This window comes from Heptranchias perlo, chromosome 3 (assembly GCF_035084215.1).
Source record: "Heptranchias perlo isolate sHepPer1 chromosome 3, sHepPer1.hap1, whole genome shotgun sequence".
NCBI lineage: Eukaryota > Metazoa > Chordata > Chondrichthyes > Hexanchiformes > Hexanchidae > Heptranchias > Heptranchias perlo.
The window spans coordinates 69533900-70110615 of record NC_090327.1 but is presented as its reverse complement, the minus strand read 5'-3'; the positions used below and the strand labels follow the sequence as shown (position 1 = coordinate 70110615).

Below are 576716 nucleotides of genomic sequence, written 5' to 3'. Positions count from 1 at the left end.
CAAAGTCACCACTGCCCTCAACAACTTCTCCTCCGCATCCTTCCAGGGTGCCACCAGGGACATCGCCGACGTCTCTCAGCCGTCTGCACAAAAGAGCCCTGCAAATACACCTACACCCACTCTGCAGTGACACAATGGGTGGCATCAGTTATGGGTCTTCATAGTGATCCTCAGGAAAGGGCATTATTGCACAAACCAGACAAGATTCGCAAAGACATGGCAGTAGTGGTGACAATATAACATGTAATGTGAGTTGATCAGAAATTCAATATAAGTAAAAACCATGACAAACCCTCAAACACCCTTGTGCATCCCCTTCATGCTCACAACACGTTTGCCTTACGCTTCCTACTGCACATATGTGATGCATGCCCTGTGGCTGCAGCACAGGTAGTGGCAGGTTGAGTGAGGCTGACCGTGAAAGAGATGCATCAGAGGGTGAGTATGAGATCGAGCCATGAGATTGTATGAGGACTGGGTTGAGTGGTAGTGGTGGGATGAGTACTGGTGAGGTGAGTAAGTGCAGGTAAGATGAGGATGAGCTTTGAGTGGGTGTGAGGAGTGATGTGATAGAGTAGTGTTGGCAGTGCTGAAGGAGATGTGGGGTGGGGGCATTGATGTGGCAGACGGAGTGTAGGGGAAAGAGTACGTGTACTCACTTTGGCTGACCTACTGAGGTCATTGGAGCGTCTCCTGCACTGTATGCAGGTGGGTGATATGTTGGTGGTGCTGGTGACCTCCTCTGCCACCTCGAGCCAGGCCTTCCTGGTGGCAGAGGCAGGCCGCTTCCTCCCGCCCGCCGGGAGGAAGATCTCTGTCCTCCCCCTCCTTCTCACCCCATGTATTGATACCTGGAGTGAGGCATCATTAAACTGGAAGCAGCCTTCCCCCTGGGCTGCTCCATGCTGTAATTTTTGCTATTTGTTGCAGCATCTGTCAGTGGAGGACTGCCCCTTTAAATAGAGCTCCTCCAGCTGACAGATCTTACTGCGCATGCGCAGCCCGCCCGACGCGCAGATCAGCAGTGGGGAACCCGGAAGACCAGGTAAGTGGATCCAATTAGTGGATTGGATGCTACAATCGTGCGGGAAGCTGACTAATTTCACCGGGCGCGTTACCCACGCGCCCGATAGCCCTCCCGCCGAGAACCCGCGGCCCTGCTAACATCGGGCCCCATGAGTGCATTTCACAGTCGCCCCGTTCCCACCCCCTAAATCCCACTTAGGGCTAAAATCAACATATGAGTCTTTTAACACCAGGGGCTCGATTTTCGCACCCCCGAGCGGGTGCATTCGTGGCGGGGGGGCTGCAAAAATCGGGGATTCCGTGGGCCGGTCTGGAGCCCGGCTCCAACCCGCCCACTTCCGGGTTCCCCAGTGACGCGCTGACATGCACACGCAGCCCCCGCATGTGGGACTCCCGCCGGCAATTAAAGCAGGCCGGGTGCCACTTAAGGTAATTATTTAGGTACTTCAGGTCGTTCACAGACCTGATTAACATGATATTTTAGGAGGGGTGGGATTTTCCAAACAACTGGGACTGGTTCCCGTACTGGGGGAAACACTCCCAGTTGAAATGGACGTGTTGCAGCCATCAACCTGTGACAGCTGCAAAGGTCCATTTGACAGGTGGGGTGGGGAGATCCTCACTCATTGCAGGAGGCCACTCTGTCACTTTGGACAAAGTTTGGCCTCCACCACCCTCCTCCTAACAATCAAATTCACCAACTTGCACACTTACCCCGGGGTCCAGACACATGTAACTACCTTGCGGACCCCCTCAGATGTACATCTTCCGGATGGGGGCCGCCGTAGCTGAAGTGTAGGGGAATGAGTACGTGTACTAACTTCGGCTGACCTACTTAGGTCATTGCAGCGCCTCCTGCACTGTATGCAGGTGCGCGATATGTTGGTGGTGCAGGTGACCTCCTCTGCAACCTCGAGCCAGGCCTTCTTGGTGGCAGAGGCAGGCCGCTTCCTCCCGCCCGCCGGGGGGGAAGATCTCTGTCCTCCCCCTCCTCCTCACCCCATCCAATGATACCTGGAGTGAGGTATCATTAAACCTGGGAGCAGCCTTCCCCCTGGGCTGCTCCATGCTGTAATTTTTCCTATTTTCTACAGCATCAGTCAGTGGAGGACTGCCCCTTTAAATAGGGCTCCTCCAGCTGCGCACGCGCAGTCTGCCCGCTGCGCAGCTTTCCAGCGCGAAACCCGGAAGCACAGGTAAGTGGCTGCAATTAGCCTGCGATCGCGTGCGGAGCACCCCGATTTCACCGGGCACGTAACCCAGTCGACCCCCTGCTGTGAACCCACCGCTGTCCTAAGATCTTTTCTTACCTAAAAATTATCAAAATAAGAATCAATTTTAATTGCATATTTATGTGATGATGGCTACAGACATTGAAATCTTAATATATAGCTATTAATAAATTTCTGTGCGACTATACTGAGTTATGAAATAGAATCTCATTTAGGCTAGCGTAAGTTTTGGACTAACCATAAACTCTGACTTGGCCTGGGCTCAACTCAACCTTGAAAATATTCAGACAACTGCTAGGAATACTGATCAGTATATTGGTTATGTAGACTCTATTTATGGCGATGTCTGGGTATAATTTCAGGCTTACTTCAAGAGAATGGATTTAAATTTAGGATACAGGATAGAACTTGGTGGGTTACCAGAGATTAAATTACTAAGTCTTTGGGTAGCGTAACCAACCACGCTGAATGTTTAGTGAGTTATGTGGGGTCACTAGTTAGTGATTTATTTTTCAGCAAAACATGGAACCTGAGTTATATATCATATTTATACTGACTGGAATAACACGCCATAGTGGGTTTCAGTACAGTTGAATGCAATTCCTACAGCCGGAGTGGGCCGGTTGTGTATTAATATACGCTGGGAAGTAGCAGAGCCTTAGTCTGTGTGGGAGCAAAAGCTACAGAAATCAGGTCAGTGAGAGCTGGAGATTATGGAGAGAATAGAGGCAGAGGGGGTAGTGTCAGCTTGGCTCAAATGATAACATTCTCATTTCTGAGTTAGCAGGTTGTGGATTAAAGCTCCATTATAGACTTGACTGTGCTATCTACTCTAGAATAAGTTGCTGATATATGTGGTGAGTGTGGATTTGCTGCAAGCATTCAAAATAGAGCTGAACGAGTTCCTGCAAGTGGTAAACATCTCTACATATGGTAGGTAAATGTCATTGGGGATAGTGTCACCCAGTCACTGTGGTTTCATGGAGCTTATTTGATTGCCTTTGGAGGTTGGAGAGGAATTTCCCAGAATTTTGGCCTATGTTTTTTTGCCTATGTGTTTTTGTCTTCACCTCCCAGGAGATTGTATGACTGCTTGGAATGGGGGGAGGGGAGGAATGGAGGCACTAGTGTGTGTATGTTACACCATGCCAAAACAGGATAGACTCTATGGATCAGCTGCTCTTTTCTTGTCCTTTTCTGTGTGTAAGTATATGATTTTGACATAAGGACGTCTTATTTTTTTTTGTTGGTTTGCCATCTGACAGGCCGGCCTCAGTCGGATGGGAGCAGAGCAAGTAAGAGCATGTGAAAAGGTAAATCTTCAGCTAAGTCTTAGATTGTATGGATTGGGGGGGGGGCATGGGTGGGCACAGGGGTGGCACTGGTGGGCACAGGGGGGCAGGAGGGGGAGTCAGTCATCGGAGTGGGGGAGTCAGTCATCGGGGTGGGGGAGGTCAGTCATTGGAGGTCAGTCACCAGGATAGTCAGTCATGGGGCGGGGGGAGGGGTGGATCCGGGGTCAGTCACGGGGGAAGGGGTCAAGATCGGGGGTGATCGGGGGGGTTCCGCGATCGTTGGGGGGGAATCAGAGATCGGGGGGGGGTTCGTGATCATTGGGGGGTCCGTGATCATTGCGGGGGGGGGGAAATCGGAGATTGGGGGAGGGTCCGCAACCATTGTGGGGTGCTGCAGGTAGGCTTGTTGGACCTGGGGGAAGCACTCCTGCTCCTCCGGCCCCACAAGCTGTGCCAGAAAGGCACTTACCTGCTGTTTCGAGCCTTCTCACCCCCTCTCACATGGCGTGAAGGAGAAGGCCCAGTAATCCCAGCCCCCAGGGGCTGCAATCGCAAAACCTGAAAAAATGGAGGCCTACAGCCGCCTTGAAAGTTTTCAGTGATCAACCCACCTCCTGGGAGCGGCTTTGTCCTGCCCCGGTGAAAATCGGAAATAGGAGGGTTGGAGGTGGGTTGTGGGTGGGTCTGAAATTGTTGCAATTTTCAATACCCCCCCACCCGTTTTTCACAGTTAAAATCCTGTCCTCCATTGTTAAAGATGCCATCTTTTGAATGAGATATTAAACCAAGTCCTCATCTGCCTGCTAAGGCTGATTTAAAAGATCTTATAGCAAAATTTGAGGAATAGCAAGAAGATTGCCTGCAAGATGTTATGCTAACATTGCTGCCCATACAAAAGCAACAAAATAGATTATCTGATCATTTATTCACATGCTGTTTGCAAATTGGTTGCTGTGTTTGCCTACATAAGAACAGTAACTATTCTTCAAAGATTATCTATTGGTTCTGAAGCACTTTGGTATGTCCTTATTGTGCAATAAAGTGCTATAGAAATGTAAGTCTTTCTTTTTAGAGTGGAGAGCTAGAACAGGAGATCACAGAAAGACTGAAAGAGGTAGAGATAAGAAATATCTAAATAACAGAAATAGAGAACTTTATAAGAACAGGACTAGGCTATTCTCACCCTTGTGCCTGCTTTGCCATTCTATTAAATATGGCTGATCTGTACCTCAAACCCATTTACCCGCCTTTGTTCCATATCCCTTGATACCCTTACCTAGCAAAAATCCATTGATCTCAGTCTTGAAAATTTCAACTGACCAGCAGTCACAGCCTTCTGGGATGAGAGTTCCAGATTCCAACTACCCTTTGTGTGAATAAATACTTCCTGATTTCACTCCTAAATGGCCCAGCTCTAATTTTAAGATGAAGCTGCCTTGTTCTGGATTCCCCCACCAGAGGGAATAGTTTCCCTGTGTCTACCCATTGAATCCCTTTATCATTTTAAATATCTCAATTAGATCACCCCTCAACCTTCTAAACTTAAGGGAGATAATTATGACTTTGTGCGATAGTGTAAAACGGGTGATAGCGAATCGGCAACTGTTTTACATCTCTTCTGATTTAATCGGAGATATCGCACAAAGTCAAAATTAACCCAAGGAGTTTAAAAAGAACTTGCATTTAGGAGCCAAAAGTCTGTGACTGAAGCTCACACTTGAAGAGATTTCAACAGCCTTAACAAATTCTATGAAGATGCTAGGAAGAGGGATAAAGTAGAAAGAACAAACAAGACAGGTAGGTGAGAAAGAAAATGGCAGGAAAATATGGGTAAATGGAGATTGTAGTGTTATACGTTATTCCTGATATTCCAAGTGCAGTTAGGGTTCTTATTTTCAATTTTTTAATTTAGTGTTGAAAGCAGACATTGGTTTAAAAATATTAGAAGGTGATAGGTGAAGAATGTATTGTGCCTTATACTCTCTTCCTCTTATCTCAATGCTTCAACCATTACCAATCAACTAAGGATTAGGGGGGAAAGATTTCCTCTATTTGCAATTTGTAACAAAATTTAAAATGCAGGTATAAAGAATGAATTTATGATTTCCCTAGAAATAGAGAATGGAGGAAACCTTCACTTGAGGTGGTGTAATGCTTACCCATGAGTTCTGGATTCAAATCCAGCCTCAACTGATGGATGAAAATGTTCATTCCACCAGTTACAAGGATTCTACAGGAAATGAGTTTGGAGAGTCTCAACCTAGTTCTTAGTTAGCCCAGAGTATGAACTGCTCATGCATTGACACAAAATTTGTAATCTCCCTCAAATAGGCCATAAGAACGGTTGCAGTGGGAAATGGAAAAGTTTGCATCAGTGCAGTAGGGGTTCTCCATGTTGAAAAAAAGACTTTGATCTCTATCACATTACAAATGTGATGACACAGAACATGACCCCACTAAATAGGCCCAATAATGCACACTGATCATCAGGACTTACCCACTCCTGTATCCGATGGGCATCTCATTTAAATATTTTTTGAACGCTCCTGGAGTGTGGCAAATTAAGAACTGGGAGCACCATGGGGATCTGGAGCTGGAATGTCAGGTGCCATCAGCAACGGAAGGCTGCCCAATCATTGCCGCCAATTTTTTCCTGCCTGCAGCCACTGGGGACTTAAGTCCCTTTGCACAATTTAGCCTGTGTTGGCAAAACAAAAACACAGCAGCAATAAGTAAAGGTGGCCATATATCATGGGGAAGACAATCTTGGATTAAAAGTGTTCTTCTGTCCCACTAGCCTCCATCAAAGTGCTTATTCCAAAAAGCATTCAGCGATTGGGATGCTGCTTAGTGAATTTAGTTACGTTATTGTGAGTCCCTCTAATTTAAATATTTCCTGGTGCCTTAATGAGCTATGTGCACGGTTTGGGCAATGGGCTAAGTCTATGCCAACAGTCCGAGCAGCTGCAGTTTGGTGCACTGAGCACCGTGAGCACATTACAGGCCTTGGGCCTCTATGCCAAATAATGCAGGGCACTGGCACTGTATCATCATCCTCCTACCATCACTCCAGGTTTGAATGATGAGACTGATTCTGCATTCACAGAAATCACAATAATTTTTCACTCATTAAAAGGAATGAATGGGAAAGCGCAGGCGCACAGCGCTCCTGGTGCTTTCCTCATGAGCGCCGCAGCACACTGTGAGCACGGGAGCACAGAACGGGTCTTTTGGGATGGCTTTTATAAAAAGAATTAAAGAAATAAAATCATCAGAGCTCCCCGGATGGCTCAGTGGATAATTGAACAATGTGTTGTATTGAGCCATCGTCTGTACTGATTTACCTGATTTCAGTGTCCTATGCAAAAGAGAGGGGATGAAGTCAGCCAGGATACCCACTTCTGCAGTCAATCCCTGTTGGGTTTTCTTTTCTTAATAGAGCAATGTTTCTTTGGGCTGAAGTAAGGTATTTTAACTGAAGTAAAATTAATAAACTGATTATTTTTTCTTTCTGCGAATTGTACCACTCAGGTGGTATCACAAGTTAATTATGTGACTTAACAGACTTTGTTTCTTTATAATTTGGGAAAAAAATCAGAGCAATGTAATACTTTCTCATATTGCATTTTACGACATGGATAAAATATACAAGGAAATGATCAAGGCCTCAGCAGAAACATGCAAGCGAAATGCTGTGTCGTCTAAAGGAAAAGCATGTTTATGATCTGGGGACACTGCGATAATCCTGTCTCCCCACTCCCTCCCTCTGCCTTTTGTCTTTAATTTTCCTTTTTGGCCGTTACTTTATTCAAAACCTTGAAACCTAGGCTTTCTATCCATGTCTTTGTCTCACAAATCTACTGTGAAAGAATTCCTTGGAGGCTTAAACTGCGTGAAGTATTTATGGATTGAAACTCTGCCCTCCTGGTAGATGTTGGATGTCATTTTCAGCACTTCAGCATTATTCACTGATAAAATATGACTGAAAACTCCTACGGCTAGCTGCAGGGAACGGTTGACTGAAAGGCTGAAACAACAAGCCTAAAAGTCTGTCAAAGACCATTGCACAGCTAACTTTTATAGGTATACTGACAACCATGTTACGCCTTGTCTTTTCTCAAGTCTAGGTACTTCTTTGCATACTGAAACACTAGTCCTAACAGTTTGAGGCTGTTTTAATCTTTCAAACGCTTACCATAGTATTCTTAAATCAAAAGGGAAATGACAGGGCAGTTTAACGTTTCTGAACCAAAATCAAAGTTAAAAGATTGCAGTATAGTTGTGGAATTTAAAGATCTAGCGCCTGCTCAAATCCAGGTTGTTCACCTGCCACTTGAGCCTGTCTATCACAGTTAGATTTGAAGTGGAAGGATATGTGGAATTTAGTGAATTAGTAGTTAACCTACCAGTTGGAGCGACTCATGACTCTGTATATTTCATTTTAAACAGATGCAATGGCCAACATGTCTGGTCTGCAGGAAATCTACCTGCTTCCAGACAACCGATGGATGTTCATTGCCCATTATACACTTTTGCACTGCAAAAAGATGCACGTGTACTGGCTGATGCCTCCTGTCAGATCAGAATGGGTTTGACAGGGCTTGTGGAGAAGCCTATAGCCCAGGCCTCCCACTGCAAGAATGCTATTGTAAAAAGCACCTCCTGTGGGGACATAAAAGTGTGGGGGGTGTATGATGAAAAACAACATTAAAGATTAGATTTTTTTGGTCTGTCAAACAATGATATTAACTAAATGTCCTTATTATTCTCTGATTCTACTTTGTGCTATTCAGCATTACAAAGTTTTGCAGATATGAAATAAATAGGATGTTCATACTTTCAAAGCTGAAGTTTTTTTGGAAACTCAATAAGTTAAAGTGATAACAGGTTTAATTTGCTTTTGCAGTTAGCACGAAAAAGCCTTTTAAATGTAATTCACAGAACGGCACTCCGTTGATTTATCTTTTTACTTTTTTTTATATTTACCTATATACCAATCTAGAAACCTAGCAAAAGTTACCATCAGTTATAAAAAAGTTGACAACTCAAAATCAGTCCTGAATATCAGCCTATGAAATGTGAAAACAAGTAATTACACTAAAAGTGCAGTATAACACAAGCTTGTACCATAAGCTATAGATATACCCAACATTCCATTCATATTAAAGGGGGAAAAAAGATTAGAAAATAAATTATGCAATTTGCAGAGGCATAATTTGGCCCTAATCCATGCAGGGGGCATGGATGCAATTTGAGGCAGGACCCCGATCCTCAGACCTTCTGCCTCTCATAATATGCTTGCCAACTAAAGATTAGATTTTTTTGCCTGTCAATGTTCTTATGCCTACCCCAATGGCATTGCACAGGCAATTTGGGGGCATGTTGGAGTCCTTACCTGGGAATTCTGCCCAAATTACCCTGATAGGCCCAGCAGGGCTACATCTGCTGAGAGCAGGCATACGTCCCATTCTGGGACTACTAAAGGCCCCAACAATGAGAAGTGCAATGGTAATCAAACTCAGATTATTTTACCTAAGTGGCCCTACCATTCCCTCCAATCCTGAATTTAAAAAAAACAAATTCACCTCGGTCTTTGGCCCTATCTAGGCTTTGGGCTCTCCCTTTCAATGTGCAAGGTGCCATTCCGACTTTGTGCTACCCTTTTCATTTTTGACGGTATTTTAGAATCTACAACAAACTTGGGCACTGAATTTTTTAATCTAAAAATGAAGGGACAATTTTATTTTGATGGTTAAAATACTTTTACTGAAAAATATTATCTATTTGCAATTTGGAAGTTAGTTGTTTGCTTCTCCCAGTGGCAGCAGGTATCTAGAGGAAGCTTGAAGAGGAAGCTTCTGCTCACAAATAGACACAAAACCCACTGAACACACACAGATACCATTTTATTTTTAGACACATTTTGCATATAATAATTGTTTTAAATCATATTTGTAATACATTTATATTTTTAAAGAATTTACAGTTTAATTTTGAAGAATTTAATATTTTAAATTATCTTTATTTTTACCAGTAGCTATTTTTACCAAAATGATATGTCTTCCTCTCATTTAAAAATAAGATATGTTTTTATTTAATAGCCTGAACATTATTTTATAAATACATTCTGTAAAATTATATAAAGCATTCTTTGGGAAAAAGTATAAAAATTCATCCTATCATTCGCTTGGACTGACTTTCATCCTTACGATACAATGTAAACTAGACATGGATATGAAATGCTAGGCCAGACATTTCTTGTGTTACATGATGTATTTTAGATCTCAACCTCCATCTCAATTCACCATGCTCTCTCTCCTCTGAGTTCACTGCCCTCCTATCCTCCCTTAATATCTCCATCCAAATAAACTCCCCTACCCATATTCACGGCCACCCCCTCAACCTTGCCATTCACGTGGCCTCTCTACTCCCATCGTGTCAATTGCGGATAAGGCCATCCCTGCTCACTTCCTTGTATACCTCTCCACCCACATCTCCTTCCCCCTCCCAACCCTACTTCCATCTGTGTCCGCCCCTGGAAAAATCTCTCCCCTAAGTCACTTACAACTGCACTTTCAAATTCCCAATTGTCTCGCCTTTGGCCCTCCATTCACCACAACATTTCTGCAGATACCTATCTGCTCACTCACACCCTCACCTCAATCTTTGATGTCCTTGTCCCCATTAAAACCATTACTCTCTCTCATCCTGGTCATTCTCCTTTTAACAGCCCTCATCTCCGCTCACTTAAGTCCAAGGGATGCAGACTTGAATGTTTATGGTTCAGCCATTCATCGCCAGATCTGTCTGGACCACATAAAGCACTATCGGGTCCTGCTCTCCTCTGTCAAAACTGTTCACTAATCCAGGATCATCCTGGAATGCAAAGATAACCCCCAGCTTCTCTTCTCCATTGCAAAACATGTTCTTAAACCCCTCTCTTCTGCCCTCTGCACCCTTACGTCTAACGAAAAGTGCGAGGAGCTCATGGACTTCATTGTCACTAAGATTGAGACCATCTGTTCAGCTGCCTCTGCCTCTTCCCTCCCTTCCCCTAGCCCACCAAGCCAAATTTCCCCTAAGGTTCCCCCCTGCCCTAGCCCTGAACTCGCATCTATCTCTCTAGTTTCTCGTCCATCTCCCCTCATGCCCTCTCTGAGCTCATCTTGGCCCTGAGACCCACCAAACTGCTGACCATCCAACTTCCCTTCCTGGCCCCCATGTTAGCTGATATTGTTAACAATTCCCTCTCCTCAGGTACTGTCCCCCTCCCCTTCAAATCTGCCATCATCACCCCCTCCTCAAAAAACCCACCCTTGACCCCTCTGTCCTTGCAAACTACCGCCCCATCTCCAACCTCCTTTTCCTCTCCAAAGTTCTCGAACGTATTGTCGCCTCCCAAATCCATGCCTATCTTTCCCGGAACTCCATGTTTTGAATCCTCCAATCAGGTTTCCACCCTGCCACAGTACTGAAATGGCCCTCATCGAAGTCACAATTGACATCCTGTGAGACTGTGACCGTGGTAAACTATCCCTCCTCATCCTTCTCGACCTGTCTGCAGCATTTGACACAGTTCACCATACCATCCTCCAACTCCTCTCCTCTGTTGTCTAGCCGGGTGGGACAGCGCTTGCCTGGCTCCATTCTTATCTATCCAGTCGTAGCCAGAGAATTACCTACAATTTTGCTAAAAAGACTAGTAAGCCTGAGGATTGGGAAGGTTTTAGAAATCAGCAAAGGAAAACCAAGAAATTGATAGAGGGAGAAAATTAAATATGAGAGTTAACTAGCAAGAAATATAAAAACAGATTGTAAGAGCTTCTACAAGTTTGTAAAAAGGAAGAGATTAGCAAAAGTAAACGTGGGTCCCTTAGAGGGAGAGACAGGAGAAATTATAATGGGGAATAAGGAAATGGCATAGACGTTAAAGAAATCTTCACAGTAGAAGACACAAAAAACATAAAATAGTGGGGAATCAAGGGTCTAATGAGAGTGAGGAACTTAAAGTAATTAAGATTAGTAAAGAAAAAGTACTGGCGACATTAAGCCAACAAATCTTCTGGACCTGATGGCCCACACCCTAGGGTTTTAAAAGAGGTGGCTGCAGAGATACTGGATGCATTGGTTTTGATTTCCAGAATGTCCTAGATTCTAGGATGGTCCCTGTGGATCGGAAGGTAGCAAATGTACCCTGCTATTCAAGAAAGGAGGGAGAGAGAAATCAGGAAACTATAGACCAGTTAGCCTGACATCAGTAGTAGGGAGCAGAGATGAGGGCCATACCAGGAGGAATGATCAGCATGAGAGAAACTAATGGTTTTAATGGGGACAAGGGCATCAAAGCGTCAGGTGAGGGTGTGATTTCTGCAGCTACCGATCTGCTCAATGTTGTGTCTAGAATCTATCTATCATTAAGGATTTAATAGCAGGGCACTTAGAAAATCATAATATGATTAGGCAGAGTCAACATGATTTTATGAAAGGGAAATCGTGTTTGACAAATCTATTAGAGTTTTTTGTGGGTATAACTAGCAGGGTAGATAAGAGGGAACCAGTGGATGTACTATATTTGGATTTTTAAACGGCTTTCGATAAGGTGTTGTTACACGTGGGATAGGGAGTAATATATTAGCATGGATTGAGGATTGGTTAACAGACAGTAAAACAGAGAGTTGGAATAAACGAGTCATTTTCGGGTTGGCAGGTTGTAACTAATGGGGTGCCGCAAGGATCAGTGCTTGGGACTCAGCTGATTACAATATATATCAATGACTTAGATGAGGGGACCGAGTGTAATGTAACAAAGTTTGCTGATGATACAAAGCTAAGTGGGAAAGTAAGCTGTGAGGAGGACACAGAGAGAGGCTGCAAAAGGATATGGACAGGTTAAGTAAGTGGGCGAGAAGGTGGCAGATGGAGTATAATGTGGGGAAATGTGAAATTATCCACTTTGGTAGGAAGAATAGAAAAGCAGAATATTTTTTAAAAAGTGAGAGACTAAGAAAGTTTGGTATTCAGAGGGATTTGGGTGTCCTTGTACACGAATCACAGAAAGTTAACATGCAGGTACAGCAAGCAATTAGGAAGGCAAATGGTATGTTAGCCTTTATTGCAAGGGGGTTGGAGTATAAGAGTAAGGAGGTCTTGCTGCAATTATATAGGGCTCAGGTGAGACCACACTTGGAGTACTGTGTACACTTTTGGTCTCCTTACCTAAGGAAGGATATACTTGCCTTAGAGGGGGTGCAACGAAGGTTCACTAGATTGATTCCTGGGATGAGAGGGTTGTCCTATTCAGTAAAATGGACCTATATTCTCTAGAGTTCAGAGGAATGAGAGATGATCTCATTGAAACATATAAAATTCTTAGAGGGCTTGACAGGGAAGATGTTGAGAGACTGTTCCCCTGGCTGGAGAGTCTAGAACTAGGGGTTTTAGTCTCAAGATAAGAGGTCTTCCATTTAGAACCAAGATGAGGGAAGATTTCTTCATTCAGAGAGTTGTGAATCTTTGGAATTCTCTACCCCAGAGGGCTGTGGATGCTTAGTTGTTGAGTAGATTCAAGATTGAGATTGATATTTTTTTGGACACTAAGGGAATCATGCAAAATGGCGATAGAGCAGGAAAGTGGAGTAGAGGTAGATCAGCCATGATTTTATTGAATGGCGAAGCAGGCTCAAGGGGCTGAATGGCCTACTCCTGCTTCTGTTTCTTATGTTCTTACGTTCATCCCGCTCCCGTTCCATTACCTCTGGGGTTCCCCAAGGATCTATCCTTGGCCCCCTGCTGTTTCTCATCTAGATGCTGCCGAACAGTGACATCATCCGAAAACAATGTTAGATTCTACATATATGCTCTACCTCACCACCACCTCTCCCGATCCATCCACTGTCTCTGATTTGTCACACTGCTTGTCAGATATTGGATGAGCAAAAATTTCCTCCAACTAAATATTGGGAAGACCAAAGCCATTGTCTTTGGTCCCTGCAGCAAACTCCATTCCTTAGCCACCAACTCCATCCCTCTCCCTGGCCAGTGCCTGAGCCTGAACCAGACCGTTCATTACCTTGGTGTCCTATTTGACCCTGAGATGAGCTTCTGACCACATATCTGCTCCCTCACCAAAACAGCCGACTTCCGCCTCCATAACATCACGCATCTCTGCCCCTGCCTCAGCTCAAACCCTGCTGCTGAAACCCTCATCCATGCCTTTGTTACCTCTAGACTCAACTATTCCAAGGCCGGCCTTCCATCTTCCACCCTCTATAAATTTGAGCTCATCCAAAACTCTGCTGCCTGTATCCTAAGTCGCACCAAGTCCCATTCTCCCATCACCCTTGTGCTCGCTGATCTACATTGGCTGTCAGTCCAGCAACGCCTCAAATTTAAAATTCTCATCCTTGTTTTCAAATCTCTCCATGACCTCTCCCCTCCCTATCTCTGTAACCTCCTCCAGCCCTCCAATCCTCTAAGATCTCTGTGCTCCTCCAATTATAGCCTCTCGCGCATCCCCGATTTTAATTGCTCCACCATTGTCAGCTGTGCCTTCAACTGCCTAGTTCCTAAACTCTGGAATTCCCTCCTTAAACCTCTCTGCCTCTCTTTCCTCCTTTAAGACACTGCTTAAAACCTACCTCTTTGACCAAGCTTTTGGTCACTTGTCCTAATATCTCCTTATGTGGCTCGGGATCAAATTTTGTTTGATTACGCTTCTGTGAAGCACCTTGGGACGTTTTACTATGTTAAAGGTGCTATATAAATGCAAGTTGTTGTTGTTGGTGTTATAACAATTTTCTGATCCAACCCATGTCTCTGACAATGATTGAAATATGAATGAAATATTTTGAACCCTTAAAAATGTAAATTAGAGCTATGGTACTATTGCATTTCTTAATTATTCCAATATAAAATCACAACTAGAATGTATAATGCAAAGATTGGCTTTAAGTTTAGTAGATTTAAATAAGATAATTTGACTTGCAGTGGATAAATTGAACAAAACAAGGAAACTTAGGTGTTTCCTGGCAAGGGGAATTCATTTATTTTCAATTTTTCTCCTCTCCTGTAGGCACCGAATCTTGCTAAGCGTCCACATGTGCTGGTAGCCCTCCATTACATTACGCAAGTAACCATTCTTCATGGATGAGCCTAGAAAGTGAGAGCCAGGAAATTATTTACCCATGGAAGATATCCCAGTCGAGCCTGTTCCTATCTTCATCCAGTGTCCAAAAATTCACACTTTTATTGGGGTAACGGGAAGCTGATCAGGATCAGATGCAGGAGCCCTGGCTAGATTTCTTCGCCATAGCCCAGGAACGCTGACAACAACTGAAGTGCTCTTCCCCTGTTAGCTCAGTTGGTAGGGCATCTGACTTTTAATCTAAGGGTCCAGGGTTCATGTCCTTGTTAGGGTGCTGCTTGCACCTTGGGACATTTTACTATGTTAAAGGTGATATATAAATGCAAGTTGTTGTTACAGCTTTCTTAGCAGCTAATTCAGCACAGACTGGGAACAAATCTGGGACCTTCTAGGCTTTGTAGCTTTCTCCCTATCACGTGGTACATTTATCCATTAAACTATTAGAGGATCTCTTGATTAATTATTTGTCCAATAACTAATGTAAAATCACTCTGCTCCCAGGAATGAACTGCACTATTATAACAATGTAATTTCATGTATGCCCCTTTGTATGCGTACAATGGAGGCAGCAATTGCAGTAATTGTCACTTTGGTGTGGAAATTCCCTTAGGCCCGTTTTCAGGCCTGAAATAGGCATCACACAGGTAGCATTCACCCTAACCGGGAGGCCGGAGACTGGCCCGAAATTGGGCCTCGAGCCTCATTAACTTTATTTCATCAAGCTGCTGGTGCCTGTCGTGCCTCCACAGGCAGCTCGCCCATGTTATGGATAAATGTCGAGTCACTGCCAGCGAGGCAAGCGGCCCTGAAGGTATATCCCGGGGTGGGAAGAGAATGGGAGGGAGGCCGACTGCAGGCCAGCAGCGGCCCTCGAGAATGAAGTGGAGCTGAAGGAGCAATCCTGCTTCTCCTTGCTCCACATAAAAAGCTTAAAAAAAACGCTTACCTTTTTGGTGGCAGCTGCTTGCTGGATCCCATCCATGCTTGGAAAACCTGAGTGGAGCAGACCAGACACCTGCTCTGCTGAGGGCAGCCCAATTTCCCTGAGGGCTCCTAGAACAGGTGTTATGCCCCTAATTAGCATATGCAAGGGGCCTAATTCCTGTTTTAGGCGGCTGAAAAATGGTCCGACCCAATATTGGGTCAGACATCTTTCAGGTGTCCTTGGGTTGCAGGATGTTGATCCATGAAACTGGCCCTCATTGCACTCGTTTTATGGGTGTAAAACGGGTGCAATGAGGTCCAATTTCTATTCCTTTTTGTTTATTATGTACAAAAGGATATGGAGAGTATAAAATAACCTCCATAGAATATATGCCATTCTGTGCTTCGATGTCCTTTTGTTGTTCTCTTTATTTAATCGAGGCAGATAAGAAATGGAGCTTCTGGGATATTTTGACCTCTAATAATCTGCTGCACTTGAAAGCTAACAAATGTAAAAAAATAATTTGCCAAGAAATTTTATGCTGGGATCAGGATTTCTCTTCATTACTTATTTTAAAAAGTGATGAATTTGTAATTTTTGAACTTAATAATAACCCATTTAATTACTCACACTCAGGCTGCACCTAAGCTTTTCTACTGAAACTGCCTTACTTTAACACTTCCTACCAAACAAATTGTGTAAGATTTCAGAATTGCATTTTGCAAATAGTGGTATTTTATTGTGAACTACCAGAGCGGGAAATGTCAGAAAAAAATATTAGTTGCTAGAATGCTCCAAACTGGTTATCATTTTTTTCAAAGCAACATGGAAAAAGTAGCAAGTTTTACACAAGTGGATGCATCATTAAAAAATGCAGTATTTTCTCCTTGACAGCTATCACATATTTCAATTTACAAATACTTTCATTTCATTCAACATTTTAAAAATATTTCTATTGAGTTTGGTTACATGGCAGCCATTTTGAATTTCATATGAAATTTTGTGATAACTTAGGGAATACTTTGACTAATATCTTATCAGTACAAAACGTGTAAAAAAAACATTTCTGTACTAGGAATATTGAATTCTTAAATTAACTTTTAATTAGTTAACTTAGATTAATAGTCATCTGTCACATGATCTGTTTCAATCAGTAGGATTAGAGAATGTACAATACAATACTTAATGTACAAAAAAAATTGTGAGATTCATGCATTTGAAAAGATTTGATGACAATTTTTTATAGTAAAGCTGAAAACTTCGCACCTTCAGATTGATCTAATCGTTATGCATCCCAAAATCTAAGACCCAGACCAATTTGAAGGAGGAGAAAAAAATCAAGCAGACCCCAAAAGGTATTCACTCCCACTTGACACTGGCTGCTCAAACTCCTGTGCGGCAGCTTTACCCTATTCACCTTGCTTTGCAAGAGCAGACTCCAGCTAACATGACAGAGGTAAACATTGCCAGGGCAGTAAAATGGTGTTGACATCTACTGTTCAATGTTTTTGTGAATTGGAAAATGTTCAGATTTGGTCCAGTTTAACTGAACTAGGTAAACACATTCTTACATTAATGGGAATAAGACAAAAGATTTCACACATTGAACAGGATGTTTGTCCTTTTGTGGTAAGGGATTTCATGCATTTTTAGTTTTAAAAATATGATTAGAATTCTTTTAAACATTTGCTTTGTTTTTACTTGGAAGCAAATTTAAGTTAATATTTACAAAGGACATTGTTTCACTGGGCAGTACATCAAATTGGCATCAATGCTGTTTGTGTAGATCTGAAAAAAAGGAATGCTCATGGAATAGGTACTGATAAAAAGAAGACATCAAAATCTGGAGATACAGATGAGGTAGGCCATGATTAGCTCATCCATTCAGAATAAAACACCTACAATCCTCACCATCACATCATCTAATTCATTCTTGAATGAAACTTTTCCCCTCCACTACTCGACCTGGAAAACCATTCTACTTGTTGATCATTCTTTGCATGAAGAAGCTCTTCCTAACATTTGCTCTAAACTTTTCTTTCACCAGTTTTAACTTATGCCCCTTGTTCTACTACCTTGGCATACTTTGCAGCCGTGCTCCCTATTATCAATGCCTTTTATTCTTTTGAATACTTCTACAGGTGTCCTCTTTGTCATCTCCTTTCAAGACTAAAGAGCTCCAGTTTTTCCAGTCTCTTTTTCATAGCTCAATGTTTTGACACTAGAGATCAGTCTGTGCCCCATCTCCAGGGCTTGAATATTTCCCTTATATCGTGGTGATCAAAATGGAACAGTAATCAAGGCCAAAGAACTGCACAGTTTTCTGACTTATATTCAACAGACCCAGCAATATAATTAAGCATTCTACGTGCTTTGTTTATTGTTGCTCCATCTTAGGGCTCTTAATATTTAACCAGCATTTGGATGCTACAGTGCAGGAGAATGCATGATCAACGGTCCACTTGCCTAAGCATAAAGGGATGTAGGGTCTCTAGTATAACTCAGCACTGTATCTACTCAGGTATCTGTCTCAAACCAGCAACTACAAAATTAAAGCAGCATAAAATTCATTAGTGTCTGTGGTACTGGAGGGTCCCAGGACTGTTTTGTCCACTTCAGAATTCCTGTTCTACGTCAAGAGTGCATATTGGAAACCATTAATGATTGGAAAAGTATGGGTTGGGGGTGCACAATTTCCCAATATATGCTCTCGCGTGTGTCAGTAATGCTGAAATGGAAAACATCAGCCTATATCTCCAAAGGTCAATCTCATCTTTTTCCATATTTCAAAGTATATGAAATATCACACTGTTCCTGAAATTCTCCTGGTCGCCCACCATAACTTCGGCAGGAATCTGTTCAAACACCCAGGTAAACAATGTAAAAATGACAGTCCATGCCATTTGTCTGGAGTATCCATGGGGGTTTCACTGCTGAGGTTACAGTGGAGACCAGGAGGACCTCTGTGGAATTTCAGGGCTACTGACGCCCTGGTCTCTATGGAGAAATGATGTTGTATACCAAGTGCTACCATAAGTTAGCATTTTTCAATGAACTAAAAACACTACTTCAGTGTGAACAGATTCTGGTGACATTTTATAACAGCTTGCCTTGAAGAAAATCCTATTGGTGTTGATGGCTGTGGTTAATTTTAGCTGGGTTATTTTAGGGACCAGAGGAGATTAATATAATCCTGTTAAAAGTTTTGTGACAGACATGGGGGTAGATCTTGACTTTGTGTGAAAGTGTAAAATGTGTGATAGTGAGTCGGCAGCCCGTTGTACACCTCTCTTGATTTTTATTTCCATTGATGTCAATGGACATAAAAATCAGGACAGATGTAAAATAGGCTGCCGACTCATTATCACACATTGTACACTATCGCACAAAGTCAAGATCTACCCCATGGACTCTTATACATTAGTGAAATTAGTGGGTTTTCAGTAATAATAATTAGATAGATCCATTATTAATTGATCTATTATAATATATAAAATGCCCTTTCCACGTCTAGTGCTGCGAAAAGATTGCCCTTTTTTTAAACCCATTCTAGTTCATTCTCTAGAATCTTCATTAGTTTGAGCTGAAGAGCAGCCTGACAGTCACATTTGGAAAGTGCTCCTTTAAGGCTCTTCCTTGCTATTCCAGATGTTATGCTGTGTGGCTGATATTCCCCTTGGCTCCTCCTGCTGTGATGGGCCAGCTGTGTTACATTGCTTCCTGTGCCTCTTCTCTTTGAGACATATGGCTTGTGTCATTGTGTTCGTAATGTTGTCATATTTTCTCATGCAGTTACTGAGTCCTTTTGTATGCTGCATCACTGTCATTTTATCAATGTCCTTCCAGCTTCTCATCATTAGATGGTACCTTGTCAACCATACTTTAGCCATTGTTTTTCTAAGAGTAGTTCCTGGCACGCAAAATACCTTGGTTTATTAATGCATTAAAGTTAGGCAATAAGTTTGTTTACATGAAGTGGACAAAGTTAATTTCTATATTTGGTAGTTGATAAGAAAAAAAGTTAATATTCTCATCTAATAACTCATAGTTTGCATAAGGTCTTATTTGCTTTGTTATTTATTATTCCCTGAATCTCTTTCCTATCTGCTCCAGATGTTTCTGAGTGAATCTGCCTTCTCACCTGATATGTAGAAGACCCTATCCTAGCCACTCATGCATCTTTATGTGAAATATTACTGCTCCCCCCTTCCCTCTCAACCCACTACTTCTCTCACAACCACTCATGTAGTACCACTGGGATGTGGGGGTGTCAATAACCTTCCCTGCAATGTAAAACAGGTCTATTCTCACCATGGAGAAAATGCCTGTTTCATAGCACGGGGACTGAAATACCTTTCTCTCCTAGTAACATCCCATAGTTCTGGCTGAGAGCAAAGAGGAAATAATACTTTATATGAAGCTGTACAGTGGCCTGTATGGAAACTGCAACACACATCAGGCAAGAAGATGGATTCAAAGACACATAGGTGATCTGGAAGTGAATGCAAGTACAAGAGCTTCAGTTGAAGGACTGTACAATGATTTCCCAGCAAAGAGAAGAAAATTTGAAAAAAAACTTTGCTATATATATTGGCATTGAGCAGTAGGCACATGGGAACACCACCACCTGCACGTTCCCCTCCAAGTCACACACCATCCCGACTTGGAAATATATCGCCGTTCCTTCATCATCGCTGGATCAAAATCCTGGAACTCCCTCCCTAACAGTACTGTGGGAGAACCTTCACCACACGGACTGCAGCGGTTCAAGAAGGCGGCTCACCACCACCTTCTCAAGGGCAATTAGGGATGGGCAATAAATGCTGGCCTCGCCAGCGACGCCCACATCCCATGAACGAATAAAAAAAAGTGTCCATACAGGATTCCAGAAGAGAAAATTTACTCACCTCCAAGCCCTGCAAAAATAATATGGGCCGATGATGCCCCAGGACAGTCAAAATCAACCCCAGTGTTAGTACAAAGCAGGAATTCCCAGTTTGAACTTATCCTGCTATTTTTTGGAAAAGTTATTAAGGGGGAGATTTACCATGTCGCCCACCCCTCCCAAGTTCCCAACTGTAGTCATACCACTGTAGGGAGATGCCACGTAAAAGCAAGTGCATTTCCACTGAAGTGGAGAGAAAATTAAAAGAAAAGTCACCCTGGGCTTTTCTTGTCCTAGTTGCCAGCTCAGAGCAGGATTGGCCTGGACTTAGTAAAATAAACCCAGAAATTACCATTGGTGATACTAATAGATGAATGCTTAACACATTCAGATAAACTTCTTTTTTGTGCTAGAGTAAAATAAATGGGTAACTGCCATCTTAAAGTGGCAGAGAGAAGATTTCACAAAAATGTGTTAAGTGTTCACTAAATGCCCACTACCATGATTTCTAGTATATAGTAGTAGGGAAAATGCTAGAATCTATTATTAAGGACTTAGTAACAGCGCACTTAGAAAATCATAATTTGATTAGCCAAAGTCAACAAGGCTTTATGAAAGGAAAATCATGTTTCACAAATCTATTAGAGTTTTTTGAGGGTGTAACTAGTAGGGTAGATAAGGGGGAACCAGTGGATGTAGTATATTTGGATTTTCAAAAGGCATTCGATAAGGTGCCACACAAGAGGTTGTTGTACAAGTTTAGGGCTCACGGGATTGAAGGTAATATATTAGTATGGATTGAGGATTGGTTAACGGACAGAAAACAGAGAGTAGGAATAAACAGGTCATTTTTGGGTTAGCAGATTGTATCTTGTGGGGTGCCGCAAGGATTTGTGGTTGGGCCTCAGTTATTTACGATATATATCAATGATTTAGATGAGGGGATCGAGTGTAATGTATCCAAATTTGCTGACGATACAAAGGTAGGTAAGAAAGTAAGGATGCAAGGAGGCTGCAAAGGGAAATATACTCAGGTTAAGTGAGTGGGTGAGAAGGTGGCAGATGGAGTATAATGTGGGGAAATGTGAAATTATCCACTTTGGTCGGAAGAATAGAGAAGCAGAATATTTTGTAAAAGGTGAGAGACTAAGAAATGTTGGTATTCAGAGGGATTTGTGTGACCTTGTACATGAATCACAGAAAGTTAACATGCAGGTACAGCAAGCAATTAGGAAGGCAAATGGTACATTAGCCTTTATTGCAAGGTGGTTGGAATATAAGAGTCAGGAGGTCTTGCTGCAATTATCTAGGGCTCTGGTGAGACCACACTTGGAGTACTGTGTACAGTTTTGGTCTCCTGACCTAAGGAAGGATATACTTGCCTTAGAGAGGGTGCAACGAAGGTTCACTAGATTGATTCCTGGGATGAGAGGGTTGTCCTATGAGGAGAGATTGAGTAGAATGGGCCTATATTCTCCAGAGTTTAGAAGAATGAGAGGTGATCTCATTGAAACGTATAAAATTCTGAGAGGGCTTGACAGGGTAGATGCTGAGAGGCTGTTTCCCCTGGCTGGAGAGTCTAGAACTAGGGGTCATAGTCTCAGGATAAGGAGTTGGCCATTTAGGAGATGAGGAAAAATTTCTTCACTCAGAGGTTTGGGAATCTTTGGAATTCTTTACCACAGAGGGCTGTAGATACTCAGTCACTGAGTATATTCAAAACTGAGATCAATAGAATTTTGCAATTAAGGGATATGGGGATCGGGCGGGAAAGTGGAGTTGAGGTAGAAGATCAGCCATGATCTTATTGAATGGCGGAGCAGGCTTGAGGGATCCCATAGCCTACTCCTGCTCTTATTTCTTAGAATCTTATGTTCTTATAGATAGGATCCACAACACAGGATTACTAGCTCATGGACAAACATTTTTGATGCAGCTAATATAAGTCACATGCCTCTGAGATACATCAATTAATGCTTTACTTTGCATTATGCAATGCTCTCCATTAATTATTTCATGCACAAGCAACTTTTTTGTGGTTTCATAGCTATTACACATTTGGGTCTCTGCTGTATAAACACCAAACATTCTAGTTCTGCTATGAAGAAACTAAACAAATCAGTCAATGTCAAAGGATGAGGGATCACAGCAAGATGCACTGGGGCTGTGCAGAGAACTGAGATATACAGAATTAATTAAAATCAATTAGGATATGTTTAGCAGACCTGAGTTTAATTAAGTATAAGAGCCAAAGGTTAGATTTATTGTTATATACAAAAAAACTGTTATGCTCAGCTCCTAACCAGATGTCACTGGCAGAAAACTTCAAATGGCCCACATACATCTGTGAAATAAGTTCATTGACTTATCATGTACCGAGGTTTTGGAAAAGAGTTAGGTTTAAATGTGGAGTTCTTAAAGCAAAGTGTATTCACACGTTTAACAAAATTGTACTGAGATGAAAGGTGGTTAAGATGTTACTGAGGTTGACACTGAAGTTGTTTTCTCAAAGACCAAGAACAATAAGCAATTTGTTAGCCTGTCTTGGGAATCGATAAACACCTAAAACCCATTGGGCGTCATTTTAGCACCCGCTATCGGGTGCGTTCCTGGCGGGGGGGCTCCGAAAATCGGAGAATCCCGGCGCGGTACTGGAGCCCGCCCCGAACCCGCGCACTTCCGGGTTCCCCGCTGACGCGCCGGCGTGCGCGCGCAGCCCCCCGCTGGTGGGAATCCCGCAGGCAATTAAAGCCAGCGGGGTTCCACTTGAAGGTATTTATTTAGGTGTTTCAGGTCATTAACTGACCTGATTAAGGGATTATGTGAGGAGGGGGTGGGATTTTAGAGCAAACTGGGACTGTTTCCCACACTGGGGGAAACACTCCCAGTTCAAATGGACGTGTTGCAGCTGTCAGCCTGTGGCAGCTGCAAAGGTGGGGGGAGGGGGAGGGGGGGGGGGGGGGAGACCCTCACTCATTGCAGGAGGCCACTCTGTCACTTGGGACAAAGTTTGGCCTCCACCACCCTCCTCCTGACAGTCAAAGTCACCAAACTGCACACTTACCCCGGGGTTCAGAGACATGTACCTACCTTGCGGACCCCCTCAGATGTACCTCTTGCGGATGGGGGCCGCCGTAGCTGCAGACATGACCTCCTCGGAGGGCGAACAGAATCACCAGCCTCACCAGCCTCGCCATCCACGCCGTCCACCTCTGACACATGGAGCTCCACAACACAGTGCTGTGACACATCCACCTGTACAGCAGGAGGGAGGGCAACCGCAGAGAGAGAGATGTGTCGCAGAGGGCACTACCCTCGCCACAGGGTCCACAGACCGAGGCTCAGCCTCCTGGACCTCTCTGAGCAGCAGTGCACACAGAGGCTCAGAGTCACTCGACATGTAGTCGTGGACATCTGCAGCCTCTTTCATGCCGAGCTGCTCCTGACTGGCCCGAGCACAATCTTCTTACCTGTCACTGTCAAAGTCACCACAGCCCTCAACAACTTCTCCTCCGCATCCTTCCAGGGTGCCACCGGGGACATCGCTGACGTCTCTCAGTCGTCTGCACAAAAGAGCCCTTCAAATACACCTACACCCACTCTGCAGTGACACAATGGGTGGCATCAGTTGTGGGTCCTCATAGTGATCCTCAGGTGAGGACATTATTGCACAAACCAGACTTGGCAGTAGTGTTGCCAATATTATATGTAATGTGAGTTGGCCAGAAATTCAATATAAGTAACATCCATGACAAACCCTCAAACACCCTTGTGCATCCCCTTCATGCTCACGACACGTTTGTTTTACGCTGCCTACTGCACATATGTGATGCATGCCCTGTGGCTGCAGCACAGGTAGTGGCAGGTTGAGTGAGGCTGGCCGTGAGAGAGATGCACGAGAGGGTGAGTATGAGATAGAGCCATGAGATTGTATGAGGATTGGGTTGAGTGGTAGTGGCGGGGTGAGTACTGGCGAGGTGAGTAGGTGCAGGTAAGATGAGGATGAGGTTTGAGTGGGTATGAGGGCTGATGTGACAGAGTTGTGTTGGCAGTGCTGAAGGAGATGTGGGGTGGGGGCAGTGATGTGGCAGACGGGGTGTAGGTTAAAGACTACGTGTACTCACTTTGGCTGACCTACTGAGGTCATTGCAGCGCCTCCTGCACTGTATGCAGGTGGGTGATATGTTGGTTGCGCTGGTGACCTCCTCTGCCACCTCGAGCCAGGCCTTCCTGGTGGCAGAGGCAGGCCGCTTCCTCCCGCACGCCGGGAGGAAGATCTCTGTCCTCCCCCTCCCCCTCATCCCATGTATTGATACCTGGAGTGAGGCATCATTAAACTGGGAGCAGCCTTCCCCCTGGGCTGCTCCATGCTGTAATTTTTGCTATTTGTTGCAGCATCTGTCAGTGGAGGACTGCCCCTTTAAATCGAGCTCCTCCAGCTGACAGATCATACTGCGCATGCGCAGCCCGCCCGACGCGCAGATCAACAGTGGGGAACCCGGAGGAGCAGGTAAGTGGATCCAATTAGTGGATTGGATGCTACAATCGCACAGGAAGCTGACTAATTTCACCGGGCGCGTTACCCATGCGCCCAATAGCCCCCCCGCCGAGAACCCGCAGCCCTGGTAACATCGGGCCCATTGTGTTAGAAAATCCCTGGTTCCAGGTGCTTGGCAGGGGTTGTCTGGCATAGGCCCTCCCCTCTGATTCTAAACACAGCGAGATGAAATAAGGACAGAAACACACACTGACAGTGAGGATTTTAAGCAGAAAATTGTTATGGCAGGCTATCGCTCAGATTCAGAAGGTAAGGACATAGGAGGGTAGCCCTAAGTTACTTGTTTAAGCCAGGCAAGATGTACCATTGATGTAAGGATGTGTAATGTTCCTTATTTTGTGTTATTATGCAAAGATAATTTTACTGATTTGACTTAAGTGAGTCTGATCATAATTATTGCTCTGTGTGTTCACTTACTCTTTGAGGAATAAATTAACTTATCGCGTTCTCCTGCCCTTCCATCGCAACTTTCCTTAGCTCTTCTACCAATGTTATTTGAACAATCAGAAGAACCCCCTCGAAAATTCACTTGCATGATATTCAGTTTGTATGTCAAGGGGTGCACATTGTTACATTCCCGGATTACGCTGTTGTATAAGTAGACATTGAGCTGTATGAGTCAACTGTGGAAGAAAGGGACACGGAATCTGTTTCTGGGAACCACTGAGCTGAGAAAGTATCTACAGCAGACCTGATTTGTAACAACACTGTAAGCTAGCACTGGTGGGTAAATAAGGAAAACTTAAGTTTTAAAACTAATCTCTTGGCTTAGTGGGCAAAGACACTACCTAGTATAATACTAAGCCTTACATAGACTAAAAATAAAAGGGTGAATTCCCAGTCTGTGTTGTGTTGTTTGTCTCGGCTAGCATGACTGGCCCCTTCAGTTTCGGTGCTACAATTAGCCTCAGCGTCCCTGGGCCAGGAAGAGGGGGGAAATTCTGCAAAAGTTCCTGCTCCTATTTACTATCTCACAACCCCAGCTGGAAACTAAACATTGGATGAAGGCAAGATTGGGGTCATCTATGATGCTCTTCATGATGGAACAGCCTACAAATGCTAACATCTGAAGAATGGGCATTTAGGATGAAGGATCAGACAACTTCCAAAGCCTGTGAAACTGTATCCGAACAAGAGCCAATACCTTTGGGAAGATGAAAAGGGGAGAAAATTGAAAAATAATCTAGTTTCAAAATTAATATTGCAGCATGTATGCTTGTAATAATATTGAACATAATGAATGGCCCCCGACTGTAACCATTATAGTTAGAAGGTGAATAGTGCCATTGAATTACACAATATATTACAAAGGGCAGTGCATTCGTAAGAGACAGCTACTGTAAGGAAATGTTACTGCACATTTATCAAGGGTCTCTACTACGTGTAATCCAGTAGTTGAAGAATTAATCTACTTTTTATTGTTTAACTGTGCTATCTAAATCAAATTAGAAGTACATTTAATACTCGTTACATTCTTTTACTGATACTTCCTCATAGATATCTCATTTTATTAACAAAAAATATATAAAATATGAATTTGTATGAGTCAATCAACCACGGTGTCTTACTATCCTTCACATGTCGATTTGAATTATTTTAAGCAATGGAATTTAAAAAAAAATCATTTTATAATAGATTTGATTGAAAAAAGCAATAATAATGTTAATGGGGGGAAAATTGGATAGGGCCTATTATTGGGCATAGATCGCATGATCTGCTATTACCCCGCGCCCAATGGCCCCTGCGCAGGCAGGTCGAGACTTTCGTGAGGCCTGAAGACTTATCTGCAAGCAGCGCTGGAAATCAGCGTTGACACAAGGATTCAATGCAATTTGCACTTTCCACCAGGAGGGGAGCCCCAATCTCTTAAAGGGAAGATGTCTCTTAAAACCTCTTAAAGGTAGCCGGTACCTGTAACTCGCTAAAAATAACAGTCTGCTGTCTGTTACGGAGTCTGAACGGAGATCAGACATCACACACATAAAACACAGATGCAGGTCCAGTCCCTGATGAGTTATGTTAAAACATTGAATAAAGGTTGTGCGCTACTAAATCCCACATCCTCCAATCTGCATGCCAGACCTCACCAATCTGCCAATCTGAGTTTGTACCAGGCCTGCAAGAGAACGTGCACCAAGGTTCTCTGCTGATGTACTAGAGGCCTTGGTTCAAGAGGTGGACAGATGGAGGGACATCCTATATCTGCAGGGGTGCAAGAAGCCCTCCAGACATATGCCCAAAAGGCAGTGGGAGGCAGCGCGGACGAATTCAATGCCAGGCGCACAGCCTCATGAACATGGATGCAGTGCAGGAAGAAGTTCAATGCTTTGACACGAGTGGTCAAGGTGAGTGAGGTCAACTATCAAGTGGTGCCTCCTACTAACTGCACCATTAGCCGCATCCACTGCTTCACACACTACACCCCCCTACCAACAAACTCTTTCAATCACTACTCAACTCTTCCAATCAGATGTTTCCTCTCACCCTCACACATTACCACTGTTGCAAGCTGCCCACCCACAACTCACAGTCTACACACACTGGTAGCTATTCAACCATGACAGGCACATCGCCCAGACACACGTCCCGCTTTCTTGCAGGAGAAAGTGGCGCATAACAGGAGGCAGCAAGTGGCAGTGGCATTTAGCCCCAGGAGCCTATTGCCCCATTCAATGAGATCATGGCAGACTGTGACCTAACACCATATACCTGCCTTAGCCCCATATCCCTTAATACCCTTGGTTCACAGAAACCTATCAATCTCAGTAGAATTCACAATTGAGCTAGCATCAACTGCCATTTGCAGAAGAGCGTTCCAAACTTCTCCCACCCTTTGCGTGTCGAAGCATTTCCCAACTTCACTCCTGCACATCCTGGCTCTAAATGTTTGGCTATGTCGCCGCATCCTAGTATTCGAGTATAGGAGACCTCCAAAAACAGTTACGAATGTCTTGGCAGCCAGAAGCAATGATCCAGCCACTAACCTGTAAATTTTGCATGGTCCCTTTAAATAGCACTGGTGGGGGTCCTCCAGGCACTCTAAGACACGCTCAGATGGTCGTGGTTAAGAATGTGCATTGAGTTGAGCGTTAAGTGCCAAAATGGTGTCTGTCACTTTAAATCAGCATTGCACACTAATTGTATCCATTTTCTCCTTTACATGCTTTTGGCATTCAGTATTTGCGCATACAAAATTGGATTGACGACAGAAGACAGAGGGTGGTTGTAGAGAGTTGTTTCTCAAACTGGAGGCCTGTGACCAGCGGTGTGCCTCAGGGATCGGTGCTGGGTCCGCTGTTATTTGTTATTTATATTAATGATTTGGATGAGAATTTAGGAGGCATGGTTAGTAAGTTTGCAGATGACACCAAGATTGGTGGCATTGTGGACAGTGAAGAAGGTTATCTAGGATTGCAACGGGATCTTGATAAATTGGGCCAGTGGGCCGATGAATGGCAGATGGAGTTTAATTTAGATAAATGTGAGGTGATGCATTTTGGTAGATCGAATCGGGCCAGGACCTACTCCGTTAATGGTAGGGCGTTGGGGAGAGTTATAGAACAAAGAGATCTAGGAGTACAGGTTCATAGCTCCTTGAAAGTGGAGTCGCAGGTGGATAGGGTGGTGAAGAAGGCATTCAGCATGCTTGGTTTCATTGGTCAGAACATTGAGTACAGGAGTTGGGATGTCTTGTTGAAGTTGTACAAGACATTAGTAAGGCCACACTTGGAATACTGTGTACAGTTCTGGTCACCCTATTATAGAAAGGATATTATTAAACTAGAAAGAGTGCAGAAAAGATTTACTAGGATGCTACCGGGACTTGATGGTTTGACTTATAGGGAGAGGTTGGATAGACTGAGACTTTTTTCCCTGGAGAGTAGGAGGTTTCGGGGTGATCTTATAGAAGTCTATAAAATAATGAGGGGCATAGATAAGGTAGATAGTCAAAATCTTTTCCCAAAGGTAGAGGAGTCTATAACGAGGGGGCATAGATTTAAGGTGAGAGGGGAGAGATACAAAAGGGTCCAGAGGGGCAATTTTTTCACTCAAAGGGTGGTGAGTGTCTGGAACGAGCTGCCAAAGGTAGTAGTAGAGGCGGGTACAATTTTGTCTTTTAAAAAGCATTTGGACAGTTACATGGGTAAGATGGGTATAGAGGGATATAGGCCAAGTGCAGGGAATTGGGACTAGCTTAGTGGTATAAACTGGGCGACATGGACATGTTGGGCCGAAGGGCATGTTTCCATGTTGTAAACTTCTATGATTCTATGATTCTATGTGCTACTACCTATACCAAGATGGCATCTGACGCATGTCACGCTGGAAACGTGCGTGCGCAGCCAAGATGCCATCTTGGATGTTCGAGAGGCCATGTAGCGCCAAAACAACGGGAGCCACGCAGCCCAATTTAGCACCCAATGTGTTTTCATTTTTAACACAGCAATATATAAGCATTCTATGGTTAGTTTATTGGCATCATGCAAGCCATAAATTAAGAAAATTAGAGCGAAGGATAAAATAGCACAGTATTGAAAGTGCTGGATTGGAGGTGGGGGGGAGGGGAAGGACTTTGTCCCATGTATGGCACCTTGCAATTCTCACCACACCACCTTTTAATTATGAAATGGCAACTGGTTCCCTGCACTGAGGAGGTGTACACAATACCTAAGAGGTGTAAGTGATAAAAGATAAATCATACTTTATTTAAGTTCTTCAATGATAAGAATTTTAAATAAATCACATCAATTTTGTTTCACATTGTAGCAAAAAAAACCAAGCAGATTAATTGACTTCCCTACCAAATAGCATATTAAAAACATTCTTTCCACAGAGTTAGCCCCAGAGTAACGTGACACAGCAACAGTGGCACTTGAGGTTATACTCTCAATCCCCTGCAGAATACACAAAGGAACTTTAACTGTTTACATTCCTCAACTCTGCAGAGAAGAATGATTGAGCACCACTGTAGTCAATAGCTTGACCATGGAGTCAAGCTTGTGGCTAACTGGGCTCAGATTAGATACATTCTGCGACACAAAGGAAAATCATAGTAAGATGGTGAAAAGCAGATTGTATGCTTCCCTAATAACTTAGCTGTCTCAGGCAGTGAGGAATTGAGCAATACATATAAACCAGGAAAGGTACCAAGTTTGATTCTCAATCTTTGATGAATTAACTGAGCTCAGCCGGGTGGTGGTAGGGGCATTGTAATTGGCATTAGTACCTCAGGTTAGGGAAGGAAAGCAGTTGCATTTATATAGCACCTTTCATGTCCTCAGGACTTTCCAAAGTGCTTCACAGCCAATGAATTACTTATGAAGTGCAGTACCTAGCAATTCTACTGTTATGTCGATAAAATAGGTAGGGAGGAGAAACTTGGCCAATTATTCCCAGTCCTGATTGCTATACAGCATTCTCTGCTGATGTGTGTGAACATCATGTGAGGATAGGATTAGGCTCAGTTGTGTTACCCCCCATGATAGAATAGCCTGTCAACACTCCCAGTCGAACATCATAGAGGAAGAAGAGTGATACTTAGGTGAGGATGACTGGCATCCATGGAACCAAATCCCTGCTTCACATAAAATAGCTACAGGAGAAATAGAATTTTACAGTTATTTTGAGTATACACTAAAAAATGACATAATAGATGTTCAAACAGAGTGGTAATCAAACAACCCCTTACAAGACCGGAAAGAGACATGACCCAGGTCTTTAAATATTGAAAAGCATGCACAATGTGGCCAGAACATCATCATGAGGAAAGGCATTGAAGGTTATAAATGTGTGAATAGCACAGATGGTTAGAAACTGTATGGAAGAGAAAGATGTCTTCAGTGTGCTGTGTTTAGCAGAATCATAAAGAACGCGTTTACCACTTTGCTACACAGACAGCACGGAGGAAATCTTTCCACCAGTAGCGTCAGTCCTACTGGGACTATTGAACTGTCATTTCTGGTCAGATTGAATAACATATGTTATACTGCTAGTCCAATATCCTGGTGTTTTGTTTAATTCCTTTGATGGTTAGGGAGATCTTAACAGTCTCCTCTTCATGAAGATTTTATCTGTGGTTACTCACTTCAACAGAACAGTAAATAAGTTAGAGAGGTCATGGCACTACAAGTTGTATGTGACCCATTGGAAGCATTAAGCTTCGTGGACAGAATGGCTTTTCCTTCTATCTTTTCTATGTTCTTACATAAATTCCAAGCAAGAATCATCATTTGTTCTAATTCCACCACTTCTTGCTTTTAAACCTTCAAGAAAATCACAGTTTTAGATGCTGTGTTTTTGGAGAGGGAAAGAGCTTTGAAAAGCTTTGCATTTTATTCATCACAATCCTTTTGTGCACAAATGACACAAGAATGCTTTTGCAACATGATAAAATTTTGACACAAATTATATTATCATAACACAAATTAGGCCAGTGTGTTGTATGTTTAGGAAAAAAAACTCGCCTGACTTCACATGCCCCTTTAAATAATTTTAGCTGGGCTTTACTCTGTATCACATGATGTGGTCCCAACCATGGACTCCAGAGGAAGTGTCACTGCTATTAGTCTAATTGCTATAGACTGCAGATGTCTGGAAGATAGAGGAAGCCTTTGTCTGTTTTTCTTCACTTTATTTAACATGCAACTGTTTGAGAGCTTTAATGGGTTATTTGTATTCCAATGTATTTTTCCAAGAGAACAGTGGATTTCTGGTGGGCAGGACTCGTGTGCTGCATGGGGGGATGGTTTTGTGGAGGCCACACAGTTGATTTTAATTGCAGTTGTCTGAGATAGCTGTTTTAATAATTACAATAGAGCTGGTGGTGATATTTAACCACTAAGACTGTACCAGCACGTCACTCTATCTGTACTGAATTGAAAGAGACAACCCAATAGCAAAGACATTAAGAGAAAGAACTTGCATTTATATAGTGCCTTTCATGCCCTCAGGACATTGCAAAGCACTACGCAGCCTATTAATTACTTTTGAAGTGTAGTCACTGTTGTAATGTAGGGAAACGTGGCAGACAACCTGCACACAATAAGGTCCTATAAACATCAATGGGATAAATGGCCAAGATAATCAGTTTTTAATGGTGTTGTTCGAGTGTTAATTTTGGCCAACACATTGGGAGGATTGTGACCCAAATTATACCAGCTTGTATTATTAATTATATAGAATTATAGATGTTTACAACACGGAAAGCCATTCAGCCAATCATGTCGGTGCTGGCTCTCTGCTTGGGCAATCGAAAGTTAATCCAACTATTCTTTCCCTACAGCCTTGTATCTTCCCCTATTTTAAATTATTTATCTAATCTTCCATCAGCTACTTCTTGTGTCAAAGCATTCCATGCTCCAACCTCTGTGTAATAAAATTCCCAGCACATGATCCACCCATTTGTATCTGAAAATTACAAACAGGATCCCACAACTGGTGTAGGACCTCGATTTGCATATTTAAGCAGCTTTTCACCTGAAACAGGTGGATGTGCTGCTCGCCTACTTATAGGCCTAACAGAAAATTGCATCAGGCCTTGGTTGTCAATGGCACAAGCGAAGTGTCCTCCCCAATTTTTAGGTCAGCAACGCCTTGATTTTAAAATTCTCATCCTTGTTGTCACATCCCTCCATGGCCTCGCCCTTCCCCCTATCTCTGTAACCTCCTCCAGTCCTACAACTCTCTGAGATATCTCCGCTCCTCCAATTCTGGCCTCTTGCACATCCCCGATGTTAATTGCTTCACCATTGGCAGCCGTGCCTTCAGCTCCCTAGGCCCTTAGATCTGGAATTCCCTCCCTAAACCTCTCCACCTCTCTACCTCTTTCTCCTCCTTTAAGATGCTCCTTAAAACCTACCTCTTTGACCACCTGTCTTAACATCTCCTTTTGTAGCTTGGTGATAAATTTTGTTTGAAAACACTCCTGCAAAGCACCTTGGGATGTTTTACCACGTTAAAGGCACTATATACATGCAAGTTATTGTTGTTGTTAGCTACCAGCTGCCTGTTTTTCAGGTGAGAAACAGGTGGCTGGATTTTGAAAATCGGCCCTAAAAAACATTATTCAGAGATAAACAGGTGGAAATTCATCGGCATCCGGTTTTGGGCGGAAAGTCAGTGATGCATCCAAAACACATGTCCGAACCAGGTGGCCCAAATCTGACTGGAAATTTGGCTTCGGGCCTCATCAAAATAATCTGAGCAAGGTGCTGGTGCCTGTCACGCCTCCATAAGCAACTCGCCCTTCTGCTGGTTCAAATTTCGGACCAACTGTATTGCAGGCAGCAGCCCTCGGGTAAGTGTCGGGGGGAGGGAACGAGAACAGGAAGGGCTGATCGCAGGCCAGCAGTGGTCCTCAGGAGGGCTGGGGAGCCAGAAAGAGCACACCTGGTCCTCCTGGTTCCACAAAGAATGTTTTTAAAAAAAAAATCACCATTTGTTGGCGGCCGCTGAATTATCGAGGGTGAGGCAGACCTGACTCCTGTTCTCCTCATCGCAGACCAATTTTGGCGAGGAGGCCTAAACAGGCGTTAGGCCCTTCATTTACATATGCAAGGGCCTAACCTCAGTTTTAGGCGGCCACAAGGGATGGCTGAAAAATGGTCCAGCCCAATTTCGGGTCGGAAATTTTTCAGGTGTCCTTGGGGCACGGGCCTCATTGTGCCTGTCTTGTGCCCATTTTATGAGTATATCATCACTGAGAGGGTACAGAACATTTTGAGGGGGGAAGGGGAACAGCCAGAAGTAGTGTCCATTTGGGAACCAATGTCACAGGAAGGAAAAGGGTTGAGGTCCTGCAGTCAGAGTTTCAGGAGCTAGGGAGGAAGTTAAAAAGCAGAACCTCAAAGGTAGTAATCTCTGGATGGCTCCCAGTGCCTTGTGCTAGTGACTATAGGAATAGTAGGATAAGACAGGTTAATGCTTGGCTGGAGAAATGGTGTAGGAGGGAGGGCTTCAGACTCCTGGGGCATTGGGAGCAGTTCTGGGGCAGGGGGGATCTGTTCAAGATGGACGGGTTGCACTTCAATGACCTCGTGGGGAGGTTAACTAGTGCTGTGGGGGAGGACTTAAACTAATTTGGCAGGGGGATGGGCACGAGGAGGAAACATTAGAGGGGAGAAACAAGGTCTACAGCAGACTGGGAGAGACAAATAGCACTAGAGTAAAGAACAGTTCAGAAATAGGAGGGATCAAATGGGGGGCAAATACGAAGCAGTCTAAGATGAGTTTAGAGCTCATGTGCATAAATGCACCTAGTGTGGTAAATAAGGTTGGTGAGCTGCAGGCAAAAATTGCCAAATGGGACTAGGTTATAGTGGCAATAACAGAGACCTGGCTCAAAGAAGGGGAGGATTGGGTACTTAATATTCCTGGCTACATGGTATTGAGGAAAGACAGGAGGGGGGTGGCAGTATTGATCAAAGAAACCATTATAGCATTGGAAAGGGATGATTTAGTTGAGGGTTCAAAAGCAGAATCTATTTGGTTAGAATTAAGGAACAATAGAGGAGCTATTACGCTACTGGGTATATACTATAGGCCACCAAATAGTGGGAAGGAGATAAGACGAGACAATTTGGAGGCAAATTACAGAAAGATGCAAGAACTATAGAGCAGTGATGATGGGGGACTTCAATTATTCCAATATAGACTGGAATAGTAACAGTGTTAAGAGCAAAGAGGGGGAAGGGTTGATGAGGGTAGTGGGTTAATGTTCTAAATATGAACTTTCAAAAGGCATTTGATAAAGTACCAGATAATAGACTTGTTAGCAAAATTAAAGCCCATGGGATTAAAGGGACAGTGGCAGTGTGGATACAAAATTGGCTAAGGGACAGAAAGCAGAGAGTAGTGGTGAATGGTTGTTTTTCAGACTGAAGGGAAGTATACAGTTGTGCTCCCCAGGGGTTGGTATTAGGACCATTGCTCTTTTTGATATATATTATCCTGGCTACAAGGTATTCAGGAAAGATAGAGAAGGAAAGAAAGGAGGTGGGGGTTGGCAGTATTGATCAAAGAAACTAATTCAGCACCGGAAATGGGTGATGTAGTTTTGGGGTCAAAGACAGAATCTATTTGGTTAGAATTAAGGAACAAAGAGGAGCTATTACACTACTGGGTATATACTATAGGCCACCAAATAGTAGGGAGGAGATAAAGGAGAACAATTGCAGGCAAATTACAGAAAGATACAAGAACTGTAGAGCAGTGATAATGGAGGACTTCAATTATCCCAATATAGACTGGAATAGTAACAGTGTAAAGGGCAAAGAGGGGGAGGAATTCCTGAAATGTGTTCAAGAGAACTTTCTGGAACAGTGTGTTTCCAGCCCAACGAGAAAGGAACCAATGCTGGATCTAGTTCTGGAGAATGAAGTTGTGCAGGTGGAGCGTGTTTCAGTGGGGGAGCAATTGGGGAACAGTTATCATAATATCATTAGGTTTAGAATAGTTATGGAAAAGGAAAAGAATCAAATGTGAAAATGCTTAACTGGAGGAGGGCAAATTTCAATGAGTTAAAAAGGGATCTTGCCCAGATGGATTGAAATCAAAAATTGGCAGGCAAAACATTAATTGAACAATGGGAGGTCTTCAAGGTGGAGTTGGTTCGGGTACAGAGTAGACTCATCCCTATGAGGGGGAAAGGAAGAGAGCATCCAAAGCTAGAGCTCCCTGGATGACTAAAGATGTAGAAATTAAAATAAAACAGAAAAAGGAGGCTTATGACAAATGTTAGGTTCATAATATAGTAGAGAACCAGGCTGAATGTACAGAAAGTACAGAAGAAATCTAAAAAAGGAAATAAGAGGGGCAAAGAGAGAGTATAAGAAAGATTAGTGGCTAACATAAAAGGGAACCCAAAAGTCTTTTAAAAGCATATAAATAGTAAAAGGGTATTCAAAGGAAGGGTGGGACCAATTAGGGAGAATCGAGATCTTCTTGTGGAGGCAGAGAGCATGGCTGAGGTATTAAATGAATACTTCGCATCCATCTTCACTAAAGAGGAGGCTGCCATTGTAGCAGTAAAGGAGGAGGTGGTAGAGATATTGGTTAGGATCAAAATAGATAAAGAGGAGGAACTTAAAAGTTTGCCAGTACTCAAAGTAGAAAAGTCACCCGGTCCAGATGGGATACATCCTAGGTTATTGAGGGAAGTAAGGGTGGAAACTGCAGAGGCTCTGACCACAATCTTCCAATCCTCCTTAGATATGGGGGTGGTGCCAGAGGACTGGAGGATTGCAAATGTTACATCCCTGTTCAAAAAAGGGGAGAGGGATAAACCAGGCAATTACAGGCCAGTCAGCCTAACATCGGCGGTGGGGAAACTTTTAGAGACAATAATCTGGGACAAAATAAATTGGCACTTGGAAAACTATGGGCTAATAAATGAAAGTCATCAGGGATTTGTTAAAGGAAAATAGTGTTTGACTAACTTGATTGAGTTCTTTGATGAATTAACGGAGAGGGTTGATGAAGGTAGTGCGATTGATATGTATATAGACTTTCAAAAGGCATTTGATAAAGTATAATAGATTTGTTAGCAAAATTAAAGCCCATGGGATTAATGGGACAGTGACAGCGTGGCTACAAAATTGGTTACGGGACAGAAAGCAGAGAGTAGTGATGAACAATTGTTTTTCAGACTGGAGGGGGTCAGTTTAGGACCACTGCTCTTTTTGATATATATTAATGACCTGGACTTGGGTATAGAGGGTATAATTTCAAAGTTTGCAGATGACACGAAACTCGGAAATGTAGTAAACAATTTGGAGGATAGTAAAAGACTTCAAGAGGACAAAGATAGTCTAGTGAAATGGGCAGACACATGGCAGATGAAATTTAGCGCGCAGAAGTGTGAAGTGATGCATTTTGGTAGGAAGAATGAGGTGAGGCAATATAAACTAAATGGTACAATAGGGGGGCTCCTAAAATGGCGGAATCCCGGAGCGGGTTCGGAGCCCGGCTCCAACCCGCTGACACGTTCGGGTGCGCGCGCAGCTCCTGAATGCGGGACTCCTATCGGCAATTAAAGCCGGCGGGATGCTGCTTTAGATAGTTAGGTAGATAGTTGAGATACTTGACAGACCTCATTCAGTGAAAATTTTGGCAGGGTGCAATTTTGAAGGATCCTCAGCGAGTTTCCCGTGCTGTGGGAAACACTCCCTGTTGGAGCAGACGTGTTTCAGTCAGCAGCCAGTGGGAGATGCAAATGATTATTTGACAGGTGGGGGGGAAAACCACATTTATTGAAGCAGGGCACTCTGTTACTTCAGACAAAGTTTTGGCTGCAACACCTCTATCTTTCCATTCAAAATTCTTAATTTATACCCTAAACTCTGCTGTGCAAACACATTTACCTACTTTGCGGACCCCCTCAAACTCACACCGTCAGGATGGGGGGGCACCATAACTGCATTCATCACTTTATCCGAGGACGAGCAACATCACCAGCCTCGCCAGGCACACCGTCCACCTCCGCCACGTGGAGCTCCACAACACAGTGCTGCGCCACAGGTACCTGCACAACAGCACGGAGGGCAACAGCAGAGAGAGCGACGTTGCAGGAGGCACTACCCTCGCCACAGGGTCTACAGACCGAGGCTCAGCTTCCTGGACCTCTCTGAGGAGCAGTGCATATGGAGGCTCAGAGTCAGTCGCCGGGTAGTTGCGGACATCTACAGCCTCCTTCATGCCGAGCTGCTCCCGGCTGGCCCGAGCAGCATCTCCTTTCCTGTCGCTGTCAAAGTCACCACTGCCCTCAACTTCTTTGCCTCTGGATCGTTCCAGGGTGCCACTGGGGACATCACTGGGGTCTCTCAGTTGTCTGCACACAAGTGCTTAAGGCAGGTCACTGACGGCTTGTTTTGCAGAGCCTCACACTACATCAACTTCCCCATGGATGACCTCAGCCAGATGGAGAGGGCAGTGGGATTCCATGTTGTGGCTGGCTTCCCACAGGTGCAGGGTGTAATCGATTGCACCCATATAGCAATATGAGCACCGCCACACGAGCCAGGACTGTCCATCAACACTCAGCTCATCTGTGACCACCGCAAGAGATTCCTTCACGTGTGTGCCAAATATCCTGGCAACTGCCATGATTCCTTCATCCTCCAGGAGTCCAACATCCCGCCCCTCTTCCACGCACCCAACAACCGCAAGGGCTGGCTCCTCAGGGACAAAGGATACCCCCTGCACATGTGGTTCATGACACCTCTAAGGAATCCCACCACCGAGCAACAGCATTGATATAACAATAGCCACATCGCCACCAGGTCTACAACTGAACACGCTATAGGACTGCTCAAGATGAGCTTCAGGTGCCTTGATTGTTCTGGGGGAGCGCTTCAATACGCACCAGACAGAGTGGGATCATTATAGTCGTGTGTTGTGCCCTGCACAACGTGGCACAACAGAGAGGGGTGCCGCTGGAGGAGGCCCCATCCACATCTGCCACCCATATTGAGGAGGAGGAGGAGGCGGAGGAGGAGGAGGAGGACGAGGACGAGGACGAGGACGAGGATGAGGACGAGCAACACATGGGCAGAACAGTGGCTCACCTGGCTGCTCGTGAGGCCAGGGAGTCACTGATGTGTGAACGGTTCTCCTAACATCAGTGTGAAGAGTCCAGTCCTCACCACCTGGACAGAGCAGCGGCCACACCAGCGCCATCCCCTGCTCCCTGCAAAAATAGTCCTGCAACTACACATACACCCACTGTAGAGTGACCCAATGGGTGGCATCAAGTGTGGTGTTCATGGTGAACCTAATGGAAGGGCCTTACCACACAAGCCAGTCAAGAATGGCCAAGACGTGGCAGTGGTGATGACAATAATAATATTTAATGTGCCATTAACAAAAAGCAAATATAAATAAAAAACATGACAAACCGTCAAACACCCTTGTGCATCCCCTTCGTGCTCACAAAACCTTCGCCATTTGCTTATCACTACTCCTACATGGTGCTTCCCCTGTGGCTGTAGCAGAGGTAGTGGCAGGTTGATCTTGTTCATGCCCTGACCAATTAGATGCTTTGGGCCTATGCCCTCTGGGTTTCGGTGCCCGTGAGGGCCCCTCCAAAGACTGCTCCACCTGCACCTGTGCAGGGGCAGACTCGGCCACCTGGAGAGGAGGCAGCATTGCGGGTACTGGTTGAGAGGGGGGCAACAGGTGAGACGTGGGGACGCTTTGAGTGGCGTCCCCACTTCCATGTCCCCTTTCGCCATCTTCCGTCCCCTGGGCCAGACCCACACCACTCCTACCACTCTGATGGACGACAGTTTGGAGGACACATGTGAAGCCTTGTAACGCCAGAGCCAGAGTATCTGCCTGCCTGTTTCAGGTGGCAGAATGTTGTTCACCCTGAGTCCGAAGGGCCGATGTCAGGGCCTCAGTGGACTCATTGGTGAGCCGTACTTGAAGCTCCATGGAGGCTAGCCTTCCTTCCATCGCAGACATTTCCCCACTTACCCGCGGCACTATCTCAGAGATGCCCTCACGTCCCTGTGACAGTATCTCAGAGATTCCCTCCCATACCTGTGCCACCATTCCACTCATGCAGGAGTTGGACTCCTCCATCCTCTGCGCGATTGTGGAGAGTGCGCGTGGCACCTGTTCCAGAACCTCGCAAATGTGCTGCTGCCCCTCAATCATGCTCCTTTTCATGGATGAACCCTGGGGTTCAGCATCTGTGTCCAGCTGAGCAGAGCCTGCAGAAGAGTGCTCCCACCGAGGCAGACTCTCCACAGCTGCCCCTGCCACCAGTGTCTGCTCGTGCTACCATGTGCGACTCCAACTAAGTGAGGACGGGAACTGTCCGAGGTTTGTGTATCTGCGCTGGTGGATGGCTTGCTCAGATGTGACGGTGCCCCTCAGAGGCCGGCAGGTCCTCTGAGGAATCACCCTCCGCCGTCACGGCGGTCGCTGAAGGCCCTGTAAGAGAACAGAAGGCAATATTAAGCATTATGACAGATGTTGAGGTGCTGAAGATGGCAAGGCATGTTAACATCATTTGCTATTGTGAGTGCTGAATGTTAAAGTTCCGTCACCAGCCGTTTGTCGGGTGGCAGTCTCGGCGTCCCCGACGGACAGGCACTCGAGGGTGCGGCTCAGTTCCAGAGCCTGCTCCACGTCTGTGAAGATGACTTGATGTTGCGGCCCCCCTCCGGTCCTCGCCCTCTCCCGTGCATTCTGGGCTTTTCTCCTATAAGGGGAGAAAGTAAAGAGGCGTGAGTGAGTGATGGTGAAGTGGCCAACCGCTGAATGCATTGGTTTGGGTGAGGCTGACCGTGAAAGAGATGCATCAAAGGGTGAGTATGAGACAGAGCCATGACATTGTATGAGGATTGGGTTGAGTATTGGGGAGGTGAGGAAGTGCAGGTAATTTGAGGATGAGGTTTGAGTGGGTGTGAGAAGTGATATGATAGAGTAGGTTGGCAGTGCAGAAGGAGTTGTGGGGTGGGGGCAGTGATGTGGAAGACTGAGTGTAGGAGAATGAGTACGTGTACTCACTCTGGCTGACCTAATTAAGTCATTGAAGCGCCTCCTGCACTGTATCCAGGTGCGGGAGATGTTGCTGCTGCTGGTGACCTCCTCTGCCACCTCGAGCCAGGCCTTCTTGGTGGCAGAGGCAGGCCACTTCCTCCCGTCCGCTGGGTAGAAAATATCCCTCCTCCTCCTCCTCACCCCATCCAATAGGACCTGGAGTTCAGGCATCAGTAAATCTGGGAGCAGCCTTTCCCCTGGGTTGCTCCATTCTTTAATTTTGCTTGTTTGCTCCAGGAGCAGCATTAGAGGACTGCCCCTTTAAATCGGGCTCCTCCAGCTGACAGCCTGTGATGCGGGTGCGCAGTCCACCCGCTGCGCAGGTTAACAACGGGAAACCTGGAAGCCACGTTAAGTGGCTTCAACTTACCCGCGATCACGTGGGGAATGGACGGATTTTACTGGGCAGGTTACCCACATGCCCAGACGCCCCCCCGCTGCCATCCCACCTCCCTGGTAATATCGGGGCCATAGAGTACAAAAGCAAGAAAGTTATGTTAAATTTTTATAAAATACTGGTTAGGCCTCAGCTGGAGTATTGTGTTCAATTCTGTGCACACACTTTAGGAAGATGTCAAGGCCTTAGAGAGGGTGCAGAAGAGAATTACTCTAATAGTACGATCGCGTACTTCAGTTACGTGGACAGACTGGAGAAGCTGGGGCTGTTCTCCTTAGAACAGAGAAGGTTAAGGGGAGATCTGATAGAGGTGTTCAATATCATGAACAGTTTTGATGGAGTAAATAAGGAGAAACTATTTCCAGTGGCAGAAGTGTCAGTAACCAGAGGGCACAGATTTAAGGTGATCGGCAAAAGAGCCAGAGGCGACATGAGGAAACATTTTTTTTTTACACACATCGAGTTGTAATGATCTGGAATACACTGCCTGAAAGGGTGGTGGAAGCAGATTCAATAGTAACTTTCAAAAGGGAATTGGATAAATACTTGAAGGGAAAAAATTTAAAGGGCTGTGGGGAAAGAGCAGGGGAGTGGGACTAATTGGCTAGCTCTACCACAGAGCTGGCACAGGCACGATGGGCCGAATGGCCTCTTCCTGTGCTGCACCTACTATGATACGATGAAGTGTCAAATTTCTAACTCATAGAATTATTATAGCTTTTATCGTTAATTCTTGTTTTACTGTATGAATGGAATAAATGGGAACATTTTTAACATTTAAGGAGATATTTTCTTTTGCTATGCAGCAGTGATTCAGAACTATCAATAATCAACCTAGTAAAATTACCTTTTGCAAGTTCTATACAATTAAGTTAAATAAAATGACAGTTTTAGGAGCTGTCCTTCCATGAACCTAAAAAATTCAGAATTGTTACTTTTAAAATTATAATTGTGAAGATAGCAAACTAGATCTGTTTAGTCTAATATAAATATTTGCTCTGCCTTTAGTGCATTTGTTGCTATTGTACATTTAATTTCCAGACTATATTTGTTTTGTCAGTGCTCCATTTACCAACCTATTAGCAGAAGCAGTTGTTCCAATAGTAAACGTTAGATTCCCAACCAGAAGGCTAAAGTTCAAATCCCAGATTTAACTGATACTCAGAGTCAGTAACCCTGATTTAGTGAACTTCACAACTTTCATCAAGGCCATTGGATGGGTCACTCAGCAGCAGCCTCAGCACAGATGTCAAACAGGAAGAAAAACTGCCCACTCCTGCCACTGCCCTTAAAAGTGCACTTCTTGTTGGTCAATTAAGAAAGCTTTATTGATGGCAGCTGTGGGGAAAGTCACACCTCCAACTATCCTGACTTTCTGGCTGAAGAAGGAAGCGCAGTGAGGCAACTAAAAGGGGACAGACATGAAAAATGGCTGTCAGAGAATATCTGGACATCAGTTGTGGGGAAATTGTAGAGAGGCTGATGAGGCATGCTGTGTCTAGCTCCCATATGGATCTACTGACTCTTTTTCGGTTATTGTAGGTATTGTTAATGATTCATTTGTCACTGTCAGGCTCCCACTGGGCTTTTCAAGTCACTTCAGTCTGTTAGTCTCCATGGTTTCCAGTGTTTGACTATGCAACAAATGTCTTCTTTTTAAAGCTGCAGTGCCCATGATTTTTACATTTTGATTTCAATCTGTTTATCCAATACATTTGCTCTCCTGAAAAATCTAAATAAATATAAACTTATCAGTGACATTCAAAAGCAGACTGCTCAAACCAGTCACATGTTCAGGGATATCACTGTGGCTGAGAACAGGTCTAAATATACAAGTATTTTGTAGTGCTTCCACATAGTTAGGACTTAAAATTTTAGAAAATCATGAACAAGAAAGTTAGTAAGTAACTGAGTTTTGAAATGCAGTCTCTTCAGTGCAATTTGGGGCTTATAATGCGGTCCCAGTGCTGCCTGCACCCTAGAGACTGACCTCACCCAATAATGCAAGGTCAATTCATTGACATATTTTACTAATGCACATCACACATAGCATATGATGCGCTGGGACTGCACTGAGATTGTGGGGTGTGATTTCCTTCACCAGCAGCTCTTAAAGGGCTGCTGACTGTCCTTAATGGTCTACACCTTTTGAGGCTGCAAAAATGGTTGGAGGTCGAGCCAGACTTTGGAGGTCCTGCGGCAAAGAGTGGTTATGTTTGGTGGGGAGGACTGCATGTTCATACATACACGTTGCTGTCCTGAGCACGTTGGTAGAATTCATCTTATCTTCTCTCTTGCTTCTTACATATGTCCCGTTCACTTCTACCTGCAGGAAAGGGGTGCACATAACAGGAATGGAGGTTACCAAAGCTATGAACCATGACTCCAAATGAGTAGAGGGCCATTAAGATAATGGGCATGGAGACAATAGAGGGAGTGGCGAGAATGAATTCAGAGACCCCCATCATCAAGCTCATGGCTAGTAACGTCACGCTTATCTTCTCCCATAGATGTTTTGAATTATGGTATGGAGACCCTGAGCTCCAATCTATAGCAGGCTGTCTTCTCTAGATTCACTAGGGGCGATTTTCATTTATATTGGGCGGACGGACGGCAGAGTGTCCGATCCACCTGCCCATTGCAGTCGATGGGCGGCCCAATCAATATTTGTTGTCAGACCTCATTTACGGTGAAAAGGTAAACTAATCGCACTCCTTATAGGCAGCTCACAGATTGGAAGGGACGGAAATCTGTAGGGGCAGCCCTACCTAAAGGAAAGGTGCATTTTTTCAAAGGTGGTCAGTACAGAATGTGTTAATAAAGCAGCAGGCAGCATGTTGTCATCTGGGCCTCCTGATTCTCTGATACAGCCATGGAGGTGTTTATAGATCAGATCAGATCAAAGCTCTGCAGTCCTGTCACATCCAGTCGTGAATGGTGGTGGAAAGTTAAACAACTAACGGGAGGAGGACGCTCTGTAAACATCCCCATCCCCAATGATGGCGGAGTCCAGCACGTGAGTGCAAAAGACAAGGCTGAAGCGTTTGCAACCATCTTCAGCCAGAAGTGCCGAGTGGATGATCCATCTCGGCCTCCTCCCGATATCCCCACCATCACAGAAGCCAGTCTTCAGCCAATTCGATTCACTCCACGTGATATCAAGAAACAGCTGAGTGCACTGGATACAGCAAAGGCTATCGGCCCCGACAACATCCCGGCTGTAGTGCTGAAGACTTATGCTCCAGAACTAGCTGCGCCTCTAGCCAAGCTGTTCCAGTACAGCTACAACACTGGCATCTACCCGACAATGTGGAAAATTGCCCAGGTATGTCCTATCCACAAAAAGCAGGACAAATTCAATCCAGCTAATTACCGCCCCATCAGTCTACTCTCAATCATCAGCAAAGTAACGGAAGGTGTCGTTGACAGTGCTATCAAGCGGCACTTACTCACCAATAACCTGCTCACCGATGCTCAGTTTGGGTTCTGCCAGGACTACTCGGCTCCAGACCTCATTACAGCCTTGGTCCAAACATGGACAAAAAAGCTGAATTCCAGAGGTGAGAGTGACTGCCCTTGACATCAAGGCAGCATTTGACCGAGCGCGGCACCAAGGAGCCCAAGTAAAATTGAAGTCAATGGGAATCAGGGAGAAAACTCTCCAGTGGCTGGAGTCATACCTAGCACAAAGGAAGAGGGTAGTGGTTGTTGGAGGCCAATCATCTCAGCCCCTGGACATTGCTGCAGGAGTTCCTCAGGGCAGTGTCCTAGGCCCAACCATCTTCAGCTGCTTCATCAATGACCTTCCCTCCATCATAAGGTCTGAAATGGAGATGTTCGCTGATGATTGCACAATGTTCAGTTCCATTCGCAACCCCTCAAATAATGAAGCAGTCCGAGCCCGCATGCAGCAAGACCTGGACAACATCCAGGCTTGGGCTCATAAGTGGCAAGTAACATTCACGCCAGACAAGTGCCAGGCAATGACCATCTCCAACAAAAGAGAGTCTAACCACCTCCCCTTGACATTCAATGGCATTACCATCGCCGATTCCCCCACCATCAATATTCTGGGGGTCACCATTGACCAGAAACTTAACTAGACCAGCCATATAAATACTGTGGCTACAAGAGCAGGTCAGAGGCTGGGTATTCTACGGTGAGTGACTCACCTCCTGACTCCCCAATACCTTTCCACCATCTACAAAGCACAAGTCAAGAGTGTGATGGAATACTCCCCACTTGCCTGGATGAGTGCAGCTCCAACAACACTCAAGAAGCTCAACACCATCCAGGACAAAGCAGCCTGCTTGATTGGCACCTCATCCACCACCCTAAACATTCACTCCCTTCACCACCAGCGCACAGTGGCTGCAGTGTGTACCATCCACAGGATGCACTGCAGCAACTCGCCAAGGCTTCTTCGACAGCACCTCCCAAACCCGCGACCTCTACCACCTAGAAGGACAAGAGCAGCAGGCACATGGGAACACCACCACCTGCACTTTCCCCTCCAAGTCACACACCATTCCGACTTGGAAATATATCGCTGTTCCTTCATTGTCGCTGGTTCAAAAACCTGGAACTCCCTTCCTAACAACACTGTGGGAGAACCTTCACCACACGGACTGCAGCGGTTCAAGAAGGCGGCTCACCACCACCTTCTCAAGGGCAATTAGGGATGGGCAATAAATGCTGGCCTCACCAGTCATGCCCACGAACAAAAAAAATAGAACAAGTGAGCAACAGGGAAGAGGTCATCTTACCCTTTGATGAATGACAAATTCTCCGTCAATTTAGCCAGCAGCAATGGAGAGAGGTGGCTGAGCAGGTCAATGCCAGCAGCATTGTTCCAATGACCTGGCTGCAGTGTAAGAAGAAATTTAACAACCTCACCAGGACTACCAAAGTAAGACTCGCCTTCAAATCTCTTACTCTCTGTACAGCCCTGCATCACCCTACTTTAGCCTCAGTACTATCAACTTCCCCATCCCTACTATCCATGGCTCTCCTCTGATTGCAATGGGATACAACACTACACCTCCTTCTGCTTGCACTCATACTCAACACCTACTACTACCCTCAAAACTACTTCCTCCTTATGGCCATAATTGCTGCTTCTTCCTTTCAGCATGCACACTATGACAAGCTGCTTCACACATTTTCAAAACCCCTCAAGCTCGCACATAACTGAAGGGGGAGGTGGAGAACATGAGGAGGTATTGCTAGATTACAAACTCTGACACCAATGGAAGAACTGGCCATCAATATTATCGGCAGAGAGAGAGCACACAGTATTGGAGATGGCCAGGTTAGAGGTCATGCTCAGCAAAGTGTTTGGTCATCTTCCCTTCCTTTTCTCTTTCCATTTAACTTTCTCACTCAAACACTTTGCATAACAACCTGGGGTTGCATTGCGCTGCCATTTATCTGCTACTGCTTATACTTGCTATTACAAGCTGAACTTGTCCCTTTGGCCTTTTTCTAGATACTTCAGACGATTCAGGTCCTGCAGCAGCTCAGACTGAGGGGAAGAACCTTCCCGAAGATGCACTGTTGCTTGCTCTTACCCCTCCAAACACCAGCACAGAAATTGGGATAAATAGTGAGTGAGAGGAGTCTGCACAGGGTGATTCATAAGAGGAGAGAGATAAGGACTTTAAGGGCCCAGCCTTTAAAAGAAGGATGGTTTCCAATTACCAGCAATTGCTCAATGCATTGAACTGCTTACCAGGGAGCTACTGCAACATGTCGGAGAGTGCGGAGGAGACCACTACCAACTTTTGTGGGGTTCTGGCATATGGCATCAACACTCTGCAGTCAACCCTGGCGCACGTGGTCACCTCAATGGATGCAGCAGCTGAACTCTCCTTGCAGGAATCTGTGGCACCTTTAGCAGCATCTCTAAAGAATGCTCATACTGGGACTAGGCAGTCTCTGTGTTGGGCAGACTGGAAGACCAAATGGATAAAGGCTTCAATCGGATGTCCTACTGTCTGCTCTCCCGCAGATCAGTGGGAGTGCTAAGCAACACTCTGATACCAGGGGTAGCCGTGCAATGAGAATGGAACATGGTACTCTCTCTTAGGATGACGGCACATCTGTACCTTCACCAACCCCTCAACTCGTGCATTCCCTAAAGTGGGCAGGAGGTTGGAAAATATAAACTATTAGAAATATCTTGTCAAAGAATAATGCTACTTTGTGATGGATTTCTACTCATCTCTTTCTGTACTGTGTGCATGTGTGTGTGAGGGAGAGTGTACATGCTTGTGAATGAGAGAGAAAAAGACAGTGGAAGACCCTCTTATGGGGCTTCCTGCCCTCAGTGCCCAAGCATGTCTCCCTTCTGGCCCTGACTTCAGCTAGCAACTGCTCCACAGATGCATCAGAAAATCTTTTTCCTGATGACCCCTTCAGGCAGCTGCTCCTTGACACATCTAGCATTGTTTCCTGCTGGAAAATGGATGACCTCCTTTAACTGGCTGCAGCCGTTTTCCCTCCCTCCCAGTGGCAGTAACCCTATCAGGAGTGGTATTACTGCTCTAAACTGCTCAGCAAGTATAATAAGGTCTCAGGGGGAAATTGCTGCTAGTTAATAAGGGCGGGTGGTATTCCTGCTCTGCTGCTAACCCGCCAAAGGGAGGAGAATCCAACCCTAAGTTTCTTATGATGACTAAGGCATAAATAAAATTATAATTTGAATTGAAGGGACAAGACTAGAGCTAAAATTCAAATAATTTCTAAGACTAAAGCATTGCTACACTGATAAAATCCAGACTTTGCAACGCCAGTGGAAAACCTTACCTGGAAATTCATGCATAATATTCCGACCAGTTATAGGAATATAAGAACAGGAGTAGGCCATTCAGCCCCTCAAGCCTGTTCAGCCATTCAATTATATCATGCCTGATGTGTGCCTCAACTCCATTACCGATCTTTGTTCCACATTCCTTGATACCCTTACCCAACAAAAATCTATCAATTTCTGTCTTGAAAATTTCAATTGACTCAGCATCCACAACCTTTTGGGGGAGGGAGTTCCAGATTTCCACTACCCTCTGTGTGAAAAAGTACTTCCTGATTTCTCTCCTAAATGGCCTGGCTCTAATTTTAAGATTGTGCCCCCTTGTTCTGGATTCCCCCACCAGAAGTTTCTCTGCATCTACATCTAACCTATCAAACCCCTTTATCGTTTTAATCACCGCGATTATATCACCCCTCAACCTTCTAAATTCAAGGAAATACAAGCCAAGTTAATGCAACCTATCCTCAATAATTTAACTCTTTAAGCTCTGGTATAATTTTGGTGATTCTGCACTGTAGCCCCTCGCCAAGGCCAAAATATCTTTCCTACTTTTGGTACCCAGAACTGAATGCAGTACTCAAGATGAGGTCTGACCAAGGCTGTATGCAACTGAAGCATCACTTCCTCACTTTTGAATCCCAGGACTTACCTAAAGAGCACTGAGTATTCTCAGAAATATAAGCACTGTGAGGACTCTAACACTGGCAGCCATTATAGCAGAAGCAGTAAATACAATACCCGAAGGATTCTATTACCAATGTTTTTGGAGAATTCCTGAGATAGATTCAATGGTGGTCATTTTAGGAAGGTGGCGTCAGGTGGATCCAATATCGCCTCTTACGTTCAAAGCAGTACAAGTGGTGATTGTTGTGACAGTCGATGTACACTTGTGTAATGTAAAATGGCCAGTTAATGTTTTACTGATATTAAGTAACTGCACTGTTGGCTCCATTGTCAAGTTATGGCCAGGACTTGAATAGGGTTGCAACGGGTGGGATACAATGTTAACCTCAAGACAATTATTGAAGATAAATTGAATAGGCTTCAATATCAGCAGTACAGGAAAGGATTAAATCAATGCCATTGAGTCAGCACCAATGTCAGTACAAAGTTATTATAAATAAAGATTAATGCAATGTGCACAAGCACCACGGCATGTTCTACATGCAGTAGGTGAGTCCCTAGGGTGCTACTAGGCTGTCATTGTCTGCATACTTAGGTGAATATTAATGAGCTAAAAGAGAGTAATAGCGTGTTAATTAATTAAACAATAATCATATGCATTAGAAGAGGATTAATACCTAAGATTAGTATAGTATTGTGTCAGGATTATGACAACTATCTATGAGAACAAACTACATACATATTTGCATATTCTTGCTCCCCTCAGATGCCAACTACATTCCATGGCAGGTGGAGGCAGCAGGCAGGAGAGAATGGTCTGCTTTGCTTATGAGGAAGAGCTGTTCTAAGCTCCAGGAAATCTACAGCAGAGTTTGGAATAGACAGTCAAGAAAAAGAAAAGTCAAACCAGAAAGAGAAGAAGAGCCCAACACCCTAGTCTAAGGAACTTAAGTACTGTAATCAATTTCTTCTGAGCATGCAAAAAGTGGTTTTGAAACTAATGTCTTCCCCCCTTACCCCCATATAAGCTTAGACTTACAAAGTGTCTACAATATGCAATAAATGTGAAGGAAGGAAATGGAGTTTGTGGGCCAATGGGCTGGAATGATGCAGCACTCAAACTGGTGAGGCGGAAGTGCTGCTGTATAAAAGTGGGTTAGACAATGTTTAATCTCTGCACCCTCTGCAGAAGATAGCAGAGCAGCATAGCTGATAGGAGGCATCAGCCAGACTCAATGGTGTGTGCAAGACCATAAGAGAATAGCACACCTTAATAAATCTGCTAAGGTCAGCCTGCCCAATGGTACCATTTACATGACCCATATATGCATGCCAAAAAGTTTTGTCAGGCAACCTGTTGCACAAGTACTGCTGACCCATCCTATACCTTCACGTAATCTTACGGCTCTTTCATTGTTAATCATGTACACCCACAAGACACACATTGCAACAGTAAATTACAATTGGAAGTCTTGACATACTCACAGCTTCAAAGGGATTCACACATAAAAGCATTGTAGCACAACATACTGTATGATGCATGGTACCTTAATGGCTGTCACTAACAGTGCCAACACTGCAGATTGGCTGCAAGGTGTCCTTTTAGCAGATGCTTTCAATATTTTTTACTTCTGTCCCTTTACATTGGGACTTCAGACTGCTTGCCTTTAATGCATGGTTGTAATGGGTGGAAGTACCAAACATCAGAAAATGAAGCGGACTTGCTCGTAGCCTTTATTAGCATGCTGCATGCATGCTTAAGAGGGCTTCTACTCAAAAGGAGTGACAGTGATTGTCACAGATATACAACCCCAATAGAAGTATTTGCAGGGAGTATTTTCAGTGGGGACCACGAAGGACTGCTATGTGCACTACATCCTGGAATGCATTTCCCCAAATCAGTAGCGATATTGCTCAGTGAAAAATTCACCCTTTTATGTCCCGTCAAGGAACATATGATGGTCCATACCCAAAATAGTTCCATAAGTATAGGCATAACAGACTTATAGACTTATACAGCTGGTATTGAAGCGATGAACTGTGACACCTGAACAGCATGTTCAACATGTCTTGTAATTTACAGAGCGGCAAATGAGGAGTCTGCTTTACTAGTCAGAGTGTTTATGCTAAAAGTTGTTCAAGACAAAGCATGGGAAACAATACAAAAGAAATTAATTTGAATTGAGCAAAAACCACCTACCAGCAATGATGCTTGATGTGTTCTTAGTGTATATCAATTTCTTTAACTGCATTGGTTCTGTGGATATTTGAACATTGTTGTATACATAAACTAGAGATGACAGTTAATATCTCCCACCAGATTGTTCAACCTGGGTATCCGGCAGCGATATACTTTCCTCACTGACACTAGAAGCAAAGTCAGGAAGGACCTGTAAATCCATCTATCAAGGCTATTGTAAAAAAGACAGCCAGATTATTGACTCTTCTACTGGACTGGAAATAAATGATTATTTAATCCATACTACGTGTTGTCTGAGTTTCTACTTGCACTCTTTTCCCAGCTGTGCAAATTCTGTTCCTCATCCCAAGTAAAAGTGTTAGTTTTCTAAAGCCTATGCTGATGGAAAGTTGTGGCAATATGTGGAAACCATTTGCATTTTCTTCTGGTGCAGATGTTATTTGTGTTCATAGAAATAAAATTTGCATCCAAAGATAATCAAAATTGTGGAGAACTGACTCACTCAGCGGTTTATTTTTTGTAGACTAATAAGTCCTGGGCTGTATCTTTTTTATACCACATGTTGTACAATTTGATAAGTTACATTGGCCCAGAATTTGCTGTCGAAGTAACAATGAAGCTAATGGCGCTCTTCATTATTTATGCGCAAATCGTTAAGCAACTTCAGGCGAGGGCAGATGTGCAGTTAAATGTGGAAATCCAAAAGTTGCTGTCCAAGATGTGCCGCTCCGCTGTTAGCTTCACGAAAACGGCGTCTCTATGTCTGACTCACCATTTAAATGCATTGAATGGCGTGAAGTTGCTGCATTTGCAGCATACGAACTAAACTCGCCACAGAAATTTAAGTCATTTCAAATCTAAGTACCCTTTTAACGACATGGTAAGTGTTAATTACTGCCAGTCAACCTCTCTTGTACTGAAAATTAACTATTACAAGTGTGGAGTTTTAATTGTTGTTAGAGGTTGCTTTTTAAAAAAAAAATTTTTTAATACTTTTCCTTTTTGTCTCTTTTTTTCTCTCTCTCTTAATTCAGTCTTTCTTTTACTCTCTATTTCTCTTTCTGTACCTAATTTGATATTGAATTCACCATTCTAACTTACACTTCCTTCTCAGTTCTTGGGCTGTTAATTTCACAATCCTTCAGTCTGATTGGTTAAGGAGATACACAGTTGCTTGTCTTGTTCACTCAGATCCCAGATGCCCTGTAGAGGGCGCTGTGCCGTTTCCATCTCGCATATCTAGCAACTTGCGGCGCAAAATATCATCGAGATTAAATGGGCAAGGGCAAGCCGACTAATTAATTCTAGGCTAATATCTTTTAAAGATCATGACAAAGCCTATTTTTATTCTGTGGGGACTTAGAATCTAGGAAGAGTGTTGCATGTTGCATGGTGTGGAGCTCCTTACTGTGAACAGGTCTAGTGGAACTGAAGAGTTTAGTGTGGAAGTGGGTTAGTTTGTACATACGTTGTGGGTTCATAGGTCCTGATAATTCCGATTCCACAATGAAACACAGCAATTCACCTTTAGATTTCCAGCATCAGCTTTCCTCACCTCTGTAAGTTAGATCAAACAGTTCTTAGAGTGTTAATGATGGAATTTAGGACTTATGGCCTAAGCTCATTATCTGCACGGCTGCACTCTTGCTAGGGCAGGTACATCTCATTTCTGGCAGAATTTAAGGTCTAATTTAAATGGGTAAACCTGTCAGGTGCAGTCTAGGTCCTGAAATCTGACCTCTTGCCCTCCTCTCCTCCCCCGCAGATAGATCCGTCGGGTTTACACCCTGTCAAACCAGTGGAATCTCGGGGCTGTAGAAAATATCATGCAAACTTTTCATCCGTATTCTTTTTTATTATAATAAAGTAATCTTACATAAATGGATGTTGTAGCAAAAATTTTCTCTGGCACAAAGGGGGATAGTTTAAAAAGCTGCCAAGATTCAACATGCGAACGTACGAGAAATGACAGACAGGAAAAGACCTACTGGTCCATCCAGCCTGTCCCATACAGATGTGATGCCTTCTCTGTCATAATACATACACTCCCCACCCCACCCAGAGCCATGTAATCACTTGGGAGAGGTGAAAAAAGATAAAAGTAAAGACCAGTTAGAGGGAAAAAAATCTGGAAAATTCCTCTCCACGCCCCCCCCCCCTCCCTCAGGCAATCAAAACTAGTCCAGGAGACCACCCTGGCCCTGATTAACGTTACAAGGCCAGAACGGTGAAAACATGAATGTGTGTATGTCATTTGTTGTGTTATATTATTTGGATATCAAAAATTGTGCCAGTTTCTGAAATAATCTACTGCAAACAAACCACCAATACTCAGTGCAAAGTTACAAAATCAGCTATAATTCATAACCAATAACAGACAGCCAGTTTTCCACAGAGAGTGAAGATGTCTCATAATAATATATTCATATATAACTAATCAATTCAATTATGAAGATAATTAATAGAAACCATCTGGGATATTTCTTTAGATAGTATTGTTTGAAATGTACTCAGCTGCTTGGCTAGATGCAAAATGGAATGAATTATGATGCATAATCTTAATTCTGACCCACAAGGCCCATAGTTCTTTGTATTTTACTGGATATACAATAGAGGTCTCTATTTTTATTCCTTCTCATACAGCTTAATGTATGTCAATATGATGTATGTGTTCTTTTATGCTTCGTTCTTCTCTATGTATTCTTAGCGTTGCTGGTGGATGCTTTGATGTAGATAGTACAGTGAGAAAAACTGAAAGCCATTAATCAACCATAGCAAGTTCGTAGCAGCAGCTTCCTTGTGTTTTATCCACTGACCTTCATCACCTCATTGACTTGGTGCTATTTACGCCGTCACAAAATTGATAATCCTTGGAGGAAGTGTAATTTTACATCTAAGAAATGTTTAGCAATGCAATTCTAGTGGGGAAACTCAAAATGGAATAAGGAATCTGGAAGACTTCTGTTTTTATGTAAACTAATCACAAACTCAAACTTAAAATAAGAGAAAGCTGATTCAAGGTTACAGTTCATTGTGGATTGGGAGAAAACTAGTCTGAAATGGTTAATGACCTTCCACAGCAGCTCTGAGACACAACTCTACAATGAGTAGAATGACAGAGCTCACATGTGTCCAATCCTATAGGCTGGGAAATGACCTTGAATTATCAAACCACAAATCAGCCAACTACTCTTGAAGAAGGTAGTGACAGAAAATGAGGATAAATGACTATAAGGGATGAACTAAGCCATTTCAACTGAATTAATACAAGCAATAGAATCAAATTTTGATAAGTAGTTTTTTAATTCATTATTATTCTTTTCTCAAAAAAAATCTTTTAAGCACCAGATGTCTTATAGACCAATCTGAAGATCAACCAAGCTCCATCCTTCTGGTTCTCTGCTAATGCTACTATACAATTGGCTCCCTGGAAGCATGTGAGAAAGCTTCTAATCTCGGGAAAATTTTATTAGGGTGAAGACTCAGTCAAGTGCTGGGAATGTTTCAGGCCCCTCAGAAGATTTGAGTTGTTACAAACCCTCCATTTACATTATTTGATACAAAATCTGCCAATAAGTTAAGAAACTGGAAAGATGTTTGTATATTTAAAAATGTAGGTGGCTATTCTGAAAGGAGGATATCATTCTTGACATGAGGGTGAGTTGGAAGGTCTGGAGGGTGGCCCAGGTCAACTCACCCACTGTTTTTTTTTGTCTCTTTCTTTGGCACAATTCCTCACCTGAGTACCTCCTCCATGACGACCCAGCTAAGATCAGGACCTCACCGTGTAAGCAATGGTGGGCACAGACCCATGTCCTACTAATAGTACTTTGTTATCCTGATCGGGCATGACAGCAGGTTAAGGTTTTACTATGAATCAGTTAGAATAGGATTATTTGACCTTACTTGTTTATAGTCTTAGGAGGGATAGTTAACACAATTTCTGCCAAATGGCTGTCAGTGTATCATGGTAATCGGGGGTTGATCTTCAGATGACAAGGACAAGAAAGACAAGAAAGCTCACTCTGTCAATTCATCAGCTGAAAAACAAAATTGGTTTTCTCTCTGTAATTACTGCTCAGTATTATTATCGATGTTATATATCTGGATAATTGTATATTTTAACTGAATTTTAATTATATCTATTTAAAAATACTACTCTTAGTCATGTTTTAGCAGCAATATCTTTGATGCTGCATTGACAATAGTCTATTTAAAGTTAACAAAATGCAGTAAACAGCAAATCTAAAGAGTCCTTTACCTAAACGCTGAACTGTAACATAGGGATAATCTAACAACCTGTCATTACAGACATGCATTACACAGGTTTCTGAGCACATGGCATGCCCATCCCCCAATCTGGGTACATGTTTCCAGAGCTGGCAAGTATCAAAATGCATTTTCATGTGGTTACTGGCCACAGTAAATTAAACCCATCCTCATCTTCTCCCATATTTCTTTTAATGTTAAATACTAAAACGTTGTTTACATGATTTGGTTTACAACATAGCTGGATTTCGGAAATTCTCTTTGTTTTTACTGTGGAAAATGCAAAATGATCTTTGATATTTTCAGTGAGATTGTGGGAAGGGTCAAAAACACAGGGAGACTTGTCATGTTGTGCAGCACAGTAACCTACACAACTCAAAGCAAAACAAACATAATCTTATCTGCACGCAGAAGGAAAGCATAGTGTGTGTAAATAAATAAAAGGCAATATTCAAAAGAATGCAAAACTTTCTTCCTCCAAGAAATTTGAACTAATTTTTCTTAAACCATCTGGGACCCATCCTGTTTTTAGTATACACAAATGACTTGAAAGCGCAGTCTTGAAACAATGATACCAACTTAGGGAGACTGAGAATTCATGACACCAACCTAGGGTGATCTGTGGACTCAGAACAGGCAGCCAAAATTATACAAGAAAGCGCAACAAGGTTTGCACCTGGGCTGGTTAGCATCAACTGAAGTTCAATATACAGGAGGGAAAGGTTCAGAATTCTGGAGCACTAGGACTAATTCTGGGGTAGGACTGGGCTGTACTGATGGGAGTACCCAAAACTGTAACCAATATTCTCACAGGAGGTTAACAACAACAAATTGCATTTATATAGTGCCTTTAACAGTAAAGACATTCCAAGGCACTTCATAGGTAAGCATAATGAAAACAAATGTCAAGCCAGGAAGGAAGAGATTAGGAAGGGTAACTAAACACTAGGCTAGGTTGAAGAGATAGGTTTTGAAGAGGTTTTTAAAAAGTGGAGAGAGAAGCAGCAAGGTTTAGCGAGGGTGTTCCAGAGAATAGGTCCCAGACAGTTAGAGGTTCTGCCACCAAGGTTGGATCAAATAGAAGGGGGTGCATGAAGGCCATACTCTGAGGAATGTAGTGTTTGGAAGGGGAGATATGATTGGAGATGATTGGAGGAGATTGTGGAGATAAGGTGGGGCAAGGCAGCGAGAGATTTTTGGATGAGGACCAGGATATTGGGGTCTAGGAAGCCACTGTAGGACAATGATGCAGAAGATGATGGGCGAGTGGGACTTACATCGAGTTCCATCGAAACTACAGCATAGAAACAGACCATTCAGCCGAACTGGTCAATGCTGGCATTTATGCTCCACACGAGCTTCCTCCCTCCCTACTTCATCTAACCCTATCAGCATATCCTTCTATTCCTTTCTCCCTCACGTGCTTATCTAGCTTCTCCTTAAATGTATCTATGCTATTTGCCTCAACTACTCCTTGTTCCACATTCTTACCATTCTTCGAGTAAAGAAATTTTTCCTGAATTCCCGATTAGGTTTATTAGTGACTATTTTATATTTATAGTTTTGCACACCCCCACAAGTGGCAACATTTTCTCCACATCTACCCTATCAAAGACTTTCATGATCTTAAAGACATCTATCAGGTCATCCGTCAGCCTTCTCTTTTCTTGAGAAAAGAGCCCCAGCCTGTTCAGCCTTTCCTGATAAGTATATCCTCTCAGTTCTGGTATCATCCTTGTGAATCTTTTTTGCACCCTCTCCAATGCCTCTATTTCCTTTCTATAGTATGGAGACCAGAACTGTGCACAATACTCCAAGTGTGGTCCAATCAAGGTTCTACACAAATTTAACATAACTTCTCTGCTTTTCAATTCTATCCCCCTAGAAATGAACCCCAGTGCTTGGTTTGCCTTTTTAAGGCCTTATTAACCTACATCGCTACTTTTAGTAATTTGTGATTCTGTACCTCTAGGTTCCTTTGCTCCTCTATCCCATTCAGACTTTTATTATCCAAGCAGTATGTGGCCTCTTTATTCTTCCTGCCAAAATGCACCACCTCACACTTGCCTATATTGAAATTCATTTGCCAATTACATGCGCATTCTGCAAGTTTATTAACGTCCTCATGCATTTCGACGCATTCCTCCCTAACTGCTTTTAACATTTGAGGATGCAATCCATCTGGACCCTGGGTCTTATCCTCTCTAAGTTTGATTAGTTTATCAATTATCTCCCCCCTTTCTATCTTAAATGTTTTAATATCTTTTTAAATCTCTTCTTCTAATGTCATGCCTCCCTTGTTAGTCTCACTGGTAAATACTGAGGCAAAGTAGCTATTCAATACTTCTTCCATTTCGCTGACATTGCCTGTGAGTTTATCTTAGTGGCCCTATCCGTATTCTGATTTTTCTTCTGTTATTTATGTGTCTGTAGAACACTTTACTATATCTTTTTATATTCCTTCATTATTTAATCTCGTAGTTCCCCTTTACTTTCCTAATTTTTTTTTGACTTCTTTCCTAACCTCTTTGTATTCCCTTTTGTCATCCTCTCCTTTATTGTCCACTATTTAGTATATGCTTTTTTCTTTAGTTTCAGTTTTACCCTTATCTCTTTATTCATCCATGGCGTTTCATTATTGACTAGTTTGTTCTTGCTTTTTAGAGAAATATATTTCTCCCAAACTCCATTGATCACCGTTTTAAATATTTCCCACTGCTGTTCTATCTCTTTGTCTGTCAATTTTTTTTCCAGTTTACATTCCCTAGTTCCACTCTCATCCCCTCAAAATTAGCTTTTTTCCAATCTATTACTTTGGTCTTTGTCTTACTGATGTCTTTCTTAATCATTATTTTAAACCTTATTATGTTATGATCGCTATTGCCTAGATATTCTCCCATGCTTATTTCTCTTATCTGTTCTGGTTCATTTCCCATTACTAGATGTGATTCCTCTCTTGTTGGACTTCTCACATACTGGGTAAGAAAGGAGTCATGTACACACTGTAAAAACTCCATTCCCTTTTCCCCTTTCCCTACCTTTACTTGTCAGTTTATTTGGGATTAGTTGAAATCTCCCATGATTATTATTCAATCTTTTTTATTCATTTTATAGATTTTCCTAGATAATCTGTTGTATTTTAAATGTTAGTTACGGGGAGATTGCTTGCCAGGATACTGCTACAACTCTCTGCTCTTCTTCAAATAGTATATGAGACCTTTTAGATTCACCTGAGGGGATATAGAGCTTTGTTCATTGCACAACAGCTGTCACACCATCTCTATCAACCAACAGGTAGAAAAACATACAATTTTTTTACAAGCAAAATGCATCCTCTTACCATCATAATGAAGACCAGGTCTTCATTAGCTATAACTGCAGGCTAACAGCACAAAAAACTGTTAAAGAAAATACATTAAAATGATAGCTGGGCAGTTTAATCCTGCAGTATCTCTACAATATTTTCTAACTCCTAAGTATTGAAACAAATCTTAGCAAACACCAAATGTATAGGAAAGAAGGAACGGGGGAGGTAAAGAGAGAATAGGCAGGAAGGTGAGAAGAGAGATGGAAGTAATGTTCTAAGAATTATTTCTTTTTATTCCTAAGCCTGATTGCTGAGAATTATCAACTTTTTCCTTGCTGCTATAACCTTCAGAAAATTTACAAACTTGACTTCCAAAATGTGGTTGGGTGACAGCAAAAAAACACCATGGCAAGAAACCTGTAGTTTAATTAGGTGAAAGTGAAAAGCAACATGTCAAATTACATCGTGATTTTTACTGCGGTCATACTCAGAAATAAATTATTTCTTAAGCAACATCTAGGTGCGTTTTTTTATCAAAACAAGATACTTCATCCTGGGGCAGTGATTGATGGATTCCATCAAATCTGTTCTGGTTCTTAATGTGTCCTCCTGGTTATACTATTCATAAATGATATGTAAAGATGATACCAAGTTATGTGACTAAGTAACTAGTGTAATGTGCTAGCATTCAATAGGATCTGTATGAATTTAGTGGATGGGCTAAAGCAGAATAGATGGCATTTAGTGTTGATAAATGTGAAGTCATACATACTGGAGCAGTATGAAACATGGGTACACAATGAATGGCTCTCAATTACAATAGAAATGATTTGGGACAAAATTATTGACTATTTACTGAAAGTGTCTAGTGAATACAAAGCTGTTAGTAGCGGGGCTAATCAAGTATGCAGATGTGTCTCAAGAGTATTTAAATAAAGTTGAAAACAAATGATTTTAATCCTGAAAAACTCATTTGGAATATTACTTGCAACGTTGTGCTTTTTGCCTTGATATATTGGACAAGAGTAGCAAAAATGGTTCTTGGACTTGGGGATCTAATTATGAGGAGAAACTCACAGAACTAAAATAGTTTTCACCAGGAAAAATAAATTATGGTGGGGCTTGACACATGTCTTTAAAAGAATGACGTGGCTGTAAAACAGGTGACTTAAAGCAAACTGTGTGGGAAGAAGTAGAGGACATGAGTATAAAATTAACATGCTTCAACCAATACTAGCTATTTTTTTCTTACTAAGTAGTGGATATCTGGAACAGACTCCCACAGAAACAGTTAATGTTGTGTTAAGTTCTGTAAAAATAGAGCTAGCTAAATATCATTTTAAGAATGGAATTGAATATAGTCCAAATGAGTCTCGGTAGCAGACAACCATCATGTTGCTTAAAGAATTTTAGTCATTAAAAAACTTATCTTAAATGGTCTCTTCTGGTCCCAGATCCTCTTCTCACTGTCTTTACCTGGCAGGAAAGCTGCAACGATTTCCCTGCTCAGACTGCAGTTAAAATTGCAGTTGCGAATCGATAACATTATCAGAATCCAATCTGCATATTTAAAGGAGGACCCCACTGGCTTCAGGCAGGTGTCTATGCTGCTTGCTCAGAAGAGCAGGTTAAAATTGAAATCAGCAGGATCCAGGTGGGACATCGGCAGGTAAGTCACCTGGCTGATTTTAACTGACCACCCGTCTGGTTTCTGCCATGCAGGCAGAGTTAAAATCGCCCCTAGTATCTTTCCCAGCACAATGATGCTGTTCATTCTGACGGGTTTCACTTCTACCTTTGGAACTACAGGTGCAGTTTTTTTAGGGGGGAAGTGTTCTACGTTTTTATTGTGTATTGTCCCCATCTCTTTTGTATAACAAACACTCCATTTCCTTAATTAGGAGAGGGCATGGCAAAGTGTGAGGAAGAATGCAAGAGATCGCAGGAGAACATAGACAGATTATTAGAATGGGTAGATAAGTGACAGGTGCAGTTCAATGCAGAGAAATTTTGGGAAAAACATCAGTGAAAGAAAGTATACCCAAAATCATAATGGCCCAGAAATTGCTCTGAGCAGCGAACTAACAGTGCTCGCCACTCCATAGATTTATACTAACCCACTAACTTACCATTGTCTTTTCTTTGGGCACTTCCTCAAATAAGAAACTGAGAAGAGCCCAGCACTAACTCCAGCAAAGCTAGGACCCATGGGAGAAGCAAGAGGAGCGCTCTCTCCCCTCAGCCAATCAGATTGCAGTGACATTAATGGTCACTGCAAGCTAGAATGTAAAATCCAGGAAGTGAAAGGTACAACATTAAAATCATTTATAAAAACAGTTATAGACAGTGTAAAAAAGAGAGGGTAAGAAATAATCAAATAAAATAAGAGACGGAAGGAAAAAGTAAAAAAAAATTTTTTTTAATGACCAAAAACATTTAAAATAAGGAGTAATGAGATTCCACATTTTTAAAAATTAAATTTTAGTTGTTTGACAGTCATTAAGACTTATTGCGCTGTTAAAACTTAGTTCAGACCTGATATTTTTAAGCATCATCTATTTTGTGGTGATATTAGTTACTTACCAGCTGGGCAGGAGAGTAAGTTGGCACTGGTCCGTTGATTCTGTTGATTGCAGCCAGTGATGTCCCTTTAGCGCGAAGCTGTCATATCGCTGATGAACCAGGAAGAACGAGTTCCAGATTTCCGTGTTTGACTGCGCATGTGCGAACGCTGGAACTTGCTCCTCGATTTCTTCACTAATGACAGTGAGCACTGTTGAGCTGACCTTTCTTTTTTAAGCAGTTTCTGGGCCATAATATTTTTAACAGCGGAGAAACAGAAAGATCTAGGGCTACAGATACATACACCGGTAGCAATGATAAGACTTGTGCCTGACACAAGGGTGCACACTGACCCTTGCCTCAAGAACATTTGCATCTTTATAGGCAAAGTTGGAGTCCGCCTTGGGGGGAGTAAATTTGCTGTGGCAGGGTTCAGAATCCTGTTGTAGTATAGGTAGCCTTTGTGCTAACAGCTGAATTGTTAAAAAAAATGAAATTTTGAAAAGTGCCACCTAAGCTTCCATGATTGATTGCATCAGTTTTTAAAAGGCCACTCCAAAGCCCATAACAATGCTGGATGCTTGGGAAAAACAGGTGTCCCTTGTGTCCAATGTCGCTATGGCACAACTGACAGCAAATATGTTGGATGGCATATTTCAGTCATTTGCATAGCATTTATGTCCGTTCATATATGGGCAGACATATTGTACACCCCCTGTCACTTCCAGCTGGGAACTCGGAGGTGCCGGAGAGCCAATAGTTAGCTTGCAATACATTTTCTGGCATGTTCTGCTGGAATTACACTAGGGTGCCAATGTAACTCTCGTATAAAATCTAGGCCATAAAGCTTTAAAGGATGGAGTGCAGGTAGAAAAGGATATAAAAAAGGCAAAAAGAGATTCTGGGATTTATATATAAGGACATTGAATACAAATGCAGGGAAGTGGTGTTGAATTTGTACAAGCAATTGGGGTGGGGAGGGCTCTGAAATGGAGGGGTCTCTAAAATAGGGGTGCTCAGAAGTGGAGTTTAAAAGAGGGAGACTGAAGATGGGGGATTGGGGGATGGGAGGTCAGAGAAAAATGGGAGGTCGGGGGATAGAATGGGACTAGGGGTTGGGGGGGAAATGGGTTGGGGGTGGGCGTGGGGACCAGCATTTCCCATAGAGCCAGGAACAGCAGCAGCAAGGTGGTGAGTGGGAGTGGTGCCAAAAGAGGAGCAGCCAGTAAAGGGGTAAGTGAAACCTGGGGACCTTACTGTGGATAGGTAGTGAAAGATTATTTCCAGTGGTGGGCAAATGAGGAACTAGGGAACGGAAACCAAGGATTCTCACTGGAAGAAACAAGGGAAAGGGAGGAGGAAAGTTCTTCAGCTGAGGGCTATTAGACCGTGGGATACTTCACCATATGTGACTATTGAGGTAGACACTAAAACCTCATTTCAAAGGGAATGGGATAAATATTTGAAAAGGAGGAATATAAAAAGATCTTTGGGGATGGGGTTACAGGAGAGAGCGCCAGAACCGGGGGGCAAATGGCCTCCTTCTGTGCTGTAATTTCTATAATTCTATGAAAACTCTCCTTTATCGAGTCCAAAAGGACTGCTTTAGAAATGTTGGCGGTGAGCTGAGTTTAGGATGATGTGCCCTGTGAGAAGTGCCCCAAACACTGAGCCCACTGCCCTTTGTGCGATTTCTTGGTTTGATTCAGGTCGCTCTGTGCCACCTGGTTTTGCCATGTGAAGTTCAAATACAGATCAGCTCTGATTGAGGTTCCCAGTTCAGAGTTGTCACTTTCATACAGTACCGGAGTCCAAACTGGAGTCCACGGAGATAGGAAGAGAAATCGAACATGTTAAAAGTAGCATCGACTGGAGAGCCTGACCGCACCTTGTGCAGCGCAAGGGGATTCTGGCTATGGTTTCAGGGTGAATATCAGCGGGTTATAAGATTATTACTAATTACAGGTAAGATATCGAGGCAATACACCTATTACTATCAATTATAAATAGACTATCAGTGAGTTATTGAATTACTGTTGGTTATGAGGGGAATCTGAGTGTTACCACTATTACTATTAGTTATCAGTGCAATTTCAGTGAGTTACCATTAGTTACTGGTGGAATCAAAGTTCCTCCCACCTTCGGTTTCCCTTATGTGAATCGTTCCCCCACATTTGGATTCCCCTCTTCCCAACCCTCGGTTTCCCCTTCCCAACCCTCGGTTTCCCCTCTTCCCAAACCTCGGTTTCCTCTCTTCCCAACCCTCGGTTTCCCCTCTTCGCCTGCTCACAGGTGGCCTCCTGGTTCTTGGAACTTATTGCACAACAGCTGCTGGCACGAAACCACAAACCAAAATACTCAAGTACAGGGGACCCAACCTTTATAAGGTCAATGTAATAACATTTGTAGAAGTCAGGTGATCAAATGTCATGTGGTCAGAATGTCACATGGTCAAACCTCCAGGAATGCCTCCAACCAGAGTAGGCAACCCTAGTCCATATCACAAGTAGTGCAGGCGTAAATCACAGAGCGAGATGTTGAAGTCCGTGCAGTACTAACTCAAGGCCTGGTGCGCTTTCCTCTTTGCTCTCTTCTCTTTCCTCTTTGCTCTCTTCTCTTTCCTCTTTGCTCTCTTCTCTTTGCTCTTTTCTCTTTCCTTTTTGCTCTTTTCTCTTTCCTCTTTGCTCTCTTCTCTTTCCTCTTTGCTCTCTTCTCTTTCCTCTTTGCTCGCTTCTCCTTCTTCTTTGCTCTCTTATCTTTCCTCTTTGCTCTCTTCTCTTTCCTCTCTCTCAGCCACCTCCCTTCAGCTTTTTTGGCTCTTTGATTGAACACAGCCCTCCAATGTGGCCTGTTAGCCACATCTTCCCAACTTGTGGTATCAATGTTAAAGTTTTCAAGTCCTTCTTGCAAAGGGCTTTAAACCTGATCGTAGGCTGACCAAGGAGCCTTGAACAAAAGATCCGATGGAATGCGCCCATCTTCCATCCGATATAGATGACCAAACCATTGAAGGCGTCTGTTTTTAGGAGAAAATTTATTAGACTTGGCAACTTAGCTTCCTCAAGTGCTTCAGTATCAGGAACTATGGGCTCGATTTTAGGGTCGGGTTACCTGCGGGTTTCCAGCGGGGGGGCCCCGAAAATCCCGATCTCCGATCACGTGACCGGATTCGGACGAAATCCCGGCCACTTCCGGGTACCGCGCTGACGTGCGGGGCTGCGCGCGCAAGCCCCGCTGGTGGGAATCCCACAGGCAATTAAAGCCAGCGGGGTTCCACTTGAGATCACTTAACTTGCTCGTTGTGGTCAGTTAATGAGCTGAAGCAGCTGTCAAAAGAGGAAGTGTGGGATTTTACGGTCAAAGCAGTCAGTTTCCCACACTGGGGGAAACAGGACCCTTCAAACCAGGCGTGTTGCAGCCAGCAGCCTGTGCCAGGTGCCAAGGTGCGCTCCGCGGGGGAGCGCCCTCACCCACGCAGGAGGCCACCGCGTCACATAGGGCAACCCCTGCCCTCCACCAACCCCCGCCAAGCCAGAGGACAGACCGACACGAAACCGCAGCCCCAGTCCGAGGACCCACCCACCTACCCTGCACAGCCCCTCACACCAACACCTGCCAGATGGGTGGTGCGTTGACATCGTCGGAGGACGAACAGGATGACCAGCCCCAGCAGCCTCGCAGTCCACGCCGTCCGCCTCGGAGAGGTGGGGCCCCCCAACACGGTGCTGCGGCACACCCACCTGCACAGCAGGAGGGAGGGCAACCGCAGAGAGAGATGCGTCGCAGGAGGCACTACCCTCCGCACAGGGTGTACAGAGCGAGGCTCAGCTTCATGGACCTCTCCGAGGAGCAGTGCATACGGAGGCTCAGAGTCAATCGCCAGGTAGTCGCCGACATCTGCAGCCTCCTTAACGACGAGCTGCTCCCTGATGGACCAAGCAGCATCTTCTTACCTGTCGCCGTCAAAGTCACCACTGCCCTCAACTTCTTCGCATCCGGTTCCTTCCAGGGTGCCACCGGGGACATCACCGGGGTCTGTCAGTCCTCTGCACACAAGTGCATAAGGCAGGTCACCGATGGGTTGTTCCGCAGGGCCTCCCACTACATCAACTTCGCCATGGACGAGCGCAGCCAGATGGAGAGGGCGGTTGGATTCCATGCCATGGCTGGCCCCCCACGGGTGCAGGGTGTAATCGACTGCACCCACATCGCAATACGGGCACCTCCGCATGAGCCAGGGCTGTTCATCAACAGGAAGGGGTATCACTCCATGAACGCCCAGCTCATCTGTGACCACCGCCAGAGATTCCTACACGTGTGCGCCAGATACCCCGGCAGCTGCCACGATGCCTTCGTCCTCAGGGAGTCCGCCGTCCCGCCCATCCTGCAGGCACCCAACGCCGGCAACGGCTGGCTCCTCGGCGACAAGGGGTATCCCCTCCACACGTGGCTCATGACACCTCTGAGGAACCCCATCACCGAGCCGGAGCGTCGGTACAATGACAGCCACACTGCTACCAGGTCTACAATTGAGCAGACCATAGGGCTTCTCAAGATGCGCTTCAGGTGCCTTGATCGTTCTGGGGGAGCGCTCCAATACACACCATTCAGAGTGGGACGAATCATAGTTGTCTGCTGTGCCCTGCACAACATGGCCCAACAGAGAGGGGTGCCGCTGGAGGAGGCCCCATCCACACCCGCCACCCACATTGAGGAAGGCGAGGGCGAGGAGGAGGAGGAGGAGGAGGAGGAGGAGGCGGAGGCGGAGGAGGCGGAGGAGGAGGACGCGCCCGAGGATGTTGGACGACCCATGCGCCGAGCCGCGACTCACCGGGATGGTCGCCGGGCCAGGGACGCACTCATACGTCAACGGTTCTCCTAGAGTCAGACACTGCGAGGCGCTCGCATCTCCTCACCTGCACATGCGAGCGGCCATACCAGCCCCCTCCACTGAAGAGTGCTGCCAGTAATCCTGCACCCACAGCAGTGTGCCCAATGGGTGGCAGCAGGTGTTTGCCGTCATGATGGCCTCCACGGAACGCAACTACTGCACAAGCCGCGGAAGAATGGACGAGAGGTGGCAGGAGTGGTGAGAATAGACTATTTAATATGTGGAATGTGACATCATTTAAGAAACAAAGTACAAAATAATAAACACCCTGGTGTATTCCCTTTGTGATTATAAGGCCTTTGGAATTCTTCTCCGGGAACCCCTACGTGGTGCTACCCCTGTGGCTCCAGCAGAGGTAGTGGCAGGTTGCTCGTCTTCTTGCCTTGACCGGGTAGATGCTTTTGGCGGACGGCCCCTGGGTTTCGGTGCCCGTGAGGGCACCTCCACAGACTGCTCCTCCTGCACCGGGGCAGGGGCAGACTCGGCCACCTGGAGAGGAGGCACCATTGCGGGTGGTGGTTGAGAGGTGGGCGACGGGTGGGACGTGGGGACGCCTTGAGAGGCGTCCCCGCTTCCATGTCCCCGGTCACCATCATCCCTCTCTTGGCCTCGGCCCACATCACCCCTTCCACCCTGCTGGACGGCAGTTTGGATGGCATGTGTGAGGCCTTGCAAGGCCACCCCTAGTGTATCCCTCAGCCTGTTGGTGGCGTCGGAATGTTGCTCACCCTGAATCCGTACAGACGTTGTCAGGGCCTGCAAGGACTCGAAGTGGAGCTGTGCGTGACGCTCGAGGGAGGCCAGCCTGTCCTCCACCGCAGACAGTCCCGCACCTACCCGCGACACTGTGTCGCCGGTACCCTCCTGTGCCTGCGCCACCAATGCCCACATGCAGGAGGTGGACTCCTCCTTCGCCTGCGCTATTGTGGACAATGCGCGCGGCACCTCTGCCAGCACCTCAGCAATTAGCTGGTGGCCCTCGACGACTCTCCTTTTCTCTGGTGGCCCCCTGGGTTCAGCATCTGGGTCCGGCTGAGCAGAGCCTGGAGATGAGTGCTCCCTCCGTCGCGGACCCTCCGCGGCTGCCCCTGCCACCAGGGTCTGCTCATGCTCACTCGTGCGCAGTGACTCACCAAGTGCTACCCCAACTAGTTGGCGAGGGGGACCCACCGAGGTGCGTGTCTCTGCGCTGGTGGATGGTTGGCTCTGATGTGACGATGCACCCTCAGAGACCGCCATGTCCTCTGAGGAATCGCCCTCCATGCTCGCTTGATCCAAAGACGCACCTGCAAGAGAACAGAGGGCACTTTGAGGCATGTGGACCAACTTGACAGTGCGCCTGATGGCAGGTGATGATACGGTCACTCGCGATCATGGGTGTTGAGTGTCAGCTTTCCCTTACCGGCCGTTTCGGCAGCGACACACTCGCCATCGGCCACCGACAGGCAATGTCGCGTGCGGGCGAGGTCGAGCGCCTCCACCTCTGCGTCGGTGAGCTCCACCACTTGCGGCGGCCCACCTCCGGTGCGTGCCCTTTCGCGGTTGTTCTTGCTCCTCTTCTCCTGTGAAGGCAAAACACAGATGTGTGAGTGGGTGCGTCTTGCATCGTGAGACGCATCGAGCATCGGTGTGGTTGGGTTGAGCGTGGCGCGGAACGGATGGGAGGAAGTGTGGGCCACGTGCCCATCCCATTGCATGGGGATTGGGGTGTGTGGTAGTGTTCGGGTGGGGTCAGGGACGGTGGGTACTTGCGTGCACGGCGAGGATGGTGAATGAGTGGCTGTGATGATTGCTGATGGAGCGCAGTGGTGGCTGTGCAGGAGGGGGTTGTGATCTGCTTGGCGTGATGGTGGGGACGGGATGTGGGAGGGTGCGTTGGTGTACTCACCTTGCCAGACCTAGTCAGGTCATTGAAGCGCTTGCGGCACTGCTCCCAAGTCCTTGGGGTGTTGCCCCTGCTGCTCACCTCCGCCGCCACCTCTGCCCATGCCTTCCTGGTTGCGGCGGCAGGGAACTTGCGCCCATCCTCAGGGAAGAGTGTTTCCCTCCTCCTCCTCACGCCCTCCAGCATCAGCTGCAGTGCCAGATCTGAAAAACGGGGCGCAGCCTTTCCCCTTGGTTGAGCCATTCTCCCAGACCTCTTGCTTGCAGCAGGAGGGGCTTTGGGAGACTGCCCCTTTAACTGGAGCTCCTACATCGCGTCGACGGTACTGCGCATGCGCAGCCGGCCGGCTCGCAGCTGGGGAGCGCAGAACCCGGAAGCAGGCCTTAATGGGTCCAATTATCCCGCGATCGCGTGGGGGACGCACACAATTACCCGTCCGCGTTTTCGACGCTCCCGGAGGACCACCCGCTGGGAACCCGCAGGCCTGCTAAATTCGAGCCCTATATCTTCCCACTAAATATGTAAATATCTATGTGCACAGTAAAACCATTTTGTCCTCAAGAGGATGTTTGGAGGTCAGTTTGCCATGGGGACACATAGTTGCTTCACTGCTCCTCAATGAACCGTTGCCCCCTTATGCAGGTTTCTTCTGATACATTCTCAAGGGAGTGTTGTGGTCTGTAGACTCTGGTGGAGAGGTACTTCCTGGTTGGTCTTCTTCTCCTTTGGTGTAGCTATATCCTGCGTACTTCTATCATTTCCTCTTCTTCCTGCTCCTGTTCTGCCTCCGTCATTTATGGGAATGGCTTTGCTGAACCCGATGGTAAGAGCTCCATGACAAAAAGGTTAGAAGAAAAAGATTACCTGTCTGAAGCTGCTGAAAGGCAGTTGGCAGAATCCTTTCTTAGCAGCACAGCTGAGAAAAGATTTTTCAAATTTCCTCAGTCCCAAAGCTGATATTTCAGTCAAAGTTTGGCAACAATTAAAGCCTGTGAACTCAGCCACTGCCTGGTTTGACAAGTAATGCAGGTAACGTACCCCTTTTCTCTACATGCTTAAGTGAAGTCAGGTGCAATTCTGGTGTAAGTGGCAGAACTTCTGGGACAGTGGGTTTTGTCCTCATAATTCTGTCATTTGCAAACATGCACCACTGAAGGAAAAGGGGTTGAAAGGATATGGGAACAGGTTGGGTAAATGCGATTAGATCTATTGACTCGCATGGAGGGTAAATGTCAACATGGACTAATTGGCCCGAATGGCTGGTTTCCGTGTTGTAATTTCTTTGCATTTCTATGTATCACTTTGGAGGTGTCTTCTGCCGGCACCCAGTTCTACAGGAATTTAGCATGTATTTTAGAGTGGGTATAACTCTGGTGTATCTGACTTACACTCCAAATTCTGGCTCCATACACTGGAACTACATCACTTTTGCACTATATAAAAAAATTCAGAATTTCAGGCCCTAAGTAATTTTCCTAGATTTCATGGCGTACCACTGGGATTTCTTTAATTATGTGGTCAATGTTTTCAAATGTCACCATTGGCTTTCCTGAGCCTTTTTGTTAGATCAATATCAAAATCTATTAATTAATCAAATTATAAACTGGTCAAAAAAGTACAATCCCATGGGATCCAAGGGAAAGTGGCAAGTTGGATCCAAAATTGGCTCAGTGGCAGGAAGCAAAGGGTAAAGGTCGACGGGTGTTTTTGTGACTGGAAGGCTGTTTCCAGTTGGGTCCCTTGCTTTTTGTGATATATATTAATGATTTGGACTTAAATGTAGGGGGCATGATTAAGAAGGTTGCAGATGATACAAAAATTGGCCGTGTGGTTGATAGTGAGGAGGAAAGCTGTAAACTGCAGGAAGATATCAATGGACTGGTCAGGTGGGCGGAAAAGTGGCAAATGGAATTCAATCCGGAGATGTGTGAGGTAATGCATTTGGGGAGGGCAAACAAGGCAAGGGAGTACACAATAAATGGGAGGATACTGAAAGATGTAGAGGAAGTGAGGGACCTTGGAGTGCATGTCCACAGATCCCTGAAGGTAGCAGGCCAGGTAGATAAGGTGGTTAAGAAGGCATATGGAATACTTTCCTTTGTTAGCCGAGGCATAGAATATAAGAGCAGGGAGGTTATGCTGGAACTGTATAAAACACTGGTTAGGCCACAGCTTAAGTTCTGTGTATAGTTCTGGTCACCACATTACAGGAAGGATGTAATTGCACTAGAGAGGGTACAGAGGAGATTTACGAGGATGTTGCCAGGACTGGAGAATATTAGCTATGAGGAAAGATTGGATTGGCTGGGGTTGTTCTTTTTTGAACAGATGGGGCTGAGGGGTGATTTAATTGTGGTGTACAAAATTATGAGGGGCCTAGATAGCATGGATAGGAAGGACCTATTTCCCTTAGTAGAGAGGTCGATAACCAGGGGGCATAGATTTAAAGTGATTGATAGAAGGATTAGAGGGGAGTGAGGGTGGTAGGGGTCTGGAACTCACTGCCTGAAAGGGTGATAGAGGCAGAAACCCTCAACTCATTTAATAAATACCTGGATATGCACTTGAAGTGCCATAACCTATAAGGCTACGGACCAAGTGCTGGAAAGTGGAATTAGGCTGGGTGGCTCATTTTTGGCTGGCACAGACACAATGGGCCGAATGGCCTCCTTCTGTGCCGTAAATTTTCTATGATTCTGCTATGATTCTATAAAAATACATTAGCCTATATTTCAATAGCAATCATTCAGTGTTATCATAGTGCTTTCCTGGAGCTTAAGAGAAGTCCTCACAAGTAGTTATTGAATTGACATGTCTGTTTATAGATGGATAAACTGAACACTGAAGCTGTAAATATGATATCACCAATTTATATTATCCAGCATCGGGTTGTACCATCATTTCAATGTTGGTGTTGTGCTGTGACCAAAAAGAGGAATTATAAAGGGGCAATGTCTTCACAAAAAAAATGATAGATCTATTTGTTTGTTTCTAATGAGCAACACAGCTCTAATGATTCTTCTCCCTCCGCTAACTAAAAAAAGTTGCCAAGCATCTTTTCATCAAGATGGAGCCCCTTTAGTTGCTTCAACTTACTTTTTTTCTTGCACTACCCCGGTTTTTCCCCTCTTCCTCTGAAAGCATTGATATTTGCTTGGGTTTTCAATAGTTATATGTGACAAGGACCCAAGTGGAATATAAAAATCTCAGTATTTCCAGACCACAATCAGAGTTTTTGTATTCTTTTTTGTATTTCTGAATTTAAACGGTGCATTTCCTATGTTTTCCCCATATTTTTATGTATCCCTAGAAGTAAAAACATGGTAGCAATGAAAGTATTAATTATGAAATTGTTATGACATTTTGCTAAGTGGTACAAGAATAATAAGTTACCCACTGCTGGAAATCTGAAATAAAAAGAAACAAAAATGTTAGAAACACACAGCAAATCCATCAGCATCTGAAAAGAGAAAAGAAAGGTTAACATTTAGGGGAGGGACCTCTGCCTGACAGATATTCTATGTGAAATACTACACTATGTTTCTCTCTTTTCAGATGCTAATTAGACCATAAGACCATAAGAGATAGGAGCAGGAGTAAGCCATTCGGCCCCTCGAGCCTGCTCCTCCATTTAATGAGATCATGGCTGATCTGATTTTTACCTCAACTCCACTTTCCCGCCTTTTCCCCATATCCTTTGACTCCCTTGCTGATCAAAAATTTGTCTAACTCAGCCTTGAATGTATTCAATGACTCAGCCTCCACAGCCTTTTGGGGTAAAGAATTCCAAAGATTCAGACCCTCTGGGAGAAGAAATTCCTCCTCATTTCCATCTTAAACAGGCAACCCCTTACTCTGAGACTATGCCCCCTAGTTTTAGATTCCCCCATGAGGGGTAACATCCTCTCAGCATCTACCCTATCGAGTCCCCTCAAAATCTTGTATGTTTCAATAAGATAAATTGATCTATGGTGCTTTTATTCATTCTAGGCAAGGTTGCATTGCTGGCAAGGCTGTCATTTATTGCCCATCCTTGGTTGCCCTGAAAAGGTGGTGGTGGGCCTTCTTGTTGAAATGGTCCACTTCAGAGGACATTTAAGAGTCAACCACGTTGGTGTGGGCTGGAGTCACATATAGGCCAGAACAAGCAAGGACATCAGGTTTCCTTCCTCAAAGGACATCAGTGAACCCAGTTGGGTTTTTAAAACAATCCAACAGCTGCATGGTCACTTTTACTGACACCAGCTCTTCAATTCCAGATTTAAAAAAAACGAATTCAAATTCTCAAACTGCTGTGGTGGAATTTGAACTCACATTCTACTGAATTACTAGTCCAGTAACATACCACTACACTACCATACCCACTATGTCTAACATTTCCTGCTGTGTCAACTTGGCAGTTGGGTCAGAAGGTTGTAGGGTCAAACCCCACTCCAAAACTTAAGCACATAATCCAGGCTGACACTCCAGTACTGAAGGAGTTCTACACTGTCGGAGATGCTGGAGCCAATTTTCAGCATTCATCGGGAGGGCGATGGGCAGAGTTATTGCATTGTCCAATCAAACTCATCGGAGTCCAAATCATTTTTGTGGTCAGGCCTCATTACAATAATATCCGTGAGCTGCCAACATTGAACAGCGCTGACAGGCAGTTCACTGATCGGAGTGGGTGCAGGAAATCCAACAGCTCCTCCGCAGACCTAAGCTGGAAGTGGGTCCTTATGAAGCCATAAGTGTCGAGTGAGCACTCTGGAAAATCTACCCAACTCAAACTAGAAATGATGAAGAAAGTGGAACAGTTACAGTATCCATAGAATCATAGACTGCCAGGCATGTGCCAGGCAATGACCATCTCCAACAAGAGAGAGTCTAACCACCTCCACTTGACATTCAACAGCATTACCATCGCCGAATCCCCCACCATCAACATCCTGGGGTCACCATTGACCAGAAGCTTAACTGGGCCAGCCATATAAATACTGTGGCTACAAGAGCAGGTCAGAGGCTGGGTATTCTGCAGCGAGTGATTCACCTCCTGACTCCCCAAAGCCTTTCCACCATCTACAAGGCAAAGTCAGGATGGAATATTCTCCACTTGCCAGGATGAGTGCAGCTCCAACAACATTCAAGAAGCTCGACACCATCCAGGACAAAGCAGCCCGCTTGATTAGCACCCCATCCACCACCCTAAACATTCACTCCCTTCACCACCGGCGCACAATGGCTGCAGTGTGTACCATCCACAGGATGCACTGCAGCAACTCGCCAAGGCTTCTTCGAAGCACCTCCCAATCCCGTGATCTCTACCACCTAGAAGGACAAGAGCAGCAGGTACATGGGAACAACACCACCTGCACGTTCCCCTCCAAGTCACACACCATCCCGACTTGGAAATATATCGCCGTTCCTTCATTGTCGCTGGGTCAAAATTCTGGAACTCCCTACCTAACAGCACTGTGGGAGAACAGTCACCACACGGACTGCAGCGGTTCAAGAAGGCGGCTCACCACCACCTTCTCCAGGGCAATTAGGGATGGGCAATAAATGCCAGCCTCGCCAGTGATGCCCACATCCCATGAACGAATAGAAAAAAATAGAATGGTTACAGCGCAGAAGGAGGCCATTCAGCCCATTGAACTTGTGCCAGCTCTTTGTAAGAGCAATCCAGTTAGTCCCATTCCCCTGCTCTTTCCCCATAACCCTGCAAATTTTTTCTCTTCAAATATTTATCCAATTCCTTTTTGAAAGCCATGATTGAATCTGCCTCCACCACCCTTTCAGGCAGCGCATTCCAGATCCTAACTACTCACTGTGTGAAAAAGTTTTTCCTCACATCGACTTTGGTTCTTTTGACAATCACCTTAAATCTGTGTCCTCTGGTTCTCGGCCCTTCCACCAGTGGGAACAGTGTCTCTTTATTTACTTTATATAAACCCTTCATGATTTTGAACGCTTCTATCAAATCGCCTCTCAACCTTCTCTGCTCTAAGGAGAACAATCCCAGCTTCTCCAGTCTATCCACGTAACTGAAGTCCTTCATTCCTGGAACCACTCTAGTAAATCTTTTCTGCACCCTCTCTACAGTCTTCAAATCCTTCCTAAAGTGCAGTGCCCAGAATTGGACACAATACTCCAGTTGTGGCCGAACCAGTGATTTATAAAGGTTCATGATAACTTCCTTGCTTTTGTACTCTATGCCTCTATTTATAAAGCCCAGGATACCATATGTTTTTTTAACCGCTTTCTCAATCGGTCCTGTCACCTTCAAAGATTTGTGCACATATACTCCCAGGTCTCTCTGTTCCTGCACCCCCTTTAGAATTGTACCAATAGTTTATATTGCCTCTCCTCATTCTTCCTGCCAAAATGTATCACTTCACACTTCTCTGCATTAAATTTCATCTGCCATGTGTCCACCCATTCCACCAGCCTGTCTATGTCCTCTTGAAGTCTATCACTATCCTCCTCACTGTTTACTACACTTCCAAGTTTTGTGTCATTTGCAAATTTTGATATTGTGCCCTGAACGCCCAAATCCAGTTTATTAATATATATCAAAAAAAGCAGTGGTCCTAGTACCGACCCTTGGGGAACACTACTGTACACTTCCCTCCAGTCCGAAAAACAACCGTTCACCACTACTCTCTGTTTCCTGTCTCGTAGCCAATTTTGTATCCATGCTGCATCTCAATCCACAGCAGTTAAAGGTTTCTTCTTGTTAAGGGTCAACTTAACCATCTTAAAAATACAGTGATGTTTGAATGTATTGATATTGAACTGAATATCCAACATCATTCTGAGTTTTTAAAAAATCTCTCAGAAACCCCTTCTGATTACAGATTCCACCTGAAACGTTAACCTGTCTTTCTATTTCAGACACTGAGTTACTTGCTCTGTATTTCTGGCATTTTAATTTTATTTCTTTATATCTGACTGTGAAGAAAATCTAATTAATACTGATTTACTGTAGAAGCACTATTTTAAACTTTGTGAATAAAGGCATTAAGGATCAAATTGTCACATTCCACAGTTTGTATCAACGTGAAATAGTTTTAGTAAGCACAAGTGGTCAGATCTCCATTTTATCCGACCACAGAGTGATGCAGAGCATTTCCCTACATTACAACAATGACTACACTTCAAAAGTACTTCACTGCCTGTGATTCCTGAGGATCGGAAAGGTGCTATATAAATGCAAGTACCGTCTTTCTTTACAAAGGTGACAGTATAACTTGGGCCTGCTGTTCCCATATAGCTCTATACAGATATTGATCGGGAGCCAGAACCCACAGTATGGAAAGGTCCTAAATGACTAATAGAGAAGAAGATATAAAAAAGGAAGGACAAAAGCTAAAATAAATAACTACAGCTTAATACTATCTTAATATGAAGTGCTAAGACAATAGAAATAATTTAAATATAGACAGGTTTTATTTCAATATAATCTTCTGATACACTGGCTAATCTTCTGGAAGTCGTGTTTCTTCCAGCTTCAGAAAACAATAATCACTACAGGGTAGGTGCACTCAGGATATCTATACGCAAAGTATTATCTCAGGCTCAACATTTATCCTTGCTCACATTATTGCCTTGCATATCCATCCCACTGTGACTATTATTGCTTAATGAAACATTTCTGCCATTGATACATTCTTACTTACAATTTGTGTGTCACTCAGAAGCCAGTCGTTGTTAAATTAGTTTATGGTATCGCAAAGTGGGGGAGGATTATTAGCAAGAGCACCCCTTACATTTTAGTAAACAACAGATATTGCCTGATCTTAATTAGGGGTTTCACGGTAGCTACAATTCAGTAGTTGGTTGTCTTTCCACTATAATCACCAGAGATTGTCTGAGCAGAGGAATATATTGAGAAGGAAAATCTCTGTATTTTACAGAATTGTGAAAAATACAAGCGGTCTCTAAAACCAATAATTACAATGTGTGACTTTCAAGGTGGATGATCCAGATCCAGTACATATTTTGCATCCTCCTGAATAGGAAGATGGAGTTTCGGATAAATTTCTTATCTGGAAGATGGCACACCCAACCATGTAGCACTCCCTCAGTACTGCATTTAAATTTCAGCTTAGATTATGTGTTCAGTGGTTGAATAGTCAACTAATATTCACTCTCTAGGCTCACATGTCAACAATGGGTACTTGAGAAAGACACAGGAGGGTTTACCAACCCATGCAACCGTATCTCAGCCACAGCCAGCACCTTGAAAAGTGATGGAAAGAGACATGGAAAAAAGCTAGTTTGTGCTGTAATTTTGCCTTTGTTGTCAGGTGAGGACAGGAGGGGCAGCAACTGTGATGTTCTCCACAATTGGATAGCCTGCTGACACTCATTGATAAGGCTCACACGTGAATAATGGCCATTTCGCTGATGCAGGCTCAGTGTGACCGGCACCTTTGGAACCAAGGGTCTTCAGGAGAGAAGGGAAGAAAATGGCAAGGAGAAAAAGCAGCACACAACAAAAATAGACCACTGATTGGCAAAGAAGAGTCAACACCACAGGGCCAATTTTACAAATGCGCAGCACTGGTAGGGAGCATCACTCAGCCAGCCGTCCATTTCAGGAAATTACAGACGTATTGCCCATCATTTTCCATCCATTAGTTTTAATTTCAATTAATTTACTGCACAGAAATTCATGGGAAATGCGCTCGCAATTTTCCAATACATGTAACTGAGGGGTGAGGCTGCTGCCAGGTAGTATTTATGCAACCTCTCCTCATAATCTAATCCTTTAAGACCAGGCATCATTCTGATTAATCTGCGATGTACCCTCTCCAAGGCCAATATATCTTTCCTGACGATCGGTGTCCAAAATTGAACAGAGTACTCCAAGTGGGGTCTGACCAAGGTTCTGTAGAACTGAAGCATCACTTCCTCCCATTTTTTTCCAATCCCTTGAGATAACGGCCAACATTCCATTAGCTTTTTTGATTGATTTTTGTACCTGTGTACTAGGTTTTGGTGATTTGTGTACCTGGACACCCAAATCCCTTTGCTCCTCCACTGTGCGTAGTCTCTCACCATTAAGAAAATGTTCTGATTTGTCTTTCTCCAATCCAAAGTGTATGACCTCATATTTCCCCACATTGAATTCCATCTACCTCATTTTTGTGCAGTTACTTAGTCTATCTATGTCCCTTTGTAACTTCCTGCTCCCATCTACACAAAATACTGTGCATCCTAACTTAGTGTTTTCTGCAAACTTGAATATACAAATCTATTCCTTCATCCAAGTCATTAATATATATGGTGAAAAGTTGAGGCCCCAGTACAGCTCTCTTAAGAACATCACTTGTCACATCTTGCCAATCAGAGAACATTCCCTTTATTCCTACACTCCGTCTCCTACCTCTCAATCAATTACTAACCCATGTCACAAGATTATCTTCAATTCCATGCACTTTCATTTTTGCTAATAATTTCTGGTGTGAAACCTTACCAAATATCTTCTGGAAGTCCATATAGACTTCATCACCATACCCACAGGGTTACCCTATGAAGGTACCTTCTAGTAATGGATTCTCCCAGAGCTTAACCACCAGTTAATTGTAAATTTTGTGAATAGAAAATATATGCATACTTTTAGAAATAATATGTTACTGTAAAAATTGTATTCTCCAAAAATTATCCCTTTCCTTTATTTCATCAATTTTGTATATTAGACAGAAGATCCAATTGCTTACATAACTTTGCCATTTTAAATCTTTGTGCCAACAGTATAAAATCACAATCAAAGTAGGGTATATCATCACGTAAGTCAATATATTTTATTTATCTTTTCAGGAGAATTTTGATATAAAATGCTCTTTAAATCTTATTGATGCACTATAATTCATCATAAAGCAATGCAAACTTTATTATTAATTGTGTGATGATATATTCAAAATCACAGGTCACAAGCAATCAGCCCAATTCTAAACTGTGCAAAATGGTGCATATTACAAAGCAGGGATTACTGTCACTGGAGGGGGGAGAGGTTTCAACAGCTGTGATGTGGCTCTAGGATTAATTTCAGCAGAACAAAGACCACAGCTGTGACTATGAAGCCTGTATGACAGTCTAGGACCATAACTTTGTATTCCTATTGAAAAAATAAACTCACTCTGCAACTGAATTTTTAACCAGCAATGAAAATGTTAATGTCATAAATTTTGACTTTGACCAACACAAACAAGAGCAATAAAATAAGAGCATTCATTATGAGTGCTGCAACAACACAGTAAGGGCCAGATGTATTATTAATAATTGTGTTTTCAAGTAGTTGGTTTTTGAAGGGTTCTTTGAAAGGTTAAAAGGTGAAAGCATAACCTTAGGGCAAAGGAACAGGGTGACGACAGCTTGTTTTTGTTCCACAGTTTGGAAAGCAGATTAGTGTCACAGTGTGCTGTGAACTGTCAATCTGAAAGAAAGAAAAGGGTTTCCTCTCTGAGAGAGGGTTATATTTTCAAAACTTGTTGCCTCTGATCTTTCTGATGCAGATCTTATTCTTACCTCAAGTTGCAAACAAGAAGATTTTTAAAATTCTGCATGATATTTCCAAGTTTTGAATCACATAACTCCTTTAAGTAGTTGTGGAAATACTTGACTGCAGTATTTATTTTGTAATTTAAATAGTATTTGTCCCATCAACTTCAACCTGCTGGTGAACTTCGCTAAAAATTATCATTTTCAGGAAAATTACTCATTCTAGTTTTAACCTCTGTAAACCATTTATAATTTTATTTATATAACATAAGTTTAAAAATAGATAAAACAACATAATAAAGACCTTTTTGTTAAAACACAGATGTAACTGTTCAACTGGGGTTGCTACAGTACACATTTGGGCATGGGAAGGCAGCGGCTTGCCGCTTGGCACTTGTGCACAATTCTCCAAACTTTTCTTCGGCTCAGAGCAAACATCAGGATCAATTTCCTGAGGTACCTGTCCTTGCTTTTATCAGCAGCCTGGTTTTATGGCAGTGGATACTGGTAGATGCTGAAATAGCACAAGAAACAAAACATTTGAGGAAGCTGTAGTACAGGGGTATTTACCATTCATTCGTAATTGAGAGACACTTATACTTGCTAGATGATGAGAAAAGCTTTCCAATGATGCAGTAAATAAATGCATTGAAGCATGTAGAATAAGAAAGTCCCAAGGTCGACCTCTGTCCTGCTCTAAATTAGCTGATCTCAACAGAGGTAGCAATGGAGGGGTTACAATTGGCCTGAAACTGCAAAAGCAGTAAGATGGAAATTTAGACAGGAGTCGTACTCCTGTTTGATATCTAGCGACTCTTGCTGGAACGGGTATGTGTGCAGACATCAGAGGGCTGCTTTTCCTCTAGTGTAACTCCAGCAAGTGAGGGGAGGAAAATTAGGCAGTGAGCCGTTCCGTTAATGATGTCATGTAATGTACTTAACGGCATTAACGCCATACCAACACCGGACACTAGGAACGTCTGTGCATTCCTGGCATCCAACGATGTTATGACAGGCAAGGGGTATTTAAAATGTAACTCCCTCCCCAAGGGACTGTAATTAATTGTTGATTGATCGATCATGGGGTTAAACTTAAAAAGATATTTTTTTCAGCTGTCATGGAGATACCCGCCCATGTGCCCTCGGGGGGACTGCCACGGGCAAAGGTGGGACATCGTTACTGTATTGCCAAGAGGCCGGCAGCAGCAATTTACCATTCCCCAACGCGGGGGTATCCCACTGAGCAGTCCACCTAAATTCTGTAAATAAAGCTCATCCCAGGAAACTGGCTGAGGTCAGCGGCTCGTCCATAAGGCAGGCAGGAGGAGTCCTGCCCTGCTGCAGTTTTGGCAGCATTGGGGCTGGGAAGGAAAAATCCTGCCCCCAGGAAGGGCGGGATGAAGCTCAGCTGTGCTCCCCCAGTAGGTTAATAATGCTTCAGGCTCACTCATAAAGAGTGGCTGCTTTGGTGAGTTCCTGGAAGACTGCCAGTACCTGTGGAACTGTATTCCTGCATGAGTGGACTGAAATGGCAAGGGAAGCAAATTGGTGTGGGGGGAGGGGATGAAGATGCAGAGGGCTTTGTCTGGTCAGCTATTGACAGCACATAGATTCTGCGTGCCTGAAACATCTTATGAAAGGATTGCTGCTTGCCTCAAGATAGATTGAGTTCCCACAATCTGGGGATAAATAAAGAGTTTATCCTTTATGAATTGGTATTGATTCTCACAAATGTATTGCACTGTATGTCCAGTCTAACATATATATGGAAAGAAAAAAATCCCTTAAGAATTGCAACAGGATATTGTCAATTCAATTCATTAAAAATAAAGATTTTTAACTGAGAACGGTTATCTGTTACAATTATTCATCCAAGAATCCTCCTATGAATCAAACAAGGTGGAATAGAGACTCTGTTTTCTCCCCATTATTTTGTAGGAACGCTGACAGGAATTCAGCCGTCCTCTCCCCTCCCCCACCCCCGCTCCTGGAGACAACTGACAGGATTGTTCAGCCCCTTGACACCCTCATTCCACCTTCTCTTCCATGATTGACCTGTTTGTGTGACTGCAGCCTTATCATATAACTTCATAATGGTCCTTGGAGACAGTTACATCCATTCTGAGTGCAGGCTTATGACTCTCATTCACTGTAGAACTACGAATGAATAGGTGGGCAGTTCTTTAGCACGTGAGAGAATCTGTCCTATCAAAAACAAAGGTAACTCCATGTTTATAAAATGTTTGATTTTAAAACATTTAGAGGATGATATCCTGCCAGATGGTAATTTTAAAGCTGACTTACCACTGTGCAGAAAATGGCAGTTTGTTAGGTGGTATGGGAGATATTTATATCTGTCTGCAATTCTGATGTAGCCTTAATGTTGCTAAACCCCTTATGGTGGTGGATTAATAAAAACAATTGAGTCAATTACTGGTGGTGGTGTGGGGCGGGGGGAATGGGGCAACCAATTAGCCATATACTCATTGTGAATAGTAATGTGGCATATTCGACCAGTTAAAAGTCACACTAAGATCAGATCTTAATCCGTGCCATTATTAAGTTAAAGTGCTGCTTGTTGGAGATTTGCAAGCTTCTCACTTGGAGAGTAAGCAAAAACATTTCACTACCACAAGACCATCTAAAGGACATTAATAGCTGCACTTGAGTGTTTGCATGAACATTTATTACTCAGTCTTAAGTCACTTTTAAAGGACAGCCCACTGTGGCAAGCGCTTGTCTACAGTACCTGGGCCTTTCTGCAAAATCCTTTATTTATAGCTTTAGTGGTCCCAGATCACAAGAACATAAGAATGGAATAAGAAAAGGTTGTTCAGCCCACTGAATCCATTCATCTTTCCTGTATACTGCACATTTTCTCCTGGGAGTTTTTTTACAAATTTTTTACATTCATGCCAATAAAAAAGAATGGAGACATTGAGATGATGGGTACCAATGAGGAGATGACTTAATTTGGTGGCACTTGTATGCTGGGACACCATTGAGATAACTTACTGTTCAATGTTCCTGAGAAAATAGCATCACAAGTTAATACCCGATACTTGACTGGGTGAGAAAACAGTTTTGGAGTAAATTTCTAAGATGTGGGTCTCAACTCAGGAATGGAGGTCAATCCAGTCAGAATACCACGTACAATTTATACTGTCATAGAACTTCCTTGTATTATCTGATCTCCTGAGGTAAATAACCACAAGTGACACTTAAGACATAAAACTGTTAAGTTTCTCTGAAACCCCCAAATATAATTGAGCAAGAACTCCAGAATATTAATCCGGTATTATTCAGTTGTGACTAGCAGGACTAGCACAACTATCAGTCAAATCAAGGCTTTTATAGTATCTCACATAACAATAATCTTAACTTGCAACTTTCCATCTTGCATTGATCAATATACTAGTCAGCATGATAAATTCTTTGAATTAACATACGAGCTATCCCTTGATATTTTAGAATGAGGTGGGATAGATCATTAAGTAGATTGTAGGGATAAAATGGTAATTTTTGTGGAAAGCATGACTGGACTAGATTGCAGGAATTCCAGCAGAAAACCCTGTTTGCCTTTGTAGATTTTTGTATAATAAGTTTAATGGATATCATGGGCCAAAATTCCACAGCTGTGGACTTGTGTCAGAATCTCTTCTTCCCCTTGCAAGGGCATCAGCATCAGTGGGGCAGGGCCAGGAGTAGGGACTTCCTATGCTGGGAGTTTCCACATCCACAGCTTCAGAGGGACCTAGCAAAAGGTTGGAGGTCAGTATGCTAAGTGAGAAGAGGTGCATAGGCCTCTTGAAGGGTGGAACTGGAGAACACCATGGATATCCAGGCCAAGAAAGCACCCTATTAACTGGAACCTGTAAAATGCACCTTATTAATTAAATTGGATATCATCTATTTATTAAATTATTATTTTTGGGCCATTTCAACATCTAATGACAGTCCACAATTAACATATAAACTTTATGGATTCTCATGCTGTTTTTCAATTGTACTTTTAGTGGGACTGTTCTCCTCCCCCTCAAGCACTCTGCTTTGTTGACTACATTTATTTTCCTCCAATCTCAGGCATGTTGCACTTACAATTCTCACTCACGCGAGCTATCAATGCTGCCACAGTGGTGTGAGTGTTTTCAGCACCATCCCGAAAACAGCTGACTTTAGGAACCTGGAATGAGAAGTGTGAACAGCATCTGGAATCGTCTGTGTAAAAGGCAAATAGTTGGCAACTATGAGCAGGCCCCTGACGCCTGCCACAGCAAAGTTCTGCCCCAGTTTGGCATGATCTACCTCTAGCATGTAAGTGATCCCAGAGCCAGAAATACAAAAGGAGCCGGGGGGATCTCTGGGGTGGGTGGAAATCTGGGCCTGCTAAAGATGTCCCCCCTTCCCCAGTCGAAAAGTGTAGGGCCTTCATTTTAAACAGTGTGCCCAATCCTCAAATCCTCTGCCCCACAGTATAAATTTCCTGGATTCAAATTCTTCATTCCCATGGTAATATGATCAGCTGAACGATTGCACAAGTCACTCCTGTGGTTCCAGTCTTGTCTCAGCACTGGATAGTCTTATGAAGATAATAATCTGTTCTTTTTAGAGACTGGCTGAATTGTATCTTACACTTGGATCTGGAAGACACAACTGGCCTTTACCAATATGGTGGGTGCGTATATGCCAACCGCCATATTAAAGCTGTAAACTGGGCGCAGCGTCAACGAATTTCTAGGCCGATCTGTTTTAGTGGTGTTCATTATAGTTAGTCAGGGCACTGGGTGAACTACCCTGCTGTTATTTAAATAATGCTATGAGATCATTTACATCAACCTGAAAGGGCAGACTAGGTTTAAAATTTCATTCAACAGTTGCCACCTGCAACAATGCAGCATTCCCTCAGTACTGCACTCAAGTATCAACCTAGATTATATGCACATGCCCTGGAGTGAGGTTTGAACTCACTACCTTCAGACTCAGAGGCGAGGATGCTACCATGAATATAAGTCTGAACTTGATTATACAGCTCTAGAATCATAGTAGGAAAACTGATGGGAGATCTAACAGGTAAACTAGGTGGAATAATAATCTCTTCAAAACATTACTATGACCGGGGATTTCCTCAGAGCAGCTCCCGCTCCACCAGCATAACTTCAACAGAAACCCTGAGCCAAATCTTGCTAGAAAAATAACAGTGTGTTAACGACACACACCGTTATTAATGCGCAAATCGGCCAGCAAGTTCAGGGGATGAAGAGATACGCGTGAGTTGTGAACCTCCAGAACTTGCTGGTTGATTTACGCCACTTTGTCGCCGTTTGCTTCACACAAATGGCATCTTGCCCTTAGCCTTCCCGTTATTTTTAAGAACTTGCTGGATTTGCACTTTAATTTCCCATTAAACTCGCTGCAGAAAGTTAGGGCTGGTAATTAAAAACAACAACTTGCATTTATATAGCACCTTTAATGTAGTGAAATATCCCAAGGCGCATCACAGGAGCGATATCCAACAAAATTTGACACCAAGCCACATAAAGAGATATTAGGACAGCTGACCAAAAACTTGGTCTAAGAGGTAGGTATAAGGAGCATAGAGTCATAGAAAGTTACGGCACAGAAGGAGGCCATTCGGCCTATCATGTCCGTGCCGGCCGAGAAAGAGCTGTCCAGCTTAATCCCACTTTCCAGCACTTGGTCCGTAGCCCTGTAAGTTACGACACTTCAAGTGCTCATCCAAATACTTTTTAAATGAGTTGAGGGTTTCTGCCTCTGCCACCCTTCCAGGCAGTGAGTTCCAGACCCCCTCCACCCTCTGGCTGAGAAAATTTCTCCTCAGCTCCCCTCAAATCTTCTACCAATTATTTTAAATCTATGCCCCTTGGTCATTGACCCTCTGCTAAGGGAAATAGGTGCTCCCTATCCACTCTAGCTAGTCCCGTAATAATATTATACACCTCAATTAAATCTCCGCTCAGCCTCCTTTGTTCCAAAGAAAACAACCCCAGCCCATCCAAACTTTTCTCATAGCTAAAATTCTCCAGTCCTGGCAACATCCTTGTAAATCTTCTCTGTACCCTCTCTAGTGCAATCACTTCTTTCCTGTTAATGTGGTGACCAGAACTGTACGCAGAACTCAAGCTGTGGCCTGAACAATGTTTTATACAGTTCTATATCTACATATCTAGCATAATTTCCCTGCCTTATATTCTATATCTCGGCTAATAAAGGAAAGTATCCCATATGCCTTCTTGACCACCTTATCTACCTGGCCTGCTACCTTCAGGGATCTGTGGACATGCACTCCAAGGTCCCTCACTTCCTTTACACCTCTCAATATCCTCCCATTTATTGTTTACTCCCTTGCCTTGTTTGCCCTCCCCAAATGCATTGCCTCACATTTCTCCAGATTGAATTCCATTTGCCACTTATCTGACCAGTCCATTGATATCTTCCTGCAGTCTACAGCTTTCCTCCTCACTATCAACCACACAGCCAATATTTGTATCATCTGCAAACTTCTTGATCAAGCTCCCCACATTCACATCCAAATCATTAATATATACCACAAAAAGCAAGGGACCTAGTACTGAGCCTTGCGTGACCCCACTGGAAACAGCCTTCCAGTCGCAAAAACACCCGTCAACCATTACCCCTTTGCTTCCACCACTGAGCTAATTTTGGATCCAACTAGCCACTTTCCCTTGGATCCCCTGGGCTTTTACTTTTTTGACCAGTCTGCCATGTGGAACCTTGTCAAAAGCCTTGCTAAAATCCATGTACACTACATCAAACGAGTTACCCTCATCGACCCTCCTTGTTACCGCCTCAAAAAATTTGATCAAGTTAGTCAGACATGATCTTCCCTTAACAAATCCACACTGATAGTCCTTGATTAACCCATGCCTTTCTAAATGACAATTTATGCTGTCCCTCAGAATTGATTCCAATAATTGTCCACCACCGTGGTTAGACTGATTGGCCTATAATTACTCGGTCTCTCTTAAAGGAGAAGAGAGAGGTAAAGAGGTGGAGAAGTTTAGGGAGGGAATTCCAGAGCTTAGGACCTAGGCAACTGAAGGCACAGCACCAATGGTGGAGTGATTAAAATCGGGGATGCGCAAAAGTCAAGAATTGGAGGAGCGCAGAGATCTCAGAGGGTTGTAGGGCTGGAGGAGGTTACAGAGATAGGGGAGAGGCCATGGAGGGGTTTGAAAACAAGGATGAGAATTTTAAAATCGAGGCATTGCCAGACCGGGAGCCAATGTAGGTCAGTGAGCACAAGAGTGAAGGATGAATGGGACTTGGTGCGAGTTAGGATACAGGCAGCAGAGTTTTGGGTAAGCTCAAGTTTATGGAGGGTTGAAGATGGGAGGATGGCTAGGAGAGCATTGGGATAGTCAAGTCTAGAGGTAACAAAAGCATGGATGAAGGTGTCAGCAGCAGATGAGCTGAGGCAGGGGCGGAGTCACATAGGATGTCATTTGTGACTTTTATAAGGACTGTTTCAGTACTGTGGCAGGAACGGAAACCTGATTGGAAGGATTCACACCTGGAGTTGTGGAAAAGATAGGCACGGATTTTGGAGGCAACAACACGTTCAAGGACTTCGGAGAGGAAAGGAAGGTTGGAGATGGGGCAGTAGTTTACAAGGACAGAGGGGTCAAGGGTGTTTTTTTTGTGGAAGGAGTTAATGACGGCAGATTTGAAGGAAGGAGGACAGTACCTGAGGAGAGGGAACTGTTAACAATATCAACAAACATGGGGGCCAGGAAGGGAAGTTGGGTGGTCAGCAGTTTGGTGGGAATAGGATTGAGGGAGCAGAAAATGGGTCTCATGGTCAAGATGAGCTCGGAGAGAGCATATGAACATAAGATCATCAGAAATAGGGGCAGGAGTAGGCCATACGGCTCTCGAGCCTGCTCCGCCATTCAATCGGATCATGGCTGATCTTCAACCTCAACTCCACTTCCCGCCCAATTCCCATATCCCTTGATTTCCCTAGAGTCCAAAAATCTATCCATCTCAGCCTTGAATATATTCAATATCTCAGCATTAACAGCCCTCTGTGACAGGGAATTCTGAAGATTCACAACCTTCAACATGAAGAAATTCCTCCTCATCTTAGTCTTGAATGGCCGACCCCTTATCCTGCAACTCTGCCCCCTAGATCTAGACTCTCTAGCCAGGGGAAACAATCTCTCCGTGTCTACCCTATCAAGCCCACCTCATAATCTTATATATTTCAATGAGATTACCTCTCATTCTTCTAAACTCCAGAGAGTACAAGCCCATTCTACTCAACCTCTCTTCATAGGACAACTCTCTCATCCAGGAATTAATCTAATGAACCTTCGTTGCACCGCCTCTAAGGCAAGTATATCCTTCCTTAGATAAGGAGACCAAAACTGTACGCAGTACTCCAGGTGAGATCTCACTAAAGCCCTATACAACTGTAGTAAGACTTCCTTACCCTTGTACTCCAACCCCCTTGCAATAAAGGCCAACATGCCATTTGCTTTCCTAATTGCCTGCTGTGCCTGCATACTAACTTTTTGTGTTTCTTGTATGAGGACACCCAAGACTCTCTGAACACCAACATTTAATAGTTCCTCACCATTTAAAAAATATTCTGTTTTTTCATTCTTCCTACCAAAGTGAATAACCTCACATTTCTCCACATTATACACCATCTGCCACTTTCTTGCCCACTCACTTAATCTGTCTATATCCCTTTTCAGACTCTTTGTGTCCTCCTCACAGCTCACTTTCCCACCTAGTTTTGTATCATCAGCAATCTTAGATACATTACATTCGGTCCCTTCATGTAAGTCATTTAGTTAGATTGTAAATAGCTGAGGCCCAAGCACCGATCCTTGCGGTACCCCACTAGTTACAGCTTGCCAACCTGAGAATTAGTGAGACAGAAGAGAAACTAGCGAAAAATGCAAGTTCAGGGCTAGGGCGGGGGGGATCTTTAGAGGAAATTTGGCTTGGTGGGCTAGGGGAAGGGAGGGAAGTGGCAGAGGCAGCTGAATGGGTGGTCTCAATCTTAGTGACAAAGTAGTCCATGAGCTTCTCGCACTTGTTGTTGGAGGTGAGGGTGGAGGGGGCAGGGGAGAGGGGTCTAAGAAGACTATTTGTAATGAAGAGAAGCCGAGGGTTATCTTTGCATTCCAGGATGATCCTGGAATAGTGAGCTGTTTTGGCAGAGGAGAGCAGGACCCGGTAGTGTTTTATGTGGTCCAGCCAGATATGGCGATGAATGGCTAAACCAGTTGTCTGCCATAAACGTTTAAGTCTGCGTCCCTTGGACTTAAGTGAGCGGAGATGAGGGCCATACCTGGGGGAGCAATCAGGGTGAGAGAGAGTAATGGTTTTATTAGGGACAAGGGTATCAAAGGTGGAGGTGAGGATGTGATTAATTAGATTGGTAGCTGCAGAAATGCCGTGGTGAGTTAAAAGCGCACGTACCCTTTTAATGATGTGATAATACAGTGCCAATCAACCTCCCTGGCCCAGAAAGGGAACAATTTAAACTGTTCAGTCTCATTCTTGCATGTGGCGAATTCTTTTTAGAGATTATTTAAATTTTAAATTTAAAGTTTTACATTTTCTTCTTACTTTTCCTTGCTGTCTTTTTTTCCAATCTTTATTTCCCTCTCTTTATTTCTCTTTCTGTACCTGATTTGACTCTAATTCACTCACTATAATTCACCCTCCTTCTCCATCATTCCTCTGTTTCTTTCTCAATCCTTAAATCTCATTGATTAAGGAGATACACTGTTGGTCCCGCCGTTCGCTGAGGTCCCAGCCGCTCCGTTGCCCCCGTTGCCCATTATCAGCTCGCACTTCCAGCAAGTAACGGCGCAAAAAGTTTTTGAACTGTAGGGTGCAGGAAAAAATCTAACTAATAGCGCACACCGTGAGATGCCCCGCTCTAACCGTGGCATAGTTTGTGATCTCCCTTCCCCGAGTTACTGTCCTTGTCTGTATCATTGATATCCAGCACTGTGTACCTATGAGATAGCTTCAGACTCATGGAATTACCTGCAATACCATTATTTGAGTCCTCCTTTCCACTCTTCCCTTCCCAGTGGATGGTATCCCAATTTGCTTCCTTTGCCTCAATACTCCACTTAATCTGTGAGGCGACAGCCTCCTGAGAGATGCACTCCAGGAAGCCTTTCTTCTCCCATATAGTGCATAGTGACTCCTATTGTTTCTCAAGCTCAGTAAGTTTGAGCCCAAATAAGCCATAGGAGATACTTCTTACACAACAACAACTTGCATTTATATGGTGCCTCTAACGTAATAAAATGTTCCAAGGCGCATCACAGGAGCGATAGCAAACAAAATTTGACACCGAGCCACGTAAGGAGATATTAGGACAGCTGACCAAAAGCTTGGGCAAAGAGCTAGGTTCTAAGGAGCATCTTAAAAGAGGAGATAGAGATAGAGATGCGGAGAGGTTTAGGAAAGGAATTCCAGAGCTTAGGGCCCAGGCAGCTGAAGGCACGGCCGCCAATGGTGGAGCAATGATGCGCAAGAGTTCAGAATTGGTGGTGTGCAGAGATCTTGGAGGGTTGTAGGGCTGGAGGAGGTTAGAGCATTAGGGAGGGGCGAGACCATTGAGGGATTTGAAAACAAAGATGAGAATTTTAACACACATGTGGTTGCCTTGAACATTCATACTTTCCACATGCAAGTGTCACAACACTCGTTTCCACTGTCCTGATGTAACAAATGAATTTAAAGGGCTCAGAAACTCAAGTAAATGAAAGTAGTTTCAAATCAAATACACATCTGTGCCAAACTTCAGTTCAGGCCAAAATCATTCAACTACTTTGTCATTCCGCTGACCCCTCGCAACTCGACTGCTCCCTGCTTGTACTGGCTGCTTAAATCCCCTCAAAACTACACAGTCAGCACCAAGAAACATTTAGTTCAAGCACAGGTACCATTTGCAAAACAGCCAATCAATGAAGAATCGCACCAGCCATTAGAACAGTCACACCCAACTCATAAATAGCTTGTCAATCAAATCAACTCAGTCACTATGTGGAAAAAAAACACTTAACAGCTAACTAATCAAAAATTATATTAGTGTTTACTCACTGATTCACTCCAGTTCAGGCCAAACTCCCTGTACTCACTTAGCTGCCTTCTCACTCCACTGGCCTCTCGAAACTCAGATTAATATTCAGCACTGTGCAGGCATGTATAAAATCCACATTCACCAGTAGACTATCCCATTATGTCAGTTGTTTTAATAAAAACAGAAAATGTTGGAAATACACAGTAAGTGCATCAGCATCTGTAACGTGAAAGCACGGGTTAGAGTTTCGGATATGGACTTTTTATCAGAAACGGAAACTGAAAGAAAAGAGCACCCTTTAATAACACTGATTAAACCAAAGAGAGAGAGCAACGGTTAAAAGTCATGCCAGAATTTGACTCTTGTCCCACAGAAGAGTTAATGGGTTAAATAAGCAGCAAATAGATATTTTAAAAAGCTGGAAAGAAATGAAAACTAGCAGATGATATGCAAATATCATCAGAATGAGGCAATGAAAAGCAATTAAAACAGCATAAGGGCATGAAAACAAATAAGGCAGGGAAAAGGCAGATGAAGTAACTACACCCAAAATTCCAAACTGTTGTTTAATAAGGAAGAAATACATCTTCAGGATATCCCAAAGCACTGCATATCCAAGTAATTGCGTTCCAGTGGCAGTCACTGTTGGTGCAAGTAACACTTTGCCCACAGCAAGATCTCACAAATAGCAAATAAAATGAATTACCAATTAATCTGGTTTTGGTGGGGTTAGTTGAAGGAGGAATATTGGCCAAGGCACTTCCACGCTTTTCTTCAAAAAATAATGCCATCATTTCTTTACTTTCACCTAAAAAGGCAGACAGGACCTTGGTTTAATGTCTCATCCAAAGGATCTCCAACATTGCAAAACTCCCTTAGTACTGCCACAGAATTGTTAGGCCTTGGTCATGTATTCAAGTGTATACTCAGTTGTTCACTGTTGGTGTATACTTGCATCAGTTACTTTCTTGATCAGGAAGGGCAGCATCAGCTATCAGAATCAGAAGTGGGAAATGGAGGGAAGATGGACAGCAGCACTGGTATAGTCAACTATACGATGAACTATATAATGAAGCAGTCCGAGCCCGCATGCAGCAAGACCTGGACAACATCCAGGCTTGGGCTGATAAGTGGCAAGTAACATTCACGCCAGACAAGTGCCAGGCAATGACCATCGCCAACAAGAGAGAGACTAACCACCTCCCCTTGACATTCAATGGCATTACCATCGCCGAATCCCCCACCATCAATATCCTGGGGGTCACCATTGACCAGAAACTTAACTGGACCAGCCACATAAATACTGTGGCTACAAGAGCAGGTCAGAGGCTGGGTATTCTGCGACGAGCGACTCACCTCCTGACTCCCCAATACCTTTCCACCATCTACAAGGAACAAGTCAGGAATGTGATGGAATACTCTCCACTTGCCTGGATGAGTGCAGCTCCAACAACACTCAAGAAGCTCGACACCATCCAGGACAAAGCAGCCTGCTTGATTGGCACCCCATCCACCACCTTAAACATTCACTCCCTCCACCACCGACGCACTGTGGCTGCAGTGTGTACCATCCACAGGATGCACTGCAGCAACTCGCCAAGGCTTCCTCGACAACACCTCCCAAACCCTCGACCTCTACCACTTAGAAGGACAAGGGCATCAGGTGCATGAGAACACCACCACCTGCACGTTCCCCTCCAAGTCACACACCATCCCGACTTGGAAATATATCGTCATTCCTTCATCGTCGCTGGGTCGAAATCCTGGAACTCCCTTCCTAACAGCACTGTGGGAGAACCTTCACCACACGGACTGCAGCGGTTCAAGAAGGCGGCTCACCACCACCTTCTCAAGGGCAATTAGGGATGGGCAATAAATGCTGGCCTTGCCAGCGACGCCCACATCCCGTGAACGAATAAAAAAAAACTGACTTGACTTTTAGAGCAAGTTTCTGAGTTAATATGAAAGTCTCCCAGAGACAGGAGAAACAATGCAATCCCTTTGTATTAACTGAGACATTTACTGTGAAAATCAAGTAAATATACCAGTGCTGCTGCCTCTGCCTCTCCCCAACCCCAACACCACCGCCTCCTCCTCCTCCACCATCCCCACCTCCTCCTCCTCCACCTCCCCCTCTTCCTCCATCACCTACTTCTCCATCACCCCCTCCTCCTCCTCCACCTCATCCTCCTCCTCCAACACCTCCTTCTCCTCCTCCATCACCTCCTCCTCCATCACCTCTTCCTCCATCACCTCCTCCTCCTCCTCCACCACCTTCTCTTCCTCCACCACCTTCTCGTCCTACACCATCTCCACCTCATCCTCCTTCACCTCCTCCTTTTCCTCCACCACCACCTCCTCCTCCATCACCTCCTCCTCCTCCACCATCTCCACCTCCTCCTCCTCCACCATCTCCATCTCCACCTCCTTGAACAACTCCTCCTCCACCACCTCCTCCACCACCTACTCAAGTTCTCTCCCACCCCACTCCACCCCTGGCTGGTCCAATTAAGCTTCTGGTCAGTGGTGACCCCTAGGATGTTGATGATGGGGAACTCAGTGATGATGGTGCCATTGAAGGTCAGGGGAGATGGTGGGCCTTTTCTTGTTGGAGACGGTCATTACTGGGCACTGATGTAAGGCAAATTTTACCCACCACTTGTCAGCTCAAGTCTGAATACTATCCAAGTCCCACTGGTGGGCTCGCATGGGCGGCTTCATTACTGGAGGAGTTGTGAGTGTAGCTGAACACTGCAGAATCATCAGCAAATAGCCCCACTTCTGACCATATTAAGGAGGAATGGTCATTAATGAAGCAGCTGAAGATTGCTAAGCCAAAGATATTCCCTGAAGATCTCCAGCAGTTATATCCTGGGGCTGAAGTGATTGCCTTCAACAACCATGACCATCTTCCTTTATGCGAAGTATGACTCTAGCCACTGGAGAGTTTTCTGTTGACCCCCCATTGAGCTCAGTTTTGCTAGGCGTCCTTGGTGCCATACTCAGTCGAATGCTGCCTTGATGTCAAGGGCAGTTGCCACCTTTCCTCTAGAATTCAGCACTTATGTCCATGTCCTGATAAAGGCTATGATTAGGTTTTGAGCCGAGTGGTTTCCTGAGAGTACAAACTGAGTATTAGTGAGCAGGTGTTTGGTGGGTGAGTGTTGCTTGATGCTACTGTTGATGATGATTGGGAGGAGGCTGATAGGGCGACAATTGGCCAATTAACTTTGTTCTGTTTTTTGTGGATAGAACGTAACCTGGACAACCTTCCACATTGTCAGGTAAATGTCAGTGTCATAGCTACACTGGAATAGCTTGACTAAGGTGCCGGTTAGTTTTGCTGCATAGATCTTCAACACTGTAACCTGGATGGTGTCAGGGCCCATAGCCTTTGCTGTGTCCAGCACACTCAGCCACTTCTTAATGTCTCGTGGAGTGAGCTGAATTGACTGCATCTACAATAGTCGAGTCCTTGGCAGTTTTTGCACTCTGTTTGACATTTTTTGGCTAAAGACACTTGCAAACCTGCAGCCTTGTCTCTTGCATTCAAATTCTGGGCTATGCAATTGAGGATCGGGATGTCCATGGAGTCTCCTACTCCCCTTACTTGCCTGATTATTCACTGCTACTCTCAATTAGATTGATAGGACTATAGAGCTTTGCTCTGATCAGTTGGTTGTGGGAATGCTTAACTCTGTCTATAGCTTGCTGCTTTTTGTGTTTAGCATGCAAGAAGCTCTGTATTTTAGTTTCATTAGGTTGATGCCTCATTCTTAGGTATGTCTGGTGCTGCTCCTGGCATACCCTTATACACTTCCCATTAAACAGTAAAGAATAGATAAACCCAGAGCATTATTTCAAAATGAGCCAAGATAATAGGACAAGGGAGCATAGTTCAAACTGGTGAAGGGTAAATTAACACATGGAACAGACTTCCAGGACAAGTAGGGGAGGCAAAAATCTTAGTCATTCGAGATCCTTTTGGATGCATGCTGTAGCTTTTTTTACTTTTTTGGATGGGTGAGCTAAAATAGCCACGTGGTTCTCCTCATTTGTATTCATCTTGTGATCTTGTGCACAGTTCCAATTATAGCGGTTTTGACAGAGAGCTGGGAGAAGGTCACCTGTCTGCCTTCTCCGCCAATATATTTTACATGGCATGGGTGGGGAAACATACACAGCATCAGAAGATTTGATTTGTTTAAAGACTTGAAAAATAAATTAAATCAGACCAAAAAAAATCTGATCTGCTGGAAAAATCAGCACTCATGTTGGAGAATAATGTGAATGGTAGTTTCAATTGTTCAAATAAGAATGAGTTAATGCTATCCACATTTTGTTCAAATTTGAATATATGTTTGTACCAGTAATCTGTCAAAGTCAAATGTGTTGTTGAACCCCAGTGCCGCACTGCTTTCTTTTGAAAAATGTGATCCTATTTGCCAAACATTTCTCGTATAAGTTTTGATTCATCAGTATCCAGCAGGTTCAGGCCATCTGCATTCATGCTGGCGATGAATAATGTAACTGATGTCTTAGAGGCATGCATGGAGTTTCTTCATCTATTAAGCTTAATCACCTGATATTTTTTCATTAAGCAAGAAGATATTATATAGAAATGTGTGTAAAGAAATTATATGTATATATAAAATATGTAAATATATATAAAATGTACTGCCTTGCCCAATTAAGGATAGGCTCAGTTACTATTGACTACTAGCAAATCTGCTATGTCATTGTGCATGCTGAGTCAGAAAGTTTATTATACAGGTGCTATGTCAAGTAATGTAACCAGGTATATTGACATATCAGCACTGGGGTGGGCCCTGGGATCTGGGAGCACTGGGAGAAGAATCCTGGGATCTGAGGGAATTGGGGAAGGGATGTCAGGGTGCGGGGGCATTAGGGACAGTGCTAGGACCTAGGAACACTGAAAATGTGGTGAGCACTGAGAAGTAGCCCCAGGATCTGAGAGTGGGAACGGGATGTCTGAGGAGGGGGTCTTGTGGTTTAGCAGAATGAGAGAGGTGGGTTTTAGAGTATTGGGGAGCAGTCTGCAGTATTGGGGGTTGCTGGAATCTGGCACTACTGGGAGCAGCAGAATGTAGAAACTTTGTGGGGTTGTGGAATCAAGAGAATGGGACACAAACTGCCATTGTACCTCAGGTGCCCCCTCTCGCCTCCCCTCCCCCGTTGCTTTCCTCATTGTGAGTGGTTCTTGTCTATTCATTCCTGCTTTAAAGCATTCAGGGGTAATTTTTTTGCTTCTGTGCTCTTAATCCGCACTGAGAATACATATTTGGAAATTGCATGCCTCTGGCCTATTAGTTTCCATTCATTATGGACAAGAAAAATCACAGCTGGGGTGCACAATTTCCCATTTGGGAAACTTGGTGGCTCTCATCCACACACCTAAAGTGAACCATTTGCCCTTTGTTATTCAGCCTGACATGTGCAGTAAATTCTCCAAAATGGCATGTAGATATAAACTCACCAGGAATTCATACTTAAGGAACAGAAAAGTTTGGTAAAGCATTTCACCAAAACACAAGAAGCCATCATAGGATCTCCTACCAAACTCTCCACAGCATCAGGACATTGGATGAACTGAGCTGACATAGTGGGAAAAAAAGAAATTATGTCCTGGAATTTCCTGGCAAGTTTTGGCGTAAACAGGGTGTTAGAGCAGGATTGTGCCGTTTTCTTTGTGAGGAAATTTGCGCGTAACTGATTTATGCTGGTTTTACACTTAAACATTGGTACATGTGAATTTCCTCGATCAAGATACATCTGCTCAATTAAAGTAAAAATACTCAATTGGAGGAGGGTCAATTTCAGTGGGATGAGAACAGATCTGCCCCGGGTAAACTGGAATCAAAGACTGGCGGGCAACACTGTAATTGAACAATGGGCGGACTTTAAAGAGATGGTTCGGGTACAATCTAGGTACATTCCCTTGAGGGAGAAAGGTAAGGCAACTAAAACCAAAGCTCCCTGGATGACAAAAGAGATAGGGAGTAAGATGAAGCAGAAAAAAGGGACGTATGACAGATGTCCGGTTGATAACACAAGTGAGAACCAGGCTGAATATAGAAAGTTCAGAGAGGAAGTGCAAAAGGAAATAAGAGGGGCAAAGAGAGAGTATGAGAATAGACTGGCGGCTAACATAAAAGAGAATCCAAAAGTCTTCTATAGGCATATAAACAGTAAATGAGAAGTAAGGAGGGTTGGGGCCGATCAGAGACCAAAAAGGAGATCTACTCATGGAGGCAGAGAGGATGGCCGAGGTACTAAATGAATACTTTGCATCTGTCTTTACCAAGGAAGAAGATGCTGCCAGAGTCTCAGTAAAGGAAGATGTAGTTGAGATACCGGGTGGGCTAAAAATTGATAAAGAGGAGGTACTAGAAAGGCTAGCTGTACTTAAAGTAGATAAGTCACCCGGTCCAGATGGGAAGAATCCTAGGTTGCTGAGGGAAGTAAGGGTGGAAATTGCGGAGGTACTGGCCATAATCTTCCAATCATCCTTAGATATGGCGGTGGTGCCAGAGGACTGGAGAATTGCAAATGTTACACTCTTGTTCAAAAAAGGGTGTAAGGATAAACCCAGCAACTACAGGCCAGTCAGTTTAACCTCGGTGGTGGGGAAACTTTTAGGAATGATAATCCGGGACAGAATTAGCAGTCACTTGGACAAGTGTGGATTGATTAGGGAAAGCCAGCACGGATTTGGTAAAGGCAAATCATGTTTAATTAACTTGATAGAGTTTTTTGATGAGGTAACAGAGAGGGTAGATGAGGGCAATGTGGTTGATGTGGTGTATAAGGAGTTTCAAAAAGCGTTTGATAAAGTGCCGCATAATAGGCTGGTCATCAAGATTGGAATAAGGGGGGGCAGTAGCAGCAATGGATACAAAATTGGCTAAGTAACAGGAAGCAGAGAGTAGTGGTGAACGGTTGTTTTTCAGATTGGAGGGAGGTGTACAGTAGTGTTCCCCAGGGGTTGGTGCTGGGACCACTGCTTTTCTTGATATATATTAATGACTTGGACTTGGGTGTACAGGGCACAATTTCAAAATTTGCAGATGACACAAAACTTGGAAGTGTAGTGAACAGTGAGGAGGATAGTGATAGACTTCAAGAGGATATAAACAGGCTGGTGAAATGGGCGGACACGTGGCAGATGAAATTTAACGCAGAAAAATGCAAAGTGATACATTTTGGTCAGAAGGACAAGGAGAGGCAATATAAACTAGAGGGCACAATTCTAAAAGGGGTACAGGAACAGAGATATTTGGAGGTACATGTGCACAATTCGTTGAAGGTGGCAGGGCAGGTTGAGAAAGCAGTTAAAAAAGCATACGGGATCCTGAGCTTTATAAATAGAGGCATAGTAAGGCAGTCATGATGAACCTTTATAAAACACTGGTTTCAACCACAACTGGAGTATTGTGTCCAGTTCTGGGCACCGCACTTTAGGAAAGATGTGAAGGCCTTAGAGAGGTTGCAGAAAAGATTTACTAGAATTATTCCAGAGATGAGGGACTTTAGTTACGTGGATAGGCTGGAGAAACTGGGGTTATTCTCTTTGAAACAGAGAAGGTTGAGAGGAGATTTGATTGAGGTATTTAAAAGCATGAAGGGTCCAGAACAGACTAGATAGAGAGAAACTGTTCCCATTGGCAGAAGGGTCAAGAACCAGAGGACACAGATTTAAGGTGATTGGCAAAAGAACCAAAGGTAACATGAGGAAAAACTTTTTTACGCAGCGAGTGGTTAGGATCTGGAATGCACTGCCGGCGGTGGGGGTGGGGGGGGGGGGTTGGGGGTGGAGGCAGATTCAATCGTGGCTTTTAAAAGAGAACTGGATAAGTACTTGATAGGAAAAAAATTGCAGGGCTACGGGGATAGGACGGGGGAGTGGGACTAGCTGGATTGCTCTTGCATAGAGCCAGCATGGACTCGATGGGCTGAATAGCCTCCTTCCATGCTGTAACCTTTCTATGATTCTATGCTGGAAGCCCCTGTCACTGATTTACATATCTCCACCCCCAGGAAAAAGATCAGCCTACACAAGTGCCTGAATTTATGCAAAGAATGTGTTGGCGTAGATCTGAGCCCATAAATTTAGGCACAGCATGGCCCAAAGTCAACTGATAACGGTGTAACTGAGATTTCTGGAATTTGTTTTGCGATTTTCTTCAAGTTTAAAAAAAATTTCTTTCACTAAGACCTGCACTTTACTTAACCAAAGTGCTGTCAGTCTCACTGCACCCAACACTTTTCAGACCCCTGCCCCCACCCCCCCACCCCACACACGTTCAGAAAGACTAAGCAGTTGGAATGGCCTTCGCAATGGGCGTATCCCTGTTCTGCATAATAATACAAGAGGTGCAGCAAAGACAAGAGGCTCTGAGAGTGAGACGCCATGGCAAAAGGCCCCACTGCCCACTGCCATTTTCATGCAGTAGATGGGTAAGGAGTGGCCAGCGGCAGTCCCAGAGTGAGTGGAGGGAGCAAAATCTCAATGGCGGTAGGCCTCACTGCCCAAATTTTCCAACATTCTCAGTCGTGATCCCACTCGAAATCAGGAGCGAATCACAGATGAGAAATCCCCCTATAAACTGGACTTCAGATAGAGTAGTGGAGGCAAAATTCCTGCAATCATTTAAGGAACAATTAGACACTGAAATGGGGGAATTGAATGGTCTGACTTCTAACCCTCTGCTTATTGGTCCAAGTTAAATAGCTTGTTTATTTTAACCTTGTTTGTAACTTTCATTATGTTAGAGGCTTGCATCATGTCTTCCCTCAGTCTTTTCTCCTGCAAAATTAGCCTTAGGCCCTGAATTTCCTTGGTGCACCACCATAAATTCGCCGGAAGTGCGGAGGAAACCCTGTTCCCTTGTGTAATCGGCAATTCAGCCGCACTTCCAGCAAAGTTACGATGATGCAGCGGCAGAAATTACGAAGAAATTCAGGATCATAGTATCTTGAACTTCTCTTCATTACTTAGGCATCAATTAAGATGGGCCAAATGGCTATCCTCATCCATAATTATTGTAATGTTGTAATTTGCATCATCCAGGCGCCTTGGAATTTTGAAAGACCTGAATTATATCCCCTTCAATCTTATTTTTTCCAAATAAGAAAATAAGTCACATCTCAAAATTTAGATCTCTAAATCCTGGAATCAGCTTCGTTGTTCGATGAATACAGCCCAGTGTCCTCAATCCTAGTGGGAGAAAAAAATGATATTTTGGCTGTTATTTCTCAGACCTTCATAAGTACTTGAGTAGAACCTGGTGGCTGGAGGATTGCAAATTTAATTGCAATATTCAAAAAAGGAGAAAAGCACAAACCTGGCAACTACAAGCCAGATAGTCTAATATCGTGGTGGAAAATGCTTCAGGGCATTCTATGGGATGATATAAATGAATATCTAAAGAACACAAGTATCATAGAGAGCAGTCAACATGATTTTTGAAGTATTAGGTCATGTCTTACAAATCTACTGGAATCCTTTGAGGAGGTGACTAAGTAGTGGATGAGGGTAATCCACTAGATGTAGTTTACTGGAATTTGAAAAGACAGTTGACAAAAATTCTCATATGAGACTAGTGGGCTGTTGAATAGTAACAACTTGCCCAGATGGATTGAAAATCAGCTTAGCAACAGAAGACAAAGGGCACAGATAAGAGAAAAATATCTGGAAGAGAGTAAACAGCAGTATTTCACAGCAGTCTGATCTGCTATTCACAACATTTGTGAATGATATGAAACAGAATTTCAGTAGTAGTATTATTATCCTTGCTGTTGACACATAACTCTGTGATCAGATAATGAATAGATTATCTTCAAAGACTGGATCAATTATGTAAATAGTCTGAGAGATGGAAGATAGATTGTAATGTGGATAAATGCAGCATAATGCATATCGGATGAGGTGTCAGTGAACATGTGTATAACATGAAAGGGTTTCCACTTTCAGAGGCTGAAAAGAAAAAGCATTTGGGAGTGATCATTGCTCACACTCCGAAAGTATCTGACCAGTGTGACACAGTTATCGATAAGGCAAATTGGGTACGCGGTGTGTCTGGAAGACAATGGATTATTGGTCAGAACAAGTTATACTGACATTGTACAAATCAATGATATCAGTTCCAGAGTATGATGTCTAATTTTAGTCTCCACACTTCAAAAACAATATAGATGCATTAGAAAGGGGTCAGAAAAGGATGACCAGGATGATTCCATGCCGTAAATGCCTAAGTTACGAAGAAAAGTTTGAGATTGCGGCTATTTTTGCTGGAGAAAGAGCTGAGGGAAGACATGATAAACGCCTCTGAAATAATGAAAGGTACAAATTAGGTTAAAATAAGCAAGCTATTTAACTTAGACAACTGAATTGATGTATGTTCAGAGGGGAGATTGAAGATTGCACTGCTTGATTTTTGTTTTAGAGGAAATAGGGGAAGAAATTAACCATTCCTTAAAATGGGGATCAACAAGTAAGGGAAGTCATGATTTTCTTATTATGGCCTCATCAGCAATCTGTAGAAAGTTAGAATAACTTCGTTTGATTTATACCTTCCAGGGGCCATTCACATGCCCTGCAGCTATTAATATTCTTAAATGCTTACTCGTCAAGAACCATGGTGTGACAATGTTAATGAACAATAACTTTATTAACAGGCAGTGTGTAAAGTGGCCTGGATTACCTTACTACACACTACAATTAGAGGTTGAGCTCTCAACCTACTACAGTACAGTGTGCTTCATAGAATACCATTAATCCTTACACTTACAAGTTAAACAAAGTTTAGAACCTTAATTAACCCAATTGTACCTGTACATCTCAAGTACATAGACTACCCTTACTGTCAAATAATGCAGCGACCACGGTTGGTTGTTGGTGTCTTTCTCAAACTTGGATGAGACTGATGGGGCTGTTCAGGCTGACCCCTTCAGTTTCACTGTGAGTCTCCTTTTGCTGCTGCATGCTGCTCATAGGCTTTCTCTTTTTCGGACTACTCTTGGAGCTCTCTTCCTCACTAGACGACACTCAGGGATCTCTTCTCTTTCCTTTACTGGGCTACTCCTAATGCAGCATTGGGCTTCTTTGCACCTCTCTGTGAGTCAGGCTCTCTAGTACTCAACAATTTCTATCAGAATCTTCCTTCTGTGTGTCTGAGCAGTTCTGCCTTTCTACTTCTGATGCTTTTGTGCACTCATTTGCTCCTTGCTTATACTTTCTCACTGCCACATTGTGCTCTAGCCCACTGTCAGCCACAGTCTCAATCACAGACTCTTAATGCCCTAATCCCTTCACATGATTTTAAACAGGTCTTTCATATATTTGCATTGCCTTGATTTCCCTATTTAATCTTTGTATCTTTCAACATGATATCTGCTCTCCTGCACTCAGTTTTTGATTCCCTGAACGCATTCCTTTCTTAGACACTTTTCTTCTCCAAACATTCTTCTGCACTTCTTGCAAAAATTCCTCAGACTTTGCTGCTGCCCCTTTTTATATCTTCCTTTTTATATCTTCCTTTGCCACACGCTCCTTCATTGGTTTCCTATTTTTTTCTCCTTTCCCTCAGGTTTTCACATGTTCCACCCTCCTCTGGTTTTCCTACACCCTGGTCTTCCTCAGTCTTTTTGGGTTTACAAAGATGCAAGGCCCGTTGGCCCTGCTCCTCTCTCAGTTGAATCCTGCGAACTTGCTTTTTCTCTTGCTTTTTTTGTGCTAAAAGATACACATTCTCACAACTAGTCATTCAGAACCACCGTTACAAACTTGGGGGCCAAAAGTTTACAGCCCCTCAGGCATGTTCCCACAGTAAGTCTGGTAGGAGTGCGATGGAAGAGCCAGGAATTAGGCCAGGACCTGCATAAACCCTGGTCTCCTTGTCAGCTTCCATAAGGCCTTATTTGGGGCGGGGCCTCTACCTAACTGAAACAAGATCACCACATCAGAGAGGGCATGGCTGGGGGAGATGAAGCCCTAGTTGGGAGTTTCCTCATCCCCAACTTGGCGGAACAGCAGCAGCCAGTACACACAGCAATAGGTGGGGCAGAAGTGGGTCCCACCTGGAGTTGGTAGCTTCCAACTAATTTTGTGGTCTCCCCCAATGTGGCTCTAGTGGCGAGGGCACCTGACTGGATTATTAAAATTAGGGAACATCCCCCTCAACCCAGAAGGTCATGTAGGGTCAGCGGTGGAGGTTTCCAACAGCTGATCCTGGCATTTATGCTAGAATTAAAAGCCCACCAAATTTTTGGCCGCTTATAGTCAAATATTTTTGAGAAGGACCCTAACATCTGATTAGCTTTATTAGTTACTTCACATTGATTAGATACTTTTCGTGGATGGTTAATTGTCACTCTTTCATTTTACACCTTTGATTACCTCTTTATTTTATATTCCATGGTTCCTGTTCCAATATTCATTACCTTACATTTAACCACAATAAAATTCTTCCACCATTTCTTTTCTACATTACAACAGTGACTACATTTCTAAAGTATTTAAGCGCTTTGGGACATCCTGAGGTTATAAAAGGTGGTATATAAATGCAAGTCTTTTCTTTATTTTCTATCTGCTATGTGGAACACGTGAAAACCTGAGGGAAAGGAGAAAATAGATCCAGATATTTTACTGTGTTAATATATGTCAATAGTATCACACAAAGTGTTCTCCAATTTAATTAGAAATAGCGTGAACTGTAGAGGGCCCAGAATGATGATGAAATTTGATGGCATCCTGTTGGGCTAACTGATCTATAATTTCCATGTTCATGTCTCGTTCCATTTTTTGTATATCAGGAAAACATTTGAGGGCCGATTTTCCTGGGCCCCATGGAAATGAGCGCTGTCATGGGCAGTGCACTGGATTAGTGCTATGCCTGATGTCACTGCTCTGCACCCTGATTTCCTGTCATGGATAACTTTAATGTAATGGCATTATGTGGGTGGGTGCTAAGGCCTCCTATTGGGTGCAGTCATAAGAGCACAGGAAACTGAAATACTGCTGCAGGCCTTAAAGTCCTGTGACTGCTTAAAGGGGCTGGAGCATCTTGGAGCTTTGGTAGAGACTGTAGAAATACGGGGAAGCCCGAACCTGGGAGAGCAGTGTCGAAGCCTACAACGTGCACACAAATATCCTGGAGTGCTTATGAGAATTGACTTTTGCCAAAAGATAACTTTTAAAGTGACAGAGCAAAGGAACAAGGTTTTGCGGCAGCAATAATCAGAAAACAATGCACAATCCATCAGCATGCCAGAAAGAGAGCTGAACACATAAGGACACCCTGTTTTGATGGCCACTAACCAGGTATTGCAAGAAGTACAGCAAAGGAGGAATGCTCTATTTCCGCACCATGGAAGGAAGGTTATGAAGGCAGTAGCATGCAGGGCATGGCAAGAATCTATTAACAACAATAGCACTATGCCAAGGACACGGGTGCCATACTGAAAAACGTTTAATGACCTCACCAGGAGAGGGGTGTAAATGTGAACCTTTACACAGCTTCAAAAATGTTCGTAAAACACATGGCAGTTACTTAATATAACTCAAAGTAATGAGCTACTTAAAATAGCATCTTGTAATGACAGTACAGTCTCCTGCATAATCAGGATTGACTCGCTGGTCACAAGCCACACTCAATCCACACAAGGATCTAATGCATGAAAGATCAGTAAAACGGCAACATTTTCACAGTGACTGCAACTATTTCTGAATGTAAAGGGAAAAGGCCCTGCTAATGTTGTAAGGGGTGATGGAAGTCTTGTGTGTTCCTGGAGGAGAAGGTGGCATTTAACAGAAAGCAAGCCATTGCTTCTGGAGGAGGACCTGCTACAGTTCAAGAAGCAACTCCATGTGAGAAAAGGGCACTAGAACTCCAACTTGAGAGAGATAGCAGGAGATTGTGAAGTGAGTGGGCATGTCTGCAATGAGGATTTGGTGTTTTATTTCCTTCCTTCCCTTCCAGTGTGAGCAGATGGACAAGTATGAGCTGATCAAAGAGAGTCAGCATGGATTGTCTGAGTAAGCTAGTTGAATTTTTTGAGGCGATCACTAACATTGTGGATAGGGGAGTGTCTATGGGTGTTGTCTACATGGACTTCCAGAAGGCATTTGATAAGGTTTTGCAGAAGAGATTACCAAAAATGAAAGTGCATGAAATTGGAAGTAACCTTATGACATGGGTGATAATTAGTTGGGAGGTAAGAGACAGAGAGTAGAGATAAAGGTAACATTCTCTGGTTGGCAGAATGTAACAAGTAGTGTTCCCCATGGATCTGTACTGTGACCTTAGCTTTTCACTATAAAATGATGGAATAGAGAGTTGCATATCCAAGTTTGCACATGACTCTATGGTAGGAGTCATAGTAAGTTGTGTAGATGGGTGCAGGAAGTTACAAAGGGATATGGACAGATTACGTGAGTGGGCAAAACTATGACAAATGGAGTTCAATGTGGGCAGTGTGAGGTCATCCACTTTGGATCCGAGAAAGACAAATTAGAATCTTTTCGTAATGGCAAGAGGCTAGAAACTGTGAAGGAGCAAAGGGATTTAGGTGTTCAAAAATACAAATCACTAAAAGCTAGTGCACATGTACAAAAAGTAATCAAAAAGGCTAATGGAATATTGGCCTTTATTTCAAGAGGATTGGAATACAAAAATGAGGAAGTGATGCTTCAGTTGTACAGAGCCTTGGTCAGACCCCATCTGGTGTACTGCATTCAGTTTTGGCCACCGCACCTCAGGATAGATATACTGGCCTTACAAGGGGTACAGCGCAGATTTACCAGAATGATACAGGGGCTTAAAGGGTTAAATTATGACGACAGGTAGCATAAACTTGATTGATAGTCCCTTGAGTTTAGAAGGTTGAGGAGTGATCTAATCATGACGTTTAAAAATGATAATTAGACTCGATAAGGTAAATACAGAGAAATTATTTTCTCTGGTGGGGGAATCCAGAGCAAGGGAGCATAATCTTAAAATTAGAGCTAGGCTAGTGAAATCAAGAAGCACTTTGTCACACAGAATGTAACCCCACTATTCAAGAAAAGAGAGAGAGAGAAAACAGGGAACTACAGGCCAGTTAGTCTGACATCTGTCAACAGGAAAATGCTGGAATCCGTTATTAAGGAGGTAGTAACAGGGCACTTAGAAAATCATAATATGATTAGGCAAAGTCAACATGGTTTTATGAAAGGGAAATCCTGTTAGAGTTTTTTGAGGATGTAGCTAGCAGGGTAGATAAAGGGGAACCAGTGGATGTAGTATATTTGGATTTTCAAAAGGCATTCGATAAGATGCCACACAAAAGGTTGTTACACAAGATAAGGGCTCATGGGGTTGGGGGTAATATATTAGCATAGATAGAGGATTGGTTAACGTACAGAAAAGAGAGTAGGGATAAATGGGTAATTTTTAGGTTGGCAGGTTGTAACTAGTGGGGTTCCGCAAGGATCGGTGCTTGGGCCTCAGCTATTTACAATTTATATTAATGACTTAGATGAAGGGACCGAGTGTAATATATCCAAGTTTGCTGACAATACAAAGCTAGGTGGGAAAGTAAGCTGTGAGGATGACACAAAGAGTCTGCAAAGGGATGTAGACAGATTAAGTGAGTGGACAAAAAGGTGGAAGATGGAGTATAATGTGGGGAAATGTGAGGTTATTCACTTTGGTAGGAAGAATAGAAAACCAGAATTTTTTTAAATGGTGAGAAATTATTAAATGTTGGTGTTCAGGGAGACTTGGGTGTCCTCGTACAAGAAACACAAGAAGTTAGCTTGCAGGTACAACAAGCAATTAGGAAAGCAAATGGAATGTTGACCTTTATTGCAAGGGGGTTGGAGTACAAGAGTAAGGACGTCTTACTACAATTGTACAGGTCTTTGGTGAGACCTCACCTGGAATACTGTGTACAGTTTTGGTCTCCTTATCTAAGGAAGGAATTATTTGCCTTAGAAGCAGTGCAGCCAAGGTTCACTAGATTAATTCCGGGGATGAGTGGGTTGTCCTATGAGGCGAGGTTGAGTAGAATGGGCCTATACTTTCTGGAGTTTAGAAGAATGAGAGGTGATCTCATTGAAACATATAAGATTATGAGGGGGCTTGACAGGGTAGATGCTGACAGATTGTTTCCTATGGCTGGAGAGTCTAGAACTAGGGGGCATAGGATAAGGGGTCGGCCATTTAAGATGAGATGAGGAGGAATTTCTTCACTCAGGCAGTTGTGAATCTTTGAAATTCTCTACCCCAAAAGGCTGTGGATGCCGAGTCGTTGAATATGTACAAGGCTGAGATAGATAGATTTTTGGACTCTAGGGAAATCAAGGGATATCGGGATCGGGCAGGAAAGTGGAGTTGAGGTCGAAGATCAGCCATGATCTGAGTAAATGGTGAAGCAGGCTCGAGGAGCCATGTGGCCTACTCCTGCTCTTATTTCTTATGTTCTTATGTTCAGAGGGTAGTGGAAATCTAGAACTTTCTCCCCTAAAAGGCTGTGGATGTTGGGTTAATTGAAATTTTCAAGACTGAGGCTGATAGATTTTTATTGGGTAAGGATATAAAGGGATGTGGAGAAAAGGCTGGTTAATGGAGCTGAGGTACAGAACAGCTATGGTTTTAATAGAATGGCAGAACAGGCTTGAGGGGCTGAATGGCCTATTCATGTTCCTATAGCACTCGGAACAAGACTGGTGGATCGCAGGAAGGACCCCAAAGAGGGCGAGGAGAGTGGGGGTGGGGCGGGGTTGCATTTTATAGTGTAAAACTGGCAGAAACTGCTTCTGCCCCATCTGCCTGCCACGAAAATGTTACTTGCCCTAATTATGTACTGGAAATACACCAAAAATGTGAGGAAATTCACCTCACCCCATGCCGCTGTTTAGAGAGCAGGAGAGATGTTCCAGCCAGCATTTATTCCTCAACAAACACCACTAAAACAGTTTATCTGGTCATTTATCTCATTGCTGTTTGTGGGACCTTGCTGTGTTAAAAATTGGCTGCTGTGTTTCCTACATTACAAAATGTGACTACACTTCAACATTATATTATAATTGGATGTGAAACGCTTTGGGATATCCTGAGGTCGTGAAAGGTGCTCTATAAGTGTAAGTTCTTTCCTTCATCCTTCTAAATGTTAATGGTGTGTGAATCATACTGGTACCTTTAATAATTTAAAGATGATCAACTGGCTGTCAGTCTGATAGTCTTTGTGGTCACTTCTTAAGTGTAACTTTAAATTCCAAGCTTGATTGGCATTTGAGATCCCCTGCTGCTATTAGATGGGATTAACCAGTTGTTTATCAAGCTACTATATGGAACAGTGAACTTTAACACACTGATTCAATGGCAAGTAGCCAGAAGGGATTAAACAAAAAAGGACAGAATTGTAATTTTTTAATTGGTCTCTTTAAATGGCACAAACTAGTTGCTGGGTTAGTAAGTATGTTTAGAAAGTGAGAAGGTTGGTTTAAAAGGAACATAGCAACCAGTGACCACCAGTGTTTTAACCCGACATGAATACAATATTGAACTGATGGCACCATCACATGAATGATTAATGTTTTCCTTTTCTGTATGGTGAGTCAATATTCACAAATATACAAAACAATTCCGCCTACACAGTAGTTGTCTCTACAACAGAGCTTCAGTGACATTAATGCCCTATGACCTTTACTCAGCACATTGCATGAGATGGAAGCCAAGGGCCAAGGTTAACCCATTCGGTAGATCTCATTTCAAACCCTCATTAGTATTATTCAGTGTTGTCCATCTAAAATACTGTCACTCTTCAGAGATTTTCAGTTTAATATTCTAGTCAGTGACTACAGTACTATATTTGCCTTTTTTTTATAAACTTAAGCTAATTGTGACAAAAATGAAGCACTTTTGTCTATGATGGATTATTTATTGGATTATTTCTTTCTGGTCACAGACCATCTATTATATATTAAATTCAGTACGTGGTCCATGCATTTCATTGAGAATTTTCATGGGAACCTTGCCCATGGGCAAACCCCTGTGGTACCAGTTACATCTGTAGGTGATAGGAGTTTTCAATGATAAAGGTGTCACACATTGGCTGTCACAGATTCATCCAAGCTGGTGTCACAGGCAGTGGGTGCTGTCCCTACAGATATATGGCCCTCTTTATAATGACCTACTTCTTCCTAAAATGCAATTATTTTAACCAGCTACTACTCGAGGTCGCAGATTATCTGCTTTCCTGAGGCCGATCAATGGGTTTACTGAATAGCGAGCTGGGCTTTTTATTCACTTTTAAATACTTACAGATGATGGAGACCGCTGCTCTTCTCATTTAAGAACTTCCTGCTTTGGTGGCCCTCAGGCCGTCCTGCTCTCCTCGGGTTCCTCCTTCTCCCCACTCGCGGGCCTCTTTTGATGTTTTCCAAGCCTTTCCCTGCATTAATGATTCGATTTAAAAATCGTGCGAGCTCCCCACTGGCAGCCTATTTCCCTCGGTTTTGTTGTGCTCTCTCAGACTCAAATATTTATTTTCTAAAGATGTATTACCTTCAATGTCTCCCCCTCTCCCCAATTCCTGGTCCTCTTGGCCCCAATCTGAGGGACATCCCACCCCCCCGTCATATCCCATAGTGTAAAATCAGCCTGAGGATAGAAACTCCCTCCACTAAGCATTAAAATTGCCTTTGGAATAGTAATCACCCAGCCCCCATTAAACAGCAAAATTGGCACTGGGATTGAACCCCCCTGCCCCATCCTAAACATTAAAATAGGCCCTGTGATAATGGACTCTAGGGGAATCAAGGGATATGGGGATTGGGCGGGAACGTGGAGTTGAGGTCGAAGATCAGCCATGATCTTATTGAATGGCGGAGCTTTCAAGGGGCCATATGGCCAACTCCTGTTCCTATTTCTTATGTTATTATGTAATCCCCTCCCCAGAATGAGCAAGAAAAACAGATTTGGGCTATTCCCACCCCCCACCGAGCTGCAAAACCAGTCCTGGGATAATGCTGCCTCCCACCACTGGGCATAAAGTCTGGCTTTGCAGGAGGGAAGACTGGTTCACCACAACGCCCACACCCTAAGATGAAAATCCACCTTGCTGAGGTAGTTTCCCTGCCTTTGCTTTTTCCTATCTCCATCCTGCTCCACTGTTCCCCTCTCCTCCTTCCCTGTTCCTCTCTCTTCTCCATTCCCCTACTTTCCTTTTCCCCCTCCTGCTCTCCTTTGCCTTATCCCTTCCCTCTTCCTCTCCCCTACCTCCCCTTCCTACCTGCTTTTACAGCCTTTCCTCTTCACCCCTCCCCAACCTGGTCCAATTATCTCCTCACCCTCAAACCCTACTTGACCTAAATACTCACCTTGGTCGACTCTCTGTGTGCAATGCCATGGGAGATCAACTAAAACAGGATTAAAATTGGTTACTGCTAATGGTTCCTGTGAAGACTACACATCCCAGACTGGCTGTTTCGCTGGGATGAATTATTGCAATTATCCTTGCATGGGGACTTCTCTCAAAGATCATTCAAAACATTTGAAACTGCTCAATGGGTCAAACCAGTCCATTCTGTTATAAGCATCCTGTGGAGTTGTTTACAGTGCATGTTTACTTGGCAGCCGTATCACAAAAGAGGGTGTGGGACAGTATTAAACATGACTTCTAACACTAAAATATCTAAGACTAGCAGTATTCAGCAACAAGTTCTGAAACAGCAAGACCATTTTTTATTCAAAAAGCTAAAAGTAAAAAACTTTCTTGACAATACCCACTTTACCACCTAAATGGCAGTTCTGAAAGTCGTAGCACCAAGTTTTCATGGGGCATTCCGGTGCTATTATAGGAAATCTATGTGTAAAGCCATCTGACATCATTTACATATTATCTACATTCTTGTGGATGCTTCAGGTGTAGTCACCAGGAAAGCCCTGCAGGAAAATCAGGGGCAGTGTTATTCAGGTGCAGAACAGGGGAAAGGGATTAGCGTTTACTTTTCCTGTGCGTATAGTATATATTTTTCAGGCACTATTTGAGCACTAAATCCAGGAAAATCTACCCTTAAATTTTTCCACCTACCAAAGGTCAGAAGATAACGTGATCTATTCTAATAATTCTGAATACAGTGATGAGAGTTTTCTGTTCAATCCTAGGTCTGATTATATTCACCTAAATACTGGTTAAGTCAAGGCACACTCTGTTCTTAGAAAACACAAGGTCCGCTTATGGAGTGGCCAGCGATGCTGAACCCACAGAAAAATTCTAGCGTTAATACTCTAACATGATTTAAAGTTGTCAGATACTTCAATCAATTTTTATTGACAAACTGGCATCCTGCTAGTCTTGTTCCAGTGCTCTGTCTCTGACAGGCTTGAGCCCATTATGCTGAAGGTGAATTCCTACGTTTGCAAGGTCATTATTTATTTCTAGCCTTTGGAAATGGATGGGCATTTGCTTCGATCATTTAATCACAATTTCAATAGAACCTGATTCCCTATGCTTTCCCTTTTCCAGTTATATGCAGAATATGAAGACTATAATATTCCAACCTGTAAAACAGCTGCAGTTCTGTAACAGACATTAGAAATCTAACTATTAAGCACTTGCTATTTGGGGTTGAACCACCAGATTTTCACATAAATTACTGAGTATATTGAGAAAACATTTTCTAAATGCACTAAATGTGTGTGTGAGCCAGTTACACGCATGAAATCTCTGCAGAATATTGGCCAGTTTTCAATTTCATTCCTCTGCTGCAGTTGGCAAATAAGTCTTTAGGGTGCAGATGGCGGAGACTATTGGTGCATATCTGTGCCAGTAGGTAAATTAAATGGGTGTAGAATAGTTGGAGTAAATGACATTAAGCCAAGAGATGGGATCTATTTACTCTCCATTTGCCAGGATGTTCAATCCTAAGTCAGGACTCCAAAAGGGAGAAGCTGTGTGCCTGTTACTTTAAGAAATATCAGGGTATATCAGAGGTCCCACGCCACTGGCAGGATCTTGCACAGAGCCAACGCAAATCAGAAATTCACAGCCCTGCTTCTCACGATTTTCAATATAATAAAATCAGTAGACACAAAATTGCAGCTGGTGCACCTGCGAATATCTGATACACATTAGCTATGTGGAAGGTCCCGCCGGTGCCAAGGGCCCTTGCAAAATTTACCCTAAAGTGCCTTAAGCACATTCTCAAGAAATAATTCTCTACCTGCCTATATATATATATATAACTCATTCAATGCCTTGTCTATTCAACCTTGTTTCGGCTTTCAATCCAATGGAATTTTATTCACTAATGTGGATAAATGCACAGGCTTATTTGGTATTGGGCAATTCAGACCAGGAAAATCCCAGGTTTTCTTCCCATTCTGTGCTGAGTTAGTTGATCTCATCTGGAGTGGCAGTGGAACATGACAATTGGCCTCAATGTTCTGAGCTGGCTGGGAGAGGAATAATCAGAGGGGTTTCCACTGCTTAATCATCATCCAGTGACCCCTATTGAAAAATGTGGATGTGTGAATGGTGGATTGGCCTCACTGTGCTGGCCTCCACAGTTGACACTCTTAGGCTTACACATAAATGACTACGACCCACCCTTGATCCCTCTGTCCTTGCAAACTACCACCCCCATCTCCAACCTCCCTTTCCTCTCCAAAATCCTTGAATGTGCTGTTGCCTCCCAAATCTGTGCCCAGCTTTCCCACAACTCCATGTTTGAATCTTTCCAATCAGGTTTCTGCCCCTGCCACAGTACTGAAACAGCCCTTATCACAATTGATATCCTGTGTGACTGTGACCGTGGTAATCTATCCCTCCTCCATCCTTCTCGACCTGTCTGCAGCCTTTGACACAGTTGACCACACCATCCTTTTCCAACGCCTCTCCTCTGCCGTCCAACTGGGTGGGACTGCGCTCGCCTGGTTCCATTCTTATCTATCCAGTCGTAGCCAAAGAAACACCTGCAATGGCTTCTCTCCCCACTACCACACCATTACCTCTGGAGCCCCGCAAGGACCTATCCTTGGTCCCCTCCTATTTCTCATCTGCATGCTGGCCCTTGGCGACATCATCCGAAAACACACCAGGTTCCACACGTACGCTGACGACACCCAGCTCAGAAAAAGAGGAAGAAAATTGGCAATCCAAATGGGAAGTTTGAGTCATTTGTTGACAAAAACATTCAAACGTAAAACTGTGATATCAGGGTTTTCCTGTCTCGCTCTTCAATCAGATATCATTTAGTCCTACATCAGAACAGACATTTTCTAACCAACCATCTTAATTTAACACTAGTGGTCATATAAGCCATCCAGTGATAAGTTATTTGAAATCATTTAAATTTTCCATAGTAACTGACTAAATGTATCAACAGAAAAAGGCTCAAATGCAATTAACAGTTCATTAAACAAATCTTGAAAAACTATAATGTAATCAATTAACATATCTCACCTAAAATAAATCTGCAGTTATCCTTACTGTAAAAAAATGACAAAGAAAGTAAAAATAAAATGTTTGACCCAGCTTACCATTTTACTTGTAATCAAATATCTTAGAGAAACCTAGGTGAAGGGGCAAGAGTTAGGGTACCACCAAGGAAATTAAGTCAAGACCTGGAAATGCCGCTTTGCGGCCTGCACTGCCAGTATCCACAAGGCCTTGTAAGGGGATGTTTCTGGGATGGTCTGTATGCGGTAGAGCCTCCTCCCAACCCAAACAAGAGCATCAGTGAATGAGGGGGCAGGACTCGCTACATCAGGCCTCTGAGGGACCGAGTGTAGGGTCAGTGGAGGTATGTCTGGTGAGATAAGGCAAACCATGACACCAACTAGCAGAAGTAGGGCCCCACGTGGATTCTGGCCTGGACTCCCAAACATAGGAACATAAGTAGGCCATTCAGTCCCTCAAGCCTGTTCTGCCATTCAATGAGATCATGGCTGATCTGTATCCTAACTCCATTTACCTGCCTTGGCTCCATATCCCTTAATACCCTTGGCTAGCAAAAATCTATCAATCTCAGATTTAAAATTATTAATTGAGCTAGCATCTACTGCTTTTTGTGGGAAGAGTTCCACACTCCTACAACCCTTTGTGAGAAGAAGTGTTTCCTAACTACTCTCCTGAATGGCATGGCTCTGATTTTAAAGTTATGTCCCTTGTCTTAGACTCCCCCACCAGCATAAAAAGTTTCTCTCTATCTACCTTATCAATTCCTTTCAAAATCCTAAAAACCTCAAGCTATTCACCCTTAACCTTCTATATTCCAGGGAATACAAGTCTAGTTTATGTAATCTCGCCACACAATCTAACCCTTAGAGCCCTGGTAACATTCTGGTGAATCTGCACTGCAGTCCTTCCAAGGTCAATATACCTTTTCTAAGGTGCGGTGCCCAAAACTGTACACAGTACTCCAGGTGTGGTCTAACCAGGGCTTTGAATAGCTGTAACAAAACGTCCTCCCTTATATATTCTAGCCCTTTAGATATAAAGGCTAACATTCCATTAGCCTTTTTGATTTTTTTGTACCTGACTACATTTTAGTGATCTATGTACATGGATCCCTAAATCTCTTTGGATCTCCACTGTTCCTAGCTTTTCATCATTTAAAAAATGCTCGGATCTATCCTTTTTTGGTCCAAAATGGATGACCTCACACTTATCTGCGTTGAAATCCATCTGCCACTGTTTTGCCTGCTCCCTTCTAAGCTACTTACTATGCCACCAATCTTTGTATCATCGGCAAACTTGGATACACGGCTCTCTATTGCGTTATCTAAGCCATTAATAAATACAGTAAATAGTTGAGCCCCCAGCGCAGACCCTTGTGGGAAACCACTAGTCACTTCCTTCCAATTCGAGTACATACCCATTATCCCTACTCTCTGTCTTCTCCTCCCAATCAATCTCCTAACTAAGTCAATAATTTGCCTTCAATTCCGTGAGCTTTAATTTTAGGTAACAATCTCTTACGTGGAACCTTATTGAATGCCTTGTAGAAGTCCATATAAACTACATCCATAGACATTCCCCTGTGTAATACTTTAGTTACTTCCTCAAAAAATGCAATTAGCTTCATTAGACAAAATCTATCTTTTACAAATCAATGTTGGCTCTCTCTAAACAGCTCAAATTTCTCTAAATACTCAGTCACTCTGTCCTTAATTATAGATTCCAATAACTTCCCCACAACAGATGTTAGACGAATGGGTCTATAATTTCTTGGTTTCTCTCTCACACCTTTCTTAAATAATGGAGTTACATTTGCAAATTTCTGATCTAAAGGGAAAAAGACTAATTAAAAAATATATATTTGAATGCAGCCCCTTACAAAGGGGGCCACTCGGGCTGCTGTACAATTCTTTCTAGGGAGAAACCCTACACCTCCCACAAAACCAACAACCTCTGCCATACTTTCCAACCTGTCTCCTAATGGTGTGAGTATCCATCATTCCCATGGACAGGTACATCTCAACACTAATGCTGGGATGCATCCCTTCCCAACTCGGATTTTTGGTCCCCTGATTTCCATACAGTGAGGATGTAGGAAAATTACAGCACGAATGGTGATGTATCTAGATCTAAGAGAAACGAGAGAGCGGATTTCAGAGAGCAACTGACCATAATAGCATCAATAAAAGAGAGCGCCTAGTTTTACATCTAGTCCAGATTGCTGTGTGTAGGAGTTTCACATTTAATGGGTATTGGTAGTCTCAATCCAGATCCCAACATACCTACAGCATAGAAATATCCTTAATTCTGCATTAATTGGCACCAAATTGCCAATCTCATTCATTCAGAGAGACTACAGGATGGCTATTGGAAAAATGGATAAAGGTCACACTGCTTGTAGTAGGGGTGCTATTCTGTGCTTGGCGTGAGGCAGGTTCCTTCACCTGCGGGAAGTGTGTCCAGCTGCAGCTACTGTTTGACCGCTTGACGGCTCTGGAGCTGCGGATGGACTCACTTTGGGGCATCCGCGATGCTGAGGAAGTCGTGGATAGCACGTTCAGTGAGTTGGTCACACCACAGATAAAAATTACTGAGGGAGATAGTGAATGGGTGACCAACAGACAGAGGAAGAGTAGGGAGGCAGTGCAGGGGTCCCCTGCGGTCATCTCCCTCCAGTATACCGTTTTGGATACTGTTGGGGGAGATGGCTCACCAGGGGAAGGTGATAGCGGCCAGGTTCATGGCATCGTGGCTGGCTCTGCTGCACAGGAGGGCAGGAAAAAGAGTGGCAGAGCTATAGTGATAGGGGACTCGATTGTAAGGGGAATAGACAGGCGTTTCTGCGGACGCAACCGAGACTCCTGGTGCAAGGGTCAGGGATGTCTCGGAGCAGCTGCAGGACATTCTGGAGGGGGAGGGTGAACAGCCAGTTGTCGTGGTGCATATAGGTACCAACGATATAGGTAAAAAACGGGATGAGGTCCTACAAGCTGAATTTAGGGAGTTAGGAGTTAAACTAAAAAGTAGGACCTCAAAGGTAGTAATCTCAGGATTGCTACCAGTGCCACGGGCTAGTCAGAGTAGGAATGAGAGGATAGCTAGGATGAATACGTGGCTTGAGAAATGGTGCAAGAGGGAGGGATTCAAATTCCTGGGCCATTGGAACCGGTTCTGGGGGAGTTGGGACCAGTACAAATTGGACGGTCTGCATCTGGGCAGGACTGGAACCAATGTCCTAGGGGGAGTGTTTGCTAGTGCTGTTGGGGAGGGTTTAAACTAATGTGGCAGGGGGATGGGAACCGATGCAGGAAGTCAGTGGGAAGTAAAGTGGTGACAGAAACAAAAGGCAGTAAGGGAGAGTGTACAAAACATGACCGGACAGATGGTCTGAGAAAGCAGGGCAAAGACCAAGGGAAGTCTAGATTAAACTGCATTTATTTCAATGCAAGAAGTCTGATGGGCAAGGCAGATGAACTCAGGGCATGGATGGGTACATGGGACTGGGATGTTATAGCTATTACTGAAACATGGCTAAGGGAGGGGCAGGACTGGCAGCTCAATGTTCCAGGGTACAGATGCTATAGGAAAGATAGAGCAGGAGGTAAGAGAGGAGGGGGAGTTGCGTTCTTGATTAGGGAGAACATCACGGCAGTAGTGAGAGGGGATATATCCGAGGGTTCGCCCACTGAGTCTATATGGGTAGAACTGAAAAATAAGAAGGGAGAGATCACTTTGATAGGATTGTACTACAGACCCCCAAATAGTCAACGGGAAATTGAGGAGCAAATATGTAAGGAGATTACAGACAGCTGCAAGAAAAATAGGGTGGTAATAGTAGGGGACTTTAACTTTCCCAACATTGACTGGGACAGCCATGGCATTAGGGGCTTGGATGGAGAAAAATTTGTTGAGTGTATTCAGGAGGAATTTCTCATTCAGTATGTGGATGGCCCGACTAGAGAGGGGGCAAAACTTGACCTCCTCTTGGGAAATAAGGAAGGGCAGGTGACAGAAGTTAGTGAGGGATCACTTTGGGACCAGTGATCATAATTCCATTAGTTTTAAGAGAGCTATGGAGAATGATAGGTCTGGCCCAAAAGTTAAAATTCTAAATTGGGGAAAGGCCAATTTTGATGGTATTAGACAGGAACTTTCAGAAGTTGATTGGGAGAGTCTGTTGGCAGGCAAAGGGACGTCTGGTAAGTGGGAGGCTTTCAAAAGTGTGTTAACCAGGGTTCAGGGTAAGCACATTCCTTATAAAGTGAAGGGCAAGGCTGGTAGAAATAGGGAACCTTGGATGACTCGGGAGATTGTGGCCCTAGTCAAAAAGGAGGCATATGACATGCACAGACAGCTGGGATCAAGTGGATCCCTTGAAGAGTATAGAGATTGCCGGAGTAGAGTTAAGAGAGAAATCAGGAGGGCAAAAAGGGGACATGAGATTGCTTTGGCAGATAAGGCAAAGGAGAATCCAAAGAGCTTCTACAAGTACATAAAGGGCAAAAGAGTAACTAGGGAGAGAGTAGGGCCTCTTAAGGATCAACAAGGTCATCTATGTGCGGAACCACAAGAGATGGGTGAGATCCTGAATGAATATTTCACATCGGTATTTACGGTTGAGAAAGGCATGGATGTTAGGGAACTTGGGGAAGTAAATAGTGATGTCTTGAGGAGTGTACATATTACAGAGAGGGAGGTGCTGGAAGTCTTAACGCGCATCAAGGTAGATAAATCTCCGGGACCTGATGAAATGTATCCCAGGACGTTATGGGAGGTTAGGGAGGAAATTGCGGGTCCCCTAGCAGAGATATTTGAATCATCGACAGCTACAGGTGAGTTGCCTGAAGATTGGAGGGTAGCAAATGTTGCGCCTTTGTTTAAGAAGGGCGGCAGGGAAAAGCCTGGGAACTACAGACCGGTGAGCCTGACATCTGTAGTGGGTAAGTTGTTAGAGGGTATTCTGAGAGACAGGATCTACAGGCATTTGGAGAGGCAGGGACTGATTAGGAACAGTCAGCATGGTTTTGTGAGAGGAAAATCATGTCTCACGAATTTGAATAAGTTTTTTGAAGGGGTAACCAAGAAGATAGATGAGGGCTGTGCAGTAGACGTGGTCTACATGGACTTTAGCAAAGCCTTTGACAAGGTACCGCATGGTAGGTTGTTACATAAGGTTAAATCTCACGGGATCCAAGGTGAGGTAGCCAATTGGATACAAAATTGGCTTGACGACAGAAGACAGAGGGTGGTTGTAGAGGGTTGTTTTTCAGACTGGAGGCCTGTGACCAGCGGTGTGCCTCAGGGATCGGTGCTGGGTCCGCTGTTATTTGTTATTTATATTAATGATTTGGATGAGAATTTAGGAGGAATGGTTAGTAAGTTTGCAGATGACACCAAGATTGGTGGCATTGTGGACAGTGAAGAAGGTTATCTAGGATTGCAACGGGATCTTGATAAATTGGGCCAGTGGGCCGATGAATGGCAGATGGAGTTTAATTTAGATAAATGTGAGGTGATGCATTTTGGTAGATTGAATCGGACCAGGACCTACTCCGTTAATGGTAGGGCGTTGGGGAGAGTTATAGAACAAAGAGATCGAGGAGTACAGGTTCATAGCTCCTTGAAAGTGGAGTCACAGGTGGATAGGGTGGTGAAGAAGGCATTCGGCATGCTTGGTTTCATTGGTCAGAACATTGAATACAGGAGTTGGGATGTCTTGTTGAAGTTGTACAAGACATTAGTGAGGCCACACTTGGAATACTGTGTACAGTTCTGGTCACCCTATTATAGAAAGGATATTATTAAACTAGAAAGAGTGCAGAAAAGATTTACTAGGATGCTACCGGGACTTGATGGTTTGACTTATAGGGAGAGGTTGGATAGACTGAGACTTTTTTCCCTGGAGAGTAGGAGGTTTAGGGGTGATCTTATAGAAGTCTATAAAATAATGAGGGGCATAGATAAGGTAGATAGTCAAAATCTTTTCCCAAAGGTGGGGGAGTCTATAACGAGGGGACATAGATTTAAGGTGAGAGGGGAGAGATACAAAAGGGTCCAGAGGGGCAATTTTTTCACTCAAAGGGTGGTGAGTGTCTGGAACGAGCTGTCAGAGGCAGTAGTAGAGGCGGGTACAATTTTGTCTTTTAAAAAGCATTTGGACAGTTACATGGGTAAGATGGGTATAGAGGGATATGGGCCAAGTACAGGCAATTGGGACTAGCTTAGTGGTATAAACTGGGCGACATGGACATGTTGGGCCGAAGGGCTTGTTTCCATGTTATAAACTTCGATGATTCTATATTGTTGAAACAGAGTAAAGGGAGCTTTCTGCACATGACCTCCAACTGGTGATACTGACACTGGATGCCCAAAATGCAGTGTTCCATTGCCCAGGAAAAAACATCCCTCACCTTGATGAGCACAAAATTCACAAAAAAAGTCAAAATAAAATATAGAAAGAAGAAAAAAAATAGGAGAGAACACAAACAAAAGTTGGCAACCTTAATTATCAATGCATGTGGAATTTCCCCCACCTTCATTTTCCACTCTTCCCCACCCTAGGTTTCCCTTCTCTGCCTGCTTGCAGATGGCCTCCTGGTTCTCTGAACTTCTCATACAACAGCTGCTGGCAAAGATGCTCAACTGCAGGGGACTCAACCTTTATAAAGTAAATGCAATAACATTTGCAAATGTCACGTGATCAAACCTCCAGGAATGCCTCCAACCAGAGTTGTCAAACCTATTGATAATCCTTCATTGTAACGTCCAAGTGGCTGTTCATTTTGTGTAAACTCAGGCAGTGAGCATCAGTAGGTATTCAATTCACAACTGAGCCCAAGCTGTCCTCACTTGATATCCACACAGTTGTATTTCCAGCAGGAGTCACTGGATAGTAATCAGGAGTGGATATCTGGTCATTTTTTCCTTTCCAAACCAGAAGTGCTGAGGGTAACTGTAGTATCTCTACCAGCCAAGATCAGCTAACTCAGCATAGACTAAATTTGAACTGGGTCTTCGCTGGTATTCCTTGCTCAGCTACTCAAGATTTTCATTATCCCAATGAAGAATATGGAGGAGATCAAGAGGTAGTGAATAAACCACTACACTGCAAAACATTGTGCAAACTAAGAATGTACAGTCTGAACATAGAAACACAGAAAATAGGAGCAGAAGTAGGCCATTCAATATGATCATGGCTGATCCTCTATCTCAATAGCATATACCCGCTCTCTCCCCATACCCCTTGATGCCTTCTCTGTCTAGAAATCTATCCATCTCCTTCTTAAATATATTCAGTGACTTGGCCTCCACAGCCTTCTGTGGTAGAGAATTCTACAGGTTCACCACCCTCTGAGTAAAGAAATTTCTCCTCATCTCAGTCCAAAATGTCCTACCCTGTATCCTGAGACTGTGACCCCCTTGTTCTAGACCCCCAGCCAGGGGAAACATCCTCCCTGCATCCAGTCCGTCTAGCCCTGTCAGAATTTTATACGTTTCAATGAGATCCCCTCTCATTCTTCTAAACTTTAGTGAGTACAGGCCCAGTCGTCCCTATCTCTCCTCATACGACAGTCCTGCCATCCCAGGAATCAGTCTGGTGAACCTTTGCTGCACTCCCTCTACGGCAAGTATATCCTTTCTTAGATAAGGAGACCAAAACTGCACACAATACTCCAGGTGTGGTCTCACCAAGGCCCTGTATAACTGCAGTAAGACATCCTTGCTCCTGTACTCAAATCCTCTTGCAATGAAGGCCAACATACCATTTGCCTTCCTAACTGCTTGCTGCACCTGCATGTTTGCTTTCAGTGACTGGTGTACAAGGACACCCAGGTCCCTTTGTACATCAACATTTCCTAATCTATCACCATTTAAATAATACTCTGCTTTCTGTTTTTCCTTCCGAAGTGGATAACTTCACATTTAGCCACATTATACTGCATCTGCCATATATTTGCCCACTCACTCAACTTGTCTAAATTGTCTTGAAGCCTCTTTGCATCCTCCTCACAACTCACAATCCCACCTAGTTTTGTGTCATCAGCAAACTTGGAAATATTACATTTGGTTCCCTCATCCAAATCATTTATATATATTGTGAATAGCTGGGGCCCAAGCAGTGATCCCTGCAGTACCCCACTAGTCACTGCCTGCCACCCTGAAAAAGACCCATTTATTCCTACTCTTGGTTTCCTGTCTGTTAATCAATTTTCAATCCATGCCAGTATATTACCCCCAATCCCATGTGCTTTAATTTTGCACACTAACCTCTTATGTGGGACTTTATCAAAGGCCTTCTGAAAATCCAAATACAGCACATCCACTGGTTCTCCCTTATCTATTCTACCAGTTACATCCTCAAAAAAACTCCAGTAGGTTTGTCAAACATGATTTCCCTTTCATAAATCCATGTTGCCTTTGTCTAATCCTGTTAATATTTTCTAAGTGTCCTGAGTAAATCTTCAACAAAAGAGCAAATCAGTTCGATGATGGTTGGAGGAGATTATTTCTAAGAAAGAGAGGCAAAGAGACAGAGTAGCTAAAATTTCTCAATCCCACTCCACTGCTGATGTGCCTATGACCTCTGCTCCATGGACACCTCCACTGGGGGGGTGGGGGGAGGAGATGGGGAAGAACATGCTGTACAGGGGATGACTGTCATGGGCCCACACCAAATGTTGCAGGTAATCAGCACTCTTCACAAGAGGGCTGATGTAAAAAATGTTCAAGGCTCAATTCTGAGGTCTTCCAGGTCATGACCCCAGCCTGGAGACCCCTGTGGATCCCACTTCCGCTCCTCCATGGTCCTGGATACCGATATCGTGTTGGGAGTCCAGATCACTGGGCAACAGTCATGGAAAATCCAGTGGGTTACCTCAACCCAGCAGCCCCACCTTTTCTGGGGCAGGCAATATCTTTGACCACCCCAGCCCCCGGGGGAATTCCCTTTGACTAATCTTCTGGGTGGATACCTAGCATTTCTTCAACCCACCCAATTTCCCTCTATGCCAGGCCTCTTCCACTTCGTTTACCCTCGAATTGCACTCCAGGTTCCAATGATGTCCTGGGCCAGAGTTTTGAATTCAGATCTTTCAGTGAATGGTTAATTATCACACCTAAATCATTTTCCTTCTCCAAAATGTCATTGAAAGATGACCATCTGCCATTGCTCACCTCATCTAATTAAATTGTCCAGAGCCCTGTAATTATTATAAATCTGGTCAACCAGCAATAATTCCTGCAATCTGATATTACTAAAATTGCCATTCTCCAGATGTTTATAAACAATGTACACCGCAGAGGACCTAGAATACTCTCCAGAAGAACTTGACTCGACTTTACCACCAGTCTTCCGATTGAATGATTTACTTCACCCTTTCTATTGCCAAGCCAATTGTCAATGCAGTGGGTTAATCTGTCCTTAATTCTATACAGCTTTATCATTGTTTGAAACCTCGAATGCAGAAGATCATTAAATGCCGTCTGTAAATCAAGTATATTATAGCCACTGCATATTCGTCATCCTCTAACTTGGACACCCTCTCAAAGAATTCCTGTGAAGTACAATCTTGTTGTTTCTATGCTCACTATCCATGATAGAGAATGCTTTGAGAAATGTCCTCGCTACCGCTGTTCAACTGACTGATTTGTAATGTTCTGATTTAGTGGCCCAGTTGGGTGTCATGGTGATTGGGGAGACATCAAAGCTTCTGCCGCTCTTCTCACCAGGGTCTGACAATGGGCTTGGGATCAGACTCTGTCCCGACCCATTGCTGCAGCTGCAGAACAAACTCTTGTGCTTGGCCCGCACTGAAAGGGTCACAGTTTGTTCACCACTGGGTCTTTCTCCAGTGACCCAGTCGGTTGGCGCCAAATCTTCTCGGGAAATCCTTTCAGCTTCATACAGTTTGATTCCGTTTTCAACAGGCAAGATCCACAAACCACTCCCATTGCTTCAGTGTTAATACTTAGTGTGGTCGGCTGTCGTAACTATTGCCACCATTCATTTACACTCCCCGCTGCTGATTTAAAGTTATCAGCTCTCCCGCCGATGAGTGTTGGGAAGCTCCTGCTTTTACCCCGCCGGCCTCTTTAAATGTCCTTGTGTGCAGAGCACGTGCTGAATGACCTGGCCGTTCCCAGCCGTCATCTCAATGGAGCTGCTGACTTTAAAGGTAGATGTGAGGAATCTTATAACACCAGGTTATAGTCCAACAGTTTTATTAGATAGATGCTTCCCGGCCTCCCCGTTGCGTGCAATAATTTCAATGCACTTTGGTAATCTTCGACAATGATGTGTCCCCACTTCACACTTGATCTGCCCCGATATCAAACTTTCCCTTAACCTGAATATGCACAAAACTAGGGGAAAGCGACTTTTTGTGAAATTACTACAACTTTAATGTACTACAATTGCAATATAAACTTGGAGCTCCGATGTCTAAATCTGCTTATTATGTTCCTTCCACTGGCAGCATCACTGCAATTTGGAATTATTGCAATTTTTTTTCTTCTGACTCATGTTTTATTATGCAATAAAGCACACTATCAGATCCTTTGAGTTATTTTTACCGCGTGCCTTTTTCTTATTGCATTGTAGCACAAGATTTAAGAACTTAAAAAAATTCTGACTGACATTTTCAGCAACATACTATATTCTCTCTGGGACTGCACATTGGCTTCACCATTATCTGCTAAGGATATCCTGAATCCCAAGTTTAGTGCATTGCAGAAGCTTTTAAAAGGATTACAATGAGCTGTGCATTCATAATTTAAGATCACAACTGCAAATCTATAATTTGTAGCATTTGTTTATTCTATTCAAACTACAGTGAAATCTTAGACAGTATCAGTAATCGTCTTTAGTTTCTTTAATCATCGGTGCACCTTGGCCTCATCACTTTCCTGCATATTTAATCAGGTAGATGATTAAATTGAATAATAGGCAGTAATATGATGACTGTACAAAAAAATTATTGTGACACCTATGCTACCAATAATGACATCAAGCGACTGCATGGATGGCTCCTAAAGTAAGTCACTTCTAAAGAATCATAAAATAGTTTACTAGTTTGTTCCTAAAACCAAGTCGAGAAGAGCACACAACTTATCCTTAGTGTTTTTATACCACATATAATGGACCATGTAGCTTTGCTTTTGTTTTTAGCCATTTCCTCAGATTTTTCCTCCACAGGGTAGTTACAATTCAATCTTTTTCCCAACATCATCTGCCTTCATGCCTGGATGGCAGTTTCCATAAACAGACCGTGTCTGCTATAAATAGAAATTTGAGCTACTTATTCAAGGCGTGTATGGATTCGCATGCCAATTAACCCCAATCAACAAAAACAACAACTTGTATTTATACATCACCTTTAACATTGAAAACGTCCCAAGGTGCTTTACAGAGGGAGGAAAATAGGAACAGAAGGTGAACGGACTCCAAAGTCTAGGGGGAGAGATTATGAGAGTTGATTAAATGCTTCATTGAAAAGAGGAGGTTTAAGAACATTTTTAAATGTGGACAGAGAAGAGGAGAGGTTTAGCGAAGGAGTTCCAGAGAGTAGGGCCAAGATGATTGAAGGCTCTGCCACTATTGTGGGGCAAAGAGAGGGAGGATGCACAAAAGACACAGGGGAAGGAGTCAGGGGAGGGGTTATGAGGCTGGAGGAGGTTATGGATTGGAATGAGACCATGGAGGGATTTGAAAGCGTGAACGAGAATTTAAAATTTACTACACAGCGAAGACAGGGAATGAGGGTGGGTGAGTAGGACTTAGTGCAAGACAGATATTGGCAGCTGAATTTTGGATGATGGGAGGAAGGAGGCCAGCAAGGAGGGCATTGAAGTAATCGCACCTAGAGGTAACAAAAGCATGGATAAGCATGATTTTAGTATGAGGAGCTGAGGAAGGGCAGAGGTGGCCAGTGTTTTGAAGGTGGAAATGAGCAGTCTTGGTGATCGATAAGATATGGGTTTGAAGCTGAGCTTCAACAGCTGAACAGGATGCCAAGTTTTTGTGTGGTTTGGGTCAGCCTAGAAAGTGGCTGAAGAAGGGGATTGAGTTGTGGTAAGGCAGCAGACTTTATGACAGTGGTCAAACAATGTTCATTTGGAGGAAGTTGTGACTCATCCATGACTGGATGTCGGACTGGCAGTCTGACCACATGGAAGTCATTGTTGAGTCAAACAAGTGGGAGAGGTAGAGCTGGCTATCATCAGCATACATATGGAAGCCTGGAGATGATGTCACCAAGGGATGGCATGTAGATGAGGAAAAGGAAGGGGTCAAAAATAGTCCTTAGCGGACTGCAGAGGTGAATGTGCAGGGGTAGGAAGAGAAGCCATTGTTGGGGATGTGCTGTCTGCATTCAGAATGGAACCACACAAGGACAGTCCAATAAAGTTATTACTTTCACACTGTTTACTGGAGAAACACGTGCGACACCCACCAAATTCTCCCATCACCATTGAAAGCAGAAAATATCACACCACCTGATCAATGTATAGATAAGAACATTGGAACATAACAACAGGAGTAGGCCATTCAGCCTCTCAAGCCTGTTCCACCATTCATTGTGATCATGGTTGATCTGTATCCTAACTCCATTTACTTGCCTTGGCTTCATATCCCTTAATATCCGTGGCTAGCTAAAATCTATTGATCTCAGATTTAAAATTATTAATTGAGCTAGCATATACTGCTTTTTGTGGGAGAGATTTCCACACTTCTACTACCCTTTGCGTGAAGAAGAGTTTCCTAACTTCTCTCCTAAATGGCCTGGCTGTTGGTAAATGTTTGGTAGATAGATTTTTGTTAGGTATATATATATAGGTAGGTCAATAATTCATTAGCACTACTGAGCATTGGGTGTCAGTGGCCAGCATTATGGGGCTCTGAGGCCTGCTGTTCCTCCAATCAGGCTCCGCCTCTGCCACAGCACCGAAACGACCCTTATCAAAGTCACAAATGACATCCCATGTGACTGTGACTATGGTAAACTATCCCTCCTCATCCTTCTCGACTTGTCTGCAGCCTTTGACACAGTTGAGCACACCATCCTCCTCCATTGACTAGCTGGGTGCGACTGCCCTCACCTCACCCATTCCTATCTATCCAGTTGTAGCCAGAGAATCACCTGCAATGGCTTCTTTTCCCACTCACACACCATTAATTCTGGAGTCCCCCAAGGATCTATCCTTGGCCCCCTCCTATTTCTCATCTACATGCTGCCTCTTGGCAACATCATCCAAGAACACAACGTCAGGTTCCACATGTACACTGACGGCACCCAGCTCTAGATCAACATCACCTCTCCAGACTCCTCCACTGCCGCTGATTTGTCATGTTGCTTGTTTGACATCCAGTATTGGATGAGCAGAAATTTCCTCCAACTAAATATTGGGAAGACCGAAGCCGTTGTCTTCAGTCCCCGCCACAAACTCTGTTCCCCAGCCACCAACTCCATCCCTCTCCCTGGCCACAGTCTGAGGTTGAACCAGACTGTTTGCAACCATGGCGTCCTTTTTGACCCTGAAATGAGCTTCTGACCACATATCCATTCCATCACCAAGACCGTCTACTTCCACCTCCGTAACATCGCCGTCTCTGCCCCGGCTCAGCTTATCTTTTTTTTAATTTATTCATTCACGGGATGTGGGCGTCGCTGGCAAGGCCGGCATTTATTGCCCATCCCAAATTGCCCTCGAGAAGGTGGTGGTGAGCCGCCTTCTTGAACCGCTGCAGTCCGTGTGGTGACGGTTCTCCCACAGTGCTGTTAGGAAGGGAGTTCCAGGATTTTGACCCAGCGACAATGAAGGAACGGCGATATATTTCCAAGTCGGGATGGTGTGTGACTTGGAGGGGAACGTGCAGGTGGTGTTGTTCCCATGCGCCTGCTGCCCTTGTCCTTCTAGGTGGTAGAGGTCGCGGGTTTGGGAGGTGCTGTCGAAGAAGCCTTGGCGAGTTGCTGCAGTGCATCCTGTGGATGGTGCACACTGCAGCCACAGTGCGCCGGTGGTGAAGGGAGTGAATGTTTAGGGTGGTGGATGGGGTGCCAATCAAGCGGGCTGCTTTATCTTGGATGGTGTCGAGCTTCTTGAGTGTTGTTGGAGCTGCACTCATCCAGGCAAGTGGAGAGTATTCCATCACACTCCTGACTTGTGCCTTGTAGATGGTGGAAAGGCTTTGGGGAGTCAGGAGGTGAGTCACTCACCGCAGAATACCCAGCCTCTGACCTGCTCTCGTAGCCACGTTATTTATATGGCTGGTCCAGTTAAGTTTCTGGTCAATGGTGACCCCCAGGATGTTGATGGTGGGGGATTCGGCGATGGTAATGCCGTTGAATGTCAAGGGGAGGTGGTTAGACTCTCTCTTGTTGGAGATGGTCATTGCCTGGCACTTATCTGGCGCGAATGTTACTTGCCACTTATCAGCCCAAGCCTGGATGTTGTCCAGGTCTTGCTGCATGCAGGCTCGGACTGCTTCATTATCTGAGGGGTTGCGAATGGAACTGAACACTGTGCAGTCATCAGCGAACATCCCCATTTCTTACCTTATGATGGAGGGAAGGTCATTGATGAAGCAGCTGAAGATGGTTGGGCCTAGGACACTGCCCTGAGGAACTCCTGCAGCAATGCCCTGGGGCTGAGATGATTGGCCTCCAACAACCACTACCATCTTCCTTTGTGCTAGGTATGACTCCAGCCACTGGAGAGTTTTCCCCCTGATTCCCATTGACTTCAATTTTACTGGGGCTCCTTGGTGCCACACTCGGTCAAATGCTGCCTTGATGTCAAGGGCAGTCACTCTCACCTCCCCTTTGGAATTCAGCTCTTTTGTCCATGTTTGGACCAAGGCTGTAATGAGGTCTGGAGCCGAGTGGTCCTGGCGGAACCCAAACTGAACATCGGTGAGCAGGTTATTGGTGAGTAAGTGCCGCTTGATAGCACTGTCGACGACACCTTCCATCACTTTGCTGATGATTGAGAGTAGACTGATGGGGCGGTAATTGGCCGGATTGGATTTGTCCTGCTTTTTGTGGACAGGACATACCTGGGCAATTTTCCACATTGTCGGGTGGATGCCAGTGTTGTAGCTGTACTGGAACAGCTTGGCTAGAGGCGCAGCTAGTTCTGGAGCACAAGTCTTCAGCACTATAGCTGGGATGTTGTCGGGGCCCATAGCCTTTGCTGTATCCAGTGCACTCAGCCGTTTCTTGATATCACGTGGAGTGAATCGAATTGGCCGAAGACTGGCTTCCGTGATGGTGGGGATATCGGGAGGAGGCTGAGATGGATTATCCACTCGGCACTTCTGGCTGAAGATGGTTGCAAACGCTTCAGCCTTGTCTTTTGCACTCACGTGCTGGACTCCGCCATCATTGAGAATGGGGATGTTTGCAGAGCCTCCTCCTCCCGTTAGTTGTTTAATTGTCCACCACCATTCACGACTGGATGTGGCAGGACTGCAGAGCTTTGATCTGATCCGTTGGTTGTGGAATCGCTTAGCTCTGTCTATAGCATGTTGCTTCCGCTGTTTAGCATGCATGTAGTCCTGAGTTGTAGCTTCACCAGGTTGGCACCTCATTTTTAGGTACGCCTGGTGCTGCTCCTGGCATGCTCTTCTACACTCCTCATTGAACCAGGGTTGATCCCCTGGCTTGTTGGTAATGGTAGAGTGAGGAATATGCCGGGCCGTGAGGTTACAGATTGTGCTGGAATATAATTCTGCTGCTGCTGATGGCCCACAGCGCCTCATGGATGCCCAGTTTTGAGCTGCTAGATCTGTTCTGAATCTATCCCATTTAGCACGGTGGTAGTGCCACACAACACGTTGGATGGTGTCCTCAGTGCAAAGACGGGATTTCATCTCCACGAGGACTGTGCGGTGGTCACTCCTACCAATACTGTCATGGACAGATGCATTTGCGACAGGTAGATTGGTGAGGACGAGGTCAAGTAAGTTTTTCCCTCGTGTTGGTTCGGTCACCACCTGCCGCAGGCCCAGTCTAGCAGCTATGTCCTTCAGGACTCGGCCAGCTCGGTCAGTAGTGGTGCTACCGAGCCATTCTTGGTGATGGACATTGAAGTCCCCCACCCAGAGTACATTTTGTGCCCTTGCTACCCTCAGTGCTTCCTCCAAGTGGTGCTCAACATGGAGGAGGACTGATTCATCAGCTGAGGGAGGACGGTAGGTGGTAATCAGCAGGAGGTTTCCTTGCCCATGTTTGACCTGATGCCATGAGATTTCATGAGGTCCAGAGTCAATGTTGAGGACTCCCAGGGCCACTCCCTCCTGACTGTATATCACTGTACCGCCACCTCTGGTGGGTCTGTCCTGCCCGTGGGACAGGACATACTGAAGGATGGTGATGGAAGTGTCTGGGATGTTGGCTGAAAGATATGATTCTGTGAGTATGGCTATGTCAGGCTGTTGCTCGACTAGCCTGTGGGACAGCTCTCCCAATTTTTGCACAAGTCCCCAGATGTTAGTAAGGAGGACCTTGCAGGGTCGACTGGGCTTGGTTTGCCGTTGTCGTGTCCGGTGCCTAGTGGTCCGATGCCGGGTGGTCCGTCCGGTTTTATTCTTATTATGACTTTTCGTAGCGAGATTTTACAACTGAGTGGCTTGCTGGGCCATTTCAGAGGGCAATTAAGAATCAACCACATTGCTGTGGGTCTGGAGTCACATATAGGCCAGACCGGGTAAGGGCGGCAGGCTTCCTTCCCTAAAGGACATTAGTGAACCAGATGGGTTTTTACGACAATACGGTAGTTTCATGGCCATCATTACTGATACTAGTATTTTAATTCCAGATTTTTATTTAATTAATTGAGTTTAATTAATTAATTGAATTTAAATTCGCCAGCTGCCGTGGCGGGATTTGAACTCATGACTCTGGATTTTAGTCCAGGCCTCTGGATTACTATCCCAGTAACATAATCACTATGCTACCGTACCCACTATCTGCTGCTGAAACCCTCATCCGTGCCTTTGTTACCTCTAGACTCGACTATTCCAATGGTCTCCTGACTGGCCTCCCACCTTGCACCCTCTATAAACTTGAGCTCATCCAAAACTCTGCTGCCCGTATCCTAACTCGCACCAAGTCCCGTTCACCCATTACCCCTGCGCTCGCTGACCTACATTGGCTCCCGGTCCGGCAACACCTTGATTTTAAAATTCTCATCCATGTTTTCAAATTGCTCCATGGTCTCACCCCTCCTTACCTCTGTAACCTTTTCCAGTCCTACAACCCTCCTAGATCTCTGTGCTCCTCCAATTTTTGCATCTTGCACATCCCCGATTTTAATCACTCAACCATTGGCAGCCATGCCTTCAGCTGCCTAGACCCTAAGCTCTGGAATTCCCTCACCAAACCTCTCCACCGCTCTCTCCTCCTTTAAGACGCTCTTTAAAACCTGCCTCTGACCAACCTTTTGGTCACCTGTCCTAATATCTCCTTATGTGGCTCAGTGTCAAATTTTGCTTGATAACGCTGCTGTGAAGTATCTTGGGATGTTTTGCTGTGTTAAAGGCGCTATATAAATGCAATTTGTTGTTGTTGCTGTTTGTCTGATGCCCAGTGCACATCATAATGCATCTCATGTTGTGTGTGAGGCACATTAAGGCCTCAAAATATATAGGACTACACCCCATAGAGTGGCTGCAGCTTCTGAACAGGGCTCCAGAATGTGTCTGCATCAATTGGCTCTTTGCTGTTAAAGTAACCTCATTCCTTTGGACTTGCTGCATATTCTTCCACCTATTTTAGTGCTACGTTGCTGTTCAGCTGTTTAGCTGTTTTGCTATTTTCTCTTTGGCCACATAGGAACTTGCTATCAACTTCTTAAATCTCACTGTATCTGCTAGATCCACCTGTTTCCCCAGGGGCATTTCATTTTGTGTTTATATAGGTATCCCATTGGACATCTGTCTGTATTGGTAAGAGTCAGAGAAGGATCAGAGGAGGAATGCCAGATAGCACGCATGTGGTCATTTGGGCCCTACCTCAATGCCACCCCCTTCAATTCTACCATTAATTCAAGGGCCAGGAAAGTGGAATGGATAACTGTTAAGGGTTGTTTACCCATTGAGGCACCCATTGACAAGCTGTGAAGAGCAATTTAGTGAGGTGAGTGCTACATGTAATAATGCATCCCAGAAGTACTTCCAGGTCTGAGTGCCGGCCCATGTATTGTGTGCTTGGTGGAGCAGACTATCACTTCCTGAAGCAAAGGTTCAGATGCCTGGATGGATCGGGAGGGATGCTGCAGCAGAGAACTGCCAAGGTTAATGCTGCCTGCTGTGTCACACACAAATTTGCACTGCAAAGGGGCCATGTCATGGAGCAGGCAGGAGACAGCAGGCAGCAGCAACCAGAGATAGAAGATGACCCTTGTCTGCATGATGAACTAGTTACTCAGCAAGAGTTGTATAGCAGACTGTATTAGAGGGCACATTTAGTTAAGGCCTGAAACATCCAATGCACAATAGTCATCTGCACATATGCCCAATTCACTTGCCAAATAAAACATTGTCCACATTGACTCCATCTGTACATCAAGACCCATTAATAGCATTGCAATTTCTCCACAACTTCCCTTATTCTGTCTCACCAGTTCACCCAAATTTTGTTTCCTCTAACAGTGTGTGATGCAATTGTGTTCAGTGTGTTTTGCCCAGTGTTTCCCCTTAGGGTGTGCTAAGTGATTCCACAATTGGATGAGGAAGTGTTATAGATGGCTGCCTCTAGGGATTTAGGTGGTCCAATACCTGCTTATTGCTGTGCAACTGTAGATGCCACGGGTATTGATGTGGTGGCTGCCTGTGAGACACATCTACAGTCATTTGAGTGGAGCAGATGGGTATCACGGATGTGACATTGTCCTGAGAGACATCACTAACATCTGTGCTAGCTTCTGTCATTCCCCTGCTGCTAGGCACTTCTTCAGTACAGCTAAAGATCTGTGTGGGAACAAGCTGCTGAAGCCTTGCATTATGACCGTCTCAGTCTGATTCCCTAACATGGTAAATCCAGATAAGACAGACTGATTTAGATTGGAGCTCGGATTCAAAGCATTCATGACGAAAGCTATGCTTTGGCCAAGGATGGTTCTGCTGCAGTGGGGTCTGGAGTGTATACGCTCTTCATGGTGGTCTGCAGCTCAGTCAGGTGGACATGTAGCAGTATGCAGATGCAAGTTGTGGACTCCTTCACAGAGGCCCCCAAATTGCACAGGTTACTTGGCACACTCTCAAATGAGTCCATGAAATGCTGACGCTGAGTTATGAAACTACATCAGCAAATAGGCCTCATGAGCTCCATATCCCTGCACTTAGCAGCTACTGGTGGTCTTCAGCTGACTCTCCAGCCAGCAGATTGCATCTGTTACAATTCTGCCTGCATTTGCTTTTCTTCCCTCGTGCTCGCTGCCTTGCTAATTGCGTCCTCCTACAACTCAGTAACTGACTCCAGTGAAAATCATATAACCTGACTGTACTTGCCACTGTACAACTGGGTGACACTGTATGCTTTAAGATGTTAAGTTGAGGCTGGTCATTGCACTCTGGAATCATCTCCTCTTGGGCACCTAGCAGAATAGAAGATGAACATAGTTTAAAATGCTAGCAGTAGGAGACACCCCTTCAAACAGAGATTTACATGGCAAGACATTATAATGTATGTTTCTTTATGCCAATGCTACACTAAAACATCACAACAGTGACTACACTTCAAAAGTACTTCATTAGCTGTAAAGTGCTTTGGGACGTCCTGAGGCTGTGAAAGGCACTCGATAAATCCAAGTCTTTCTTTCTTTCAATGCTGCCATATATGACTATGTGAGTGAATAAAGAGATAAAAATGAAAAGCAAAGAATGATACGACCCATGCAATGGGGGAGACCCCCGATCTCCCTCTCCTCACGCTCTCCATTGACAAGAATTCCCAAGGGCATCTCCTCATAAGTGGGCCTAGGGCCGCTGCTTCGGTGACCCCACTCCCGTCTGCATTCATTGGTGCTGGTTATTTGCAACCTATAAGCGGCAAGAGAAAGGACATATGTTATAAAAAGGAATATGAGAGAAGATTCTTATTCACACACTCACATAAGGTGGCTGCTCAGACCACCAGGTGAACATACAGCATTCAGGAACATTGCGTGAGCAGTATGCTCAGTGTTTGTTGCTTGTCACATTTTATGGGCCACAGGGCAAACACATTGTGTTGTCAGCAAAGCAGAGTGCACTGGTAAAATATGGCAAGCCAGTAGATGAACAATTGCTTACACTGAAGTGTCATTACGATGCCCTGTCAGATAATATTGTTACATTACAAAAAGCTTGAGCACATTTATTTTAGCAACTTTGTGTGGTCCAGGTGAGGAAGCACCAATTCTCTCTGCCACCTCCATCCAGCATGATCTGGCAGTACTCTTAAATGAAGGATTCCAAAAACCTTAAATGAAATTTTTCAAAAATGTTGGAATGATGCTGTTTTGCATTTATGCATTGCTACTGTCATTTTTCCAATTTGGAGCAAATTTCCCTTTAAGCATGACCAATAGCACTTTAGGACCTTGATAGCACGAGGTCAACAATATATGCTACAGCCATATGCAGCACCCAAGGAGCAGCAGTCCTGATGCCTTTGCACCTAGACAACATTTTCAGCCCCAGAAAGAAATATATAACTTAATGTGAATATAGAAATTTGGATAAATAAATGACGATAACTCGGATTTATACAGCACCTTAACTTAGAAAAACATTCTGAGGCACAAGAAAAAAATGGATGCGGAGCCAAAGAAAGAGATTAGGAGGGGGCAACCAAAGGCTTAGTCGAAGAGATGAGTTTTAAGGACGCTCTTTAAGGAGGAAAAGGAAGGGGAAAGCCATGCATTTTTAGCGGGTGATTGTACTGACTCCCTTTGTGCAACATCACAAGAGATCGCCTAGTATATTATTGAAAATCCTGCATATGAGGTGCACTTCCTGTCCACAAACATTAGTTCCTGTAACCCTTCTTATGTCAACATTTATCATGGAAACTTCGTATGTAAACATTTATATTGGGATTCAGTATGTAAACATTTTATCATGGGAAAACCATATGTAAACATTTCACCCTGATAGTTTATTGATGAAATAATCAAATCACTGAAAATGATTTTTAAAAATCATCCACTATTCTTTCTCAGTAACCAAAATTTTTAATCTTCAAAATAAGGTTTTAAATGAAATTTTAAAAATACATATTTCAGAATAACTTGATTAGATTTATTTATTGAATTGTCTTTTAATTCCATTGTTACGTTTTGAAGGCCTCATCCTCTCCCAAAAGCCTGAGCTTGGGCTTGATACTTTTGTCCAAAGTGGTGACCTACAGTCTGAGCATGTGCAGTCTGCACAATTTCCCAGGTTATGTTAATGGCATTTACCTAGTCAAATGACAGAAATTATTTGAAAAAAATGCTAGAGGACAAATTTCAAAAGCTTTATACAAGTAAAATTTTAAATGAGTGTTTTTGAAACAGGGAGGCTGTGTGTGTGTATGTGAGAGAGAGAAAGATAGAGAGAGAGAGAGAGAGAGGAAAAACATTAATAGAGTATATCGGTTAATCATGTTTTATAGCTTTATTTGATGTTCAAATTATAAATGTAAACTTCAGAAAGCATATTAAGTTGAATGTCTTTTCTCATCCTAATTTGAGTTCTTAAAAAATCAAATGAGATGAATTTTCAAAGCAAATGGATAATCTTTAATTATTTGATTTATCACCTGTGTTTTGTTGATAGTTAAGAAAAACATTATAATTTCTTACATCTGTGAGATAGAGAGAGGCAGAAGCAAACAGATAGACAGTGACTTTCCTCAACCTTTTTTGAATCAAGAGTTGAATTTTGAAAGCAAACTAAAAGGCTCCAATTATCACCTGATTATAACTCATGGTTTGTTCCTAGTTAGAAAATGTAAATATTCTAATTACTGATGCATGGGAGGCAGAGAAAGAAAGTGGGAGAGAGAGAGAGAGTGAGAGAGAGAGACACCCTTCCAGGAACCAATCACAGAACAGCAAATGTAATGTTTGCAGAGATCTCTTACAAATTTACAAACCAGTGTTTTCAGATTTGAGACACTTCCACACTAACTCAGTGCTGTCAGGCCTATTGCGCTCCCCCACTTCTCTCACCACTGACAGACACCAGTAATCCATTAGGAGTCCACGAGTGACCCAAACTCCACATTCCACTGCCCGTTCTACCAAACCCCAGGTTCCCCGTCCACAGCGATGCCAGACCACAGGAACTTCTCCCATGCTGCCAAACCCCAACTAGCTCTACCACAGTACTACCAAAACCTAAGTCCACCCCCAGTGTTATCAAGGCCCATGGCCATCCCTAGTGCAGGTAAACAGCATCTTCCTAACCCCAGCACTATTAAATACCACAGCCGTGAAATTCCAAGGGCGACCTTGGGGAGCAGATGGGGGTGGAGCAGACATTTCATCCTCCCACTTAGGGAAGATTGTGACCCTGTTGGAGATCCCTGAATCAGGCTATTTTATATATTTTGGGAAGGCACCTGGATGGAAGCCCAGCCAAACACATCTCTGTCCCTTTTTTCCTGACTATTGTGCCTGGGAAATGGGCATCACCTTTGGGCTAAGGTCAGGAAAATCAGTCCCTTTATTTTCTGTTTAAAGAGAGCTCAAATATGCAATGACATTTCAGATTTCCAGCATCCGCAGTATTTTGCTTTTGATGCAATGAGATTAGTCTATTTTGTTATGTTAGCAGTAACAGATGATACTTGGGATTGAATGTCTAGCACAGGTTAACCAATACTTGTCCTACAAGGTTGTTTAAAAGGTTTTAAAAAGCCTGATCATGCATCGTGAGCTGGTCACATGAACTGACCTTTTAAAATGTTACTTTTGCCTAAATGAGTAAACATTGAATTTTATTATCACTTTCATACGATTTCAAAATATTTACTTACAGAATACTATTTAGTTTTACACACCCCTTCTCCTCCCCGGGACACAAATGCTTTTCTTCTGCATAGTTAACACTATGCATTTAATGTGTAGTAACTGTTTTTCTCTTGTAACTGTAAATTGTTTAAATTTCTTTCCAAAAGAAAGAAATCAGATTATGAAAGCAAAGCTGTCATGGCAATGTGTATATATGTGAATGCAATAAATTATTAAAAATCCTGAGCCACATGCAACCTGGAATGTAAAAAGTCTTATCATTACATTCTTTCTTTCAATTGAAGACCAACGCAAAGTCTGTTTCAATGTCTGGGATCACTGACCACAGCACAATAGACCATTACCTTGAACTTGAATTCTGCTGTCTGAAACCGAATATTTCAGTGACAAATACAATGATCATCCAAAGGTAAACCTTTACAGGTGATGAATGAAAAGAACTGGTACAATGAAAGCATTGCCTGTTGACTAAGATTTGCATTTGGTAACCAGCACAGATTTCAACATAGACACTCAATCCAATATACTGGTGTGCTGTTACATTGTATGTTGATGCTGATTTAAACTACTAATATAAATTAATGTGTGTGTGTTCAGGCAGGAGACCTAAGTCTAGAAATAAAAACAGAAAATGCTGGAAATATTTAGCAGGTAGGTTAGCATGATGAGCATAATTTCCTTTTCTTGTTCATTGCCTTCTTATGATATAATTTAAAGGATATTACATCAGATCTCTCAGTATGAGCTTAAACTTATGGGACTGATGGTGCAAAATCAAGCTTGGAAGCCTGAGGTCTACAACGTGCCCAAAGTGCCCGATTGCTGAGAATGCAGAGGGGTTGGGAGCCAGATGTGCACTAGGCTCATTAAACCCCGAGTTCTATTTAAATGTGGCGCTTGTCCCATAATGGAACTGGAGCTAAACCTAATAACCAATATAAACAAGATGGATGTCCTAGACTAGATAAAACGGTTCAAAACGAATAAATCCCCTAGGATAGATGGTATTTGTCCCAGAGTGCTGTGAGACTAGCGAGATCATCTGTGGGGCATTATGAGGGAGTCACTGGACACTGGGGAGCCACCAGTAGATTGGGAAACAAGCTAAGCGTGGTTTCAAGAAATTGCTGAGTTTGCGTTGTAAATATGAATTAAACTCGCTGCAGAAAGTTAGGGCTGGTATTTCACAACGTAAGGACCCTTTTAATGACGAGATTTATGTTCCTGCAATGCCACTCAACCTCGGTGGCCCAGAAAGGGAACAATTGAAACTGCGGAGTTTCACTCCTGCAGGTAGTAAATTGTTCCTAGAGGCTTTTTAAATTTTACATTTTTAAAAAAAGTCTTACTTTTCCTTTCGGCCTCTTATTTCTCTCTTTTAATCCAATCGTTCTTTCCCTCTCTTTATTTCTCATTCTGTATCTAATTTGACTCTAGTACATCCCATTTTGTTCCCCATCATTCGTTCTGTTTTTCTATCGTTAAATTTAATTGGTTAAGGAGATAGACTGTTGGTTCCGTCATTCACCAAGGTCCCAGATTCCCTTTATCAACTCGCATTTCCAGCAATTTGTGGTGCAAAATTAATTGGAGTTGAAAGGTGAGGAAAAAATTCCTACTCATGGTGCTCACCGCGAGATGCCTTCTCCAGCAAATTCTGGGCCATTGATACACTTTTGACTCTTTTCACATGGAACACAAGTGGAAAGTTAACAACAGGTTGTGCAAACAAAGGATTCTTAAGCACCATAGAGTTCCCATGGCAATTATCGTGCCATGTGCTGCCTGACTCATGTTTTCCTATATATCATTCATGCCATGCAGGAAGATGTTGAAATCATGAATGTCCAGTTTACTGATAAATCTGTTGTGTCTATAATTGAGTCCATTAGAATATTTTGGGATCTGGATTCATAGCTGAAACACATTGCATATATTACATTCATTAATGTGAAGAGTCAGGAACATAGGAATGCTGAGCCCAATTTCTTGCATTTATCAGGAGGGTGCATTACTCTCATCTCTTCCTCATCTTCTATTGAAAAGGTGGGGAAAACTATTTGTAGCTCAGGGGAAAAACATTTGAGCTCATATAGGCTTAGCTCTTCTGGGGTAACTACTTTAAATAGCAAAGCACTATCACATTTCATGAATACTCATATCACTGCCCTATAGGTCAGCATAGCAGTGAGACACTATGTGACCATCTTAGGAAAAGCTGCCATATGTCATAAGACAATCTTGGTAATAGAGGGCATGTAAAGAACGTCCACTGTGGGTGGGGAGGGTGTTTGTTCTTTTGTTAATAACTTACTTTTTTTTGTACTAGGGTTTTGAAGGGTTTGATAAGGATGAAATCCACTGATGAACACAAGGCAACTGAAGTGATCAAATCACTGCAGCATCTGTCACCTTGCTCTAGATATTTGCATTGGGAAGTGCAGAACCTTTAAGTGGAATAGGCTTGTAACTAAGGTTAGAAATGATGCACAGCTGATCCAGTCACCTACTTCTTAATCACTAAAATTTGCTTGGCCAAATATTTTCTGAAAATATCCTACTAGCAATGTCAACTCTATGGTTGATTCCCTATCTGACCTGGAGTAGTATGTATGCCTTTTGGCAAAATCCAAAGTCTTCAAATACTGCAATCAACTTTCAAAGGCAGCATGGATTTGTGAAAGGTAGGTCGTACCTGACAAACCTGATTGAATTTTTTGAAGAGGTGACTAAAGTAGTGGATAGGGGAATGTCAATGGATGTTATTTATATGGACTTCCAGAAGGCATTTGATAAGGTCCCACATAAGAGTCTGTTAGCTAAGATAGAAGCCCATGGAATTGAGGGAAAAGTACGGACTTGGTTAGGAAATTGGCTGAGCGAAAGGCGACAGAGAGTAGGGATAATGGGTAGGTACTCACATTGGCAGGATGTGACGAGTGGAGTCCCGCAGGGATCTGTCTTGGGGCCTTAATTATTCACAATATTTATTAACGACTTAGATGAAAGCATAGAATGTCTCATATCTAAGTTTGCCGATGACACAAAGATTGGTGGCATTGTAAGCAGTGTAGATGAAAACATAAAATTACAAAGGGATATTGATAGATTAGGTGAATGGGCAAAACTGTGGCAAATGGAATTCAATGTAGACAAATGTGAGGTCATCCACTTTGGATCAAAAATGGATAGAACAGGGTACTTTCTAAATGGTAGAAAGTTAAAAACAGTGGATGTCCAAAGGGACTTAGGGGTTCAGGTACATAGATCATTGAAGTGTCATGAACAGGTGCAGAAAATAATCAATAAGGCTAATGGAATGCTGGCCTTTATATCTAGAGGACTAGAGTACAAGGGGGCAGAAGTTATGCTGCAGCTATACAAAACCCTGGTTAGACCGCACCTTCGGAAGGACATATTGGCCTTGGAGGGAGTGCAGCGTAGGTTTACTAGAATGATACCCGGAGAGATTACACAAATTGGGGTTGTATTCTCTAGAGTTTAGAAGGTTAAGGGGTGATCAGATTGATGTTTGTAAGATATTAAGGGGAACAGATAGGGTGGATAGAGAGAAACCATTTCCGCTGGTTGGGGATTCTAGGAGTAGGGGGCACAGTCTAAAAATTAGAGCCAAACCTTTCAGGAATGAGATTAGAAAACATTTCTACACACAAAGGGTGGTAGAAGTTTGGAACTCTCTTCCGCAAACGGCAATTGATACTAGCTCAATTGCTAAATTTAAATCTGAGATTGATAGCTTTTTGTCAACCAAAGGTATTAAGGGATATGGGCCAAAGGCGGGTATATGGAGTTAGATCACAGATCAGCCATGATCTTATCAAATGGCGGAGCAGGCACGAGGGGCTGAATGGCCTACTCCTGTTCCTATGACTCATAGATCGTCAATCTATTTTTCTCAAAGTATTCTTTAGCAATTTTCCCCATATATGATAGTAATTCCTATTTAAGTGTGAATGCTGAACAAATGAAGAAGAATGGATAATTCACTTTGCCCATAAAGTATGCAGAGTAACCTCCCAAAAAATCAGAACAATAAAAAGGGCCTCTCTTCTATGACCATGTGTACTCTATAATTTGTGATGTCTGGCCAGATGGAGGGAAACAAATCAAAGTTTTGCATAAACTATTTAGTAACGGTGCACATAAGTAGCAAGAGCACAAGAAATAGTAGCAATGGACTAATAGAGATTCAGCTTTTCTGGGACAAGTCAGAGAACAATTCCAAGGTTTGTTCTGCTGTCATCTTCAAAAAAATGATCACTGCTGCACTGACTGCTGGTGCGTCAGCTGCAATGGCTGAAGCTCCCACAAAAGAGCACTAATCTCGATCTCTGATGCCCACAATACTGTAATTAGAGTTCAGCCACATGGCGCTGAGGTGGTGTTCCAAAAGTAGTTGATTATGCGGTTATAAGGCAAGAATGACAGCTGAAGATTGATGCTTTTATCCCAGCTTTGTAAGTTGGTGCAGCATGTGACTGAACTGGTGATTTAGACCTACCCATGCAAATTATTCCTTTGACCAATGCTCAATTCTCTATTTGACCATGGGTTTTATAAACCAGTTCATATCCTAAATCTATGTATACTATTCAGTGATCCCATTTCATATTCCAAGATCATCTTTCTGTATTTTAAATGTTCACAAACAAAAAATGAATAAAAAATGCCTAATTATCAAATCCATTCCTTCTAAAATCTACTCTAAAATTAGCTCCATTTCAATTATTTAATATTTTGAGGGGATATTCTGCAATATCTGTCCCAGATTCCAAAGCTAATGGAGTAAAACTGCAGAATAGATCAGCCATCAGCCACTACTCCTCTGTAATCCAATCCTGGTCAGATACTTGCACTAATGACACTTCCATAGTCCCAGCATTGGGGCTACCCTCATATTCCTCAATTTATTTTGCTGGGAAACTTCCACTTCGCAAGATCAAGTGTGAAGGATTTGGCCCACTTTAACTCATCCACCCAGAATTAAAAAGCTTGCATTCCACCATAACATCATTCACCTAGCTCTGAATAAATCTAAGGTTTTCACCTCCACTATAATACCCAGAAAGCCATTTTAAGTAATCACTTTTAGCTCCAAGTAATTTTTCCTGACCTAATTGTCCTTTCACCAATTTTAACCTATACCCCTTGTTCTAGTACCTTGAAGTTGTGCTCTTGATTTAATTCATTTATACTGTTTAATATCTTGTGTACTTGTAGGAGGTCTGCTCTGTCACCTTTTTTTGAGGGTAAAAAGCCTTAGTTTCTCCAGAAAACACAATCCTTTAACACGAGGAAACCTTGTGGCTCCTGTCCTATTGTGTGTTCGGGGAGAGGAAGGGGAGAGAAGGATGGGAAATATTTTTAACCTCTTGTCTGAAAGTGGCAGGATCTCTCAATAGTGGCAAGTGAATACCTCCTTAATAACTAGGATCAGGAGTAGACCATTTAGCCCCTCGAGCCTGTTCCACCATTCGATGAGATCATGGCTGATCTGTGACTTAAATCCATAAACCCGCCTTAGCCCCATTTGGTTAACAAAAACCTATCAATCTCAGATTTAAAATTAACACGAGCTAGCATCAACTGCCGTTTGCAGAAGAGAGTTCCAAACTTCTACCATCCTTTGCATGTAGAAGTGTTTCCTAACTTCACTCCTGAAAGTCCTGGCTCTAATTTTTAGGCTATGTTCCCTAGTCCTAGACTCCCCAACCAGCAGAAATAATTTCTATCTACCCTATCAGTTCCCTTTAATATCTTGAAAGTTTCGATCAAATCACCCTCCAATCTTTTAAAATTCCAGGGAATACAACCCTAATTTAACCCTTGGAGCCCAGGTATCATTCTAGTAAATCTACGCTGCACTCCCTCCAAAATCAATATATCCTTCCTAAGCGCGGTGCCCAGAACTGAACACAATACTCCAGGTATGGTCTAACTAGGGCTTTGTATAGCTTACCCCCTTGTATTCTAGTCCTCTAGATAGAAAGGCCAGCATTCCATTAGCTTTCTGATTAGTTTCTAAACCTGCCCATGACATTTTAATGATCTATGTACATGGACCCCTAAGTTTCTTAGGACTTCTACTGTTTTGAGCTTTTCACCATTTAGAAAGTACTCTGATCTATCCTTTTTAGGTCCAAAGTGGATTACCTCACACTTGTTTACATTGAAATCCATTTGCCATTCACTTAATCTGTTAATATCTCTCTGTAATTGTATGCTTCCATCTATACTGCTGCCGATCTTTGTCATCATCTAAGTTGTTAATAGTGAATAGTTGAGGCCCCAACACAAATCCCTGTGGATACCACTAGTTACATCCTGCCAATTTGAGTACCTGCCCATTATCCCTATTTTGCCTCCTGCTGCTCAGCCAATTTCCTAACCAGGTCAATAATTTGCCTTCAATTCCATGAGCATCAACTTTAGCTAACAGTCTCTTATCCCCTGCAAGTTTCTTTTCACACTCCCTTTTTGTAGCTCTTACAATCTGTTTCATCACCCTTTGCTATTCTCTGTATCTCTCCCAGTTGCAGGATCTGTGCTATTTTTTGCATGCTTTTTCTTTTAGTTTTATGTTCTTCCTTACCTCCTTTGTCATCCATAGCTGCTTTTTTTTGGCAAGTGGAACTCTTGCCCCTTAGGGGTATAAACTGGTTCTGTATCACATTAATTTCTTTTTTGAACAACTCCCAGCGATCTGGTCATTTTACCCATTAACAGATTTGCCCAATTTACTGTGGATAGTCTGTCTCACCCCATTGAAGTCAGCCTTACCTAAATTTAGAATCTTAGTAGCTGTTACGGGTTTCTCCCTTTCAATCACAACGTTGAACTCAATCATATTATGATCGCTATTGGATAAATGTTCACACACCATTAGACTGTTAACTAAATCTAGCTCATTACTCATTATTAAATCGAATATGGTCTGCCCCCTTGTTAGTTCTGCTGTCATTTGCACTCTGGTTCAATTGGCTGGTTAATCTTGCTTTTGGAGAAGTTATATTTTGCCAGGAACATATGAATTTTCTCACAGGAGCATGCCATATGATTTTGCCACCCTCTCCTCCCCTCTTGTGAAATTACCATTGCTTAAAGAGCTAAATTCTGAGGCCAGCTTACATAAACTTGGTTTGTATTCCCTCAATTTTAGAAGGTTAAGGGGTGATCTAGTCAAGGTCCTTAAAATAGAGATTCCATAGGGTAGATACAGAGAAACTATTTCCTCTGGTGGAAGAATTCAGGGAACAAGGAGACATAGGGCTATGCCATTTAGTACTGAAATCAGGAAGCACTTTTTCATACAAAGGGTAGTGAAAATCTAGAAAACTCTTCCCTGAAATGCTGTGAATGGTGGGTCAATTGAAATTTTCAAGACTGAGCGCGTTAGATTTTTGTCATCAAGGGATTTGGAGCAAAGTCGGGTAAATGGAGTTGAGGCAAAGATCAGCGGTGATCTAATTGGATGACGGACCAGGCTTGAGCTGCTGAATGACATACTCCTACCTATTCCCTTGTCCAAGTAGCCATTCTTCATCCATGAGCCTCGACAGGGAGTATTGGCAGAACTAAGTTTGATCCCATCCTCAGATGACATCCAAACACACTTTCCAGCAAGGGGTGGGGTGGGGGGTCATAGATAGTAATCAGGAGCAGACATCTTAGCTGACATGTTCCTTCACAGACCACGGACATTTGGCACCTGAACCAGGATCAGCTAATTCAGCAAAGATTAAGAATCTCTTATGGTTTAGTTCTACACCATGCAGTGCATTTACCCACAAATCCAGCACGGGAGTAAATCACATGCATTGATATTGGATTAATATTGCAACTGTTACTGACCAAAGTACTGATAATGACAAGCTATAACCTGGCTGCAATTATTCAATCCAGAAAGTTAAAAGCAACAACAGCTTGTTACTAGAAGCTGGGTCTCAGCATCAGCCAGAGTTAAGGATAATCACAGTAGTGGTTTCACAGGTCTTAAATGAATTGACAAAGTAACAAAAAGAAACCAAATTGATAGCAATAATTTGTAGGATGTTTAAAATTGCAAGCAAGCTCTGAAAAGCGACAAAGTAACTTTTTTTCCCCTGAACATGTCAATGGCAGGAGAAAAACAATACCACAGGGTTGCATGGCTCCTGTATAGCACAACATTCTTAAGGCAACAGTGTCCCAGTAGTTTTTCCATTTGGAATTATTTCTAAGTTGAGAAAATGAAGAACATGTTAGAAACTGCCTGCCACCTTCACCAAGTACTTAATTTAAAAAGAAATTCACCATAGTGAGTGGCCTACCATTCAGGGTTATGTTTATAAGACTTTCACAGTTGAACCATGGAATATTTCTCTACCTACTTGCCCCTATCCCTCACCATGTTTTAACCTTATGCCAGAGTACTGCTTTATGAATGAAATCCTTATTTCTTAGAAGGAAAAAGATCTTAAAAGTCCAAGTGACTGGAAATGGTCATTGTATGTACTGACAGCAGGGTGATTTAGACCCTGATAGTGGCAAGGACAGCGGCTGTGGGGTGGTTCAAACCCCGGCAGGGACAGAAAGGAATTCAGTAATAATCCATCAGTCATCACAATCTTCCATCTCAGATACAGTGACACAGGCTGTGTCCTGTGTTTAAAGGTGTAAATGGGCTTGCTACATTGAAGGCCACCGTAGTTTGTAATTTGGAAGTATCCATGGTTTCAGAGTGCCTCTTGTATCTTTTACAATGTAAGTTATTTGGGACTGTCAATAAGTGTTCATTTTTTAAGTGTCCGTTTATATAGTTTTCACTCTATTTACCAAAGATGCAATAGTTTTTTTTAATATAGACAAGCATTAGATGGCATTAACAATATGCAGCTAGATAAAAATGTAACAAAGGTATGTCTCATACATATAATTCTGCTGACTACTGGTGAACATATAAGACTCGAAGAAATTGTACTGGGTATCAGACAAATTAATTTCCTATAGTTTAATGTATGCTCAAACTCAGATTTAGCAAGAAATGTTTAACATCTGCATACAAGGGACAGATTTCGAGGAGTAAAAATCCCAAACAACTTCACACTTCCAAACAGAACAACTCTTTTTGAAAGCTGCAATACTGGATTTATTATTCACTGATTGTGAAAGACTTGTAACTCACATCATACAAGAAATACTGCATTACAATTTCAAAGGTTCTTCTTCAGGCAGGTTATTGTGTGTTTTGGGTTTTATTTGTTGGAAATTGGACTAATGCTAACCAAATTTAAACTCATTGATTCCATAACAGAATTTTCCATTATCTGAACTGAATGATTCCACCTGCCGCTGCCATGTAACAGTTGTAAAAGAATAGCATTGCAACATAATGGAGTGGGGACTCCCCCAGGCCCCCACACATTTTTTCTTACAGCCCTGGGCTCATCCACACCATACACCACATTTGGTGCTTCGGGCTACACAATGTGCTGCCTGCTGAGTGAGAAAGGCAGTTTAACCTGACGGATCTTGACTTTTGCTTCCATCAACATAATGGTTATGATTATGCTGTGCAATATACCATCAGCATTTTTAACAGGTGAAGAGAGCAGAACAGAACATAATGAAACCAAGATGCCTAATACTGAATTGGTTTAATAATAAAGCTAAATTTCTTTGTATTTTAAGTACATGTATTGTCCATTTGTAAACATTTACTTCACCAATAAAACCAAAAAAACTTTCCAGGAGCCAGAATATGGTATGTGTTTCTATTGCTACTAAGCAATGTAACTAGTGAATACCAATCATAATTTGGTTTCTCTAGATTTTTGCTTGTTCTACAGTACATGTCACTGCATATCATGGGTCACTTTTATTAAAAGCATCGTTACTACAGTTGGCAGCAATTTACATCTTATCTTACATGATAGCAGTTTTCAATTTTTTTTAAAAAACATCACAACAAAGAAAACATACATTTACAAAGTCATGTTTGTAAACTTCAATGCTAGTAGAACTGAGGTAATGCTGTTTAGCTCTGTGGCTAAAGTAACAAAGTCCTTTCTTTAGAGAAATGTACCTGAATTTTGTTTATAACAGTGCATTACAAGAAAAAAAATCATGAGACAATGCAAATCAACTGTAGTATAAGTCAGAAATTGTGGTCACCCTTTAGGCGTTTATTGTCCAGATTTTTTTTAAAAAAACATTCAACAGCTGCCAAGTTATTGCTGTGCCTCTGGGATGAGACCTTCACACTATCGTGGGGATTGTCAGTGTGGACTCTTTATATACAGTCAAATCTATAGGCATGATATGTTCTACAATGACTTTTGTCCATCTGTGCTCTTCACAGCAATGTTAAATATACATCTTCATTATTCCTTTATAAGCAGAAACTGCTTCGGTCACCAATCACATGCCATGATTGAAGTTTGCTGTGTATCACAAATTACCATTGGTGAAAAACGAAAAGCAGAGCATTTGTTTTAACTTCATTCCTTAAATTCAGACGCAATCTTGAACTTGATATCGCTTCTAGGATAATAAATAATGCACTGCATAATACTTATGACCAAGACATCTTTGACATCTGCATAACATGACTTGGAACTTTGCTACACTATGTTACAGAGATAGCTTAAAAAACTATGTGTGGACATTTAATGAATATGTAAACAGTAGGACTACGACTTGTGAAGAGTTTTAAAACACTTAAGTAACTGGAAATGTAATTAATCCTCATCATCTTCACCCTCAACTGAGTCCAACCCTGTCACGTGTGCCAATTCATCTTCTACAAGGGAAGAGTCTGCTGGTTTACTGGGGCTTCCCACAGGATCACTGTCATCTGAATTGGCTTCTCCTTCAATAAAACTGTTGTCCTCAGTCTTGCCATCTGTCTTATCCTCCTTGTCATCGCTTGAGCTCATTGTGCTCTGCAGTCCAGCCAGTGTAGTATGAGGAAAACCAGACAAGGTCATTCCCAGCCCAGGAGGAAGAAACATGGATGGGTAGAATAATCCAGGAGCCATAGTGGAAAGCAAGAATGGGTTGAAAGCAAGAGTATTGTTGGATAGTCCAGTGGTTGCAGCAGTGGCGAAAGAGCTTGAACTTGCATTATTAGAATCAACTGCAGATTCTACACTGTTTATTTCCTTATCTTCATTTTCTTTATCATTTTCTGTCTTAGATGAAATGCCACTTTCTGTTTCACTTGGACCCGATGTTGCTGAAGAAGTACTAGCTGTAGCAGTCAAGGGGTTGCTTAACAAGCCTCCAAGTCCAAACATATTGGGCAGCCCTGCCATGCCTGGAAGCATCAGTGGTAGTAAAGAAGCAGGGTTTTTTGCATCTCCTCCTGTAGCAGCTGTAGCAAGACCTGACGGGAAACCCATCAATCCAGCTAACTGAAGACTTTGCAGGTTCTGTAAATTCTGCAGGCTTGCTAGATCCATTCCAGCAAAAAGACTGTTCATCAGTAGTGGGTTTATTCCTGAGGCTGAAGCAGCAGCAGCAGCCGCAGCAGCTTTGGCAATCTCACTTTTGGGCCTTCTCCCTCTCCTACTTGCTCCTTCCTCTCTAACAACCGGTCCAGTGAGAATACGGTCAAACATGGACTCTGGTAGAAAACCCTGAAAAAAAGCAACAGTGTCATCATAGTTAATCCTAAAGTGCACTAAACATTTTCACAAACAAGTGCTCTTTTTTATATTAATTTATAGCTTCAAAAGCAAATTTAGATTTTACACTAATATAACAGACTTGACTTTAAAGACACAGTTGTACAATTTATTCTAATGCCAAAAATTTCTGCTCCTTAAAAGACAATCATATCGGTACTGCAATAGCTACAAAAGGCTACTGGACTACTTCAAATTCAATTTCCACCAAAATTCAACTCTGCCAAACACTTGCGGGGGAAGTCAATCCCAGTCAAAACATTAGGGACAACTAACGAATATCCACTTCCAACATAATTTAACACCATCAACAGCACAAGTGAAAATAAGAGATTTTGTAATAAATATAAGTTATTGCTAAGTGTGAGTGCTGTAAACAAAAACTAAAATTCAGAAATATCCATCAAGTATTATAATAACTCCTGGAAATAGAAAAATAGGCTGTGCCAAAATTTATGAATCACATTGTGGACTTTGCTATAACTAGTCTTGACATTCTTTTAGATAATGTAATCTAATTAAGATTAGTATTCTGAAGCAAGTTTTAGGCATTTGTAACCAAATCAACTGTGCTGTGTTACAATTTAGTTCACAAATGCAAAGTGTAGACATTTGATATAACTTTAATTGATCCTGCATAAAAATTGGGTTACCCACTAAATAATTCAGCTTTGCTGAATGAACACAAACAAAAACTCCATTCCCAAAGTCAAAAGACAATACATTTTACATAGCCTGAGTGTTCTGCCTTATTTTATACAGATTCTCAAATATATTCATCTTGTTTTGTTAAGACTGATAAGAATAGCCACACTTACAGACTGCTTGACAACATCCGCCCAATCAGGTGCAACAGCAAACTCAGGATTTTCATCAAGCCATCTAGGCAGGTCTTTCATTGGTGGGGCCATGGCACCACCCATCTAACAAATTAAAAAAAAATGCCTTGGGTAGTGCGTAACTTTGGTTTCTGATTTATTGCCTAAAAATTGAATACACATATTCCTTATAAATCTTTCTTCGTTGAAAAATGCTTCCTTTTGGGGAGTTAACTAAAGAAAATGCTGTACTTCTAAACTATTGTAAAAAAAAATGTGGGAGTGCCATGTGGGAACTCCAGGACACCTGGACCACATGGGCAGGAAGTGCCTCTGGTTGCTCGAGCTCAAAGTTTGAGCTTGAGGAGCGGCTGGAATCACTGCAGGGCATACGGAAGGCTGAGAATTTCCTGAATCGTACGTCACCCCACGGCCACAGAAAGCTTAGGACAGTAAGTGGGTGGCCATCCGACAGGGAGTATATCGCTCACTAATCAGTTTTCAGTATTGAATACCGGTGAGGGTGACGACACCTCGAAGTAGTGCAGCCTGGAGCATGGCATCGTGGGGCAAAGGACTGCTCAGGGGGGCACAGCGAAGTGCAGGAATGCAGTGGTTATATAGGGGATCAATTGTCAGGGGGACAGACAGGCGTTTCTGCAATCACCGATATGAGTCCCACATGGTGTGTTGCCTCCCTGGTGCCAGGGTAAAGGGCACCACTGAGAGGGTGCAGAACCTTTTGAGGGGGGGGGGGGGGGGGGGAAGGGAAACAGCCAGAAGTCGTGGTCCATTTTGGTACGAATGACATAGGAAGTAAAAGGGTTGAGGTCCTGTAGTCAGAGCTCCAGAGGTGCGGTTAAAAAGCCGGACCTCAAAGATAGTCATCTCTGGATTACTCCCAGTGTCGTGCACTAGTGAGTATAGGAATAGTAGGATAAGATAGGTTAATGCGTGGCTGGAGAAATGGTGTGGGAGGGAGGGGTTCAGATTCCTGGGGCATTGGGACCAGTTCTGTTCAAGATGGATGGGTTGCACCTCAATGATCTCACAGGGAGGTTAACTAGAGCTGTGCGGAGGGTTTAAACTAATTTGGCAGGGGGATGGGCATCAGGGTGAAACATTTAGAGAGGAGAAACAAATAGCACTAGAGTAAAGAACAGTTCAGAAATAGGAGGGATCAGACATGGGGCAAATATGAGGCAGTCTAAGATGAGTTTAGAGCGCATGTGCGTAAATGCACCGAGTGTGGTAAATAAGGTTGGTGAGCTGCAGGCAAAAGTTGCCAAATGGGACTAGGTTATAGTGGCGATAACAGAGACCTGGCTCAAAGAAGGGGAGGATTGGGTACTTAATATTCCTGGCTACATGGTATTGAGGAAAGACAGGAGGGGGGGGGGGGGGTGGCAGTATTGATCAAAGAAACCATTATAGCATTGGAAAGGGATGATTTAGTTGAGGGTTCAAAAGCAGAATCTATTTGGTTAGAATTAAGGAACAATAGAGGAGCTATTACGCTACTGGGTATATACTATAGGCCACCAAATAGTGGGAAGGAGATAAGACGAGACAATTTGGAGGCAAATTACAGAAAGATGCAAGAACTGTAGAGCAGTGATAATGGGGGACTTCAATTATTCCAATATAAACTGGAATAGTAACAGTGTTAAGAGCAAAGAAGGGAAGGGTTGATGAGGGCAGTGGGTTAATGTTGCGTATATGAACTTTCAAAAGGCATTTGATAAAGTACCAGATAATAGACTTGTTAGCAAAATTAAAGCCCATGGGATTAAAGGGACAGCGGCAGTGTGGATACAAAATTGGCTAAGGGACAGAAAGCAGAGAGTAGTGGCGAATGGTTGTTTTTCAGACTGAAGGGAAGTATACAGTGGTGTTCCCCAGGGGTTGGTATTAAAGCACTGCTCTTTTTGATATATATTAATGACCTGGACTTGAGTATAGAGGGTATAATTTCAAAGTTTGCAGATGACATGAAACGCAGAAATGTAGTAAACAACGTGGAGGATAGTATAGACTTCAGGAGGACAGGCTGGTGAAATGGGCAGACATATGACATGAAATTTAACGCAGAGAAGTGTGAGGTGATACATTTTGGTGGGAAGAACGAGGAGAGGCAATATAAACTAAATGGCACAATTTTAAAGGGGGTGCAGGAACAGACACACCTGAGGGTGTATGTACACAAATCTTTGAAGGTGGCAGGACAAGTGGAGAAGGCTATTAAAAAAGCATATGGGATCCTTGGCTTTATTAAAAAAGGCACAGAGTACAAAAACATGGAAGGTATGATAAACCTTTATAAAACACCGGTTAGGTTTCAGCTGGAGTATTGTGTTCAATTCTGGGCACCACACTTTAAGAAGAATATCAAGGCCTTAGAGAGGGTGCAGAAGAGACTTACTAGAATGGTATCAGGGATGAGGGGCTTCAGTTATGCGGAGAGATGAGAGAAGCTAGTGTTGTTCTCCTTAGAGCAGAGAAGGTTAAGAGAAGATTTGATATAGATATTCAAAATCATGAAGGGTTTTAATAGAGTAAATAAGAAACTGTTTCCAGTGGCAGAAGAGTTAGTAACCAGAGGACACAGATTTAAGGTGATTGGCAAAAGAACCAGAGGCGACACAAGGAAACATTTTTTTTAATGCAGAAAGTTATGATCTGGAATGCACTGCCTGAAAGGGTGGTGAAAGCAGGTTGAATATCATCTTTCAAAAAGGGAATTAGATAAATACTTGAAGGGAAAAAAATTACAGGGCTAAGGGAAAGGGGAGATTGGGACTAATTGGATAACTTTACCAAAGAGCCGGCTCGGGAATGATAGGCCTCCTTCTGGTGCTGGTGATACTGTGTATAATTGATCAATATGGCATTTTTATACAATCAAAGTTAATCAGCTAGCCAACTGTACCAATTAATCACAATGAAATATCCACAGAAATGCAAATTGGGAACAAACGTTTTCATTATTATTACAAAATGTCCATAAAAAGATTCTACAACATAAGAAAATCCATATCTCATGGTAAATTTGGCTTATAAATGCTACATTATGTTTACTATTTATTCCTAGGTTGTTTAAACCTCCTGGTTTCATTTTAAATTTACACTTGCCAAAACAATTGACAAATAAAATAGCCAAAAATTAGGAATACCCAGTCTGCTTGGCTCAATTAGTAGGACTCTCCCTTCTGAGTCAAAAGGTCATCTGTTCAAGTTCTACTCCAGGACTTGAGCATTAGGCTGACCCATCAGGGCAGCACTGAGAGTGTGCTGCATTGTCGGAAGTGCTGCCTTTTGGATGCAATGCTAACCTAAGGTCCTGTTTGGCTGTTCAGATTATTGTAAAAGATCTGATGGCAGACGAGCAGGGAGCTCGCCTGATATCATGCCAACATTTCTCCCTCAACCAACGCTACCAAAAATGGAGTAACTGGTCATTCATCATTTGGTGTTTGTGGGATCTTGTTATGTACAAAGTGGCTGCAATGTTTGCCTACATAATAGTGACTGCGCTTCAAAAGTAATTCACTGGATACGATGCACTTTCAGATGTTGAATTAATAAAAACGTATCTGCCACTGTACATATACATCGAAACTACAGCCATAAACAAGCCATTCAGCCCAATTGGTCTATGCTGCATTTATGCTCCACACGAGCCTCTTCCCTCCCTACTTCACTAACCCTATCAGGATACCTTTCTATTCCTTTCTCCCCCATGTGCTTATCTAGTTTCCCCTTAAATGCATCTATCCTAATTGCCTGAACTACTCCTTGTGGTAGTGAGTTCCACATTCTTACCACTATGGGTAAATAAGTTTCTCCTGAATTCCCTATTGGATTTATTAGTGACTATTGTGTGTATATATATAACCTCTAGTTTTGGACTCCCCACAAGTGGAAACATTTTCTCTAAGTCTACCCTATCAAACCCATTCATTATCTTAAAGACCTATCAGGTCACTCCTCAGGCTTTTCTAGAGAAGCCTGTTCAGCCTTCCTGATAAGGATATCCTCTCTGGCTATTATGCTAGCTTAACAGAGATATTAGCACATTAGCTTTTGCTGTTCTGATAGTTGTGCTAATTATCTTGAAACTTCAATGTAGTGTAAAAGGGAAGCTGATTTCAGTGTTGACACAAAGGATAAATTGGCTAAAGTGACAAGTTCTTGCCAATCAGATTACCAGTTGTTCTCTCTCTTTACATAACCATACCTTTTTCCCATTTCTTTTATTAACAACAGGCACTCTTTCATCTCCTGTCAAAGTGTTAACATCCAGTTTGTTAGGATTTCTACAGCGATGCCTTTTCTGTTTAGGTTTTTGAAATGGGGTCAATAGCACCTCTCCACTCTTCTATGAAAAGAAAAAAACAAGTTCACTCATGTGTTATTTGGGATCATTCAAATTTAAACAAAGCAATCACAGTCCTGTGAAAATAAATGTATATGGTTGTCATTTCTATAAATGTCATCTTAGAAATATACAAAGAGCATATACAAGAGTTCTATTCCATATATTTATTTGATGAGAAAGCCATAAGCAATGCATTTCAGTGGAAGTTCTGTTCTGTTGCATCGCTATTTAATTACTCAAATGCAGAAGGAGCCACTTCATAAAAATATAACCGTTAATGGTTGCAAATGAACTATTTCCACAAACCTACACATTAAGACAGGATACTAATTATATGGCCCATGTCCCAACTACAACACTCATGATTCTCTGCTGTCCAGCCCTGTTTTTGGCAGTATTCCTGTTCTCCCCACCAGTCCTGATGCTGGTCTAGTGAGATTGGTGACTGCAGTCAAATTAATTTTTTAAAAGCACAATGGATTCAGTGGAAGAGTGTGAGCAGGTACAGTATATTGTCCTCTACATAATACAGAAAGGCACAGTGATCTCCAATGCACAGAGGTGGAGGAGATCGATGGGGTAGTGAAAGATTACAAACTCCCAAGACTTAACAGCAGGACTGAAGAAACTGGATAGTATGAAGTGAATTTCTTGTCCCACTAAACCATCTCCAGATACATAATTGGAGAGCTAGATGAATCACAGAGGTCTGAATAGTAAACAGCTCCAACCTATTAAATGGAAGCTATCAACATTAATTGGCTATGGTAGCTAATTATTACTTGTCATATATACAATTGGTTTCTATGTTACAGATGAATGCAAAATCTCAGGATCAAATTAAATTGCCCAGGAAATTACAGCTCCAATGAATGAAAAATGTGGCAAACTTGAAAATGCAGCATAATTTCCCGTGATACATCAGTGGAATGCTTCAGTGTTTGCATCTGTGCCATTGTTAGCAGACTGTACATAAACAGTAGCTTAGTGAACTGTCACAGCATGTCTATTATGAGAACAGTGGAATACAACCTGTTGTAAGGCTGATAACAGAAAATGCTATATCTTATAATATGGAACTAAACAGCAGACATATTTCTCTGCTACTATGTGTGTGTTTTTTTTTGGGGGGGGGGGGGGCCGGGGAGGAGAGAGGGGAAGAAAAGAAAAAAAGATGAAGCAATTAGTCTTGTTGTGGAGGGGTTGCTTTCTATTTTTAAATGCTCACACAGTGTAGTGTTAAATAAAAAGACTTGCATTTATACATCACCGTTCACAACTTCAAAACGCCCCAAAACACTTTACAAACTGCATTCATGATTTGAAGCTTTTGGATGTCTTCATTATTTACATATATAAGCCACATTTGCTATTAAAAAATAAGCCTTATGGTGAGTTTGTGAGAGCAGCTCTCAAGTAATCTACTGTTTGGAACTGTGGCTCTCAGCCAAAAAGGAGGGAGTTTCCCACCTTCATGTTAGTTAGGATTAGACTTTCTGGTTAAACCATAGGTTGAACAAACGAGATCCTAGGTGTCTGCAAGGTTGTCAGATTCCTGATTACAGTTGGTCATACCGTGTACTGTGAGCAGATTGTCCCATACTATTCTATACTCTTTTTCCTATAATTGTTGACCTACTAGCATGTTGTTTGTTTTACAGTAATGAATATTTTCTGAAAGAAAAGCATTGCTTTCCTGTGGGTAGTTTACACCATCTTTTGAAAGTTGGGATGGGAGCTCCCAGGGGTATGTTAGTATTTGCATGGGGTGTTCTGTAATGAAAAGCTTGAAAACAAGTGACTGTCTGAAGCCTACAAACCAAATAAAACATGGACAAAAATGAAAGAAAATTGATTTCTGAGCTTTCTTCAAATTAATGGAAAGAGAAAATTATTTATGAAAGTTAATAATTTCCTTTGAATTTTATTCCTTTTTCTTTTTAAAAAAGACAAAATATATTCCATCTCCTCATTAAAAATAACAGTCACAAAAAAAAAATCAGCACCAAATATAGGTAAAAACAATGAAAACTGGAAAGCCTAGTTATAATCCTTGGAGTGTTTTGTCACATAGCATAAAACAGTTGCTAGTGTAATCTGTACACCAATTTTTATAGTGAGCAGAGGTTGTTCTGAGAACATTGTATCACGTAAATATCTGTATTGCTGTACTTACTGGTACATAACTAGGCATGTCCACAGTATAAGCTGGATGAACTTTCAGCCATTCCACCAAATCTTTATTTTTGGGGGCTTCTTCTCCTGCCAGTCTGGTCCCATCTTCCAAGTTAATAACAGGGATATGTGCCTCTGGGTCCAATTGACCTGGGGATGGAATGTTTCTTGGTTGTGATGCTGTCTGTGTACTCTCCTCAAAAGCTTTGGTCACTTCTGCGTCATCCTGCATGTAGAAATGCATTATTACGATTACTGCAAACAGATAATTGCTTTTCTACACCATCAGGGAACTTTGTACATGAAAACTCAGGCAGGCATTTAAGCAAACAAAATTTTTTCATTCTTAAGTTTCCACATACAAATTTTCCATCTTCACAGGGGAAGTCAAAGGTATTGGTCTTTTACGAATTCCGCACTGTACACTGCAGGTGAGCTTCCTCCACTCAGCAGCATATGGGACTTTATTCTGGACGAAGCCTCAATTTTCTCTTATTGACAGCAGTCTTTTATGTTGCTCAGTCATTTGACAGCTCAAGTTTTATTATATCAGTTCTCTGCATACAGTTACATAGTCACTTCTGCATCCATGCAAAGTGGTTTGGGAAGGAGGTGGTTGTATCAAAACACAAATGGCAACATAACTTAGGAAACTATTAAGCACACCAAGGGTGTGAAGTGCAAGCCCCCCCTCTAGAAGGCCATCTTACACCAGTCTGAGTTGGCAAAAACGGGTACAGTAGTGTAGTGGTTAGTTACTGGACTCGTAATCCAGAGGTCTAGACTTATAATCCAGAGAATGTCAGTTGAAATCCCACCATGGCAGTTTGAGAATTTGAATTCAGTTTTAAAAAAAATCTGGAAATAAAAAGTTGATATCAATAAAAGTGACCATGAAGCTGTTGAACTGTTGTAAAATCCAACTGGTTCACTAATGTCCTTTAGGGAAGGAAACCTGCCATCCTTACCTGATCTGACCTATATGTGATTCCAGTCCCACACCAACGTGGTTGACACTTAACTGCCCTCTGAAGTAGCCTTGCAAGCCACTCAGTTGTGAAGGCCCACCATCACCTTCTCAAGGCAACTAAAGATGGGCCTTTCCAGTGACACCCACATCCCAAATATTGATTTAAAAAAATGTTGTACAAGTCAAGCCTTTATCCCACAGTATTTGGCTACTACTTACTGTTCAAGCGGGAAAGTTGTCGACATTTTGCTGGGTTCAACAAAATATTTGTTGAGTGTTTCAACATCAGCTGATGCCCTCTATGGCCCCTCAGCTTACTGGGGTCTGCTTCAATTTTGGTTGGTTTGTTCTGGCCTGCTCATGGTTTAAGATCTGCATCAAATATCATAGATCCTTTCTAGTGACACATTCTCATGACACCCACCTAATGCCATCTGATTGGGGGCAGTCTTCCAAAGATTTGCTGTCAGAGCGAGCTCATGCTCCAACTTTGTAGTCTTAAGGAGGAGGCATTTAGAGTCCAAAACAAGGTCTCCAACATTAATCACAGTCTCCTCAATCAGAGGGTTCTCAAGAGATTGGATGCTAATCTCAAGAGAGCTAAATGGTCTGGGCTCTTCGATTGATAACAAGGTAGCATTGGTGTTACTCTTAATGGTGCAGTCTTTGGCTTTGGTCAAAGCACCTCAATCAATTGTGACCACAATACCAATGTGGTCACAATTGGGTACACTGCAGTCATCAGTCTAGCACATTATAAAAGTAGATCGCAGCTTTCATTAGTTTTTACTAACATCTCCAAATAGCTGACTTTGTCCAACTAGAAACATAGAAACGGTTACAGCACAGAAGGAGGCCATTTGGCCCATCAAGCCCGTGCCAGCTATTTGTAAGAGCAATCCAGTTAGTCTCTTTCCCCCGCTCTTTCCTCAAAGCCCTGCAATTTTTTTCCCTTCAAGTATTTATCCAATTCCTTTTTGAAAGCCATGATTGAATCTGCTTCCACCACCCTTTAAGGCAGTGCATTCCAGATCATAATGCCTCACTGTGTGAAAAAGTTTTCCCTCATATCGTCTTGGGTTCTTTTGCCAATCACCTTAAATCTGGTCCTATGGCTCTCGACCCTTCCGCCAACAGGATGAGAAAGTGGTTAAAAAAGCATACAGGATCCTGGGCTCTTTAAATAGAGGCATAGGGTACAAAAGCAAGGAAGTTATGATGAACCTTTATAAAACACTGGTTCGGCCGCAGATGGAGTATTGTGTCCAATTCTGGGCACCGCATTTCAGGAAACTTTATCTAAACCCTTCATGATTTTGAACACTTCGATCATATCTCCTTTTAACCTTCTCTGCTCTAAGTAGAACAATCCCAGCTTCTCCAGTCTATCCACGTAACTGAAGTCCCTCATCCCTGGAACAATTCTAGTAAATCTTTTCTGCACCCTCTCTAAGGCCTTCACATCTTTCCTGAAATGTGGTGCCCAGAATTGGACACAATACTCCATCTGCGGCCGAACCAGTGTTTTATAAAGCTTCATCATAACTTCCTTGCTTTTGTACGCTATGCCTCTATTTAAAGAGCCCAGGATCCTGTATGCTTTTTTAACCATTTTCTCATCCTGTTCTGCCACCTTCAAAGATTTGTGCAAATATACCCCCAGGTCTCTCTGTTCCTGCATCCCCTTTAGAATTGTACCATTTAGTTTATATTGCCTCTCCTCATTCTTCCTGCCAAAATGTATCACTTTGCACTTTTCTGCATTAAATTTCATCTGCCACGTGTCCAGCCATTCCACCAGCCTGTCTATGTCCTCTTGAAGTCTACCACTATCCTCCTCACTGTTTATTACACTTCCAAGTTTTGTGTCATCTGCAAATTTTAAAATTCTGCCCTGTACATCCAGGTCCAAGTCATTTATATATATATAAAAAAAGCAGGGGTCCTAGTACTGACCCCTGGGGAGCACCACTGTATACCTTTCTCCAGTCCAAGAAACAACAGTTCACCACTACTCTCTGTTTCCTGTCACTTAGCCAATTTTGTATCCATGCTGCCACGGTCCTTTTTATACCTTGGGCTTCAATTTTACTCACAAGCCTATTATCATTATGCTTGCATTACCTAGACTGGCAATAATGCTGATGTTGGAAGCTTATGATTTGTCTCACATCCATGGTGTGGTACTGGCCTATTGACTGGGATCCAGTGAACCTTAGTGTGAGCTGCCAGGTGCTTAATCCATTTTCTGAGGATAAGCATGCAATGGAATGCATCTCCAAGAAAGTCAGCAGATCCAGGCAACTGGCATGCAACATGCTTTTCTTTGAGTCAGTCCCATTCATAAAACTATTACATACTCTCCAGCAGACTTCCAGGTGCAAACAAGATGAGAAATTTCCTACAAAAGGGAAGATCTGTGCCCGCCAAACAAGTGCCAAAACACTCTGCTTAACTTATTATTGGAATTATTTGGACTTTTATGCTTGCGTTCTTTATCTCATGTAGCACGTACTCAGCCTTTCCGGTGCTCCCTCTAATCAAAATAGGTGAGAATATATTCAGAAAGAGCCCCATCTACATCCAAGAGTAATGAGGGTCACTGTATACACGGCACAAAATTCTTCATGGGACAATACACTCTCGCCTGAGTTCAAGCCCCACTACAAACGTGAGCACATAATCTAGGATCACTTCAATGCAGTACTGAGGGAGAAGTGCCTTGTCAGAGGTGTTGTCTTTCAGATGAGACTTTAAACCAAGACGCTATTGAAAAGCAAGTTTGTTCATTTTTTTTTTCTTCTTATCCCTGTGAAAATAACAAATTATCCAGTTTGTTGGTGGAGACTGAATTACAATATATTTGTAAAAATTATCCTGGCCAATCTAGCATTTTCAAGGACTAGGGATCACATACAGTAATTATCTAATAATCTAGACTCAGAGCACAAATCAATAGTGATATCCTCCTCAATATGGCCAGGCAAAGCTACTCAAAACATAATTCTAAACCAGAACATAGTTACACTTGCACAGAAAATGTAAAATGTTCTTCTCATATTTAGCATCTGTTTTATTAAAGCAGTCCAATTTTACTGAATATAACAGCATTAGGATTTGGAAAGATCTTACTGTGCATTTAGTATTCTAGTGGGTAGGCTGTAATTAATGCTAAAGTTCCTGGTTTGTACAACGTACCATTAAGTATAGTATAAAGTGGTGTTATTTACTTGGCAAGAATTGAGAATACCAATTCTAAAAATAAATAAGTGACAAAGGAGAATGGTACAGTATGAAAGTGCATATTTTCTCTGTTGCTTCCCTTTCAGCCGCAAGGCTGGGAGACTGATATGAATATCACAAACCCTGTTGACGCTGCTCTGATCTGCCAACAGGAGCTACAAAATTGGCTAAGGGACAGAATGCAGAGAGTAGTGGTGAATGGTTGTTTTACAGACTGGAGGGAAGTATACAGTTGTGTTCCCCAGAGATCAGTATTAGGACCACAGCTCTGTGATATATATTAATGACCTGGACTTGGGTATAGAGGGTATAATTTCAAAGTCTGCAGATGACATGAAACGCAGAAATGTAGTAAACAATGTGGAGGACAGTAACAGACTTCAGGAGGATATAGACAGACTGGTGAAATGGGCAGGTAAAATTTAATGCAGAGAAATGTGAATAATGTATTTTGGTAGGGAGAGAGAGGAGAGGCAATATAAACTAAATGGTACAATTTTAAAGGGGGTGCAGGAACAGAGATCTGGGGGTGCACATACACAAATTTTGAAGGTGGCAGGACAAGTTGAGAAGGTTTTTAAAAAAACATATGGGATCCTAGCTTTATTAATAGAGGCATGGAGTATGAAAGCAAGGAAGTTATGCTAAACCTTTATAAAAACTCAGCTATAGGCCTCAGCTGGAATAGTGTGTTCAATTCTGGGCACCACACTTTAGGAAGGATGTCAAGGCCTTAGAGAGGGTGCAGAAGAGATTTACTAGAATGGTATCAGGGATGAGGGACTTCAGTTATGGGGAGACACTGGAGAAGCTGGGGCTGTTCTCCTTGGAAAAGAGAAGGATAAGGGGAGATTAGATAGAGGTGTTCAAGATCATGAATGGTTTTGATTGAGTAAATTAGAAGAAACTGTTTCTAGTGGCAGAGGGGCTGGTAACCAGAGGACATAGATTTAAGGTGATCAGCAAAAGAACACCGGAGGTGATTTGAGGAAACATTTTTTTTTGAAGCAGCATGTTGTAATGATCTGGAATGTGCAGACCTGAAAGGGTGGTGGAAGCAGATTCAATGGTAACTTACAAAAGGGAATTGGATAAATACTTGAAGGGAAAACATTTACTGGGCTATGGGAAAAGAGCAGGGGAATGGGATTAATTGGATAACTTGTTCAAAAAGCCGGCACAGGCACAATGGGCCAAATGGCCTCCTCCTATGCTGTACCTACTATGATTCATTATGTGGGGTGAGAATGATTCTACTAGTTAGCCTTCTCCTCTTCAAGCTGCCAAACAAGTGTTCTTTTAAAGAGCAACATTCCAAAGGCATATTTTGCGCATTTACCTTTAATTCTTGCCACTACAAAATTTAAATACAGGATGAAAATGATGTTTAGGTTCTAACAATGTACTAAATCAAAAATGGAAAACCATATTCACTGCTGAGAAGCAGTTTCACTCTCAAAGTGGGGGAGGGGTAGAGAAATTATTAACAAAAGAAATTTAAGAAGCAATCGAAGAACCATCTCCTTTCAAAATATGTTACTTACAGCACTTAATGATGTCCGTTTGTTATTCATAAATAGGAGATCAAGACCCTCAACATTTTTCCTTCTTCCTCTTCTCCTTTTTATTGGCATTTCCCCATCAACTAGTGAACCATTTATCATAAGTCCAGTTGGTGTTCGTGAAAGGCCTGCTTGCAGCATTTCTATGTGGGCTTTATAGGCATCAGATACTGGCACAGAGGCATTCGGCAAAACATACTTGGGATTAACAGAGGGGTTACTGACTGAGGTAGAACTTTTTGCCTCTCTGGAGGCTTTTGATAAGTCTACAGCTCTCTCCTGTCCACTATCTGAGGCTGCCTGGGACTCACGAAGCTGAGCTACCATCTCCATCAGGTTTCTTCTCCTTGCAGCTCTCTCGGCTTCTATTTCAATCTTCTTTCGTCGTCTCCTACGTTGCCTTGGAACAGACAGGTTTAACGTATCATCCTGCAGTGGAGTATCCAAAATAGGTTACAAGATACAAGATACCAGATACCATTTGCATTCAGTATAAATTTGTATTTACCACTTTGAAACTGCGTTAGAAAAGTAAATTTTAATGGTTACTAAAGAAAATATTTAAGCTTGAAACAAAACTTACAGTGCTGAAACTCTTTTCACACATACAGAAAAGTTACAGCACTGAAGGAGGCCATTTGGCCTGTTGAGTCCATGCCGGCTCTATGCAAGAGCAATCCAGCTAGTCCCACTCCCCCGCCCTACAAATTTTTTCCTTTCAAGTACTTATCCAGTTCCCTTTTGAAAGCTATGATTGAATCTGCCTCCACCACCCCCCCAGCAGTGCATTCCAGATCATAACCACTCGCTGTGTAAAAGTTTTTCCGCATGTCACCTTTGGTTCTTTTGCCAGTCACCGTAAATCTATGTCCTCTGGTTCTTGACCCTTCCGCCAATGGGAACAGTTTCTCTCTATCTATTCTGTCTCGACCCTTCATGATTTTGAATACCTCTATCAAATCTTCTCTCAATCTTCTATGTTCCAAGGAGAACAACCCCAGCTTCTCCAGTCTATCCACGTAACTAAAGTCCCTCATACCTGAATGCAAGCAAAAATTCCTGGTGCCAGAGTGCTGTGTGCAAGTAAAGGAATCTAGTTAGCATTCTAAATAGAAGAGAACAATGGAATCTTTCTAACAGGTCCAAGTGAAGCCATTAAGTTGGGATCCTCAATGAAATTATCACTGTCCTCTATTAAAGAAAATCACAATGTTAATTTAAATATAGGAGTCCAATGAAATGGGTGACATTAGTCCCAAAAAAGCAATGCTCACACAAATTGCCAACCATCTATAGTATAGTAAAAATTTTATACCCTTTTGCGCTTCCTTATACAAAGCCGTACTTCTTCTTGCCATGTTTGTGTCACATGCTTGTTAACCTTAATTATAAATTCCTATGTCTACATTTACAATGGAAACAGTCTATGCAAACTTGTTATGTTAATTACACCTTCCCTTCAGTGATGGCGCTGTAACATCTTAGTTTTGTGCCTCCCAGCTCCTCAGCCTTCAGGAGAGAAACTCCTATGTTCCAATCAGCTCTACTTCTTAGCTTCACAAATTACCGTAACTATTAATGAATAATATAAAATCAAAGTATTATATATAAAAATAAATTACATCAAAATGGGGACTGAATTACATCTACAAGCCCTAATCCACTTATCCCTGCCTTCTAATCCCTTTTCACCTAAAGACTGCACTTGGTTTTGACTTGTGTGCAACGCCACAGGAGATTGTCTAATATTTATGGAAATTCAAGGAATCCACTTTGCATTTATTTACGCTCTTAAGTAAACATGCAAACATTCAAAAATGCTGCAATGTAATGTTTGGTATAGAAGTGTTAGAATTTTAAGAAAATTCTGAAAATTAAAATATACAACTTTAAGAAATTACTGAAAAAGCCAAGGCTTTACACTGTTAACTACATGGAAATGCACCAAATGTACATTCTGTACTTTGTGCATATATGAATATACACAACTACTGGGAATGGACACGGTGCCTGTGTTGTTCAATAGCAAAACATAATGAAAGATTTCCGTAGTTTACAAAGTTCCCAATAACCTGAAGCAATTTTTTTCCACTTCTGAGAATCATGAATTTTGTGCTCACCAAGGTGAGGGATAGCGGTACTGCAGAACGGACATTCCCCCTTCCTTCTGGCATCAAATGTTTGCATCAAACCTTCCCAGGTCATAAATTAAATGCAGGCTACAGCTCTATTTGTGCTACCAACAATGTTTACTATATTAATAAATCACAATAATAACACATCTATCTGATTAAGTGACTGAAAACTCTCAACCAAAAGGTTCATGCTCCAGGGTTTGACATTCAATTTTGCCATTCTTCCCCCTCCACCTCGAAACAAAACCTGTTTCTTGTATAGATTGGGACAGAGTGGAGAGAGGTAAAAGTAAACCACTCAAGTGAAGGAATTTATCACTTAAAATGGGATAGCAACTTAATTTCTTTGCCCTACACCACCCGAGACGTGCTCCTCTTCACTTATTGCAAACGTATTCTACACTGTGCAGCAGGAATATTAAACACCTACCCTTGACACCTGAGGAGAACCAGCTGTATCTTCACAGGCACTGAAGCTCCCTTGACCTACCATGGAGAGTTCAGTGAAACTCCTCCTTGGCAGAGGGCTTTCCACCGACGTGGGTGTATAGTTGATTATACCATGAAAATCGAATGGCTGACGCCTATTTAGAGGCCACTTTCCCTTGATCAGTGCTTCACATATGTTGTCCAAACGATTAATCATTACACGATCCTGGAATGCAAAGATACAATTGTTCAAATGCACACATTTGGAACAATGTTGTCACCAGGGTTTCAGTAAACATTTACATAAGTGCACATGAAATTTTTGTGCAGCTGCACTGAAATCAGGGTTTTCCACATTATTTCAGTAAAGTGTAATATATGCACCTGGACTACAAAAAATACCATATACAATTATAGATTTTTCCCATTCAAACTTGGGTGTGTCTGGAGAGAGCATTTTGAGCTATATAAACTCCAGAATGAGGCATTGGTGGCTCATCTAAGGGTAGGCTGTATAGCAATAATTTAACAGCCAGGAAAGATTTAGGGGACAATCCTGCGTGACTAACCCATGACTTCTTTGAGGAGGTTATGGATAGTGGAACTCCAGAGGATTCCACATGAAAAAATTAATAAAGTAAAACTCGTAAGAATCCAGTGGATAAAAAGCTGGTAAAAAAGCAAAGACTACTCATCAGAGTACCCATCGGGTGTTGGGCATAGTCCCATAGGAGTCAGTACTTTGACCCGAGTTACTAATCTACATACATTACCTTTACCAAAATCCATTTGTAAACCTAAATTTGTTGACAGTTAAATAGGGAGAGCAGTAGAGACTAGTTATGTAATTGGGTAAACAAATGAAATTTTAAACAGATAAGTGTAAATTATTGCAAGCATGTTAAAAAATGTATTAGGCATTTAATGCATGGAACTGAATCAGTATAGGGAGACTTAGAAAGTAACCAGGGAGTGATATTAAATGGGTCACTGTCAATGTCCAAATATTGTGGCAAAACAATTAAAACAGCAAATAGAATGTTGGCATTATACAGCCAAAATAGTAGAAAATATTTCTGCAGATGCTATATGCTAGGGGTTTATGATGTACTGCTCAGTTAACACTTAGAGCATCAGGCTCAGTTCTGGTACACAGCACAAAAAAAAGATATAGATGCATTGGAAAGGATGAGATTTGATGAAATATTAGAGCAGCTCAAGCTTTGCAGTCTATTAAGGAAGTGAAAGATAATCTGATCAACTATATAAAATATTAAATCACATTGATAGATAAAACAAATAGATTACTACATATTATTACTACAAAGTAAGCTTGAAAGGTACAAGCCAGTGCATGTAAATGGAAGCTAGTGAAAAGTTTAACAGATCAAATCATGAAAGAGTGCTACATGTTTGGAATAATTTGCCAGTCAGCAGAGACAAAATCATTGGGAATGTTCAAAATACAGGTAGATGCTAAGTTATTGTATTGGTGATATGCCTTGATGGGTTAAATAGCATTTTCTAATGAGTAACTTAATTCATCACCTTAAGAGTACTACACAAGAAGCATAATGCTCATTGAAGCATATTGGTTTAAGCATAATTTTCCCTGTAGTATATTGGAACTATACACTAGAAACAACACTGTGGAAGAACATAAAAAAATTTATATTTGAAAATCAATTTGAATAGTTAATACAATATAGAAAGTGAATGCAATTGCAATACAGAATACAACTCATCGTACATTTGCCAGGTAACACAGATACGGAACTAATACATGTTTAGTTAGAAATTGCAGAAGTCCATACGTTCATATTTTTATATAGCAGGTGAGGATTTGGAGGATCTAAAAATCCAGGCTCTCTGCACCTGAATTTGAACAAAGGCTAAAACGCCTTGCACTGGACTGCGAGGGTAAGTTGGACACATATCCATGTAAACTATCATGAATACACACCAACAACATTTTGGAGGGCCACATTATGGTTCAACAAACTGGAGCACCAGAGTGACCAGATGGAAGTTTGCACCTGCTGTTTCCCACATATTGCGGTCTTGATCTAATTTGTGCTACTGTGGGATGCCAAGTGCTTCCCTACTAAAAGGGAGGGGTGGGGGGAGAGAAAGACAAATTACAGGTACAGTCACTCTTGGGCAACACCAACTGATTAAGACAGACTGGAGGCAGTCACCCAGCCTATTGGCTGCACTGAAGCTAAGAAAGGAAAAGGAAGAAAACATCTTCAAAAAGGTGATGAAGGGAAGAATCTGCTCCAGCTCCTGATACTTGTAATTGGGAGAAATATTCTTGCAGCTGCCCCTACCTGCTTTGTTATGACAAAGTGATTTACGTGTCAAAGGACACAAAAGCAGCAGTGCCTTATTGGAGTATTTTATTGAAAGGAACAGAAATTTGAACTGGCCCAAATTTGGATTTTTCAAATAAATTCAGTTCAAATTTTGTTCTCCTTGGCACAACACAAAAATAGTGAATAATAAATTCAAGGTTTATATCCCAACGAACCTTTGGCCAGAAGGAGAAGGAATATGTTCTTTCATGAAGTAGCTGTGCTACTGTGGGTTCACTATCTTCCATAAAGAAGCCATCACGAGTTTCATCACGGGCAGTGCTCAAAGAGGCATTACTTTCTTCATCAAAATGTTTGCGTTGAGAAGCAGTGCCAGCTGAGAAGAAAATCATGCAGTTTGAATACAATGTATTACCACTATCCTGCTATCAAATGAAACTTAAATCATGAATGGACTAACGTTTTTTTAATTCAGTTTTGTGAGTGCTTCAACAGCCACAAAAGTAAAATACAATCCATCAGTGAAGTATTTAAAGTATTTTGATACCATTACTTGCTTACTTGGAGGTTATATTGGCACATTCTATAAAAGATCCTTAAGTACTAATTGCAGTCACATCGAAACAGGTATAAGATACATTGCATGGACAATTGTGGTATTAGCAGTCAAATACAAATCTCCGAGGGTCTTTTGAGGCAGACATCACCCAAGAATTCCCAGCACATACTGTTTAATTCATGGCTGCAGTAAATCATCTGATTTCGGGAAGCGCAATTGTTGGGTGCATTCACATGACTTTAACCAGAGGGCATCAAGTGAAAACTAGTCCTACTAGCTCTTCAGTCCTACAAACCCATTATCTCTCCTTGCATTTTGATTTTAGAATTTAGACTTGCGGCGAGGAACATATTGCAAAGCGAATGTCCACGTAGCAAATACCTCAGTTTTACTAGGTCATTGTAAAAGCTCTGAAATCTTCAAATGAAGCAAAGCATTAGACACTACTGCATTTGCAGTATATACATAGTTGTTGAAAAATATTTTAAAAATTCTGTTGAAGCCCACTTGTAACAATGTTCCACCCAGGTGTCATTGGACTGTACAAGTACCTCAAAGTTGACTGCTGCCTCGCACTTCTCTTTGCTGTATACTGCTTTAATACTGGAGTTAGCCTGATAGTCAGGTACAATGTGAGTAGAGTTGCCCCATCTTAACTGAGGAAAACTTAAGACACTTACCACTTGTGCACATAAGATGGAAATCAGCATTTATTACTGAACCAACCTGAGTACTTGTAATTTTTATTACTCCAATAAAAGTTTTAAAATTTATTTCAAACTGACTTTGTTTCAACACTGAGAAAATTTTAGGGGATGTATTTTCACGAGTAAGATAGCAGTACACTTGGCGTTCTTAAGTTGAACAATCTTAAATATGCAAAAAAAGTTAGTAAGTACGGTGATTTAATTTGTTATAAGACAGTTTTCATTTGTCTAAAAAGCATAAATATCTTGATCAAAATAAATACTTTGTCCATCAGAGCAGAATACTAATATACAAAGCTTCTAGAAAGCAAATTGTCAGATGGGATTTCAAACTAAACAGAATTCAGCCAGGATTTAGATCATATCTTTTATATATGGTACCTTCAGGTTGGGATGATTCTTCTGACTTATCATCGTCATCCTCCTCCTCGTCATCATCATCATCTTCCTCTGACCCTTTCTCAAATGGTAATTTAGGTCTGAATTCCTTTTCTTTAGAGTCAGCAAGCATTTCAGTATCCATGGCTAAAGTCTCTTCAGCATCATGCTCAACCTTTACAGACAATGGTCCCGAGGTGTCCTGACATTCTGAATCAACATGTATGTTCTCATCACAATTGGTTTTCCCATCTTCCTTAAGAGGAACCATGCTCTGGTCTTCCGAAGATGGCAGTGTAGGACATTTTAGTCCATCTTCAGTTTTACCATTATAGTCAGTTTGTTCTGTACCCTTTTCTTCTTGAACTGGTGTGGATGGGGCAATGGAAGGCATTTGGCTCAGACAGGCACCAGGTTGGTTTTGGAAAGGCGTACTGCTCCGCTGGCTAGCCCCTTTGTTTTGAGCAAAATTTTTATGGGCCTCCAGGAAAGAAAGTTCAGAGTCATTTAGAATATGATAGTCTGTCCTACTGACTCCATGCTTTGCAGCACCAATCAATAAGTCTTTGTCGTGTTTGCCACACTCCCACCATTCAGGCAGGTCCATGCTGGGCTGGCACAACTTGAGCCGTTCATCCAACTCAGCGTGGAGCAAAACTTGCTCTCGAACCTTCCGTAGAAGTTCTATTCGATATAAGGTTCTAGAAGCGCGTTCTTCCGTGATTGGCTCAATGAAAATGGTGGAATCAGATTCTTTAAGAATAAAAACAAAACCTTTTCACAAATATGAAAATCAAATCTGACCTAAGTCCCCATATTTGTTACTTCATAAGTTTTACAATTCATGCCATCTTACATTTTGTAAGAATCACATTTAGGTCAATGGATACACTGAATGGAATGCAATCCCACCCACCCAAACTGACTGACATAGATAGCTGTCCCAGATCAGGCCATGGAGTGGGTATTGAATTATATGCCAGATGTGCTTTATGATTTGCAGATTAATGGGGATTTTGGTCTGCAAGACTGACATGAATCTTCCAGATAAAACATGAAGCAGCGAGGGTTGGCATCCCAAGTTAGTGTGGGCCTGAATACTCGTGATCTTGGTCTGCTTCCAGAATAGTGGGGGGCAGGAATTTGCCAGTGACCTATAATCCTGATGCTGCTAGAGTTTCTGGGATAAGGATATTTAAATAAAACAGGCTGGTGCCTGCATCGGCGCTTCTTTTGCCCGCTAGAGGAGGGTGGGAGCAAAATGCAGCACCTAAAAGCCACTCAAGAGCAAAGCCTGCAGGACTATTTAAAAAAATAACTGATTAGAACCTGTATCGGAGGGTCAACTGAAATTTGGCATGATCCTAGCCTGGAACACTCCTTTGGCTTGCACTCCCACCTCTCCACTATACCAGAAAGATACCACATCCAGTACAATTAGAGAAGAGGAGCCAGGGGCACTGGAAAATCTGGAGAGTGATGCCATTCTGCCTCCTTTTTTCAATACCAGCCCTCCAGTGAGCAGATGGAACTTGAGCCTGCCCTCTCCTCCATAGGAAACTAGCACTACGTGACTTGGTTCTACTTCATTTTCCACCCCCACCAAATTTCTTTCACCAGACTTCCACCGCAGGTATGTCACTGACCCCCAGAAATTCATGACCCATATCTTTTGTATGACCAATTGCTGTGATTATGTTGCAGATTTACTACAAATGCAAATTTGCAGCAAAAGTATGATAGGATATAAACACTGCTGGAATTCTTGTAGAAAACAAAATATTCCAAACGTTACTTTTTGCCACATTAATTGAAATACAACATCTTACCTTCATCTGGATTTGGAGGCATACGACACACTTTTCTGCACATAGCCACAAAGCAGCTGAAGTACTTTTCCAAACTGTCATCAGACTTTTTATCCAGTCTGGCAAAGGCACGGAACTGGCTCCAGTCAAACTGCTTCTTGACAGGATCATACACTACACCAAAGGTCGATACAACACGGTAGAAGTCTGCCTCCTCTCTCCTAGTCCATCTACAATTCAAAAATAAGATATTTCAATTTATGGAAGATATTTCAACACTCCAATTCTATAGTGCTTCATTGATCATATGAAAACTTAAGATTTTGTATGTGTGCAGTGGAAAGCCAATTATATTGTAATTTAGTCATGCTACCTACTACGGGCATTCCTGAGTTGTTTAAATAATTTAAAATACAAGCAAACAAATCTCAAACATGCCCACAAAAACCTACCGACTGTAGATACTGATGAGAAAAATCCCATCAAATGACGAGGTAAGACTGCGACAACCCAACTGTTTAGTTTTTCACTTTCCAAGTGTTATATCTCAACATAGACTGTTACATCGCAACATAGACTTACTGTTATTCAAACCAGACAGGAACTCAGCCCCTTTAATAGTTTCACTCTACACAGAAAACATACAAACAGTGCTGTTCTTTAGCCCTTACTACAGACACTCAGGTGTCTAATTTCAGTCCTACTTAAAGTAGGCAGTACTAGAGAGAAACAAAGCAGGAAATACAAAACAAAGATACTTCAGGTCAGAAAGTGAGAACTAAGGGAACTTTGTACATTGAGGTTGAACTACCTTGAAACAATCAGAAAATTTATACAGCACTGTTGACAGAGAGACATGCCCCAAGGCACTTTACAGAGGCGTAATCAGGCAATAATGGATGCTGGGAAGAGGAGCTATTAGGAGGGATGCTCAAAAGCTTGGTGAAAGTGGTGAGTTTTGAGGACAGTCTTAAAGGAGAAGGAGGTAGAAAGCCAGAGGGGCTTATGAAGGGAATTACAGATTGTGGGCTCTGGATGGCTGAAGGTACGTCTGCCAATGGTGGGCCAAAGGGAGTGGGGGATGCACAAGAGGCCAGAGTAAAAGGAACAGAGTTCTGGTGAGATTGTTGGGCTGTAGAAGGTTAGAGAGAAAGGAATGGGCAAGGTCATGGAGGGATTTAAACACAAGGTTGAGAATTTTAGATTGGAGGTGTTGGGGGAGACCAGGAGCCAATGTAGGTCCAAGAGCAGGGGTGATGGGTGAGCAGGATAGGATATGGGCAGCAAAGCTTTGGATGAGCTGAAGTTTACACAATGTGGAAGATGGGAGGACAGCCAGGAAAGTATTAGAATACTCGAGTCTGGAGATGACAAAGGCATGGATGAGAGTTTCAGCAGATGGGCTGAGGCAGGGACAGAGCCTGGCGATGTTAGAAGTTCAAGAGGAGCCAGGAATTCTCCCATTGTCCTGGCCAACATTCTTTCTTCAACTAACATTACCAAAAACAGACTATTTGGTAATTCATCTAATTGCCCTTGTGGGATCTATTTCATACAAGTGGCTGCTCTATCTGCATATGTAATAGACAATACGCTTCAAAGTAAATAACTACATAAGAAATAGGAGCAGGAGTAGGCCATATGGCCCCTCGAGCCTGCTGCACCATTCAATAAGATCATGGCTGATCTTCTACCTCTACAAGGCACAAGTCAGGAGTGTGATGGAATACTCTCCACTTGCCTGGATGAGTGCAGCTCCAACAACACTCAAGAAGCTCGACACCATCCAAGATAAAGCAGCCCGCTTGATTGGCACCCCATCCACCACCCTAAACATTCACTCCCTTCACCACCGGCGCACTGTGGCTGCAGTGTGCACCATCCACAGGATGCACTGCAGCAACTCGCCAAGGCTTCTTCGACAGCACCTCCCAAACCCGCGACCTCTACCACCTAGAAGGACAAGGGCAGCAGGCGCATGGGAACAACACCACCTGCACGTTCCCCTCCAAGTCACACACCATCCCAACTTGGAAATATATCGCCGTTCCTTCATTGTCGCTGGGTCAAAATCCTGGAACTCCCTTCCTAACAGCACTGTGGGAGAACCGTCACCACACGGACTGCAGCGGTTCAAGAAGGCGGCTCACCACCACCTTCTCAAGGGCAATTAGGGATGGGCAATAAATGCCGGCCTTGCCAGCGACGCCCACATCCCGTGAACGAATTAAAAAAAAACAAAAAAAAACTCCACTTTCCCGCCCAATCCCTTGATTCCCTTAGAGTCCAAAAATCTATCGATCTCAGCCTTGAATATACTCAACGACTGAGCCCTATGGGGTAGAGAATTACAAAGATTTACAACCTTCAGTGAAGAAATTCCTCCTCATCTCAGTCCTAAATGACCGGCCCCTTATTCTGAGACTATGCCCGCTAGTTCTAGACTCGCCAGCCAGAGGAAAAAGCTTCAGAGCATCTACTCTGTCAAGCCCTCTCAGAATCATATATGCTTCAATGAGATCACCTCGCATTCTTCTAAACTCCAGACAGTATAGGCCCATTCTACTCAATCTCTCCTTACAGGACAACCCTCTCATCCCAGGAATCAATCTAGTGAACTAGTGATCTATTGCACCACCTCTAAGGCAAGTATATCCTTCAATAGGTAAGGAAACCAAAACTGTACACAGTACTCCAGGTGTGGTCTCACCAAAGCCCTATACAATTGCAGCACGACTTCCTTACTCTTGTACTCTAACCCCCTTGCACTAAGAGCCAATATACAATTTGCCTTCCTAATTGCTTGCTGTACCTGCATGTTAACTTTCTGTGTTTCGTGTACAAGGACACCCACATTCCTCTGAACACCAACATTTAATAGTTTATCACCATTTAAAAAATATTCTATTTTTCTATTCTTCCTACCAAAGTGAATCAAACTTGCCCACTCACTCAGCCTGTCTATATATAAATGAAAATGCAAGTTTTTTTTTTAAAAAAAGCTTAATGCTTCGGTGGTTTGAAAAAACAAATTATGTTTTGTTGCTGAATGACAAGTTGTTATCCAGATTGGAAGGATGTCCTGGTTTATTATCGTAGAACTAACACACATATTAGCCCTGACTGTAACTTGGGGCATGGGTCAGTGGAGCGAGCTTCAGACTTGTCCCAGCTCACCGTCATGGGACCAAGGCCGTTTTAACTCGCGGGGGGATTGTTTCTCAGTAATTTAAGCTTAAAGTATACGCTTTATGAACTATCACATATAGCAACAAATAAAAGAACGGATCCCTGCATATCTAAGCTGGCCCTTTCAAATATGGCAACCAAGAACCTCCTCTGAGACAAGAAATCTTACCTATGAGGAATTATAGGTCAGTTGGCGCTTGACTGCAGTAATCTCTACTCAGATTTTGTAAACAAACCCTGCGAATGAGGGGAAACTAAATGGGTAATTCAAGTCAACAGCTTAATAATTGTGCTTCAAAATCTAAACCTTCTGTACTGAAAGGTTTCCATCAGATCTAATTCCAGCTTTTAAAAATTATTTTATGTTATTGCAAGAAGGGAGCAAGGTACCTAATGTAGCATTTTATACTCTTGAAAGATACTGAGCAAAAAGGATATTACAGCTCGAGCAGCACTAAATCAATATGGTACGAACACAATAGCTGTAAGAAATCACCCCTGTTAACTTGGTTTCAGGTGGTGGTGTCAGTCCAAATGGCAGATCACAAATAAAGAAAAGTTGTCACCATTGAGAGGCATATTCTGGGTTAGACCAGAGGGCGAATTTCATACTGCTTATTGATTTCCAGCACATTGATCCTCAAATACGTTTAGTGAGACTCTTATGCTGATGTTAAACTAGCATCTTATGGTTGATGACTGCTAGTTCAGCTTCTGGCTCTAGTTGCCTTTTTGATCAACATCCTTGGTTAATGGAGAGTGCCTTGAAGACCAATGTGCAAGGTTAAGTTAAAATGGTCTCATGAAGTCTTGCAATCAGAACTGTGAAACGGTCTGGTACCAACGAACTCAGACATTTTTTCTTCTGATGGAAAAAAACATGAGATGGTAAGTCAAACTTGAGCACCATCATGTTCTGAGGCATGTGGAATTCAGAAACATTCTTTAACAAAAAGGATGGAGCACCTGACAGCTCTTATTGCACAGTTCACCAATATTTCACACTGATAAGAGGTATAGTAAAGTAGGTTTTGATGGAAAGAACTTGCGTTCACAGGAACCCTTGGGTTCAAAGGGTTCTGAAATAATGCCCACAACCATATTCAATTCCTCCTCTAGCAGCATTTTAAGTTAAAATAAAATTGTTTGCATAGCACACTAATGGGTTAAAGTCTTGACTATAACACCAAGCAATTTCATGTGGCTTTAGATGCCTTTCATGTAGCTTTCTTGGAGGCCAGTATTCTCCTTAAAACTTACTGATGAAACCCTAGCTTGACCTAAGCTAGGGTTTCATCAGTAGAATCATGCCATTGAAAGAAAACAGGGTCATTGTACAAGATCTAAACATTCATCTGCTCAGGTCTCGTTTAAATGGCCTTTTGGAACCAAGAACTGTGAAATTCAAGAACCATATCTTCTTGGGCCAGCACAAGGTTACTAGAATGATCGTTGTTTCATCTTTATCAAAACTTGTGAATAATCCAAACCATAAAGACTAATGGAGAAAAGGCGTTCAGAAATTTTCCCTGTAATTTAAATTAATCGAAGAATCCAATTCATTGTTCTGTTCTGAAATTTTGGCAGAGCACCAGAAGGCTTTTGTTCTGGAATGCGATTGTAAGTTCCATCTTTGAATAGTTCCATTCATTGAAAACTCATGACCGACATTTTATGATCCCCAAAAAGTGGAGAGTCACGATATTTCCCTCCAATACACTTATGGAATGCTCCGAACCCAGGTGCAAAGGAGGCGGAAAGGAGGCTGAGACCAGTGATGCAAGGTCTCTCTCCTCTTTCTAGTGCTCTTGGATTTCTGGGTATTCCCTGTTGGGGGGGGGGGGGGGGGGGGGCTCCCCTCCATTCCCTCACTAATTTTCCCCTGAATGCTATTGGGCATCCATTTGGAGGGACGTCCAGAGAAGTTAGTGGTAGCCTGTGTGGCTGGACTACCTCAGATCAGAGGATCTGAAAGGGTCAGGCAGCAAGGAATCAGCCTTGCCACAGTCGTGGCACTCTCGCCTTGAGTCAGAGGTTGTGGGTTCAAGTCCCACTCCAGAGACTTGAGCACATAATCCAGGCTGACACTCCAGTGCAGTACTGAGGGAGTGCTGCGCTGTCGAAGGTGTCGGCTTTCAATGAAATGTTAAACTGAGACCCTGTCTGTCCTTTCAGGTGGACGTAAAACATTCCATGGCACTATTCGAAGAGCAGGGGAGTTCTACCCAGCATCCTGGCCAATATTTATCCCTCAACCAACATCACTAAAATAGATGATCTGGCCATTTAGCACCTTGCTGTTTGTGGGACCTTGTGTGAACATTGGCTGCCACGTTTCCTACATTACAACAGTGACTTCATTTCAAAAACAATTCATTGGCTGTAAATCATGAAAGGTGCTATATGAATGCAAATCTTACTTTTTTTTTTCTTTTCAAGACAGGGAGGCATAAAAAAGTCGGTGCTACCACTCCTCCCTCTCACACACACAGGGACCTACTGGATTCTCAAAACTGGAAGCAGTCTGTTTTTGAAGAGAAGCCAAAAGCCCTACAGTTGAAAGCCATTATTGCTCAGGCCTGCAACAGCTGCTGCCTTTCTGCCCTCAATTCTGCATGCAGACCCCTGCAAGGGGCATATCAGGGCCATGCTATCAACCTGAACCTGGAAATACATGTGGAGCCAGATGTGCTACACTTGACTAATACCCAGGACCGGGGGGGAGAAAAGAATATCAAGGCTTCAAAGTCTTGATTCCCCCATACAGTTGAATGAACTGCTAACATTCACTATCCAATCTGTTACATGAAGAATGGTGAGATGCAGAAGGGATACCACCACCTGTGGAACATGATCCCCACTACCACCTTATGATAAGTGCCAAATTGATGGCTCACTGGCTGCTGGGGCACCAGCCAGATGGATTGTCATACAGTAATTTGAGTTAATAAGGTATTATTCAGGACTTCAGTAGGAAAAGACAAACCCAAAAATGACACCCTAATCCTGTTTGAAATGTCATACACTGAAATCAAGAGTTTTTGAGTTTACAAGTTCAGTAAGACTCCAATGCTTTCCCATAGCCTTGTGAGTCACTGCAGAATGCTACATGGCCAGGTGCTTTGGATTTGGGATTAATCTTGGGAATTAATTCAACTACGTATCTGACCTGGAGTTCTGGATCTTCTAATAAGCAGCCAAATGCTGAGGCTTCAGTGAGGCTTGGGGGACCAAGTGATGCCATCTATTTTCTAAGATCACTTTCCAGTGTTTTAAATGCTTACAATCAGACTTGTAGGATAGTCTGGAGAAGGCTCTGTACTTCTACTGAAAGTATATGTGTATGGGAACGAGGTAAGGGCAGGACTAGGCTTTGCTGTGATATTACCACACAGTTGAATGAACTGCCCAGTATGTTACATGAAGACTGGCAAGGTGCAGGAGAACGGTCACCAGCTGGGGAACTCTAAATCTGCATAAACTACAAACTTGAGGATAGTGTTACATAGAGTCTAGAGCAAACGGCCCAACTGGTATATGCTGGCATTTATGCTCCACACAAGCCTCCTCCCACCCCTCTTCATCTAATCCAATCAACATATCCTTCTATTCCTTTCGCCCTCATGTGCTTATCTGGCTTCCCCCTAAATGCATCTATGCTATTTGCCTCAACTACTTCTTGTGGTAGCACATTCTACATTCTTACCACTCAATGGGTAAAGAAGTTTCTCCTGAATTCCCTATTGGATTTATTAGTGACCACCTTATATTTATGACCTCTAGTTTTGGATAACCCCACAAGTGGAAACATTTTCTCTATATGTACCCTATCAAATCCTTTCATTATCTTAAAGGCCTCTCAGGTCACCCCTCAGCCTTCAGTTTTCTAGAGAAAAGAGCCCCAGCTTGTTCAGCCTTTCCTGATAAGTATATCCCTTCAGTTCTGGTATCATTCTTGTAAATCTTCTCCAATGCCTCTATATCCTTTTTATAATATGGAGACCAGAACTGTGCACAGTACTTCCAACAGTGGTCTAACCAAGGTTCCATACAAGTTTAGCACAACGTCTCTGGTTTTCAAATCTCTCCCTTTAGAAATGAACCCCAGTGCTTGGTTTGCTTTTTTTAAAAAAATGGCCTTATTAACTTGCATCACTGCTTTGTGATTTGTGTAACTGTACCCCTGGATCCCTTTGCTCCTCTACCCCATTTAGACTATTATCTAAGCAGTGTGTGGCCTCCTCATTCTTCCTACCAAAATGCACAACCTCACACCTATCTATATTAAAATTCATTTGCCAATTACACATCCATTCTGCAAGTTTATTAATGTCTTCCTGTATTTTGTTGCATTATTGCTTTGTATTAACTACAGCTCCCGCAAATTTTGAAACTGTACTTCCGATTACCAAGTCCAAATCATTAATGTAAATTGTGAACAACTGTGGTGCTAGCACCAATCCCTGTGGAACACCACTTCCCACCATTTGCCAGTCTGAGTAGCTACCCTTAACCCCTACTCTCTGTTTTCTGTTTTGTAGCCAGCTTGCTACCCATTCTGCTACTTGTCCCGACTCCATATGCTCTGACTTTAGTCATGAGTCTACTATGTGACACCTTATCGAAGGCCTTTTTTAAAATCCAAATATATTGCACCCACTGCATTACTTGTGTCTATTTTTTCTATTACTTCAAAGAATTCAATAAGGTTGGTTAAGCATGACTTTCCCTTGTGAAATCCGTGATGACTACCCTTTATTATATTTTTGGTTTCTAGATGTTTTTCTATTACATCTTTGAGTAAAGATTCCATTATCTTTTCTACCACTGACATTAAGCCAACTGGTCTATAGTTCCCTGGACTTGTTCTATCTCCCGTTTTAAATATAGGAATAACATTAGCTGTCCGCCAGTCCTCTGGCACTATTCCCTTTTCTAATGAACTTTTATATATATGTAATAGTGCGTCTGCTATCTCTTCCACAACTTCTTTTAACATGCAAGGATGCAATCCATCTGGTCCAGGGGTTTTATCCTCTCTAAGTTTGATTAGTTTATCAATTATCGGCCCCCCTTTCTATCTTAAATGTTGTTATATATTTTTTGATCTTTGTCATACCCACCTTGTTAGTCTCCCTGGTAAATATGGAGGCAAAGTAACTTCAATATTTCTGCCATTTTGCTGTCATTACCTGTCAGTTTATCTTATGCATCCCTTAGTGGCCCTATCCCTATCCTGATTTTTCTTTTGTTATTCATGTGTCTGTAGAATACTTTACTATTTCTTTTTATATTCCTCAATAATTTAATTTTGTAGTTCCTCTTTGCTTTTCTAATTGATTTTTGAGTTCTTTCCTAACTTCTTCATATTCCCTTTTGTCATCCTCTCCTATCTTGTCTATGTACTTAGTGTATGTCTTTTTTTTAACGTTTCAATTTTACCCTTATTGGCTAGTTTGTTCTTGTTTTTTTAAAGCAGAATATATTTTTCCTGAACTCTTTTGATCACCGTTTTAAATATTTCCCACTGCTGTTCTGTCAAATTTTGTTCCAGTTTACCTTCCCTAATTCCATTCTCATCTCCTTATAATTAGCTTTTTTCCAATCTATTACTTTGGTCTTTGTCTTACTTGTGTCTTTCTCAATCATGATTGTAATACGTACGTTCTGATCGCTATTGCCTAGATGTTCCCCTATGCTTACTTCTCTTATCTGCTCTGGTTCATTTCCCATTACGAGATCCAGTAGTGATTCCTCTCTTGTTGGGCTTCTTACGCACTGGGTAAGAAAGGAGTCCTCAACACACTGTTAAAAATTCCATTCCCTTTCCCTACCAGTTTATTTGGGGGTAGTTGAAGTCTCCCATGATTATTCTATGTCTTTTGCTCATTTCATAGATTTGCCTACATATTTCTTCCTCCACTTCCCTTCCATTATTAGGTGGTCAGTAGAATACCCCGATTAATGTGATCGATCCCTTCTTATCCTTTGTCTCAATCCACATAGATTCTGTTTCTACCTTAATGTTAGTTTATGTCCCTTTTTTCTACTGCCATTGTTATCTCTAATTAGCACAGCTACCCCACCCCCCTTTTTCCTTCCCTATCCTTTCTAAATTTGTTATATCCTGCAATATTTAACAGTCAGTCCAGTTCTTTATTAAGCCATGTTTCAGTTATCCCTACATCAGTATTTTCGCTAAATTATTGCCTCCAGGTTCCCCGGTTTTGTTTCGGATGCTGTGCACATTACCTCGCAGGCAATTTAATTTGTTTTAATTAACTGTTCCATTCACTTTATTTTTTTTTAAAAAGATAGGAAAGTGCAAGGAGCAAAAAACTGGGCATTTATTTTAAAAAAGGGACTATGGCAAGATGACTAATTATGAGAACCAATTGAAGGGAGCAATGACCCATTTGGAGGAGGTTTCTGACCAATGCAACACCATACATCACCACAAAACTTGAAAACAAAGCATGCTCGAAAGTCATAAATCAACACTGAATGCGCAGAAATCAGTGAAACTTTTAAAGCCTGCAACAGGATAAAAATGCAAACCAGATTTAACCAAGGAAGAAAGCAATAAAACAGTGCAGAATGTTATGCTGACAGAATAAACTGCTAATTGGACTGAGCTGCAACAGAATTCCAGAACAGGCCGCACATATGCAGAGAGGACTGGGCGAAAACCACATGATTGCACAGATAGTGTAGTGTGGTAGTGATGGCAGCTAAAACATCTTTGCAGAAGTTGAACAAAAGAGGGAGAATGTTGAATTCCAAACATCATTTTATTACTTATTATTTCTGTTGACAACTTCTGCAACTTTGTTCTTTTAGTTCTGGTCTGTAACAATTTGCACGACTAACTTCTATTAAGTTCACACGGGCCATACATGCTTTTTTTCCTCCTTAGTAGGCATCGGCCTGGAATTTCCTCAGACTTTCTGCCGTGGCACTGCTAAACACGATTTGTTAAAGGAACGTTGTGTCTTGCTAACTTAATTGAATTTTTTGAGGTGGTAACAAGGGTCGATAAGGGTAGCGCGTTTGATGTAGTGTACCTGGATTTTAGCAAGGCTTTTGACAAGGTCCCACATGGCAGACTGGCCAGAAAAGTAAAAGCTCAGGGGATCCAAGGGAAAGTGACAAATTGGATCCAAAATTGGCTCAGTGACAGGAAGCAAAGTGTAATTGTCGAGGGGTGTTTTTGTGAGCGGAAGGCTGTTTCCAGTGGGGTTCCGTAGGGCTCAGTACTAGGTCCCTTGCTGTTTATGGTACATACACATAGTGGTGGACAATTAAACAACTAATGGGAGGAGGAGGCTCTGTAAACATCCCCATCCTCAATGATGGCGGAGTCCAGCACGTGAGTGCAAAAGACAAGGCTGAAGTGTTTGCAACCATCTTCAGCCAGAAGTGCCGAGTGGATGATCCATCTCGGCCTCCTCCCGATATCCCCACCATCACAGAAGCCAGTCTTCAGCCAATTTGATTCACTCCACGTGATATCAAGAAACGGCTGAGTGCACTGGATACAGCAAAGGCCATGGGCCCCGACAGCATCCTGGCTGTGGTGTTGAAGACTTGTGCTCCAGAACTAGCCACGCCTCTAGCCAAGCTGTTCCAGTACAGCTACAACACTGGCATCTACCCGACAATGTGGAGAATTGCCCAGGTATGTCCTGGCCACAAAAAGCAGGACAAATCCAATCTGGCCAATTACCGCCCCATCAGTCTACTCTCAATCATCAAAGATGCCGGTGATGGACTGGGGTGGAAATTCCACATCGTTCACCTGAGGAAGGAGGTAGCCTCCGAAAGCTTGTGAATTTAAAATAAAATTGCTGGACTATAACTTGGTGTTGTAAAATTGTTTACAATTGTCAATCATCAAAGTGATGGAAGGTGTCGTCGACAGTGCTATCAAGCGGCACTTACTCACCAATAACCTGCTCACCGATGCTCAGTTTAGGTACTGCCAAGACCACTCGGCTCCAGACCTCATTACAGCCTTGGACCAAACATGGACAAAAAAGCTGAATTCCAGAGGTGAGGTGAGAGTGACTGCCCTTGACATCAAGGCAGCATTTGACAGAGCGTGGCACCAAGGAGCCCAAGTAAAATTGAAGTCAATGGGAATCAGGGGGAAAACTCTCCAGTGGCTGGAGTCATACCTAGCACAAAGGAAGATGGTAGTGGTTGTTGGAGGCCAATCATCTCAGCCCCAGGACATTGCTGCAGGAGTTCCTCAGGGCAGTGTCCTAGGCCCAACCATCTTCAGCTGCTTCATCAATGACCTTCCCTCCATCATAAGGTTAGAAACAGGGATGTTCGCTGATGATTGCACAGTGTTCAGTTGCATTTGCAACCTCTCAGACAATGAAGCAGTCTGTGCCCGCATGCAGCAAGACCTGGACAACATCCAGGCTTGGGCTCATAAGTGGCAAGTAACATTCATGCCAGACAATGACCATCTCCAACATGAGAGAATCTAACCACCTCCCCTTGACATTCAACGGCATTACCATTGCCGAATCCCCCACCATCAACATCTTGGGGGTCGCCACTGACCAGAAACTTAACTGGACCAGCCACATAAGTACTGTGGCTACAAGAGCAGGTCAGAGGCTGGGTATTCTGCGGCGAGTGACTCACCTCCTGACTCCCCAAAGCCTTTCCACCATCTACAAGGCACAAGTCAGGAGTGTGATGGAATACTCTCCACTTGCCTGGATGAGTGCAGCTCCAACAACACTAAAGAAGCTAGACACCATCCAGGACAAAGCAGCCCGCTAGATTGGTACCCCATCCATCACCCTAAACATTCACTCCCTTCACCACCGGCGCACTGTGGCTGCAGTGTGTACCATCCACAGGATGCACTGCAGCAACTCGCCAAGGCTTCTTCGACAGCACCTCCCAAACCCGCAACCGATCCCACCTAGAAGGACCAGGGCAGCAGGCACATGGGAACACCATCACATGCATGTTCCCCTCCAAGTCACACACCATCCCGACTTGGAAATATATCGCCATTCCTTCATCGTCGCTGGGTCAAAATCCTGGAACTCCCTTCCTAACAGCACTGTGGGAGAAACTTCACCACACTGCAGCGGTTCAAGGCGGCTCACCACCACCTTCTCAAGGGCAATTAGGAATGGGCAATAAATGCTGGCCTCACCAGCGACGCCCACATTCCATGAACGAATAATAAAAAAAGAAAAAAATATCAATGATTTTGTCTTAAATGTAGGAGGCATGATTAAGAAGTTTGCAGATGACACAAAAATTGGCCGTGTATTGGATAGTGAGGAAGAAAGTTGTTGACTGCAGGAAAATATCAATGGACTGGTCAGGTGGGTAGAAAAGTGGCAAATGGAATTCAATCCGGACAAGTGTGAGGTAATGCATTTGGGCAGGGCAAACAAGGCAAAAGAATACACAATAAATGGGAGGATACTGAAAGGTGTAGAGGAACAGAGGGACCTTGGCATGTATGTCCACAGAGCCCTGAAGGTAGGACAGGTAGATAAGGTGGTTAAAAAGGCATACAGGCTACTTTCTTTTATTAGCCGAGGCACAGAATATAAGAGCAGGGAGGTTATGCTGGAACTGTATAAAACACTAGTTTGGCCACAGCTAGAGAACTGCGCACAGTTCTGATCTCCACATTACAGGAAGGATGTGATTGCACTCGACAGGGTACAGAGGAGATTTACGAGGATGTTGCCAGGACTGGAGAATTTTAGCAATGAGGAAGATTGGATAGGCTGGGGTTGTTTGCTTTGGAACAAAGGAGGCTGAGGGGAGATTTAATTAAGGTGTATAAAATTATGAGGGGCCTGGATAGAGTGAATAGGAAGGACCCATTTCCCTTAGCAGAGAAGTCAATAACTAGGGGGCATAGATTTAAAGTGATTGTTAGAAGGATTAGAGGGGAGTTGAAGAGAATTTTTTTCACAGAGGGTGGTGGGGGTCTGGAACTCACTGCCTGAAAGGGTAGAAGAGGCAGAAACCCTCATCGCATTCAAAATGTACTTGGATGTGCACTAGAAGTGCCGTAACCTACAAGGCTACGAACCAAGAGCTGGAAAGTAGGATTAGGCTGGGTAGCTCTTTTTCGGCTGGCACAGGCTCGATGTGCCGAATGGCCTCTTCCATGCCATAAATTTCTATGATTCTAACTCAATTGGAAGTGCTGCGGTAAACAAGGTTTCCGTTACTCTTTTGATGAAGTTACGGTGGCGCAGCGGCAGAAAGTCAGAGGATCATTTGGAACTATTTTCAGCCTTGTCTTCGCTTCCAAATTACTTTGCATCATAATTGCAACAAATGCCACAAACGGTCAGTGTTATTTGCTTTTGCGAAAGCCGAAGATATTTGGATTCTTTTGAGGGCAAGATTTCCTCTGAAGCATTTTCTCCATCCAACAATTTGCAGGAGATAAAAGGCAGGTGACCTCCACTAACACTGCTGAAGCTGGCTAGGACATGCATGTAAATAGCCCAAGGGCGATGGTCCCTCTGATTTTTCCATCCTTGTTCTCTAGAAAAACACTGGCTTCCTCTGCTTAGATTAGGAAAATCAGAGTGTGGTGATCATGAAAATGAATCCAAACATCATCATGAGGTGGTGTGTTGGTGCTGCAAATTTGGGATCTTACTGATTTAAGAGTAGTAAGCCTGAGGATTGGGAGAATTTTAGAAATCAGCAAAGGATGACCAAGAAATTGATAAAGAGGGAGAAAATTAAATAGCAAGAAATATTATAACAGATTGTAAGAGCTTCTACAAGTATGTAAAAAGGAAGAGATTAGCGAAAGTAAACAAGAGGCAGAGACAGGAGAAATTCTAATGGGGAATAAGGTAATGGCAGGGACGTTAAACAAATATTTTGTATCTGTCTTCACAGTAGAAGACACAAAAAACATACCGGAAATAGTAATGAGAGCGAAGACCTTAAAGTAATTAAGATTAGTAAAGAAAAAGTACTGAAGAAATTAGTGGGACTAAAAGCCAACAAATCCCCTGGACCACATCCTAGGGTTTTAAAAGAGGTGGCTGCAGAGATAGTGGATGCATTGGTTTTGATCTTCCAGAATTACCTAGATTCTAGAACAGTCCCCGTGGATTGAAGGGTAGCAAATGTAACCCCATTATTCAAGAAAGGAGAGAGAGAGAAAACAAGGGACTATAGGCAGGCTAACTGGCCATCAGTAGTAGGGAAGCTAGAATCTATTATTAAAGACATAGTAACAGGGCACTTAGAAAATCACAATATGATTAGTCAGTCAACATGGTTTTATGAAAGGGAAATCGTGCTTGACCAATTTATTAGCGTTTCTTGTGGGTGTAACTAGCAGGGCAGATGAGGGGGAACCAGTGGATGAAGTATATTTGGATTTTCATAAAGGCATTCGATAAGGTGACACACAAGATGTTGTTACACAAGATTAGGGCTCATAGGATTGGGGGTAATATATTAGCATGGATTGAGGATTGGTTAACGGACAGAAAACAGAGAGTAGGAATAAACGGCGTCATTTTCGGGTTGGCAGATTGAAACTAGTGAGGTGCCGCAAAGATCAGTGCTTGAACCTCACCTGTTTACAATCGATATCAATGACTTAGATGAGGGGACTGAGTGTAATGTATCCAAGATTGCTGACGATACAAAGCTAGGTGGGAAAGTAAGCTGAGAGGGACACAGAGGGGTCAATATTAGCACCCGCGATCGGGTGCGTTCCTGGCGGGGGGCCACGAAAATCGGCGATTCCCAGGGCGGGTCGGGAGCCCGGCTCCAACCCGCCCACTTCCGGGTTTCCCACTGATGTGCGCGCGCAGCCCCCGCATGTGGGACTCCTGCCGGCAATTAAAGCCAGCGGGGTGCCACTTCAGGTATATTTTGGTATTTCAGGTCGTTTACAGACCTGATTAACGAGATATTGTAGGAGGGTTGGGATTTTACAAACAACTGGGACTGTTTCCCGTACTGGGGGAAACACTCCCAGTTCAAATGGACGTGTTGCAGCCATCAGCCTGTGGCAGCTGCAAAGGTCCATTTGATAGGTGGGGGGGGGGGGGCGGAGACCCTCACTCATTGCAGGAGGCCACTCTGTCACTTTGGACAAAGTTTGACCTCCACCACCCGCCTCCTAACAACAAAATTCACCAACTTGCACACTTACCCCGGGGTCCAGACACATGTAGCTACCTTGCGGACCCCCTCAGATGTACATCTTCTGGATGGGGGCCGCTGTAGCTGCCGTCATGACCTCCTCGGAGGGCGAACAGCATCACCAGCCTCGTCGGCCACCTCTGACACATGGAGCTCCATAATAGTGCTGTGACACATCCACCTGCACAGCAGGAGGGAGGGCAACCACAGAGAGAGTTGCATCGCAGAGGGCACTACCCTCGCCACAGGGTCCACAGACCGAGGCTCAGCTTCCTGGACCACTCTGAGCAGCAGTGCATACGGAGGCTAAGAGTCACTCGACGTGTAGTCGTGGACATCTGCAGCCTCCTTCATGCCGAGCTGCTCTCGGCTGGCCCGAGCACCATCTTCTTACCGGTCGCTGTCAAAGTTACCACTGCCCTCAACAACTTCTCTTCCTTATCCTTCCAGGGTGCAACCGGGGACATCACCGACGTCTCTCAGTCGTCTGCACAAAAGAGCCCTGCAAATACACCTACACCCACTCTGCAGTGACACAATGGAACTCCCTTCCTAACAGCACTGTGGGAGAACCGTCACCACACGGACTGCAGCGGTTCAAGAAGGCGGCTCACCACCACCTTCTCGAGGGCAATTAGGGATGGGCAATAAATGCCGGCCTTGCCAGCGACGCCCACATCCCGTGAACGAATAAAAAAAATGGGTGGCATCAGTTGTGGGTCTTCATTGTGATCCTCAGGAAAGAGCATTATTGCACAAACCAGACAAGATTCGCAAAGACGTGGCAGTAGTGGTGCCAATATAGTATGTAATGAGTTGCTCAGAAATTAAATATAAGTAAAAACCATGACAAACCCTCAAACACCCTTGTGCATCCCCTTCATGCTCTCGAAACGTTTGCCTTACACTGCCTACTGCACATATGTGATGCATGCCCTATGGCTGCAGCACAGGTAGTGGCAAGTTGAGTGAGGCTGACTGTGAAAGATATGCATGAGAGGGTGAGTATGAGATAGAGCCATGAGATTGTATGAGGATTGGGTTGAGTGGTAGGGGCAGGATGAGTACTAGCGAGGTGAGTAAGTGCAGGTAAGATGAGGATGAGGTTTGAGTGGGTGTGAGGGGTGATGTGACACAGTAGTGTTGGCAGTGCAGAAGGAGATGTGGGGTGGGGGCGGTGATGTGGCAGACGGAGTGTAGGGGAATGAGTAAGTGTACTCACTTTGGCTGACCTACTTAGGTCATCGCAGCGCCTCCTGCACTGTCTGCAGGTGCGCGATATGTTGGTGGTGCAGGTGACCTCCTCTGCCACCTCGAGCCAGGCCTTCTTGGTGGCAGAGGCAGGCCGCTTCCTCCCGCCCGCCGGGGGGGAAGATCTCTGTCCTCCCCCTCACCCCATCCAATAAGAGCTGGAGTGAGGCATCATTAAACCTGGGAGCAGCCTCCCCCCTGGGCTGCTCCATGCTGTAATTTTTCCTATTTCTTGCAGCATCAGTCAGTGGAGGACTGCCCCTTTAAATAGAGCTCCTACATGTGACAGACCTTACTGCGCATGTGCAGTCCGCCTGCCGCGCAGCTTAGCAGCGGGGAACCCGGAACAAGAGGTAAGTGGATCCAATTAGCCTGCGATTGCGCGCGGGGCAGACTGATTTCACCGGGCACGTTACCCACGTGCCCAATCGCCCCCTCCGCCTTGGTAATATCGGGCCCAGAGAGTCTGCAAAGGGATAGACAGGTTAAGTGAGCAGACAAAAAAGTGGCAGATGGAGTATAATGTGGGGAAATGTGAAATTATCCACTTTGGTAGGAAGAATAGAAAAGTGGAATTTTTTTTATAAAAAAGATGAGAGACTAAGAGACTAAGAAATGTTGGTATTCAGAGGGATTTGGATGTCCTTTTACATGAATCACAGAAAGTTAACATGCAGGTAGAGCAAGCAATTGGGAAGGCAAATGGTATGTCAGCCTTTGTTGTAAGGGAGTTGGAGTATAAGAGCAAGGAGGTTTTGCTGCAATTAAATAGGGCTCTGGTGAGACCACACCTAGAGTACTGTATACAGTTTTGGTCTCCTTATCTAAGGAAGGATATATTTGCCGTAGAGAGGGTGCAACGAAGGTTCACTAGATTGATTCCTGGGATGAGAGGGATTGGTCCTTTGAGGAGAGATTGAGTAGAATGGGCCTATATTCTCTGGAGTTTAGAAGAATAAGAGGTGATTTCATTGAAACGTATAAAATTCTTAGAGGGCTTGACAGGGTAGATGCTGAGAGGCTGTTTCCCTTGGCTGGAGAGTCTAGAACTAGGGTTCATAGACTCAAGATAAGGGGTCGGCCATTTAGAAACGAGACGAGGAAAAATTTCTTCACGCAGAGGGTTGTGAATCTTTGGAATTCTCTCTCCAGAGGACAGTGGTTGATCAATCGTTGAATATATTCAAGACTGAGATCGATAGATTTTTGGACTCTAAGGGAATCAAGGGATATGGGTATAGCGGGGAAAGTGGAGTTGAGGTAGATCAGCAGCCATGATCTTATTGAATGGTGGAACAGGCTCAGGGGGCCTACACCTGCTCCTATTTCTTATGTTCTTATGAACGTTTTTCTGGTCCAGTTATTTTAATAGGAACGGTTTACCACCATCACATTAAATACACAATTGAATAATGAAATGAGGATTATACAAGGCCACAGGAAGGTATTCCAAAACAAAACCTAAACTTTGGGGACATTTAATAAAATTAAGCATACAATTCATGACTATACCTTTGACGTTTCTCTGATATGGCTGCATTTCTCTCTGCCTCCCGAGCTCTCACTTCATCTCTTGGCCGACGTCTGCGACGGTCGCTTTTGTTCAGTGCTTCCAATTTCATCTGCTCCCTCTTATAGCTGCGCTGATAGGCTGTAATAAGCCGGCGCAAGCGTGTTGTGAGAACAGATGTGTTGGGCCAATAGAGTTTGTCTGATTCACCATCTTGATCAGGTTGTTTGCCTGTAAAAATGCTACATTCAGTAATGCTGCTGGTGCCTAATCCTTCACATCTCATGTTCTATAAAATCCCGCAACTTTATAATAAAAATGTATAATCTAATACTGTTTATGTAATTCTTCTGTTTCCTTTGGATCAGTTGGAATACTCATTTGAACATTCCTCAAATCTGTAAATGCTTAAATTTCAAAAATTTAAATGGTACATATTCAGTCACTGCAGGACTTTATATATTGGGTGCTTATGTTTACTACCACTCATTTATGGAAATTAGAAAAAATGGTATTTACATATTTTCATACATTAAGTGCTATTAGTCAAGCTTCCAGGTTCTGTGGATAAGCTTTTTGCATCAATCAGCCCAGAAAATAAAGCCAATGCTCACCAAAACTAGCAATGAACAGTAAAACTTAGTGAATTATGGTACGTTCCCTTATGCTAATTTGATTTGATTACAGCAGGGCACGTTTCTATGTTTAGACACCAGTACTAATTAGGAGGTGATGGAATTAAAAAGAAAACCTTGTATTGTGGCAAGTATGCTTTCCTGCAAGCTCCTCTCCCACTCCCTTTAATCTCTTCCTTGCCTTGTGCTGCTCTTGATCAACTACCAGCCTTGTGGATTCCCTCCCTACAATTTTGCTTCCTTTTGTGAAAAGGTATTTTGTGGCTTCTGCTCGGCACCACTTTACAACAATGCAGCAGACTTGGGAACAAAACATGTGTGCCATCACTTTTTGACACAGCATTTTGGTACTTTAACATACTGGGCCACTGCCTGAAAAATAAAACATTTGAAAGAAATGTTTACAGACCACAAAGCCTGAAAACACTGACTTTCAATTTAGTATACTGTATTTGTTGCTCACAATGCGGTCTCCTCTACATTGGGGAGACCAAACGCAGACTGGGCGATCACTTTACTGAACACCTCCATTCAGTCCCCAAGCTTGACCCTGAGCTTCCGGTCGCTTGGCATTTTTAATTCTCCGTCCCACCCCCTCTCTGATTTCTCTGTCCTTGGCCTCCTACACTGTTCCAGTAAAGTTCAACGGAAGCTCAAGGAACAGCACCTCATCTTTCGTTTAGGCACTTTACAACCTTCTGGACTCAACATTGATTTCAATAACTTCAGATCATAACCACTGCTCCCATTTTTTTCAGACATCAGGTGCTGATAATGGTTCTGCTGTTGCCATTTACAGCTCCTCTAGACCCATCTTTTGTTTCTATACTTGTCCCATTACAACCCTCCTTGCCTTGCGCCATCATCCCTCTTGTCATTTAATCAGTCCTGCCCTCCACCCGATCACAGACCTTTCCCTTTTGTTCTTTCCTCTCCTCCCCACTTCTTTGCCTGGCTCTGTACTTACTTAAAAACTGGTAAATCTTTCTGACAAAAAGTCATCGACATGAAACATTAATTCTGTCTCTCTCCGCAGATGCTGCCTGACCTGCTCAGTATTTCCAGCATTTTCTGTTTTTATTCCATATCTGTATGTTGCATTGCGAACATTTTAGAAATTTGTAGGTATTAAAAAAACCTATATATATTCCATGAAAACTTCTTATTGCGAAGAGAAATGCCAACTTATACCTGTTTAACTTCAGTGTATTTGCTTAAATTCACTCCAGCAAAAAACTGGCAGACAATTCTCTGACTGGCCTCTGTCTATGCTGTAAATTTCTATGAAATCAATGAAATTTAATCAACTATCATTTCAGAAAGTGTTTTTCTAAAAAAGTAATGCCGTATATAATATATAAATGACCCCCACTACAATCATAACTTTTAAGAAACATGTGCATCAGATTTCTATAAACTGTAGACAACTGCATATCTTTCCAAAGCCCACTAAAGCATTCATTCAGCAATATTAACCTTCTGATTCTTGGCAGAAAGAGAGAAATTCCAGTCTTCCTTGGCCTTTCAGTTTGGTTTTTGGCTCATGCATTAGGACACTAAAGTAACATTAACTGTAATACATCTTCTCTAATAGCAGCAATAGCTTCAATACTGTAATATTAACTCAATGAAATTAAAATATGCATTTAATTTTAACTAAAATATTTATTTTAAACACTAATATCACCTGTTCCTATTTTTCATATTTTCTTTTCGTTCCCATTGTCTTTTTTCCCCTCCACAAATTACATTTTTTCTATCTAATCTAACCTATTCCATCTTTCCAAATTTTCTTCTGCTTTCACCATCCATTTGAGGCGGAGGCATATTTTTAAAAGCTAGAAGGTTGAAATTACTGTTGCCGATATTACAGTGTGAACGTTTAATGTGCTTGATTCAAATTCAGCTCTCTTATTTTAAATGGGTTTAATGTTTCCTTTAAAATAGTAAAGTTAATGGTTCCATTAAAATAGCAAGAGGAATTTGCTATAAGTACATTAAGTGTCCATTTCATAAGATCATCAAAAGTAATTTCTATTCTTTATTTTCCAGCCAAGAAAATTTGTTTCCAGGCTAGATTTTTAGCCAATCAAAGCTCCAGGCTTGCAAAACTGCTAACAGGTCAATCTTCGGCATGCAAGAGGAGGACTGGACAAGTCAACTTGTCTGTGGTGCTGAAAGGGTTTTAATAAAAAAAAACACAGGGATCATATTCATAAATTTCTGTCTCTGTTTCTTGCAAAAATGTAAACTAGCAGTAGGTGCATGAAGATCTGATTTAGGTAGTTTAGATCTGTATATAATTAAATAGTTAGAACCAAATATTTAATTAAATCCAAAGGAAGTAACCCCATTGCCAAGTTTAGATACTGTGAGGATACATGAAATTCAGCAGTAGATTCTACATAAGTGAATTAAAAACTTTGTAACTGGGAAACAACATATCCTGAGGTTGTGAATCCTATGCTTAGATCAGATGCACATCTAGAGTTGATCGTATAGCTGAAATTCAAAAGTATCCAAAACCTGGATGCAATGGTATTGGATACCAAAATGCACCACTAATTCCCCCATCCCTTGTCAAAAAGTATCACCTGTGTTTTCAGCATCCATACATTCTTCCTTGTCATCTTGTGGAGAATTCTCAAATTCCTGCAAAGGATGATGTATTTAGATTTTTGGTACACGATTTTCTTCTGGGTTTTACATTATTTTTCAAATGTTTATGGTAATGCATAAATTCTCAAAAACTGAAGAGATCCTTTCAAAATATTAATTACTAGTTATTAGTTTGCGCTGTCTACATCAGAAAAAATATGCAAATGATGATGCAATACCTAATGATGAATTTAAAATCAAAATTTCAAATTTTGTAACTGGAGTGTTATAACTATACCAATTGTACTCACATCCATTTCATCTTTGAATGGAATTCTGCCTGGTTTATATTCCGGATCTTCATCCTCTCTGTCAAAATCAGCACTGAAAGAACAGGAGAATTAAAAGTTATACTCTTAATGATGTTGCCCATTGAATGTGGGGGGGGGGGGCAGTGGAATTCCAAATGATCTCAAAAGCAAACTTACCCATCACTAACATCTGCCAGCACATCTGCCCCCCTCTGCTCAGCAGCCATGGCCTTTGCATCAGGCATTCCCACCCGCTCCAGGAAGCAGAATAAAGGATCTGCCCTTATAGAATTGTACTTTTCATATCCTATACAAAAGAATAAACTATGTTTTAATTCACATACATTTTAATCTGTGAACATAACTGTATTCAGATCAATAAGTTTTACATTCACATGATGAAACACTGCTACAGATTATGGATATAAATAAATGTATTAAGAAAAAGTTCACACATCATGGGAATACTTAATTAAGCATTTAATTCAGTATATTCTGAAAGTGGGAATTAGAGAAATGCACAACACAACTGAAAACAAGCAGATCTATTGAATGATTATTTGGTCATCAGTAAGTTTACTCCAGATTGATTATACTTTATTAACTCAGTACAGGAAATTGTTACATTAAAACTTGACACTTTAAGAATGTACTTATCTTCTACATTATGATTCAATATAGAAACACTCAAAAGAAAATTAGTGCTATTTAATATTGTATAAAAAAGGATAAATCTGAAGTCAATTACTTAATGAGCAAAGAAGAGTGCAAGTACTCCAGTAGTACTTCTACTCTTCAATACATCCCACTTCAAAATAATTCATATGCAACTAAATAATAAAGTATTTGGTTGCAAAACTTCAGGAGAATTCAGTCAAAAATGAGTCTTTGAAATGAGGATATTAACAATACCTTTTGGGTTAGTTACAACAGTTCCATTAATATAGAAAATAAAGAATGGCAAGTCCCAGCAATAACTGAGAAAATTATAGTCAGACTGGACTCACTTCAGTTGGGTCCACAAGCACTACTGCCTCAGTCAACCAGGAACAGCATAATTCAATTAGGTTTTGCACTGTGACACATTGTTCTTAAGTACTCTTGAGCCTCAAGCCAAATTGTAATCATGAAAGGTTTTATAAGCCATCATTCTACCCCCCTAGTCAGGACACACACCAGAGAATTCCACTGTGACCTCTAGTGAATTTGGATTATGATTAGGAACTGCTCTTTGTATAGATCATGGCTGTTCTACATCCCAGTGGTTCAGAGTTAACAAGACAGTATTCCACAACAGGGAATGGGAAAGTCTCAGTGCTGACATTTGTGAAATACTACTTGGAAAAAAGCCCAGGAGGCACTTATACAGATTAATAGCAGAGGTTAAGCTACCATTCACTCCAACGCAGGCTGGTACAGAGAAGCAGAACATGTGGAGCAGTGGCGGGAGCAGAAATAAGTGCAGTTTACTAAAATAAACTGAAACCCAAAATGTTCGAATTTTCAGTTATTGAAATATGCTCACTTTTCAAATAATTTTACAATGAACAGTTTGGAAAGTAATGTTCATAACAGTAGTTTCCAAAAGGGTCATACACAGCACCCAAATAATTCAACTACAAGTGTTTCAATAACAAACAGTAAAATATTCAACTCACAACACAGTAACTTTTGTCAATGCCATTCTAGCTTTCTATGTATGCGAACCAATATCAAAAGCACTTCCAGAATAATTTAATGGAAAGATATAGTTGGAATTCAAGTCTAATTTTCTTAGTATCTATTAATCAGGCTAGTGAACAAAATCTTAAACTTGAATTCAATTTTGTGTATAATGACAAAAAAAATTGCATTAGTACGTCAAGAATTACACCTGCAAAACAAGTCCTAACAATTTTTCACCTGATGATCATCTTATTTTTCTTGAAGGCAGTAGTCCATGCCAGGATATAGTTCTACAGGAGCCTGTAATGCTCAGTGGCCATTTTTTGTGAATAAGCATAGATATTGAGTATTCACAGGCTGCTTCAATATGACGGGCTGTAACAATTAAGTCTGATTCTGTCCTCATCCCAACAATATATATACATCCTTCAGTAGAAGTCACTGGACAGCGATCAGCAATGGGTACCCTAGCTCATAATTCTCCTCTACTGCCCAAGGCCATGTGGTGTATTCCCATGATCACCATGGCTGAGATCAGCTAACTTACCACATACCTAAAATTGTACCTCGGAACTGCAGTTTACGTGGCTCAGTACTACTACACGCAGAGTATTTATCCATTGAGCCACTGGGGTACCTGTAAACAGTAAATTAACAAAAATCATAGCAGCAATTACATACCATGTTTGAATACTCCGATGAGCAGACATTTATCAGCCTTCCTGTCCCACCAATCTGTAGGAAGTTCAGCATGGTCGATTTCTGGGATCCAGATATCTATATCACTAAACAAAAGAAAAAATTAAAAACTATGTCCGAGTAAATGAAAGAAGCTGCTTAAAAACAAAATTAAGTCATATTCTAGGAAAGTAAACACTCTTCTCCCATTAAATTTTGACACAGGAAACTGTGCAAAGATTCACAAAAATGTAAGCGCAAATATGCGAATGCTATTGTAACTACATTAATGCTAATTTGCCAAAATCTTATTAGATACCCTTTAACAAGAGCACAAAATTAAGGATTCTAATTTTAAAAATTGTGCCAATTTATCCGTTTTTAAGCAATTTCGCAGTACGAGGGCAACTGTTGATTTTTACATTCCCACTTCTTTCTTGCAGTTTTTGTTCAATGATTCATTCTTGTGCAATACAAGCCATCTTATGGACTTGAAGAAAATTGTTATTTGACGAAGCCATAAATGTTTCACTGATTTTTAAAACTAGCTATTCATTTCAGCAGATTGCAGTCATGAAGTTTCTAAAGCTACCCTTGTTCAAAAAATAAGTTCCTAACCAATTCTATGAAACTGGAAAAAGATTCCTAAATTATTTTCTAAAAGAGATCCTGTATTTTATTAGATGTAGTACCCATGGCATTTGGTTAAAATAGGTTCTAAAACAAGAGCAGCTATTACCTGTCAGAATTCATAAATTATGTCAATCCCCTTTCATCCGCCCCATAAGAGTTATCTTACCAAAAATTAAAGTGATATAGTTGATTTAGAGAATCAATTTTGCAATCTGTAAAGCTTAATTATAGTAAACGCTGCTTCATCTACAAAATAAACATTTTGCTAAACATGCAAATTTACTATAGGTAACCAGGCATGAAACTTCATAACCTTATATTGTTTCTTTCATGGTTACAATCTAGGACAGTTTCAGTTACATCCTACATAGGAACAGGAGTAGGCCATTTAGCCCCTTGAGCCTGTTCCGCCATTCAATGAGAACATGGCTGATCTGTGACCTAACTCCATATACTGGCCTTACTCCCATCTCCCTTAATACCTGTGATTAGCAAAAATCTATCAGTCTCAGATTTAAAATTAATAATTGAGCTAGCATCAACTGCCATTTGCGGAAGAGAATTCCAAACTTCTACCACACTTTGCGTGTGAAGTGTTTACTACCTTCACTCCTGAAAGTACCGCTCTCATTTTTAGGCTCTGACCCCATGTCATGTTGGCAATTTGGGCTGCTACATAATTTGTGGATCGCCTTGAATGCATCGCTCAATAATATAAACATATCACATGTACCATTATCTAATGATTTCTGGGGTATGCAATCAAAAACCCAATCTGGCTTCCAGCCATATTGCAGGCTGAACCAAATCAATATATTGCTAATTTATTTGTTCCGATTTTATACAGATTGGGAGGATTAGATTCCGCACTAGATGGATTAAACACAGCATAAATTCGAAGATATTTCAATCCCAAATGTATGGCACAATTACGGTTGAGAACGGACTTGAATTCGAGAGGCAAAGGTAATAATCCAGTAGCTGAGACAATAGTCTGCTGGACTTATTCACAGGACTCAGGTCTGAGTTCACCCAGTTCAGAACTGCATAATCACCACTGAGAATTGCTCATCATGAGTTCATCCTTGCTCAAGGATGGCAGTATGATGGGCAAGGAGATAACAGAAATGGATGAAAACTGTAAGAATCTCATTCGATTTCATACTGGGATTTGCAGAACAAAGATTAACAAGTTCATAAATTTAAGAAAGCAATACGAAACACCACTAAAGATGGGTTTTGTTGTATTAAATCTATATAAAACAATGCTATGAAAAATTGTCAACAACCTGACGAGCACAATTAGAGATCAAAATATTTTCAGAGGAATCATTCCACTTAGTTACCATCATTCACATGTTTTTACTGAGACCCAAAAGCTGATTGTTTTAACAGAATTTGGTAATTAACGTGTGCTTAATTTTAGTCCCTGCAAGTTTGTATTAACCAACTATTATACTGAATCTATTTTATAATTCAGTTGTGGTGCTGGAGGATTGGAGGACTGCTAATGGACCATTGTATAAAAAGGGAGTGAGGGATAGACTGAGCAATTACAGGCCAGTCAGTCTAACCTCGGTGGTGGGCAAATTATTGGAATCAATTCTGAGGAGCAGGATAAACAGTCACTTAGAAAGGCACGGAGTAATCAAGGACAGTCAGCATGGATTTGTTAAGGGAAGGTCGTGTCTGACTAACTTGACTGAATTTTTTGAGGAGGTAACAAGGAGGGTCGATAAAGATAGCGCATTTGATGTAATATACATGGATTTTAGCAAGGCTTTTGACAAGGTCCCACATGGCAGACTGGTCAAAAAAGTACAAGCCCATGGGATCCAAGGGAGAGTGGCAAGTTGGATCCAAAATTGGATCAGTGCCAGGAAGCAAAGGGTAATAGTTGACGGGTGTTTTTGTGAGCAGAAGGCTGTTTCCAGTGGGGCTCCACAGGGCTCAGTACTAGATCCCTAGCTTTTTGTGATATATATTAATGATTTGGACTTAAATGTAGGGGGCATGATTAAGAAATTTGCAGATGATACAAAAATTGGCTGTGTGGTTGATAGTGAGGAGGAAAGCTGTAAATTGCAGGAAGATATCAATGGACTGGTCAGGTGGGCAGAAAAATGGCAAATGGAATTTAATCCAGAGAAGTGTGAGTTAATGCATATGGGGAGGGCAAACAAGGCAAGGGAGTACACAATAAATGGGAGGATACTGAATGGTGTAGAGGAAGTGAGGGACCTTGGAGTGCATGTCCACAGATCACTGAAGGTAGCAGTATAGGTAGATAAGGTGGTTAAGAAGGCATATGGAATACTTTCCTTTATTAGCCGAGGCATAGAATATAAGAGCAGGGAGGTTATGCTAGAACTGTATAAAACACTGGTTAGGCCACAGCTTGCTTATTGTGTACAGTTCTGGTCACCACATTACAGGAAGGATGTAATTGCACTAGAGAGGGTACAGAGGAGATTTACAAGGATGTTGCCAGGACTGGAGAATTTTAGATATGAGGAAAGATTGGATAGGCTGGGGTTGTTCTCTTTGGAACAGAGGAGGCTGAGGGGTGATTTGAGGTATACAAAATTATGAGGGGCCTAGATAGAGTGGATCGGAAGGACCTATTTCCTTTAGCAGAGAGGTCAATAACCAGGGGGCACAGATTTAAAGTGATTGGTAGAAGAATTATAGGGGAGCTGAGGAAAATTTTTTTCACCCAGAGGGTGGTAGAGATCTGGAACTCACTGCCTGAAAGGGTGATAGAGGCAGAAACCCTCAACTCATTTAAAAAGTACCTGGATGTGCACCTGAAGTGCCGTGACCTACAAGGCTACAGACCAAGTGCTGGAAAGTGGGGTTAGGCTGGGTGGCTCATTTTCGGCCGGTGCGGACATGATGGGCCGAATGGCCTCCTTCTGTGCCATAAATTTTCTATGATTCTAAGGATTAAGTGAGCTATTAAAAAGCAACATGGAAGGTGGTCCTGTGGCAAAAGATGAATTTGTAACTGTATTTCCAAGTCAGGCCAATAGGAGAGGCACTGAACTGAAGCTAAGTTCTGCATTACAAGAAGGCACATTAAACTGGAGGATAGAGCCATAAACTATCCACAGTCATCAGACAATGGAAGGGAACCGGAAGAGCCCTGCATGCAGGTTACCTGGCTATTTTCTTTCCACCTTTAATCAATTAAAAAATAATGATTTCAGCCAAGAATATTAGCACTTTTTTAATATTAATCTCAATAGAAACTGTTGGCCTTTTTTATTCAATTGTTCTTTCTATCTCAAAGGTACATTCACAAGTCAGTTTATTCTGGATATTCTTCACTAGTTGCTTTTTTAATGATTTAAGTCTCTTAAATTGCGTGGTTCATTACTATAAATAATTCACTAGATTCATCAAATTGATTGCATTGAAATAAACTTTGCACAGTTGTTAATTGTGATATTTAAAAACTACCTTAAAGACTCCTTAGTTGGTGACTATATTGATAAACACAATCTGGGTTCATCTATCAGTTTGTACCCATCGCCTGTTTTTAGTGCAATCTTAATTTGTTGCAGTCTTCAGGTTGGATAGGATATCAGATTCTAATCGAAATGTTTTATTACAGCTATTAGGAAATCTTATTTTAAATAAAACCAACCATGGAAAAATATTTTAACTTTGTAAAGAATGATTTTCTATTCTTCTATATAAACCACAGCAAAGATGGTTACGTATTCCACTGACCTTGCATCTACACCATCAAATATCTTGTCTGCTACGTCTCCTATCACTTCCTGCCTCAAATAATACAGCATCCGTACCCTCAGCAGGACTCTGTAGAGGAAGAAAGTTTTAACATTAGTACTGTTTGCCAACACTAGCTTTTGGCAGCTGCTTCTGTTCATCCATCATTCTGCCAAGGCTGATTAGCTATGCTGTATGGTAGGCTTGAAGTATGACAGATGGTGGCATATAATCACCTCTGTGTGGTGCTTTTTGCTGGCTTTCAACAGCCATGCTTGGCAACCACTTTCAACATACTGAGCACAGTGCAGTGCAGCCCAGACGCATTTCATTCAGTAATGCCTAATTCAGTTTGTGAAGTTTAACGTGCATGTTGCCAGTGCTTCTGAAGTGTTCAAGTAAGTTTGTAAACAACTGAGCAGATGGCTTGCAGTAGGCGTTCTGCTCCATTATCTCATGCAATTTCCTCAGCTGTTGCTTACTATCTTCTGAAGCAGCTTTATGTTTAGAATAATGAACAGCTACATTAGTAGCTGAAAAAGATAGATATGCAAAATCTAATTTCAAGTGCCTTGCTACAAACAATGGCCTATTTTATACCTTTTATTGAAAACAAAAATTTTCAAGCAGAAATTTAATGTACATTTCTGAAGAAGTTTCAGAATACTTCTAAATACGAAGGCACTTTTTAAATGTTAATCATAAATACATATGAATTGTACACAAGTATGGAGCAAAATGACAAACTAATAAGTTTAGTAAAATACAAGAGTGAGATTTCTGATACTCTTACTTCAACTCTATCTGCAAATTCTAAATTATAAGGCTATAACTCAAACTCACTTGTTGCAGTGGTGTTTCAAATGTTTCTTGTAGCCATCGTCATGCAGCAAGATATCTGGGTTGCAGCTCACTAGCCAATCAGCATTTTGCATGATTGGTTGAGTGGACTGGCTTTTAACTTTCTTTCCTTTCCTCCCTCTAGGCACTGGTGCAGATAAACCTATTGGTAAAGCAAAAATATAAACAATGATTATCTCAGCTCAGAAAATAGGCACCATCAACCCCAAACCTCGAATCAAGTATTGCACAAAGTAAACAATTAAACAGTTCTCAACTACCAGAAACAAATCACAATCCTATTTTAATCTTTACTATTTTATAGAATTAATAGATCTCCTGTGGCATTGATCGTGGCGAGGCCTCGCCCTGTGATTTTTGTTATTCTCTCATTCTGCTTGTGTCTTGTGCGTTTCTTGCTCCGATCTCTCCCTCCCTCACCTGATGTGTAAGTGTGTTGCAATGTCTGTATCTCCTGCTGAGTTTTATGTCAGTCTCTCTCCATCCATCATTACCTGCACCTTTGGGTCCACATCTCTGCCTTTTTGATGTCTGACTGCCTGGTCTCTATATGTCTTATGATATCTGACTGCATTGATCTTTGTCTCTGCCCGGTTGATTTCTCACATCCTCTTGCTTTTTCTCACCTGTTCTGTCTCCCTTTCCAACGATTTCTGTCCATTCTGGTGTGCATCTTATACTCATCCCTTGCTCTCTTATTTTCCACTGATATTTATCTCTCTGCCTTGATGTCCCTCTCACCGACCTCAATCTTTTCCCAACATCTGTCTGTATTTATATTAATTTCCCTCTCTCTGTCCCCTGCTCTCCCATTGTTCTACCCCACTCCTCCAATATGTCTCCAGCTGAAGACAAAAGGCACCAGAAACTTGCTGGGAAGGATGCGATGGCCCAAGAAAACATAACAATTTAATTGACAGCCAACAACAGAGACAGTTTTGCAGTGGGAGGGGCCAGGAAGGGCAGCAGCAGAGGAGACAGTCTCATGTCACAGTGAAAAGCAGCCAACAAACTGGGGGAGGAGGGAGGCCTACGCTGGGAAGCTCAGGGGGTTGGGGTGGGGTGGGGTGGGGTGAGGGGGGAGTGGAGCAGTCCTGCACCAGCGACCGGGCCTCTGGTGGGAAGGAATTGATAGAGGGGCTCAGCAGAGTTGGGGGAGCAGGCCTCAAGAGAAATAAACCTGGGGAAACAAATTTTTAATGAAAACACATTTTAAGTTAAATTGAAACAGGGTTTGGATTGAAGAATGGAACTAGAAGAAAAAATTTCCAAAAACAGCACCACCTAGGATAGAAGGACTGAAAGGGTATAACTGTCAGTATGTAATAAGTAGGAGCTACTGCATTACCCGCTAAAAGTAATACAAGCATGATTTCAGGTGTTACAAAGTATCAAATTGTGCGATTTTGGTGACAAAAGCATATCATATTTACTTCCTGTTGTACAATTAAAAATTTTAATATATTGTAGATAGATGGTTGGTGTACAATTAGGCCTGTACACCAGCATTTCACTAACATATGATTACAATAAAAGTAGTCAATTAAGCCAAAAGGGTATTGTGTTATTGTTAAACCATGCCTAATTTTTACTGTTAAATAAAAACAGACTTTTCCCAAGACCTCTATGATTCCCTCTATTTTTCATTGGAGGTGAGGAGGCCGAATGGGCCAGCTCTTAACCTCTTCCACTCAGTTTCCCAGGCTGCTCAAATTTTAGATAATCTCAACATTTCAACAATTTACAATATAACTGTGCTTATAGAGGTGGCTTTTGGTGATTGCAGTTCAAACAAAGAGAAATGGTCAGCAGCCCACTGATTTGATTAGGGAAAACCCCGCTGCAGTGATTAATTTTACCACATTTGGATCACAATAGTTTCAGGTTTTTTAAAAAAAAAAGTCAGCTGCTCTAAAATTTGACTTTGAAGTTAATAATCTAAATTTCTCTAGTATTAAGACTTTTGTGAAAATACTCCTGTCAGTGAACTATGGCAGAAACAGGCCATTCATCCCAACTGGTTTATACTCCACATGAGCCTCCTCCCACCCTACATCATCTAACCTTATAAGCATGCCCTTCTATTGCTTTCTCCTTCATGTACTTATCCAGCTTCCCCTTAAATGCATCAATGCTATTTGCCTCAACTACTCCTTGTGGTAGCAAGTTCCAAATTCTAATGACTGAGTAAAGAAGTTTCACCTGAATTCCTTATTGGATTTATTGACTATCTTATATTTATGACCCGTAGTTTTGGACTCCTACATCTTCTCCACATCGACCCTATCGAACCCCTTCATAATTTTAACGACCTCCATTAGGTCACCCCTCAGCCTTCTCTTTTCTAGAGAAAAGAGACACACAGCCTTCAGTCGTTTAGTTTAACCTCTCAGTTCTGGTATCATCTTTGTCAATCTTTTTTGCACCTTCTCCAGTGTCTCGATATCCTTTTTGCAATGTGAGGTCATCCACTTTGGATCAGAGAAAGACAAATTGGAATATTTTCTTAATGGTGAGAGACTAGTAGCTGTGGAGGAGCAAAGGAATTTGAGTGTCCATGTGCATAAATCACTAAAAGTTGGTGCACAGATACAAAAAAAATCAAATAGCCTAAAGGAATGTTGGCCTTTATCTCAAGAGGGTTGGAATTAAAAACTGAGGAAGTGATGATTCAGGTGAATAAAGCCTTGATCAGACCCCATCTGGAGTACTGCGTTCAGTTTTGGTCACTGAACCTCAGAAAATACATATTGGCCTTGGAGGGGTGTACAGCACGGATTCACCAGAATGACGCTACGGCTTAAAGAGTAAAATTATGAGGACAGGGTGCAAAACTTGGTTTCTATTCTCTTGAGTTTAGAAGGTTGAGGGGTGATATAATCAAGGTGTTTAAAATGATAAAGGGGTTTGATAGGGTAGATGCAGAGAAACTATTTTCTCTGGTGGGGGAATCCAGAACAAGAGAGCAGCATCTTAAAGTTAGAGCCAGGCCATTTAGGAGTGAAATCAGGAAGCACTTTTTCAAACAAAGAGTAGTGGAAATCTGGAAATTCACCCCCCTAAAAGACTGTGGTTGCTGGGTTAATTGAAATTTTCAAGACTGAGATCGATAGCTTTTTGTTAGGTAAGGGTATCAATGGATATGAATCAAAGGCGGGTAAATGGAGTTGAGGTATAGATCAGCCATGATCTAATTGAAAGGTAGAATAGGCTCAAGGGGCTAAATGGTCTACTCCTGTTCCTATGTATTTGTATTGCCCGTAACTCAAATTTACAAAATGATTCCTTGTTTGATTCTTACCCACTCTGTACTTAAAGCTTACAATTATTTTTACTCATCAGTATGTTGTTTTCAGTGTTCCAGGACACCTATGAAAATTGCACTTCATTTTTCCTTTGCACATCAATAAGATAGTGTTATAGTAAAGTGAATTTAGAAATACCTGAGTGGTTTTGCAGAGCTCGCGTTTGTCCATCCTCAGTAGGAGTAATCAGATCCCATATAAATCCTTTGATCTTTTCATCTCCTCTGTAATGGTTCAAGCAGTACACAAGGATAGTGCGGCAGATGGTCTCCACGTCATGTTCTGTCAACTGTCGTTTAAAACGCCCATGTGATAGTATATCACTCCATCGACCCCAACTGAGGGAGAAAAATATAGTGGTAGTAGGATTTAGTCAAGTAAATCTTTGCAAAATCTTTGAAATTCATTTAGTGTGTAGCTTATACAAATCTGGTCCCATTTTGCTGATCAAACGAGAGGGGGGGGGGCAGAGAGGAGTGGGGGGGGCGGAGAGAGAGGGGGTGAGGGAGAGAGGAAGGAAGGAAAGCAAGCAAGCAAGCAAGATGGGGTGGGGCGGGGAGGGAGGGGTCTGGGGGGGGAGGGTCCGAGGAGGGGGGTGGGGGGAGGTTTTAAAACATTTTTCCATTAGTGTCACAGTGACACTGAAGCACTCTTTTCTCCCATCCCCCAGTTCATAGAGATACTTTACTCTATCTCTTGTTCTCCCTATTCACACAGGCACTCTGCTTCCTCTCCTCTTCCTGCCCTGCCCATTCAAGCAAGCACCCTGCTCCAATGCATTCCTTTCATATTTGTATAATCATATACTACTAGATCTGGCGTTTAGTAGGACGCCTAACTTGGCATCAGACCTCCATGTGGGAAATCACCTGGGAAACTGACCATAATATTATAAGGTTTCAATTGGCTAATTGAACCAAAGGTAATGAGAATTGACAGTTAATTCCAGATTTTAATAGGGCTAACTTTAATAAAATGGCAGAGGATTTGGAACAGAATAATTGGTCAACCCTACTGGGTGGGGACACAACTGATGCTGAATATAAATGTGATGTTTTTAAAGAGCAAATTAAAATACAAAGAAGCCATGTACATACATCCCTAAAGTCAAAAGAAGGGAGTGTGGCAAGAATAAGCCAAGGTGGCTAACTGGTCAGGTACAAGGACAAGATGTAAACTAAAATGTTTCTATAGATTAAAAGTAGATAATGCCAAGGAAAACAAAGACAAGTAGCATGAACAGTTGAAGAAATCTAAGGCTATTAGCTAAAAGGAAAAGAGGATAGTGGGCAACTGTGGTAGTACATAAGAACATAAGAAATAGGAGCAGGAGTAGGCCAATCAGCCCCTCGAGCCTGCTCCGCCATTCAATAAGATCATGGCTGATCTGGTCCTAACCTCAAATCTAAAATCATGTCCAATTTCCTGCCCGCTCCCCGTAACCCCTAATTCCCTTTACTTCTAGGAAACTGTCTGTGGTGGTAATGGGAAAAGCTTTTTCAGCAATGTTAACAGTCAGGACCATCATAGACAGCATTGTGCCATTGAAAGATGCTCAAGGACATATTAGAAAGGACACTCAGAGTATAGTAGGGATACTAAACGAGCACTTTGCATCTTTACTCTTGAAGATGATGCTCGATTAACAGCATTAAGTGGTGCTGTAGAGTAAACCAGTAAAATTAGTAATATTTAAATAGATGAAGATATCATCTTAGATGGAATAAGTTAACTTAAAATAGATCGGGCAGACATACCATATATTACCACTTAGATAGTGAAGGTGTTATCAGGGGCACCCAACACTGCTTCCGAAAAAGGTCATAGAATGAATCATAGAATCTACAACACAGAAATTTGACTGATTTTTTTTTTGAAGAAGTCACCAAGTTAGTGGATGATGGTAATCTGCAAGATACAAACTTGTGGCATTAATAATAATGTGCTGCAATGGATTGAGAATTGTTTGACTGCCCGTAGACTGTTGTCAATGGATTTGGAATTGTTTAGTGACCGGTCACCAGTGGTATCCTGCAGGGATCGGTGTTGGGACCATTGCTCTTTACTATCTTCATTAAGTTGTTGTTGGGGGAATGATCCACAAGTTTGCAGACAGTACCAAGCGATCTGCGAATGTTAGGACTGTAGAGGATGTTCAACTATTGCAAACAGATTTCATTGTGTTGGGGGAATGGATAGATCTAATACTAAATGCACATCCACTCCAGGGAACAGAATTAAAGCCAGTGGTGAAAGAAAAAGATCTGGGTGTTGTGGTACATTACCCTCTAGAGGTTCAGGACCAATGCAGTGAAGCTATAGCTAAAGCAAACAGGATTCCAGGTTGTATTCACTGGACAATTCACTACAAAACAAAACTTAGCACTTGGTCTTTGTACTAGTTAGGCCTCAGTTAGAATACTGCATCTACTTTTGGTCCGTTCACATGGTGGGGGATATTGAGGCTTTGGAAAGGGTGCAGAGGAAGGCCACAAGATTGATTTCCAGTTTAAAATACTGCAGCTACCTAAACAGGCTTAAAGAGCTAAGTCTGTATACTTTAGGGAAGCCTAGACTCGGGGGCGATTTGATCGAGGTTTATAAAATAATGAAGGGTCCAGATTGTGTTTACATGGACCAATTATTTCAACTGGAGCTCCAGGAGTCATGCTTACAAGTTATGTAAGGGCAGAATTAGGTTGGATGTTAGGCGGTTCTTCTTTTCTTGGAGAATAGTGGACCTGTGGTACAGGTGGCAGGCTCATGCGGTGAACGTTGATTTGCTGTATATTTTCAAGAGGGAATTGGACCTGTTTCTGGCTGAGGCAGGGAGCACGATGTACAAGAGGTCAATGTGGTCACCTGTACTAGTTTCAATCGCCTAAAGGGGTTAGAGAGAGGAATTTTCCAGATTTTGTTCCTACAATTGACCTGGGTTTTTAAAATCTGTTTTTTCTCCTCTTCTGGGAGATTACACGGCTCTGGGTAGCGAGGGAGCATCTGTATTGTGATGTATAAGGTATCACAACCATATGGGACAGGCTAGATAAACCATTTGGTCTTTTCCTGTCGTCACTTTCGTATGTTTGTACGAGAGAGTGAGACAGAGGGTAAGTGGGGAACAGAGAAGGCAGAGGGAGAGGTGGGAGGCAGAGGTGGGGAACAAAGGGAGAGAGTAAGGTACAGATACTTTTGGATACAAAATTGGATTGACGACAGAAGACAGAGGGTGGTTGTAGAGGGTTGTTTTTCAAACTGGAGGCCTGTGACCAGCGGTGTGCCTCACGGATCGGTGCTGTCCGCTGTTATTTGTTATTTATATTAATGATTTGGATGAGAATTTAGGAGGCATGGTTAGTAAGTTTGCAGATGACACCAAGATTGGTGGCATTGTGGACAGTGAAGAAGGTTATCTAGGATTGCAACGGGATCTTGATAAATTGGGCCAGTGGGCCGATGAATGGCAGATGGAGTTTAATTTAGATAAATGTGAGGTGATGCATTTTGGTAGATCAAATCGGGCCAGGACCTACTTCGTTAATGGTAGGGAGTTGGGGAGAGTTATAGAACAAAGAGATCTAGGAGTACAGGTTCATAGCTCCTTGAAAGTGGAGTCACAGGTGGATAGCGTGGTGAAGAAGGCATTCAGCATGCTTGGTTTCATTGGTCAGAACATTGAATACAGGAGTTGGGATGTCTTGTTGAAGTTGTATAAGACATTAGTAAGGCCACACTTGGAATACTGTGTACAGTTCTGCTCACCCTATTATAGAAAGGATATTATTAAACTAGAAAGAGTGCAGAAAAGATTTACTAGGATGCTACTGGGACTTGATGGTTTGACTTATAGGGAGAGGTTGGATAGACTGAGACTTTTTTCCCTGGAGAGTAGGAGGTTTAGGGGTGATCTTATAGAAGTCTATAAAATAATGAGGGGCATAGATAAGGTAGATAGTCAAAATCTTTTCCCAAAGGTAGGAGTCTATAATGAGGGGGCATAGATTTAAGGTGAGAGGGGAGAGATACAAAAGGGTCCAGAGGGGCAATTTTTTCACTCAAAGGGTGGTGAGTGTCTGGAACGAGCTGCCAGAGGCAGTAGCAGAGGCGGGTACAATTTTGTCTTTTAAAAAGCATTTGGACAGTTACATGGGTAAGATGGGTATGGAGGGATATGGGCCAAGTGCAGGCAATTGGGACTAGCTTAGTGGTATAAACTGGGCGACATGGACATGTTAGGCCGAAGGGCCTGTTTCCATGTTGTAAACTTCTATGATTCTACACTAAATTTGAAGCTCTGCAGTACAAATGTAATGTTGACATTAGGAGCACAGGTCTATCTAGTGCTGCCATGCATGTATAGATCACTGTACTCTGCAGTACTTTTGGATGACCGTGGGTAACGGAATTGAACCCCGTACTAATTTTTGTCAGTATGTATGGGCGGCTGCTGAAATGTAATCAACCTCCTTATTCAGGTCAGTATTAAATGCACCAAGAGTACATGAAGCTGTCAAATTGTGGAAGCAAACATGTGGAGCTTTGCTGCTCCCCACCATTAGTACCATGATGGTGCATGACTGCACTGTCTCACCACTTTCCCAATGCTATCATACTCCACTACACACCACACATAAACCGAGCAGAGTGGCAGTAGTCCTACAAGTGTATAAGGCTTACCTGCTTAATCCGTTGTAAGAGAATGCATATAGAGAACAATTTAATATGAGGAACTTTAAAAATATCTATGGTTTTAGAGAGGGATACAAGATGACATTTTTCTAGCATAGAAAAACTTTAATGAAAATGAACTGGAGCAACATGTTACAGAATGACGGGGTCAAATTCACATATAATTTACAATTTCAACTGGGCCTTCAGAGAAAACACTTCCTTAGAGGAAGAGAAAGTAAAAATTGAGAGAATCAGTTTGTTGAACTCCTAGTTATCTTGTTTTAAGAGAGGTACCAACAAAGTCTTTGAAGCAGGTTGTGTGCATCCTTTTCAATAAGGAAATGATTCGTGGGCTGCAAATAATGTACAAAATGGGGATATCTCAAACTTCACACAAATGTATTCTGCAACTTACTCACCCATATACCAACAGGTTCTTCTCCACTCTAAAACACTCAGTCCTTGGATAACCGTGGGACCTGTCTTGTGGTCTACGGGGCTTTCCAGTCTTTTCTTCAGACTCGCTTTCCAAATCTGAAAATTCCATTAGTTCATCTTCCTTGATAGCATTGTAGTGTCTTGTCTGCTTTCTTACTCTTGGTGTATCAATCACCAAATTGTTCTACAACAGAGGTAGTTCACATGAGCAAAAATGTATTTAGCTGCTTTTAACATAATACACATGACAACATATTGCTTACCCTTCCATTTATTGCATCAAGATCCAATTCAGCTTTCTTTGCCCACTTTTGCCAAAAGTTGGGATCATCGAGGGAAATATCTGTTCTATTCCCAGAAGCTACAAAGCTGGCCTGAAGAGATGTGTACAAAAAAAAATTCATTGGCTAGTAGAATTTTGTATAATTTACTTCATATCAACGTTACTGGATATCTCCATGCTTAGTACTGGCACATTACATTGATGTACATACGACACAAAAAAACTTACATGCTTGTACTTGGTTAAATATATTCACCTTTGCAAAAGTAGAGCCTTTTCCTTCCGACTCTATAGTAATTGTGTGAGTACGTCTCAAGAGAATCTGGTCAATATCTTCCTCACAGAATTTTGATCCTTCATCCTCTTCATCCATCAGTGCACCATATGCTCCTTTCCTAAGAAGATCCTCAATCTCCTTTTTAGACAGCTGCTGAACCTGAATATTTTGCACAATTTAAAATATTGATCCTAATATTAAGTATATATTGTATATAAACTAAATAGCCAGAGAAATTTGCTTAATTTAAGTTGACTACAGTATGGTACAAATATACATACCCCATTGGCACTATTTTCTCTTCCACTCATGGACTGGAGAACAGCTTTGTCCAATCCAAGCTTCAGACTTGCCTTATCAAACATTTCTCTTTCATAAGAGTTCCTGGTTATTAATCTATACACCTTCACTGCTTTACTTTGCCCAATTCTGTGACATCGAGCCTGAGCCTGTTGGGGTAGAACACGCTTAAATAGGCAGCATTATCTTGTGTCAGATCACTGTACCATGCATAAATATAATTGAAAACAAAGTCAAAATAGAAAATGACAGACAATTCTCACCTGGAGGTCATTTTGTGGGTTCCAATCAGAATCGAAGATGATGCAGGTGTCTGCAGCAGTGAGGTTAATCCCCAAACCGCCAGCACGAGTGCACAGCAGGAAAACAAAACGATCTGAGTCAGGTTTAGAGAAACGATCTATTGCTGCCTGGCGAAGATTTCCCCTCACACGGCCATCAATACGCTCATACAGATGTCTGGAAAACAATTTTTGGAATTAAAAAACAAAGCATATCCCTGTTATTTTTAGCCAGTAAATGTCAAAATTCAAAAGATGACTCCACTTGCCAGATTTTGTAAATATTGACCACAATCAGAAAACTCCAGCTCCTTCATTAGTACATAACATTTATCTCATGATTGGATCACCAAATAAATTAGGATGAGAAAGGTGTTTTGGCACATCCAATCTAATCCACCCAGAAATACTTCATAGTCTCCTGACTACAGCATTCAATTGTTTCTTAAAAGATTCCATCTCCACCATTCCACCTGCAAGTTCATTCCAAGTGTTGATTTCTCTGTATGAAGAATTTGATTGCCATCCTAAATTTGCCTTTTACTAGTTTGAAACGGTGTTCCTTTGTCCTACATTCATGGCATGGTTTGAAGTAAATTTCCGAATCTGACCTTTTCCACACTGTTTACTAAGGTCATCTCTGTTTTGAGGCTGAAAATCCCAAGTTTCTTTTCAATCTTTCCTCATACCTCAGCGCTTTGATAGTAGGGAGCCGCCTTGTGGCTCTGTGCTCCCTCCTCCAAGGCTTGAAAAGTCTCCCTTGTGACCAAAACTGGATTTCACACTCAATGTGTGCCTGAGCAGTACTTTGTTTGAACACGATGACTTCCTGACTTGGACTCTATTAATTTGGCTATAGTTAAGCATTCTATTTGCTTTGTTGATTGTGCGCCAGTGGTTGGACATGCTAAGCATCAAGTCTACTACCACCCAAAGATCTTTTTCAACTTCATTAGGTATTTTGACACCCATTCAAGGAGTACTTATGCAGCCCATTTTCTTCCTCTACGTGCAATACTTTACACTCACCCATTATTACATTTTTTGTGCCATTGTTAAATATTTCATTCAACTCATTTTGTACTGTCCAAGAATCCTCCTCAGAATCAACTGGTATCTTCAAATTTGATCAATTTGCATTGAGCTTCCGAATTCAAGTTGACACACGGAGGAGGAATACAAGATTGATTTCCAGTTTAAACCACTTTAGCTACACAAGTAGGCTTAAAAGAGCTGGATCTGTATACTTTAGACTCGGCTGATTTGATTGAGGTTTATAAAATAACGAAGAGTCTAAATTGTGTTAATGTGGACAACTTATTTCAACTGGATAGGTTAGGGAGGACCAGGGGTCACGCTTACAAGTTATGCAAGAGCAGAATTAGGTTGGATGTTAGGCGGTTCTTCTTTTCCAAGAGAATAGGGGACCTGTGGAACAAGTTGCCAGCTCGCGAACACTAATTCATTGTATATCTTCAAGAGTGGGACCTGTTTCTGACTGGGGCAGAGATCATGTCGTACAATAGGTGCCCTATAATATACATCAGGGTTAATGTAGTCACCTGGATTAGTTTCGATCGCATAAAGGGGTCGGAGAAGAATTGTCCAGATATCCCCCCTGGTCTGGGCGTTTAACCTGGTTTTTCACCTCTACCAGGAGATTACATTTCTCCGGGTGCGTAGGGAGTGTCTGTAGCATGATGCATGAGGTATCACAACTGTATAGGACAGGCTAGATGGATCATCTATATTCTCCTGTCCAACATTTTATGTTTGTATGGCGTGCAGAGATTTTCTAATATTACTGCCATAATTTTACACAATCTTTGGAAACCCATCACATCTCAATTTAAGACCAAAAGGCAAGTACAGTATTATCTTGTATTCTTCAAGAAAATACCTCTCCATCTTGTGCAATTCTACAATAGCACACCCCATTCTTAATAGTAACTTACATAAACCTGAACCGGAATATATTTGCTGGTTAGGTATTGGATAGATGTTGTCTTTTTTGGAGGGACAAATATACATCTAAAACCTAATCAGGAGCTATTGCCTTCACCACAACTTTACACCTCATTTTGCAATCAATCACCATTCCCCAGACAAAACAACGGGAAGGCAACCAGCTCCCAGTTCTCTGTCAGCGTTATCTGAACCAGCTGCTGGTATATCCATGAGCAGCCAGGGAGCAGACCCTTCCACAATACACCACCTCAGTGCAGCACTCCCTCGTGGCAAAGCCAAAATTGGGAAATTACAGAGGGGCATCACGGGTGCAATCATGTACTGTACAAACGTTTGTCAAAATATTAGTTTCAGAGTATTTATTTGTTTGATTTGTAGGAGGGTAAATTATTTTGCATATATTGTGGATGATGAAATTGAAGGTCCCAGAGCAATGCCAACACATTGTGCCACCCAATCCCTCAGATGGAGACAGTGTGGAGGATAGAATAGCTGATTGGTTATGTCACTGGACTAGCAACCCAGGGGTCATGAGTTCAAATCCCACCATGACAAGTTGTGAAACTGAATGCAATAAATTTGTGGGCTAGCCACTGAAAATGACATGAAAGCTGTCAGATTGTCATTAAAAACCGAACAGGGTCACTAATGTCCTTCAGGGAAGGGAACCTGTCACCGCAACTTTATATTGCCTACACATGACTCCAGTCCCACATTGTGGTTTACTCTTAAATCTCCTCATTCCAAAAATTTTTTTTAAAAAGATAGTGGTACAGTAGGCTAGAATGTTATTCTTTATCTCTGGAGTCCTGTCCATTTTGATAAAAAAAATCTTTTTCTCAAACTGATTTTAAGAGGTCAAAATGAAATGAGTTTGGATAATCTTAACTCAGTTTGTTGTAGCCAGAATTGCACAGCAAAAATTATCCACAATCCTGTACTAAATTAGCACTTACTCAGAGACCACAAAAATCACTTGCTGGACCAGGGTTGGTTGGAAGAAACATTAGCCCATGGAAAATTGTTTCCTGTTGATAGAGGTATAAAAAAAGTGGTACTGGGCTATGTTTCAAGCAACCACCAGAGTCAATTTAATATCTTTGTTAGTGGTTTCCTGTTATGCCATCTAATAGGAAAAAAATTGGTTTGTCTGCGGTATCAAAAAGTGATATTAAAAGGTATTGAGGTGGCAGGGTTAGGACATATTTTTGGAGCAAAGTAGAAAGTTTTTTGTGTCTCACTAATACTATGCCGGACCTGGGGATGTACATGTAGGTAATGGATATCAAAAGTCGAAAAGGCTCTGTTCCCCATAAGTGACATCACTCACCCCTTGAAAAACATCAAAAATTCGAGCTCTTCATCCCTGATGCCTGGTTTTCTCAGATACAAGATTGACTAAATTATGTGAAGGTGCCTGATATCCTTAACTTATAGAATTGGCAGTGTCAAAAGGAGCCGTGTCTATAGTACATTATTTATTTTGATTTACCCTGACCTCCCTTGGTACCTCAATGGCACAGCTGAGATCTGGTACTCTTAGTTCCTCCACACAGAATATAAACCCACACCATGCTGCTCCAAATCCCAGCTCATCGGAACATTAGTGTACTGTGCCACCCTGCAGGCATCAATTAATAATTTTCATTGAGAGAGTATTGCTGGCCTCACCTTCGCTGAATGAGGTAGTCCTCAAGAATATCCAAACAGCGCACCATCTGGGAAAATATAAGCACCTTGTGGCCACCAGCCTTCAGTTTTGGCAGCAACTTGTCAATCAGTACTAGCTTGCCAGCACCTTGGATCATAGCCTGAAGCTGAAAATCTGGTGTATCAGGATTATTTGTTTCTTTAAACTCTTCCAAAATCTTCTCTTCAGCACCTACATATACCAAAAATGAACAACCAGACCATCACAAAACAGTCTGAATCATACCTGGTCTATCATTTTTTAAGCTATCAAAAAAGCAAAAACAAGACCAATTACTAAAGTACCGTAGCTCACAGTCAGTACTAATAAGTTTGCTCCCATTTTGCCCCCTCTTCTATTCGAATTAAGTGATAAAAGTTCCAAATAGTTTAAGCAAATGGAGGTTTCACAGCTAGAGAAAAATTGATGGATGTTAGTGTTATGTCAATGGACCCACGAGAGATATTCAAGCAAAACATCCAATCTCCCAAAGATCCTTACAACAACCCCCTTTTGATCGCAACTAACTTGTTTAACTCAAGTACTCAGTACCTTTGCAGCAAAATAGCCTAAGATGTTCAAGTAGTTACAGTCTACTCCTCTTAACCCCTTAATTTAAATTATCTGACCATTTGATTTTTTTAGCACTAAATTTCTACTTTGTTGTGTTACAATTAGATCAAATTTTTAAGCACAAAAATGACTCAGTAACAGACTATTTCACAGTTTAAGAAAATTAAGTCAAGATGGCAAATTAAATGAAGACAGCAGTTATTCACTTAAAATCACCACTAAGTTAACAAGAAGTTATAGGATCAAAATACTGTGAAATTGATTTTTGTACAAAACCTAATAAGACCTTTATATGTATTATGGATAAACTACAATCCATTTTGAAAATTTCTGGAACATTTAACTGAGCTAATATACTTATACCACAGCCTTTTCCCTGAAGAAACTAAATCTAAAATTTCATGCTGCTTATGTCAATTTTTCTGGTGGTTTATATGATTCCAGTGTCAATTTTACACCACATAAATCAATGCTGATAATAAAAGACATTACAGAATTTCAAAAGTTAAATTCTTGTCCTTGACGCTTTCAACAACAACTTGCATTTATTTGGTGCCTTGATTAACGTAGAAAAACATCTCAAGGTGGTTCACAGAGCAAGAGGGGTACAGATAGAGCCCTATGGGGGAATTAGAAACGGTGGCTGAAAGCTTTGTTGAAGAAATGAGTTTTGAGAAGGCTTTTAAGGGTGGAGAGAGTGGTAGAGAACAGGAGAGGTTTAGGCAGGGGGTTCTAGAGAGTATGCCAAGGCAGCTGAAGGCTCTGACAATAGTGGAGCAGTACTGAGGTGTAGGGTAGTACAGAAGGTCAGCCAGATGACAAGGCATGAGAACATTGCAAAGGCAGAGTAAGGCAAGGCCAGGGAGGGATCTGTAGATGAGGATGAAGATTTTGCATCTCATGCATTGGGAACAGTGAACCAGTGCAACTCCACAAAAGTGAGGACGTGATGGCTGAGAAGTACTTGTGCAGAATATGATAAAGGCTGGAGAGTTCTGGACAACTTAGAGTTTGTAAAGGGCAGAGATCAGGAGCTTGGCGAGTAGGGTGCTGGAAAGTAAATCAAATCTAGAAGTTACAAAAACAGGGATAAGGGTTCCAGTGACACTGGGGATGAGGCAAGGGCAAAAGTGGGCAATGTTGCGTAAGTGGAAATATTTTTGTGATTGAAAGGATGCAAGGTTTGAAATTCAGATCTGGGTTGAAAAGGATACTGAGGTTTTGTACACCTTGCTTCAGTCTTTCAGCTCAATTAACTGAAATAAAATAGTTTGAGAATGTTGCTTCTTAGCTCAGTTTGCATAACTGAATAAGAAATGATGTTTCTAATTTCTCAAAAATTCTTAAATTTAGGTTTGCAACCTAATCAGATAATGGGATACTCAAAGGACATTTTGTTTTGCTTTGCTTTGTGTTGCAGTGTTACCACTTAAGCTGGTGGGGGGGGGGGGTGGAGTAATTGCAACATGACAAGTTTACTTAGGCAGTTTCCAACATAAATGTGGACGTCGGAATTTATAATGGAAAATGTTGATAGGAAGCATGCGCAGATATAGGATTTTTAGTATATTATACAGGAAGATAGGTAAGTCAATACTATACTTTAATTTCAAAAGACCTTTTACAAAATGTAATATTTTGTGAAAATTAACATTTTATTTAACCTGCAGACAGCACAGGTAGCAGCAAAGGTTGTTACCAAGGGGCCTGCAAAATAATATGCAATACTTCTACCACTGACCTTTCCTACTCTGAAGCTTTTGCAAATCCAACGTGCCTCTACCCAGTAGCATAGATCTCACTGATAACGTTCGAGACACAAGATACTGATATGAGCATGTCAGAGATCTTTCAATGCTCAGTTAACAAGTTGACCTAATTTCTCTAAGCCATGGTTGGTGCAACTTCTGATATTAACACAATACGAGAAGTCAGCCTTCAGAATGAAACATCTAGTTACCCCTGCTGTCCTGGATTTCAATTTCCTCAGAGCAACACAGAAGATGCATTGTTGTATCACTGCAAGGAGCCAACTAAATTAAAAGGGGTTGAAGCCCTTAAAATCACTCACAATAAACATCCAGAACACCTGAAACATTTTCTTAATTTTAGTATACAACACAGCACAATATGTATGTGGCTGTCGAAGTGTTGGGTGAGATGAGCATGCACGTGGCGCAAGGGATTATGAGGAGGATGTTCTTTGAGTTCCTGCCTGAAAACATGCAGCCTTGGGTTGGAAAATCAATGAAAATGGATTGGGAGGCCTTCTACCAAAAACCTACCTCTAAAATTGGCCAGATATTTTCCTCCGCCCCACTGGTTCCAATGACAACCAGCCGCCCCTCTACATGTAAGTGGTGATAAGAGGGCACAGCTTAGGACTCTGGCCAATTTCCTTCCATTCACACCTCTACACCACCAATAGAGAAGAAAGTTAGAAGGAAAGAGGCAGTAGAGGGACCATGGCGGCAAGAAACAGAAGTAATGTTTTTCAGGACTCACAGGCGATCTTAAGCACCTCTCAGCTCATCCTACTGCAGTTTTTCCCAGGTTGGGCTGATTCAGAGCCAATTTAAAATTTCAACCGGAATATTTAAGGGGCTTTTGACACCGTTAAAATTTGCCCTGCTCATTTCAGTGAGTGACATTTTCCTCCCTTGCAGTAGTGGACTCCCAGAGAAAAGAGAGGCTTTTCTGGGAGTCAACCATACATACTTAATTGACCTGCACCCAGTAAAATGGGATAGGGTTATGTTGGACCAATGGTCAAAGTCCTGTCGCGACCCACTACCAGCAGCAATCCCACCTTTAAAGAAAATTTGAATGTTTCCCCAACTCCCGTGCGTGCAAATTAACCAATCACTCTACCAAGAGAAATACATTAAAAGTCGCAGTTGCTTGACTTCCCTCATGGACATGTTTAACTGCAGATCAAGCAAGTATAGAGATTGAAGGCCAGAAGTATAAAAATATAGAACTGGCATAATATTAATTTGTCTTATTTATGTTGTGGAATTTCACACCATGAATTTACGCCATTAGCCTGGGTCATCAGTAGCACTCGAGTCAGAAGGTTGTGGGTTCAAGCCCCACTCTAGGCTCAAACTTCAGTGCAGTACTCTGGGAATGCTGCATTGTTGGAGGAGCAAACATTGTTGGGCGAGACATTATACCAAGGCCCCATCTACCTGTTCAGTTGGATATAAAACATCTCTCGGCACTTTTTCTGAAGAGCAGGGAATTCTCTAGTGTCTTGACAAACATTCATCGCTGCATCAACAGATTACCTGGTTATTCATCTCTGCTGTGTGCAAACTGGCTGCCCCATCTGCCTCCATTACAATGGGTATACTTCAAAATGAATACATTGGTTGTGAAGCGCTTGGAATATCCTGAGGACATGAAAGGTGCTATATAAATGCACGTCTCTTCCTATTTATATTCAAAGCACCAGTGGCAACTGTACGTGTACAAGACTGCGCATGCAATGTTTCTGAAAACCTTTCTAGCTATAGTATCTTGTCAATGGACGGTCTACACAGACCATCAATGCAAAAATCCATTAATCCAAAATCCTGTGAATGCAAGCTTAGAGTTTAGTCCACCTGGAAGTGGAATATATGTTTGCTGCTGTTGCTTTGCTCCCAAAAGGGAAAGAAGAAACCACTTCTTGAATTGGCTCTTGATTTTATTGGATGCACTACTGTATTTATATTATGGCAATTTTTGTAACATAAATGCAAGCTGCTACTCATTCAACAATTACCCTCAAAACAAAACCAGTTTGGCTTCAAATCTGACCATTGCTACTGTGCCTCAGAGGTCATGAATTTTAGAGGGTTCGGCATACAACAAATACCTGAACAATTATGAAATTTAACCATTTGCTGTACTAGAGAACCAAAGCTGTCCAAAGAATGGTCAGTAAAAATGTGCTTACCATTAATTAGGTACGGATGATTACAGCACTTTCTCAGTTCCATCATAGTGTTCAGAAGATTGGGCACATTGGTTTGACCAGCTCCCTTCGAGAGGAAGGCAAAGTTTCTCTCCAAGATAGCCCGGTAATATTTCTTTTGAATGTTGGTCAGTTCTACTTCAATGATGGTTTCTTCTTTTGGAGCCAGATTTTTCTCTACATCTTCCTTCAAGCGCCTTAACATCATTGGTTTCAGAATAGCCTGAAGTTTTAGTACCTGTAATAAGTTATTCCAATCTTTGAGTGTGCCGAATACTACACAACCGCCTCTGAAAACACATCCTGGAAGAAATACTTTTGAAGGTTGTAATTTGAGTTCAATGCCATAATATCAAAAGCAAACTCTGAGAATTTGAAGAGGCCACGAGGACTAAGATTAGATTGCATTCTTCAATTTACTCAGATCTATTTTCTAAAATTCTATGCACCGTATATATAATAAATTAATTATATTTCTAGAAGCTCCAAGAATGCACTGTCAAGTACTGTGCTGTTTTCAGAAGTATACTCCATTGGTGCAGGCTTAACAATAATTTGCTGAAGGTTACGGATAAATTCTATACACAATATATTACCAACATTTAGTATTGTTCACATGGAATTAAAACTCAAAACTTTTTCCATACATCGTCAGATTTAAGACTATAATTTGTTTCATAAGACAGACAAATGGTACGATCAAATGTTCATCAGTTGCCCCTTTTTAATCCCAGTAAAAGGAAATATAGCCCTTTGCAATACAGTGTATATATTGTAAATAATCTCGCCAAAGATCAGAGGTGGAGGGCTCATTCAATAGCTCTGCAAAAATCATATACCTGTTCCTCAGTTTTTAGATCACCAAACTCTTGCAGAAAGTTGGTCTCTGAGGGGAATCGAGAGGGTTCCAGGAAATTTAGCAAACTGAAAAGCTCTTCTACAGTGTTCTGTAATGGTGTTCCAGTCAGCAGCACCTTGTGTTCCTACAGTGACAAAGGAAACCCATTAGAGGCAAATCTCTCATCTGTTAAATATATGGGAGTCTAAATCATAATGTGGTGTTATATATTGTGCATATCTAACAAATGTCAGTGGGTACACAACTCATTTTTGCAGATGCTAAATAAATTTACTCACCAACAATGCACAACATTTCATTCAGTATTACAGAAAATATACTGACCAGATCCATTAGCTTTAATCCTTCCAAAAGTTTGCAGTTTCTGTTCTTCAGTCTGTGGGCTTCATCAATTATCACACAACGCCATGCAATATTGCGCAGTTCTGGGCAATCAGTTAAAATCATTTCAAAAGTAGTGATGATGGCATGGAACTTGTATGCTCCCTGAATTGTATGACCCTTAAAATAGGACAAAAGTTAGATTAATTTCCTTTCCTAGTTGAAAACTTAAGCCAAAAATATTTGTTTTAATACATTTATAAAATCAAGGTTATTAATTTATTACATATTTAAGTGAATGGATTACCCTATCGGTCCATCATTTATGAATTATTCATTACAGCCATTTTAAAAGAAAAAAGTACATTTCTGTAGTGTATTAAAAAAATTCTTAAACATACCAAATTGCTGCACATACAATGAATTACTGTAAAGTGCAACGACCATTATAGAGGCAATTACGGCTGCCAATTTGACACAGCAAGATCCCATAAAGAGGAATGAGATGAACAATCAGTTAACTTGTTTTTTGGTGGTGCTTGTGGAAGGAGGAATTGTGGCCTGGACACCAGAAATCTCTACTTCTCTTGAAATGTTTACTCTCACACACATGCGCATATAAAAAATATTAAAAACCGTATATCTGCACTCACTTCCTGTCAATTGCCAATTTTACTAAGCTGAGTAGTGATTTAGCAAAAATGGACTGGAAACAGCTACTTGAAGGTAAATCAATGTCAGAGCAGTGGGAGGCATTCAAGGGGGAGATTCAAGGGGTTCATGGTAACATGTTCCCACAAAGAAAAAGGGTGGGACTGCCAATTCTAGAGCCCCCTGGATATTAAGGAGCATACAGGGTAAGATAAGGCAGAAAAGGAAAGCTTATGTCAGACACTGAGAACTCAATATTAATGGTAGGGCGTTGGAGAGTTATAGAACAAAGAGATCTGGGAGTACAGGTTCATAGCTCCTTGAAAGTGGAGTCACAGGTGGATAGCGTGGTGAAGAAGGCATTCAGCATGCTTGGTTTCATTGGTCAGATCACTGAATACAGGAGTTGGGATGTCTTGTTGAAGTTGTACAAGACATTAGTAAGGCCACACTTGGAATACTGTGTACAGTTCTGCTCACCCTATTATAGAAAGGATATTATTAAACTAGAAAGAGTGCAGAAAAGATTTACTAGGATGCTACCGTGACTTGATGGTTTGACTTATAGGGAGAGGTTGGATAGACTGAGACTTTTTTCCCTGGAGAGTAGGAGGTTAAGGGGTGATCTTATAGAAGTCTATAAAATAATGAGGGGCATAGATAAGGTAGATAGTCAAAATCTTTTCCCAAAGGTAGGGGAGTCTATAACGAGGGGGCATAGATTTAAGGTGAGAGTGGAGAGATACAAAAGGGTCCAGAGGGGCAATTTTTTCACTCAAAGGGTGGTGAGTGTCTGGAACGAGCTGCCAGAGGCAGTAGTAGAGGCGGGTACAATTTTGTCTTTTAAAAAGCATTTGGACAGTTACATGGGTAAGATGGGTATAGAGGGATATGGGCCAAGTGCAGGCAATTGGGACTAGCTTAGTGGTATAAACTGGGCGACATGGACATGTTGGGCCGAAGGGCCTGTTTCCATGTTGTAAACTTCTATAAATTCCTATGTCCAGCATCACTACTGGTAGAAGGGTGTAATTACAGTGTGACCAGTTTACAAGGCAGTTTCCATTATAAATCTGGACATAGGAATTTATAATGGCAATATAAAAATAAGCAGAGTGTACGACTAGAAAATGGGGATGGAATTGCATCTGTACACCGATCTCCAATTATTCCCTCTAACTCCACTTCACTTGAAGACTATAATTGGTTGTCACTCCCCATATGTAATCTACAGGAAATTGACTAGCGATATATTAAAAATCATACATCTACACACATTTCCTGTCAACTCTTACCATTCTAAATTCCTGTATCAACATTAATAATGGAAAACTGCCTATGTAAATTGGTCGTGCTACAATTACACTCCCTACCAGAGGTGGTGCTATAGCACCTCAGCTTTGCACCTCCCAGCTCCTCAGCCTGCATTGCAGGGAAATTCCTATGCTCCAACCAACCTTACTTCACAAATTGCCAGATGTCTTGCTATTTAAATATAAAATCAAAATATTAAATATAAAACATAGACATAATGTACGAGTTTAAAATGGGGGCTGTATTATATCTGCATACCCTGTTCCAATTATCTCCTGCCCTCTAACATATGAGCATTAGGAACAGGAATAGGCCATTCAGCCTCCCAAATCCACGACCTCTACCACCCAGAAGGACAAGGGCAGCAGGCACATGGGAACAACACCACCTGCACGTTCCCCTCCAAGTCACACACCATCCTGACTTGGAAATATATCACCGTTCCTTCATTGTCGCTGGGTCAAAATCCTGGAACTCCCTTCCTAACAGCACTGTGGGAGAACCTTCACCACACGGACTGCAGCGGTTCAAGAAGGCAGCTCATCACCACCTTCTCAAGGGCAATTAGGGATGGGCAATAATTGCTGGCCTTGCCAGCGACGCCCACATCCCATGAACGAATGTTAAAAAAATCCCTTGCCTAACAAAAATCTATCGCTCTCTGTCTTGACAGCTCCAACTGTTCTAGCAGCCAGTGTTTTGCTGGGGGGGGGGGGGGGGGGAAAGAGAGGGGTGGTGGTGGTGGAAGAGAATTCCAGATTTCTACTAACCTTTATGTGAAAAAGTGCTTTCTGATTTCACTCCCGAATTGTCTAGTTCTAATTTTATTATGTTCCTTCATTCTCGATTCTCCCAAGAGAGGAAATTGTTTCTCTGTATCTATCCTATTGAATCCTTTTAACAATTAAACACCTTGATCCCCTCAATCTTCTACACGCAAGGAATACAAGTCAAGTTTATGCAACCTATCCTCATAATTTAACCCACTAAGTCCCAGTATCATTCTGGTGAATCTGCACTGCACCCCCTCCAAGGCCATATATTCTTTGAGATGTGGTGCCCAGAGCTGAATATAGTACTCCAGATGGGGTCTGAGCACAGCGCTATGCAACTGCAGCAAAACATCCTCCCCTTTGTGTTCCATTTGACCTGAAGACCACAGTTGATCTTGACTCATTGCAATGCCCTGGAAGATCCACTCCTTAAAAGGTGGTAGATACCTGAAAGAACTTAAAGGGTTCTTACCTCATCATCAGGAAATCAAATGTTAAAAATATAGATTTTACTAAATTTGTGTAGTCACATTTACAGTTTTTGTTTCCATAAAAAGAAATGTGGATTATATGCACTGGTGTTGCACAGTTAAAAAGTATATTTTGGTGGGAGAAAGTTAGGTGGTGCTGTGAATTCAACAATAGCCTTTCATCTCTGGGTTCAAATCCACTAGTTCAAGGACTGGGATGAAAATCTCATTATTAAAAGGCTCCCATGTGAAGAGAATCTGGACAGTCTCAATCCAGCTTCTAGTAGCCACAAACCCACAGCACAAACTGTCACTAAACTGCCGACTGCAATCAAGTGGCTATAAGCTACAAACGTAGGAAATAAAGTGCAAAATTAGTGCAATACATTTTGAGGTCTAACTGCGCTAACCCTGACCTGGGAGCACTTAATAGGCACTGGGATCCTAAAACAGCACCAACATCCCTCACATTGATAAATACAAAAAGCTCTACTGCACATATGGGACGCTCATTATAAAATGATACATGTACTAACTAACTTCATTGCTCAAACCACACTCATATGGAATCAACTGTGCAAAATGATTTCTTGTGAAAGACAAAAGAACATAATCCAATATTTTGCAATCCATCTATTAGATAGAAAGATGTTTATAATTTTAAAACTAGAAACCCAATGCATGCACAAATCCACCTGCAAAAAACATGGAAGGTTCTGGGAATCAATTACAATGTAGTCAATGCGAAAAAAAGACAAATGCATTCTGAACTTGAGGATCTGCAAGATTACAGCAGAACTTGCTTTTTCTTTTTGGAAATTCCCGCTTTTGATGTTTCAAAAAAAAATCCATCTTACGAAAAAAAAGTACTGTATCAATAGTGAAAGTGAAAAACAGGATAGAACAAATAAGTTTTGGACAAACTTATGACTTTCGGTTTAAACGCACCGAAATTACTCTTCTGGAAAATTTCTTTTGAATCATGAACAGAGCAATGTTGAGAGCAAAATGCAAGAAAAATGGTAAAACAGTAGGTGAAGGTACTTTTTTTTCTCCAAGTGGTTGCAAACCAACATTGGAAGTTTCAGGCCTACAATAGCGTATGCATACATATTACCTAGGATAATAGAAGCCCAGCAGTGAGATAGGAGGGAATGAGTGAAATCAAAAGGTTGTGCCATTTTCAACTCCCTGACAGAAGCTTGAACAAGAAATAGGAGGAGTAGGCCAATCGGCCCTTCGAGCCTGCTGCGCCATTTAGTAAGATCATGGCTGATCTGATCCTAACCTCAAATCTAAATTCATGTCCAATTTCTTGCCCGCTCCCCGTAACCCCTAATTCCCTTTACTTCGAGGAAACTGTCTATTTCTGTTTTAAATTTATTCAATGATGTATCTTCCACAGCTTCCTGGGGCAGCAAATTCCACAGACCTACCACCCTCTGAGTGAAGAAGTTTCCCCTCATCTCAGTTTTGAAGGAGCAGCCCCTTATTCTAAGATTATGCCCCCGAGTTCTAGTTTCACCCATCCTTGGGAACATCCTCACCGCATCCACCCGGTCAAGCCCCTTCACAATCTTATATGTTTCAATAAGATCGCCTCTCGTTCTTCTGAACTCCAATGAGTAGAGTCCCAATCTACTCAACCTCTCCTCATATGTCCGCCCCCTCATCCCCGGGATTAACCGAGTGAACCTTCTTTGTACTGCCTCGAGAGCAAGTATGTCTTTTCTTAAGTATGGACACCAAAACTGTATGCAGTATTCCAGGTGCGGTCTCACCAATACCTCATAACTGCAGCAATATCTCCCTGTTTTTATATTCTATCCCCCGAGCAATAAACGCCAACATTCCGTTGGCCTTCTTGATCACCTGCTGCACCTGCATACTAACTTTTTGATCTTCTTGCACTAGGACCCCCAGATCCCTTTGTACTGCAGTACTTTCCAGTCTCTTGCCATCAAGATAATAACTTGCTCTCTGATTTTTCCTGCCAAAGTGCATAACCTCACATTTTCCAATATTGTATTGCATCTGCCAAATCTCCGCCCACTCACCCAGCCTGTCTATATCCCCCTGCAGGTTTTTTATGTCCTCCTCACTCTCTACTTTCCCTCCCATCTTTGTATCATCTGCAAACTTTGATATATTACACTCGGTCCCCTCCTCCAAATCGTTAATATAGATTGTAAAGAGTTGAGGACCTAGCACCGACCCCTGCAGAACACCACTGGCTACTGGTTGCCAGTCCGAGAATGAACCATTTATCCCAACTCTCTGCTTCCTGTTAGATAACCAATCCTCCACCCATGCCAGAATATTACCCCCAATCCAGTGATTCTTTATCTTGAGCAATAATCTTTTATGTGGCACCTTGTCGAATGCCTTCTGGAAGTCTAAATACACTACGTCCACTGGTTCCCCTTTATCCACCCTGTACGTTATGTCCTCAAAGAACTCAAGCAAATTTGTCAGACATGACTTCCCCTTCGTAAAGCCATGCTGACTTTGTCCTATTAAATTATGTTTATCCAAATGTTCTGCTACTGTCTCCTTAATAATAGACTCCAAAATTTTACCCACCACAGATGTTAGGCTAACTGGTCTATAATTTCCAGCCTTCTGTCTACTACCCTTTTTAAATAAGGGTGTTACATTAGCAGTTTTCCAATCTGCCGGGACCTTTGCCGAGTCCAGAGAATTTTGGAAAATTATTACCAAAGCATCCACAATCCCCACTGCCACTTCCCTCAAGACCCTAGGATGTAATCCATCAGTCCAGGGGATTTATCCGCCTTGAGTCCCATTAATTTACGAAGTACCAATTCCTTAGTGATTTTAATCGTATTTAGCTCCTCCCCCCCCAGAGCCCCCTGTTTGTCCAGTGTTGGGATATTCTTAGTATCCTCTACCGTAAAGACTAAAACAAAATATTTGTTCAGCATTTTTGCCATCTCCATGTTTCCCACCATTAATTTCCCGGTCTCATCCTCTAAGGGACCTACGTTTGCCTTAGCCACCCTTTTTCTTTTTATATAACTATAGAATCTCTTGCTATCTGTTTTTATATTTTTTGCTAATTTATTTTCATAATCTATCTTCCCTTTCTTAATCAATCCTTTAGTTACTTTTTGCTGTCTTTTGAAGACTTCCCAATCTTCTATCCTCCCACTAAGTTTGGCTACCATATATGTCCTTGTTTTTAGTCGGATTATAACAAAATTTAAAGATTCAATTTCTCCCTTCCATGTACCAGTTTTCCCTTTTAGAAATCATATTTAGTATTTCTAGGCATGATTTGAGTTTACTTTAGCATAAATAGTGTTAAAGGACATCACTGAACAGGTGCAGAACATTTTTGGGAGGGGGGGGGGGAAAAGAGAGAGAAAGGGGATCAGCCAGAAGTCGTGGTCCATATTGGAACCAATGACATAGGTAGGAAAAGGGTTGATGTCCAACAGACAGAGTTTCAGGAGCAGGACCTCAAAGGTAGTAATCTCCGGATTACTCCCAGTGGCACATGCTAGTGAGTATAGGAGCAGTAAGACAAGACAGATGGCTGGAGAAATGGTGCAGGAGGGAGGAATTCAAATTCCTGGGGCATTGGGACCAGTTCTGGAGCAGGAGGGACCTGTATAAGACAGACAGGTTGCACCTCAATAGGGCTGGGACCAATGTCCTCGCGGGGAGGTTAACTAGTGCTGCTGGGGAGGGTTTAAACTAATTTGGCAGGGGGATGGGCACCAGGATGAAACATTAGAGAGGAGAAACAAGGTACATCGAGGACTGGGAGAGACAAACAGCTTTAAAATAAAGAGTTCAGAAATACGAGGGCTCAGATAAGGGGGAAATGCGAAGCAGACTAAGATTGGTTTGAAGTGCATGTGAGTAAATGCACGGAGCATGGTAAATAAGGTTGGTGAGATACAGGCACAAGTAGCCACATGGGATTACGAGAGAATGGCAATAACGGAGGCCTGGCTCAAACTGGGGGAGGAATGGGCACTGAATATTCCTGGCTACAAGGTATTCAGGAAAAATAAGGATGGAAAAAGGGGGGGGCGGGGTGGCGGCAGTATTGATCAAAGATACTGATACAGCACTAGAAAAGGATGATGTACTTGAGGGTTCAAAGATAGAATCTATTTGGTTAGAATTAAGGAACAATCGAGGAGCTATTACACTGCTGGGTGTGTACTATAGGCCACCAAATAGTGGGAATGAGGAGCAAATTTACAGGCAAATTGCAGAAAGATGCAAGAACTTTATTTATTTATTTATTTTTTATTCGTTCACGGGATGTGGGCGTCGCTGGCAAGGCCGGCATTTATTGCCCATCCCTAATTGCCCTCGAGAAGGTGGTGGTGAGCCGCCTTCTTGAACCGCTGCAGTCCGTGTGGTGACGGTTCTCCCACAGTGCTGTTAGGAAGGGAGTTCCAGGATTTTGACCCAGCGACAATGAAGGAACGGCGATATATTTCCAAGTCGGGATGGTGTGTGACTTGGAGGGGAACATGCAGGTGGTGTTGTTCCCATGCGCCTGCTGCCCTTGTCCTTCTAGGTGGTAGAGGTCGCGGGTTTGGGAGGTGCTGTCGAAGAAGCCGTGGCGAGTTGCTGCAGTGCATCCTGTGGATGGTGCACACTGCAGCCACAGTGCGCCGGTGGTGAAGGGAGTGAATGTTTAGGGTGGTGGATGGGGTGCCAATCAAGTGGGCTGCTTTATCTTGGATGGTGTCGAGCTTCTTGAGTGTTGTTGGAGCTGCACTCATCCAGGCAAGTGGAGAGTATTCCATCACACTCCTGACTTGTGCCTTGTAGATGGTGGAAAGGCTTTGGGGAGTCAGGAGATGAGTCACTCGCCGCAGAATACCCAGCCTCTGACCTGCTCTCGTAGCCACCGTATTTATATGGCTGGTCCAGTTAAGTTTCTGGTCAATGGTGACCCCCAGGATGTTGATGGTGGGGGATTCGGCGATGGTAATGCCGTTGAATGTCAAGGGGAGGTGGTTAGACTCTCTCTTGTTGGAGATGGTCATTGCCTGGCACTTATCTGGCGCGAATGTTACTTGCCACTTATTAGCCCAAGCCTGGATGTTGTCCAGGTCTTGCTGCATGCAGGCTCGGACTGCTTCATTATCTGAGGGGTTGCGAATGGAACTGAACACTGTGCAGTCATCAGCGAACATCCCCATTTCTGACCTTATGATGGAGGGAAGGTCATTGATGAAGCAGCTGAAGATGGTTGGGCCTTGGACACTGCCCTGAGGAACTCCTGCAGCAATGCCCTGGGGCTGAGATGATTGGCCTCCAACAACCACTACCCTCTTCCTTTGTGCTAGGTATGACTCCAGCCACTGGAGAGTTTTCCCCCTGATTCCCATTGACTTCAATTTTACTAGGGCTCCTTGGTGCCACACTCGGTCAAATGCTGCCTTGATGTCAAGGGCAGTCACTCTCACCTCACCTCTGGAATTCAGCTCTTTTGTCCATGTTTGGACCAAGGCTGTAATGAGGTCTGGAGCCGAGTGGTCCTGGCGGAACCCAAACTGAGCATCGGTGAGCAGGTTATTGGTGAGTAAGTGCCGCTTGATAGCACTGTCGACGACACCTTCCATCACTTTGCTGATGATTGAGAGTAGACTGATGGGGCGGTAATTGGCCGGATTGGATTTGTCCTGCTTTTTGTGGACAGGACATACCTGGGCAATTTTCCACATTGTCGGGTGGATGCCAGTGTTGTAGCTGTACTGGAACAGCTTGGCTCGAGGCGCAGCTAGTTCTGGAGCACAAGTCTTCAGCACTACAGCCGGGATGTTGTCGGGGCCCATAGCCTTTGCTGTATCCAGTGCACTCAGCCGTTTCTTGATATCACGTGGAGTGAATCGAATTGGCCGAAGACTGGCTTCCGTGATGGTGGGGATATCGGGAGGAGGCTGAGATGGATTATCCACTCGGCACTTCTGGCTGAAGATGGTTGCAAACGCTTCAGCCTTGTCTTTTGCACTCACGTGCTGGACTCCGCCATCATTGAGAATGGGGATGTTTGCAGAGCCTCCTCCTCCCGTTAGTTGTTTAATTGTCCACCACCATTCACGACTGGATGTGGCAGGACTGCAGAGCTTTGATCTGATCCGTTGGTTGTGGAATCGCTTAGCTCTGTCTATAGCATGTTGCTTCCGCTGTTTAGCATGCATGTAGTCCTGAGTTGTAGCTTCACCAGGTTGGCACCTCATTTTTAGGTACGCCTGGTGCTGCTCCTGGCATGCTCTTCTACACTCCTCATTGAACCAGGGTTGATCCCCTGGCTTGTTGGTAATGGTAGAGTGAGGAATATGCCGGGCCATGAGGTTACAGATTGTGCTGGAATACAATTCTGCTGCTGATGGCCCACAGCGCCTCATGGATGCCCAGTTTTGAGCTGCTAGATCTGTTCTGAATCTATCCCATTTAGCACGGTGGTAGTGCCATACAACACGTTGGATGGTGTCCTCAGTGCGAAGACGGGATTTCATCTCCACGAGGACTGTGCGGTGGTCACTCCTACCAATACTGTCATGGACAGATGCATTTGCGACAGGTAGATTGGTGAGGACGAGGTCAAGTAAGTTTTTCCCTCGTGTTGGTTCGGTCACCACCTGCCGCAGGCCCAGTCTTAGCAGCTATGTCCTTCAGGACTCGGTCAGTAGTGGTGCTACCGAGCCATTCTTGGTGATGGACATTGAAGTCCCCCACCCAGAGTACATTTTGTGCCCTTGCTACCCTCAGTGCTTCCTCCAAGTGGTGCTCAACATGGAGGAGGACTGATTCATCAGCTGAGGGAGGACGGTAGGTGGTAATCAGCAGGAGGTTTCCGTGCCCATGTTTGACCTGATGCCATGAGATTTCATGGGGTCCAGAGTCAATGTTAAGGACTCCCAGGGCCACTCCGTCCTGACTGTATATCAATGTACCGCTACCTCTGGTGGGTCTGTCCTGCCCGTGGGACAGGACATACTGAAGGATGGTGATGGAAGTGTCTGGGATGTTGGCTGAAAGATATGATTCTGAGAGTATGGCTATGTCAGGCTGTTGCTTGACTAGTCTGTGGGACAGCTCTCCCAATTTTGGCACAAGTCCCCAGATGTTAGTAAGGAGGACCTTGCAGGGTCGACTGGGCTTGGTGTTTTGCCGTTGTCGTGTCCGGTGCCTAGTGGTCCGATGCCGGGTGGTCCGTCCGGTTTTATTCTTATTATGACTTTTCGTAGCGAGATTTTACAACTGAGTGGCTTGCTAGGCCATTTCAGAGGGCAATTAAGAATCAACCACATTGCTGTGGGTCTGGAGTCACATATAGGCCAGACTGGGTAAGGGCGGCAGGCTTCCTTCCCTAAAGGACATTAGTGAACCAGATGGGTTTTTACGACAATCCGGTAGTTTCATGGCCATCATTACTGATACTCGTATTTTAATTCCAGATTTTTATTTAATTAATTGAATTTAATTAATTAATTGAATTTTTTAATTCGCCAGCTGCCGTGGCGGGATTTGAACTCATGACTCTGGATTTTAGTCCAGGCCTCTGGATTACTAGCCCAGTAACATAACCACTATGCTACCGTACCCTATATAGTGATAATGGAGGACTTCATTTATCCTAAAATAGACCAGGAAAATAGCAGGGTAAAGGGCAAAGAGGGGGAGGAATTCCTGAAGTATGTGCAAGAGAACTTTCTTGATCAGTATGTTTCCAGCCCAATGAGGAAGAGATGCTGGATCTAGTTCTAGTGGGGCAAGTGGTGCATGTTTCACTGGGGCAGCATTGGGGGAACAGTGATCATAATATCATTAGGTTTAGAGTAGTTATGGAAAAGGACAAGAAAAAAATCAAAGGTGAAAACATTCAACTGGAGGAGGGGTCATTTCAATTAATTAAAAAGGGATCTGGCCCAGGTGGACTGGAATCAAAGATTGGCAGGTAAATCAGTAAATGAGCAATGGGAGGGCCTTCAAAGAGAAAATAGTTCAGGTACAGAGTAAGCACATTCCCACGAGGGGGAAAGGAAGGGCGTTCAAAGCTAGAGCTCCCTGGATGACTAAAGATATAGAGATTAAAATGAAACAGAAAAAGGAGTCTTAAGTGTCAGCTTCATAATTCAGTGGACAACCAAGCTGAATACAAAGTACAGAGAACTGAAAAAGGAAATAAGAGGGGCAAAAAGAGTATGAGAACAGATTAGCAGGTAACATAAAAGGGAACCCAAATGTCTTTTAGAAGCATATAAATAGTAAAACGGTCGTCAAAGGAAGGGTGGGGACAATTAGAGACCAAAAAGGAGATCTTATTGTGGAGGCAGAGGGCATGGCTGAGGTACTAAATGAGTACTTTGCATCTGTCTTCACTAAAGAGGATGCAGCCAATGCCAGAGTAAAGGAGGGGGTAGTGGAGAAATTGGATAAGATAAAATAGATAAAGAGAAGGTACTTAAAAGATTGGCAGCACTCAAAGTAGAAAAGTCACCCAGTCTGGATAGGATGCATCCTAGGTTGCTGAGGGAAGTAAGGGTGGAAATTGCAGAGGCTCTGACCACAATCTTCTAATTCTCCTTCGATATGGGAGTGGTGTTAGAGGACTGGAGGATTGCAAATGTTACACCCCTGTTCAAAAAAGGGGAGAGGGATAAACCTGGTAACTACAGGCCAGTCAGTCTAATGTCAGTGGTGGGGAACTACTAGAGACCATTGTCAAGGACAAAATTAATTCTCACTCGGAAAAGCATGAGTTAATAAGGAACAATCCCCATGGTTTTGTTAAAGGCAAATCGTGTCTGACCAACCTGATTGAGTTCTTTGATGAAGTAACAGAGAGGATTGATGAAGGTAGTGCAGTACATGTTGTATATATGGGCTTTAAAAAAGCATTTGATAAAGTACCACATAACAGACTTATTCGTAAAATAGAAGCACATGGTATTAAAGGGGCAGTAACTGCTTGGATACGTAATTGGCTAAGGGACAGAAAGCAGGGTGTAGTGGTGAGCGGTTGTTTTACCAGACTGGAGGGAAGTATTCAGTCGTGTCCCCGAGGGGTCAGTGTTGGGGCTTTTTGCTCTTTATTGATGATCTGGACTTGGTATACAGGGCATAATTTCAAAGTTTGCAGATGACATGAATTTCGGAAATGTAGGAAATAGCGAGGAGGGTAACAAACTCCAAGAGAATATAGACTGGTGAAATGGGCAGACATATGGTAGATGTAATTTAATGCTGAGAAGAATGAGGAGAGGCAATATAAACGAAATGGTACAATTTTAAAGGGGTGCAGGAACAGGGGTGTATGTGCACAAGTCTTTGAAGGTGGCAGGACAAGTTGAGAAGGCTGTTAAAAAGGCATAAGGGGTCCTGGGCTTTATTAATAGAGGCATAGAGTGCAAAAGCAAGGAAGTTATGCTAAACCTTTATAAAACACTGGTTAGACCCAGCTGGAGTATTGAGGCCAACTTTGGGCACACTTTAGGAGGGATGTCAAGGCCTTAGAGAGGGTGCAGAGGAGATTTACTAGAATGGTACCAGGGATGAAAGACTTCAGTTACATGGAGAGACTAGAGAAACTGGGGTTGTTCTCCTTTGAGCAGAGGAGGTTAAGGGGAAATTAGATATATGTTCAAAATCATGAAGGGTTTTGATAGAGCAAATAAGGAGAAACTGTTTCCAGTGGCAGAATGGTCGGTAACCAGAGGACAGAGATTTAAGGTGATTGGCAAAAGAACCAGAGGCGACAAGGAACATTTTTTTTAAATGCAGTGTGTTGTTCTGATCTGGAATGCACTGCCTGAAAGGGTGGTGGAAGCAGATTCAATAATAACTTTCAAAAGGGAATTGGATAAATACTTGAAGGGAAAAATTTGCAGGGCAATGGTGAAAGCGCAGGGGAATGGGATTAATTCAAAGAACAGGCATAGGCAGGATGGGCCAATTGGCCTCCTCCTATGCTGTATCATTTTATGATTCTAATTAAGTTGTTCCCTCAAACCTCAGTAAATGATGTATGTTGTTAAAAAAATTGAAACAACAGAGATTTCAAGGTAGTCATCTGAACTTCTCAATCAGATAAACTTCCTTAAAATCAGTATGGTCACTGAGAACAGGGGAACATTCATGTCCTGGAGGTAGCGCAGAGAAGTAGCCAAGAGGTTGATCATTAGGTCAGAAAGCTGAAGATGAAAGGCTAGAAAGTTACAGAATCTTCAGCCGTGAAAGCAGATGAATCACATAGAAGTTAAGTGTCTTTATAGACTTGGTCCATGTGATCTCCTGGACTGGTTTTGATCGCCTGAGGGGGTTGGAGGGGAATTTTCCAGTATTTTTTCCCCCCTTATTGGCCCTGGGTTTTTTTCTCTGGTATTTTGCGTCTCCTAGGAGATTACATGGCTGCGGGGGTTGGTGAACATAGGAACAGGAGTAGGCCATTCAGTCCCTCGAGTCTGTTCCGCCACTCAATGAGATCATGGCTGATCTGTATCCTAACTCCATCCCCCACCTTGGCTCCATATCCCTTAATACACTTGACTAGCAAAAATCTATCGATCTCAGATTTAAAATTATTAAGTGAGCTAGCATCTACTGCTTTTCGTGGGAAGAGTTCCACACTTCTACAACCCTTTGAAGTGTTTCCTAACTTCTCTCCTGTATGGCCTGGCTCTGTTTTTTAAGGTTATATCCCCTTGTCCTGGACTCCCCCATCAGCGGAAAAAGTTTCTCTCCAGCTACCCCATCAATTCCTTTCAAAATCCTAAAAACCACAAATCAAATCACCACTTAACCTTCTTTATTCCAGGGAATACAAGCCTAGTTTATGTAATCTCTCCTCATAATCTAACCCTTGGAGCCCTGGTAACATTCTGGTGAATCTGGCTGCGCTCCTTCCAAGGCCAATATATCCTTTTTGAGATGCGGTGCCTAGAACTGTAAACTGTACTCCAGATGTGATCTAACCAGGGCTTTGTATAGCTGGAGCAAAGCTTCCTCCCTTTTATATTCTAGCCCTCTAGTTATAAAGGTTAACATTCTATTAGCGTTTTTGATTATTTTTTGTACCTATTACATTTTAGTGATCTGTATACATGGACCCCAAAATCTCTTTGGGTCTCCATTGTTCCTAGCTTTTCACCATTTAAACAATGCTTGGATCTGTCCTTTTTTCGTCCAAAATGTATGACCTCACACTTACCATCTGCCACAGTCTTGCCCACTCAATGTATCAATGTCTCTTTTTAATTTTATGCTCCCTTCTACACTACTTACTATGCCACCAATCTTTGTGTCACCACCAAACTTGGATATGTGGCTCTCTATTGTGTTATCTAAGTCATTAATAAATATAGAGAATAGTTGAGCCCCCAGCACAGATTCTTGTGGGACATCCCTAGTCACTTCCTTCCAATTCGAATACATACCCATTATCCCAATTCTCTGTCTTCTACCGCCTAACCAGGTCAATAGTTTGCCTTCAATTCCATAAGCTTTAATTTTAGCTAAGTCTCTTATGTGGAACCTTATCAAATGCCTTCTGGAAGTCCATATAAACTATATCCATAGACATTCCCTGTCTACTATTTTAGTTTCTTCCTCAAAAAATTTAATTAGGTTCGTTAGACATGACCTATCTTTTACAAATCTATGTTGGCTCTCTCTAATCAGCTCAAAATTCTCTAACTGCTCAGTCACTCTGTCCTTAATTAGGGATTCCAGTAACTTCCCCACAACAGATGTTAGGCTAACAGGTCTAAAACTTCCAGGTTTCTATCTCTCACCTTTCTTAATTAATGGAGTTATTGGGAGGTGGGGGAGGGGAGAGGCATTTAGCCATGACTGTCTGGCAGGCTTGATGGACCAGCTGGTCTTTTTCTGCCCATCAATTTTGTCTGTTCATATGAATCAGAGAGGACCGTATAGAATTACGAGGTACTAAGTAGAGAAAAAATAAACCCAGAGTACTATTTTAAGTTAAACCACAACTCCAGGGAAGTGGGACATAATCATAGAAATTTACAGCACGGAAGGAGGCCATTCGGCCCATTGTGACTGTGCCGGTCGAAAAAGGGCTATTCATCCCATTCCCACCTTCCAGCTCTTGGTCCATAGCCTTGTACGTTACGGCACTTCAAGCGCATGTCCAAGTGTTTTTTAAATGCAATGAAGGTTTCTGCCTCTACCATCCTTTCAGGCAGTGAGTTCCAGGCCCCCACCACCCTCTGGGTGAAATAAATTCTCCTCAACTCACCTCTTATCCTTCTAACAATTACTTTAAATCTATGCCCCCTGGTTATTAACCTCTCTGCTATGGGAAATAGGTCCTTCCTATCCACTCTATCCAGGTCCCTCATAATTTTATACACCTCAGTTAAACCTCCCCTCAGGCTCCTCTGATCCAAAGCAAACAAGCCCAGCATATCCAATCTTTCCTCATAGCTAAAATTCTCTAGTCCTGGAAATATCCTTGTAAATCTCCTCTGTGCCATCTATGGTGCAATTACATCCTTCCTGTCATGTGACCAGAACTGTACTTAAGCTGTGGCCTAACTAGTATTTTACACAGCTCTAGCATAACCTCCCTGCTCTTATAGTCTATGCTTCGACTAACAAAGGCAAGTATCCCTTATGCCTTCTTAACCATCTTATCTACCTGTCCTGCTTCCTTCAGGGATCTGTGGACATGCACTCCAAGGTCCCACTGTTCCTCTCCACTTCAGTATCCTACCATTTATTGTGTATTCCCTTGCCTTGTTTGCCCTCCCCAAATGCATTACCTCACACTTCTCTGGGTTGAAGTCCATTTGCCACTTTTCTGCCCACCTGACTAGTCCACTGATACCTTCCGGCAATCTACAGCTTTCTTCCTCACTATCAACCATACAGCCAACTTTCGTATCATCTGCAAACTTCTTAATCATGCCCCATACATTTAAGTCTAAGTCACTGATATATGCAACAAAAAACAAGGGACCTAGTACTGAGCCCTGCGGAACACCACTGGAAATAGCCTTCCAGTCACAAAAACACCCGTGGACCATTACCCTTTGCTTTCTGCCACTGCGCCAATTCTGGATCCAACTTGCCACTTTCCCTTGGATCCCATGGGCTTTTACTTTCCTGACCAGTCTGCCATGTGGGACCTTGTCAAAAGCCTTGCTAAAATCCATGTAGACTATATCAAACGCGCTCACCTCATCGACGCTCGTTAGCTCCTCAAAAAATTCAATCAAATTAGTCAAACACAACCTTCCCATAACAAATCCACGCTGACTGCCCTTGATTAATCTGTGCCTTTCTAAATGACGATTAATACTGTCCCTCAGAATTTTTTCCAATAATTTGTTCACCACCGAGGTTAGGTTGACTAGCCAGTAATTACTCTGCTAATCCCTTTCTCCCTTTTTAAACAGTGGTACAACGTTAGCAGTCCTCTGGCACCACGTCTGTAGCCAGAGAGGATTGGAAAATGATAGTCAGAGCCTCTGCTATTTCCTCCCTTACTTCTCTTAACAGCCTGGGATACATTTCATCTGGGCCAGTCGATTTATCTACTTTCAAGAATGCTAAACCCCCTAATATTTCCTCTCTTTATGTTTATCCCATCCAATATTTCACACTCCTCTTCCTTAACTACAATGTCTGTCTTCACAAAAGAGGGGGACAATGCAGATGCAAAGTATTCATTAAGAACCATACCCACATCTTCTGCCTCCACACATAGGTTAACTTTTTGGTCTCTAATAGGTCCCACTCTTTCTTCAGTTATCCTCTTGCTCTTTATGTATTTATAAAACATCTTTGTGTTCTCCTTGATTTTATTTGCCAATATTTTTTCATGCCCTCTCTCTGCTTTCCTAATTTCCTTTTTAATTTCACCCCTGTACGTTCTATACTCCTCTAGGCTTTCTGCAGTATTGACTCTTGGTATCTGACATAAGTTCCCTTTTTTGCCTTATCCTACTCTGCATGCTCTTTGACATCCAGGGGGCTCTTGATTTGGGAGTCCCCACCTTTTTTCTTTGTGGGAACATATTTGCTCTGAACCCTCACTATCTCCTCTTGAATGCTTCCCACTGCTATGACACTGATTTACCTTCAAGTAGCTGTTTCCAGTCCACTTTTGCTAAATCACATCTTAGCTTAGTAAAATTGGCCTTTCCCCAATTGAGAATTTTTACTCCTGGTCGACCTTTGTCCTTTTCCATAACTATGCTAAATCCAACTGAATCATGATGACGATCACCAAAATGCTCTCCCACTGATACCCCAGATAACTATAAACTTGTAAAAGACAAATTCTGGACTGATGTCAGGAAGCACTACATGACGCAAAGAGTGACTAACTGGGCAGGGTAGTAAAGACCAAAAAACTGTGCACCAATGATCCCACTCATCTATTTATCTTTGCGAGTATGAGACAGTTTTATGCCAGTCACTTTGTCACTAACATGCACCTTTTCGGTCACCAATATCAATTAGCCTGTCCACACTAAAGGGATCGACAGCTGTGACACAATTACAAGAAATTTATCAAAGTAAAGATCAATAGTTGATTAACTAAAAATTAGGACCAATAAAATGTATTAGAGAAAAGTAAAATTAGAAAAAAGTCAAAGAATTTTTTCCCATTGCAAACACTTCAATATTCACGAATTTTACAAAACAAACCTTCCATGTGAAATGTCAGAGTCTGGAAAATTGCTTTATATTATTTCCTTTTCAGTGCTACTGTGTTCACTAGACATTTAAATTTATACATAAACTGAAATTTTATGTAACCTGCCATCCTTACCTCAGCATCCCTGAAGTACATCTCGTACGCCTGAATCATTTGGCGGCTAGCCTGGCTGCCATGATACACAGTCACATTCATCTCTGTCCAAGTGTGGAACTCCCTCTCCCAATTAGTGATTGTGGAAAGGGGTGCAATAATCAGGAAGGGGCCATGAATTCCCTTCAAGTATATTTCATATAGAAATGTAATAGACTGGATAGTCTTCCCTAACCCCATTTCATCTGCCAAAATGCAGTTTTGGCTGAAAAAAAAACACCAGAAAACATCATTACAAGTCTTTATAATAAAAGTTGCAATTTTACAACATTCCTCCCTCTTCCCCCACCCACTCCCCCACCCCTCCCAAACCAGGGTAGTAGCTTTAATTGTTTTCACAGGTTTAGTTATACCACTACAGTGTAACTGACATTACAGAAATACATATCAATGAAAATAAATGTAATTTTAGCAACACTGATGAGTCAAGGTCTGCCGTTTATTTTGTACACAGAAACCAAATGCTACACCTTCAACAGTGCTGCACTTATTATATCTAACCTAATCTTTCAATTTTGGAACACTCTGCAAATGAGATTTAAGTGGTTCCAAAAAGCTTGGCAATGGAGGGAAGCAGGAAAGGGAAAAAAAACTGATCTCCAGTCTGTGGTTTACTACTGGTACATAGGCAATGGAAAACTGGAATCCCACACATTGCCCTTCTTACAGACCAAGCATCCCTTTGACATATCTCTATTCCTTTCCACTATGTAGTCCACGTTATATTATTTTTACTACTTTAAGAAATTTGGGCATTTGCATCTTGCTGTAGCTGTTTTTTTTGTAAGACAAACATTTTACTATTTAAATTATTTAAAAAAGACTAAAGATGAGAATGGTCCAGGATTGACCTTTGTTGGACTTTAAAAGCTTCTATACGCTACGCAATTCAGGTATCGCCCTATCTTCCAAAATAGTAGTTACATGAATAATTTTGAAGTATTACATTTTTTTGGTGATTAAACCACCTCTTACTCTCAAGACATCCTGGGTAAATCTCTCAAATTATTGCACTCAAGGTGAAGATGGTAAGGGGTAAGGGACAAGGGGCATCTGCACTGTATTACTATCATTACAGCAGGTTTTTTTTAAAAAAAAGCAGCAATATTTATGATTTTATTACAGTCTACGCCCTAAACTCTGGAATTCCTTCCCTAGACCTCTCCGCCTCTCCATCTCTCTCTCCTTAAGACCCTCCGATGACCATGCTTTTTGTCACCCGTCCTAATATCTCCTTCTTTGGCTTGGTGTCAATTTTTGTCCAAATATGCTCCTGTGAAGTGCCATGGGACATTTTTCGACATTAAAAGTGCTATATAAATGCAAGTTGCTAAGCTTTTATACTGGTACTGCTTTTGTTCAAATTCTAGAGCCGACATCTGTGAGCCAGCTTTTAGCATTTAAACGACTAAACCTGGCTCCCTAATCCCGATGGCAGTCTTGCAAAACTAGTTTTTCAAGGGACTATGGGTCTGCTGCTGCATTAGGGAGCCAGCTCACAGATGCCCGTCTCATGAAATCTGAATGAAATGGTACTAGTATAAAAACGGTTTTATACATTTTCATGAAATGATTTTGTCCATTACTCCAAACTATTTTGATAGCACAATAACCCACCTGTTGTACCAATTGAAGAGTAGCCAGTTTACACCCTCCAGTTGATAATCCCTGAGTTGGTTGCGATTTTTATAATCCCTTGAATGTCCCAATTTTGTCCAGAATTCTGCAAGCGGCCGCTCCTTTTTGATACAAATCAATATTAGCAAAGCCATGTTTACGCAAGAACAAGGATTTTTGTAACTGAGCAAGGCATTTAGGTTGAACAAGCTTGTCCCTTTTCAGTCAGTCAATGCTACCTACTGCCCACCTTCTCACCATATTCCTCAACTCATTTTCTCTCCAAAAATGCATTTTACATAGAATTATATAGAACGTACAGCAGAGAAACAAGACCATTCAGTGCAACAGGTCCATGCCAGTGTTCATGCTCCACATGAACCTCCTCCCTCCCTACTTCATCTAACAGCATATCCTTCTGTTCCTTTCTCCCTCATGTGCTTATCTAGCTTCCCCTGAAATGTATCTATGCTAATCACCTCAACTACTCCTTGTGGTAGCGAGTTCCACATTCTAACCACTCTCTAACTAAATTAGTGTCTCCTGAATTCCTTATTGGATTTATTAGTGACTATCCTACATTTATGGCCTCTAGTTCTGGACTCCCCTGCAAGTGGAAACATCTTCTCAATGTCTACCCTATCAAACCCTATGATCTTAAAAACCTCTATCAGGTCACCCTTCAGTCTTCTCTTTTGTAGAAAAAAAGAGCCCCAGCCTGCTAAATCTTTCCTGATAAGTATAACCTCTCAGTTCTGGTATCATCCTAGTAAATTTCTTTGGACCTTCTCGATTGCCTCTATATCCTTTTGATAATATGGAGACCAGAACTGTTTACAGTACACCAAATGTGGTCTAACCAAGGTTCTATATAGGTTTAACATAACCTCTCTGCTTTTCAATTCTATCCCTCTAGAAATGAACCCCAGCGTTTGGTTTGCCTTTTTATGGCCTTATTAACCTGAGTCACTACTTTACAGTTTGTGCATCTATACCCCCAGATCCCCCTGCGCCTCTACCCCATTTAGACTCTTATTATCCAAGCAGCATATGATCCTCCTTATTCTTCCTACTAAAATGTAATACCTCACATTTATCTATATTGAAATTCATTTGCCAATTACATGCCCATTCTGCACGTTTATTAATGTCTTCTTGCATTTTGTCGCAGTCCTCCTCAGCATCAACCATACCCCCCAATTTGGTGACGTCCGCAAATTTTGGAATTGTGCTTCCAATTCCAGAGTCCAAATCGTTTACGTAAATGGTGAACAACAACAGTCCCAGCACCGATTCTTGTGGAACATCGCTTCTCACCTTTTGCCAGTCTGAATAACTACCTTTAACCCCTACTCTCTGTTTTCTGTTTTGTAGCTGGCTTTTTAAAAACTCGTTCATGGGATGTGGGCGTCGCTGGCGAGGCCGGAATTTATTGCCCATCCCTAATTGCCCTCGAGAAGATGGTGATGAGCCGCCTTCTTGAACCGCTGCAGTCCATGTGGTGAAAGTTCTCCCATAGTGCTGTTAGGAAGGGAGTTCCAGGATTTTGACCCAGCGACGATGATGGAACAGCGATATATTTCCAAATCGGGATGGTGTGTGACTTGGAGGGGAACGTGCAGGTGGTGTTGTTCCCATGTACCTGCTGCTCTTATCCTTCTAGGTGGTAGAGGTCGCGGGTTTGGGAGGTGCTGTCGAAGAAGCCTTGGCGAGTTGCTGCAGTGCATCCTGTGGATGGTACACACTGCAGCTGCTGTGCGCCAGTGGTGAAGGGAGTGAATGTTTAGCGTGGTGGATGGCTTGCTAGCCATTCTGCTACTTGTCCCTTGACTCCACATGCTCTGGCCTTAGTCATGAATCTACTATGCGGTACCTTATCGAAGGCCTTTGAAAATCCAAATATATTACATCTACATTACCTTTGTCTAACCTACCTGTTAATTCTTCAAAGAATGCAATGAGGTTGGTCAAGCATGATCATCCCTTTTGAAATCTGCGTTGACTATTCTTTATTGTATTTTTGATATATAGATGTTTTTCCATTACAGCTTGGAGTAAGGATTCCATTATCCTTCCTACCACTGATGTTAAGCTAATTGGTCTATAGAACCAGTCCAGGGAACTATCCCACTTTTTAAATATAGGAATCAGATTAGCTGCCTGCCAGTCCTCTGCACTATTCCCTTTTCTAATGAATTTTTATCTACAGGTAATAGTGCCTCTGCTCTCTCTTCCTTAGCTTCTTTTACTATGTGCGGATGCAAACCATCTGGACCAGGGGTTTTATCCTATCTAAGTTTAATTAGTTAATCAATTATCTCCCCCCTTTCTATCTTAAATGTCTTTATATCTTTTTTGATCTCTTCTTCTAATGTCATGCCCACCGTCTTAGTCGCCCTGTTAAATACTGGAGGCAAAGTAATTATTTAATATTTCTGCCTTTTCGCTGTCATTACCTGTGAGTTTATCATGTGTATCCCTTAGTGGCCCTATCCCTATCCTGATTTTGTTATTTATGTGTCTGTAGAATACTTTACTATTTCTTTTTATATTCCTTGATAATTTAATTTTGCAGTCTCCCTTTGCTGTCCCAATTGTTTTTTTAAACTTCTTTCCTAACCTTTTCATATTTCCTTTTGTCATCCTCTCCGTTATTGTCTATATACTTAGAGTATGTCTTTTTCTTTAGTTTCAATTTTGCCCTTATTTCTTTATTCATCCATGGTGTATCATTACTGGCTATTTTGTTCTTGCTTTTTAAGTGGGATATATTTCTCCCGGAATCTGCTGATCACTGTTTTAATTGTTTCCCACTGCTGTTCTATTTCTTTGTTTATCAGTAAATTTTTCCAGTTTATTTTCCCTAGTTCTATTCTCATCTCCTGAAAAGCAGCTTTTTTTCCATTTATTACTTTGGTCTTTATCTTACTTATGTCCTTCTCAATCTTTATCTTAAACCATATGTTGTGGTCACTATTGCCCAGATGTTCCCCCAACACTTCCTTCTCTTATCTGTTCTGGTTAATTTCCCATTACTAGATCCGGTAGTGCTTCTTGTTAGGCTTTTTACATACTAGGTAAGAAAGGAGTCCAATATACATAGTAAAAATTCCATTCCCTGTACCTTTACCTAGCTTTTCTTGTTCGTTTATTTGGGAATAGTTAAAATCTCCCATGACTATTATTCAATGTCCTTTATGCATTTTACATATTTGTTTACATATTTTTTCATCTACCTCCTTTCCACAATTAGGTGTTATATTAGGGTTCCCCTATTAGTGTGATCGATCCCTTCTTATCTTTTATTTCAATCCATATGGATTCTGTTTCTAGTCTTGTGTTAGTTATGTCCCTTTTTTCTACTGCCATTGTTACCTCTGAGTACAGTTACTCCACCCCCTTCTTCCTTCCCTATCCTTTCTGATTATGTTAAAGCCTGCAATGTTTAGTTGCCAGTCCTGTTCTTTATGTAGCCATGTTTCAGTCATTCCTACTACATCTGGTTCTTCGCTAAGGATTATTGCTTCCAGTTCCCCTGTTTTATTTTGGATGTTGTGTATATTACTGTACAGTCAATTTAATTCATATTTAATAGTTTCCTTTTATACTTCTGTTTGATAACTCTATTTGTTCTTTGACCATTTACATTATCTTTATTCCTTACCCTGGTCTGACCTTGACACTCATCTCCTGTTTCTTTTATTTTTAAGCTTTGGTTATTGCTGCCAGATCCCTCCCACCATCTTGCTAGTTTATTTATCCTTTCTGTTAGGACACTGGTTTCATTCCGGTTCAGGTGGAGCCCATCCCAGTGGTATAGCTGCTTCCTGTCCCAGTACTGGTGCCAGTGCCCCATGAAATAGAACCCTTCCCTCCCACACCACTCTTCCAGCCACGCATTCACCTTTCTCATCTGGCTATTCCTATTCCAATTAGCACGTGGCTCGGGTAGCAATCCTGAGATTACCACCCGTGAGGTCCTGCTTTTTAATTTAGTTCCTAGCTTCTGATATTCCCTCAGCAGGATCTCCTCCTTGTTCTTCCTTATGTCATTGGTGCCGACATGGACCACGGCAACTGGATCCTCCCCCTCCCTTTCCAAATACCTCTCCAGTTGCTCCGGCACGTCCTTTATCTTTGTACCAGGTAGACATCTAATTGCCTCTTGAACCCACTTATACTGCCTATTTCAGTGTGCTTTCCTGGCAACTTATTCTACAACTATATTACCCTTTGGGTGAAATATTTCTGCTCGATTTCCCTTCTTCCTTATTTTTCAAATTTTAAACTTGTGTCCTATAGCATTTGAACCCTTCACAAAAATAAACAACTTGCCTGGATTATGTCAATTCCTTTTGTCACCTTGAAAAACTTCAATTAGGTCACCTCAAAGTGTTCAATTTTCCAGAGAAAAGTCACCTAACTTCTTCAGTCTTTCCTTATGACATAAATTCCATATACCCTGAGCCATCATTATTTGCCTCTGTATCGTTTCAACTGTGCATGTAACATCAGTGTCATAAAATCATAGAAGTACAGCACAGATGGCAACTATATTGCCTATCAAGTCTGTGCTAGGTCTTCAACTGGAACTATCAACGCTAATCCCATCTCTCTATCTTTTTTATAATAATCTTTTTGAAATGCTTATCCAATTCCTCTTTCAAAGAAGTCATATTCTTTGCCTCACTAGCCACCTGTGATAAAACATTACAAACCCTCTTCATTCTTCTAGTGATAATCCTCAGTTTATGCTCCCTTGCTACTGATCTGCCAATATGTCGAAACAATCTTTCATCATTTACCCTCAAAATTTTTAATTTCGAAAACCTCATTAGAATTTCTATCCTTAACCTTTTCTGTTCAAAGAAAAAAGTCCCAATTTTGAATGCCTTTTTTCATAACCTGTTATTCCCTAGTATTATTCCCAGTGAATCTTTACTATACTTTTTCCAATATCCTATTAATAGGGTACCGAGAACTTAACGCAATATTCCAATGGTGGCCTAACCAATGCCTTGTACAGATTCAACATCACTTCTTTGCTTTTATACTCAATTTCTCTATAAAAAAAAACCTCAATCCCCTTTATTTCCTTTTTAACAAGGTATTTAACTTCATTCCTTATGTATCTGCACCCCAATTGCTCCTTGTTCTTCCACTCTTAAAATCTTACCACTTCGGTTTCATTTTCATTCACTGCCCTTTGCTCCCCCCCTAAATGTACGTTGAAAGCTGTCGTTTACGATCACCTGTTCTGCTAAGAAAAAGTGGTCTTTCAGAATGGGTGGTCTCTCATTGAAGGGACATTGCATGAAAACAACTAGAGTAGTGCTCAAAAATACAGAACTTTAGGAATTAATGCTTGACTGAATAAAGACAAATGGTCTCCATAGTATATATTCTACTGTCCACTCTTAATACTAGGACTTCCACTGCTGTTTACTGAATTTACAGAATGCACTTGTTATTTCTGACTCTTGCACAACTTAGGAGTATAGAACAATCTCTTCTAGTGGAGGTGATTTATGTTTGAACTCAGAGTGAATCAGCATGAATGACATGATTCATCTTGTTGCTGTGTTCTGAAGAGCATCACATCCCTATGCCACTCTAGTGGGATGTGTGCAGTTATAAGATAATACCAATAAGACAGAGCACAGCAGCTGGTGGAGATGGAAGCAGTCTGCAACTGAACAAACACTTTGATGCAGCAGCTCCAGAAATCTCTTCCTGAGACAGAAGGTCAGTAGTAAGGTATGTGAACTGTAGGCAGTATGTCTATCAGCTGGAGCATGGTACTACCATGTCTTGTAGCCCTGGTGCATTTTATCAGTGATGCTATGGAAAATTGTGTTTATAATTCCACCCATACATTGTTCTCCCACGCTCTGCTATACTTGTGTAGGGTTATTAATTGCGTGTAATGTCTGGATGCTGGTTGCATTGAGAGGATGGTCTTTCACTGGAGGTTAATTACAATGGAGAACCTTGCCAGCCAAATGTATTTGGTTGTATAACAACAGGTAGTCTCTTACAAGGATCTTAAATTACAAGTTTCACTGCAAATGATAAAAGGTCCCAGCACAGATTCTACCAATCCAAAAAAAGATACATTTACCCCTATTCTTTGCTTTCTGTTCCCTAGTCATACCATTACATTTTCTTTAATACCGTGTGCCTTAATTAGCACAAGTCTCATATCTGGCATCTTATCAAATGCATTCTGAAAATTGATAAGCAACATTCACTGAATTTCCGTTGTGATTTCCTCAAAAAATTCAATGAAAATAGTCGAGCACATTCTGCCCTTTACAAATCCATGCCAACTGTTCATGATTAGCGTACAGCTTTTAAGTGTTCAATAAAGACACAAAAAGCATACCAGAAATAGTGGGGAATCAAGGGGCTAATGAGAGTGAGGAACTTAAAGTAATTAATCCCAGTAGAGAAAAAGTACTGGAGAAACTAATAGGACTAAAAGCCAATAAATCCCCTGGATCTGATGGCCTACATCCTAGGGCTCGAAAAGAGGTGGCGGCAGAGATAGTGGATGCATTGGTTGTGATCTTCCAAAATTCTCCAGAAGTCCCCTAGAACGGTCACAGCGGATTGGAAGGTAGCAAATGTAACCCCGCTATTCAAGAAAGGAGGGAGAGAGAGAAAACAGGGAAGTACAGGCCAGTTGGCCTGACATAATACGTCAGGAAAATGCTGGAATCCATTATTAAGGAAGTGATAACAGGGCACTTAGAAAATCAATACATGGTTAGGTAGAGTCAACATGGTTTTACGAAAGAGAAATAGTGGTTGGATAAATCTATTAGAATTTTTTGAGGATGTAACTAGCAGGGTAGATAAAGGGGAACCAGTATATTTGGATTTTCAAAAGGTATTCGATAAGGTGCCATATAAAAGGCTGTGGGGGAGGAATTCCTGGAGTGTGTACGTGATGGTTTTCTAGACCAATACGTTGAGGAACCAACTGGAGAACAGGCAATCCTAGACTGGGTATTGTGCAATGAGAAAGGATTAATTAACAATCTTGTTGTGCGGGGTCTCTTAGGGAAGAGCGACCATAACATGATAGAATTCCTCATTAAGATGGAGAGTGAAGTAGTTGAATCCGAAACTAGGGTCCTGAATCTAAATAAAAGAAAATTACGAAAGTATGAGGTGCGAGTTGGCTAGGATAGATGATAGGCAATGGCTAATATTTAAAGAACGTGTGCAGGAATTACAACAATTATTCATTCCTGTCTGGCGCAAAAATAAAACAGGAAAGGTGGCTCAACCGTGGCTTACAAAAGAAATTAGGGATAGTATTAGATCCAAAGAGGAGACATATAAAATTGCCAGAAAAAGCGGCAAGCCTGAGGATTGGGAGCAGTTCAGAATTCAGCAGAGGACAAAGAGACTGATTAAGAGAGGAAAAATAGAGTATGAGAGTAAACTAGCAGGGAACATAAAAACTGACTGTAAAAGCTTCTATAAATATGTCAAGAGAAAATGATTAGTGAAGACAAATGTAGGTCCCTTACAGTCAGAAATGGGGGAAATTATAGTGGGGAACAAAGAAATGGCAGAACAATTAAATACATACCTTGGTTCTGTCTTCACAAAGGAGGACACAAATAACCTGCCAGAAATGTTAGGGAACCAAGGGTCCAGTGAGAGGGAGGAACTGAAGGAAATCAGTATTAGTAAAAAATAAAGTGCTAGGGAAATTAATGGGGCAAAAGGCTGACAAATCCCCAGGGCCTGAGAATCTACATCCCAGAGTACTAAAGGAAGTGGCCCTGGAAATAGTGGATGCATTGGTGATCATCTTCCAAAATTCTATAGACTCTGGAACAGTTCCTACAGATTGGAGGGTGGCAAATGTAACCCCACTATTTAAAAAAGGAGGGAGAGAAAAAAAACAGGGAATTACAGACCAGTTAGCCTAACATTAGTAGTGGGGAAAATGCTGGAGTCTATTATAAAAGATGTGATAACAGAACACTTGGAAGGCATTAACAGGATTGGACAAAGTCAGCATGGGTTTATGAAAGGGAAATCATGCTTAACAAATCTACTGGAGTCTTTTGAGGATGTAACTAGTGGAATAGATAGGGGAGAACCAGTGGATGTGGTGCATTAGGATTTTCAGAAGGCTTTTGATAAGGTCCCACACAAGAGGTTAGTGTGCAAAATTGAAGTACATGGGATTGGGAGGAATATACTGGCATGGATTGAGAATTGGTTGACAGTCAGGAAACAGAGTGTAGGAATAAACAGGTCTTTTTCCGGGTGGCAGGCAGTGACCAGTGGGGTACCCCAGGGATCAGTGCTTGGGCCCCAGCTATTCACAATATATATCAATGATTTGGATGAGGGAACTAAATGTAACATTCCCAAGTTTGCTGATGATACAAAGCTGGGGTGGAATGTGAGCTGTGAGGAGGATGCAAAGAGGCTCCAGTGTGATTTAGACAAGTTGGGTGAATGAGCAAGAACATGGCAGTTGCAGTATAACGTGGATAAATGTGAGGTTATCCACTTTGGTTGTAAAAACAGAAAGGCAGATTATTATCTGAATGGTGATAGATCGGGAAAAGGTAAGGTGCAATGAGACCTGGGTGTCCTTGTACACCAGTTGCTGAAAGCGAGCATTCAGGTGCAGCCAGCAGTTAGGAAGGCGAATGGTACGTTGGCCTTCATTGCAAGAGGATTTGAGTACAGGAGCAGGGATGTCTTACTGCAGTGAGACCACATCTGGAGTATTGTGTGCAGTTTTGGTCTCCTTATCTGAGGAAGGATGTCCTTGCCATGGAGGGAAGTGCAACAAAGGTTTACCAGACTGATTCCTGGGATGGCAGGACTAACATATGAGGAGAGATTGGGTCAACTAGGCCTATACTCACTAGTAAACAATTTTACAACACCAAGTTATAGTCCAGCAATTTTATTTTAAATTCACAAGCTTTCGGAGGCTTCCTCCTTCGTCAGGTGAACGATGTGAAAATGTTCACTTGGAAGACATTAACAGGATTGGACAAAGTCAGCATGGGTTTATGAAAGGGAAATCATGCTTAACAAATCTACTGGAGTCTTTTGAGGATGTAACTAGTAGAATAGATAGGGGAGAACCAGTGGATGTGGTGTATTAGGATTTTCAGAAGGCTTTTGATATCAAAAGCCTTCTGAAAATCCTAATACACCACATCCACTGGTTCTCCCCTATCTATTCCACTAGTTACATCCTCAAAAGACTCCAGTAGATTTGTTAAGCATGATTTCCCTTTCATAAACCCATGCTGACTTTGTCCAATCCTGTTAATGCCTTCCAAGTGAACATTTTCACATCGTTCACCTGACGAAGGAGGAAGCCTCCGAAAGCTTGTGAATTTAAAATAAAATTGCTGGACTATAACTTGGTGTTGTAAAATTGTTTACAATTGTCAACCCCAGTCCATCACCGGCATCTCCACATCATATACTCACTAGAGTTTAGAAGAATGAGAGTGAATCTCATTGAAACATAAAAGATTCTGAGGGGGCTTGACAGGGTAGATGCTGAGAGGCTGTTTCTCCTGGCTGGAGAGTCTAGAACTAGGGGGCATAGTCTAAGGATAAGGAGACAGGCATTTAAGACTGAGATGAGGAGGAATTTCTTCACTCAGAAGGTTGTGAATCTTTGGAATTCTCAGTCGTTGAGTATATTCAAGGCTGAGATCAATAGATTTTTGGACCCGAGGAATCAAGGGATATGGGGATCGGGCGGGAAAGTGGAGTTGAGGTCGAAGACCAACCATGATCTTATTGAATGGCGGTGCAGGCTCGAGGGGCCCTGTGGCCTACTCCTGCTTATGTTTTTATGTTCTTATATTCTTATAAATTCAGTCTGTGTTATGGACCCTCAAAGTTACCACAATGAAGGCAAGACTAATCGGCATATAATTTCCTGATTTATCTCTTTCCCCTATTTGAATAAGGGTATAATATTTGCAGTCCTAGAGTCCTTTGGCACAATTCCTGTTTCCAAAGATTTTTGGAACGTTGTGGTGAGTGCCTCTGCTATCTCTTCCCCAACCTCTTTCAGTATGGGATGCATATCATCTGGTGGCTTTTCTACTTTTAATCCCATTAACTTTTTTAGTACAGTGTCCTTTTGAATATTTGTCTCTAGTAGTGGCTCTTCTACACCCATCTTGGGTAATTCTACAGCCTAACTTTCACTGTAAAAACTGATGTAAAATATTTCAGCCTTTCTACCTTTCCCTCACTCAAATGCAAGATGGCCACCTGTGTCTCTGTGGCATCATCGTTTCTTTGACTAACCTTTACTCTTATCTGCTTGTAAAAGTCTATGCCATTTCCCATTATGTTGACTGTAGGCCTTCTTTCATGTTCCCCCTTGGTCTTCCTAGCCTATCCTTTTTACTTTTTCTGTTTCTCAATCTGAAACTCAAGTACAGAATTGTGATCTTACCGTACGCTCTGTTCTTGGTTTCATGGCCTGTAGTTGCTGAAATTCTTCAATCTTGACTTGGTCTGGTTTCAGTTCCCAAGTGCTTTCTTCATATGGAAGAGAACACCACTTCACCAAATAATGGGTTATTGGCTGTTTTGAAAACAAACATAATTAATCCATTTGGGATTATTCAACTAATTTTGCAGACAATTAATTCGCTAATATTTCGAGACTTCGATACCAGAACATGGGTTTTCTAAATAATGTAGTAAAGATCACAGAATAAATTTCTAGCAGACAAATGCAATAAGTATGTTGCCTTAAGAATTCTTGCGCTCTAAAAGTTCAAAGAAACCATATTATTAACACACTTCTTTACAATCCGTTTTACTTTTTAAAAACAAATGTTTTAAAATTTATACTATTCAACTAAGCTCTACACCAAGACCAGTTTGATATTAGAAACCTAAAGAGATAGATATCCTCAATTGTGCATTTCATAGACAAATGGTACTGAATTCCACTTTGCGCTGTTAGTTTACGCCAATCACAGAGCAAGAAAACAGGATAAACCTCTACTTGCAGTGCCACCAACTTAACTGAAGAAGACAACATTATCTATGGGGAAAACATTAAGTATGAAAGGTTTTACAGTAGCAGGCATCAGCACACCTTGGGTACCTAAATTAATACAGGCGATCATGCAGCCTTTGCTGAAAGCTAATTTTATTTCCCTTCATGTACCAGGCTCAAACTTCCTCATCCTGCTTTTCCTTGAATGAACACTACTCCTTCAAAGAACATTGCGTGATGCCCTTCTAAACCACCTAAAATAAAGTATTACTCAACAACATAAGTTTTCTGGGGACCCAGAGGTCAAATTTCTAACTGTTCAGAACCAGATTTCTTTATTTTTCTGTATTTGTTTATGACATTGATCACAGTGAGTCAGAGGATATGCTGTTTTATTCCATGTAACATATGATATTATTAGGCCATTGATTTATGGTAATTGACAAAGTGAAATAGCATTTTTATTACAAACAATTGTGGGAGTGTTAGTGGTATTTTCAGGATCAAAGTCCACGATGATATCAATACTTACTTGGAAACTATATCAGCAGTCTTATTAATATATGTTCATTTAACTATGTAGTCAATATCATCTCTCTCTTTCTTCTCCCCTTCCAACCCCTCCCCCAGTGAAGGATACAGAGAAAGACAGTAGGGAAGGTGTTCCAGGTTGAAGGTAGGTAGCTACTGTAAAATGGACGGGGAGGGCGAAGAGGGGGGAAAGAGAGTGTGGTTTGGTAGTGATCCTGAGGCTTGGAAGCAATGAGAGAGGGTTGGCGGGCACTAGAAGAACTCCGAGGAGAGCTGTTGGACGTGGGAGAATTGGGAAGTGGGTCTTTGTGTGCGGTATTAACAGGGAGATTGAGAGCTGGGAGATCAAGGGATGTGGGAGAACTGGAAGGGGGACACGGGATCTGGAAGTACGGGGTGGGGGGGGGGGGTGCAAAAGAGACGGAGATCCTGGTGTTTGAGAATACTGGGAGGTGGATAGCAGGATGAGGTAGGAATATGGGGAATCTCAGGCTCTGGGGCTAGTTAACCTGAAGTAAAATAAAATGAAGGGGATATTAGGATGCAAGAGCACTGGTGAGAGCTGGGTCCTGTGATACAGGAGTGTTGAACGATTTTGGCATTTGAAAGCACTGGAGAAGGAGGTTCACTGGGTCTTGGAGAATACAGAGGGGTTCCAGACTATGGGAGTATTGGGTGCACTTGGAATCTCTAAGCTATGCAAAGGGGTTCCAGGGTTTCTGTAGTGGGAGGGGTGACACAGATTATGGAAGTTTTTGGGATGCAGGTTATCCTGGACTATGGAAGTATGGGGGAGGGGGAAGTAATCGAGGTCCAGATGTTACGGAGTGTGGAGGCTGCCATGAGGTTAGGGAGTATCGGAGAGCTTTCGGGATGGGTAACATTACAGAGTCTGCCGCATTGAAGGGATTGGGAGGGTAGCGAGGGTAGGGGAATGTAGATGTCCCCCAACCCTTTTAGGGATATCAGATGGCCCACACCCCTTAATAGCACTGTTGTACCCCTCCTTGTCTCTTTGAAACGGTCAGAATTTCCCCACTAAGTTCAGCAGGTTGATGTATTTTAGCTGGTCTAGTGCAAAATGTTGTACCGTTCCCACCCCTTAAACCGCCCACCCTTATCACAGGCAGCCAACTATATTGGGCAAGTAGCACTAAGCCAGTACCATAGGAGTCCATTACAAAGGCACCGCCTATAACACGTTAAACACGTCAGCCAGTTTGAGCAGTTCAGTAAGTTATTCGCACCTCGTTATCGTTTTTGTATTTAAATCCTTCCATGGATCATTCGGTATCTGTTTAAAAGGGGTGTGTCATCAACCCCGAATCACTGGATCATTGTGTCTGTTTAAAAGGGGTGGGCTGACATTCCCGGTTCATTCTGTCTGTGTTTGTTCAAAAAACAGATCAGAGAAGATGCTGCACTACGATTGCTCCAGTTGGTTCATCGATCAAGGAGACTTTTGTTTTGGGCAAAACATTAACAGTCCCAGTCCAATGTTGTTTTCAGATCTGCACCAAGTCTGCACAATTTTTCTGTTAAAATTAATTCCTCCACCTCCTCTTCATAAAGCAAAACTAAATCTGGAGGGAAAAGACAGCCTCTGTTTTGAGCCAAAATCTTTCATTGTTAACAATCGCCCGTTCTGAACTACAACAATAACCACAGGGACGGAATTGGAATCCTGTCAGTCATTTGTTTCCTTCCCTGTACCCGTGCTCGCTCATTGTCCCTAGAAGAGGATACACCGTTTGGATCAGGAATCGAGTTCGGATCAGCCCTGTGATGGACAGACTAGAATCTGTCACTATCACCGAGACACAGGCAATGCTGTTAAATCTACTCCAGGATCAATGAACCAACTGGAGCAATCGCAGTGCAGCATCTTCTCTAATCTGTTTTTTGAACAAACACAGACAGAATGAACCGGGAATGTCAGCCCACCCCTTTTAAACAGACACAATGATCCAGTGATTCGGGGTTGATGACACACCCCTTTTAAACAGATACCGAATGATCCATGGAAGGATTTAAATACAAAAACGATAACGAGGTGCGAATAACTTACTGAACTGCTCAAACTGGCTGACGTGTTTAACGTGTTATAGGCAGGTTCTTAATGAATACTTTGCATCCGTCTTCACGGAAGAGGGGGACAATGCAGGCATTGTACTTAAGGAGGAGTGTGAAATATTGGATGGGATAAAGAGTGAGGAAGTATTAACGGGTTTGGCATCTTTGAAAGTAGATAAATTGCCAGGCCCAGATGAAATGTATCCTAGGCTGTTAAGAGAAGCAAGGGAGGAAATAGCGGAGGCCCTGACCATCATTTTCCAATCCTCTCTGGTTACAGACATGGTGCCGGAGGACTGCTAACTTTGTACCGTTGTTTAAAAAGGGATAGACCAAGTAATTACAGGCCAGTCAGCCTAACTTCGGTGGAGGGCAAATTATTGGAAAAAATTCTGAGACACAGTATTAATTGTCATTAATCAAGGGCAGTCAGCATGGATTTGTGAAGGGGAGGTTGTGTCTGACTGACTTGATTGAATTTTTTGAGCAGGTAACATGGAGGGTCGATGAGGGTAGCGTGTTTGATGTCGTCCACATGGATTTTGGCAAGGTCCCACATGGCAGACTGGTCAGGAATGTAAAAACATATGGGATCCAAGGGAAAGTGACAAGTTGGATCCAAAATTGGCTCAGTGGCCAGAAGCAAAGGGTAATGGTCGATGGGTGTTTTTGTGACTGGGAGGCTATTTTCAATGGGGTTCTGCAGGGCTCAGTACTAGGTCCCTTGCTTTTTGTGGTATATATCAACGATTTAGACATCAATGTTGGGGGTACGATTACGAAGTTTGCAGATGATACAAAAATTGGCCGTGTAGTTGATAGTGAGGAGGAAACTGCAGACTGCAGGAAGATATCATTGGGCTGGTCAGGTGGGCAGAAAAATGGCAAATGGAATTCAATCCAGAGAAGTGTGAGGTAATGCATTTGGGAAGGGTAAACAAGGCAAGGGAATACACAATAAATGGGAGGGTACTGAAAGGTGTGGAGGAAGTGAGGGACCTTGGAGTGCATGTCCACAGATCCCTGAAGGTAGCAGGACAGGTAGATAAGGTGGTTAAGGTGGCATACGGGATACTTTCCTTAATTAGCCGAGGCACAGAATATAAGAGCAGGGAGGTTATGCTAGAACTGTATAAAACATTCGTTAGGCCACAGCTTGAGTACTGCATACAGTTCCGGTCACCACATTACAGGAAAGATGTGATTGCACTATAGAGGGTACAGAGGAGATTTACGAGGATGTTTGCTATGAAGAAAGATTGGATAGGCTGGGGTTGTTTTCTTTGGAACAGAGGTTACTGAGGGGAGATTTAATTGAGGTATATAAAATTATGAGGGGCCTTGATAGAGTGGATAAGAAGGACCTATTTCCCTTAGCAGAGAGGTCAATAACCAGGGGGCATAGATTTAAAGTAATTGGTACAAGGATTGGAGGGGATCTGAGGAGAATCTTTTTCACTGAGGGTGGTAGGGGTCTGGAACTCAATTGCTGAAAGGGTAGTAGAGGCAGAAATCCCCATCACATTTACAAAGTGCTTGGATCTGCACTTGAAGGCTACGGACCAAGAGCTGGAAACGGATTAGGCTGGATAGCTCTTTCTCGGCCGGCACAGACGTGATGGGCTGAATGGCCTCCTTCTGTGCCGTAAATTTCTATGATTCCATGAACACTTCATAAGTAGTGAGGAGGCTTTATAAACGGTGGAGACAATACTTGATAATACGTTTGACCAACCCATTATGCTGCCGACAATGGTGCCACAGTGCCACCTATCTTGGAAGACTTAGTGGTTAAGTAAAATCAGTAACTAAGTTTAATTGACCAGAAAGTATGATAGATGGGCATGACAATAGGTATAACAGGGAAGCGTTACAAAAAGCAAAAAGGGCACCTACAGAAAGTCCATATTGTACACAAGACTTGTACTTTACTTCTAGCAGATCTCCATTGGCATTGCTCAGGTGAATCAGAGGATATGCTGTTTTATAACAGCTGGGGTGTTTATGCCATGTGGATATCATCAGGGTCGCTGATTTACAGTAACTGAATAAATCAAATTCTCTTTATATTAAATGATATGTTGTGAATTTTGTTGGTGCTTTGGGGATCAAATTCTGTTACCGTCCATTGTTCCTCACCTGTTTTAAAGCTGAGAGTACAAAGCAATATCACATCGAAAAGGTCTCAATTGGATATCTGGTATCAATTAGATATCTGGTATTCAGCAGTGGGGGACAGAGGGAATGGGGTTTAGCTGCTCTGAGGGTGCTCCTATGCATTGCTAGCATAAGGAGTAGTCCTGGGATTTGGCAGAACTGATATGGGGGTCCTGGGGTTTGGCAGCATGGGGAGGATTCCTTGGTCTGACATCACTATCGAGGGGTGACCTGGGATTTGATAGAACTGTGGAAAGCATTGAGGTTTGGCAGAATGGGGGTGGGGTGAAATATAGGGTTTGGCTCACTGGTGGATTCCTGGTGTCAGTCATGGGGAGGGTGTCCAAAATCCAACAGTACTAGTTTGTCACCTTCTAAGATATGTCTTCAAACATTAAATTTTGTGATTCATTTCTGGAAGTGTATCTATGTCTGCCACTGTCTCTATCTATATCTTTCTCCTTGTCTGCTTCTCTCACTTTGTCTCCACCTCTTGATTTGGCTCTTACTGATGTCAGTAATTAGAAGGTTTACATTTTCTAACTATCAACAAAATTCAGATGATAATTATTGTTTTAGCTTGCTTTCAAAATTCAACCCATTAGTGCTTTTTGACTCTGCCAGTGTGTCTCATTCTCAGCTTAATATACTTTCTGTTTACAGTATTTATAATTCAAAATTAACAGGTATGCAATCAGTACTGTAGAGCCTGAGGGAGAAGTATTTTATCTTTTGGCTTGCTTAAATGCTATTGATGCATCCTGGGAAATTACACATGCTGAATGTGTTTAGACTGCAGAATCGGCCTTCAATTAACAATGTCACCGTTCTGGGCAAAAAGAGCCCAAGCTTTTGGGAGAGGGTAAGGCCTTCATTTAAAGACTTTAACGTAGGCATTCCAAATAACAATATGCAATTCAATGGTTAAATTTAATCATGTTATTGTGAAATATATAATTTGTTGCATTTTCTTTTACAAAGTACATGATACAACTAACCATGTTCAGAAATGTTGATATTGTGACATGTTGACCAGGGTTTTCCACTGTAAAAATGATACAGGAAGTTATTGTATACAGGAAGTATGTGCCATAAGCATTATGTTTAATACATGATGGATATAAATATTTCTGCAACAGCATGGTTTTACTCACGCTCTCTCTTGTAGGTTAAGATGAGGGGGCAAGGTAATTTTAGGGGTCCGCGACAATTCAACTATAGTTGCAGCGGGTCCCCATACAGGAAAGTTTGTAATCCATTGCTTTTTACCCATTATCAGAGGCAGTGTTATGAAGTGGGTTGAAATGAAGAAAAGCACTACCACTAATTTCCCTAAAGTTGAAATGCAATAGCTCAAATTCACTGCCTAGATTACTAGGTAAAATGTTGTTGCATTTGAACCCAGATTGTCAACTTTGTACAGCTGCAATGTATGGGTCCTAGATAGCACTGTAGCAGGCAAATGAGTTGAAACCTGGGACTGAATCTTAGCAAACATCTTTGCATAAGTGGCTATTTCAATGCACTTTATTGAGCCACCAATCAACAGACAAGCGATAGGTCTCATTAATTAGAGCAGGCGAGGCCAGTTTTAACTAGCACCAATTGTAAATTAATAATTTGATGGTATATTATACGATGTCAGGATATATGGTTATATAAAGGTGATTTCTAGCGAACTAAACTGATTTTTTTTAATATAAAGGCAGTGTTTCAACTTGAATGTTGCAGGACTTGCAAAAAGAAACTGACCAATCTCAGTGGCATTAACAACGTTGACAATACTGCTTTACAACACTCCTTTTTGGATCTGCTTTCAACATTAAATGCACCTTAGATGAAGAACGGGTATGAATTTTGGGCAGGGGGAAAGAGAGGGAGAAGGAAGAATAATTTGTGTTGTACAACATGATGAATTAAAAAATTCCCAACAGCTGACAGAGTGATAGCGCCCCATGGTGTAATATTAAGCCATGGAAACCAGGAAGATCCATGGTCTGATCTCTAGTATATGGGTTAGCTGATGTCAGTAGGATGCCAAAGGACCTCAGTATTTCTTGGGCTTAAGAAGAATAAAACTATTCAAGGTTTCACTGGCTGATTGCTATGCAGTGGAAATCACATCCATGTGAATGTTGGGGTTGTATTGAGCTCGGCTACAAAGTACTCCAATCCTCCAATAGTCGAATAAACTGCCAACACTGACCATTTAGGCTTTCACTTTACAACGTAAAGCACAGAACAAGAAAAGGCCATTCGGCTCAATAAAGTGCATTGAAATAGCCACTTATGCAAAGTACCAGAGGGCTGCCACCAATCACTGAATTCAACCCAAGCAGGTGTCACCGTCTTCACAAGTAGATGCGAATAAAAAAATAAATTAAGCCATCTTCCTGCCCTAAATGAAAGTGGATGAGGAAAAATATTAAAATGACCAGTCTTTCCCCCATAGCGTAGTGAGGAAAGGTCCCAAACCGTGCAGCACTGAACCATCCAGACCAGAGGTCCCTGATTTGATTCCCAGTCTATGTTGAGTTACATGATTTCAATCAGGGCAGCTACAACTGGCATGAGCACATCTGGGTTAGGGAGGTGAGAAATCAGCCGGGAATCACACTCCTGATCACTATCCAATGATCCCTATTTGCAATGTGTACTTGTATAGACATCAGCCAGACAGAATCAGGCTCAACTGTAATGCCCTCCATGAAAGAGTGGTCTGTTGACACTGTCTGGAATCACCCACAAAGAATGGTGCTAGGATGATGCACTGGAAGACTGCCAGCAACCAAAGATCAATATCCTAACAAAAGTCAATACTCTGGGAAGCAGAGAGGGAGAAAAGCAGCAACAAAAAAAAACTCACTGTTGGAATGATGGTCATGTTCTTTGAATTTAGTTACAAAATATCCACGACCTAAATATGCCATTACCTAAACAGGGGAAATTCATGGACACTCTCTTTTCAAGTCCTACATCTTGGGAAAAGAACAGCAAAAGGGAAGTACATCTTAAACGATAAGACTGTAGCAGAGTGGAAGAACAGAGAGATCTAGGGTGCAGACACATGGGTCTTTGAAGGTAGGAGTGTGGGTAGAAAAGTACATGAGAAAGGCAAATAGATCCAGTGATTGACGAAGAAATATTGAACATAAAAGCTGAGGAGCGACGTTAAATTTGCACAATACATTAGGTAGCTATATTTGAAATAATACATGCAGTTCTGGGCACCTCAATATAGGAAGGATATTAGACCCATGGAAAGGAAACAGCGAAGATTGACAAATTAAAGCACGAATGAGGTTACATTTATGAAGAAAGGCTTGATAAATTGGAGCTTTTCATTGAAAGAGAAGATTACAGGGATCTATTAGAGGTTTTCAAATTTTTAAATATTGAGGGGCTAAATAGTGAAATATTGTTCCCATTGCTTACCATATCAGTAACAAGGGGGTACAGACTCAGGATTAGTAGTAGAAGAACAGAGAACAAGTTGGAAGAATTTATTTCCCAACAGTTATTAGAATATGAGATGCTTTGCCACAGTGGCTATTAAGGCAGCGACTGTAGCATAATTTAAATGGGAACTGGACAAGTATTTGAAAAGGAAGAATATGAAAGGATAAGGGAAAAGAATAGGGAAATAGGATTCGAGGAGATAGCTCCAGTTTACTAGCGAGTATTGGCACGATGGGATACGTAGCCTTCTTCTGTGCTTTAATTTCTATTATTCTATAAAGAATAAGACAAACCACAATGAAGGCAGTAATCTAACATTTTTCCCTCGATCTCTTGCTTGAGAATTCTTTTAACCTGTCCTCTACCTCTATGTTCACAGTCTAAGTCAATTGGATTGATTATACGTATGTCTCTCTGAACTTCAAAGTATTGGGTCAAGTTTTCCCTCAAACTTTTCTTCATCCGCCATTTTTAGCCCATCCAATTAATTAGTCTGGATATATTTGATTTGCTTTACCCCTTCAGATTTCTCACTTAGTCATATAGGTGAGCAAGGGCTCCAGAAAAAATGACTGTGGAACTCTACTGATCACTGCTTCCCCCCGACCTGAAAAATGCTTCCCAATTATCATATTTTGCTCCCCATTACCAAGATAGCTTTCAAACCAGCTAATTTACCATCAATTTCATAAATCTTAATTTTCTTTTTAAAAGTACTGAACAAATTTTCTCGGTCTTGTCCTTTTATGGCTGTTTCGTTATGATAGCCTAGTCATCTATACACAGATTGAATTAATGAATGAATTGAAGTTTCAAGATTGATTTCACACAGTTCTGGTATGAGTTTTTATTTGAAGATAAGTTTCTCAAATCAGATTTCTCAGCAGAAGTGCCTTTTTCAGGTGTGGTTAAGAAACCACGTGTGGTTGCAATGTAAACTGCTCTCACTTCATAATGTACCTTTTTGATCTCTGTTTTCAAACCTATTTGCATCTACTTCTGGTTTTAAGTTTCTCTCATGTTTTAGCTTCATGCCGTTTCTAAGGCTGCCCCCCACCCCATATAATCTTATGTTTGCATTTCTTTACATAAGCTTACTTTTTAATTTCTCCTATTTGTGTATCTACACCCAATATCCCTTTTGTTTCATTAATATAAAATTGTAGAATTTCTTTCTCCCTGAATTTATCCCACTACTTATCCTAAAGGGAAGATATTGTGTTCCACAGCAACTTCTAGTACCTTGTCCGAGTGCAGATTCTTCATGTGATCATGGATACCAAAGTTTGATCTTGAGCCAATCACAGCTCAACCAGATCATTACTTCTTTTGGGACCCACATGTATGCACTTCTAACCAAGCTCATTGGATAGCAATCAAGAGCAGCAACCTTTGCCAATTTTTTCCCCCATCCCTAGAAATGAGGACATTGAAGCCAATGTAACAAACCTACTCTTGTCCAGGTGAAATAATCTGAACTCAGCACAAGTGACGAAACATGAGATCTTCCTGTTCTAAACAGAGCCAATATCAAACCATGTGGTGTAGTTATCCACTGAACAATTAAGGGGGGTAAAATTAAACATTAGTTTTCCAATTGTCACAATTGTGATTTTCAATTATACAGCATTTCATAATGCAATGCTCCTTTAATGTAACATTTAGAAGAATTATCTATATACATCAAGTTATCAGAAGCTCTGGATATGCTGTATTTTGAAGACAATAGCTCGAGGCATACAATTGTCTCAATTTATTAGTGTAGCAGTTATTGGAAAACAGGCTGCCATTCACACTCAAATAGTAAACCCAGACAAGGGGTGCTGATGACTGACAATCACATTTACAGGATGAGTTTGAATAATACTTCAATAAACGACTGCTTCAGCAGTATCTTGAGAAAGAATGGTATATGACTAAAATTGATGAAATAAGAACCAATGTACAGGATGCCAAAATAAGTATCAATGTTCAAATTTTGAATAGGATAGTAGATAGGAATTCTCATCTAAGCCATCTAAGAATTTTAAAGATGCTTTGGTGGGAACTATGAAAAGAACAGAAGCAATGAATTTAAATGCAGGTTCAATTTTTGGGATGGGTAGGAGAGGACATTATTCAAAATTGACCATGGCTTGAAAATATTACTTAAAAATTTAAGTCAAGACAATTGCCAATGGTACTTTAGTACCTTATCATTAATGCAGAATTTGGTTCATGCTACTTATTTGGTAAACTGCTTCCCTATTCTACAGCTGCCATTTCAATAAAACTCCATAAATTGTACCCTGTACAAATACTTACCTACTGAGGACAAAGAAACATGCATAAAGTGATATTGTATATGACATTTTAAAGTACCTTTAATTCTAGTTTTCTCACAAAATAAGCAGCTCACAAAGCACAGAGAAAAAAATGATTTTTTACCTCTCCACTATCTTTATCAGTGCTATGTGAAACATCAAGTATCCGATCTACTTCTACATAATCTGGATTAAAAGGTTCATCTTCAACCTGCAAAAAATTGGGGGGACAAAAAGCACAGTTGACCTTAAAAAAAAAAGCATACGTTATGAGAAATCAGCACCACTAATATCAAATCCAAAAAACAACTGATGAGTGATTATATGATGAAGTATAATTAAGAGTTAATGGTTTAAATGTCACTGCACAGAACAGAATTTTCACATCTGAAAATTGATTCCTTACAAACATATCAAGTCTAATGCCTCTGTTAAATTTCATAATGAAGCTTATAAAATTTACTTTCAAAAGGAAAAGGGGGGGTGTCAGAAAAAGTATAATTACTGTAACTGGCGATACAGACAGTAACTATGGAGAGGACACCTGATAAGCATGGAATACAATAGATATTTCACGAGTAGGCTTCCCGAAGTGGTGTACCAAACAAAGTTGCACTCAGTGCTACAAGCAAGGTATAAATTATATATCCTGCAACTCCTCATACACTTGCTTTAACACATCTGTTAATCAAAATGCTAAAAGTTTGATGTGAACGGATGCCATGTGGTTTAGATTAGCCAGTGAAAAGCTCCCCCACCCCCTCACAAAGTTATTGATTTTCAATTGAAATAACATTTTGGAGGTATTACGTGAGATATAAATTTCAGGAAACAAGTCGTTATAATCTGGTCACACAAAAAGTAAGAGATATTTGGACAATGTTAAATGAGACAAGTTGGCTAAATATTAAAAATGGACCCATTACAGACCCCTGGGTGCACCACTTTTATCCCCTTTCCAGTCCAAGCAACACCCATTTCCCTTAACTCTGTCTCCTGTCCATCAACCAACTTTCTATCCATTCTGCTTCATTTCCCCATAAATCATATGCCTGATTTTTTTTTAAAAAAACAAGCCTCTTACAGTTACAACACAGAAATAGGCCATTCTGCCTAACCAGTCTGTCAGCACTGATATTCCAAGTGAACACATAGCTCTAATCACATTTACTTATCCTGTTCCCATAGCCCTTCAACCCCCTTTCCTTCATAAATCTTGTGACACCTAATTGAATACCTTCCGAAAATCCATATACATTACATCGACCATATTTCCTTTGTAACTCCAATCTATCACTTCAAAAAAACCTTACATTTACCAAACATGACTTACCTTTAATAAATGATTAACTTGTGCATTTCTAAATGCTTAATAATTCTCTTGTAAATTATGGATTACAAGAGTTTTCCTACAATTGATGTTAGATTAACTGGTTTATGTTATCTTGTTCATCCTTCCCTTTCTTCTTGCAAAAAGGTGCTACATTGGCTACTCTCCAGTCCCATGGGGCACTACATTTCCCAGAACTAGCACAAGCAATGCTTCTTTCCCTTTTGGACTAGAAATGTACTGATCTGAGTAGTCCTGGATGCAATCAAAAAAGCATTCCTCACCATATGTATTACCTTTATTCCAGTTTACCTTTGGATAGTTAAAATCACTCAATATTGAGTCCTATTCTTGCACATCACTCTGAACTTACTGCAGATCACATCTTCATCTCATCCCCACTGATTCGTGGCCTGTAACGCATACCAAGAATTGCACCATTTTCCTTCCTATTTCTTAACTCTATTTATATGGCTTCTGTCATATCACAGCCTTCCTAGATCATCCTTATGTTCTAGCGCCAGGATAGAATCTTTCAGCAAAACTGCCACACCCAGCCCCTCTTTTTGACCTCCGATCTCTCCAGAACCAGGAATATTAGCTTCCCAGTCATGTCCAAATTTAAGCTATGACTATTATAGCTACTGTATTATATCCCTCCATAATTATAAATGCTTGGAACTCTTTTGTTTTGAATGCTTTCTGCATTCATGTATACCACTCAATCCGGACTCCAATATTTTGGAACACTGACCCTTATTCTTCTTGGTTTGCTCATTTAATTTTGATATCCCTTGCACCTTCTACAACAGTACTTTTGTATCTCTACCTCTTAGCATGTGTCTTTCCCTTTTCCTCAAATAGTATTGTCTCACTTTTTGTTTTAGCTAAATATTGTTCTTCTATTCCAATAGCTTAATTATTCCTGCTCTCCCTCTCTAGTCTCAAACTTAAGACTTTCCCCAAGCCCCACCCCACTGCTCTACTTAGCCTCTCTAAGGATATTAGCGCTTTTCAGCTCAGGTGAAAACCATCCCTTCAGTGCAGCTTTCCCTTATTCCAAAATCTGCTCAGTGCCCTAAGAATGTCGCTCCTGCACCAGCAGAGTAGCCACCCTAATCTTAATGAGTCCAGCACGTGGGGCAGGAAGCAATGCAGGTATCTTGATTTACAAGCTAGCACCTAATTTCTTAAACTCCCTATGAAAGACCTCAAATGTACTCTTTATTTGCCATTCGTCCCAATGTGCGACACTACATTCAACTGTTTTCACTCCCCTTCCAGAAGTTTTTCCACCCATTCTGTGATGTCCTTCGCCCTGGCACCATTTGGAACTCCTGGTCACAACCACAAAAGAAGTAGGTCTTCACCTAACTGTAGAGTACCTTCTACTACTGTGCTCCTATTTTTGTAGTTTCGCTGCTTCTCACCCCCCTGCTAAATCCCTTGTTCCATGGTGTTACAATGTTGCTCGGAATTACCGTCCTGAGTCACTGTCACAGTCCACCTCACACTTGTCCATTACTAAGTATCTATTGGACAGTTCCAGCAACTCAGGGGTTCCTCGCACCCGAGTCCTGACTGCATTTGCTGTCCCTGCAGATGGTCACCCACATCTCTCTTTCTACATTAACCCTATGTACTGAACTGTGTAGCACTGCCTGTCGGGTGACTACTTTATGCAGAATATGATCCCAAACCCCTTATCCGCTGATGCTGCAGTGTGACCAATTGCTTCTCGAGCACAGAGATACTCTCCTCCAGACTCAATTTTCCAACACTTAGTGCAAACATGCTGCCCCTGGATACACCAAAGATCCATGATGGACCATATATCACTCCACAAGTGTTTGCTGTTCTGCCATCCTTTTGTTTCTAACTTAAAGAATGTAGATGAACACCCACTAGCTCCAAACTCTCAAGAATCAAACTCCATTTACTCATTTCATACAAGTATTACTTATAGGAGGAAAAAACTTCTGTCCAATTACATTTCAATGGCGAACTCCCTCCAAGGCTAAACTCTACACTATTCTGGCCTTGCAAATTGCACTTGTTTTTTTGCAGCTTGAGAAGAGTTACCGAAGACAGACATTGTATTTCAATCATGGGGCACAAGAGGTGTCAAAGCCAAGCCCTATCCTGTCTTCACCAGACATTTATACAGGTGCACCTTCTGGTGAGGGGTCACTGGTTAATTATCCAGGAGCACGAGCCTTGGCTAATTTTTTCAACTCCCCAGCCAGGGCACTTTGAGGACGGCTGTTGCATCCCAATCACTACCCTAGCTGAGATCTGCTAGCTCAGAATATGGATTGAACTGTATGTTTCAATATTACAAAGCCATTACAGAAGACCAGTATTGTTTTTAAATAGTAAAGGCAGAGAGTATAGTTCTGCCTTCAACGGAAGTTGCTGCAGCGTTTAACTTTCAAAAAATGTATCCATATAATAGACACTGAACTGACATCTTATATTTTTCTTTACCCAAGATGATGCAACACAATCACACTATATGAATAGAGGGAAGAACCTCAAATGATTTTATGGAAATGAACCCAGTGAGAAAAAAAATGTTGTGTCCTTTCAAAAATATTAGCTAGTCCAGGGTATTTTTAGAAACTTAAGTGGTCTGCTCAGACAGCAAATAGTCAAAATAGTCACTCCTGATTAGTCGAGTGTAATTATACAGCTTTTCACATTGCGCTTCACAAATGTAGGCATTTTCATTGTTTCTTCAAGAGCATGAATGCTTGCAACAAGTCAAAATAGAAGAAACTATGTAACTGGGAATTGATTACATCCCAGAAAATTGTCCATTCTGATCGGTTTATTCACAAAATAACCAATTATGTTCGACAAAAAGATTCAGAGGTATACAATCACGATAACATATCTTTTTTTCTCCACCCCCTCTTTTTTTGCTATAACTCAGCACACTCCAGGCTCTGCTCCCTGCCACCAATAGTCTTTGTTATTGTTACAGAAGCAAACAGGGACAGTGGCAAAGTGAACTCTCATGTGAATACAGAGTGAAACCAGAACACTGGTATCATTGCAAAATATGCAGTAGAAATACTTTTAATAAAAACTATAACAACATGCAATGAAGCCTGTAGCTTTAACAATACAACTTATATTTATATAGTACCTTTAAGGTAAAATAACTCTCCAAGGTACGTCACAGAAGTGCAGGCAAAAATCTGAGTCAAAGAAGGAGATACAAGTGGGGTGACCAAAAGCTTGGCCAAAGAGGTGGGTTTTCAGCGGGGTCTTAAAAGGAAAAGGAAAAGAGAGGGGTGGAGGATTAGGGAGGGAATTCCAGATCATAGAGCCAAGCAGGCTGAAGGCACGACCACCACGTATGGGGGCACAAATAAAGGCTGGAGTTGGACGAAAACAGAGTTCTGGGGAGGGGGGAGGTTGTGGGGCAAGAGGAGGTCACAGAGATAGAGAGGGGTGAGGCCCTGGCTTTAAACACCAGGATGAGAATTTTGAATTGGAGGTGTTGGAGGATTGTGAGCTAAAGTAAGTTAGGAAGCACAGGGACTGGTTATAGGCAGCAGAGTTTTGGATGAGCTGAAGAGGATGGAGGATGGGAGGCTGGTAAGGAGATTATTGGAACAATTGAGTCTGGAAGGGGCAAAGGCATGGAAGAGTGTTTCAGCAGGAGATGGGTTGAGCTAGGGACTGAGGCGGGCAGTATTATAGAAATAGATGGCCTTTGTGATGAAGAGGATATGGGGTTGGAAGCTCAGCTTGGGGTCGAATAGAACACCGAGGTTACGAACAGTCTGATTTAATTGGAGACAGTGGCTGGGGATGGGGATAGAATCGGTGGCACGGGTACGAAATATATGGAGTGGACCTAAGACGACGGCTATGGTCTTCCGAATATTTAACTGTAGAAAAAAGCGGCTCATCTGATTCTGGATGTTGGACAAGCAATCTGACAACACAGAGGCAGTGGAAGGGTTGGGACGGGTGGTGCAGTGATAGAACTGGGTGTTGTCCGCATAAACGTGGAACCAGATTCCATGTCTTTGGATCACATCGCCAAGAAGTAACAAGTAGACGTGGAAAAGGAGGGTCAAGGATAAATCCTTGGGGAACTCCAAAGATAACTGTGTAGGGATGGGAAGAGAAACCATTGCTGGAGAATCTCAGGCTCTGATTATATAGGTGAATGGAATCAAGATAGGGCAGTCCCGCTGAGCTGTACAACAGAGGAAAGACATTGGAGGAGGAAAGTGACTGTGTCAAAGCTTATAGGAAGGTCGAGAAGAAATAGTGCACCATGGACACAGTCACAGAGGACATCATTTGTGACTTCGATTAGGGCAGATTCAATGCTGTGGCAGGGACGGAAACCAGATTGGATATATCAAAATTGTGGGAAACATAGGCATGGATTTGGGAGGCGCCAACACGTTCAAGAGCTTATTGGTTCATTCTATACACAAGGTATATGTGGATTGCACATTATTGCTGCATTGTGTGTTACACACATCCATTTTCTCATTCCTAGTAGAGTCAGGCTCCTGCCACGGACGGGGCGGGACAGGGCGCGACGGGACGGGAGAGGGAGTGGACAAGTGAGCAAAGGCCAAGCGATACAAACAGGGAAGATAATAAGACAACAGGTGGAGAGGAGATTTTATAAAGGAGAGACTTACAGAAAGAGGTAGGAGAGATAAAAAGAAAATTAGGGAAAAAGAAACCAAGGAAAATGTATGCGTGTGGAAAACAAAGAACGCGAGAATGAAAAACAAATTATAGGAAGTGCTTTTTTAATGTTTTATCTGTGGACAACTCCAAGGTAGATCAACTAGTCTTCTATAAAAATGGAGCAATTGCTGACCTCAGTGAGAAATTTATTCATTTGTGCCTGCTTTGCTTTGAAGCGTTTAATCTTCTGATGGATTCTCTTATCCTTTGACAGCTGCTCCACTGTAGTCCACTGACAATGAAGGTAAGAACTGAACAGAGGGGGAAAAAAATTAACTAGGATTGAGTGAGTCCACATCACCAAGCAAAACTACGAGAAATTCCATTATTACATACTATACATTTAGAAACTGATGCTACAAGAAATAACCGTTTAATTATACCTTCCTGGACTGGGGGCAGGGGGAATGTTTTCATTCCACTAAAATGTATTAGAACAAATAAAAAAGTTTGGAAATATGCATTCATACAGTCCCTAATCATATTAATTCTAAGTCTTTACGGAAGGAATTATTTTTCAGAACGTCACGACCATGTCGTGCAAATGCAATAAGACATAAAAAGGGAAGTTTATGTTCTCTAAATAAGGGGCTTTCAATCACAAAAGAGAGGGATAACTTAATATATGGTAGTTGCCAACCTGTCACTCATATACATCAGTTAGCACAAGTTTTTCTTAAAGGGGAAAGGTAAATCTTAAAATTTAGTTAAATTATTGATTTTTTATAATAATGGACCAATATTAGGAAGAATTGACCTCAGGTTTCAAAAGTAATCTAATTTTTTTTTGAGTATTATTGTGAGAAATTTATAACCAACAATTAAAGCTCAGTGGCCAAGAAAAATGCATTAAAAAACCTGATTCAGATAGCTGCCGATTCAGAACATGGGTAGACTGACTAATCTAGAATGGCTAGATAAAAGTAGATTAATATCTCTTACAGGAATAATTCTCTGCCCATTACGTTCAAGTAAATCTACTTATATGTGCATGAAAAAAAATATTGTCTCTTTCATACTTCGTAAAATTAGGATTGTTCCACTCAGCTATTTTACATAGAAGTACCTAAAAGCTGAGCAATTTTATGATTCTGTCATTGCATTTCGGTATCCTTAATGAAAAAGACACTTTGCACACATGTACTGTACATGTACTAATGCATATAGACCAAGAAAGTCCCTGGTTCAATATCTGGTATGTGCTGTTAGCTAATTGATAGACAGAATTTTACCTTCAATACCGTGCCCTTTGATAAGAAGCTCTGCACAGTTGGAGGAAGTACAGGAAGATGACGTGGCCAGTAGTGGGCAGCACTGATACCCAGCTCTATGAACTGGTGGACATAGATGAGCTGGTCTGGAGAGAACCCAGTACAGGTATAGCAGATCACTATCACAGCAGAAAAGGCAAAATGCCTTCAGCTGAAGTTTCTATGATTGTATCAGTGCAGAGCCCAATTACACTAACTTACTGGTTTCCCTAAACGTACTCATTTTAGCAATGTCATCCCTGAGTGAGCAGTCTCAGTGATGGTATTGATCTTGGAAGATTTTGATTCACGAGACAGGAGCCCATCATCATATTTGGAAGGCTTGTGGTGTGACATATCAAGTGGAGCAAAAATAAAAACCACTAGCTCTTTCAATTCTTAAAGCTAGCCATCGATTTTTATAAGCAATCACAAAAGTAATATATTTTCTCAAGCACTTTGAGATATTTGATCAAGATGGCATATAAATGCAAGCATTTTATCTATTTTGCTCAGAAAAATAAGATAAGGAAAACCTCAATTATTCAATTTTAAGTGGAACACATACTATTTTCCAACACACCTTTTACATGGCAAGGAAAGGGATTGTCAAATAGCCGACACCACGATCAAAAAGAATTCGGGAAGGGGTAAGAACTGGGCTAACACCACCTGTTGTACCTAGGTTCAAATCGTCCATGTTAGGAAGCCTCATCCACCTGCCTATTATTGTTTTAGGCTGAAGAAAAAGAAGCAGCCTTACTTTGCATTCTAGTATGGTTGGGAGGGGGCGGGGAGTGGTTGCAGCTCAGAGCAACATGCACATCTGCATTTATAGTCCACTGGTGTGACATGTACCGAGTGACACTGATTCATTGTGAGTCTGCTATATGCCTAAACCCCTTTACTCAGGGACCCAAGGAACTCAGCATGATGTAAAACCCATGCTTCCAAGACAGTGAAAAACATCCGAATGGGAACATTTATGGAAACGTTTCAAATGCACAAAACACATTCTATAGTTAAGTTTAAAAATTACACAATTAACATCATTGAAGGGTCCCTAACCACTTCATATGTTAGAAATCTTACTTTTTAATACTATGGCCTCTGTTTATTGACAGAAGATGGTAGCCAAAAGAACTTCCAATTTTTAAAAAAACTTTTTTATTTTTGAGTAATTTCACTGATCTCCCTTCTGCTCTTTGCTAATTTTACTGGTGTTTGCTGCTACTGCTGTATTTTTGTTAATTTCCTACCTCCTTGGTACTTCCTGACGGGCAGTTTTTGTTTTATTTTTGCTACTTGTTCATCGGTATGCTTTCTACCTGATGTGGAGATGCCGGTGATGGACTGGGGTTTACAATTGCTTTCTACCTGTTCATTTGCAATTAGTTAAATGTTAATGAAAATGATATTGGAAATAGTCAGTGCCATTGTGAGAGATACTGAGGTGCAAAACATGTAGTAAGTTTCTCAATTAATATGAGGTAGCCACCAAGGCTTTCATGAGAACATTGGCACACAAACTGAGCCTGAAGATACTTAATTTTCCACTCAGTATCTCCCAAAATCATGCTCAGGGCAGGAACCCTTATGGGCTTCACAAGGACATAATTTTCACCAATCTACTTTATGGCACAGTGTCACTAATGTGGGGAAAGAATACCAATGCAGCATTCCAGCTTTAAACTTAACCCACAAACATACTTACTAGTTTTTGTATTTGACAAATAATTCTTCTACTTCCACCTCTTCTCCAGACTCGGTCTGAAATCATAAGCACATTTTAGAATCTGATGTCAACACAAACCATTTGTCACTGTCATTTAAATCTCCAGGCACTTCACTACTATGAAGTGGTTAGGGACACAGTTGTAATGTGCTTAAGTAGAATTAGAAAGAAAAGAACACCAGAAGTTTCCTTTGGCGGGGATTACTTTTTTCCCCTGCAATACCCCTACAAAAAGCTATCAATTCCAACTACTCTGCTTACTGTGTCAACCAACTCATGAATCATTTTATCTCCTCCTTAACCACCAGCTACTCCATTCACAATAACCTGACCTCGACCTGGCTTCCTGCCAAACCCACAGCGTTAAGCAGATGCCAAATGTACCATTTCCTGAGGCAGCAGCCAGTTTGCAGCTGCACTACTGAAGCCACATGTATTATTGTTGGCAATCTTAAAAACTAATCTCAAAAAATGTTACAATTTAAAATATAGCCCCTACTCTACCAGTGAAAATTTTAAACTTAAACAGAAGCTAGTGCACACAGAATTATGTATTATTGTTTGTAGTATAGGTACATTTTACATTGATGAATTTTCAGTATATGACCAGCCATTCAGAATACTAAATTGCAGTCAATCCATACAAACAGCCGCTAAAAGGATTTAAATATGCTCAAATTCTGTATTGCTACTGTTACATGGCTGCCAGCTGTTACTGACAGATCAAATATCTGTACTCCAGACTAAAAATTGAGAATATGAAAAGACCAGTTAGTCAATTATTCCCCATACACTACACTTTAAAACAAGAAAATGTTAATACTTACAGTTTTCTTCACTAGTCGCATGCTCATGATCTTCTCGGTAACTGGACCAGCTAAAGCAAGCTCCTAAAAAATAAAAATCAGTATTTAATAGCTGAAACACTGCTGGAAATTTGCAATATGTGTGTGTAAAAAATATATATATGGAACGTGAATGCTTATAATCACATGCTCCTCACAAACAATCTCGCAGGTGCCTTAGCAGGACCACAGACTGAAGATCTGAACAAATTGGTCAAATGTACTCCCTGCAAGGGAATAATGCAGTGGGGACCTATGGCAAGGGCATTAAAAATTTAGGAAATGGGAACAGAACTTAATTTTCTCACTGTGATTTTTTAATTAGGTCAAAATCAACTGAGCAGTCAAAATCTAAACCAGTTTTGTATCCATGTACAATTAGTTATTTGTTTAAAGCCAGTAATCTTAATCACAGTGTCAGTTTGCTTCACTCTTTTGCCCTAGCCTTTTAGATGGTTTACTTGTATAATTTGCATATTGCAGTAGTTCTTATGGAGGAAGTGGTTTGCAATAAAAATACTGAGTATCTTGTAAACTTGCTCAGTACTATACCAAGACAACGTAAATCATCTACGGGATATATTGTAATGAATTGTCAGCAAAGCAACTTACTATAGGTGTAGTCCTTATTGTTTGAGATTTTCAAAGTCCTGCATATAAACATTATACACAATGCCAACAAATCCCTACAATGTTTCTTTGAGCAACTGCCACAAGATTGCACAATGATATCCCACCACAGAATACCTTTTTGCTAATATTTTTGTAGCGCCGCACTCACTACAGAAAATTCTAGTTAAAACCAGTAAAGACCAAAAGATTAACCAGAGTGAGCAAAAATGAACTGGCATTAGTTAGCAATCAATTCCAGTTTTTTCTTTTCTGAAGCAAACACCATGCAGTGAAATGACATGGGTAGAAAATTATGGCTCAAGCCCTTCAGTCAACACGGGCAGGTCAAACATTTATTCCACTTTGTTTACAGGAATCTTATTTGCAAGTTTTTCATACCTATTTTTGTTTGGGGGGGGGGGGGGGGGGGAAATTGAAAAAAAATTGAGCTTTTACTCTCAGAAAGAGATTTAAAATGGTTTTGGAGTGTGCAGGACTAAGAAAAACAGGAAAAAAGAACACACACAAGCAGCTAACAGAACGGGCACACTGAATCTAGTTCTGCACCCAAGCTCCACAGCTAGGATCGGGGTTTTTTCCTTACAGACAATACACACTCAATACTGATGCAAGCAGGAGCAGTAGAGACAAAAAAAAACTCAGTTGGGTTTGAAGTCCAGAGGGTCGGAAAGAACGAACAAATTTGCAATTATATAGCGACTTTCACGACCTCAGGACGCTCCAAAGTGCTTTACAACTAACGAAGGGTAGTCACTGTTGTAATGTAGGAAATGTGGCAGCTAATTTTCTCCTACAGCAAGCTTCCGTTTACAGAAATAAGATAATGACCAGATAATCTGTTTTAGCGATGTTGGTTGAGGGATAAATGTTAAACAGGACACGAAGAACTCCGCTCCTCTTCTAGAATAGAGCCACAGGATTGTTTTCGTCCCCCTGAAAGGAAAGGTAGTGAATGGAAAGCATTTTAATTTTATCTGTTGTTTCCGAAGATCATCCTGACCTCTGCCTTCATTTGGCTGTAAAATCTATTTGTAGTTTTGCAGGACACCACAAGGACAGACGGGTTCTCTCTCCATGTCCTACTAAAGAAACTAATTAGCAAAAGTAACTTTCTTCACTCATTTATTACTTTGGGGAAGATTAATTGAAGGTAGATAAATTTGTTTTTCCAAAGTAGTAACTTCAGAAGGAAAAAGATTTGTCTCACCAGAAGCAACGGCAAGACTACAACTGCACAGTCAAACTTAGAAAATTGTTTGCTAAAGATATGCTCAGTGTTGCCTTACTTTCTAAAGCTACAAGCCCAAAGCTAGCAAATACATTAACCTTTCCTGATAGGTCTGGCAGCCAACCATTCCTTAGAGATTGGCTGACCCAGAATCTGGTGTTCTCAGAAAACCAAATGCTAATATTTTGAACTATCCATAAAGGTTTCAGATCTGCTCCACTTTGAATTTATGACAGTGGGAAAAGTAAATAAGCCGGAATACAGTGCTCCTCTGATAGTTCATCTGGTAATTGCAAAGACCAGGAAGGTTCCAGATACAATCGCTAGTTTCAGCTGAGTTAGATGATCTCAGTTAGGATACCAGTAAAAGTATGATGGGAAAAAGAGGAGGCAGAGAGAAAAATAGAGGAAGAGAACAAAATTGATCTCAGCTGTAATGCAATCTTTGTACAAACAGACTACCAATATTCAGGCTTAGGTTTTCCAAACATTATCCCATTAATTTTAAATTGGTCAACATCAATTACATAATCTAGGCTTCAATATCTGCACTCACTAATAACTATTTGGGTGAGGCACCAGAGGACGTCCAGAAACAGTGGTACAGTACTCCAGCAAGAGTCAGCACCTTAACCAAAGGGATGAAAATCAGGAGATATGAAAGTGAATACATCATTTTTTTTGCATCAAATAAAAATCTGATGACAGTTTATGTAAAACCAACAAATGGTCATCACGAGAAAAATCTTGCGGAACTTGAAACTACCAGTTGTCTGTAGTCATACTCTGTTCACAGGATTTGTTGTTGTAGGATAGCTATAGAGAAATATAGATATATATATTAAAAAATCTTGCATATAGTTTGGACTTCTTGTCCACAAACCTTACATCCTATGTCACAATATTGAGTCACATTAGGTCAATATTTAATGTTGAAAATCAGTATGTAAACATTTCTAATGGAAAAACCCTGTTTAAAGACGTAAAACATTCCTGTGTAAACAATTGCCTGTCACAATGCAGCTACAGGCTCCTGCCATTTGATGGCACACTAGAGCAGTCTCCAATCTCTCCACCAACTCTACTAGCCATGTTATTTTTCATTTGATGTGATCTTGAATTTGAAGCAAATTTGATTTTTAAAAAAATGTAATTTGTAACACCTCATTTTTGTTGTTCAAATTTATTTTTACTTTTTTTTCTCCTCTCGTCTCCAGCTGCCTTTTACCAGCAGTTCACTGGTGCTCCACTGGGCTCCCTGGCATCGGCTCACTGCTTGTTCCCCACCAAGCTCCCTCTAATCTTCAGTTCAACTCAGTGCTCCCAGCCCTCTGATGCTCAAATTTTCTTGGGCCTGATGGCTCCTCCATGGCTTCCATCCAAGCCCAGAGTCTTTCCAGCACCCTCATTGATCCACGGACCCGTACCGCTACCCTGGTTCTTCCTGGGCTCGATGGCCTTTGTGGCCTTCACCAGGAACCTGCTAATGAAGTATAGGTGGGTGGGATTACCTTAAGGGCTTCCTCATGACATTGGGCAACACCTGGCTATTTAATGCATTCAAGGTTTTAAATAACAGGACCTATGTCAATGTCTTGGGGAAGCCCTTTACAGAATCCCAGCCCTGCACTTCAAAAGTGAGTTCCTAGTGAAAGTCAGGAATCAGCTTTGGAATTACAATAAGGGAATTTGCTTACCCACTGCAGAAGCCCTTGATTTAAACTAGAATGGCAGGGCCTTCCCCAAATTTGCCTTCTCCAACATAGATGCCCATTCAGTCCTGCCCCTCATCCTTTCTCCCACCCTTTCATTTTACTAGTTCCTGTCTCCAGCTGCATCCCTCGTCAATGCCTGCATTCACCACCAATAAATATAACATGCGGCCTACATTCCTCCCCTCACCCACAAACAATGGCCTAAAAGGTATTTGCGACCTGCTGGTCTGCAACACTATCCAGATCTCTCCTCCACCCCCTTTCCATCTTCCTCCATCACCTCACACCCTAGTATCCATTCCTTCCCACCACTGTTGCCTTGCCAGCTCATATCACCAGCTCAATGTCTCCTCCAACTGGCGCTGCGCAGCCACCAGCTCTGAAGTGCTACCTTCCTCGGCATACCACTTACCACCTCACATCCAAAAGGAACCGGGTGGGGGGGGGGGGGGGGGGGAATAAAGCTGAAAAGGGCAGGACAGTTATAAAGTGAGAATGAAGGAAAGAAGGAAAAAAAATCAGAAAGGGAAAGAGAACCAGAAGGAAAGAGATATGATCAGAAGGCTAAGGGAAAGAGAAGCTGCAGTGTAGCAGCAGTAAGAGAGGATGTATGCTGACTTATTTTAAGCATCGCCACAGGAGATCCACTAGTCCATGATACTCAAAAGTATGGTGAACTTACTGTGCGCATTACCCTTACTTCCCATGTCATGACTTTTGACATAGGTTTTTGTCACCATCTATTACATATTAAAATTGGTAAGTCGCAACTTTCCGCATTGAAAGCACACATCTCAGGCTCTATCAATGCATAGATAGGTGTCAATTTGGATGCAGAATTTGCAGCACCTGTAGATGGTGAGGTGATAAGAATTTTCAATGTTACAAAACTTTAGATGCTAAAACAACAGTATATAGTATATCGAAACTTATACCAAAAAAGGATCAAGTCTTTTTGCAGTCAGAGGTGCTGGCCACTGAGTGTCAGAGTGGAGCACAGTTAGTTGTTTCAAGCAGCAGCCATGTTATAGATAAATAAACCAATTAAGTTCTTGCAGTTTTTAATTAAAATTAAAAGTTTTTATAATTGTTTTTGGCCCTTGACCGATCCGCTGCACAGCTGCTCACTTCTTCCCTATGCTATCTGTTGCTGCAGGCCGAGTGGCTGCTTAACCACACTCACTCTCACTGGTGCTTGGCGAGTCATGCACCTTCTCAAAACAAAGAATCTTCAAATTCCTGAAATGCCACCATTCCTTTTACACATCAGTATCATACCTTTTTTGTTTTACTTGGTGCTACCAACCACAACCTACACCAAAAGGGTGGTAGAGGCAGAAACCCTCAACTCATTTAAAAGTACTTGGATGTGTACTTGAAGTGTCGTAACCTACAGGGCTATGGACCAAGTGCTGGAAAATGGGATTAATCTGGATAGCTCTTTCCAGCCAGCATGGACACGATCGGCCAAATGGCCTCCTTCTGTGCCGTAACTTTCTATGATCACGTCTTCCCCCAACCCATTACCCCCTATCCTCCATCACTACCTTCTACCCTCACGTCCTTCTTCCTTCTCCCCCAGCTCTTTCTATCTTCTTCACCTCCTTCCCTCCCATTCCCATCCACCCCAATCCCCTTTGCCTTCTCCCCTCCACCCTTTTCATCCATCCCCCATCCATCACCCCATCTGTGTCTGGATCCAATTATCCCCTTACCCTCTAATCCTGCAGTTTTGTTTTGGTACCTCGTGTGCAATGCGACAGGAGCTTGACTGGTTATATATTAAACTCATCGAGTGGGTCACAATATTTAATTACATTTTTAAAAATTCATTTTCGGGTCGTGGGTGTCGCTGGCAAGACCAGCATTTATTGCTCAACCCTAGTAGCCCTGCCTGCGCAACAGCAGAAGACTTCCCACAGTGGTAACAAAAATGGATGATACAATGAACTTAACCAGTGAAGATGAACGGCCTGTGTACAGCATATATCAGCTCCTCCGCACCCCACCTCCCCTGAACATAAAACCAGCACTTTGAATGGCAGAACCAGCTGGGCATCCAATCAGATTATGGCTGATCTGTACCTCAATTCCATTTACTCACCTTTGATCCATATCCCTTGATACACTTACCTAACCCAAATCTATTGATCTCAATCTTGAAAATTTCAATTGACCCAGAATCCAGTCTTTTGGGGGAGTGTGTTCCAGAGTTCCACCAGCTTTTGTGTGAAAAAGTGCTTCCCGATTTCACTCCTAAATATCGTAGGTCTAATTTTAAGATTATGCCCTCTTCTTCTGGATTTCCCTACCAGAGGAAATAGCTTCTCTGTATCTACCTTTCAAATCCCTTTTTTATTTTAAACACCTCAACTGGATCACCCCATAATCATCTAAACTCATGAGAATACAAACATGTCCTCATAATTTAACCCTTTAAGCCCTGGTATCATTTGCATGCATCAACACTGTATGCCCTCCAAGGCCAATATATCTTGCCTGAGGTTTGGTGCCCAAAACTGAATGCAGTACTCCAGATGGGGCCTGATCAAAGCTCTGTACAACTGAAACATCACTTTCTCCCCTTTGTATTGCAACCGCTTGAGATGAAAGCCAACATTCCATTAGCCTCTGATTAATTTTTGTACCTGTGCACTAGCTTTTAATGATGTGAGGTCCGCCACAATTCCTTGTCTCTCACCATTAAGAAAATATTCAGATTCGTCTTTCTCCGATCCAAAGTGGCCGACCTCTCACTTCTGCACATTGAACGCCAACTGTTTTGGTCATTCACTTAATCTGTATGTCCTTTTGTAACTTCTTGCTGCTATCTATACAACTTATTGTACCTCCTAACTTAGTGCCATCTGCAAATTTGGATATACAACTCTCCTTCATCCAAATCATATCCAATATATATGATGAAAAGCTAAGCCGAGGTTGAATATACTGATTTGGCCATGACCTCCCAACATAGAATGGGATAGAGTATCGGAAATTCCTGATGGAGGAAGGCCTCCTAAGAAAAAAAATCAACTTCGCTTCAAAAATGAGGCCTAAAGCCTTCACACACAATCTAAGTCGACTAGCATGATTGAAGTGCTTGGTGAATACAAGAGTCAGCTTAGCAGAATGGTAGTCAAAAGTAAAATAAAAATAGAAAATGCTGGAAAAGCTCAACAAGTCAGGCAGCATCTGTGGCGAAAGAAACAGAGTTAATGTTTCAGGTCGAAGGCCTTTTGTCTTCGACCTGAAACGTTAACTCTGTTTCTTTCTCCACAGATGCTGCCTTACTTACTGATCTTTTCCAGCATTTTCTATTTTTATTTCAGATTTTCAGCATCCGCAATATTTTGCTTTTGAGTCAAAAGTAAAATTGACTTCAGAAGACATTTCAAAATGGTAACGGATTGAGAAGTAATAAAGGTGAGGGCAATAATGCATTAAATGCAGGAATCTGGTAAAATTATTTCACCGTATTTACAAAGTGGTGAAGTTTGTTTCAAGTGTATTTGGTCATTGTAACAATGGTGATAGCAAGATAATAGTTTTCCTCCAATAATGTATAACCAGTTGTAATGATGTAAATTCATCAGGTTTTGACTGTGCATAATATATGTATTGAGCACCATTCAACTGACTTTAGCTCAGCATGCTACAAAATACTCAAAGGGTATAATGATGTACATTTCTGTAATTGGAGTAACCAAAATTTGTATTTAAAGTTCTAAAATGCAACAAAATTTATATCATACGACTAGCTTGATTAATATGAATAAACTTGTTCATACATCAGTTCACTCTAAGCTAAGGGGACAAGATTAAAATACCTAATTGGTCACATTTATGTCTCAGTTATGAAACACAAAGCTTAAAATCTTTCAACTTGGATTAAATGAATCTAAATTGGCGTACGACTGATACCTGTTCTGAATGGGAAGTGTTTAATGGAGAATCTTTTCCTGCATCATCATCATCAGATATTTTAAACTCTAGGTCCTCTGTGTATCGTTTTCTTTTCACTTGTCGACTGGAACGGCGCTTCTGAAAAGTGACAGAATGGAATTTGTCAACTGAAGTTTAGTTATAATACATTCTGGAAAATTACCAACATTTAACTGTCAACTTCAAGTTTTCATTGAATCCAACAGTGCAATCTGGAATTTACAAAACTGAAAACAGGTATAAAAAACAGCAGTCAATGGGAGTAAACTGTGTGCTTAAGATGTTGGTAATGGGAATGGAACAAGATTTTCATCTACTTTCTGTATCAGGCGCAATACTGGTTATGTGCAGTAAAAATGTGTCTTCATACCAACCCCAGAACATCTCTTACTGGACTAGTTTTTTTTGTTTCCCTTGCCTGTTACTGTTATTGTTGCTCTCTCAAATGGTTATCAACAAGCTTTGAATTATCAGCCTTTTATGCTGTGGACTCAGCCAATAGGAACTGGATCAACGGTGTAACTCACTGCATGCAACATCTTTACAGCAGGTAGAGGGGCAAGATTAATAATAGATACGAGATGAAAATGAACAGTAATGCAAGCTCACTCAGGCCCCGAAACAAAAATTAAAAATTAGGATCAGTTATTGCTTACCGTTTATTCTCCCCTATTCTACTTTTCAAAACTTGCCACACACCTTTCCCAGCAGACAGGAAGACCCATCATCTGTCCCCCACCAATACTATTTATGACAATTTCCTAGAAGATGCATAAGAACATGATATGACTGTCCCTCCATCTATGGAAAACTACACTTCCAAAACTTATCCTTGTTCCCGACTTTCTGCTTAACCAATTTGAACATAACTGTTTGGGGGAAGTCAGACACTTAGAATAGGGCAGACATAATAGGTAGCCTCAGAGTGGGGTAGTGGGATACATTAGAACATGCAAGACCTTGTGTTACCGCCTGTTTGATAACCATAAAACAATCATGACAGTTTAATAAAAATGTAGTCCCTTTACGAGGGTGTGCAAAGCGTCCAAGATAAATTGAAAGGTTAATGATGCTGCATGCAAAATTACAGCACCAACCACATGCTGCTCCATAATCCACCCCTACAACATAGGGTGAAACAATAAAAACATTCCTATAAAAAAAAACGCAGTAAATGCTGGAAATCAAACAACTTGGATTTATATAGCAACATAAGTATAGAAATATGCTTTACAGGAGGGAAAAAATAAAAAGGAAGAACTTTTGAACCGTGGCAGTACAGTTTAGGGAGGCGACCAAAAGCTTGGTTGAAAAGATGGACGAGAGAGAACGGAGTTGGGGAAGGGGGAAGAGAGTAGGGCTGAGGCAGCAGATGCTTTGCCAGCAATGATGGTGTGGAGTAATGGAGTTGTATATAGCCCAGACTCTGATGACCAGCGGGTAAGGAGGACATTATAAAAGGTAGGGTGGGAGGCAGCGCCAAAGGGATTTTGTGATAATGGCGAGGATTTAAAATTCAATGTAATGGAGGAAAAGTGAGCCAATGTAGGTGCAAGACATGATATGGACAACAGAGTTTTGGATAAGTTGCAGTTTAAGGAGGGTTGAAGATGAGGGTCAGGCAAGGACATTGAGAGTTGATGAAAGTGGGGGGATGCGAGATGGGTTAGATAGGGACGATCTAGAGAAGGGCTTAAATGGAATCACTCAGATTTGCTAATGATACAAAAATGAGCAAGAGAATTGGTAATCTAGAATAAATTAATAAGTTGCAGGCTGACTTAGATAAGTTAAGTGAATGAGTTCATATGTGGCAGATTTCATTTAAAGTGGACCAGTGCATAGTCATACAAATGGGGTTTTAGCAAACTCCAGGCATGTTTATAGTGCAGGTGCACTCATTAAAGGAACTGGATCAGGGAAATGACCTGCATATCGTAGCTGTTCAAGCATTAACCGTGCACAGTGTGAGGTTAAATAGGGAAGGCAAGTTTTAGGTTGTATTGCTAAGACCGTTGAGTATGAAACAAGTAGCGTTATATTTAGGCTATACAAAGCTCTGGTACAAATGCACTTGGTAGTATTGTGCCCAGTTTTGGTCCCTGCACAAAATGAAGGATAATAAGGCTCTGGAGAGGGCGTAGTGGAAGACGACCAAGATGGTACCAAATCTTAGAGCTCTTAAAAGTAGGGTTATTTATTTTAGAGAAATGCTGTTTTAAATGTTACGATTGACGTTTTTAAGATGAAGGAATAGAATGCAGTTTGGTTAGATAGATGGCAGGGCAAGTGGGCACTTCTATAAAATCAGAAGCCAAAGAGTTGAGTTCAATGCCAGATACTATTTATAAGAGTGCGATCACCCAAATTGTTGCAGAATCTGGTGAGTATGGGATCACTACAGTCCTTTAAAAGGAAACTTGAGATGTTCCTGAGAGAAGAGAACATTTTCAGTTATAGGAGATAATTCCTAGTTCGTTGAAATTATGATGGGTGATGGGCAACTATGATCTGCAGGAGTTTGCTTGATTGCATTGGGAAATTCCTCTCCAACTCCCTAAAGATTTTCCTGAATTGGGCTTTTTTACTGGCCTTCTAGGAGACAGTATTGCTGGAGAGTGAGTAAACGGCGTGCGAGGTTGCACCAATAACCAAGTGGACAGATTTTTTCTCTCAGGTTGTGCAGGTGGAAGTGGTCATGGTGACGACAGGTAGGATAGAATAAACAGAAAATATTGGAAATACAAGTCTGTAAAAAGAAATAATAGGGCAGGATTTTGGGTGTAAAACCTTTGTCAGAACTGGGAACTGGAAGATACGCGAGCCTTTTAATGGAAATAAACAAAGGTGGGTGGGGGTGGGGGGGGGGGGGAAGGGAGGGGAGAGGAAAAGACATAATGGGTGGGATAACCAAACAGGTTTTTGGAAAAGCTACAGGGAGATGAAAACTGGTGGAAATCATCTAGGCAGTTAAAAGACACTAAACAAAAGGCAGCAAAAAAACCCCCACAAAATACTGGAAACAGTCAGCTGACTCGCCACCACCCAACACAAGAAGAAAAACTCTGGGTGCAGCCCCCACCTCATACTCTATCTCTGTTCCGACAAAGGATCCACACATACAATGGCAACCCATCTCCTACCTCCATAAAATCGAAAGCAAAATACTGTGGGTGCTGGAAATCTGAAATAAAAACAGAAAATGCTGGAGAAGCTCAGCAAGTCAGGCAGCATCTGAGGAGAAAGAAACAGAGTTAACGTTTCAGGTTGAAGAACTCTCGTCAGAACTGGAAGAAGTTAAGAGTTAAAATTTTTTACCAAGTAGAGTCAGGGAAAGAGAAGGGAGGGATGGGTGGGGAGGAAAGAACAAAAGGGAAGGTCTGTGATAAGGTAGAGGGCAGGAGTGATTAAATGACAAAAGGGATGATGGTGCAAGGCGAGGAAGGTGGTAATGGGACAGGATAAGAAACAAAAGATTGATCAGGAGTAGCTGTAAATGGCAGCAGCAGAACCATTATCAGCACCTGCTGTCCGAAAAAATGGGAGCAGTGGTTATGATCTGAAGTTATTGAAATCAGTGTTGAGTCCGGAAGGTTGTAAGAGCTTAAACGAAAGATGAGGTGCTGTTCCGAGTTTACACTGAGTTTCATTGGAACGGTGTAAGAGGCAGAGGACAGAGAGGTCCGAGTGGGAGTGGGAAGGGGAATTAAAATGGCAAGCGACCGACAGGTCAGGGTCACGCTTGCGGACAGAGCGGAAGTGTTCAGCAAAGCAATCACCCAGCCTGTGTTTGGTCTCCCTAATGTAGAGGAGACCACATTGTGTGCAGCGGATACAGTATACTAAATTGAAAGTAGTACAAATGAACCGCTGTTTCACCTGGAAGAAGTGTTTGGGTCCCTGGAAGGTGGGAAGGGAGGAAGTGAAGGGCAGGTGTTCATCTCCTGCGCTCGTAAGGGGAGGAGTGCGGCTGTTGGGGGTGATGGAAGAGTGGACTAAGGTGTCGCGGAGGGAGCGGTCCCTTCGAAATGCTGAAAGGGGAGGGGACGGTGTGTTTGGTGGTGGGATCGCGCTGGAGGTGGCGGAGGATGATACGTTGAATGTGGAGGCTGGTGGGGTGGAAGGTGAGGACAAGGGGGACCCTATCATGATTCTGGGAGGGAAGGGAAGGGGTGAGGGCAGAAGTGCGGGAAATAGGACGGACACGTTCGAGGGCCCTGTCAACTACAGTGGAGGGGATCCTCAATTGAGGAAAAAGGAAGACATAGCGGAAGCACTGGTGCAGAAGGTGGTATCGTCAGAACAGATGCAACGGAGAATCTGGGAGAAGGGAATAGAGTCTTTACAGGAAGCGGGGTGGGAGGAAGCGTAATCAAGGTAGCTGTGGGCTTATAATAGTTATTGGTTGACAGCCTATTCCCAGAAATGGAGATACAGAAGTCAAGGAAGGGAAGGGAAGAGTCGGAAATGGACCACGTGAAGGCGAGGGAAGAGTGGAAATTGGAAGCAAAGTTGATGAAATTTTCCAGTTCGGGGGCGAGAGCAGGAAATGGCACTGATAGAGTCATCAATGTACCGGAGAAAGGGGGCGGTGGGGGGGGGGGGGGAACCTGAGTAGGACTGGAACAAGGTAAGTTCCACGTATCCCACAAAAAGGTAGGCATGGGGACCCAACCAGGTGGAGGAGGGTGGTGGTGGATGGGGACCCAACCAGTTCCCATCCACCACCACCCTCCTCCGCCTGAACTTGTTCTTACATTGAATAACTTCTCCTTTGACTCCATTCACTTCCTCCAAATAAAAGGTGTCGCTACAGGAACCCGTACGGGTCCCAGCTATACCTGCCTTTTTGTGGGATACGTGGAACATTCCTTGTTCCAGTCCTAGTCTGGTCCCCTCCCTCCCTCTTTCTCCAGTATATTGATGATTGTATCAGTGTTGTTTCCTGCTCTCGCCCCGAACTGGAAAATGTCATCAACTTTGCTTCCAATGGTCCATCTCCGACTCCTCCCTTTCACATGGTCCATCTCCGACTCCTCCCTTCCTCTTCTTCTCTATCTCCATTTCTGGTGTCGATGGTAGCCATGATGTGGAGATGCCGGTGATGGACTGGGGTTGACAATTGTAAACAATTTTACAACACCAAGTTATAGTCCAGCAATTTTATTTGAAATTCACAAGCTTTCGGAGGCTTCCTCCTTCCTCAGGTGAATGTGGAAATGAAGAAAAAATCCATTTCTGGGGATAGGCTATCAACCAATAACTATTATAAGCCCACCGACTTCAACAGCTATCTCGATTATCCTTCCTCACACCCCGCTTCCTGTAAGAACTCTATTCCCTTCTCCCAGTTTCTCCTTCGCATCTGTTCTGACAATACAGTCTTCCACACAAGTGCTTCCGCTATGTCTTTCTTTTTCCTCAATCGAGGATTCCCCTCCACTGTAGTTGACAGGACCCTCGACCGTGTCCGTCCCATTTCCCGCACTTCTGCCCTCACCCCTTCCCTCCCAAAACCATGATAGGGTCCCCCTTGCCCTCATCTTCCATCCCACCAGCCTCCATAATCAACGTATCATCCTCCGCCATTTCCGTCACCTCCAACGCGATCCCACCACCAAACACATCTTCCCCTCCCCTTTCAGTATTCCGAAGGGACCGCTCCCTCCGCGACACCCTGGTCCACTCTTCCATCACACCCACTCTCATCCAGACGGCACCTTCCCGTGTAAGCGCAGGAGATGCAACACCTGCCCCTTCACCTCTTCCCTTCCCACCGTCCAGGGCCCCAAACACTCCTTCCAGGTGAAACAGCAGTTTACGTTTACTTCTTTCAATTTAGTACATTGTATCTGCTGCACACAATGCGGTGTCCTCTACACTGGGGACACCAAACGCAGACTGGGTGATCGCTTTGCTGAACACCTCCGCTCTGTCCGCAAGCGTGACCCTGACCTGCCGGTCGCTTGCCATTTTAATTCCCCTTCCCACTCCTACTCTGACGTCTGTCTTCAGCCTCTTACACTGTTCCAATGAAGCGCAACGTAAGCCCGAGAAACAGCACCTCATCTTTTGTTTAGGCACTTTACAACCTTCCAGACTCAACGTTGATTTCAATAACTTCAGATCGTAACCACTGCTCCCATTTTTTCGGTCAGCTAGTGCTGGTAATGGTTCTGCTGCTGCCATTTACAGCTACTCCTGATCAATCATTTGTTTCTTAACCTGTTCCATTACCACCTTTCTTGCCTTGCACCATCATTCCTTTTGTCATTTAATCACTCCTGCATATCCACCCCATCACAGGCATTCCCTTTTGTTCTTTACTCCCCCTCTTTCTCTGGCTCTGTACTTGCTCAAAAACTTTAACTCTTAACATCTTCCAGTTGTGACGAGAAGGTCATCGACCTGAAACGTTAACTCTGTTTCTTTCTCCACAGATGCTGCCTGACTTGCTGAGCTTCTCCAGCATTTTCTGTTTTTAACCCACCTCCAGCACTCCCTACCACTGCGAAAATGGGAGAGGAAGCCAAATTCTAAAGTTGCTAAAATTAATGTGCATGGTACAGGGCTGAAGGCTGCCTAGGAGAAAGATGAGGAACTGTTCCTGAAATTCACGTTGGGCTTGTTTAGAACATTATAGGAGGGAAAAGCCAGAGACGTCAGGGTGTCGACTGGGAGGGGAGTTGAAATGGGACACCACATGAAGGCAGAGATCATATCTGCAAATAGATTAGAAGTGTTCAGCAGTCACCCAATCTGCATTTGGTCTCCGCAACATAGTGCAGACTCACCTATAAGCAACAAACACAGTACGATATTAGGGATGGGCAATAAACGCCCACGTCCCATGAACGAATAAAAAACAAAACAGGTTGGAGGAAACCCATGTTCAAGTATATATCCAATTCCCTTTTGAAAGTTACTATTGAATCTGCTTTCACCACCCTTTCAGGCTGTTCCAGATCATAATTTGCTACTTGAAAAAAATTCTCTTCCTCTCCCCCCTGGTTCTTTTGCCAATTATCTTAAATCTCTGTCTCCTGGTTATCAAACTTCCTGCCAGTGGAAACAGTTTCTCCCTATGTACTCTATAAAAGTCCCTCATAATTTTGAATACCTCTATTATATCCTATTCATAAGCTTCTCTGCTCAGAGAACAACCCCAGCATCTCTAGTCCCTTCACATAACTGAAGCCCCTCATCCCTAGTATCATTCTTGTCAGTCTCCTCTATACTCTCTCTAAGGCCTTGACATCCTTCCTAAAACGTGGTGCCCAGAATTGGACACAATACTCAAGTTGAAGCCTAACCAGTAATTTATAAAGGTTTACCATAACATCCTTGCTTTTGTATTCTATGCCTCTATTTATATAGCCACGGATCCCATATACTTTATAATTTTATAATTTTAGCTTTATAATTTGCCCTGCCGCCTTCAAAGATTTGTCTATGTGAACTGCCAGGTCTCTTTGTTCCTGCACCCCCTTTAAAATTTTACCATTTAATTTATATTGCCTCTCTTTATTCTTCCTTCCAAAATGCATCACTTCACACCTCTCGGCATTACATTTTATCTGCCATGCCTCTGCCCATTTCACCAGTATGTCCTCGTGAAGAGGGGCATGAGGAGAACGCCCCAGCTCTTCTTAGAAAAAAGAGCCGTTTCCATCCACCTGAACAGGCAGGCATCAGTTTAACATCTCATCCAAAATATAACTCTTGACAACATGGCACTCCCTCAGAAATGTATCTAAGTGCCAGACTAAATTTCATGCTCAAGTTCTGGAGTGGGGCTTTAGCCCACAACCTTCTGGTACAAAGGCGGATCCTACCACCGAGCCAAACCGATGCTTGCTGACAGGGTTTTATTTATAGTTGGTTGCCTTCCTCAGGAAATTGAGTAGGTTGTACAAAGTCCATGATAGAGCACATTGTACATGGTACAGAGAAGTAGTAGGCTTGATGGGCCAAATTAGCTTTTCCTGTATATAGTGCAAGCTTCTTATAGTGGGGTGATCTGATTTGTCTGGTTTAATTTATGCATGTTTTAACCCAAGGACCCAACCTAATGATGGATATTCTGAATCTTTAAAACATGCTTTTAAAGCACACTCAAGTAAATGCTTAAGTTCTGAGGTTGAATTCTTAGTCAAACTCTAATGTAATATTGTTTCATTGGCACCACAGAAATCAAATTATTTCAGATAATCAAATTGTAGCTAATTTGCCTATATCTCCTTCAAGCACAAATTTAAAAAAAGACAGAAAACGATATTCCTGTCCACTATAATCAATGAAACATGCATTACTTTTATTGCACTTGGTTTGGGGAAATGATTTTTGCCCGGACAAACAACTTATTACAAGCGGAGTATATTCCTTACGTTATGTAAAACAGACAGGTAATCCTGCCCTGCTTGTGGATGAATCTTTATAAAACAGAAAGAAACTGCATGTACACACAAGTGTGTAGTTAATGGAAACCCTCTGATTTCCTTGACCAGCATTTCGTAAAAGAATGAAAGGTAATCAAAGGGAAACGTTAACTCTGTTTCTTTCTCCATAGACGCTGTCTGACCTGCTGACTGTTTCCAGCATTTTCTGTTCTTATTTCAGATTTCCAGCATCTGCAGTATTTTGCTTTTGTTTGCCAAAAGAATATTGGGCTTATAACACCAATTTCACCAAGGTTCTTTACTTATTATCACAGACCACCCACAGTAACCCATTACTGCTAGAAGGAAAATGTTTTTACCTGAACATAATTACAAGTTAAAATCAACAGTAACACAAAGCATTGTGCTAATCATTTCATTAGAAAATATAGCCCCTTGGAAGCTATAACATTCAAGTAATCATGTATTCTGTATGCATGGTTCCAGTAAATCTAAATTTTAAATTTATACTTGTATAAGTTAGATTGCATTCACCTGTACTCCCAATTCATCCTCCTCTTGTGGAGATGGAGGCGGTGTTTTGTCCATATCTGAATTTTCAGGAGAAGATTCATGTTTCCTTTTCCCTTTTTTCTTTCCAATTGTTGATTCTGGCGTATTTTTCTTGTTGCTACAAAATATTAACATCTATTAGCATAAAGCAGAAGGGGAGGTGGAGAGAAGAAACGTGTATTAAAATTTTGAAGGTAACATTCATTGGTGCCTTTCCTGTTAGATTGCAGAACATTACATTTTTACTGGAGATCACACCCTTTTCACGAAGTTAAGACACTCAATGTATACAGACTACATCTATTTGATCATTGAGAATCAATTTAACAGGACTCGCATTCGTGCACATTTGTGAACACAATGATGATAAGGTTTACACAATTCTTCTACTTCTCCGTGGACTGGCATTCCTCCGCGTTATTTCTGTCTACCTGACGGAAATCTTTCTAGGCTCTCATGCTTATTTCAGTTTCTCCTGATCTGACCCAGACCCTTCTTCTCTGTCCCTGGCCATCTCTTCAGGCTAGCTCCAACTTCTAAGCAAGCCTCAGCTTGAATCCCGTGCCTGCCATTACCAGAAAAAAGGGAATTTTTTTAATGAACAAAATTAACATCACCAAATATCAATAACTACAATTTATATTTTATTCTATTCATAGTGCACAGTTTAAATACATCTTTTCTAGCAATGGGAGACATCATATTTAAATGGAGGTAGTCAGGAATGTCAACTTATAAATATTGTAGAGTGCAAAAAGCCTGTTGGATACAGAAATGGGCACAAAGGAGCCAAAGAAGATGAAGGATGGAGAAAAAATGAGATAGGTCATGAGTGAAGATGAAGTGTTGCTGCCATCAAAGCATAGGGTTAAATTAAAACTTCAAGAACTATCATTCCCCCTTCAAAATAAAAACATTTATTCAGCCCTGGAATTGAGAATGCAGCATTTGTATGCCAGCTTTAATGTATTTCATTCTATTTCGGAGGGTTCGAAATAACTTTTACAGATTACCTACTGCAAACTCTCATTGTGTTATACTAAAATGTTAAAAATTCTAGAAATAAATCCAGTAAGATCCTGCTCCTGTTACAAAATAATGACATCAGGACTATTGGCCTGTATTCATAAATATTCCCAAACACATGAACATTGACTGGCGACATGAATCAGCAACCTCTCGGGTTACCAAGAAAACATGATAAAGCAATCTTACATTTTATCATTTCAAGTCATTCAGGCATACCCATTTATATTAACTAAGAGAAGATGCAATGCACTATTAGTACTAGGATTGTGAAACTAGGAGTTCAGTTGTACTCCGACATCTAATTTTCATATGATAAACCGTAGAAAAAGTCAGGGAAATGATTTTATGCAGCTAGAAGTCTATCATGTTCATTCCTAAGTGTATTTAGCAGAAATTATATCCTACTGGCAGATCAATGCTGTACCAATATTCTTTTTGCTACTCTTTTCCGTTTCAGTTTCTAGCTGTCTTCTTTCCTTGCGAAAGAGGTAGAGGGTCCTATAGTGTGGCATTTCAGGGAGAGGAGCCACCAACAGATCCAGGCTGCATTTTCTGGTGAGACTCGTGGGGAAAATGTGGCCCTCAGTGGCTCCCTTCCCAATGACTCATGCTTGCTCCATCTCCTTGCTCTCATGTCCCCCTTTTCCTCTCCTTGCTTCTCCGCTATCCATTTCTCTCAAAGACTACTTGCTTTCAAATTAAACTTTTAAAAAAAAAACAGGAAATCAAATTAAGATGAGGAAAGACAGTTTGCCTCGGTCACTCACGCTCAGTCTTAGAGATCAGCATTTTCTAACTGTCAACGAGATAACTAGAGGCTGTTTGTTTCAAAACACAACTTTTTTTTGAAAGATGAATTAAAATTAGGATAAGTCACTGTCTCAACTCTCACAACTTAACTTGCTTTCTAAAGTACATAAAACACAGAACCTAACTCATTATTTCATACACACAGACTTTTTGTTTTGAGAACTCGATATAAACTTCTTCTGAATAAATCTTTTGAAATACTTTTAAAAAAACAACTGAGCAGAAACTGCTAGAAGTGCCCACCTGCATGTGCATCCAGGTTGCCACTTCAAACATCTTTTTTGGTTCTTTCTTGCATTGGGTTTTTAAGCTTTCCTCCTCTTTCTCACCCAATTATGCCACCTTTCGCAGCACAATGCCTCCCTTAATCCCTCCTCCTACCGATCATGACTCATCAGCCTACCTTCTCTCCTGCCACTGTCCCAGGCTTGAATCCCTCAACAAGCCCAAGTCTTCCGTTGTACTTCCCTTTCTTCGTTGGACCTATTGTGGCACTTGTTACTAGATCTCCCAGAATTGCAACCCAAATTGTCCCATCTTCCAATCTCCTCCCCATCGTGCTCACTTCCTCAATTATAGCCCAACCCAACCCAGTCAGCAGATCTGCAATGATTGCCCTTTCCATATTTCCCTCCAGAACATATTCTCACTTGTAAATAAGGCTCTTTTCCATTCAAAACCTCACAATGGATGATTCCATAGGTATCACTGTACTCACTGAAACATGATTTACGATTGGCAACCTTTTTCCCTTTTAGAAGCCTGTCTGTTGGGCTATACATTCCATTATTGGCTCTGCCCTAATTGCTGAGATGATGTAATGATCATCTTCAATTTACACCTTGGCCTCTCCCTTTACTCCTCCAACATTTTCTTCTCCTTCAAACATATCCATCACTTATACCTTTCCTTGGAACTCATCATTTAATACCCTCCAATGTCCACTGACAACTTCCTTCTTGACATGTTCTTCCTTCCCTCATCACCAAATGAATTTTTATTCCTGGTGATTTCAATCTACAGCTCAATTTTTTTTTATTCGTTCACGGGATGTGGGCGTCGCTGGTGAGGCTAGCATTTATTGCCCATCCCTAATTGCCCTCGAGAAGGTGGTGGTGAGCCGCCTTCTTGAACCGCTGCAGTCCGTGTGGTGAAGGTTCTCCCACAGTGCTGTTAGGAAGGGAGTTCCAGGATTTTGACCCAGCGACGATGAAGGAACGGCGATATATTTCCAAGTCGGGATGGTGTGTGACTTGGAAGGGAACGTGCAGGTGGTGTTGTTCCCATGCGCCTGCTGCCCTTGTCCTTCTAGGTGGTAGAGGTCGCGGGTTTGGGAGGTGCTGTCGAAGAAGCCTTGGCGAGTTGCTGCAGTGCATCCTGTGGATGGTGCACATTGCAGCCACTGTGCGCCGGTGGTGAAGGGAGTGAATGTTTAGGGTGGTGGATGGGGTGCCAATCAAGCGGGCTGCTTTATCTTGGATGGTGTCGAGCTTCGAGTGTTGTTGGAGCTGCACTCATCCAGGCAAGTGGAGAGTATTCCATCACACTCCTGACTTGTGCCTTGTAGATGGTGGAAAGGCTTTGGGGAGTCAGGAGGTGAGTCACTCGCCGCAGAATACCCAGCCTCTGACCTGCTCTCGTAGCCACAGTATTGATATGGCTAGTCCAGTTAAGTTTCTGGTCAATGGTGACCCCCAGGCTGTTGATGGTGGGGGATTCGGCGATGGTAATGCCGTTGAATTTCCTCTAGCCCTTCTCCTGAGGCTCCATTGCTCTCCCTTCCCTCAACCCCACTTTTCATATAAACACTTCATCCATAACCTTGGCCAATCCCCTTACCCCTCAGATAATGAAGCAATCCATGCCCGATGCAGCAAGACCTGGACAATATCCAGGCTTGGGCTGATAAGTGGTGAGTAACATTCACGCCAGACAAGTGCCAGGCAATGACCATCTCCAACAAGATAGAGTCTAACCACCTCCCCTTGACATTCAACGGCATTACCACCACCGAATCCCCCACCATCAACATCCTGGTGGTCACCACTGAGCATAAACTTAATTGGACCAGCCATATAAATACTGTGGCTACAAGAGCAGGTTAGAGGCTGGGTATTCTGCATCCTGTGACACACCTTCTGACGCCTCAAAGCATTTCCACCATCTACAAGGCACAAGTCAGGATTGTGATGGAATACTCTCCTCTTCCCTGGATGAGTGCAGCTCCAACAACAATCAAGAAGCTCCACACCATCCAGGACAAAGCAGCCCGCTTGATTGGCACCCCATCCATCACCCTAAACATTCACTCCCTTCACCACCGGCACACCGTGGCTGCAATGTGTACCATCTACAAGATGCACTGCAGTAACTCGACAAGGCTTCTTCGACAGCACCTCCGTGACCTCTACCACCTAGAAAGATAAGGGCAGCAGGCACATGGGAACAACACCACCTGCACGTTCCCCTCCAAGTCACACACCATCCCGACTTGGAAATATATCACCATTCTTTCACCGTCACTGGGTCAAAATCCTGGAACTCCTTACCTAACAGCACTGTGGGAGAACCTTCACCACATGGACTGCAGCGGTTCAAGGCGGTGGCTCACCACCACCTTCTCATGGGCCATTAGGGATGGGCAATAAATGCTGGCCTTACCAGTGACATCCACATCCCATGAACGAATTTAAAAAAAAAAATTGTTTCACCTTCTCATAGCACACAGGATCTTGATCACTGATCAATCTCTTATTCATGACACCATCTTCCTCCTCGCCACACACAAGCTGAATCATCCAATTTGCATTTTTGACATACTGTTCAACTTTAAACCAATGAGGTACTTTTGAACCGTAGTCACTTATTTTGTGGGCAAAATCATCAGCTAATTTTTTTAAATTCATTCATGGGATGTGGGCGGCGCTGGCGAGGCCAGCATTTATTGCCCATCCCTAATTGCCCTTGAGAAGGTGGTGGTGAGCCGCCTTCTTGAACCGCTGCAGTCCGTGTGGTGAAGGTTCTCCCACAGTGCTGTTAGGAAGGCAGTTCCAGGATTTTGACCCTGCGACGATGAAGGAATGGCGATATATTTCCAAGTCAGGATGGTGTGTGACTCAGAGGGGAACGTGCAGGTGGTGTTGTTCCCGTGTACCTGCTGTTCTTGTCCTTCTAGGTGGTAGAGGTCGTGGGTTTGGGAGGTGTGCAGTGCATCCTGTGGATGGTACACACTGCAGCTGCTGTGCGCCGGTGGTGAAGGGAGTGAATGTTTAGGGTGGTGGATGGGATGCCAATCAAGCGGGCTGCTTTGTCCTGGATGGTGTTGAGCTTCTTGAGTGTTATTGGAGCTGCATTCATCCAGGCAAGTGGAGAGTATTCCATCACACGCCTGACTTGTGCCCTATAGATGATGGAAAGGCTTTGGGGAGTCAGGAGGTGAGTCACTCGCCGCAGAATACCCAGTCTCTGACCTGCTCTGGTAGCCACAGTATTTATGTGGCTGGTCCAGTTAAGCTTCTGGTCAATGGTGACCCCCAGGCTGTTGATGGTGGGGGATTCGGCGATGGTAATGCCATTGAATGTCAAGGGGAGGTGGTTAGACTCTCTCTTGTTGGAGATGATCATTGCCTGGCACTTGTCTGGCGAGTGTTACTTGCCACTTATCAGCCCAAGCCTGAATGTTGTCCAGGTCTTGCTGCTTGCGGGCTCGGACTGCTTCATTATTTGTGGGGTTGCGAATGGAACTGAACACTGTGCGGTCATCAGCGAACATCCACAATTCTGACCTTATGATGGACAGAAGGTCATTGATGAAGCAGCTGAAGATGGTTGGGCTGAGGACACTGCCTTGAGGAACTCCTGCAGCAATGCCCTGGGGCTGAGATGATTGGCCTCCAACAACCACTACCATCTTCCTTTGTGCGAGGTATGACTCCAGCCACTGGAGACTTTTCCACGATTCCCATTGACTTCAATTTTACGAGGGCTCCTTGGTGCCACACTCGGTCAAATGCTGCCTGGATGTCAAGGGCAGTCACTCTCACCTCACCCCTGGAATTCAGCTCTTTTGTCCATGTTTGGACCAAGGCTGTAATGAGGTATGGAGCAGAGTGGTACTGGCAGAACCCAAACTAAACATCGGTGAGCAGGTTATTGGTGAGTAAGTGCCGCTTGATAGCACTGTCGACGACACCTTCCATCGCTTTGCTGATGATTGAGAGTAGACTGATGGAGAGGTAATTGGCGAGATTGGAGTTGTCCTGCTTTTTGCGGACAGGACATAACCTGGGCAATTTTCCACACTTTCGGGTAGATGCCAGTGTTGTAGCTGTACTGGAACAGCTTGGCTAGAGGCGCAGCTAGTTCTGGAGCACAAGTCTTCAGCACTACAGCCGGAATATTGTTGGGGCCCATAGCCTTTGCTGTATCCAGTGCACTCAGCCGTTTCTTGATATCACATGGAGTGAATCGAATTGGCTGAAGACTGGCTTCTGTGAGGTGGGGATATCGGGAGGAGGCCGAGATGAATCATCCACTCGCCACCTCTGGCTAAAGATGGTTGCAAATGCTTCAGCCTTGTCTTTTGCACTCACGTGCTGGACTCCGCCATCATTGAAGATGGGGATGTTTACAGAGCCTCCTCCTCCCGTTAGTTGTTTAACTGTCCACCACCATTCACGACTGGATGTGGCAGGACTGCAGAGCTTTGATCTGATCCGTTGGTTGTGGACTCGTTTAGCTCTGCCTATAGCATGTTGCTTTCGCTGTTTAGCATGCATGTAGTCCTGAGTTGTAGCTTCACCAGGTTGGCACCTCATTTTTAGGTACACCTGGTGCTGCTCCTGGCATGCTCATCTGCACTCCTCATTGAACCAGGGTTGATCCCCTGGCTTGTTGGTAATGGTAGAGTGAGGAATATGCCGGGCCATGAGGTTACAGATTGTGCTGGAATACAATTCTGCTGCTGATGGCCCACAGCGCCTCGTGGATGCCCAGTTTTGAGCTGCTAGATCTGTTCTGAATCTATCCCATTTAACACAGTGATAGTGCCACACAACACATTGGATGATGTCCTCAGTGCGAAGACAGGACTTCGTCTCCACGAGGACTGTGCGGTGGTCACTCCTGCCAATACGGTCATGGACGGATGCATTTGCGAAAGGTAGATTGGTGAGGACGTGATCAAGTAAGTTTTTCCCTCGTGTTGGTTCGCTTACCACCTGCCGCAGGCCGGCAGTTATGTCCTTCAGGACTCGGCCAGCTCGGTCAGTAGTGGTGCTACCGAGCCACTCTTGGTGATGGACATTGAAGTCCCCCACCCAGAGTTTTTTTTAAATTCGTTCACGGGATGTGGGCGTCGCTGGCGAGGCCAGCATTTATTGCCCATCCCTAATTGCCCTCGAGAAGGTGGTGGTGAGCCGCCGCCTTGAACCGCTGCAGTCCGTGTGGTGACGGTTCTCCCACAGTGCTGTTAGGAAGGGAGTTCCAGGATTTTGACCCAGCGACAATGAAGGAACAGCGATATATTTCCAAGTCGGGATGGCGTGTGACTTATAGAATAGAATCATAGAAGTTACAACATGGAAACAGGCCCTTCGGCCCAACATGTCCATGTCGCCCAGTTTATACCACTAAGCTAGTCCCAATTGCCTGCACTTGGCCCATATCCATCTTCCCCATGTAACTGTCCAAATGCTTTTTAAAAGACAAAATTGTACCCGCCTCTACTACTGCCTCTGGCAGCTCGTTCCAGACACTCACCACCCTTTGAGTGAAAAAATTGCCCCTCTGGATCCTTTTGTATCTCTCCCCTCTCACCTTAAATCTGTGCCCCCTCGTTATAGACTCCCCTACCTTTGGGAAAAGATTTTGACTATCGACCTTATCTATGCCCCTCATTATTTTATAGACTTCTATAAGATCACCCCTTAACCTCCTACTCTCCAGGGAAAAAAGTCCCAGTCTGTCTAACCTCTCCCTGTAAGTCAAACCATCAAGTCCCGGTAGCATCCTAGTAAATCTTTTCTGCACTCTTTCTAGTTTAATAATATCCTTTCTATAATAGGGTGACCAGAACTGTACACAGTACTCCAAGTGTGGCCTCACCAATGCCCTGTACAACTTCAACAAGACATCCCAACTCCTGTATTCAATGTTCTGACCAATGAAACCAAGCATGCTGAATGCCTTCTTCACCACCCTATCCACCTGTGACTCCACTTTTAAGGAGCTATGAACCTGTACTCCTAGATCTCTTTGTTCTATAACTCTCCCCAACGCCCTACCATTAACGGAGTAGGTCCTGGCCCGATTCGATCTACCAAAATGCATCACCTCACATTTATCTAAATTAAACTCCATCTGCCATTCATCGGCCCACTGGCCCAATTTATCAAGATCCCGTTGCAATCCTAGATAACCTTCTTCACTGTCCACAATGCCACCAATCTTGGTGTCATCTGCAAACTTACTAACCATGCCTCCTAAATTCTCATCCAAATCATTAATATAAATAACAAATAACAGCGGACCCAGCACCGATCCCTGAGGCACACCGCTGGACACAGGCATCCAGTTTGAAAAACAACCCTCGACAACCACCCTCTGTCTTCTGTCGTCAAGCCAATTTTGTATCCAATTGGCTACCTCACCTTGGATCCCATGAGATTTAACCTTATGTAACAACCTACCATGCGGTACCTTGTCAAATGCTTTGCTAAAGTCCATGTAGACCACGTCTACAGCACAGCCCTCATCTATCTTCTTGGTTACCCCTTCAAAAAACTCAATCAAATTCGTGAGACATGATTTTCCTCTCACAAAACCATGCTGACTGTTCCTAATTAGTCCCTGCCTCTCCAAATGCCTGTAGATCCTGTCCCTCAGAATACCCTCTAACAACTTACCCACTACAGATGTCAGGCTCACTGGTCTGTAGTTCCCAGGCTTTTCCCTGCCGCCCTTCTTAAACAAAGGCACAACATTTGCTACCGTCCAATCTTCAGGCACCTCACCTGTAGCGGTGGATGATTGAAATATCTCTGCTAGGGGACCCGCAATTTCCTCCCTAACCTCCCATAACGTCCTGGGATACATTTCATCAGGTCCCGGAGATTTATCTACCTTGATGCGCGTTAAGACTTCCAGCACCTCCCTCTCTGTAATATGTACACTCCTCAAGACATCACTATTTATTACTTGGAGGGGAACGTGCAGGTGGTGTCGTTCCCATGCGCCTGCTGCTCTTGTCCTTCTAGGTGGTAGAGGTCGCGGGTTTGGGAGGTGCTGTCGAAGAAACCTTGGCGAGTTGCTGCAGTGCATCCTGTGGATGGTGCACACTGCAGCCACAGTGCGCCGGTGGTGAAGGGAGTGAATGTTTAGGGTGGTGGATGGGGTGCCAATCAAGCGGGCTGCTTTATCTTGGATGGTGTCGAGCTTCTTGAGTGTTGTTGGAGCTGCACTCATCCAGGCAAGTGGAGAGTATTCCATCACACTCCTGACTTGTGCCTTGTAGATGGTGGAAAGGCTTTGGGGAGTCAGGAGGTGAGTCACTCACCGCAGAATACCCAGCCTCTGACCTGCTCTCGTAGCCACAGTATTTATATGGCTGGTCCAGTTAAGTTTCTGGTCAATGGTGACCCCCAGGATGTTGATGGTGGGGGATTCGGCGATGGTAATGCCGTTGAATGTCAAGGGGAGGTGGTTAGACTCTCTCTTGTTGGAGATGGTCATTGCCTGGCACTTATCTGGCACGAATGTTATTTGCCACTTATGAGCCCAAGCCTGGATGTTGTCCAGGTCTTGCTGCATGCGGGCTCGGACTGCTTCATTATCTGAGGCACAAGGGCATATTCTCCAAGTGGTGCTCAACATGGAGGAGGACTGATTCATCAGCTGAGGGAGGACGGTAGGTGGTAATCAGCAGGAGGTTTCCTTGCCCATGTTTGACCTGATGCCATGAGATTTCATGGGGTCCAGTGTCAATGTTGAGGGCTCCCAGGGCCACTCCCTCCTGACTCTGGTGGGTCTGTCCTGCCTGTGGGACAGAACATACCCAGGGATGGTGATGGAAGAGTCTGGGACAGTGGCTTAAAGATATGATTCTGAGAGTATGGCTATGTCAGGCTGTTGCTTGACTAGTCTGTGGGACAGCTCTCCCAGATTTTATTTAATTATTTGAATTTAATTAATTGAATTTAAATTCCCCAACTGCCGTGGCGGGATTTGAACTCATGACTCCGGATTATTCGTCCAGGCCTCTGGATTACTAGTCCAGTAACATAACCACTATGCTACCGTACCTATTTGCACACAGCAGGTCTCACAAATCGCAATGATATAAATGACCAGTTAACTTGTTTTTCATGCTGTTGTTTGATGGGTAAATATTGGCCAGGACACAAACAGCACTCCCCTAGTGTTGTCTGAGTAGTACGACCAGGAACTTTTACATCTATCTGAGCAGACAGATGGGGTCTCACTCGAAAGGCAGCACCTCCAACAATGCAGTACTCCCTAAGTATTGCACTGATAACCAGCTGGGGTCTTTGCCTAGATTATAATGGGCAGAAAAGTGGCAAATGGAGTTCAATCCGGAGAAGTATGAAGTAATGTATTTGGGGAGAGCAAACAAGGCAAGGGAATACACAATAAATGGGAGGATACCGAGAGATGTAGAGGAAGTGAGGTATCTTGGAGTGCATGTCCACAGATCCCTGAAGGTAGCAGGACAGGTAGATAAGGTGGTTAAGAAGGCATATGGAATGCTTTCCTTTATTAGCCGAGGCACAGAATATAAAAGCAGGGATGTTATGCTAGAACTGTATAAAACACTGGTTAGGCCACAGCTTGAGTACTGTGCACAGTTCTGGTCACCACATTACAGGAAGGATGCAATTGCACTCGAGAGGGTACAGAGGAGATTTACGAGGATGTTGTCAGGACTGGAGAATTTTAGCTATGATGACAGATTGGATAGGCTGGGATTGTTTTCCTTGGAACAGAGGCGGCAGAGGGGTGATTTGATTGAGGTATACAAAATTATGAGGGGCCTAGATAGAGTGGATAGGAAGGACCTATTTCCCTTAACGGAGGGGTCAATAACCAGAGGGCATAGATTTAAAGTGATTGGTTGAAGGATTAGAGCAGAAATGAGGAAATTTTTTTTCACCCAGAGGGTGGTGGGGGTCTGGAACTCACTGCCCAAGAGGGTGGTCGAGTCAGAAAACCTCAACTCATTTAAAAAATACCTGGATGTGCAACTAAAGAGCCGTAATCTACAAGGCTATGGACCAATTGCAGGAAAGTGGGAATGGGCTGGGTGGCTCGTTTCTCGGCTGGCACGGACACGATGGGATGAATGGCCTCCTTCTGTGCCATAAATTTTCTATGATTCTATTGTAAGCTCAAGTACTGGAGTGGGGCTCAAACCATGACTTTCTGACTCAGAGGCAAGAATGCTACGACTGAGTCAAGATACCAAGAACGCATTCCTACTCCTTAAAGACTCGTGTCTCCAATGCAAGAAGACCCAGTTTCCTTAGCGTGCTTTGATAACAAAGTGCCCAGAGACTTGTCATTCTGATAAGCCTAGTCCAAACCTTCTCCAGGACCACAATATACCCCATGAGAAGAGACCAAAACTAAGCGGAGTTTTTAGATGCACCCATGCTGTACCAAAGTCTCGCAAATGGTAAGTGTTAATTGTATCCATGTTATTTATATTAATTAGTGTTAATTGTATTCAGGTGGTGCGTATCAATTGGGAACTCTCTTGTATCCATTTCTAAAAGGGAGCTGATCTGGGATGTGGTGGTGATAATGTGGATCTTTGTGAATAAAGGCTTGAAGCAACTGAAGATGAGGCTCTAGTATTCTATCCTTCACCACCTGGCTATCCAGTTTGTAAAAACACTCACTCTATTCCAAGTTTTATATTTATCTTATTTGCTTTTTCTAGAGTCTATCGTTAATGGTCATGCACCTTTAATGTTTCATGAGCAAATGATCCCCAAGTCCCTCTGCTGCTCCACAGCCTTTAGAGAGCAACTCTCCATGGTCCATGTATCTCTCACACACATGCCGTTTCGAATTACTGTAATCCAAATGCACCATGATGCATTTATCCACATTGAAGGACACTTGCCACATCTGGGCATATTCTCCCAATTTATCTAAATCAGCTTGTAGTCTATTATGTTTTATCAGAAGTCCATGTGATCGGCCAACTTAAGGTCTGTACTCCTGATGCTTTCACCCAAATCACAGATACAAATATACGAAAAAGGACAGGCAAAGACCAGCTGGGGTCCATTGAGCCTGTCCCGTCCTGGCATGGTATAACTTACACGCTTGCAGATGGTGAAGAACAATGGTCCTAACAAGGACCCCTGTGGGAGTCCACTAGTGATTGTACCATACCATTAATAACCACCCTCTGCCTAAAAACTATTGGCAACCCAGTGTAAATTTTGACTGCCAATCACCACAGGACACAACCTTACTCAAAGCTGTTTGTGGCACTTTATCAAAGGCTTTTTGTAAATCAAGATATACAATATCCACCAGGCTACCATCAACTAACTTTATGACCTCTTCATAGCCAAGGGACCGCAAGTAAACATCTCCTTTCGGATCCTTGATATCAATCAGGAAGCATGAGGCTGGAAACGTCCGTTCTGACTGAGTACATTATTTTCAAATTACCTTAATGCAGAGGGAGTACATCACCTTTTAGGAACATTTTTGTTTCTTCAATGATCGAACACAACTTTGTAATTTTCACCTCTGGAGGATATCTGAAGTAGTTGCTGCCATGGTGGCAATGACCGAAACTGTGTACATATGCACTTAATAGATAAGCTAGATTTATTTGTACTTAATATATTAAGAACTGACCCCAACAACTCTTTACTTCACAGGAACTTTGTTGAAAGTAAATTATTTTGCATGAAAAGAATAGCATTAGAAAGCAGCTAAGCTCTGCAAGTGTTTCAATTTTGTGCACGGGTCTGTGAAGTAATATTCACTCTACTGAAGACTGACCTTTGTGTAAGGAATCTGAAATTCACTCCATTATCAAATTTTAAAACCTCCATATAATGAGATCTTAAAAGGGGCACAAGTTGACTTTAGCAGCAGTAGCAAGTGTGGTGAACTGATTCAAAAGAAAACGTGTTAGCAAAGCAAGCTGAGAGCAAAAAAACAGCAGCAAAATGTCTAATGAAGGGTCTAAGGCGATGACATCAGATTATGTTTCTCACAATCTACTGACTTATCTTTTTCAGCTCAGCGAAAAAGAGCAACTGAGCAAAGTGATGGAAGGTGTCGGGCAGTGCTATCGAGCAGCACTTACTCACCAATATCCTGCTCACCAATGCTCAGTTTGGGTTCCGCCAGGGCCACTCAGCTCCAGACCTCATTACAACCTTGGTCCAAACATGGACAAAAGAGCTGAATTCCAGAGGTGAGGTGAGAATGACCACCCTTGACATCAAGGCAGCATTTGGCAGAGTGTGGCATCAAGGAGCCCCAGTAAAATTGAATCAATGGGAATCAAGGGGAAAACTCTCCAGTGGCTGGAGTCATACCTAGCACAAAGGAAGATGGTAGTGGTTGTTGGATGCTAATCATCTCAGCCCCAGGACATTGCTGCAGGAGTTCCTCAGGGCAGTGTCCTAGGCCCAACCATCTTCAGCTGCTTCATCAATGACCTTCCCTCCATAAGGTCAGAAATGGGGATGTTCGCTGATGATTGCAGTGTTCAGTTCCATTCGCAACCCCTCAGAGAATGAAGCAGTCCATACCCACATGCAGCATGACCTGGACAACACCCAGGCTTGGGCAGATAAGTGGCAAGTAACATTTGCGTCAGACATGTGCCAGGCAATTACCATCTCCAACAAGACAGTCTAACCACCTCCTCTTGACAGTCAATGGCATTACCATCACCAAATCCATCAACATCCTGGGGGTCACCATTGACCAGAAACTTAACTGGACCAGCCACATAAATATTGTGGCTGCAAGAGCAGGTCAGAGGCTGGGTATTCTGCAGCGAGTGACTCACCTCCTGACTCCCCAAAACCTTTCCACCATCTACAAGGCACAAGTCAGAAGTGTGATGGAACACTCTCCACTTGCCTGGATGAGTGCAGCTCCAACAACACTCAAGAAGCTCGACACCATCCTGGACAAAGCAGTCCACTTGATTGGCACCACATCCAACACCTTAAACATTCACTCCCTCCACCATCGGCGCATCGTGGCTACAATGTGTACCATCTACAAAATGCACTGCAGCAATTCACCAAGGCTTCTTCAACAGCACCTCCCAAACCCACAACCTCTACCACCTAACAGGACAAGGGCAGCGGGAGCACGGGACCACCACCAGTACGTTCCCCTCCAAGAAACACACCATCCTGACTTGGAAATATATAGTCATTCCTTCCTCATCGCTGGGTCAAAATCCTGGAACTTCCTATCCAACAGCACTATGGAAGTACCTTCATCACCCGGACCGCAGCGGTTCAAGTAGGCAGCTCACCACCACCATCTCAAGGGCAATTAGGGATGGGCAATAAATACTGGCCTTGTAGCGATGCCCACATCCCATGAATGAATTAAAAAACTCACCCCGGAAGTCGAATTTTCTTTAGTTCTGAATGTGTAGTGACCTATGCAAAAGTCATTCTAACTAGGACAATCTGCTTTGGAATGCCCCATGGTAAGATATCAAAGCAATTTTTAAAAATACTTCTGTCAGAAGAAGTGCACATTGGTTTGCTTTGAAGAAGCTGGATAATGCTGCAGCTAACTGTTCTACAAATGTGCTGTAAATGAAACCCCCATTAAATGCTATCTCATAAGTGCAATACCTCGGAATATTTTCATCAGAAAAAATTACTATGAATTTAAAACCTCCCCAAAAGATGGAGATTTTGAGAGATCTTCACAAGCATGTTTCATAAATCAGATCACAACTAGATATTAGGGTTCAGTAGACTTCACTTGCAGCTTGGGAGCTCACTGGAATTTCTTGAATTTTGTTAGTTATGTCACATACTTATGTGAGGGTAATCGCCAAAATTTGAAACAGTAATGGAAGACCATTACAAGTCTAACACTTTCCAATTCTAATTGATTTATACTATTGGTCATTACTATAGATAAAATGAAAGTCTTAAGTTATGAGGAATGCTCTAACATTGGGAGTGCAAACCTAGTCTTTCCCCCCTTAGATTCAGGAGTTATAAAGCTTCTCTTCAGAAACCAGAGTTCTCAAAGTAGCACATATACACAAGAGTAGCAAAAGCAGTGAATCCAATATCAATGAACCCCATTAGAAAAGAACTGGACTATCTGATGGTTGAAAATGAGACTGAAGGTTATACAATCAAATATAACCAAACGCCACAGAATACTGTGGATCTAATCCAGTTTAGACCTTTGGAATGTAGTTGTAGAATGCAACTGGTCATTGTTAAGCAACAGATTGGAGATCTCTTGGCAGTCTCACTCGATTTTCAGACAGCCAGCAGAAATTCTACAGCGTTCTCTCTTTTTGGAATTTTTATTGGTTATTTAATCTTCTGAAATAGATTAAATAAATTAGGGACAATTCCTGAGTGTGCAAACTGAACAGAACCTGTTGGAAAAGTGCACTTAATGAGTAAGAGCTTTTTTGTTACTCCAGGAAAACTGAAGAATTAATTCCATTCACCCAAAAAATTAAGATTGGGTATTAGTGCTATACTTCTGAACTAAAAATAAAAAATTGTCTAAAAAGGCACATGGTTAATATTTCCCTCTTCAAATGATTTACATAGGTACTATTCAAACTAAAATCAAACTAGCAAACTATATGCTAGGATAAGTTATTACTTATGGGCCATAACTGGACTTTTGGGTATTGGAGCTACAGAATCAGAAAGCTGATTTACATTGAAGGATATGAGCTTTCTATATTTTGATGCAACTTATCCTCCCTCTCTGTATCCACTGGGATGCACACTCTAGAAGTTAACTGTGAATATGACTACCTGAAGAGCCTATTGCACACTAACCTAGCTAACCCTAGTAATATTGGCAAAGTGGAACCCAAAGGAAAAAATTCTGATTGACCATTGTTTCCTGTTAACTGGACAAACCAACTTCAATAGAAAAAGAATGGGTGGTGTGTAAAAAACTGGGGTCCAAATTGAGATCTACCAGTCGATCCCACCGACAGGAATGGGCTGCGTCCTATTGGGAAAAAAATGCTTTTTAAAAACATGAACTGCAGGGAACAATATCCACGTTCAAGAAACTCAGACTCTCATTTTTTAATGTAGTGCTGAAGTTTAATGACTAAAAGACTGACAAAAAGGCATGCTAAACCATACACCAATCTCTTACATAGCCAAAACCCATTTCACTTCATTTTCAGCACTATTTCCACACCAATTACTTTAGTATTTACTAAACACTGCCATCAGCTTCTTCTGCCATGAGACTCCATTTCCAGCATTTATTTCCGCTCTAACTGCCACAAATTATACAATACTACAGCTGAACACTGGGGCCCCCTTTCCTTTCATCTGCACGCCAAGAGCAATAAGATTACCCTGGTAACCAGCAGTCACATGATCAGCACCTGCTCTTTTGGCTTGATGCCACTGACTAAAGCCATCTGCTTCCCTCAATCAGCTATCAACATTCTCAACACCTGCGCGACAGCATTTTGCGGTTTCTTTTATCAAATCAGTGCGAAAGGTGTTCTAAAACATTGCACATCTCAAATTTGTTTAAATCAAAAAGACAATGGCTAACAGCTTGATCTTTTGCCAAAACCATATATTCTAAGTACTAGTTGATTATTCTTCTTTCCAAATAACATTGGACTTACAGTCATGAGGCTACACTGACCAACAGCACAAAGTAGGAGAAAGTGAACTCTTAAATGCTTTAAAAAGTTGATACTTAGCAAAAATTAATTACCATGGGTGGTCTTGCGCAATAAGACAGGCACAACATTTTCAGTTGAATATCAGCTTTACAGCACAAGTCAAATGACATCAAGATTTTTCACTGCCATTCATTTAAAAATTATGCACAAGAAAAAGTTGCAACTATGCTTTCACCCACGTTACAAAGCTCAAGTTTGTGACCAATATTAGGTTACAGCTATTTTGTCCTCAACTGGTGATATACTGCTAACATGGCATTCAATAGAACTAGTATGTGACCATCTTGTTTATGTTTAATAAGATAAGTCAAGACTTAAACATTTATAGATTTCAGAAATCCATTTCTTTATGCCTTCACCAAACACAGAATGCAGACTCAGTCAACCAGTAGTGTTTCCTTGGTAACAGGGTGCCATGGTCCCATTTGGTTGCACAGAAGAGTATGTTTTTTTCTCCGAGTGTACCATGGGTCTTTTTTCCTCGGAGAATATTTAGTACTAATATCCTTTTCCCCCAAATATTCCAGCGTAAGACACATTCTCATTTTGTCTTTGGACATCCGAAACAAACTTCCTTTCCACCTAAAAGAAAAACAGGCTGAATCATTGCATCACGTGGAATCTGCTCCACACCATAATCTTTGTCTATTCTTTGGAATAATTCATAGTTCTGTGCACTCTTCAAAGTAAAAGGGTGCATCAACAGCATTTTGCTGTATGGTGAGGAACATGATAGAAGGATGACCATACAAATCAAATTTCATGAAAATATTCGAGCAAAAACAACTGCATTGTGTGAATTAAAAAATCCACAATTTCAAACAGTCTGTTTATTCAATATACACCACTTTAGCACATAATGAATGCACATTATGAATAATTATACTTAGCCTCCTCCTGAGTCTCCACCATCATAGATGCCAGTGTCAAGTGTACTCAGCCACATCTTAATGTTGCACGATTCACTCCACAAGTACTGGTTGCAGAGAAGAGTATGTTTTTTTCTTGTGTACCATGGATCTTTTCTCCTAGGAGAATATTTGGTACTAATATCCTTCTCCCCCAAATATTCCAGTGTAAGTCACATTCTCATTTTGTCTTTGGACATCCGAAACAAACTTCCTTCCCACCCAAAAAAATACAGGCACATGGCTGAGTATACTGGACACAATAAAGGTTGTGGAACCGGACAACATTCCAGATGTAGTGCTGAAGACCTGTGCATCAGAGCTAGCTGCACCCCCCCACCAAACCAAGCTGTTCCACCACAAATAGACACTGGCATCTGCCCAACAAAGACATGAACAACTTGCATTAATACAGCGCTTTAAAAGTAGAAAAATTCCCATGGCACTTCACAGCAGTGTATTTAAACAGAAATTGACAGAGTCAAAGGAGGAGTTATTAGGAGGGGTGACTAAAAGATGGTGGGTTTTAAGGAGGGTCTTATAGGAGGAGAGTGAAATGGACAGGCAGAGGGGTTTAGGGAGGGAACACCAGAGCTTATTGCCCGGCCAGTGAAGGCACAGTCGCCAATGGTGGGTTGATGGGAGTAGGGGATGCACAAGAGACCATAGTTGGAGGAACGCAGAGCTCTTTGAGGGCTGTAGGAGGTTACAGAGATTGGGGGGGGGGGGGAGGAGGCCATGAAGGAATCTGAACACGAGGATAAAAATTTTAAATGCGAGATTTTGTGGAACTGGGAGCCAATGTCGATCAACTCAGAAACATAGAAAATAGGAGCAGGAGTAGGCCATTCGAGCCTGCTCCGTCATTCAATATGATCATGGTTGATCCTCTATATCAATACCATATTCCCGCTCTCTCCCCATACCCCTTGATGCCTTTTAGGTCTAGAAATCTATCTAGCTCCTCCTTAAATATATTCAGTGACTTGGCCTCCACAGCCTTCTGTGGTAGAGAATTCCACGGGTTCACCTCCCTCTGAGTGAAGAAATTTCTCCTCATCTCAGTCCTAAATGTCCTATCCCGTATCCTGAGACTGTGACCACTCGTTCTGGACCCCCCAGACAGGGGAAACATCCTCCCTGCATCCAGTCTGTCTAACCCTGTCAAAATTTTATATGTTTCAATGAGATCCCCTCTCATTCTTCTAAACTCGAGTGAGTACAGGCCTAGTCGACCCAATCTCTCCTCATATGACAGTCCTGCCATCCCAGGAATCAGTCTGGTGAACCTTTGCTGCACTCCCTCTATGGAAAGTATAACCTTTCTTAGGTAAGGAGACCAAAACTGCACACAATACTCCAGGTGTGGTCTCACCAAGGCCCTGTATAACTGCAGTAAGGCATCCTTGCTCCTATACGCAAATCCTCTTGCAATGAAGGCCAACATACCATTTGCCTTCCTAACTGCTTGCTGCACCTGCATGTTTGCTTTCAGTGACTGGTGTACGAGGACACCCAGGTCCCTTTGTACATCAACATTTCCCAATCTATCACCATTTAAATAATACTTTGCCTTTCTGTTTTTCCTTCCGAAGTGGAGAACTTCACATTTATCATCAACACTATACTGCATCTGCCATGTATTTGCCCACTCACTCAACTTGTCTAAATCGCCTTGAAGCCTCTTTGCATCCTCCTCACAACTCTCAATCCCACCTAGTTTTGTGTCGTCAGCAAACTTGGAAATATTACATTTGGTTCCCTCATCCAAATCATTGATATATATTGTGAATAGCTGGGGCCCAAGCACTGATCCCTGCGGTACCACACTAGTCACTGCCTGCCACCCCGAAAAAGAACCATTTATTCCTACTCTCGGTTCCCTGTCTGTTAACCAATTTTCAATCCATGCCAGTATATCACCACCAATCCCATGTGCTTTAATTTTGTACACTAACCTCTTATGTGGGACTTTATCAAAGGCCTTCTGAAAATCCAAATAAACCACATCCACTGGTTCTCCCTTATCTATTCTTACCAGTTACATCCTCAAAAAACTCCAGTAGGTTTGTCAAACATGATTTCCCTTTCATAAATCCATGTTAACTTTGTCTAATCCCGTTGATATTTTCTAAGTGTCCTGTTATCACATCCTTTATAATAGACTCTAGCATTTTCCCTACTACTGATGTTAGGCTAACCGGTCTGTAGTTCCCTGTTTTCTCTCTCCCTCCTTTTTTAAAAAAAAAGTGGGGTTACATTTGCCACCCTCCAATCTGCAGGAACTGTTCCATAATCTATAGAATTTTGGAAGATGACAACTAATGCATCCACTATTTCCATGGCTACCTCTTTTAGTACTATGGGATGCAGGTTATCAGGTCCTGGAGATTTATCGGCTTTCTCCAGCACTAGTTTTTTTTACCTAATACTAATTTTCTTTAATTCTGCCTTCTCACTAGTCCCTTGGTTCCCTAGCATTTCTGGGAAGTTATTTGTGTCCTCTTCCGTGAAGACAGAACCAAAGTATTTGTTTAATTGCTCTGCCATTTCCCCGTTCCCCATTATAAATTCTCCCGTTTCTGACTATAAGGGACCTACATTTGTCTTCACTAATCTTTTTCTTTTTACATACATGTAGATCAGCGAGCATAGGGGTGATGGGTGAACAGGACTTAGTGCGAGATTGATTTGGATGATTTGAAGTTTATGGAGGGTGGAGGAAGGGAGGCTGGCCAGGAGAGCATTGGAATAGTCAAGTCTGGAGGTGACAAAGGCATGGATGGGGTTTCGGCAGCAAATAGGCAGAGGCAATGGCAGAAATAGGAAATAGGCTGTCTTTGTGATGGAGAGCATATCGGGTCGGAAGCTAAGCTCAGTGTCAAATAGAATGCCAAGATTGCGAACAGTCTGGTTCAACCTAAAAACTAGAAATGGCAGCACAGACTATGGGTCGGGACTGTGATATGTGGGAGTCAGTGGACAGTGAAACTGGCCCGGATTGCCACATCTGCAGGAAATGTCTCTGCTTTGCGAGACTCCAGCTCGGAGTCCTTGAGCTAGAGGCAGAGGCACTCCGACACATGGTGTGGCGGGGGGTGGGGGGAGGCGGATTTTTGGATAGTTTTCTCCAGAGTACAGTTACAGCTTCGACAAAAGCAGTCACAAGGGGAGAGTGTGACTGCTAGTCAGCAGGGAAAGGGGAACCAAGGGGAGGTAGAGAAGGAGGTCCCATAGACAATGGTTCTATCCAACAGGTACAATGTACTTGCTACCTGTGCGGATAAGGATTTAGGCTGTGGGGTGGACAGCCAGAATGCTAACCATAGCACCTTGGAGCAGGAGGCAGTCACGGTTTGATTGGGGGGGGCGCGTGTGGGGAAGAGAATTGAAAGGTTGTGGGTTATAGGCGATTTGATAATTAGGGAGATAGACAGCGTCCTCTGAAGTCGCGACGGAGAGTCCAGGACGGTGTGTTGCCTTCTTAGTGCAAGGGTAAAGGATATCTCAGAACAACTGGAGATGAACTTGGAAAAGGAGCGGGAAGGTCCAGTTGTTGTGGTCCATGTTGGGACCAATGACATTGGGAAGGAAAGGTCCTGCTATGAGAATATCAGAAGTTAGGAGCTAAATTTGTTTTAAAAAAAGGACCTCACGGGTGGTAATCTCGGGATTAGGATCCGAGCCACATGCTAATTGGCATAGGGTGAGTCAGATCAGGACAGTGAATGCGTGCCTGAAAGACTATGTACTTAAGAGTATGCCTTTTTCTTTAGTTTCAATTTTACCTGTAGCTGTACTAATTACAGACAACATAATGGCAATAGAAAAAAGGGACATAAGTAATAAGATAGAAACAAAATCCATATGGATTGAGACAAAGGATAAGGAGGGATCGATCACATTAATGGGTATATTCTACAGATCACTTAATCATGGAAGGGAAGTGGAGGAAGAAATATGTTGGCAAGTCTATGAAATGAGTGGTGGTGGTGGGGGGGGAAATCGAATAATAATTATGGGAGATTTCAACTACCCCATATAAACTGGTAAGGAGGTAGGGAAACTGGAGTGGAGTTTTTAAAAAAGTGTGTACAGGCCTCCTTTCTTACCCAGTATGTGAGAAGTCCAAGAGAGCAATCACTGCTGGATCTAGTAATGGGAAATGAACCAGAACAGATAATAGAAGTAAACATAGGGGAACATCTAGGCAATGTTAGGTTATTAAAACGCACACTAGTGTCCTAGAGTACTGGACAGTAGGAAAGAGTCAAGTTATTAGACAGCGCAACATAAAAATTAGGTTTTGCATTTTCTGTTGTTCTTTGAGCTCTACTGAAATACCGTAAAAGGCAAAATCAAATATCTCAATTACATTTTGATCAGTTGTTTTAAATTATGGCCTAACCAATCACTAGGTGCTGGAGCATACATTGTGATGGATACCCAGAAGTAGTTAAAAGGCAGTAATCTCAAGAGTTCAGATTACATCCTAAAATTTTAAACATACAATGAAGTCGGCAAGGATAGCTTTTTTCTGCTTTGCCTCTAATGCTTGAACACAACATCCAGTGTTCCTCTCAGTGGATCCAAAATGATATCCTTCCTGAATAAGGAATGATCAACATAATCATTGCAATCTCAAAAGTGTGAACTCTTTACCTCCATCAGGGTTTCCTGTGTCATAATTGGCCGGCTTAATAATCAATACTTCCTGATTTACCTCCTCGTCTACTCTTTCCAATTTTGCTGCTATCTTGCATTATGACCCTTGGCAGTGCACCTTTAGTCTCTCAATTTAAAAAATAGTTTAGCAAATTTATCAGATGATAACAAACAGTGCTCCCCTGAGGGCCTAGTGGGCAAATGTACCACTTAGTGAGGTACTGAGCCACAGAGCAATGCAGTCCCAGGTTCAAACAGTGTGTTTGACTGAAACATGATCTAAACTGGACAGTAGCAGCAGCATTACAATAGTTAGCTTCCTCTGGGCCAGAAGGGAAGAGAGCAATCAACCAATATTTATACTCCTAATTGCTATCCAGTCACCCCTGCTGCAAAGTCCCTGAACATGAACAACAGATGAGTATAGACTGTAATGACTCTGTGGTCAAATGGCCTGCTGACACCCACCAAAAAGGTGCATGTAGAATGGCTATTTGGCCAAAGTACTGGTGAATTGTCACCACCCATGAAACCTATCCCAGCATCAGTCAGCACTTTTAGGAGGGTTGAACCAGAAAGTGGAATTTCAAAATTCAGAGTGACAATACAGAGTTAAAATCGATCTAAGTACAAAAATACTTTGGTAAATAAATTTCCTGAGTTATTTCACAAAATAGAACACCGAATTTGAGTAACAACTCCACAAAAATGAAAGGGAAAGGAAAATTGTACACTAGATTATGTTTCTTTTTTGCCTGTAGTGCACACACTGAAAACAGAGCTCCATTCATCACAAACAGCTGCAGATAACTATTATTCTATTCACATGTAACAGTCCTTCATACTGGCATAAGTAAAATCCTTCCGACAATAGTTCAAATATAACTCTGCCATATTTGCCAAAAATTGTGATTTAAGGACTATAAATTCTTCACATTTGCTAAAACACTGTGCTATTGATTTATTTGGTTTCCTCCTCTCGTCATAATCATAGAAAGGTTATTGCACAGAAGGAGGCCATTCGGCCCATCAAGTCCGCGCCGGCTCCATGCAAGAGCAATCCAGCTAGTCCCACTCTCCCGCCCTATCCCAGTAGCCCTGCAAATTTTTTACTTTCAAGTACTTATCCAGTTCCCTTTTGAAAGCTACAGTTAAATCTGCCTCCACCACTGCATTCCAGTTCCTAACCACGCGCTGCGTAAGAAAGTTTTTCCTCCTGTCATCTTTGGTTCTTTTGCCAATCACCTTAAATCTATGCTCCCTGGTTCTTGACCTATGTGCCAATGGGAACAGTTTCTCTCTATCTACTCTGACTAGACCCTTCATGATTTTGAATACCTCTATAAAATCTCGTTGCAACCGTCTCTGTTCCAAGGAGAACAACCCCAGCTTCTCCAGTCTATCCACTTAACTAAAGTCCCTCATTCCTGGAATCATTCTAGTAAATCTCTTCTGTGCCCTTTTCTAAAGCCTTCACATCTTTTCTAAAGTGCAGTGCCCAGAACTGAACACAATACTCCAGTTGTGGCCGAACCAGTGTTTTATAAAGGTTCATCATGACTTCCATACTTTTATACTCTATGCCTCTATTTATAAAGCCCAGGATCCTTCATGCTTTTTTAAACCACTTCCTCAACCTGCCCTGCCACCTTCAACAATTTGTGCACATATACCCCCAGATCTCTCTGTTCCTGTACCCTTTTTAGAATTGTGCCCTCTAGTTTATATTGCCTCTCCTTGTTCTTCCTACCAAAATGTATCACTTCACATTTTTCTGTGTTAAATTTCATCTGCCACGTGTCCACCCATGGCACCAGCCTATCTATACCCTCGTGAAGTCTATCACTTTCCTACTCACTGTTCCCTGCCCTTCCAAGTTTCGTGTCGTCTGCAAATTTTGAAACTGTGCCCTATGCACCCAAGTCCAAGTCAATATACATCAAGAAAAGCAGTGGTCCCAGCACCAACCCCTAGGGAACACCACTGTACACCTCCCTCCAGTCCAAAAAACAACAGTTCACCACTACTCTGTTTCCTGTCACTTAGCCAATTCTGTATCCATGTTGCTACTGCCCCCTTTATTCCATGGGTTGCAATCTTGATGACAAGCCTACCATTCGGCATTTTATCAAACACCTTTTGAAAGTCCATATACACCACATCAACTGCATTGTCCATATCTACCCTCTCTTATTACCTCATCAAAAAACTAATCAGGTTAGTTAAACACGATTTGCCTTTAACAAATTCGTGCTGGCTTTCCCTAATCAATCCACGCTCATCCAAGTGACTGTTAATTCTGTCCCGGATTATTGTTTCTAAAAGTTTCTCCGTCACCGAGGTTAAACTGACTGGCCTATAGTTGCTGGTTTTATCCTTACACACTTTTTTGAACAAGGGTGTAACGTTTGCAATTCTCCAGTCCTCTGGCACCACTCCCGTATCCATGGATGTTTGGCAGATGATGGCCAGCACTGCTGCAATTTACACCCTTACTTCCCTCAGCAACCTAGGATGCATCCCAAACGGACTGGGTGACTTATCTACTTTAAGTACAACTAGCCTTTCTAGTACCTCCTCTATCAATTTTTAGCCCATCCAGTATCTCAACTATATCTTCCTTTACTGAGACTCTGGCAGCATCTTCTTGCTTGGTAAAGGCAGATGCAAAGTACTCATTTAGTACCTTGGCAATGCCCTCTGCCTCCATGAGTAGATCTCCTTGATGGTCCCTAATCGGCCCCACCCCTCCTCTTATTACCCATTTATTGTTTATGTGCCCATAGAAGACTTTTGAATTCCCTTTTATGTTGGCTGCCAGTCTATTCTCATACTCTTTGCTCCTTTTATTTCCTTTTGCACTTCCCCTCTGAACTTCCTATATTCTGCCTGGTTCTCACTTGTGTTATCAACTTGGCATCTGACATACTCTTTTGCCCCCATCTTACTCTCTATCTCTTTTGTCATCCAGGGAGCTCTGGCTTTAGTTGTCCTACCTTTCTCCCTCGCGGGAGTGTACCTAGACTGTACCCAAACCATCTCCTCTTTAAATGTTTGCCCACTGTTCAATTACAGTTTTGCATGCCAATCTTTGATTCCAATTTACCTGGGCCAGATCTGTTCTCATCCCACTGAAATTGGCCTTCCTCCAATTCAATATTTTTACTTTAAAGTCCGTATTTGTAAGTTTATCATCCAGTTTGTTCAGATTTCTGCATTTAAAGATGGCCATTTGCATCAATGCAATTACATATTTAAAAAAGTGCAGTTATCTACTCCAAAAGCAAACTTTACATTTTTAATCATCTGAGAAGGAAAACAGGAGAATGCAAAGCTTTACAGTAATCTTCAGTCTTACACATTTTGAAACAAGACCAATTAGCACCCATTCACAACTTACCTTGAACCATTATTTCCCCCAAACCTCAAGTGCGAGTGGGAGGGGGATTTTTTCATTTCATAGTTAAGTAGGTAGGTTTCCTTTAAAATGCAAGAGCTCTGAATTCGTCTACAGATTGATTACCTAGTCCACAAATGAGACAGCAGTGAGTTCAGAGAAACCAACAAAATAAAATTGGTAACTAGGAACTACAAACATGCAAATGGCTGAAAGGGGACTTCGCACATTGAGACTGAATTTCATTGAAAGGTCAAGTCCACCATTCTCTCATTTGCTCACCCTCCACATATAAATAGGAAGTATACCAAATAGTGGAAAACTGACGGTTTCTTAAAACCAACATCTTCAAGCAGCTTGGAGCATAGCAATGCTGAAACTACTTCTTCCTAAGCTGTCAAAACTATAATGTTTTGTGAAAGATTGTAAACTGCTTCATGTACTTTTGAGGGGGATCTGTGCAAGGGAAGCCATAGAGCTCCGAAGCTCCAACACACACAGTCTATGAGATCTAAACCTATTCGCTGTGAAACAATTGGATAGAGTCCCTCACTTGAGTTCTCTCCTATAGTTTGGTGGGCATGACTGATTGCAGACAGATGAGGAAGCAACAGTTAAACAGGATTCTTTTTCAGGGTCCCTGCTAGCCCCCTTATCTGGTGTGGGTATCTAGTTCCAGAGAAATTCATGTTTTCTCTTGTAAACAATTTTACAACACCAAGTTATAGTCCAGCAATTTTATTTTAAATTCACAAGCTTTCGGAGACTTCCTCCTTCCTCAGGTAAATGTTTACCTGAGGAAGGAGGAAGTCTCCGAAAGCTTGTGAATTTAAAATAAAATTGCTGGACTATAACTTGGTGTTGTAAAATTGTTTACAATTGTCAACCCCAGTCCATCACCGGCATCTCCACATCATGTTTTCTCTGGAAGAGCAACTACCTTTTTTGTCCTGGTCTGACACTATCTGGGTCTTTCAGAGAATCCTGCAATTGCCCACAGGATTTGCTGGTACAACTTTAAGGTTACAGGGTGCCTTGAACATGATCCCGACTTTAGCCTAAAGGGGAGCTCCAACCAAACAAAACATACGTCCTTGTCCATGGGCCACTCACTGCAGCAGATCTGCTGCCTGGCTAGTGTCATGCAATGTTGCCCACAGCAGTTCTCAATTATAAATGACTGTACAGTAACCAAATCTGGGTGGACTGTTTGTGGTGGTACTTTCATAAGCAACTGCAAGTAAAGCTTTTTACCTTGTGCATCTAGCTGTTTATAGGAAAGACTGAATTTTTTCCCTGTAAAAAAGACTAGCTGTATTTGTTTGGAAGACAATCAAGTTAACTGCCTGGCCCCTTGGATACCTGGGGTATACAGTGGAGCATTATCTGATAGGACATGACTAACCTATCAAGAGCTAGTTTTCCCAGTTTGTACTGAGGCCAGGGAAGAGAAAAAAATAGGGATGGTAATGGGAATCCCAAAAACTCACAAAAAATTTACCTTCAATTAGCACTTGTTCTGGGGCACCTGCAGATACTTGAGGACCTTCCTTAAATGAGAACTACAGTTCTCTCTCTTCCTGCCCCGCTCATTTATCAACAAGGCAACAGACATACAATTTCCATGGAAATAAAGACAATCATAGAATCTAATCTGCAAAATATCAGTAAAAATCTATTTAATTGAAAATGTCATTTTACTTAATTCAGTTACAATGAAACAAGGGCAATTCATTACAATAAACCAATGGCCTTAATTGTAAACAGGTAGAATTTGGGAATGTGAGCCCCAAAATATAACAAAAAATCCCAGAAGAAACTCGTAATAAAAATGGAATTTGGTTTATTCAGGCACTGTAAATCAGTGGCATGTTCACCAACCTCTGAAAGGCAAGAACATGAGCTTGGATCAGTACCGGTTCAGAAAGCAAAACAACTGCTTCAGGTGATGCAAGAGGCAACACTGCAAGGGCAAACACCCGAGCGCTAGTCAAAGACCTGATGTTCTGTTCAATGGACCAATATCTGTGTCAATTGATGCTGTTGCAGGAACCAAAGACAGAGATTGAGCCATTTTGTGACTGATGCTGGAGGAGATGATGCAAGCTTCAAAAATCTTATTCAGCTGTATGACCTCATGTGCATTATGGAGCAATTGGTGCATTATTATGATAGTTGAGCCTGATCCAGATCTCATCCCTATGCTGTGATGAAATGAACTCTAACATTCTGATCTCTGGGTTTCCTCCCAATAATGGCATAAGGACAAACAGATTAGATGATTAAATGCGTGGCTGAAAGAGTGGTGTTGGAAGCAGGGGTTTCGATTCATTGAGCACTGGCACCAGTACTGGGGAAAGAGGGAGCTGTTCCGTTGGGACGGGCTCCACTTAAACCGGGCTGGGATCAGTGTCCTGGTGAATTGAATATAACTTGGGCGGTAGATAGAGCTTTAAACTAATGGGGGGGGGGGGGGGGGGGTGGGGGGAAGGTGAGAGTTCAATTAAGGGTACATTTATAAATCTAAAGAGAAAAGTCAAGACTGTACAGCAGAGTAGCAATTTGGGTTAAAAACAAGCAGAATGTGTCAGAAAGGGACAGAGTTTAACAAAGGTAATAGGGCATTAGTGACTCAGTCACTCATCAGAGGAAAATAGTAAAAAAGAGTTAAAATTGCAGGGTGACCAAGGTTGGGAACCAATTATTCCAGGGCACTTGACTTAGAAAAGATAGGCAAAATGGAAAAGGAGGGGAGATGGGTAGCCCTGACAATAAAGGATGAGATAAAGACAGTAGTGAGAAAGGATCTTTGCTCAGAAAATCAGGATGTAGAATCAGTATGGGTGGAGCTAAGAAAGAACAAGGGTCAGAAAACACTGGTGGCAGTAGTTTATAGGCCCCCTAACAATAGTTATAGTGTTGGACAGAGTATAAATCAGGAAATTAGAGCAGCATCTAAGGGTAATGCAATAATCGTGGGGGACTTTAATCTTCATGTAGTCTGCGCAAAGCAAATTGGCAAAAGTTGTTTGGAGGACGAATTCACAGAGTGCATTTGAGACAGTTTTCTGGAACAATATGTCGAGGAACAGGCTATTTTAGATCTAGTATCGTATAATAGAGACAGGGTTAATTAGTAATCTTATAGTTAAGGATCCTCTGGGGCAGAGTGATTATAATATGATAAAATGTCATATGTTTGAGAGTGATGGAGTTAAGTCCAAAACTAGTGTCTTAATTTTAAACAAAGCCAATTGTGTAGGTATGAGCGGTGAGCTGGCTAAGGTGGATTGGGAAATTAGATTAAAAGATATCACGGTAGAAAAGCAATGGCAAACATTTCACGAAATAATTCATAATTGTCAACGAATATACATTCCCTTGAGGAATAAAAACTCCACGGGATAAGTGATCCAACTGTGGCAAACTAAAGAAGTTAAGGATAATATTATTAAAAGAAGAGGCTTACAATGTTGTCAAAAAGAGTAGTAAGCCTGAGGATTGGGCGGATTTTAGAAATCAGCAAATGACGACCAAGAAACTGATAGAGGGAGAAAATTGAATACGAGAGTCAACTAGCAAGAAATATAAAAACAGATTGTAAGAGCTTCTACAAGTATGCGAAAAGAAAGAGATTAGTGAAAGGAAACATGGGTCCCTTAGAGGCAGAGACAGGAGAAATTATATTGGGGAATGAGGAAATGGCAGAGACATTAAACAAATATTTTGTATCAGCCTTCACAGTAGAAGACACAAAAAACATTCCAGAAAGAGTAGGGAACCGAGGGTCTAATGAGAGTGAGGAACTTATGACTAAAGTAATTAAGATCAGTAAAGAAAAAGTACTGGAGAAATTAATGAGACTAAAAGCAGACAAATCCCCTGGACCTGATGGCCTACACCCTAGGATTTTAAAAGAGGTGGTTTTGATCTTCCAAAATTCCCTACATTCCAGATTGGCCCCCGTGGATTGAAAGGTAGCAATTGTAACCCGGCTATTCAAGAAAGGAGGGAGAGAGAAAACAGGGAACTATAGACCAGTTAGCCTGACATCAGTAGTAGGGAAAATGCTAGAATCTATTATTAAGGACGTAGTAACAGGGCACTTAAATCATAATATGATTAGGCAGAGTCAACATGGTTTTATGAAAGAGAAACAGCGTTTGACAAATCTATTAGTGTTTTTTTGAGGGTGTAGCTAGCAAGGTAGATGAGGAGGAACCTGTGGATGTAGTATATTTGGATCTTCAAAAGGCATTCGATAAGGTGCCACACGCAAGAGGTTGTTACACAAGATTAGGGCTCATGGGATTGGTGGAAATATATTAGCGTGGATTGAGGATTGGTTAACTGACAGAAAACCAAATGTAGGAATAAATGGGTCATTTTCAGGTTGGCAAGTTGTAACTAGTGGGGTGCCACAAGGACCAGTGCTTGGGTCTCAGCTGACTTAGATGAGGAGACTGAGTGTAATGTATCTAGGTTTGCTGACAATACAAAGCTGGGTGGGAAAGTAAGCTGTGAGGAGGACGCAAAGAAGCTGCAAAGGGATAGACAGGTTAAGTGAGTGGGTGAGAAGATGGCAGATGGAGTATAATGCGGGGAAATGTGAAATTATTACACTTTGGTAGGAAGAATAGAAAAGCAGAATATTTTTTTAAAAGGTGAGAGACTAAGAAATGTAGTAGCCAGAGGGATTTGGGTGTCCTTTTACATAAATCACAGAAAGTTAACATGCAGGTATAGCAAGCAATTAGGAAGGCAAATGGTATGTTAGCCTTTATTGCAAGGGGGTTGGAGTATAAGAAGGGCTTGCTGCAATTATATAGGGCTTTGGTGAAACCGTTGGTGAGGGCTTTGGAGTACTGTGTACAGTTTTGGTCTCCTTACCTAAGGAAGGATATACTCACCTCAGAGATGGTGCAACGAAGGTTCTCCAGATTGATTCCAGAGAGGACAGGGTTGTCCTTCAAGGGGAGATTGAGTAGAATGGGCCTCTCTGGAGGTTGGAAGAATGAGAGGCGATCACATTTGATACATAAAAGGTACTTAGAGGGCTTGATAGGGTAGATGCTGAGAGGCTGTTTCCCCTGGCTGGAGAGTCCAGAACTAGGGTCATAGTCTCAAGATAACGGGTCAGCCATTTAGGACAGAGATGAGGAAAAATTTCATCACTCAGCAAGTTGTGAACCTTAGGAATTCTCTACCCCAGAGGGATTTGGATGCTCAGTTCAGTATATTTAAGACCGATAGATTTTTGGACAGTAAGGGAATCAAGGGATATGGGGATAGGGCAGGGAAGTGGAATTGAGGTAGAAGATCAGCCATGATCTTATTGAATGGCGGAGCAGGCTTGAGGGGTTGCATGGCCTGCACTTGCTCCTATTTCTTATATTCTTATGTTGGGGCAAAGGACAGAAATAATATGGGGCTGGAGAAAATTGCAGAGATAGAGTGGGCGTGGCCGTGGTGAGATTTAAAGACAACAATGTTAAATTTGAGTCACTGGGGAGGGGGATCAATGTTGGAAAGCATTGGGAAAGGAAAGAGTTTAGAAGTAACAAAGGCACGTGTAAAGAAAGGGTTCAGCGGCAGAAGGATTGAGGTAGGGGTAGAGGAAGGGAACCATTGACATCATCAGCTAGCATGGGATCCAGGAATTAAAGTTAGGTAGTCAGTAATTAATTGGGAATGGGATCCCCTGCTCTGCCATTCAATAAGATCATGGCTGATCTTCTATCACAATTCCACTTTCCCGCCTAATCCCCATATCCCTTGATTCTCTTAGTGTCCAAAAATCTATCGATCTCAGTCTTGAATATGCTCAACGACTGAGCATCCACAGCCCTCTGGGGTAGAGAATTACAAAGATTCACAACCCTCAGTGAAGAAATTCCTCATCTCAGTCCTAAATGTCTGACCCCTTATCCTGAGATTATGTCCCCTAGTTCTAGATTCTCCAGCCAGGGCTAACAGCCTCTCAGCATCTACCCTATCACGCCCTCTTAGAATTTTATATTTATCAAATGAGATCGCCTCTCATTCTTCTAAGCTCCAGAGTGTATAGGCCCATTCTACTCAATCTTTGCTCATAGGACAACCCTCTCATCCCAGGAATCAATCTAGTAAACCTTTGATGCACCACCTCTAAGGCAAGTATATCCTTATATCTAGGAGAGAGTATACGTATAAGAAGGCAGTTGGAATTGTGGGTAGTTTTGGCTGAGGTGAGCAAAGTACAATGGATGGCTTGGCCAGGACTGCGCCAAGTACAATATAGTTTACCTCTCTCAGATTTGAGGGAGCGAAGATGAGGCCAGACCGGGGGAATGATAAGGATGGGAGACAGCGATAGTGTTGCTGAGAAGAAGGGCAAAGATGGAGAAGGTGTTGTTAAATAATAATTCTCAGGACCAAGTTAGATACATGAAGCAGCTGGCCATTTAGACAATCTCCATCATATAATTTTTTCTAAACTTATCAGCGAGTTTTCCATTCATGCAAACTACTATTGCAAATATCCACAGAATATCAGTCAGAAAAAGCAAATCTAAACAATTTCACAGTAACCAAAAAATTAACCTTTTACAGGTAAATATAAACACTTGCCCACTGAACACTTCTCTTAATTGAATGGATGTGCTGCAAAGGGATCCCCTTTGTCAGTCCAAAATGTTGTTTCCCCTCTGTTTCCTGAAATGGAATTCAGGGCTCCAGAAAGGTGCCCTGTAAATGGGGATTTAAAAAAACCCACCAAAGTCAGGGAGTTGCTCTACAGGTATGTAATTTGCCCGTAGTTACCCAGGCCTTTTAAAAACACTACCGAATTCATTTGAATTGAGATAAAGGATAGAAAGGGATCGGTCACAGTATTCCAGGTATACTACAGACCACCAAATAGTTGAAAGGAAGTCGAGGGAGAAATATGTAGGCAAATCTATGAACGGTAAAAAAATAAACACAAATCCTAATCAAGGGCGATGTCAACTACCCCCGACATAAACTGGAAAGGAGAGGGAATGAAAGGGGAGAAGATGGAGTTTTTACATTTTAAATTTTAAGTCCATTTTAAACAGTGTGCACAAGACTTCTTTCTGACCCAATATGTAAGAAACCCAACAAGGGAAGAAGCACTGCTAGACTTAGTAATGGGAAATGAACTAGAGCAGATAAGAGAATAAATGCGGGAGAATATCTAGGGAGTCATGATCATAATAATTTTTAAGATAATAATTGAGAGAAATACAGATAGTACAAAGACCAACAAATAGATTGGAAAAAAGCCAACTATGAGGGAGTGATGATAGAGCTAAGGAAGATAAATTGGAGAACAATATTGACAGAGGTAGAACAACAGTGGGTAATATTTAAAGAAGAGATCAAAAGAGTTCAGGAGATATATATTCCACTAAAAGAGTGAGAACAAACTAGCCAAGAATGAGATGCTATAGATAAATAGAGGTGAGGATACCAATGAATCAAGAAAAAGGCATATGCAAAGTACACAAATAATAAAAGACGACGACAAAAGGGAATATAAGGAGATTAGGAAAGAGGTTATAACAACAATCGGGAAGGCAAAGAGAAAATATGAAATGAAAATATCAGAATATGAATTGAAATAATAAAGTATTCTATACACAGACGTAACAAAATGAGAAATAAGAGGTGGACAGGGCCACTCAGGGATGAGCAAGATAAACTCACAGGAGTGAAATGGCAAAGCATACTGAAATGGTACTTTCCCTCAGTTTTCACTTAATAGGCTAACAGGAAATGACAACAGTAGAAGTCAACAGGGATATTACAACAGTTAAAGATAGAAAGAAAGGAGATACTAGACAAACTAGCCAAACTTAGGGAGGACAAAACCCCATGTCCAGATGGATTGCAACTGTGGATACTCAAAGAAACTATGGCGAACCTTGTGGACAGCAAAAGAAGCAACAGAAAGAGAAGACAAGGGCATTGAGGTGAATGTGGTACACATGTACTTTCAGACAGTCTTTGATAAGGTGCCATATAAGAGACTCTTGACAAAGGTCAGGGTGTGTGGAGTCAGGGGGCAGGTAGCAGAATGGATTGAAAGATGGTTACAAAACAGAAAAGAGAGATTAGAAATTAAAGAGAAGTTTCTTGGACTGGCAAAAAATGGGAAGTGGTGTCCCACAGGGATCCGTGCTGGGACCACTGCTGTTCACCATACACAAACAATTTGGACTCAGAAATTGGAGGTACGGTGTCAAAATTTGCAGAGGACGACAAACTGGTGGGGGGCGGGGGGGGTGGGTATAGCTAATAATGTGGAGGGATGCACCTGAATACAGGAAGACTTAAAACAGGATTGCAGATAAATAGCAAACAAAATTCAATACAGCAAAGTATAAGGTGATCAACTTGGTAGAAAGAATAAGGAGGCCACTTATTTCTTGGAAGGCAAGAAACTAAATAGGGTAAAGGAGCATAAAAAGATCTGGGAATAGAGACACATAAATTGCCATAAATTGATACGGCTACAATGAGTACAAACAAAGTTCAGGGGTTCATTTCTAGAAGAACAGACTATAAATGCAAGGGGGTAACACTGAATGTATGTAAAACCTTGGTTAGACCAAATTTGGAGTACTGTGTGCAGTCAGATTTCTATTCTACAAAAAGGATATTGAAGCACTGGAGAAAGTACAGAAAAGATTTACGAGGATCTTACCAGAATTGAGAGGATGCAACAATCAGGAAAGATTGAGCAGGCTGGGGCTCTTTTCTCTGGAAAAGACAACCAAGAGGAGAGCTGATAGAGGTCTTTAAAATTATGAAAGGGTTTAACAAGGTGGATGTGGACAAACTGTTTCCACTTGCGAGTGAGTCCAAAACAAGATGGCATAAATATAAGATAGCAATTAACAAATGAAGAACTTAGGAAGAATTTCTTCAGAGAGTGGTGAGAATGCGGAACTCATTGCCACATGGAGTGGTTGAAGCAGATAGCAGATGCGTTTACTTTAAAGGTGCTATATAAATGCAAGTTATCAAACGTCCCATGGCATAATCAGAAAAGAATCGAAACCAAGCCAAAGGAGGAGACATTAGGACAGGTGAGGTAGGTTTTAAGGAGCGTCTTAAAGGAGGAGAGGAGTGGAGAGGTTTAACGAGGGAATTCCAGATTTAAAACATAAGAACATAAGAAATAGGAGCAGCAGTAGGCCCCTCGAGCCTGCTCTGCCATTCAAATCAGATCATGGCTGATCTTTGACCTCAACTCCACTTTCCTGCCCAATCCCCACATCCCTCGATTCCACCACAGTCCAGAAATCTGCCTCTCTCAGTCTTGAATATATTCAACGACTCAGCATCCACAACCCTCTCAGGTAGAGAATTCCAAAGAACCCTCTGAGTGAAGAAATTCCTCCTCATCTCAGATTTAAAAGGCCGACCCCTTATCTTGCAACTATGCCCCCTAGTTCCAGACTCTCCAGCCAAGGGAAACAACCTCTCAGCATCTACCCTGACAAGACCCTCATAATCTTATATGTTTCACTGAGATCAACTCTCATTCTTCTAAACTCCAGAGTACAGGCCCATTCTACTCTACCTCGCCTCATAGGACAACCTTCTCATCCCAGGAATTAATCTAGTGAACCTTCGCTGCACCGCCTCTAAAACAAGTATATCCTTCCTTAGATAAGGAGATCATAGGGGCTTTGACAGCTGAAGGCACGGCTGCCAATGGTGGGGTGAAAGAAGTGCAGGATGCAGAAAAAGCCTGGAGGAGGTGAGACAGAGACAGAGACAGAGCGCGCACGCCATGGAGAGATTTGAACATGAGGATGAGAATTTTAAAATTGAAGCATTGGTGACCAGGAGCCAATGTAGGTCAGCAAGCATAATGGTGATGGTTGAACGGGACTTGGTGAGAGTTAGGATTCAGGCAGCAGTGCTTTAGATTAGCTTAAGCTTATGGGGGGGGGGGGAAGCGGTGGATGATGGAGAAAAAGCATTGGAACAGGAGAATGAGTGGGACCAGCGACCGAGAGCAGGGCGGGGATAAAAGGAGCGGAAGCGGAGACCCAAGATTAGAAGAAGAGGGGCCAGCAACCAAGAGCAGAGTGGGGATAAAAAGAGTGGGACCAGCGGCCGAGAGCAGGCGGATGGGGACCAATGACCGAGAGCAGAGCAGGGATAAAAGGAGTGGGACCAGCGACCAAGAGCAGGTAGAGCGGGACCAGCAACTGAGAGCAGAGCGGGGATAAAAGGAGCAGGACCAGCAACTGAGAGCAGAGCACATAAAGCTCAGGCCAACTCAAACACAGACAGAAATTTGAGAGAATGACATCTGAGGACAGCAGATTGGTGATTGGTTGGTGAGTAATACATTTTTTGCTCTCTAAACTAGGGGAGTGATTTAAACTATGAACCTATAACTTGCTAATACTTTATTAAATTAATAACTTAAACTAGATAAATTAATTACTTTAAAAATAAACCAAATGAATTAATTATGTTAAAAATGGTAATTAATTAAATAAATACAACAAGGTTAGATAGAGATGGCAGTGCAGGTGGTGCGCCATAACTGTAACATGTGGGAGTTTGTGGAGAACAGCATGACCCCAAGCAACCACATCTGCAGTAAATGTCTGCAACTCTAGGAACTTTGGCTCAGAGTTGTTGAGCTGGAGTCCAAGGTGCAGACATTGCGATGGGAGGGGGAAGAGTTACCTGGACACTTTGACCCAAGGAGGCAGTCACACCCCTTAGGTTAGGTATTGGTTTAGATTTGGTTCGTGGTCAGGGACAGGAAGATGTGACTGCGAGTCAGGCAGGTAAAGGGACCCCAGATGCTGTTGTGGAGACGACTCAGCCTTTGCCCTTGTCCAACAGGTACGAGGTACTTGCTACCTGTGTAGATGAGGACAAGGGCTGCAGGGAGGATGGGCAAATTTACCATGGCACTGTGGTATAGGCGGCCATACGAGTGGGGGGGAGCGAAAAGGAATGTGGCAATGTTAGAGGATAGTATAGTCAGGGGGATAGATATTGTTCTCTGCAGCCGCGACCGGGAGTCCCGAAGGCTGTGTTGCCTGCCCAGTGCCAGGGTTAATGGCATCTCCTCAGCTGGAGGAGAACTTGGGAGTGGATCTAGTTGTCGTGGTCCACGCAGGAATCAATGACAAAGGTAGAATTAGGAATTACGTTCTGCTGAGGGAGTTTGAGGAGCTAGGATCCAAATTAAAAAGCAGAATATCAAAAGGTAATAATCTCTTGATTACTACCCGAGCAATGCACAAATTGGCATAAGGACAAACAGATTAGATGGTTAAATGTGTGGCTGAAAGAGTGGTGTGGGAAGCAGGGGATTCAATTCATGGGGCACTGACACCAGTACTGGGGTAAGAGGGAACTGTTCCGTTGGGACGGGCTCCACTTAAACCAGGCTGAGACCAGTGCCCTGACGAATCAAATAACTAGGGTGGTAGATAAGAACATAAGAAATAGGAGCAGCAGAAGGCCATAAGGCCCCTCGAGCCTGCTCTGCCATTCAATATCATGGCTGAGCTTCTACCTCAACTCCACTTTCCTGCCCGATTCCCATATCCATTGATTCCCTTAGAGTCCAAAAATCTATCTATCGCAGCCTTGAACATATGCAACAACTCAGTATCCACAGCCCTCTAGGATAGAGAATTCCAAAGATTCACAACCCTCTGAGTGAAGAAATTCCTCATCTCAATCCTAAATGGCCGACCCCTTATCCTGAAACTATGCCCCCGAGTTCTAGGCTCTCCAGCCAGGGGAAACAACCTCAGCATCTACCATGTCAAGCCCCCTCAGAATCTTGTATGTTTCAATGAGATCACCTCTCATTCTTCTAAACTCCAGAGTATAGGCCCGTTCTACTCAATCTCTCCTCATACAACAACCTTCTCAGTGCAGGAATCAATCTAGTGAATCTTTGTTGCTCCGCCTCTAAGGCAAGTATATCCTTCCTTAAAAAAGGAGACCAAACTGTACACAGTACTCCTGGTGAGGTCTCACCAAAGCCCTGTAAAATTATGGTAAGACTTCCTCACACTTGTACTCAACCCCCCTTGCAATAAAGGCCAACATGCCATTTGCCTTCCTAATTGCTTGTTGTACCTGCATACTAACTTTTTGTGTTTCTTGTACGAGGACACCAAGATCTCTCTGAACATCATTTAATAGTCTCTCAACATTGCTCAGATAAGGATAAATTAATAAGTCTAAAGAGAAAATTCAAGGCTGTAGAGCAGAGTCGCAATGTAGATAAAAACAAGCAGTGTGTCAGGAAGAGGCAGAGAGTATAACAAAGGTAATAGGGCATTAGTGACTCAGTCACATTAGAATCATAGAAAATTTACAGCACAGAAGGAGGCCATTCGGCCCATCGTGTCCACTCCGGCTGAGCATAATATTCCAGGATACTTGACTTTTAGAAAAGATAGGCAAAATGGAAAAGGAGGGGGGATGGGGGCAGCCCTAATAATAAAGGAGGAGATAAAGACAATAGTGAAAAAGGATCTTTGCTCAGAAAAATCAGGATGTAGAATCAGTATGGGTGGAGCTAAGAAATAAAAAGGGGCAGAAAACACTGGTGGGAGTAGTTTATAGGCCCCCTAACAGTAGTTACAGTGTTGGACAGAGTATAAATCAGGAAATTAGAGCAGCATGCAACAAGAGTGATACAATAATCGTGGGGGACTTTAATCTTCATATAGACTGGGCACACTAAAGTTGTTTGGAGGACGAGTTCATGGAATGCATTCAAGTCAGTTTTCTAGAACAATATGTCGAGGAACCAACTAGGGAACAGGCTATTTTAGATCTAATATTGTGTAATAGAGACAGGGGTAATTAGTAATCTTATAGTTAAGGATCTTCTGGGGCAGAGTGATCATAATATGATAGAATTTCATATTAAGTTTGAGAGTGATGTAGTTAAGTCCAAAACTAGTGTCTTAATTTTAAACAAAGCCAAATACGTAGGTATGAGGGGTTAGTTAGCTACGGTAGATTGGGAAATTAGATTAAAAGATATGATGGTAGAAAAGCAATGGCAAACATTTAAAGAAACAATTCATAATTCTCTTGACATCAAGGCAGCATTTGACCGAGTGTGGCCCAAGGAGCCCTAGTAAAATTGAAGTCAATGGGAATCAGGGGGAAAACTCTCCAGTGGCTGGAGTCATACCTAGCACAAAGGAAGATGGTAGTGGTTGTTGGTGGCCAATCATCTCAGCCCCAGGACATTGCTGCAGGAGTTCCGCAAGGCAGTGTCCTAGGCCCAACCATCTTCAGCTGCTTCATCAATGACCTTCCCTCCATCATAAAGTCAGAAATGAGGATGTTCGCTGATGATTGCACAGTGTTCAGTTCCATTCGCAACCCCTCAGATAATGAAGCAGTAGCAAGACCTGGACAACATCCAGGCTTGGGCTCATAAGTGGCAAGTAACATTCGTGCCAGAAAAATGCCAGGCAATGACCATCTACAACAAGAGAGAGTCTAACCACCTCCCCTTGACATTCAACGGCATTACCATCGCCGAATCCCCCACCAACATCCTGGGGGTCACCATTGACTAGAAACTTAACTGGACCAACCATATAAATACTGTGGCTACAAGAGCAGGTCAGAGGCTGGGTATTCTGTGGCAAGTGACTCACCTCCTGACTCCCCAAAGCCTTTCCACCATCTACAAAGCACAAGTCAGGAGTGTGATGGAATACTCTCCACTTGCCTGGATGAGTGCAGCTCCAACAACACTCAAGAAGCTCGACACCATCCAGGACAAAGCAGCCCGCTTGATTGGCACCCCATCCACCACCCTAAACATTCACTCCCTTCACCACCGGCACACAGTGGCTGCAGTGTGTAACATCCACAGGATGCACTGCAGCAACTCGCCAAGGTTTCTTCGACAGCACCTCCCAAACCCGCGATCTCTACCACCTAGAAGGACAAGAGCAGCAGGTACAAGGGAACACCACCTGCACGTTCCCCTCCATGTCACACACCATCCCGACTTGGAAATATATCGCCGTTCCTTCATCGTCGCTGGGTCAAAATCTTGGAACTCCCTTCCTAACAGCACTGTGGGAGAACCTTCACCACACGGACTGCAGCGGTTCAAGAAGGCGGCACACCACCACCTTCTCAAGGGCAATTAGGAATGGGCAATAAATGCCGGCCTTGCCAGCGACACCCACATCCCATGAACGAATGAAAAAAATATACATTCCCTTGAGGAATTAAAAACTCCACAGGACAAGTGATCCAACCGTGGCTAACCCTAGTGAAGTTAAGGATAGTATTAGATTAAAAGAGGCTTACAATGTTGCCAAAGTGAGTAGTAAGCCTGAGGATTGGGGGGAGGGGGGGGGTGGTGGGGAAGTTTTAGAAATCGCAAAGGATGACCAAAAAATTGATAGAGGGAGAAAATTGAATACGAGAGTCAACTCTCAAGAAATATAAAAAGAGCTTCTACAAGCATGCAAAAAGAAAGATTAGCGAAAGTAAACGTGGTCCTTTAGAGGCAGGGACAGCAGAAATTATATTGGGGAATAAGGAAATGGCAGAGATGTTAAACAAATATTTTGTAACTGTCTTCACAGTAGAAGATACAAAGAACATACTGGAAATAGTGGGGAACCAAAGGTCTAATGAAAGTGAGGAACTTAAAGTAATCTAGAATAGAAAAAAAAAGTAGTGGAGAAATAAATGGGGCTAAAAGCCAACAAATCCCCTGGGCCTACATCCTTGGGTTATAAAAGAGCTGACTGCAGGTATATCAAGCAATTGGGAAGGCAAATGGTATGTTTGCCTTTACTGCAAGGGGGTTGGAGTATGAGTAAAGAGGTCTTGCTGCAATTATATAGGACTCCAGAGTACTGCGTAGAGTTTTGGTCTCCTTACCTAAGGAAGGATATACTTGCCATAGAGGGGGTGCAACAAAGGTTTACTAGATTGATTCCTGGGATGAGAGGGTTGTCCTACGAGGAGAGATTAAGTAGAATGGGCCTATGTTCCCTGGACTTTAGAAGGAGAGGTGAGCTCAGTGAGACGTATAAAATTCTTAGAGAGCTTGACAGGATAGATGCTGAGAGGGTGTTTCCCCTGGTTGGAGAGTCTAGAACTCGGGGTCTGTCTCAAGATAAGGGGTCAGCCATTTAGGACAGAGATGAGGAAAAATGTGTTCACTCTCAGGGATGTAAATCTTTGGCACACTACCCCAAAGGGCTGTGGAGGCTCAGTCGTTGAGTATATTCAAAACTGAGATCGACAGATTTTTGGACACCATGGGAATCAAGGGATATGGGGATAGTGCGGGAAAGTGGAGTTGAGAGAGATCAGCCTTCAACATGTCATCAATGACGACGAACACCTCGCTAAGGCCATCCCCACGCCTCCGCTACTCACCTTCAAACAGCCACCTAACCTCAAACAGACCATCGTTCGCAGCAAATTACCCAGCTTTCAGGAGAACAGCGTCCACAACACCACACAACCCTGCCACGGCAACCTCTGCAAGACATGCCAGATCATCGACACAGATACCACCATCACACGAGAGGACACCACCCACGAGGTACATGGTTCATACTCCTGTGACTCGGCCAACGTTGTCTACCTCATACGTTGCAGGAAAGGATGCCCCGGAGCATGGTACATCGGTGAGACCATGCAGACACTGCGACAACGGATGAACGGACACCGCACAACAATCGCCAGACAGGAGGGTTCCCTCCCAGTCAGGGAACACTTCAGCAGTCAAGGACATTCAGCCTCCGATCTTCGGGTAAGCGTTCTCCAAGGTGGCCTTCGAGACACACGACAACGCAAAATCGGCGAGCAGAAATTGATAACCAAGTTCTGCACCCATGAGGACAGCCTCAACCGGGATCTTGGGTTCATGTCACGCTACATGTAACCCCACCAGCGAAAAAAAGTTATCTGTTTTTAATACAACTGGTCATTCTCTCTCTCTCTGCCTTTCGGGTCTCTCTCTCTCTGTCTTTATTATCTGACCCCTTGTGTATTCAGTATTCTTGGATGTAATGTTTCCCTGACCAACCTGTCTGAACACCATGCTGTGATTATCTCTCTGCCGAGGTGTGATAATGGGCAGTTGGAAAGATTATCTGTAATCACCGAGCATTGTTCTCTGACTATATATGTGGTGCCTTTATGGAATCCTTCACTCACCTGACGAAGGAGCAAAGCTCCGAAAGCTTGTGATTTCAAATAAAGCTGTTGGACTATAACCTGGTGTTGTACGACTCCGTACAATGATCTTATTGAATAGAGGCCGCCTATTCCTGCTCCTATTTCTTATGCTTTTAATAGTTGAGTCTGGAGGTGACAAAAGCATGGATGAGGAATTCAGCAGGGGAGACGGGCGATATCAGAGGTGGAAGTAGACAGTCTTGGTGATGGAGAGGATGTAAGGAGAGGCTTGATGCATACATGAGGGAGAAGGGAAGAAAGGTATACGGAGGCAGGGTGGGAAGAGGTAATTATAGTGGAAGGAGACTCGTGTGGAGTATAAACACTGGCATAGACCAGATGGGTCAAATGACTTTTTTCTGAGTTATAGATTTATGTAATTCTATGTGGCTAACTACTCTTCAATAATCCATATTTCAGTTTCTGTGCCTTACCTACAACAGTTTAAATGCACATTACACATACATTAGCAATGAGGCATATTTCTCATGCAACAGAACAAATTTTTCAAACAAATTTACAAAGCCCTTTTTCAAATAATTTGTCTCCTCTCCCCCAAATTTTCTTCTCAGAACAATGGCTCTCACACTAGGGCAGTCCCTGAGTACCCTGCCCAAATAGTCATTTTCCAGGAGCCTCGGCAACACGTACCAGCAAACAATTCAATTCTGATGAGAGGGGAGGGGTAGGAATCTCAACCAAGCCCAATCTTGTCCATGCTCACACCTTTTCCAACAGATATCACCAAGGACCTGAAGTGAGTGGAAACTTAGTTTTTTTTTGCTCTTTGTGAGCTCAGGGATGCCAAAACCAATTGCAGCATCCTTACTGTCGCACTGGTCATGATCAGCCATGGCTCAGGGTCTAACCTAACGAACAGAAAATTCAGTCTTCAACACCGATTTCAGAACAATGGCTTATCTTTTTTAAATATTTAAAAGCAATTTTTGTGAAAATCTGCCAGAAATCTAGGCACAAACAACAATTTGAAGGACTTGTATTCTATGAATCTGCTCTAAGAAACGAGTTACTTTTGTTGTAAAATTAAACAAACCAAAAAGGCTGGGTTTTTAAAAATTATTACATTTTGAAGATATTTAGAAATGAGAAACGAGTACTGAACAGGTATTATATTTACATAAACTTGAAAATACAGTGCCTAGGCTAGATGGATTATTTTAAAAAGTTATATGAATTCCTAGTAGGCCAAAACCATTTCCTGCCAAATACACCAATCCTGCATTAGCTTTATTGCACCCCACCCCCTGCCTCCACAAGCCCTTATCTGAGCAGTTGACTGAATGCACGTTGATGAGCACATTAAATTTTCCAGTAAAACTTGCTTGTAAACAGTGAGTATAGCACCAGAGTATCAGCTACCATCAGCAAACTACTTCAACAATGTTCTACTTTGAACCTATTTTATACATCAAATTTTTAACCAACCAACCAGCCAGAATAGTCCTTAGGTGAATACATACCTGCAAATGTGCCATACGGAACCAAACACACAAAAAAAAGCTACTGCCGAAAAAAACTATACATTCCATAAGCTTGGAAAATGATAGCTGTGGTCGAATATAAATAAAATCCTAACATATATTCTGCCTCTTCTATGGCCTTAAATTTCAAGACTGGAATAGCACTGTACTAATTCAATAGTGAACACTTGCCACCTCTTCCTAATCCATCGATGAATTTACATTCTTTCTCCTGGTACCAACACATTATTACAGCTACACTGCACATGGTCAATTTTTTTTCCTCACCAAGTTTCTCCTCATTCAATAGACTCCTTACTGGGATACAATTCCAAATGCATTTCCTGTACCTTGACCAAGTGGCCATTATTCATGTGTGACCCTCGCCAAGCAGGAAAGCCATTGCTCGTGAAAATTAGCCACTTGTCTTAAGCAACTTGCTCCAATTCATAGGCTCTTTTGCCTTGGTCTATGCTGAAGCTAGCCTGGAACCTACTGATTTGGGTATTGGTACTACTAGGGCCAAGATTTACAAGATGCCATCCTTAGGTAGCGGGGGTGGAATAGAGTCCGTTTTAAAGGTAACTGGGTACTAGACTGTACTTTCCCTGGCAACTATTCAGTTTGAGAAGTAGGCTGTTGTCGGTCTGCTGACATTTGTTATCAGTCAACCTGGATAGACACTAGTTTCAAAGTCAAAATGCCTATATTGGGCAGCGAAGGGAATCGGGGGAAAACTCTCCAGTGGCTAGAGTCATACCTAGCACAAAGGAAGATGGTAGTGGTTGTTGGAGGCCAATCATCTCAGCCCCAGGACATTGCTGCAGGAGTTCCTCAGGGCAGTGTCCTAGGCCCAACCATCTTCAGCTGCTTCATCAATGACCTTCCCTCCATCATAAGATCAGAGATGGGGATGTTCGCTGATGATTGCACAGTGTTCAGTTCCATTCGCAACCCCTCAGATAATGAAGCAGTCCGAGCCCGCATGCAGCAAGACCTGGACAACATCCAGGCTTAGGCTCATAAGCGGCAAGTAACATTCGCGCCAGACAAGTGCCAGGCAATGACCATCTCCAACAAGAGTCTAACCACCTCCCCATGACATTCAACGGCATAACCAACACCGAATCCCCCACCATCAACATCCTGGGTGTCACCATTGACCAGAAACTTCTGACTCCCCAAAACCTTTCCACCATCTACAAGGCACAAGTCAGAAGTGTGATGGAATACTCTCCACTTGCCTGGAAGAGTGCAGCTCCAACAACACTCAAAAAGCTCGACACCATCCAGGACAAAGCAGCCCGCTTGATTGGCACCCCATCCACTCCCTTCACCACCGGCGCACTGTGGCTGTAGTGTGTAACATCCACAGGATGCACTGCAGCAACTCGCCAAGGCTTCTTCGACAGCACCTCCCAAACCCGCAACCTATACCACCTAGAAGGACAAGGGCAGCAGGCACATGGGAACACCACCACCTGCACATTCCCCTCCAAGTCACACACCATCCCGACTTGGAAATATATCACCGTTCCTTCATCGTCGCAGGGTCAAAATCCTGGAACTCCCTTCCTAACAGCACTGTGGGAGAACCTTCACCACACGGACTGCAGCGGTTCAAGAAGGCGGCTCACCACCACATTCTCAAGGGCAATTAGGGATGGGCAATAAATGCTGGACTCGCCAGCATTGCCCACATCCCATGAACGAATTTAAAAAATGGTACCACGCGGGGCACTGAAATTACCCGAGTGCCAGTAAGCAACCTGGATACTTTAGTAGAACTTAATTCTGACTGGAGGCCAAGTACACACATTGCACTAAATTATGATAAATGCTGGATGTGGTCGTGTAGGTTCTAGGATAAACGGTGAACTTTTGCTGGTGTGGGCAACAGGAATCTTCTGACAGCGGAGGAAAAAGATCTAGGGTGCCGAGTAGGAAAAATACTAAAATCACTACTTCATCTTTCTCATTTAATAATAGTGCCCACAAGTGCAATTCCACCATTGGAGAGCAGGCACGAGAGGTAGAGCTCAGGGGAGAGAATGTAAGAGAGAAAAAAGGCAGCACAAACATTCACGGGGGAGCGGGGGGGGGGGGGGGGGGGCGCGGGGAAGAGATCACGAACATGCAAGACTGGGGAGGTGTGCATGTGAGAAGGGGCGTTCATGCTCTCTCCCATGCAGAGGGAAGGGGTGCGCATGAGACAGAGGGCGGGAGGGGAGGGCGTGAGAGGGGGTGAGCGATGATGTGCCTGTGAGGAAGAGGGGGCTGGCACACGAGTGTACTTGCGCAAGGCGAAAGAACAAGAAGGGAGTGAGAAAGCATGAACAACTGATTGCCACTTGCACATGCAATCTATTTGCACAGAGTGTGCGCAACCACAAGAGAGCAAGCAAGTGTGTGCATGCACAAGACAGCGAGCAGCACGATAGGACTGCAATATCATTTTTGTGGAGAGTTAACAAGTAAGGAGTCAATGCAAGTATAATCAGGTATACTCAAATAGATAGCAAATAGATATCAATTAAATTAGCAGTGAATGTTAACATCTAAATCAAGCATAGTCTGGGTCACTTAGAGTACAGCTCATTCTGCTGCGACAGTTAATTCAAACCGAAGCATCACCTCCATTTCTCATTACAGTCATTTTTGTGTCAGGCAAGACAGGCTCTCAGTTAGAGCCAAACTATGGACATTTTATGCTATGAGCTTACACCTATTAGGAAATGCTGAGAGAAAGTAAGTCTGTGGTAATACTTTTAAAATATATTTAATGTTGGCATCGAGTTTGTGCACTAACAGTAGGATGCGGGTGCGCGTTCAGTTCCCTAAATGGTGACATTCCAATCTCGGCTAGGCCATCTGTTGTAGAGGTTTCCCAACAGGAAGGAAAATGAGAAAAGATATGGTCAACTCAATACTAGCACATACAGGGCCATCACAATAAGGAAATGATGCATTCTGCAGCTGAAGGATCTGTGAAAAATGTCCATTGTAACTGGCAAATATGTAAAATATCACAATCAGCATTACTCATTTAGTCTTGCATTTACGCATCAGTTCTTGATTACAATAAACATAATATTAGGTTTGTACCCAGCAGTCAGTATGTAATTTTGAAGCCATTACATGATCTATACACCCATGGATTGAGGTCCTAACAGCAATTAGCTAAGCAGTAGTCACATGAGATTTCACTGTTGCAAACTAATTTGCTTGACAGAACAGAATTCACTACCATCACAAAATGGGTAAAGAAATCTATTCAAGTCTATATAAAACCAATATTAAATGCACTGCAAGAAAGCTTTAGGTTGAACACTCACCTCTAATAATTATTACTGTCGTGGCCAAACCACAGCTCAGATCCAGTCCACTTTGTAACTTAATATACTTGTCCAAGTAAACTGCTCTGCCCCCAAGCTCCCACTTGTTGACTACACATGCCACCTGTGACAGTTTGAATCAACATTCTGGAATGGCAAGCAAGTTTTTAACTATTTTAATTGTTCCTACTATGAATGTGTACTAAAGAGGGGTCATGATATGCAATCTCCTGGGATATGTGTACGAGCCAGAACACAAGAGATGGGATTAGGTAGGGATGGAATCATGCAGACCCAGGGTTGTGGAGCTGGAGAATGGACCTGGAGCAAGGTGACTAGGGAAAACCTGGGGACAGGCAAAAAAATGCAATTGCAACTAAGATTGAGCAGATACAAACTAGCCTTTAATGCTGTACTGGTCCAGAGTTTAAGGAACAAGTGAGAGATGGGTGCATGTACAAGAAAGTGACAGAATGTTACTCAGGATCTCTTTTCTAACTGTAGGATTTCTGGGGCTGGGACATACATTCCTCTCACATTCGAAAGTCAATTCCACTACAGTGCTGAGTCCTGAATACATTAGGCAGAATTGTGGCACACAGCAATGCAATTGAAATGTTAGAGCATAAAATTTTCTAGCTGAGGTACAAACTTCATTGAATAAAAAGCAAAATACTGCAGATGCTGGAAATCTCAACTACTTCCAGTTCTGATGAAGGGTCATCGACCTGAAATGTTAACTCTTTCTTTCTCCACAGATGCTGCCTGACTTGCTGAGTATTTTCAGCATTTTCTGTTTTTAAACTTAATTGAATAGCTGTTTTCCAGAAGCATATCAACAGGTTTGGCCAAATTATCTGTGAAAGAGGAGGGCCTAACTCAAAAAAAATGTTAATCTATTTTAGATTTCGTTAAACAAAGCCACCAACATTTTTTCCCAATCACTTTGAACAGATAAACACAGTATTTTCATACTGTTCAATTTATTGAGACTATCAGACATATGCAGCAATTTGTAGTGAATTTTGTGTAACATACTTCTGTCTTCATTCATGAATCTAGTTTGAGTATTTTTGTTCCAATATCAGATGACAAATATGTTTTATATTTATCCACAGGTGCTTAACTGAAGTATTTTCTATTCCATAGTGACAGAAATACAGCTGAGGAATTTGGATTAGACATCAATGATGCCTGCTCACTGTAAATCTTAAGGTTAGCTACTCAAATGTCAACTGTTCTGTAAAATAGGTATACATTTGATTTGGACTGCTAGAATTTGTGTAATAAGTTGTTTTAGTTAATATTTTAGACACATTTTCTTGAATATTAATTCATTTTAAAGAGCAAGTTTAAAAACTTCAGTACATTCATTATAGTCAACATAATAATTAGAAAAGCAGTGAGGAATATTTTTTCAATCCCCGAGCACTGTGCTGCATCATCAGTAGTCTCACAGAGAAAAATAAACAAAGTAACAAGTAAAATTCATTCCAGCAACAAATTGGAAGCATATTCTTTTAAATTTGAGTAATTTGTTAATCGTGAAAATCATGATTCTATCTGACGCAAAAGTAATTTAATCATGTCCCAAGGATCCAAGTTACAGCTCAAAGATTGCAAACCCCTGGTTTAAATTGTTATAGCCTTCAGTTAACTAGTTACTTTTACCACCCACAAATGTGACCAATGAGCAAATAAATCACACAAAGACAAAAAAAACATTACTTCAGATATCTGTGTTATCCCTGCATTGCTCCAAGCACAGAAAGAATAAAATCACTAGTAAATTTACAAAGCAGAATTATGTCTTTACTGTAGGCAGTGGCTATAGGATGATGAAATTTACCTTCGTTGTTGAAGTACCATTGCTTATGTATAAATACTAAAAAGACAATAGTAACTAATTAGAGAATCTAATTAGAGAAACTGCAACTCATTCATAACTCAAAATATAAGTAAATCTCAATTTTATGCAACCTTCCGCTTCCTCCTCCACCCTCCCCTCCCCTCCCCTCCCCCCCCCAAATAAGTTGTTCTTGTATATATTGGGCAAAACAATAGTTTTGCCAATCTTGATCTACTGTGGGTATCCAGGTGTGTGCCTTAAAGCACCAACTTATTTAGAAGGGGCTGTTTATCAAAGCAGTGACTCTCAGGTACTTTTATGAACATCTCCTTATTCTGAACCTTTGATTGGGCCAGAGTCAATTCCTTTTTGGATATCAAATTTATATTAAAATGTTTGATTTTCCAGTTATGTTGTTTCAGCAGCTTTCACTTCTGGCAACTGTATACAAAGCTGAATTATTTACACAGGATATTACTTTCCTTCTGACATCTTATTACATTTGCAATAAAATAATCAGTAGATTGGAGGAACGCACCCAATGAAGCATAAGCCAAACACACATCTCAAAACATCCTCTGGATAGTTATATGACAGAAGTGCAGCACTTCAACATCAGCAGAGAAAAAAAAAATCAAAAATTCCAATCCTGTGATAAACAAAATTAAAAGCAAAATACTGCAGATGCTGGAAATCTGAAATAAAAACAGAAAATGCTATAAATAACTCAGCAAGTGAGGCAGCATCTGTGGAGAAAGAAAGAGAGTTAACGTTTCAGGGCGATGACCCTTCGTCAGAACTGGAAGAAATTGAAGATTAAACAGCTATTAAGCAAGTACAGAGCAAGGGAAGGAAAGAACAAAAGGGAAGGTCTCTGAAAGGGTAGAGAGTAGGAGTGGTTAAATGACAAAAGGGATGACAATGCAAGGCAAGGAGGGTGGCAATGGGATAAGTAAAGAAACAAAAGATGGGTCTGTCTAGAGGAGCTATAAGTGGCAACATCAGAACCATTACCTGCATTTGCTGTCTGAAAAAATGGGAGCAGTGGTTATGATCTGAAGTTATTGAAATCAATGTTGAGACCAGAAGGTTGTAAAGTGCCAACATTGATTTCAATAACTCAGATCATAACCATTGCTGCTCTTTTTTCAGTACTGGTAATTGTTCTGAAGTTGTCATTTACAGCTTCTCTAGACCAATCTTTTGTTTCTTTACTTGTCCCATTACCACCCTCCTTGCCTTGCACTATCGTCCCTTTTGTCATTTAATCACTCCTGCCCTCTACCCTATCAGAGACCTTCCCTTTTGTCCCCCCCCCCACTTTCCCAGGCTCTGTACTTGCTTAAAAACGGTTTAATCTTCAACTTCTTCCAGTTCTGACAAAGGGTCATCGAACTGAAACGTTAACTGTTTATTTCTCCAAAGATGCTGCCTGACTTGGAGTATTTCCAGCATTTTCTGTTTTTATTATAAACAAAATTAACTTTTCCTACCTTGCATTCTTGTTGCTTTTGATTTTAGCGGTTGCTGTTGACTTGGGTTTTTTTCCCTTGGCTTCTTTGGCCTCCTTGGGGTCTTTCTTTTCTTTTGGTTTTTTCTTCTTTTTCTTTTTCTCTTCAGTTGAACCATCCACTGCAGTGCTAGAGATCACCAACTGGTCAATCACTTTGGGAATATTCTGCTCACCCCGAGCTTTAGCTTTAGCAATGGCCTCAGCCACAATGCGATTGGCCTTCTCTTGCATGCGCTGCTGGTCCAGTGACTTTTGTCGCTCTTCTCCACTTGCTAATTGAGAATTCTGTCCACTGATCTGAGTCATGTCTGACTGAGTATCAGCCAACGAATTTGAAAGCGACTAAAAGGTAGGAGGAAAAAAAGAGAAATTAAAATATTTTTTAAAAATTGTTTGAAAAAAATAATTACAGCATCATTATAGCTCATCTTATTTGTAATGAGGTTCAAGTATAATCAGATTTAAGAAGTAGCCGTAAACCTTTTCCTTTTTCCATGACAGAAATTTCAGCCCAACTGTTAAGCCAGATTAAAATTCATCTGAGAGAGAAATATAACAGACTAGGAAAGGCATAACTGGAACTGGATTGGTCTTTGATGCAGTATTTTCAATTTACATTCTCTTGAAAAAGTCTCGAAGCAAAGCTTTGTTACATCCTAATTGTAATCTGTACAGAAAAATTATGCGTGTTTAGTGACTTTTGCATGTTTGGCATTGGCAGAGTATCATCTTTTGCACCAAACCAGCGCCAAAACATGCAGTACAGCTCTGATTTTAATATAATTTGGTAGCTTGGCATTTAGCAACATTACCTGAAGAACTAGCCTCACACTGCTAGCACTGCACATTAGCTATTGTATAATTTTGATGTATAAAATGACATTTTTTAAACAAAAATCGAAAGGAGCCATTGCATCGTATTTAATTTTTGTGTTCTAAATTTTCTTTCCTCTCCTGAAGGCACTGACACATCCTGGTCTATGGCTCCAAAAGGCGTCAGTAGTCCAACTGTACTACTTACACACAATACCTTCAACACAAAAAAAAACAAAATGCTTCATGTAGGGGCAGGCAAGACTCGGAACAGGGAGACGGTAAGGAGGGCAACCAAAGGCATAGTTACAGAAGGAAGGTTTAGAGCAGGTTTTTGAAAGTAAGGAAGATGTAGTAAGGCAACGACAGTATCAATGAGGAGAGGTGATAGAGGCAAAAGGAATGGTCAACTGTATTGAAGGTTAGGAAGGGTCGAGGAGGGGTAATCCCTGCGATTGCAAAGGCACGGAATGTTGGTGACCGTGACAAGTGCTGGAAGACGAAAACCAGACTAGGGCAATTCAAATGGGGTAGCAAAGACTAGTGAGATTATACTACTAGACGATCAACTCAGGGGTCGTGAGTTCAAATCTCACCATGACAAGTTGAATGAGTTCAATATATCTTGACATTTGTAAGATGGCACCAGACAAAATGACCAGATTATCATAAACACCCAACTGGTTCACTAATGTCCTTTAGGGAAGGAATCTACCACCCCAACCCAGTCTTGCCTACATATGACTCCAGTCTCTCACTACGTGGTTAACTCAATGCCCTCAGGGCATCTAGCGATGGGCAGCAAATACTGCTTTGCCAGTGTCACCCACATTCCAAGGGCAAATAATAATGAGTGCGCTAGGAAAGATAGGGAGTTGGGTGGACCAGAAAGGAAAGAAGTCAGAAGTGGGACAGTAGTTGAAGAGGACAGAGGGGTCAAGAGTAGTTTTTTTTCCAAAAGGAGTTTATGATGACAGTACCTTACCCAGTTGCCATTTTTCACATCCAAACCTAAACAATGTGTGTCGGTAGGCTGTAGTCTGGTGCACGCAAAGTTACATTCATATAGCATCTTCAAATGTAGAGAAACATCCCAACGTGCTTCACAGAGGAGTAAAAATAAACAGCGAACATAAATGTAGGAATTAAGAAATATTGAATAAGTAGGTATCAAAGGTGGGAAGTGGGGAAGCGAGGCAGAGCGCTTTAGGGAGAAAAAGCTCCAGAAAGTATGGTTCAGTCAGCTGAAAGCTCTGCTCCTGATAGTGGAGGGGTGGTGCACAGGCCAGAATTAGAGAAATAGATCTCAGGACAAAATATAAGGGGGTTACAGGGTAAGGTCATGGAGGGATTTGTACGAGGACAAAGATTTTGAAATTTATGCATTGAGTGATAGAGCGCTAATGTAGGTCAACTAGGATTTTGTACATGACATGATGTGGGTGACAGAATTTTGATGAGTTGGGGTGGAACTTGGACAGGCCACAAGGACAGTGTTAGAGAAATCAAGTCTGGAAGTGACAAAAAAATGAATTCGATTTTAGGCTTAAGTGGGAGTGACACAAGGGCAGAAGAAAGCAATGTTGTAGATCTTGGCAGTGGCCAAGTAATTAGGTTTGCAGCTCAGCTCTGGCTTAATCAGGCACCAAGTTTGCTGGCTACCTCATGAAGCCTGAGGAGCAGTTGGGAAGGAGATAGTCTGTTTGGCAATTTTGTTTCAAATGTCCACATATCTATACTTTCTAGCAGAGGTCACTGGATAGTGATTTGGAGAGGAAACCTAGCCAAGTTTCGTTTACCCGTACAGAGGGCAATTTTAGAGTTACCTCTCCTCGTTCTCTTATCTTGGCTAAGGGACAAAAATCTCAGCAGAGACAAGGAATTGAACTTGGACTTTCAAATTCTGTGCCATTAAGGACATCATGCAGGGCATATATTCACTGAACCACATATGCTTTTTCAGGTGGGGAAAGAAAGAGGAGAAGATGCAAGAGATTATCAAAGATTATCCATGTTATCTTTGTTCAAACTTTTAGAAATGTCACTCGCAAATCAGAAATTAGTAAGTAAGTAAAGCTGTGCTCGTGCATTTAGCAATGTGCATACAAAGTACAAACTTCCCTGATACCGGGGTTGTGGGAACAGCCAATATAATTTGGCTGTCGATTCATACTAACGTTGTTCCTTCTTGAATGTTATTTTCTAGCAGCAAAGGGGGAAGAGGGAAATTAGAACCCAGACAACTCTTCTCATTCTTACTCATGAAACCTGAGTAATTCTGCACTTGCATAGAAAAAAAATCAGGACAATAATTCTCTTTTGGTCAATGGGTCCATGCTTGTATTTATAATTAGGATCAATCCCGCATGCTGATATTCAAAGGTGGATTACTACAATTTTAAAAGGGGGCATTTGCTGTTGCTGAAGTCTTCTTTTTCTGTCAGATTACAAAATGGATCCCAGAAGTGTAAATATTTTTGAAGAAAAAAAGTTTTTTTTTGTAAATAAGAACAGATGGATAAAGGCCAATCAGCTGAGCATGCTAGATCCAGTCACCTATAAAAGTACATTAATGCGAGTTCTTCAGTAACTTCCCTTAATCAGCCAAATGGTACAGTCTCCTTCAGCGCCATTTATTTCTCTATTGCACATTTTTCTTGTCAATTTCTGCTACTTGATAGTTAATATAGTTAACATTTGAACTACAAGAAGCAGTTTCCTTTTTCACAGGCCATTCTGCTTCATGCCAGTTTATCTGTTGGCAACTACAGCAGGGAAATCCTTAAATTTTAAAGTAGGTAGATAACTTGAATAAATCTCTACCACCTCAAAGAGGAAATTATATTTCCTAGCTAGGAGTTTCCAAAGATAGTATGTACTCTTACAAGTTGGTTCAGTGTGACTTGTAAACTTGGTGCACAATGTGACTGAATTAACAGATCACACCATTGGTTAATATTAAAGTTTGTGGTCAAAACAAATGTGGAAAAATTCACACTGAAGTGCTATTTATCACGGGCAATCATAGCAGTTTACAATAGTGCAGCTCTGAAAACTGTTCCTCTATACAAAGTATGACATATCCCTTTAAATTCTAAACTTCAGGAGATGGTAACTGACTTTCAGAACCTGTTGGTCAAGAACTCAAACTTGGCAGGAACTGCTTTAAAATGCAGGTAAGAAACTTACACTAGAATTACTTCCTTTAAAATGGAACTTTCACAACACTGATCTCTGGATTCTCTGATTATGATTATGTAATTCAAAAATGTAGCAAAATCACAAATGGGCCCATTCTTTGCTCAGCATGTCCTTTAATTATAATGAAGAAAAAATTAAAATGGGATCTATTCTTTTATCATAGCAATGATCTAAATATTCAGCAATTTCCAGATCATGTCCATTTAAAAAAAAATATCTAATACTCATGGAGTCAGGTTCAAATCTAATTCCATCTTCTAATCTGTCTGTATCAGACATTTGCGATCAGTTCTACAATCAATTTTTTTTAAACAAATGCAAACTTAAAAGATAACTGCCCCCCACCCCACCTCCCAAAAAAAAATCACGTTTTACAATCAGGAATAGATGCATTTTTAAATTCCATGAACTGTAAGACAGGGTTTTCTCCAAATATGAATCAGACCATGTGGTTCATCAGGATTGCACTTGAAATCCCAAGGCTACCTAGACCTCAAATCAAAGTAGGTCTTTCTCCACAGGTTTATCCAATTTGAAAATTGGAAAAAAATAATCTTGTGCAATTATTCTAGTGGGATTTCTGCAATTCCAAACAGTAACATAGCTAACAGTGGTGGAAGAGCGGAGAACCATAATTATACCTACTGTTACAATTCAGGCTACTACCCAATATTGCTTATTCTCTCAGTTATCCTCCATAGGCAAGTGTGCAATTCTTATGAACCAAAATTCGACTTTATGCAGCAAATATCTGGGACAATGGGCCTCAGGGTGAACAATGAACCCTTATACCAATGGGATAAAAGCAGAAATATGGGATACAATCGCACATTCTGATCTCTCCAAACCAGAGGGAATATGCTATACTGCCAGATCATGTAGCTTAAGACTACATTTATTGTAAGCAAAATTATACAGAAGCAAGAACAAATCAGATTTGATAGCAATACTTTTAACTTTCACATGTACATAAACAGGTTTTCTGAGTCCAACATAATTGTTAATTATTTTTCAGGATCCCTATAACTGTTTTAGAAATATGTAATCACGGATGCTAAAGGCTCCATGGAGGCCCACCTTAATGCAGTGTTTCTAACATGCAACACAAGCAAGTGAACTGCATAAGCTGAACTGAAGAACCTGTGAAAGTTTGTCATATTTATTCTTACATTCAGGTAGCTTCTACCTGCAAAACTGTCAATCAAAATCAGAATGAAGACACAAATGATAGCATACCACATTAATGAATAACACCCTGCACTTGCAATGCTCAGGAAATGCTAATGCTGACAATTGTCTGCCCCATCATACAAGCACAGTATTTCCTTATCTGATTGATAATCAGATCAAACAATTAGGTCTGCTTTCACAGTCTGACTTTCATAGCTGCTCATGTTGGAAAAAAGACAGCATTCACTATAACACTAGCCAGTATGACATTTTAAGAATTTTAAAAACTAATATCCAATTTAAAATGTACATATCAAAAAATATAAAATATTGTAATTCAAAACAGGACAGACCTTGCTCCACCACAAATCATCTCCTATCTTGATTTTCATGAATTCATATCCAAATGTTTTGCATGAATTAATGTTTGAACAAAGCAAACCTTATATAAATAGTTCTAATAGGTGCAAATGTAACTTCAGTTTCTATATGAAAAAAGTTGCAAACGAAAATCAAGTTGCAAGGTTAAATGCAATTTCCTGTAAACAACTATTTAGACAATGATAACTACAAACTGCAATTCCACTCAAACGAAGAGTGTTATTGTAAAGTGAAACAAACATTGTCTTCCTTTCAGTGGTTGATTATGTTGAGCAAAACAAGAGAAAAAAATCTATTTGACAGATTATATACAGGTAATATTTTTCAAATAATGGATGCATAAAACTGAAAAGAATACAACATTGATAGCTGCAAAAATCATAAAATTATCCAATTATAACCATCAATTATCAGTACAGGAATGGCATAAAACTTATGATGGACCATCTTCAACACTAAATTCCTCTAATATCACAATGCAGTAGACATTGCTTATATCAACCATTTAATTAAGCTTGTGAATTTAAAATAAAATTGCTGGACTATAACTTGGTGTTGTAAAATTGTTTACAATTGTCAACCCCAGTCCATCACCGGCATCTCCACATCATTTAACTAAGTGCAGGTTTACTACAATTTTCATTTAAAATACTAGTCGATCTCCTGTGACATTACACATGCTAACTTAGATAACATGGTTACTCTCTTGCCTGTCTGCTGTGTTTGTGTTACTGATTCTCTGACTCTTCTGCTTCTGTCTCTCTTTCTCTGCTGTTCTTCTCCATTTAACTTTTGCTTCTCACTGTCCTCTTCTGCTAAACGGTCTTGCCTTTTGGGTGGGAGGTGACTGGTATGGTACGGTGGGGAAAAGCGCCACCAATGGGCGCAGGCTGCAGTAGAGGAAGGAATTAAGGGGAAAATATGACTGAGCAGCTTCCTTTCCACCTCTAATTACTCATACTTCCCGCATTCCCTTTGCCATCATGTCTCATAACCCTTTACCTTCCTATTACGCATTCCCCTTTCTACCACCTCTTCGCTCAAAACACTACCTTTACTTCTTTGAATGACACATTGAACTCCTACAACTTCCCCTTTGCTTTGCTCCACTGTCACTCACCCACCCATAACCCTCCACCCACTCTCCCCCACTCCCACTAACTTGCCATCCACCTTGACAGGTGTAACAGGTGCTGGAGATAGTTATGAGTTTTCAATTAAACATGTGCCTCGCATACTCAATTTAACATAATAGATTGGAGTCAAACCATCCTTAGAAGTCCAAACACAAATCATAATAAAGGTACAGCCCACGTTGCCTCCAAAAGACAAAGAAGCGTGGCAAAGCAGAACTGAAAGGCACAAAGAAAGGGAGATGGGTAAGACAGAGGGCTCTAGACATCGGAGACTCCATTTGTCAGGCACACCTACACCACGCTGTGCAGAGGTAAGGCTTTGTCCTTTGCACTGTTGTGCTTTCCAGGGGCCAAAGTTAATGATCTTCACAACAGAGTGGATGACCTCATGAAAGGTGAGAAACATGGAACCATCGTGGCATTACACGTGGGAACAAATGATGTGATGGATAAAACATCCTCTCTTGCAGGACAACTACAGGAATTCGGTTCATGCACGAAAGGACAAGGAAGCAAAAGTGGTCATCTCCAGCCTCCTTCCAGTGCTATGGGGTTCTGCAGAAAGGAACAGCAGTCATTGGACTCAATTTGTGGTTTGAGGACCTATGTAAGAGGGAAAGGCTTACTTTTACAGACAAGTGGGGAATTTTTCAGTGGCAAGATAAGCTTTTTAAGGAGGGATGGCCTCCATCTTAACTTTCTGGGTGCACAGATGTTCGCTGAGAATTTTGAGATAGCCTTTGGGGAGCATTTAAACTAGTTGAGCCAAGGGTTAGAGTAGATAAACCAGCCAATATTTTTATTAGGGTATGTAGCACAAATAGCCTGCCCCGATTTTCTAAAGGTAAGGCACAGAAAAGGAATGGTACCCGGAGTCAGCTAACTGCTAAGCCATTGAAATGCGTCTATGCTAATACAAGAAGTCTTAGAAATAAACTGCTGGAACTACAATCTTATGCAGCATTAGAAAACCCAGATGTTAGAGAAATGGCTAGATTTATATGATGGTGCTGAATGCCATATTGCAGCGTATAACTGTTTTAGGAAAGATAGAATAGGCCAGAAGGTAGGTGGTGTAGCCTTATTTGTCACAGACAATCTGCTTGCTGTGGCAAGAGATATTAGCACATCAGCAGTAGCTGCAGCTATTTGGATTCAATTAGTCCAAGCTAATGGTCCTAAGTTTATGATTAGCACCTGTTATAGACCTCCAGGACAGGCATCACTGGCTGATGAGGAACTTTGTTCATAAATAAGGCTTCTAGTCTGGGCCCAATTTACATTATGGGAGTCTTCAATTTTCCTTGTATTAAATGCTCCGATAGTGAACCATCTAGTGTAGTGGGGAGAGTAGCTGAGACTTTTGTAGACACTATAAATGATTGTTTCCTTACACATGTTGGTGAGGCAACTGGGGATAAACAAATTCTAGATCTGGTTTTTCTCAATGACCCTGGTGCTGTACCAATCCTCCATGTTGTGGGGTGGGGGGGGGGGGACACACCTGGCCAGCTCTGGTCATAATATAATTAGGTTTAATCTTATTGGTCAATCCAAGGCTGCAGCCAATCTAATGCTAGTCCCAGATTTTAACAGGGCTAACTGTACAAAAATGGCTGAAAATCTGGCAAAAGTTGACTGGGCAACCCTACTAGATAGGCAAACAAATACTGAGGACAAATAGATTCTATTTAAAACCACTCAAACAGAATGAAACTATGTATGTCCCAATGGATAAAAGAAGGGCACATGGTAAAACAAAACCATTACGGTTGACGAGGAATGTACAGAGGCAAATTTGATTGAAACAGAAGGCATTCTACACACTTACGGCATTTAACTCACAGGAGAACAGGGAAAAGTATTGCAGGCAATTAAGGAAGACAAAAACAGCCATAAGAATAGCCAAGAGATCTCTGGAAAAGAAAATGGGACGCAATTGTGGTAGCTAAAAAAGCTTGCGCTACTATTATGTCAGAAGTCAGACGACCATGAAGGACCGTTATAGGGCCACTAAAGGATAATGTAGGGCAGATTCAAACTAATTCTCCGGTTATCGCAGAGCTCCTAAATGATTATTTTGCATCAGTCTATACTCCAGTAGATGATGCTTATGTTCCAGATGATGGGTGCTTAATATTGAAAAGCATTATTAAAATAGATAATAATATCATCTTGGATAGATTAGAAAGGCTCAAAATTGATGGGGCTCCAGGTCTGGATAACATCCATCCAAGGGTGATTAAAGAGATAGGACAGGTGCTCTGTGAGCCCCTTGCCTGTATCTTCAATAGAGCCAGGAACTGTTCCCTTAGACTGGAAGTTAGCTCATGCAGTTCCTATTTTCAAAAAAAGGGGCAAATCAGAGCCAGGGAACTACAAGACTATCAGCCTGACATCCATTATTGGGAAGATGCTAGAAGGGATAAGAGATACCCTTTATAATCATTGGAAAAGGGAAAGGGCTATAAGAACAAATATATGTAAAAAATAGGTTGTGCCTAATACATTTGATGAGTTTTTTGAGCAAGTCACTAGGGTAGTGGATGAGGGAAATCCGGTAAACATTGTCTAACTGGATTTTCAGAAAGCCTTTGATAAGGTACCTCACACTGGGTTTCTTCACAAAATAGAATCTTGTGGCATCAGTAGAAATTTGACAAGCTGGATTAAGAATTGGCTCCAATCCCGCAGCCAAAAAGTTGTAGTTAACAGATGAGGTTCAGCTTGGAGACATGTTGCTAGTGGTGTTCCCCAGGGATCGGTCCTAAGCCCCCTACTCTTCACGGTCTATATCAATGACCTGGACAATGGTGTTGGGAGTATGGTAAGTAAGTTTTCAGGTGACACCAAAATCTGTGCAAGGGTTTAGATGGTAGGAGTACAATCAAATCCAGAAAGATTTAGATGTGCTAGGGGAGTGGGCCACACATTGGCAAATGGCAGTTAATTTAGATAAATGTAGTGTCATGCATATTGATAGGGCCAATACAGAGTATTATCATTTACAGGGAATACTGAAGAGGCCGAGAGAGAAAAAGATTTTAGTGTTATTGTGCACAGATCATTAAAGGTTTATGACCAATGTAGAGAAACTGAAGCTAAAGCTAACAGGGTATTGGGTTAGATTGAGAATCCCTACGTGGTCAGTTTTCGGTAAAATATTAAGATGCCTACGTGGCAAAGCAGCAGAATGCAAAATGGTTAGAAAGGGTTAATTAGTTAGTAACTGAGATTGATACAGGTGGCCTGGCCCTCCTGCTGGGCCATATGTTTGCGTAGTCAGCAGGTTTGCATGGTCTTAGCAATGTAGAGTCTTTGATGTGATTCAAGGACTGGTCTGAATGTCTCCATGTTTATGGCAGATCAATATAGGTAACGAGCTTAGCCAAAGTTGAAATGATGTGGAGAGACATTCAAAGTTGAAAGACATTCCAGGTTGGGAGATAAGGAACAGAAGGAACAGGGAAGAACATTCCAAGTTGGAAGGTGAGGAAGTATCCCCTTTGATGTCTAACAGCAACATGGTCAGCACATGGACGATCTATGATTGGCCGGAAATAATGTAACCTCGCATGGCAACCTGTGCCCGGCTTATGATTGGTGTTGACTCTTGTGTTAATGATGTTCCAATCCCTATCGATCTGTATAAATTGTAAACAATTTTACACCACCAAGTTATAGTCCAGCAATTTTATTTTAAATTCACAAGCTTTCGGAGGCTACCTCCTTCCTCAGGTGAACGATGTGGAAATGAAATCCTCGAAATGAAGTCGCATTTATAATTCACAGAACAATGCTTGGTGAGTACAGACAGTTTTTTCAACTGCCCGTTGCCAAGGCAATCAGTGTGCAGACAGACAGGTGTTACCTGCCAGGTCTCACAAAATATACAAATCACCAAAAAAAAAACAAACAAAAAAAGAGAGGTAGAAACATAGAAAAGACAGCAACTGACCCGTTATATTAAAAACAGATAACATTTGTTCGCTGGTGGGGTAACGTGTAGCGTGACATGAACCCAAGATCCCGGTTGAGGCCGTCCTCATGGGTGCGGAACTTGGCAATCAATTTCTGCTCGACGATTTTGCGTTGTCTGTATAAAGGTATGAGTTTTTGTCTTTTGCGTTGTCTGTATAAAGGTATGAGTTTTTGTCTTTGTCTTTGTCTCCTTATTCTGTTAGAATCGTTCGGATTCTCTCAGGAATCTGAATTGAAGCTACAGACTAAGCCTGCTATTAAAGTTGTGTTGAACTTTAAAATGTATTCGACTTCAGTTTTTACTGAACCAGACTGAGGGGAAAGAATCCGGATCATCAAGATTAATAGAACTATTCAGTATAAATCAAAGTACACCATTTTGACACTATACAGGTCACTGGTCAGACCGCATCTAGAGTATTGTGTCCAGTTTTGGTCCCCCCACATTGTGGGTGATATAGTTGCCTTGGAAAAGGTAAGGAGGAGAGCGACATGAATGATTCCTAGCTTAAAGAACCTCAGCAACTCAGATAGGCTCAAGGACCTTGGTCTATTTACTTTAGAGAAGCACAGTCTTAGAAGTGACCTGATAAAGGTCTATAAAATAATTGAAGGGCTGGATAGCGTTCCTATTGATAATTTATTCCAGTTTTAAACAGATTGGGGAGGACCAGGAGACACAAATTTAAACTAAGTGAGAGTAGGAATAGATTGGATATTAGATGGTTCTTCTTTTTCCAGAGAATTGAGTGTCTCTGGAATACATTGCCAGTTGGTGTGGTGGGCACTGACTCTCTGCATGCCTTCAAGAGGCAGCTGGACCGGTTCTTCACTGGGGCAGAGATTGCATCATATAGAAGGTAAGTATCATTATAGATAACACTTGGTCCATGTGATCTCCTGGACTGCTTTCGGTCGCCTCGGGGGTCGGAGAGAGATTTTACAGGATTTTTTTTTGCCTTACTGGCCCTGAGTTTTCTCTCCTTTTTTTGCCTCTTCCAGGAGATTACATGGCTGCGGTTGTGGGCGTGAGGTTTGGGAGGGGGGGGGGGGGGGGGGGAAAAGAGAGGAGGGAAGAGTGGTTGGGGGAGGGAAGAAGTGTTTAGGTTGATGGTTCAGCCATAATAGCGTGGGGCAGGCTTAATGGACCAGCTAGTCTTTTCCAGTCCGTCAATTTCGTATGTTAGTAAGGTAGGACAATACTTGATGAAATGTTTCTATTAGAATCACCCTAAAACAAAAATCCAGAATCTAGGTATCAAGCAAGGATCTGCAGGCCTTACATCAGGGGGAAAACTCTCCAGTGGCTGGAGTCATACCGAGCACAAAGGAAGACGGTAGTGGTTGTTGGAGACCAATCATCTCAGCCCCAGGACATCGCTGCAGGAGTTCCTCAGGGCAGTGTCCTAGGCCCAACCATCTTCAGCTGCTTCATCAATGACCTTCCCTTCATCATAAGATCAGAGATGGGGATGTTCGCTGATGATTGCACAGTGTTCAGTTCCATTCGCAACCCCTCAGAAAATGAAGCAGTCCGAGCCCACATGCAGCAAGACCTGGACAACATCCAGGCTTGGGCTCATAAGTGGCAAGTAACATTCGTGCCAGACAAGTGCCAGGCAATGACCATCTCCAACAAGAGAGTGTCTAACTACCTCCCCATGACATTCAACGGCATTACCATCACCGAATCCCCCACCATCAACATCCTGGGGGTCACCACTGACCAGAACCTTAACTGGACCAGCCATATAAATACTGTGGCTACAAGAGCAGGTCAGAGGCTGGGTATTCTGTGGCAAGTGACTCACCTCCTGACTCCCCAAAGCCTTTCCACCATCTACAACGCACAAGTCAGGAGTGTGATGGAATACTCTCCACTTGCCTGGATGAGTGCAGCTCCAACAACACTCAAGAGGCTCGACACCATCCAGGACAAAGCAGCCCGCTTGATTGGTACGCCATCCACCACCCTAAACATTCACTCCCTTCACCACCGGCGCACTGTGGCTGCAGTGTGTACCATCCACAGGATGCACTGCAGCAACTCGCCAAGGCTTCTTCGACAGCACCTCCCAAATCCGCGCCCTCTACCACCTAGAAGGACAAGATCAGCAGGCACATGGGAACAACACCACCTGCACGTTCTCCTCCAAGTCACACACCATCCCAACTTGGAAATATTCCTTCATCGTCGCTGGGTCAAAATCCTGGAACTCCCTTCCTAACAGTACTGTGGGAGAACCTTCACCACACGGACTGCAGAGGTTCAAGGCGGCAGCTTACCACCACCTTCTCAAGGGCAATTAGGGATGGGCAATAAATGCTGGCCATGCCAGCGACACCCACATCCCATGAACGAATAAACAAAAACATTGATTTGGAAGATAGGAGTAAGAATAAATCCACAGAAGCAAGGTTCAAAATGGGTCTCAAGTCCTGAAAAAATGCCATTTCTTTTTCCCCAACATGGGTGGATCTGGTACTATTCCCAGTTCTCCCTGAAGCAGAATTTGTACTACCAATAAACAACAGGCTCCTTTACAAAGAATACGTTGTGTGTATTATTGAAAATGGGAAGCGTTATTTCCAAATTAAATTGTAAACAAGAGTTCAAGAGAACATTGGGATTTTTACTGTGTTCAACATTAGAATTAATTGCAACTCTCATTTTGGACATACTGAGTTTATACTTCCATACAGGAAGCAGGGTCATTGAATATTTTTAAGGCTGGGCGAGATAGATTCCTGATTAACAAGGGAGTCAAAGGTTATAGTAGGTAGACGGGAAAATAGGGTTGAGGTCACAATCAGATCAACCAAGTTCTTATCAAATGGCAGAGCAGGCTCGAGGGGACGAATGGCCTACTCCTGCTCTTAATTCGTACGTTCGTATGTTCATACAGGACAAAATAGATCATTCTTGTATTCTCATTAATGTCAATGAGGGATGTGAACTGTTATAAATTCTACACAGCTGACTTGCCTACATAGGTCACTGTACTTCAAAGCAATAAATTGTGGAGCACTTTAAGATGTTGCATGATAAGGCAGTACATAAACAAAAGTATTATTTCACAGCTCATTTGCTGTAGCTTACCATTTTACGCAGGGAAAATCTTCAAGTTTTACAAGTTACCTATTTATAACAGGTACATCACAGAATATGATGTCCTTAATCCAGACAGATTTGCCTATGTTTCCCAACTGCCGTAACAAGTCTATTATTGTTATACAGGCTCAACTGTCGACCAATAATCTTTCAAGTCAACCAATAATCTTTCAGAATACCTGTTATTCCAAAACAATATTTCAGAGCACTTCAACCACTGCATGTCATTTTTGGGTTGCTACATCAATATTCAGTCTTCTAATTGGTCACTACAAAGCAAATTATATTTTCTACTTGATCGACAAAGCCACAGTACAAAAGCCTGCAGCTTTTTAACAGTAATAAATTTGAATTTTGAAAAACTCATCTGAGCATTAATTTGATATTAGTAAGAACTTACTTCAACTTCTGTTTGTCCTGGACCCAACTATGACAAAATAAATCCAAATTATGGATGTGCATATATAGTTGTAACTGGAAGGTGTAAAATGGAACTGCACAAGACACTAGGTGCCACTGCAAAATCGTACGTCAATCATTTTTCACAAAGTTTGTATGGGTCCTTATGAAAAATATTTGGGCTCAAATATACTAGCAACTCAGTTGAGGAATTACAATAGAGACAAAAATGATTCTAGTTAGTGGGTTCGGGTAAATGTTATAACATTGGGTTTTAGTTAGTTAGTCATTAAGCTTCACGCAAAAGCGACCTGAACTTTTCAGTTGTTACTGTATTGCAGCAATCAGGTTTCCACAACATGGTCATTGACCCGAAACGCCAGCTCTGTTTCTTTCTCTACAGATGCTGGCTGACTTGCTGAGTATTTCCAACATTTTCTGTTTATATTCCAATAACATGGCTGTTCATTATATCAACGGCCGTTTCATTTTTAGCTACCATCTCTTTTTGGGTTTTCACCTGTTGTAGTTTTTCAAGGTGAGGATGTCACTGCTAGAGAATGCAACACTGCCAATTTAGCCACTGAATAGCACTAAACACAGCCAGGTGCAGAGTGAAGCTCCCTTTATGCTATCAGATGTGTTTTGACTATTGGTATCAATACACCATAGGAAAAAAAACACTCAAGTTTAATTGGTGTGCAATACTCTTAAACCACTTCAATATCGGTCTTTTAATTTGGGTTCTGCGAGCTTGGAGTCTGCAAGAGTCCCAGAATCCAAATTACAAGACTAATAACCTCAAATTGCTCCCACCACTGATGAAAAACTAACAGGATGCATCAGTACTGGTGAGATATACTGATGGAATATTTTTCCTCAGTTCCCAGCACTTTCTACTCAGTGGGACAAATTTCAAAAGCTGTGAGATAAAATATATATTGATGGCTTTTTAAAAAAAAGTAGTGAGAATGGTTGTGACTATACACCTGTAGAGTGCAAGAGCAAGGATGCGAGTGTGCGAGACGGGGCAAGTGCACGAGAAACAGCAACACAAAGATAACAGAGATAGATGAGGGACCATATTCGCCAACTTACTGCATACAATATCATAGGAAATAATCCAGTTATATAGTAAATTTGGTACATGGGGCAGGTGTCTTATCAAAAACTGTCATGTGAAACTTGCTCCTATTGGAACTCATTATAGTAACTGTAATGCCTGTAGATGACACTGTGATGGGAGCTTTCGATGTTACAGAAGTCACATCTTGTTTGTCACAGATTTATCCACACCTGGTATCACACACGGTCAATACTATCTGTGCACGTATACGGCTTTCTTTTTTATTGCCTACTTTGTCTTAAAGTACAACTGCCAACCAAGGTGACTTGTGCTAGTCTGAGGCTGACTGACTGTTTACTGAAAATCCCCAGAGTGGGCAAACAAGTGAGAGTTGAGCTTTAATTTTTGAATAAATACACTCAGATGAGGTTTGGTTTGGAGGCAGCTGCTCTTGCGTTAAATAGGTTTCAACTTACTCCTCATCAAAACCTCCCTCCCCCCAAACATATTCTTTCAGCTGAGCACCACTGCTCCCACTAATGGGCAGGGTGTACTTTTGCTTGACTTGCAACTATTGCAGCTCCAGCTCCCAACCGGGTCTGTCTCTCCCCTCCCCCTAAAACCCACTGCTCTCTGCCTTAATGACCCAAATGTGCCTTCCCTGCTGATATCTTGGCTTTAAACTAGTTGAGCCAAGGGTTAGAATAGATAAACCAGCCAGTAGTTTTACTGAATGAGGTAGCACTAATACCCTAGCCAGATTTTCTAACGGTAAGGCACAGAAAAAGAATGGTACCCAGAGACAAAGCATTGAAATGCTTCTATGCTAATACAAGAAGTCTTAGAAATAAACTGCTGGAACTACAATTTTATGCAGCATTAGAAAACCCAGATGTTAGGTGTTACTGAAACATGGCTAGATTTAAATAATGGTGCTGAATGCCATATCACAGGGTATAACTGTTTTAGGGAAGATAAAATAGGTCAGAAGGGAGGTGGTGTAGCTTTATTTGTCAGAAACAATCTGCCTGCTGTGGCAAGAGAAATTGGCACATCAGCAGTAGCTGAAGCGGTTTGGATTCAATTACTTGGATGGTGGTGAAAAGGCCCTCCCAGTGCGGTCCTTCCAACGCGCACGAAATCTCAGCATCACCGCGAGATGCCCTCGAGGCTGCGGCGGGGAAGAGACCGTTGTCCACCTCCTGATGGGCTGCCCCTTTGCGCAGAGGGTGTGGAGAGATGCGTTGGTATCTGTCCCGGTTCATCCCCAACAGTTCGGTAACAGGACGCTGTGCTCTACGGACTGTTCCCCAGGACGCACACAGAGACAGATATCACCTGCGGCTGGAAGACCATCAACTCAGTGAAGGAGGCCCTTTGGTCCGCTTGAAACCTGCTGGTCTTCCAGCTGAAGGAGTTGTCCACAACCAAGTGTTGCCAACTGGCACTCTCCAAAGTCCAGGAGTACGTGCTACGGGATGCGCTGAAGCGAGGTGCGACCTACGCAAAGGCCCTTTGGGGAAAGGCCACCGTGTAAGGCCAACCCACCATGCATTGTACACAATAAATCATAAGAAATACTGTGTTTAAACTGTAATATTGAGATGGTTTTGTGTACGATCTGTAATGTATTGGTTTGAATTGCATTGTTTGGAATTGAGATATTTACATAGAGTTTAAAGATACACACAGTTCAATGAAATAAAGTATATTTTGAAATATAAAAAAATGTTTGGATTCAATTAACCCAAGCCAATGGCCCCAAGTTAATGATGGGCACTTGTTATAGACCTCCAGGACATGCATCCTTAGTTGATGAGGAACTTTGTTCATAAATTGCTCCAGCTTCTAGCCTGGGCCCAATTTGCATAATGGGAGACTTCAATTTTCCTTGTATTAAATGGTCTGATGGTGAAGCATCTAATGTAGTGGGGAGAGTAGCTGCGACTATTGTGAACACCATAATTGTTTCCTTACACAGCATAAAGGTGAGGCAACTGGGGATAAACAAATTCTAGATCTGGTTTTTAGCAGTGACCCTAGTGCTGTACCAACCCTCCATATGAAATGGGGGGAGGGTGAACACCTGGCCAGCTTTGATCATAAAATAATTAGGTTTAATCCTATTGGCCAATCCAAGGCTGCAGTCAATCTAATGCTGCTCCCAGATTTTTAAGAGGGTTAACTTTACAAAAATGGCTAAAGAACTGGCAATGATTCACTGGGCAACCCTACTAGATTGACTGCCTATTTAAAACCACTCAAACAGAATAAAGCCATATATGTTCCAATGGTTAAAAGAAGGGTACATGATTAAACAAAACTACTGTGGTTGACTAGGAACTTTCAGATGCAAATTCGAACAAAACAGAAGGCATTCTACATTCTTAAGGCAATTAACTCAGAGAATAAGAAAAGTATGGCATGCAATTAAGGAAGCCAAAAACAGGTATGAGATTACCCAAGAGATCTCCTTAAAAGAAGATGGTGTGCAACTGTGGTAGTAATAGCAGAAGCTTTTTTAGCTACGTCCGTAGTCAGAAGACCATAAAGGACCGTATAGGGCCATTGAATGTTAACATAGAGCAGATTCAAACTGTTTCTCAGGTTATGGCAGAGTTGCTAAATGACTATTTTGCATCAGTCTATACTGCTATAGACGATGTTTATGTTCCAGGTGAGGGGTGCTTAGTATTGAACAGCATTATTAATACTAAAATAGATAGTAATGTCATCTTGGATAGGTTAGGAAAGCTCGAAATTGATAGAACATAAGAAATAGCAGCAGCAATTGCAGCATTGATACGAAATTGGCTAAGTGACAGGAAACAGAGCCGGTGAACGGTTATTTAATTGGACTGGAAGATGGTGGTGTTCCCCCGGGTCGGTACTAGGACCGCTGCTTTTTTTTTATATATATTAATGACTTGGACTTGGATCCTCGTTGGGCCAGTATGTTCCTGGCCCAACGAGGAAGGACGCATTGCTGGACTTGGTTCTAGGGAATGAGACGGGCCAAGTGGAGCAGGTGTCAGTGGGGGAGCATTTAGGGAACAGCGATCATAGTGTCATAAGGTTTAGAATAGCTATGGAAAAGGACACGGACCACTCAAGTTAAAAATACTTAATTGGAGGAGGGCCAATTTCAGTGGGATGAGAACAGATCTGGCCCGGGTAAATTGGAATGATAGATTGGCAGGCAACTATAGCTGAACAGTGGGCAGCCTTTAAAGAAGAGATGACTCGGGTACAGACAAGGTAAATTCCAACGAGGGAGAAAGATAGGGCAATTAAAGCCAGAGCTCCCTGGATTGCAAAGGAGAGAGAGAATAAGATGAAGCGGAAAAAAGCACGTATGACAGGTGTCAGGTTGATAACACAAGTGAGAACCAGGCAGAATATAGAAAGTTCAGAGTGGAAATGAAAAAGGAAATAAGAGGGGCAAAGAGAGAGTATGAGAATAGACTAGCAACCAACATAAAGGGAATTCCGAAGTCTTCTGCAGACATGTTAACGGTAAACGGGTAGTAAGAGGAGGGGTGGGGCCGATTAGGGACCATAAAGGAGATCGACTCATGGAGGCAGTGGGCATGGCTGAGGTACTAAATGAATACTTTGCATCGGTCTTTACCAAGAAAGATGCTGCCAGAGTCTCGGTAAAGGAAGATATAGTTAAGATACTGGATAGGCTAAAAATTTAGAAAGAAGAGGTACTAGAAAGGCTAGCTATATTTAAAATAGATAAGTCACCCGGTCCGGATGGGATGCACCCTAGGATACAGAGGGGGAAATTGCGGAGGTACTGACCATAATCTTCCAGACATCCTTAGATATGGGAGTGGTGCCAGAGGACCGGAGAATCGCAAATGTTACACCCTTGTTTAAAAAAGGGTGTAAAGATAAACCCAGCAACTCAGCAATTACTCCAGGGATGAGGAACTTAAATTACATGGATAGACTGGAGAAGCTGGGATTATTCTCCTTGGAACAAAGAAGGTTGAGAGCAGATTTGATAGAGGTATTCAAAATCATGAAGGGTCTAGACAGAATAGATGGAGAGAAACTGTTCCCATTGGCAGAAGGATCAAGAACCAGAGGACATAGATTTAAGGTGACTGGCAAAAGAACCAAAGGTGATATGAGGAAAAACTATTTTTTAAAAAACACGCGAGTGGTTAGGATCTGGAATGCACTGCCCGAGGTAGATTCAATCATGGCCTTCAAAAGGGAACTGGATAAGTACTTAAAACGAAAAAATGTGCAGCACTATGGGGATAGGGCGGGGCAGTGGGACTAATGGATTGCTCATGCATAGAACCGGCGCAGGCTCGATGGGCTGAATGGCCTCCTTCTGTGCTGTAACCTTCTATGTAGAGGGCACAATTTCAAAATTTGCAGATGACACAAAACTTGGATGTGTAATAAACAAGTGAGGAGGATAGTGATAGACTTCAAGAGGACACAGGCTGGTGGAATAGGCAGACACACAGCAGATGAAATTCAATGCAGAAAAGTGCAAAGTGATACATTTTGGCAGGAAGAACGAGGAGGGGCATTATAAACTAAATGGTACAATTCTAAAGTAGTGGGGGGGGGGGGGGGGGAAGGTGCAGGAACAGAGACACCTGGAGGTATATGTGCACAAATCTTTGAAGGTGACAGGTCAGGTTGGGAAAGCAGTTAACAAAGCATACAGGGTCTTGGGCTTTATAAATAGAGGGATAGAGTACAAAAGCAAGGAAGTTATGTTGAACCTTTATAAAACACTGGTTTGGCCACAACTGGAGTATTGTGTCCAATTCTGGGCAGCACATTTTAGGAAGGATGTGAAGGCCTTAGAGAGGGTACAGAGAAGATTTACTAGAACAGTTCCAGGAATGAAGGACTTCAGTTATGTGGATAGACTGGAGAAGCTGGGGTTGTTCTCCTTAGAGCAGAGAAGGTTGAGAGGAGATTTGTTAGAAGTGTTCAAAATCATGATGGGTTTAGATAAAGTAAATAAAGAGAAACTGTTGCCATTGGCGGAAGGGTCGAGAACCAGAGGACACAGATTTAAGGTAATTGGCAAAAGAACCAACGGCGATGTGAGGAAAAACTTCTTTTTTTACACAGCGAGTAGTTATGATCTGGAATGTGCTGCCTGAAAGGGTGGTGGATGCAGATTCAATCATGGCTTTCAAAAAGGAACTGGATAAATATTTGAAGGGAAAAATTTTGCAGGGCCATGGGGAAAGAGTAGGGTCATGGGACTAACTGGATTGCTCTTACAAAGAGCCGGCACAAACTCGATGGGCCCAAAAGCCTCCTTCTGTGTTGTAACGATTCTATGCAGCCCCTCAAGCCTACTCTGCCATTCAATAAGATCATGGCTGACCTTCAACCTCAACTCCACTTTCCCGTCCAATCCCCATATCTCTTGATTCCCTTAAGAGTCCAAAAACCTATCAATCTTAGTCATCAATATACTCAATAGCTGAGCATCCACAGCCCTCTGGGGTAGAGGATTCTAAAGATTCAGAACCCTCTGTGAAGAAATTTCTCATCTCAGTCCTAAATGGCCCACCCCTTACCCTGAGACTATGCCCCATAGTTCCAGCCTCTCAGCATCTACCCTGTCAAGCCCTCTCAGAATCTTAGATGTTTCAAAGAGATCACCTCTCATTCTCAACATTTAATAGTTTCTCATCATTTAAAAAATATTGTTTTTCTATTCTTCCTACCAAAGTGAATAACCTCACATTTCCCCACATTATACTCCACCTGCCACCTTCTTGCCCTCTCACGTAACTGGTCTATATTCCTTTGCAGACTCTACGTCCTCCTCACAGTTTACTTTCCCACCTAGCTTTGTATCGTCAGCAAACTTGGATGCATTACACTCTGTTCCTTTATCTAAGTCATTAATATAGATTGTAAATAGTTGAGGCCCAAGCACTGATCCTTGCAGCACCCAACTAATTACTTCCAACCTGAAAGTGACCCATTTATTCCTATGCTCTGTTTTCTGTCTGTTAACCAATCCTCTATCCATGCTAATATATTACCCCCAACCCTATGAGCCCTTGTGCAAGAGCCTTTATGGCTCCAGGTCTGGATAATATCCATTCAAGGGTGATTAAAGCGATGGGTGCAGGTGCTCTGTGAGCCCCTTGCCCATATCTTTAATAGTTCAATAGAGTCAGGGATCGTTCCCTTAGACTGGAAGCTAGCTCATGTAATTCCTATTTTCAAAAAAAGGGGACAAAACAGAGCTGGGGAACTACAGGCCCATCAGCCTGACATCAATTATCGGGAAGATGCTAGAAGGGAGCATAAGAGATGCCCTTTACGATCACTTGGTAAGGGACGGGGCCATTAGAAATACAAAACATGGCTTCCAAAAAAATAGGTCACGCCTAACAAATGTGATATCAACTTCCTCAAAAATCTCTAGGATAGTGAATGAGAGTAAACCGGTAGACATGTCCAGACATCTACCTCAACTTTCAGAAAGCCTTTGATAAGGTATCTCACACTGGGTTACTTTGCAAGGTAGAATCTTGTGGTATCAGTAGAAATTTGAAATGCTGGATTAGGAATTAACTACAACTTTTTGGCTGCGAAATTGGAGCCAACAGATGTGGTTCAGCTTGGAGACATGTTACTAGTGGTGTTCCCCAGGAATCGGTCCTAGGCCCGCTACTCTTCACAGTCTTTATTAATGACCTGGATAGCGTTGTTGGGAGTGTGGTAAGTAAGTTTGCAGGTGACACCAAAATCTATACAAGGGTTTAGACGGTAGGAGTACAATCAAATCCAAAAAGATTTAGATGTGCTAGGGGAGTGGGCCACGTATTGGCAAATGGCAGTTAATTTAGATAAATGTAGTGCTATGCATGTTGATAGGGCCAACACAGAATACATGTATCATTTGCAGGGAACAATACTTTAGAGGTTGAACCACAAAGATTTTGGTGTTGTTGTGCACAGATCACTAAAGGTTCATGGTCAATGTAGAGAAACTCTAGCTAAAGCTAACAATTTACTGGGTTGTATTAATAGAGCCATTCGGTATAAATCAAAGGATCCAATTTTGACACTATATAGGTTGCTGATCAGACCGCATCGAGAATACTGTGTCCAGTTTTGATCCCCCCACATGGTGGGTGATATCGCGCTTTGGAAAAGGTCCAGAGGAGAGCTACAAGAATGATTCCTAGCTTAAAGGACCTCAGCAACACACGGACTGCAGCGGTTCAAGAAGGCAGCTCACCACCACCTTCTCAAGGGCAATTAAGGATGGACAATAAATGCTGGCCTTGCCAGCGATGCCCACATCCCATGAACGAATAAAAAAAAACTCAGATAGGCTCAGGAACCTTGATCTATTTACTTTAGAGCAGCGTAGACTTAGAGGTAACCTGATAGAGGTCTATAAAATAATTGAAGGGCTGGATAGCATTCCTCTTGATAGATTATTCCAGTTTAAAAGGGTGGGGAGGACAAGGGGACACGAGTTTAAACAATGTAAGAGTAGGAATAGGCTGGATGTTAGGCAGTTGTTCTTTTCCCAGAGAATTGAGCGCTTCTGGAATACATTGCCAGCTGCAGTGGGTGCTGACTCTCTGCATGCCTTCAAGAAGGGGAGTAGGGAAAAACCGGGGAACTACAGGCCAGTGAGCCTAACATCAGTGGTAGGAAAATTATTGGAAAAAATTCTGAAGGACAAAATTAGTCTCCACTTGGAGAAGCAAGGATTAATCAGGGATAGTCAACATGGTTTTGTCAAGGGAAGATCATGTCTGACTAATTTGATTGAATTTTTTGAGGGGGTGACTAGGCGTGTGGATGAGGGTAACGCAGTGGATGTGGTATACATGGATTTCAGTAAGGCCTTCGATAAAGTCCCCCACAGGAGACTGGTCAAGAAGGTACGAGCCCATGGAATCCAGGGTGCCTTGGCACTTTGGATACAAAACTGGCTTAGTGGCAGAAGGCAGAGGGTGATGGTTGAAGGTTGTTTTTGTGACTGGAAGCCTGTGGCCAGTGGGGTACCACAGGGATCGGTGCTGGGTCCCTTGCTGTTTGTGGTCTACATTAATGACTTGGATATGAATGTAAAAGGTATGATCAGTAAGTTCGCTGATGATACAAAAATTGGTAGGGTGGTAAATAGCGAGGAGGATAGCCTCAGTCTGCAGGACGATATAGATGGGTTGGTCAGATGGGCGGAACAGTGGCAAATGGAATTTAACCCGGAAAAGTGCGAGGTGATGCACTTTGGAGGGACTAACAAGGCAAGGGAATACACAATGAATGGGAGGACCCTAGGCAAGACAGAGGGTCAGAGGGATCTTGGTGTGCAAGTTCACAGATCCCTGAAGGCGGCGGAACAGGTAGATAAGGTGGTAAAGAAGGCATATGGGATACTTGCCTTTATTAGCCGAGGCATAGAATATAAGAGCAAGGAGGTGATGATGGAGCTGTATAAAACACTGGTTAGGCCACAGCTGGAGTACTGTGTGCAGTTCTGGTCGCCACACTACAGGAAGGATGTGATCGCTTTGGAGAGGGTGCAGAGGAGATTCACCAGGATGTTACCAGGGCTGGAGCGCTTCAGCTATGAAGAGAGACTGGGAAGATTGGGTTTGTTTTCCTTGGAGCAGAGGAGGCTGAGGGGGAACATGATTGAGGTGTACAAAATTATGAGGGGCACAGATAGGATAGATACTAAGGAGCTTTTTCCCTTCGTTGAGGGTTCTATAACAAGGGGACATAGATTCAAGGTAAAAGGCGGGAGGTTTAGAGGGGATTTGAGAAAGAACTTTTTCACCCAGAGGGTGGTTGGAGTCTGGAACTCACTGCCTGAAAGGGTTGTGGAGGCAGGAACCCTCACAACATTCAAGAAGCATTTGGATGAGCACTTGAAATGCCATAGCATACAAGGCTACGGACCAAATGCTGGAATATGGGATTAGAGTAGACAGGGCTTGATGGCCGGCGCGGACACGATGGGCCGAAGGGCCTCTATCCGTGCTGTGTAACTCTATGACTCTAAGGAGGTAGCTGGACCGGTTCCTGGCTGGGGCAGAGATCGCATCATATAGAAGGTAAGTGTCTTTATAGATAACACTTGGTTCACGTGATCTCCGAGACGGTCCGAGAGGAATTTTAGAGTATTATTTCCCTTATTGGCCCTGGGGTTTTTTCTGTTTTTTGCCTCTCCTAGGAGATTACATGGCTGCAGGAGTGGGTGTGAAGGTGGGAGGTCAAGGGAGGAAAGAATTGTTTATCTAGGACAGTCTAGACATCATGGTGTGGGGCAGATTTGATGGACCAGCTGGTCTTTCCCTACCCATCAATTTCTTATGTGCGTATCTCATTTACTCTCCCGTCTTCAAACCACCCCCTGCGCAAAAACAGTGAAGGCACCATGAACAGAACCAGGACCAAGGGATAAGCAGTAAGCAGCAAGCACCAAGGACACATAGACTAAGCCACTACATAGCATCCCTGTGGCAAATGTCAAAGAAGGTAAACAAAAATAGCAAAGGTTGACTAGATGGACTCTGCGTTTAGAGTGCATGGTGCTCTGTGAACTCATTTGCTATAGGGTAAGGAGATCAATCCCACATGGAGGAAAGGGTGCTGAGTGTTATTTTCAATAAACTAAAAGTATATATTTTTTTAAATTATGTTGACTCAGACCTCCTGGCTTATCACCAGCCTCCTTCCACTGATCTATCAGATCAGGCCTCTGGGTCTGTCCCCATTCCTGCGCTAGCCTCTCCTCCGTTATTTTTTCCATTTTTATTCTCATGAAAGATTCAATTTGCTCTATTTTTTCCCACTTAAAAATCATTCGATGTCCAATGTTGGGCCTTCGACCCATGTACACTGGAAAACTAATTTACCGGATGAGGCCTCCAAGGCTTCTCCCTGCTGGCCCTTCTCCTTTGTTTAAGAAATTTTTAAAAATTAAGAACATTGATTTTTTTTTATCCTCTCACAAAATATTTCAGTTTAGAATCATAGAACATTACAACACAGGAGGCCACCATTCGGCCCATTGTGCCTGTGCTGGCTCTTCGAAAGAGCTGTCCAATTTAGTCCCACACCCCTGTCTTTTTCCCATAACCCTGCAAATTAGTTTGCAAGTACATGTCCAATTACCTTTTGAAAGTTCCTATGGAATCTGCTTCCACCATCCTTTCAGGTAGTGCATTCGAGATCTTAACAACCCTCTGAAAAAATCTAATTTCCCCTCTAGGTCTTTTGCCAATTATTTTAAATTCATGACCTCTGGTTACTGACCCACTCGCAGGAGGAAACAGTTTCTCCCTATTTTCTCCATCAAATCCCATCATTATTTAGAATACCTCTATCAGGTCTCCCCTTAACCTTCTCTGCTTTAAGCAGAACAATCCCAGCTTCTCCAATCTCTCCACATAACTGAAGTCCCTCATCCCCAATATCATCCTAGTATGCCTCCTCTATATCCTCTCCAAGGCCTTGACATCCTTCCTAAAGTGTGGTGCCCAGAATTGTACACAATACTCCAGCTAAGGCCTACCCAGTGATTTGTAAAGATTTAGCCTGACTTCCTTGTTTTTGTATTCAATGCCCCTATTTACAAAGCCAAGTATCCCATACGCTTTCTTAACCACCTTATCAACTTGCTCTGCCACCCTCAAAGATTTGTGAACATGCACCCCCAGATCCCTCTGCTCCTGCACCACCCCCCCTCAAAATAGTACCAATTAGATTATACTGCCTCTCCATGTCATTGCTCCCAAAGTACATCACTTCACACTTATCCACATTAAATTGCATCTGCCAGGTGTCTGCCCATTTCACCAGCCTTTTTATGCCCTCCTGAAGTCTGCTACTATCCTCCGCACTATTTATTACGTTGCCAAGTTTTGTATCATCCGCAAACTTCAAAATTGTACTCCCCATACCGAAGTCCAGGTCAGCTTTATATAACAAAAGCAATGGTCCGAATACCGACCCCTGGGTGACCCCACCATATACTTCTCTCCAGTCAGAAAAACATCCATTCACCACTACTGTTTGCCTCCTATCCCCTAGTCAATTACATTCCCAAGTTACCACCATCCCTTTAATCCCATGTGCTTCTATTTTCCAAATAAGTCTTGTGTGGTAGTTTATCAAATGCCATGTGAAAGTCCATATATACCTCTACTACACTACCTTCATCAACCCTCTCTGATACTTCATCAAAGAACTCAATCAGGTTAGTTAGACACAATTTGCTTTTAACAAATCTGTGCTGGCTGTCTCTTATTAACCCATGCTTCTCCAAGTGAGAATTAATTTTGTCCTTGACAATGGTCTCCAGTAGTTTTACCACCACTGACGTTAGACTGACTGGCCTGTATTTACCAAGTTTATCCTTCTCCCCTTTTTTGAACAGGGGCGCAACATTTGTAATCCTCCAGTCCTATGGCACCACTCCCATAGCCAAGGAGGGTTGAAAGATTGTGGTCAGAGCTTCTGCTATCTCCAGCCTTGCTTCCCTCAGCAACCCATTTGGACCAGGTGACGTTAACTCAGTGATGCCAACCTATTTAGCACCTCCTGTCTATCTTTTTTTTTTATCCTACCCAATATCTCTATTCCCTCCTCCACTACTGCGACACTAACTTCATCCTCTTCTTTTGTGAAGAGGGATGCAAAATACTCATTCCGTACCTCAGTCATACCCTCTCTGCCTCCACAAGATGATGTTTTTCTTTGTCTCTAATCGGCCCCACCATTCCTTTAACTATCCTTTCACTTTTTATATGTTTATAAAAGATTTTTGGGTTCCCTTTTATGTTACCCGCTAATCTTTTCTCATACCCTCTTTGCCCTTATATCCTTTTTCAATTTCCCCCTGCACTCTGTATTCTGCCTGGTTTTCTACTGTATTCTGTACCTGACATTTGTCATAAACCTCATTTTTCTATTTTAATTTAACCTCTATTTCCTTTGTCATCCAGGGAGCTGTAGCTTTGGATGGGAAATATGTCTGCCTTGAAGGCCTGTTGTTGCTCATTTGCTGTTTTCTTGGTTAATCTTTGTTTTCAGTCCACCTGTGCTATTAAATTACTGAAATTGGCTCTCTTCCATTTGGGTATTTTCACCATTGGTCTTTCTTCGTCCCTTTCCATAACTACTTCAAATCTAATTACACTGTGATCACTGTTACCCCGATGTTCTCCCACTGAAACACTTGTCCTACTTCATTCCCCAGAACTAGACCCAACACTGCTTACTTCCTCATTGGTCTAGAAATGTACTGACTAAGAAAGTTCTCCTGTACACATTTTAGGAATTCTTCACTTCCTTGCCTTTTACACTGCCTTCCCCCCCCCCCCCCCCCCCCAAGTCTATATTAGGGTAATTGAAGTCCTCAGCTATTACTGCTCTATTATTTTTACATTTCTCTGAAATTTGCCTGCAGATTTGCTCCTCTATCTCCTCACTATTTAGGGGTCTATAGTAAACACCCAGCAATGTAACAGCTCCTTAACTCTAACCAAATAGATCCAGTCTTTGAACCCTCCAGTATGGCGTCCCCCTGTAGAACCGTTACATAATCTGTGATCAATACTGTCCCCCCCACTTTCTTTTTTCCTTCCCTATCCCTCCTGAATACATTGTAGCCAGGAATGTTCAGTTCCCATTCCTGCCCATGTTTGAGCCAGGTCTCCGTTATAGCCACTATATCATAACCCCATGTGGCAACTTGTGCCTGCAGCTCATCAACCTTATTTGTAACACTCCTATTAACCGACATGCATTCCAACACCATGCTAGTGTGCTTTGCTTTTCTTCTCCATCTAATTCCTGCTCTTTCTACACTATCCATTTTTAATACGTACTGGATTAACAGAATAAAGGTGAGTGGTTTCAGGATTCCTAAGGTACAGTACCAGTAGACATCACTGTCAATATGGCTTCATGTGACCAATTGAAAAGAATGAGTCACCAATGTTACATGACAGCCCCAAACGATACTCTGAATGATTCATGTGTTCATTCCAAAAAAGAATCAATGACTGTGGTATAAAAATAGTCAAATGAAGCAGATAATATTGCTAATCTAAACGACCAATCGCAAAGTGTTCATCCTTTAAATTGAAATCGAAACTAAAAATATATTGTGAAATCGTAAATGACAGAAGTCCATGAAACAAAAGTAAAAAGGTGCGCAAAAGTAAGTGAATCAGAGAAGTAAACGGAGCCTCATGGACAAGCAGCAAAAAGGTGAAAAGTAATGGATTCTGATTAGTGAAAAAGTCGATCATCAGTAACGTGGCAGCGGTAGATAACGCGTAAACAAGTGCAGAAGTCATGTAAACTGATGACCTGAAAGCGCAGCCAGTTGCCGAGTGACAGAGCAACTTCCTCCACCCTCACTGAGTAAGTTTTCAATGCCCTCCTCGCCCACCACATGCAAGTTTTCATTTTTCTGTTTTATTTTAACCTCTATTTCCTTTGTTATCCAGGGAGCTGTAGCTTTGGATGTCCCATCTTTCCTCCTTATGGGAAATATGCTTGGTTTGTATACGAACTATGTCTGCCTTGACAATGGGAATAACCTAAAGTTATGTGACAGTCCAAACAGCACCTTGAATAGGTCCTATTTGCCCCCTCCATCAAAATAATCAGTGATATTGGCAGAAATGTTAAAACAAGCATGCATTACTGGCAAACATTATGTGCAATCGATGTTAAATGGCATGAGAAAAATAAACAAAAAGCATAAAATATTCACTTCCCATTGCTGAGCAACATTTCAGCCCCTCCCCGCCCCCTTCAGCTGAGCAAGCTTGTAGCCCCTTTCTTCCCCAAGCATGTTTGCGGCCCCCTTCATCCCTCACTGAGCAGCAAACATGGACCCCTGCCTGAGACAAGCAATGTCATGGATTTAATTATGCCCCCACTGGTTCAAACTCCCATTCATTCACACTGGCTGCAACTCCCTTCCAACCCACCTACTGGCTGTCAATCTCCTCACTTGCACCCCGCTCCCCCCCCCCCCCCCCCCACTGCCAGCTCCCAAAAACTGGTTGCAATTCCCCCTCACAGACAACTCCTATGCTGCTTCATTTCTACTAACTTTCCTTTCCACAGCATAATCCTCACACTGGCTATATTTCTCCTCCACTGACAGCTGCTTGTCTCATGCCTCACCCTACACCGACTGTTCTGAATTCCCCTCCTCTCCTATCATCTCCCCACCCTCTAACCCTATTTGACCTGAAAAATGCAAATTGATCTTCACTATCATGTGTAATGTTATATGACAGTCCAAACAGCAACTTGAATAGGTCCTATCTATTTGCCCCTCCACCAAAATAATCAGTGATAGCGGCAGAAATGTTAAAACAAGCATGCATTACTGGCAAACATTATGCACAATGTTAAATGGCATGAGAAAAAACACAAAAAGCATAAAATATTTTTTGTAAAGAGCTTGCAGAAATGACTGAAAGTCCACTCCTCACGAAGAAACAAAATGTCAAATGGGAGTCTCGAGCAAGTTGTCTGCTGACTGGGTTATCAGAAACACTTCAAATCAACCTCCAACTGAGCAAAGTGTCAGCTGTGGCTCAGATGGTAGCACTCTCGCCTGAGTCAGAAAGTTGTGGTTTCGAGTCCCACTCCAGAGGCTTGAGCATGTAATCCAGGCTGACGCTTCAATGCAATACTGAGGAAGTGCTGCACTGGTGGGGGTATGGTCTTTTGGACGAGTCGTTAAACCGAGGCCCCATCTGCCCTCTCAGGTAGATGTAAAAGATCCCATGGCACTATTTTGAAGAAGAGCAGGGGAGTTCTCCCCAGTGTCCTGGCTAATATTTATCCCTCAACCAACATCACTAAAAGGATTATCTGGTCAGTATCTCATTGCTGTATGCAAATTGGTTGCCATATTTCTTTCCTACTTTACAACAGTGGCTATATTTCAAAAAGTATTTCATTGGCTGAGGTCATGAAAGGCACTATATAAGTGCAAGTCTTTCTTCCAAGTTGGATGCTTCCAACCCCTTCTCGACCTGTGCTAAGCAAGTCAGACACTTTCAACAACCCTCCCCATTGAGCAAGTTAATAGATCCTTGCACCCTGCTCCCCTGGAGCCAGTAATCAGGCAGCCCCACTGTATGACAGCAAACTCACCTTTCAGTCATTTGGGATATTTTCATTTTGCCTTACTAATAGAATTAATAGAACTACAACTGAATTGCTGTCGCACAATGCTTCCATGTTAGGTAGATGCCTAATAAATCTCAGTAATATTTTATCCCTCCCCCCATTGAACATTGCCACTCGGCTAATCTTAGTACCTATTGCAATACTCAGCTGAACCCCGAACCTGTTCAAATCAGCCATCTCCTTGAAAGGGCACGTGAACAAAGAAAAAATATCCATAATCAGCGAAGGAAACTTTGCAACCCAGATCGAAAACATACCTGAAAATTTCCATTCTCCTTTCTGAAATAAAAAATGGCATTTGCTGCTGTTCACACTCACCTGTCAAAACGGAGTCAGCTGGAGCTTTCTTGTAGCTGTAGCACTTAAAGTATATTAAACACTTTAATACAATAAGTGTTAAAGAAACTTTTTACCTGCTAACCTCCCCCTCAGTGAACATGCTCACTGCTCAGGACCCCCCTCTCCACTGAGCAAGTTACAGCCATATATCCCCCACCCCCCAACCCAACAGTGAATATCTTCAACACCCCACCCCCCACATACTGAACAGCTATCCCAACCACTCCACTCCTCCATGGGGCATGAATTCCAGTCCATCCTAATGAGCGAGAATCAAAGTAAGCAACTCCCCCTCCCCTGCTCAGAGTGAATACGAACCATAGGAAGCGAAGCAGAGCCACCCCCCCACCAAAATACGGGACTCGGAGAGAAAAGAAGCTCTTATTCCCCCCTCCACCTGTTAGTATTTTCGCTGCCTTCACTCTTCCATCTCTCATTCCCCTATTCTCCCTTCCCATCTCCTTTTCTCCAGTTCAGTCCCCTACCCCATTCCCCTCCTCCTCCTCCTCCCTTCCCACTCTCATCTCTGTCCACCTCCCCCCCAAGTTTAAATTATCCCCCCGCCTTCTAACCCTGTTTGACCTGAAAATTGCACTTGGTCTGATGCCATGTGTGCAATACCACAGGAAACAAACTCATATTTAACAAGTTAGTATATTCATATTTTCCTCAATAAAATTCCAATTATTTCAGTAATTTACTCTTAAATTTCTTTGTTAATATCATATTTTGATACAAATTTTATTGACAGCAGCAAGGCAGTACATTTGGGCAGTGGCACTCAGTATGCCACACAATAGGTTGTCTTCTTAGCCTCAAAACCGGTAATGGATAAAAATGACACACAAAGGAATATTTATACATACAATAATGATCACTCATTTATGATGTCCACAGAACAATGGATAGTAACGGAACGCAATCCCAAAACACCAGTACAAATTTCAGAATATACTTTAATTAAAATAGAATAACTTATTCAGTCACTGTTAATCTGTGGCCCTGACATTATTCCCTACATTGTGTAAACATTCCTGTTATAAACAGTGTATCCTTCGACTCACCGTGAGCAATGCCATGGGATATCTGCCAGTGATCATTAAATGTTGCTCGTCATAACGCTTGCAATCTGCACTCTCGGACCCAAAGCACAAGAGCCCAGGAAAGCTCTGTACATGGAAAATCAAAGATAATTTCCAAATTGAAAACAACTGTATACACACAATTATCAAAATAATTGGCTTCAGAGTTAAAAGGTAGTAATACAAGGATCATTTTACCAGGTCTGGAATCCATATAGTAACATTTCTTGCCAAGAGACTGACAGAATGTTGAGTTCCATACCAAATATCTCCTCCCTAGGTGCCTTCAGCACGCAGTTTTGAAGAATAAGAAAGCACATAAAAGCAAGCAATACATCTCCCTTCATAAGATTTAGGATTATGTGACAATTGAGTAGAATACACTTCCTTTTAAGTCAATTTCAATTTGTCAAGATTGTTCATACACCAAGATAAATTATGAATTGGACAGATCTGGAAATATGCAGCAAATGTTTGTGTAACTGGCTCGGTCATAATTTTTGACAACCCATAAGTGCTTTAAATATGCAATGCAGTCCACTTTAATAGTTACCTTTACCCAATTGAGAATTGTCAGTTTTTATTTTTAAATAATTTCTAAAAACAACTTTCTCAATACTACTAGTGTATTGCTTGTCTCCTATCATGAGGAATCAGATCTGTTGAATGCTGGTCATATCAGAAACTAGCCACTAATCAGTGAAAAAGTCAGAAGCCCAACACTGTTCTGAAATAAAGGATATGGCAATTGCCAAGTTTAGATTAGTCATATCTTTAGGTGCAGTTTGTTTGTACATTTCCAGCAACTATGCCGTTACAATTTCTTTGATCAGATGCTTTGGCTACCATCAAGCATTCTTAACTCATGGATTCACCTAGAAGTTACAAGGCTGTAACCTAATCGAAATTTCCAGATTACAAACAGCAAGTTTTTTTAATTAAAAAATAATCTTCAAAATAAAACTATATGGGAACACTGGTTGATCCCGGAAGCAATGTTAAGTACATGTATGCTTTAACAATAGAAGGCTTGCACTGGGATAAAGTTCTCAGAAATAAACTAGTTAAGCCTTCAAGTTGCTTATCTGAAAAGATACAGGTCAGATTAGAAATATTTGCTTTTATTATACATCACTCAAATATTGCAATGCATACTAATCTTTATAAACTCCAGTATTTTAAGACAGTTTTAGTAGAAATTTTCTCTCGAGACTAACGCAGTTCAAGTACCAGCAACTCTAGCACCTTGCTGAATGGATTTTCTTAAATTGAGCCTAGACAAGAGGCTTCTGCTAGCAAACCTCCATTTTAGTCCAGCCTGATGTTCTTGCACACGTACCAAAAGGAAAGTGTGCATGTGAGAGAGCAAGAGAGCACGCGAGGTGAAGCGTCAGAGAGTGCGGGAGCAAGAGAAAGAAGGAGAACAGAATCAGGCGAGGAAGGGTATCGTAGCAGAAAGATGGAAAATGGTTTGTTTCCTAGTCTGGGAATCCTACGGTCAACATAGCCCTTCCGATGCCACCCTGGCTGAGGTCAGTTAACACAGATAAAGGACTGAATCTAGTGTGTACAACTTAACGCACTGTGGCTACAGTGTGTACTATCTACAGGACATACTGCAGCATCTCGTCACGCCTTCTTCGACAGCATCTCCCAAACCCGCGACCTCTACCACGTAGAAGGACATGGGCAGCAGGCACAAGGAAACACCATCCCCTCCAAGTCACACACCTTCCTGATTTGGACAGATAAAACTGTTACTTCATAGTCATTGGGTCAAAGTCCCGGAACTCCCTACCGGGCAGCACTGTGGGAGTACCTTCGCCACACGGACTGTAGCAGTTCAAGGCGACGGCTCACCATCACCTTCTCAACGGCAACTTGGGATGGGCAACAAATGCTGGCCTTGCTAGCGATGCCCATAGCCCAAGAATGAATAAAACATAAAATCGCAGGGAATCCTAACAAAATTAAAGAAGACAACACAAATTAGAACATAAAAGGACCAATTAACAAGGTGACATACTTTTCCTGGGGTACTAATAATAAGCACAGCTGCCAACAGGTTGAAAAGTTAAATACAGTTCTAGAACAGAAGATATATGAAGGTGGCTGAAGACATGACACCCGATCACCCGGTACAGTGTTAAAATTCTTAAGCTGCTTTTATATTGGTGCTTTAGTTCAAATTCTGGATTTCGACATCTACACTGCTAAATCTGACTCATCACTGCAGGAATCTTGCAGACCCACTAAAAACTGGGAATCTGAAAACAAAGTACCAATAAAAAGGTTTTAGAGATGCTACCTCTGTGGTGTCTCTGACTGTGCCGTAACCCTAACAAGAAAAAAATTGGATGATGACTTATGGATTTCTACATCACTGTTTGCTTTGCTCATTACTGCTTCAGTGACTGAACGTGTTAGGCATGGGTCCCTTCCCCTTGCACCCTAAACCACCCCCAACCCGTCCTCCTCACATCTAGACCTGAACCATGGTCTCTCTCTAATTTCTTTCACATCTCCCCTCTACCGTCTCCAAACTCATCTCATGCAGGAGACCCACCTCCTGCTCCTTCAATTCCAATCCCATTAAATTCCTGACCAAGCAGCTTCCCTTTCTACTCTCCCCATGTGAGACAACATTGCAAATGGTTCTAAGAACATAAGAAATAGGAGGAGTAGGCCAGTCAGACCCCCGAGCCTGTTCCGCCATTCAATAAGATCATGGCTGATCTTCGACTTCAACTCCATTTTCCTGCCCAATCCCCATATCCCTTGGAGTCCAAAAATCTATCGATCTCAGTCTTGAATATTCCCAACGACCGAGCATCCACAGCCCTCTGGGGTAGAGAATTCCAAAGATTCACAACCTTCTGAGTGAAGAAATTCCTCCTCATTTCAGTCTTAAAATGACCGATCCCTGACTATGCCCCCTGGTTCTAGACTCTCCAGCCAGGGGAAACAGCCTCTCAGCATCTACCTTGTCAAGCCCTCTCAAAATCTTAGATATTCCAATGAGATCACCTCTCATTTTTCTAAACTCGAGAATATAGGCCCATTCTACTCAATCTCTCCTCATCCCCTGGACAACTAAATATGCAAGAAGTGTCATCAGCTGGCGGAGCTCGAGCTCCAGGTTTCAGAGCTTGAGCAGCAGCTGGCATCACTGCAGTGTATCCGCGAGGCTGAGAGCTATGTGGATAGCACGTTACAGGAGGTGGTCACTCCACAGCTTAAGAGAGTGCAGTCAGAGAGGGACTGGGTGACTGCCAGACAGACGAGGGCCAGGCAGGTAGTGCAGGAGTCCTGAGTGCATTTCACTCTCTAATTGGTAATCAGTTCTGAATATTGGTGAGGGAGAGGGTTCTTATGGGTAGGGCAGTCAGAGGCAAATCCACAGCACCATGGGTGGCTCAGCTGAACAAGGGGTGGGGGGAGCGGGGGGGAGAAAGAGAGGGAGAGGAGAAAGAGAGGGAGAGCAATATTGATAAGGGGAAAGAGTTAGAGGAACAGACAGGCGTTTCTGCGGCCGCAGACGTGATTCCAGGAGGGTATGTTGCCTCCCTGGTGCCAGGGTCAAGGATGTCAATGAGTGGCTACAGAACATTCTGAGAGGGGAGGGTGACCAGCCAGAGGTAGTGGTCCATATTGGTACCAATGACATAGTAGAAAGAGGGATGAGGTCCTGCAGGCAGATTTTAGGGAGCTAGGAAAGCAACTAATAAGCAGGACCTCAAAAGGTAGTAATCTCCAGATTACTCCCGGTGCATTGGATGTAGCATTGGAAAGGAGAAACAAGTTGCACAAAGGATTGGGAGAGACAGGTAGCACTAGAATGAGAAATAGTACGGTATTAGGTGGGATCAGACCAAGAGAATACAAGAAGGTCCAAGATAGGTTTACAGTGCATGTGTGTAAACGCACGAAGCGTAGAAAACAAGGTTGGTGAGCGGTAGGCACAATTAGCCACATGGGAATATGACGTCGTGGCAATAACGGAGGACTGGCTCAAAAAAGGGCAGGATTGAGTACTAAATATTCCTGGATACAGGTGTTCAGGAAATCTAGGGAAGGAAAGAAAGAAAGGTGGGGGTGGTGGTAGCATCGATTAAGGAGAATATTGCAGTACTGGAGAGAGAGGATGTCCCGGAGGGGTCAAGAACAGAATCTATTTGGTTAGAGTTAAGAAACAATAGAGGTACCGTTACACTATTGGGTGTATTCTACAGGCCACCAACTAGTGGGAAGCATATAGAGGAGCAAATTTGCAGGGAAATTACAGAGAGGTGCAAGAGCCATAGCTTAGTGATAATGGGGGACTTCAACTATCCTAATATAGACTGGTATAGTAATAGTGTAAAGGACAAAGAGGGGGAGAAATTTTTGAAGTGTGTTCAGGAGAACTTTCTCGACTAGTACATTTCAGGTCCAACGAGGAAGGAGGCATTGCTGAATCTGGTTCTGGGGAATGAGGTAGGTCAAGTGGAGCAAGTGTCAGTGGGGGAACATTAAGGGAACAATGATCGTAGTATCATAAGGTTTAGATTAGCTATGGAAAAGGACAAGGCGAAATCTGGAGTAAAAATACTCAATTGGAGGAGATCCAATTTCAGTGGGATGAGAACAGGTCTGGCTTGGGTAAATTGGAATCAAAGACTGGGAAGCAAAACTGTATTTGAACAATGGGCGGCCTTTAAAAAGGCGATGGTTCAGGTATAGTCCAGGTACATTCTCATGAACCACTGGCAACTACAGCCAGAGATCCCTGGATGACAAAAGAGACAGGGAGTAAGATGAAGCAGAAAAAAGGGGCATATGACAGATGTCAGGTTGATAATGCAAGTGAGAACCAGGCTGAATATAGAAAGTTCAGAGGGGAAGTGGAAAAGGAAATAAGAGGGGCAAAGAGAGAGTATGAGAATAGACAGGCTGCTAACATAAAAGGGAATCCAAAAGTCTACTCTAGGCATGTAAAGAGCAAACGGGTAGTAAGAGGAGGGGTGGGACCTATTTTTTTTATTCGTTCATGGGATATGGGCGTCGCTGGCGAGGCTGGCATTTATTGCCCATCCCTAATTGCCCTTGAGAAGGTCGTGGTGAGCCGCCTTCTTGAACCGCTGCAGTCCGTGTGGTGACGGTTCTCCCACAGTGCTGTTAGGAAGGGAGTTCCAGGATTTTGACCCAGCGACGATGATGGAACGGCGATATATTTCCAAGTCGGGATGGTGTGTGACTTGGAAGGGAACGTGCAGGTGGTGGTGTTCCCATGTGCCTGCTGCTCTTGTCCTTCTACGTGGTAGAGGTCGCGGGTTTGGGAGGTGCTGTGGAAGAAGCCTTGGCGAGTTGCTGCAGTGCATCCTGTGGATGGTACACACTGCAGCCACAGTGTGCCAGTGGTGAAGGGAGAGAATGTTTCGGGTGGTGGATGGGGTGCCGATCAAGCGGGCTGCTTTATCTTGGATGGTGTCGAGCTTCTTGAGTGTTGTTGGAGCTGCACTCATCCAAGCAAGTGGAGAGTATTCCGTCACACTCCTGACTTGTGCCTTGTAGATGGTGGAAAGGCTTTGGGGAGTCAGGAGGTGAGTCACTCGCCGCAGAATACCCAGCCTCTGACCTGCTCTCGTAGCCACAGTATTTATATGGCTGGTCCAGTTAAGTTTCTGGTCAATGGTGACCCCCAGGATGTTGATGGTGGGGGATTCGGTCATGCCATTGAATGTCATGGGGAGGTGGTTAGACTCTCTCTTGTTGGAGATGGTCATTGCCTGGCACTTGTCTGGCGCGAATGTTACTTGCCACTTATGAGCCCAAGCCTGGATGTTGTCCAGGTCTTCTTGCATGCAGGCTCGGACTGCTTCATTATTTGAGGGGTTGTGAATGGAACTGAACACCAAGCAATCATCAGCGAACAATCCCCATTTCTGACCTTATGATGGAGGGAAGGTCATTGATGAAGCAGCTGAAGATGGTTGGGCCTAGGACACTGCCTTGAGGAACTCCTGCAGCAATGTCCTGGGGCTGAGATGATTGGCCTCCAACAACCCAAAAAGGAGATTGAAGCATGGAGGCAGAGGGCATGGCTGAGGTATTAAATGAGTAATCTGCATCTGTCTTTACCAAGGAAGAAGATGCTGCCAAAGTCACAGTAAAAATTGTAAAAACGGACTGTAAGAGCTTCTACAAGTATGAAAAGAGGAAGAGAGTAGCAAAAGTAAATGCTGGTTTCCTAGAGGCTGAGACAGAAGAAATTATAATGGGGAAATCAGGAAATGGCAGATGTGTTAAACAAATATTTTGTATCTGCTTTCACAGTAAAAGGCACAAAAACCATACCAGAAATAGTGGGGAACCAAGGGGCCAATGAGAGTGAGGAACTTAAAGTAATTGTCAGTTGAGAAAAAAATACTTGAGAAACTAATGGGATTAAAAGCCGATAAATCCCCTGGAACTGATGGCCTACATCGGAGGGTTCTAAAATAGGTGGCAGCAGAGATAGTGGATGCATTGGTTATGATCTTCCAAAATTCCCTAGATTCTAGAACGGTCCCAGCAAATTAGAAGGTAGCAAATGTAACCCTGCTATTCAAGGAGGGAGAGAGAAAATAGGGAACTTTAAAAAAAATTTGTTCATGGGATGTGGGCGTCGTTAGCAAGGCCAGCATTTATTGCCCATCCCCAAGTGCCCTTGAGAAGGTGGTGGCGAGCCGCCTTCTTAAAGTGCTGCAGTCCGTGTAGTGAAGGTTCTCCCAAAGTGCTGGTAGGTAGGGAGTTCCAGGATTTTGACCCAGCGACGATGAAGGAACGGCGATGTATTTCCAAGTCAGGATGGTGTGTGACTTGGAGGGGAACGTGCAGGTGGTGTTGTTCCCGTGTGCCTCCTGCCCTTGACCTTCTAGGTGGTAGAGGTCAGGGGGATGGGAACCTGAGCAGGGAGACAGAGGAGGGGGAAACAAGGATAGAAACAAAAGACAGAAAGGGAAGAAGCAATAGTGGAAGGCAGAGAAAACAAGGGCGAAAAACAAATAGGCCATAGTGCAAAATAAAACTAAGATGACTAGCAATCTTAAAAAGACAAGTCTAAAGGCATTGTGTCTTAATGCGCGGAGCATTCGCAATAAGCTAGATGAATTAACAGCGCATAGATATTAACGGTTATGATATAGTTGCGATTACGGAGACATGGCTGCAGGGTGACCAAGGATGGGGAATGAACTTCCAGGAGTATTCAATATTTAGGAAGGACAGGCAAAAAGGGAAAGGAGGTGGAGTAGCATTGTTAGTAAAGGAGGAAATCAATGCAATAGTGAGGAAGGATATTGGCTAGGAAAATCACATTGTGGAATCTGTATGGGTGGAGCTAAGAAACACCAAGGAGCAGAAAACGTTGGTGGTTGTTTTCAAAGGCCCTCAAACAAATGTGGAGATGTCTGGGAGGGCATTAAACAGGAAATCAGAGACGCATGCAAGAAGGGTACAACTATAATCATGGGTGACTTTAATCTACATATAGATTAGTCACAGCAAATTAGCAATACTATGGGGGAAGAATTCCTGGAGTGTGTACGTGATAGTTTTCTAGACCAATACATTGAGGAATCAACTAGAGAAGTGGCGATCCTAGACTGGGTATTGTGCAATGAGAAAGAATTAATTAACAATGTTGTTGTGCAGGTTCCCTTAGGGAAGAGCGACCATAACATGATAGAATTCCTCATTAAGATGGAGAGTGAAGTAGTTGAATCCGAAACTAGGGTTCTGAATCTAAATAAAGGAAATTATGAAAGTGTGAGGTGCAAGTTGGCTATGACAGATTGGGGAACTTTACTAAAGGGGATGACTGTGGATAGGCAATGGCTAATATTTAAAGAACGTGTGCGGGAATTACAACAATTATTCATTCCTGTCTGGTGCAAAAATAAAACAGGAAAGGTGGCTCAACCGTGGCTTACAAAAGAAATTAGGGATAGTATTAGATCCAAAGAGGAGACATATAAAATTGCCAGAAAAAGCAGCAAGCCTGAGGATTGGGAACAGATCAGAATTCAGCAAAGGAGGACAAAGAGATTGATTAAGAGGGAAAAAATAGAGTATGAGAGTAAACTAGCAGGGAACATAAAAACTGACTGTAAAAGCTTCCATAAATATGTCAAGAGAAAAAGATTAGTGAAGGCAAATGTAGGTCCCTTACAGTCAGAAATGGGGGAAATTATAGTGGGGAACAAAGAAATGGCAGGACAATTAAACACATACTTCGGTTCTGTCTTCACAAAGGAGGACACAAATAACCTCCCAGAAATGTTAGGGAACCAAGGGTCTAGTGAGAGGGAGGAACTGAATGAAACCAGTATTAGTAAAAAAAAGTGCTGGGAAATTAATGGGACTAAAGGCTGACAATTCCCCAGGGCCTGAGAATCTACATCCCAGAGTACTAAAGGAAGTGGCCCTGGAAATAGTGGATGCATTGGTGGTCATCTTCCAAAATTCTATAGACTCTGGAACAGTTCCTACAGATTGGAGGGTGGCAAACGTAACCCCGCTATTTAAAAAAGGAGGGAGCGAATAAACAGGGAATTACAGACCAGTTAGCCTAACATCAGTAGTGGGGAAAATGCTAGAGTCTATTATAAAAGGTGTGATAACAGAACACTTGGAAGGCATTAACGGGATTGGACAAACTCAGCATGGGTTTATGAAAGGGTAATCATGCTTAACAAATCTACTGGAGTTTTTTTTTTGAGGATGTAACTAGTAGAATAGATAGGGGAGAACCAGTGGATGTGGTGTATTTGGATTTTCAGAAGGCTTTTGTTGAGGTCCCACACAAGAGGTTAGTGTGCAAAATTAAAGCACATTGGATTGGGGGGGAATATACTGGCATGGATTGAAAATTGGTTGAGACAGGAAACAGAGAGTAGGAATAAACGGGTCTTTTTCCAGGTGGCAGGCAGTGACCAGTGGGGTACCCCAGGGATCAGTGCTTGGGCCCCAGCTATTCACAATATATATCGATGATTTGGATGAGGGAACTAAATGTAACATTTCCAAGTTTGCAGACGACACAAAGCTGGGGTGGAATGTGAGCTGTGAGGAGGATGCAAAGAGGCTCCAATGTGATTTAGACAAGTTGGGTGAGTGGGCAAGAACATGGCAGATGCAGTATAACGTGGATAAATGTGAGGTTATCCACTTTGGTTGTAAAAACAGAAAGGCAGAGTATTATCTGAATGGTGATAGCTTGGGAAAAGGGGAGGTGCAACGAGACTTGGGTGTCCTTGTACACCAGTTGCTGAAAGTGTGCATTCACGTGCAACAAGCAGTTAGGAAGGCGAATGGTACGTTAGCCTTCATTGCAAGAGGATTTGAGTACAGGAGCAGGGATGTCTTACTGCAGTTGTACGGGTCCTTGGTGAGACCAAATCTGGAGTATTGTGTGCAGTTTTGGTCTCCTTATCTGAGGAAGGATGTCCTTGCCATGGAGGGAATGCAACAAAGGTTTACCAGACTGATTCCTGGGATGGCAGAACTGACGTATGAGGAGAGATCGGGTCGACTAGTGCTATATTCACTCGAGTTTAGAGTTTAGAAGAATGAGAGGGGATCTCATCGAAACATATAAAATTCTAACAGGACCAGACAGTGTAGATGCAGGGAGGATGTTCCCGATGGCTGGGGAGTCCAGAACCAGGAGTCACAGTCTCAGGATACGGGGTATTCCATTTAGAACCGAGATGAGGAGCAATTTCTTCACTCAGAGGGTGGTGAACCTGTGGAATTCTCGACCACAGAAGGCGGTGGAGGCCAAGACATCAAATATATTCAAGAAGGAGAGATAGATATATTTCTTAATGCTAAAGGGATCAAGGGATATAGGGAAAAAGCAGGAACAGGGTACTGAGTTAGACGATCAACCATGTTCATTTTAAATGGCAGAGCAGGCCCAAAGGGCCGACTCTTGCTCCTATTTTCGATGTTTCTATGTTTGGGAGGTGCTGTTGAAGAACCCTTGGCGAGTTGCTGCAGTGCATCCAATAGATGGTACACACTGCAGCCACAGTATGCCGGTGGTGAAGGGAGTGAATGTTTAGGGTGGTGGATGGGATACCAATCAAGTGGGCTGCTTTGTCCTGGATGGTGTCGAAGCTTCTTCAGTTGAAGCTGCACTCATCCAGACACGTGGGGAGTTTTCCATCACACTCCTGACTTGTGCCTTGTAGATGGTGGAAAGGCTTTGGGGAGTCAGGAGGTGATGCAGAAGACCCAGCCTCTGACCTGCTCTTGTAGCCACAGTATTTATGTGCCTGGTCCAGTTAAGTTTCTGGTCAATGGCGACCCTCCAGGATATTGATGGTGGAGGATTCGGCAATGGTAATGCCATTGAATGTCAAGGGGAGGTGGTTAGACTCTCTCTTGTTGGAGATGGTCATTGCCTGGCACTTGTCTGGCGTGTATGTTACTTGCCACTTATCAGCCCAAGCCTGCATGGTGTCCAGATCTTGTTGTATGCTGTATCTGAGGGGTTGCGGATGGAACTGAACACCTTGCAATCATCAGTGAACATCCCCATTTCTGACCTTATGAAGAAGGGAAGGTCATTGATGAAGCAGCTGAAGATAGTTGGGCCTAGGACACTGCCCTGAGGAACTCCTGCAGCAATGTCCTGGGGCTGAGATGATTGGCCTCCAAAACCACTACCATCTTCCTTTGTGCTAGGTATGACTCCAGCCACTGGAGAGTTTTCCCCGATTCCCATTGACTTCAATTTTACCAAGGCTCCTTGGTGCCACACTCGGTCAAATGCTGCCTTGATGTCAAGGGCAGTCACTCCCACCTCACCTTTGGAATTCAGCTCTTCGGTCCATGTTTGGACCAAGGCTGTAATGAGGTCTGGAGCAGAGTGGTCCTGGCAGAACCCAAACTAAACATCGGTGAGCAGGTTACTGGTGAGTAAGTGCCGTTTGATAGCACTGTTGACGACACCTTCCATCACTTTGCTGATGATTGAGAGTAGACTGATGGGGTGGTAATTGGCCGGATTGGGTTTTCCTGCTTTTTGTGGACAGGCAATTTTCCACATTGTCAGGTAGATGCCAGTGTGGCAGCTGTACTGGAACAGCTTGGCTTGAGGCAAGTTCTGGAGCACAAGTCTTCAACACTACAGCCAGGATGTTGTCGGGGCCCATAACCTTTGTTGTATCCAGTGCACTCAGCCGTTTCATGATATCACGTGGAGTAAATCGAATTGGCTGAAGACTGGCTTCTGTGATGGTGGGGATAATGGGAGGAGGCCAAGGTGGATCATCCACTCAGAACTTCTGGCTGAAGATGGTTGCAAACGCTTCAGCCTTGTCTTTTGCACTCACATGCTGGACTCCGCCATCATTGAGGATGGGGATGTTTACAGAGCCTCCTCCTCCCGTTAGTTGTTTAATTGTCCACCACCATTCACGACTGGATGTGGCAGAACTGCAGAGCTTTGATCTGATCCGTTGGTTGTGGAATCGCTTTGCTCTGCCGAAAGCATGTTGCTTCCGCTGTTTAGCATGCATGTGGTCCTGTGTTGTAGCTTCATCAGGTTGGCACCTCATTTTTAGGTACACCTGGTGCTGCTCCTGGCATGCTCTTCTACACTCCTCATTGAACCAGGGTTGATCCCCTAGCTTGTTGGTAATGGTAGACTGAGGAAGATGACAGGCTACGAGGTTACAGATTTTGATGGAATACAATTCTGCTGCTGATGATGGCGCACTGCGCCTCATGGATGCCCAGTTTTGAGCTGTTAGATCTGTTCTGAATCTATCCTATTTAGCATGGTGGTAGTGCCACACAACACGTTGGATGGTATCCTTGGTGTGAAGATGGGACTTTGTCTTCACAAGGACTGTGCGGTGGTCACTCCTACCAATACTGTCATGGACAGATGCATCTGCGACAGGTAGATTGGTGAGGACAAGATCAAGTAGGTTTTTCCCTCGTGTTGCTTCGCTCACCACCTGCTGCAAGCCCAGTCTGGCAGCTATGTCCTTCAGGACTCGGCCAGTTTGGTCAGTAGTGGTGACACCGAGCCACTCTTGGTGATGGACATTGAAGTCCCCCACCCAGAGTACACTTTGTGCCCATGATCCCCTCAGTGCTTCCTCCAAGTGGTGCTCAACACGGAGGAGGACTGATTCATCAGCTGAGGGAGGGCAGTAGGTGGTAATCAACAGGAGGTTTCCTTGCCCATGTTTGACCTGATGCCATCAGATTTCATGGGGTCCAGAGTCAATGTTAAGGACTCCCAGGGCCACTCCGTCCTGACTGTATATCAATGTACCGCCACCTCTGGTGGGTCTGTCCTGCCCGTGGGACAGGACATACTGAAGGATGGTGATGGAAGTGTCTGGGATGTTGGCTGAAAGATATGATTCTGAGAGTATGGCTATGTCAGGCTGTTGCTTGACTAGTCTGTGGGACAGCTCTCCCAATTTTGGCACAAGTCCCTAGTTGTTAGCGAGGAGGACTTTGCAGGGTCGACTGGGCTCGGTTTGCCTTAGTCGTGTCCTATGGCTAAAGGTCTGATGCCGGGTGGTCCGGCCGGTTTTATTCTTATGACTTTTTGTAGCGAGATTGTACAACTGAGTGGCTTGCTGTTTCAGAGGGTGATTCAGAATCAACCACATTGCTGTGGGTCTGGAATCACATACAAGCCAGAGCGGGTAAGGATGGCAGATTTCCTTCCCTGAAAGGACATTAGTGAACCAGATGGGTTTTTGCAACAATCCAGTAGTTTCATGGCCACCATTACTGATACTAGTTTTTTTTAATTCCAGATTTTATTTAATTGAACTTAAATTCCCCAGCTGCCGTGGCAGGATTTGAACTCATGACTCCGGATTATTAGGCCAGGTCTCTGGATTACTGGTCCAGTAACATAACTACTATGCTACCGTACTTGATTACAACTACAGGCCGGTTAGCCTGACATCAGACATCGGGAAAATGCTGGAATCCATCATTAAGGAAGTGGTAACAGGGCACTTAGAAAACCATAATATGATTAAGTAGAGTCAACATGGTTTTATGAAAGGGAAATAGTGTTTGACAAATTAATTAAGCGTTTTTGGAGGATGTAACTAGCAGCGTAGATAAAGGGGAACCAGTGGATGTAGTATATTTGGATTTTCAAAAGGCATTCGATAAGCTGCCACATAAAAAGGTTGTTACGCAAGATAAGCAAGGTTCAATGAGGAGTGTAGAAGAGCATACCAGGAGCAGCACCAGGCATACCTAAAAATGAGGTGCCAACCTAGTGAAGCTACAACTCAGGACTACATGCATGCTAAACAGCGGAAGCAACATGCTATAGACAGAGCTAAGCGATTCCACAACCAACGGATCAGATCAAAGCTCTGCAGTCCTACCACATCCAGTCATGAATGGTGGTGGACAATTAAACAACTAATGGGAGGAGGAGGCTCTGCAAACATCCCCATCCTCAATGATGGCGGAGTCCAGCACGTGAGTGCAAAAGACAAGGCTGAAGCGTTTGCAACCATCTTCTGCCAGAAGTGCCGAGTGGATGATCCATCTCAGCCTCCTTCCGATATCCCCACCATCACAGAAGCCAGTCTTCAGCCAATTCAATTCACTCCATGTGATATCAAGAAACAGCTGAATGCAACGGATACAGCAAAGGCTATGGGCCCCGACAACATCCCGGCTGTAGTGCTGAAGACTTGTGCGCCAGAACTAGCTGCGCCTCTGGCTAAGCTGTTCCAGTACAACTACAACACCGGCATCCACCCAACAATATGGAAAATTGCCCAGTATGTCCTAGCCACAAAAAGCAGGTCAAATCCAATCCAGCCAATTACCGCCCCCATCAGTCTACTCTCAATCATCAGCAAAGTGATGGAAGGTGTCATCGACACTGCTATCAAGCGGCACCTACTCACCAATAACCTGCTTATCGATGCTCAGTCTGGGTTCCGCCATGACCACTCGGCTCCAGACCTCATTACAGCCTTGGTCCAAACATGGACAAAAGAGCTGAATTCCAGAGGTGAGGTGAGAGTGACTGCCCTTGACATCAAGGCAGCATTTGACCGAGTGTGGCACCAAGGAGCCCTCGTAAAATTGAAGTCAATGGGAATCAGGGGGAAAACTCTCCAGTGGCTGGAGTCATACCTAGCACAAAGGAAGACGGTAGTGGCTGTTGGAGGCCAATCATCTCAGCCCCAGGACATTGCTGCAGGAGTTTCTCAGGGCAGTGTCCAAGGCCCAACCATCTTCAGCTGCTTCATCAATGACCTTCCCTTCATCATAAGATCAGAAATGGGGATGTTCGCTGATGACTGCAAGGTGTTCAGTTCCATTTGCAACCACTCAAATAATGAAGCAGTCCGAGCCTGCATGCAGCAAGACCTGGACGACATCCAGGCTTGGGCTCATAAGTGGCAAGTAACATTCGCACCAGACAAGTGCCAGGCAATGACCATCTCCAACAAGAGAGAGTCTAACCACCTCCCCTTGACATTCAACGGCATTACCATCGCCGAATCCCCCACCATCAACATCCTGGGGGTCACCATTGACCAGAAACTCAACTGGACCAGCCATATAAATACTGTGGCTACAAGAGCAGGTCAGAGGCTGGGTATTCTGCGGCGAGTGACTCACCTCCTGACTACCCAAAGCCTTTCCACCATCTACAAGGCACAAGTCAGGAGTGTGATGGAATACTCTCCACTTGCTTGGATGAGTGCAGCTCCAACAACTCAAGAAGCTCCACACCATCCAGGACAAACCAGCCCACTTGATTGGCACCTCATCCACCACCCTAAACATTCACTCCCTTCACCACCGGCTCACAGTGGCTGCAGTGTGTACCATCCACAGGATGCACTGCAGCAACTGGCTAAGGCTTCTTCGACAGCACCTCCCAATCCCGCGACCTCTACCACCTAGAAGGACAAGAGCAGCAGGTACATGGGAACAACACACCTGCACATTCCCCTCCAAGTCACACACCATCCTGACTTGGAAATATATCGCCGTTGCTTCATCGTCGCTGGGTCAAAATTCTGGAACTGCCTTCTTAACAGCACTGTGGGAGAACCTTCACCACACGGACTGCAGCGGTTCAAGAAGGTGGCTCACCACCACCTTCTCAAGGACAATTCGGGATGGACAACAAATGCAGGCCTCGCCAGCGACGCCCACATCCCATGAACGAATAAAAAAAAAAGATAAGGGCTCATGGGTTGGGGGTAACATATTAGCATGGATAGATGATTGGTTAATGGAGAGAAAACAGAGAGTAGGGATAAATGGGTCATTTTCAGGTTGGCTGGCTGTAACTAGTGGGGTACCGCAAGGATCAGTGCTTGGGCCTCAGCTATTTACAATCTATATTATGACTTAGATGAAGGGAGTGTAATGTATCCCAGTTTGCTGACGATACAAAGCTAAGCAGGAAAGTAAACTGTGAGGAGGACACAGAGTCTGCAAAGGGATATAGACAGGTTAAGTGAATGGGCAAGAAGTTGGCAGTTAGAGTATAATGTAGGAAAATGTGAGGTCATTCACTTTGGTAGGAATAGAAACACAGAATATTTTTTTTAAATGCTGAGAAGCTATTAAACGTTGATGTCCCGAGAGACTTGGGTGTCCTGGGAAAAGAAACGCAAAATTAGCATGCAGATATAGCAAGCAATTAGGAAAGCAAATGGAATGTTGGCCTTTATTGCAAGTGGGTTGGAATACAAGAGTAAGGAAGTCTTACTACAATTGTACAGGGCTTTGGTGAGACCTTACCTGGATTACTGCGTACAGTTTTGGTCTCCTTATCTAAGGAAGGATATACTTGCCTTACAGGTTCGCAAATATATGCAAAGCAGGTTCACTGGATTAATTCCTGGGATGAGAGGGTTGTCCTATGAAAAGAGGTTGAGTAGAATGGGCCTATACTCTGGAGTTTAGAAGAATGAGAGGTGATCTCATTGAAAGATAAGATTTTGAGGGGGCTCAACATGGTAGATGCTGAGAGGTGGTTTCCCCTGGCTGGACAGTCTGGAACTAGAGGGCATAGTCATAGGATAAGGGGTCAGTCATTTAAGGCTGAGATGAGGAGGAATTTCTTCACTCAGAGGGTTGTGAATCTTTAGAATTCTCTACCCAAGAGGGCTGTGGATGCTGAATCGTTGAGTATATTCTATGCTGAGATAGATAGACTTTTGGACTCTCAGGGAATCATGGGATATGAGGATTGGGCAGGAAAGTGCAGTTGAGGTTGAAGGTCAGCCACGATCTGATTGAATGGTGCAGCAGGCTCCAGGGGCCATTTGGCCTACTCCTGCTCCTATTTATTATGTTCTTAAAAGAGGCTATTAAGATACTGGATGGGCTAAAAATTGATAAAGAGGATGTACTAGAAGGGCTGGCTGTACTTCAAGTAGGAAAGTCACCCAGTCCAGATGGTTGGTGATGCTCGGTTGCTGAGGGAAGTCAGGATGAAAATTGTGGATGTTCTGACCATAATCTTCCAAACATCCTTAGATATGGAGGTGGTGTCAGAGGACTGGAGAATTGCAAACGTTACACCCTTGTTCAAAAAAAGAGTGCAAGGATAAATCCAGCAACTACAGGCCAGTCAGTTTAACCTTGGCAGTGGGGAAACATTTAGAAACGAAAATTTGGAACAAAGTTAATATTCACTTGGACAAGTGTGGATTAATTAAGGAAAGCCAGCACGCATTTGTTAAAGGCAAGTAGTGTTTAACTAACTTGATTTAAGTTTTTTGATGACGTAACAGAGTGGGTAGATTAGGGCAATGTGGTTGAAATGGTGTATACGGACTTCGAAAAGGCATTTGATAAAGTGCCACATAATAGGCTTGTCATCAAAGTTGAAGCCCATGGACTAGAAGGGGCAGTGGCAGCATAGATACAAAATTGGCAAAGTGACAAGAAACAGTAGTAGCAAACGGTTGTTTTCCGGACTGGAGGGAGGTATCCAGTGGTGTTCCCCATGGTTCGGCACGAGGGCCACTGCTTTTTTTTGATTATATATTAATGACTTGGACTTGGGTGTACAGGGCTCAATTTCAAAATTTGCAGATGACACAAAACTTGGAAGTGCAAAAATGATACATTTTGGTAGGGAGAACGACGGGTGGCAATATAAACTAAAAGATACAATTCTAAAAGGGGTACAGGAACAGAGAGATCTGGGTATATGTGCACAAATCTTTGAAGGTGGCAGGGTAGGTTGAGAAAGCGATTAAGCATATGGGATCCTGGGTTTTGTAAATAGAGGCATAGAGTACAAAAGCAAGGAGGTTATGATGTACCTTTATAAAACGCTGGTTTGGCCAGAACTGGAGTATTGTGACCAGCTCTGGGCACCGCACTTTTGGAAGGATGTGAAGGCCTCAGAGAGGGTGCAGAAGAGATTTACTAGAATGATTCCAGGGACGAGGGACTTTAGTTACATGGATAGACTGGAGAAGCTGGGGTTGTTCTCCTTAGAGCAGAAGGTTGAGAGGAGATTTGATAGAGGTATTCAAAATCATAAAGGGTCCAGACAGAGTAGATAGAGAGAAACTGTTCCCATTGGTGGAAGGGTCAAGAACCAGAGGACGTAGATTTACGGTGATTGGCAAAAGAACCAAAGGCAACATAAGGAAAAACTTTTTTTTTTTTACACACAGCAAGTGGTTGTGATCTGAAAAGCACTGCCTGAAGGGGTGACGGAAGCAGATTCAATCATGGCTTTCAAAAGGGAACTGGATAAGTACTTGGAGCAAAAAAATGTGCAGGGCAACGGGAAAGGGCAGGGGAATAGGACTAGCTGGATTGCTCTTGCAAAGAGCCGGCATGGACTCGATGGGCCGAATGGCCTCCTTCCGTGCGATAATCATGCTATGATTCTGTGATAGGACAACCCTCTCATCCCAGGAATCAATCCTGGGAACCTTTGTTGCACCATCTCGAAGGCAAGAATATCCTTCCTTAGATAAGGAGACCAAAATTATACATAGTACTCCAGGTGTGGTCTCACCAAAACCCTGTACAATTACAAGACTTCCTTACCTCTTGTACTCCACCCCACTTACAATAAAGGCCATCATACCATTTGTCTTCCTAATTGCTTGTTGTACCCGCATGTTAACTTTCTATGTTTCTCTAACCCTAATGCACCCAAACCCCTCTGAACAGCAAAATTTAATTAGTTTACCATTTAAAAAACATTCTGCTTTTCTTTGCTTCCTCCCAAAGTGAATACCCTCAGATTTCCCTACATTATACTGCATCTGCCACGTTCTTGTCCATTCACTTAACCTGTTTATATCCCTTTGCAGACTCTGTGTGTCCTCCTCATGGGTTACTTTCCCACTGAGCTTTGTACCGTTAGCAAACCTGGATTCATTACACTCGGTCCCTTTATCTAAGTCATTACTATAGATTGTAAATAGCTGAGGCCCCAAGCACCGATCCTTGCGGCACACCACGAGTTACAGCCTGCCAACCTGAAAATGACTCGTTTGTTCCTACTCTATTTTGTTGTTAACCAATCTTTTTTTGCTCATCCCTAATTGCCCAAGGTGGTGGTGAGCCGCCTTCTTAAACCGCTGCAGTCCGTGTGGTGAAGGTTCTCCCATAGTGCTGTTAGGTAGGGAGTTCCAGGATTTTGACCCAACGATGACGAAGGAACGGTGATATATTTCCAAGTCGGGATAGTGTGTGACTTGGAGGGGAACGTGCAGGTGTCATTGTTCCCATGTGCCTGCTGCCCTTGTCCTAGGTGGTAGAGGTTGCGGGTTTGAGAGGTGCTGTCGAACAAGCCTTAGCGAGTTGCTGCAGTGCATCCTGTAGATGGTACACACTGCAGCCACTGTGTACTGGTGGTGAAGGGACTGAATGTTTAGAATGGTGGATAGGGTACCAATCAAGGGGGCTGCTTTGTCCTGGATGGTGTGGAGCTTCTTGAGTGTTGTTGGAGCTGCACTCATCCTATGTTCCTACTCTCCACTTGCCTGGAACAGGAGTAGGCCATTCAGACCCCCGTGCCTGCTCCGCCATTTGATAAGATCATGGCTGATCTGTGATCTAACTCCATATACCTGCCTTTGGCCCATATCCCTCAATACCTTTGGTTGACAAAAAGCTATCTATCTCAGATTTAAATTTAGCAATTGAGCTAGTATCAACTGCCGTTTGCGAAAGAGTGTTCCAAACTTCTGCAACCCTTTGTGTGTAGAAATGTTTTCTAATCTCGCTCCTGAAAGGTCTGGCTCTAATTTTTAGACTGTGCCCCCTACTCCGAGAATCCTCAACCAGCGGAAATAGTTTCTCTCTATCCACTCTATCTGTTCCCCTAAATATCTTATAAACTTCGATCAGATCACCCCTTAACCTTCGAAACTCTAGAGAATACAACCCCAATTTGTGTAATCTCTCCTCGTAACTTAACCCTTGAAGTCCGGGTATCATTCTAGTAAACCTACGCTGCACTCCCTCCAAGGCCAATATGTCCTTCCGAAGGTATGGTGCCCAGAACTGCTCACAGTACTCCAGGTGCGGTCTAACCAGGGTTTTGTATAGCTGCAGCATAATTTTTGCCCTCTTGTACTCCAGTCCTCCAGATATAAAGGCCAACATTCCATTTGCCTTCTTGATTATTTTCTGCACCTGTTCATGACACTTCAATGATCTATGTACCTGAACCCCTAAGTCCCTTTGGACATCCACTGATTTTAACTTTTTACCATTTAGAAAGTACCCTGTTCTATCCTTTTTTGATCCAAAGTGGATGACCTCACATTTGTCTACATTGAATTCCATTTGCCACAGTTTTGCCCATTTACCTAATATATCAATATCGCTTTGTAATTTTATGTTTTCATCTCCACTGCTTACAATGCCACCAATCTTTGTGTCATCGGCAAACTTAGATATGAGACTTTCTATGCCTTCATCTAAGTCGTTAATAAATATTGTGAATAATTGAGGCCCCAAGACAGATCCCTGCGGGACTCCACTAGTCACATCCTGCCAATGTGAGTACCTTCCCATTATCCCGACTCTCTGTCGCCTTTCGCTCAGCCAACTTCCTAACCAAGTCCGTACTTTCCCCCCCCGATTCCATGGGCTTCTATCTTAGCTAACAGTCTCTTATGTGGGACCTTCTCAAATGCCTTCTGGAAGTCCATATAAATAACATCCATTGACATTCCCCTGTCCACTACTTTAGTCATCTCTTCAAAAAATTCAATTCGGTTTGTCAGGCACGACCTACCTTTCACAAATCCATACTGGCTCTCTCTCATTAACTGAAAATTCTCGAGGTTTTCAGTCACCCTATCCTTAATTACAGACTCCAGCATTTTCCCCACAACAGATGTTAGGCTAACTGGTCTATAATTCCCCGGTTTCCCTCTCTCTCCTTTCTTAAAAAGCGGAGTGACATGTGCAATTTTCCAATCTAGAGGGACAGTTCCTGAATCTAGAGAACTTTGAAAGATTATAGTTAGGGCATCTGCAGTGTGCTCACCTACTTCCTTTAAAACCCTGGGATGGAAACCATCTGGTCCTGGGGATTTGTCACTCTTTAGTGCTATTATTTTCTTCATTAATGTTGTTTTACTTATGTTAATTTTATCGAGTCCCTGTCCCCGATTCAATATAAGTTTTCTTGGGATTTCCGGCATGCCATCCTCTTTTTCGACTGTAAATACTGACGCAAAGTAATTGTTCAACATGTCCGCCACTGTCAATGACAATATCCCCAGTTTCAGTTTTTAAGGGTCCAACACTGCTCCTGACCACTCTCTTTTTCCTAATATAACTATAAAAGTTCTTCGTATTGGTTTTGATATCCCTTGCGAGTTTCTTTTCATACTCTCTTTTTGTAGCCCTTACTGTCTGTTTTGTGACCCTTTGTTGCTCTTTGTATCTTTCCCAATTCGCCAGGATCTGTGCCATTTTTTGCCTTTTTGTATGCCCTTTCCTTATGTCTTCTACTGTCCCTCACCTCTTTAGTTGTCAATGGCTGTTTTTTTTTGGCAAGTAGAGTTCTTGCCTCTCAGGGGTATAAACCGATTCTGTATCACGTTAAATGTTTCTTTAAACATTTCCCACTGATCATCAGTCGTTTTACCCATTAACAGATTTGCCCAGTTTACTGTGGACAGTCTCTGTCTCATCCCATTGAAGTCGGCCTTGCCCAAGTCTAGAATCTTAGCAGCTGATTCACTTTTTTTCCTTTCAAACACTACATTGAACTCGATCATGTTATGATCACTATTGGATAGATGTTCACGCACAGTTAAGCCGTTAACTAAATCTGGTTCATTACTCATTACTAAATCTAGTATGGCTTGCCCCCTTGTTGCCTCTAGGACATACTGCTGCAGAAAACTATCCTGGACACACGAGAAATTCACTACCTTTCTGACAGTTGCTAGTCTGCTTTTCCCAATCGATGTGAAGTTTAAAGTCCCCCATTAAGACCACTATGCCTTTCTTACACGCTTGTCTAATCTCTGCATTTATGCAATCTAGCACTTCAGAGCTGCTGCCAGGGCTCCTATATACAACTCCCACTATAGTCTTAGATCCTTTCCTATTTCTCAATTCAACCCATAAGGTCTCTGTTGGCTGCTTACCTCTTGTTATATCCCCCTTTATCATTGAAGTGATTTCATCTCTAATCGTTAAGGCTACTCCTCCCGCTCTTCCATTTTCCCGGACTCTCCTGTAGACCTTATAACCCGGTATATTTAGTTCCCAATCCTGACCATCCTGCAGCCAAGTCTCAGTAATAGCTATCATGTCATACCCTCCAATTTGAATTTGAACCTGTAGTTCATTAAATTTATTCCTTATACTCCATGCATTTGTATATAGAACTCTTAGTTGGGCCACACACCCTAGCCTGACCTTCAGCTTTGATGCTGGGTTAATCGCCTTACGCCTTCTAGTTTTTATTTTATCTGTCGTGCCTAAAGTACACTTTCTTTCCGCTGCTCTACGCTTTTCCCTTTCACTTGTTCTTGAACAACTGTTTGTACTATTTGTATTGTAGATTTCCCCTGGGTCTTCCCCTCTCTTGCTGCTCTCAACTTTATTCTCTTCTGACTCACCGCTCAGGTTCCCATCCCCCTGCCACTCTAGTTTAAACCTTCCCCAACAGCACTAGCAAACACTCCCGCGAGGACATTGGTCCCGGTCCTGCTCGGGTGTAACCAGTCACGCTTGTACAGGTCCCACCTTCCCCAGAACCGGTCCCAATGTCCCAGGAATCTAAATCCCTCCCTCCTACACCATCCCTGCAGCCACGCATTCATCCTGTCTGTTCTCCTGTTCCTATACTCACGAGCACGTGGCACTGGTAGTAATCCTGAGATCACTACCTTTGAAGTCCTGCTTTTTAATTTATCTCCTAACTCCTTAAATTCACCTTGCAGGACCTCATCCCTTTTTTTAAAAACCTATGTCGTTGGTAACAATATGGACCACGACTACTGGCTGTTCACCCTCCCCCTCCAGAATGCCCTGCAGCCGCTCCGTGACATCCTTAACCCTAGCACCAGGGAGGCAACAGTTACATGGGTAAGATGGGTATAGAGGGATATGGGCCTAGTGCGGGCAATTGGGACTAGCTTAGTGGTATAAACTGGGCGACATGGACATGTTGGGCCGAAGGGCCTGTTTCCATGTTGTAAACTTCTATGATTCTATACCATCCTGGAATCACGTTTCCATCACACTCCTGACTCGTGCCTTATACTTGGTGGAAAAGCTTTGGGGAATCAGGAGGTGAGTCACTCGCCGCAGAATACCCAGCCTCTGACCTGCTCTTGTAGCCACAGTATTTATATGGCTGGTCCAGTTAAGTTTCTGGTCAATGGTGACCCCCAGGATGTTGATGGTGGGGGATTCAACGATGGTAATGCCGTTGAATGTCATGTGGAGGTGGTCAGATTCTCTTGTTGGAGATGGTCATTGCCTGGCGCGAATGTTACTTGCCACTTATCAGCCCAAGCCTGGATGTTGTCCAGGTCTTGCTGCCTGCAGGCACGGACTGCTTCATTATTTGAGGGGTTGCGAATGGAACTGAACACTGTGCAATCATCAGCAAACATCCCCATTTCTGATCTTATGATGGAGGGAAGGTCAATGATGAAGCAGCCGAAGATGGTTCGGCCAAGGACACTGCCCTGAGGCTGAGCTGATTGGCCTCCAACAACCACTACCATCTTCCTTTGTGCTCGGTATGACTACAGCCGCTGGAGAGTTTTCCCTGATTCCCATTGACTTCAATTTTACTAGGGCTCCTTGGTGCCACACTAGGTCAAATACTGCCTTGATATCAAGGGCAGTCACTCTCACCTCACCTCTGGAATTCAGCTCTTTTGTCCATGTTTGGACCCAAGGCTGTAATGAGGTCTGGGGCCGAGTGGTCGTGGCAGAACCCAGACTGAGCATCGGTGAGGTGGTTATTGGTAAGTGCCGCTTGATAGCACTGTTGACAACACCTTCTATCACTTGGCTGATGATTGAGAGTAGACTGATGGGGCGGTAATTAGCCGGATTGAATTTGTCCTGCTTTTTGTGGACAGAAGATACCAGGGCAATTTTCCACATTGTTGGGTAGATGCCAGTGTTCTAGCTGTACTGGAACAGCTTGGCTAGAGGCGCGGCTAGTTCTGGGGCACAAGTCTTCAGCATTACAGCTGGGATGTTGGCGGGGCCCATAGCCTTTGTCGTATCCAGTGCATTCAGCCATTTCTTGATATCATAGGGAGTGAATAGAATTGGCTGAAGACTGGCTTATGTGATGGTGGGGATCACGGGAGGAGGCAGAGATGGATTATCCACTCGGCACTTCTGGCTGAAGATGGTTGCAAATGCTTCAGCCTTGTCTTTTGCACTCACGTGCTGGACTCTGCCATCATTGAGGATGGGGATGTTTACAGAGTCTCCTCCTGAAATACAATTCTGCTGCTGCTGGTGGTGGTGGTCCACAGCGCCTCATGGATGCCCAGTTTTGAGCTGCTAGATCTGTTCTGAATCTATCCCATTTAGCACGGTGGTAGTGCCACACAACACGTTGGGTGGTGTCCTCAGAGTGAAGATGGGACTGTGCGGTGGTCACTCCTACTGATACAGTCACGTTCGTTCGCCACCTGCCGTAGACCCAGTCTGGTAGTTATGACCTTCAGGACTCAGCCAACTCGGTCAGTGGTGGTGTTACCAAGCCACTCGGTGATGGACGTTGAAGTCCCCCACCCAGAGTATTCTGTGCCCTTGATACCCTCAGTGCTTCGTCCAAGTGGTGCTCAACATGGAGGAGGACTGATTCATCAGCTGAGGGAGGGCGGTAGGTAATCAGCAGGAGGTTTCCTTACCCATGTTTGGCCTGATGCCATGAGATTTCATGGGGTCTGGAGTCAATGTTGAGGACTCCTAGGGCCACTCCCTCCTGGCTGTATATCACCTTACCGCCACCTCTGGTGGGTCTGTCTTGCCAGTGGGACAGGACATACCCAGGGATGGTGATGGAGGAGTTGGCTGAAAGGTATGATTCTGTGAGTATGGCTACATCAGGCTGTTGCTTGACTAGTCTGTGGGACAGCTCTCCCAATTTTGGCACAAGTCCCTCGATGTTAATGAGGAGGACTTTGCAGTGGTCCGAGGCTGGTGGTCTGTCCGGTTTTGTTCTTATTTTTATTAGTTTTATTCTTAACAATTTGTACAACTGAGTGACTTGCGCAGCCATTTCAGCATTGCTGTTGGTCTGGAGTGTCACATAGGCCAGACGAGGAAATTAGTGAACCAGATGGGCTTTTGCGACAATCCATTAGTTTTTTTTAATGATTTTATTTAATGAATTGAATTTAAATTCCCCAGCTGCCGTGGCTGGGTTTGAGCTCATGACTCCGGATTATCAGTCCAGGCCTCTGGATTACTAGTCCAGGAACTTAACCACTATGCTACCGTACCCTTGTATCCTCTATCCATGCTAATATATTACTCCCAACCCCATGAGCCCTTATCTTGTGTAACAACCTCTTGTGTGGAATCTTATCGAATGCCTTTTGAAAATCCAACTACACTACATCCACTGGTTCCCCCTTATCTGCCCTGCTAGTTACATCCTCAGAAAACTAATAGATTTGTCATACACAATTTTGCTTTCATAAAATCATGTTGACTCAGAAAATCATAATATGTTAAAGCAAAGTGCCCCATTACCGCATCCTTAATAATAGATTCCAGCATTTTCCCGGCTACTGATGTCAGGCTAACTGGCCTGTAATTCCGTTTTCTCTCTCCCTCCTTTCTTGAATAGTGGTGTTACATTTGCGACCTACCAATCCACTGGAACAGTTCTAGAATATAGGAAATTTTGGAAGGTCACAACCAATGTATCCACTATCGCTGCTGCCATCTCTTTTAGAACCCTGGGATGTAGGCCACCATGTCCAGGGGATTTTATCAGTTTTTAGTCCCATTAAATTCTCCAGCACTAATTCTTTACTAATATTAATTACTTTAAGTTCCTCACTCTCATTCGACCCTTTGTTCACCACTATTTCCATTCTGTTTTTGTGTCTTCTACTGTAAAGACAGATACAAAATATTTAATGTCTCTGCCGTTTCCTTGTTTCCCATTATGATTTCTCCTGTCTCAACCTCCAAGGGACCCACGTTTACTTTTGCAACTCTTTTCCTTTTTCCATACTTCTACAAGCTCTTACAATTTGGTTTTTATATTTCTTGCTCGTTTACTCTCATTCTATTTTCTCCCTCTATCAATTTTTTGGTCATCCTTTGTTGGTTTCTAAAACTCTCCCAATCTTCAGGCTTACTACTCTTTTCGGCAACATTAAACACCTCTTCTTTTAATGTAATACTAGCCTTAACTTCTTTAGTCAGCCACGAATGGATCACTTTTCCCATGGAGATTTTACACTTCAATGGATTGTAAATTCGTTGAGAATTATGAAATATTTCTTTAAACGTTCGCCATTGCTTATCTACAATCATATCTTGGATACAGCAAAGGCTATGGGCCCCGACAACATCCCGGCTGTCGTGCTGAAGACTTCTGCTCCAGAACTAGCCGCGCCTCGAGCCAAGCTGTTCCAGTACAGCTACAACACTGGCATCCACCCGACAATGTGGAAAATTGCCCAGGTATGTCCTGTCCACAAAAAGCAAGACAAATCCAATCCGGCCAATTACCACCCCATCAGTCTACTCTCAATCATAAGCAAAGTGACGGAAGGTGTCGTGAACAGTGCCATCAAGCGGCACTTACTCACCAATAACCTGCTCACCGATGTTTAGTTTGGGTTCCGCCAGGACCACTCGGCTCCAGACCTAATTACAGCCTTGGTCCAAACATGGACAAAAGAGCTGAATTCCAGAGGTGAGGTGAGAGTGACTGCCCTTGACATCAAGGCAGCATTTGACCGAGTGTGGCACCAAGGAGCCCTCGTAAAATTGAAGTCAATGGGAATCAGGGGGAAAACTCTCCAGTGGCTGGAGTCATACCTAACAAAAAGGAAGATGGTAGTGGTTGTTGGAGACCAATCATCTCAGCCCCAGGGCATTGCTGCAGGAGTTCCTCAGGGCAGTGTCCTAGGCCCAACCATCTTCAGCAGCTTCATCAATGACCTTCCCTCCATCATAAGGTCAGAAATGGGGATGTTCGCTGATGATTGCACAGTGTTCAGTTCCATTCGCAACCCCTCAAATAATGAAGCAGTCCGAGCCTGCAGGCAGCAAGACCTGGACAACATCCAGGCTTGGGCTCATAAGTGGCAAGTAACATTCGCACCAGACAAGTGCCAGGCAATGACCACCTCCCCTTGACATTCAACGGCATTACCATCGCCGAATCCCCCACCATCAACATCCTGGGGGTCACCATTGACCAGAAACTTAACTGGACCAGCCATATAAATAATGTGGCTGCAAGAGCAGGTCAGAGGCTGGGTATTCTGCGGCGAGTGACTCACCACCTGACTCCCCAAAGCCTTTCCACCATCTACAAGGTACAAGTCAGGAGTGTGATGGAATACTCTCCATTGCCTGGATGAGTGCAGCTCCAACAACACTCAAGAAGCACGACACCATCCAGGATAAAGCAGCCCATTTGATTGGCATCCCTCCACCACCCTAAACATTCACTCCCTTCACCACCGGCGCACTGTGGCTGCAGTGTGTACCATCCACAGGATGCACTGCAGCAACTCGCTAAGGCTTCTTCGACAGCACCTCCCAAACCCGCGACCTCTACCACCTAGAAGGACAAGAGCAGCAGGCACATGGGAACAGCACCACCTGCACGTTCCCCTCCAAGTCTCACACCATCTCGACTTGGAAATATTCCTTCATCATTGCTGGGTCAAAATCCTGGAACTCCCTTCCTAACAGCACTGTGGGAGAACCTTCACCACATGGACTGCAGCAGTTCAAGAAGGCAGCTCACCACCACCTTCTCAAGGGCAATTAGGGATGGGCAATAAACGCCGGCCTCGCCAGCGATGTCCACATCCCATGAACGAATAAAAAAAATCTAAATTCCCAATCAACCGCAGCCAACTCGCCCCTCAAACCTCTGTAATTGACTAAGTTTAAGACTCCAGTTTCGGACTTAAGTGTGTCACTCTCGAACTCAATGCGAAATTCTGTCATATCACTTTTCCCCAGATGATCCCTTACTAGGCAACTAAAACCAGAGCTCCCTTGTTGACAAGAGGTAGAGAGCAAGATGATGCCGAAAAAGGGGGCATACAACAGATTGATAACAGAAATGAGAACCAGGCTGAATATAGAAAGTTCAGAGAGGAGGCGAAAAAGGAAATAAGAAGGGCAAAGAGAGTATGAGAATAGACTGGTAGCTAACATAAAAGGGAATCCAAATGTCTTCTATAGGCATGTAAACAGTAAACAGGTAGTAAGAGGAGGGGTGTGACAGATTAGGGACCAAAAAAGGAGATCTACACATGGAGGCAGAGGGTATGGCTGAGGTACTAAATGTGTACTTTGCATCTGTCTTTACCAAGGAAGATGCTGCCGAAATCACAGTAAGTGAAGAGGTAGTTGAGATTCTGGATGGGCTAAAAATTGATAAAGGAGGTACTAGAAAGGCTAGCTGTACTTAAAGTAGATAAGTCACCCAGTCCAGATGGATGCATCCTAGGTTGCTGAGGGAAGCAAGGGTAGAAAGTGCAGAGGTATGGGCAAAAACTTCCAATCATCCTTAGATACAGGGGTGGTGCCCTTGTTCAAAAATGGGTGTAAAGGTAAACCCAGCAACTGCAGGCTCGTCAGTTTAACCTCAGTAGTGGGGAAACTTTTAGAAATGATAATTCGAGACAAAATTAACAGTGACTTGGACAAGTGTGGATTAATAAAGGAAAGACAGCACTGATATGTTAAAAGGCAAATCGTGTTTAACTAACTTGATTAAGTTTTTTGATGAGGTAAGAGAGGGTCAATGCGGTTGATGTGGTGTATATAGACTTTCAAAAGGCGTTTGATAAAGTACCACATAATAGGCTTGTCAGCAAAATTGAAGCCCATGGAATAAAAGGGGCAGTGGCTGCATGGGTATGAAATTGGCTAAGTAACAGAAAACAGAGTAGTGGTGTACAGTGTTATTCGGATTGGAGGGAGGTATACAGTGGTGTTCCCCAGGGGTCGCTACTCGGACCATTGCTTTTTTTGATATATATTAATGACTTGGACTTGGGTGTACAGGGCACAATTTCAAAATCTGCAGATGACAAAACTTGGAAGGGTAGCGAACAGTGAGGAGGATAATAATAGACTTCAAAAGGACAGACAGGCTGGTGGAATGGGGGGACACGTGGCAGATGAAATTCAACGCAGAAAAAAGTGTGAAGTGATACATTTCGGTAGGAAGAAAGTGGAGAGACAATATAAACTAAAGGGTGCAGTTCTAAAAGGTGTGCAGGAACAAAGCGCTCTGGGGGTATGCACAAATCGTTGAAGGTGGCAGGGCAGGTTGAGAAAGCATACGGGATCCTGGGCTTTAGAAATAGAAGCAGAGAGTATAAAAGCAAGGAGGTTATGATGAAGCTTTATACAACAGTGGTTCGGCCACTCTCCTTAGAGTAGAGAAGGTGTGTCCAGTTCTGGGCACCGCACTCCAGGAAGAATGTGAAGGCCATAGAGAGGGTGGAGAAGAGGTTTACTAGAATGATTCCAAGGATGAGGAAGTTCAGTTATGTGCATAGGCTGGAGAAGCTGGGGTGGTTCTCCTTAGAGTAGAGAAGGATGAGAGGAGATTTGATAGAGGTTTTCAAAATCATGAACGGTTTTGATAATGTAAGTAAGGAGAAACTGTTTACAATGGCAGAAGGGTCAGTATCCAGAGGACACAGATTTAAGATGATCAGCAAAAGAGCCAGAGGCAACATGAGGAAATATTTTTTTTAAACGCAGCGAGTTGTAATGATCTGGAATGCACTGTCTGAAAGGGTGGTGGAAACAGATTCAATAATAACTTCCAGAAGGGAATTAGGTAAATACTTGAATGGAAAACATTTATTGGGCTATGGGGAAAGAGCAGGGGAATGGGATTAATTGGATAGCTTTCAAAGAGTTGGCACAGACATGATGGGCCAAATGGCCTCTTCCTGTGCTGTATCTACTATGATACTATAAACCCCATTAGCCTCAACACCCAAGCCAAGCATAAGCTGAATCCAAAATCTCCTTACCCCTCTTTTCTGGTTTGGCAAAGCAAGACATCCTGTTGGTAAAAATTGTGCACAAGTCTTATGCATTTTCCTCTTCATCATGTTCCAAATCAACAACTTGCATTGGTGATACTTGCCTGCCACCTGAAATCACAAACATCTGTGCTATTCCCCAATAGTTACATAGATTATAAGCATCTTTTAGAAATAATGGGCCTATTGCCTTGAACTGTCAGCAAGACCGCCAGTTTGAACTAGTTGAATTGGCTCATTTGGAAACCTGTCGCTTCGGAGTCTAATGCTTTCAAGTTTATATAAAAAAAAGCCTCTTCATTATGCTCAACTGGTGAACACGCTCTTTGGGACGTTCTTGTAAAAGGCGCTATATAAATGCAAGTCTTTCTTTCTATGTACATGGGGTGGGGATGAAAGGAGGAAAGCACTAGGGGTATAAAGGAGTTTCATCCCCAAGGTTGTCTTTTTTTTGAAAATAAATCAGGGCTTGTTTTCACAGGAAAATAAATTCACATGGGTCGTGGTGGAAAGTGTTAATATGAGCATTTGTTTCACCCAAAATAATGCTTAGTTTATATGTTTATATCACTGTTTAAATAAAGTCTGACTTTAAAATTTGGTGCTGCAATTTCTCCCATCTCTAAGTAAGATGACCTAAAAATTTTTTTTAAATTAAAATTTTGCAGCAGACTTCAAAAATGGTGACGTCACTAACCTCCTTTGTCCCATGATTCTGGTATTGTGATTAGCAGGAAGCCAGTAACAAATAGCTAAATACTGCAGTATATGTACATGCACAATTCATCTCTGCTTCAAATCACCATTATCTTTATAATAATTTGTTTGTCTAATAGCTAATTTTCTTTATTTGGTTAAATGCTTATGGAGTATACAATTTTATCTTTTGTGATCAGTTTCACCTTCTGAATTATCTGTTTCACTCACTTTCTACCACCAATATGACCAAATTCTAGAAACCAGACAAAGTTCCTCCAAGGGGGCAGTGAAGGGCGACATCATTTTAGATACTGTGACTATGGATGACCTCAGTGGAAGAGCTAGGGAACCACAGGTTCCAAATCACAGTTCCTACTCCCCATCCCTCGCTGACCGGTTCCCACTCCCCTACAAAGTCAAAGGCTCCATTCTCCCTTTCTTCCCAACCCACAGGGCAACCTTACCTCCAAACTGAAGCTGTCACTCCACCCCAGCCCGCAACCTTCACCTCCATACCAAATGTGCCCCAGACCTTGGCCAGGGCCTGATCTCACCCTGAGCTTTGGCCAAAAGCCTGCAGTGTTCACCTGGGCCTGCCTGTCACAACCAGCACCAGCCCCATTAGCAACACTGAGAAGACATACTAATCTTTATACAAATGATGCTCAGTTTTCCCAACACCTATCGCAATGCAAGGGTTGCGGGGGGGGGGGGGGGGGGGGGGAAAGAGAAGAAAGAGGGGGGAATGAAAAAGTGAGGGAGGAAGAATGGAACTAGAACTACTGCAGCTTTAGAATTCTGGAACCAACATTGCTAGTCAAAACTCCAATTTATTTTAATGTTTAAAAGAAAATATTTAGCAGCACCAGCAGGATCTAAAATGATATCTGCAGTTATTTTTATTATACATTATTTCTTCCAGTCATCATGAATGCCTCAGAGATTTGGGAGAACTAACACTCAGCGTGAGCAAATGGGAAAATGTTCAGAACTAGTGAGTAGTGTTTTGAGAGACAAGTACTCAAAGGAATGCAAAAATGCAACGTTTGTTTTTATTAAGAAAGCTGATCTTAAACGATATTGTTGGGTATAGAATGTAAAAAGCAAAGTCAACAGCAGCAGATATGAAATCACAATATGTATGCAGAAAAGATGGCATTCTAATCATTCCATTAGGCAGCAAGTAGTTGATCTATAACTTGCAATGCAGGAGTTACAAGAAAACTGTAAATGCATTCTAATATTCCCAACTTCTCAAACAGCATTATTTGGGAATCACCAAGCATCAGTTTTAAGTCTACCAGAAGGATGGATCAAACAGGATTTTATAGGTTGCTGCATTCCCTTCAAAGTTTACATACCTGAATAATGAACAACCTGAAGTTGAAAACAGTGTCATCTATCTTCAGACTCTTGAGGATCATTTGGATTTTAGACTATGATCTGGCAGCCTTGTGCTACAATCCACATGATACAGCGAGGGAATTGGTAAGAAACTACCCTTTAACACACAACTGTACGCAGTTCAAGAAAGCTTTCCTCAAAGCATTCTATCAGAATACTACATGGATCATTTGTCACAAAGAATTCAACGAAGTACAAAAGTTCACTTTCAGTATTCAAGCTATGTGTGGCTAGTGGAATGTTGAAGATCCCTCGAGTCCAAATCCCAACCAGACAAGTTTCTAAGACCATGCAATATACTGCTGATTAGCAGATAAGGAAGACCTTGGGACGGAGTAAATCTTTAAATGAGTGAGGCATCATTTTCCTTAAGTCATGATTTTACTGTCAGCATTGACTACTATTGGTGGTGTACCTTTTATCAAGTTTCCTGTATTATATCAGTTGGTACTGAGGAGCCAAACAATCCAATCCAATATTAACAGTATATATTACTCAAAAAAATTATTTTCAATTAGAAATGCCTGAGATGATGCCTTACCTGGTGTTAGCAACTACAGAAAGGCACATGCAAGTCAACTTTAAGTTCCTGAAATCAACAGGAGGTCCAGATATTATGCAGTAAATGGGAGATAAGGTAGTTGCTAATTACAACTGGATTAGTTTTCAATAACAACAATGATCCAGCTGCAAGTTTTACAGAAGTTTGTGGAATAAGTTAAAGCACTCATGTCACATTTGACCAAATTATGTGCAAACAATATAGGCAAGATAACAAAACTGAGGTGAGTAAGTGGAGCTTTTGAATGCAATTGCAGTGCTATAGTTGTCACAATAAGCGCTGCGTGCAATGGATTTATTAAATACAGTTATAATGCCCCTGACACGCAAAAGTACTTGTCGCATTGAAGAGGCTAACCATGATAGCATTCAGTTGCTACACCATTAAATCAAGATTTAAAATAGAAACAGGGAGAAAATATCACCTCTATGCCCAAGTACCTTGGAATGTGTCCCCTACCGAAGATTTTGGCTTGGATTAATAGGATTTGTACCAAAAGTGTCCAGCAATGCTTACGGACAGAACTACTGTTCTAATATGGAAGTTATTAACTCAAAATGTCATCTCCCACCATTCATTATCTAATCCTTGGAACTAAAGCAGTTCTCGGTCAGCATCAAGTGACACTGGTCACCTGTATATGTAGTACGCAGTTTGGGAGGGAAGCCAAACGATATAAACCTCCATTAAACCTTCAGAGTCAGAGTCAAATTGATACTTAGATGTTAATTCTCTAACACAAGATAGTAACAGAAATTCTCTTCTAGATTCTCAATTATATTTTAATGACTAATGTGACTTGAGCCATCTAATCAGATAGCCAGATTTTCACACAGCTGTTGTCAGATTCTTAGAACATACTTCAGTGGATTTTCAAACCATTTATTTATTGGGCAAATTGATCCAATTCAAATCAATTATGTGCAGATGCCGGTGATGGACTGGGGTTGGCAAATGTAAAGAATCTTACAACACCAGGTTATAGTCCAACAATTTTATTTGAAAATCACAAGCTTTCGGAGGCTTTCTCCTTCGTCAGGTGAATGTGGAAATCACACATTCACCTGACGAAGGAGAAAGCCTCCGAAAGCTTGTGATTTTCAAATAAAATTCTTGGACTATAACCTGGTGTTCTAAGATTCTTTACATTTGTCAAATCAATTAGTTATTAATCTGGATTCAATTTGAATTACATGCATTTCCTCATGAATGATTCTGCTGCTCTGACCGGGAAGTCACACTACCAATTCTGTCCCCATTCCTCCCTCAGGATTTTGCCAATTGACTCTTTCCATTCAAATTTGGTGACAATCACACCAAGTTTGCCCCCATAAACACAGTCACAAGAATTCTTAAATAATTGGTTTCCTTTGCTGTTCTATGCAATATTTCACAAACCTTTCTTTTTAAGAATAATGTTTACCACAGCAAATAGAGTTTGTCCAGCAAGTAGCTGGGCCAATCCCTGGTCAATGCTGAATTAAGTGATTTTAGCTGTGGTGGCAATGAGGAGGGGGAAAAAAAAGTGCTACAACTGGCCTCACTGCACCTTGGTTAGGGAGGGGGAAATCACCTGTGGTTCCTCAGCCAGGTTGCTAAGCAATAGACCCTGCTGAAAGTTTGCATGTATAGAAGCCAAGTGAAGAATTGGAGGAAGAGTAGGTTCAAAGCCAGGGCGAGGGAGAGTTTTCAAAGGATACAATGTAATGTCCTTTCTGCAACAGAGTTCGTGGAGAGATTAGTAATTAACGGGTGTTAAAAACTACAATGCTTGACTATTCATAAAGCAGGAGGACCAAATGGAATACATCCAAGCTTATGAAAAGTAGCATTAAACTTGATGGACTGTGGCTGAACTTTTCTTCGAATTATTAAATGCAGTAGTACTAGATATACTAAATTTTAGTTTGACTATACTAAAGGTCATTGGCTATAGGAAGAAAACATCAGTCCATTACAAAAAGTAATTCTAGTTTATCAAACAAATTCCTACCTAAGGTTACAGCAGTTTATGGCTAATACATTTCTTGCAATTTTGCAGGTACCAGTATTTGAGCAGTAATATATTTTGACTTTGAAAGCATTAGGTAATGATCCTCACAAGAGACGTTGCTGAAATAAAAAGGTCTTGAGATTAGAGAAAGCAGCAAGTTAGTTAAGAAAAAAGTAATTCGTAGTAGTTCTAATTGGATAACTGTTCAGTTGAGTACCTATGGGTTCAGACTTTGGATCTCCACTGTTTTCAATAACTATAAAAACTCTTAGAAAAAAATCCAAATTTGTAGATGATACGAAGTTCTGAGAGAAAGCAAGATGTTTTAAGGAAAAAAAATAAAATTCAGGAGATCTACAGATAGTTGGCAATTAGGCAGATCATCACAAATGCAATTTAGCACTCATATTGTGAAATACATAACGAGGCATACTGGTTTGAAAATATCTTCACAATAGATCCACAGAATACCAGTCGACAGTGAAGTACATTCACCTATTAATGAGGCTGGAAATATTGCGTCCAGCTACATCAAATAGATTTCTCATCCTCAGCCCCTCCCTCACAAGGTACTGAAAAAGTTTGAGAAAAGTAATTATTCTAGGTTTTAGACTCAGCTACTAGGACAGGCTGAGGAAGCTTACTAGGAAAATGTTAACGAGAGAAAGTGGAAGAATATGATCTAAGTTTTCAAAATAATTAAGTAAAATGAAGTGGTATTTTGTGCAAAACCAGGTCAAGAGAATCATAGTTAAAATGAATAACCTTATACTTGGATTCAACATAGAGCAGAGTGCCACCTAGTGTAGTGATCTTGGCTTAGCTAAAGTACTGGATCAATTCTGGAGTTAGGAGGGAATAAACACTGGCTTAGGATAGAAACACAATCCACCCTTCAGATGAGACACTAAACCAAAGCCCCGTTTGCTTGTTCCAGTAGTTCATGCGGATGGCAAATATATGACAGCACTATTTGAAGAGAAACGAGGAGCCTTCCTGCTGTCCTGACCAAAAACAGATTAGGTGGTCATTCATCTGAGAGCTGTTAGTGAGATCTAGCTGTACTCAAAATGGTTGCTGCATTTGTCCACATTAGTCGCTGCACTTTAAAAATAATTAATTGCATGTGAAGAAGTATTTTGAGAATGCAAGATTTATTAAATCATCAGATCATGTTCTAACCCAAATAGGTTGGATGACCTTTTTCCATTCCTATATTCAAGTGCATTTCAAGTATACTGTAACGCATTCTCCTTGAACCAAAGATTCAATGCCAGACCTCTACATTAGAATTAGGTGCAAAAGCAGCTCTGAAAAAAATTACTCTCTCTCTATCTGCACAGTCATATTCATAAGGTATTCAAGCTTGTTCTCAATTAAATGTTGAACAAGAAATACCAACAATTCAGTTTGCAGCAATTCTGGCAAAAACAAGCTTCAATGTAGCAGGAAGTTTTGAACTTTATTTCAAGCCTTTCAGATTAATCTGCAAACATTTCTAAAATGATATTCAGGCACTAAAATCATTGTACATCCCTAACAGATGATCAACTTTACATCCACTTAGTTGGAGAAAAAGTGAACTAGCCCAATGGCCTAGTGGGTAAAGGGACCACCTAGGAGAACAATAAGCCTTACAAACCAAACGGTAGGTGATTTCAGCTAGGGCAGCAAGTGAAGAGCTATAATTGCTTTTAGTACCCCTGGACTACTGAGGAAATGGAGAGAAAAAATCATCCCGGGTTCCTGCACCCATCACTTCAGAAGGGTGCTTATAGGTGTATTTGGCAAGGATGGAACCAGGCTTGTCTTCGATTTCCTCCTTGGCCTGCTGAAACCGTCTAGGCTCACGGAAAAGAACATCCACTTGGAAAGGTAGCGGCAAGGAGGGGGTGCTGGTTTCCATGGAACTGTACCGCTGTATGAATTCAGTAGAGAAAATTGGGGGGGGGGGGGGGGAAATGGCTCTGCTGCAAGTGCCGTATGTTAAATTGACAATGGATTTGAAGAAAGAAGTAATTACATAATGTTTTTAATTTACAGATGAATCAGTGAAAAAGTAGAAAAGCAGTAAACTTAAAATCAAATTGCACCACTTTACAGCAACACCACATGAAGCAGAGACAGAAACTTAATTTCATATGTCCGAGTTCCTGATTTTAGCTGTATTGCTACTGAGAGGAGCTATGCCAAAGACCATGCCTCTCCACAGGAAAGAAAAACAAGGAAAGTCTTGTCCCTCAATTGCTCTTGCACACATTTAGCAGCCCACTCAGAGTGGCTCCAGCAGGTCTGGGTGCTAGCAAAACCTCCTGGCTATAGGACATGCATGGCCAAGAAGAGTCAGTAAAATAATTTTCCTTTTTCACTATCTCTTTCCCCTCTTTCTTCTCTACACCCCAAAATGTTTGTAAAGTCATTAGCAGGCACATGGCAGCCAAAGGACAACTGCTCACTAATTGACCTAGTGGCGATGCAGTCACATTCTTTCAAAAGAACATGGGACAGAATCAAAAGCTTGAGGAAATCACATGTACAAGTCTACGTCACAACAGTTGCACAAAACTGGACCCCTCAGAGGCTATTCGCTTCTAGGGAATAAAATTCCATTGTTCAGAAAGAAAAAAATCCATGCCAGGATTTTCTGTCCACTCAAACCTTGCAGCATTCAACTCCCAAACTGATCATGGCCCATCAAGTAATAGTACAGCTTCTGAAATCAGAACTTTGCAAACGTGTATTTTCATGTTAATTTGGTAAACTAGCATCAGCCATCCTCATAAGAGAATGAATGGCACAAATTACTTTCCTCCAGTCATTTTTTTAGTGCCCGGCATGAAAGGACTGTCCTGACAACGTTCCTATCAATGCCACTTGTAGCTTTGAAATCCATCTTTTCAAACAAAGCCAGTTTAGCCCAAGGAGGCACATATCTAAAATAAATCTGACAATTTCTTCTTTACAAGAGTCTTTGTTTTTGTTGGGGCTAGAAAGGGCAGGGGATGGGTTAAAGCATTACACCTTCAAACAGTTGAGGGGAAAAAATGATCTTAATCATTGAAGGGTTTAGCTCACTTCCTGTTTCAAACATAACGAATGATGATTCAAAAATGCATCAAACAATTATCTGATATAGAAAATGTTGACTGTCTGCATTTTACATTTACTGTGTCTACAAGTGCAAACATGTAGGCACCAGAATGGACGGATTTTAAAGCATTGCAAGCAACGTGTACATTAGCGTGCCATATCTATACTTTGCATTTTGAGACTACTTTTCTCATAACAACTGACTCATTTGATAGGTATGATACTTTAAATTACACCTTGAATTTAACAGCCATTAGTATATTAATAAATCCCTTACACACCAACATTCTCCAAACAAATGGAGTAAATAGTATATAGACTGCCATCAGAAGTTGTTGTAAATCTAAATTTGTTTTGTTGGATTAAATTCACAAACTGACCCACTGCTTTGCAACAAGTGATGCCAGCTTGAAGCCTCAAATATATAGAGAAACTATTTAACTGTTTTAAAGATCAGCCATTAAATATATCTTTTCATGTATAGTCAGCATTATTTAACCTGTAAAAGAACATGAGGGGAAAACACTATTAAGGGACCTTGTTGAATATAAAATGGTTTAGAAAATATAAATTCTGAATATTAATTTAAATTAAGATAGTGGAGCCACAAATCCTACAGGAACTTCTTCCAATTCAGCAATATAATTTAACTCATCCCTACAAAAGGAAACATGTTTACACAGAATATATCAAAATTGACAGATTTTGCTGAATTGAGTGGAAAGTTACTCTTGGCAGTACTACACAAATATTTAACCCTTTTGAGGATGAGACTTTCACTAAAAACCTTTTTTTGACAAGTGCAAAAGGTTAAAACACACCTGAACCACACCACTTCATTACTTCAGTCCCACAATAGACTGTGCACCATAGAACACCCCATGCACAAGAAAAGATCAGTTGACTTGCTGAAACTCACTCAACCTAGCACTGAATTGAGTTTTGAATAGCCCTAAATGTGCATGTTGATCTATCCAGCCTGGCAGATTATGCTAGACCTTTACCAACATTCTGTTCCTGTTATTATAACTACTAGTTCTAAATTTATTTTTCACTAGTGTTTTAAGTTATAGCCTCTAACAGATTTTAAAGTAATATTTAGAATTTCTTACCCAAATCATTTAATATTTTTACACTGTTCCAATGACGCTCAACGGAAGCTCGAGGAACTGTAGCTCATCTTTCGATTAGGCACTTTATAACCTTCTGGACTCAACACTGAGTTCAACAACTTCATAAGATCATGATCACTGCTCCCATTTTTTCGGATAGCAGGTGCTGGTATTGGTTCTGCTTTTGCCATCTATATCTCCTCTAGACCCATCGTTTGTTTCTTTATTTGTCCCATTATCATCCTCCTTGCCTTGCGCCATCATCCCTTTTGTCATTTAAATCACTCCTGCCTTCCATCCTATCACAGACCTTCCCTTTTGTATTCCCACCCAAACCCTCAGCTCTGTACTTGCTTAAAAACTGTTAAATCTTTACTTCTTCCAGTTCTGACAAAAGGTCACTGACCTGAAACGTTAACTTGGTTTCTTCCCCTACAGATGCTGCCTGACCTGCTGAGTATTTCTAGCATTTTCTATTTTTATTTCAGATTGCCAGCATCCACAGCTTTTGTTTTAATATTTTACATACGTCACTAAGTTCCCTCCTTAACTGTCTTCTCCCTAGGCTGTAGAGGTTGAGCTTTTCTAATCTTTCCTCAAAGCTTAGACCCTTATACTTGGAATCATTCCTATTACTAGTCTCTGCACCCCGCTCAACGCTGGTACATCACTTTTGGAGTGTGCTAACTAGAACTTTACTCTAATTATGGTTAATCAGTACATTGTGCTGCCTCAGCATAACCTCAGTAGACATATATATCCCAGCATTGTTTTACTTTTCAAATTTGCTTCGCTACGTTGTTTAGACACTGAAAAGTCCACTATTACTCCAAGGGCCCTTTCTGATTCACCCTTTACTAATTCTACTCCATTCATAACATTAGAAGTATATTTTTAAAAATCTGATCTAAGCTGCAAATAGTTGATAACACTCTCACCACTGGTCATGAGTTCAAGCTTCACTCTAGGACACTGTAATCTAAGTGAGCACTTTAGTGCAATACTGAAGGAGTGCTTCGTTGTCAGAGGTACTGTCCTCTAGATGAGATGTTAAATCAAGGCTCCGTCTGCCTGCTCAGGTGGATGCTAAAGATCCAATGGCACTATTGAAAGATGAGCAGTGTTCTTTCAGTGTCCTGACCAATTCCCTAAACCAATACCATCAACAAATTAACTAGTCGTTGCTCTCATTGCCACTTGTAAGGTCTTGCTGTGCAGAATATGGCTGCCATGTTTGCCTACATAGCAACAGTGACTACTTCAAAGTAATTGTGACACCCCAAGACAGAAAAATGCACTATATAAATCCAATAGTTTTTTTTATATAAACAATACCACCAAATTTGGAATTATAAAGTGTTTATTGCAATTATGTCTCTTAAAATTCTAATCATCTCCTCTTTAAATTTGGGGGAAAAGAAATAATGGAAATTCTAACAAACTAGTTTTTATTTGAACAAATCCCAACATTCCTCTCACTGTGAATATTCCAACCTCTTCCAGCCAGGTGCTTCATCCCACTTTTCTAACCATATTCATGGTACAAAACCAAACTACAGATGCCACCAAACTGCAATAGCAAACACCTAGGGCGTTTGAGAGATCAAATTAGTCTTGCCAGCTTTGCTTCTCTTTGATAGGCATTGTGCAGAAGAATGCTGAACTATCTGGAAGCTTGGCCAAATGCTAACAAGACTTACCCAATATGGAAAGAGATCAGGTGAGATTGAAATTCTATTGCTCTGCCACCAGAGCTATGCCAGGTTCAAATTACAGGTTTGCAAAGCAGATGTTAATTGATTTGAAAGTTCTTTTTAAAAAAGAAATGGCATGTTTGCAATTAGTTTGGGGCAAATACAATGAGAGAAAACATTCAAATAGATGACAATGTGATAAAGCTAATGGATATGAGTCCAATGGCATTTAAGTGGAACAGAAAATTAAACTACAGAAATGATGCACAGCACAACAATCATTTGGGAAAACATTTAACCAAATATGTATAAAACATTACCATAGTTTTATAATGTTATAATTTGATATGTAATTAGTTTTCCAAATCTAATGCTGGGACAGTACGAGTTTTGGAATAATCTAAAATTCATTTACAATTATATTGCAAAAGAACCTTTCTTCTGCTTCAACATAACAGAAGTGTGTAATAAGCAGTGCAGAACCACAAAAACTGTGCATTACTGCTCCAATTTCAAACTTTCAGTGGTATCTAAAAGTCATAACTAATCATTTGAGGCAAGAGAAAGAGGGGTTATGCAATAAAAGTTAAGAATTGTGTATTTGAGAGCATACAGAAGTAATTCAATGCTGGCTTTACAGTTGATAAAATAGATAATTAAGGTATTGTCTACTACAACTGGATATTTACCACATTCAGTGGAGTTTTAGATTATAAGTGGCAGTTGTGATGAGACATTTTGCCCTTTCAGGGCATTTCTGGCTAAGTTCAATTCTTAAAACAGCTAAGCAAACCATATTCTGAACTTTGGAGCTAGTATACTGGCCATGAGGAAAATATTCACTGCAACAGGTTGCATTTGTGCAATGTGGTTTTTGCAGGCGGTGCTAGTGCTTTTAAAAACTATTTTTTAAATGATCAGTGACTCAAAAGCTATTCAAGGTACATGCATGTAACTTTTCAAAAGCTTATTCAACAGCTTTTCAGTGGCAACAATGAATGCCCTTTTATAAGGAAAGCTCAAGGCAACTAATAACTCAAGAATCGGAGAATACTTGTGTACAGAAACTAAAAGTTCTCTTTTTTGTAAAAAAAATCATTCAAGAGACACTACCTATCTGTCTGATATATTTTAAAGATATATATATTGGGGCGGAACATGAAGAAAATTTATTTCACAGGGGAAATAAAAGAATCTGTTTAGGCCCTACCAATCAAAATTGTGTTTTCTCCAAATGGCATTTCTACAGTAACCCTCACATATGAAAAGATGTCTCAAACCACTTTACATTAAGGTGGAACAGTGGACATTGAGCAGGAGGGAAAACAGAGAGGGTTAAGGTGGGAGGCCAAAGAGTAGAATTTTGAGAAAATCTTTGAAAGCAGGGAGGGAGATGGCAAGGCAGAAGGAATTAGACAGGAAGTTTCAAAGGAGAGGAGCATTGTGGCTGAATGAGCTGACAAATGGTGAAGTGGAAAGAGCAGGGGACAAGGAGTAGTCTGGTGTTAGTGAAGTGAAGGCGAGAAGAAATCACTACGGTAGGGCAAGGCTAGATCATGGAAAGATTTGAAAGCAAGGATGAGAATACTGAAATCAACTCAAGGGGTGTGGGAGAGGACGGGGTGACAGAAGCCTGAGACTTTGTGCAGGTTACCTTGTTTTGGATGAGTTGTAACATAGCAGGTTGAGGTGGTAGGGCCGGCTAGGACAGCTTTCCAGAAGTCATGTTTGAAGGTGATAAAGGAGTGAACTAAAATTTGCCTGATGGCAGTATAGTGGTAGGAGCTGAGGCAGGCAATGCTGCAGAGTTGGAAGTACCTTGGTAATGGAAAGGATATGGTAGAGGAAGGTCAGCTCAGGGTCAAGCTGTACATAGAGATTCCACATCTCCTTATTCAGCCTGAAATAGCAGCTGGGAGGTTTATAGGAGTCGAAGCAAGAAGCACGTGGATGCTGAAAAGGATAACGTTTTACCAACATTAAGCTGGAGGAGATTTTGGCAGACAGACCATTGGAGAGCATGGCAATAACATTTGGATTAATGGGAGTGACAGAGAGGTAGCATCAGGTACTGACAGCATACTCGTACAACCTGACTCCATGATATCACCAACAGGTACTATGTAGATAGTGAAGAGGAAGGAATCAAGGATGGTCCCAAAGAGATACCTTCAGAAGGAATAATTCCTCCAATGCACCAGGTATGAGCTGAAAGATGAGTTGTTGTAGATTGCCGAAGAGAGAGAGATGGAATGGTCAATGTTGTAATAGGGAGAAGGTAGGTCAAAGAGGATAAGGAAAGACATGGAGCCATATAGAATATCACTTGTGATTTTGACCAGTAGTCTCAGTGATCTGGACATTGAAACATAGAAAATAGGAGGAGTAGGCCATTCGGCCTTTCGAGCCTGCTCCGCCATTCAATATGATCATGCCTGATCCTCTATCTCAATACCATATATTTCCACTCTGTCCCCATACCCCTTGATGCCTTTTATATCTAGAAATCTATCTAGCTCCTCCTTAAAATATATTCAGTGACTTGGCCTCCACAGCCTTCTGTGGTAGAGAATTCCACAGGTTCACCACCCTCTGAATGAAGAAATTTCTCCTCATCTCAGTCCTAAATGTCCGACCCTGCATCCTGAGACTGTGACCCCTCGTTCTGGACCCCCCCAGCCAGGGGAAACATCCTCCTGGCATTCAGTCTGTCTAGCCCTGTCAGAATTTTATATGCTTCAATGAGATCCCCTCTCATTGTTCTAAACTCGAGTGAATACATAAGAACATAAGAAATAGGAGCAGGAGTAGGCCAATCGGCCCCTCGAGCCTGCTCCGCCATTCAATAAGATCATGGCTGATCTAATCCTAACCTCAAATCTAAATTCATGTCCAATTTCCTGCCCGCTCCCCGTAACCCCTAATTCCCTTTACTTCTAGGAAACTGTCTATTTCTGTTTTAAATTTATTTAATGATGTAGCTTCCACAGCTTCCTGGGGCAGCAAATTCCACAGACCTACTACCCTCTGAGTGAAGAAGTTTCTCCTCATCTCAGCTTTGAAAGAGTCGATCCAATCTCTCCTCATATGACAGTCCTGCCATCCCAGGGATAAGTCTGGTGAACCTTCGTTGCGCTCCCTCTATGGCAAGTATATCTTTTCTTAGGTAAGGAGACCAAAACTGCACACAATACTCCAGGTGTTGTCTCACCAAGGCCCTGTATAACTGCAGTAAGGCATCCTTGCTCCTATACACAAATTCTCTTGCAATGATGGCCAACATACCATTTGCCTTCCTAACTGCTTGCTGCACCTGCATGTTTGCTTTCAGTGACTGGTGTACGAGGACACCCAGGTCCCTTTGTACATCAACATTTCCCAATCTATCACCATTGAAATAATACTTTGCCTTTCTGTTTTTCCTTTCGAAGTGGATAACTTCACATTTATCCACATTATACTGCATCTGTCATGTATTTGCCCACTTACTCAACTTGTCTAAATCGCATTGAAGCATCTTTGCATCCTTCCCATAACTCTCAATCACACCTAGTTTTGTGTCGTCAGCAAACTTAGAAATATTACATTTGGTTCCCTCATCCAAATCATTGATATATGTTGTGAATAGCTGGGGCCCAAGCACTGATCCCTGCGGTACCCCGCTAGTCACTGCCTGCTACCCCGAAAAAGAAACATTTATTCCTACACTCTGTTTCCTGTCTGTTAACCAATTTTCAATCCATGCCAGTATATCACCACCAATCCCATGTGCTTTAATTTTGCACACTAACCTCTTATGTGGGACTTTATCAAAGGCCTTCTGAAAATCCAAATAAACCACATCCACTGGTTCTCCCTTATCTATTCTTACCAGTTACATCCTCAAAAAACTCCAGTAGGTTTGTCAAACATGATTTCCCTTTCATAAATCCATGTTGACTTTGTCTAATCCCGTTGATATTTTCTAAGTGTCCTGTTATCACATCCTTTATAATAGACTCCAGCATTTTCCTGACTACTGATGTTAGGCTAACCAGTCTGTAGTTCCCTGTTTTCTCTCTCCCTCCTTTTTTAAATAGTGGGGTTACATTTGCCACCCTCCAATCTGCAGAAACTGTTCCATAATCTATAGAATTTTGGAAGATGACAACTAATGCATCCACTATTTCCATGGCTACCTCGTTTAGTACTCTGGGATGCAGATTATCAGGTCCTGGGGATTTATCTGCTTTCTCCAGCACTATTTTAATTTCTCCAGCACTATTTTTTTTAACTAATACTAATTTCCTTTAATTCTGCCTTCTCACTAGTCCCTTGGTTCCCTAGCATTTCTGGGAAGTTATTTGTGTCCTCTTCCGTGAAGACAGAACCAAAGTATTTGTTTAATTGCTCTGCCATTTCACTGTCCCCCATTATCAATTCTCCCATTTCTGACTGTAAGGGACCTACATTTGTCTTCACTAATCTTTTTCTTTACTAATCTTTTTCTTTTTACATACTTGTAGAAACTTTTACAGTCCACTTTTATGTTCCTTGCAAGTTTACTCTCATTCTATTTTTCCCCTCTTAATCAATCTCTTGGCCCTTTTTTGCTGAATTCTAAACTGCTCCCAATCCTCAGGCTTACTACTTTTTCTGGCAACGTTATATGACTCCTCTTTGAATCTAATACGATCCTTAATTTCTTCTAAGACGACATAGAAGCCAGATTGAAGAGCTTCGAACAAGTAATCATGGGACCACTGTTCAGAAAGAAAGGGAAGGTTGGAGATGGGGTAATAAGTTGAACTTGAAGACAGGGGATATAAAAGTTTGAAGGAAATACGGACAGTGCTGAAGAAAGATTGGTTGACATTAGCAAGCATGAGGCTGAGGAGATGAAGTTGGGTAGTCAGGAGCTTGGACAGGAAGGGAACAAGAGCAAATGGTAGGCTTCCTGGCAAGATGGAGAGAAACTGCAGAATTGGATGGGCAAGGGCTCAGCTCAATGAAGGGCAGGAGGGAAAGCTGGAAGTTGACAGAGTGGAGAAGAGGTGTCATAGGCAAGTCGCAAAAAGCAGTAATTAAGCAGATAGCTTCAATTTTGAAAAAGTTCACTTTACTTCATAACACAAAAAGGTCATGAACAATATTGATGGCATAAATATAACCATAGATCAACTCTATAAAAATAATCGACCCTGGGATTTGCAGGCTGAAATAGTGTTCTCCATTTCAACTACACATTAACTTGTAGGTTTTCTTTAAGCATTGCTAAAACATTAATGCCGAGCCATGTGTACATGTATTGTTTAAGAAAATAAAATAATCTCAAGCAGCAAACAAGTTGGAAATTGCATTATTTAATTCACAATCATTTTGATGCAAAACAACTTGATGCATATTTTGATAACGTTCTATACTTTAACAGCAATTAACATGCAGCAACGGAGCACATTTTGGATACTCAAGCTACCATTAAACTCTGCCATAAATCAGATACATCACTCACCTGATGTTGAGCAGGCACTTGTTGCGATGTGGCCTTAGGTGACGAATGTTGTGACTGTACCCATGGCTGGTGCTGATGAGGTGTAGGAGAAGTTTGATGATGCACTGTTGGATGCTGTTTCACAGGTGGACAAGTTGGCAATTGAGGCTGAAAAGGCTGATTTGGGTGTTGCTGGCTGGACATTAGGCGCTCCTGCATCACCTGATCTGCATGATTCCCACTGGGACCCAGTGCGCCGACTGGTCTTGGAAGGCTGCCAATATCCCTTGGCACAGAAGGGCTCATGTATTGTTGTGTCTGCTGCATGCTTCTGGGACCCATGCTCCTCTGTCCAAGTCCCATGGTACCTGGGGACTGATGTGGCTGTTGAGGCAGGGGCATGTTTGGATAGCTTCCAACCTCCAGCTGCATTCCAGCACTGCCAGGCCTAACCTGTGGTGGAGGGGTGCCTGCTGGGTTACTCATAGCTTTCATAGGTGACATTGGAGGTGGAGAAGCATAAGTTCCCTGAGACTGTGTGGGGTGCATAGTTTGTGCATTCATTTGGTTAAGTGGACCACCTGGATGTATAGGCTGCTGGTGCATTAGTCCTTGGCTAGTGCCAGCTGGGAATCCCACAGTATTTGGATAGCGGGGTATTGACTGGTTCACAGATGGGTTATTATTAAGGCCTAGGTTTTGATTGATCCCTGTATTACTGTTAACTAATCCCTGATTAATGTTACTATAAGGATATTGTGAATACTGCCCTGAGCTACTTACAGATTGTGAAGGTACTGCCTGGCTACGTGAAGTAAAGTTTAAGTTTTGTTGCCTGCTACTGGCTTGCTGAGAAGGATTCGGGGAGAATCTAGGACTGTGAGCAATGGAGTCTCCATGGAGAGAATTGGGGGGAGGGGGATGGGGATGGTACTGCTGGGTTGGAGTGTGACGTAAGGAAGGGCCCATGTTGGGGGTTTGTTGGGGCATGTGAGATAAGTGGCCTGGTCCTGAAGTTCCCATGAAAGGATTTCCCTGACTGAGCGCCTCTTGACCCTGAGTGAATTGGTTCACCCTCTGCTGCGGAGGCTGGTTGTGCTGTTGCAATGAATAATCACTACGCGTCAGGTAATTCCCCATCTGTTGCATATGCTGGGCATGCCCTTGCCCCTGAGGAGGTGGCTGTGGTTGCTGCTGTTGTTGGAAGGCAGGTCGGGTCTGGTCTGGTACCTGTACAGCACGTGGTCCCCACATGGAGCTGCTGTCCACAAACTGCTGTCCACACCTTTCATTCTGCATAGTAGGGTACACTCCCATCTGAGCACCACCGTGAGGGACTGGTGGAACTGAGGGATTGTGGTACTGTGAGTGAGGCGATGCCATGCCATTCCCAGGAGTATTACCAATCATTCGGTTAGGCTGATCTACCAGATGCATTTTTTGCTGTTCAAACGGACCAAAATGATCATAATGAGTCAGCTTTGATTGAGTCTGAGTAGGTGGAGGATGATGGAGGGGAGACTGCATGGAGCCAAATCCTTGATCCATGGGTAGTTGCTGCCCAAGAGCATTCACTGGATTCTCTGAAAAACCACATTCTCCAAGACCTTCAAGCCCTTCACTGAAAATGTTCCCATCATCACCAAACAAACTCATCATACCAGGATCTGCCATCTTCCTTGTGCTCACAGCTCCCCTAGTAGCACAAAAAGTGAACTATTCTGTGTTTCACCTCACTCGCTTCCCTTCGAGGTGTACGTCCTCAAAGCCTTAAATCTTATGACTAATCTCCTGCATGTCACTCCACATTTCCTTAATTGTTTTGGACAATTCAATGTCAGGCAAAGTCTGGATAGAGGTCCTAGAGAGAAAATGAAAAAATAAAATAAAATTGGGGACAAATGGAATGAATGTGACATACACAGACAATCAATAAGGCCATATTAATATGGCCCTTCTCTCTATATGGACTGACAAAGAGATGCCAACCTTTCTAGGAAGTTTAAAAAAAAGTTAAACAAAACTGTAATATTGAGTAACATATATTCTCAAATTCTTTTGCTTACAGTTTGTACCAAGAGCATCCTACACAATAGATTATTCATAACCAATGCAAGCACTAACCTAACCCATTAATTCATCCTTCATTACACTCCCCAGTTCTACATTCTTGGTTGCAAAAGAACAAAAGAACACAAACTGCAGCCACAGCAGCTGCCACCACACCAGGCAGGCAGCTGTATGAATACAGCAGAGCACTCCATCTGCTAGAGTAAAGCCTAGCAAATGTTCCAACCTCTTCCAGTGCGTCCTTAACCTTATCGTTCCCAAGAGCAACATAATCAGATATGCAAGCAGAATTACAGATGATAAACAAAATTCAACTGCAGTCTACAGGACTGTTATCTATAGAAAACAGTTTATAGAACTAGTGCGCCTTAAATAATTTAAGTATCACAGCAGAGTCTGGGTAAATGCATAGCTCACCATAGAAAATAAAATTCTAGTCTTTATGTTAATTGTACAAAAATATTGATTCAAGTCTATCCTTAGATCAATCCTTAGATTTATTTACAATTGGACACGCATTTATCCAAACTCAACTGCTAACTCCGCAGTTAGATTCAACTGACATTTCAAATGTAAACATTTGAGAGTTGTATAATATTTGATATAACTTTAAAGTTACTGTCTAACAAGTGCACAGATATAATCATTTTTGCCTTTCCATCCAGATGCCAGAAATGAATAAGTAGTCAATACAATGGATTCTCAGATTCCAGGTCACATTTTCGAAATGATCCTAACAAAGGAAGCACAGCCACAGGGTTCATCACTCACCCCGAGGCAAACAGATTACCAGTGATGTAACAAGCTCCATTTGTGACTAAGTGCAAGCGTATTCCAGCTGGAGTCTCTGGCAGATTACTCTTTCACTACTCCTTTACCATTCAGACAAAGCTAAACAGCAGGACGACCATTTACTAGTGCATCCCAACCTCCATAAAGTCAGAACTATCACAACTATCCCCACAGTACAATACAAGGAGAGAAAATTGAAGAACACTGTGATCTAATTACTCCTTTTATTTTTGTTTCACAGCTACATTCTAAATCTCATCAGGACCAAGTTAGTACTTGTAGCTCCACTTGAATGAACCTGAAATGAACGTCATTTCTTGAGGAACAGAGTTAAATGTTTTCTCCACCCAACCCATCCACATTTATCTTTTACCTTTCTTATCAATATGAAACCAGGGTATTTATCAACCGTAACTACTTTACCATTAGTTTGAACAAAGAGCATCATCAGATCTCAATTTGACACTGTACGTTGCTCAACACCATTTCAGAGCATCCTGGTCAGCTATGACATTCACAAGTACAATTACACAGCATGGAGCAAAGCAGCTTCAGAGCCATCTGCCCCTACTGACCTATTTTTTTTTTATTAAAGTGCAATGATCCTTAATCACTTGCACTGGAGGGAAGGAATGTTTTCATATAGAAAAATGTACAAATCTAGAAAGTATACACATTTCCACAGGGCCTCCTGTCTGAAAGGAAGGGTAAAGAAGAAACAACTAAAAGCAGTCTGATTATAGCTTTTTTTAAAAATACTAAGCCAGCAACCTAATCATAACATATTATTTTACTATGTCAGTCTAATACAAAGAAAGTGGATAGAGGAAAGGGTGAAGGGGGAGGTAATTTCAGTACCAATATCCTAGTGACAGCTCTGCATCAAGTGATCTCCAGGCAATTACATTTGCTTATAAAGCAGAGACTAAATTACTAGAGGACCAAGGGGTGGGACCCAAAGGCTACATGCTGAGGCACAGAAAAAAAAATATAGCCACAACTGATTACTATTAACACTCATTTTTCATTCTAGTTTGTGCAGTCATTGATTAACAAATCCGGTCATTTCCTTCATTGTTTTGTGCTAAAAAGGTTTCAAGAGGCTTGAACCAGCACATCTCTTTGAATGGGTTGTTTATTAGATTGCTGATTGAGCAGGGGCCCAATGGCATTATAGGGACAAACAGGCTTCCCTTACACTCACTATCACATTCCTTTTTTTCCCCTCTCCAAGTACTGACTGCAGCCGAAAATAATTTATCTGTTCCTCTTTCGCAGCACAGCATATGTGATTGGGGGCAACTTATCCATCATGAATAAACTCCAGTACAAAGACAGGCGGAGTGTCACAGGATACAAAAGGGCAGAGGTCACAACAGTAAGCTAGAGGGTTTTGCATAGGGCTCTGGCTGTTGTACGTATGCATGGCTGGTTCTTTCTGACAATGCTATACTGCAATTAATCAAAAACATTAATTATATATAATCTACCTCAAAACTAAATTGGATACAAGGATGCTGCTTAGACCAGAAATTACACTTGTATGCTAAATGAGCTGGCCTGCTTCTGGAATTTGTACAGCTGCATTCTCTTCAACACCCCCAACCCTATTACTCATACCATCATAGGCCTCAGTTTCCATCATATAAGGAAACCTATTCAGTAACTCCAGAGACAAGGGCTCTCATGGAAACCTAAATCCTTGCCCAATTTCTACTTATGATTTGAATCTAACAGTTACTTCAGAGAATAAAAAGTTGAAGTTCTAAAAAATAGAACCTTTGTTCAATCATACAATACACAAACACACCCGCCCACCTTAAAAAATGCACTGGAATAATGTACTGGAATCTTCTTTCCAATAAAAACAATTCAGACCTACTTTATGAGCATTAAAATGGTAGAGTCAGGAGAGAGAAAGCACCATCAGTACCCCTTACATCAAACAATGGAAACATTTAGAAATTACTGAATAGAGCACAACAGCTGTCATTTTAAAATCCAGTTATATCATGTAATCAATTGTTTTCATTTTTAGTCTGTTTGCGAGCATTTTACACAAGTTTCAAGCTCAAATTTAAAATCAAAAACATTTCAATTACCATAACACAATTCAGGTAAAATAGTTAAACCAGGCTACAGCAAAAGCGTAGTTTGTGTAATGCTCACAACTGACAAACTATAATGTGTAAAGAAAGCAAGAACTTGGTCCTAGAAGATAGATTCTGATTGCATTACAAGATTACTACACTGCATGGTGCAGTGTCTAGTCGTATCCTGCATTCAATTTCTAACACAGGCCTTGAGATTACATTCTGTTTGTGGGAAGAATAACCCGAACAGAATGTGTTCCCAGGATTTATACGTAGAGCTGCCCAGATTCAGGTCAAGCACAGGGCAGTGTTAAATTACCAGTTTGACGTATGCAGCTTCCATTCTGCAGAAAATCGGCAGGAGATTCACATCAAACATATATGCCATCCTGATAAACTTCCTGTTTCACACATTTGACCCAGGTCAGTTTGGAGGTCAACAGGTGAGAATTTTTAAACTCAAATAAATTGAGTAAAACTTATTTATATGCAACAATCCACTACAATTGAAATGCAATTAATCCTCAAATATGAATTGAGTTCACCCAAAATCTAGGACACACCTACTTGGCTGAACTTCCCTATTTGCAAATTCTGTACAAAACTTGAAGAAACATTTTTTGCAGGTAAAAAGTTAGATATGTGAACACATTAAAAAAAACTCGTAACATGTATCCATTCACATGTTAACTTATGAACTTTAGTTGAAACTTATTTCCTGTCATTAAATGTTAGGTCCTTCTCTTCTTTCATTCTGATAGGATCGTACATCCCTTTGTCAATTGGATATACTATGTAGTCAGGTCGAGAAAAGGCCATAAGGGTTCAACTGATATCTTACTGGATCCATACCCATGTCACTACACTTTCTCCACCCACCAACCCCCTCCCCTCACGAGGAGAGGTAAAAAGACCAGTAAGCCAATTCAGGAAACGTGTCACAAAACAATTAAGGCCCCAAACTTTCTTTCTGTTGTGATCATCTAGTTTTTCTAAAAAAATGTTAATTCCCCCCCTTGTAGCCTGCAAGTAGTCAATCCTCACTACCACCTCAGGAATGCTGTTCCACAGGTCAATCATCCTCTGAGAAAAATAAAACTTCCTAACATCCAACCCATCACTCTCCTGTTAATTGTCCTCTATCAAGCCAATGTGTTCTACGTGATCATTAATAGCATCCCTAATGATGTTCTCTATTAAATTCCTCACCAAGATTAAACTCACTGGTCTACAGTTACCAGGTTGCGATTTCAATCCTTTTTTAAACAATGGGGCCATAAGCACCTTCCTCCAATCATCCGAAATTTCCCCAGTTCTCTGAACTACTAAAAACATTCACTAGAGTATCACTAACAACCGCAGCCATTTCCTTCAGTAACCCAGGATAAATTAAATCTGGCCCTCGTGTTTTATCCACCTTGAGCCCGAGCCCCTTTAATTTAGCCTGCACCATTTATTTTACTTGATGAGAGCAATCCATTTGAGTTTTCGTTTTATCTGCTATAAATGGGGAAGATCCAAACCCTCTTGGTTAAAAACAGATACAAAGTATTTGTTCCTCATCTCCCATGCCCTCATCATCAACTATAATTTTGTCTGAGACACCTTACAATGATGGTCTTATTTGTTCTCCAATTGACATCTGACTCCTAACAGAAGCAAAAATTGTTTTCACGTTACTTTGGCTATGTTCTACTGTCGTTTCCAGATTCATTTTGGCTTGTCTAATATTTCTTTCTGTTAACGCTAATTGCTTTCCAAACCTTTCCCTGTCCAAAAGACTAATACTCATTTCATAAGCCTCAAGTTAGTGATGGTATAGTTTCCAGCTCATCTGTCAAAGGGAACCAGATAATGTTAACAAAAACAGTGTTCAGGTATAGATTGGATTGTGTGAATAATGTAATAATAGTTCTGAGCCTGCTGTTTTCTAATGGGAAGCCAGGGATAGCACAAGACCAGTTGTATTTTGTGAAAATCTAAAAGTGAGTTTGAAGTTGAGAAGACTAAAAGTGAGTTTAAAGCTTCTTATAAATATCCACTACTGGGTAACTGGAAGTCTCGAAATTTAGCTAAAATCTTGAGAAGCATTTTAGCTTAATGAGGTGATAAATCTGCATTCAGAGCTAAACCACAAATCCACGGTTTCCATGATTTGATATGGATTTACCCTTTTAACATGGGTAGGGAATTGGTTAGGAGGTAGGAGACAGAGTAGGGATAATGGGTATGTATTCCAACTGGCAGGACGTGACTGGTGGCGTCTCCCAGGGATCTGTATTGGAGCCTCAACTTTTTACTATATTTATAAACAACTTAGATGAAGGAATAGAGAGCCATATATCCAAGCTTGCTGACGACACTAAGTTAGGTGGCACAGTAAGTAGTGAAGATGGGAGCAGAAAGTTGCAAAGGGAATTTTATAGATTAAAATGAGTGGTCAAAACTATGGTAGATGAAGTTCAATGTAGGGAAGTAAGAGGTCATCCACTTTGGACCCAAAAAAGATAAATCAGAGTATTTTCTAAATGGGGAAAAGCTAGGAACTGTCGAGGAGCAGAGAGATTTGTGGTCTATGTACAGAAATCACTAAAAACTAGTGGACAGGTACAAAAAAGTAATTTAAAAGGCTAACTTTCATCTCAAGGCAGCTGGAATACAAAGGGGTGGAAGTTATGCTACAGTTGTATGAAGCTCTGGTTAGACCCCATCTGGAGTACTGCATTCAGTTCTGGGAACTGTATCTCAGGAACAATGTATTGGTCTTAGAGGGGGTGCAGCATAGTTTCACCAGAATGATAACTGGGCTGAAAGGGTTAAATTATGAGGATAGGTTGCATAGACTAGGCTTGTATTTCCTTGAGTGTAGAAGATTAAGGGGTGATCTAACTGAGGTGCTTAAGATGATTAAAGGATTTGATAGGGTAGAGAAACTATTTCTTCTGGCAAGGGAATCTAGAACAAGGAGGTATAACCTTAAAATTAGAGCCAGGCCATTCAGAAATGGATGTCAGGAAGCACTTCTTCACACAAAGGGTAGCGGAAATCTGACCCCTCTCTTCCCCCCCCCCCCCCCCCCCACCACCAAAATAAAAAGCTATTGAGGCTAGGTCCATTGAAAATTGCAAAACAGGCTGATAGATTTTTGGTAGGCAAGATTATTAAGAGATATGGAACCAAGCCAGGTAAATGCAGATCAGCCAAGGTTAAACTGAATGACAGAACAGGCTCGAGGGGCTGAATGGTCAACTCCTGTTCCTATGATACAGAGAAAGAAATATAATAGATGAAATTTCCCCAGCTGAAGTTAAATTGGCAGATAATCAAGAGTCCTCAAATTATTATACAATGCTGCTTGCTTTCCTCTCCCTACCACTCAAGTTTTCTTCAGCAGTATTCATCACCATTTGTTCTGCTAACAGGTACTGCACCAGCTGATCTGAGGCTCATGGACCCCCAAACACCCATCTTGGACTCCAGTTACCAAATTTGCCACAAACCTGAGAAAGCTAGCCAAAACCAACCACCAGCTCCCAGGTACCAAGATGAATGCTAAACAAACCACTCACCTTCAGCAATCACACATTGTAGCCAAGCTGCAAACTTTAAAGTCAATACTGAACCTGTCTGTTTAAATGGGCTCCTCGACACCACAGTTGTGTGTTTAAACAGGCAGGCTCTAAACTGCTTTCAAAAATCAGCAAACTGCAATCAGCATTGCAGAGCTTGCTGACCAGATAACTGGAGGCCTGAAGTTGGTGCTGAGGGAGAGTTTAAGAACATAAGAAATAGAAACAGGAGTAGGCCATCCGGCCCCTCGAGCCTGCTCCGCCATTCAACAAGATCATGGCTGATCATCTACCTCAAAGCCATTTTCCTGCATCATCCCCATATCCCTTGATGCCTTTAATATCTAGAAATCTATTGATCTCTGTTTTGAATGTATTCAATGAATAAGCCTCCACAGCCCTCTGGGGTAGAGAATTCCAAAGATTCACCACCCTCTGGGTGAAGAAATTTCTCTTCATCTCAGTCCTAAATGGCCTACCCTTTATTCTAAGACTGTGACCCCTGGTTCTAAGATTCCCCAGCCAGGGGAAACACCCTCCTTGCATCTACTCTGTTGAGCCCTGTAAGAATTTTGTATGTTTCAATGAGATCATTCTTCTAAACTCCAGAGAATACAGGCCTAGTCTACCTAATCTTCTGTTCTGCTTCTTTTTGTTCAAAGATGGACAAAAGAGATGAATTCCAGGAGGTGAGGCGAGAGTAACTGCCCTTGACATCAAGGCAGCTTTTGACAGAGTGTGGCACCAAGGAGCCAGAGTAAAATTGAAGTCAATGGGAATCAGGGAGAAAACTCTCCAGTGGCTGGAGTCATACCTCGCACAAAGGAAGATGGTAGTGGTTGTTGGAGGCCAATCATCTCAGCCCCAGGACATTGCTGCAGGAGTTCCTCAGGGCAGTGTCCTAGGCCCAACCATCTTAAGCTGCTTTATCAATGACCTTCCCTCCATCATAAGGTCAGAAACGGGGATGATCGCTGACGATTGCACAGTGTTCAGTTCCATTCGCAACCCCTCAGATAATAAAGCAGTCTGTGCCCACATGCAGCAAGACCTGGACAACATCCAGGCTTGGGCTGAAAAATGGAAGTAACATTCGCACCAGACAATGACCATCTCCAACAAGAGAGAATCTAACTACCTCCCCTTGACATTCAATGGCATTACCATCGCCGAATCCCCCACCATCAACATCCTGGGGGTCACCATTGACCAGAAATTTAACTGGACCAGCCACATAAATATTGTGGCTACAAGAGCAAGTCAGAGGCTGGCTATTCTGCGAGTGACTCACCTCCTGACTCCCCAAAGCCTTTTCACCATCTACAAAGCACAAGTCAGGAGTGTGATGGAATACTCTCCACTTGCCTGGATGAGTGCAGCTCCAACAACACTAAAGAAGCTCGACACCATCCAGGACAAAGCTGCCTGCTTGATTGGCACCCCATCCACCACCCTAAACATTCACTCCCTCCACCACCGGTGCACAGTGGCTGCAGTGTGTACCATCCACAGGATACACTGCAGCAACTCGCCAACGCTTCTTCGACAGCACCTCCCAAACCCACGACCTCTACCACCTAGAAGGACAAGGGCAGCAGGTACATGGGAACACCACCTGCACGTTCCCCTCAAAGTCACACAACATCCCGACTTGGAAATATATCGTCGTTCCTTCATCGTCGCTGGATCAAAATCCTGGAACTCCCTACTAACAGCACTGTGGAAGAACCTTCACCACACTGACTGCAGCGGTTCATGAGGCGGCTCACCGCCACCTTCTCAAGGGCAATTAGGGATGGGCAATAAATGCTGGCCTTGCCAGCGATGCCCACATCCCATGAACTGATTTTTTTTTTTAAATCTCTCCTCATACGACAATCCTGCCATCCCAGGAATCAGTCTGATGAACCTTTGTTGCACTCCCTCCATGGCAAGTATATCCTCTCTTAGGTAAGGAGACCAAAATTGTACACAATACTCCAGGTGCAGTCTCACCAAGGCCCTATATAGTTGCAGAAAGACATCTTTACTCCTGTACTCAGATCCTCTTGTAATAAAGGCCAACATACCATTTGCCTTCCTAATTACTTGCTGCATCTGCATGTTAGCTTTCAGTGACTCATGTACAAGGTGACCCAGGTCCCTTTGAACATCAACATTTCCCAATCTACCATTTAAAAAATATTCTGCATTTGTTTTTCCTACCAAAGTGGATAACTTAACATGTTTCCACTTATATTCCATCTGCCATGTTCTTGCCCACTCACTTAGCCTGTCTATAGCCCCTTGAAGCCTCTTTGCATCCTTCTCACAACTCATATTCCCACCTAGTTTTGTGTCATCAGCAAACTTGGAAATATTACATTTGGTCCATTCATTGATATAGACTGTGAATGGCTGGGGCCCAAGCACTGATCCTTGTGGTACCCCACTATTCAGTCTGCCAACCTGAAAAAGACCCGTTTATTCCTATTCTCTCTTTTACTGTCTGTTAACCAATTCTCATTCCTTGCCAGTATATTTTCCCCAATTCCATGTGCTCTAACTTTGTACGCCAATCTCCTGTGTGGGACCTTATTGAAAGCCTTCTGAAAATCCAAATACACCACATCCACTGGTTCCCCTTATCTATTCTACTAGTTACATCCTCAAAGAACTCCAATAGGTTTCCCCTTCATAAATCCATGTTGACTCTGCCAAATTCCATTATTATTTTCTAAGTGTCCTGTTATCACATCCTTTGTAATAGATTCTAGCATTTTCCCCACTACTGATATCAGGCTAACAGCTCTGTAGTTCCCTGTTTTCTCTCTCTCTCCTTTCTTAAATAGTGAGGTTACATTTGCTACCCTGCAATGTGTATGAACCATTCCAGAATGTATAGAATTTTGAAAGATGACAATCAACGCATCCACTATCTCTATAACCACCTCTTTCAAAACCCTGGGATGTAGATCATCAGGTCCTTGGGATTTATCGGCTTTCAATCCCATTAATTTCTCTAGTACTTTTCTTACTAATACTAATTTATTTCAGTTCCTCATTCGCGCCAGACCCTTGGTTCTCTTGTATTTCTGGGAGGTTTTTTGTGTCTTCTTCCATGAAGACAGACACAAAGCATTTGTTTAATTTCTCAGCCATTTCCTTATTCCCCATTATAAATTCTCCTGTCTGTAAAGGACTCATTTGCTTTTGCCAGTCTTTTCCTTTTTACATACCTATAGAAGCTTTTACAGTCTGTTTTTATGTTTCTCGCTAGTTTACTCTCATATTCTATTTTCTCTATCAATTTCTTGGTCCTCCTTTACTGAATTCCAAAATTCTCCCAATCGTCAGGCTTACTGCTTTTTCTGGCAACTTTATATGCCTCTTTGATTTAATGCTATCTTTAATTTCTCGTTAGCCACCATTAAACCACTTTTCCTTTTAAGCAGTCTCAGGAATGTGACAAGTCCAGTGGCTGGAGTTGCAGATTGCTATGAGAAGCTGTGATCTAGTACAGCCAACTGGTCAGCTGTGGCTGCATCAACTGATCCTGCTAGGAGGAAGATTGTGCTTAAACAAAAATGCTAATAGCTCTCACCTCAATGGTGATCAAGTATCTGCAGAATTTTGAGGAGAATGGGAATGCAAATAATTCAGGTTGCACTGTATTTCCATATGCTCTGTTTTTAAATCTGTATTTGATATACTGTTGCTTTTCAAAGCATGGTCTGTATTATCTTTATTGAAAGTGCAAAAAGCACATTATAGAACCCTATAACATCCCTTTTTCCAATTGCTGCTTCTCTTCCCCCACCCTCCCCCTCCGGTTGTTAATCAATTCACTACTGATTATACTGTGCCTTGAACATTGTGAATGTGTATAAGTATCGGCATATTCTAGCTGGGCTCGCCATCCTTTTCATCTGGAAGAAAATGTTCTTTTATTATAACTGCAGTGTAACTTCACATATCTTCTATGCAGACTTTCGAGTATAAGTAGCAACAGTTCCACGTTCACAAAGGACAGAATGTTATCTCATACCTTATTAGATTATGCAAATATAACTTGCATTTAATATAGCACCTTTAATGTAGAAAAATATCCTACAGCACTTCATACTAACCTGAAAAAAAAATGTACACCAAGGCAAAGGAGGAGATATTTGGAGGGGTGACCAAAAAGCTTGATCAAGGAGGTGGGTTTTAAGGAGGGTCTTGGAGGAGAGAGAGTTAGAGGTGGAGAGGTTTAGAGAGGTGATTCCACAGCATGGGGCCTAGGTGGCCAAAGGCACAGTTGCCAATGGTGGGAGGGAAGGAGAATGCACACGAGGCCATAATCAGTGGGGTGGTGGGTGAAATTTGTAGGACTGGAGGAGGTTACAGAGATAGGGAGAGCCGAAGCCATGAAGGGATTTAAACATGGAAGAGAATTTTAAATCACAGGCTTAGGATCAAACAGAGCAAAATTCTTCTTCCAGAGGTCCCAAAACTGCACAATGCATTAAAAAAAAGACAAAGGTTTTAAAAAAGACAATGCAAGATAAAATTATTTTGTCTGCAAAATAGAAGTCTCATATCAAAGCTCCAGTACTTTCTCATCCTGCTGAGGGGAACAGGACTGCAGCAGTACATGTAACATGTGTTCCACTTGGAACAAGATGTTTTTCTTGCCTTGGTGTACTCATTATATGAAACATATCCCCGTACACATCATCTAAAACATCTCTACATACGCTTATCTCATTTAATTTAACTTTTGGTACACTTTGACTCCATTTAAAAAAGCAGAACGCAGAATTCAGACTTAAAAGAGCAGTGTTACCTGCATACAAGAACCACTTGGACAATATCCCCTATGGGATGAATGCAGAATTTCAGTTAGGGTCCAGTTAAAAACCTAGAACAGTATTTGAGGAATAGTTTCAAACATATGGTTAGTTAGCACAGAGACTTGTAACATGACTGGTGCATCTTAATAAAGTTCAGATTTTCAGTTAGGATCCAAAACATTCAATATGATACATTACTAAATCATGAAATATCATGTTAGAAAACTTTCCCTTTCCCCATTGCCAGAACCAAAGCGACATGATAGCCAAAAAAGGACCTCAGCAAGTACCTGTGTTAGCAATACACCGGGCACGATGTGCAATGGTGTCTCCCTAATATAACAGCGTATTAATATAAAACAGAGAACTAGAATGATTTAAATATAAAAACTTCAAAATTATTTTAATCTTCTCAGCAGGTTACTGATGCCAGAATTGAGTGGCAATTTAAAAATAACAAAAAGGTGCAAAAATGAGATTTTGTATCATTTCACATGGTTGAAATTGACTCTTGAGGTTTGACTTTTCCACAATGTGGGAGAAGCAGTTCTGTTACTACACTAAACAGCTTAAAAAAAATTGTATTTATCACATCAAAAACGTGATAATGTAGGGAGGAAAGATAGCACAGTTGGAAAGAGTAAACTGACTTGTGCTATTACACTTGTGATATCAATTTGGCAACAAATTCACATAGGTATAAACAAAAAACTAGGCCAAATTGTGACGTACTATCACAAATTGGCATCCCTACAATACTGTCACTCAGACTCATGTAAAGTGGTACAATATATAGAAATGGGTCCACCTATTTACTGGCACGAACCCTTCAGGGTGATGGATTCGCAGTCTAAATTCTGAGCGCCTATTGTAATGGCAGTTCCAGGTGTGATAACAGAGTCAATACCACTTGAATTTGGACATTTTCAGGAATCTTGCGAGTGGAAGCACAGGAGTGCCAATTTGCATTGCAATAGTATATGGCCATATATCCAATCTCATTTTATGCTAATAATAATAATTTAAATATATAAGCCTTTCATACCAAATTCATAACAGCATGACCGTTTTCTCTTTCCCTTGCTTTTGTTTTGTTGATGGCATAAATACTCATTAAAATGTACACTGCTTTGAAAACAAAAGAAATACACACGGGTGCTATGAAAAATACAAAAATAGGGAAAAAAACAGATGGATGAAGGAGCAGATTGAGCAGCTTTACCAACACAAAGGGCAAATCTCAGAAGTGTCTGGAAGAATCTACCTCAAACACATGGGAATATACCTTTCCGTTCTAATCTACTAAAAACAAAGCAGGGCTCTTTGCTAATGAAGTGCTTTAAGGATGTTCAGACCCAATTAGCTCCCAACCAAATTTCCTTTTTATTTTCCTCTGCCTCTCATCTCCATCAAGGGAGTGGGCAACCTGTTTTGACCCAGCTGCTGACAGGTATGCAAGACTAACCAACAGTGACTCAGATTTTCCCTCCCCTAGAGAAATGCCTAGTATAGCTTCTGCTTGGGTCTTGTCCCCAACACAGCTAATATTAGGAATTCACCATATGGGGAAATCTAGACATAAACCATATTCCCATGCACAGAAGAACCACCAAAACCAGACTTGATATTTTAACATTACAGCAATGCATAATACAAATATTTATAAAATGAAACAAATAAAAATGTAATTGCCTTCAAATTACTTGAACAGGATGTTGAACCATCCATCATATTACACCACATGTGGGGGAAGGGGGGACCAGAGTTCAGTCCAAAACTCTTGCTGTTTCAAGTCTCAACTATATCACTGAGTTGAGGCCAGGCATTTCAAACACAGGGTGGACAATGGCACTGGGAAGAGAAGGGAAGATAGTGTGCATCTAATGGTATTCTTGCACAACTAGTGGCCTGTGCAGAGTGACATTGGTGGAGGCCAGGGAGTAGGTCACCCACCCTCTTGATTCATTGGGTGCACAGCCTAGGAAAAGAAATGGGAGAAAAACAGATCTTATTTTTAAAGAATTAACTTTCTGGTTCCACAGAAAGTGAGGATGATTGGGTTTTTTGCTTACATAATTTTCTTGTATTGTTCAAGGGTGCAGTAGTTTCTGTCAACTCTACATGCTGGACTAAATATAAAGCAATATAGCTGTTAACTAATTCCCCAATTTTACAACTTGCCATGAATAACTTGAGTGATTTATTAAAAAGGTGGGAAATGAAACCAAAACACAATCTTTACAAATAATCCATTAACGTGGTTTCTCACACAGCACGCAGAAGGATACATCACCATATATCTAGTCCACAGCTCCAGCTGAAGGGTAGAAAAGGAAGTAGCAAGTTTTTGGTCACCCCAAATATACTGGACAGAGATATTAAAGTAACTGAAACATTTAACATGACTCCAAGGATTTCACATTGTCAGATCTTATGGTCTCATATTTTAAGGAAAGGAAGACAATTTCTCAAAAGTTCAGGTCACTCTTGCCACTTCCCTCTATTCTGTCAGGTGAGGAAAGTAGAACCTGATTGAAATCTCTCCCTCCAGGGCTGTGGCTTGACGAGCACCCTCCCATAGATATTCTGGTCATGCCCCTGCATCCAACCATTCTAGCAGGGACCACTAGGACCATGAATGGTCTTACAATCCCAAAGGACAACCTTAGTGCTTGCTAGGCCAGCCCATTTAAAAGGGAGACCACTGCACAACAAGCAGGCTAGCACAAATCTAGCCTCAAGAAGTGGTAACCTTCTGTGGCAAAGTGCAGCTCTCCCCACAACAAACAGATGGCTGAAGTACATGGGACATATGCCAAATCAAAATTAGTAATATGCAGCCTCTGCCCAGAACTGGGGAAATATCAAGCAGCCTGATCTTGGGAGACTTAATGCAAATTGCCCAAACTCCTCCCCTCCCCCAATCAAAGCAACCTACTCACTGGCCAGAAAGGGCAAAACCCCAAACAAGACAATTATCATGCAGGGCCTTCTCCCCCATCCCAGGACAAACTGTCAAAAACCAAAACCAAACAAGATAACTCAACTCTCTAATCTGCACTGGTCCTAGTGCAAGCATGCCATGCCAAGGATCAATGTATTCCTCTCAGAAGCACCGTGGAATCAAAGTGTACATTGGCTTCATAAAATATACATGCAAATACACACTTTTGTATAATGTATAAATCTACAACAGCCTCAAAATATGTAAATGTATACTCAGTCGTACAATGGTTTCATAAAATATGTGGGTGAATGCATACCTACATAAAATATAAAAAAGAAATCTCCCTCTCCAGTACAGCTACTAAGATAAATCCAAGATTTACAGTCTGGCCTGTATATGAATTCAGTTATCCAAGATGCAAATTTGTGACCAAGTGAATATGCATTTGGGCGGTTTTAAACACTAACCTGTAAAATCATTTGAACTTGCCACACACACACGTGTCGTACAAATTCTTAAAGCACACTGTTGGCTGACATCATTTGGCCTAATTGTTATACATTGCATTCAAAGCGTGATGTAAAGTCATTATTAAAGATGTATTGGAGATGAACGCTGAATATTAAGTTTAATTATTAATATCATATGCATGTACTGCTATTTTTCCATATCAAATTTTACATCCCATTATAACAAAAAGTCAGTTAAGCTACTACAAACTTCAAATTGCAAGTTCCTAATATGCAAAACATACTGGCCAGACTCCTTCCCAGGGACAGACCTGGTAAGAGAGATATCCATTATATATAAACCAACGGTTCAATACAACCACTTGTATTTCTGTAACACTTCTCATGTCAGGAAGATGTTTCAAGAGTCCTTTGCAGTTAGGAAGAAAAGAATAGTGGATGCCAAGTAAAAGGAGAGAAAAAAAAAAGAAATTCAGAAGGTTAGGGTGCAAGTTCATAGGCACAGTCGAAGAAAATCATTTTTGAAAACGAGGGAGGTGACAAGGCAGAGGGAACTAAGCAGAGTTTCAAGCGGTAGGAGCATAGTGGCAGACCAAGTAAAGAAAGATGCGTCAGAGGTTGAGAAACTCAATGTTAGAGCGGAGGGTGTACATAAAGCTGGAGGAGATCACGAAGATAGGGTGCGGTGAGACCATGCAGGGATAGGAAAATAAGGACAAAGATTTTGAACTTATCTTGCTGGGGTAAGAGGCACCAGTGGATCTTGGTGAGGACAGAAGTACAGGACATTTCGTCAGGTTGAGACACGAGCTGAACCCCATACTTCTGAATATTACCAAAGGGAAGTAAATGGTGAAGAGGAGGGGACCAACGATGGACTGAGGTAAGCAAGGGGAAACCATTGGAAGTGATGTAGTGCCTACATTGTGACATAGGAAAAGGAATAGGCCCTTCAGCTCCTCAAGCCTGTTCCGCCGTTCAATGAGATTATGGCTGATCTGTGTCTTAATTCCATCCACCAGGCTTCGCTCTATATACCTTAATAACATTGGCTAGCAAAAATCTATCAATCTTATATTTAAAATTAATTAAGCTAGCATCAACTGCTTTTTGTCGGAGAGAGTTCCACAGTTCTACCACCCTTTGCATGAAAACGTGTTTCCTAATTTCTCTCTTGAATGGCCTGGCTCTGATTTTAAGGTTATGTCCCCTTGCCTAGACTCCCCACCAGGGGAGCCGAAGAGAAAGGTTGGGGGTGGGGGGGGGGGGAGCCGAAGAGAAAGGTTGGGGGTGGGGGGGGGGAGCCGAAGAGAAAGGTTGGGGGTGGGGGGGGGGGGAGCCGAAGAGAAAGGTTGGGGGTGGGGGGGGGGGGAGCCGAAGAGAAAGGTTGGGGGTGGGGGGAGCCGAAGAGAAAGGTTGGGGGTGGGGGGGGGGGGAAGCCGAAGAGAAAGGTTGGGGGTGGGGGGGGGAAGCCGAAGAGAAAGGTTGGGGGTGGGGGTGGGGGGGAAGCCGAAGAGAAAGGTTGGGGGTGGGGGTGGGGGGGGGGGAGCCGAAGAGAAAGGTTGGGGGTGGGGGTGGGGGTGGGAGCCGAAGAGAAAAGGGGGGAGGGGGACAAAAATAATCCTTCTGCACTTCCTCAATGCGCTTCACAGGAACATTATCAAAAGAGACTTTTCAGCAATAGAGGGGTAAAAATATTGAAGAAAAGGGAACGAAGGGTTATTAATATAGACCTCTCATGTTCTTAGGATGTCCCAAAGCATTTCACAGCCATTGGATTATTTTTGAAGTGCAATCTCTTTTTTGCGGGCAATTGCAGCAGCTAATTTTTTTTTTACAAAGCAATGTCCACAAACACTAATGAGATTAATGACTAGTCAATCGATTTTGGTTGAGGGATGAATGTTGTGCTTCTTTGCGCATGTGCCACAGGATCTTTTACATCCATGCGAACAGGTAGATGAGGCCTCAGTTTATCGTTTCATCTGAAAGACTGCTTCCTTTTTAAACCAAACATGGGATGTCAATGGGAAAGGAATTTTTTTTGCTATAATACGGGCTACTTGTCAGCCATGGCTCAGCGGTAGGACTCTCGCCTCTCAAGTCAGAAGGCCATAGGTTCAAGCTCCACTCGAGTCTTGAGCACATAATCTAGGCTGACTCTCAAGTACAGTACGAAGGGAGTACTGCACTGTCAGAGGTGTCACCTTTCGGATGAGACAACAAACCGAGGCCCCATCTGCCCTCTCAGATGGGCGTAAAAGATCCCATGGAGCAAAGGAGTTCTCCTGGTGTCCTGGCCAACATTATCAATCAACATCATTAACACTGATCATCCGGTCATTTACCTCATTGCTGTTTGTGGGATCAGTCTGTGCACAAATTGGCTGTAGCTTTTCCTTACATTTACAACAGTGATTGCACTTCAAAAGTACTTCATTGGCTGTGAAGTGCTTTGGGATGCCCAGAGGTCGTGAAAGGCAAATTATTTCTTTGTGTCACATGAATTCCTAAATATAAATGCTCTTAGTTGGACAAGTGGCCAGCAGACCAGCACACCAGCCTGGTCTCAAGTTATCACCTTTCATTACGTTGCCCAACAATTGACAAAAGCCAACCACTATTTTAAATGCCCAGTTGAAGATTCCAGGCTCTTCAGAAATATGTCTGCATACTGGATGAGCTTATCTCAACCCACATCAATGGGTGCTCTCAACTTTCAGAAAGACTGAACCATTGCTAGCAGCATGCTAATGGATTTAATGCCTACACAAATGCGATGAGCAACAGCAGCCAATACTGTAATATGCTCCAAATAAGTGAAAATGAATGATGACAGCTTAATATTTCTGTTCTGACCCATCCTGATGCAAGTCATGTTACATCAATACTTTACAAAGATAGGTATGTTGAAAGATAACAGGGAAAGTCTGCTAGGTTTGGAAAAACCTGTTGACATCCCATTAGACATATAGCATTTATAGACATTTCTAGCAGTAGACAGAAGAAGGTACTACAGAACAACTGGAATTGCTTTCTACATTAAGATAATATGGTGCCCATTTATGAAGGAATACTATAAAGCCCACAATGACACAATGTACATTATGATAGGGTGCCACACTATACAGACTAGGAAAGTCCCAATTTGAATCCCTGCTCTCTGCTGAGTTAGCTGTCAACAAGTGTGGTCATCAGATGTTATATTTAGCTGTTGCATCAATTGCCGAGGGGTAGAGGGAAAGCAAGAGAATGCAGCCAGGATTTCTGCTAATTGCTGTAGCGTGACCCCTCCTGGAAGAGAAGAGGTCAGCGACAGATCAGGCTACAATGCTCTCACAATCAAATACTAACATTCACTGTATGTTCATAGATGAAGGGTAGACTGGAGTTTTCATGAAGGTAAATTCACTGCTCTAATAGAACTCAGTCATACACACATCTTTTAAAATTTTCTTCCTGGGATTTGGATGACACTGGCAAGGCTGCATTTATTGACCATCCCTAGTTACCTTGAAAAAGTTATAGCATAGCAATCATGTGCTGTTTTTCCTTTGCAGTTGAGTGGCTTGTTATGCCATTTTTCAGAGCATTTCAGTGTCCCTGCCCTGAAGGGCATTAGTGAACCAGTCAGGTTTTTGTGACAATCCATCAGCTTTCATGGTGTCAGGCCACAAATTACCACATTTATTGAATTCAGTTCCACAATTTGCCATTGTGAGATTGGAACTCTCAACCTCTATGCTATTTAAAAGATTCCAGGATCCAGCCCTGGTCTGCACTATTAGCTGATACTCAGACGTGAATGCACTAGAACACTATTGGCCTTACATCTGTACAAAAAAGGGGGATGAAGGAGAAGGTCAGCCAGAGTTACCATTTCAAATCGCTAGTTCGGTATCCTACAGGAAAGATCATGTGTGAACTTCAGGCAAAGACAAGATCAGACCTAGCTACAGTGCTGCCTGATAGTTGAATAGCCAATGTTCACTAAGCTCGTACATGAACCACCAATTAAGCAAGGTACTGGAGGGCAGGCAAAGGCTTGTGGAACCATGCCCCAGAATGACACTCTACCTTCAGAAGGTTGAAAATAGTAGAGAGATTGGGGTAGTTCTGCCAGTCACAGGAGGGCAGCCAAAATTCATACTCCAGCTCGAGTCACCACCTTTGGGAGAGGAAAGATAATGGGAGGAAAAAGTATGCTAATTAAAAGGAAATACAGACTTCAACATCTAAGTCAAGCACTAATTCATGATTTTATCTACACAAAGGAAAAAACATTTTTAAGTGGATGTTTTCTACTGACTGCTGCAGATTATAAGCACCTTTTTACATATGTCAAAGTTTGCTACTTCTGGTTAAAATACATGGGGAAAAGTTTTAAAAACATGCAGTTTTTTTTTAAAAACTAAAGATCGCTCGATGAATTCAGCCTACCTTACCTCATCCGTCTAGAAAAGCCTACTGTTCTTCCCCGTTATAGGATTCAAATATCGTTTAAATGATTCTAAACTTTTTGTCTTCACTATCCTACCGAGAAGTCCACTTCAAATGTTGATTGCTCGTTGCATGAAGAACTTCTCAATACATCAGTCCTAAATTTCACCAGTTTGAACCTGTGGTCCCTTTTCCCACAGTCACGGTTTACCTTTAAGTTGTACTCCAGATTTAATTTTTTTATATGGTTCACTATCTTGTATATTTGTGAGGTCCTTTCAGTTGGCTCCTTTGAAGGATGAAGAGCCCAAGCTTTCTAGTATTCCCTCATTGTTGTTCAATCCTGATTGAAATCTTGAGACTTGTGTGTACAATGTAATTTTAGCTAGTGTAACAAAAAGCTAATTATCTTACCACGGCAATCAATGGCTACTCACTGGAATCCAACAGTCTCAAGAAGAAACGATGATTGTAACTTACTTCATTACCATAATCATACAGCTAGCCATAAAAGATCCTCTCAAATAGAAAAAGCATTTTTAAACTAATATTTACTGTTCAGACATTATTATAAAAATAAATTCGTACTATGTACCAGACACTGGAGAGGTGTTACGTACTTTATAGAAGTTGTTTGGAACCTCCGGCTCTCCAACATACATGCAAAATTTTTGATGGTCCGAAATAATCTGAACTGAGTTTGGAACACTCAGATTTTCAATTGATGAAAACTGATTGAATCTGAGTCCTAGACCCCATGATTATTGGTGCTATTTGAACACATGCTAGAGCTAAATAATTTTTAAATGAGCTAGTACAAACTGCTGTATTTCCATTAGAACACAAAAGTAAGCAAATCAAATAGACTGCAACACCTGTGAGAAATACCATTGAAAATAACCTCCACTGCAATAGCATCACAAAGCTGTTTCAATTGCTTTTCTTACAAAAATACAGAATTATTCAGTTGAAATATTAAAAACAGATCATAACCAGGAATGCAATAGTCTCAAGAAGAAATTCTAATAGTAACGTACTTCATTACCATAATTGTACGGCTACCCATAAAATAGCCTCATTTTTATAATATAAATTCAACACAGCAACTTCCCAGATGGCTGTGAACATAATGCATGATGTGGTACTTAACCATATCTCACCAGGAAGGTCCCAAGTTCAATTTAAAGTCTATAGTGGCAGCACTACAATTGGCCTTAGCTAAAGAAAACTGGCCAATGTTTCCACTCCAAGTCATCATTCAGGGACCCCTGCTGAAACTGCACAAGCATAAACAGGATCTGGCTTAGCTTTGATGCCCCCATGGGCTACCAGCCCACCATTTACTGTCCCGGCTCACACATGAAAAGACGAAGAGGGAGCCATCCAGGCTCAGAATCATACCCCAGCATAACAACACCTTTAGGAGAAGAATGAGGAATTTGAGAAAGTGAAGGGAAACCAGAAGCGAGAAAAGAACATATACTTATTGAGAATCTTTTTACAGGGAAGAGAGAGGAGAAAGAGCTAGACAAGAGTATTGTATGGGCTACAGAGCCTTTTATTCCAGAAAATGCAAACATGTATTGTGAAAATCTGCACAATGTTATCCATTTATACTGCCACCTTCAGGGTAGTAAATCCAATATGCACACAGATGCAAATTTCAAAGTTTTAACTTTAAAGTATATCAAACTGCACCAAAAGGATTACCCTACTCCAGAAAAGGGGTTTAAATCTTCCTCCAAACAGTGCCAGTGTTATGACCAGCATTCTTTCTCTCAATTAATGCAATTGCCATTCAATTCATGGTTTTCTGCAGATTAGTACTCAGTGATGTCAAATACCTGAACGTAAACACTGTGACCAATCACACAATCAGTAAACAACCTGTCTGGTGGATGAAGTAAAAGCACTTACAAGACAGGCAAAGTTAAAAGGCTTTTTTTTGGTCATTTAACATAACTCCTTTTAACATTACTTCTTCTTGCAACAGATATTTTTCTACAGCTGTGCTTCTGCCCGACAGATCTCAACATTCAGGAACAAAATTCCCTTTAAAGCTTTCCAGATAAACATATTCATCACAGTGACTTCTCATGCTTACAAACAAAAAGTTAGTATTTTACTGCTCGATGAACCCTAAAAATCCAACTTTCCAATGCTTTATCAAAGGTGTCTAGAACATTTCATTTTGCTTTTACGTGAATGTGCATACAGCATAAAACCTCAGGACAATTGAGTTTTGCTGCAGGTCTTGAAGCAGGGGATGGGGGGTGGGGTTATCCAGAAAGCTAGGTATGAATTAGGGTAAGTTAAACAGCCATATTTTTTTATAACTAGGTACCACACAGCTCCTTCAACAGCTTAGCAAATTAATCAAGTGGCTGAATATCCAAACCAGTAAGGGCCCAGGTTCAGTGTATGTTGAGCTAACTGATTTCTGCCAGGTTAGAGATATGCTGCAGTTAGGGAGGGAAAATAAAAGCCATAATTCTTACTCCGGATCATTATCCATCAACTCGTGCTGGAAGCATACTTGTGGACACCAAGTAGGAACAGGATTGGGCTTGGCTGTAATGCCATCTCTCTCCCCTCCCCCACAGTCAAATAGCCTGCCACTGTCAAGTTTCACACAAAGAGTGTATTAGAAGGCAACCATCTCCCATGGAGCTATATCCCTGTAATAAATCAACACCTTCAGAAGAGGACGAAAAGAAAATGTCTCGGAGTACACTATTTTCTTGGTCTATATATGTTCCATAGTATCAATTCCCACCCAAGCAACACATTAAAGTTCATTTACTTCCACTATGTACCATATATACTATACCATGTACACTGTATGATGTCAGTGTGTTGTAACACTGTTGTAATACATGAACAATTGCAAAATTTTAAAAAGCATATACCACACACTTCCTTACAGCTTTATCAACAGAACCATATGCTTATATCTAGTATAACACTCAACAGAATTCCTTTTAAATTATTCCCTAAGATAACTTACACTTATGTAGCACCCTTAATGCAATAAAAATGTCCCATGGTGCATCACAGAAACAAAACAACAGAAGTGGAAGGAAAAGGATTATGGGTAATGACCAAAAGCAAGAGCAAAGAGGTAGGTTTTGAAAAGGCCTTTGAGGAATGGGAGAAAGATCAAGATGGAGGAGCTTAGGAGTTTTTCAAAGTGTGGAGCTGAATCAAGTCAAAAGTTCTGCAGCCAAAAGTAGAGCAAGGAGAGAGGGGAGGAGCACAAAAGAATTGGAAGAACACGTACAAAAATACAGAGATGAATGAGGATATGGAGGTAGGAAGGGGTACAGCTATGGGAGAATTTGCAGATGAGGAAAAGGATATTGAAATTCATGCGAAGACTGATAGGGATCCAGTAAAGCTTGGCCATCACGCGTAATAGGGTACAGAACTTCACGTGGGATGGGATCCAGGGGTCAAAGTTTTTGGACAAGTTGCAATTTATGCAGGGCAGAACTCAGGAAACCAGCAAACACACTGCAGTAATCAAATTAAGAGGTGATAAAGGTGTAGATAAGCAATTCAACAGCAGTGGGGATGAAGTGGTGGTCTTGGTGAGGTTTGAAGCTCAGCTCAAAGTTAACAAGACACTGTCAGGTTCAATCTGAGGGACCTGCCAAAAAGAGGGAGGGAGTTAGGTGCTAAGGCACGCAGTTTTAGCTGGGTGCTGAGCAAGTTGACTTAAGTTTTGTCCATGCTGAAAGAGAAAAAGAAAATTCTTCCATATCCAGGTCTTGATGTCGACCAAGCAGTCGGACAGTACAAATGGTGGTCGAGGAGTCAAGACTGGTAGCAGAGACCTAAAACCTGATGTCCCTGGGTTGACCCCATGCCCACAAAGGATAGATCCTTGAGGGACTCTGGAGGTAACATTGTGGGGTCAGGAAAATGGAGGCGACACACTGGAGGAGGATAGGTGTGGTCACCTGTGTCAAAAGCTGCAGAGAAGTCAGGGATGACAGGAAGGGAGGTGGGAAAGCACTACAGCTTGTTTCAATAAAAGTAGTTAGCCTACCTTTGTACTTGTTATATTGTTTCCAATTTCTGAAATTTGACAGGTTTTTATTTTCTTGAAACACTACATGCATGATAAAACAAACTACAAGATCAAATTTAGGGAAACCTTTGACAGCCATCGACAATTTCTTAACATTCTAAATTTGGAATATATACTTTGGTTGCTCCAACTGGTCTTCATTTAGAAGATATACAACCCATTCCTATGGTTTGCAACATTATTCAGGTGTTCCATTAAAAGTTTCAGTATTAATTTTAATGTTGTTCTAATTAGGAAGGATATGAACTGTGGTGCAACAGGAAAGACCACTGCTATACATATCACAAGTATCAAATGAAGAGCAAATCAGTTGGGAATCTCTACAAATTTTCCTCTATGTTCAAATACATTTCAACTGAAGTCCAATAAAAGAAAGGATGATTTGTATAAGATAATCTCATGCATCTGTTAAATGCCAGAAGATCACAATTATATTTCCACGAATAAGACAGAGACAAGGCGTTTTAATTATTTTTAAAGCAAAATATCAGAGTTAATCCTGGTGACAAACACCTTTCCTCATTCATTTTATAAAGCTACTCTAAATTCTTGATTAAAAAGTAGAATTAGGGAAGAGCGCAGAATCACAGTGCACCTTATTCAGTTTTGTGTGTGTTATGGATGCATATAACCTTTAGTTACTTAAGAGTTCAAAAATAAGTTGCTAAACTGAAGCGTCACAGAAGAAATTAAAGTTAGTGGACACCTAGTTATTCCTGATTTATAAACTGATTTCAATACATCAGATTTGGAGGACATCTGCTAATTCATTACCTTTTTTTCTACTTTTATCCATTTTAGAATCCACAGTACAGCAGTTAATAGTATTTCATATTAAATCTCAAAACTTCTTTTTCACAGACTATGGTGAACCTACTCTATCAAGTACCATTACTTAAGGTATAAAGTACCAAACTTTATATTAAGAGCCCTAAGAGTTCAGCACATGAATTCTGTATGTCAGTATAACTGATTAACATTGTCAGTAAGTAATAGCAAATAAACACCCATCAAGAAATGTCACTGCAGTTTTCACTAAATTTCTTTGCTTATATTTAATAACTTTTTTACTTCAAGAAAATAAGACCTAAATTTTAATATCGATTCATATAGCAGTTTTATATAGAATTACATAGAATGTATAGCACAGACAGGCCATTCGGCCCAACAGGGCCATGCTGGTGTTCATGCTCCACATGAGCCTCCTCTCTCCCTACTTCATCTAACCCTATCAGCATATCCTTCTATTCCTTTCTCCCTCATGTGTTTATCCAGCTTCCCCTTAAATGCATTTAAGCAAGTCACCTCAACTACTCCTTGTGGTAATATGTTCCACATTCTAACCACTTTCTAACTAAAGAAGTTTCTCCTGAATTCCCTATCGAATTTATTAGTGACTATCTTATATTTATGGCCCCTAGTTCTGGTCTCCCCTGCAAGTGGAAACATCTTCTCTACGTCTACCCTATCAAAATCTTAAAGACCTCTATCCGGTCACCCCTCAGTCTTCTCTTTTCTAAAGAGCCCCAGCCTGCTCAATCTTTTCTGATAGGTATAACTTCTCAGCTCTGGTATTATCCTAGGAAATATTTTTTGCACCTTCTCCAGTGCCTCTATCCTTTTTATAATATGGAGATCAGAACTGTTCACCGTACTCCAAGTGTGGTCTAAACCAAGGTTCTATACAAGTTTAATATAACTTCCCTGCTTTTCAATTCTAACCCTCTAGAAATGAACCCCAGTGCTTGGTTTGCCTTTTTTTTTGTGGCCTTATTAACCTGCATCGCTACTTTCAGTGATGTGTATCAGTACCCCCAGATCCCTCTTGCTCCTCTACTTCATTTAGACTATTATCTAAGCAGTATGTGGTCCCCTTATTCTTCCTACCAAAATGTAATACCTCACACATCTATATTGAAATTCATTTGCCAATTACATGCCCATTCTGCAAGTTTATTAATGTCTTCCTGTATTTTGTCTTCAGGTTTTAGTAAGTAAAGCCATTTAAGATTTCATCAAATTACACATTCCTGAGCAATACATGCATTAAATTCAATGTTTCTTCCGGTAGTACTGATGCCTTGTTCAATCTGCGTCACCTCCACTGCATTAATAACTTACATGCCATGTTAACAAAAATCTAAGTAATCCAAAAAGACACACATATATCATTAACTATACAAAAAAAAAATCTTTAATACATCTTTAGAACCAAGTTTAGTGCTTCGCTTACATTCCTCAGCCTCAGTTTGAATGTTTACTGCATCAGTGGAAACATGAAGCTCCCAATGGATCCCAATAAATTTACATAAGCTTAAACTCTAAACAAAAAATCTAACCAAAAGCTCTTGTAGCAGGGTTACGCAGTTCTACAGTGCATAAATATTAAACTCTGATCACTGTCTGGATTGGTAAAACAAGGGTCATATCCTACATCATCCAGTGTTTCCTAAAGATGCTCATCTCAGAAGAGCATTTTTTTAAAAAAAGGTATGCAACTGGACATGCTATCTTGTATCTATGTTCATCAGTTATTTTGAAAATAACTGATCTCATAAATACATTTTTGTTAGCGTTTCACAACTTAATATTAAGGCTTCCAAACCACTAGATTACATTGACAGATGACTGAAATCACAAGTCTAATGTAGATTGGCAACACAGTAAGAAAATAGTTCGCTTAATGTTACTTTGCATACACTTTGCTGAAGGACACTTATTAAAAAAAACTTGGACAAGAAGCTAGCTCCCTGTGTGTGGAAGTAGAGGAGGGAGGGAAGTGAACATGTGCTGTTATTAGAATGCATTAGACCAGTCACACTCCCAATATCAGTTGCCCATAACTAAGCATCCATGTGCTGGTCTGTGGACTAGTGCTAGTTCTACAAGGCATTTTATAAATTAATATTCAAGGCTGATTCAGAACACAAAATAAGCTACCCAAGTACCATGATCTATCAAGACTCATTACAGATACAGAAAATAGCTGTTATGAACGGACAATCTTGAAAAAAAACATTCACAGAATACTTAATGTTATATATAATATGAAGCTTTACCAATATATAAATGTATACATGCATCACTAAATACTATTTGCATATTATAAATTCAGGACATATGACAAGAGTGAGAAGCAAGAAGAAATCTTCCCAAATTTAAAAATCAGACCTGTTCTTCAAAATACCTGTAAAAGGCTATATAAAATACGACTGCATATAAAGAAAAAAATACACGCCTACCATATCACCGCTAACAAAAGATCGCGGGTCAACCCCATTTAAAACTTAAATGGCTGCTCACACTACTCCGTTCTTAACAGCCATCAGTCCCATGCATCTATCTAGTCGTCAAGTAACAAATTCCACTTGGTTAACTATACCTAACCCAATATGAGGATTAAGAGTCGATTTGCACCTCGATTTCATAAATACAGCTCATATGTTACACCTCCATATCTGGAAGCAAGACCCCTACAGCCTTGCATGGTAGCTCGTTGTAGGGCAGGTAGATTTCTCCGAATCTCACTCATTCAACATGCTAACAGCTTATTTCCAGTGCACCTAAAGCCACTTTCTCAAAACAGACGGTATGTTTAAAACATGTATCAAATTTTCGATAACCATTACACCACTATGGGAAAAGCGATTTTAATTTAAAAAAACAATCCATATTCACTCCTTCAGACAACAGAGGAGGAAAAAACTTGGCTTAACCAGAGGACGGGATAGCTTCAGTCTTTCTTATAATTACTGTCAATGACCGGAGTCAAATTAAGCTGCCATCTTAGGTTAAGAGCGATTCTTTGTGTACGGCCTGTCCAGAGAGAAAACGCTGACCAAACAAACGAATGGAGAGCTCCTGTTCTCCTCATGGGAAAAAAAAGTTAGTTTACTGTGAAACGTGTGGAAATAGTTTGAAAATTCACTGAACATACAGTTGGTAACAGAAATCTGAAGGCTGACCTGTAAGTTTTTTTAAATTTTAAAAGTGTGCACGCATGTCCCCCCCCCCCGAACAAAGAGGTTTACAATGTGTGAATGTGTGTCCTTGCCGCCGAAGACAACGACAAACATGGATGATTAAGCCTTGATGATGGTGGTTGGTGGTGAACTGTTGTGCGAGTGCCTGAGTGCCGTGTCGGATCTTCCCCTCCCCTTAACATTCCCCATTGCCCCCTTCACCTTGATTTTTTTTCTCCTTACACTTTCACAAATGCACGTGTTTTCACTCCTCTCCTGAACTCAGTTTGAAATATACACAAGCACACATGCACGCACACTAATATTTTTTTTAAAAAGAAACAATCGGCTTATTTTGAAGGTGTAAATGAATGAATGAAAAAAGTCGATCTGCACAGTTTCATGTCTGGTTTGGGCTTCACAGAAGCGCAAAGTGACTAAAACCCAGCTCACCGACAACACTCACTCGAGTCTGTTGCGAAAGACCAGAGGTCTTCTTTCAGACCACACTCTCCCCTCTATGAAAAAGGAGAGATTAAAATCACCAGCTGGACCAAGAGAGAGCGACTAACCAGGACTGAAACCGACCACAAAGAGAAGCGCGTTTTTAATCTCTGCCTTTTGGTGGTTGTTACTCAAATACGACGAGCAAAGGAAACAGTAACGGAAACATTAAACACGCCGTTTGAGCTTGAAGTTGAACAGCTCCACCCTCAAAATGAGCAAGAATTATGTTTTAAAAGCTTCTTCCCTCCTTATCGCATCCCTCCTTAGCCCCTTTATCTCTCACTCTGCCCCTTGGACCCCTCTCCTTGCCCATTCCCCCCCCCTCCTCCTCCTCTCCCTGACCCTCAGAGCGGCAGCCGCCGCCGCGGTGCGTGTGTGAGAAACTAGTTCAAACCATTCGAGTCCACTCCAATGACCTCAGGGAACCACCAAGTACCTAAACCACACACATACACAGCGAGAGACAGAGAGCGAGAAGGGCAAACTTACACTAAACCCACAATCATAGCACACAAAATACAGGACAGGGCGCCGACACTCATTTATTACGAGAGAGACAGTAAACTCACTGCTGGCTGTGATGAGGACAGCGGTGCTCTATTAATGAAATGTTAATGGCTGCTTTTGCCAGCGGCAACGCACTCTCTCCAGTAGTGGTAGTTCGCAATCTCGCTGACCGCCTGCCCCCACCTCCTCCTCCCAATCCTTTCATGTTTATTTACAGTCAAATTTCCTCTAACTCGACCCAAACGCCGACTCTCACACACTTTCTCTCCGTACTTACTTTGTTGGTGTTCCTTTTTTTTTGTTTTTTTTTTATTAAATTGGTTTTTTTCCTCACTCTTCTTTCGCTCTTGTGCGTTTTTAAATTTCGTTAATTAAAACTCTGTTTAATTTTTATTTTAAACAGTTTATTATAGATTTTTCCCCAGCGGCGCTTCACTCGTGTTTTATAGTTGTGATAATCTTCTCGCTCGCCGCCTGTCCTCACTCACTCACTCCTTTGTGTTATTTCTCTCTCACCAGAAGTTGGAGCCCCGGCTTCCCCCGCGCGTTCTCGCGGCTTTCCTCCTCCTCCCGCAACGCACTCCGCTCTGTGCGTGCGCGCGCCCCGTTCGCGTGCTCAATAACTCACGTCAATGAATCGCATTTGCATATTTCTATGCCGCCTCCGGATTGGCCATCCACCTCCCCCCCTACACACCCACCCGAGCACGCGGCCACGAACGCAAGGAACGAGCCGAAAGAAAAAAAAATTCAAACGTCAAGATTCCGAGTTTTAACGGAGCGGCTCGTCCACGGATCGTGGAAAGTGCTTTCGCTTCTTTTTTTTTCTGGCACGAGATATTTCGATTTTTTTTTATCTTTCGGTTTGCCAACGCAGGAAAAGGGAATAAAAAGGAAATGTTGTCCTCTTTGACATTTACCAATGGGATGAACGGTTAGTAATGTGAAGGCTGGGTTGACGTGAGCCTCCGATGGATCTGAGCCAATCGGCCTTGACGTATGTTTATACGTACAAGGGCCCGGATTCTGCAATCTCCGTTATGTTACGTAGGTGAGAGTGTGAGGGGATCCTGAAGTGTGAGGTGGAGGCAGATCTCCGTTAGACAAATTGCTCAACCAACATATACTATCTAATCCTTCTTAGCTGGAAAATTATATACTATACCATTGTACTGTACTGTACTTAAACCAAGCTTAGGGTTGCGTGTAACGCTTTTAAAAATCAATTTAAATTGAAACTGCTCCACTCTGTTGTGTAATTATCATTGTTTGTCTGGGCTACTGAATGACGCAAGTGAACAATAAAATGGACTCGCACTCCCCACGCGTGCAGTCTGAGCCATGCACAGCTTTGTGTTGTGTCGGCAGGAGTCGCAGCACATTAAAGTGCTAGATTAAATGAAGCAGGTAGATTTTTAAACTGAAAATCATGCACGTCTAGTATTTTTGAATTACGATTGGACGTGGCGTGTACATATTAAATGCGCGTGATCTAAATTGTATCAGGCGAAGTTTGTCTTTAAATAAGTATAGATTGCACATTTTCGCCATTTGCCATTGCTTTCTCCGGTGGACAGTCCTGCAACAACTGACGCAGAATCAGTTTCAAATTCAGCTTTTTGACGTAAGTTAACGAGTCACAAGGTGCAATAACCTTTTGTACACCAGGTGCATGGTGCGTCTTAGGTCAGCCATTTCTAAGTGTGCGCAATATAAAATATTCTTAACTACCAGTCCCTCACTTTTTAGTTTTATGAGTAGTTTTCTTTGATCAATGCAAAAAGTTATTGGGACATTTGTTATTGTGTGAGCATGGAATTGATATGTAATAACTTTATAAAGTTTTAAAATTGAGTTTAAATAGATGATGCATAATCAGAATATATTCTTGTGAAATCACCAACTTGTGAACAATGTGAAGCAATAGCTGTATGAAAAATATATTTACCAAACTGTAAATGAACTTTCCATTTATACACTTTTATCTGGATAGTGGTAGTTTTAGAACTGCATGGTGGTGCATACTCAAACCATTTTAATTTTTCTTTGTGGGAATGGTTATGTTCCAAAGATAACAATTTTTACCTCCACTGATATTAAGTATTGTAAGCATTTGTAGGACGTTTGCTTGGTATCGCTCCAGCCCAGTGTTACACTTTTATCTTTCCTCCTGTAGCATTTCAGATAAACAAAATAAAACTCTGCCAACTACTTTTCCAGTCAGTGTTTTCTCAGGTTATGATATACATTGTAAATTCATTGTTTAATGAGTAAAAATGGGCCTCCTCTTGCAATGCTGCTTCCAGCACTAAAAAAAATCCATTAGGGAGTAATATCGAACAGACTTTTTTCCCTAATAATAGAAAAGGCAGGAACCCTGCTATCTTCTCAAAAGAATTGCCATCTATAGTCATTGTTTGAATAGTGATAATGCCAGGAACCTTTATCATAGGCTGCAGGCTCAAACCCACTCTAATACAAGGATTCTTTACTCTGCCAGGTGTCATTCTAGTTCATTGCTCGACTCGAGCCTCTCCGATCCAACATTTTTGTGTTGTGAAGTTATAAGCGGATGGTAACATTCAAAATCTGAATATGAAATCAGAAGTAGTCTATTTCACGATGAGACTGTACTAACTCTGACTCCTTAACAGAGACTGATTATGATAAGTTCAGCAGAATTAACATGAACATCTGACATCTATAAACAGGTATAAAATAGTACTATAGCACTGGTGGGTGAAGAGCAGCAACAGTTGTCAGTTCACAAACAGCAACAGATATTAAGGCTAATTCATCATGCTTTGCAATTGAAAAACCACTGGCTTATTTGAATGGTTTGGAATGGGACTTGCTGTTTACAGGCACAGTTCACACACAGCACAACAGCTGTTCGGAACTTGAAGTGGGATGCTATAAGGTGGTACAGTAGTCACTATCATTATCACATTGCAGTTTGTGGGAGCTGGCTGTGTGCAAATTGGCTGTTACGTTTCCGACAACAGTGACTACACTTCAAAGTTACTTCATTGGCTGTAAAGTGCTTTGGGACGTCCTGAGGTTATGAAAAGCGCAATATAAATGCAAGTATTTCTTTTAATCTGTTTTTGTGATGTTGATTGAGGATTAATGTTGGCCAAGACATTAGGAGAATATCTATGCTCTTTGAAGAATAGTACCATGGGATCTTTTATGACCACTTGAGTGGGGTAATAGGACCTTGGTTTTATGTATCATCCTAAAAACGGCACCCCTGATTCGTACTGCACTGAAGAGCATATAATCTAGGCTGACAAGTCTGGAGTGGAGCTTGAACCCACAACCTGACTCAGGTGAGGTACTCACTGAGCCAAGGCTGACACGTTAAATCACTAACTACTGCTACTTCCCCATTCGCGTTTAGGTGCTACAATTAATTAATTATAATTTTGTTTTTTGGAGTAGTTTCCAGGAACTCCCTGGTGTTGATAGATATTACTAAGACTATTTTAAAATAGTGGTTCAATTGGCCAAGAGAGAAAACCAATGTGGTAAAAGTACATGCTTCCAGAACAAGCTTACCAAATCAAAATCAGTTCAGCACTTTGTTTTAAAACTCTCCTTGGCTCCTGGAGGAAGGTTGGGTCACAATTCCTTGCTGCCCTCTGGTACCTCAGCCAAGTAGCCATTGTTCATCTATGAATCTAGAAAGTGTTAACAGCATATTCAAATATGGAGGGCATCACAACTTAATTCAGGTGTATGCCATCAGCTGATGTCCACATGCACTTCATAATCAGAACTGTGTTCCCTAGTTGATTTTAACCCTCCCTAGCCCAGGGGCACTGAGACCAAGTGTAGCACCCCTACTACTGGCCAGACTATGATCAGCTAATTCAGTGCATACCAGGAATCTAACCTGGGATCTTGCTGGTTTTCTTAGCGCAGTTTTACATTGGACAGCAAATTTACCAACTGAGCCATCTCAATCAAATTAAGAATTAATGCTAAGTACATTTACTCTTTATCTCATAATCCTAACCAAACCAAAGAACAGTATTCCAGTTCATGTGTCTCATTATCCCTTGTTACCATGTTTTATGCTTTAAAACTCCTAGTTAAAGGAAAAGTATGAATGAAAATGGTGCGTTTTGCACAGAACTCAATCACAGTCATTTCAGGGGGAGTGCTGCACAAAATTTCTGTGTGTCTATTTTATACCTCAGTTATCAGGTGTGGAATTTAATGCATTTTTAACGATGATATGAGCAGGCAGCCTCAGTTATACTACCCATACTAATTGATGCAAAGTGGAGGAAAGCAGAGCTTCTATGCAAATACATCTACAGCTATAGAGATTAAATCAAATTGATAGGATCGTCAACTCCTTTTTAATCTTTAGAAAATTAATGCAGATACACCAGGCCCTCAGGTATTTTTCAATCCCAAAAAATAAGTCTAATAAGCTGGCTGTGCAGTAGCTGTAGTGATGCACAGCACTAGTCACTTCTAAGTAATCTTGATACTAAGGCCAAGTTTCATGTTTCTGCAAAACTGGTGCATTACACTCCAGTAATACTTAATGAAGATTGTGCCACTAATATTGGGCCTGAATATTAGCTTAATCTTTGTTAAAATTCTTACTGCAATACTTACTGTTTTAATTAATGCAATGTTTTAGTTATAGCCATTTGTTTTAAGTCTGTGCCAGTGTTTTTCTGCCCATGAGCCACCTAATCTTATCCTACTCCTGCTTGCTCTCTATATCCTTTAATCTTTCAGTTACTGTTGATTGCCTTAATTTTGCCTGAGGTCTTTGCCATGAACTTGTATTTCAGTTTCTTGTTGCAATATTGCTATTTTGCTGTGTATTGTATGATGTTACCTCATTTTATTTTAATTGTAGTTTACTTTGTTATCTTCTTCACATGTTGTAGTTATTATGTAATTCAAAATTAAATGAGTTACAAAAAAATTGTACCTCACCAATGGCAAACTGCAGTATCACTTGAGTATTAAAGAAACAAGAAGTGATTGAGGGACATCAATATACAGAAACATTTTTTTCCCCTCCAACTTTCTACCATTCCCTTCTCTCTTCTGAATGCATTGACTCCTTGCAGGGATATGATTCCATGGACACTAGCTGCCAGTACCATGTTTGAGTGGCCACTGCAGATGTGTGAGCCTAGACAGTGTATGTTGAAAGGCTTTTTGACCCCAAAGGGAGCATCACGAGCAACCGAATCCTGTCCTTACCTGTCATCTGCACATTTCCAGTTGGAGTAGTTGAACAGAAGTCAGCAGTGAGATCCCAGCTGATTTTTCCCTCCCTAACTCAGGAGTGCTGAGACCAACTGTAACATCTTTACTACAGTTCTAGTTGACTTCAACTAACTCAGGTTTGAATCTGGCATGTATAGATAGCACAGCTACTTATTGTCTACTTACTATCTTAACTATTTGCATTATTGGGATAGCAGTCAGGATATTGTGACTATTCAGTATCACACATTTTCCTTTTAAAATGTCATTACTGAGTCTCATGATTTATCCTATCTGCTGATAATCATAATTAATCTTCCAGTGTGTTTTAAATTGCAGTAAAAACATTGAGGTGAAAGTTTTATACTTTGTGAAACTTTGCATCAGAGGTGAGTCGATGGCATTTGGTTTCTGAGCACTTATAGGACATGCTATTGTTGTTAATCATACATGACAGTATTACAGCACAGGAACAGGAACATTTGTTTTTCTCATGATACACTTGGCCTAATCCCACTTCACTACACCCTCACCATGCCATTTAGTAGTCATTTTTTCCAAGCAACTATATAATTCTCTTAAAAGAATTTATTGGCTCTGCTTCAACAGTTTATGGTACAGAATTCCACATACTGAGCACCCTCTGTGTAAAGAAACTTTTCCTTATCTCTCCTATAATTTTTGTAATCGTAAACTTTTGCCCTCGTTACCATCTCGTCAACCGGTGGAAGCAATCTATCGATGTTTACCTTATAACCCTATGAAATCTTGAAGACATGTGAGGTTACCCCTTAACGTTCTCAAGTTGCCTACAGTCCTCTTCACAGCCAACTATGCTCTCAGTTTTTAAATCACTGCAAATTTTTATATTATGCCCCCATATCCAAGGCCAGGTTATTTATATAGTCAGTCAATTCCATGGAATTTCACACCCAGTGAAGGTCAAGTGTAGTCTTCAGGAGAAATGGGGTTAGAGACCAAGCGAATAATTAAACCAGGGCATACAGATACAAGATTTTAAATAAAATATAGGTACTGTTTATAATACTTACAAATTCAGTTCCTATTTTAAAGCCATACATACATTGTCCTTATTTTTATATACTTTTATATTATTTATAGTTAGATAGTAAAAGTTACAGCAATTTGGGAAGCAGAGATGGTTGGAGTATATGAGTATCTCTACTGAGGAGCCAGGAGATGCAAAACACAGGTGCTGCTGTGCCACCACTGATGGGAGGGAGGGTATAAATGTATAGTGACAAGTTTACATAGTTAATTTCCAATATCAATGTGGACCTAGGAATCTAGAATGGGAAAAGTTAACATAAAAGTGAGACAAAAAACACCAGTCACAATTTGCAGACCAGAAGTGCGCACAGATGTAAAATTGTTTAAGATACAGACTGAAAAGAGTAATTGCCCAAACACTGAACCGCTGTGGGATACCACTATTTATATCCATCCAGTGCCAAAAGCAAACATTAACTACTAATTTCTGTTTTGTCCTTTAATGAACCTTTTATCCGTGCTGCCATATTCCCTTTAATACAACACGCCTTAATTATAACAAGCCTACGTGGCACCTTATCAAATGCCTTTTAAAAGTTCATATACACGTCCACTGTATTTCCTTTATCAATACACTCTTATTTCCTCAAAGAAAGATATTAAATTTGTCAGAAATAACTTTCCTTTTAGCCTTCCATGCTAGTGGTTCTTAATTCCTCTTAATTAATTTAATTCCATATTATGGCCTCTGTAGTCTTACCCACTACTGATGTTAGGCTGGGTGGTCTGTAGTTACCTGGTTTATCCCCCTCTCCCTTGGTGAACAGATGTAAACAATTTTACAACACCAAGTTATAGTCTAACAAATTTATTTTAAATTCCACAAGCTTTCGGCGGCTTCCTCCTTCGTCAGGTGAACGGTGTGGAGAGCTCTCTGGACTAGCCCCACCCTCAATTATAGCACCCCAACACTAGCCCCACCATCAATTATAGCACCCCAACACTAGCCCCACCATCAATTATAGCACCCCAACACTAGCCCCACCATCAATTATAGCACCCCAACACTAGCCCCACCATCAATTATAGCACCCCAACACTAGCCCCACCATCAATTATAGCACCCGAACACTAGCCCCACCCTCAAAATTATAGCACCCCAACACTAGCCCCACCATCAAAATTATAGCACCCTAACACTAGCCCCACCCCCCAGGTTTGATTTGCCATATATCTTTTTAGGTCTCATTTTAATTAGAATTTCTCTACTCATCTGTAATTATGGTGAAAAGCACCAACATAGAATCATAGAATGGCTACAGCTCAGAAGGCCATTTGGCCCGTTGTGTCCATGCCAGCTCTCTGCAAGAGCAATCCAGCGAGTCCCACTCCCCCGCCCTTTCCCCGTAACATGGTTAATAAGCTTACACATTCAAAGCATTTACTTTATATTACATCATTCAATAGCTCCACTGGTTTATAAATATTTTCCACTTAATTTGGGTCGTTTTTGTTCCGGTTCCTTCCCTTACTTGAGCACATAATCAAGGCTGACACTTCAGTGCAGTGCTGTGTGTATTGCATTGTTGGAAATGCCATCTTATGAAACGGAGACTCCCTGCATTCTTAGATGGATGAAGAAGATCCCATGGTACTACTAGAGAAGAGCAGGGTGTTCTTTTAGTGCTCTAACCAGCATTCCTCCCTGAACCAAGACCACCAATACAGATGTCAATCATTCATTTTGTTTGTGGGACCTTACCTGTACATATTACAGAGAGGGAGGTGCTGGAAGTCTTAACGCGCATCAAGGTAGATAAATCTCCGGGACCTGATGAAATGTATCCCAGGACGTTGTGGGAGGTTAGGGAGGAAATTGTGGGTCCCCTAGCAGAGATATTTCAATCATCGACAGCTACAGGTGAGGTGCCTGAAGATTGGAGGGTAGCAAATGTTGTGCCTTTGTTTAAGAAGGGCGGCAGGGAAAAGCCTGGGAACTACAGACCGGTGAGCCTGACATCTGTAGTGGGTAAGTTGTTAGAGGGTATTCTGAGAGACCGGATCTACGGGCATTTGGAGAGGCAGGGACTGATTAGGAACAGTCAGTATGGTTTTGAGAGAGGAAAATCATGTCTCACAAATTTGATTTGAGTTTTTTGAAGGGGTAACCAAGATGATAGATGAGGGCTGTGCAGTAGACGTGGTCTACATGGACTTTAGCAAAGCTTTTGACAAGGTACCGCATGGTAGGTTGTTACATAAGGTTAAATCTCACGGCATCCAAGGTGAGGTAGCCAATTGGATACAAAATTGGATTGAAGGCAGAAGACAGAGGGTGGTTGTCGAGGGTTGTTTTTCAAACTGGAGGCCTGTGACCAGCGGTGTGCCTCAGGGATCGGTGCTGGGTCCGCTGTTATTTGTTATTTATATTAATGATTTGGATGAGAATTTAGGAGGCATGGTTAGTAAGTTTGCAGATGACACCAAGATTGGTGGCATTGTGGACAGTGAAGGTGGTTATCTAGGATTGCAACGGGATCTTGATAAATTGGGCCAGTGGGCCGATGAATGGCAGATGGAGTTTAATTTAGATAAATGCGAGGTAATGCATTTTGGTAGATCAAAATCGGGCCAGGACCTACTCCGTTAATGGTAGGGCGTTGGGGAGAGTTATAGAACAAAGAGATCTGGGAGTACAGGTTCATAGCTCCTTGAAAGTGGAGTCACAGGTGGATAGGGTGGTGAAGGCGGCATTCAGCATGCTTGGTTTCATTGGTCAGAACATTGAATACAGGAGTTGGGATGTCTTGTTGAAGTTGTACAAGACATTAGTGAGGCCACACTTGGAATACTGTGTACAGTTCTGGTCACCCTATTATAGAAAGGATATTATTAAACTAGAAAGAGTGCAGAAAAGATTTACTAGGATGCTACCGGGACTTGATGGTTTGACTTATAGGGAGAGGTTGGATAGGCTGAGACTTTTTTCCCTGGAGAGTAGGAGGTTTCGGGGTGATCTTATAGAAGTCTATAAAATAATGAGAGGCATAGATAAGGTCGATCGTCAAAATCTTTTCCCAAAGGTAGGGGAGTCTATAAACGAGGGGACATAGATTTAAGGTGAGAGGGGAGAGATACAAAAGGGTCCAGAGGGGCAATTTTTTCACTCAAAGGGTGGTGAGTGTCTGGAACGAGCTGCCAGAGGCAGTAGTAGAGGCGGGTACAATTTTGTCTTTTAAAAAGCATTTGGACAGTTACATGGGTAAGATGAGTATAGAGGGATATGGGCCAAGTGCAGGCAATTGGGACATTGTTAGTGGTATAAACTGGGCGACATGGACATGTTGGGCCGAAGGGCCTGTTTCCATGTTGTAAACTTCTATGATTCTACTTGCACAAATTGACTGCAGCATTCATCTATATATGAGTTGTACCTGACATAGGATGATAGTTGTGGTTGTCAGAGATCAATCATCACTGCAGGAGTTCCTTAAGGAAGCATCCTCTGCTCAGCCATCTTTAGCTGCTTTATCAATGACCTTCCGTCATAGTCAGGCGTGGGGCTGTTCGCTGCTAATTCCAGTGTTCAGCTCCATTTACAACTCCAATAATGTGGCAGGCCTACAACAGGATCTGAACAACATGCAAGCTTGGGCTGACAAGTGGTAGATAACATTTGCATCACATGGTAAGGTGGTAACTATCTCCAACTAAAGAAAGCCCAATCAGCTCACCTAAATCCTAATCACCACCACGGAGTCCTCCACCATCAGCATCTGCAGCTCATCATTGGCCAGAAGCTGAACTGGAGTAGCCTCAACAACATTGGTTACAAGAGCAGGGCTGAGGCTCAATATTCTGTGGTGATTGGCTCACTTCCTGACCCCTCAAATCCTCCCCATCTACAAAGCTAAAGTCAGGAGTGTGATGGAATACTCATCACTCACCTGGATGGGCACAGCTGCAACAAAACTAGTTGGACAACATCCAGGAGAGCAGTTTGCTTTATTGGTGCCTCTGTGACAACTAAAAATATTCATTCCTTCCACCAGCGCTCTGTAGCTTCAGTGTGTGCAATCTACAGGGACACTGTAGCAACTCACCAAGGTTGCTTTAACAGCATCCCCATCCCCTGCAACATCTACCACCAAGACAGACAAGAACAGCAAGGTTGTGGGAACACCATCACCTCCAAGTTCCCCTGCCAGTCACTCATTTGGACAAATATTTCCATTCCTTCACTGTCACGGAGTCCATTTCCTGAAAATCCCTACCTAACAACATTGTAAGAGCATGATCACAAGGACTGTAGTGATTCAAGGAGAAAGCCCACCACCACCTCAGGGCAACTAGGGATGGACAATAAATGCAAGCTTGCCAGAGTGTCGAGAACAAATTACATTCATTCAAAATAAATGAACAGAGCGGTGAAAAAAAAACCAAAACAACCACTGGCAAAAGTTTTACGTTTTTTGAGCAGACATTCTGCTTACTCACCCAGGCCAGCATATACACCTAAAATATAATTATATTACAAACATTAAAAACTTGAGTTACAAAAAGAATCTTTAAACTTAGTCACAAAATTGCTCATGTCCTGTTCCAATAATTTATGGCCCTGATGTGGGAGCCTGAGGCTTGAATTTTATTCTTTTCCTAGAACATGCTTTGTTCAGATGGACCTTCACTGCCAATTATTTCAGTCTTCTGTGCAGTCACAATATTGCCTATCTGGGATTGGATATTTTATATCAACTTTGTGCCCACTATCATTTATTCTTCCTTTTTTTCATTTTTAATTATAATATTTTTGTCCCATGTTTCTCCGGGCATAAGCATGCATACCCAATTTCCAGGCAACCCACCACCCTCTGTGCTTTTTGTAGACAACTGATCTGATTTTCTCCTTTGTCTAATAATTTGCTTCCCCTCCACCACCACTGATTTTGCTATTTCCTGTTTGTATATTAAGCTTTCATAAGGATTTTATTTCCCTCCTCTTTTGGGCACTGATGTCAGAGTATGGTGCTATGGGCAGCAGCTATTTGTCCCCCTCACCCAAATGGTTATTGAACAAATTATTAAAAAGCTGTGTGTTTGGCAGGGGGGGGGGGGGGAGGAGGGAGATATTTATCAGGAACAGTAATTCTGACTGATTTTTCTTCCCCCTCCACAAGTCCAGTTTGGTCATAGCATCTCTCCTTCCTCCCCCCCCCCCCCACCACCTTTACTGTAAGCAGCTAACTCAGCAATAGGCTAGGACTTAAACCCAAGGCCTTCCTGGTGTTTTTGGCATATTTATGAACTTTTAACTATTGGAGAGCGGGGGTGGGGGAGAAAAGGGAGAGTGTGGAGTAGCATGTACTGAAAAGGTTTAACGACAGTCCTCAGCACAGGAATTTTGGGTAACAGCAATCACCGATTTTATTCCTTTTTTTGCTTTCAATTAAGCCCATTGCTTGAGCTATTAGAAGTTTGGGGTCTGGTTTTTATGCCCCTCCAATTTCCTCTCTTCCAAAAGGTATTGACTCATTGTTGAGATACAGTTATAGAAAAGCCAGTTCCTTTCTGCTTCCTTAAACAAGTAGCCATTGACAGCAAATGTCAGAATGCTATTTCACCACAAGAACTGCAGATGAACTCCACCTTACCTGAACCAGATGTCCCTTTTCCAGCAAACAGGAATCCAGTTTTTTTCTTCCCTAACAGTGTTAATAGCACCCCCCCCCTGCATAGTGGCAGGACTAAAATCAGCTAACTTGAGGAAAAGCACATTTACAAACACTGAAAACACTAGTTTTTTTTTTAAGTGAGAGTTACACAGCTAAGTGAAACCATTTTCTGAAACAATGTTCTGACAATGCCCCCAATTTTACCATGAGTAACATGGCACAAAAACAGTTCCTAGCATAATCACAAGAAAATTATAGTGTTTGTAGGGCAGAATCTCTTATCCCCAACCCCCAAAGATAAGCATTTCCACAAAGGACAGATGAGAAGTTTAACACGTAGGGGAAATAAGAGAAGTGCACCCAGGTCCAGCCACTCAAAGGTGGCCCAGCAATATTGTAACACCATCACTCTGAGGATACTGCATTTGAAGTTTAATTATGAATACATATTTCTTACATGCCCTTAAAAAGGGAAGCTGTGTCCAAAGAGGAAAAGGTTTGAATAATTGATGCAAACTCTTCTTTCTCTCTTTCCCTCCCCACAAACAGGCAGCACATATGGATTTTCTAATTTCCTTTCCCCCCCCACCAATCTCCAAAACACAAAATTAAGCAGGAATCTTTAGTTTAAAAACTTGCAATTGAAGCAGTTCCTATAGATGTAAGATTTAAAATGCAAACATTTCAAAGGAATATATGGGCAATAGCTGCAATTCCATAATGCTTAAATACTGCCCTTTTATGCTTATATATAAACTATTAAGTCTCATGTAAAATCTTAGTATAATATTTCAGTGATACTAGCAGAAAATTATAGAAGCCTTTGGCTGCATTCACTTACCTGCTTTTGAGTAAGTGACAGATGTGAACACCATAGCAGGCAAAGGTCTTAACTGAACAGCACCCTAGGGCAATATTAAATACCGACAAACCCTCAGAAAAAAAATCTAAATGTAGTAAGGATGTCAGCAGTTCTGGAAACTGTTTTCTTATTTCAAATTGAAAACAGAATTATGCAGGCACTGTTGTAAGGACTGAGGTGTAACCAGAGATCAAACAATAAATCCAGGTATGATCATACAGTGGTTACTGTATCAGTGGCATCTTATCTTATTCATTTCACAACAGAATCATAGAAAGTTACGGTACAGCAGGAGGCCATTCAGCCCATTGTGTCCGTGCCGGCCAAAAAGGAGCTATCCAGCTTAATCACACTTTTCAGCACTTGCTCCGTAGCCCTGTCGGTTATGGCACTTCCAGTGCCCATCCAAGTACTTTTTAAATAAGTTGAGGGTTTCTGCCTCTACCACCCTTTCAGGCAGTGAGTTCCAGACTCCTACCACTCTCTGGATGAAAACATTTCTCCTCAGCTCCCCTCTAGTCCTTCTACCAATTACTTTAAATCTATGCCCCCTGGTCACTGACCACTCTGCTAAAGGGAAATAGGTCCTCCCTATCCATTATCTAGTCCAGTCATAATTTTATATACCTCAATTAAATCTCCCCTCAGTCCCCTCTGTTCCAAACAACCGCAGCCTATCCAATCTTTTCTCATAGCTACAATTCTCCAGCCCAGGCAACATCCTCAAATCTCCTCTGTACCCTCTCTCGTGCAATCACATCTTTCCTGTAATGTGACGACCAGAACTGAACGCAGTACTCAAGCTGTGGCCTAACCAATGCTTTGTACAGTTCTAGCATAACCTCCCTGCTCTTATATTCTATACCTCAGCTAATGGAGGAAAGTATCCTGTATACCTTTTTAAACCACCTTATCTACCTGTCCTGTTACCTTCAGGAATCTGTGGACATGTACTCCAAGGTCCCTTTGTTCCTCTACACCCCTCAGTATTCTCCCATTTATATTGTACTCCCTGCCTTGTTTGCCCTCCTCAAATGTATTACTTCACACTTCTCTGGATTGAATTCCATTTGCCACTTTTCTGCCCACCTGACCAGTCCATTGATATCTTTCTGCAGTCTACAGCTTACCTCAATATCAACCACATGACCAATTTTTGTATCTTCTGCAAACTTCTTGATCAAGCCCCCCACATTCAAGTCCAAATCATTTATACCACAAAAAGCAAGGGATCTACTACTGAGCCTTCCAGTCACAAAAAGACCCATTAACCATTACCCTTTGCTTCTTGCCACTGAGCCAATTTTGGATCCAACTAGCCACTTTCCCTTAGATCCCATGGGCTTTTACTTTTTTGACCAGTCTGCCATGTGGGAACTTGTCAAAATCCTTGCTAAAATCCATGTACACTACATCAAATGCGTTACCATCAACCCTCCTTGTTACCGCCACAAAAAATTCAATCAAGTTGGTCAGACACAACCTGCCCTTAACAAATCTATGCTGAATGTCCTTGATTAACCAGTGCCTTTCTAAATGATGATTTATGCTGTCCCTCAGAATCGATTCCAATAATTTGACCACCACCGAGGTTCGTCTGACTGGCCTATCTTTCTCCCTTTTTAATCAACAGTACAACATGCAACATTGTACTCCGGCACCAGGCCTATAGCCAAGGAGGATTGGAAAATGGTCAAAGCCTCCGCTATTTCCTCCCTTGCTTCTCTTAGCAGCCTGGGGTACATTTCATCCTGGCCTGGCAATTTATCTACTTTCCCCTCTCATTATGTTTATCCCATCCAATATTTCACTCAACTACAATGTCTGCATCGTTCCCCCTCTTTTGTGAAGACAGACACAAAGTATTCATTCAGAGCTATGCCCACATCTTCTGCCTCCAGAGACCAAAAAGGTAACCTAATAGGCCCTACTCTTTCCTTAGTTATCCTCTTGCTCTCTATGTACTTATAAAACATTAGGTTTTCCTTAATTTTGCTTGCCAGTATTTTTTTATGCCCTCTTTGCTTTCCTAATTTGACTCCTGTACTTTCTATACTCTAAGCTTTCTGCAGTATTGAGCTCTTGGTGTCTGACATAAGCTTCCCTTTTTATCTTGCCCTGTATCATCCAGGGGGCTCTAGATTTGGCAGTCCCATCCTTTTTGTTTGTGGGAACCCCTTGAATGCCTCCCACTGCTCCGATACGGATTTATCTTCAAGTAGCTGTTCCAAGTCCGCTTTTGCTAAATCACTTCTCAGCTTAGTAAAATTGGCCTTTCCTCAATTTAGAACTTTTACTTCTGTTCTATCTGACCTTTTCCATAACTATGCTAAATCTAATTGAATTATGATCACTACCACCAAAATGCTCTCCCCACTGATACTCCTTTCACCTGCCCAGCTTCATTCCCTAAAACTAAATCCAGGACTGCCCCCTCTCTTGTTGGGCTTGCTATGTACTGGCTAAAAAAGTTCTTCTGAATGCAATTTAAGAATTCTGTGCCCTCTATACCTTTTGCACTGATTGTATCCCAGTTAATATTAGGGTAATACTGCTACCAATGGCTTCCTTACTGCTTGATTATCTTTGATCTGCTTTGCTATATAGCTGTCAGCAAGTTTTTTCCAGTAGCGTTAAAAGGTCCTTCCCCAAAAAATTCAAGCCATATTTGATACTATGATAAAATGGCAATACACAATTAACATTTATTGATCAGACACCATTCAGTTTAAATAGTTTTGGTTTAAACACAAATTCCTTATTTAATGTTCAACTGTGTATAGATTTAAGGAAAGTGGGGTTCACAAACCTACAGCCTGTTCAGTTTTTGTCAGGTTGTTTCATTCTGGCAGGTTTATTAGTTTATCACCCCTATACAATAAACAAGATCTTCACTGACAAAACAGAACAGACCGCCAAGAAAGAAAAACTTTACACCACTTTTACATCTAATTTTAAAGCTTGTGTTTAAATTTACTGGTCAAAGAAATACATGCGGATAAAAATGTATTTGTGATGAGAAAAAGGTCTATATTTCTCAATGCACCATCCCAAACATAACAAAAAGAACCCTCTTTCAGCTGCCATTTGTTTTAATCTCAGCATCAAACTATTCTTTAAGGCAAACCACTGATCCATTTCTGAAGGGGTGCTCTAAAGAAGCTGAATAGACATTTGGCATTAAAATGGATAAATGATATGAAGTCTCCAATAATGTACATTTAACACGAGTTACATCTGAGAGATATGGGCAGGGAAAAGCAGATAGTATTGAGACCAGAAGTCAAACCACCTCAAATTTAGTATAGACAAAGCTTCAGACTAGAACAATGCTGCCATTTTAAGCTGAAGATGTCCAAAAGACATTGGTGATCTGCTTAACTGCAAAGGGATTTCAGCTTGGCCAACATACACCCAAGCGTAATATTTTAAACTATATATACACACAAAGTGGATGATAAATATAGAATTAAAACAGTCCTCTAGCGTTTCTCCACAGCATTTGAAATTTGACAGCTTTTACAGTTTGATATTATGAAACAGTAATAGGAATTTTAACCCACACAATTAAAATACTCAAGATGAAATTTGTAGTGTTTAATACAATTCATTTTGTAGTCAAGGGCAAAATCGACAAAAGAACATCAAACAGAAAAATGAACTGTAAATAGGTACGAGTACAATTTTCAAATCCTGTCTTTAAGCAAATATTAGCTTTCTGCTGAGAACAGTATATACGACAAGTTTTACAAGATTTATGAAGGACTTTCCGGATATCTCCTATTAGATAAACCATATAGTAATGGCGTCACTTCTTGGACTGGTGTAGAAGGGTGAAAGGTAATAGGCCCAAGTCAAGCAGATAGATAGTTGAGGAACCTCAACAGCAACCTCCACCAGCCTGTTGTCCTCCATGGCTGCCCGAATGTGATGCATTGGTAGCAGCGTGCTGTGGTCCAATCTTTATGCCATTTGCCTTGAATAAAAGAGAAAAAGTAGTTACAAGAATATGTAACTGATTCATTAAATAGGAATTTAGCAGCAGCAAGAACTTTGTAAAAGTCAACTTTTAATATATTTTCACCCTAGTAAATATCAAACTATTGTACTTAACTAAACATATTACCAAATTAGAAGTTCTCTCTCACTTTCCCATACTACAAGACAATGATCTGGATCACAGGCTGCCCTCAACACAGCACTGGATGGGTCCACTACAGATGGATTTCTGAAGCTCATCCACTGTTTCACTGACCCGGAGTGCTTTCATTTCCTATATTGTAGTTTACCAAAGAAACTGTCAATATTTAACTCGAGAAAAGATTGAGTTTGGGAGGGAGAGAAAAAGTATACTGTTCTCTTCCTCCTCTTTCCTAAAAACTGGTATCACCAGAAACATCAGTAGTTTGTCTCCTCCCCACCCCACACCCCACCTAGAGATATGCTTTTTAAGGTCTCTGTACTCAGCAGACATTAACTATGGAACATTGGAAAAAAGATAGTGAAGCATTTGAAGCAGAAAAAGATGACAACCAGAGGTAGGTCCTAGAAAGCTTTAGACATTATCTAGATTGGTATATGGAGATATTTTACATATATTGGAATTATTTTTGCAGGCAGTTAATGAAGATGGTGGCTAATATACCTTATATTCTCCTACCCTTTCCCAAGGCTGTTTATTTTAATTTTGCTTGAACTAAAAAGGGTGCCAGGTTGGAGGGAGGGTGGGGAAATAAACCTTAACTACTGGCAATGCCCTTCTTTACCTGTCAATACAGTAAGACAGGAAGTTTGTATTCTTCCATACCAAAGTGGATTGTGCCACTATCACAATTACTATTACTCCAGTTAGCAATCTAGTAAAGAACTGATGAAAAATCACCACTGCAGTTTACAGATTTGACAAAACTGCAACTCAAGCTTAAACTCTAACCATTTGGTTGTGAATCGAATGCTCTTATTGCTACAGCACCAGATTGTAAAGACAAGTTTAGGGATACAAGCTTCGCTCTGGTAACTTACTCCATGTTTATTATTCTTTGCATGAATAGTTCTCCCCAAATTCCCTACTTCTAATTTTTATTTTATTGCCTGGTTTTGAACCCTTAATTACTGTGAAGATTTAGATCAATTTTGTCAATCTACCCAAGAAATTTTCAACCCTTGTGTTAAATCCTCAATAAGAACCATCTGGATATTCTTAGACTTTCCTCCTAACTTAGATTCCAAAGCCCTGAAAAGAGGAGAAAGAAGAAAAACAGGCAGATTGCCATTTGGTGACTCCTGCTAGAAAGGTGAATTTGTTGCCATTAAGTGAGTATACAATAAGGCTCTGGTTTACTGCTCCCCCTATCAAATAGCCTATTGACACATTGTTTAGGTTCATGTGAAAACTGCAAGGACCTGGCCACCATGGAACTCTACACCAACATAAGTCAGCATCTTAAGAGGAAGGAAAACATTATAAAATCATTTATAAAACTATAAATACAGCAAGAAAATGCTGTATAATCTTTGAACATATGTACCCAATATTTAAACGCCAGTTTATACATATTGAAAAAGTACAACTCTACTTGAGCTTGCTTTTGTCATTTGGATATAAATAATCCAGCTTCTGTTATCCACAATATATAATTCACAATTACATAATCACATGTACTGTTTTATATCCCTAATAAAAAGAACCAAAAGGAGCTTTTGAAAAATGAAAAACGACCTACAATAGTCAGTATATAACTTGCGCTAAACAGGTGCTCCACATAAATAATTCCCTATTGTGTAAGTGAGCAGAATATAAAAACACTGATCCTCTAGGCACCAATTCTTTTGCCAGTTTGAATCAGCTGTACATGCCAAGAGTACGAGTGTTCTATGTCATCAATAATCTCAACACTCCCCAAAGACATGGCAGTTTGCCAAGAACCCACACACGAGTGTACAGAGCACTTTCATTCATCAAACAGACTTATCTTAACACTTACTGGCTCAAGTGGTTACACCTTAAACCTACTTTTTTTTTCCAAGTCATGGTTAACAAAAAAGTTTGCTTAGAAGAAATGTACAGTATGATAAATCTCAGGTTTTTCTAATGCTTGGCAGTCATTCCATTTTTACATTAGCCTTGGGGTTTCTGGCAGCAGTTTTGTATTTACACCAGATGATGCGGTTTAAGTTCACTCTAACTCCTCTTTATTGAATGCATGCCCTATGGCTCATTGGTTTCACCCATCTGGGCTAGTAGCAACCTTTTGAGATATCAGGAAGCACAAACTTGGCACTTAGCCAGGTAACAAAAGGGTTGGTGGCTTCTGACAACATAAAACCCTGAATCTTTGTCAGCTAGCAAAGAAGATAGCTAGTGAAAAAAATTACCAAAGACATGTTTCTCTTTAAAACTGTATAAAATGTCAGTTATTGTAACATTTTTGCATAATACTGTTCACAAAATAAACACCCTTTGTGAGCGTCTGATGTACCATGATATAAGATGGTGTACTTCCTTTTTAAAACCACCCCTAATATTTTATAACTCATTTTTCAGACACCATTGCTTCTAAGATGGCATTGAGAGCTACTGCACAATGAATTGTTTTTAAACTTGTGACCAGGTTTATAGAAGTTTCAACAAAGGAGTTCTGTAAAAATGTTCTTAAAAAAAATCAAGGGCTATTATAGAAGTTCAAAATATTACTAAAATCAAAGGATAATTTTATTCATTAGTTAGAAAGAGCCACGTAGGTCAGAATAGGTAAAAAAAAACTTTCTGGTGTGAACCGTAGGCAGCTTTTATATTGGATTCTAGGAGACCGACATTCATGGGCCAACTCCCCGCACTTGCACTAAATCTGGCTTTTATTCTGTTGGTAGAACTTTTTTTTAAAAAAAAGACTAAGGTTCTGCTGCCAAGATAATAATTCAGATTTAATGCAAATGAGGGATGCTGGTCTCCTGTAATCTGAACTAAAGTATAAAAGCAGCTTTAACTGATGTAGGTACTAAAGAGTTTATGCAGATATTACTATGGAATTCCCAGCTATGTGCTTAAAAATGTTCACAAATTAAAGACTGCAAAGGACAAAGTTTGTTCAAAACAGTATTTCAAGTACAAACCATATCCCTAGTAAATCACATATCGATTATCACTAAGAACAGAAAGAGCACCACCCAAAAACTTGAGTACATGTTTTTGGTTTCATTAAAAGCACCTGTATAAATGGTCCTGCCATTCTGGAAAACCCATCAACTGCTCATGTGCTGTTGTGGTATGTGTGAAATATATTTAACTAAACTCTTCAAAATGGGGGAGCATTTAAAGTCAATTAAATTTGATTAAAAAGTACAAATTACAATAGAATAAAAATCAAGGAAAGGCCTTCTGTTTTATTCTTGTAAGACCAGCTACAATGATTTGTCACCTTTAAGATTAATCAAGTAGCTTGGATGATTAGGTCAGACAATTTACCAGTTTTAGGTTTAAAGAACACAGAGGTGGGTTTGCTAAGTCTTCTCTACCAGAATCAAGTTATGCAGAAAAAATTAAACCAGCAGGAAGAGCCAAACTAGGTTAGGAGTTACATTCTTTTGTATCCTCCACACATTTGCTGTAGTCAAGCACCAGCCCACAGTTCTACTGTGGGGGTGGAGGGGAAAAAAAAATCACAAGGCACAATCTCCCTTTAATACATGGTGACATTAAAGTCAAAGACACCTCATGTGGCCATCTCCACTCCTGTGCCACTAATTTGTTTCAAAGTGTAAACTTTGTTATAGCACTGAGTTTTCAAATCTTTGCAAATTCTTAAAAATTTATTTACCAATTTTTTCATCCTCAATTTGGTCTCTTCAAATCTGACATCTTGTCAAAAAGAAAAATGTTATCTAAGCCACAACCCCATCAGATTCAAGCCCTGGATAAATGTTCAGACATTCAACATAGCTTCTGGCCACAATCGTTGCCTCTGCTCAAAGTAGGATCCTGGCACCTGCAATGTCTGTCTGGGCTTTTCTGCCCATACCAAACATAACAGATTTTTTTTTTTACACAGGCAACAAAGCACCCTGCAGGAGAGAGGAGGAGAAAAAATAAAATCAAGAAATCCAACAATGCATCTGCCGATTCTGTCCCATCTTCCAGTAGTGCTCCTCAAACTGCAGACAACACTTAAATCTGTATCATCTGGCATCTTTGTCCAATTAGCATACAAGACAATGATGTTCCCTGCCGCACCCATAAGGCTACTTACCATAGATCTAAATATCATTTCAGTTAATGCACACTTTCCTGTACGTGTGCCTGATCTCACCTTCCCAAAGGAGAAACTGCTCAACTGTTGGACCAGATTATGCATCTGGATCTAATTGACAGCCTGACTCAAAAATTTAGACCAGGGCTTAATGTCACCAACTCAGACTTATAACTTTATTAAATCAAATAAATTTATACCATGTTGCTGCTCTAAGAACATTAGTTTTCTCCAGTGTGGCATAACATTTATTCTTGAATATGAAACATCTCATTCACCTGCAGCTAAAAATCCAACTCCAACTGTGTTCATTTCAGCCTTTAATTTCCTCTTGCTTCAGTTTGGTCAAATCACCCTCTAGCACTGGTTCATGAGATTACTCTGGAAGCTGAATGCACCTGGTGTCAAACTGGAACTTCAATTGGCTATTGCCCAAATTAATGTGCCCTTCTTTCAAATTTTTGGGATATTTTAGTACTTAAAATACATTAGGGTTTCCAATGATTGGATGACATTTTCATTTAGGTCAAGAAATTGATTCCTTTTTAATCATCCTAAATTAGTTAGAAAAAGGTTTCACTGTTAATGCCCACAGGGTTCCAGTTTATTATATGCAGCAGTTATTTGTTTTCTATGCTGTTAAGGCAGAAGGAGTCCAAGCATTTTGTCTTTGTAGTCCATATAGATGCATACCATGGAGCCTACATAAAGTTTAAATACAAATTCCCATTAATTTGCATCTCAATTTACTAACAGATTGGAGGATATGAAGAGGAGCTGCCAGCAACCTCCATTTACCTCCAGAAAGTTAAACGGGCATTGTACATTGGACAGTAAGGGAGAGCAGTTGGGACTGGAGGCCATCTAGCTACTGTTTCAGACAGCTAGCAGAAGGCCCTGAAGCTAGTGGGAATTAACGCTACTGCAGCAGCGGATATGTTCCCTGTCCATTCTTGGGATACCTTCATGCCCAGGTGAAGGACAGGACATGCAAATGAACTGAGCCCAGAAGTTTCTGGGTTCAGCTGCATGCCGGTCAAGTGTAGTGCAGCAGCTCACCACCTGACTTGCACTAGGGTAGAAGGAAAGTGGATAGTGTGGAAAGAGAAACAATTGAAGGAAGTGAGTTACTTACCCCATAGAGGCACTTGATTTTTTTTTTGGGGGGGGGGGGGCGGGGGTGTCTCCTACAACAAAGGGTAATTTAAAATAAAGTGTTTAACAGGCTTCGGGAAGTAATCTGATTCAGGTTTTTCTATGAAGCCACTTCCCGATGCACATGGAATCCAATTCATGATAGCAGCTCTCTTCAGAGAGAAGCAAGACTCAAAATTTGGAGTCTCGACAGGGAAGGTAGCATGCAGAGAAAGAATACTGAAATAGAAGTATCTCCTACAAGGTAACATCTTATTTTTTTTAAATATGGAAGTACTTGGCATACTCCCTTCCTCCATCTTCATCCCATTCTGTAGTTCTTTACAGAATTAGCAAACTGCAGTATCATTCCTTTTGGGCTTATATTCAAATCAGTTATAGAAATCATAGAATCAAACAATGATACAGCACAGGAAGCGACCATTCGGCCCATCATGCTTGTGCTGGCTCTTTGAAAGAGCTAACCAATTAGTCGCACTCCCCTGCTCTTTCCCCCATAGCCCTGCAATTTTTTTCTACTTCAAGTATTTATCCAATTCCCTTTTGAAAGTTATTATTGAATTTGCTTCCACTACCCTTTCAGGCAGTACATTCCTGCATAAAATTTCTTTCTTCATGCCATCTCTGGTTCTTTTGCCAGAACTGGAAAACCCATCAGGTCCGAACACAGATCCTCAGATCCTGCTAATCTGAAAAACATCCCTACTGTTTGCTTTATATCCCTCATCCATGAGGCTACATTCCATTCAATATCATGCTTTTAATACCATGGGAGGAAAATCAATTCAGAGCGGATGGAAAAAAATTGAGGACTGGCCTGACGAGGTGGCCAGGCATGATACTAGGGAAGCTGTGGTATTGAACTAGTTTTCCTTATAATGCATGGCAATGAGGAGAATAATGATCTTTTGAGTGACATCAGGTCACCTATTGCTGACTTCAGAATCATACATACAACACTATATGACGACCTAAATTTTCTTCATACGAAATTACACTACATTGCTATAAACAGTCAGAACTAGAAGATAACAAAATGAGCATATTCAAAATTAGGCAAAATAATTCTTACCTCATTATTTATATCAAAGACGCCTTCCTGTATCTTCTCATAGATCTCCCTAGCTGTGTTAATAAATGCCTGAAATTTGAAAAAAAAATCACTTAAAGCACAGTTAATAATCTCAATACTTCAACTATCATTTCCATTAGTTACTTTTTTTCATTATTTGTTCATGGGATGTGGGCATCACTGGCAATGCCAGCATTTATTGCCCATCCCTAATTGCCCTTGAGAAGGTAGTGGTGAGCCGCCTTCTTGAACTGCTGCAATCCGTGTGGTGAATGTTCTCCCACAGTGCCGTTAGGTAGGGAGTTCCAGGATTTTGACCCAGCGACAATGAAGGAACGGAGATATATTTCCAAGTCGGGATGGTGTGTGTGACTTGGAGGGGAACGTGCAGGTGGTGTTCCCATGTGCCTGCTGCCCTCATCCTTCTAGGTGGTAGAGGTTGCGGGTTTGGGAGGTGCTGTCGAAGAAGCCTTGGCGAGTTGTTGCAGTGCATCTTGTGGATGGTACACACTGCAGCCAGTGTGCTGGTGGTGAAGGGAGTGCCAAATACTTTACATCTAATCAAAGTCAAAACACTCAAAAAGTTATACATTGGGAAAGTGGGTGGTTCAGTAAGTTGTAACACTATTGTTTCACCTTTGGGGCTAGAGTTTGAATCCAGCCTAGAATGAATAAAGAGATACCCTCCTTCTGCTTCCTTCCCTCCTCCCCCCCACTGCTGTAAAGATCCTGCCAAAATTAATTTGAGTAATCCAGTTTCAATTGGCATAGTTCCAAACACAAAAATGCCCCTATTTCAGCACAAACTAGCACTAATATATGTAGTCTCAGCAGCGCACAAGGATGGCTGGTGTAAGAAATGGCAACAGATCATATCAATCACAGAAATTAGGTCTTGAAACTCCAAGAATTGTACACTCAAGTACTGCATGTAATACAGCAGGATCTGCAGAAGCATGACAATGCAGCTTTCTAATCTGATTAATTTAGTCAAAGCACTAAGGATTTTTTTTAAATGGCAAGGCATTTCTTTTTTTGTGGTCCAAGTTAAACAGATCTTGGTATCACAAGCACAAAAGCTTCATAGCCAATTGTAGATAAATTTCAGAATGTGGAATAATTTATTGACGCCTCTGTACAGATTGTGAGCTTTGAAAGTTAATCACTCCCTAAGCATTAATAGATCCAAGTCCTCAACCAAACAAATCAGTGAGTAGGCTACCTACTGCACTCAGGCCTCCACTAATGTTGCATTACTGTACATCTGGATGCTGAGAAACACTACAGCAACCCAGGTTAAGCTTTCCTGCACTCCTTTGAGGGAGCACCTGGCCTAAGCTTGGCACCATTCACAATGGAATAGGTAACTTACTCAGTGCATATGAAATGGCAATCAACAAATTGCTACTCCTACTATATGACAAGCATTTAAAAAAAGTGTCCATATTAATAAGAAATCAGTAAAACAAAAATATTCAAAATCTATTTCTGAATAGTACACATGAAAAGATGTGCTGCAGAGATGTCATCAGTGGCTGTGGCAACACTCACTAAATGATTATTTCCAATCCACCTTAAAATTGAACCCATCTGTAACTTTTCTGAGATCTGATTGGTTAACTGAAGTCTTGTTGGCATTATTCCTTTTCACAATTGTTTATTTTAAATGGGAATTTTATAACAAGTCACATACAAAGCACCGAGTTTCAGAGGGGAACTGGAATGTGGGTGCAGGGCAAAGAGAGAAATAAACTGAAGTGATTTGATCACAACTTAGTGTCCACCTGGGTGCACCATAAACTTGAAGTGTAGTGTAGAGTGAATATTATTTTTAAATAAATGGATGCAGGTAATAGACTTCCTCCTTTATATCTATATCTCAGAACTATATTTAATGAAACAGATGCAACAAAACTGGGGGGGGGAAGGAAAAAGGAAAACAACCTGCATTGATATGGTGCCCTTCAAATGGATGCCAAGCCTAAGGAGTTTTTTTAAAAATTCATTCATGGGATGTGGGCGTCGCTGGCGGGGCCAGCATTTATTGCCCATCCCTAATTGCCCTCGAGAAGGTGGTGGTGAGCCACCTTCTTGAACCGCTGCAGTCCGTGTGGTGAAGGTTCTCCCACAGTGCTGTTAGGTAGGGAGTTCCAGGATTTTAACCCAGCGACGATGAAGCAACGGCGATATATTTCCAAGTCGGGATGGTGTGTGACTTGGAGGGGAATGTGCGGGTGGTGTTGTTCTCACGTGCCTGCTGCCCTTGTCCTTCTAGTACATATTAGGAGGGGTGGTCAAGGAGGTGAGTTTTAAAGAGGGTCAGAAGGAGAAGACCGGAATTCCAGAACAGTGTAAGCGACTGGATGCATAGCCACCAACAAGGGGAGGGGGGGATGCACAAAGGTTAGAGTCAGAAGAACAGAATTCAGGAAAGGCTGTAGGAGGCTAGAGATAGGCAAGACAGGCAAGGCCATGGAATAATTTAAACATGAGGATGAGAATTTGAAATTTAGTGGGAATGGGGTCAAGAGTGTGTCGGAGGAGGGTCACATGGATTGTAGGAGGAGGGTCACATGGGTTGGATGAGCTCAGAGAAGACACAAGGGAACATAGGAGAGAAACTAGAGAAATACATGGGATCAGGGCTACCTAGAGGCAGCCTGGGAGATTTGATAGTTTACAAGGGAGAGTTGTAGAAGCAGAGGCAGCTGATTAGATGGTCTCAATCTTAGCAAAATAAAAAGCACATTAGTTATAGGGAACAAGGGACATCCTGCTGTGAGATGCAGATGAGAGAAGCCTGAAGGAGAGCATGGAAGTATGATTTTAAAAAAAATTCTCTTCTCCTCCATTGTCAGAGTCCCATGTCTGTTAATCAACAAGAAAAGGAGATAGACAGATCCTGCTTTGTGTTAGAGATCCTGTTGCCAGGGAGCAAGATAGTAGAGTTGGCAATTCTGTTTGTTTGGGGAGGGAGAACAGAAAGAAAGGGAGAGCATGAATGGAGAGGAGGAAAGCAAAAGACCCTGATTTGGGATAGGAAGAGAGAAACAAAAAGTGGAAAGGAAAGAAACTGAATTTTGAAGGGGAGGGGGGGAAAAAAAAAAAGAGAGGGAATGAGAGAGAAAAGAGTCAGTGTCAGTCAGACAGCACAACTATGCCCCTCCTCCATTTTGGGGAAAGAAATGAGTGGGGGGGGGGGGGGGGGGGGGGGGAAGTAAGTTGAAATGAAGGGGACGTTAAAGAACTCCAGTTGAGCAAGGGGGCGGAGAGAGGGAGATAGACAGTGTTGCAAAAGGGGAGATACCAATTTGTGGAGTGTATTTATACTTTCATTCTCTCTGCCACCATGTTGATCACTAAGCAAGAGGAGGGCAGGGCCAGGCCAGAGTGTGCCAATAGACTTAGTGGGCTCGATGTTACCAGGGTTGAGGGTTTGCGGTGGGGGGGGGGGGGGGGGAGCTATTGGGTGCGTGGGTAACGCGCCCGGCGAAATCAGTCTGCCCCCCGCCCAATAGCAGCCTAATTGGATCCACTTACCTGGTCTTCCGGGTTCCCCACTGCTGATCTGCACATCAGGCGGACTGCGCATGTGCAGTAAGCTGTCAGCTGGAGGAGCTCTATTTAAAAGGGGCAGTCCTCCACTGACAGATGCTGCAACAAATAGAAAAAAAAACACAGCATGGAGCAGCCCAGGGGGAAGGCTGCTCCCAGTTTAATGATGCCTCACTCCAGGTATCATTAGATGGGGTGAGGAGGAGGGGGAGGACAGAGATCTTCCCCCGGCGGGAGGAAGCGGCCTGCCTCTGCCACCAGGAAGGCCTGGTTCGAGGTGGCAGAGGAGGTCACCTGCACCACCAACATATCACCCAGTGCAGGAGGCGCTGCAATGACCTAAGTAGGTCAGCCAAAGTGAGTACACTTACCCATTCCCCTACACTCCGTCTGCCACATCACCACCCCCACCCCACATTTCCTTCTGCACTGCCAACACTACTCTGTCACATCACCCCTCACACCCACTCAAACCTCATCCTCATCTTACCTGCACTTACTCACCTCGCCAGTACTCATCCCGCCACTACCACTCAACCCAATCGTCATACAATCTCATGGCTCTATGTCATACTCACCCTCTCATGCATCTCTTTCACAATCAGCCTCACTCAACCTGCCACTACCTGTGCTGCAGCCACAGGGCATGCATCACATATGTGCAGTCAGAAGCATAAGGCAAATGTATCATGAGCATGAAGGGGATGCACAAGGGTGTTTGAGGGTTTGTCATGATTTTTACTTATATTTGATTTCTGACCAACTCATTACATATTATATTGGCATCACTACTGCCACGTCTTTGCAAATCTTGTCTGGTTTGTGCAATAATGCCCTTTCCTGAGGATCACCATGAAGACCCACAACTGATGCAACCCAATGTGTCACTGCAGAGTGGGTGTAGGTGTATTTGCAGGGGTCTTTTGTGCAGACGGCTGAGAGAGGTCGGCGATGTCCCCGGTGGCACCCTGGAAGGATGCGGAGGAGAAGTTGTTGAGGGCAGTGGTGACTTTGACAGCGACAGGTAAGAAGATGGTGCACGGGCCAGCCGGGAGCAGCTTGGCATGAAGGAGGCTGCAGATGTCCACGACTACATGTCGAGTGACTCTGAGCCTCCGTGTGCACTGCTGCTCAGAGAGGTCCAGGAAGCTGAGCCTCGGTCTGTGGACCCTGTGGCGAGGGTAGTGCCCTCTGCGACGCATCTCTCTGCGGTTGCCCTCCCTCCTGCTGTGCAGGTGGATGTGTCACAGCACTGTGTTGTGGAGCTCCACGTGTCAGAGGTGGACGGCGTGGCTGGTGATGCTGTTCGCCCGAGGTCATGACTGCAGCTACGGCGGCCCCCATCCGAAAGATGTACATCTGAGGGGGTCTGCAAGGTAGGTACATGTCTCTGGACCCCAGGGTAATGTGCAAGTTGGTGAATTTTCTTGTCAGGAGGAGGGTGGTGGAGGCCAAACTTTGTCCAAAGTGACAGAGTGGCCTCCTGCAATGAGTGAGGGTCTCTTCTCCCCCCCCCCCCCCCACCTGTCAAATGGACCTTTGCAGCTGCCACAGGCTGACAGCTGCAACACATCCATTTCAACTGGGAGTGTTTCCCCAATATAGGAAACAGTCCCAGTGGTCTCTAAAATCCCACCCCTCCTCACATAATCCCTTAATCAGGTCTGTTAATGACCTGAAATAGCTAGATAAATATTGTCAAGTGGCACCCCGCTGGCTTTAATTGCCTGTGGGAGTCCCACATGCGGGGGCTGCGCGCGCACATCGGCGCGTCTGTGGGGAACTCAGAAGTGGGCGGGTTGGAGCCGGGCTCCGGACCCTCTCCGGGATTCCCCGATTTTCAGAGCCCCCCCCCCACCCCGCCAGGAACGCAGCGGATAGCGGGTGCTAAAATGAAGCCCAGTATCTCAGTACAGGGCCAAGCCCATATTTGGGAATTGCAGGTCCAGGCAGAAGCCTTAGCACCAAACAAGAGATACTGCCTGGAGCTCAAAGCTTATGGTGCAGTCCTAGGTGTGGGGTTGGGGGCAGGAAAGAAAGCAAGAGTTTGCAACACAAATGCAAAAGGTAATGCTTCAGCTCTATCTGCAGCAACATCTTCAAACATCACTGGTTTTATATTAAAGACTTCCCCACGACAAAAAATAGTGACTAGTGTTTAACTGCGGAACATTACTACTAATGCCACAGGAGCTTTATTTCCTAATGAGCAGAACTTACATATTTTCACCTTTAAAGGCCTTACAACTCCCAAGAGCAATTTACTGTATTTGTTAGTGTATTAATTGAGCTCAGTTGCATCATTACTGTTGTAAATTATAGAAGCAATGAATATGTAAAACTGAGTGGATGATTGAAAAAGTATACAAGAATCTTAAGAATTTGCCCCAAAATAATCAGTTCATAGGGTACTTTGGAGAATTATACATTTTTTTCAAACTGAGCTTTGAATAAGTGAATTTGGCTTCCAGCCAGTACTAAACTTAATCAAATACTTCCATATTCCTTAGCAACTAATATGTTTCTCTGCAAAAGTTAACTTAATCTATGTTTTGAATAATATATACCTTACAAATTACACTAATTGGAAATTGCAGTTTCAAGTTCCATATTCTTCTGTACAGATTGAATTCCACATAGGGGTCTGTAAGTCACTCATTCACAGACCAACTCAAACATGATGCTTATAAAGTCCCCCGACTCGGTTTTGATAAGTTTATGTACACAAACACTTAAGTACTGGTGTGTATGACAGAACCTGTGACATATGTTCTTACATTATTATACATTTCAACTAAGCCTGACAGATTAAAAAGTCAGTCCTTGCCAGAGGTGAAACACAAATAAGGGTTATTACAGTTAGGTATAATATACAAATGTTCATACAATTTTGGATTAAAGGATCAATGTTATGACATGAAAAAAATCTCCATGCTTTATGTGTATGTATTTCTCTGCTTCTACCCACCCCACCCTCCCACCCATTCCCTCCAAGGCACTAAGACAGGCATTAACTCTTGCTTCAATTCAGTTTCCCCCAAGTGCTATCAAGCCCTCTGGCACCTCGCCCAAGGTCTATTATTCATATTTGAGCCTAAAGAGTGAACATCAGAAGGCAATTTAACCACAGCAGCTGAAACTGATCCTGTTCTCACCTGATGTCCTTGCATCGTACTTTCTAGCAGTCTCTGCAGAGGAATCAGAAAATGGAAACCTGACTAATTTTTTCCCCGTCCATTACTGTGGCCACTATAGTGCCTCATCTGTTGTTTTTGCTAAAAATCAGGTAACTCGGCAGTAATGGGGAAACAAACTGGGAACCTTCTGTTTTGTTCCGCTTAGTACGATAAAACCCCTTGAATTGGAAATGCATTCTCCCACCTAACAAGTCACCAAAGCATTGTTATGTTTGTGTACCTCCACAACTTGGCCATCTTCCCAACTACCAGTGTTTCAGTAAGCTGAGAGACTCAACTATGAGACTCAAGAATACAAGAAAATGCAGAGTGATACAGGGCCATTCAGCCCCATCAAGGCTGCTTCATCTAGGTTCCATGACTATTCTATTATGGACTTTCCTTTCACATCATCTGGTGATCTCAGACTTCCTTTCCCTGACCTCTCCTGGGAATAAAAAAAGCTGTGTAATTCTGCTTCTCATTGGATATCAATCCAGTCCTATTAAAAAGTGACAACTGACCCAAAATGAACTACCATCCCTGGGAGTTGCCATAACTACTTTTTTCTTTCCATCTCTAAAATACTGCCCATTTATGCCCTTCCTGCCAGACTTGACAAACTTCAACAAATCCAGAATTCTGCAGTTTGTGTCCTCTCTCATATGAAGACACACACTATCACCTCTATTCTTACCAAATGTCATTGGCCCCCACTGTCTCAGCAAATTGATTTCAAAAACATTCTTCAAGCCCCTACGCATGCTCACTCCCTATATTTGGGAAATCTTGTCCAGTCATATGTTCCAGCCCACACCCTAAGTTCCTGTTGCTGCGAGCCAATAAACCAGTAAACTTCAAAAATTAGTTTCTATGGGGTATATTTTCCTCAGTTCACTAATGCTAGTGCAAAAGTTAGGATGAGCATAAAGCAGGCAATTCCATTTTACAATCATGCCAAATGTTTAGCTAACATGAGCGAGAGAAGAAAATGTTGAGATCAGAAAATTTGAAAGACTGTCTTCTACATCTACAGAAGGCACAAGGGAAGAGACAAATTGCCTCTTCATGCAGAAGATTCAATTAGCTGGTTTACTGTGAATAAATAAGTCAAATTCCATTTTTATTGCATGGGCTTACCAATGTTTTGGGATCACATTCCATAATTTAGTTCCTTCTGCTTCCCCGCCACAGCGAGGTGGCACAGTAAGTGTAGATGGGAGTAGAAAGTTGCGATGGGACATTGAAAGATTAAATGAGTGGGCAAAACTGGCAGATAGAGTTCAATGTGGGCAAATGTTGCATTCCACTTTGGACCCAAGGAAGATAAGTCAGAGTATTTTCCAAATGGTGAGAAGCTAGGAAATGTGGAGGAGGAGGAGGTTTAGGTGTCCATGTACAGAAATCACTAAATACTAGTGGACAGGTACAAAAAATAATTTAATAGGTTAATTAAATATTTGCCTTTATCGCAAGAGGGCTGAAATACAAAGGGGTGGAACGTAAGAACATAAGAAATAGGAGCAGAAGTAGGCCATGTGGCCCCTCAAGCCTGCTCTTCAGTAAGATCATGGCTGATCTGATTGTGACCTCAACCCTACTTTCCCGTCTACCAACTATAACCTTTGACTCTCGTTAATCAGGAATCTAACTCAGCCTTAAAAATATTCAATGACCCTGCCTCCACTGCTCTCTGGGGAAGGGAGTTCCACAGACTTATGACCCTCAGAAAAAATTTCTCCTCATCTCCATCTTAAATGGGAGACCCCTTATTTTTAAACTGTGGCCCCTAGTTCTAGTCTCTCCCACAAGGAGAAACATCCCTTCAGCATCTACCCCATCTAGTCCCCTCAGGATCTTATGTTTCAATAAGATCACCTCATTCTTCTAAACTCCAGTGTATACAGGCCCAACTTGTCCAACCTTTCCTCATAAGATAACCCCCTCATCCCAGGAATCAGTCAAGTGAACCTTCTCTGAACCACCTCCAAAGCAATGATGTCCTCTCCTAGATAAGGAGACCAAAACTGCACAGTATTCTAGATGTGGTCTCACCAATGCCCTGTACAACTGTAGCAAAACATCTCTACTTTTAACTTCCATTCCCCTTGCAATAAATGACAACATTCCATTTGCCTTCCTAATCACTTGTTGTACCTGCATACTAACTTTGTGATTCTTGTACAAGGACACCCAGATCCCCCTATACCTCAGTTTTGCAATCTCTCTCCATTTAAATATACTGCTTTTCTATTCCTCCAGGGAACTAGAGCTAGACAGACTGGATGCAGGGAGGATGTTTCCTCTGGCTGGGGGGTTCAGATCAAGGGGTCACAGTCTCAGGATATGGGGTAGGACATTTAGGACTGAGATGGAGAAATTTCTTCACTCAGAGGGTGGTGAACCTGTGGAATTCTCTACCACAGAAGGCTGTGGAGGCCAAGTCACTGAATATATTTAAGAAGGAGATAGATAGATTTCTAGACACAAAAGGCATCAAGGGGTAAGGGGAGAGAGCGGGAATATGGAATTGAGATGGCAGAGCAGGCTCAAAGGGCCTAATGGCCTACTCCTGCTCCTATTTTCTATGTTTCTCTTGCCAAAGTGGACAAGTTCACATTTTCCCACATTATACTCCATCTGCCAAATTTTTGCCCATTTAACCTATCTATATCCCTTTGCTGACTCCTTATATCCTCTTCACAAATTACTTTCCTACCTACCTTTGTGACATCAGCAAATTTAGCAACCATACATTCTGTCCCTTCATTGATATAAATTGAGGCCCAAGCACTGATCCCTGTGGCACTCCACTAGTTACATCTTGCCAACCTGAAAATGACCTATTAATGCCTACTCTGTTTCCTGTTAGCATGAATAAAGGATTGGTTAGCTAATATGTTACGCCCCACACCATGAGCTTTTATTTTGTGTAGTAGCCTTTGATATAGTACCTTGTCATAAGCCTTCTGGAAGTCCAAGTATACCACATCCACAGGATTCCCTTTCTCCACGTTGCTTGTTACTGCCTCAAACTCTAATAAATTAGTCAAACACGATTTCCCTTTCGCAAAGCCGTGTTGACTCTGCCTGATTGCATTGAGATTTTCTAAGTGCCCTGCTATAACCTCCTTAATAGATCATGGATGATCTTTGGCCTCAACTCCACTTTCCCCACCCAATCCCCATATCCCTTGATTCCCCTAGAGTCTAAAAATCTATCCATCTCAGCCTCAAATACAGTCAATGATTCAGCATCCACAGCCCTCTTGGGTAGAGAATTCCAAAGATTCACAACCCTGAGTGAAGAAATTCCTCCTCACCTCAGTCTTAAATGGCCAACCCCTCATCCTGAGACTATGCCCCTTAGTTCCAGACTCTCCAGCCAGGGGAAACAACCTACCCTGTCAAGCCCGCTCAATCTTAAATGTTTCAATGAGATCACCTCTCATTCTAAACTCGAGTGTATACGACCATTCTACTCAATCATTTTTTATAGGACAACCCTCTCATCCCAGGAACCAATCTGGTGAACCTTTGTTGCACCGCCTCTAAGGCAAGTATATCCTTCCTTAGATAAAAGGAGACCAAAAACGTACACCAGGTGTTGTCTCACCAAAACCCTGAACAATTGTAGCAAGGCTTCCTTATTCTTTTACTCCAACCCCCTTGCAATAAAGGCCAATATGCTATTTGCCTTCCTAATTGCTTGCTGTACCTGCAAGCTAACTGTGTTTCTTGTACAAGAACACTCAAATCTCTCTGGCCACCAACATTGAATAGTTTACCATTTAAAACATTTTATGTTTTTGTATTCTTCCTACTAAAATGAATAACCTCACATTTCCCCACATTATACTCCATCTGCCACCTTCTTGCCTACTCACTTAACCTGTCTATATCCCTTTGCAGACTGTGTCCTCCTCACAGCTTACTCTCCCACCTAGCTTTGTATTGTCAGCAAACTTGGATCCCTTCATCTAAGTCATTAATAGATTGTAAATATCTGAGGCCCAAACACTGATCCTTGCAGCACACCACTAGTTACAGCCTGCCAACCTGAAAATGATCCTTTTATCCCTTGTTTCTGTCCGTTAACCAATCCTCTATCCATGCAAATATATTACCTCCCAATCCCATGAGTCCTTATCTTGCATAACAACCTTTTACGTGGCACCTTATTGAATGTCTTCTGAAAATCCAAATGTACTACATCCACTGGTTCCCCTTTATCTAGCCTGCTAATTACATCCTCAAAAAACTAATACATTTGTCAAACACTATTTCCCTTTCATAAAACCATGTTGACTCAGAAAATCAGAACATTAGGCAAAGTGCCCTGTTGCCACTTTAATAATGGATTCCAGCATTTTCCCAACGACTGATGTCAGGCTAACTGGCCTGTAGTTCCCTGTTTTCTCTCCCCCTCCTTTCCTGAATAACGGTTACATTTGCTACCTTCCAATCTGCTGCAACCATTCTAGAATCGAGGGAATTTTGGAAGATCATAACCAATGCATCTACTATCTCTGCAGCCATCTTTTAGAAACCTGGGATGCAGGCCATCAGGTCCAAGAGATTTGTTAGCTTTTAGTCCCATTAATTTCTCCAGTACTTTCCCTTTACTGATATTAATTACTTTAAGTTCCTCACTCATTAGCCCTTTGGTTCTCCACCATTTCTGGTATGCTCTGTGACTTGTGTTATGCTACAGTTGTATAAAGCTCTGGTTAGACTGAATCTGGAATACTGTATTCAGTTCTGGGCACTGTACCTCAGGAAGGATATATTGGCCTTGGAGGGGGTGCAGTACTGATTCACCACAATGATAACTGGGCTAAAAGGGTTAAATTATGAGGACAGGTTGCTTAGACTAGGCTTGTATTCCCTTGAGTATAGAAGATTATGGGGTGATTTAATGGAGGTGTTTAAGCTGATTGAAGGATTTGATAGGGTAGATAGAAAGTCTTTCCTCTGGTGGGGGAGTCCAGAACAAGAGGACATAATCTTAAAATTAACTAGGCTATTCAGGGGTGGTGTCAGGAAGCACTTCTTGACACAAGGGTAATGGAAATCTGGAACTCTTTCTCCCCCCCACCCCCCCCAAAAAAGTGTTGAGGCTAGGTCAATTGAAAATTTCAAAATTGAGATTGATAGATTTGTTAGGTAAGGGTATTAAGGGATATGGAACCAAGGCGGATAAATGGAGTTGAGATACAGATCAGCCATGATCTCACTGAATGGCAGAACAGGCTTGAGGGGCTGAATGGCCTGTTCCTAAAATAGATAATAAGGAAATGCAGACTTGTTGTAACATCTCGTATAAGACACTTGAAATGAGAGCACTATCTGGCCAGCAACCCATTATATAATTAACCACATCCTGTCAAAAATCAAATCAGCGACTTAAAATAGTATCCAGATCCAGCTGAATAACTTCTTACTGTTCTGTGAGAAGCAGATTCTAGCAGACATCAGGTGATAACTGCCCTGATTCAGGACATTCCACATCAGATAATTTCAGAGCTCAAAACCCAATTGGCCATATATGGATATTACAAGTATTTCATTTAGTTTCAGATATGTTGCTACTCCAGGGGGAGTTGAAAACTTTTATAACTGTCATTAATACCAAAGGGGGAAAAACCTGGAGTGAAAGCAATTACTGTTCACCAACAAACATCTTTATGAATACTAATTAAGCCCCATTCAAGTCTGAAATTGAACTATTTTGAATCTGTCCATCTCGACCAACTGTTCAGCACTTCATTAACATCTTGAAGCTTCCCAGATGGGTCAGCAAAAAATTAAGAAATCGTACTGAAGTCCAAGTTTTCTCAAAAAAAGTCATGGATAAGCCAGAACTTTCCCAGCTCAACAATGGCATGGCCAAAGCCAGCCTGTAACTCTGGACCTTACTTCTATTACATCCCCTATCCCATTGGCTCACTCAAGCTGAAACCAACTGCACAGAACCTGTGTTCAGTCTGATTTGAAGTCAGCTTCAAAACCCACACAAAGCCTGCCCAATTCCACCTCCAACATTGTCTGCCTCTCTCCCTTCTTCAATCCCATCATTGCTGAAACCCTCATTCATGCCTTCAGTACCTGCAAGCTCAATTTTTCCAATATCCTCCCCAGCTCCACCCCACATCCAGAAATTTGCCTTTATCCAATCCCACCTGTAGCAAATTTATTTTAAAATTCTCATCGTTAAATCCTACATGACCTTGCCACTCTTATAACCTACTCCACGCTTACATTTCAGCTTGCCTCCTTCACTCTTCCATTTCAAACCTACCATGTCTCTCTGCCTGCAATAGAGGGAACTTTTAATCATGTTCCTGCAATCTAATTCTCTTCCTAAACCCATCTGGCTAGCTACTTCTCTTCCCACCTTCAAAAATCTCCTCAAAACCTACTCCTTTGACCATGCCTTGGATTAATTCCCCTAACCCTTTCCCCCCTCCAACTCCTGCTGAGTGTCTGGACTCTTTCCCTACCCCAACTTTGAGAAGAAACTTAGGATAACTTGTTAAGTTAAAAGGTGTTATACAAGTTGCAGAAAACTATTCTGACGTTTGATTATAGTCAACATTTGTTTTTATTTGATTTCTAAGATTACATCATCTTTCTTCTCGATATTCTATCTTACTGGTATCTCCTAGGCTGCCAACTTCTGTAGAGAGGATATGATAGACAGGGCCAATGCCTCATGCTGGCCACCAGAAAACATGCAAGACTTTATGAAGAATTTCCAATTTTCTCTTCCCTCCTCTCTTCTCCTCACACCCCAAACACAAGAAAATATTCACTACATTTCCAGCATTTCTCTACTACAGCATAGCATAGCTAAGGTGTCAGCCTTGGCTCTATGGTAGCACTCACCTTTGAATAAGATCAATGGTTCAAGCCCCACTCCAGTGACTTGAGATCATCTAGGCTGACACTTCACTGCAATACTGAGGAAATGCTGCGATGTCAGAGATACCATCTTTTCGATCCAAAGTTAAACTGAGGCTCCATCTGCCCTCAGGTGAATGCAAAAGATCCCAGAGCAGGGGAGTTCTCCCAATGTCCTGGTCAATATTTATCCCTTAACCAACATCACAAATAGATTATCTGGTCATTTATCTCATTTTTGTTTGTGGGACCTTGCAGATTGGCTGCTGTGTTTCCCTACATTACAACAGTGACTAAATTTCAAAAGTACTTCATTTGCCACGAGGCACTTTAGGACATCCTGAGGTGGTGAAAGGTGCTACATAAATAAAAGTTCTTTCTTTCCTTATTTGTTTATATTCATATAGCATTTAATCACATTGAAATGTTTCAAAGTGCTTCACACAATGAACTACTTTTGAAGTGTAATGAATTATGTAGACAAATATGTCAGTAATGTTCCACAAATAGCAATGAAAGATGAGCTGAAATAAAAGCACTCAAAAGGAAGAAGTGCTAAATACAGCACAGGGAATACCAATAGGTGGTGACTTTTTTTTTCAAACTCCCCATCTGAAGTCTAAAAAAATTGAAACAAAGAGTGCACGCACTTAGTCAGGGGTCGGAGACCAAGTACTGGCATTAAACTAGTCACCATGCAACTTTGGACAACCAATTAAATAGTTTGGGCATTTTTCAGTATTTTATGTCAGCAGTGTGACCAGCATCTCAGCAGGTGCTGAAATAAAATTTTAAAAGCCCTTCAGCACAAAAAAAACCATAAGAGGCAGAGGTTTGTTGCTGATATGTATTTCTATTGGTGCCCACAAAACAGTTTTCAATTTCAGCAGCAGTTTAAGACCTTGGGTTTAAAATCTGGCAGTGTCAGCATGGTGGATAGTATTTGTCTTGTATGTCACTTCCATATATTTGTTCAATTTCTTCCTTAAAAGATGTAATGTTTTCTGCATCAACTGCTCCCTGTGGCAAAGGATTCCATGCTCTAACAATTCTTCTAATTCCTCTCCTCATTCATGACAATTTATAAATTGATGACCCTTCATCACTGACTCCCCAAACAAAGCAAATAGTCTTTCCTTAATCATCCTGTTAATTTTCTTAATTTTAAAATCCTCTAGTAAATCCCTGTTCCAGCAGAAACAGTCTTTTCTCATCCCTGGTATCAACTAGCGACACCCAGAGACACAACATACCTTTGTTTACTGCAACTGTGTATTTGGATTTTCAGAAGGCTTTCGATAAGGTCCCACACAGGAGATTGGTGAACAATGTTACAGCATTTGGAATTGGGGGTAATATACTGGCATGGATTGAGAATTGGTTAACACAGAAAACAGTAGGAATAAACAGGCTGGCAGACTAGTGGGGTATCGCAGGGATCGGTGCTTGGGCCCCAGCTATTAACAATCTATATCAATGATTTGATGAGGGGACCAAATGTAATATTTCCAAGTTTGCTGATGACAAAACTAGATGGGAATGTGAGCTGTGAGGAGGATGCAAAAAGGCTTCAAGGGGATTATAGACAGGCTAAATGAGTGGGCAAGAACATGGCAGATGGAATATAATGTGGAAAAATGTGAAGTTATCCACTTTGGTAGGAAAGACAAATGCATAGTTTTATTTTAAAATGGAGAGAGATTGGAAAATGTTGATGTTCATAAAGGGACCTGGGTGTCCTTGTACACGAGTCACTAAAAGCTAACATGCAGGTGCAGCAAGCAATTAGGAAGGCAAATGATATGTTAGCCTTTATTACAAGAGGATTTGAGTACAGGAGTAAAGATGTCTTACTGCAAATATATAGGGCCTTGATAAGACTACACCTGGAGTATTGTGCACAATTTTGGTCTCCTTACCCAAGGAAGGATATACTTGCCACAGAGGGAGTGCAACAAAGGTTCACCAGACTGATTCCAGGGATGGCGGGATTGTCGTATGAGGAGAAATTGAGTAGACCAGCCTGTATTCTCTGGAGTTTAGCAGAATGAGAGGTGATCTCATTGAAACATAAATTCTTATAGGGCTCGACAGGGTAGATGCAGGGAGGATGTTTCCCCTGGCTGGAGAGTCTAGAACCAGGGGGTCACAGTCTCAGAATAAGGGGTAGGCCATTTAGGACTGAGATAGAATCAGAAGTTTACAACATGGAAACAGGCCCTTCGGCCCAACATGTCCATGTCGCCCAGTTTATACCACTAAGCTAGTCCCAGTTGCCTGCACTTGGCCCATATCCCTCTATACCCATCTTACCCATGTAACTGTCCAAATGCTTTTTAAAAGACAAAATTGTACCTGCCTCTGGCAGCTCGTTCCAGACACTCACCACCCTTTGAGTGAAAAAATTGCCCCTCTGGACCCTTTTGTATCTCTCCCCTCACCTTAAATCTATGCCCCCTCGTTATAGACTCCCCTACCTTTGGGAAAAGATTATGACTATCTACCTTATCTATGCCCCTCATTATTTTATAAACTTCTATAAGATCACCCCTAAACCTCCTACTCTGCAGGGAAAAAACTCTCAGCCTATCCAACCTCTCCCTATAAGTCAAACCATCAAGTCCCGGTAGCATCCTAGTAAATCTTTTCTGCACTCTTTCTAGTTTAATAACATCCTTTCTATAATAGGGTGACCAGAACTGTACACAGTATTCCAAGTGTGGCCTAACTAATGTCTTGTACAACTTCAAGACATCCCAACTCCTGCATTCAATGTTCTGACCAATGAAACCAAGCAAGCTGAATGCCTTCTTCACCACCCTATCCACCTGTGACTCCACTTTCAAGGAGCTATGAACCTGTACTCTAGATAAGAACATAAGAACATAAGAAATTGGAGCAGGAGTAGGCCAATCGGCCCCTCGAGCCTGCTCCGCCATTCAATAAGATCATGGCTGATCTGATCCCAACCGCAAATCTAAAGAACACGAAGTCGGAGCAGGACCCGACCACATAGCCCCTGGGCCCTCTCCGCCACCCACAGGGCATTGACCGATCCGAACTCAGCTTCATGTCCAATTTCCTGCCCGCTCCCCATAACCCCTAACTCCCTTTACTTCTAGGAAACTGTCTATTTCTGTTTTAAATTTATCTAATGATGTAGCTTCCACAGCTTCCTGGGGCAGCAAATTCCACAGACCTACCACCCTCTGAGTGAAGAAGTTTCTCCTCATCTCAGTTTTGAAAGAGCACCCCCTTATTCTAAGATTATGCCCCCTAGTTCTAGTTTCACCCATCTTTGGGAACATCCTTACTGCATCCACCCGATCAAGACCCTTCACAATCTTATATGTTTCAATAAGATCGCCTCTCATTCTTCTGAACTCCAATGAGTAGAGTCCCAATCTACTCAACCTCTCCTCATATGTCCGCCCCCTCATCCCCGGGATTAACCGAGTGAACCTTCTTTGTACTGCCTCGAGAGCAAGTATGTCTTTTCTTAAGTATGGAGACCAAAACTGTATGCAGTATTCCAGGTGCGGTCTCACCAATACCTTATATAACTGCAGCAATACCTCCTTGTTTTTATATTCTTTGTCCTATTAAATTATGCTTATCTAAATGTTCCGTTACTGTCTCCTTAATAATAGACTCCAAAATTTTACCCACCACAGATGTTAAGCTAACTGGCCTATAATTTCCAGCCTTCTGCCTACTACCCTTTTTAAATAACGGTGTTACATTAGCAGTTTTCCAATCTGCCGGGACCTCTCCTGAGTCCAGGGAATTTTGGAAAACTATCACCAAAGCATCCACAATCCCTACTGCCACTTCCCTCAAGACCCTAGGATGGAAGCCATCAGGTCCAGGGGATTTATCCGCCTTGAGTCCCATTATTTTACTGAGTACCATCTCCTGAGTGATTTTAATCGTATTTAGCTCCTCCCCCCCCCCCGAGAGTCCCCTGTTTGTCCAGTGTTGGGATATTCTTAGTGTCCTCTACTGTAAAGACTGAAACAAAATATTTGTTCAGCATTTTTGCCATCTCCATGTTTCCCACCATTAATTTCCCGGTCTCATCCTCTAAGGGACCTATGTTTGCCTTAGCCACCCTTTTTCTTTTTATATAACTATAGAAACTCTTGCTATCTGTTTTTATATTTTTTGCTAATTTCTTTTCATAATCTAACTTCCCTTTCTTAATCAATCCTTTAGTTACTTTTTGCTGTCTTTTGAAGAATTCCCAATCTTCTATCCTCCCACTAAGTTTGGCTACCTTATATGTCCTTGTTTTTAGTCGGATACTATCCTTGATTTCTTTACTTAGCCACGGATGGCTGTCATTTCTTTTACACCCTTTTTTCCTCAGTGGAATATATTTATTTTGAAAGTTGTAAAATAACTCCCTAAATGAACACCACTGCTCATGTACCGTCTTACCCTTTAATCTATTTTCCCAGTCCACTTTAATCAATTCCGCTCTCATACCATCATAGTCTCCTTTATTCAAGCTCAGTACGCTTGTTTGAGAATCAACCTTCTCACCCTCTAATTGGATATGGAATTCAACCATGTTGTGGTCGCTCGTTCCAAGGGGATCCTTAACTAGGACATTATTAATTAATCCTGGCTCATTACACAGGACCAGGTCCAAGGTTGCCTGCCCCCTTGTAGGATCAGTTACATACTGCTCAAGAAATCCATCCCTGATGCACTCAATGAACTCGTCCTCAAGGCTGCTCTGCCCAATTTGATTTGTCCAGTTAATATGATAATTAAAATCCCCCATAATTATGGCTGTTCCCTTATTACATGCCCCGACTATCTCCTGATTAATACTTCTTCCAGCAGAGTTGCAACTATTAGGAGGCCTATATACTACGCCCACTAATGTTTTTTTTCCCTTATTATTCCTTATCTCCACCCAAACTGTTTCATTATCTTGATGCTTTGTCCCAATATCATTTCTCTGTATTACAGTGATTCCTTCCTTTATTAACATAGCCACCCCACCTCCCCTTCCTTCCTGCCTGTCCTTCCTGATTGTTAAATACCCTGGCATATTTAATTCCCAGTCGTTGTCACCCTGCAGCCATGTTTCTGTAATGGCCACAAGATCATACCCATACGTAGTTATTTGTGCCGTTAACTCGTCCATTTTATTACGAATGCTACGTGCATTCAGATAAAGAACTTTCAAATCTGTTTTGTGACGCTTAGTTCCTGCTTTTTCCTTTTTTAACACTTTACCTATTACTCCATACCTTCTGTCCCTTCCTGTTACGCTTTCCTCTCTCTCCCTGCTCAGGTTCCCAACCCCCTGCCACTTTAGTTTTGTTCTATAACTCTCCCCAACACCCTACCATTAACGGAGTAGGTCCTGGCCCGATTCGATCTACCAAAATGCATCACCTCACATTTATCTAAATTAAACTCCATCTGCCATTTATCGGCCCACTGGCCCAATTTATCAAGATCCCGTTGCAATCCTAGATAACCTTCTTCACTGTCCACAATGCCACCAATCTTGGTGTCATCTGCAAACTTACTAACCATGCCTCCTAAATTCTCATCCAAATCATTAATATAAATAACAGCGGACCCAGCACCGATCCGAGGCACACCGCTGGTTACAGGCCTCCAATTTGAAAAAGAACCCTCCACAACCACCCTGTCTTCAATCCAATTTTGTATCCAATTGGCTACCTCACCTTGGATCCAGTGAGATCTAACCTTATGTAACAACCTACCATGCGGTACCTTGTCAAAGGAGATGGGGAGAAATTTCTTCAGAGGGTGGTGAATCTTTGCAATTCTCTACCCCAGAGGGCTGTGGAGGCTCATTGAGTACATTCAAAACAGATCGATAGATTTCTAGATATTAAAGGCATCAGGGGATATGGGTATAATGCAGGAAAATGGCGTTTAGGTAGACGATCAGCCATGATTTTGGTGAATGGGGGAGCAGGTTTGAGGGGCAAAATGGCCTCCTCCTGCTCCTATTTATGTTTTATGTTCTTAACTCAAGGCATCCAGAGTCCAAGAACGTAGGAGGGATCAAATATACAAAAAAATCTGAAAATGCTCATTTAATAGCACAAAATATATCCATTTCCACACCTTTGGAAAAAAATATGGGAATGTAAATGTTGGTGCCCTTGCAGGCTTGATCTTGTAGCCCAGGCCCAGATGCAACATTCAGCAAGTTCAGTTTAACCCACAGGCCACCAACCAGAAAGCTTGTATCAGCTGCACTGACTCTACAAGTTATCAAGTAAGTGGAGCACCGAGCTGGAAATTGTCCAAGATTGACTTGGTCACTTCAGTGGCTTTATCACTGAAATTTTAATGCTATGAGCCTCAATAGGCTAAAAAAACAAAAAAGGCCTTTGGAACCAGAGGGCAAACTTCAAGAACTTTAAGAATTAGTGACAGAGCCTATAAGTCACTGGAGAATAAGTCTGAACACTGAAAAGGAACAGAGAAAAAATACTTTCTAAATAACATGCTAAATTAAAAATTAAAAGCAGAGCAAGACAGTGGGAAAGAAAAAAATTATAGTAATGGAGCCAAAGATCTAACTGACGTTGCTCTAGTATGGTCCGTTTCAGGGTGCACAAGCTGAAATATCAAACTGGCTGGCCCAGGCAGACTGGAATTGCTAGTCGCATGTGTATGGCTTAATTACAAGACGACACAAAAAACATACCAGAAATAGTGGGGAACCTAGGTTTTAATGAGAGTCAGGAACTTAAAGTAATTATTAGTAAAGAAAAACTGGAGAAATTAATGGGACTAAAAGCTGACAAATTCCCTGGACCTGATGGCCTACATCCTAGGGTTTTAAAAGAGCTGGCTGCAGAGATAATGGATACATTGGTTGTGATCTTCCAAAATTCCTTAGATTCTAGAACAGTCCCAGCAGATTGGAAATTGGCAAATATAACACCGCTATTCAAGAAAGGGAGAGAGAAAACGGAACTACAGGCCAATTAGCCTGACATCAGTAGTCAGGAAAATGGTGGAATCTATTAAGAACGTGGTAACGGGGCACTTAGATAATCATATGATTAGGCAGAGTCAACATGGTTTTATGAAAGGGAAATCATGTTTGACAAATGTATTAGTGTTTTGAGGATGTAATTAGCAGGGTAGATAAAGGGGAACCAGTGGATGTAGTATATTTGGATTTTCAAAAGGCATTTGATAAAGTGCCACACAAAAGGTTGTTACACAACATAAGGGCTCGTGGGGTTGGGGGTAATATATTGGCACGGACAGAGGATTGGTTAACGGACAGAAAACAGTAGGAATACACAGGTTATTTCCAGGTTGGTAGGCTGTAACTAATGGGGTGCCACAAGGATCAGTGGTTGGGCCTCATTTATTTACGATCTATATTAATGACTTAGATGAAGGGACCGAGTGCAATGTATCCAAGTTTGCTGACAATACAAAGCTAGGTGGGAGGACACAGTTGGCAAAGGGATATAGGTTAAGTGAGTGGGCAAGGTGGCAGATGGAGTATAATGTGGGGAAATGTGAGGTTATTCACTTTGTAGTAAGAATAGAAAAACAGAATTTTTAAAAAAAAAATGGTGAGAAAGTATTCAGTGTGGTGTTGAGGGATTTAGGTGTCCTTGTACACAAAACAGTTAACATGCAGGTACAGCAAGGAATTAGGAAGGCAAATGGTACGTTGGCCCTTATTGCAAGGGGGTTGGCGTGCAAGAGTAAGGAAGTCTTGCTGCAATTGTACTGTGTACAGTTTTGGTCACCTTACCTAAGGAAGGATACACTTGCCTTAAAGGCAGTGCAACAAAGGTTCACCAGATTGATTTTGAATACATTATTTGATAAACAGCCAAAAATAATAAACTTGTAATGTAACAACAAATGCATCCAATATTTTTCACTATAAAAAAAAGGGAGTTTCTCTACAAGGTCATTATGAGGATTTCTATTAAAGATGCTTCGGAAGACATTACACATATCAGTAAAGAAAGTCAAAAACCATTCACATTCTCGATAGAGAAAGCTGCACTGGCCCAGAATTTGCTAGAGCAGGTTATCTCAGTGAAACACCATGTGTTGGATTTTTCCCCTCATCCTTCAGCTCCAATTAATTTTATGCCACAAATTGCTGGAAGTGAGAGTTGATAACGGCGCAGCGAGGTCAACGGGGAACTTAGTGAACGACAGGACCAATAATCTATCTCCTTAAATCAATGAAATTTAGAGCACTGGAGTACAAAGGGGCAGAAGTTATGCTGCAGCTATACGAAACCCTGGTTAGACCACACCTGGAGTACTTAACGCAGTTCTGGGCACCGCACCTTCGGAAGGGCATACGGCCTTGGAGGGAGTGCAGCGTAGGTTTACTAGAATGACACCCGGACTTCAAGGGTTAAGTTACGAGGAGAGATTACACAAATTGGGGTTGTATTCACTAGAGTTTCGAAGGTTAAGGGGTGAACTAATCGAAGTTTATAAGATATTAAGGGGAACAGATAAGGTGGATAGAGAGAAGCTATTTCTGCTGGTTGGGGATTCTAGGAGTAGGGGGTAGTGTCTAAAAATTAGAGCCAGACCTTTCAGGAGCGAGATTAGAAAACATTTCTACACAAAAAGGGTGGTAGAAGTTTGGAACTCTCTTCTGCAAACGGCAATTGATACTAGCTCAATTGCTAAATTTAAAATGAGAGATAGATAGCTTTTAGTACCCAAAAGGTATTAAGGGATATGGGCCAAAGGCAGATATGTGGAGTTAGATCACAGATCAGCCATGATCTTATCAAATGGCAGAGCAGGCACGAGGGACTGAATGGCCTACTCCTGTTCCTAAATTTAAGAGCGAGCAAACGACAGAAGGAAATAGGGTGAATTAGAGTAAAACTGGATAGACAAAGAGAGAGGGAAAGAAGGACTGGATTGAATGGAGAAAGAGAAAGAAAAAATTACATTTAAAAAATCTCTAGGAATAATTTACTACCTGAAATGAGTAAAGGGCATAGAATAATAATCATGGGAGATTTTAAACTACCCCCAAATAAACTGGCAAGAAGAGATAGGTAAAGGGGTACAAGGAATGGAGTTCTTACAGTGTGTGCAGGACACCTTTCTTACCCAGTACCTAAAAAGCCCAATTTAAGGAAGCACTGCTGGATCTAGTAATGGGAAATGAACCAGAACAGATAAGAAAAGTAAGTGTAGGAGAACATCTAGCCAATAGTGATCACAACATAATAGGGTTTAAGTTAGAGAAGGACATAAGTAAGACAAAGATCAAACTAATAAATTGGAAAAAAAGCTGACTGTAACGGGATGAGAATGGAGCTAGGGAAAATAAATTGGAAACATTTACCGACAAAGAAATAGAACAGCAAAGAAAGAGTCCAGGAGAAATATATCCCACTAAAAAGAACAAACTAGCCAGTAATGATACACTATGTATGAATTCAGAAATAAAGGCAAAACTCCACACATACTAAAAGGAGTTAGCAAAGGCACTATTATATACATATAAAAATTCATTTGAAAAGGGAATAGTGCCAGAGGACTAGCGGAAAGCTAGTGCTATTCTTAGATGTAAAAAGGGAGATAGACCAAGTCAAGGGAACTATAGATCAGTTAGCTTAATGTCGGAGGTAGGAAAGATAATAGAAGCCTTACTCAATGATATAACAGAAAAACATCTAGAACTGAAAATATAATAAAGAATAGTCAGCACGGATTTCAAAAGGGAAGGTCATATTTGACCGACCTTATTGAATTCCTTGAAGTAACAAAGGGTAGATAAGGGTATTGCAGTAGATGTAATAATTTGGATTTTCAAAAGGCCTTCGATAAGGTACCGCATAATAGACTCATGACTACGGTCAGAGCATGTGGAGTCAGGGGACAAGTGGCAGATTGGATAGCAGGTTGACTACAAAACAGAAAAGAGTAGGAGTTAAAGGTAGTTACTCAGACTGGCAAACTGTGGGAAATAGTGTTCCACAAGTATCAGTGCTGGGATCACTATTTACATAAATGATTTGGACCGGAAATCAAGTACAATTTCAAAATTTGCGGATGATGCCAAATTGGGGGGTATAGTTAATACTGAGGAGGATTGCGACAAAATACAGGAAGACAGTAATAAACTTGCAGAATGGACTTGTATTTGGCAAATGAATTTCAATATAGGCAAGTATGAGGTGGTACATTTTGGTAGGAAGAATAAAGAGCCACATACTCCTTGCAAAGCAAGAGTCTAAATGAGGTAAAGGAGCAGAGGGGATCTGGGGGTACAGACAAATCACAAAGTAGCAATGCAGGTTAATAAGACCATGAAAAAAGCAAACAAAGCACATAGGTTCATTTCTAGAGGGATAGAATTGAAAAGCAGCAAAGTTAGGTTAAACTTGTATGGAACCTTGGTTAGGCCACACTTGGAGAGGTTATACCCATCAGGAAAGACTGAGCAGGCTGGGGCTCTTTTCTCTAGAAAAAAAAATAGATTGAGGGGTGACCCAATAGAGGTCTTTAAGATTATGAAAGGGTTTGATGGGTGCATGTAGAAAAGATGTTGCCACTTGCAGGGGCGACCAGAACTAGGAGCCATAAATACAAGATAGTCACTAATGAATTCAATAGGTAATTCAAGAGAAACTTTACCCAGAGAGTGGTGAGAATGTGGAACTTGCTACCACAAGGAGTAGTTGAGGCGACTACCATAGATGAATTTAAGGGGAAGCTAGATAATCACATGAGGGGGAAAGGAATAGAAGGATATGTTGATGGGATTAGAAGAAGGGAAGTAGGCAGCTCGTGTGGAGCATAAACACCAGCATGGACCTTTTGGGCCAAATGGCCTGTTTCTGTGCTGTACATTCTATGTAATACCTGCCAGAGTGAGTCCATAGTTTGAATTGTTCCTTTTCTGGGTCTCAGAGGTTGAATGGCACTGCAGGAACACAAATCTAGTCATTAAAAAAAAGTCCTTGAAATACCAGTCCTAACTTTCTGCGGTGAGTTCAATGCGTATTTACGGCACAAATCCAGCAATTTCTTGAAACTCACAGCTGGAGTACTGTGTGCAGTTCTGGTCGCCACACTACAGGAAGGATGTGATCGCTTTGGAGAGGGTGCAGAGGAGATTCACCAGGATGTTACCAGGGCTGGAGCGCTTCAGCTATGAAGAGAGACTGGGAAGATTGGGTTTGTTTTCCTTGGAGCAGAGGAGGCTGAGGGGGGACATGATTGAGGTGTACAAAATTATGAGGGGCACAGATAGGATGGATACTAAGGAGCTTTTTCCCTTCGTTGAGGGTTCTATAACAAGGGGACATAGATTCAAGGTAAAAGGTGGGAGGTTTAGAGGGGATTTGAGAAAGAACTTTTTCACCCAGAGGGTGGTTGGAGTCTGGAACTCACTGCCTGAAAGGGTTGTGGAAGCAGGAACCCTCACAACATTCAAGAAGCATTTGGATGAGCACTTGAAATGCCATAGCATACAAGGCTACGGACCAAATGCTGGAATATGGGATTAGAGTAGACAGGGCTGATGGCCGGCGCGGACACGATGGGCCGAAGGGCCTCTATCCGTGCTGTATAACTCTATGACTCTAGTCTATGACTCACGGGGAGATTGACTGAGATCCCGTTTTCGCGAGGCTAACGGCGGAACAGCACAAATGTGTGGTGATTTGCAACTCGAGGCGTATCTCATCCTCTCCACAAATTGTTGGATTTTTTTTTTAACACTAATAATGGCATGTGCTTTTAACTCAACTTTATTTTGCCATCAAATTCTGGCCCATTATGTTGTGATGCCATAATCTGAACAAACATTTTAAGTGCAAAATACTGACCTCTGCTGGCAAGATACAAAAATCAAGCTGTGCATACAACCAAAACTCAACATTTAGCTCAGAGAACAAACATTAAGAAATGGAGGCTGTGGAGTTTTAACCTTTAAGTTAAAAAAATTGACTACTTTAATGCAAAAGTATTAAGGGAATTTTTCTTTTTAAAAAAAGCAATTAACATTTGCCATAAAAGTTCACAAGTCCTGATTACTTTGTGCCTGTTTAAGTTTCAAGAACTCAAGAATTCTTTGAGATGATTTATGGTATTCAAACTTCAGTTGTGAGGGTTTTACAACAGTGAATTTCAAATGGGGCCAGGGAGGGCTAAGAGAATAGGAACTACGTTGACCAAGCTGGAAGGAGCCAGAATCCATGCTCTTATTTTTTTAAAAACCTACCTGAGTGAGGCTGGTACTGCCTGCTGTCTGTCCTGTCATATTGGCCTTTATTTCTAGGGGGATGGAGTATAAAAGCAGGGAAGTCATGCTACAACTGTACAGGGTGCTGGTGAGACCACACCTGGAGTACTGCGTACAGTTCTGGTGCCCTTATTTAAGGAAGGACATACTTGCATTAGAGGCAGTTCAGAGAAGGTTCACGAGGTTGATTCCGGGTATGGAAGGGTTGTCTTATGAGGAAAGATTGAACAGGTTGGGTCTATACTCATTGGAGTTTAGAAGAATGAGGGGAGATCTTATTGAAACATACAAGATTCTGAGGGGACTCCAAAGGGTAGATGCTGAGAGAATGTTACCCCTCATGGGGCAATCTAAACCTGGGGGGGGGGGGCATAGTCTCAGAATAAGGGGTCGTCCGATTTAAGACGGAAATGAGGAGGAATTTCTTCTCCCAGAGGGTCGTGAATCTTTGGAATTGTTTACCTCAAAAAGCTGTGGAGGCCGAGTCATTGAATACATTCAAGGCTGAATTAGACAAATTTTTGATCAGCAAGGGAGTCAAATGATATGGGGAAAGGCGGGAAAGTAGAATTGAGGTAAAAATCAGATCAGCCATGATCTCATTGATTGGCAGAGCGGGCTCGAGGGGCCGAATGGCCTACTCCTATCTCTTATGGTCTTATGTCAAACACATTTTCTCGCACTCCCTGTGCCATTTCTACTCCCCACCCCGCCCCCCCCCCCATCGCCAGCACAAACACTGCAGGAAATGGGGAGTTGCATAAGGCTGAGGCACCTTGAAAGAGCACAAGAGCCAATTGAGAGAGAGGTGCAAAAGTAAGAAAAACTGAATAGATGTGGAGAGCTAAAGTGCTTTTTAAACTTTTCCATACTTGTTTTTCCAGACTGGAGGGAAGCATGCAGTGGTATTTTCAGCCAATTCGATTCACTCCACGTGATATCAAGAAATAGCTGAGTGCACTGGATACAGCAAAGGCTATGGGCCCCGACAACATCTCGGCTGTAGTGCTGAAGACTTTTGCTCCAGAACTAGCTGCACCTCTAGCCAAGCTGTTCCAGTACAGCTACAACACTGGCATCTACCCGACAATGTGGAAAATTGCCCAGGTATGTCCTGTCCACAAAAAGCAGGACAAATCCAATCCGGTCAATTATCGCCCCATCAGTCTACTCTCAATCATCAAAGTGATGGAAGGTGTCGTCGACAGTGCTATCAAGCGGCACTTACTCACCAATAACCTGCTCACCGATGCTCAGTTTGGGTTCCGCCAGGACCACTCTGCTCCAGACCTCATTACAGCCTTGGTCCACACATGGACAAAAGAGCTGAATTACAGAGGTGAGGAGAGAGTGACTGCCCTTGACATCAAGACAGCATTTGACCGAGTGTGGCACCAAGGAGCCCTAGTAAAATTGAAGTCAATGGGAATCAGGGGGAAAACTCTCCAGTGGCTGGAGTCATACCTAGCACAAAGGAAGATGGTAATGGTTATTGGAGGCCAATCATCTCAGCCCCAGGACATTGCTGCAGGAGTTCCGCAAGGCAGTGCCCTCGGCCCAACCATCTTCAGCTGCTTCATCAATGACCTTCCCTCCATCATAAAGGTCAGAGATGGGGATGTTCGCTGATGATTGCACAGTGTTCAGTTCCATTCGCAACCCCTCATAATGAAGCAGTCCGAGCCCGCATGCAGCAAAACCTGGACGACATCCAGGCTTGGGCTCATAAGTGGCAAGTAACATTCGCGCCAGATAAGTGCCAGGCAATGACCATCTACAACAAGAGAGTCTAACCACCTCCCCTTGACATTCAATGGCATTACCATTGCCGAATCCCCCACCATCAACATCCTGGGGGTCACCATTGACCAGAAATTTAACTGGACCAGCTATATAAATACTGTGGCTATAAGAACAGGACAGAGGCTGGGTATTCTGCAGCGAGTGACTCACCTCCTGACTCCCCAAAGCCTTTTCACCATCTACAAGGCACAAGTCGGGAGTGTGATGGAATACTCTCCACTTGCCTGGATGAGTGCAGCTCCAACACTCAAGAAGCTCAACACCATCCAGGACAAAGCAGCCCGCTTGATTGGCACCCCATCCACCACCCTAAACATTCACTCCCTTCACCACCAGCGCACAGTGGCTGCAGTGTGCACCATCCACAGGATGCACTGCAGCAACTCGCCAAGGCTTCTTCGACAGCACCTCCCAAACCCGCGACCTCTACCACCTAGAAGGACAAGAGCAGCAGGTACATGGGAACACCACCTGCACGTTCCCCTTCAAGTCACACACCATCCCGACTTGGAAATATATCACCGTTCCTTAATCATCGCTGGGTCAAAATCCTGGAACTCCCTTCCTAACAGCATTGTGGGAGAACCTTCACCACAGACTGCAGCAGTTCAAGGCGGCGGCTCACCACCACCTTCTCAGGGGCAATTAGGGATGGGCAACAAATACCAGCCTCGCCGGTGACACCCAATTCCCATGAACGAATAAAGAAAGTATTAGGACCACTGCTCTCTCTGATATAAATTATTGACCTAGTATAAAGGGCATAATTTCAAAGTTTACAGATGACCAAACTCAAATGTAGTAACAGTGAGGATAGCAGCAGACCTCAGGAGGACAGCCAGACTGGTGAAACAGGCAGACACATGATGAGTAAAATTTGACACAGAAGTGTGAAGTAATGCATTTTTGAAGGAAGAATGAAGAGGCATTATAAACTTAATGGTACAATTTTAAAGGGGGTGCAGGAACAGAGACCTGGGGGTTTATGTACACAAATCTTTGAAGGTGGTAGGACAAGTTGATATGGCTTTTAAAATAGTATACAGGATCCTTGGCTTTATAAATAGAGGCTTAGGGTACAAAAGCAAAGAAGTTATACTAAACCTTTATAAAAATAACTGATTAGGCCCCAGCTAGCGTATTATGTCCAATTCTGGCACCACACTTTAGGAAGGATGCCAAAGCCTCGGAGAGGGTGCAGAGGAGATTTACTAGAATGGTACCCGAGAAAGTTTCAAAACTTTCACAGTCACAAAATCATTTTTAACTATGGTATGGGAAGCTGGCAGATTGAAGGACATGAGTTGATTATAAGTATGCATTTTGATTAGACAGGAATCAGAACATACGCCTGCCATTAAAGTTACAAGTAATTAACTGAAAATACATAAAACCAGTCTGGGTGATTTTCTCATTCTCTATTACTTACATATTCCTGATGACAACCAAAACTGGTATGACTTGCCATGTGTAGAATCATGGGAGCAAATCAAATGCTTTGCCACAAGCAGCTATTAAGGCAGAGACTAACATTTAAAAGGAAATTGCATAAATAGTTAAGATACATAGATATGGGTAAATTGCAGGGAAATGGGATTCAAGCAGGTAGCTTCAGTTAAAGAACTAGCACAATTTCTATAAATCCCTATCCTATCAGGTAGCAATTCAGTACAATACATGAATATGCTGGCCAAAGTGCAACATTTTCACAAATTGATATATCACTAGTATTGTAAGCAAGGAAACAAACATTTAAATAGACTTAAAAATCCCTTACTTTTTCTGCCACTTTTCTTCACTCCCTTGAATGCATTGTTGGGCATCCGTTCTACAAGCATCAGCCACCATCTGGTACCTTGCTCAACTGGTCAATCTTGAGTGAGCCTCCAGAGTGTTGGCTTGCTGTTTAACCAGGAGGTTGTCACTGAGCCGGACCGTGCCTCCACATCCAGTGGTGCTCTCTGGATAGGAATCAGCAGCAAGAACCCTGGCCAACTTTTCCCTTTCTAACTCATTCATGCCAAGTGCAGCATCACCACCACTACCTGGATGGTAGTCAGCTAGCAGAGAGACAGAACAAAGCTCATACCTGGAACATTCTGGTCTGATGGTTCAGCCTGTTGCTGCCTTAACCAGCGGAGCTCATCAATATCAATTTAATGGACATTTTACTCAAACCTTTAGCTATGTTCAGAATGATTGTGTAACCCAAACGTAAGGATGAGTGAAGTAGCCAAAACTCATGCTTGGTTTGATCAGAAATGACCACTTGTCCACTGTACAAAAAAATAGTAGGGGGAGGGGAGGTGTGTTGCTACTGAAGAAGCCAGACCTTTTTAGTTTCTACACATATACACAAGATGCCACAATGCCCCCTACATGCAGTTGTGCTCGAGTGACTTTGCTTGAATCTTCACCCTCTTCTCCCTAACCTCCACCCCCACCCCCAAATTTGAGAATCTAAATTTCAGGTTTGTACTTATCTGCATAGATTTATGATAAATTGTGAAACATTAATAAAAAATACTAGTTGCCCCATCTGTAGCTATTTACTTGTTCAATATATACTTTGATGCTTTCTGTTCAGTGCTTTCAAGCAACTGAGAAAGGAATTTTGGCTTGGGCAATTTCACTGTCCTGGTCACTAATAACATTGCAGGAATGGAAAAGAATTTGTTTTGTATAGAGAACGATTTTTATTCCTGAATTTTTAAAACTTTTTTTGATCAACCCTCATTGGTCCACCTCCCAAACATGGTGAAAGGATCAGTTAGAGACAGCACTGTTGCAAATCCTCAGCCATTGGTTTCTCTGGTCCTTCTGCTATCTATACTTCCCATACCTTATGGATTCAGTTACTTGCCATTTCTGATCTTTTACACATGCAATTCTTATCTCTCTCATCCTTCCCATACTTTGTTTTCAATTAGTAACTCAACTCTGATTTTGGAATAATTTGCTTTTTTCAGCTCTCCAATAGAGAGATTGTGTGCATTTTTAAAATTTAAAACTATAACTCACTTAGCAAGCCAGAAATAAAAATTGGGGATCCAGCTGAGTAATCCACAAGCAGAATTGTCAATACACAACTTAGAGTTATGGAGGTGGTAAAATGTAAACTACGGCTCAGATTGTGGTATTAAAATTCCAGGAAACGATAAAGGGTTAAAAATGTTATGGATTTGATATTCTTTGCCCCTGAAATAAGGGCTGAAGCTTTATAGCATATTATGCACTTCCTGTAAATTTATTTCCTTTGTCTAAGTAAAATGTCTTCACTGTAGTCTCCTTAATCCCCCAAAGCTTGTGAAGTCTACATCTTGCCTCACAGAATGAAGTCTGAGCACTTTCTAACCATCACAAGAAAAGATCTCAACAGAAAACATAGGACACTGAAAAGTTTGTGACACCACTTGGTAATAGATGCATTTTAATTCCCAATATTTAATTACTTACCTAGTGTATTATGAATAGCATACATGACAATACAGCAAGTGATACTGGCCTGGAATGGTGTAATTAAAGGCGCATGCTGCTGTTCACACCATTTCATGCTCCAATCTTCCCGTTGTGAACACCAAAATTTCATGGAAAAGTAATTTGAATACACCAGTGAACAATGCCAAATCAGGGACTTCAGAAGTGACGCAGCCAATGGCCTTCCCCCATCTGCGTCAATGAACTAATTAAGCAGATCTATATCGGGATGACCTGAATCATAGAATTCTGAAATTCAAATCTTTTCACTATGCTGAATGTGATCATTTGCAGAAAACTGAGTTATAGACACATTCAGCTGCTGCATTGAGTCTTCTGCAACAATCTAAGTAACAGATTTTTAAAAAATATTTATTTAGAAAACATTAGTCATTTAAACTACCTAGAAAGTCTCATTAAACAAACCAAGGGCGAAATTGGATCTTGTTTCACCCGTTTCTCAAGTACAAAACAGGGCTAAATAAGCCCAATTTCAGTGTTGTGTCCACACGGGCACCTGAAATATGTCCAACGCCATATTGGTATGGGCAATATTCAGGCGTTCCTGGTGGTCATCTTGAACAGGCCTTAGGCCCCCTCACTAGCATATGCAATTGTAAACAATTTTACAACACCAAGTTATAGTCCAGCAATTTTATTTTAAATTCACAAGCTTTCGGAGATTTTCTCCTTCCTCAGGCAAATGTTTCAAGATCTTGAAACATTTGCCTGAGGAAGGAGAAAATCTCCGAAAGCTTGTGAATTTAAAATAAAATTGCTGGACTATAACTTGGTGTTGTAAAATTGTTTACAATTGTCAACCCCAGTCCATCACCGGCATCTCCACATCATAGCATATGCAAGGAGCCGATCGCCTGTTTAAGGACCCCTCACTGAAACTGTGCGGACGGACTATGTGCTGCTCAGTTTTTTTTTCTGCGGCATAAGTTTTTTTTCTTTTCAGCTTAGCTTAAACTGGAGCCAGGAGTAGAAGGACCAAACCACTACTGCGGGCCGCTGCTAGCCCTCACTCGCCCACCTCCTGTTTGCCCACCACCAGCACCCCCTCCTCAACAGGCACGACAGATGCCTATAGGTTACCAGAATTATTCAGATGAGGGCCGAAACCCAATTTCAAATGAGCCATGGTTCTCCAGCTTTTGGTGTGCACTGTGAGCATGCTGATCATTTCAGGTCTAAACAATTTCTCCCCCACTCACTTTAATCAATGGCATATGCAGGAACTTCAGTACCCCACACAGTGCACACAATATACATTAAATCTAACACAATGAAGTGCTTTCATGGGTCTTAGCTAAGAATTAAATATATCAAGAGCAGAGATTTTAAATTTAATTTGATCAATTATTTTGAACACATGAAACACATTCATCTGCACCATTATTTTTCAGTCTAAATTGCTGTAACATGAAAACTAGCAACCAAGGAAATTTATGATAATCATTGACTTGACTGGTAGCTGCAGCTACGTCAATCAACTTTTCACTTTGCGACGCTAAAGTCCCAGGAAATTATTAGTGTTAACTCTCTTCCTGGAACTTTTGCACTGGAAAACAAACCCGACACCGTAGATGTGCCATTACAATGGCACAAGTCTCCAGGAAATTCTGTGCCATTATGTATATTCCACTTACAGCACTTGCTCCAAGGGGAATCCACGATAGAGAACATTGGGCAACTTTGCACTTTGATAATTTTCTTCTTTGCCAACATTAGCAATTATGGTGGCTTGACAGTAGTCATTAATACATAATGCTCATTATTACAATTAGTCTTCATTTGTTTGACCTTCAAATTTGAACAGTAATTATTGTAGATGGGTTAATGTCCTTCTGACATTACAAAATGTGACTACCACAACAATTTAAAAATTGAATAATGTAATCACATCAGGTTTGACAGACTTCACTGTAGACAGTTTCTAAGCCAAATTGCTCTTCCTTCAAGAGTGCCCTCTCCTCCAGGAAGGTGAACTCATTGAAATCATGTATTTCTCCTAAGGTCGCAACCAATGCAATTCAGTTATCAAACAACAGAGAATGCCAACATATATTTGCAATGCCCAAGCAGCTGGATGAGTTCCTTTCTCCAATCAAGGTAGCACTGTCAAAGAAATCAGCCCAAAAAAATTACACGGGCTCGGAGAAAGATCTAGTTCATCGAAGTATTTGCTATTAAGTCCATTTCAACATTTCTAAAAATAATTGCTAAAGTGAACACAAAGTTACAGCACTTTTTTTTTAAAAAAAGGCACGTTACCTCTTCAACATTAGAAGCAGTCTTTGCAGAAGTCTCCATGAAAATGAGGCCATGTTCTCTTGCAAAAGCATCCCCTTCTTCCTTCTTCACTTCCCGTCTTGACTCTAAGTCACTACCAGGAGGAAAAACAAACGTTTGACAACATTCAAAATGAAGAAATTCATTTTTCCCTCCTTATTACTCCCTCCTAAAGATCCCTCCAAATTGGGATGCAATTGCATGGGCATTCTACATATGTAGCATAGACAACAAGGAATAAGACAGCCACTCAACAGCTGATCCCGTTATTCTGATCCTTTGCTCGTAAGACATCTACACAGATGTGTTTTCCAGCAGAAATGCAAAATATGGCTCATTTATTACCCCTTTATCTCAGGGGACAAGAGGCCAACTCTGGCACCCCTACCATCACCCCATCTGAGATCAGCTAACAGTAGAACAAATTTGGGGCCTTACTGGTTTGCATGGCTCAGAGCAACCCCAGGAAATGATACAATTTTCATCCTGTAGTGATTCATTGGATAATTGTGTTTAATTTAAACAATGTCTGACAAATTCAAGGGAGCCATTTATGATGTTGGCAAACAGTGGCCAGGGAGATAAGAGACCAGGAAGTAGGTGCACTTTGTACACTTTCTTTGCATCCTTCCTACTACAGCAACATTAATTAAAAGCATAAAGCTACCACTTAGACCTATGTCGGTTGCTTCAGTTACCATGTGGTTAGTTTCTGGTATTTTGCCAACTTGGGTTTTGAATGCTTTAAGATACCTTTACAGTCACAATTTCAGATAAGTTAATTTATGATCATGTTCTTAATTTGCACAATTGGGGCTATTTTTATTTAGTTGCAATTCTCTTCCACAAGTATCGAAACTTTTATACTTTCTCCTCTCCCCCCTCTCCACAACCAAATTCTCCTACCCTGCAGGATCATTCTGGAGGATAGAGGATAACCCACAACACATCACTTCTTCAAACCCTTTCCGTGGATTTGTCTCCAAAACAGACCACCCATGCAGCAGTCACTTCACTCTCCTCCCTGGCCCTAACCCTCCCCATCCCTCATCCAAATCTCGACTCTTTCTCCATCTCCCAATCACTGCAGCTTCTCTCCTCTTACCTCCTCGCTAGGCTCATCGCTTCAAGTCCCAGTTCCTACGCCATCAATCCCCTCCCAACTCCTGGTTGGAATTATTTTTCCAGGCCCCTGCGGTCTCGGATCAGGTACTGTCCCTCTCCCTTTCAGAAACCTTATTCTCCTCAAAAAACCTACCCATGATTGATCGGTCTTCCTACAGGCCCATTCTAGCCTTCATTCTCTCATCAGCTTAAACAAGTCATTCCCTCTCAGTTTCACTCTACTTTTCCCACAACTCTGTTTAAATCCATTCAGTTCAGTTTTCACACTGCTCATAACTTTGACCAGGGCTCAGTGCTAACAACCAAAACATCCCAACTCCAACTGCAGTGCATATTTCTCCTTATCCTTCTCTACCTCTCCACAACATTCAACACTGTCTGCAATGCCAAATTCTTCTTTTGTTTCTATCCTTCTAATCCAGCAATGTGGGATTATCTTTGCCTGGTTCCACTCCTCCCTATCTCAATGCAGCCAGTGGATCTTCAACAATAATTTTTCCCCATAGAATCCCACAGATCCAGCCTTGGCCCACTCCTTTCCCTCATCTACATACTGTCCTGCCTCTCATAATATAAATGCCCGGTGACAGCTTCCATATGTATGTTGGTGACACTCCATTACCCCTTCCACTTTCTCCTGCCCCATGATCACCTCTGTGCTGTCGAGGCTTCCTGTCTGACAATAAGATGTGCACGAGTCAGAAATTCCTCTAACTGAATAGAAGAATGACCGAAAAAAGGTAACTGCCAACCACCACCAAAAATTCCACTCCACTGCTACCGATTTCCATCTCCCTCTGGCAGCTAGATCAGGGTGAACCAGACTCTGCAGAACCTCAGTATTCTACTCAGAGGGTTGAGTCTTCAACCTTATATCCTAACAGCAAGGCCACCTACTTTCACCTTTGCAACAGCACCCATCTCTGCTGCCACCAAGACACTCATCAACATTACCATCTCCAAGTTTGATTTCTCCAATTCTGCGCTTGTCGGCCTGCCGATCTTCACCCTCCATAAAATGCAACGTTAGGAACATAGGAACAGGAGTAGGCCATTCAGCCCCTCGTGCCTGCTCTGCCATTTGATAAGATCATGGCTGATCTGTGATCTAACTCCACATACCTGCCTTTGGCCCATATTACTCAATACCTTTTGGTTACTAAAAGCTATCTATCTCAGATTTAAATTTAGCAATTGAGCTAGTATCAACTGCCGTTTGCAGAAGAGTGTTCAAAACTTCTACCACCCTTTGTGCGTAGAAATGTTTTCTAATCTCACTCCTGAAAGGTCTGGCTCTAATTTTTAGACTGTGCCCCCTACTCCTAGAATCCCCAACCAGCGGAAATAGTTTCTCTCTATCCACCCTATCCGTTCCCCTTAATATCTTATAAACTTCGATCAGATCACCCCTTAATCTTCGAAACTCCAGAGAATACAACCCCAATTTGTGTAATCTCTCCTCGTAACCTAGCCCTTGAAGTCCGGGTACCATTCTAGTAAACCGATGCTGCACTCCCTCCAAAGCCAATAGTCCTTCCGAAGGTGCGGTGCCCAGAACTGCTCACAGTACTCCAGGTGCAGTCTAACCAGGGTTTTGTATAGCTGCAGCATAACTTCTGCCCCCTTGTACTCCAGTCCTCTAGATATAAAGGCCAGCATTCCATTTGCCTTCTTGATTATTTTCTGCACCTGTTCATGACACTTCAACGATCTATGTACCTGAACCCCTCAGTCCCTTTGGACATCCACTGTTTTTAACTTTTTACCATTTAGAAAGTACCCTGTTCTATCCTTTTTTGATCCTAAGTGAATGTTTCAGCCCATATGCTGATCCACAGTAAGTGCTGCATTGCCCCCCCCCCCACCTCAAACAATGCATCACACTTAAAATCTTCATCTACAAGTCCCCTACAACCTTACTATAAGCTCCTTCATTTTTACATCCTCTCCCTGCCCTCTTTTTCCATGCATATCCCTCTCCCCTCACTCCACTGCGCACAGTGGCTGCAATATATACTGCCCACAGGATGCATTACAGAAACTCTAAGCTTACTTCAACAGCATCTTCCAGCCCCATGTCCTCTACCATCAAGGACAGGAGCCTTGGTTAGACCACATTTGGGGAGTACTGAACAGTTCTGATCTCCATATTATATAAAAAAGGAGGCACATTGGATAAAGTGCAAAAACAATTTACTAGGATGATATCAGAACTGAGAGGTTATATCAGGAAAGAATGAGCAGGCTGGGAGTCTTTCCTCTAAGAAAGAGAAGGCTGAGGGGTAACCTGATAGAGGTCTTTTGAGATTATGAAAGGATTTGATAGGGTAGAGTAGATGTTTCCACTTTTGGAGAAACCAGAACTAGGGGCCATAAATATAATAGAGTCACTAATAAATCCAATAGGGAATTCAGGAGAAACTTCTTTACCCAGAGGGTGGTTAGAACGTAGAACTCGCTACTACAAGGAGTAGTTGAGGTAACTAGCATGGATGCATTTAAGGGGAAGATGAACATATGAGGGAGAAAGGAATAGCAGGAGATGGTGATGGGGTTAGATGAAGGGTGGGAGGAGGCTCGTGTGGAGCTTAAGCTTCCCTCCAAGTCAAACACCAACTTGACTTGGACATATACCGCTGTTCCTTTGTCACTGGGTCAAAATGTTGGAATTCCTTAACACCATAGTGGGAGCACCATCACCACAAAATGCAATGGGTCACCACGACCTTCTCAGGGCAACTAGGAATGGGCAATAAATGCAGCCTTGCCAGCATTGCCCACGTACGGAGAATAAATAAAAACTCCACTAGTGGTGGCACAGCCTTCTGCTGTCTCAGCTCTATTCTTTGGAACTCCCTCCCTCCTTAAAACCCTCCCACACCCTGCTTTTAAAATTCCATTAAATCCATCTTAAGTCAAATTTTTGGTCACAGCTCAACTCTATGAAAGTTCATGCCACCAATCTTTTCTTCATTTGTGAAGTGCATTGGGATGTTTTTCCATGTTAAAAAGGTGCTTTATTAATGCAAATAGCAATTGTAGTACAACTATATAGTTTGTAAGAGATATAGATAATGTCAATTTCACATTAAGTTGAAATTAAATAGGCATTTGGTAACAATTTTTGGTTAATTTCCTCACTATATGCATCCTATTAACATTTTTTTAATCCCTCTCAGCAAGTGAGCCTGGAAGGATATACAAAAGCACCTCCAGGACATCTAAAGAAGAGTAAACACACTGGGTCCATTGTGTCTCATCACAGCCCTTACACTTACAATGCAGTGGTGCTTAATGTGCAGTCACAGGACTGGCTCTAAGGAGAATCCAACAGGACTTGGAATGCATTCACCAAATATCATAGCCAAACAGCTGGCCATGAGTTACATGACTTTCATGCAAGATTCTCAGCAGAGGTTAACAGCTTTGACATTTGGAAGTTATGTCATTACTTTGAAATGTAAGCACACTGGAACGGTTGGTATCAATGACATAATGGATAAAAAGTCTGTCCTTTTAAAAGGAGAACAGATAACTGATGGGTACTTTGCAGGACAAAGGTGCAAGAGTGGCAATATCAGGACTACTTCCAGCTCACCTGAAGCAAACAGTCAAATCATTGGACTCAACATGTGGCTGGAAGACTTGTGTAAGAGGGAGAGACTGAAATTCATTGATCACTGCAAGACATTCTCTGGGGAAGGCAAGCTTTTTAGGAGGGATGGTCTCCATTTGAATTGGTGCAGTGCTGAGATTAGCAAAGAACATTGAGACAGCTATTGGGGCTGATTTAAACTAATTAAAACTGGGCACATGCTAGCTAACACTATATGTAGCACATTTAGAACAGATAGCCAGAGGAGTACACCCATAAATACTAAAGCTAGAGATCAAGTTCAAAAATTTAAACCACAAGGGAAGTAGAATCTCAAAGCAGCAAGTTGATCGACCCTTAAAATGTTTGTGTCAATGCTGGAAGTGGCAGAATTAAAATACTAGATCTATAGTCTTATGCAGCCCTGATGAAATTATATATTAGGTATTTCTGAAACAGGGCTGGATGTTAACAATAGATCAGAAATCCAACTTTAAAGGTTTAAGGATTGTGGAAGGACAGAGTAGGACTGGAAGGAGAAGATGATGCAAGTTATTTGTTAATGAAGACCTCACTGTTCCAGAGAGATGATTATGGATTCATCTGCTGAAGCCATCTGGGTTCAACTGACAAAAACTACTGGTCCCAAATTGATCACTGGCATTTGTTATAGGCCTCTAGGTCAAGGGGCCCATTGTGATGAGGCACTTTGGACACAAATTAGTAAAGCATCAGAGTTTGGTAAAGTTTTCATAATGAAGGACTTTAACTTCAAGCATTCAGTGGTCCAATGGTGAGCTATGTAGCATTGTGAGTAGATCAGCTGATTTGTAGTCAATAAAGCTGACTGTTATCCAACACAACAAGGAGTCCAAAAATTCAATGCTGGTATCAAATTTCAAGAGGACTAAATGTGCAAAAATGGCAGATGACTTAAATGAGGTCAATTGAGCAACCTTACTAGGCAGGGATAGTAGTAATACCGATGAAAAATGGAATAGCTTTAATGCATTCTCATGCAAAAGGAAGCCATACATGTCCCTAAGATAAAACAAAGAGCACATGGTAAAACCAAGCCAAGGTGACTGGCTGGTCATTTACGATGACTAATCCGATTGAAGCAGAAATACTTTAACAGATTAAAAGAAAACTCAAAAGAATAGGGATAGGTATTAGTTCTGATGAAAGGTGATTGACCTGAAACATTAACACTGTTTCTCTCTCCAGAGACGCTGCCTGACTTAGTGTTTCCAGCATCCGCAGTATTTTGCTTTTGTTTTAGGGATAGGTATCATGCGGAGCTTAAGGTACTTAGGACGCAGACTAATGGCAAAACTTTAAAAAAGTAGAGAAGCAGAGACAAAAGTTCAGATACACATCTCTAAGAGTGGGTGGACAAGTTGACAAAGCTTTTTTTAAAAAAAAACCCACAGGTTCCGAGATTTTATAAACATGGGCAATGAGTGCAAAAGCAAAGAGGTAATGCTAAAACTATACAAATCATTGGTTAGGCCACAGTTGAAAAACTGTATCCAGTATTGGGTGCCTTACTTTAAGGTTGTCAAGGCCATGGAAAAAGTGAAGAGATTCAGTATAATACCAGGGCATCCTTTAGTTACGAGAAACTGGGACTCTTCATTACAGCAAAGGTTAAGAGGAGATCTAAAACAGTTATTAAAAATTATGAAGGTTTTGATGAGATTATACAGTCCTACCGCTTATAGTGGGCACATTCGTGTGAACATGATTTTCCTGCTATACGCGATAGCCAGTAGAACATCTAAAGATTGTTTATTTTCTCACTCTTCCTGTAATGAGCTGCCCGCAAATCCCTGATTTCCAGCCGCTTCAATGGGAACAGATCAGATGTCAGAAAAAAAGTCATATTACATCAGGGGTCTTCAATTGTACAATACAATTTTTTCCATATTGCAGCAAAGCTAATGAAGGTTGGAGCAATAGAAATTGGAAAGCAGTGATCTCTTCAGTGCCAATGATTGGCAGTGTAAAACCTGTAGGAATGTGATTTGGGCAAGAAGATCAGAGTGCAAAACTCCAAAGTATGCCAAACTGGAAGAACAAACTGGATACAGGTGGATTTAATGAAAGAAACCTGAATGAGGTGCACGCTTGTGAGTATGCTGTTTTTGCCTGAAAGAAACAGAGCACTCAAGACTCTATGACCAACTGAAATTGACATTAATGCAAACGAATAATGGTTATTGCTTTATGGCCAACATAAGGGAATGCCCGCTTTAAACGTAGATATTTTTAGTGGGAACTGTAGTGAAAAACTATTTCCACTGATCAGTGAGCCATCAAAATGGAGAGGTTAGGAGATTAAGAGCAGTCACCCCAATGGCCCCATCTTCCTCTCTCGCCAACCTTCTTCCCATTCACCCCACCCAACACTAATCCCTGGACTTTGCCAGATCAGCAAATCATTCGTCTTTACATTTCTCTCCAGAATGTTCGCTCACTCATGAAAAAAACCTCCATCCACAATCTCATTGTGAATGATTGTATCCTGGCATTAACCTCATGGATAAGGCAGAAAGCTTTTAAATGAGATGTTGATTGAGAGTTCCAATTACACGTGTTTATGTTGTATTTGTCCTCAAGTTATAAATAAGCTGATAAAATACAGCTTCTGAAAATTTATTTTCCTCAAAAGGAACTTTCTAGGGCATCCATGTCTGTTGTCCTAGGTGAAACTTTATTTTCTTCAATACTGGTTGCAGCAGCCTTGATACATGAGGTTCCATGGGATAAATATATTAAGTGGCATTATTTGACAATTCCTGTCACTGCACTTGTGGAATTGCCAAAGTTTCAAAATAAAGTAGGGAGTGGGGTCAGAGTGATGCTGCTTTTTACTTAAAACATTATATGGAGCTTCACAATCGGAATTACAATAGGCTCCAAAATGCCAATAAATACAGTAAATCAAGTGTCAAATCAAAATGTTACGTGGGGACAAACCTTCACATGAGAATTCTCATTCGTTCAGCATTCTCATCCTCTTCAGTAGTTTCTAAATAATCACTGCTGCCAACTGTGCTTTTGTGTACTGCAATGAAAGTAATGGAATGTCGGATATACCTACGGTTTAGGCTATAACTGCTCAGTCTAGTTCCTTGTCTTCATGTCATAGGTCAGCTTTTTTAAAGCTGGTTAGCTTTTGCTAGCACAGACGTTAATTAAAATTTTACCTCTTATTTCCAATAAGCATGATGACCATGTTGGAGTTGGAATGCTGGCGAGCATCTTCTAACCAAGTTGTCAAGTGATTGAAAGTGTCCCTTCTGTGAAAAAAATTGTTACAAGATAGAAAAGTTTTGATTAAGCCTCAACATTGAACAGCAGCATGTTCATATATTCAATTTATAACTATAAACTAACTTGCAAACCCTCAACCCTTTTCTAATTACCCTCCATTCTAACCTTCCTTTCATCTCCAAGATCCTGACAGGTCAATGCCACCAAACTTGAAGCCCACTTCTCCACCCATTCCCTGTTGGAACTCCTTCAGTCTGATTTCCATTCCATCCACAACAGCTGGGCTGCTTGGTAAAAGCTAATGATATCAGACATGACTGCAATGACAGCACCCTATCCTTTGCCAACCATTCATTCTGTGGCATTCATCATGGTCGATCAGTCCATTATCCTCCTCCGCTGCCACGCTTCTGTGGCCCCCCCCTCTGACAGCACTCAATCGTGGTTCTACAGTTACCGGACCCAAAGTAGTCAGGACATCTCCCACAGCGTCCCAATAGTCATCTTTGATGTGCCCCAAGCTCAATCTTTAACCAATGCTAAGGTGCCCATAGGTGACGTGCTACCAGAAGGTGATATCCATAAGCACATGATCAGCTTCCATATGTTTGACCCAGTTTTACCTCTGCCATTACCCTCAAACCTGCAAATATTATTGTTGACTAACTGCCTGCTTAGCATCAGGCTGCAGATCAGCCAGAACGTTCTACGTGGTCAAGACTGAAGCTGTCCAGTTCACCTCCCACCTGAAACTGAACTGAACTTCTCAAGCACCGATTCCATTCCCAACTATTCATTCAGGCTAATCCAGTGTGAACCTGCTGCATCCCCAACTGCACGTCAGACAACACATTCCACCTACTACCACCTTCATTTCACCCAGCCACATCCTTACCTCATCCCTACCAAAATGCACATCCACACCTTTTGTCACTTCCATGCTTGATTTCTCCAAAAGAAATCTACTGCTCCCCCCCCCCCCCATCTTTACCTTAAAACTCCAACTTACCCAGAACTTACTAATCGGAATCAGAGTCCTGCACTATCCCATCCTCAACACCCTCCCCCAAGCACATTGACTTAAAAATCTTTACCCATGTTTTCAAATGCTACACTGCTTTCTTTTGCCAGCCCTACATCCTAGGATGCAACCACCTGCCACTCTCCTGACTGATCTACTGTATTTTCTTTTCCCACACCTCTCCCCCACTCATTAGTAGACCGTTTTCAGCCATGATGTCATCACCTCTTTCAAAAGCCTACTTCTCTCAATATGCTTTTGGCCACCTGCCTAACTGTTCTCCCTGTTCATATATGTTTGACTCTACTATAAAAAGATGTAGGAAATTATGTCATGTGGAAAAAAAAGTGCAATGAAAATAAGTAACCACTAAAATTTTCACACCTGGATTAATGGGGTTAACAACTTATTCTCATTTGAAATGTATACATGCACTATTTTATAGCCACTTTTATACTGCAGCATGCTCTTGATCTCACATGCAACCCAAATGCACCTCACACATTTACTTGCTACAGTGTAAGCCTGCTCCTAATTGTAAACCTATTGATCAGGTCGTGTGCACATGGAAGTGACAAATACTTTGCGCAAGTGCAAAATAATGAATGTCTACAACATTCAAGTGCCCAAGAATGTATTTTGACTGAGTGTTAATGAATTCACAAATCTGATTCAGCATGTTTACTGGAAGTCCATGAAGCTCCAGCAATTGGCAGTTTGGTAAGACCAAGCAAAAATTGGGTTTTCACAGCAGATCGATTGCAAAGATGGCTACCAACTGAGTGAGACATGTCAAGAATTGGTCACACTATCAATGCCTTGTATGATAACTAAAAGACAATCTTGCACACAACAGCAATTTATGTAGCAGGAGCTCAGGATGTCCAGCAAATGAAAGAATTAATTCAGGAAAGTAGACACTAAATCTGACAATATAAGTTAGTGTATGTAAAGGCTTTTCACTGGTGAGTTTCAACTGCAATAATCTTTCTAAACAGAAAGATTAGTGTTTTCAAGCTTTAGCACATATTGTGCCATTTCTACTGACTTGTTATCTGAAATGCTCCAAATTATACATTACCAACACTAATCTCACCCAGCCCCTATGGCTTCCTGCACTTATGGAAAGACCTCATTTAAATCAGTAGGGGAGGGGGTAGAAGGAAGAAAAGCAGGGGAGTGAAGCTGGATCAGTTTGAGTCACGAGATAATTCCCAATTACATTAAATAAATCTAAAAAGGCTTGACATCTTTACATAAATGTGAATAAGGAACTTTGCTTGATTTCACTGAACATTCAAGTAAATTACATTTACACTTAAAACATCTTTTGTTTTTAGAACTTAGCCATTTAAACATTAGTTGAATTAAATTACATTAAAAATGAGAAGTTTAAAAGACAAAAAGAGCCAATACTTTAATAGCCCAAAACAATTATATCTCTGATCACCAGACTAAAAATCAACTAGGTTTAAAAGAGTTACCTTGTGATATCGTAAACTAGCAAGGCACCAGCAGCTCCTCTGTAGTAGGATCTTGTGATGGAACGGAATGACTCCTGACCAGCCTAATGATAAAACAGAATGTGAAAACTCATGTTTTTGTTACTTATCCAAAGTGTATATATCAACAGATTAAAAGTTTTGCATCTAGCATGTACTTCCTGGGTCATGAATGTGTCAAGTGCAGGTATCACATCTGATTATACACCCTTGTCCTCCTGACACCATGTGGCTGCTGGACCTCCAAATTCAATCTCCCCACTCTAAACTGGGAACTGGCAATTTGTTTCTTCAAGCACTATAAACAGAACTAGTGGGGGCACAATGAGCTGGGCAGCAAGGGAGTAGTAAGCACGCACGCACTGGGACATTAATTTTTTTAAAATTCATTCTCATGATGTTGAGATCACTGGCAAGGCTGCCATTTACTGCATAGGAAAAGTGGTTTGATGGCCTCTTCAGAGGGCAGATAAGAGACAACCATGTTGACTGGGGTCAGATAAGGCCAGACTGGGTAAGGGCAGCAGACTTCCTTCCCTAAAGGACACTAACTAACTAGTTGGGCATTTACAACAAAATGACAGCTTCGTGGTTACTTTTTATTGACACCCAGTTTTTATTTCCAGATTAAATAAATCAAATTCAAATTCTCAAACTGCCATGGTGGAATTTGAACTCATTCTCTAGATTAGAGTCCAGGCCTCTGGATTATAGATCCATTATCACCACTACACTACCATACCCATTACACCAACATCCCCACATATAGTAAAAAGTCTTGCTAAACCTTTATAAATCACTGGTGTGGCCTCAGCTGGAGTATGGTGTCCAATTCTGGGCACCATACATTAGAAAGGATGTCATGGCCTTTGAAGAGGTGCAGAGGAGATTTACTAGAATGGTACCAGGAATGAGGGACTTCAGTTATGTGGTGAGATGGGAGAAGCTGGGATTGTTCTCCTTAGAGCAGATGTAAGAGGTGTTCAAAATTATGACTGGTTTTGCTGCAGTAAATAGGGAGAAACTGTTTCCACTAGGAGGGTTGGTAACCAGAGGATCAGATTTCCATTAATTGGCAAAAGAACCAGAGGGGAAATTAGGAGAAATTTTTCTATGCAGCAAGTTATGATCTGGGATGCACTGCCTGAAAGGGCAGTGGAAGCAGATTCAATAGTACTTTCAAAAGAGAACTGGATATATGAAACGGAAAATTTGCACGGCTATGGGTAAAGAGCAGGGGAGTAGGGCTAATTGGATAGCTTAGAGGCGGCACAGACACAATGGGCCGAATGGCCTCCTTACATACGAACATACAAATTAAGAGCAGGAGCAGGCCATTCGGCCCCTTGAGCCTGCTCTGCCATTTGATAAGACCATGGCTGATCTGATTGCGACCTCAACCCTACTTTTCCGACTACAACTTTTGCCTCCCTTGTTAATCAGGAATCTATCTAACTCAACCTTAAAAATATTAAAATGACCCTGCCTCCACTGCTCTCTGGGGAAGGGAGTTCCACAGACACTCAACCCTCAAATAATTTCTCCTCATCTCAGTCTTAAATGGGTGACACCTTATTTTTAAACTGTGGCCCCTGGTTCTAGACTCTCCCACAAGGGGAAACATCCTGGCACTGTGGAAGAACCTTCACCACACAGACTGCAGTGGTTCAAGAAGGAGGCTCACCACCACCTTCTCAAGGGCAATAGGATGGGCAATAAATGCTGGCCTTGCCAGCGACATCCACATCCCATGAATGAATAAAAAAATCCCCTCAGGATTTTGTATGTTTCAATAAGATCACCCCTCATTCTTCTAAACTCCAGTGTATACAGGCCCAACTTGTCTAACGTTTCCTCATAAGATAACCTCCTCATCCCAGGAATCAGTCGAGTGAACCTTCTCTGAACCGCCTCCAAAGCAATGATGTCCTTTCTTAAATAAGGAGACCAAAACTGCAGTGTTCTAGATGTGGTCTCACTGATGCCCTGTACAACTGTAGCAAAACATCTCTACTTTTATATTCCATTCCTCTTGCAATAAATGACAACATTCCATTTGCCTTCCTAATCACTTGCTGTACCTGCATACTAACTTTTTTGTGATTCATGTACTAGGACACCCAGATCCCTCTGTACCTCAGAGTTCTGCAATCTCTCTCCATTTAAATATACTGCTTTTCTATTCCTCCTGCCAAAGTGGACAAGTTCATATTTTCCCACATTATACTCTGCCAAATTTTTGCCCACTTAACCTATCTATATCCTTTGCTGACTCCTTGTATCCTCTTCACAACTTACTTTCCTTAGTGTCATCAGCAAATTTAGCAACCATACATTCGGTCCCTTCATCCAAGTCATTGATATAGATTGTAAATAGTTGAGGCCCAAGCACTGATCCTTGTGGCACTCCACTAGTTACATTTTGCCAACCTGAAAAATGACCCATTTATGCCTACTGTTTCCTGTTAGCTAACCAATCCTTTATCCATGCTAATGTTACCCCCTACACCATGAGCTCTTATTTTGTGTAGTAGCCTTTGATGTGGCACCTTGTCAAAAGCCCTCTGGAAATCAAATACACCACATCTACAGGATCCCCTTTCCCCACGTTGCTTGTTATTTCCTCAAAGAACTCTAATAAATTAGTCAAACACTATTTCCCTTTCACAAAGCAGTGTTGACTCTGCCTGATTGCATTGAGATTTTCTTAGTGCCCTGCTATAACCTCCTTAATAGATTCTAGCATTTTCCCTATGACGGATGTCAAGCTAACTGGCCTGTAGTTTCCTGCTTTCTGTCTCCCTCCTTTCTTAGAGAGGAGTTACATTCGCTATTTTCCAATCTGATGGGACCCTTGCAGAATCTAGGGAATTATGGAAAATTTATATCAATGCATCTACGATCTCTGCAGCCACTTCTTTTAAGACCCTAGGATGAAGTCAGTCAGGGCCTGAGGACTTGTCAGCTTTTAGTTCTAATATTTTTTTCAAAACCCTTTCCCTGGTGATTGCAAATATTTTAAGTTCCTCCCTTTCACCTCTTGATTCATAATTATTTCTGGCATGTTATTTGTATCCTCTACAGCAAAGATGGATGCAAAATGTCTGTTCAATTCATCTGCCATTTCTTTATTCTCCATTATTAATTCCCCAGACACACTCTCTAGAGGACCAATGCTCACTTTACTTACTCTTTTCCTTTTTAAATACCTGTAGAAACTCTTACTATCTTTCATATTTCTAGCTAGCTTTCTCTCATACTCTAATTTCTCCCTCCTCATTATTCTTAGTCATTCTTTGCTGTTTTTTATATTCTGTCCAATCTTCTGACCTGCCACTAATCTTCACGCAATTATGCTTTTTCTTTCAATTTGATACTATCTTTAACTTCCTTAGTCAGCCACAGATGGTACGTCCTTCCCTTAGAGTCTTTCTTTCCCACTGGAATGTATCTTCAGAGTTATGAAAGATCTCATTAAATGTCTGCCACTGCATCTCTAAGTTCCCAGTTCACTTTAGCCAGCTCTGTCTTCATGCCCTCATAACTGCCCTTATTTAAGTTTAAAACACTAGTCTTAGACTTACTCCTCTCTCCCTCAAGCTGAATGCGAAATTCAATCATGTGATCACTGCTCCTAGAGGCTCCTTTATAATGAGGTCATTAATTCATCCTGTCTCATTGCACATTACCAGATCTAGAATAGCCTGCTCTCTGGTTGGCTCTAGAATGTGCTGCTCTAAGAAACTGTCCTGAAAGCACTCTGAACTCATCTTCCAGGCTACCTTTGCCAATCAGATTCTTCCAATCTATAATAGATTAAAATCACCCATGATGATTTGTTCCTTTCTTACAAGCCCCCATTATTTCTTCCTGTATACCCTGTCCTACAGTGTGGTTACTGTTAGGGGGCTTATAAACTACTCCCACAAGTGACTTCTTGCCTTTACTATTTCTTATCTCTACCCAAACTGATTCTACATCTTGGTCTTTAGAACGAAGGTAATTTCTCTCTATTATACTCATGTCATCCTTAATTAACAGAGCTGCCCCTCCACCTTTTCCTAGCTTCATGTCCTTCCAAAATGTCAAGTACCCTTAAATAGTCAGGTTCCAGCCTTTGTCATCTTGCAGCCATGTCTCTGAAATGGCTCAGATCGTACATATTTATTTATTTGAGCTGTCAATTCATCCATTCTTCTGTACTGTATAATGCTATGCATCACATACACTTCCAGCAAGCATCACACTTATTTCCTGCATGGAGGGGGGAGGGGGAAGGGGGAAGCAAGATATGCAGATGTGGCAGGGGAAATACAGGTGATTGGAAGTAGTAGGCAGTCAGATCCCTCCTATCCAGTCTTTCTGCCTCCATAGTGTGAAACATGCCTGCAGTCCTGGTCAGAGCACCATCCCTCCACACAACGATCCAAAACGCAGTCACTCTGATTGGATCCCTCTTCCCAGAGCTCCCCAACAGCTTGCAGCCATGGTCAGATCCATCCCCTTACCGGTGCCCCACACTTAACCTAAAAATGTGGCCTCTCACTATCTGGAATTTCCTTCCTCGCCTGACTTGTGTCCTGCACACGCACACAACTGGAAAATGAGGGAAAGAATAAGCATCACACAAGACAGTGAAAGGAATACCAAATGCTCCAATTTACTGAGAAACACCAGGGGAAAGCCATATAGACAGTTTGCAAATGTTGACAAAAACAGACACCCCTTGTTACTAGGAAGAATGAGTTTTACAAATTCTATTACAAAATGAACTACAAACTACCTCAGACAGTTCTTTACAGCTCAGTTTCCAGAAATATCTTGCAACTAGTCATGAATAAAATGAAAGCAAGGAAAGAATTGAAAGAACATATGAACTAAACACCACACAAACTAGAGCAGCTATAGGCACAAGCACAAATAAGTCTACTGTAAGCCGATGCTTTATGTCTACCATCTGCTTAAAATAAAAGCTATGCAAGTTGTACCTACTGGATCACAGACTTGTGAATCATTCCAACAATCAATTGGATACAGCATTCAAATAAGCTATCTGAAATTGAGAAAAAAAAAAGAGACTTACAGTATCCCAAATCTGAAGTTTTATTTGTTTTCCATCGATGGTTATCATTCGAGCCCCAAATTCTACACCTGAATCAAAATTAGGAAAAAAAACATTAGTGGGAAGGGAACAGTTTTGCAGGACCAATCCTGGATCTGTATAAACTCAATCTTTGAACCTTCACTTAAAAGTAGAAATTTGTACTCATCAAATTAAGCAAAAAAGTGATGCTACATTTAGCATGAAATCCAACATAAATTACAACTGAAAAGCAATCCGGAGTGCAATTTAGTGACAAATAGCCATGCTTTCAATTTTTTTTATATATTGGCTATAATGAAGTTTGTATTGCTGATTTGATTTACCTAACAGATCAAATCAACTCACTTCCTTGATTTCACTAACATATCTTAAATGTGAATGAAATGATTTGTTCCATTGTTTAAATTTCATATGCAATGCAGTTATATAAAATGTTTATATCTTCCATAATTATTCAACATTTGGGGCATCTGTTAGTCTTTTATCAATTGTATACCTTTTATCAATTGTATACCCATGAAGGACTTAAATTTTCCAAGAATCTTTACATAAAAAAGTTAAAACATTGATTTTGAAATGTAAGGGATTAAATGTAGAAGTTGCAAGCATGACTGGAACCCTTCTAAAAAGTACACAAAAAAGGCTCACCCTCCCCCATCCTCCACCAATTTTCCTCCCTATTCACTCACGGCCACTCTTGGTTGAGATACAATTCCATGGAATCCAGTCAACTGTCACAATTTCATCCAAGTAGCCATTAGCCATATGCTTGAGCACGACATTGGCTGGGTTGCTGGGGATGGGGGGGGGGGGGGGGGGACAATTGAAAGGAGACAAGGGGCATCACAGCAAATCTTGATCCTGTCCTCACTCAATATCTACACAATCTAGAGAGACTGATCAGTGTTATCAGAGAGATGATGCTGCCACTACATCTACACAATCTATCAGGGGGTCACCTAACAGTGAGGATGGAGAATCCTGGCTAATTTCCCCTAGCCAAGGGGGAAAGGCAAATTGCAGAGTGCTTAATGGTGCCCTGTTGAGATCAGCTAACTTGAGACTTACCTGATTAGTATGGCTGAGAGAGTTTATTCATTGAAGGTGCTGAAAGGCTCATTTCCAAATCCCTGCTTGATATGCTAAGTTTTACAGGAAAAAAAACCCAGAAACTTCTAATCCAAAGGCATTCTTGCAAAGCATGATAAACCCTTTAAGAACTTACCCATTCTTCAGCATTTGTGCTGTTTATGAACATAATTTTACTACTTAATTGCAAGTGCCAGCTGCTGGTGGATTGTTGACAGCATCATCTTTCTGATAAGCACTGATCAGCATCTCAGAATTGACAATGCCATCATCGTGACCTGACATCTCTTCATCTAGTCCACTAGACAAATAGTGCTGTAGAATAGCTTTCTGCCTCTGGATGATTGTGCCTCATTCATGTCAAAGCCAAGGCAGCACTAATAGAAAGCCATAAGCTTGCTAGGGCAGGAGGCAAAAGGAATAGCTATTTATGGAGAAAATTCAACCTTGCTGAAGCAATGAAACAAAAGCATTCCTAGTAGAAAGAACAAAAGTGTGTTAAGATCTGAGATGCATCTTTATAGATTATTGTATCAAAAAATATTCTTGAAGGGATGAAGTCCACATTGATTAATCAGAAGCAAGGCCCTTCGTTTTCCGTGATTCCACCAGCCACAGAAGCCATCACGAGCTGCATTTCCACCTCATTTCCTCGTTTACCTTCCAAGTATTCTCAATTTTTGATTGCATCATAACTAATGGCCTGGCTTTTGTAATTCAAAGAGTGCCAACTCAAACAAATCCTTTTAATTCCCACAGACATGGAAATTTTTTTAAATCCCCCAAAACAGAAAAGGACATGAAAAGATCAACTGATCCTCCAAGCCTGTTCCATCCCAATCTACACACACCATCTTTAACTTGAGAATTCTTTTACTCACAATAACTCATCCAGCTTCTTTTTTTAAAAAAAAGTTGCACCAAATTCACACTTACCACACATAACTGGCAACTTAATCCAGAGGTTGACGACTCTGTGGAATGTGCTTCCCAACATCTAACCTAACTTTTACAATTTGTACTAATGTCCCCATGTCATCCCGTCTATCTGCCTTAAGTAATCAATCTACATGGACCACATTAAATTCCTTCATTATTTTAAAAGGTCTTAATCATATCTCCTCGAAGTCTATGTTTTTCCAACTCCAATCTAAGCCTGTCCTGAAATTAATGGCCCTAAAACTAGGTTTCAATTGAGTGCCCCTCCTCTAAACCTTTTCCAGTGCCACAATATCCTCCTCCAAGAGAGGTCTAAAACTAGATACAGTATTCTAGATGCAGCTGGACCACTTGTACCAGCGTTGAAGGGTACAACTGTGAAATACATGGGGATTACTTAACCTCATTGATCTCAGCTCCTTAATCACCAACAGCATGACAAAAAGGGAAGTGCACAAAAAGCCAGAGTCAGAGGATCACAGGATCTGGGTGGCAATGAAAGACCGGAGGAGTAGGTGAGCCCATGGAGAAATCTGAAGATGAGAACTGGCATTTAAGTTCAATGCGTTGGGGACAGTGATCAAACACTGTAGAAGGGCAGAGGGTAATGCACTCTCATATCAGGAGGTTTTTCTTATCCCAGAGTATCACTGACCTTTGGAATAAGTTGCCAGTTCATGAAGTGGCTACTGATTCACTGTAAAAGTTCAAAGAGAGATGGAATGTTGGGTAATGTACCTCGTGGTCATGGACATCTCCTGGAACTCATTTTTGGTGGACTTTGCAGGTTGAAGAGGGATTTCCCAAAATTCCCCCCTCCCCCCATTTGGCCTAGGCATTTTTTTTAAAAATCTGTTATTTTGCCTCTCAGTATGGTGGGGCGTATTACAGATACATAGAAAATAGGAGCAGGAGTCGGCCATTCGGCCCTTCGAGCCTGCTCCGCCATTCAATATGATCATGGCTGATCCTCTCTCAATACTATATTTCCACACTCTAACCAAACCCCTTGATGCCTTTTATGTCTAGAAATCTATCTAGTTCCCCCTTAAATATATTCAGTGACTTGACCTCCACAGCCTTCTGTGGTAGAGAATGCCACAGGTTCGCCACCCTCAGTCGTGTTGCTTAGCTGCAACATGTCTGAATGAGATATAATCAATGGAACAGACAGTGTATTTCGGTCTATCTTTTCATATATTTGTAATTTTTGTCAGGATGGTCTTGATGCTGAAAGCACAGCAGAAACTGGACTGAAAGGATGCAAACAGAACTTTGGAAAAGATGGGATTGAGTTGGGAGGTGACAACACCTTAGAGAGTAAAGGGAGGTTACAGATAGGGTGGTAGTTGGAGAAGATGGATGGGTTGATGGTAGGCTTTTGAAGAGTGAGGTGATGAAAATACATCTCCTAATTTAATGTACTAGTGAATCGAATGCAGGCAGTTTAACTTAACAGTGGCCGTTAACTGGTTTTGTCAGTCAATAATGTGGCTCAATGGCACTTTAGACAAAGTAAGAAATGCAATATTGCAAATACCAGCACTTAGCTGATCAAAAAAGTAAAAGCTCATGGGATCCAAGGGAAAGTGGCTAGTTGGATCCAAAACTGGCTCAGTGGCAGGAAGCAAAAGGTAATGGTTGACTGGTGTTTTTGCGACTGGAAGGCTGTTTCAAGTGGGGTTCCACAAGGCTCAGTACTAAGTCCCTTGCTTTTTGTGGTGTCTATATTAATGATTTGGACTTGAACGTGGGGGGCTTGATCAAGAAGTTTGCAGATGATACAAAAATTGGCCGTGTGGTTGATAGGAGGAAAGCTGTAGACTGCAGGAAGATATCAATGGACTGGTCAGGTGGACAGAAAAGTGGCAAATGGAATTCAATCCAGAGAGGAGTGAGGTAATGCATTTGGAAAGGGCAAACAAGGCAAGGGAACACACAATAAATGGGAGGATACTGAAAGGTGTAGTGGAACAAAGGGACCTTGGAGTGCATGTCCACAGATCCCTGAAGGTAGCAGGACAGGTAAATAAGGTGGTTAAAAAGGCATATGGGATACTTTCCTTTATTAGCCAAGGCACAGAATATAAGACGAAGGTTATGCTAGAACTGTATAAAATATTGGTTAGGCCACAGCTTGAGCACCGTGTACAGTTCTGGTCACCACGTTACAGGAAAGATGTGATTGCACTAGAGGGGGTACAGAGGAGATTTACGACGATGTTGCCAGGGCTGGAGAATTTTAGCTATGAGAAAAGACTGGATAGGCTGGGGTTGTTTTCTTTGGAACAGAGGAGGCTGAGGAGAGATTTAATTGAGGTATATAAAATTATGACAGGACTAGATAGGGAGGAGAGGGGTGAATAACCCAGGGGCATAGATTTAAAGCAACTGGTAGAAGGATTAGAGGGGAGCGGAGGAGGATCTCTTTTACCCAGATGGTGGTGGGGGTCTGGAACTCACTGCCTGAAAAGGGTGGTAGAGGCAGAAACCCTCAACTCATTTAAAAGGTACTTTGATGTGCACTTGAAGCGCCTTAACCTACAGGGCTACGGACCAAGTGCTGGAAAGTGGGATTAAGTTAGATAGCTCTTTCTGCCAGCATTGACACAGTGGGCCGAATGGCCTCCTTCTGTGCAGTAACTTTCTTTGATTCGATGATTCTAGCTGCTGGGTGACAAGTCAGGTGAGACAGCTCGGTGTTAAGTAGTTGTCATAACTAAATAGCTGAGCAGTGTGTGGGTAACACAGGCCGAGTACAACAAAGGCTAATAACTGAAGATAAGCCATCAGTTTAGCGCTATTTTTAATACATCATTCTAAAACATTAATGCGATATTTTAACACATCGAGTTACATCAGTCTACAGCACAGAAACAGACCATTTGGCCCAGCTGGTTTATGCCTGTTTATGCTCCACACGAGCCTCCTCCCTCCCTACTTAATCTAACCCCATCAGCATATCCTTCTATTCCTTTCTCCCTCACGTGCTTATCTAGCTTCTCCTTAAATGCATCTATGCTATTTGCCTCAACTACTCCTTGTGGTAGAACATTCCACATTCTTACCACTGTCTGGGTAAAGAAGTTTCTCCTGAATTCCCTATTGGATTTATTAGAGACTACTTTATACTTATGACCTCTAATTTTGGACTCCTCCCAAAGTGGCAACATTTTCTCTATATCTACCCTTTATCATCTTAAAAGACCTCTCAGGTCATCCCTCAGCCTTCTCTTTTCTACAGAAAGAGCCCCAGCCTGTTCAGCCTTTCCTTACAGGATGATACCAGAACTGAGAGGATATCCTTATAAGTGCAAGAAAGATTGTCTCCAATGCCTTTATATCTTTTCTATAATATGGAGACCAGAACTGTGCACAGTGCTCCAAGTGTGGTCTAACCAAGGCTCTATACAAGTTTAACAAATTCTCTGCTTTTCAATTCTATCCCTCTAGAAATGAACCCCAGTGTTGGATTTGCCTTTTTTATGGCATTAACCTACGACACTACTTTTAGTGATGTGTATCTGGACCCCTTTGCTCCTCTATCACATTTAGACTCTTATCCAAGCAGTATGTGGCCACCTAACTCTTCCTACCAAAATTCTCCACCTCACACTTATCTATATTGAAGTTCATTTGCCAATTACACACCCATTCTGCAAGTTTATTAACACACTCGTGTATTTTGACACATTCTTCCTTCGTATCAACTACACCTTCCCAATTTGGTGTCATCCACAAATTTTGAAATTACATTCCCAAATGCAAATAGTTAATGTAAATTGTGAACAGTTGTCTCAGCACTGATCCCTGTGGTACACGACTTTGCACCTTTTGCCAGCAAGAGTAGCTACCCTTAATCCCTGCTCTCTCGTTTTGTAGCCAACTTACTATCCATTCTGCTACCTGGCCCCTGACTCCTCAAGTCTATAATGTGTTATTTTATCGAAGGCCTTTTGAAAATCCAAATATTACTTCTACTGCATTACCTTTGTCTATTCTTACTTCTTTAAAGAATTCAATAATAGAATTTCCCTTCTGAAATCCATGCGGACTATTCTTTATTATATTTTTGTTCTCTAGATGTCTTTCTATTGCATCTTTGAGTAAAGATTCCATTATCTTTCCTACCACCGACATTAAGTTAACTGCTCTATGGTTCCCTGGGCTCGTTCTATCTCCCTTTTTAAATACAGGAACAACATTAGCTGTCTGCAAGTCCTCTGGCACAATTCCCTTTTCTAATGAATTTCCAAATATGTAATAGCACCTTAAAATTGAGATGTCCCCAAAGTCTGGACTGACCTACCGCAGAATATACATTCTCATGCTGCAGAACTTGTTAGGGTTTGGCGAAGAAAATGGTTTTGAGATGCCACAGAATTCTATGAGCCCTGACCATAGATAACCTGGTTGTACTCCAATAATACATAAAAGGCAATGAATAAAGCAGAATGCAATTATTCAGTCCAAGGGATCTGGGCTTCTGAAAGTAGCATTACTTATCTAATATGGTCTTCATATCCTTCCCAATGCAACACATGTGGAGATGCCGGTAATGGACTGGGGTGGACAAATGTAAGGAATCTTACAACACCAGGTTATAGTCCAACAGTTTTATTTGAAAATCACAAGCTTGGAGGCTTTCTCCTTCGTCAGGTGAGTGTGAGATTCCTTGAAGGTTATTGCATATATAGTCAGAGAACAATGCCTGGTGCTTACAGATAATCTTTCCAACTGCCCGTTGTCAAGGCAATCAGAGAGACAGTACATACGGGACTACTGAATATACAAATGGTCCGAACACAGAGACAGACCAGTTGTATTAAAAACAGAACCCTTTTTTCGCTGGTGGGGTTACGTGTAGAGTGACATGAGCCCAAGATCCCGGTTGAGGCCGTCCTCATGGGTGCGGAGCTTGGCTATCAATTTCTGTTCGACGATTTTGCGTTGTCGTGTGTCTCGAAGGCCGCCTCGGAGAACGCTTACTCGAAGATCGGTGGCTGAATGTCCTTGACTGCTGAAGTGTTCCCCTCCCAGTCGGGGAACACTTCAGCAGTCAAGGACATTCAGCCACCGATCTTCGAGTAAGCGTTCTCCGAGGCTGCCTTCGAGACACACGACAACGCAAAATCGTCGAGCAGAAATTGATAGCCAAGTTCCGCACCCATGAGGACGGCCTCAACCGGGATCTTGGGCTCATGTCACTCTACACGTAACCCCACCAGCGAAAAAAGGGTTATCTGTTTTTAATACAACTGGTCAGTCTCTCTGTCTCTTCTTTTCAGATGTTTCTCTCTGTCGGAGTTCAGACCGTTTGTATATTCAGTAGTCCCGTATGTACGGTCTCTGTCTGATTGCCTGACAATGGGCAGTTGGAAAGGTTATCTGTAATCACCAGGCATTGTTCTGACTATATATGCGGTAACCTTCAAGGAATCTCACTCACCTGACGAAGGAGAAAGCCTCCGAAAGCTTGTGATTTTCAGATAAAACTGTTGGACTATAACCTGTTGGAAGATTCTTTACATTAATGCAAAACATGGCAAACCTTGTTTGGTTTTAGGAAAACCATGTGGTGAGCACACCTATTAAAATTTGCATCATGTTGTCTAATGACACACATGACCTCCTGCTGCTGCCTTGTAAAAAAGCCCCTGGACATGCATCATAGAAAACAATTTATTTTTAACCTGAAGCTAACCTTGCTGACTGTGCACTAAAATCCCTATCCAACCTCAAAAGAAGCCAGCATGACCAGAGGGGGACGGTTGGGAGGGATTGTCATGTGCGGTGGATACCACTAAAGAATCACAAAGGCCACAGAAGATGAGTAATTTTACTTTGTCACTCTACATCTTTAACACACCATAGGCCCCATGCCAAAGTAGCTCGCTGAATATTCCAGTGTGTCTGTTAACACCACTGTCAGCCAATGAGTTGCCATGTGTCAGCCAATAAGTTGGAGGCAGGGTGGGACTTACAGCCGGACTCAGCCTGAAATTCAGTCTATTTTACAGCAAACAATCTATTCACTCAGTCTATTTAAACAGTGCACTACATCCACCAGTCCACAGTCTATTTTTTAAAAAAAGTCTCTACGAACTACAGCAAACACGACCGAAACTGTAGCAACATCTCACTAAAAGCAGGGTGATTTCTCCAGCAAAATGCAGTGAGTGGAGGATTGTTACAAACAAATTAGGCATGTAAAATCAATCCCAGTCACTTATAGCAGTATAGGCAGAAAACAAAAGCCTATGATAGACACCAGGAACTCAATTATGGAAAGCTTAGAAGAGTATACAAAGTGCAGGGGTGAAGTTAAAAAGGAAATTAGGAAAGCAAAGAGAGGGCATGAAAAAATATTAGCAGGTAAAAATCAAAGAAAACCCAAAGATGTTTTATAAATACACTAAGAGCAAGAGATAACTAAGTAGGGCCTATTAGAGACCAAAAAGGTAAACTGTGTGTGGAGGCAGATGATGTGGATATAATTCTTAATGAATACTTTGCATCTGTCTTCATAAAGGAGGGGGATGATACAGGGATTGAAGTTAAGGAGGAGGTGTGTGAAATATTGGATGGGATAAACAGAGAGAAGTAGTATTAAGGGGATTAGCAGCTATGAACGTGGATAAATCACCAGGGCCGGATGAAATGTATCCCAGGCTATTAAAAGAAGCCAGAGAGGAAATAGCAGAGGCTTTAACAATCATTTTCCAAATTTCACTAGATACAGGCGTAGTGCCAGAGGATTGGAGGACTGCTAACGCTGTACCGTTGTTTAAAAAGGGAGCAAAGGATAGACCGAATAATTACATGCCAGTCAGCCTAACCTCAGTGGTGGGCAAATTATTGGAATCAATTCTGAAGGACAGGATAAACTGTCACTTAGACAGGCATGGACTGATCAAGGACAGTCAGCACAGATTTGTTAAAGGGAGGTCGTATCTGACCAACTCGACTGAATTATGAGGTGACAAGGAGGATCGATGAGGGTAGCGCAATTGGCAGATTGGTCAAAAAAGTAAAGGCCCATGGGATCCAAGGGAATGTAGTAAATTGGATCCACAATTGGCTCAGTGGCAGGAAGCATAGGGTAATGGTCGAAGGGTGTTTTTGCGACTGGAAGGCTGTTTCCAGTGGGGTGCCGCAGGACTCTGTACTAGGTCCTTTGCTTTTTGTGGTATACATTAACGATTTGGACTTAAACGTAGGGGGCATGATTAAGAAATTTGCGGATGACACAAAGATAGGCCGTGTGGTTGATAGTGAGGAGGAAAGCTGTAGACTGCAGGAAGATATCAATGGACTGGTCAGATGGGCAGAAAAGTGGCAAATGGAATTCAATCCAGAGAGGAGTGAGGTAATGCATTTGGAAAGGGCAAACAAGGCAAGGGAGGATATTGAGAGGTGTAGAGGAAGTGAGGGACCTTGGAGTGCATGTCCACAGATCCCTGAAGGTAGCAGAACAGGTAGATAAGGTGGTTAAGGCAGCATATGGAATGCTTTCCTATATTAGCCAAGGCATAGAATATAAAAGCAGAGATGTTATGCTGGAACTACTAGTTAGGCCACAGCTTGAGTACAGTGTACAGTTCTGGTCACATTACAGGAAGGGTGTAATTGCACTCGAGAGAGTGCAGAAGAGATTTACGAAGATGTTGCCAGGACTGGAGAATTTTAGCTATGATGACAGATTGGATAGGCTGGCGTTATTTTCTTTGGAACAGAGGAGGCTGAGGGGTGATTTGATTGAGGTGTACAAAATTATATGGGGCCTAGATAGAGTGGATAGGAAGGACCTATTTCCCTTAGCCAATAAGGAGGGGACATAGATTTAATGGAGAGGCAGATAAAGAATCTCATCAGTTGAAACTGAGACCACGTTATGAAAAAAATCAAACTTGACCGATCTACAGCTGAACCTGCAGCTCACTAACCCCGCAGACTGCAATTACCAAAAACACTATTCCAAATTAACTTCTAATCCAGTGATTGAAGATTAGGTCCATCAGTTGGTAAATTAATACGCATGGAACCAAATTAGGAACAAGGAGAGTTGTATCTGGATGCACTTTTCATATAGCTGGCAGAAAGCAAGATAAAGAGGGGTGAGAACTTACCAGTTCTGAAAATAATGGTTAATGAAATGCCTTGAACACAGCAGCATATTCTCAAGCAGAACTGGGCTTTAGTATTCAAATAAATGCCACAAGCAATACAGAAATAGACATACACACTATTCTACAAACTTTCGTAATTTGATATTGTAAGCTTGGTTTGTGGAACTGAGCAGGGTCTCTGCTATTGATTAGGAGAGATCAGAGTCTCGAAGTCAATGTAATTCAGCAACCACCCAACTCTGGACATAAAATCTAACCACTCTTTCCCTCTGACATCCCCAAACCCTACTATGACAGCAAGTCCAGCATCTGCAGAGCAAGAAATACTCGCTATGCTTACTGCCAGAATCAGAGTCAGTATGGAATGATTAGAATAAGTTTCACAGTCCATGTATGTTTCTACAGCACTTGGAGGATCAGAGAAACTGAAAACACATACAAAACTTGTGTTTAGGATAAGAGAAAAATAAGAGGTCATGCAGCTTCTGAACAGGTGCCCTCTTTGTTGCAGAACAATGTTTTCAGAGATGCAAATCAGTCTATCCCCAGCAAGCTCCATCTCAGATCCCTTGAACTGAGGATTTCCCATTCTAATAGCTGGACTGAGAGCATCTGAAGTTGTAATGTCAACTGTGCCTAAATCCTGAGCCAAAAGAGACATGCCAGCACAAATCTTGAGTGCACAAAAATACATCTCCCTCGCTAATGTAAGAGGTCACCGTGCTAATGCCTAGTTTAGTCTTTTATGGGGATTTGTATGGCAAACAATTGTAATGAAATTTCTACTGGGAGTGGCAAGACGAGAGTCAAAAGGGTATTAAACTTAACGTATACTCACCAATGGTAAGGTCATGAACAGGTTGGAATCTCTTGTCTGTAAACTGTAATAACAAACATGACTTTCCCACACCTGCAAAATAAGAGATTCCTATTAGTGTTAAATTCTACATATACAAGTATAAAATAAAAATGCAAATGGCAAATGGTATCAAAATAACACTATTTTACAACAAAAGACAAGGGAAGGCATAATGGCTGGTGCTTTACCACATATGCAACAGAGCAAATCACCTTACAAACTATGCCACAAATAGTTTAAAAACTTTCACCAAATTTCTTAAAATGCCCCCGCTTCACTTCATCTTCTGAAAGGTGATCAACTCTGCCTATGCCTTCATTGGGAAAACTGAAATAATGGCCCAGAATTTGTTGGAATGGAGCAGAGTGCAGCATAGACTTTTCTCCTCACCCTTCAGCTCAAAAATTTTTTGCTCGAAGCTGGTGGAAGCACAAGCTGATAACAGCGCAGCATGGGCAACAGGGCATCTGGGACCTCAGTGAACGACAGGACCAACAGTCTGTCTCCTTAACCAATGAGATTTAAGGATTAAGAAAGAAACAGGAGGAATGAGTGAATTAGAGTCAAGTCAGGTACAGAAAGAAATAGAGGGAAAGAAAGATGAGAAAAAGAGGCAGAAAAAAAAATTAAAAATCAAAACTTTAAATATCTAACAATTTACAGGAATGAGACTCCACAGTTTAAATTGTTCCCTTTCTGGGATGAAGAGGTTAATTGTGATGTGCAGATGCCAGTGATGGACTGGGGTTGACAATTGTAAACAATTTTACAAGCTTTCGGAGGCTTCCTCCTTCCTTACCTGAGGAAGGAGGAAGCCTCCGAAAGCTTGTAAATTTCAAATAAAATCGTTGGACTATAACTTGGTGTTGTAAAATTGTTTACAATTAGAGGTTAATTGGCATTGGAGGAACAAAATTTCATTACAAAAAAGGTACTTATGCTGTTAAGTACTAGCCCGAACTTTCTATGGTGAGTTTAATTGGCAATTAATGCCCAAATGCAGCAACTTCATGAAACTCACGGGGAGATTGAGGGCAAGCTGCCATTTAAGTGAGGCTAACAATGGAGCAGCACAAATCATCCAGCAACTTGTGGTGATTAGAGATATCTCTTCCTTGCAACAAGTTACTGGACGAGTTACATTAATAACAGCTAGTGCCATTAAACTCACCATTATTTTGGTAGCAAATTGTGGACCATTATGTCCCCTTTGAAGGAATCAATTTTCAATTGTATCAAAGTTTGCAGTCAGCCCATTAGCAAGGGAAGTATCCCAGATGGCACGCAAGTCTAAGCCCAAGTTGCTGCGGTAACCTGTGTCACTTGCTTGTGGACAAAGTTAACCCAATGAGCTTGGTAACCCTCAATCCTCATGCCATCCCCAAATTACTTTATTATTTTGTTGAAACAATGGGAATTTACCTTGGGTGGCTGAAATCCCGTACTCGTCTTAGGAACTGGAGTAGGCCATTTCGCCCTTTGAGCCTGTTCTGCCATTCAACAAGATCATGGCTGATCTGTGACCTAACTCCATAGACCTGCCTTAACCAATGGTATTATAGGGCTAACAAATATCTATCCCTTAATCAATCTCAGATTTAAAATTAACAATTGAGCTAGTATCAACTGTCGTTTGCGGAAGAGAGTTCCAAACTTCTACCATTCTTTACGTGTAGAAGCGTTTCCTAACTTCACTCCTGAAAGTCCTGGCTCTAATTTTTAGGCTATGTCCCCTAGTCCTAGACTCCCCAACTAGCAGAAATAGGGTAGAGAGAGAAACTCAGTTCCCCTTAATATCTTGAAAACTTCAATCAAATCACCCCTTAAATCTTCTAAATTCCAGGGAATACAACCCTAGTTTGTGTAATCTCTCCTTGTAATTTAACCCTTGAAGTCCAAGTATCATTCTAGTACATCTACACTGCACTCCCTCCAAACCCTAAAAATCCTTCCTAAGGTGCATCGCCCAGAACTGAACACTGTACTCCAGGTGTGGTCTAACCAGGGCTTTGTATAGGTGTAGCATAACTTCTACCCCCCTTGTACTCTAGTCCTCTAGATATAAAGGCCAGCATTCCATTAGCCTTTTTGATTATTTTCTGTATCTGTCCATGACATTTTGATGATCTATGTATGTGGATCCCTAAGTCTCTTTGGACCTCCACTATTTCAAGCTTTTCACCATTTAGAAAGTACTCTGATCTATCCCTTTTAGGTCCAAAGTGGATTACCTCACACTTGCCTACAGTGAAATCCATTTGCCACAGTTTTGCCCATTCATTTAATCTATTAATAGCTCTCTAATGTTATGCTTCCATCTACACTGCTTACAATGCTACTTATCTTTGTCATCAGCAAACTTAAATATGTGGCTCTCTATCCCATCATCTAAGTTAATAAATATAGTGAACAGTTGAGGCCCCAACACAGATCCACGTGGACCACCACTAGCCACATCCTACCAATTTGAGAACCTGCCCATTATCCCTACTCGGTCTCCTGCCGCTCAGCCAATTTCCTAACCAGGTCAATAATTTGCCCTCGATTCCATGGGCTTCTATCTTAGCTAACAATCTCTTATGTGGGACCTTATCAAATGCCTTCTGGAAGTCCATATAAACAACATCCATAGACATTCCCCTGTCGACTACTTCAATTACCTCTTCAAAAAATTCAATCAGGTTCGTCAGGCATGACCCACCTTTTACAAATCTATGCTGGCTCCCTGAGCAGCTGAAACTTTAAAGGTGTTCAGTGACTATCCTTATAGACTCTAGCAATTTCCTGACAACAGATGTTAGGCTAACTGATCTATAGTTCCCTGGTTTCCTTCTCACCTTTCTTAAATAGCAGAGTGACATGTGCAATTTCCCAACCTAAAAGGAATGGTTCCTGAATCAAGAGAATTTTGGAAGATTAGTTAGAACTTCTGCATCATTCTCACCTACTTCCTTTAAAAGCCTGGGATGGAAACCATCTGGTCCTGGAGACTTGTCACTCTTTAGTGCCATTATTTTCATTACTTTGAATTTGCTTACGTTAATTATGGTGAGTCCCCATCTCTGATTCAAAGTTAGTTCCTTTGGGTTGTTTGGCATGCTATTCTCTTCCTCTACTGTAAATACCGGCGCAAAGTAATTATTTAACATGTCTGCCATTTCCTTATTTTTATTTACAATATCACTCAGTTTTTAAGGGGCCCACATTGCTCTTGACCACCCTCTTTTTCCTATTATAATTGTAAAAAATGTGTTGATTGATATCCCTTGCACATTTCTTTTCACACTCCCTTTTTGTAGCTCTTTGTTTTGTCGCCCTTTGCTATTCTTTATCTCTACCATTTGTGGGATCTGTGCTTTTTTTTGCATTTTTGTACGCTTTTTCTTTTAGTTTTATGTTGTCCCTTACCTCGTTGTCCATGGCTTTTGTTTTGGCAAGTAGAGCTCTTGCCCCTTAGGGGTATAAACTGGTCCTGTATCACATTAAACTCTTTTTTTGAACACCTCCCACTGATCTGTCATTTTACCCATTAACAGATTTGCCCAGTTTACTATGGATAGTGTCTGTCTCATCCCGTTGAAGTCAGCCTTATCTAAATTTAGAATCTTAGTAGTTGTTACAGGTTCCTCCCTTTCAAACATGTTGAACTCAAATCATATGATCGCTATTAGATAAAATGTTCATATACACCGTTAGATTTAATAATAAACCAGATTTAGCCTAATATGGCCTGCCCCATTGTTGGTTCAAGGATATATTGTTGTAGAAAGCTGTCCTGAACATATTCGCTACCTTTCTGACGAGGCCTTTATTACAAGGAAATTTGAGTACAGGAGTAAAGATGTCTTACTGCAATTAAATAGGGCCTTGGTGAGACCACACCTGGAGTATTGTGTACAATTTTGGTCTCCTTACTTAAGAAAGGATATACTTGCCCTAGAGAGAGTTCAACGAAGGGTCACCAGACTGATTCCTGGGATGGCAGCATTGTCGTATGAGGAGAGATTGAGTAGACTAGGCCTGTATTCACTCGAATTTAGAAGAATGAGAGGTGAACTCATTGAAACGCATAAAATTCTTACAGGGCTCGACAGGGTAGATGTAGGATGTTTCCCCTGGCTGGGGAGTCTAGAACCAGGGGTCAGTGTCAGGATAATGGGTAGGCCATTTAGGACTGAGATGAGGAGAAATTTCTTCACTCACAGGGTGGTGAATTTTTGGAATTCTCTACCCCAGAGGGCGGTGGAGGCTCATTGAGTACATTCAAAACAGAGATCAATAGATTTCTAGATATTAAAGGCATAAGGGATATGGGGATAGTGTAGGAAAATGGTGTTTAGGTAGATGATCAGCCATGATCTTGGCGAAGCAGGCTTGAGGGGCCGGATGGCCTACTCCTGCTCCTATTTCTTATGTTATGAGCTCGCCTGCTTATTCCAATGTGAAAGTTAAAATCCCCCATTAAAGCCACTCTGCTTTTGCTACATGCTTGTCTAATCTCTGCATTTATACATTCTGCCACTTCACAGCTGCTATCATGGGCCTAAACACAACTCCCACTGCCACCTTAAATCCTTTTCTATTTCTTAATTCCACCCATCGAATTTAAAAAAACTTTCATGAGATGTGGGCATCACTGGCAAGGCCAGCATTTATTGCCCATCCCTAATTGCCCTTGAGAAGGTGGTGGTGAGCCACCTTCTTGAACCGCTGCAGTCCGTGTGGTGAAGGTTCTCCCACAGTGCTGTTAGGTAGGGAGTTCTAGGATTTTGACCCAGCGACGATGAAAGAACGGCGATATATTTCCAAGTTAGGATGATGTGTGACTTGGAGGGGAATGTGCAAGTGGTGTTGTTCCATGTGCCTGCTGCCCTTGTCCCTCTAGGTGGTAGGGGTGTGGATTTGGGAGGTGCTGTCGAAGCAGCCTTGGTGAGTTGCTGCAGTGCATCTTGTAGATGGTACACACTGCACCAATCATGGTGAGTCGGTGGCGGAGGGAGTGAATGTTTAGGGTGGCGGATGGGGTACCAAACGGCTACTTTGCCCTGGATGGTGTCGAGCTTCTTGAGTGTTGCTGGAGCAGCACTCATCAAGGCAAGTGGAGTGTATTCCATCACACTCCTGACTTGTGCCTTGTAGATGATGGAAAGGCTTTGGAATCAGGAGGCGAGTCACTCGCCACAGAATACCCAGCTTCTGACCTGCTCTTCTAGCCACTGTAGTTATTTGGCTGGTCCAGTTAAGTTCCTGGTCAATGGTGACCCCCAGGATATTGATGGCGGTAGTTTTGACTATAGTAATGCCGTTGAATGTCATGGGAAGGTGGTTAAATTCTCTCTTGTTGGAGATGGTCATTGCCTGGCACAAATGTTACTTGCCACTTATTAGCCCAAGCCTGGATGTTGTCCAGATTTTGCTGCAAGCGGGCACGGATTGCTTCATTATCTGAGGGGTTGCGAATGGAACTGAACACTGTACAATCAGCGAGCATCCCACTTCTGACCTTACGATGGAGGGAAGCTCATTGATGAAGCAGCTGAAGATGGTTGGACCTGGGACACAGCCCTGAGGAAATCCTGCAGTGATGTCCTGGGGCTGAGATGATTGGCCTCCAACAACCACTACCATCTTCCTTTGTGCTAGGTATAACTCCAGCCAATAGAGCTTTCCCCGATTCCCATTGACTTCAATTTTACTAGGGCGCCTTGATGCCACACTGTCAAATGCTGCCTTGATATCAAGGGCAGTCACTCTGACCGCATCAATTTAGCTCTTTTGTCCCTGTTTGGACCAAGGCTGTAATGAGGTCTGGAGCAAAGTGGTCCTGGCAGAACCCAAACTGAGCATCAGTGAGCATATTTTTGGTGATTAAGTGCCGCTTAATAGCACTGACGATGACACCTTCCATTACTTTGCTGATTGAGTGTAGACTGATTGGCCGGATTGGATTTGTCCTACTTTTCGTGGACATGACATACCTGGGCAATTTTCCACTTTGTCAGGTAGATGCCTGTGTTGTAGCTGTACTGGAACAGCTTGGCTAGAGGCACGGCTAGTTCTGGAGCACAAGTCTTCAGTACTCCAGCCAGGATGTTGTCGGGGCCCATAGCCTTTGCTGTATCCAGTGCACTCAGCTGTTTCTTGATATCACGTGAAGTGAATCGAATTGGCTGAAGGCTGGTTTCTGCGATGGTGGGGATCTCAGGAGATGGCCGGGATGGATCGGCCACTGCACTTCTGGCTGAAGATGGTTACAAATGCTTCAGCCTTGTTTTTTTGCACTCACATGCTGGTCTCTGCCATCATTGAGGATGGGGATGTTCACAAAGCCTCCTCCTCCAGTTAGTTGTTTAATTGTCCACCACCATGCACGGCTGGATGTGGCAGGACTGCAGAGCTTTGATCTGATCCGTTGGTTGTGGGATTGCTTAGCTCTGTCTATGGCATGCTGCTCCACTGTTTAGCATGCATGTAGTCCTGTGTTGTGGCTTCACCAGGTTGGCATCTCATTTTTCATTATGCCTGGTGCTGCTCTTCTATATTCCTCACTGAACCAGGGTTGATTCCCTGGCTTGTTGGTAATGCTAGAGTGAGGGATATGCCAGGCCATGAGGTTACAGATTGTGGTAGAGCACAATTCTGCTGCTGATGGCCCACAGCACCTCATGAATGCCCAGTTTTGAGCTGCTAGATCTGTTCTGAATCTATCCCATTTAGCATGATGGTGGTGCCAAACAACATGGACGGTGTCCTCAGTGTGAAGACGGAATTTTGTCTCCACAAGGACTCTACGGCAGTCGCTCCTACCAATACTGTCATGGACAGATGCATCTGCGACAGGTAGATTGGTGAGGACGAGGTCAAGTAGGTTTTTCCCTTGTGATGGTTTTCTCACCACCTGCCGCCGGCCCAGTCTGGCAGCTATGTCCTTCAGGACTCGGCCAGCAGTGGTGTTACCGAGCCACTCTTGGTAATGGACAATGAAGTCCCCTACCCAGAGTACATTCTATGCCCTTGCTACTCTCAGTGCTTCCCCCAACTGGTGTTCAACATGGAAGAGTACTTATTAATCAGCTGAGGGAGGGCAAAAGGTGGTAATCAGCAGGAGGTTTCCTTGCCCAGGACCTGATGCCATGAGACTTCATGGGGTCCGGAGTCAATATTGAGGACTCCCGGGACACTTCCTCCTGACTGTACAATGGTGTACAGTCACCTCTGGTGGGTCTGCCCTGCCGGTGGGACATGACATACCCAGGGATGGTGACGGAGGAGTCTGAGACGTTGGCTAAAAGGTATGATTCCGTGAGTATGACTATGTCATGCTGTTGCTTGACTCATCTGTGGGACAGCCCTCCCAATTTTGGCACAAGTCCCCCAGATGTTAGCGAGGAGGACTTTGCAGGGTCGACTGGGCTTGGTTTGCCTTTGTCGTGCCCGGTGCCCAGTGGTCCGTCCGGTTTTATTCTTATATCTTTTTGTAGCGGGATTGCACAACTGAGTGGCTTGCTCGGCCATTTCAGAGGACAGTTAAGAATCAACCACATTGCTATGGGTCTGGTGTCACATATAGGCCAGACCGGGTAAGGATGACAGATTTCCTTCCCTAAAAAAGGACATTAGTGAACCATATGGGTTTTTACGACAATCCAGTAGTTTCATGGTCACCATTACTGATATTAGTTTTTTTATTCCAGATTTTATTTTTAATTAACTGAATTCAAAATTCCCCAGCTGCCTTGGCAGGATTTGAACTCATGTCTCCAGATTATTAGTCCAGGCCTCTGGATTACTAGTCCAGTAACATAACCAGTGTGCTACCATACCCTGAAATAAAATTTCTAGGGCTTCTGCTGTTTCTTTCTCCCCCTCCCCCCCAGTTCCCTCATGATCCTTAGATGTATCATGTCAGGTCATGACACTTTGATCTCCTTTAGCTTATCTAGCTTCTCTAATACTTTTCTTTCATTTATTATATCATCTTTCATCTCGCATTTGACCAATTCAGGATTCAACTCCTCCCCAAAACCCTTCTCTAAACACTGATGCAAAGAACTTAAGTATCCTTACTAATTTCCCTTTATCCTCTAACTCAATATCCTGTGTGTCCCACTCATTTAAACAATTCTCTATTTACTGTTATATTCAGATTATTTTACCATTCTTATGAGATTCTTTCCCCATACTCCCCCTTTGCATTTTACAATTGTAAACAATTTTACAACACCAAGTTATAGTCCAGCAATTTTATTTTAAATTCACAAGCTTTCGGAGGCTACCTCCTTCCTCAGGTGAACGATGTGGATTCCTCACCTGAGGAAGGAGGTAGCCTCCGAAAGCTTGTGAATTTAAAATAAAATTGCTGGACTATAACTTGGTGTTGTAAAATTGTTTACAATTGTCAACCCCAGTCCATCACCGGCATCTCCACATCATTTGCATTTTACAGTGAGGATAAGAAAAAAGTATTGGGAGCATGGCAGAATCATAGCAACCGCATGAATGAAACTCAGATTAAAGACTGAAACAACCACAATATGAATAGAACTGGATTTCAAACAATCATTGGAAGTACTCCAGAATGGGAGGTACATCAGAATTAGGGTTAACTGACTTAGTAGATCAATGAACATACTTTTGAAATGTTATAAGCCTTATTAGTGGGCAACCTGTACGAACTCCACAAGGTATCTACCATAGAAGGTGGGAGAATCTCTTTTAGGTGTCAGCCGTGACTCAGTGGTACAGTTCTCGCCTGAGTCAGAAGGTTGTGGATTCAAGCCCCACTCAAGAGATTTGACAACATAATCAAGGCTGGCACTTCAGTGCAGTACTGAGTGGGTACTGCACTGTCAGAAGTGCCGTCCTTCAGATAAGATGTTAACTGAAGCCCCATCTACCCTCAGGTAGATACAAAAAGATCCCATGGCACTATGCCAAGAAGAGCAGGGTAGTTCTTCTGGTGTCCTAGCCAACATTTATCCCTCAACAAATAGCTAAAATAGATTATCTGGTCATTTATTTCATTGCTGTTTGCACACAAATTGGCTGCTGTGTTGCTTACATTAGGACAGGACTACATTCCAAAGTACTTCATTAGCTGTGAACGTTTTGAGATGTCCTGAGGTTGCGAAAATTGCTATATAAATCCTTGTTGTAAAGCAGAAAACTGGTACTTTTGGTGGCAGACATTTTAATACATCAATCATACCCATCAGTAATCATAAATGGACAACTGCATCCAAATAATACCTTAAGCCTTTGGCAGAAGTTTATGTTGATACACTATCCCAATTGTAAAGGCCATTTGTTTTGATGTAAGCAGCGTACTGCACGGGTCAGTGCCGGTGGGCATACTAATAACTATCCAGCTTTATTTATTTATGCTGAGCATTAAATTCAAACTTGTTGCCTCAGCTCTCCGCTGTCTATTTCTTTTTTTAAAATGGCTCTTTCACATGGCTGCTTACAGTGTATGTGCTTTAATGGTCTTTGCCACACAACCTGGGAAGATCATTATTCTCAGCTGCACAAACAGGTTGCAATGTCAATTTAATGTAATTCCTTTGCTTATCTTAATAAGAACAGCATGTTTTTGTTGCTGTCTCTTCCAGAGGTTTACTAGTTAATACCAATACTGATGATAAAAACTGATGGCTATCCCTTTAATCTTTTTAGGTATTGTTGCAAGGTAAAGTCACTGTCTCACCTTATATCAGTACATACATTGCAAAGTTTGTCATTGTTTCTGTAGTAATAAGTTTGTGTGTGGGACCAATGCAAAGATTTAAAATCTACAGAAAGGCTTCATAACTGATTGGGTATGGATATGACAGCTGATTACTTGCAGTCATGTTCAAAAATAATGAAAATCTAGCAAACTCCTGGCACCATTTCAAAGTATATAAAAAGCAGCAAAAAAAAAGGAGAATCCTGTGATTGGGGCAGAGTCAACAAGATTGAAACCTTCAGAAATGAATAGCAAACTAGCTAGTTCATTTAAGAATTGCATAAATTAAAGTTATTTATAAAAGAACAGTTTTGTATATAGATGACATTTTCCTTTAATAAAATTTCTACTGTAAATACATTCACTTGTTCATTGTTTAATAAATATGCTTAATAGTTTAAACCTAGAACAAACTTGGAGGTGATACTGTCTCTAATCAAAGACTAGAGAGCTCCTGAATCATAGGAATAATTCTAGAAGCTAACATAATTTTGGGGGCTTTCCATTCATTATCTCAGACGCTATACCATACATTTAAGCAGATAGTAATGCTAGTGAAGACACCCTCAAAAAGGAATAGAAGCTGTGACTCACCAATAAGTGACCTAAGATATGAACACTGAAAACCTAGAATAAAAGGATAGAAAAGACCCAGAAACAACAAACTGACTCCTGGGAAAGTGAAAATTAATGATTATTTAATCTAACCTACTCATGTTGAGACACTGCAGGCTTCGCCCCCAATTCAATAACAAAAAGCACGAGAACAAAGAAGAAAGCTTTTTAAGCAGAGGAAAAACAAATCAACACAATGGTGCAGGTCATGGGACTTTATCGAACACAACAGATCGTCACATCCAGCACTACCTATCTACCATGTCATATTTTTACGTGTGTTAAGCACGTGGCTTTTCCAGAACCGATCAAGCTAGATACTACTCCTAAAGGATGCAAAGAAAAATTTTAAAAATTCCTGTTTGATTTTAGCCAAGTTACCCAAGGGGTAGCAATGCTACAACATATTAGGCCTCGATGCTGCAAGCTTCGGGATACAAGCAGAGGGGGATTTGCAGGGATAAGACAAAAGGGGGACAATAACCATTCCCACTCCTGATCGTATGTATGCAAAAAAAGATGCAATTGTTGTGTGCCCCCACATTCCCCCAAAAGTTGAATAGTCTGCCAATATTCACATTGTCCAAACTTGCATAGAAAGATGACATGCTGAGCATGAAATAAAAAACTAAAATCAGACATCTTAAAGACACACAAATACTGCACACTCAGGCTATTTTTGTCAAGTGAGTAAAATTCTTTATTTTACATGCAATGCCAAGGGGAAATAAAGTATTATTTAATTTGGCTGCTAACGTTACTTAAATGGAAATAGCTTTGAAAAAGTTCACTTAAAGTTACTAATTCAAAATATCTACTAAAAGCAATGCTGCTGATGTAAGATCTTGGAGAACGCTGTATTATGTAGTTAATGTTAATGTTAAGAGCTGCACTGAAACATTAGCCAAGCACATTGGCAGATGGAATCAATAGTTAGCATATGATAATAGATGCAGGTTGATTATTCTAAAATCTTTGCTGCAAGTCACTGACCTACATTAAAAGTGTGTGTTCAGAGTACAGACCTAATCATTTAGAATTAAAATGTAAAACAAGTGTATCAATAGTTTGATACAAGCCACAAACCCAAAAATGATACATCTGAATTCTCTTTTTGCAGGTGTTCAACTCATTCAACCCATTTTAAAATATGATGTCAGGCAGCATTTGAATCTTGCAGCCAACAGCCAGGAGGGCTATCAGTTTTGTAAAAAGCTTCAGTGCCAGCCTAACAAAGGAAGCTTGGCTTAATTTAAGTTATAGTAACTTCTGTTTGAGGTCTATATTTATAGAAAAATGAGTGGCATAATTATTATTTTTATATATTTGAAGAATGTAGAGTAATATATATTTCAGCAGTATACTATTTACTATTCATTTGTAAATAAAACCACTTGTTGGTCCAAAGCCTGCATCAAATTGGTACCTCTGCTATTCAAAGAGGAAAATATTCCAGTAGATGGGGTTCACGGTTGTAATCTCTGGGTCTCGCTATTGATTCCCTCGATATAGGCCAGAAAAGCCATACTCTAGATCATAAGGAACACAGGGTCCGCTTATGGGAGTAGTCAAAGCTATAACCAAGAAATATCTGATATAACCCCAAGATGTGAAAGTTAATACTCACTAGCAATTTCAATATAGCAGCTACAAGCCTGCTTATTAAAGTGTACTTTGGGCATAGAATTACACTCAAAAATCCAAAATCAAGTGTTGTAAATTTTACCCAAGGCATTGTACAGATAGAACACATTTATACAGGGTATCCTCAGAATGCTCTAAATCTCTTCAGAACCTCTGACTTTTGCAGTGCAGTCATTTACATGGATAACATGGTAGCCAATTTGTGCAAAACGAGTTCCCACAAATAACTGAGATAAATGGCCAGTTAATCAGTTTTAATGGTGCTGGTTGAGGGAGAAATGTTGGCCAGTACACCAGGAACATTCCTTGCTCTTCTTCAAATAGTACCATAGACCTTTTACATTTACCTGAAACATCAGAACAGGGCTACTTCAGCATCTCACCTGATAGATGCCCTCAACAATGCAGTACTCCCTCAGAACAGCCTAGATTATGTGCTCACATTTGTAGTGGGATCTGAACCCACAATCTTCTGGTTCAGATGCAAGAATGCTCCCAACTGAACCCAGCTGATTTTAGGCAACCCATTAACTTGAGGATAATATTTATATAGAATAGACACTTAGAAGCTTGTTAGACATCTGTATTTCAATTGAAGTTGTAGCTCTTTATCTTGCAGTTTAAAGTGAACTGCAAAAGCTAACTATTATACTTTAATGAAGTTTTTTTTTAAAAACTGAAAGCAAGACATTTTCATTATGGGTAGACAGTGTTAATAGTACACCAATACAACATTACTAGACCTGCTCCAATAACTTGTATATCTCTTCCCCACCCACACAGGATTTTTATCACATTAAACAGCCCATCAAACTCATGACACAAAATTTCCATTGTTTGCCTTGCTGAATAAGTTTACAATGAACTTTTCTTTGCACTCCATCAGTAACTTATAAAAAGCTAGATAATATACAATTAATTCATATCATTGTCTACCTTGTCAGAAGGCATGCCTACATTTGATTACTTTGCTTAGTCACACTAATAGCTAATATTACAGGATGGAGGGTCTTGGGGAGAGGAAAGAAAGGGGAGAAATTTTCAACTAGGAACTTTGCTGGGACAAACAATGATTTAATTCCAAAAGTATTTGTCACTTATGTTCTATAATTGCAGTTTACTGAGTTACCAGCAAATATATATTTTCTAATCTGAGCATGCAATAGATTCCCATGGTAATTTTAAAGACATTATACATCTAAATGTGTTTATAACAAATGGAAAAATCTCCAATTCACATAATAGTTAGTAGTTAACTGAGTAAGTTAAGTAATGGAGTGTGATTCCAGCAATTTATTAAAGTGCTTAAACTGCAAAGCCTCTAGGGCAGCATCTACCACTTACAGAATTAAACTCAAAACAGCAGTACACTCTAGCCCAAATCCTTAAATCCCAGCTCTTTTCCTCCCCGACTCCCAAAGTTCCCAATAGGGTTTGGCCTGTCAATCCCTTATCTCAACATGATCTGTTTATAGGAACAGTTCTAGGAAACTGCTAAAAATGTATTCCAATCCTTGAACTTTTCATTTTCTTTAAAGGAACTCAGTAGCAGATGCCATCCAGACAGTTATAATGCAGAGTAACCACGAATCTCAGACAGATTCTCAAAGAGTTCCTTAACCTGTCTGACCTCATCAAAACGAAAGAGTGCGTCCCTGCTCTAAAATACTGACATCTCATTAAATATTGACTCTGGTCCCAAACTAGCCCAAGGATGGGAAGCATTTTAGTATTAAAAATCTTACATCTGCACACACAAATTTGTCACTATAATCACACCCTAACAGTGGAGATGCTGTAGTATGAGGGGTTTATATAGGCAGTTTCTATTATAAATATAAACATATGAAATTATAATTAAAATAAAAGGACAGAATGCATGACTTTAAAATTAAGACTGAATTATGTCTGTTCAACTTGAACAAATTATCTCCTGCCCTCTAACTCTGCTTCACCATAATACTACACTTGAGTAGTCTTGACTTGAGTGCAATACTACAGGAGGCTAATATATCCCAATGAGGGTTTAAGATGTGAATTTAAAACCTTCAACAGGAGGGTTTAAAATGTGAATTGATAACAGCTTTTATACAGCTGCTGCATTAGTTTCTATAACAGCTGAGAAGATTGCCATAGCGCACTTTGTTCAGCCCCAACTTCAGGGTTCAGATAAAGCTTTGCTCAAGCTTTCGGATACCAGAATCCTTCAGTTGAATTACAGCCATAAAGATTTTCCCACTAAAATTATCAGCTTTGAACTTATTTTCACATCTGTGTTAACAGATTTGAGTTATGAATTAAAGAGTGCGTGCAGGCAACCTGGCGGTGAGTTAATGCATAGCTTTCAGGTGGGGTGGGGAATGTATATATTGTGAAGCACAAGGTGTCGCAGTTGTGTGGGACAGGCTAGATGGACCAATGGGTCTTTTCCAGTCAGTCATTGTTCATATATTCGTATAAACATTCGTGGTCAGACTCAAACCATTTCCCATTCTCATCTTCCACCCATTAAGCAGGCAAACCACAAAGTGGACGTGGCAGAAAAGATTCGGGTTAATTAAATACAGACCCTACTGTAACCTGGGAGGCACATCACCAATGGTGTATCTTGAGAACACAGTGGGGGAAAAAAAAGACACCAAAGTGTTTTACAAAATATACACTAGGGTGTCTGATTAAACTGAGACACCTTTTGTGGAACTAACTTGTGATAAGAAATTGCAGGCAATGAATATAGCTAGGTGACTTCCAACATGAACATCCAATTTTATTAATGGCCAATTTTTTTAAATGTTAGAAAAGCAGGAGACAAATGATGTTACATTTTGAATATTTAAAAGATTTAAACTTCCTGCACATTCCACTTTTTATCATGACGAAGAAACTCCAACCAATACTACCATCGGAAACCTCATGCTGTAATTACATAGAATGTACAGCACAGAAAACAGGCCATTTGGCCCAACAGGTCCATGCTGGTGTTTGTGCTCCACACGAGCCTCCTCCCACCCTTCATCTAACCCCATCCACATATCCTGCTATTCCTTTCTCCCTCATGTGTTTATCTAGCTTCCCCTTAAATGCATCTATGCTAGCTAGTCCCCTCAACTACTGCTCATGGTGACAAGTTCCACATTCTAACCATTCTATGAATAAAGAAGTTTCCCTTGAATTCCCTATTGGATGTGTTAGTGATTATCTTATATTTATGACCTAATTTTGGTCTCCCCACAACATTGGCAACAATGAAGACTCAAGAATCAAACTTCATAAATGTGTTAGGAATGCTGTAGGGCAGGGCAAAATACATTGAACTTGTATTTGTTTAATTATATCTGCAACAGACATGAAGGGCTCCACCTAAGTAATATGAAATTAATAGAAGGAAAAAACAATTTTCTCTGGCTATAATCAAGCGTAACAAACTGTGGTATGGTGTATTATACTTTTCCAAATCTGCTTCTTAAGGTGTAAAAGTCAAACTAATGCAACAGAAGGGCTGGTAATGCTGAAATACTTTGAAGCTTTTATCAATGAGTATATATTTAAAATTCCACCACACCTCTAAGCCAGATGTTCCAATCCCCTCCAGTCACCTACAGTGACGCAATCAATGGTGAGTCAACTGTACATCACTGCCCCTTGAGCAACCTATGTTTTGCTGCATAGATAAGAATACAACTGCAGTTTGTGCAGCCTGCCCGCAAAGAGCATCCTACATTTGTCAGGAGTACCCTTCTGATTATTGTTTAGGTATGCTAAGATTTTAATCCACATAGCACACTAATTAGGAAGATCTCACTTTTAAATCAGTCATTTCAAATACCTCCAACAGAATGTATAAATTAAAAATCCTGCTTCTAGTATATCCAGATTTCATAAACTATTGTGCTGAACCCCTACTTATGATCTAATTCAAAATAGTGATACTAGTCATGATCAGTGACCACATTTTTGGTAATCAAGAGTTTTAATTTTAGAGCCAAACTGTTCAATTTCATTATGACATTAATGCATTAGTGATGAACATTTTCTGTATATCGCTGCAACTTCCACCATGGTGGTCATGGTCAATTAATTAAGTTGAATACATTAATTACATCCTTTTATGAAAAATCAATTTTCCCCATGGCAGTGCAGTATTTTTTGGGTGGGCAAGAACTGTTCAAACCAATGAAAAGATGCTAATGCATATCAGAACACAATGATTCAGTGTTGACAGTAGAATTGCAGCAAATTGTAATGGCAGGCATGAGTGATTTTGATGCTATGCACACTTGAACTGTGGAGAACATTCAGCAATGCAAGTATTTTGTCCTTTCAAATTTAGGATTGAGTGGTGACAATATTTTGAACTACAGAATGTCAGGATAGAATCTGATGGCTACAGGTTGATCACTGGTAGTGGAACAATTTGACATTAATTAATAATGACACTCAAGCAACACATTCACATGTTAAAGCTTATTAAATTGTACTTTTTCCTACAATATTGCAAACAATTCAGAATAAAACTACTCAGAGTTCAGATACAATATTTAGACGGACAACATTCCCACCAGTTCTGGATCTTAAATTTTAGACAAAGATTCAGGTGCACTAAATAAAAAACCTTACAAGGGGTAGATATACTGTACAATGTGATTAGGATTGCACAGATCAGGAACTGTACTTTTAAATAGCTCATATCCTGTCAGATTTATATGTAAAGGTTACAATTCATTAGAAACTTAGGATCACTTTCTGGATCTTTGAGGGCTGTTTAGTTAGCAATCAAGGAACAGATTAAGAATGGTTGTTACAAATTAGTTAAGTAGCAATAGGCCTCAAGGGTAAGGGTGCACAAATCAGAGAGTAAACTCACCATCATCAATGCTCTTCCCTTCCCAGCTCTAGCCCTCCAAAATATTTTAAGAGGCTGTGATAGAAACAAGTCTGTAATGTTAACTTTACACTACTTATAAATTTCTTTTACACAGCCCCAGGCACGACAAAACATGAATTATTCCTGAAAATGTAACTGCCATCATTATGAAACAACACTTGGGCCAACTTAGTTTTGAAAGCATCTCTCTTCTCCTCTCCCCCCAATAACTATGCAATAGTAAAATAAAGGTGAAATCCCCCACTTGGGGAGAGATAACCTTAAAGTTATTCAATTTTAGTCCATGTGTATCTAGACTTTGTGTTCTTCCCCTGCAAGGCAGTCAACAGGAGGCACCACCATTTGTTCCATAGACACATACACAGCCATAGATCCCAATAAAGAGGTGCCCAAGCCAGGAATGGTCAGTTATAGCGAGCATAAATTGTATTTTAGAGTGAGCGGTCTTTGAACTTGTTCAAATATTTTTTAAACTAGAAGCATCACTGAAAGGTTACCACATTGCTCAGAAGCTGCAACTAAAAGAAAAGTTGCAGCAGTGCAGTACTAATCACATGATGGAATAGCCAGACAATTTGAAGCACTGATTTTAAAAAAAACCTAGCTTGAAAATAAACAATGCCTTAAATCCTGCCTGAGGAAAGTGATTTTAATTATTGCATATGACTCCTTTAAGGAATTCAGTAATGAGAAAAACAAAGAATCAAAAAAGTCCATTTGGTCCATTAAACCCACTCCTTAGAGTCCCTAAAATCTGCTCAAGCATGGACTACTCCCAACCTACTGAATCATCTGATAAAAGGTTATGCAAAATTTCACCCTGCCTCTAAAATGTAAATTAAGCAAAACTTCAATATCTAACCAACCTTAAATGCTACTTTAGGCATCTTTAATGGAAACAACATTTTCATGGCTCCAGCAACTCAGATAATCATATTGGATATGACGGCTTCTATGCGTACTTACCCATATATAGCAAGGTAAACAGTAAAAGAATAGTTGAATGCTGAATGTGTGTGGATCTGATTCTCTGGGAACTTTTATGTTGAGTGCCACAGGTACATGTGCAGCACTTCCACCATGACATGGTATAAGATTTGACACAAATTGGGGCCCAATCTTTCAGGGGCCCTGAGAGCAACTAGCAGAGCAGAAAATACAAGCTCCAACCAACAGTGTACCAGCAGCACACAGTTGCAGTAAAAAGCAGTGGTGCCAGGAGGTCACGGGTCTCCATGAGTGCCGCTCCTGGAGGACAAGCATCAATATAGAAGTGACATTAAACCTAACAAACTTTAATTCTGTAATCAATACTCCAAAACCATGGCCAGTAAATTCATTGGAGCTGCTCCCACTCCACTGGCATTACTTTGCCTGTAGTCCAACTGAAACCACTTTTACACACGTAAACAGGATTTCAAGCACACTTCCAGCAAAGTAACACCAGTAATGACTAGCCCATGTGTTGGCAATAATGCTTATGGTCACAACACTAACATTATACTCCAAGCCTCTAGTGGGAATGTTAGTTATTTTCAGTGAACGATTGGAATTCAAGATTTGCTGAATGCGGTTTTAAAACTAGAATAGCTGGATTAAGTTGCCATTCATCCTCCTGCAATCTTTGCATCTTATAGGATGTACAAAACAATGTTGTGATGACTGAGCATTGCTTTTTTCCCACAATCTTTTTCATTGAAGAGTGATAATTCGACAAAGAACAAACTTGCATTTACGTCTTTCACAACCTCAGGATGTACCAAAGTGCTTTACAGTCAATGAGGCACTTTTGAAATGTAGTTGCTGTTGTAATGCAGGAAAATGCAGTAACCACTTTGCTATTTATGGGACCTTGCTATGCGCAATGAAATAATGACTAGATAATCTGTTTGAGTGATGTTCGTGGAGGGCTAAATGCTGGACAGGACATCAGGAGAACTCTTCTTCCAATAGTGCCGTGGGATCTTTATGTCCACGAGGACAGGCAGGGCCTCAGTTTAACATCTCATCCAAAAGATGGTACCTCCAATAGTGCAGCAGTTCCTCAATACTGTACTGTAAATGTCAGTCTGGATTATTGTAAACAATTTTACAACACCAAGTTATAGTCCAGCAATTTTATTTTAAATTCACAAGCTTTCGGAGATTTTCTCCTTCCTCAGGCAAATGTTTCAAGATCTCCTTGAAGCCTACGCATTTATACATATTGAACAATAATACATGGTGTTTACAGACTGCCCCTGCAACTGCCCGTTGCCAAGGCAATCACCGTGTTCAGACAGAGAGGTGTTACCTGCAGAACCTCCGAATACACATTCAACAAAAAAACAAACAGGGAAAAAAAAGAGAAAAAAAAACAGAGAGAGGCAGAAACATCCGGAAGGCAGAGAGAGCCAGCAAATGACCCATTATATTATAAACAGATAATGTTTCTGCCTCTCTCTGTGTTTTTTTTTCTCTGTTTTTTTTCCCTGTTTGTTTTTTTGTTGAATGTGTATTCGGAGGTTCTGCAGGTAACACCTCTCTGTCTGAACACGGTGATTGCCTTGGCAACGGGCAGTTGCAGGGGCAGTCTGTAAACACCATGTATTATTGTTCAATATGTATAAATGCGTAGGCTTCAAGGAGATCTTGAAACATTTGCCTGAGGAAGGAGAAAATCTCCGAAAGCTTGTGAATTTAAAATAAAATTGCTGGACTATAACTTGGTGTTGTAAAATTGTTTACAATTGTCAACCCCAGTCCATCACCGGCATCTCCACAGTCTGGATTATGTGCTCGAGTCTCTGGAGTAGGGCTTGAACCCTCAACCTTTTGACTTAGAGGCAAAAATGCTATCACTGAGCCAAGGCTAACAATTTTACCAAAACTGATTAGGATTTCTATATTTACCTAAAGGAGGCTGTCCAGGTCACTTGTGTTCCACCCAATAGTGAATTACTGTAGTCTGTACATCTCCAGTCACAGCAGCATTGTTAAAGTTATAAATTGTTGCCAAGACTGGCTCACAAATTGCACCAGAATGTCATAATACCAAATGAATAAAAGGCAGGGAATGCAAAGCAGTAAATCTTCACTAGACATCAGCTACCTAGTCAGACACTACTTGTTATACACACAAGGACAAACAACCCAATAAAGGATTTTAATTCTTCAAGCAGCTCAACAGGATTTCATGGTTGCTGTTGGGAAAAGTCAGAGCTAGCTTTCATCTTTTATACACTCCCAAAAGGTTTTAAGTCGGTTATTTTTAAACTAGGCCCTGCTTTTGAGTGGGGGAAGGAAGCAAAATCTCTGCTTCCTTTGGAACAATTTCCTTGTTAAACCAAGTGTTGCATTTATATAGCGCCTTTCACAACCTCAGGATGATCCAAAGCATTGAACTACGAATGGAGTACTTTTGAAATGCTGTAATGACGGGAAATGCAGCAGCCAATTTGCAAACTCTCACAAACAGCAATAATTTATAAGAACAATCTGAAATGATTTGAGAAACTGCCTTTGTGTTGTGCCAGAAAAATTAACACATCATTCAACAGTGGGCAAACACATCAGCTTCTATTATATCCTTATTGAATATATGTCTTGCTGTGAATCACCAAATTAGTTGGATTTTCAGCAATTATACTGCTCACCCAAGTTTATATTTCTGCAAATGCATAGTTTACCAGCGATATTTCGGTCTAACAATTTGGCTAATTTGCCTATGCAACATAAACACCATGTTTTTATTTGTACTATAATCTTAACTATTTTGTTATTCCTGAAAACAATCATTTTTAATTACACATTTAGCTAGTTGGATTAAACTGACAGTAAAACTGCCACACAGTTAAATAGAGGCCAGTTTCCAGCCAAGCCAGCTTGATGCCAACATCCAAGGTAGACTCTGTTCATGTCAGTTTGCTAGAAATTTCCAGGATTATACTTTTATGCTATTACATGGAGCTCAAGTTCCAGAGCTCCATGTAATAGCATAACTGGGACATTTCAATAGAATAGATCAAAAGTAGTTAATACCGAATTAACTCCAATGAAAAGGTGATGGTCAAGTATCTGGATAAAACCAGCCTGAAGATTATAAGTACATGGGCATAAATCAAACAGTACAGGTTCACTGCTGCTGGGAAAATGGCTATAGAACATAACCGGTGGGTTGGAATATTGTAAACTGTAATACTCAATTTATGTCTTGGAACTTTGATAAGTCACCTTCTAGGGTCAAACAAATTCCCTAAAGTCACATCTCAGATTAAATAATTCAAGTTGCTTTAGCTATTCAATCAAGGTAATTACAAATAAAATGCTTAATGGTCTGTTTTTCTTCATCTCATTACTGTACTAGGAAGACCACCTCCCTTAAGCAATGCCTTGATTACACCCGTTACTTCCCCATAGTTCATGCCTATTTTCCCTCTTCCTACAGAAAGTCCCACTTTTGTTGGACTGATCCTTCACAGCCCCAATAAACATGCCCAAGAAACCTAATACAAATTCTATGATTTGCTGTGCCACTTCCATATTTTCTTCTTTTGGTCCTCCTTGTTGAGATTTTCAACACAATACTCCTTCATATCTTGCAGAACTGCTTGACTATTACAAACTTGTACAATCCATACAATATTGTTATTGTGTCACACAATGTGATAATATCTCAGTTTTCTTCCATTTGTATTTTTTAATCCTTTTGCTTTGTATGTTGTAACTATTAGTACACAGTTCAAAAATAAAGATGTCTATTGGTAGCATTTACACAAGAGAATATAAATCATTTTTGATTAACTGCAAGGTCCAGTAACACCTCGATTTTAAAATTCTTATCTTTTTTCCCAAATCTCTCCGTGGCCTCAAACCTCCCTATCCTATAACCTTCCAGGATCTTTGCGCTCCTCCAATTCTGGCCTGTTGTGCATCCCCAAATTTCATTGCTCCACTGTTGGCAGCCACGCCTTCAGCTCTGAATTCCATCCCAAACCCTCTCCTCCTTTAAGGCACACTGACAGATCTTTTGGTCACCTGTTCTAATATCTCTGTGGCTCGGTATCAAATTTTGTTTGATAGGGCTCCTGTGAAGCACCTTGGGACGTCTTACTACGTTAAAGGCACTATATAAATGCAAGTAGTTGCTGTTACATGAATAACAGCAAAACAGTACTGTACTGGAGAGCTGTCCTGCTACCATGGGGACCATTCCACTTCAGAGCTGGACAATAAAATACAAATTCAGAAGTAGTGCGAACATATTAGGTGTCAGACACAACTTGCGCAGGTAATAAAATCTAAAAACACATGTTTCAAGAGTCACTGGACTTCAAAGTCCATTGCACATTATACTTAATCACAAAGATACACAAGTACAACTATGGATGTCACCAAAAGATACAAGTTGGAGTACAATAGGAACACTGATTTTTTTTAAAGGGTAAAAACATAAAATCATACCATGTATCACTCACTAAGACTGAATCACTAATTTGCTTTTTTTTAAAAAACAAATCACTATTATGCACATCACACTTAAAAATAAATATAGCTCTCATGATTAAATGGCTTGTGGCTTGTTTTACTCCTACCAAATGTTTCTAGTATGGTGAGAACTGCATATTTGAAATCAAGCCACTGATGTTTACAAAAGGTGATGCACCCAGGCCTCACTTAAATTACATTCCCTGAACAGTCGATTACTGTGTGCGCAGCTTAATACATGCAACCGGCATTTTATCGGGGGGGGGGGGGGGGGTGTACACACTTGCCGTTTCACAGATTCTTCCAAGCGGTCAGATTGTCTTATATTTAGTTTTAAATCTTTTCCTTCCTCCCATCGCGATCTGTCAACCCCACCAAACCGTATCCACAAAATCCTGTTCTCGCAGATGCAGGGAGAGGATCAACCATTGAGTGCGAGGACAGAAATGTTTGTGCATAAAGCAACACATGAAAAAAAATCGCATCAATCTCTCCTCCAACTCCCAGCTCATTCCAGAAGTACAAGTGGCTCTGATTTCAGTTACATTTATATGATTAGAAAATTAAGCACTCCCTGGTTTTACTGGCACCATATTCATTCACCAACATCCTCCTCCCTAGGGCTCAGGAGCCAGTTGGTGTCACCGCACTGGTGTCACCATCCCGGGGACCACACGGCACAGCTCGGCCTCGCCTCGTACATCGAGTAAAGATAAAACACAGGGGTCCGCGCCAGCAGTCAGATTGGAAGCAACATTAAACTTACACCCGAGGCCGCTGATTCAGGGCCTGGTTGAGGTTTGTAATTTCCTTTCTTCCAGACCGACTCGGTTCAGGTTTAACCGGCAGACACAGCCGACGGGATCCCACAGTGCTCATGTCCTTGGGCCCAGCTCTCTCACACAAGCTCCGGGCTTGTGGCCCCCGCGCTAGGGAACGGGAGCAGGCCCAGGCGCTGAACGAGACAGACCCCAATCAGGTTTGCCTCTGCCTCTGCACCAGCCTCTCGCGTCTATTTGAAGCCGCTTCCCCGCACCTGACACCGGTTAAAAGCGGCGGACGAGGGCAGGTGAGCTGGCAGCCGGCTGGGATGGGAGGCGCAGGCCGAGGCCTGGTTTCCCCATCCTCCCTCCCATTGTAGTAACAATTCCCACGGGGCCGAGACGCGGAGTGGGGCCGCAGCCGGGGACTCGGCGCTCACCTGTGTCCCCGATGATGATGTACTTGAAGAGGTAAGCGTACGCCATCCTATGTCCGCGGTGACTGCGCACTCAAGCCGCCGCCGCCTCAACAATAACAGCTCCTGCCGACGTCAGCAGCGGAAGTGCCGTGGCTCGCACCCGGCCGCCCACAGCGCCCCCTGCGGCACCGCCCCGAATACCATCCTCCCAGTCAGTCCATCAACAGGTGCAGACTGGGGAAAGTGATCACAAGGGGTGGAAACTCAAATAGATACAGACATAGGGACAGATACTCAGACATACATGGACACGTACACATACGGACAGATGTTCAACATATACATACACAATGACGCTTGAGACCTTCCAACTGCTATTTGGGATGAAACATTCATTCCGGATAAAACATTCATTCCCAAATAATATCCTCATACTGTCGAATGTCACCTCCATTTTTAATACACCTGCACTTATCTCATGACTTAATTTACTAGTATCAAAGAGAATGAATTATGACAACCTTCAGATGCTTTAATGCTTGTACAACTCAAATCAGTGACCGCACATGACCATGAGCCACCACTTCCCCTATTACCTTATTATCCACCAAACTAATCAAAGACAGCACTCCCATACCATTGGTAGCACAAATATGTCAGCAACTCACCAATCACAAAGATAAAGAGTGGAACACAACTCCACCAGTCATCATCATTGGCTGTGGAGGTGGGCTCAATTTGTCTGGCAAGGATGGGTTTTGAGCACGAAGCTTCAATGCAAAGAGACAAAGAGGAGGGATGCACTTTTTTTTTATTCGTTCATGGGATGTGGGCGTCGCTGGCAAGGCCAGCATTTATTGCCCATCCCTAATTGCCCTTGAGAAGGTGACGGTGAGCCGCCATGAACCGCTGCAGTCCGTGTGGTGAAGGTTCACCCACAGTGCTGTTAGGAAGGGAGTTCCTGGATTTTGACCCAGCGACAATGAAGGAACGGCGATATATTTCCAAGTCAGGATGGTGTGTGTCCTTCTAGGTGGTAGAGGTCGCGAGTTTGGGAGGTGTTGTCGAAGAAGCCTTGGCGAGATGTTGCAGTGGATCCTGTGGATGATGCACACTGCAGCCACAGTGCACGGTGGTGAAGGGAGTGAATGTTTAGGGAGCTGGATGGGGTGCCAATCAAGCGGGCTGCTTTGTCCTGGATGGTGTCAAGCTTCTTGAGTGTTGTTGGAGCTGTACTCATCCAGGCAAGTGGAGAGTATTCCATCACACTCCTGACTTGTGCCTTGTAGATTGTGAGAAGGCTTTGGGGAGTCAGGAGGAGAGTTACTCGCCGCAGAATACCCAGCCTCTGACCTGCTCTTGTAGCCACAGTATTTGTATGGCTGGTCCAGTTAAATTTGTGGTCAATGGTAACCCCCAGGATGTTGATGCTGAGGGATCTGGCGATGGTAATGCCATTGAATGTGAAGGGGAGGTGGTTAGACTCTCTCTTGTTGGAGATGGTCATTGCCTGGCACTTGTCTGGGGCGAATGTTACTTGCCACTTATCAGCCCAAGCCTGGATGTTGTCCAGGTCTTGCTGCATGCAGGTACGGACTGCTTCATTATCTGAGGGGTTGCAAATGGAACTGAACACTGTGCAATCATCAGCAAACATCCCCATTTCTGACCTTATGATGGAGGGAAGGTCATTGATGAAGCAGCTGAAGATGGTTGGGCCTAGGACACTGCCCTGAGGAACTCCTGTAGCAATGTCCTGGGGCTGAGATGATTGGCCACCAACAACCACTAACTACCATCTTCCTTTGTGCTAGGTATGACTCCAGCCACTGGAGAGTTTTCCCCCTGATTCCCATTGAGTTCAATTTTACTAGGGCTCCATGGTGCCGCGCTCGGTCAAATGCTGCCTTGATGTCAAGGGCAGTCATTCCACCTCGCCTCTGGAATTCAGCTCTTTTGTCCATGTTTGGACCAAGACTGTAATGAGGTCTGGAGCCGAGTGGTTCTGGCGGAACCCAAACTGAGCAACGGTGAGCAGGTTATTGGTGAGTAAGTGCGGCTTGATAGCACTGTCGACGATACCTTCCATCACTTTGCTGATGATTGAGAGTAGACTGATGGAGCGGTAATCGGCCGGATTGGATTTGTCCTGCTTTTTGTGGACAGGACATACCTGGGCAATTTTCCACATTGTCGGGTAGATGTCAGTGTTGTAGCTGTACTGGAACAGCTTGGCTAGAGGCGCAGCTAGTTCTGGAGCACAAGTCTTCAGCACTACAGCCGGGATGTTGTCGGGGGCCATAGCCTTTGCTGTATCCAATACACTTCAGCCAACTCTTAATATCATGTGGAGTGAATCGAATTGGCTGAAGACTGGCTTCTGTGATGGTGGAGATATTGGGAGGAGGCCAAGATGGATCATCCACTCGGTATGTCTGGCTGAAAATGGTTGCAAAGGCTTCAGCCTTGTCTTTTGCACTCACGTGCTGGACTCTGCCATCATTGAGGATGGGGATGTTTACAGAGCCTCCTCCTCCCGTTAGTTGTTTAATTGTCCACAACCATTCATGACTGGATGTGGCAGGACTGCAGAGCTTTGATCTGATCCGTTGGTTGTGGAATCGCTTAGCTCTGTCTATAGCATGCTGCTTCCGCTGTTTAGCATGCATGTAGTCCTGAGTTGTAGCATCACGAGGTTGGCACCTCATTTTGAGGTATGCCTGGTGCTGCTCCTGGCATGCTCTTCTACACTCCTCATTGAACCAGGGTTGATCCCCTGGCTTGTTGGTAATGGTAGAGTGAGGAATATGCCGGGCCATGAGGTTACATATTGTGCTGGAATACAATTCTGCTGCTGCTGATGGCCCACAGCGTCTCATGGATGCCCAGTTTTGAGCTGCTAAATCTGTTCTGGATCTATTCCATTTAGCACGGTGATAGTGCCACATAACACATTGGATGGTGTCCTCAGTGCGAAGACGGGACTTCGTCTCCACGCGGACTGTGAGGTGGTCACTCCTATCAATACTGTCATGGACAGATGCATCTGCGACAGGTAGATTGGTGAGGACGAGGTCAAGTAAGTTTTTCCCTCATGTTGGTTCACTCACCACCTGCCACAGACCCAGTCTGGCAGTTATGTCCTTCAGGACTCGGCCAGCTCGGTCAGTAGTGGTGCTACCGAGCCACTCTTGGTGATGGACATTGAAGTCCCCCACCCAGAGTACATTCTGTGCCCTTGCTACTCTCAGTGCTTCCTCCAAGTGGTGTTCAACATGGAGGAGGACTGATTCATCAGCTGAGGGAGGACGGTAGGTGGTAATCAGCAGGAGGTTTCCTTGCCCATTTTTGACCTGATGCCATGAGATCTCATGGGGTCCGGAGTCAATGTTGAGGACTCCCAGGGCCACTCCCTCCTGACCGTATATCACTTTACCGCCACCTCTGGTGGGTCTGTCCTGCCGGTGGGACAGGACATACCCAGGGATGGTAATGGAAGAGTCTGGGACGTTGGCTGAAAGGTATGATTCTGTGAGTATGGCTATGTCAGGCTGTTGCTTGACTAGTCAAGGCACTGCAGGGACCCAGACGTGCCTCAGAACGTATCTGAGATCATCTAAACAGTAAAGCACTCTTTGTTAATTTTGGTTCGCCTGTTGTGGGTGCCTCAGTAAAATGTGGTGATGAAGAAAGAGGAGGCCCTCTAAGGTAAGTCAAGAACTTTCCTTAGTAGGCCCAAAGAGAGCAGGAGTGCTTCTCCAGGCTGTACAAGGAAAATTTTTGCCTCTGCTGTCCGGGTCTCCGCCTTATTCCTACACAAGAAACAGCCCTGAATCCCCCCCATCAAACTGATGACGACGAGTGGGTTTCACTATCACCCTGCCCCCCACCCACCCAAAAACCTGTTCCCGGTTAAGCTACAGCTACCTTTCCAGGGTTTTTTTCCTCAGTTTCACAATGTGCCAGCTCTCTGACACAGAGAGGGCACAATTCAATCCAGTAAGATGTAAATGGCCATTGGGTTTACAGAACAAGCCCTAAGCTTCACACAAATCTCTGCCACTCTCAGGTCCACACATACACATAAAACAGACTGGAAGTGCAGGGAGGGTAGTGTGAGCCATCCTGGGATCTCACGCACACGAGCTGAGGTGGATGGCAGCCCAGCCAGAAGCAAAAACAAACCAGCAACAATGTAGAAGTGGGAAGTGAGTAAGCCCAACAACGTCCTCTTTGGTCGCCCTGAAAATGGACACCCAATCGACGAGAGAAGAAGAAATTGAGGAGGGAGAGCTGGAAATGTCTCCTCCTGCCTCATTTCGACAACACTGCAGGCGCAAGCACAGACCGAGCTTCATGCCCACCCCGAGATGCCCCAGAAATCTGAGGCAACATAAAGGGGGCTGAAGGGAGCAACAGATTTGGCATCATCAGGTGCACAATGATGGCAGCACCAAAGGCCTTTGCCTTTAGTGATGACTCATTGCAGGTGTTAATGCAGTAAATGCAGCAAAGGAGGGTGGTCCTATTTGGTGCCAAAGGTCACCATCTATAAAATCTCAAGTACAAGATGCATGGATGGAGTTTGCTGAGCAAGTGCATGCACTCTCGCAGGTCTACTGTACCTGGGAGCAAATGAGGAAAATCATCGGTGGCATCAGAAGTGCCATGGTAAATGTTGGCACCTTTGTATATGTGCAAACTTTTTCTTCCTACAAGATATGGACCCAATATAAATATTCTTTTGCTGCACCCTCAGAAAGATAAGCTTCAGAGAATTCACAGAATATTTACCCCTTTTTAAAACACTGCTTCATTCAACAGAAGCTGTATGTAGTGACAATAATACCAAAAACAAAAAATACGAACAACTTGCATTGATTTAGTGCCTTTAACAACTGTAGGACATCCCAATGCACTTTACAGCTAATGATGTACTTTTGAAGTGTAGTCGCTATGGTATTGTGGGGAAATGTGAAGCTCAGTGCACAGTAGGGTCCCACACACAGCATTGAGATAAATGACCAGATAATCTGCTTTGGTGATGCTAGTTGAAAGATAAATATTACTCAGGACACCAAAAGAACTCCCCTGTTCTTTTTCAAATAGTGGATCTTTTACATCCACCCAAGAGGGTAAGCAGGGGCTCAATTTAACATCTGATCCAAAAAATACTAGCTCTGACAGTGCAACATTCACTCAGTACTGCATTAATGGGTCAGCCTGGATTATGTGCTCAACTACTGGTGTGAGGCTTGAACTCACAACCTTCTAATCAGAGGCAAGAGTGTTGCCACTTTAACACTTCACAATTCATCTGCAAAAGAGTACTGACAGACAAAATCTCACAATGCAAGTTAGCATGAGAAGGTCTGGGATCGGTTAGGAAGTTGTTAGGACACAAATGCTGCTCATCACCATCAGGAGAGAACCAGGGCAGGCAGTAGCCCAGCTGAGCTGAAGTTGCTGTCAGAGTTTGAAGAGAGATAGTCTTCATTTTTCCAGCTGTGAACCTAGAGACGGCATTGGTAAGGGCAAATTTGGAAGTGTGGAGCCTCCATTTATTGATCTATTTCTAAATTCTTACGGTGAATATGATTTTACCTGTCTTGGAAGCCATTGTATGGGCAATGCATTGTAAATCTTTCTCCTTTTTTATTCCTTCAGGTTTTTCCCCAGTTAAGGAAGTCATAGGCAGTGGTGTCACCAACACAGTTCACAACACATTGTGCCAGGGACACCGCCTGCCCAAAGCACCAGCACATATCCTAGAAGCCCAGCCAATGTAATTTCAGAAAGAGCACCTGGTGAACCCAAAGGCCAAAGTGAGGCAGAGCAAGTAGTAAGGCAGGAGAGGATGGAGAAAGTTCTAGCCACACTGCAAGCCCATGCTATATGTCAACTGAATGGGCAGTGGATTGGTATCATACTTAGCCTTCCTTCAGATGGGAGTTAATGCAGGAGCAAAAAACTTTTGCAACAATTGCTGGGCCGACTGTGAACAGCCTGCAGTAGCTGGTGGATGATGTGCAGCAGGGCACCTCCAAAATCACTAGGGTATTATGGGAGGGATTTACTCAAATGCAAAGAATCATGGAGTGAGTGTCAGCTTCATTACCATCTGCAGGGGAGCCACAAAACAGCAAGGAAAGAAGGCCAGAACAATGTTCTCTTGCAAACACTATGAGTGGCACTATGGCCATGATTTTAGCATGGCGGCGGGAACTCAGCAGGTGGATAATTAGTCTCTTGGGAAACTCGGAAAAAATTTTCGCGGGTCAGTTTGAGAGATTGCAACTGAATTGAAGGTACTTAATTTTACTTCTGGGTTTCACGTCTCCAAGCTGCACAGTGGGTGTACTGCACAGCCGCATAACGTGCTGTGAACTGGAGTATTTAAAGGGCCGGTGCAAAAATGGATTTTGAAGCAGAAAGGAAGAGAATGGAAAATGGAGCAGCATAGAGCCAAGGCTGCACCCTGGTTCAGCGATGCTTCCCTGGAGGTTCTACTGGCTGGTGTGAGGAGCAGGAGGGGAGTCCTCTACCCAGCTGGAAGAGACCTGCTTCTGCCATTAAGTCGGCATGGCTGGAGGTGGCAGAGGAGCTCAGCAGCAGGAGCACGGTGCCCAGGTCCTGGGTTCAGTGCAGGAAGTGGTTTAATGACCTAACCAGGTCAAGAAAAGTGAGTACATTTGCTGATTCACCCACATCCTGTGAAAAGAACCCCACTCTCCTCACTCTGTATTGGCAAGGCTATTCCATCACATCACTCCTCACACTCACTTAAGTTTTATTATCATCTTACCTTCACTTTCTATGCATTTCCTCACCTCCCTATTTGTACACCCATCACTACCGCTCACCTCAATCCTGATGCAATGTGATGCATCTGTCTGATAAGTCACCTTTTGATGCATCTCCTTCATTGTCAGCCTCACCCAAAGCAATGCATCCATCGGGTGAACACGTCACCTTCACTCACTCACGTTTCTTCTTTCTCCCCTTGAAGGAGAACAGAGCACAAAATGCACGGGAGAGGAGAGGGCCCAGCACAAATAGTGCCCCTGACAGAGGCGGAGGGGGAGGCATTAGATCTGAGTCACATGGTTGAATGCCTGGCCATCAGGGATAATGAGACTGGCAACCTGCAAATGGCTGGTGACAGAACTTTAACATCCTTCACACATACCATGAATTGATGTTATCAATGAGTGATCTGTTGCACACCTCAGGATGCTCATCACAACATCACTTCTGCGATGATTCTTAATATTGCTGTATGTTCTCTTCCACGGCTTGCAAGGAGTACTAAAGAGGTCCACGACATGGACGAGGGCAATTCCTCAGAGGAGCTCCATGCCTTTGAGGGCGCACTGTCACATGCGAGCCATGCACCAGTGCAGATAGTCACACTTCGGTGGGTCCTATTAGAGTTAGTTGGGTTGTCACCTGGTGAGTCGCCACACACAAATGAGCACGAGCAGACACTAGTAGCAAGGGCAGCTGTGGAGAGTCTGCATAGGTGGATGCACTCCTCTTTAAGCTCTGCTCAGCTGGACACTGATGCTGAACCCCGGGGACCATCCTTGAAAAGGAGAATTATTGAGCTGCAGCTGCACCTTTGCGACCTACTGGAAGACGTGTCACGCACACTCTCCACAATAGCAAAGAGGATGGAGGAGTCCACCTCCAGCATTAGTGGACCGGTGGCGCAGGTAATTGTGGGAATGTCTGCGATGGAGAGAATGGCAGCCCCCATCGAGCTTCAAGCACGGCTCACAAATGAGTGCATTCAGGCCTTGACAATGGCCACGCGGACTCAGGGTGACCAACATTCAGCTGCCTTAAACAGGCAGACAGATACTTTATCAATGGCCTTACAAAGCTTCACACATGTCCTCCAAGTTGTTGTCCAGCAGAGTGGCAGGAGTGATGTGGCCCTGGCCCAGGAGAGGGATGATGGTGAAAGGGAACATGGAAGTGGGAACTCCACTCAAAGCACTCCCATATCTCACCCGCTGTCCCCGCCCCCCCCCCCCCCCCCCCGCAACCAGAACCCGCAATGCTGCCTCCTCTCCAGATGGCCGAGTCTGCACCTGCACAGGTGCAGGTGGAGCAATCTTTGACGGGACCCTCACGGGCTCCAAAACCCAGAGGGGTTAGGCCGAGAACATCTTAGCAGTCAGGGCAGGTACCTGAGCAACCTGCCACTACCTCTGCTGAAGCCACAAGTGATGAACCCCGTAGAAGTAGTAGGAAGAGGAAGGGGAAAGGTTTTGTGATCACCAAGGGTATGCACAAGGGTGTCTGACTAAATGTCATGTTTTTCATTTCTCTTTTTTTTATATTCACAATAAATGTCATACTTGACACCACCACTGCCGCGCCTTATCTATTCTTGAGACCCTTTCATGAAAGCGCCCTTGCATGTCCCTCATCATGAATGGCAAGATTGATGCCACCCATTGGGCGTGTTTACAATGGGTGTATGTATGGTTGTAGGATTGTTTTGTGCATACAGAGTGGGGGGGGGGTGCGCTGGTGTCGGTCATGGTGATGGCTATTCCAGGTGGTCCGAGTACTTCACTTTTTTCACTTTGCAGATCTCCTTATGAGAATCTATCAAATAGGAGTGACTCCCTGGCATCACGAGCAGCCAGATGTGCCGCTGTTCTGCCAATGGGTTGCCCATTATCGTCCTCTTCCTTCTCCTCGTCTTCTTCAATGTTGATGGCAGGTGCGGATGCTTCATGAGCGCATGGGACCTCATCCACCTGTAACCCTCTCTGTTAAGCGATGTTGTGCAGGATGCAACACATGACTATTACTCTGCACACCCTCGTAGGTGAGAACTGAAGGGCTCCTCCAGGTCGATCCAGGCACATGAAGCGCATCTTCAGAATTCCTATGGCTTGTTCTAAGACAGACCTGATGGTGATGTGACTGTCGTTGTACCGCTGCTATGCCTTGTTGGTGGGATTTCTCAGAGGTGTCATGAGCCTCGTCTGCAGGGGGTATCCCTTGTCTCCAAGCAGCCAGCCGTTAAGTCTGTCTTGTGTGTCAAAGAGGACCGGGATGTTGGATTTGCACAAAGTGAAGGAATCATGGCAGCTGCCAGGGAATTTGGCACACACCTGCAGAAACCTCCTCCGGTGGTCGTAAACCAGCTGCGCATTGATGGAATGATATCCCTTTCGGTTGATGAACAGTCCTGGCTCATGTGCAGGGTCCTCGAATTGCTACATGTATGCAATCAATTGCACCCAGTACCCGTGGGAAGCCAGCCAGAAAGTGGAAACCCACTGTCCTCTCAGTCTGGCTGATGTCGTCGGTGGGGAATTTGACGTAGTCGGATGTCCTGGCAAACAAGCCATCCGTGACCTGTCATACACATTTATGTGCAAACGATTGAGAGATCCTGGTTATGTCACCGGTAGTGCCCTGGAAGGGTCCGGAGGTGAAGAAATTGACTTTAACTGCGACGGGCAATGCGTGGCCACCAGGCCCAGCCAGGAGCAACTCTGCATGAAGGAGCCTGCAGGTGACTACGACCACCTGGCGTCTCAATCTATACCTTTGTAGGCACTGCTCTTCAGAGAGGTCCAGGAAGCTCAGCCTCTGCCTGTAGACCTTCTCACGTGGATAGTGCCTCCTGTGACCTCGGTCCCTCCGTAGTTCCTCTCTCTGCTCTTCTGCAGGTCCTTGTGTCGCACCTCTGTTTTGTGGAACTGCAACTCGCAGAACTGCACACCATGACTGCCACGGATGGTGATGTGTCTTCTCCTCAGATGTACTGCTGAATAAATCCGTTACGTCCCCCTTCCAGTTTGAGGGGGTCCAAAAATTAGTTAAATATGTCTGATCACAAGAACTCTCAGTGTGAACAAAGAACACTCAGTCTAAACACAAAGAACTCCCAGCCAAAGGTTTGTCTGAGAGAACTGATTGTCCTGCTGCAAAAACTCACCCTTTCTTCACACGTTTCAATCACTGGTTTAAAGGTCTAAATGGGTGCCAGCTGCAACTCGCCTCCGTTTCCATGGCATGTTTCAGAGGCCATGGGAGACACATTCAGAAACAGTGGCTTGTGTAGGTCAATATACAAAAATTTAACATCCTTAAGTGGTTTAAATAGTTCAATTGGCCTTTTAAATATCATCCCGCCGGCTTTAAGTGCCGGCAGGGTTTCAGAAGCATGCGCACCCAGATGCGTCTGGGGGTCAAACCCAAAAGTCGGCGGGTTGGAGCCGGGATGCGGTCCTGCTCCCAAAACCGACAATTTTCACTGCCCACTCACCCCTAACCCACCCGTTAAAATTTACCCCCAGGAGTCTGGACTGCTGGATTTAACAAACTGGGAGAACATTTGGAAAGAACAGTGACAGTGGGCTTTACCCAGATTGGATACAATCTATGGACTGCTTTCATGCAGATTCCTCATCATCAAGAGAGAGTGACATCTGCTATCACTCTTTGCAGTGCACTGGTGCTGGGCACAGTTTCAGAGGTGCTACTGGTTGGTCTTATCACAGACTGAATAGTTCCAACCAAGTCTTGGAAACCCTGTGCAAGTGTGGCATTCAGGCTGGCCCTTAAGGTTTCTACTGAAGCAATAATAGCTTACACTCGGAAACCACCAATGTCCGTAGAAGCTGTTTCTGGCATTTTGATGCTCTAGAAAGTCTCCATGGTATTCTGCATGTTGTGGGAAATTTCTCATAATGTGTAGTGAACTCCTCCCATTTGTCCATCGTTTCAGTCTTATGCGAGGAAACTGCCCCCACTGCCTGCACATGTCATTGACACTCCCTAGTCATAGCTCTTTTGAAGACTGGTCGTCAGAGATCTGGGTCCATAGGTTCCTCAATGGTAGATTCTCTTTTCTCACTCCTCCATCGAGGAACGGCACTCGCTCTCTCTTCCACTCGCAGGGCCTCATGCTAACTGGTGCTCAGTGCCTCACCAGGTGAAAACCATTCTGACTCAACAGCTACTGCCTCCTGAGTGGGTGTCTCTGATTGTTGCTTATGTAAGTAAGATGCCATGATGGAGTTGGTGAGGAGGTGACGACAGTTGAGGCTGTGGATCTGGCAGTAGATTTGTCAGTGGAAGTGCTTGGGTGGTCATTGTCAAGGCTGTTTTATTTCCTGCATTCACCCCTCTATGATGTTAAACACAGAAAAACTTGTTTAGATGCGCAGAGTGACATTTCCCCATTAAGAAATAGTTCCTGAGTGTAAGGGCATTACTTTGAAAAAGCAAGTAAAGCTGAGACTACCTATGATGAGCATTTCCCAGCTTTTCCTAAAAAGGGCCTATGCTCTCTGGAGTTTAGAAGAATGAGAGGTGATCTCATTGAAACGTATAAAATTCTTAGAGGGCTTGACAGGGTAGATGCTGAGAGGCTGTTTTCCCTGGAGAGTCTAGAACAAGGGGTCTTAGTGTCAAGATAAGGGGTCGGCCATTTAGGACTGAGATGAGGAAAAATTTCTTCACTCAGAGGGTCGTGAATCTTTGGAATTCTCTACCCCACAGGGCTGTAGCTACTCATTCATTGAGTATATTCAAGATTGAGATCAATAGATTTTTGGACACTAAGGGAATCAAGGGATATGGGGATAGGGCAGGAAAGTGGAGTTGAGTTAGAAGATTAGCCATGATCTTATTGAATGGCGGAGCAGACTCGAGGGGTCGTATGGCCTACTCCTGCTCCTATTTCCTATGTTCTTATGTTCATATATTCTCTTGCCACCTCACCTCTAACCTCCATTTCCCCTGCATGCTCTGCTGTATGCTAGGATTTGCAGAGCCTCCTCTTCGTGTGTGGTTGGGGTTTTCATCACTGTTGCTCCTCTCTGGTTGTTTTCCTGTGGCACCGGCTGTAGGTCATCTTTTCCTTTTGAGGGAGAGAAGACAATGCTAAGGGCATGCGAGTGGCATAGATACTTTTACCACATGAGTGCATGCACCCAGTAAAATGTGGAGGTGCATTGGTTATTTAAATAAAATGAACACTACTAGTAGCCCTTGTGGCAGGCAATGTAAATTGAGTAAATAAAGTGCTTGAGTTTTTGTAGAGGTTGCCTTTTGTAGAATTGAGTTTCCCAGACACCCTGATGCTGAGAGAGAAAAAGTATGAGTAAGAGAGGTAAGGAGGTGAGTGAAGGTTGTATGAATGCAAGAGGATGTGCATTAGCAACAGTAACTTGACTTATCTTGGCCACCCTTGTGAGGTCAATAAACCTCTTCCTACATCATGTGGCAGTTCTTGGGGTGGTGCAGGTTACACTGACTGCCTCCAGGCAGCTTGAATCATCCTTTTATGAGGCTTCTTGACCTCAATGCCTAGCATTCTACCTCTTTTAGCCCTCACTTCAGCCAACAACACCTCCAAAGATCCATTCTGAGAATCTGCCAGGGGAAAAACAAAGATTCAAATAGGTAAATCAAAGGTATAACCTTATTAATGGGTTCAGAAGATGGATCTGAATACCACAAGTTTTATTGTTGTGATTTAATGTTTTCTGACCCTACAAAGGGAGATAACTACATTTCGCAACTTCCAAGTATTCATTATTCTTTACATAGAAACATAGAAAATAGGAGCAGGAGTAGGCCATTCGGCCCTTCGAGCCTGCTCCGCCATTCAATATGATTATGGCTGATCTTATATCTCAATACCATAATCCCGCTCTCCCCCCATACCCCTTGATGCCTTCTCTGTCTAGAAATCTATCCATCTCCTTAAATATATTCAGTGACTTGGCCTCCACAGCCTTCTGTGGTAGAGAATTCCACAGGTTCACCACCCTCTGAGTGAAGAAATTTCCCCTCATCTCAGTCCTAAATGTCCTACCCTGTATCCTGAGAATGTGACACCTCATTCTGGACCCCCCCAGCCAGGGAAACATCCTTCCTGCATCCAGTCGGTCTAGCCCTGTCAGAATTTTATATGTTTCAATGAGATCACCTCTCGTTCTTCTAAACTCGAGTGAATACAAGCCGAGTCGACCCAATCTCTCCTCATACGACAGTCCTGCCGTCCCAGGAATCAGTCTGGTGAACCTTTGCTGCACTCCCTCTATGGCAAGTATATCCTTTCTTAGGTAAGGAGACCAAAACTGCACACAATACTCCAGGTGTGGTCTCACCAAGGCCCTGTATAACTGCAGTAAGACATCCTTGCTCCTGTACTCAAATCCTCTTGCAATGAAGGCCAACATACCATTTGCCTTCCTAACTGCTTGCTGCACCTGCATGTTTGCTTTCAGTGACTGGTGTACGAGGACACCCAGGTCCCTTTGTACATCAACATTTCCCAATCTATCACCATTTAAATAATACTCTGCCTTTCTGTTTTTCCTTCCGAAGTGGATAACTTCACATTTATCCATGTTATACTGCATCAACATGTATTTGCCCACTCACTCAACTTGTCTAAATCGCCTTGAAGCGTCTTTGCATCCTCCTCACAACTCACAATCCCACCTAGTTTTGTGTCATCAACAAACTTGGAAATATTACATTTAGTTCCCTCATCCAAATCATTGATATATATTGTGAATAGCTGGGGCCCAAGCACTGATCCCTGGGGTACCCCACTGGTCACTGCCAGCCACCCCGAAAAAGACCCATTTATTCCTACTCTCTGTTTCGTGCCAATTTTCAATCCATGCCAGTATATTACCACCAATCCCATGTGCTTTAATTTTGCACACTAACCTCTTATGTGGGACTTTATCAAAGGCCTTCTGAAAATCCAAATAAACCACATCCACTGGTTCTCCCTTATCTATTTTACCAGCTACATCCTCAAAAAACTCCAGTAGGTTTGTCAAACACAATTTAGCTTTCATAAATCCATGTTGACTTTGTCTAATCCTGTTAATATTTTCTAAGTGTCCTGTTATCATATCCTTTATAATAGACTCTAGCATTTTCCCTACTACTGATGTTAGGCTAACCGGTCAGTAGTTCCCTGTTTTCTCTCTCCCTCCTTTTTTAAATAGTGGGATTACATTTGCCACCCTCCAATCTGCAGGAACTGTTCCATAATCTATAGAATTTTGGAAGATGACAACTAATGCAGCCACTATTTCCATGGCTACCTCTTTTAGTACTCTGGGATGCAGATTATCAGGTCCTGGGGATTTTTCAGTCCCATCAATTTCTCCAGCACTATTTTTTTACTAATACTAATTTCCTTTAATTCCTCCTTCTCACTAGTCCCTTGGATCCCTAGCATTTCTGGGAAGTTATTTGTGTCCACTTCCGTGAAGACAGAACCAAAGTATTTGTTTAATTGCTCTGCCATTTCCTTGTTCCCCATTATAAATTCTCCCGTTTCTGACTGTAAGGGACCTACATTTGTCTTCACTAATCTTTTTCTTTTTATATGCTTGTAGAAGCTTTTACAGTCCACTTTTATGTTCCTTGCAAGTTTACTCTCATACTTTATTTTTCCCCTCTTAATCAATCTCTTGGTCCTGTTTTGCTGAATTCTAAACTGCTCCCAATCCTCAGGCTTGCTACTTTTTCTGGCAACTTTATATGACTCCTCTTTGGATCTAATACTATCCTTAATTTCTTTTGTTAGCCATGGTTGGGCCGCTTTTCTTTTTACATAATATATACAACGCTTGCTTTTACATAGTGGCCTAGAAATTATTTTAGGCCCATTTTTGGCCAAAGAATAGTGATGCACACGGAGCGAGATCTAGTCAGGAGCCAGTGAAGGACAAGTATGGCACAGGAGACCAGTGTGACAGTGGTGTTTAACCCAGCAAACTAGCGGAGCAGCGACTTCAGCCTAGGAGCCAACACATAGGAGTATTAAATTCAGTAAAGTAATGGGTACTATTTTTCTCTTCCTTTTACATGAAGAGACTATACGTTTAATTTTCCAATTTAAAGTCAGAATTTTGTTTAAAAAAACCTTCTTGAATATGATGTCAGGCTGCAAGGCAAAATAGATCTGTAACAGAAAATAGTGGTTAGGACTTTACTCTCATGAGGCAGTGAAACCGGAAGTGTGGCGGGGCCGGGGGGGGGGGTGTGATTTTTGCTCACCCACTGAACTCAGTCCTTACCCCAATGGAGTTCAAAGACTAGCTGAATTGGAATATTTTTGACTGGCTCTCAGCAGCATTTCTGCCTGCACTGGGTAGTCCACCGGGCAGCTGCAGCCTGCAGGTATTTACAGTAACTTTAAGGGGCAAGAGGTGGTAACAGCTCAAAAAAATTGTCTGGACCTGCAAAAATGACAGCAATCCATTGATTGAGAGATCTTCATTCATGGGCCCTCCATTGACTGCAGTGATTTATGTGCCCGAATAAGGTCCCAGAGTTATTGTACTGTCCTAGCAACACTGGATGCTTTTTGCATGGAGGCGCAACTTATGTCTAGCCATCTACACTTCATAAGGAAGGTGTTTTACTGGTTAGTACTGGGGTCTCCATGTGCCATCTTGTTCTGCAAGCAGAAAAGTAGTTTTGAGATGCTGGAAGTTGAAGATACATATGCACAGTGACAGATATGTGCACAACCCGCATGCTGACCTGGGTGTCAGTTAGAGACTGTACATCATGCAGCAAGGTTGTTTTCCAATAACTTGAGGTGTTATCATCTTGTAAGATGTAAGAATGGCAAGGCTTTCAATTGTATGTTGCATCATGAAGGTATGCCCTACTGAGGTATGGATATGCATGAGATGCAATGAAAGAGCTGTAAGTTTATGTGAGGGCATGGCATGGGTGAACAGTAAATGTAGAACAGGTTGCAAGACAATACTTTTGGGCATGCCGCTATGAATAATTATTCAAATGAGCTGACCATGGAAAATTCACAGCACCCAGCTACTGTGCTGCTGACTAACTTTGCACTAGAAACTTGGCAGAAAAACTTAAACTTAGTATGTAGTGGAAAATCATCCCCGGCATATTACATTAATGCTCCGATGCATAATGGTAGGATGGGCACAAGCTCACATTGGAACAATTAGATGATTCATCACATATTTGAGTGTGGGGGTGGAGGGGTTGAATCATCCAAGGTCCTGGCTCCAGAGTAAAATAGACAATGAAATAGGTCTGTGAGCATGTCACCTGTCATCCTTTTAGTACGTGAAGTAGGGAATAGGGGAAAGTAAAATGAAGAAGGTTAAAATAAATTACAAAGAAAAAGGATGCATTTTCTGGCAATATGTTCAAGTGACTATAAAATTAGACAACTTTGCTTTTGCATTTTATGATGTTCTGCGAATCTCTCAAATATATTAACGTTTGATATATTACCTGAAAGTGAAGGCCACTAGCAATATTAAACAGTGAAGGACCTGATTACAACTCATGACAAGAACTTTATGAGCACAATATTAGGAAAGTTAACACCACTGTTTGTTCCATCACAGGGCTACTATCACAGTCATAAGATCAAACTATTTTAATGCCTTCAGCCTTTACTGAAAGTGAGAAAACATCCATGCTGCTTAATTTCTATTATCCTCTAACAATGATTACAGAGTGCTCCCAATAGAAATGAGTCAACAGGCAAAAGTAATATGAATAACTGTTATTAAACATCTCCCACGTCAGTGTAGTAAGGAAGACTGTCATTTTCTTTATTTGGATCGATCTGTTTCATGTGATTACAATGTCTGCAGCAATCTGTTTAGTTGGATTCCTGAGGTTGTAAGGACAATCAACAAGACTACATTTATCACATGCTGAATTAGTTAATGCAACAATTTAAATGCAGTGGACTACCAGTGAAACAACATGGCAAGGTGATGTTTTCCTACAAGGAAACAACCAAAATGAACTAATCTGCAATGAAATAACAATACAGTAAAATATTCTGCCTTTCACTGTAGTTTTGTAGTGCAAACTGAGAGGGGGCTGCGAGCACTTTTGCCTGATTAACATGACAATAAAATGATGCGTGTATCTGGATGAAACTTTTGTGTGATAACATTATTGGGTAAATTAAGTTCAAGTATTACAGTTGTGCAACATGTTCATTACCTGTGCTCCCGACTGCTGGGTTTACTGCACCCATCGCCTGCACCTTCTCTATTAGAATTTAGCACATTGTTCCTATCCCTTGGCTGATAATTCTTTTCTACAGTTTAATCAAAGCAGGTGTTGTATAAATGTATTTTTATGTTCAAAAAATATTATTTATTTATATACTTTTATATATTTCTATATCTGCATACATTTCTTGCCTGTACAACTTGACTTCCTGTTGTCACATTTATGTCACATTTTTTTGCATCAACTTTGTCCTATTATAAATTCCCGTGTCCACATTTATAATGGTTTTTTCTTAGGTAGACTTGTTATGACTATTGCACAATTGGGTGTCTGTAAAAGTAGTTTCTGGACTGTCTGTGCTAGCTCGACCAACATCTTAACTTTTCATCAGGTGTTATTTTTAACTTTAACTTTTATTTTGTACAGTTTTTTAAAAGTTAAATGTATATATATTTTTTCTCTTCTATCTTAAGTTGCTGCTACCTTTCATTCTCATATTTATTGCTACAAATTAAAATTAAAACCAGATTTTTACCTGCTCCCTCTCCTCCCGCTTTAGCCACTCATCAAGGCCCTGGGATAAATGTACCATTGCTTATGTTATTAAATAATTTTTTTAATTGTCCCTCCCCCCATCCCTGTCAGCCCTAATGTGTGTGTCTTGAAATACTATTTTCAAAAAACCCAGCAAACTCACTTCCTCTCTTGCTTCGATTGTTGTCTTCCCATTCTGCTCACAAGGACCTTCACTGATCAATGCTAGAATTGCAGCCCTGTCTCTTGGACCACTCAATGCAGCTAACAACCCAGTAGTAGAAACCGTCATTGTAACAATATCTAACCAGAAGGCCAAAAATTAGATGTCCACGATTGAATGATGAGCACTTCTGAGAAAATACATGCTCCACTTGGTCCTCACTGTGGCCCCTGCCCCCCACCCCATATATCAATTTTTATCTCTTTTTATCTACCCCCAAGGTAATTTTCAGGCACTTTCTGCCCCCACTGATGCAATTTTGCTTCCTCCCCAGCTAAGACTATTTTCAGTCTTTATCCCCCCCCCCCCACCCCCACTGAAGCAGTTACCAGCTCCCCACTCCTCCTCTGCCCACAGATGTTTCAAACACGTGAGTGATGCTTTGTTCAGCAGGGACATTGCTTGTTGTTCTTTTCCCATGGAATAGCAACAGCACCAAGACAGGGATGCCCAATTTCACCACACTTATGCATATCTCAAAATCCACTGGGTGTTAATGGCGCTCTGATGACAAAATGCCATGGCCTATATCGTTCCCCTCCAAGTCACACACCATCCCGACTTGGAAATATATCGCTGTTCCTTCATTGTCACTGGGTCAAAATCCTGGAACTCCCTTCCTAACAGCACTGTGGGAGAACCGTCACCACACGGACTGCAGCGGTTCAAGAAGGCGGCTCACCACCACCTTCTCGAGGGCAACTAGGGATGGGCAATAAATGCTGGCCTTGCCAGCGACGCCCACATCCCGTGAACGAATAAAAAAAAAATCAAAGTGAAACTAGTCAGGGGCACTGCATTATGGAAGGTGATGTCCACTTCTCAGGCAACAGGTAACCAATTATCGCACCCTGATTTGAAGGCGAAGACAGACTGCAATGGCGGCTCCAAGGAGCCCAAAGCTTCCTTTAACCATGGCTAACAGCCTCATCAGATCTTTTAGCTTCCTCTTCTGCCATCTCTACTTACTCCTTCTCACGTAATTTGTGCTTCACCTGTGCCTGTTCCTCAATGTCACTTACTGTGGATTATGGGGTGCGACTATCTGTACTGGATATAGGCACATGTGGAGTACTTGACGCAATGTACTGTGAAGTACTCAGGGCTGAGCCATCACTTTCTATGGCTTCCTTATCTTGGGAAGAATCTACAGGAAAATAAAAGAAGTTTCACAATGTCTTCCCTAGACAATGGTTTTCAAAACAAGTAAGGTCATATGACTTTATTACATTTTCAAAAAACTTGTTCATGGGATGTGGGCATCGCTGGCAAGGCCAGCATTTATTGCCCATCCCTAATTGCCCTTGAGAAGGTGGTGGTGAGCCACCTTCTTGAACCGCTGCAGTCCATGTGGTGAGGGTGTCGGGAGTTCCAGGATTTTGACCCAGAGACGATGAAGAAACGGCGATATATTTCCAAGTCGGGATGGTGCGTGACTTGGAGGGGAACATGCAGGTGGTGTTGTTCCCATGTGCTGCTGCCCTTGTGGTGGTAGAGGTCGCGGGTTTGGGAGGTGCTGTCGAGGAAGCCTTGGCGAGTTGCTGCAGTGGATCCTGTAGATGGTACACACTGCAGCCACAGTGCACTGGTGGTGAAGGGAGTGAATGTTTAGGGTGGTGGATGGGGTGCCAATTAAGCGGGCTGCTTTGTCCTGGATGGTGTCGAGCTTCTTGAGTGTTGTTGGAGCTGTACTCATCCAGGCAAGTGGAGAGTATTCCATCACTCTCCTGATTTGTGCCTCGTAGATGGTGGGAAGGCTTTGGGGAGTCAGGAGATGAGTCATTCACCGGAGAATACTGAGCCTCTGTCCTGCTATTGCATCCACAGTATTTATGTGGCTGGTCCGGTTAAGTTTCTGGTCAATGGTGACCCCCAGGATGTTGGCAATAGTAATGCCGTTGAATGGCAAGGGGATGTGGTTAGACTCTCTCAGGGGACATCATGCAGCAGATTAGCAAATATAGGCTCTCTGCTGGAATTCTAAGATGGGTTCCCAAAAAGAAGGATCATAGCAAATTGATCATCGCCTTTTCTACTCACGCTGCCACTTTTAATGACCAGTGTATCATATAATGTTACAGCACAGAAAGAGGCCATTCAGCCCATCATGCCTGTGCCAGCTCTTTGAAAGAGCTATCCAATTAGTCCCAGTCCCCTGCTCTTTCCCCATAGCCCTGCAAATTTTTTCCCTTCAAGCATTTATCCGATTCCCTTTTAAAAATTACTATTAAATCTCCTCCCACCAGCCTTGGGGGCAAGAATGTTAAAAGCCTGACATATATCAACATAAAATGGCTAAAATAGGCTGATATAAAGGGCTCGATTTTACCGGCGGGTTACCTGTGCGTTTCCAGCGGGGGGGCCCCGAAAATCCCGATATCCAGGCACGTGACCGGATCGCGCCACGATCCCGCCCACTTCCGGGTTCCCCGATGACGTGCGGGGGTGCGTGCGTTGCCCCCGCTGGTGGGAATCCCGCAGGCAATTAAAGCCAGCGGGATGCCACTTGAGTGTATTTATTTCGCTTGTTCAGGTCATTAACTGACCTGATTAAGGGACTGTGTGTGATTTTGGAGAAACATGGGACTGTTTCACACACTGGGGGAAACGGTCCTAGTTGAACTGGACGTGTTGCAGCCGTCAGCCTGTGGCAGCTGCAAAGGTCCATTTGACAGGTGGGGGGGGGGGAGACCCTCACCCATTGCAGGAGGCCATTCTGTCACTTGGGACAAAGTGTGGCCTCCACCACCCCCCTCCTGACGGTCAAAGTCACCAACCTGCACACTCACCCCGGGGTCCGGAGACATGTGCCTACCTTGCGGACCCCCTCAGATGTACATATTGCGGATGGGGGCCGTCGTAGCTGCAGTCATGACCCCCTCGGAGGGCGAACAGCATCACCAGCCTCGCCATCCACGCCGTCCACCTCTGAAACGTGGAGCTCCACAACAGAGTGCTGTGACACATCCCCCTGTACAGCAGGAGGGAGGGCTACCGCAGAGAGAGACGCGTCGCAGAGGGCACTACCCTCGCCACAGGGTCCACAGACCGAGGCGCAGCTCCCCGGACCTCTCCGAGCAGCAGTGCACACGGAGGCGCAGATTCACTCGACATGTAGTCGTGGACATCGGCAGCCTCCTTCATGCCGAGCTGCTCCTGGCTGGCCCGAGCACCATCTGCTTACTTGTCGCTGTCAAAGTCACCACTGCCCTCCACAACTTCTCCTCCGCATCCTTCCAGGGTGCAGCCGGGTACACCGCCGATGTCTCTCAGTCGTCTGCGCGGAAGAGCCCTGCAAATACATCTGCACCAACATGCAGTGACACAATGGGTGGCATCAGTGGTGGGTCCTCATAGTGATACCCAGGAGCGGGCATTATTGCACAAAACAGACAGGATTCGCGGAGACATGGCAGTGGTGGTGCCAATATAATGTGTGATGTGAGTTGTTCTGAAATTCAATATAGGTAACATCCATGACAAACCCTCAAACACCCTTGTGCATCCCCTTCATGCTCACGACACGTTTGCCTTACGCTGCCTACTGCACATATGTGATGCATGCCCTGTGGCTGCAGCACAGGTGGTGGCAGGTTGAGTGAGGCTGGCCGTGAGGGAGATGCACGAGAGGGTGCGTATGGGATAGAGCCATGAGATTGTATGAGGATTGGGTTGCGTGTTAGTGGCCGGGTGAGTACTCGCGAGGTGAGTAGGTGCAGGTAAGATGAGGATGGGGTTTGAGTGGGTATGAGGGGTGATGTGACAGTGTGGTGTTGGCGGTGCCGAAGGAGATGTGGGGTGGGGGCAGTGTTGTGGCAGACGGAGTGTAGGGGAAAGACTACGTGTTCTCACTGTGGCTGACCTACTGCGGTCATAGGAGCGCCTCCTGCACATACAGGTGGGCGATATGTTGGTGGTGCAGGTGACCTCCTCTGCCACCTCGAGCCAGGCCTTCTTGGTGGCAGAGGCAGGCCGCTTCCTCCCGCCCGCCGGGTGGAAGATCTCTGTCCTCCCCCTCCTCCTCACCCCATCTGGTGATACCTGGGGTGAGGCATCATTAAACTGGGAGCAGCCTTCCCCCTGGGCTGCTTCATGCTGTAATGTGTTCTATTGGTTGCAGCATCTGTCAGTGGAGGACTGCCCCTTTAACTAGAGAGCCTCCAGCTGACAGATCATACTGCGCATGCGCAGCCCGCCCGACGCGCAGACCAGCAGCGCGGAGCCCGGAGGAGCAGGTAATTGGATCCAATTAGTGGATTGCCTGCTACGATCGCGCGGCCAACCCACTAATTTCACCGAGCGTGTTGACCACGCTCCCGAAACCCAAGCCGCCGGAAACCCGCAGGCCTGCTAAAATCGAGCCCAAAATGTCTAAAATACACTGACATAAAATGGCTGATATAAAGTGCATTATGGGAAAGAGACATCACTGTAGTGCCTAGCAACCAATCTCCCTGAGCCCTGCTCATTATGGGCTAGGTTTAGCTCAGTGCTGTTACAGGAAGGGAAACAGGAGCATGATTCGACCCGTGTGGAGCCCAGGATCAACGGGGAGAGGTACAGGATCAATTTATAGCTTATTGAGTAAGAAATGTCACTATCCCAGACACTCCCTGACCCTTAGTATCTGTGTCTGAGGGAGAAGCTGATGGATCTGCACAACAAGATTCTTTGCTCCTTTACTCCGTTTAAAATGTTACCATTTAAGGTGTATTTAATTTCTCAATTCTTACTTCTAAAGCGTATAAATTCGCATTTTTCTACATTGAACCTGCTACCAATCTGGCTATCCTGTCAGCCTATGTTCTGCAACAGCCTTTCACAATCTTCACCACAATTGGCAATAGCCCCTAACTTGGTGTCATCAGCAAATTTCAATACTGTTCTTTCAATTTCTAAGTTCAGATTATTTATACAAATAGTAAATAAGAATGGCCACAATACAGAACCCTGTGAAACTCTACTCATTACAGTTCTTCATAGGTTGATTTTGTGGAGCTTGGTGCTGGTGGTACAGATGCACATTGGGTGCGAGTGACCTGGATTATAGGGCGCTCAGGCCTTAGACCTGTTGTGTGCCTATTTCACTTAGCATGCTGTCATGTGGTTGAGAAGTGTATATGACACTAAGGGCCTATGAACTTGGTATGTACTAGACTCATTAGGCGCTGAAAATTAATTATCTGATGATCCCATAATGCAGCCAGAGCACCTGAAACATGCTCCAGTCACTCAGCCCCCATTTAAAATAGGGTCTAGCTGGTAGGCTTGGTCAGCCATTTTGGGTCCTCTTTTCTTACAGGGGAACTTGTTTGCTAAGTGTTATAAAGACGTTGATACAAAGTAATACAGCAATTTATCAGTTTATGTGCTTTTTAAAATGTTACCACTGAAGCAATTATTACCTTCATAAAGCTGCACAGCTTTTCCTGTTTGTGGGTTAACAATGGCACTAATTGCCTAGAGCCTCCATGAGTATCCCACCTGTTGTACCACCCTTTCTCTTGGTTCTGAATTAGGAAGAGGAGGATCAAAGAGATTCATTTACATTTTAGGTGGTCAAGACAGTGCTGCCCTTAGCTGCCATCGTATATACAGAGCAAAGCTAATCGTAAAGAGACATGTCCAAAGAGATGTGCCTGAAAAGACACTGATTTATGAGGATGGCTCTGACAGAATTATGCAGTCTCCCAGTATTCAAGGCCCATGAATAACAGACCTTGAAGCCAATTCAAGGTTGTCAGCAGCTATCAAGGTGATCGCTGCAGTGACTTTCTACCCATTGGCTCTTTTGAAGTAACAGCAGGAGATATGTCAAATCTTGCAACCAGTAGCGCAGAGCAACAATATGCAGGTGACACATGCATTGTTTGCCCAGTCCAGGAATTTCATCCATGGAAACTAGCAGCAATACAACTTTGCTTTTCAGAGATATTGCTATGGAGCAGCTAGAAAAAGCGAGCCAGTCTTAACCAGTGTCAGAAGAGAACCCTGTCCAGGAGCAAGAATCGATTTCTGCTGATTCAAATTCTGCGGTGAGGAAGAGTCTTAAGGCAAGCTGTTAAGTGCCTGTACTATCCAATAGTCATTTAAACATGTGCTTAATACCATGAAAAAAACAGGGTGGCGTATTTTCATCTTCAGCACTCATTTGGGGAATTCGGGCATCCAAGTGGACAGTAAATCATGGGATGAAGGTGTGCTCCCAAATTCCCAATATTAATTCCAGGCGCATGAAGCTGTGCACCAGGATTGCTGAAGACAAAAATTTGCATCAAGGTCCTTCCCAGTGCCCTCAGACTTACATCAAAACCCACAAATACCAATGCATTTCTCCACAACTACCTTAATCTGCCTCATCCAAAATGGACTCTCACAGTCTATTCGAATACCAGTTAACCTAAATGTAATTAACCCTAGCAATATGTAACGCAGAAACATTCAGTATTTTTCTCCTTTTGTGAAAGTGTATGGTGTGTGTCTTCTACTTTCTAACCATGTGCTGCTTCTAAATGGTTCTCAGTGGGAGGAGGAAATAAGGTGGTGTAATATAACGATCCAGGCAGTAGAGGGGAAATTAGGGGCCAGATTTTAACTGTTCCTGCCGTGCAGGAAACGGGCGGCGGTGGGTTGGCTGCCTGTTTTACACCCCCTCCCCGATTCTCCTTTCCATTGAAGTCCACGGAAAGCAAAATTAGGCAAGGTGTAAAATGGGCAGCTGACCTATGGCCGCCAGTTTCCCACGTGGTAGAAATGATTAAAATCAACCCCGTGTTTTCTGTTGGAACAAAGACCATGCAGTGATCATTTGCAGCCAAAAAGGATTTTTCCTGGAAAGAAATAATCAGTGTGTAAGGATAAACACAACATTCTGGCAATGAAAGTGGCTCAACAATATTAATGAAATATTTGTGAATAATTTAGGAATTAAGGAAGAGTTTAAAACGTCACATTTTCACTTGCCAGGCGGTCAGTATGCCTCCTTTCACCTGGTGTACTGGTTGCCTGGTGACTCCCAAGGAAAGACTCAGTCTGGGAAACCCTCTCTCAGCCACGTCCCTTCTGACACAGGAGACCATGTTTGGGGTGGATGAAGGTTTGGCCCCAAACAAGGCTCCATGGAAAGTAGCAGCACAGGTGGAACCTGGCATGTCATCAGGAGATTTGCCTGTAATTTCCTCAGGGGTTCTCCAGATTAGCCACATTGTAACTTCGACGGAGAGTGGGCCAAACCCCCAGATGCATAAATAGGGTTTCCGCCAATCTTCTGCCAAAGTTACAGTGGCCAATTGGGAGAACCCCTGAGGAAATTCACAGCGAACGAGATGTCTTCCCTGAGCTTTCTCTTCTGCAGAGTACACAATCCCAGGGTCATCAACCTCTCATTATAGTTCAGGACCTTGAAATTGCATGAGGGTTCTCCAGGTCTCCTGCTGTAACTTTGGTAGAACCCCCCATAGAAGTGACCAATTTCAGCCATTCATGCCATTTCTCCAATGGTTCTCCTACTGAAATTATGGCAGGAGATTGGGAGAACCCCGATGAAATTTCAGGGCTCAACGTCTTAAGGTCGGTATCAGTTTGGTTGCCTCCAATGCCTGGATATCCTTGGTTGTCCCTATGCCCCTTTTTAATGATTAGGTGTTATATTAGCTACTTTCCAATCCTCAAGCATTACTTCCATTTCTAATGATACCCTAAAATTAGTGCTAAAAACATGACCGATTTCACTAGTCACTACTTTAAGTACTCTTGTATGAATTCCATCTGGGCCTGGTTTCTTGTCTTTCTCTATCTTCTTGAACCTAGCAGTGACTGCCTGATTTGAAATTTTTACTTCTTTTAGTATTTTCTCTGTTCCTCCCCCGGAATGCTATCTGTAGCTTTATGCTTTAGCAACAATCTTTTTTTTGATCTTGTCCCCTGCGAAGTTAGTTTCCTTACGTTCATATCTCTCATCCCTATTCACAGAGTTTCCATCTTATCTGCAACCAGACCAGATAGGTGTAATCAACCGATGTAATCAACGCGGTTGATTTTGATTTTTGAGCGATGCAGACGTGGCTGCGATTTTGAGGCTCCGACTTCATTTACATCGAAATGGCAAGCTGCGGGGCACCAAACAGACCTTCCGATGCAGTTCACCAGATTAAAGCTGGCCAATATCGGGCCACCCAGCCGACAACAAGGTAAATGCGGGAGGGTCGCGATTGTAGAGAGAGGGGTCCCGGGGTGACGGCGGCCCAGATTATTTTTGTGGAGTCAGGAGCAGCACTCCTGTTCCTCCTGGCCCCACAAAAATAATTTCAAACTTATCTTTGCTGAGTCTCTTCGGCTCTATCACCTGACTGATCCGAGAGTGCACAATGCACATTCTTACCAGTTCTCTCCTAAAATAGCAATCAGGGTCCTATGTATGTCATAGGACCCCAATTTGTATATTAAAAGGGGCCTACCACCTGAAATGGAAGTGACTGCAATAGAGGTGCAAACAGTGTAAGTACTGCACTGCCATTTTAACTGTTTGCACCAGTCAAAACATGTTAAAATCGGCCCCCAGACCTCTTTCACGTTAAAAGCTACACTCTTTCCGAGTTTGTCTTTTCTATGTCTTCAAAGTAATCAGTATCACTGCAAGTTTACCCAACCTGTGCCATTGTTGAATCAGATCTCTGTGAAGTCAAGGATATCATAGCCTCCCTCTCCATCAAGGACCTCTAGGTCTCCCATTTTATTCCTAACATTTATATATAGAACTGAGTCCCCACATCCTGGACTGATATGTTTATTTTGTCATTATTACCACATGTGGTCATATCCTTATACTCTGCACACTTACCTGCTGCATCAGTATCTCACTTTGAACCTTCTAACACCAGCCTGTGCTCTGTACCATAATTTCTCCCTCTTTGTTTTCTCTCTTTCTGGATCTGTTCTGTTTGCCCCTCCCCTTGTCTTATTAGTTTAAATCTTAAATCTTTAAAAAGACAAAAAATTCTATTTTTGTCACACCTATAGAATCATAGAAAAGATACAGCACAGAAGGGGGCCATTCAGCCCATCGTGTCCGCGCCGGCTCGAAGAACAACCAGGTGCCCATTCTAATCCCACCTTCCAGCACCCGGTCCGTAGCCCTGCAGCTTACAGCACTTCAGGTGCAGGTCCAGGTACTTTTTAAAAGAGTTGAGGGTCCTTGCCTCTACCGACAATTCAGGCAGCGAATTCCATACACCCACCACCTTCTGGGTAAAAAAGTTATTCCTCATGTCCTCTCTAATCCTTCCGCCAATCAGCTTAAATCTATGTCCTCTAGTTCTTGAACTCTCCGCTAGGAGAAACAGGTACTTCCTGTCTACTCTATCTAGGCCCCTCATAATTTTGTACACCTCAATCAAGTCTCCCCTCAGCCTCCTCTGCTCCAAGGAAAACAACCCCAGCCTATCCAATCTCTCCTCATAGCTGCAATTTTCAACCCTGGCAACATTCTTGTAAATCTTCTCTGCACTCTCTCCAGAGCAATTACGTTCTTCCTGTAATGTGGTGACCAGAACTGCGCACAATACTCCGGCTGTGGCCTTACCAGCGTTTTATACAGTTCCATCATTACATCCCTGCTTTTGTATTCTATACCTCGGCTAATAACGGAGAGCATTCCGTATGCCTTCTTCATAACCTTATCTACCTGTACTGCTACCTTCAGGGACCTGTGCACATGCACTCCAAGGTCTCTCACTTCCTCTACCCCTCCCAATATAGTCCCGTTTACTGCGTATTCCCTTTTACTGTTTGCCCTCCTGAAGTGCATTACTTCACACTTCTCCGGGTTGAACTCCATTTGCCACTTTTCCGCCTACTCCACCAACTCATTGATATCTTCTTGGAGTCTACAGCTATCCTCTTCACTATCAACTACATGGCCAATTTTTGTGTCGTCTGCAAATTTGCCAATCATGCCCCCTACATTCAAGTCCAAATCATTAATATATGCCACAAACAGCAAGGGACCCAACACTGAGCCCTGTGGCACACCACTGGAAACCGATTTACATTCGCAAAGACATCCATCGACTTTTACCCTTTGTTTCCTGTTAATGAGCCAATTTTGGATCCAATTCACCACATTTCCCTGTATCCCATGGGCTTTTACCTTTCTGACCTGTCTGCCATGTGGGACCTTGTCAAATGCCTTACTAAAATCCATGTAGACAACATCCACTGCACTACCCTCATCAATCCTCCTTGTCACTTCCTCAAAGAATTAAATCAGATTTGTAAGGCATGACCTTCCCTGAACAAATCCATGCTGACTATCCCTGATTAAACCATGCCTTTACAAGTGACAGTTTATCCTATCTCTCAGTATTGATTCTAATAGTTTGCCCACCACCGAG

At 42.3% G+C, this 576716-nt stretch overlaps 2 protein-coding genes across 4 annotated transcripts; both read right to left on the bottom strand.

The window, feature by feature from the left end:
* Positions 1 to 144248: 144248 nt before the first annotated feature.
* On the bottom strand, positions 144249 to 442197 carry chd7 (chromodomain helicase DNA binding protein 7). 3 transcript variants are annotated; one of them, XM_067980156.1, is made up of 39 exons: positions 441908 to 442197; positions 411388 to 413227; positions 365566 to 365670; positions 333680 to 334041; positions 283506 to 283641; positions 274552 to 274671; positions 267034 to 267096; positions 266186 to 266241; positions 263355 to 263472; positions 257288 to 257374; positions 246086 to 246217; positions 235612 to 235733; positions 233956 to 234199; positions 215948 to 216124; positions 215604 to 215747; positions 214747 to 215002; positions 210212 to 210422; positions 206555 to 206750; positions 206273 to 206440; positions 205971 to 206150; positions 205695 to 205805; positions 205413 to 205615; positions 200461 to 200660; positions 197000 to 197159; positions 196157 to 196246; positions 191792 to 191895; positions 189623 to 189752; positions 189446 to 189518; positions 189131 to 189188; positions 185904 to 186132; positions 167793 to 168001; positions 165967 to 166716; positions 164535 to 164695; positions 162006 to 162230; positions 159423 to 159869; positions 153667 to 153891; positions 151350 to 151490; positions 147113 to 147217; positions 144249 to 146246 (listed from the first exon to the last, which is right to left on the bottom strand). In XM_067980156.1, the coding sequence occupies exons 2-39, from the start codon at positions 413038 to 413040 to the stop codon at positions 145347 to 145349; spliced, it is 9051 nt and encodes a 3016-aa protein (XP_067836257.1). In that variant the 5' UTR covers positions 413041 to 413227; positions 441908 to 442197; the 3' UTR covers positions 144249 to 145346. The 3 variants fall into 3 exon arrangements, 2 of the variants coding, with proteins under 2 accessions (XP_067836257.1, XP_067836258.1); XM_067980157.1 differs by lacking the exon at positions 365566 to 365670; XR_010961454.1 differs by lacking the exons at positions 144249 to 146246; positions 147113 to 147217; positions 151350 to 151490 and adding an exon at positions 157151 to 157444 and having other exon boundaries at positions 153812 to 153891.
* Positions 442198 to 457099: 14902 nt separating this feature from the next.
* Positions 457100 to 548687, bottom strand: rab2a (RAB2A, member RAS oncogene family). Its single transcript, XM_067980151.1, has 8 exons — positions 548556 to 548687; positions 524997 to 525068; positions 513981 to 514048; positions 508880 to 508962; positions 506308 to 506400; positions 498358 to 498469; positions 464893 to 464961; positions 457100 to 458395 (listed from the first exon to the last, which is right to left on the bottom strand). The coding sequence occupies exons 1-8, from the start codon at positions 548599 to 548601 to the stop codon at positions 458300 to 458302; spliced, it is 639 nt and encodes a 212-aa protein (XP_067836252.1). The 5' UTR covers positions 548602 to 548687; the 3' UTR covers positions 457100 to 458299.
* Positions 548688 to 576716: the final 28029 nt, after the last annotated feature.

Excerpts from the sequence above, each read along its gene's own strand:
- rab2a (XM_067980151.1), bottom strand. The coding sequence starts at position 548,601 with ATGGCGTACGCTTACCTCTTCAAGTACATCATCATCGGGGACACAG. Across the intron at positions 498,470-506,307 it reads ATGCTTATTGGAAATAAGAG|TGACTTAGAGTCAAGACGGG; the intron begins GTAAAATTTTAA and ends TCCTCCTGGTAG. Across the intron at positions 464,962-498,357 it reads CTGCTTCTAATGTTGAAGAG|GCATTTATTAACACAGCTAG; the intron begins GTAACGTGCCTT and ends TTCAAATTTCAG.
- chd7 (XM_067980156.1), bottom strand. The coding sequence starts at position 413,040 with ATGGCAGATCCTGGTATGATGAGTTTGTTTGGTGATGATGGGAACATT. Across the intron at positions 216,125-233,955 it reads TGTACTTCAGGGATGCTGAG|GGTCATACAATTCAGGGAGC; the intron begins GTAAGGATGGCA and ends TCCTATTTTAAG. Across the intron at positions 206,751-210,211 it reads GACTACCTCATTCAGCGAAG|ACATCTGTATGAGCGTATTG; the intron begins GTGAGGCCAGCA and ends ATTGTTTTCCAG.